This window comes from Balaenoptera ricei, chromosome 7, assembly GCF_028023285.1.
Source record: "Balaenoptera ricei isolate mBalRic1 chromosome 7, mBalRic1.hap2, whole genome shotgun sequence".
Taxonomy (NCBI): domain Eukaryota; kingdom Metazoa; phylum Chordata; class Mammalia; order Artiodactyla; family Balaenopteridae; genus Balaenoptera; species Balaenoptera ricei.
In genome coordinates, this window is record NC_082645.1 from 78,764,379 (window position 1) to 79,341,094 (window position 576,716).

Here is a 576,716-nt window from a genome sequence, read left to right on the forward strand (position 1 = left end):
ATATAGATCCTTAGAATTAGGTCATTTCAAATGGTTTTTCCTCTCCTCACTCTCAACTTTTCCATATGACAAAGCTTGGCAGGTGAAATCCAAAGGTACTCGCTTTCCTCACCAGAAAGGGCTCTCTATTTGCCTTTGCTGGTGGTAATTTGTTTGGAATACATCTCTTTCATTTATAGCTGACCTCATGGAAAGCAAGGTTCATTTTACAGTTTCTACCTCGGTAGCTTTGGAAGTACTGTTCTTAGGTAGCTAACATTTTTCTTTTTTACTTGCGTACCTTCACATGAATGGCTAATGATAGAATTGGGACCTGTGTCTTGAACAAATGAAATCAGACGAGGTGCCCCTTGTTCCTTTATTCCTGCCTAGATTTGTGTTTGAGTTTTATCTTACATATCAGTTCACCTTTTGACTATTTTGATCTCTGCCATGCAGAGCCGCTTAAAAACTTTACCTCCTTTGAGAAAGGTCATAAATAAGTGATATGAATAAGAAATAAGACAAGGACATGGTTCCGTCCTGACTATCCAAAGGGTATATATATGCCACCTCAAGATTCCAATTATTAGCATTTACTTATTTTCCTAAGTGAGCTTTATTATGCACCTTTATTTGGCAGTCAAGGTGGCCGCAGTGTTGTCCCCCTCATGCTGCTTTGTACTAGGTATTGAGAGGACAGAATGAGAGACAGGGAAAGCGAACAGCTTTACAAATGAATGTTAGAGTTCAAGTGTCTTTCAGAAGCAACAAATCATTTTTAATCCGACAGCTCCTAATTAAATTGATTGTGAGATAAAATGCACCCAATAAGTGTCAGACTCACATGAGTTAAAAAGCCTGATGGCTTGTGAAAGGCATTTAATGCTCCTAAACCTTCCTGAAAATGGATGTCCTTGAAAGCTCTCCTAGCAATGAGTTAAAGATCTCAGCTGGGGGGCTGCTGACGTGTTGTAATGACTACAGTTTATAGCACACCAGCTCCATACTACCCTTTGCCCCAGCAGGGTGCTGCCTGGAAGCTGGTATGGCTTATGGAAGGTTAGAAGGGAAAAAGGGAAAAGGAAAAAAAAGACTCCAAGGCCCTCTTAGCAGCCTCTGTACTATCAACTTAGACTTTTGGGGCCTCTTTCAGAGCCTAGTAACTTTCAAACTGAACATGTCTTATTCAGCTTCTACTGATTTATGCCATAGCAGCATAGTTATGTTTCTGACTTACATAGCCAGTTATTTCAGGTAGGTTGGCCCAAGCTCAGAGAAGCCTTTAATTTCATTCATTCATTCATTTGTTCAACAAGTATTAATTGAGCATCTACAATGTTCTAAGAACTGTACTAAGCACTGGGGTCATACGAACAAGACAGGCTTCTTGATCTCATGAAGCCCAACATTCCTTGGGGTTAGAGGGACCAGAGATTTAAAAGAGATAGAAAACCAAGTAAACATATACATGAACAAGATAATATCTGATACAATATCATTTATAAAAATCTGAAATTATCTTGTTTAATTCTTTCCTGTGGCACCTATAACTCTAAGCAGAAAGAGCTGTGTGGCTAGCTGAGGTCCCTAAAACTGGAAGAGAGAAGAGGAGAGGAGAAAGGAGAGAAAGGTAGGAACACAAAGACAGCATCCTTATATTGAAACAGGTGTTCTGGTGTGGTTCATAAGTTGTCTCTGAGTATAATTTCAATAGCAAAAAATCAGAATAATTGGAACAATGGCAGCATTATTGAAACAAGCGTTTGGCCAGCAGGTAAATTTGAATGATGCAAGACTTCTGACATGATAGTACTATAAAACAAACAGTAATGGAAACAGCATGCTCTCGTGGAGCAGAATGGATTTTGGTTTGATCTGGGTTCAGATTGTGACTGTGGCTCTTCCTGGCTCTGTGACCTTGGCCAAGATATTAACAACTTTGCAGTTGTTACTTTACAGTTACTTCGTCATAAAAATGGTGCAGTAATATTATGTTTCAGAGGCTCCTTGTAATACATAAGTAAAATAGTATTCATAAAGTGCCCAAAACAATTCCTCTCCTATAAAAGATGAGTAACACATCAATAAAGCAGGTTTTGTTTCTATACTTAGTCATAAATTGTAATTTTATGTATGTCATACATTATCACAATCAATAAATCATAGTACCAATTCTTAAAAGGCCTCAGACATAGCTAGAAAAAAAAGTCTTTTAAGGACAGTTTCATTCCATTACTATCAGGTCAAACAAAGGGTTTTGGCTGAAATGGAAGGAGTTTTGATTTTGTGTATTCAGGATCAAATCTGGCATGGTGTTCCTGTGAGTATGGCCACTGTTCAAGTCATAGCTTTTGAGGATTTTTCATACTGTGAAACAGCAACTCGATGAAGGATCAGAGGATGGAAAATTCAAGGTTGATTCATGCATTTTAAAGTGAGAATGTCTTATAGCATCAGGCACAATGTGAAGCAGCCAGTGCCAGGGAGATGGTAACACAAGAGAACAGAAAGACCTTCATTTCAAAGAAGGAAAAAAAAATCAACAACTTAATCTCTCTAAAGCCTCAGATCCTGACAGAAATATTTGCACTGATGGAAAGAAGGAAACAAAACACAGATGACTGGACCAATTTTCCCCCCAAATTACTAGTGGCTGTATACTATCTCTAGCCTCTCCAAGGATGTCTTTGAAAATCTCCCCCACAGAAGCCCTTCTGGATTCCAGGACTTGAAGAAGTTCTCACTGCTTTATATTTTGTTGCAGAATAAACAAGGAAGGATTATGAAGTAAAATAATTTTGTACAGTGTACCATGAGATCTCACATATTAAATGTAATTTTTGGTTAATGAGCCTCTTATACAAGTCCTTGGTATGCTACAGGTATCCAGTTTATTATGCATAGTATTTAAAGGTATTGCTAAAGAAATTAACTCAGGCCCTGAATTAGGAATGTGTTTCTCTGTTTTTCAGTTTTCTGAAAATAAGGACCAATTTGCCTAATTTCAGTTTACAGTCCTTTCCTGGCAAATGCCATCTGCTCTGACTATAAGATCTTGCTCTTCCATGCGTTTTCTTAGGAGCTCGCAGGTTATCTTGTCTCTCTTTTTCACTTCAAATCCCTTTCTTATGGTATCCGGTCCTTTGTGTACCAGGTGAAAAGAGAGTTGACAAGGTGGCAAAAGGAAATTGCCATCTTTTGTGGTCAGGCAGTGCGGTGAGCATTTGGCCCCTTGAGGTATTTTTGTGCAGCTTTTCAGAGAAGCATTGCCTCGTCTTCACTGAACTGATAACGATGAAACTTCAATCCCTGTTGCCTTCAATCATTTTCTTACTGTGCCAGCTCAATGACTTGTCTTCTATTCTAGTTTTCTGGTACCGGGTCTGGCAGAGACTGGGGAAAAAAAATGCTTTTGGTGTGGGTTGCACTGAACTTCACTTTTAATTCCCCGTTAATGTGCAATCTGAAGTCTTATTCAGAGAAAAATTGTGTTCATGTTTGTGGCAAAAAGGAATGCAGAAAAGTGACAGATGTAGGATGAGAGAAGAGGCAGCCTTTAATCATTTTGTTGTCAAAGCAGCTTTGGATCGCCCTTTGAAGAAAACGTTTTCCTCGCCGCTTCTGGAAAACTAGAGACTCGTTCTCTTGCCCTTTGCAGATTTCTTACCCAGACGGTTTAAATTCCACACTGGATACAAAACTTCTAAACCCTAGCTCCTTGCTACAGAGCACTCCAGTTTATACATTCACATTGTGGAAGAATTGGATCTCTGCTCTAACTGGATCGAGACTCTGGTGACTCAGTTTACACATAATCCTCACAGACAGAAAGACAACGTTTGGTAAACCCCAGTGACGAAGGGACTTGTCTTCATTTGCGATTGGGCCAGTCATATTTCACGGAGAGGCTAAGAGTTAAAGCATACAATGTTTACAAAGTAAAAGCCTTTTCTTCCTAATCCCTGCATGACTATAATTAAGCAGGAGAGTTAATTTTATGTAAATCATGCATTACTGTAATTGGGCACAAGTGAACATTCGTGTACATCTTATTTAAAAGAGAAACATCATGTTATTATGCGGATGCTGGTGCAGTGAAGTCTCAGCCCTCTGGGGGGATGTCGGCAACCTCACCGGCTGTTCACCAGACTTTGGTCTGTGAGCTTAATTACACGTCGCTGGCTCTGCTCGTGCTGTCCAGTGAAGAACGGATCCACGTGCCTTCAGAAGAGCTGAGAGGTGGGGCTTCCCTGGGGCTTCCCTTCCAGATTCTTCCCTAACCTCCACTTCTAGAGCAGTCATTTTTCTCTTTCTACTCATCCTTTCACACCTAAACAATGCTCTCCAATGGTTTGCTCCGCTTGGCAGTTCTGACCCATATTTTCCCAGGCAGACCACAGATGGATCTGTCTTCTGTAAGCAGGGGCTGGTCTGCTTCCCTTCTCAGCACGTCTTTTCTAAGGTTGCTCAGGGCTTTATGACCCCAGATCAGATAGTATCCAGCAGCCTGCATGTGTGATGGCCACAGCGCCTCCACGGCCCCGACAAGGAGGGGTAGCCGCTGGGTGAACTGTTCCTTTGTTCTCTATCTAGAGAGCAGATCCAGAGCTTTGGGACAAGGTTGTCCGGCAGAATATAAAGAATCTGATCTGCATATCTTGAGATCAAGAATTGTGAGGAAGAAAATATGCACATGACAAAACTTTTATTTTGAACACATTCTCCTCCTCACCCGGAGGCCTGAACAGTCATCTTTGGAGTAGTGCCTTGGCCTCGTTCTGCCCAGATTGCCAAGCCAGCTGCTGGCCTCCCAACCCCGTACACGCAGCAGGTTGGTCTTTTGAGACTTCAGGGCAAGAGGCCTTCCCAGGAGCACCACCTTCCTGCCCGCTGCTTACTTGCTGCCATCCCATATGCCTGCAATCCTGCTTAAATGCTTTAGACGTGCTCCTGTCTGAAGGACTATTTGAACGAACCATCTCTCAAATTCCGCTTCCCATAATTGCCCCCCTCCTCCCAATCCAGTTGTTGGCTGTGTCCCTCCCTCTCACCTTCCCCCAGCCTTTGATTCCTCTCTCAGCTCTTTCTTGCTCCTTTTCTTCTTCCCCTTCCCCCATATCGTTATTTCTCACTCTGAGGGTGTCTTACTTGAAATGCCGTTGGTCCAGAGGTTATGGATGTGACCAGATGAGGTAACTTCTAGCTAAGAATTTTTTTCAAGTAATTAGTTAGGAGGTAAGTGTGTTCCCTAGTGGCCACAACATTTTCTCTTTGTCTGTGTTCTTGTGAAGAGACCCCTTGACATAACACATAGTAGAGCCTGTTAGAAGAATAGACTGCCTTTACTGGACTAGTTCATCCAGTACAATTCAGTGCTCTTTTATAGTAGCTAACTTCAGCTCACTTGATGGGTGGCACCGATTATATCCTTTAAGTGATATAATATTCTTATATTATCTTTAATTATTCAGTTTTATCTTGTGCTCAAGTTTGAAAGTTGGTTCAAGTACCTTTCAGTATAATCAGGGCATCTATTTTTTAATAAAAGTAATAATAAGTACATACCTTAATTATTGTTATTTAATGTTAGACTACTTATACTAACTGCTGGTTGTGAACCAAATGTATTGCCTCAATTAATGCCAGGGAGCAGCGTTTTACTCGCAACATACAAGGCAGGGAAGAAGAGCCCAGTTTGGGAAACGACTCAGCTCAGAGGTTAGCACCCTCATGAGCTGAGTTTAACTGAAATGTGAACTGTTGTAGGAATGGCAGCTTTGGCATGACCACCTTGAAGCTAAATGATGGTGAAATGGTCAAACCCTTCTCTAGACTAGGAATCAGAGAGAGGCTTCCACAGAGTGAAAAGAGAACCAAAACTTCCTCATGGTGAGTGGAGGGTAAAGCTGCTCTAGCACCTCTAGATCTCAGTAGATCCAAGTTAGGCCCAGGGACAATTAAGGAGAAGCTCTGTCGATGAGGCTTTATGGGTACACCTTGGACAGTTGCAGACTACGAGACTGAGAATAGCTTGCCAGTAGTATGAGAGCACTGAGACAGCAAGGGTAAGTAGTATGGGAGATGGTGGGAAATTAGTGTTATGGGGGGAAAGAAAGATAAACGTGCAAACGGATGGCTTAGAGATCCTCATCTAAACTTTTCGAAGGCCTCACTGATTCTCAGCTGAGAGAGATTGAAACTTACTCAAGAACCACACCGTATATGTGTGTAGTTTGATAAATCGTGCTTAAATGACTGTGAAACTCTGTAGCTTATTCTTTAGTGAGCATTCAGTTTATTAAAAAATGTTTTATTGTCTTATAAAAACCTCAACCCATACTCACAGAAATTATCTGAAATGACATACATAAACACCATGGTGTTTATCTTTTGTTGGTGGGATTAATTTCTGTGTTTGACTTACCTATATTTTCTAATTTTGCTAGTTAACCAAGTGCTAGTCATGTAACATATTTCTTAATAATTTGTTGTACTGTGGTGACAATTTGGGTCATTACTCTCTGCTTTGTTTTCATAGCCTGGCTCATAAAAAGGCCTTTGTTTTCAAGGACTAAGTCCATGGATTGTGGCAGAGAAGGGCTTTAACAGAGGATGGAGGCTTCATGAGGTGAAGGAAAAAGGTGGTTAGGATCTTGAGAAGGGGAGGAAGCCCGACAAGGGGAGACACCCACGGGGAGGAAGGGCACAGACCCCTCTCCAAGTGTGCCCTGCAGAAGGGGTTGACTGCTTGACTGGATGGGTCCTGAGAGCCACTGCCTCCGGAGGCCACTATGGCTAAGCCTTGTGTAGAGGGTGTGCCTCTGTTGGATCAGGAAGACTGGCAGGTACGGCAATGGCAATGGGACCACTAGGAATAGAGGACCAGGACTGCTCCTGTCCTCTCTTCCCCTCTCTCCCATAATCCCTGATTTTGGGCTCTCATTAACTCTGAATTAGGTTCTTGTGCTGGATTGAATTTGGTTACATTCCCAAAGTAAGTGGACTAGTAACGTAGATTTTTGTCCAGAGTGAGGCTGGAAGGAGGCCTGACTCTGACCAGGTGGGCTGCACATCATCCCCGCCTTCCTGATGTTGATTTCAAAGGGCCTTACTCATTTGCATATTCAGGCATTAGTTATAAAAACCAATACCATTACCTTATATAATCCTTCATCCTTCATGTAATATGGATGCTCACATAAAGATATCAGTTAATTCAATGAAAAGGTTTTTGTGACTGATATCCAGATGATTAATTATGTAAGTGAAATGTCTACTACATATAAAGATATCAGTTAATTCAATGAAAAGGTTTTTGTGATTGATATCCAGATGATTAATTATGTAAGTGAAATGTCTACTGTAACTAGGAACAGAAACAGCTGGTTCAGGTGCTGCATGACTTTGGAAAAGGGAAGTAGCATCTGAAGATAAACATTAGTAGAGAGTCTAACGTGACTTTGAGATAATCTCTGTCATATTTCAATAGTCTATACTGACTTTTCCTCAAGGATTCATGAAAGTAAAGAATTTGGCCTTGCAAAGTCACTGCAATATTGACTCACTCATCTTGTGCCTGGAAACACACGAGAGGTTTAACGCTATGTGCTTTATCAGGATACACCTCTTTTAAAATGAAAGAATGATCACTCCTCTTGTTCAGACACGATGCCGGTGGACCCATTTGAAAAAAGAAATAATAGGAGTGGTATTTTTTTCTTAACTTATATTGTCTTATTTTCCCAGAAACAGCTCTCTTGTCCCCGAAGAGACAAGAAACGCTCCTTTGAGTGAGCTTGACTGCGTGGTTCCTTCTAACTCTAACCATATGACTCCCATTATGCTTTATTTAACTGATGACATATCGTTTCTTCTTCTTAATTACTTTTACAACAAATATTTATTATATTCCTAAAAAATAATTTCCACATATGGAAAGTCCACTCTGTGCATGTCCTTGTTCTAAGCAGAACATGGATTGTCTTGCTTATCTCTCATAACAGTCATATTGAGTGTGGGAAGCATTTTTCTCTTGATTTTTAAATACGAGGCATAAAGAAATTAGGCAGTTTGCCCAAGGTTAAGTAGTTAGTCAAGTGGAGCTTAGACTGGGACCCATTTCTGTCTGGCTTCAGAGGCCAAGTTTTAAGTACTACACTCTCTTTGGAGGGACCCAGTCCCCACCAAACCCAGTCACCCTGAATCACCTCATTCTATTTTTAATTTTTTGAATAGAGCTTAAAACTTTCTAGCTTTTGTTGTTGCTGTCTATTGTTTGGTTAACCCTCACCTCCACTTCTTTTTTTTTTTTTTTTATGAAATAGATTGAGAAACTGATTGGAAATTGAATGCAAACTAAGACCACTTGACTGTTACTGAAATGAATAGCCCAGTTTGCTTTTTTTTTTTTAAAGAAATTCACGTTCTTTTATTTATTTATTTATTTATTTATGACTGTGTTGAGTCTTCGTTTCTGTGCGAGGGCTTTCTCTAGTTGCAGCAAGTGGGGACCACTCTTCATCGCGCGGTGCGCGGGCCTCTCACCGTCGCGGCCTCTCTTGTTGCGGAGCACAGGCTCCAGACGCGCAGGCTCAGTAATTGTGGCTCACGGGCCCAGTTGCTCCGTGGCATGTGGGATCTTCCCAGACCCGTGTCCCCTGCATTGGCAGGCAGATTCTCAACCACTGCGCCACCAGGGAAGCCCCACTTCTTTTGCTAGGATGTGAGCCTGAGGGTAGAGATCTCTCCACTTCATTGCTACATAACAGCACCTAGAATCGTGTCTGGTATGGCATAGGCACCCAATAAATGTTTATTGAATAAATGGAAACAATTGGCAAGGCACTGATTTTCTGCCTTCTTGCTCCCAGACTAAGGGAAAGACAGACTTGCATGGACAATTAAGGAATAACATGGAAAGTACCATGGCAGGATTAGGAAAACAGCCAAGGGGGTCAAGGAGGCCTCACTGATAAGCTGTTACTTGCTCTGTGTATTATGGAGAGAAGAAGGGCATGAAGAGAGTAGGAGAAGTAGATAAAATCTCAGAAGCAAGAAGTCAGGGTTTGTGTGGACAATGCTGAAGTCATCCTGTGTGTCTCACATCCTGTGAAGAAGCACATTACTCAGCCTGGAGATTCCTCCTGGAGGGTCCCCAAGCACTCTGAACTGAACGTTATCGTAGCCTTTGTTACATTCTTTATAATTTACTATTTGCTTCCCAGTCTCGCCAATGGGGCTGTGAGATTTTGATGCAAGGACCAGGATGATCTCATCCCTTTCAGGCAGGGACTCTGCCTTATTTATCCTTGTCTTATAGCTTAGTATGGTGCTGGTAATTGGTGGCCCTCAGTACATGTATAATGTATAATAAATGGATAATGAATAAATGAGTGATGAATGAACGAATGAGTGAATGACATGGCTTAATAGCAGTTTATTTAAAAAGAGTTTTGAATTTAAGTTGAGCAGCAAAAATAGCTAAGGTGGTCTTAGGTAGTAATAATAAAAGTATAGTGCCTGATTTCTGAATATCTAGAATCTTGGAATTACAGAGATTAGAAGTGATGAGGAAATTGAGACCTGAGATGTGAGATGACTTGCTCATGGTTCCACGCCAAATTTGTGATCAAAGTAGGACTTGAATTTAGAGATCATGGCTCTCAGTTAAATTTGCTTTCTACAAGTTCTACTATATTCTGTGCTTGTCAGACCACAACTGTAGCAGACGGTGCAATTATGAGCTCTACACTTAAGATATATAGTGACAAAGTAGAGTCTGTCCAAGGAAGGATGATGCAGGTGTTAGGGGAAAGTGGAAACCATATCACATGAATATCAGATGAAGACATTAAGGATATTTCACCTGGAGAAGAAAATACTTGCAAAGAGTGAGAAAATACTTGCACAAGTGAGTGGGAAAACATAGTATCTGTCCTAATATTTTTAAACATGTAAGTCATTATTCCTTTGCTCCAGAGAGGAAAAATAGAAGCCATGGGTGGAAACCATAGAGAAGTAAATTTCAACTCAATATGAAAAAAAAATGGTTTCAAAATTAGAATTGACGAAGAATAAAATTCCAAGTGATAGATATATGCAAGTAGAGGGTAGATGATTATGTTAGGACAAGATTGTGAGTTCCTTTAGAGTAGAGGTCATGTTTTAGTTGTGTTTCCCTAGGACCTTGAATAGTGGCTGGCACATAGTATGCACTCACTTAAGATTTGTTATGCATCTTTTTAAAAAAAATTTTTATTGGACTATAGTTGCTTTACAATGTTGTGTTACTTTCTACTGTACAGCAAAGATTTGTTATGCATCTTTTAAAAGGGATTCTTTCATGGGTTGGGTGAGCATAGAGGTGAATAGGAACGTACTGTATTATTAACTCCAAGGACTTTTCCAACACTTAGGTTTATGATCCTTTGATAAAAATTCACACAAAGTAATGTATCAATATTTAATGAAGCAAGCCATTTCCTACTCTTACAACTAAAAGTCAGTGGAATTGTTGTTTCTTTCTAACTCTACTAAGCCCTGTCATGTTGTATTTTTGTTCTTTCTTTAGGAGAAGGCAAGGTTTGTTTGCCACGACTCCTGTCTTACACAAAGGAGATCAGGGCTAGTTACATCTCTGCACCTGGTAACCAAACTAAAATTCCATGTGGAAGTTTAAATAGAGTTTGTTTGTACAAGTAGCCTACGACCAATTTATGGAAACACTTGAGTGACGGTTATGCTTATAGATTCACACTTTTCAAAGTGATGACTAACCTAGAAAACCAGATTTTTCACGGAGTCCTAAATACTATTTAGATTGTCACCTTTTAAAAAATGTCTTAACAAATATCTTAAATATCACTTCAGGAAACTTATTTTTCACTGAATATTTTCTATTCAGAAAGTGTTGGTTTGACATTTGTCCTTTTTTTTTTTTGTGGACACAGAAGTGTCACTCCTTTCAGTACGTGCAGAGGACATTTGAAGGAGACAAAGAAAGTTTTATTTAGATTTACTCTGTTAGCCACAGAAAGCTATGAAGGACTAAATGATAATAAGGCAATTATTTGATTTGTTACTTTCATCTTATTCTTTGAGAATTTTTACAGTTTATTTTTTTCCAAAGTGGTCATACATATTTGTGTGCTCATAAATCTATATCGATTTCCCACCAAGGTCTTTCATATGCTATGGGATTAATTTTCATTCTTATCATATATATAAAGCACATTTCATGAAATATTATCACCTTAGTTCCATTTCAAATAATGGTGCTGCGTTAGCCATGAAGTTATTCATGAGGTATTTGGTTGTGATTCTAATTTCTTTTTAAAGAACCATATACTGTAAATATAGCAAGGTGCTTCTGAGAATTCATGATTTGGTGTTACACATTTAATGATGTTATTAGAATTTCTTCCTAGTTGTTAATTCCACTCACCTAAATGGAATAGATTTTGTGCTCTGTGTATTCCTAATATGTAGCTTGTTCAGGACCTTTCAGATATATGCACTTAACTGGGAGATTCTAAAATGTTTCCCAAATAAAAACCAATATCTTCTTTCCCTCTCCTTTATGAGTTATAAAGCACTTTCCCTCCCCCTCTTCTTTGATTTAATTTATATGCCAGAGATTTTTCTGCTCTGGGGATGAAAATGGAAGACCAGGGAAGAAAGCTGATAAAATAGAGATGATTCAAAGATCTGAAATATTTTTTCCTCACTCGATAGAAAGTAAACTATTTTTTCTTTTTTCCAATAACCATCATTTCCCTTGATCTTGGAATCACTCAAAACCTAGCCACTGAGTCCTGTATAAACTAATGCTCTGTCTCAAGATGTGGAGAAAGATAAAATACTGGTACTTGTACAGATTGTACTAGCTTGATTATATTTACAGTTAGGAGATACCGCAAATTTAAGAACGCCAAATTTTTTCTCATCACTGAGTATTTATTATATATAACAAATACATGGGAAAGAAAAAACTATATTGTGTGATATAAATAGTTTATTTACATTACAGAAAAAACATCAAGACAATGTATACTATTTCAAATATATCCATACATAATCAAATATAGCTGTAGTACATGTTTTCATTGGTGTAGATTACCACAAATGCAAGGCAACATGTGTAGATCTCATCTTATTCTTTTGTCTATAATACTGTATTGTGTAGTCCAAGCTCTTGGTAGTCCGGCCACTGTGCAACATGCTCCCTTTAGATTAACCTCGTGGACGCTCTTGTTGTGTTGTCTGAACTGTAGTGCCCTGTATTTTGCTTCTGTCTGTGAATTCTGTTGCTTCTGGGGCATTTCCTAGAAGGTTGGAAAGTTTACAGATCTTAGTCCAGTGCTATTACCTAAAGTCTGGTCCCACAATCACAGAGTGAAGTTGTGGATTAAGCAAATTATTAAAATATTTCAGACGAAAGAATTTATTATTAGCAGAAGCTGGAATTATGTTGGAAGAGGTTTTTGTTTTTGTTTTTGCTTCTCCTTGCAGTTGTCTTTAAGCATCTGTTGAGGAGAACTGAAGAACAGAGGTGGAAGTTGAAGAGGAATAAATTTACCTAGTCCTCAACAGCTTACTCATCAGGGCTCAAACAATGACTCAGCACAATGCAATCAAGCAAGTGTGAGCTCATCTAATCTCATGTTAAAGGTCTTCAACAACTTGATACTTTAAATGTCCCAAGGATGAATGTTATATTGGCATTTCAGTGCTACAAGTTTAAATCCTATCAAACCAGAGAGTGAGCCAACTGTTAATATGGGATATGTAATGAAAAGGGATATTGTTTTGGTTCAGCCTAATATCATTTTGTATATTAATGTTATAAGCTAGAGACATAAATTGGTACCAATTATTTAGCTTCTATAAAAAGCTAAGACTCAGTCAAATTATCTGAAAAGCTCTGATCTAGTAGCTTTTCTCTTATAATAAAATAATGCTTTGACAATACAAATAAAAATAACAATATAAAGTTCATATAAAATCCTATTATAATAAGCTGGGGGTGTCAGAAAATATATATTCATATATATGTTCATATGTGAGTAAATGTATATAGTATATACATATATGGGTTTTTTTGGGGTAGATCTGTCAAAATGAACATGGAGCTGGAAGTCACATTCCCAGCAAGTGGGAGCTGGAGATAAAAGACTGAAAATACATCTTCTCAGCAGGGCAACTCTCTTCATTTCAGAACATGTCTCTAGATGTCTGTATTCTTTATGACACATGTTTATTCAGGAGAAGGACAGATATTTGACTAAAGTAGTAAAAACAAGGGGAAAGAATTAGGAAAAGAAAGAAAGTGGGAAGAGGAGAAGAGAAAGAAAAGAGAGGTAGAAAAGAGGAGAGACCAGGTGACAATGAGATTAAAAGAAAATTGAAGAGAATGAGGGGACCTCTGCTTCGTGAAATTTTGTAAATCTTTTAGCAACTAGATGTTTTGGAAAAGGTCTTGACGGACGAGTGTGGCCAGGTCACCAGGAAGAGAGGGTTTGGGCAGGAAGGGTTAGAGGGGAGGATGGCCTAGCTGGAAAGTCTGGTTTTTGTGCAGAATGTTTTCAAGTGAATGAAATGAATCCATACTGAGAATAGTGTAGTTTATTGACTAGTATGACTCTTGGATTTTGGAAAGCTTGGATTGCCTAGGAGAGTTTTATAAAATGCATTACAATAATGCCAGTTTAGTTCATGTGCTATTTCTCCTCCTCAAAAGTAAACAGAAGATAGGTTTTGTTTTGTTTTGTTTTTACATGGAAAATGAAAACAGCCGTATGTCTTAAAAAAATGGCTTGCCTAATTTGGAGCTCAGTTAGGTTGTCTTGAGCATCAGAATACAGACATCTTGACCAGCCAAGGGGCAGTATGACTGGTGGTTAAGTGCACAGGCTCTCATACTAGGCAGCCTAGATTCCATTTCTGCCCTTATTGCTCAGCTGTGTATACCCAGCAATTTGCTGACTTCTCATACCTCAGAGTCCCTATCTTGAAAATGGGGATAATTGTTCCTTCATAATGTTACCAAATGTATATGTATTGGTGTGTGTGTGTGTACACATATACACACACACACACACACACACACACAGAGACACAATTCCTGGGGAGATAAGGACCCTATGTATTCCAGTTGTTTTTATTACATATGGGAATGAAGTTGATTAATAAGACTTCTAAACATCTGCTGAAATATTTAAAGTTCTGCAGTTTTGTCAGTACATGAAGTAGCAAATCAAATTGTTATGATTTTATATCTATTAAATATGAATTTCATTTTTCATGTGCTGATATTACTTAGAAGGCTCAAGACCCCTGGAGTAATGTGGCACAGTTTCCTGTGTTTTAGATTCTTTTCTATCTTTTCTTTTCTACTTAGTATTTTTGGTTTCTTGAGTTATTTTTATGCTCCCCAGAATCAATTTTAATGTAATCCACTGACTCACTTGGCATCTAAACATAAGAGTCAAGTTGATGAACTCAACTTGGCTTCGAGTAGCACAGAGCTCCCGTCGATGATGTTCCCTTAAGCCGTTAGGCCAGGGAAGGATCTATGAACCATATTTTGTCTTTTTCAAGAGCAAATGCCACACTTGTCCTCAAAGAAGATAGAACAATACAGATATAGAGATGTATTATGGCCTTTATTTTCTAAAGATATGATACTTTCTTTTATTTTCTTGTCTTCTTAAAATAACTTTTTGGGAAACATTCTGATTTACTGTAGAGCTGCACAAATGATTGAAAGTCTAAATGCCTTGTGAATTTGACAAAAACCTTGAAAAACTTCCTTGGAACTTTTATCTCAAGCAGAGTGAAATCAGATCAGAACAAAGAATCTTCAGTAACATTTCTGGTTAGACAGGACATAAATAATATGCATTCGGTTTGGAATCTAATTCTTGGTTACCATGAATTTACACGCTAATGAAGGTAAGCCATACCTGGCCTCCCTCCTTTACTCCAAGCCCAATGCCAGACATTACTAATTATTCATGGTTTTCTTTCCTGTTGAAACTGGATGAGATCTCTGTACTTCTCTCAACCTAACTCTCCAGGAAACAATTACTGTCTGACTGTTTGGGGGTTTGATATGAAAGCTTGTTGTGAAATTTGCTGCGTGTTTCCATATATCAAAGGTTTTCATGTACTACAACATAATCATTCTCATTATAACTATTTTCTTTGAATTTTGTGATTAAAAATTATTTTGTTAAGATAAAAATGTATTTGTGGTTTATATCAAATATGTTAAAAATGACTATATGTGAGAGTTATACTTGGAAATATAAGTGCCCTAAATGAGAGCTATAATTTAATACTTTTCTAGGCCTTGTATAAAATCTATTCTGTGATCTCATTTGGCATACTAATCCGAGTAAGTCAGGAAACACTGCTCGTTTAAATAGTCTGTTAGTAGTCTGAATGAAGACTGACTTTTTATAGCTAAAAGAGAAAAGCATATTTAAACAAAGATTGGTATTATACATTAGAAGGGGAAAAAAAACCTTTCCTTAGAAAATAAATAATCCTCATCATAATGCAAAAATAAGGAAAAAAATTTGTACCACTCCAGCACGAAAGTCAATGTCTTTCCATTTGGCTATTCCAATGCTGTTATGCTGAGGAAATAGGATTCCAGAGAATGGATGGCTGCAGAGTCCATGAAGGGACTTGTAATTAGAGAGCTCTAAGACAAGGAGGAATGACATATCCCTTCATGTGGGTGGCCACTGAGTACAGTTACTGACCTTGTGATGCAGAGGACCACCACACAGATGACGGCAATCTGAATTGTTCCAATCACAGCTGCGATTAAGACGTACTGAAATCGGACGGGGCCGGGAACAACGTATAGTACACTGTAGTCCTTTTTTTCACAGTGTTGTCCAGTATAACCAGCATCACACCTGGAAGAAATAGTGTCCAGTTACCTGTAGTTGCTGGACTCATTTTTATAGTTGGCCTACAGCTATTTATCTTCATTGTGAAATTAGGGCCTTTTGTTTCCCTTTTCTGCTCTTAAAAAAATAGTACTTTGTAGATATGCCTTTCAAATACTTGTTTTCAATAAGATCTCTTCGTGTTTTTTATTTCAAAGATAATGCAGTTTCTTTTTATACTTGTTTATATGAGTTTGAAGATAGGAGAGTTGGTAGATAATTTGTAGTGATAATATAGAGAGATGAGAGAAGCCCAGGAATAATTATTCTTTCTATGTATATTTTTTCAGGTGAGCTTTACATTTTATTTAACTTGCTCTTTAATTAACCTAAGTCAACATAATTGCTTGAGAAAAGACTTGTTTCTGATGACATGAGTATAAAAAATAGAACTACTTATCTATTTTTGGATAAAGCATTCCCTATGCTACTGTTAGAATAAATGTTAAAAAGTGTTAGGGCCAGAGGTACAACAAGAGTGATTTCTTTAATCTACTGGTCATAAAGTTGTCTGCTTATGGTAGAGAATTAAATTTCAGTAGGAAAAAGGTAATTATGATGTAGGCAATATGGTTGGTTCGGCAAAACAAGCCCATGCGCTATTCATCTGAGGATGAAGGCTGCCTCTCCCTCGCTCAGCCCTCATCAGGAAGCTCAGGTAGACAATCTGCGTGTTAGGATTAGCATTTGACCAGGAAACGAGGAAACAACTCACATGAAAACAGTACTAGTGGGGACCAACTTGTCATTGACTTTGTGCAACTATTTTAGTACTTCACTTTGAATTTCTCATTATTACGTCCTGGGATCTTTCCTCTCTGCATCGGAGGGGTTTAATAATGACGACTCTGCTGGAGATGACAGGGCAGCGGGTGCAACTTCTCACTGTTCCTGGCTGCTCTACTGGAAGGCAAGTGCTAGTGTTTTCAGAGAAGGAAAACATGAAAGGAAGGCAGTTCTTGAGAGAGAGAGAGAGAGAGAGAGAGAGGGAAAGGGAAAGGAAGAAAGAAGAAGGAGAAGATGAAGAAAAAGAAGAAGAGGGGGAGAGGAAAGGAGAGGGGAGGGGGAGAAGGGAGGGGAGAGAAGGAAGAGAACAAGAGAGAGAAACTCCTTTCAGTGTAGAGCAGCAATATGCAACCTGTTTCATCATTTGCCGCTTGTATATTCCTTTAATAAAAAATACGTTTGTTTTTTTCACTTTGGCTTTATCGTCTCTGAAATAATTATGTTCTATCCATGAGTATTCAGCAGATATTTGTATTTATTAACTAAATCCAGACAAGCAATTTCTTTGTGTCTCAACTGAGTCTGAATCTGTGGAGGTATAGCTAATATCTCACTCTACAAGCCTTGCGGATAGTGGATCCTAGCAAAACCAAGATTGATGATATTTATTAGAAGACCTGAAGGACTTTGGAAAAGGCAGCCTCCCAAAAGCAACCGTGTTATCTTTAGGCCTCATCCATTCATTTGTTTGAGAAATATTTATCAAGTACCTGATCTGTGCCAAGCACTGCTCTGTGTCCATGGGAAAGAGTGATGAATAAACCAGAGGAGGCTGTGTCTTTAAGGAACTTGTAATGCCCAAGGTTCAATTTAAAATTCCACCAGAAGAGTGTATATAATGATGTGTTACATAGTACTTGGGTATGTACACACATTTTGTTGTTTTCTAGTTTGTGCATGTGTGTGTGTGTGTGTGTAGGAAAGAGACAAAAGTTTGGCTGCTGATCACCCATTCAGGCAGAATGCCATCCAATTCTCTGTAAACATCCAGAATTTAGTTTCTATATTTTTACTTTATACATTTAAAAGTTAAAGGGTGAAAACATTACCTGCAAGATGGCTCCTGCATATTGATAGAATGTTCGCACTTCCCGTGCATGCAGAAGCCATTGTAATGTTCTGGGCAAGGTATGTGGTGTTCTCTGGCACTTTCTTCTAATTTGTTAGCATTCTCTGTGAATACAGATAAAAGCAACATCCCCTGTAAATACTTTCTTAGCCTGGTTAGATCAACCAGTACATTAAGAAGCAAAGCTACGGTAGGCAAAAATATTTAAAAGGGCAAGAATTAAAAGGCCATGCTTCAGAAGAAAGAGGGAGAAAGAATTGAAAGACAGATGTCTTTACAATTGTGTTTAGAGATGAAACTCCAAAATTACCCAGTACTTTTCATGCTTTTATGTAATTTCCTACATCTTTAAGAGCCAGTGATGTTTCTATGAGTTGTCAGACAGCTTTAATTTTCCTTGTGTAGAGACTGTACATTGATCATAAAATAATTCAAGAAGAAATATCCTATTTTTTGAATTTTAAAGCCCAGCATAATGTCCCTAAAAGTAAATTGCTGCAATACGTTGATACTCTCTCCATGTGAGAGCTTAAAAATTAAAATATGGCCGTGTTCAATTGTTAAACAGAAGTTTTCCAAAACCAAATGCAAATTTCAACAAATGTATTCTTTCGGGCTTTATTCATCTACTGTGAACATGAATTTTCCTAGCGCCCATACATTTTTTTATTGCCTAAATAATGCTATTGAAAGAGCAAATGTTATTTCAGAATCACTTATGTAGATACTAACACAGTACATACTGAATGCTATGAGTGTATTCTAATTCATAATATTTGGCCTATGTTACAATGTCATGTGAAATTTAAACTTATGGTGAAGAAAAAAAACTTGTGTTCTAAAATGAACCCTTTCTTCTGTCATTAACAAGTTTCATTTTCTCATGTTTCTATAAAGGTATTAAATTTTTTTCTGACCTCTGTTAGTCTAAATACATTTGCTTCTCATTTGTAATGCCATCTCTAAGCAGTCTTTGGATTCTTTATATGTTCATTTTATAACATAAAGTTTTGCCTTTTTTGAGTTTCTTCTATAATCTGAGACCTGATATACTTTAAAATTCTTCCCTAAACGCACGAGAAATATAACTCTCTTGACTTCAATCTAAAGATACTTTTCAAGACCACAGTAATCGGTCAGCAGTAATGCGTTCTCCCAGTGATGGAAGATTGAGAATCAATTACTATTTTTATGAAACAGATTATATCCTATCATTTCCACATAGGGGTATAGTTTTTTTTATTATAGTGCATCCTTGTAATTTTTACTGGCAGTCATGGATGATGATTGTATTCATCATGAGAAAAAAATGTACCTTTGGTATTAGTGAATTAGACAAATGTATTATTTATGTTTAAGCAGAGCTATAAAATATCTATATATTTTAAGATCTAGGTTGTCATCTGAAAAACATTAAAGTTTGAAGTAAATTGTTAAATATGTTAAGTGCTTTCTTGTGTAGGGATATTTATGCACATCAGTATGGTGGGTAATATTTCAAATTACATACCCAGATTAATAAAGGATTTATCATAAGGATGCTGAAGAGACTGGTGATGGCATTTAAATCATTCATTTGTTTTATATCTATGTCTTTTTACCTATTTAGGTGATCTTTTGTTTGCATTATAATATTTCTACTTTGATAATTACTATTAAACTGAAAGAACCACTTCCATAGAAAAGACTGAGAATGTATAGAACTTTCTCTTTTGGTTTCTTCCATTCTTCCAAGCTACTACGGTGTTTTCGGTAAGAAATACTGCTTGCAGTAAGCAAACACACCAAAACTGAAATGGATAGTGTGGGGTAAAGTTTCCAATATGGAGTATGTGACCAAAATAGAAGCAGAACGACCGCAGTATTTAGATACATCTTGAGAGGGCTTGTGGTCATTCATGAATCCATGAAGACTGGGCTCATTCTGTGCCTTGGCTGGGGGGCTACAAGCCAGAGTGGACAAACCACGTACCTGCTGTTGAAAGACGACTTTAGCAGTGGGGTTTGCCAGCCTCACTGCTGATGTAACGAACCAGCACTGATTTTCACTCTTATTTCTGGATCTTCTCCCCATAACAAACTATTCAACACTTCTATTTAGTGTTCGTTAGTAACCCTTCAGTGCTTCTGCACACCTGCATGTAGGGGAATTTTCTGTAACTTCCCTACTTTCACTTATACACTGTGATTTCAGTCATAGTATTTTTCAAACACATCTTATTAGGGCTATTCTTCTTTCTGTCAGTTGCAAAAGAAGATCAAGAATTTTCTTAACTCAAAATCCATTTTTTAAGCCTATTTTATTTTTAACTTTGTCCCTCACCCCATACTGTTTTTGTTTCTGAATCTGTACCATGTCCACAATTAGGAACTGAGTCCAAGGGCAAAATAGGAGCTTGTTTGAGTGAGACTGTTGCCTTAGTGTAGTAAGAGCTGGATATTTTCACAAAGTTCATTATCCAGACAGGATGATCATGTGGGAGGGGAATAGTTTCCATCATAAAATCTGCTAATTAGTTTACACCATTCCTTATGAACTTGGAGTGCTCTGTTATGCTGCTCGTAGGATACTGTCAAATAAGAAAGTTAGAGAGATTGAAAATAAATGAGTAGAAGAAATGAACCCTGGGCAAGAAAATGAGGAATCATCAATATATGTCAACAAATTTATAGTCAATCCAAGCAAGTAAACCAGTTGATTGAAAACCTGAATATATAACCACTTCTAGTAATGCAATAGACATGTTTTAGAAATGAGATCTGAGTATATTACGAAGAGTAGAAACACAGAAATATAATATACAAACCAAATATGTGTATGGACCATAATGGATATTTGTGATCCTGATGTTTATGCATAGGTATTTAAGCAATAACAAAAGCATTTAATGGTTTAAAATAATAGAAAAATGATACTTTGGAAGTCTGCACGTTTTCTCCGGTGGTTGACGATTTAGACATCAACTTCTCTGTTCTCCATTTAAAAAGAGATTTAATGTAAGGGTTGTGCTCTTTCTTCTGAGACAGAGAGTGATCATGGTAGAAACTCTTCGTGTCTTTGTTTAAAATCCTTGTCCAGTTTCCTGTTTAAATGTTTACAAATTGTTTATTCTGAATGAGATCCTGCCTTTTTTAAGAAACAACTTCTGGTATAATCTGAGTTACTTGCAGCAGAGCTAATAGGGCTGCATGCCCATTGCTAGTCAACATTCCAGTCAAGAGCTATAGAAGTGGGCTGCTGTAAAGCACAGCTACATGTATTGTTTCTATCCTGGTGCTTTCAGGGAAAGAGACACAGCAAGCTGAAGAGACAGAGGAAATGGCGAATAGCAAGACCTTGCTTTAATCACAAGTCAAGTAAGATAAGTGGAATAGAAAGTGGGCAGAGCCAGGCATAGCAGTTCAGATATTTAAATCAATATAGCCCAGAGTGTGGTGTGTGTGTACACGTGTATTTATCATTACCCCTGCTTTCTTCCCCAAAAGTTGGAAACAAGATGTCGTTCAGAGAATTAATCTATCAAAGCAACACATTATCGACTGAAGCAGAAATATGACTGTAAAATTTGACTAAAATTATCCTTATATCTGAAGAAAGGATGTTTCCCTTTGGATAAGGGTTAGAGTTTGGCAAAAGAAACATCTGAATGTCATGCTGTGTCATCTATTCAAGTGCCCTCTGGGATGCTGTGCCCTCAGAAGCCACCTTGAACTAGCAAACCCAGAGTGCCCAGTTGCAAAGATGGATGCACTAGATTATTAGTGTCTGATGCTATTAAATACTCAGTTAACCCATTTCTCTTGTTTTGATGCTCTGCTCTTTAGTCTTAAAATAGTTGGACTTCTGTGTAGCTGGCTTTGACAGTACCACCTAGATATCTTATCCATTTGACAGTTATATATTTCATTTGAGTGAATTGATTGGTTCTGAGTTTCCATGCATTTTGGGGGCACAAGTCAGCTTTCTTCAGCCCACTGAATTCTTGGGGTTTGTAAAATCAAATTTCTGCACCTATAGGCTAAAGGACCAGATCCTACCCATGGTGTATTACAGTCTGGGAGGACATCTGGGGGCTGGTCAGATGATATTTCTCTGGAGACAGCCCCGTCTTGCTTTAATCAGGCCTTTCTTTAGAATATATATACAAATCCTTTAGGCCTCTGATTCCCCATGAGGAGTCTGATTCTGTGTAAGGATTTTAGAGTAAGTTGGAAAGATCCTAAACTAGAGGTATCATCAGGATTTAGAGGATGCTTTAGGGGGGCAGATTTCTGCTGCACATTTTTAAGCAAACAGAGCTGTTCAATGGGGGAATGAGTTATATAGTGAAGTGATGAGTTTGTGGTGGTGTGAAAATTTCTCAGATGTGTTACTATTTCTCAGATGTTGTAGAGTGTTACTGTATGGTAGATTGGATTATTTCAGATCTCTAGGTTCTTTGAATTTTAAGAGTAATATTTATTTCTATTCTTAATATTTACTTATAATAAATTACTAATAAATATTTATTGCAAAATATTATTATTGATATCCTAGGAAAAAGAAGTGGAGAAATAAGGACATTATTTAGGTAAGGAAATCACTTTGCCTTAATTATGGGGACATTTTACTTTTTAAAGAGTGTAAAATATCTTAAATATTTACTGGGTCTGTAATTCAGACATTCTAGCATAAAGTGATCTTTACTACATATTGTCTTCTTTGTGGGGAACAATATGCTTGTGGATCTTCAATTTTTAACATTATGCTTTAACATCGTGAATTATCTTGACAAGTACATGCATGTGAGTTGTACAGTGTGGTTTATTATCTTTTCAACTCTCTTTTCCTGTGGGCACACAAAATGTGCCACATTTTTTCAGCAAAATGAAATTTGCATTTTTGATGTATTTATACAATACTTCTATTTTTCATGTTTATAACAGTACAAGGAAACTCCAGCACTGAGATATTCCTCTACTGATGATTACTTGATTTTACTGTAATCAGTGATTACTTGATTTTACTCTTCTCCTGCTTACTGCCCTATTGCTAAAGCAGTTTGAAAATAATTTTATTTAGCCAACTAGAAAAAGAAAAACTATCTTTCTTTCCATTATATTTATATTGTGCCTGGGACAGAAACAAATTATGAATTTAGAAGTAAAGTCATGATGGTCCCATTGTTGATTAGAGTTGGTTTCAAAGAAAATATAGAACTCTTATGATTTCCTGTCCTTATCAGGTATAAACATATGAGGTGGCAGTAAAACCTCCTATCTAGCTTGAATTGCAATCGAAGTTTTTTAAAGACCAGAAAAGCATTCCTATTGAATGGGCTCTGAATGTAATGCAATATGAGTTCTTGCAACTTAACAAATTCTATAACAGCCTCACCTGCTGTCATAGTTTCTTCAAGGCACAGATGAGTAGATGAGAAGAGTCTCTCTTTTTCTTTTTTTTTTTTTTTTTTTTTAAGATTTTTAGAAATTTCATGTAATGTCTGAAACATTTATATTAACATGTTTCCATACAAAGAGTCTCTCTTTTTCTAAGCCTCTAGGACAGAGACTCAAATGAGAATGCTAGCTGAAAGTGACAGCTTAGCACAACGGATGTGGAAGCATTTAAGGACACGATCAATTCTAAAGTTCTGTAGAGAGCAGAGGCCCAGTCACAATATTCCTAGTTATTTCATCTGTTAAAGATTTTAAAAGAAAACCTTCAAAATAGAGATCAAGTCCTTCAAGTGCTACATTTATTCTGCAAGTTGAACATTATCCTATTTTTTCAGAAGAGTAATTGAAACTATTTGGATCCAGAACTTTGCTAATTAGGCAGAGGTATGGGTTGGGAGCAGCATGCATGGGGATGCAGAGAAATTCTTTCTTATTGTACTATTGATCAGGCACTAATATAAAATGTGAAATGTGATTATCCACATCACCACTTGCATATATAAATATTCTTATTGGACATAAAATTAAAATACAATGGAAGAAAACTAATTTTTGTGTTACTGCATTCTCAGGCAAGACCTTAATGGCATTATTCAAGAATTGCCTGAGTTTAAATTGGAAAAGGTAATAGCATCTGAAATAGACATAGTAATTTGGGGACTGGAGTGACTGAAATGCAACAATACTGGATGATTACTTGCATGGGCTTTTATTATCTCAGTTTCTACTGGTAATATATTTACATGGATAAAAGCTGAGAAATCTGTAAAACCTTGGAAGAGAAACTTGTATGTACCATTTTAACTTATGACATCCAAATACAATTTTAATAAATTGAAGAATTTGACATCACAAGTTTCATACAGATTTAGCCAGAAATTCTAGACCTCCAAGAAAAAAAGAAGTTGTTTATTATTAGGAGGAAAATAAGCAGATCTTTAGCCATTTTCTCTGTCCCCTGCCTTAGGAATGCCCTGCCTGGCTTCTGATGGCGGAGCCCTCCAAATAGTGAAGAGAACAGGCAACTGGGGGAAACTGCACTCTGCCTATAATGGTCCTTTTCAAACTTCACCATTCAGTCAAGAGCCTATTAACTCTCAGCAAGTGGGTAACTCCTATAGGTTTAGAGGATTATGCTTGAAGACCTTTTAAAAATATAGTATTTCATGGAACTTTAGATGTCTTTGACAACACTGTGTAAACATCAGGCCTTGGGAAGAGGCAGGGATCCATGGTTCATTAGCCTCTCGGGAGTCCAGAGCTGGAGTTGCCGTAAGCTTATCTGGGGCAATTTGCTACAGCTCTCCCCACTGAGCTTTTGCTGCAGCAACCCTGCTCTCTTCCAAGCTGCTCTTCATAGACAAAGTTTACTGTAAACCTTAGAGAAAGAAAAAATTATGGGAAGCCATTTTATGCCAGGTATACTCCCCTCCCCTTTTTTCTTTTGTCTTGAACTAAACCTATGCATTTCTGGCCAAACTTATTTGCTTAGTGGCTAACCTGGGTGTCCTTTCTTAGTGAGCTTCTTGGGTAACAGTGCTGAAAATGACAACACAAGTGACAGAGGGTTCAGGTCCTGTCCACTTTTGCCTTCTGGGCCATGTGAGTCAAGCTGTTTTCTCCTTTATAGGCTACGTATGCAGCAATGGGTAAATAGTTAAGATAAACCTTCTCAGGTGACATTTGTTTTCCTCTGCGACTCTGAAATTATTTAGCCAACAGAGAATGAGGAGGATTTAGGCTGGAGCAGTCACTGAAACACAGCAGAAATTTTAAAAGATTTTAATAACGTAGATAGGACCAAAAAATTGGTAATATATTATATGAACATTTCTTGAGTACCTACTATGTGTCTGGCACTGTGCTATGTACTATACATAATGTACTATATCTATGGGTTGTTTCCATATGATTTGGTTGTTGTCTTCTAAACACAGCCAAGAAAACAGATTCTCAAGACAGGATGATAAATCTACAATTCCTGGAGAATCTACAACATGCCTAACATTGTGTTAATACTTAACATGACAAAAATGTATACCTTAATATAGCCCTTCAAAGTAGATTTATAAAAATCTCATTTTATATAGATGAGGAAACTGAAGCTCAAATAGGTTTGATTACTTGTCTTAGAAATTTACACAATCGATAAGCAGAACTGGGGTCAAAACTAGGGCTCTTTCCAGTGTACCATGCAGACCACGCAGCTAAGAACTTTTTAAACCACAAGACAAGCCCTGGTCCGGGAAGATCCCACATGCCGCGGAGCAGCTAAGCCCGTGCGCCACAACTACAGAGCCTGAGTCTAGAGCCCACGAGCCACAACTGCTGAAGCCCGCGCGCCTAGAGCCCGTGCTCCGCAACGGGAGAGGCCCCCGCAGTGAGCGGCCCGCGCACGGCAATGAAGAGGAGCCCCCGCTCTCTGCAACTGGAGAAAAGCCCGGGTGCAGCAATGAAGACCCAACACAGCCAAAAATTAAAAAAATAAATAATAAAATAAATAAATTTTTTAAAAAAATTAATGAGTGGGTTAGTATCCTCAAATTCCTCTTTTAAGGGTAATGTTGCTTGTTCTAGCGCAGATACACCTTAACTGCTTGTCAAAAATAGATTTCCAGGGTTTGGTTGGTCCTGATCACCTGAATCAGAAGCACCAGCTGAGGCACCTGAAGTTGGTCTTTTAAAAAAGTACCCCAGGCAATTCCGACATTCAGATGATTTGGATCACAATACTTTTGACACCACCTTAGCCGTTTCTCATCTCTCTGTCTCTAGCCATCTAATGGTAGGTTTTCCCGTTCCCTGGATCCTGCTTCCTTCCCTTGATTACTATGCTGGCGCTGCTCCATCTTCGTGGTCCCAAGTCTATCTCGGCGCCTTCCCTTAAAGGACGGATCTCAGCCAGCTGTTCCATGTCCAGGAGTGTGTGAGCAGTGGGTTGCCCGGTGCTGCTATTCCCACACCCTCCTTGGATGTGATGAGAAGTCATCACGGGCCTTCAGCTATCAAGCCTTCCTTGATCTTGGTAGTCAGCCTGAACACTTCATTTTATTTTAGAATACACTTCATTTTTTAAAAATAAATTTATTTATTTTATTTATTTATTTTTGGCTGTGTTGGATCTTCGTTGCTGCTCGCAGGCTTTCTCTAGTTGTGGTGAGCGGGGGCTACCCTTCATTGCGGTGCATGGGCTTCTCATTGTGGTGGCTTCTCTTGTTGCGGAGCACGGGCTCTCAGAGCACGTGCTTCAGTAGTTGTGGCTCGCAGGCTCTAGAGCGCAGGCTTAGTTATGGTGGCGCACAGGCTTAGTTGCTCCGTGGCATGTGGGATCTTCCCGGACCAGGGCTCGAACCTGTGTCCCCTGCATTTGTGGATTCTTAACCACTGTGCCACCAGGGAAGCCCACACTTCATTTTTATTATTTTATTTTATTTTATTTTATTTTAGGCCCCTTTTGAGAACACAACACTCAAAGAATAGGCTGTGTGCCTGCAACAAATGCCAGCATCTGCGAGAGACTTCTAAATGTTGTCAGAATCCAGGTATCCTGAGACCAACTCTCACAAATCTCTAGGCTTCTTTAATGGCTCTGTTAGACAACTAACCAGAAAAGCAACAAGAATTCTCTGTGTGAAAGCAAATGAAGCTTTCTCTTGGATATAGAAACAAATAATACCGCTGAGAAAAGGTGCAGATTATATCAAGGATTATGATTAGTTCAATTTCCAGATGGGAGTAAAGGAGCATTGGTCCATTGGTGGTATCTTTAGACATTCAGCTAGTCTGTAGAAAAGATAAAGTTATAAGAGAAGCAGTGGGAGCAGGAAAGAAGACAAATAGAGGGAATAAATGGAAGCCTAGTCACCATTTGTGGCAGTGTGACAACTGGGAGAGATGGTACTACAACAAACAGCAGGTGTTGACAGCACAAGAGTAGGGAAGCTGGGGAAGGACATCTCTTTAATTCCTTGAGAAGGACAAGACAGCCACCCTTTCTTTTAAATTGCGGGCCTTAAGGACAATGGACATACTCTCCAGACCAGGGTTTCCCAAGGGGAGCTCTGTCAATGCAGTGCTACTTCTGGAGCAGGCTTCATGGAAAAAGGGGTTCTATAGTCAAATAAGTTTGGGAAAGAGTGGATTAAACACAGTTATATGCATCTCTTTACTGCTTGTTTTCAGAGTCTTTAAAAGGCTAACCTGCATTGTGAAATGCCTAGAAAGGACACACATTATGGAGTGTTCCTAAACTCATTTGTCTAGGAAACTTCCCTCTCCCTTTTAGGAACATTTTGTGGGACTATTCCACCAGACTCCTTTCTGGGAAACATTGCATTAGACCATAGCATCTCCAAATTTTTCACATTACCACACACATAGAAAAGGATAAGATTTGGTTTTAGGCAAACAGAGGAGACAGTCGGCCTGGGGGCTCTAGCCATTCAAGCCACCTGACTGCTAAAGTAGATTAATGAGTTTATACACCTGTTACCCATTCAGAGCCCACAAGAAAACGTTGCAATAGATTATGCTTTCTCCTAGGGCAAAGACTGTATTATTCACTGTAACATTTCTAGGGTGTAGAACAAGAAGTTGCAGTAAGTGGGTGTTCAATAAGTAGCATGAATAAATGAGTATGACAGGCATAGGCAATATATTTGGAAACTGCCTGTACCTTGGTGTGGTGGCTTTCAAAAGATTAGTCCCTCTTAGTTGTTGCATCAAAGAGCCAGCTGCACTTCAGTAATGTGTACTTAGAAAGACAGACAATCCCTACCTTAACTGACAAGGTAAGGTGCAATATGGTGGAGAACTGTAGTCGACTCAGTAGAGTGTATATATTCAGCGAGACAGAATTAGATGCAGAGGTAAAAGCTATATTTGCTATGCACTTCAGGCTTATTCAGTGAAAGGCAAAAGGCTGGAGGGCAAAAATGTGTTGCTAACCATAAAAAAAAGATATCTATAAATGACTTTAAAGAGCAAGTATAGGCAATTGATGGGTTGATGGGTTTGCACATTTCTCCTGTATGATGTCTTGGCCCAAAAAGGACAGTTAGAAAATTTACAGCGTAGATTTAGATTCATTTACAAATTTGGAGTACTGCCATATGTTGGTACCTGTAGTTGATTCTCATTGAGAGCGTTAGAAGGTATACCATCTCTTCTAATATTCAAGGGTAAGATGAAACAATTTTAAGAAACAAATGCAGCTGATTATGCTATGAGTATTTCTGAAAGTTGGTTTGACATTTTAAATAAGCATTCTAGATAAAATTGATATTGAAAAAGTCACAGAGTCAACCTCTCAGACAGAATTTTGTAGTTTTTCCTAAGAAGTAATTTCTGAACATAGCATAACCTCGGAACAGTTTCATGGTGTTGAAAGTTATTCTGTTTTGATGATATTTAGTACATGTCTGTGAATCAAGTATCTTTGTATTTAAGCAGAATAAGACTGTTATTAAAAGTGGTATTGCTTTCTAAGATAAAACTTTTGATGATGTGATAATCCATCATAGATTTCCTTGTGGTCTCTCTGTTTAACCTGTTATAGAGACATGAGAATACCAATGAACAAGTCTTTTTTATGTTCAGTATTATACATTTTTTTATCGTCAGTAAAATCTTTATCTAATGATTATTTGTAAAACATTAACCAAATATTTTATTGGTTACCACATTGGGTTGAATAATGTCCTCCAAAAACTCACATCTGTCTGGAACCTCAGACTGGGAAATAATTAGTTCAGATGCTTTCATACTGGATTAGAGAGGGCCCTAAATCCAATGACTGGTGTTCTTATAAGGTCATATGAAGACACACAGTGAAGGTCAGATGAAGGTAGAGGCAGAAATTGGAACTACGCTGCTATAAACCAAGGAATGTAGGAGCCACCAGAGCTGGAAGAGGCAAGGGAGGATTCTCTCTTTGAGAATTTGGAGGGACTGTGGTCCTGCCAACACCTTAATTTCAGACTCTTACCCTCCAGAACTGTGAGATAATAAATTTCTGTTGTTTTAAGTCACCCAGTTTGTGGTAATTTTTTATGGCAGCCTTAGCAAACTAATATAATGACTATTTAGCAACCAAACACTCACATTGATAAAATATACTTTTTAACAGTCCATATGGAATTAATGAAAATGAGCTGAAAGATTGGCTTCAGCTAGTATGTGACCTGGACAATCTTGGTTTATGTTTATTTTCCCAGCATAATGATTCATAGTGCCTCCTTTCACTCTCAAAAGCTTCCTAGTTAGGGTGGTAAATTATATGATCACCTTAGTTTAAGCATATGTTGAAGTATCTGTGATTCATTGCATATGCAACACAAATTATGTTTTCAAGGTGCTGATGTGTCAAAAGATGCTAATACCCACAGTAAAGAAGAATTTTTGAGAAGCTAGGGAAACTTTATAAAAGGGGCTGCATTCATTTTTGATTTATTAATTCATCTTATAAGAAAGGCAGTTATCTTACATTGTTTATTTTGTCATACAACAAATGATGCTGCATTTTACCTTTATTAGAAAGAAGCAAATGACCAAGAAGCAAACTGACATCAATGACCTTTCAACAAAATTCCAGGTCACATCTGGAGTATAATCTCCCATATCTCTATCTGCATTTTTAGAATTCTTGAATAACTGATGCTGTTATAGAATTCTGACTCATTAAGAAAACGCTGGAGTTTGTTTAGCATCTTTTGTTTAAGAAGGATGGGAATTTAGAGTACTCCATTAAGAAAATTTGAACATTAAATGTTCTCATCATTAAAGCATTATCCCTTGGTTAAGTACAAATCTTTTTAATCTAGGACAACTCATTCCTCAAGTATTCTAAATAGCTATGAATATTCTCTCTCTCTCTCTCCCTCCCCGCTCCCTTTCGTCCCAGTTTTGAATAATTGATTTCTTCTGGCACTTCCTTCATTTCTAGTCAGTGATAACTTTGTGTGCAAGAACTGCTCTAGAAATAGTTAAGGATGAGGCGTAGGTCTTAACAGTTTCTTTCCACTTGGACAGCATTTAGGACTTGAAATTAGTTATTAACTAAGCGGTACTTTGTGGTCTCATAGTGTTAGTTTACCTTTTAACAGGTCTAATCCACTCGCAGTGTATAATTTACACTCCCCAAGTACACGGTTGGTTAACCACTCAAGAAATCAATAGGGGTTGTAAAACGTGTACAAATTTGAATTTGGAGAGTGTCAAACACCTAGTTTATCCATCAGAAAAAAACAGCTGGCACTCAGAATTGGGGCTTATAGGGAACTATTTATTTTGAAACAGAAAAACCACAAAATGGCTATATCCAGAGATGCGAGTTGAGTGCGACATAGGTGATGCAAACAAGCCCCTCACTTTTGCTGCAGTGAATGCTGGCAGTATCAACCCACAACTTCTGGCTCTTGGTGTGTGACCATGTAGCCCTTTGGCTCCAGAGAAGGTAAGAAACACATTTTCTCTTATAAGGTCTTAAAATTTACTAGTCCTTGCTCCTACCTGTACTGTACCTAATTAGCTCATCAATTTATTCATTCACTTAAAAAATATTGACTGATTGCTTTCACTGCCGTGGCCCGAGATCGAGTTCAATCCCTGGTCGGGGAACTAAGATCCCGCAAGCCTGGGAGCCAAAAAATAAAAAATAAAAATAAAGTAGACACAGATATAGAGAACAAACTAGTGGTCACCAGTGGGGAGGGGCAATATAGAGGTAGGAGAGTGGGAGGTGTAAAGTAGGCTACAAGGATGTATTGTACAACACGGGGAATATTGCCAATATTTTATAGTAACTGTAAAAGGAGTGTAACTTTTTAAAATTGTATAAAAAATAAAATAAAAGGAAAGGAAACATTAAAAAAAAAAAATATATATATATATATAGACTGATCTCCTCCTGTGTGCCAAATACTGCAGGTACAGAGTGCACAGTGGTGGGTCAGAGTTTCTCTCATAAAGGTCATACACATCATAATACAATATACAAAAGTAAAAACAAACAAAAACCTAGCATCTAAATGAGAAATGTTACAGAGAAAAAAGGATGTTAAGATATAGCAGACTAGGGTGGGTAACCTGTTTTAAAGAGGTGAGGGAAGGGTATTGAAGAAGGAAGGATGAGAAAAAGCTGGCCAGGTGAAGAGCCCTCTGAGTGAGTGTTATACACAGAAAAAGACTCTAATGTAAAAAACTGACATTCCAGGAGCCAACATTGTGCCTAGAGAAGAGGGTTCCCAGGAGAGTAAAGAGAGAGCTAAAACGGAGTGGAGAGAACAGTGAGGTCCTTATTACTATGTAGAACTTTGTACGCCACACTAAGGAGTATTGATTTAATTTAAAGCGCAATGAGAACCCATTGGGATAGTTTCAAGTAGATCTGACTGGTGTGGAAAATAGATCATTGAGGGAAAACAGAGGAAGCAGGGAGAACAAATAGGAGACCATTACAGTAGTGTAGGTGAAAGACAGTGTCCAGGTCTTGGACAGTAGTGGCAGTGGAGAGAGAAAAAAATACTTCTATTCCACATATATCTTAGAGGTGGACTGCACATGACTTGTTTGTGTATTGCAAAATGAGAGAAGTGGATCAAAGATGACTAGGCTTTTGGCTTGAACATGGTAGTGCCATTTTGAATAATGGGGAAGACTGCAGGAAAAACAATTAAGCTCTGATGTATAAACATGACAGATCTCTGATTTTGATTTTTGAGACTGCATTGAAAACTCTGTGTTTATGTTTGGGTATTTCTACAATAGAATTGATATTAACTGAAAGAAATCAATAATTTAGTAGGAAAATGATCGGGGTGAAATGTCTATATTAAGCAAATTTATGATTGTTAAAAGGAAGTCTTCTACATGATATCTAAAGTAGGAAGGACATTTATAATGGTCTACAAGGGACGTGCAGAGGTCAGTTTAAAGGCAAGATTAGAAATATCATGAAATGAAAGGGAAGAATTAGACTATGAAGAAACATCAGTGAGGAATGCTTTTAAGTAAAACATTTTTCTCTCTTTTTGAAAAAGTTATCACGAGAAAATAAGAGTTATTAAAGATAAGAAGTATGTAGATTTGCTCTCTTCAATTTCCATTATGTAACATAAATTCTTAGGCCAAAGGATTATTAAATTACCTTATTATTTTAATTTGTTTAATGATTTACATTTTAAAAAGTTTTTTTGTAGCTATTATTTTACTTGAGACTGCAACATCCCTAAATGTTACGTAAGTTAAACATATAAATGTGTGTGTGTGTATGTGTGTGTGTGTTTGTGTATGTGTGTGTGGTGTGGTGTGTATTTTCTTCCTTGATATGTTAGAGTGTGGAGGCCAGAAATATTCAATTATTCCCTAATGTCATGCAGTGGGTCAAGGGCAGAAAGATAGCTCCAGAAACCATGTGTTCTCATTTTAAAGTAATTTTTAAAATGTTAGAATAGTTTATAGAAAAGCTACAAAGAGAGTACAGAGAATTCTCATATACCCACAACCAGTTTTTCTGTGTGTTCTCCTTTTTAAGCTGGTGTTTTCTTCACAATTTTTCAATGGTAAAGAATTGTCTTAGAGTTGTGCATATAGAGTTAAGGGGAAAAATGAAAGAGGCAGTCATCTGGATAATTCCAGACCAGAAAACAATTTTGTCTGAAAGATACAGATAATTGAGACGGAAATGTTTTTTTGCCTGAAGAGATCCCTATGATTACCTTCCTCCTTCACTTGAATTTGTAGGTATAGTTATGACCATAGGTGTTTCACTTACTAATAGGAAACTGTGTATCGTTCAATGTGAAGAATGTGTATTTTTTGAGAGGGCTAAATTGCTTAGTTCTATACTTTTTTTCCTTAAAAATAAAATATATTGGGTATTTTCATTATAAAAGCAATTTCACATTGATTTAAGAATAGTAGAAAATATAGAAAGTAGAAGAAGGATAGAAAGTCCTCATTGTTTACACCCTAAACAAAACTACTATCAACACTTAATTTATTTACTTGCAGGCTTTTTACTACATGTATTGTTTGGGTCTGTGTGCTTAGATTGGACCATGTATAGGGCATTCATTTTGTAAGCTTCACATCAGGCCATGTCTAAAAGCTGACCTCAAATAGCAGGACAGTTAAATTGTTCGTCATGGTACACTATAAGGAGGCCATTTAGTCTATCTGGAGAGAAGCTATAATCATTGGAAATCTACATCTTATGTTAGATTGGGCCAGGGATAGATGGTACAGAGACAAGAATTTGAAATATCATCAGTGGGAGAGAAAATGGTACAAACATTGAAAAACTAATATGGTATCATATATCAAGAGCCTCAGAAGCAGACAAAGACTCATAAATAAATCAATTGCAACATCCTCTATAAAAGTGAAAACTGAGAGACTACCTAAATTTTCAGTAAAGGTATAATATAGTTAAGTAAATTGTGGTGTAATTAGATGACAAAATATTATTCAACTAGAAAAAATCATGAAGAGTTTTGATGACATAGAAAAATGAGTAAGATACTAAAATATGTAATGTGTGGAAAATATAAAAACCTGGAATGAGATTCACCCCAATTTTGACAGTGATAATGACATTGATTATTTCTAGGTAGTAGAGAGAATTTTCTATAATAAATACATTTTATTTTTACCAGAAAAAATACACTAATTGAAAAATAAAGGTCATCAAGTGATTATTTTTTTTGGATGGGGAGAAGCTTAAAAAAGGAATGGTTAGGCCTTTGAATTTAAGATTTTATTCTTACTTGTTCAGTGTAGATTGTGTACATTCAAAGCTATTTATCACTTATTAACAATCTCTCATAGTAAAAATGTGAAATCTTACTTCCCTCAGCCTACTGAAACTCTTTTGAATATTCACTATCATCTTTATGTCCTCATATGGTTTTTAAGAAACAGATTATCCAGTTCTGAGAGAGTCGATTTGACTTGACTGAGAAAGTCAAAGAAATCCACTTGACTGAGTGGATTTCCATGACTTTGGAACTCCACAATCTTTTCTATCATAGTTGGCAGTAACAGGAATGGGCTAATTGTTTTTGAGAGCCAGACCTCCTTTCATATTTCTATTTTTTTATTGGTCTTGGGTCACTGGAAGCAACTACTACCATGTCCTGTTTGTGGCTAGAGGTGACAAGACTGTCCTTTCAGAACCGTGCCAGGCTTAAACTCGTATGATGGAAGGATCTTCGTCTGAGACTTGGAACAATGAGTCTTCCATAAGAACTAATGGAGATCAGTTTATATAGAGAAGATGAAGTATGCCTAGTAGAGGAACAGCTTTGCCGAGTCTCAAGATCCCATCTGTCTTTCTGCTAACAAAAGTTGGACCCATCCAAGCCCTTTATCATCTTTTTGAGCTCGGTCATTCCAAAGGAATTAGGAGCAAAATAAGAGCATGAAGTGCTTTAGGCCCAATCATTTCTCTCTCATTCTCTAAGTATTTCTCCGTATTCTCTGAGGGGTAGTGAACATAAGGCATGTTTTCTATTAGTCTCGTAATATACAATTTATATGTTATATGAGTCGAATAGTTGTGGTAATCGACAGTGAATTTTTGGTAACACTGAAAAGAATCTCGTTTCTCCTACCCATGTGTCAAGTTGAGTTCCAAATCTAGCTCCTCCACCTACCAGCTGTGGGATTTACAGCAACTCATATAACCCTTCTGTGGATCAGTTTCCTCATCTGTAAAATGGGGATGATTGAGTATTTGCGTCATGGGGTTATAGTGAGGAACAAATGAAAATATCCATATAAAATCCTCTGAACAATAGCTAGCAAATAAGCACTTAATAAATGCTTTAGTTTTAATTAGATATTATCGTCACATGTCCTCATAGTCATGCTTTCAAACAAATCTAAAGGAACTAAACAAGATTGGAACAATAGACCTAGAAATAAATATTCTCTGCGTCCTTTTGGCTCACTTTGCTTTCGTTTTCATGGAAATGCATGTCCGCAGAGAAATGCCCTGGCTCACGTTTATAAGAGATCGTTCGGCAGAGGGAAAAAAGTAGACTTTGGAAGAGAGAGCCAAGCTCAATCTCAGCCCAGCCATTTAATATTGTTAACTTTTTCTGGCAAATTACTTCACTCTTCAAGGCTTCTGTTTCCTCACTGAAAAAGAAGGAAACAGAAAAGCAAACAGGCTAACACAAAGCGATGTGATAACTGGGTAAAGATAGGGGCTGAAGAGCACACAGAAATGTCTGGACTCCAGGGTGAAAGTGGGGAGAGAATGGGCTCCATCTCCTCAATTTTAAAATGGTTGAAATAATGGTACTACCTGTTAACACTTGTAAGGCAATAAGATCACAGGCTTGGGAGCTTGGCTGTCTGGGTTCAACTCTGTTTTTTTTCCACCCTCCAACTCTGTAACCACAGCCAAGTTATTTAACCTTTATGCATGTCGGTAAAGCATTTATAACAATGTCTGGCACACAGAAAGTACCCAATAAATTATAGCTGTTTTAAACTAATATGTGTAATAAGTAAATGAGATTTTAAGTGTAAAGAAGCATTTATTTAGCACAGTGCCTGGCACATAGTAAATGCTTAATAAATGAAAGTGACTGTTACGATCATCATCATTCCCAGAAGAAGGATATCTAAGCTGAAACATGAAGGATGAACAAGAATTAGACAAATGAAAGAAGAATGAGTATCCCACGTTGGAATAATATATACAAAAAGTCAGATGAGAGCTGGAGCATGGCTTGTAGGGGAACTGTCAGTTTCTGGAGCATTGAGAGTGAGGGCAATGAGGGTAGAGGGCATAGACTAAGGAGCGTAGTACATGCAATAAAAGCTGTTGTACCATCCTGCAATAAAGTTGGCACACACTCACTGGCACATGCAAATATGTGGAGTGCTCCCACTCATGGGGAGGCTTCCTCTCCAGCAGGACCACAGATCCATGCCATGCTTGCCTTATCTAGCCTTTGAGTATGTATCATTGATGGCATCTTATGGAAGAGATTCAGTTATATTCAGTAGTGAATTCTTGCAAGAATGCTGGGTGGCTGAAGAGCCCTCGAAAAAAGCCAGAGGGAAGGATTATAGGGTCAGTAAAGATACACTTTGTTTTGACAGTCTACCAAGGGGACAGAAACCATGGTGTCTCTATCTCTAATAAAAGAATCTCTCTTCCATGAACTCTTGTAAAAGAATGGAATTCTCTCTTGGCAAAGCAAATATATATCAGGTTTAGTTTATTTCTCAAACTTAAGGCAATGTTAAAGTGTAATTTAAGTCACTTATTAATAACAACAAATCTTACGACTTGAAGTGTATTCTTATCTCATAGATACAACAGTTGCTGACTCGGTCTATTCTGATGGAAACAAGTTTGTTACAATAAGATAACATCCATATTCCTCTTTTTAAAAATAACTTTATGTTTTTATGTTTGACGGAATAATGAGATTCTGTAATACACTGGAAAAAAATGTGTGATATTCATTCATTGTGACAGTATATCATAATTACTCAGCTTCCCTTTATCATTAATAACAGAAGATTGTGAATAAAAGCATACAGATGTTCAGAAAAACATAAATATCTCCACATCAGCATATTTTAGCAAAAAGTCAACAAAATTTTCTCAACTTCTTTTTCCTTTTTTAGTTTTCTGAACATGTTCTTTGATACGATATTTTTAATCCTCATTAGGGATTTGCTTCTGGTTCCTTTAATATCCTCCACAAGAGACTGACTGTATAGTTTCAAATGTAACCAACATTCATCCTGCTACCTTTCCCCCTATTATTCTATGTATCAAGAGGCAGGCTGGTATAATGGAAAGAGATCAGGCAGCTTTGTGGTCAAAGAGATACCAGTTTACACATATTCTCATCTTCTTAATAGCTATGTGACCTTGGGAGAAATGCTTAAACTTTCTGAGCCCAAATTTGTTTACAATGGTGAAAATTATTCTTTTACTGAAGGGTCATTTCACAGAAAAGCACTGATAAAGTGCCAGGCATTCAGCTATATTCAATAAGAGGTAGCAATTATATTATCCATCTGAAGACCATTCCCATTTCTTGGTTTCCTTTGACTATTGGATTTTCCATTTTTTCTTCCCCATTGATACCTTAAGCTTATTATAATTTCTCTTTTTTCTAAAATTCAAGTTTTTCTCTTCAGTTATCATTCTAGAAGCTTATCCTCTTAGCCCCAGCTTCTTTATAAACATGCTGTGCTAGGATGAGGGCTTCGTTGTGCTTTTTAATACCCAAGACAAAACTGTGGTACAGGTGCTACCTGACAGATTGCAGATAGTTCCTCCTGCTAGGGAAACACAACTCCCACACCAGCTCCATGAAATGGCCAGTAAAAGTGGCATAAAATAATTGATTAATTTTTTCCTGCGGTGAATTCCACAGTCTCAACTTGGAAAGGAGCAAATGGTTTATTGTAAAAATAATACTTAGGAAACCTGGTGCCCAGGAATGGGCTGCTATTCAGGTGAGGCTAATTAACTCCTCCAGAAGCTAAGAGCACCAAAACAGTATAGGAAAAATGTAATTTGTAGAATAGTACCCTGGTGTCCTGCAAGGATAGTTCATTTAATATAGAGCAGTTATTCATCCCCATCTGATAATTTACATACTATAGTTTACCAGAGGAATTTTCCCAAGGTGACCATCCTGTACCAAGGCAACAGAACAAATATGAAAAAGGAAAGAGGTAAAAATTAAGTCTTTTCTTTTTTAGTCCAACCTTCAGAACCTCACATAGAAAACAATCCTGATACAGAGGTTAAGTATAGAAGACATTATGAGACCCTTGATTGCATGTCCGCATTTAGAAGGAAGCAAACACTTGACAGGAAGTTGTCATCTTTTTGATCTGTGAATCCCTTTTCTTCTACTGTTTCATATCCATTACCATTCAAGTACTGTGGGATTTGATTTCATTTTGGCCAGGTGGTCTTTAACCTGGAGTGCCACAGCTGTATTAAGAGGTAGTAAAGATGTGTTCTTACATGTCTTGACTCACTGCTACTCTATCAGTTTATTTTGGTTTAGAAATTGGCTAATGCTACACAAGTCTCCCTTCCCTGGAATTCAGAGAGCAGCTTATTTATATGTAGATATAGCTATATGACATTTTCAAATGCCATACATTTGCATATGAAGGTCTCTTTCTTCCCCTTTCAGTAAACAGTCTCTGCTATTACTTCCAAAGCAATGTTTAGAATTATATTTTCTATACAGGTCTTTCCTTAAAATGTTTTTTAAATGCCCAGTAGAGATAAAAAATGAAACCCTCAAGCTGGAATCTATTTTTTAGGGGTGAAAAAATATATATACATACACATACACATACACACACACACACATAAGGAGAGAGAGAGAGAGATTGATTCACCTTCTGTTTCTGCGGCTTTGTGCTAAAACTTTTACAAAATGCTAAAAAATATTATTATGGTCAAAATTTCTTAAGAGGAAAACAAAAGTGGCATTAATTTGACATGGAGCGTCCTTTAAAAATTCATATAGTTTGGTTTCTAGAGAGGTGACTATTAGCCTAATTCATTTATTCAACAAATAATTGTCTACTATATACGAGGCATTTTTTCCAGGTGCTGCGTTTATAATGGAGAACAAGACAAACTCCCTGCCCTCATGAAGTACAAAAGAAGACAGAGAATAAAAAGGTAAAAACAAGAGTATATTAAAAAAATTCTGTTCTCATTCAGTACTGTGAGGAAAATCAAACACTATTGGTGGAGAGAATGCATGGGCTGCAAGTGGACATTAAGTAGAGTGGTCAGACGGGCTTTCTCTTGAAAGATATGAAGGGTCCTACCAGAGGAAGAGAACAGGGACACACATCTGTAAGAGCACAGGAAAAGCTAAGGCTAAATAGTAAGCTTTAAACATAATTATACAGAAAAATAAGTTTGCAACAGGAAGGGCATTTTAAAATACAACTCTGAGAGTGAAATGACCCTTTCTTTGACATTAGTTTTAAGAAACATGAAGAAGGAAGGAAGGAAGGAATGGAGGAAGGGAGCAAAGGAGAGAAGCTACTGAGTGCTTCCATACTTTCCATTTGCTTCCAGGGCTCCTTGTTATGGGCCCCACTGTTCCCCAGGGATTTATTCTTGGTTGTCTTTGCTTTTCCCTCACCTGAGTTCCTTGACACCCCAAAACTCAGCTTCTGTTTGAGGATGACCACATCATTATTTTCATTCCACTTCTCTCCAGACCTCTAGCCCCATGTGTTCATCTCTATGTAATGTCCTCAAATAAAACAGGTAAAAATGACTCAATATTTTGCCCCCAAATCTGTTCTTCTTCGTACTGTTTTCCCTCTCTTAGAGAATGGAACTATCATTCATCTAGGCAGCCAAGCAAAACAACTTCACATTTTTCTTGATTCTCCCCTTCTCTTGACACTCATATCCAGTCAGTTGGCAAGTCTGATAAACTTTTAGCTCCTAAATCCACCCCTAATCTGTTTCTCCCTCTCTGCTGCCAACACCGTCAATGGCATTCATGCTTCATTGTTCTCTGGTTAACGCCACGTTCTCCTAACTCGTTTTGCCTAATGTTCCTTCCCTCTCTAGCCTATTCTTTACTTGGCTGCCAGGTTTTTCTTTGTTTTTTTTTTTTAATAAAACAATATGACATCAATCATTTAAGATACCTCAATGGCTCCCTACTGAGCAGAGGGTAAATTTCAACTTTCCTTACAAACAAGAAAAGACTCTTGATTGAAGCTCCACATCGCCATTCCCATTTTAGCACCTTTGTTCCCCTTCCTCATCCTGTGCTTCAGCCATTCCAGACTATTGGCCATTCCCTAAAAAATGCCTGTTTATCAAAGCCTTTCTGCCTTTTCAAATGCTGTTCCTTATGTTTATAATGCTCTTTTCTCTGCCCACCAAGGTAAGCACCAACTTGTCTGTAACACCTCTGACTTCTCTTATCGCCAGTCATAGTCACTCCATCAGCTTGAGTCTCTACTCTATTACATCAGCATCTCTGAGCTATACATTCTTCATTTCTAGAAAGGACTCATTATACCTCTCACCCCAGGCAGGTTGTGACGAGATATGACAACATGTGGTATACAGGTATATAATGCATGGCACAAAGTAATGAAAAATAAATCTGTTTTTCTACTATTTTCTATTATTTTATCTCTACTTCAGCACTCTTAATCCTTTATTTTCTATTTACTGTAAAAAGTTATTTGAATAATCGTCATTTAGTATAAGAGTGCTTGTTAGAGTAACATGGCTCTCTGAATTTCAAGTGAAAGAGAGGCTTGGGTGTAGTTTGCCTCTGAATTCTCTTATTTATAAAAAGTCAAAACAAATATTACCAGGATCAGTAAGAAATTGATCAATTTTCATAAAAAGTTCACTAATTAAAATTCTGCACTGCACCTTCCAGGTGAATAGATTTTTGGGGTCTTGGGTTGTTTTGTCACATCTGTGACTTTGAAGTCCTGGATTCCACAGCCCGAGAACCTTTCACAGAGGTCACAGTTAAATTCGTATCACTTGATAGTGTCTGAAAATAACTGGCACTTTTCTAGGCTTAGAACTTACCATTTTGATGAGTTCGGGCAACAATGCCGACCATAGTAAGAATGGTTCTGAAGAGGCACTCTGCTAATTTGCTAATCGTTTTCAGGATTTTACCATATTTAGGCAGATTCTGGGAAAATTCATTGGACTCACAGACTGAGCTCTTTAGTCTGTGGCTTTATATGTCATCACTGTCTAAAGTAATAGAAGAGATGGTTATCTGGAACAGACTTTGAGATCATCTATTCAAGGCCTATGATTTATAGATAAGCAAACTAATGCTCAGGGAGGTTATGGTCAAATCCAGGACCTAACACAGGTCTCCCTGGGGGGATTAGTGCACATTGCACATTAGTGCAATGACTAGAAAATCACAGGTGCCTTAAATCCCAGTTCCGGGATTTTCCCACCTACATGGAAATACCTCTGTTATTTAAAGATACTGTAACCCATTTCACAGGTGTTAGCAGAAGACAATGGAAACAGGTAAAAGGAAAAAAAAGTCAAAGAGGGTGGAGAAAGAGTTATACTAGGTTTAAAATTATGTTAGATGTAAAATAGAAATGTTAAAATTATTTGAGATCAGTGAAAAATTTGACTTAGCTAGTTTTAGGGATTATGGCTTTTATACTAAGAATAATAGATGAGATGTACCATCATATTGTTTAAATTTCTGGTGCTGGATCATATTTTCCTACCAAAATTTCTATTTAATTTTAAATTTTGTATAGAACACAATATTCCTAGGCATTTGAGTGTTGACAGTTTTATCAGAACAGCTTTTCTTTAACCCCTTAATTTTAAAAGGTTTCTTTCCTTTGTAAGGTGTGTTTTAACCCCTTGGAATCATTTCCCAAGAGAGAAATAACTGTGGAGTGTATAATGAAAGTTATTAGAAACCAGAATTCATTCACCGGAAATTAGATTGAAGTGGAACTTGAAGTTGATACAGGAACCCCAAACATCTTCATTTTCCATTAAGCATGAGGGGACATTGAACAAAGAAATTTCTTGGTAAGAACTCTGGCCTAACTGTAGGATTCTACTGCCTCTTATATATTTGACAGTTTCAAAAACTTCCTACACCCTAATGCTCTAGCAGAAGGGGAATGACCAATAATAGACATTGGTACATCGGGATAATATGACAAATTGGAGGAACTGACAGGCAGGTGATGAATAATTTTAACATGACCCTAAAAATAGTGAAGGGAAGTTTGCACATTGACACTTCTCGAAAGGCAGATGGATATGCATGATCTGAGTTTTTAGACAGGTGTCAGGAATATTGATGGTTGGTATAGGAATGATCATTTTCCTGGCACTGTTGCAGTAGACAGTTTGCATGATTAATGATGCATCTTAGTCTTTTTTTCTCCTCAGGGCAGAAAGGGATATGAACCTTTGTCACCCCAAGGAATGTAAGAATTCTGCCTGCAGGGTAAGGCAGGAGAGCTTTATTCACCTAAAAGCACCATTTTCTTTTGGGTGGGTGAAGAAATAGTAAAATATATAAATGATCTTGACATATGAGATGACAGTGTCTGGTAGGATGATTATAACACACTTCTTATTAACAGGGTTCTACCCCAGGGCGGAGGAGTCTTGCATAGATCTGAACTGTGGAGTGCAGTAACCCTGGGCTCTAACAAAACCAAAGCAAACTGAGGCTTTGGGATGGATCCGATCATATACAGGGCTTGAGTGAATATTTAAGGACCACTTTCAAAAGAAATAGTACAAGACCAACGGCAGGAAATAAGAGGTGAGATCATCTTCCTAATGTTTATATTCATTTCAGGTTTTCAGAGACAATTTTCTGATTCAAATCGATTCAATATTGTTTCTAAATGCTAAATCTATTGAGAAAGGGCTTTTCTTTTCCAAGAATAATACTGTTTGCTCGGGTTTTTAAAATGTCACATAGAGCAGTGAATGAACTCAAGGCTCAAAATTAAATACAAAGTCTAATAATAGTTTGTAGATGTATTCTGCTAAGCTCTGAGCATCCCGTCTATTAAAAAATATTATGGTAAATAAAGGTAAATACAAGCTATGGAGGTAAACTACAAAAGTTTTATTTCTTTCCTTTTTCTTTTTCAAGGAATAAAGGGCAAACATGGAATTCAAGTTCCAATGAAAAACCTTTGGTGATCAAGGCACTCAAAAAAAAAAAACCAGCAATCTATTTCTCCAAAGAAATTTAAATATAGAATAGAGGCTCATTTGTATGAGGGAAGGGGTAAGAATTTAATCTTCATGTACACAAATGATTAGATTATCTATTTCTTTATTTTCTGTTTACTTGGAGAGAGGACAGGAGTTACAACTTAAAATCTCTCCTTTGCTGGTACTAGAAATGCTTACATATGTATTTATTGATTAAATTCTCAATGGGTAAAACTCATATCCAAAATGGGAATGATGGAGTGTGTCTTATCTGGAATAGGCCTTTAACAATTTTCTTTTTGAATTTTTGTGATTCTTTTTTTTTTTTTAAACATCTTTATTGGAGTATAATTGCTTTACATTGTTGTGTTAGTTTCTGCTGTATAATAAAGTGAATCAGCTATACGTATACATATATCCCCATATCCCCTCCCTCTTGCGTCTCCCTCGCACCCTCCCATCCCTCTAGGTGGACACAAAGCACTGAGCTGATCTCCCTGTGCCATGAGGCTGCTTCCCACTACCTATCTCCTTTACGTTTGGTAGTATATATATGTCAATGCTGCTCTCTCCCTTTGTCCCAGCTTACCCTTCCCGGTCCCCATGTCCTCAAGTCCATTCTCTACGTCTGCGTCTTTATTCCTGTCCTGCCCTTAGGTTCTTCAGAATCTTTTTTTTTTTTAGATTCCATATATATGTGTTAGCATATGGTATTTGTTTTTCTCTTTCTGACTTACTTCACTCTGTATGGCAGACTCTAGGTCCATCCCCCGCCTACAAATAACTGAATTTCATTTCTTTTTATGGCTGACTAATATTCCATTGTATATATGTGCCACTTCTTCTTTAGCCATTCATCTGTCGATGGACACTTAGGTTGCTTCCATGTCCTGGCTATTGTAAGTAGTCTGCAATGAACATTGTGGTACATGACTCTTTTTGAATTATGGTTTTCTCAGGGTATTTGCCCAGTAGTGGGATTGCTGGGTCATATGGTAGTTCTATTTTTAGTTTTTGAAGGAACCTCCATGCTGTCTCCATAGTGGCTGTATCAATGTACATTCCCACCAACAGTGCAAGAGGGTTCCCTTTTTTCCACACCCTCTCCAGCATTTATTGTTTGTAGATTTTTTGATGATGGCCATTCTGACTGGTGTGAGGTGATACCTCATTGTAGTTTTGATTTGCATTTCTCTAATGATTAGTGATGTTGAGCATCCTTTCATTTGTTTGTTGGCAACCTGTATATCTTCTTTGGAGATATGTCTATTTAGGTCTTCTGCCCATTTTTGGATTGGGTTGTTTGGTTTTTTGATATTGAGCTGCATAGGCTCCTTGTATATTTTGGAGATTAATCCTTTGTCAGTTGCTTCGTTTGCAAATATTTTTCCCATTCTGAGGGTTGTCTTTTCGTCTTGTTTATGGTGTCCTTTGCTGTGCAAAAGCTTTTAAGTTTCATTAGGTCCCATTTGTTTATTTTTGTTTTTATTTCCCTTTCTCTAGGAGGAGGGTGAAAAAGGATCTTGCTGTGAGTTATGTCATAGAGTGTTCTGCCTATGTTTTCCTCTAAGAGTTTGATAGTGTCTGGCCTTACATTTAGGTCTTTAATCCATTTTGAGTTTATTTTTGTGGATGGTGTTAGGGAGTGTTCTAATTTCATTCTTTTACATGTAGCTGTCCAGTTTTCCCAGCACCACTTATTGAAGAGGCTGTCTTTTCTCCATTGTATATTCTTGCCTCCTTTATCAAAGGTAAGGTGACCATATGTGCGTGGGTTGATCTCTAGGCTTTCTCTCCTGTTCCATTGATCTTTATGTCTGTTTTTGTGCCAGTACCATACTGTATTGATTACTGTAGCTTTGTAGTATAGTCTGAAGTCAGGGAGCCTGATTCCTCCAGCTCCGTTTTTCTTTCTTAAGATTGCTTTGGCTACTCGGGGTCTTTTGTGTTTCCATACAAATTGTGAAATATTTTGTTCTAGTTCTGTGAAAAATGCCACTGGTAGTTTGATAGGGATTTCATTGTATCTGTAGATTACTTTGGATAGTATAGTCATTTTCACAATGTTGATTCTTCCAATCCAAGAATGTGGCATATCTTTCCATCTGTTTGTATTGTCTTTAATTTCTTTCGTCAGTGTCTTATAGATTTCTCCATACAGGTCTTTTGTCTCCTTAGGTAGGGTTATCCCTAGGTATTTTATTCTTTTTGTTGCAGTAGTAAATGGGAGTGTTTCCGTAATTTCTCTTTCAGATTTTTCATCACTAGTGTATAGTAATGCAAGAGATTTCTGTGCATGAATTTTGTATCCTGCTACTTTACCAAATTCATTGATTAGTTCTGGCAGTTTTCTGGTAGCATCTTTAGGATTCTCTATGTATAGTATCACGTCATCTGCAAACAGTGACAGTTTTACTTCTTCTTTTCTGATTTGGATTCCTTTTATTTCTTTTTCTTCTCTGATTGCTGTGGCTAAAACTTCCAAAACTATGTTGAATAATAGTGGTGAGAGTGGGCAACCTTATCTTGTTCCTGATCTTAGAGGAAATGGTTTCAGTTTTTCACCATTGAGAATGATGTTGGCTGTGGGTTTGTCACATATGGCCTTTATTATGTTGAGGTAGGTTCCCTCTATGCCCACTTTCTGGAGAGTTTTTATCATAAATGGGTGTTGAATTTTGTCAAAAGCTTTTTCTGCATGAATTGAGATGATCATATGGTTTTTGTCCTTCAATTTGTTAAGATGGTGTATCACATTGATTGATTTGCATGTATTGAAGAATCCTTGCATTCCTGGGATAAACTCCAGTTGATCATGGTGTGTGATCCTTTTAATGTGCTGTTGGATTCTGTTTGCTAGTATTTTGTTGAGGATTTTTGCATCTATGTTCATCAGTGATATTGTCCTGTAGTTTTCTTTTTCTGTGACATCTTTGTCTGCTTTTGGTGTCAGGGTGATGGTGGCCTCATAGAATGAGTTTGAGAGTGTTCCACCGTCTGCTATACTTTGGAAGAGTTTGAGAAGGATAGGTGTTAGCTCTTCTCTAAATGTTTGATAGAATTTGCCTATGAAGCCATCTGGTCCTGGGCTTTTATTTGTTGGAAGATTTTTAATCACAGTTTCAATTTCAGTGCTTGTTATATGTCTGTTCATATTTTCTCTTTCTTCCTGGTTCAGTCTTGGAAGGTTGTGCTTTCTAAGAATTTGTCCATTTCTTCCAGGTTGTCCATTTTATTGGCATATAGTTGCTTGTAGTAATCTCTCATGGTCCTTTGTATTTCTGCAGTGTCAGTTGTTACTCCTTTTTCATTTCTAATTCTGTTGATATGAGTCTTCTCCCTTTTTTTCTTGATGAGTCTGGCTAATGGTTTATCCATTTTGTTTATCTTCTCAAAGAACCAGCTTTTAGTTTTATTCATCTTTGCTATTGTTTCCTTCATTTCTTTTTCATTTATTTCTTATCTGGTCTTTGTGATTTCTTTACTTCTGCTAACTTTGGGGGTTTTTTTTTTTCTTCTTTCTCTAATTGCCTTAGGTGTAAGGTTAGGTTGTTTATTTGAGGTGTTTCTTGTTTCTTGAGGTAGGATTGTATTGCTATAAACTTCCCTCTTAGAACTGCTTTTGCTGCATCCCATAGGTTTTGGGTCGTCGTGTTTTCATTGTCATTTGTTTCTAGGTATTTTTTGATTTCCTCTTTGATTTCTTCAGTGATCTCTTTTTTATTTAGTAGTGTAATGTTTAGCCTCCTTCCGTTTGTAGTTTTTACAGATTTTTTCCTGTAATTGATATCTAGTCTCATAGTGTTGTGGTAGGAAAAGATACTTGATACGATTTCAGTTTTCTTAAATTTACCAAGGCTTGATTTTTTTACCCAAGATATGATCTATCCTGGAGAATATTCCATGAGCACTTGAGAAGAAAGTGTATACTGTTGTTTTTGGATGGAATGTCCTATAAATATCAGTTAAGTCCATCTGGTCTAATGTGTCATTTAAAGCTCGTGTTTCCGTATTTAATTTCATTTTGGATGATCTTTCCCTTGGTGAAAGTGAGGTGTTAAAGTCCCCTACTATGATTGTGTTACTGTCGAGTTCCCCCTTTATGGCTGTTAGCATTTGCCTTATGTATTGAGGTGCTCCTATGTTGGGTGCATAAGTATTTACAATTGTTATATCTTCTTCTTGGATTGATCCCTTGATCATTATGTAGTGTCCTTCTTTGTCTCTTGTAATAGTCTTTATTTTAAAGTCTATTTGTCTGATATGAGAATTGCTATTCCAGCTTTCTTTTGATTTCCATTTGCATGGAATATCTTTTTCCTTCCCCTCACTTTCAGTTTGTATGTGTCCCTAGGTCTGAACTGGGTCTCTTGTAGACAGCCTATATATGGGTCTTGTTTTTGCATCCATTCAGCCAGTCTATGTCTTTTGGTTGGAGCATTTAATCCATTTACATTTAAGGTAATTATCAATATGTATGTTACTATTACCATTTTCTTAATTGTTCTGGCTTTGTTTTTGTAGGTCTTTTCCTTCTCTTGTGTTTCCTGTGTAGAGAAGTTCCTTTAGCATTTGTTGTAAAGCTGGTTTGGTTGTGCTCAATTCTCTTAACTTTTGCTTGTCTGTAAAGGTTTTGATTTCTCCGTCGAATCTGAATAAGATCCTTGCTGGGTAATCTTGGTTGTAGGTTTTTCCCTTTTATCACTTTAAATATGTCCTGCCACTCCCTTCTGGCTTGCAGAGTTTTTGCTGAAAGATCAGCTGTTAACCTTATGGGGATTCCCTTGTATGTTATTTGTTGCTTTTCCCTTGCTGTTTTTAATATTGTTTTTTGTATTTAATTTTTGATAGTTTGATCAATATGTCTTGGTGTGTTTCTCCTTGGTATCCTGTATGGGACTCTCTGCACTTCCTGGACTTGATTATTTCCTTTCCCATGTTAGGGAAGTTTTCGACTATAATCTCTTCAAATATTTTCTCAGACCCTTTCATTTTCTCTTCTTATTCTGGGACCCCTATAATTCGAATGTTGGTGCGTTTACTGTTGTGCCAGACGTCCCTGAGTCTGTCCTCAATTCTTTTCATTCTTTTTTCTTTATTCTGCTCTGTGATAGTTATTTCCACTATTTTATCTCCCAGGTCACTTATCCGTTCTTCTGCCTCAGTTATTCTGCTATTGATTCCTTATAGAGGATTTTAAATTTCATTTATTGTGCTGTTCATCATTGTTTGTTTGCTCTTTAGTTCTTCTAGGTCCTTGTTAATCATTTCTTGTATTTATTCTATTTCCAAGATTTTGGATCATCTTTAATGACTCTGAATTCTTTTTCAGGTAGACTGCGTATTTCCTCTTCATTTGTTTGGTCTGGTGGGATTTTACCTTGCTCCTTCATCTGCTGCATATTTCTCTGTCTTCTTATTTTGTTTAACTTACTGTCTTTGGGGTCTCCTTTTTGCAGGCTGCAGGTTTGTAGTTCCCTTTGTTTTTGGTGTCTGCCCCCAGTGAGTGAGGTTGGTTCAGTGGCTTGTGAAGCTTCCTCATTGAGGGGACTGGTGCCTGAGTTCTGGTGGGTGAAGCCGGATCTTGTCTTTCTGGTGGGCAGGGCCGTGTCTGGTGGTGTGTTTTGGGGTGTCTTTGAACTTAGTATGATTTTAGGCAGCCTCTCTGCTAATGGGTGGGGTTGTGTTCCTGCTTACTAGTTGATTGGCATGGGCCGTCCAGCACTGGATCTTGCTGGCCGTTGGGTGGAGCTGGGTCTTAGCATTGAGACGGAGATCTCTGGGAGAGCCCTCACCGATTGATATTACATGGGGCTGGGAGGTCTCTGGTGGTCCAGTGTCCTGAACTTGGCTCTCCCACCTCAGAGGCTCAGGCCTGACACCAGGCCAGAGCACCAAGACCCTGTCAGCCACATGACTAGGTACGTGGGGATTTTCTTGCCTTTTGGGAAGTCTGAGGTCTTCTGCCAGGGTTCAGTAGTTGTTCTGTAGGAGTTGTTTCAGTTGTAGATGTATTTTTGATGTATTTGTGGGGAGCAAGGTGATCTCCACGTCTTACTCCTCTGCCATCTTGAAGGTCCCCCCTTTAACAATTTTAACTCATAATTTTAATTGGTAGTCTGCTACATTCAAATTCTGTAAGAGAATTCTATTAACAGGGCTAAATCTTATTACTTTACACTAATACAATTTTTACTCAAATTCTGAAACATTCTATACTTGTTGAGTACAATGAACTCTTACATTACTTAGGAACACATTGAGAGAAAAAAAGTCATTGTAACAATATGAATGGTTGCTCCAAATAGCCCTTGTGCTTTTAGAAACTAGAGCTTGAGCAAGATTTAAGCCTATCAGTGGGGAACAGATCTACCTGGGGCATAAATTCAAAGCTTTATACATAGTCAAGGGAAGACTGAGTCTAACACAGCCTTGCCTTCTTCTTAAAATTTTTTAAATAACCCAATTAGTAAGCTTATACACAGAAACAGGAAAATAGAAATCTAGAATCTAAAAATCTTCAGTTTGAATTTTTAAAAAATTAGATAAAATTATGCTATCCAAATTAAAGAATTATTTATCTTGAAAACAATTAAAACTTTGATAACAACATAAAGAGCATGTTAGAATAAGAAGTATCCATGTCCTAAATTTGTGCTAATAATTCCTTATAACTGCATAGTGAGTCTCATCTCACAAAAGGCTTTCATTTTCAAAACATGTGAAAAAAGCAGAAAAGATATAATCTTCATTTAAAGATTCTCAGAAAGTTTAGGAGACTTCCCCAGGTCATATAACATTCATAAGTTGAGTAGGTAGGTTTAGAATTTAGGTCTTTCGACAACCTGTCCACAAAATCAAAACATTTCAGTAGGGAATTAACAAACCATATGCACAATAACATTCAATAAATGGATTATAGATACTTGTATGTTATTTCATTTCTCTATACCAGAAAGATTTACTTCATTTTTTTCCTTTAACAACATCTTTATTGGAGCATAATTGCTTTACAGTGGTGTGTTAGTTTCTTCTTTATAACAAAGTGAATCAGCTATACATATACATATATCCCCATATCTCTTCCCTCTTGCATCTCCCTCCCTCCCACCCTCGATATCCCACCCCTCTACGTGGTCACAAAGCACCGAGCTGATCTCCCTGTGCTATGTGGCTGCTTCCCCCTAGCTATCGGTTTTACATTTGGTAGTGTATATATGTACATGCCACTGTCTCACTTTGCCAGAAGTTAAATGACTAACTTTTGGCATAAAACTAGTGTAGATGAAAAAAAAAAATTCCCATCTTTTAGAGATACTCTCCTTCCAGAAAGGACAGCATAAGTTTTTCAAAACATTAACACATATATCTCAGGCAATTTATTTACCAACTCTTCCTTCTTAGATAGATAGAAAGATAGATAGATAGATAGATATTTTTTGTTCCAGCATAAAGGCCAATGGTACACATACTATATGAATAGGTGGTAGTATAATGTAAGACAGAAAATAGCATTGCTGTGAAAGTTATTCATTTGTTTCAATACTAAAGTAATTACTGTAGCAAAGACTTGCTCATTTATCATTTCCTGTTGTCTTTGCTATTTTTCCAACTTGTCTTTTTAAACAAATATCCTCATTGTCCTTGTTGCAAAACCAATAACTTTATTTCACTAGGTAAGACAGCAAACCAATGCAGCCGGGTTTATTCCCCATCCCAAAGAGGATCTGTGCCTGGGAGCCGTTAAACAGTAATGCACATTGTTGTCCTTCCCTGAGGGAAGAGGCACAGTCTAGCTCAGCGCTAAGTTGCCATTTAAGAGACATCTTCAGACTCCCCTTCATTTTCAACTATGAAGGTTTTCATGAATACCTGAGATCTAAAGCCATATCAAGCATTTTGTTCCGTGAACAACACAACAATTTCAGCCTTAAGAATTGCTGTTGGACACTTAAATAGAATTTAGCCAGTTGGTTTTAAATATATTCTTATGAATCAAGGTTTACAAAGATTTCTACTGTGGAAGTGCCAGATAATAAAAAGAAGCTTTAAAATGGTTTCCTCCTCAAAGAATATCATTAAAGATCTTTCAAACAGGCAATGTTTGGTTCAGCAATTTAGTCAAAATGTGTAAGGAGTAGCTAATATGAACACAAAGATGACACAGATTTGAACAGAAGCAAAGCAGGGACCTGGGTTATTAGACTACTAGGTAGGAATACTGAATAAGATAACAGATCCAGTTATGACTAGGCGACTTTCCTCAGTAACTTATGATAACTAAGAGTATAACCTCCTTTTTAGCTAGGTGCATTTTCATCATTCTGATAAGCCTTTTCAGAAACAGATATTCCCTCTATTTGTAAAACTTTAAAGGACATTTCTATTTATGGGACAACCATCATTTTAAAAAAATGAGTGTGTATGTTTCAAACAGTGAAATGAAAAGAAACTTGGACTAAATCAATGATCCTTGGTTTAGGATTGTATCTCCTCTTGGGGCACAGGAGAATTGAGAAATGATTAGGGAGCCCAGATCTGGACTTCATAGTGCCACTTAATTTCTAGAACCTATGTGCTATATACTTATCTATAATTTCTAATGCCATAAAGCAGGGTTTCCAAACCTTGACACTATTAGCATTTTAGCTGGATAATTCTTTGTTGTGGGGACCTGTCCTCTGCATTGTAAGACGTTTAATTTAGCAGCATTCCTGGCCTCCACCCACTACATGTAACTAACACCCTGTCTTCCCCAGACAATCAAAAATGTCTCTAGAAATTGTTAAATGTTGCCTCAGTTGAGAAACACTAACATAAGGTAATGGTCAACAACTTTCCCTCAAGTTCATGATTTTTGAACTAAAGCTGTATAGTTGATGATAGAATCCTAAATCTAGAAAGACATCATTATAATCTAATCTTATTTTCAGATTTTACTGATGAGAGAACTTAGGTTCTGAGAGGCTAAATACCTATCTAAGTTTCGATGAGGTAGAATAGAGATGACACTAAGTCGAAAGTTTCTGCATCCCTATTTCAGGCTCTTTCCCCTACAAAATGCTCTTTGTAAGTTGTTTACTCTGAAATTAAAATGAAATTAAGAAATAAATATGGCTACCCATATCATTGGAGAATAGCCTTGTAGAGAATCCAAAACAATAGTCAACACACATATAAGTTCTAGTTGATTTTGGAAAGAGCCAAGTGATCCTATTCCAGTGGTATTATTTTCCTGATGTGATGATGATGATGATGATAATGATGATTATAATGAAGATGACAGTGGTTTTCTTAAAATAACATTACAATTATCTGTGTTTCCTAAGCCCATACCAATTCATGGCTAATGTGAACAGCTAAGAAGCATATTAAATTGTAGAAAGCAGTCAGCTTGAATGTTAGAATATAGTCCTGATGATGTGCTTAGATAAGTGAGAGTTAATGGCTGTCTATCATTGTTGATGGGCACCCTGCTTACTATTAATTATTCTACATATAGAAGACAACGTGGACAGTTTCTTAAAATTACCTTACAGATAAGTTTCCCTGGCCTGCCTGGTGGTTCTGTCTCATGTTTCCATTGCTACATTTCATTAAAAATCAGAAACGAAGGCATATGTGCCAACTCTGGGGAAGGGTGAGTGGCTGGGCTTTGGGGATAGGAGTGAGATTTGCTCAGAGGTCATTTCAAACAACCAGAAACCTTCAACTTCCCTAGGGCTCTTTAAATAATGGAAAAATAAATAGGAAAAAACCTCAGTGGTGCAAGAGTTGTAGAATAATTGTGACAGTACATGAACAGTCAATCTGCAGAAGTGAATTTGGATGTGTACTGCCTGACAAAACACTAATTGCCTGTTGGTTTAAACTCTGTAGACTAATAACGTGATCTTTCTGGAATACTTAATTTCTGGAGGACAAATGGAGCTTGTTTATAGGCTTCATTTTCTGAATGATTTTTTAAATTTATTCAAAAATTTTTTTAGTTAAATAGACATTTATTTCTGTTATTAAATGAAATGCTCTTGGGAAGAGGTTTTCTGATGTGCGGCTGACACACACAGCTTTGAATCGTAGAAAATGTGAAAGATTAAAAGCAATAGATTTTTCTTTTTAATTGGCCTGGAATATATATTACAGGAATATTATGTAACACTACCAAACATCGATGATACATTCACAACTCTCTGCAGAATCTTCCATCTCATTCTGTTTGGGATAATTAATAAACTTGTTCTGTTTGTGTTTTATGAAATGAAGCATTAACAGTGTCACCATAAAGGACATTTATTAACACAAATGCTAAGAATTATTTTAGGACATACCAAAAGATATTAAACTTGCTTTCCAAGATTTACTCATTTTTCTCAGTTATTGGTCAAACCTCTTTGGATTATATGTTAAGGAAGGGCTTTCAAAGGTAACTTTGTGTAAAACCTTTTTCAGCTTTCACAATGCAGGAGGACCTATCAATCCAATATGGTTAATATTGATATTCATACCAATATTGTCATTTCTTGGGGGCTATTGGGAGAGATCCCAGAGGAACTCAGAAGTAGGGAGAACAGGATTGCCCTGTGCTTTTCCAGAGCACTAGAATGCCTCAGAGTCATGAACTGGCTTCTGGGAGAGCAGGTCTCAACTTTACTGTATCTAGGAAAATAGGTAGATTGGACAAGAACACCGAGAAATGGAAACTCAACAAAGGAGAGTTACATAGGCCAATAGTGTTTCTGTAAGCTCTAACCATGGAAGAGGAAGTCCTGGCCAAAGTCATTTATTATCTATATAAATTTGAGGACAGGAGTATCTCTATTGTATAGTCTTTTTCATCAAGCTGTCTTAGCTTGATGCCTTAAACATCTAAAGAATATATGCTCTATTCATGTTCACTAGTGACCTCATTATAACTGGGCTTCTCAGAGAATTCGACTCTAAGAAGAGAATGTATTGGGCAGAGAACCAAATCCTCTAGGTAACTCTTTCTCATTGCAGATCCACTCACAGACATTGAATTTGGTTAATCTCAGTTCACCGGGGAGCAACAGCTTACTCTTAGTGTGGTGAAAATGTAGATTTCTGAGTCCACAAGTCCAAGACATTTGTCATGAATTTACTCAATATCCAATTCTTGCCCTGTCTTGTCCCAGTTCTCCATCTCCACCGAATCATCATCTCTATGATGTGCTGCCCTTGTTGGTTCTCTGCCCTTGACTAAACTTATCTCTGTGCCCCCAACTTCCAACCACTTCCCAAAGCTCACCTGTAACTGTGCTCCATGATTGGCAAATTCCCCTCTATCCTCAGATGCTTCACTGAAATTCTCATCTCTCTTCTTGCATACTGAAGCACTAGCTTTCCCTGAGAATACCAAGTCCCTTCAGCTTTCTCACAAGGTGGCCATATTCTCTACCCTTCTCCTCCGCTCCCCCATCTCAGGACTCAGAGGTGAGGATGGGGTGCTGTCCTCTTTGGTCCTCATTACTATTTTCAGGTTACTGGACCACCACTTCCCTCAAGCCTTATCACTGATTTTCATACACCTTTATGCCTGGAGTTTGGCTCATAAATTAGTTTTCTCTTGATTACATTTGAGTTCAAACTAAAAGTCTGAGCATTTTCCAAATGAACAACTAGAGGGAATAAGCTATGACCCATGAAACAAGTAGCAGTGTTTAGAAATGCAATTTCTCTGAGAGATTTTAGTTTCACAGATATTTAAAAATATTTTTAGTTGATTATGTTTGCACATAGTCTCAAATTGTCAAGATGTGAGAACTGAATTTTTAATGTGCTTGATAATGTGGGTTCATATATTTGGGGCATGTCAAACTCATTAACAAAAGCAGCAAATCAAAGTGCTCTGGATATTTTGGGGTTTTTTTGAAACTGCTTGAATTCTATATATTAGTTTTATGGAGAACTATGTGTCTTGAAATTATACAGAGCACTTGGACATATCCTACCCTTCTTTCAGTTTCACACCTTCTACCAATAATCATCCTACTGTTCCTTAGGGACAGAAATAACATGTTTGAGGTAAAAAGGTAAACCATGGTGGAAGTTTATGTCACTTTCACCAGTGATATCTAGATGTTTGCCTCTTATGCCAAGACTTGTTTTTCCTTGATCAGTTTTTGTTGAAAATATTTGTTCTGACTTTAATGCTTTCCCTAAATGTTTTGCACAAACAGAAATAAATTCTTATATACCACATTCCTGCTATTTTTGCTTGATACCTCTCCATCACTATGGTCACCCATTGCACAGGTTTTCTTTTAAATAATGAATGTGTAGGTCCTTCAGACATACACTGTGGGGTATAAATGACTAATTTAAAGCTCAACTGGAAAAGAAATATAAGTGATATCATGATCTTGCAGTTCTTTCAAATGTTATGTCCTCATTAAATTCCTATTTGAATCTCATGTTGTAATAATCTGGTGACCCTGTTATTTTAAAATGATCAAAATATACCATACATAATATTATGTTGACTGGAGGAAAACTGAAAAAAAAAAAATGGCCACGTGAAAAATTTGACATACTGAGGTCTCGAAGACATAAATGGTAGGTGCTCAATAAATATTTCTTTATAGGTGAATTAAAAAATCAGCCAAAGTATCTCGCAAAAAGTTGTTATATGACTTGGGTAGGAAAAAGATAAACCTTCTGTAATTTTATGACCTCATAAATGACAATATATGTATAAAAACTCTGAACAACATACATGAACAGACCATATCCCATACAATGTGTTACATTTCCCATAGAAATAAATTCTTTTCAGTTGTCAGACCAAAAGAAACAGAACAGCAATAGCTAGCTCACTTGTTGCTTGCTAATGCCTTATTTAACATCTTTTAATTCAAACTTCAGCCCTGTGGAAGTAGGCTTATTATTTCCATTGAACAGATGAAGAAACTGAGGCTCAGAATGGTCAACTAATTGGTTCAAGTTTAAATAATCAGTAATAGCATGACCAGTGTTTCAACTCAGCCCTGTCTGATTTTTAATGGCTTTAACCACTAAACTGGCTGCCACACCTTTATGGAAGAGAAAAGTAGTAAGTAACACCTCCTGGTGAACAATTTGTTTCAGAAAGGAGCGTTTCAAATAGGAAAAAGTGCACATAAATGATGCAGGATTCACTTATGAACTGGGGCATGAACACAAAGTTTTCCAGAGTGTCTAGCAGGGCCCAAGGCAACTCTTCAGTAGAAAACCTTCATCTGTATTGCAAATACTATTTCTGTGTTTATCTATAACCATGAACATAACATCATATTACAGATGACTGGCTACATGATTTTATGGGGAAAACAATGAAAGCACAGAAGTTCAAGAGAGCAGGAAAAATTGTGAGTTAGAGTTCATAGAAAGCTTTATGAATTTTGCAGCACTCTAAAGTAAATCTCAGAGGGGAAAATACTCGAATTGAGACACTTTCCCCCAGAAATCTTGAGAAAATCTTGACATCTTAATTCATTTCCTGAGCTTAAATATTCTAGGCCAGTCTGGTGGCACTGTAATAGCCTGGGCAAACGTTTTTATTTATTTCACTGTTGATACCAATATTTGTGCTACAAGCTGCTGCCTGCATTTGCTGCTATTTATTTATTTCCTACAGATCAAATTATTGGCCTAGACATAACGTGCTTTCCAGTGAAGTGCTCCTTGTGTTCACGAGCAAATGGAAAAAGCTTCCATTTTAAATGCAGATTTTTGCCACAAGACTGAATTAATTTGTATTATAAATATGATATGTAACCACTTGCTATTCGTGTCTATATATGTATAGTGGAAGAGCAATCGAGGCACACAGTAAATAAATCAAGCAAGTGCCCTATTTGCATGGGTGGCTGGTCAATATGTCAAAATACTGTGTCCAGCTCCAGGTCAGCCACTTAGCTTCTTTGAGCCTCAATTTTATTCCCCCTAGTATTTGTAACCCTGTTTTATTGAATTGACGTTAGAGCAGATAAGGTAATGTGAATGGATCTTTGTAAAACTACAAAGTATCACACACACATTTTCTATTTATGTAGGATTACTTGGTAACAAATGCTGTTCTCTTTGGCTTCTCTTGTGTATATGGATAAATAGGACACAGAAGAAGAGAATTTTAAAACCAAACAATACAGTGCTTATAATACATAGACATAAGTTCAAAGAGAAGAGTAACTCTTTGGAGCATCTCACAGCAATGGGGATATCATGGTGAGACATTTTTGACTCTGGAACTCACAAGGGGTTAACCTTTAAGGTGCAGAGTGCATCCCAAAACCTCTAAGAATGTTAGGTAGTGACACTTCTCCCCTGATCCCTGACCGTTGACATTTTGCTGGTTTCTGAAATTAGCGATGATGGTTTGAACCTTAGCTCTATCACGTAATCTTTTTACTTACTCTTCCTGAACCTCCATTTCTCACCTGTCAAACGCATATAATATCTGCCTCACATTTCAGTTGTTAAGACTGAAGGAGACAATACATGTGAAAAGCCTTTGTAAATTGCAATGGCTTCTACAGAGAACAAGTTATTATGACAATTCACTTAGGCTATCTAGATACTCTTTCAAGATGTCAGTTTCCTCTTAGTGTGGAGAAATGGGTTGATGGAATAATAATAGGATGGATGGAATTTGGTTTAGATGTGTATTTCTGGTTACTTTCTTCCATATTTCAGACCTGAGCTTAATATCTAAATTATTGCTTAAAGATAAGGAAAAGGTTTCTAAAGAGCACATTTCCTAAAAATTAATCCTGCCTAAATATTATAAAAAATGGTGAATAGCCACAGTGTAATGTACATCAGGTTAAGCACATGGACTCCATGCATGTCTGTACCTAGACTCAGAGGTAGGGAGACCCTGGCTCCCTCCCAAGAGTGGGAATGACGCAGGGCTTACTTTTCTCATTAACAGCTAATAAAAACGGGAAGTTTCTCTTCCCATATGCGGGCTATAATCTAACATATTCTGTATCTTTACTCAAGCTTTCTGACTGTTCTATTATCCAGTTCCCGTTGAACCTGTAGATACACGAGGAAGACAGACTGAGCGTGCTTTCTCTCGCAACCATTTTCCTCAGTATTCTGGGTTATCTTTTTCCAATTTGAAAATATACATAAATGTAACTCATAACTTTAGTCTGCCATAGGAACTCTATCATTGAGTTATACATATTTTAATGCTATGCTCTAGAATGTTATCAAAAATTGATTTTAAAAAATCCCCAGCTATATGAAGAGCCTCTTGGCATATTTTGTAAAAATCACTGTTGAAGATCTTATCCATTCTATATTTTCCAGTGATGCCTTATAAAGAGATCTATGCTAAATATTTCCTTTAGAATTTAGTTCTGGAGAAACTTTGTCTTTGGTCTCTGAACTGATTATTTATTTTTATCAGACAATAAAAGACCTAAGTTCCATTTTAGCAGAGATCTCGGTTGATATATTCACCTTTGTAAAGCCCACGACAGCAGAGTGTGTATGGCAGGGACTCTGAAAATATTTGTTGAATGAATTGATTCGATCATAATTTCTCTTTTTATATTGGTTGCAAGAACGCTTAGGGCTAAATGCAGTAACGATAATAGTCTATGTTGCCAATATGTTTATTTTCCTCAACAGTTCTGCTTTTATGTTTTCAATTTCTCTTTAAAAAATTTTGTTGAATATATTTTAATTATAAGCCACTGCAAATACTTTTGGAAACTGGTACAGAATGGCATTTAAAAATACATTTTATTTTCTAGATGATAAAACACAGACTAGTTTAACTACATGACTGTTTTGCTTGTTTGTTTTTTTTTTACATCTAATGACTTATAAAATTAAGTATATTTTTACCAGAAAAAATATGTAGCCACTTTTATGAAGCATGACCAGACTTTTAGACAGAAAAGCAACCCAATCAGAAAATACACATACCAGATGAAGAAAAACAAAAGAGTTGCACTTCATTTTTTTTTTCATTATAAGACATGAGGGAATATATGTATATATATATATATTTTTTTTTTTTAAAGAAAATGTTGCAAATTTCAAGAGATATAAAACATTTTCTATTTAAAAACTTCCAGAAGGAAAGTTTAATATTAGCATTTTGAAACAATGGAAATCCCTGAAAGCCTTAGCTTTGCGGTTTTATAAAATTGTGTTCTCTGAACCTTTCTGTGAGTGAAGAGAAAGACCTAAATCTAAGCCCATCGTAGACTGATGAAGGGAGAATAGCATTAAGTGGCTTGTTTAGCTCATCAGACAGGGATCCTGTCTGCCTTGAAACAAAGAGATCCAACGCTCTTGATTCAGGACTCACTAATGCCTTGGGTCTCATTAAAGGAGAGAGGGCAAAATAGAGACCAAAGTCAGACACAATCGGAAAGTAATGCTGGCAGGGATTATTTGGCAAATTCTTTCGTTTCCTAGCGTCCACTTCAGTTATGTGCCTATGAGGCTCATGGAATTCACAGCTCTGCATAAGTTCAGTCAAGCTCTAATCTTGTTAGGGGCGTGGCTCTCTTAGTTTGCATTTATTTTTTTGTAAATTAGCCCCTGTTTGTCCTTACTTGGAGTCTCTCTTTTTAAAGTGATATAAAAAATGAGACACAGCATATTTATTTTTAGATTTAAGCTTTCTTTAAAGTATGTTTCCATTTTTGTAGTCAGAAATATATGTTCTTGTATTAATAGCTGCAAGGTAGGCTCAAAGGGAAAAAGGGGCGGGGGGAAGCTAAAAGTTTTAAAACTATAGTATTAAGGACATGTAAGGGGAAAAATGAGAGTGCTTTAAGATCTGTACTTCCCTGTGGTGGGAGAGCGCATGAATGTTTTGTTCAACAAGGGAAGTGACTGACATCAAATTAGCTGTGAGCACATAGCAAACTTCTAGGGACCATGAAGTTCTAGTTCCTGTTTTCCTTCCTTGGGGAGTTTTGAGCATGTGAAACAGAAATTAAGAGGACAATGACATACTGAGTCTCCATTTGGTTCCTTTTACTTTTTTCCAAAGTTTGAGTCCCAAAATTCAGGAAAATGCAAATACTACTGGAAGCCTGGAAATGCTGAGGGACCTGACTGTTATTTAAATAATGTCTAAAAAAGGGTATATATTGCATTTTAATAAGATCATCGATGAAGATAGACATATAAATTAAATCCAGGGGAATTTTAAAGTGTGCAATCAATGTTTAATTATAAATTGCAAGCTTCAATTGACATTATCTTTGTTCCTGTCTTAAATTTGGATTTCAACAAACATGTATTTTTAAACTTTACTTTTATCTCAAAAGCTTTTCTTTGGGATCTACTAGATAAATCTGATGTCAAACTAGAATATCTTGGACAACACTGAGTGTCTAGATAGTTTTCATTTGCATGTATTTAAAAACACATTCTCACGTTCAATAAAGACCTAAGATAGGAAACAATGTCAATTAAAAGCATCGACACTGAAGATCAGAGATGATCTGTTTGAAACCAAACTCAAATATAAAATATTTTTTGGAATAAAAGTTCAACTCCCCAAACTCTTTGAAAATGGACAAACCGTTAATATGCAATATGCATAATATAGAGAGGATGGCAAACTCCATTATATTTATTGGTGCAATTTTATAAATGCAAATATATTTGCACATTGATGCTAATCAACTTGAAGAGTTCTTTGTTTCAGGGACAAAATTCTCAGGGAGATGTTTGATTCTGCTGTGAGCTCAATGGAGAAGATATTCACAATATGTTACATTTTTGAAGATTTTTTTCAAAATGAATTACTTTGCAAAACAGGTATAAATGTATTTTAAGTGCAGTGTGTAAGTTACTCCTTGTATAAAAGTGAGATCCTCGTAAAATTTCCAAATATTTTAGGCTACAGTAAAATTAAATATGTCAGGTAGTGACTTAAAATGTCAATATATAGTTATTATTTTTAATAAAATATAGAATTTAAATTTTATATCATTTAAAATTTGAAATATATGCTATTAGCTTCAGACCTCAATTTTTCATTATTATCTTTTATCACTTTTAATATTTTCCTGTAGATCAGCATATTCCAAAGTGCATTCTTGGTGACACTAGTAATGAAAAATGTGCCACAAAAAATGTGCTATTCATCGAATAAGTTTGATAAAAGCTATGTATTATTAGGAATTATTCATAATTATTTTAGGTGTGATAATGACAATTTTATTTAAAAAGGGTTAATCGTTTAGAGATGCAAGCTGAAGTATTTGTGAATAAAATAACATAATTTCTGGAATTATTTCCACATATTTTGAAAGTGAAGAAAGATGGGTGTGGGGATGGGGCTAGGTTAGCCATGGGTTGATGTTACTCAGTTTGAGTGATGAGTACATGTGGGTTCATTTTACTATACACCCTACATTTGTGTGTATTTTGTATGTATTAGAAATTCTGCACAATAAAACATAAAAAACATTAAATAAATAAAAGATGCACATCTCTTAAAAATTTTACAGTGCATATAAGAGCCATGAAGAGTTTTGGGTAAAAAATTCATTTGTTTATCTGGACTCTTCCCAAACCTACTGACCATGGACTCTTCTTTTCAAGGAACACCTATTAATATCTCTCCTGGACACTTCGGAAACAGCTATACAATATCTACGTAGAACTAATGTTTTTTCATGTATCATCGTCCATGATAATTCTAGACTTCTAGCACATGAAAATTTTATTTACATTGTTGAAAATCATTAAGATAAAAATGGAAAATTAAAAAAAAGAATCCTTTTGTTATTTCCAAATTCTGAAATGTTTGAGGTATCTATGAGTAAAACATCTGATTGACTAACTTTAAAAAGTTTCATCAGGATTTATCATGTATATAAATATAATGGTAGAAATAGTGTTAAAGGAAGTGCAATTTCAAAAAGAGTGAATAGTAGTCCATATTTCAAAAGATAAGCATATTTTGATTGAATATTAGCCATAAATCTAGTTATAAATGTTTAATAGCTAAATGGAAAACTGCTTGTTTTTAAAAAAAAACTGCTTATCATTATCAACCTCAATAATTTTATTTTTATTATATTTTTTATCGTAAATTTCTATGAAATTTAAGAATCTGTTAAAATCTTATTTGAATACCCATAAGTTATTTCTCACTCAGGAAAACTATATTAGGTAAAAATATTCCTCAAAATAATATTCTGTAATTGCTAAATAAGATTTACATGTCTACATTAAATGCTTTATAATTTTGCATGTATCAGAGTATAATTTTACTCTGTATAATTTTGCATTTTAGTTTCTAAATAAAGAATTTTATTATTTTTTAAAATAAATTACCTATACCTTTTTAACTTTGCATCAAAATAGACAGCCTGTATTACTATTTATAGATGTCCTTTCTTTCTAAACGTTTTTATTGTTGACTTTTATAAAAATTCAAACAAGAACATTTGCATTAATTATAATATACTGCCAAAAAATTGCATTAATTTCCATTGATGCCCATTAATTTGATAAATGTTTTGTCGTTTGTACCGTTTGCACTGTCAAAACAAGTTAATTATATCTTACTGACATTTTTGACAATTGCTTTAACTGTGGCAAAAAAAAAGTGTCTTATTTGCTTCGACAAAAATTCAGTCTTGTCTATTGAAAATTTGAACTAAGCAAGAGAAGACTAGCACACGTCAGAAGTCTTGCAAGATCAGCTTAGGATCAATGGTAAACAGTGGTTCCCCAGAACTCTTTAATAGCAGTGCTCATATTTTGTAGTAGAAAATATTACGTACCTGTATAATCTGTTCTTGCATAATGCCCATCTTCAGATTTAGTAGCTGTAGTTGTGTTATCTGTGTTAAAAAATTAACAATAAAGATTAACTGTTTCCTAGATATCCTTCTAACAGTATCTTCACTACAATTAAGGAATTTTCAACTATATTTCTAAGCAGTCTTTATACAAAGCAAATTTACAAGGTCATTTCTGTTTGAGAGTGAATAATAGAAGGATATAGGCTTTCTAAGGTTTAGGGCAAGGAGAAGGTTCACAGTTATAACTGAGATAAGTTGGGTAAAAGAATAACCAATCAAAAACAAAAAAAGATGTTTGTTTCTGAACAAGAAACAAAATAGAACGTTCCAGTACATACTGCTTATAAAAATGTACTTGAAATATTTCTGTTGAGTCAATACCTAAAAGTGGTGTGATTTGCTTTTGATTTCAAGGTTGTCTAATAATCTTTACATTCTTTGCTAAAAATGATTTTCACTTTCTTTTTTCCCTGTGCAAGGAGTATATCTGCTATCTTCTGAATATTGGCCTCTGGGTTGATGGCACTGTGAAGATACAGTCCCATTATATAGAAAAAAATATGGACTGTTGCCAATAGGCCCTCAAACTCCTATAATCACCACAATTGCTGCAGTAAAATTTACTGCCCATTGTAAGTCAGAATTGTCTTTCAAAAATGAAGCTGCTGCCTAATAAGGAGTTATCTCCACTTTTCATTTCTACACAAAGACTAAAGACATTCTTTAAAATGAATTTTGGTGTGAACATTACCTTGACATCGACCCAACGACATGACTTCAATTTTCTCCTGTTTCTGACATGATGCTTCTTTGATTTGACATGCATTATCATAAGATTTCCCATCAGAAGCACAGAGGGGATTGAAGTTGGTTTGAGAACAGTCAATGTTGCACACACACCTAAAGGAAGACAGAAATAAAAATGTGTAACATCAATAGAGTTGTTACCACATTATAAATAAAACACAAAGTGGAAGAATTGCTAGGTTGGCAAAATGCAAGTTGGCAAAATTGAATTTTATCCTTCCAGGGGAAGTTCCTTCACTCTTCTACCTGAGATGAAAAGAAACATAGGACAAATCAAAAATAATTCAAAAGACTGAGCAATGGATAAAAATAAAAAGGGAAAACTCAGAAAATAATCATCAGTTAATCTCTGCCACTGGAACTTTTAAAACATGTCCATAAACTTCCGTGCTGATGCCTGCAGAATTTGAATAAGCTGAAGTAGCCATGAAACTCTGCTTTACAATTTTCTTAAATGAAATCTTACTGTGTTACTTCTTTTCTCAGGATATTTGAATGGTGAAAGCTTGAGGAAAATGATTCAGAGGACATTTAAGAGAAAGTACACATGGAGATTATTTGGAATACAATCAGGAGTTAAATTTCTTCAGCATATATGAGGATACACATAAGATGTGCTAAACAGGAATCTTCAGTGGTCCTTAACGTTTTGAGGAGATCACCAAACCCTTTGAGAATGAAGTAAAAGGTATGGATCTCTCCTCAGAAATACCTATACTCATATAAACAACTCTGCATAATATTTTAGGGGTTTCATGGGCCCCTTGAAGTCTATCCCACGGAGCCCTTTCCCAGATACATACTACTCTTTCTATTTTCAGTTTTAAATAATTATAAGTTGATTATCGGTCATGATTTTAATATTTTTATTAATAGAAATAAAAATTTGGTGAATTAATGAAAATGAGGTCACCTGAATTAAGAGAATTAGACATTTAAAGCAAGCTTCTTCTGATTTTTCCTATGTCCTTATAATTCTCTGTATTTTACAATCTACTTTGTCACTCAGAATATCGTGTTTATGTGTGCAGATATGTTAGTGCCTTAGAATATAAACCCATCTAAAATTTTTATTAATATTTATATTACTTTTCTAAATAGATGATATGCTTCTTGAAGTGATGAATCACACATTTTAGTTTTGTATATCTACTTGGAGCTGAGCATAGGATAGAGTGATAACAAAAACAAGCAGCTGACTACATGCTGGGTTCTAAACATGCATTGCTTTCTTTAATCTTTGAAACAGCCATTTTTCAGTCCAATGATATTACATAGTGTCAGAGAGCTAGTAAATTGTGGAACAAGGACCCCCCCACAGATGTGTTAAAGTAAAATACAACCCCTTTCCTCTTACTGCAGGCTGTGTATGTTTCCCGGAAAAATTTAAACATAGCCATTTATAAGCAGGTTTCTGGGCCTCCGTAAGTCTAGGGGAAAAGCCTAGGATTCTGTATTCTTAAGCAGTCAGCCTGGCACCAGACTCACTTCCTAGGAATCACTGCTTGATCGGTTTGTTGACTGAGTGAGAGAGGGTTTGTCTACACACCCGTGCTTCTCAGAGTGTAGTCTTTAAACCATCTGTATCAGAATTACCTAGATCTCTGTTAAAAGTGTTGGCAGATACTGTACTAATTCATTTAATATTTTTTTGTAAGAGAATTGCTTTAGGAACACTTGGTTGTTTTTAATATTTCACTTATTTAGATACAAATAAGACAGATGGTAACCATCTCTACATGCTTAAGTCATTGAGAGTGGTGTTCCTACCTTGGCCGTGATAGTGCTACATGATGACAGCTACTGGGATTGCGACATTGCTTCCTTGGCTGATTCTTGGCATCTGAAAAATCTGAGATCAGGAGCTCCTACATGTTGAAAGAGCTTTTGGTCCTTTTCATAAAGGATTTGGAGAAGAGACTTGTAGCTCAGGCTTGTTCTCCTTAACCATTTGTAGTTAATAAAGAGGGGAAGGAACTGACTTTTTTGTATTTTTAAAAAGACAGCTTCATTTATGTTGAAGACAGTTTAGGTTTTGACTGTTGTTGTGTTAGACTCTAGAGACTATCTCCTTGAAAGACACTGAAATAATTATCTGTTAGCAGCAGCAGAACAGAGAGGAAGGTATGTGAGAACCTCTGTCCATCTGGAGTAAACTATGTAAGATATCAAGGGCTTTTCAGGTGTCTCCAAATTGAATACAAAGAAATTCAGGGATGTACACCATATATAATCTTGACAAAAAATGACTGGCAATTCAGAAATCCATTTGGTAATCATAACAAAATGGTGAAATGAGAATAGAGATGGAAAGAGAAAATTTGATTGAATTGAACTGGCCAGATTCAACGTTTCAGTGAAGAATTCACTTAATTAAGCCATAGCGCCAAATTAAACAATTGTTCAGGATATCTTACAAGATCTTCCTTTTCCAGTTGGCTTTTTTTTTTTTCAGTTTGACTGATCTGATCTTAGTCCCACAGACTTTTTGATGCCGACATCTTCTTCCCTTTCCTTTTCTAGCATTGCTCATTCAGGGATCTCCTTTTAAGGTTTGTTTCCCCTTTGGAAATTCCTTATTCTTACTGCCTCAAATAAAGCCTTTCAGGAAATGCCTAAGATAAAAGTATAGACATTTGGCATTTCTATTCTCATCTCAAAAGGAGGACCTAGATTCTTTCAGGTGAAAGTAAGATGGAGTTTTGCTGGGCTATAAGCTTTAGGAAAGCATGGGTTATAATTATCTTTTTCTCTACTGTATAGTGTTATCATACCTCCTCCTTCCTCCCTCCTCTTTGGGCCTTGCATATATTAAATAAATGCATGAGTATAATAAATTTGCTCATGAATTTCAGCAACAATTGGAAATTGGAAGTCTGTGAAGAATATTTTTCTTTCTTTGAATAAGTGGAAAAAGCTTCATTGATTGCTGAAATGGCTTTAAAATTATGTAGCTTAGGGAAAGGGAAATGTTGGGACTGGCTTACAAAGACCTACCATTTCTACGTTTATGAAAGACCAATGAACTCTGATTATATGATCATTGCTTACTATATATTTTTTGTACCTAAGTTTATTAGGCTTAATTCATTAGAAAACCATGCAAGATTTCAGGACCATGGTCTCCAACTGTAAGTCTATCTTGATTTTTATCAGTAGTGGCTAAATCATCTTTGTGTTCCCTGTCCCGCCCAATACCTTTCACACACTAAACTTTCAATAACTGTGGTTTCAATACATACATAAATGAAACGAATGAATACAGAAACATGATTTTATATTTTTAAAGAAAGGATAAAATTAATATAAATTCTCATCACTCTACTGCCATAGAAATAGACATAGGGTAGCTAAATAATTTTCTTGGCAAATATTAAATGTCCTCACTGAGATCAAATGAATATTCAATTGAATTTGAGGATAATGATAATAATACTAGCTTATTTAATGATAGTGCCTGTCCTAGTGTTATGTGCTTTATATGTTATTACTCCTTTCATCCTTCTGTCTCTATGAGGTAGTTACTTTTACCATCTCCAGCTTACAGATAAGAATATGTAGGCTTGGAGAAGTCGCGCAGCTTGTATGCGGAAGAACCTAATTTCGAATGTAGGCAGTCTGATGCCAAAGCCTGCACTGTTCTACATACTGTTCAGTACAATGAAAAACAAGAAAGATCCAAATGCCTAATATTAACTAATTAAATGAATGCTTTGGGTGAACAGGGCTTGAAAAAAACAAGGCTGTGTCTACTTTTGGAATATTTATCATGATTTTATGAACTTAAATAACATTGACTCAGTCTCTGTCTTCCAAAACAAGGGATCCAGGATTTTTAGTATCATAGGGTCATGAGGATATATCAGAGAATATTAGTTTTAAAAAATTCTGAGCTAACACTTGGTATTAGAATGAGTAACTGATACATGTTAAATTAATCTGTTTCTTTAAGGCATCAATTGTTCAGAACATTTTATCCTTAATGAAACTCTATATAAAGTTGGCTCCACATAAAAACACACACAAACAGACCCACATATACATACAAACACATTCCAACTGACTCTACTGAAATTACAAAATTGTTATGCTTTAGCACTAAATCCAAGTCTCTGCTTCAAAACTTTTTAAAAAGTTTTGGAAGTTCATATTCATGGGGCAGCAGGGTTTTGTGTCTTTATATCAGTGGATGAATTTGTGTATGTGTGTGTGGAGAGGGGGCTCCTTGGTGGCATTTACTCCACTGTTAATGTGCCTACTCTCTAGTTCATATTTTTACTTTTCTGCAACCTTCTCAAGGGCAATGTGTCTTTTTTACCTTTGAATTCCTGGTACCTAGTACAGTGCATCATAGCAAGGCTTTAATAAATGCTTGCTGAATGAATTACTGAAATTGTGGCAGGATGGAGTTGGAAAAATTTAAAGAAAACAGTCATTGCCTAGACATTAACACATAGGAGAGAGAACCAGTGATATATTCAGATAAACTCTCACCTAACTTTGTGTTACTTGGCACATGGAATCTCTAAGGAAGGAGAAGGACCTTGAAGAACTAAGGTTCACCTTCCTCCTTTTATTTGTGTCTGCACAGACAAAGGAAACAGAACCCTCGCTAGCCCTTAGCCTCCTCAATGACATGGAAGTCCAAGTACAAAAAGATGTTTTCACCAGCCAGGTTACTACTTACATTCTGTGGTATTTGGGTGCTGTTTTTAAGAACCAATACAATTTGAATGTGGTCCTGACTTGTCAGTTTAGTACTGTTTCAAACCATTGAAAAGTATAAGGCTCTGATAAAAAGGTGACAATTATCATATAGTGTAATAGTGAGAATGCAGGTCACTCTGTGCTTTCACAGCTTATGTAAACTAATCCAGGGTTTTGCTTTCTACAGAAATGAAAGGCGAACATTTTTAAAAACAGAAACTATCCCTTCTTCCCTGCTTTTGGCAAATAATTGCATTATTATTCATTCTGAGAGGAGTAACTAGTTAATTACAGCATGTCACAAGTATTTTATGTGAGCCAAGGATTGGTAAGGCTGAGAACTGCATGGATGCCTTTAAGGTTTTTTGTGTTTTCTTTTCTTTTCTTCTTTTTTTCAACCTATCTCGGTCTTTTGACACTTTGACGCTGCGATTACATAGATCTCTTTTCTTCTAGGCTACAAAGAAAAAGAATCAGCCCTACTTGAAAATAATAATTTCAGGGGTCTCTATGTGGAAATACTCCCCTCTGAAAATCCTTCACAGAAAATTAACATTGACTGAAAACCTTAGCTCTCTGAATTGTAAGAAAGAAGAGAAATATCCAATAAGTTTAAAAGACCACTTGATGGAGTGAAGAATCTAAATTATAGGAAGTAAAACTCACATACATTTATAATTATTTCATGAATATTTTGGGGGATTTGACATTAATTTAATTCCCTGCCTCTCTTGAAATGCCTCTTCCAAGAATGTTCTGAAATGAGTTAAATAAGCCTTTCCCGTGTATTTAAGAATGTCTTGTCATCCACCAGAGTGTGAGGAGGCAAACGCTGCCAGGTAGCAAATTACTTGTTCATGTGTCTGGTTTGTGGCTGCCCTCTAATTTCACTAGATTTTGTTTCATCTATCAAACATGCCTGTCACTTATTCCTCTCCCAAGTTTCTTGATCTGATGTCCATTCAGAATTTTGACCATACAACATTCCTAATCAGTTTTAAAGCACTCAGTTGCATGGCAGTGATGGTGGTTTCGGGGTTGTTTTGGACCTTGACTGGTTTGTTTTCCTGGAGCTTGTCTGTCTCTAAGGTTACGATGCAGACCCCTTCTGGCCTGGCCAGTAAATGAGGTCAGAGCTGCTGTCAGTGTTCTCCGTCAGAACTGTAATGGGTGAGCTGCATTATAGTAGTAACAGTAAAAACAGTGTGTACCTTTCACTCAAGACTCCTGTGATACTTTAAATCCATTTACTCATTAATTTTCATGTCACCCCTTTTGATGGAATTTGATTATAAGTATTTTACCTGTAAAGAAGCTACAATTCAGGAACGACTGAGTTGTGGGGAAAAAATAAGGTAAGAGATGTGAAAATTCATTGAAAAGTTAAACCCTCTATACAAAGGGTGGAAGAGTGTTGACTGAGAGGTAAGGTGAGGAAGTCTACCATATTGTTACTCAGGTGACATGTGTAAGCTTGGGCCAATAGTTTTTTTTAAATTTGAGAACGGCAATCCTTTTTGTTTTGAAACCTAGGAGGAAGGAGCAATGCCCTTCTCCAGACATGTAACCTAGGATTACAGTGAAGGGGACCAGGCTTCTCTTGTACATGGAAAAAGTTCAGTTGCTATTAATATCTATCTTTTTATAAGGATTAAAGCATGGAAATTGGCTTATTAGATGGAAAGGTTTGAAAAATGTCTAGAACTACAGATAGCCAGTCAATGGGTGTGTGAACGAAGGGAAACTAAGCTGAGGAACCCTTCCCCTAGGTGATGTCAGAACTTTCAAAACCAGAATCACATATTTAACAGGAGGAACGATTCCAGGCAGAGACTGACGGCCATGCATTAAAATAATGTCTAAAATAATAAAGGTAGATGGGAATGAGATTAGAGTTTGGAGTTTTGTATCAAATAGACCTGTGTTTAACTGAGGCTTGATCACTTACTAGTTTGTATGGCATTGGACTAGTTATTTAACTTCTCCAAACCTATGAAAGTCGTTTATAAATGTACATAAACTGCTTAACACTATTTCTAGGAGTCGTAATTACCTAATAAATATTGGTCGTCATTAACTTTTGGCTCAGTGGTTTCCAATCCTGGACGCAGAGCAAAACCTCTTGTGGGATATTTTGACCTTGGGTGCCAACCCAAAGATTCTCACTTAGGAGGTCTGGTATGAGGTCAAGGTAACTGCAGTTGTCAAAAATGCTACAAAATGTGATTCTGATGTGCAGCTGTGATGAGTTGTAATCATAGTAAATACTCTTTCTTACCCTCTAAGACTAAGAGATTTTCCAAATTTAGTGTGTGTAAGATTCGCCATGAGAAATTCTGATGCAATACATCTGGGATGGGACTCAGAAATCAACATTTTAAGCAAGTTCCTTAGCTCTTTCTAAGGCAGATAGCTTGCACAGCCTACTGACAAATCTCAGCCACACCCTTTTTCTCTTTCTCTTTTATTCCATTATAAGGAGTTTAATATTCTAGTTTAATGTACATGCTTCAGTGACACGTATTCCTCTACATGCTTCAGGTGATATGTGTGTGGTTTCAGGTGACAGGAACAGGTGATTAAATGCACTGATTGAAAAGCATCAATAGTGGAGAAGTCAGAAGGACTGATTCATCAAGTAAAACCAAGATGGAGTGGTGAGAAAGGAGATGAAAGTCTGGAGGGGCCCCCAGTGCCAGGCACTTAGCTCCAACTTCCACATGACTCCCAGGTTTAATGCCCACAAGGTAGGGAGGAAACCATGGAAGCTGAACTATCTCAAAAGATGGGTAGGATTTAACAGAATTGTGATGGAAGGAACGACATGGGGTAGTGTGTGGAGGCAGGCAGGGCACCGGGTGCTGGGGAACAGGAACAAATCAGTCTGATTGAAATGAACTCTTCCCAATAAAAGTGGCTGAGTCCAGCACTCTATAGACAGATTATAAAGGGCCTCAATTCTAGTCCAAAGAGGGGCCTTTATCTTCTAGTCAGTGGGGAGTCCAGAAAGCTTTCTGATCACAGGGTGATGAGAAAGTCAATGTGATGAAAGGCGTGCTTTAGGAAGATTAGGTGGCAGTGGAGTGTGGGCAGGGCGACTAGTCACCAGGCTGTCACCGTCAGCTAGAGGGACTAGCAAAGGAAAGCTCAAGAGTGAGGCAGTCACTCGAAGGAAGAATCAATAGGGCTTAGTGGCTTGATACTTAAGGCACATTGTAGCAAAGCACTAAGGTAAAAAATGTCACCCCTATGCATTTCCTGCTCTACCCTTTCCTCTTTTTTTTCCTGACCTGTGTTCTGTTCCAAATCGGAAACGTAAGAGAAGAGAATCCAGGCTCAGGGTGGCAGCTGCATGTGGGATTCAGGAAGGCAGTTTTTCCTCTCCTGGTAGGGAGAATTTTCTTTCGTTGCTACTGGGACAGAGGCAAACAGGGTTCTATCATGATGTAGATATCATGTAAGCACCCTTAACTGTGGTGTAGAGAATTATTCCTTGGATTTTTCACATACACCTGGCCTGATTCCAGGACTGATTGATGAGGACTGTGGCAGCAGCTACGATTAGTGCCCACTGCTTTGGAGAGCAAACAAGGCTCCCTCCGAGGCCTCGAGCGCTCCCACGCCCCTCTTCAGTATATAGGATGCAGTTGAAGCAGGATTGAGCTCGTGATCCATTTTCATATATCACAGTTGCATTTTTCTCAGGATTATTTTTTTCCTTTTTGAAGCAGCTGCATTTACATCTTAAAATAATCTGAGTAAACAATTCTTCTTACTCATACACATTTTAAAAAGTATCTTGAAGCAAAAATCCCTCATTAGCATCATGTGTATGCTCTCGCTCATTAGGCTGGAAAACATATTCAATAACCAAGGGTGACTCTCTGATTACTAAGAAGCACGGTTGCTCTGACTAGATGGGTCTTAGTACACAACAGAGTCAGAAAGCATGAAAACCCCAGGATAAAAAGTTGGAAGGAAAAACAATATAATGAAAAAATCGCATTTGAATAACGTGATAGACTGAATTCCCACTCACTCCTTTCTGTCACAATGCATGTTGAGTGTTTTAGCACCTTCCTTTAGGACCAGCTGTGGGATTCCCACACCCACTTCAGCCAGTGGGGTGGCTTCATGTTTATATTTTACAAACTGGTCCTCTGGTATGCTTTCATTTGCCAAAGGACTTTCAGGAGTAAATATGCATGAACATCATTACAGTCTAGATTTTCCAGAAAGCTGCAATTTCATATCATGCCCTTGGATTTTATCCATGAGATATAAGAAACAGTAGATGAAAAATAACTCTGCATTGTGGTAAAATTGCTAGTTTGAAAACACTGTCCATTACATTGTTCAGGTAGTTTTCATTTGTCTGTTTAATTTTTATTTCGTTTCCTATAAGGACACTCATGATAATTCTTTTCAAAGAAAAAAGGTAGTGTTACTTGATGATACGGTATATCTCCTTTTATTAGGTAATGTCACCTTAAGACCTGATGTGTTTTCCTTTACTCCTTGGCTCTCAGGGAGCTAAGAACAGTAAGTGAGAAAGTGTGTGTGTGTGTGTGTATAAATGATGGGTGATAAATGGGAACAATAAAATATCTATCCAACAAGTTTTAGTCAGTTTTATTGATCTTATGATATAAAGGTAGGAAAATAAGGTGATCTTTGTATCCTTGCAGCGTTTCCTCATGAAATTAATTCTCGGTGCTTTTGTAACATGTTTTTTTTCCAGACTGATGTCCACAAAAGTTTATGCTGTTATAATTGAGTATAAAAATAAAGTGTTGATTAAGTTATGCTGGCATGAACTAAATACATTCATAATTAAAACTTGTATCAAATAATCTCCCTTTATGATTACACCATCCTTTATCTTTCACTTATTAATTTTAGTGTCAATTTAATTTAAATTTGTTTTTAAAATAATATTTAATACATATTATAACATGCTATCATAAATTTCATTATTTGAATAATTAAATAATGAAAAATATGATTAAATGAAATGAAATAATGAAAAATATGATTAAAATATTCATAAGGATGTTATATACCAATCCTGGAAAGAGAAGGTAGGAAATATGATTAAGGAAGGAAGATGCCTTTAACTTTATCCATAATGTTATGTCTCTTAAGAAAAGATCAAAAATAAATATGGTAAAATGTTTGTTAAAACTAGGTGGTGGATGCACATGTGTTATATTTTTGATAGTTTCAAAATATAATTAAAGATAAAAATATTAGATTTGACATTTTGCTTAAATGTCAAGCTTAGTAAATATTTTTTGCATCGATTTAGATCTAGATAATCTATTTCTAAATTGTTTAAACCACATTTGAAAAAAATAATATGAGCATGGAGAAATTCCAGTAGACTAACATGTGTCTTTGTAAATAACAACTGTTTATGTCTATATAAAAATGACTTTCAAGTAGAGTTTGTTATAGGAAGGGAATCATCTCTGTCCTTCTCTCTCTCCTCATCTTACTTGTTCAGCCACTGAAATGTTAAACTTGCAAACACATGGTGGCATTTTAGTTTACAGGCCAAGCCAGCGTTCTTCATTGACTTCCTGCAGTGTTGCCAGTGAGTTTTGATGCTCTGAAACAGGGCTGTATGGCAGTGTTGGCAGCCTGAAATAGTCGTGAGCTATTCCGAAACCCTTGGGATGAAGGACTTTAAGTAGAAGTGTTTGAACATTTTGCCTTGAAATAAGAATGCTTTAGAGTTTCTCGAACATATTAAGCTTTAAAAGGTAAAAAGTTACAGGATGTGTGAATACCTCCCTGCTGCGAACTCCCGGTAAGGTCCTCTTGTTAAAGGTGTTTGGAGGTCTGCAACTATTACTGCCACACTTTTTTTGTGTTTTTGTTTGTCTTTTATTCCTAGGCACATGCATTTTCATTTATCACGGATCTCACTGAATTCAGTCTAACCCCGTACGTGTAGTTGAGCATCTACTTGGTGCCAGGTACTGGGCTAAATATCACAGACACCAAGATGGCTCATGTGATCCCAGCTGGCAACAGAGATCACAGTGAAATGAGAAAAAAAAGTATCCACAAAACTGTCCTCAAAGTTGGCATAAACAATGTGTTTTGAGAGCACTGAGGAGAAACAATGACTTCTACCTGGAGGATCTTGAAAGGTTTCAGGGAGAATATGATGCTTGAACTAGAACTTTAAGGAGGAGTAGAATTTTAACAGGTGGTTTCCATGGTGACTTGTAGCAAGAGAACTTCTAAATCCTTTACTGCACTGAAGTTACCTCCATAACAATATCATTTCTTATTTTCTTCCCTCTGTTGACTCTCTCCTCTGTGTGCATGATAAAACATCTTTCTTCTTCCCTAAAACTCATGTCTCCTGTTTCATGTTAGAAATGACAACATATGCCTCCTGTTTGGAACCCAGAGCCCTAGAGGCTTCTGCAGATCAGGTCAGGTCATTGAAGGAAACTTGCACCAGGAGTCAGGACTCTGGTTTGGGCATTCTTGCTCTCTAGCTGCTGGGTATCTGGCTGCAGGTTACTGGAGAACAAGCTGACCAAATAAGATGATGTCTAGGGTGGTCAGTTCTAAAATTCTGATACTTTATTTCCTTACATTCATATTAACTATTACTTCTGTTTATCTAGCACACATCCTCATTTTCCTACCATCTTCCCCGTTTTTGTAGCTTCTTCTCTGTTAAAGCCTCTACTCAATGAACTTGGCATTCTCCCCTGCCCTCCCTGGCCCCTAGCTCAGTGATTTGCACATAATAGACATTCCACATATAACTGTTGAATGAAAGAATGGATGAATGAGGATTTCTGTCTGATTTTTCAATGTTTCCTTAATGTCCTTCTAATCGGTGAGCTACTCAGTGATTCCTAACTCTCCAGGGCTCCAACCATGCTCTGTGTCATCTGAGAGTGCTTCCTTCCTGGGGCTGCTGCTTCCTCTACTAGGTTGCTGGCTGTTTCATCATCTGTAGCCTTACTCACTTGCTCTCCATCCTGTCCTGTGTCACCTGTCCCCACAGTTTAGTGGAAAGAACATGGACCTTTGGATATTGTTATTAGGGTCTTAGCCGGTTAGCTGTACCTAATAAATGCTTGTTGAATGAACAACAGACCTGAGTTAAAATCTTTTTTAAAAAATTTATTTTATTGAAATATAGTTGAAGTATAGTTGTGTTAATTTCTGTTGTATAGCAAATGATTCAGTTATACATATATATACATTCTTTTTCATATTCTTTTCCATTATGGTTTATCATAGGATATTGAATATAGTTCCTTGTGCTATACAGTAGGACCTTGTTGTTTATCCATTCTCTATATAATAGTTTGTATCTGCTAATCCCAAACTCCCAATCCATCCCTTCCTTCCCCTGCTTGGCAACCACAAGTCTGTTCTCTGTCTGTGAGTCTGTTTCTGTTTTGTAGATAAGTTCATTTGTGTCATAGTTTAGATTCTATATACAAGTGATATCATATGGTATTTGTCTTTCTCTTTCTGACTTACTTCACTTAGTATGATAATCTTTAGGTCCATCCATGTTGCTGCAAGTGGCATTATTTCATTCTTTTTTTATGGCTAATATTCCATTGGATATATGTACCACATCTTCTTTATCCATTCTTCTGTCAATGGGCATTTAAGTTGCTTCCATGTCTTGGCTGTTTTAAACAGTGCTGCAATGAACGTTGGAGTGCATGTATCTTTTTGAATTATAGTTTTCTCCGGATATATGCCCAGGAGTGGGATTGCAGGATCATATGCCATTGAGTTAAAAATCTTAATTTTACAAGTTAGTTGACTGATTCATAAAATGTGGAAAATAACTCTTAGCTCATAATAATACCTACCTCTAAAGGTTGTCTGAGGGTATGAGTGGAGAACAAATGAAAATAACTTCATATGATATTTGGTGCATAGCAGGTTCTGTTGCTTCCCATGCTCATGAAGAGTTCATTGTTCATCTTGTATTAAATTGGTCTAGAGTCCATTCCAGGCTGGCCATCACTATATTACTTTTCCACCTACACCTGATTAATCAACTGCAAATAAGCTTTGATCAGTTGGATAAAAAGACTATTTGCCATGCATATTTATCTAAAATCTATAAATTGAGTTTTTTTCTGCCGTGTTTGGAAGTACAAGACTAACGTTTCTTTCTTTTTCTTTCTTCCTTTTTTTTTTTTTGCTTAAAAACGAAACTGTTAACAGATAACATCTCCAGTATATTCTATTTTAAAGATGAGATATTTGGCATTGTCCTATAGATTTTAATAATTTTTAACTTTATATAATTTTCAAAATACAGAAACCATTAGCTTATTTATCTGATTTTCCAGAAATATTACACATTCTTGGAAATTCTAAGAATATCATCGTACTGAGTAATGCTGAAAATAAGTGCATTCACTCCTACTCCTATTTTTTCTAGTCCTTGTTATCTCTGTCCTTCACTTCTTCCTCACTTTTCTCTATATTTTTATTGCTTTCTCTCTCTTCAGATATTTAAGCCAAGTATACAATCTAAGTACAGTGGACAAAAAATATTACCTGCCATTTCAGTAAACAAAGAATGTTGCTTGCCACTCCAATAAACAACTAATGTTGCCCACCATCAAGCTATCAGCCATGGCAGCCGCCCCTACTGGTGCTCCCTGAGTGGAATTCAGGGCGGAGAAAAATAACATACTGGCCCTAGATAGTTAAGACACATATCAAAAGAATAATCTCAATGAGACCAGACTCTTGCATCTTCCCATACATAAAAAGGCACTAAAATCATTAACTGGAGATGGCTGGGTTTTTTTTTTTTTTTGTGATTAGCCATAATCTTTTGATGTTCAACGTGTGATTGTTTGTTTGTTTGTTTGTTTTTTCAGCAAAAGCTCCTATGTTTCCTGGCTCCTCCCTTACCTCTTTGGAACAGTTCCTCAGAGCTATCTGAGAGGCTTATTCTGGGCTACAGTCCTCAGTAAGGCCACCGAATAACATAATTCTCAACTTTCAGGTTGTGTATTTTGTTTCAGTCAACAGTACTTAGGAAAAAAATCCCCTGCCATTCATGGAGCTTACCATCTAGCAGAGAAGCTTGCTATTTAGAACATGGGAAGGTTCAAAATTCTTGATAAAAATGTAGAAAAGCATGTTTTTAATATATTGTCTATAAGATGTATTTATATGCAGAGACAATATACATGAAATGAGAAATGAATCTACTTGTACTCTCAAACATAGTAGAAACAAACTCAATTTATAGATTTTAGATAAATGTACGTGTAGCAACATGCATAAAGCCACATTGAATTCTTTTGCTCTCATTTATTTTTTCATGCTAGAGTTACTCGCTAACGGTGCTATTCTTTTTATTCTAGTTAAGATATATCCGCATTTCTGTTCTTAAGCATGGCCGTGCAAAATGGTCCTGCTCTTGGCTTCATCTCAGAAGGCTTTTGAAGCTGCATAATCAAGTGTGGACTTTTCTTTCACTAATAGTATGTGGCCACTACAGGAATACATTATGTTTTGTAAAAAAACTATTTTGAACTTTTCTAAGAGGAAAAATCAACAAGCTATTGACTATAACAAATACTGGGGCTATCATTAAGTTATTATCTGAAACTTGGCAATATTTTTAACTTTATGGTGACTATATATTACATACAGTCTATATTAGGGATTTAATTTATCCTTACCCATTCTACCCATCCATTTCATAAGTTGCCAGTCTTCTATCTTAAGCAACCTAAATTATAATTTCTTTGAATTCAAAACAATATTTCTTATTATCACATATTATCTTTTATTTTTTTCAAAATAAGTACATTTATGTTCCACACTCTGAATGAGCATATAAAAAACATAAATTCTATTTAAATAAATCAGCCTATAGTTGATTACAATTTAAAGTCATTGGATGATAACTTCTGTTTATGCCACTGAATAGCATGTAGTCTATATCTTTCTAGCTCACAAACGATCTACCGAGATTTGACAGCTGTCAGACTTGGGCAGACTTGGGGCTTGCTGAGATCATTATCAGACTCATATCAAGGCACCAAAGAGACTAATACCAACAAACCATACAGGATGCTTTCATTACTCATCCAGATGTTGTATCAGTCAGGGGGCCCCTGAACATGAATTGGAGTTTAAGCTCTGTTTTCCCTGATAACATGCCAGCCCTAAATAAGTGAACTGGTCTGTTCTTAAATTTGGGGTTTTTCTAATCTGAAAAATACTTTTTAAATGTAAAGTTCTAATCAAAAGTAACAATATAATTAAAAATATATTTATATCTGGAAAGAACTGGGGTGACTTTAGCTTTGTATTCATATGCATATAGATCAAAGAGTAACTTGGATCATAAGAGATTTAAAATATTGTACTGAGAAAAATTATCAGTATATAAATTGGAATGACAAAGTATAGAAAAATTAGTAAAAGTACATACAAATTAAAAATTCTCTCCTCTGACATAGAAAAGAAATAGAGGCTAATCCAGAGTTAGGACACTAAGATGCTAGGAACTAAAAAACAGCTAAAGATTAGTGTGCCTCTACTCCAAATCACCAGGGAAATGAACGAGCCTCTGAACTGCTCTCTGTGTTTTGACTCTGCCTCCCTAGAGTCAGTTCACAGAATAGCCAGGGTGATGCTTTAAAAACGGTAAGCTGGGACGAAGTGAGCTTATGTGGGAAGCAGTCGCATAGCACAGGGAGATCAGATTGGTGGTGCTTTGTGGACCACCTAGAGAGGTGGGATAGGGAGGGTGGGAGGGAGACGCAAGAGGGAAGGGATATGGGGATATATGTATATGTATAGCTGATTCACTTTGTTATAAAGCAGAAACTAACACACCATTGTAAAGCAATTATACTCCAATAAAGACGTTAAATAAATAAATAAATAAATAAATAAATAAATAAAAACGTAAACGAGATCACATCATTTCCTTGCTCAAAACCCAGCAAAGTCTTCCCATGGACTGTAGGATAAATTCGATGGTTCCTACCATGGTTTATGAGGCCCTACATGATCAGGCCCTTGGCTACCTATTCAATTTCATTTCCTATCAGTCCTCCGCCCTTTCCATGCTCCAACCACACTGGACTTTTTACTGTTCTGAGGACACACCAAATATGCTTGTGGCACCAGGATTTTTCACTTACTGTTCCCTCTGTCTGGAGTGCTCTTAAATCAGATATTTGCATGACTCAAATATGACCTTTTCAGAGAAGCCTTCCCTGACTACCCTATCAAAATCAGCACTTCTATTTCTGAATCCTGACATTATATCACATACTTGATTTTTTTAAATTGTCTGTTTTCTCCACTTCAATATATGCTACATGTAGAAAGCGACTTAGTCTGTTCTGTTCATTGTTATATTCTTCAGGCCTAGAACAATATCTGGCACCTAATAAACACTAAATAAATATTTGTTGAATAAATGAGTAAATAAATGAATAAATTTCTGACTTAAAAATATGTTTATATTTTAGTAGTTTAGACAAAGTTTTTTTTAATCTCTTTTTTATTAGTTATCTATTTTATACGTATTAGTGTATACATGTAAATTCCAATCTCCCAATTCATCCCACCACCATCCCCTGTGACAAAGTTTTGATTTGAATTATATAGTTAATTGATGGATTCATATTATTTTGCTTCAATTTTCAAGAAAAGCATTTCTTCATTCTTATGTAAAATTCATATTTATTAATTTTTGTTAAATGCTTAGCTCGTAGTGGATGTGCAATAAATACTTGCTGAATAAATGGAGTGCTTACCATGTACAAGTTATTAGACATTTTGGTATTTAATTACCGAAAAGAAAATGGACTAAATCTCCCTGTTACGTGGACTAGGTTATTTTAAACATGATGATGAATTTCGTGTCCCAAGGATCAGTGTTCAGTAATCAGTATGAATGGTAAAAGTCCCCACAGTTTGAGAGTCCCTGGTTACATGCAGTGCATACAATTTGCCTTTTCATTATCTATGTACATTTGGGGCACTGAAATCCATATTATACCACTTCTATCTTCCTTTTTTTTTCCATTGAGATGCTCAAAATGATTTAGACTTCCTATCTGTCAGAATCTTCTTATTCTGAACAAAAACTCAATCAGTCTTATTTCTTTTAATGATTATTTAATTTGTACCAACCTTTGATATTACTATCCTTTATATCACCTATCCTTCAAAATATGAGTCAGTGTTTACTGCAGAGGTAGGAAATGATTGAAGGTTACTGTCTGCTGTAAGCCTTTGCCAATCAAGCAGTTTCTTCATCTTTAGGCAATTCATTATGTGTCTAATTTAAGTAATTTGATCATTTGATCATTCTGATCTAACTTCCAATTATACTTGTATCAACAGATCTATTTCATTTCAAAGATGCAGCAGCAGCTACTGAAAACTGAATAAATGGGCCTGTACTGGTTGAAAGTGCTGTCTGTAGATTCAGATATGTAGATAGAACAAGGAGAAAATGTATATCAATTTATGGTTTATATGCAGCTATTACTAAATCACGAATTGGAATCAGAAGACATGTTAAATATTGCGTATACATTTTGAAGTGAAAGGTTTTGCCTTTTCCCAGGCATTGTTTTTATTTTGACTATGGTTTCTGGAGACTACTAGTCAGAGGGTATGCTCTGCAGTATGTGTGGGTAATAAGGAAAGCGAATGCAAAGCAGACAATACCTCCCTTTGCTTAGCAAGATTTCTTAGGCAGCAATGCTCTTTTGCTTTCCTAATACATATGCTGTGCCTGGGCAGACAGCATGCTGTTAGGGTGGTGGTTAGTTAATATTAGGGATTGGACTATATGTCGCTCTATAAAGTTTTATCTACAAAAATAATTTATAAAAATTACATCTAAAATTTATAGCTGTGACTTGTCGTTAGAATATTTTTGTTGACAGAGGGACATTAAAATGGTCGCATGGCATTCTCGAGGCTGTCATTGATGCTTTCTTTGCCAGGCTGGTAAGGACTAAAACAGTTACAGGGTTTTAGATGCTAATTCTGAACTTGTTCCACTTGGCTACATATTCTGCAATATGTGTGCCCCTTTGAAAGAATTTACAATTAAAGACCAAAGCTGTAGCTAAATCGCACAATTTGTAGTCTATTTTTTAAAGGCTAAAAAATGATCATCCTTTGCTAATGTTTTTAAATAGCAGGAAACACAAGCCTGTTAAATATAATACACTTTGAAGGAATCTTATTCAAACAATCAACACCAAATAAAAGGACTACTATATCTTTAAAAGAATAATGTATATGCAGAAAACAATGGTGTTCACTTAAGTAGCTCAAGCCTTTTGAACAATAAGTGTGACATTTAGAAGATGTCTCCTTTCTATGAGAAGGTACACACCATTTTACTTGGTATCATATACAGGAAAGTGGAGCCAGAGCTGTCAGCTTGAGAGACTCGGGTCCATCCTCTTTTCCTTGAAGCATAATGCCAGTGTCACAAAACGTTGGTGTTGTCTCACTATACCATAACACAGTGCCACAGTTCAAGCAATCACTATGTCAGCCTAACCTAACTGCAGTGTATGCTTGCAGTCAGAGATAATAAAAAGTTTCACAGGACATGACACTGAAAATGAATGTTCGCTAAATATAAGGACTGTACAGAAATGAGCCAATATATCCATACCAGACCTTAAGTCACACAGGAAAATACTCACTTTTAACTTATAAATTCTAAAGACTACTTTAAATGGAGAATGATGATGCTACCAATTTTTGGAGGGGTGGCCACATCATAAGAAAGAACTTGTGCATGGACCAAACATGACAGAATCCCATGAATTGAGATATGATTAAATTAACTCCGTTAGAAAAAAATTATTAGAAATATACAGAGGTATCAGGCTACAAGGAACTGAATGGGATGACTCTCATTTCAATTCAACATGGTCTAATTACCTAGTGAATACATATCTACCTTTGTTTATTAACAATTCATAATTAGATTATATTGGTCAAGGTTCATTTACTCTTGGAATCACTTTGAACACTACAGTTTGACCATGGTAACCCCAAATTCTTAGGAAACTATCTGCATATGGCACTCAATCAAATAACTAATATTTGATTTTAATCCCATGCCTCATCAACTGAGACATGAACTGTGAAACACTGATACTCCTAGCCTGAGACCCTGCTCTCAATCAGTGAAATATACCTAGGACCCTGTGAGTCCATCTCAGAGCCTTTCATACTTTCCCCTATGTTCTTTTACAAGCTAGTTATTAGAAGTTCAGTGAAATTGGACATTCCTCTATTTCAGCCAATGAATGAGGTTCAGCGTCCAAAAAGGTGCTTTCCTCAACTGGAGGGAGAAAAAAAGAAACTAAGTTATATTTTCTTTAGCATTTCTAAATATTACATCTTCCAAATAAGTAACAATAAAGCAGCATGGCAAAAAGCTCTGAAGAGATTACAAAAGGCAGAATTTGGTGTGCTCATTCGTTCAGTCATTTATTCAGTAGATTTGTGCTGAACATCTAACGTGTGGAAGCACTGGTTTTGGGGATACAAAGGTGAACAGGACGCTACCTAGAGTGAAGAACAAGGGACAAAAATTAATCACAAAGAGCTGATTTAGAGGCAGAGGCAAGGTTGAGATTAACTGAGCTTGGGCATGGTGGAGTGTCCAGGTTTCGCAGAGGAGGAATGAAGGTTGAGTAGGACATGGTTGGGCACAGGTGTGGGAGACAAATAGATCTTCCAGCAAGAGGGAAGAGTTTGTGCCCAAGCACAGAGACATGAAGCCTTGGTCAAGGAGCTGCAGGTGGCTTAGTAGACCTGGAGGTCCCGGTGTGCCAGGAAAGTAGTAGAGTGAGGCTGAAGAGGTGGGGCCGGATCCTGAGGCAGATCTGGGACCTGCTAAGGACATTGAACTTTACTGTGAAGGCTCAGAGAGTTTTGAAGAATGGAAGCAGAAGAGGACATTGAACTTTACTGTGAAGGCTCAGAGAGCTTTGAAGAATGGAAGCAGAAGAGGACATTGAACTTTACTGTGAAGGCTCAGAGAGCTTTGAAGAATGGAAGCAGAAGTGTAACAGGAGTAATGGGAATGGACTGGAGAGCCGGAGACTGGAAGCAGGGAGATCAGTTCAAAGACCATGTATCAATACAGAGGAGAAATGATGAGGCCTGGGTGACCTGATTACAGCTGTTAGAGCATCCACTCTGTTGACCATTCTTTGCTTCTTTTCACTTTTCCTGGTTTCTCTTGGACTTCTCTGGCTCCCCCTTCTCAGCCTATTTAATGTCTCTTTCTCTCACACTCTACAAGTTGGTGCTCTTCAAAGCTCAGTCCTAATTTCCCCATTCTTCTCTCTTTATAGTCTTTCTCTAGGCAATCTCTTCTATTCAGTCTGACAAGCTCAAATTGGTTTCTCTAGCCTAGCATCCACTAGAATTCAACCACTAGAATCCAACTGCCTACTTGACACACCCACTTGGGTGCCTCCTAGGCACCGTCAACTAACCTTAAAAATTAAACTCTTGCTCTTTTCCCAGAAATTTACTTCTATTTCGGTTTTCCCACCTCAGTAATTGGCACCTACATTAACCAAGTGGGAAAGCCAGAAGCCTAGGGGTCAGGATTGATACTCTCTCTCGCCTCTTACCCTAATCCTTCACCAAACCTATTCCTCTCCTCACTTTCCTCACTGCTGCCTAAGATGACAAGCTCATCTGAGAGAACAAGCCTCTGGCTTGTTGACAGATGAGAGCAAGGGACTAGAGGGGGACACCGGTTGGGGGAATTTGTACTATTTGATTCTATGAGGACAATAAGTTTTATCGGAGCCTGTTAAAATGCAAGCTCTGTTAGAGGCAGTTCTAGTTTCTCTGAGCCTTAGGTTTCTATTCTCTGTCAATAAACAGATATTCTTTCTAACTGGTAAAGTCATTTGAGAGAGCCAGGAAAAAAATTCTATATAACTGTGTTGGACTTTTTACTTAGCAAAAAGTTAAAGTGGTTCAACATTTTCCCTTCGATTTAGCTTACCCTTAGTATACTTAATTTCTTTTTACCCTTACACATTAGGATACCATAAATATCCACTTCCTGGTTCTCCTTCCTTCTCAGTTTTGCAAGCATTTTTCATTTATTTGCACTTATCTTTGAGCATTTAATCTAGTGTACTTGTCTTTCTTCCTCTCATTTTATTTTCTTCAATCGCTATTTAAAAGGGGATTTGATTGACTCTGTCCTATTGAATTGGCATCCTGCAGCTTGGCAGTGCCAGATGCAGGGAGGTGGGAGTGGTGCTAGATCTTCTCTTTCCTTTCTCCCTTCTTGCCCTTCCCCATTCAAGCCCTCTGATGATGTCTGTGTGAAACTTTGATCCAATATATTTTCATGCAGCAAAAGTATAATTAAGTATTTAAACATTTCAAAGTCATGAATTTAAAAAACTCATAACTAGCAAAATTACAGTTTTTCTGTGAATTTAGACAAATTATGTTTTTGGTTTATTTGCAGTATTTTAAGGTAGCAAAATTAACTTTGCTGCACTTAGGAAGTAGCCAGGATATGCTAAGGTCTTATTACTTAATTCACTGTATCTACGTGATCAAACCAATTCCTTTTAAGGGCAATAATAGTAACATTATTACATAATATTGTGACTCTCCCTTACACACATTCCCACAACATCACTATAATGCTTGGTATTTATTTTAAGGCAAAATATTCTTGGAAATAATTCTCCTGGAAGGAAAACACTGGTGAAATTGTCATGCTAATACTTATTTACTTTTGTTTTATTTATAAAAATAAATTGCATTATAAACAAAAGTAAATAAATATCTAGAAGATTGATGTTTCACTGCTTGTCACTATAGAGATGGTTACTATTACTATCCCAAAATATTATGTTTAATGAGTTCTTTTTTACATTAACAATCCTCTGGCAACTATTTGATTTCAGTATAAGAGAGTCACCCAAAGTGGATGATACCTTTTTTTAAACTTTTAGTATTAGAACTCTTAAAGCATAAAAAGTATTAATAAATTACTGAACACACTTCATCAGAAGCATCGTTGGAAGTACTGGGAGGATCTTCACATGGATATGTTACACAGAATTTGCCTTTTCAGCTCACAGTGGCTTCAGATGTATAAATAAATGGGCACTCTAATCTAACTTTAGCTAAACCATTTAAATAACAAAAAATAAAGGCACACTGCATACCAGGAAATTAACTTTGACAATTCTGAACTTAAGGAAGGAAAAGATAACTCTACCATAATGGGTGTACATTTAGAAAAAAATAATGTTAGTGTAAAAATAGCTTTGAAAATTTGTTTTCAGAATTGCTTCCTTCCTCTGAAATGATGATTATAACATGCACAAGATACTGCATTTATAAATATTGTCTTTGTTTCTTTTTTTCTCTTCAGGGTCCTTGTATTTTGCATTGGCTTTTCATGATAGCGTATCTGTATTAAAGTTTGCACATTTTTCTTTACTAAGAATAAAGGGCATTGAGAAGTTGTTAGATGGTGATTCAATAGGACAGACAAGGTTAGTCAAATAATTAGAATAATATATAAACTGTGTTCAAAATGATCAGAATATTACATGGCGAATTGGTTTTACATGATGAAAATTATTTTAAAGGCCTTCACTTTTCATAATGTGAAGAAACTTGTTGTAATTATGCTATTTTTGCTTGCTCATATAAAGTGTTCTCTTTTGGAAATGTGTCTGAACAAATACACACTAGAATAGTAGGTTTCATACTATGCTTCTAGGAAACAATTCTGTTTGTTGGGAGCTCAATCAAGACGTTCTGCCACTAAAATAAAATAATAACAGCTTTTTTTCCAATTCCTTAAGAAAAACAGAAAAGATTTTTTTCTGATTTGTAAATTTTTCTCCTACACCCCTCCCTTTTTTTTGTTCCATTGTTTCTTCAATTTGTCTAGTGGCATGTGCTGCTATAAGTTGACAAAAATGAATGAGCCAAGAGCACATAAGAAATGAGACAAAACCTTGTGTGTGTTAATTCTCAAGTATATGTTATGAATCATTACTTTTTATGTGTAGAGACTTGCATACATTTACAAACTGTCATATTTCTGCAGGTGAATTTCTTCCTAATTCTTTCAACTCAATTAAAATATCATTACTTCATGGAAATCTGCAAAGAATGTCATAAATTTTCAGGTGTTTGAACATTTAAGCATGACTGAGAACCACTGAATTAAAATGCTAAATTTATTTACTAGTTTTTATTTTTTGAGTGTAAATTGTAATCCGGAGATTTTCAGCTATATTTCAGAATCAGAATTGATTATGATGATCATACTTTATATTGTTTGGGCTCAAAACTTTCTCTGAAATAGCAAAGAAAATACAAAGAAGATAGAAAACATGTTAGCCCATGTCTGTGTTGGGGAAGTTATTTTCAAAAAGCTTTATATTAAGTGATACTATTAATGGCTGCACATCTAACCTAACTTGAGACCTTGAAGATGGTCTCTAGTTTGCTTTCCATTAAAAGTTTTTAATAAGATTTCAACAAAAGAAATAATAAAAAGCATTCTATTTCACCTTTGCTTCTCCTTAACAATTCAGAGTATCAATTATAACATAACCTTCATTTGACTTGCAATCATTCCTGTGCTTTCAACAGCATATTGAATTGTATGCTAACACTTAAAGGGAAAAATATATGTCTTGTTTTATTTTTTAACTTTTGTTCCGTTTTAAAGTGACCTCTCAAATGTGTAAGACTCCTGTCCTTTATCTATTAAATAGTATTTTTAGGCATTTGTCTTCTTATCTTCTGATCATCTCAAGTTGTTGTAAAAGCATTTTAAAAAGCTCAAGAATACATATCCCTCATTCATATCTTAAAGAGAGGCTATATCTTTCCAAACACAGGTGCTGTCTTTCTTTCTATATTATTGCACTAATCCTACTCTGGGATTGGAAGGGTTGCTTACTCAACTTCCTTTTATTTTACCAGTCACTTTCCTGGAGGACTGATCACAGGACTCTTAGAAGAAATAGGGTGAAGCAGGATGTCAAGGGAAGAAAGAGAAATTTTGATTATTGAAGGTTCCAGAGTTCTCTACTTTAAAGAAGTGTAGAAATTAAGAAAAAAATTTTGAAGAGAAAGAAAAATGAGAGTATATGGTAAAAGCTGAAGGACAAAATAGATTAAACATTTTGGGTGCCCAGAGAACTATCATTTTTCAAAACAGACTCAGCAGTTCTTATCCTTTGTTGATCAGCCAGAAAATATACAATAAATCGTCTTTCATAATAGTGTTTCTCAAAGTCTGGTCTGAAAAAAGGATTAAATGAGGGTGTCCTGGGAATCTGCTCCAAGTGGGCAGGGTCATGGAGAGTGAGTCCTTTCCTGGTGACAGAGTTAGCCCCAATAGAAGCAACAGATAAGGCATGGGGACTGCAGGCTGACTACCTAGGGTAGTTTGCCTGGAGGATATAAATATTTTTGTTAATTTAACTTCCTGAGTAGAAAATGAAACTGAATTTGTCATTTGTTTGTTACCAGCGGGCAGTCAGAACTATTTGAATCTTGGTGAGAAAAGCTTCCATATAGCTCCCAAATGACACCAAAGAAAGAGCTAAGCCCTAGTATTATACAAATCAAAGTTCATATTACAAACAAAAATCATACAAAATTGACTTATACTCTATTTTCTTTTTGTTGTTGTTGTTAGTTTAAAAAGGAGAGATTTAATTAATGGTATCTTGCTGATGCATCTCATTGATTGTAATTCGAAGGGAATGAATCTGCTAGTTTTTTTCCTCCTAAAATTCAGTATTTAACTTATACGTTAAGTTAACTGATTTAAGGAGGATAAAAATAAAAACAAAAACAAACATACATTCTAGATATCTATAATTTGTGGGGTAAATATGGTGACAAACTGGGAAACAAAGTTTGAGAATCGCATGAAGAAAAGCAGGGCAGGAATTGGGATCAAAAAGGCAATTACTCAAGAGGGCCTGGGATTTTGTTAATAAACAAAGCTTGGATGACCTAAAGACTGTCTTTTTAGCTCCTGATTTTGTGGTAAACCTGTGCCCCTGATTGAAAGAACCATAGTATACCAGAAGCTGATTTAAAGGATGACTGTGGCTGAACATGAAATGGAGAGAAAAGATAGAAAGATAAATTTGATTAGTAAGATTCAGGACTCCATGTACCATAACTAAGAGTGATAAGACACAAGTAGAAGTGTGAAGTTTGGAGAACTGCCCCAGGAGCAACATCATATGTGGTAACACTGAGCTACTGGAAAAGGATTGCAAACAGAGAAAGAACAATGGCAGATGAAGGTGTGGGAAGCCTAAGAACGTTCTGAAAATCTGAGTGAGCTGAAGATGACAGATGTCTTCAAACAGGAAAAAAATAACTAATACAGGAAGTAAATCCTTAGCTCATAGCTTATTTCTCTTCTAATTCAGTTGTTACTGTTCCACTGTCTTGTGGAATTTAAATTTGCAGAGGAGAAGTCTGAGGTCATTCTCATTTTGTTCTCTTGCAGGCACATAAACTGGAATTACATGAAATTTACTGGAATAAAAATGGAATTACATTTCCCAGAATTTGCTTTCCTGCATTGGTTCTGGGCCACAGGAGAATCAGCTGGAAGTAAAGCAGCATCTATTTTACTGTGAAGGTTCATAAAAGGCACCAGAATCAGCTGCAGGCCACAGTGATTGTTGCTGATCTGCTGGTACCTCACTTCATTATTGTGGGGCAGCAATGGAGGCTGCAGCATCTCAAGCTCCCACTAGATTTCCTCCATCAGTGTCTCTGAGTCCTGAGCCAGTGGGTAGGCAGCTCCATAATAAAAGGTAACAACTTCTTCTGCAAGTTACCCACATCATTGAGGTTGGAGGCTGTGAGTGGCAGAGGTGCATTCCAGTTGGTCCTTGCTGTCTTCCCTGTCTCATAGCCAGCTTCTCTTCCTGACCAATGCCCTTGCTGACCCATAGCACTATCAGGGCCAACACCAGATACAGAAGCAGCAGACTTCTTACTTCTTCAGCAGCTCCCACAAATGCATAAGGTCTTATTCCTATAAAAAAATCCCTAATTCTGTAACATTCATAGTAGCGCTGTTTTTTTTTTTTTTTATTGAACCCTTTTGAGGGAGTAGGTAACTTGTCTCTTTCTACCTGGATGTTTTCAGGGTTTTTTGTTTTTTTTTTCTCTTCTATTTTTATGATTAAAAACATTTTCCGGGATATGTCTTGGAGTGGGCATGTATTCACTAATTCATTGATTCTGCCTGGGAATTTGTCTTTTTTTTTTTTTAATTAATTAATTTATTTATTTTTAGCTGCCTTGGGTCTTCATTGCTGCTCGTGGGCTTTCTCTAGTTGTGGCGAGCAGGGGCTACTCTTAGTCTTTGTTGTGGTGCACAGGCTTCGCATTGTGGTGGCTTCTCTTGTTGAGGAGCACGGGCTCTAGGTGTGCAGGCTTCAGTAGCTGTGGCTCGTGGGCTCTAGAGCGCAGGCTCAGTAGTTGTGGTGCACGGGCTTAGTTGCTCTGTGGCACGTGGGATATTCCCATTGCGGTGGCTTCTCTTGTTGTGGAGTGGGAATTTTTCTTTTAATCTGTACTCAGTTGTTTTGGGAATTGTTCATTTACACTCAAGAAAGTAGTTTTTGATTATCTGTTTTATTATTATTATCAATAATAATACTGTTTGTCAGATTTACTACTTGCCAGGAGCCAAATGCTTTAGATGCATTATATTCTTGATCTCATTACAATAAAAATGATGTAGATATCTCCCAATGAGAAAATTAAATATTATGTTGGATTTCCCTATGTTATAGAGTATGAAAAATGAGAAGATGTTGGGAATTTTTTTGGTTGGTTTGTTGGCTTGCTTATTCATCTTTAGAACATGTCTTGATTTACCTAAAACTAGTTTGCCAATATGCAAAGTGTGTGGATTGTGATTTATCCTATTCCCTGCCCTTTTTCACGTGTACATACTCCTTTTTCATGTCTACATCTGAGTGCTGGGTTGATGGCCACATCTCCTAGTCCAATGTCCAGTACATAGGCTTTTATCTAAAAGAGACAGCCTTCCCACCTTTTCTCTAAGACACTTTGAATAGATTCAGACACAAACATCGACAATCATGGATATGCCCAACGTCCATGACTCTCTCTGTATGCCCCCTCCTCTGCCTGTGGCATTTTTTTGTGTGGGAACTACACCAACAGCTGGTATACCCACTTCTGGCCTACTTACATTCTAGGAATTGTGGTTTCTGCCTGCACATTGAGAGAGAGAGAGAGGTGATCATGGGAAAGAAGAGGGGCAAAGCAGCACTTTGGCTTTCTATGAAAGCATCACTGATCTACATAGAGAAGGCCACCCAGTTCTCTGACTGGTTTGTCCTTATGTTTTTCAAAACAGATGGGCTGGATGTAGGGGTGGGTAGTCTTCGTTTCTTCAGGCAAAGAATTGGTAGATGTTGATCTCATTTTAAAATTCCATTTTATTGGTCTTTTAGTTAGTAAAATATCTGCAGCTTTTGATAGTTTAAAAAAATAGCTGTCTATCTATCTATCTGTCTGACGTGCATCTATATTTCCAGTTGTTTTATTAGTGGGGAAAAGTTTCATTAGCTTTGCTAGCTGGACACAATATTAAACTGGGAGATCTTTCCCCTCACCACATCTATAATCTCCTTTTTAGTGATGTTTCTATTATCCTTAGATTACATGAATTTGGGACAGACTATACTTGTTGGAGGAAGGCCTAGCAACTCTCATTGATTAAAGATAATCACACATTTCAAAGTAATTAAGAAGGATGTTAAAGAAAGATTAACAAAATGAGTCTTTCCCCTGAAATTCTGTGAAAGAACACTGCAGAGGGTAAGAATTTGGGATCAAAGCATGACCAGCTTACAGATATACTTTGTGACAGTCAAATATCTCTTATACATGTATTTGTTGCTAAAGCACAATATTCCCATATTTCTTTATTCATGGGATAATTTTGAATATATCTCCCATCCATAAAGGTTATCCATAGTTGATTTATCATAAACACTAAAATGGAATTCTATTTTATGGATACTTCCTGCTCTTCATTTTGCTACAATTTGCATTAAGTCAACACAGACTATAATAAGCCAACACATTATTTCCATTTAAATATAGCATAAGGTTGCAGTCTGTAAAAAAATCATGAGTGCCCTTCAGTGTTTTGTTATATATTTATTTATTAATACATATGGTAGGTTCTTGTCTTTTCAAGAGTAAAATCAAAGAGAAGCTGTGAAATGTATCAAATTAAGTGGAATGTTTTCTCAATGTTAGTGTCATACTCCATAGAGCTGTGTCAGGCATGTGGAGGACACTGGCAGTTCTTGAACAGAACTTTAAAACAGTTATCCTACAGTAAAACTTCAAAATTTGAGTTAGAATTTACCTATTGTAAATTGTGTGTAGCAGATTGTAAATTTTGTTTAATATTTTCTAATGTTAAAGACACAAGTTTTAAAATGTATAATCTCAGAGTATATGGTCAATGTTTTATACGAGTCTTTCCACATTAAGGATAAGGAAGATGGATGCTAGAGTTTTGCTTTTTTAAGCACTTAATTTAGACTCTATCATCAGATTTCTTTATTAGTAGTCCAATGGCTTCTGCAAAAAGATTCTAAATTCAGTATCTATTTCTTTGTCAGTGACCACTGAGAAGCTTCAGCATGAAAGTAAACATAGATGGGACTCTGAGAAGAATAATGTTGCCGCTTCTTTATGCAGCTGAGTTTTCTAAATTAGGTTCATTGCATGGATAATTTCCTATAACCACAGTGGGCAGAGCTGGCTGGTTGACTGTGAGAAAATTAATGAGCAGCAGAGAAGCCTGAAAAAAGAGGGAAGGAATGAGGTATACTATTGCCTAAAGTAAAGGAAATACACTAATGTCCAGATGAAGGGAAGTGATCAGAAGTTTACTCAGTCAGGACTAAATAATTGATCTGGAGAAAATGCAGTGGCAGTCAGTGAGAAATCCAGACTTCCAGCTATGTCGGGCGTTGAGTTGGTGACTAAGAGGGTGCTGCTGGTTGTTTTGCTTGAATGATGCCTACTTTTCTAGGACTGGTAATGGTGGTTCAATTTCACTGTAAAGCATTTCTATTGGGCTTTTGAATTATTGAGCAGGAATGATAAGGGATGTGCCTATGATCAAGTGTGAGGTTACTAGTTAAGTTGGTGCTGGGTAAGGTCTTATCGTTGGAAGAAATTCACAGGACACAGGAAGGGCTTTCATTATGATATAGGGTTTTTGTTGGAGAAAGAAAAGAAACTGCTGGATGGGGAAGACATGGAAAACAGCACAGTTCAAATCTAAGAAGTTGGTGAAACTTACTCAGGCACAGTTATAAAGGGTAGAAATGTTTTTTCTGTGTAATGAAAAGCAAAATTTCTGCTTGAGCATATTATCATGGGGTATAAAATTCAGTACTTGCATTTTCCCTGGGAAGAGATCTGAAGTTGTGCCACAGTAATAGAAAAATCTGTCTGGAAGCAGTACACTGATTTTGGCATATATCTTTTTAAACTGGGAGATTTAGAAACACGTAAACAGATTCCTAGTGTTTCCTTCCTATCTAGGGCTGGTACTAGTCTAAAACGAAGCAGGATATGGGATGGGTGCCGGCTCGAGGGGGTGTGATACACAGTAGGGAGGAGGGAACGTCTGAATGCAGCGAATGGCTGCAGCACAACTGCTTTTGCAGCTTTGTACAAAGAGAAAAATACATACTCGATTGAACTATTTAACTAACACTTATTTCTAAACTACAGAGTTGAATTGTTGCTTGGTTATTCATACATTCTTACATGAAACATGATAAAACTGCAATGCATTTATCGCTAAAATGCTGGTGAGAAGTTGCTAAAGAAATAAATACACATTGCTTGTGAACTTCTGCCCCCTCTCCCAATCCCTTGCGTGGCTCTCACTTTTGCTCGGTTCACAGTATCATAAATCCGAAACAATAAATACCATTCCTCTCTTGATCACACATTAGCTGATAGGTGTTCTCTTGTACGTAAATAGACCAACATGAGGACACCAGTTACTGTGCTGCCAGCACTTCCTTGGAGTTGCTGGTAAGGGTACAGAGTGTTTTGTTTTGACATAGGAGAGGAGGGAAGGCTGAAGTGTGAAGACAAGGTGAAAGAAGGCATAGCCCTACTCATAACCCGGCTCAGTATGGGCACTTTGCTGCTGTAATAGATGACTATGTGTCAGTGCATATTAATATTTGATGTGCATCATCATATTATCCTTTATATGCACTTTCACAATATTGTGAAGCGGCAAGGCTGCTCTAGACAAGGATTTCTATGGCCAAGTGCCGTGGCTTTTACTTGGTGAAATTAGCACACACCCTGTCCTTACAACCTCAAAAGGGATGCTTCTGTTTATACTGAATAAACAGGCAGAGGCTGGGTCCAGCTTTTCTTAAAAACACTGTATTATCTTGAGTGCATAAATAAGATTGACAAAATAGTTCTTCTTAAATGGCACACTGATGCATTTTGTATTCTGCTCCTTGGAAACAAAGACTTAGCTTCTGTCATTATAAAAGACCCTTGAAACAGATCTGGAAGTGAAAGCTTATGCATTGTGGGATAGACCAATGAAGAAAACTGAAGAAAATGCTTAGATCTACAAAGGCTTCTGCTCATTTTTATTTTCTTTTTCTGAAAATTGAATACAAGCTCTGGGAAGCATTATTTGCTCACACAATGCCTGACCACATGTGCGAACCATTAAAAGGGCGTAGCTCCCCTGCCATTTTGATGCGGCCCAAAATAAAAATGTAAATGCTAATGGAACAGTTTCTCCAGATATGCTCCAGCTGTCTTTTGTATCATTAATTCTCTTCTCAAATACAATAATTCACCCATGACAATAACCTAAATAAGATTTTTTAGAGGTCAGAAAGAACCTATGCTTGAAGAGAGGACAGTTCACAACAAAGGGGTAAAAAGAGAAATTAGAATATGTGGTTTGTGGAAAGATAAAAATCTGAAATCATAAAGGCAGTCAGTCATAAGATCTGGCAACACTTGAGGAAAATATGAAGGTCAGGTTCTCATATTGATTGTTTTTAACAAAGACCACTCATCAGAATATAAATGAAACTTCCATTGCATCATTTATTCATTCATCCATTCACTCATTCCATAAGCATGTTTTCAGGGCTTGCTAAGTGTTGCATATTACATAAGACAAAGGAGTGCCAGGATATATATCAGAGAGGGACCTTGTCCTTGAGGAGGTTACCATCAGGTACAGTACCTAAGATAACATGCACGAAAGTAACTATAGCGTACAAGGAAGAAAGGAACAAATCAAGAGAGAAAAATGATACTGGATGAGGTAGGAAGCATCTAACATGGCCCTTAATGACCCCTGCCTCCTGGTATTCATGCCCTTGTGTAATCCCCTCCACTTGAGTATGGGCTGGACCCAGCAACTCTCCTCTAATGCAGCAAAAGTGGTGGGCAGGGCTGACTTCATGGGCATGTGGACTGCCCACACAGGGACCTGGATTTGGTTTAATATTCTGCTGGCATCAACTTGAAATTTTATCTTCGAATTTCATAAGCGGAGTCCAGTGACGCAATGGAGTGTGCACATGAGCAGAAGAGGTAGATTCAATATGTGTGCCTGCCTCCTTTCTCGGCCACCCCATTCCTATATAGGTGTTCTCAATACCCCACCAGCACAGGAGTCTGTGATTCATAGGAGCTCATGAGACTCAAAGCAAGTATGCAGTAAGTGGGCTACTTCTACAACTGAGTAAGTGCAGGCCCTGACAGCCCGACAAGATGTCCTTTCCTTTCAACCCAGAACTTTTTTTTAGCAGATACGAAGAAGGCAATGAATGACCAAGGAGCTCTACCATATTTTTTTTTCATGTTACTCTTCTGGATTAGCCAGCCACTCGTGCTAAAAATTATGACTTGATAAGAAAGAGAAAAGACAACCCATAGTTCCTTTTCTTTTCAGTCCTTTCTTACTCATCAGTACACTGAAGGTAGAGAGGGTTGGTACAATGTGTAAATATCAAGCAATGAATTAAAAACATTTGAGTTAGTTTTATGCAATAGTTTCTACTGTTCTGGAAGGAACAAAATGTATGTGCCTGTATGAGCTACGAAGTATGATCCTGTAGAGATTCTGTATACAAATTTAATGTTCTTACACTTGCATTTAAACCTGGCTTTGTACAATATAAAAATTAACAGTAAAATTCATGCTAATAATTAAAAAATTTAACCTTTCTCTATTCAGAATGACAGAGCAAATAAAAATCACCATGACAACTGAAGAAAGAGACTAACAAAAGAAAGGAAAAAAGCTTTTGATAGAATTTTTTTCCTGCTTTTTGAACTACGGACTTTACATTTTCCTTTTGCCTTGGGTCCCACAAACAGCAGGCCCTGGCTTCCACCTTTCTTTCTCTCATTCTTTCTCTCTCTCTCTCTGTCTCTCTCTCTTTCCCCTTCTATGTGAAATCTTTCTCTGGGGGTTGAGGTAGAGAGCAAACTACCATTTTGTGAGGAGACTTAGCCAAGAGCGCAGAAGGACCCGTGTCTTGTCAGCAGCCATGGGAGTGAGCGTGGACCTCGTCTTCCCCCAGTTGAGCCTTGAGACGACTGCAGCCCCAGCTGACATCCTGACTGCACACTTGGGAGGGACCCTGAGTCAGAAGCATGTGGCTAAGCCACACTCAGATTCCCGACCAACACAAGCTATGAGGTAAATATTGTTGTTTCAAGCTGATAAATTTTGGGGTAATTTCTTTTGCAGCAATAGAAAATGAATGCACTGGGATTCAGTGGAATAAGAGCTTACTTCTAAGGACTGAGGAAGATCATTTGACATGTCTTTTGTGATAAGCATTTAGTGATGGAGGACACAGCTTTGAGGTAGAGGAGACTGTGTAATCTGGGCTAGGGCAACACTTCTCAAGCCTTTTGATCTCAAGAACCCTTTGTAATGTTAAAAAATATTGAGGACCTCAAAGAGCTCTTATTTATGAAAATTATATCTATTGATATTTATCATACTGGAAAGTAAAACAGGCATTAAAAATTTTGTATTTATTTCATTTAAAGACAATAATATATGCATTGCATATTGACAGTAACATATTTTTATAAAAATAAGTATATTTTCTAAAAATTAATGAGAAGAATGGCAATGTGTACATTTTGGAAAATCCCTTCATTGTTTGGCTTAATAGAAGAATGCTAGATTCTAATGCCTGCTTCTGCATTGAAACTGTTGGATAACACATATCAAGTAGCCTCTGGAAAACTCCACTGTGCATTTGCGTGAGAATGAGAATGAAAAAGGCAAATAATATCCTAGTCCCTGGACCACACATTGAGAACAACTGATCTAAGGCATGGAGATGGGAGAGTTCAGAGCACATATTGGCCAGAGCATGCTGTAGAAAGAAAATCTCGGGAAAGTAGATCTCAGAAGGCTTGAATATCATACTCAATAGCTTATGCAATAAAGGGTTTGGCAGAAATTATTTGATGTCAATCCAAAAGCCATTCTTGCTCTCCTTCCTTGCTAAAGAATCCTTGATTCTATTCAGATATTGGAAGTGTGTGTATTGAGGGGGTGCATGTTAATTGGGCTTCCTTTTTCCCATGATTGTTATAAGTGCAAACATGTGACACAGCCATGGCAATAAAAAAAGTCTGCAGTTGCCGGTGTTCATGGGAATGTGTAAGTTTTCATTGAGACAGAGGCTTGCTCCTTTCTGACCTTGGACACTGTGCTGAAAGAACAGGATGTTGTAACCACCGTTTCAATGATGAGAAGGCCCAGAAAATCTGAGTGAGCTGACCCAGAGCCTGGATACCACTGAGCCACTGAGTTTTTGAAGATTTTGGAACTGTGAACTGACAAGCCCGTTGACATATGTGGAGATTGAACTGACTGCCATCGACTGGGCTTTGAGGCACCAGCTAGGTGGTTATTAAAATAGTCCAGGTAAAGGTATATGGGTCTGAAATACACTGGTTATCAACAGAAACAGAATAGAATAGACATGAAAGAATTGTGGAGGTAAATTTTGTAGGACTTGGCTGCTGAATAGATGGATATTGGTGTGTGTGGACGGGGGATGGAAAGGAAGCACCAGCCATGACACAGTTAATTGCCTGCCTGGGTAATTAGAAGAACAGTGGTGCCAGAAACACTGCACCTGTAATAGGTTTGGGAGGGAAGATGATGGATTAAATTTGAACATACAGAGTGAAGGAGATACCTAAAATACATGGTGCACGGTTGGTACTCAATAAATGTCTGTTGTGATATAGGACAAAATTAATCTGATATCCTTAGGGTTTGCTTCCTTGTATCCTTCACACTTTCACTAAAATGTTGCCTTCTTATGGAAGCCTTTTTTGATCACTCTATCTAAAATTATAATATTCATGCTTCACTTCTTAACATTTGTCCAAAATGTCTTAATGAGTCCTATGTCATTTGTACGCTCTTTTTTTTTTCTTACCTGAGCACTTATCTAATAAACTATATATATGTTTACTTACTTATCATGTTTTCCTAATAGAAAGTAAGCTCAATAATGGAACTTTTTATCTGTTTTGTTCACTGCTGTAACTCCAGCACCCAGACCAATACCTGACACTTAGTTGATAATAAATACGTATTAAAGGAGTGAATAAATACTCAGAGCATGAGAGTCAGGCCTGCAAAAATATTTGTCCATCATATGCCTAAAGGTAGCAATTGCAGCCTCAGGACTAGATGAATGTATGGTAATTGAACACTGAACTCACAAAGATAACACCAGATATTTATTGAGTAACAAGTATCGTCTTAAACATTTTATTATATACATCTGAGCGGTTAACCCTTATAAAAATTTTATGGGTAGACAGTTATCTCTCCCACTTTATAGGTAGAGAAGCTGAGGTTCAGAGAGGTCAGTAACTCAACTAAGGTTAAACAATTAGTGAAGGAGCTAGTCCTTTAGGTAAAAGACCAAGATAAGCTCTTAGGTAGAACTTTTAACAGAAATTTTATCTAATGGATGGAATTTTAAATTGTGTTCAGTCATGGTATGTAGTTTTCAAGGAAAATGATCCAGAGTTGTTCTTGCTTTCTGGCTTTGTAAAAAGCAGAAGTCACCCCTTTCTTAAACTTTCAAGAAAAATAATCCCTGGCTGTAAAATCAGAAGCTCATTCAGATAACTATACATCCTTGTAAACATCTCTTCTAGTGTCTGAATAAAGCAAGAGTAAAAATTGATCAAATGAAAAAAATTTAAAGTTAAAAACAAAATCAATTTGCCTATTGAAAAGACAAAGCATTTTTAGCCCCATTGGTTTTCTGGCTGGAACTATAGTGAAGTGATATTGGGGACCTTATAAAATGCATAACACTAGCAGTGTAGGAGAGATTGTACTTTTCTTAAAGTCAATGTGTTGGCTGTAAGTTAAAGTTACATGACTTCGCAGGCCAGTCAGCACATCTTTTTCCTTAATGCTTCCGAGATGTTCTTCACAAGAAAATGACCACACACTTATTTCATTTAAAACAGACTCAGCCTAAGGATGGTTTTCCTCCTTCTATGAAGAAGCAGGCTATTAGTGAATATAAGGATTCTTGGCTTTGCAATATAGTTTTACATTTCGTTCATGGGCATGAGATGGAAAAACAATATGAAATGATTCTTTTATTGGTATTCAATTAAAAAATACCATGACTGTGCCATTAGTTTGTATAAATCCTAGAAATGTGTTTCAGACGAGAGTGTATTATGTTGAGGAAAAGGCAGAAGTATATAACCTTGGGCAGATCGTTTAACTTCTCTCTACTTTACATTTACAAGCAGTAATACAAAGAGACAGGATTATATGATCTCCAAGGTCCCGTCCAGATGGATTTAACACACTATGATTATTTGAGAGGCAATTTAGTGTAGTAGTAAGGAGCCTGGGCTCTGGAACCAGACTGCCTATGTTTAGATCCTGCTTCACTTCACTTTCTAGTCATATGACATGACGTGGGTACGCTGTAACCCTTTAAGCCTCAGGCTCCTTTTTGGCAAGATGAGGATAGCAACCCTTGTACAATCTTTTTGAGCATTAAACATAATCATCATTGTAAACTATTTAGCATTGGATTTAGTAAGGAATCAATAAACAGTATTGTGAACAACTGCTATTTACTTTATAAGTTAAACTTTTTTTACCCTCTAACAACAACAAAAACTTTTTTTTTAAATTTGTTTATTTTAATTTATTTATTTTTGACTGCGTTGGGTCTTTCTTGCTGCGCACGGGCTTTCTCTAGTTGTGGCGAGCAGGGGCTACTCTTCGTTGTGATGCGCGGGCTTCTCATTGCGGTGGCTTCTCTTGTTGCAGAGCACAGGCTCTAGGGTGTGTGGGCTTCAGTAGTTGTGGCACACAGGCTTAGTTGCTCTGCAGCATGTGGGATCTTCCCAGACCAGGGCTCGAACCCATGTCCCCTGCATTGGTGGGCGGATTCTTAACCATTGAGCCACCAGGGAAGCTCCAACAAGAACTTTCTTAAGAATACGGGATGGTATGGTTTTTCTTGGTCAAACTCTTTAACATATTTACACTGTTTTCAAAATCTATTTAACACCTACACTAATATTGGAAGTATAAAAAAAAAGGCAAAACATTAATTTCATTTATACAATCCCGAACAATTGGCTTGACTGCTTTCACTCCCTCCACCATCCCCCACCTCAAGAGAACAGGGGTTAAGATTCGAGGCTTATTTTTTTTAATTTTTCTTTTATTTTTAAATTTTATTTTATTTATTTTTTTATACAGCAGGTTCTTATTAGTCATCAATTTTATACACGTCAGTGTATACATGTTGATCCCAATCGCCCAATTCAGCACACAACCGTCCCCACCCCACCGCGGCTTTCCCCCCTTGGTGTCCATATGTTTGTTCTCTACAACTGTGTCGCAACTTCTGCCCTGCAAACCGGTTCATCTGTACCATTTTTCTAGGTTCCACATGCAAGCGTTAATATACGATATTTGTTTTTCTCTTTCTGACTTACTTCACTCTGTATGACAGTCTCTAGGTCCATCTACGTCTCAACAAATGACCCAATTTCGTTCCTTTTTATGGCTGAGTAATATTCCATTGTATATATGTACCACACCTTCTTTATCCATTCGTCTGTCGATGGGCATTTACGTTGCTTCCATGACCTGGCTATTGTAAATAGTGCTGCAATGAACATTGGGGTGCATGTGTCTTTTGGAATTATGGTTTTCTCTGGGTATATGCCCAGTAGTGGGATTGCTGGATCATATGGTTATTCTATTTTTAGTTTTTTAAGGAACCTCCATACTGTTCTCCATAGTGGCTGTATCAATTTACATTCCCACCAACAGTGCAAGAGGGTTCCCTTTTCTCCACACCCTCTCCAGCATTTGTTGTTTGTAGATTTTCTGATGATGCCCATTCAAACTGGTGTGAGATGATACCTCATTGTCATTTTGATTTTCATTTCTCTAATAATTAGTGATGTTGAGCAGCTTTTCATGTGCTTCTTGGCCATTTGTATGTCTTCTTGGAGAAATGTCTATTTAGGTCTTCTGCCCATTTCTGGATTGGGTTGTTTGTTTCTTTAATATTGAGCTGCATGAGCTGTTTATATATTTTGGAGATTAATCCTTTGTCCGTTGACTCGTTGGCAAATATTTTCTCCCATTCTGAGGGTTGTCTTTTCGTCTTGTTTATGGTTTCCTTTGCTGTGCAAAAGCTTTGAAGTTTCATTAGGTCCCATTTGTTTATTTTTGGTTTTTTTTCCATTACTCTAGGAGGTGGATCAAAAAAGATCTTGCTGTGATTTATGTCAAAGAGTGTTCTTCCTATGTTTTCCTCTAAGAGTTTTATAGTGTCTGGTTTTAAATTTAGGTCTCAAATCCATTTTGAGTTTATTTTTGTGCATGGTGTTGGGAGTGTCCTAATTTCATTCTTTTACATGTAGCTGTCCAGTTTTCCCAGCACCACTTATTGAAGAGACTGTCTTTTCTCCATTGTATATCCTTGCCTCCTTTGTCATATATTAGTTGACCATAGGTGCATGGCTTTATCTCTGGGCTTTCTATCTTGTTCCATTGATCTATGTTTCTGTTTTTGTGCCAGTACCATATTGTCTTGATTACTGTAGCTTTGTAGTATACTCTGAAGTCAGGGAGTCTGATTCCTCCTGCTCGGTTTTTTTCCCCTCAAGACTGCTTTGGCTTTTCGTGGTCTTTTGTGTCTCCATACAAATTTTAAGATTTTCTGTTCTAGTTCCATAAAAAATGCCATTGGTAATTTGATAGGCATTGCGTTGAATCTGTAGATTGCTTTGGGTAGTATAGTCATTTTCACAATGTTGATTCTTCCAGTGCAAGTACATGGTATATATCTCTCCATCTGCTTGTATCATCTTTAATTTCTTTCATCAGTGTCTTACAGTTTTCTGCATACAGGTCTTTTGTGTCCCTAGGTAGGTTTATTCCTAGGTATTTTATTCTTTTTGTGCAATGGTAAATGGGAGTGTTTTCTTAATTTCTCTTCCAGATTGTTCATCATTAGTGTATAGGAATGCAAGAGATTTCTGTGCATTAATTTTTTATCCTGCAACTTTACCAAATTAAGTGATTAGCTCTAGTAGTTTTCTGGTGGCATCTTTAGGATTCTCTGTGTATAGTATCATGTCATCTGCAAACAGTGACAGTTTTACTTCTTCTTTTCCAATTTGTATTCCTTTATTTCTTTTTCTTCTCTGATTGCCATGGCTAGGACTTCCAAAACTATGTTGAATAATAGTGGTGAGAGTGGACATCCTTGTCTTGTTCCTGATCTTAGAGGAAATGCTTTCAGTTTTTCACCATTGAGAATGATGTTTGCTGTGGGTTTGTCACATATGGCCTTTATTATGTTGAGGTAGGTTCCCTCTATGCCCACTTTCTGGAGAGTTTTTATCGTAAATGGGTGTTGAATGTTGTCAAAAGCTTTTTCTGCATCTATTGAGATGATCATATGGTTTTTCTTCTTCAATTTGTGAATATGGTGTATCACATTGATTGATTTGCGTGTATTGAAGAATCCTTGCATCCCTGGGATAAATCCTACTTGATCATGGTGTATGATCCCTTTAATGTGTTGTTGGATTCTGTTTGCTAGTATTTTGTTGAGGATTTTCGCATCTATATTCATCAGTGATATTGGTCTGTAATTTCCTTTTTTTGTAGTATCTTTGTCTGGTTTTGGCATCAGGGTGATGGTGGCCTCATAGAATGAGTTGGGGAGTGTTCCTTCCTCTGCAGGTTTTTGGAAGAGTTTGAGAAGGATGGGTGTTAGCTCTTCTCTAAATGTTTGATAGAATTTGCCTGTGAAGCCATCTGGTCCTGGACTTTTGTTTGTTGGAAGATTTTTTTTTTTTTTTTTTTTTTTTAATTTATTTATGGCTGTGTTTGGTCTTCGTTTCTGTGCAAGGGCTTTCTCCAGTTGCGGCAAGCGGGGGCCACTCTTCATTGCGGTGCGTGGGCCTCTCACCATCGCGGCCTCTCCTGTTGCGGAGCACAGGCTCCAGACGCGCAGGCTCAGCAGTTGTGGCTCACGGACCTAGTTGCTCCGCGGCATGTGGGATCTTCCCAGACCGGGGCTCGAACCCGTGTCCCCTGCATTGGCAGGCAGATTCTCAACCACTGCGCCACCAGGGAAGCCCTGCTGGAAGATTTTTAATCACAGTTTCAATTTCATTACTTGTGATTGGTCTGTTCATATTTTCTATTTCTTCCTGGTTCAGTCTTGGAAGGTTATACCTTTCTAAGAATTTGTCCATTTCTTCCAGGTTGTCCATTTTATTGGCATAGAGTTGCTTGTAGTAGTCTCTTAGGATGCTTTGTATTTCTACGGTGTCTGTTGTAACGTCTCCTTTTTCATATCTAATTTTATTGATTTGAGCCCTCTCCCTCTTTTTCTTGATGAGTCTGGCTAATGGTTTATCAATTTTGTTTATCTTCTCAAAGAACCAGCTTTTAGTTTTATTGATCTTTGCTATTATTTTGTTCGTTTCTATTTCATTTATTTCTGCTCTGATCTTTATGATTTCTTTCCTTCTGCTAACTTTGGGTTTTGTTTGTTCTTCTTTCTCTAGTTCCTTTAGGTGTAAGGTTAGATTGTTTATTTGAGATTTTTCTTGTTTCTTGAGGTAGGCTTGTATAGCTATAAACTTCCCTCTTAGAACTGCTTTTGCTGCATCCCATAGGTTTTGGATCGTCGTGTTTTCACTGTCATTTGTCTCTAGGTATTTTTTGATTTCCTCTTTGATTTCTTCAGTGATCTCTTGGTTATTTAGTAACATATTGTTTGCCTCCATGTGTTTCTGTGTTTTACCCTGTAATTCATTTCTAATCTCATAGCATTGTGGTCAGAAAAAATGCTTGATATGATTTCAATTTTCTTAAATTTACTGAGGCTTGATTTGTGACCCAAGATGTGATCTCTCCTGGAGACTGTTCCATGCACACTTGAGAAGAAAGTGTAATCTGCTGTTTTTGGATGGAATGTCCTATATCAATTAAATATCAATTAAATCTGTCTGTTCTATTGTGGCATTTAAAGCTTCTGTTTCCTTATTTATTTTCATTTTGGATGATCTGTCCATTGGTGTAAGTGAGGTGTTAAGGTCCCCCACTGTTATTGTGTTACTGTCTATTTCCTCTTTTATAGCTGTTAGCAGTTGCCTTATGTATTGAGGTGCTCCTATGTTGGGTGCATAAGTATTTATAATTGTTATATCTTCTTCTTGGATTGATCCCTTGATCATTATGTAGTGTCCTTCCTTATCTCTGGTAACATTCTTTATTTTAAGGTCTATTTTATCTGATATGAGTATTGCTACTCCAGCTTTGTTTTGATTTCCATTTGCATGGAATATCTTTTTCCATCCCCTCACTTTCAGTCTGTATGTGTCCCTAGGTCTGAAATGGGTTTCTTGTAGACAGCATATATATGGGTCTTGTTTTTGTATGCATTCAGCAAGCCCGTGTCTTTTGGTTGTAGCAGTTAATCCTTTCACGTTTAAGGTAATTATCAATATGTATGTTTCTATGACCATTTTCTTAATTGTTTTGGGTTTCTTTTTGTAGGTCCTTTTCTTCTCTTGTGTTTCCCACTTAGAGAAGTTCCTTTAGCATTTGTTATAGAGCTCTTTTGGTGGTGCTGAATTCTCTTAGCTTTTGCTTGTCTTTAAAGCTTTTGATTTCTCCATCGAATCTGAATGAGATCCTTGCTGGGTAAGTAATCTTGGTTATAGGTTCTTCCCTTTCATCACTTTAAGTATATCATGCCACTCCCTTCTGGCTTGTAGAGTTTCTGCTGAGAAATCAGCTGTTAACCTTATGGGAGTTCCCTTGTATGTTATTTGTCATTTTTCCCTTGCTGCTTTCAATATTTTTTCTTTGTCTTTAATTTTTGCCAATTTGATTAATATGTGTCTTGGCGTGTTTCTCCTTGGGTTTATCCTGTATGGGAGTCTCTGCACTTTCTGGACTTGGGTGGCTATTTCCTTTCCCATGTTAGGGAAGTTTTCGACTATAATCTCTTCACATATTTTCTCTGGTCCTTTCTCTCTCTCTTCTCCTTCTGGGACCCCTATAATGCGCATGTTGTTGTGTTTAATGTTGTCCCAGAGGTCTCTTAGGCTGTCTTCATTTCTTTTCATTCTTTTTTCTTTATTCTGTTCCACAGCAGTGAATTCCACCATTCTGTCTTCCAGGTCACTTATCTGTTCTTCTGCCTCACTTATTCTGCTATTGATTCCTTCTAGTGTAGTTTTCACTTCAGTTATTGTATTGGTCATCTCTGTTTGTTTGTTCTTTAATTCTTCTAGGTCTTTGTTGACCATTTCTTGCATCTTCTCGATCTTTGCCTCCATTCTTTTTCCGAGGTCCTGGATCATCTTCACTGTCATTATTCTGAATTCTTCTTCTGGAAGGTTGCCTATCTCTACTTCATTTAGTTGTTTTTCTGGCGTTTTATCTTGTTCCTTCATCTGGTACATAGCCCTCTGCCTTTTCATCTTGTCTATCTTTCTATGAATGTGGTTTTTGTTCCAGAGGCTGCAGGATTGTAGTTATTCTTGCTTCTGCTGTCTGTCCTCTGGTGGATGAGGCTATCTAAGAAGCCTGTGTAAGTTTCCTGATGGGAGGGACTGGTGGTGGGTAGAGCTGGGTGTTGCTCTGGTGGGCAGAGCTCAGTAAAACTTTAATCTGCTTGACTGCTGATGGGTGGGGCTGGGTTCCCTCCCTGTTGCTTGTTTGGCCTGAGGCAACCCAACACTGGAGCCTACCTGGGCTCTTTGGTGGGGCTAATGACAGACTCTGGGAGGGCTCATACCAAGGAGTACTTCCCAGAACTTCTGCTGCCAGTGTCCTTGTCCCCATGGTGAGCCACAGCCACCCCCTGCCTCTGCAGGAGACCCTCCAACACTAGCAGTAGGTCTGGTTCAATCTCCCCTGGGGTCACTGCTCCTTCCCCTGGGTCCCGATGTGCACACTACTTTGTGTGTGCCCTCCAAGAGTGGAGTCTCTGTTTCCCCCAGTCCTGTCAAAGTCCTGCAATCAAATCCCACTAGGCTTCAAAGTCTGATTCTCTAGGAATTCCTCCTCTCGTCGCTGGACCCCCAGGTTGGGAAGTTGAGGCTTATTTAAATGGATGCTTTGGAGACATAAGAAGAATTTCGGAGATAAGCTAGGACACCATCATACAGTTCACCAACAATCAGAGAACGAGTGACATTCCTCCAAATCACAGTCTGAGCAATATAATATAGGCAAAGAGAAACACTTTTGAGATACAAGTTTTTAAATAAGAAATTCAAAGAAAACTGAAGTTAATGATAATAGTTATTATGTATCTTCCACACACCTTCATATAATAGATGTTCAGATTCTCCTTATATGGATGAGAACGTGGAGACTCAGAAAGGTTAAGGAACTTGCTGAAGGCCACACAGGAGTAAATGGCAGCACCAAAATTTAAGGCAGTCTGACTTTAGCATCTGATCTGAGCTCCTAATTAGACGGCTTTTAAGCACAAGAGCCCTTCGTTCAGGTTTGTTTTACACAGTCTATGCTGTTTCAAGACACGAAGCTGCCTCATTATATAAATCTATCCATATACTTGTCCATCCATCCATCCATCCGTCCATCCATCCATTCATCTATCAAAGCATGTCTTTGTCTATTAAAATATGATCAGCAGGATTTGAACTCTTGGTTCAAGGCTGATGAGTAAAGTGAGAATGATTTGTTAGACTCTGACTGATATAGTGTGATCAACACACATGTGATTTAGGTACAATTCAACGGCAAATTGAGCATCTCCGCTGGTGGGCCTTTTTGTTAGGCAGTAAGAATTCTCTTCTTGTGAAACAAATTTGCTAACAGAATGAGTTTTACTAGTTTGTTCCGCATTCCTCTTTTAAAAAGAAAAAACAAGTTTTCTTTTTTAAAAACATGATTTTGAGTTTTAAAAATAAATAAAAACTGATAAATGTTTCTTATTTAAAGTCCACAATGAATCTTAGAATTCCATCTAAAGTATTAAAAACACTATCTCAAATACAGTTTTAAGTATAATTCCTCAAATCTAAAATTAGGTCACTACAAGTAGTCAAGATTGAGCTAAAAAAGACATTCATTTCCTTGCCCTTTCATCCTCCTCCTCAGCCCTCCGTGGGAAAAAAAAAATTCACTAATATGTTGCACATTGCACATCTCTTTTCCTTTTACTAGTCCCTATATTTGTAGGCATCATATGGAAAATCAACTCCTGCTTTATTCTTGTAAGCTTGGTTTTATCTTCCTAAATATATCCTTCTTGTCAGAAGCCAATCAAGCATTTTGTTCTCCCTGTTTATAAATTGTTCTACTTTATACTTTTGGTTCTGATTATCTCTGGTTCTTTTCTCGCCTTTGTCATAGCCACTGTGGAACTGGAGATCTGGAAGCCCCACTAGCTGTCCTCAGGTAAGCTGTCCTCAGTGCCGTAGGCACTGTGGATCTGGAGATCAAAAAGCCCCACTTTTTGATCCTCAGGTAAGTCAACCTAACTCATGTTAGCTGTGAAGAGGAGGCAAGGAGAGTGACACAGCCAGCACTCAGAGAGCTGACCAGAGGCCCTGAAGGAGATGGCTTATCCTACTTTTCACTGGGTGAAGCATGGATGAGTGGGTGAACTCACCTGCAGCCGCGTTTCCAGGTCCACGCCATTGCAAGGCCTTTGAGGATAAGCAGGTTAGAAGCTTGGTCAATGTCTTAGTCATGAATTTAGTCAATGGGCTGCTCTAACAAAACTACCATAAACTGGGTGGCTTATCAACAACAGAAATTTATTTCTCACAGTTCTGGAGGCTGGGAAGTCCCACATTGTGGTAGCAGCAGATTTGGTATCTGGTGAGAGCCACTTTCTCATGGACAGCCGTCTTTTTGCTATAATGTCACACAGCAGGAGGGGTGCACTAGCTCTCTAAGGTCTCTGATTAGGACACTAATCCCATTCTTGAGGGCTTCACCCTTATGATCTAATCATTTCCAAAGGCCTCTTAACACCATCATCACCTTTGGGTTTCAACATACGAATTTTGCAGGGGGACGCAAACATTCAGACTATAGCAGTCAGTTATCATTTGCCAACCTGTGTCTCTGCCTTGTTTAACGACTCAGTTTCTCCACTACTTGTGATCAAGAGTCTTTCTCACTCAAAATCTATCTTTTCTTACTGATGTTGGGTTCGTCAGTTATGGTACGATGTTATGCTGCAGCAGCAAACAACCTTTACATCTCAGTGGCTTAAAACAACAGAGATCTATTTCTTATTCATGCTACGTGTCACCCAAGGACCCGGGATGACGAAGCAGGTGCCTACTTGAACAGTGCCAGTTACCATGCCAGAAAGAGGAAAGAACACTGCCGAGTCTTGTATTGGCAATCAAATACTCAGCCCCAGGTCAGGGTCTTGAACTAGATACATGAGTTTCCCCAACTTCAAGGGAGCCAAAAGTACAATCTGTAACGCAGACCTATTTCCCTTACTCTGGAGGTGGGAAATCAGAAATGTTCAGTGAGCAGCAGGGCAGTAATTTTATCTTTTAATTAAACAAATAGAGGATAGCAGTTCTTCAGTTTTTTTTTTTTTCCTTTAGTCTATTTCTAATTTATTGTCTCTTAATTAAAATATCCTGATATCTTTCTATTTTCCATTACTTAGTTTGCCCTTTCTTTCCAGTCTCATGTTATTTGCAGTAAATATTTTGTGTCCTTTTGCCCAGCAATCTAACTTTTTGCTACCCAATGTCTATTCTCATTCCTCAGCCCCAAATCCATTTTCTTTATTAGATTCCTCTGAACTCCTGCAGCTCTTTCTGTCTGTACCACACAACTTAACCTTTAATTATTTGCCTACTGGGCATTGCAGTTGGTTCTGCCTTTTGTCAGCTGAACCAGAACATAACTTTCTCTCACGACCTCCCTCCCCTCCTCCAAATTGACTCTACCTCCCAACCCCTATTTCCAAAGTTGTTCCATTATTCTTCCCAGCACTCAGCCTCAAAACCTTCATTTCTCTCTGACTCTTTTTCTAATGTCTTGCTTCTCATAATTGTGCAGTTGCCAAATGCTTCCCCATGCATTGTGCTCGTGTGGATCAAATGACATAGTGAAACTGAGAAGCATGTTGCAGGCTCTACGTCAAGGGGATAGTGCTCTCTCTTCCTTTAACAATTTTTCATTCCCTCCTTCATTTATTTATTCATCATTCATTTATGCATGCACTTATACTGGACCTAAGTGCTTTCTTGGAACTGTGCTTGTTACCGAGGGAACCACAAATTAAATATAAGTCTCTGCTCTCCAGGAGGCTACATTCTGGTTGAGGAAATCTCGTATCCATAACTAGGTACTGATAGGATTGAAACAAGGGAAAATGCTCTGAGATCTGGAGAAGGGGGCAATGATGATGTTCTGGAAGGGTCTAGTAAGCCTCCAGGAGATGGCAGATGACTAAATCAATTACTCGCAGATGAAAACATCTAGAGGCCTCTCAGAATACTTAAAATAAAAACAGCTCACTCCATTAAAGGTTACTAGAACCTTCATGATCCAGGCCTTTTTCAATTTCATCTAAGACTTTCTTATTTTCTGGGCTCTAGCCACACTAATCTTCTGCCAGTTCCTTCAGCACACCAAGCTTGTCAGCATTATTGTGTCTTTGGACCAGAGGTTCTCTTTGCTCAGAATTCCTTTTCTACAGATCTTTGTATGGCTGGTCCTTGCTTGCTGTTTGACTCCAATGGCAATCCTCAGAGAGGCATTTCCTAAATACCCAATCTTAAATAGCATCCCCCTTTCCCAGGACCTTGTTGTTCAGAACTCTTGTATTTTTTTTTAAAAAAACTTATTATCTGGAAGCATCTTACTTGCTCACTTGTTTATTTCTATATCACCTATCTCCCCCTCCTCTTCTCAGGATGTCTATGTCACCATCTTGGACCAGAACCTCCCCAGGATGTAAGCTCTTTGCAGGTGTGGACCTGATCTGTGTTATACACTGTATTGCCAAGGCTGAGACAGAGCGTGACACATCACATGTACTAACTAAATATACACTGCTACTGTACAGCTTCCTTGGCTCCAATCTGTCTCTCTTTTAGCGACAATTACCAAACTTCATTACTGAGTTCTTTCTCCTTAATGCTCCTTTGACCGTGTAACATGTTCTGGCCAGAAGGACCTATGTGGAAGTGAGGAATGCCACTTCCAAGACTGGCCGATAAAAACTCACATGTATGATCGTTCCTTCTCTTTTGTTTTCTATTAAGTAAATGAATAGGACCTTAATGATTTAGGGAATGTCGGGCCCATGATATGGAAAGAGATATGGTTCCTAACAAACCATGTGTAAGATTACCTGATTAAGAACACTTGCCTTGAACTGTGATGAGAGCAAGAAATAAATGTGTGTGTGCATGTGTTATACCTCTGAAAATTTAACATTTATCTGTTTTAACATTTAGTGTTACTTATCCTAATATACTTGACAACTAAGTCTTCAGTCATTTGGTTACAAGTACCTTTCTAGCTCTTCAGGTACTACACACATTCTCAGTCATAAGCTATTCCTTTCTTTAGCTATCTTAATTCTACCTTAACATCTTCCCTCTAGTGTTAAACGAAGAAAAGTGCATGGACCTTGGAATTATCTTAGAAAAATCTGAGGTTGAATTCAAGAATTGCCCCTACCTAGCAACATACACTTGTCATGTTATTTACCTCCCCAAAATTAGTTCCATCCTGTGTATAAATGGAGGAAAATAATACCTAGCTCACCACACTGTTGTGAAGAATGAAATGAGATGGTGTACTTGACTTCCATGCTATTTAAACATGCCTTTCTTTATCTGTTTCCCCTTCTCTATACCTGTAAAACTCCTCTGAGTCTTGTAAGTTCTCCACTGTTCCCCAAGTTGGCCTCTGGGTTCAAAGCTTGACTTTGACCCTTGCTAGCCAAGTAAACTTAGACAAGTTACTTAACACCTTCGTGCCTAAGTTCCATCCTATTTAAAGCTGGAATCATCCTAGTACCTAACTTGTAGTGTTCCAGTTAATGTTAAATGAATTAATGAATGCAAAACCCTTGGAGGAGAGCAGGGCACAAAGTAAGTGTTCACTAGTGCTTAGTGGTTATTTTAAAATTATTCTTTCAAACCTTTCGAACCTAATTACCCCAGCTCATGCTGACACTGCTCTTCTCTATAGTTAAGATACTTGTGTCCATTGTATTATTTCCCATTAAAAAGAAAGTCTTCTTGACTAGTAACTTTTCAGGCTATAGTTTTCAATATCCATAGTTCTCTACAATGACCCTAACAGCCAATGTTAGGCAGCACAAATAGAATTAAACTAAATTCCATTAAAGAAAATGCAAGCTCCAACCAAAAGACATAGACTGGCTGAATGGATACAAAAACAAGACCTGTATATATGCTGGCTAAAAGAGACCCACTTCAGACCTAGGGACACATACAGACTGAAAGTGAGGGGATGGAAAAAGATATTTCATGCAAATGGAAATCAAAAGAAAGCTGGAGTAGCAATTCTCATATCAGACAAAATAGACTTTAAAACAAAGACTATTACAAGAGACAAAGAAGGACACTACGTAATGATCAAGGGATCAATCCAAGAAGAAGATATAGCAATTGTAAATATTTATGCACCCAACATAGGAGCATCTCAATACACAAGGCAAATACTAACAGCCATAAAAGGGGAAATCAACAGTAACACAATCATAGTAGGGGACTTTAACACCCCACTTTCACCAATGGACAGATCATCCAAAATGAAAATAAATAAGGAAACACAAGCTTTAAATGATACATTAAACAAGATGGACTTAATTGATATTTATAGGACATTCCATCCAAAAACAACAGAATACACTTTCTTCTCAAGTGTTCATGCAACATTCTCCAGGACAGATCATATCTTGGATTGCAAGTCAAGCCTTGGTAAATTTAAGAAAATTGAAATCATATCAAGTATCTTTTCTGACCACAATGCTATGAGACTAGATATCAATTACAGGAAAAAATCTGTAAAAAATACAAACGCATGGAGGCTACACAATACACTACTTAATAACCAAGAGATCACTGAAGAAATCAAAGAGGAAATCAAAAAATACCTAGAAACAAATGACAGTGAAAACACAATGACCCAAAACCTATGGGATGCAGCAAAAGCAGTTCTAAGAGGGAAGTTTATAGCAATACAATCCTACCTCAAGAAACGAGAAACATCTCCAATAAACAACCTAACCTTGCACCTAAAGCAATTAGAGAAAGAAGAACAAAAAAACCCCAAAGTTAGCAGAAGGAAAGAAATCATAAAGATCAGATCAGAAATAAAAAGAAATGAAGGAAATGATAGCAAAATCAATAAAACTAAAAGCTGGTTCTTTGAGAAGATAAACAAAATTGATAAACCATTAGCCAGATTCATCAAGAAAAAAAGGGAGAAGACTCAAATCAGTAGAATTAGAAATGAAAAAGGAGAAGTACCAACTGACACTGCAGAAGTAAAAAGGATCATGTGAGATTACTACAAGCAACTATATGCCAATAAAATGGACAACCTGGAAGAAATGGACAGATTCTTAGAAATACACAACCTTCCGACACTGAACCAGGAAGAAATAGAAAATATGAACAGACCAATCACAAGCACTGAAATTGAAACTGTGACTAAAAATCTTCCAACAAACAAAAGCCCAGGACCAGATGGCTTCGCAGGTGAATTATATCAAATATTTAGAGAAGAGCAAACACCTATCTGTCTCGAAATCTTCCAAAATATAGCAGAGGGAGGAACACTCCCAAACTCATTCTACAAGGCCACCATCACCATGATACCAAAACCAGACAAAGATGTCACAAAAAAAGAAAACTACAGGCCAATATCACTGATGAACATAGATGCAAAAATCCTCAACAAAATACTAGCAAACACAATCTAGCAGCACATTAAAAGGATCAGACACCATGATCAAGTGGGGTTTATCCCAGGAATGCAAGGATTCTTCAATATACGCAAATCAATCAATGTGATACACCATCTTAACAAATTGAAGGAGAAAAACCATATGATCATCTCAATAGATGCAGAGAAAGCTTTCACCAAAATTCAACACCCATTTCTGATAAAAACCCTCCAGAAAGTAGGCATAGAGGGAACTTACCTCAACATAATAAAGGCCATATATGATAAACCCACAGCCAACATCGTCCTCAATGGTGAAAAACAGAAACCATTTCCACTAAGATCAGGAAAAAGACAAGGTTGCCCACTCTCACCACTATTATTCAACATAATTTTGGAAGTTTTAGCCACAGAAATCAGAGAAGACAAAGAAATAAAAGGAATCCAAATCGGAAAAGAAGAAGTAAAGCTGTCACTGTTTGCAGATGACGTGATAGTATGCAGAGAGAATCCTAAAGATGCTACCAGAAAACTACTAGAGCTAATCAATGAATTTGGTAAAATAGCAGGATACAAAATTAATGCATAGGAATCTCTTCCATTCCTATACACTAATGATGAAAAATCTGAAAGTGAAATTAAGAAAACACTCCCATTTACCACTGCAACAAAAAGAATAAAATATCTAGGAATAAACCTACCTAAGGAGACAAAAGACCTGTATGCAGAAAACTGTAAGAAACTGATGAAAGAAATTAAAGATGATACAAGCAGATGGAGAGATATACCATGTACTTGCATTGGAAGAATCAACATTGTGAGAATGACTATACTACCCAAAGCAATCTACAGATTCAGTGCAATCCTATCAAACTACCACTGGCATTTTTCACAGAACTAGAACAAAAAATTTCACAATTTGTATGGAAACACAAAAGACCCCGAATAGCCAAAGCAATCTTGAGAAAGAAAAATGGAGCTGGAGGAATCAGGCTCCCTGACTTCAGACTATACTACAAAGCTACAGTAATCAAGATAGTATGGTACTGGCACAAAAACAGAAATATTGATCAATGGAACAGGAAAGAAAGCCCAGAGATAAACCCACGCACATATGGTCACCTTACCTTTGATAAAGGAGGCAAGAATATACAATGGAGAAAAGACAGCCTCTTCAATAAGTGGTGCTGGGAAAACTGGACAGCTACATGTAAAAGAATGAAATTAGAACACTCCCTAACACCATCCACAAAAATAAACTCAACATGGATTAAAGACCTAAATGTAAGGCCAGACACTATCAAACTCTTAGAGGAAAACAGGCAGAACACTCTATGACATAAATCACAGCAAGATCCTTTTTGACCCTCCTCCTAGAGAAATGGAAATAAAAACAAAAATAAAAAAATGGGACCTAATGAAACTTAAAAGCTTTTGCACAGCAAAGGGAAACATAAACAAGACGAAAAGACAACCCTCAGAATGGGAGAAAATATTTGCAAATGAGTCAACTGACAAAGGCTTAATCTCCAAAATTTACAAGCAGCTCATGCAGCTCAGTATCAAGAAAACAAACAACCTAATCCAAAAATGGGCAGAAGACCTAAATAGACATTTCTCCAAAGAAGATATACAGATTGCCAACAAACACATGAAAGAATGCTGAACATCATTAATCATCAGAGAAATGCAAATCAAAACTACAGTGTGATATCATCTCACACTGGTCAGAATGGCCATCATCAAAAAAATCTACAAACAATAAATGCTGGAGAGGGTGTGGAGAAAAGGGAACCCTCATACACTGTTGGTGGGAATGTTAAGTTGATACAGCCACTATGGAGAACAGTATGGAGGTTCCTTAAAAAACTAAAAATAGAACTAGTGTACAACACAGCAGTCCCACTACTGGGCATATACCCTGAGAAAACCATAATTCAAAAAGAGTTATGTACCGCAAAGTTCATTGCAGCTCTATTTACAATAGCCAGGACATGGAAGCAACCTAAATGTCCATCGACAGATGAATGGATAAAGAAGATGTGGCACATATATACAATGGAATATTACTCAGCCATAAAAAGAAACAAAATCGAGTTATTTGTAGTGAGGGGGATGGACCTAGAGTCTGTCATACAGAGTGAAGTAAGTCAGAAAAACAAATACTGTATGCTAACACATAGATATGGAATCTAAAAAAAAAAAAAAGGTCATGAAGAACCTAGGGGCAAGATGGGAATAAAAATGCAGACCTACTAGAGAATCAACTTGAGGACATGGGGAAGGGGAAGGGGAAGCTGGGACAAAGTGAGAGAGTGGCATGGACATATATACACTACCAAATGTAAAATAGATAGCTAGTGGGAAGCAGTCGCATAACACAGGGAGATCAGTTCGGTGCTTTGTGACCAGCTAGAAGGGTGGGATAGGGAGGGTGGGAGGGAGGGAGATGCAAGAGGGAAGAGATAATGGGGATATATGTATATGTATACCTGATTCACCTTGTTATAAAGCAGAAACTAACACACCATTGTAAAGCAATTATACTCCAATAAAAACATTAAAAAAAAAAGAAAGAAAATGCAAGCCTACTGCCCTTGTGCACTGTACTGTATTACCATGTGTTGTTTCATCCTTAGTGCAAAGATTTTTTTGTCTTTCAACACTGCGGTACAAGATATTAATTTGAAACTATACTTTGATTTGGGACAAACAAAAGTTGGGGAAAAAAGATGCAATCAATGAATAAGTGGGTTAAAATTCCCAGAAGCTTGATTATACTAATAAAGGACTACAAATCCCATTATGAAGATTTTAAAAATATATAGTCAAATATATCTAGCAAATTATTGGTTATATATTGATTATCTGAGGAAAAATAGAAAAAGCAGAATTGATAGTAGGAGGTCTTATAAGCAACTGTATCTTGTTAAGTCACATTTCGTATTCTAAACCCATAATCATAATTGTTAGGCTCTATATTATGATATATTGCTATTGTTTTGCATATTTTTATATTTGCTTCTCATTTCTACTTATAATCTTTTAACTAAATATGATCAAAGCAAGGATATTTGTCATAAAAATCTGATCAGTGTTTTCCCACTTTGCATGAACTTGTGTAACAACCACATCTTTTATTCTTAATTAATAGTAAAATAAAGTACAGAAAAAAATGATATAAGGAAATGACACTTTATTGTCACAAACCAAGTCATCTGATTTCCAATTTGTTCATAAATGGCTTAGAGTAAATCAGAGAACAGTTCAAGAAACACTCTTCTAGGACCATCTGAAGACCTGGCACTCTTCCTTTCTCTGCTGCTTGAACAAATTATTTCTCTCTCAACAACTGCTTAGTTCTGTTATCTGTACATGGGAACTATAATCCTAGAAACTCATATGAAATATTTTAGGAGTTCTGCCTAATCTCTGGCTGAGATAACAATAATTAAGAGAAAAAGACTAACAAACACATTGGCCATTGATCTTGTTTTAACCCTGCACCGAATCAGATACCATAACAATGACATATCTGGGTATCATTATTCAGGTCTTACAGAGAATCACCTCTACAGATATAATCTCACAACTTTAGAATTTTATCATTAATACATTACATTAAGATCCAATATAAGTAATTTTGTATAATTTATAAGGGAGTTATCAAGGATGTTGTATTTTATTTCAATCAAAATGTTATTAAAGTCATAGAGTATAAATTCTTGTGGAGTTCAGAACTTGTTAAAGTATCTTTTGATAAACTAGTGTCTTTTCTAATTACATCATGAGAATTATTCTTTTTCTTCCTTACCTTGAATTAGGGCTACTCAGAAATACGGCTTTAGCATATTCTCTTAGTTTGATTTTTCTTTAAAATTACTTTTCTATCCTACTTTTCCCCTTCTTTCTTCTCCTCAACATTGTTTTATTAAATTCTTGAATTTTTTCTCTTATTTAAATAACTTCATTGTATTTCTACCTTTTGCCACCACTGATTCATATCCTTTGAAGAGCCTCCTGTTTTCTGTGCTTTCTAAAGAGATGATTAGCCAGTATGAAAATCTTATTTCTGCATGAGGGTTAAAATACAGAGTTGTAAATGCTACCTTCTGGACACAATAGACCATGTTTTCTAATTTAAAACTGATAGTAAAAATTTTAGGTTGAAAAGGAAAGAGGAACAATGCCACTGGGGCCACTGGGTATGCTTGAGGAGTAGGTCTATATAGCTCACAGTAATTCTGTTCCTATCTTAGGTGATGTTTGAATTCAAAAGAAGCATGGACATTATCTAGACCAACATCCTTATTTCCTATATTGTACCTATGAGAAAATGGAGTTTATTCTGGCATAGGGATAGACATATACATCAATGGAATAAAATGAGAGCTCAAAAATAAACCCTAACATACAGGGTCAATTGATTTTCTACAAGGGTGCCAAGAAAATTCAACAGAGAAAGGATAGTTTTTTCAATAAATGGTGTTGAAACAACTGATTATCTACAAGTAAAAAAATGATTCTTTACCCTTTCCTTCCTCCATATAAAAAATTAACTCAAAATGAATCAGAGACCTAAATATAAGAGCCAAAACTATAAATCCCTTAGGAGAAAATATAGGAGTAAATCTTTGTGACCTTGGGTTAAGCAAAACCTTCCTAGTTGTGACACCAAAAACACAACTGACCAAAGACAGACAAATTGAAATTCATCAAAATTAAAAACGTTTGTGTTTTGAAAGGTATCACCACAAAAGTGAAAAGACAACTCCACAGAATGGAGAAACTATTTGCATATCATATATATTTGGTAAGAGGCTTATACCTACAATTAAAAAAAAAAACTCCTACAACTCAGTGATAAATAAATACCTCAATTAAAAAATGGGTAGAGACCATGTCTAGGAAGAGTTTGGCCGTTGTTCCCAGCCTAATCCAGAATGGCTACTCTGATCTATGTTGACAAGGAAAATGGAGAACCAGGCACCCGTGTGGCTTCTAAGGATGGGCTGAAGCTGGGGTCTGGGCCTTCAGTCAAAGCTTTAGATGGGAGATCTCAGGTTTCAACACCACATGTTGGCAAAATGTTTGATGCTCCACCAGCTTTACCTAAAGCTGCCAGAAAGGCTTTGGGAACTGTTAACAGAGCTACAGAAAAGTCAATAAAGACTAATGGACCCCTCAAACAGAAACAGACAGCCTTCTCTACCAAAAAGATGACTGAGAAGACCATTAAGGCAAAAAGCTCTGTTCCTGCCTCAGATGACACCTATCCAGAAATAGAAAAATTCTTTCCCTTCAACCCATTAGATTTCGAGAGTTTCGACCTGCCTGAAGAGCACCAGATTGCACACATGCCCTTGAATGGAGTGCCTCTTATGATCCTCGATGAGGAGAGGGAGCTTGAACAGCTCTTACACCTGGGCCCCCCTTCACCTCTGAAGATGCCTCCTCCACCCTGGGAGTCTAATCTGTTGCAGTCTCCCTCAAGCATTCTGTCGACCCTGGATGTTGAATTGCCACCTGTTTGCTATGACTTAGATATTTAAATTTCTTAGCACTTTATAGTCTGTGGGTATGTATTAATAGTTTGTATTAAAAAAGCAATTCTTTGTTTAACAACAACAAAAAAAAAAGGGTAAAAATCTGAAGAGATGTTTATCCAAAGAAGACATACAAATGATCAGTAAGTACATTGAAAAGAGACTCAACACAATTAGCCATCTGGAAAATGTTAATCAAAACCACTATCAGATACCACTTTATACCCACTTGGATTGTATTATTCAAAAAGATGGTAATAATAAGTGTTGGCAAGGACGTGGAGAAATTTGGATCCTCATACATTGCTGTTAGAAATATAAATGGTGCAGCCACTTTGGAAAACTGTCTGGCAGTGCCTCAAAAAGTTAATCATGAGGTTACCATTTAGTCCAACAATTCTACTCCTAGGTATATACCAAGAGAAATAAAAACATACGTCCAAACTAAAACTTGTACTTACACACATATACAAACACACAAATTTGTATACAAATGTTCATTACAGCATTATTCATTAGAACCCAAAATTGGAAACAACCCAAATGTTCATCAACTAACTGATAAATGCATAAACAAAATGTGGTATATCCACACAATTAAATATTTTTCATCAATCAAAAAATGAAATACTGATACATGATACAATGAACCTTGAAAACATTCTAAGTGAAAGAAGCCCAGTCACAAAGGACCACCTGTTGAATGATTCCATTTATATGAAATGTTGGAATAAGGAAATCTATAGAGACATAAAGTAGATTAGTTGTTGCCTAAGGATGGAGGAGGGAAACTTGGGGAGGAAATGGGGAGGGGCTGCTAAAGTGTACAAGTTTCTTTTTGAAGTGATAAAAATATTATGAAATTGATTGTGTTGATGGTTGCACAACTTGGTGAATATACTAAAAACAACTGAATTGTATACTTCAAATGAATGAGTTTTATGTGAATTGTATTACAAAATGACTGTAAATCTATCTGTCATCTAATTATCTATGTAATCTAATCTGTCTATAGGAAAAAAAAAACAGAGACCAAGCGAAATGATGTGATTTTATCCAAGATGAGACCTCACTTCTCTGAACCCAGTGGTCTTTCCACTATGTCATACCAACTCATTTCTCTCTCTCTTTTTAAAATCTCTCTTGGGTAGCTTTGATGAGAAAGTGGCATAAATCACTTGAGCCCTTCTCTTTACTACATGTTGATTACCCTTAACCCTTCAGGGGTTTCATGTATTTTTTTTTTTTTTTTGGCCACGCTGTGCAGCTTGTGGAATCTTAGTTCCCCAGCCAGGGATCAAACCCATGCCCCATGCAGTGGAAGCGTGGAATCCTAACCACTGGACCGCCAGGGAATCCCCAGGGGCTTCGTGTATTTATCTGTCAAATGAAGATGACATTACCTGCCCTAACTACATCCTAGAGATATCAGAGGATCAGAGGAGAGGAGAAAGTAGGCTGAAAAGAATTAGGTTTTAATATGTTAGAAGGTTTCCCTTTTCCTCTGGCTGTCCCTTAATGCCATGCGCATCTCAAAAGGGAAATACTTTCTCCAACAAAAGACAATTGTTAAAAGACTTATGAATTCAGTGTAAAACATACCATAACATATCTCCTAAGCATGTAATAATACACAAAAATGTCAGGTACAGATATATTGATCAATACAGGGATTCTTTTTATTTATTTCCCCTCCCAAGTCTGACCATCCAATGTCACTGTAATGCAAGCATCTCTGTTGTATTTTCTTTTTCCCAAACCAACAAATCTTTTAGAGAAGGAAAAATATATTCAATTAAAATTAAACTGCATAATTCATTCAAATATAATATTTTTATTTCTTTGTCATAATTGATAATTTGATGTTATATTTGAATGTCTTAAAGTATCACATTTATTTACATATCAATGTTTAAACAGAAATACATCACTAATTTCTGCTAAAGTGAAGATATTTTACTTCATTTCTTGCTTTTTCCCCAATTGTTGCACACTTCTCCCTGATATACATCTTTTAATATCTGCTGATTATAGGCACTTATGACTAGTTGGGACCTAGCATTACTTTTATTACCTTCAATAATACAATTTTGATTATAGAAAGCTCATTTTAGGATGAGTTCAGCGAACAGAATAAACTATTATGTAAAGACTTTGAAAAGACTGCAATGAATAAAAAAGAGCTGTGGTAAACAAACTTCAGAAGATCACTCGTCCCAAGTGCATAGTCCTGAGTTCTTATGTTTCATTCATAGCTTAGTAGTGAAGGGATGAATGGACCCACTCCTGATTAATTTTACTTTGCATTGGGGGGAAGCTAGAAAAACCAGATATTTGTTTCCTTTGTTTATTTTTTCTTTATACTATAATAAGCATTTAGTTCTTCAGCAGTATTGATTTTTCAATTGGATGTTGCATATAATTTTACAATTTGTTCAATCACTTATTAGATATTACACATACTGCTTATAGGGGCATATTTCTGGAACAGACTGATGTGGGCTGCCGAGGACTGCTTGCTGATTTGTTGTTTAGATGAACCAACATATACAGTATATTACTATTTGGAAGTAAACGACTGAAGGCCAGGAGCAGTTTCTACCCAATTTAAAACGCCTGTGGGAGGACAGTTTCTCAGTAAATAATGCTTATACCTCAGAAAGCTATTTATTATGAATGTTCTGGATACAGACAAAGGAAGTGTTTTCAGTACACATACTGTCTAGCCTCTTGGAGTTAACCAAGAAAAACGTCTAAGGTAGACTTAGAGGGGATTTAGGTTTTGGTAAATTCTTTAGATCGCAAATGTTAGGACACTGCCCTCAAATTCATGTGTCTTGAGAAAGGCAAAAATTTTGAAAGAATAATTAGAATTTGGGCCCACAGAAATTATGTTCAAATCTAAATATATTACTCATAAATTTGTTTAGCGTTTGTAACAATCTCCAAGCACAGCCTCAAGATTAAGTAAAATTTTCAAGAGAGAGACTTTGTTGATATATAAAATACGATTAGACTCATCAAAAATACATACACACACATGTGCATGTACACACACAGACAGGAGGAGAACACACCTCCAAATTTTACGGTAATTATCTTGGAATGGTGGGATGACATTGTAATATTTCTAGGCTTTTGAAATTTCTATGATAAATGTGCAACTTTTATAATCAGAAAAAGCCACAGCAAATTCCATTTTAATGTAACCATTAAAACATACATTAGATTGGGAAATAAGAGGCTTGGCATTCTATTTTTAAGTGTTAAATAAAAAGATATAGCAGAGCATTGTACTAAGATAGGGATTAAAATCCACTGGCATATGGGCCATATTTATTTGCCATTTAATTTGGTGATTCTTCCCTCTCTCTTTATGTCTCATAATTTCTATTCTTGCAGCAAGAATATGCATTTGTAATAAACCTTCCTTTACCACTTGGAAAGGAGCGTGTAGCCCATCAGCTATTCCCAAAGATACTAAGGAATGAAGTCCCACCTTTCTTAACAAATGGCTTACTGAGCAGTGCCCCTGCTCTTCTGGGTTCCCCAATGCTCCTCTGCCTTTTGCGTAGCCCTTTGAAATATTGCTAGTAGTGGCACCAGCATTAAAGGAAGGGGGAGTATTATAATGGCCACTCTCCATGTTATATGCCTCTTTTCTGGATAAAAATCTAAAGCCTATCACTAGTTATAAATAATGTTCATCCTGGTTCATAATCAGGGTTGCTATTGCTTACTCAAAACAAGCAAATTGAAGTTGAAACAGCTCAAAGAACCAGGTTTTGGTGAAGATATGTCTCTTCTCTGCAACCTCATGGTTAATAACCTTCTCAACCTAATTGGGCACACACATAGTCATAAGGATATTCTCCATAGATAATAATTCGATACCTCTACAAAAAAACACATAAAACCCACACAGTCTGCAAAAAATAAGGTGTATATATCTAATGGAAAAAAAATATTTCAAAGGACATCGTAGGTGATGTGAACCTGTTAGTGGTGGACTTTATCACAAAGTGGTTGCATTTTCTATTTCAACAACAAAAAAGTGTGAAATTCTGTACTGAATATATCCAACATGTTATACGTGTATGGTATACACCTAATGCATGCTACACATACACACACATGCAGACACATAATTTATGTTATTGAACATATGAGAAGATAATGCGTGGTGGTTAAGAGCATGGTGTCTGGAGTCAGCCTGGCAGGGTGCAGATCCCAGCTCTTCCACTTGCTGTTTGGCTTTGGGTGGTTTGCTTAACCTCTCTGCGTCTCCTTCCATGTAAAATGAAAATTATTAGTGTATCTAACTTCAAAAGATTTGCAGGAGGATTAAATAGCTCCATGAATGTAAACATTACCATGGTACCTGCCGCACAGGAAACACATGCTTGTGAAAATTCTGTCATCTTTTGATGATCACAATGAGATTCATGTTTTTATCTCTGAGACTGGGATGTTATGTTGTGATGTTGGAATATGGAGCGTGTATTTCCTGATTTTAAGGCACAGGAGTCTCTGACTCGGAATATACTAGAAACTGAGACTTAGAAAACTCAACACAAAATTGTGGGTGAGAGTTTTGTGAGTGAGCACCAGAAGTAAGGCAGGAGTAGCAGGGTATAGTCTACACAAGCAGGTAAAAGAGAAACAAGTAATGAAAACAGTTAAGTTAGTGGGAGAAATACAATCTATGCTTTGGAGTTTTGTTTCCTTTGTTCTGCCTTCATGTAGTATTTCATTATTTTTATATAAAATCGAAGTTACCTGATTTCTACTGTCTGAGCTAAATAAAAATTGCAAAAACATATAAAATGTATTAAAGTTTTCAATACTTTATTCCTGTATTTTTCGATATTCTACACCAGATCCACATTTGCACCCATCACATCCTAATTAAGTTTCATTAATCATTGTGCGATAACTAGCACAGTTGAGGCATACATAATTACTGAGAAAAATTCAAAAGACTCTTCAGAACTTATATGAAAATCCAATTCCTTTCTAAGTAAAGTAGCGCAGTACATAGAAGACCTGAGGTATGTCTTTGTTTGAAAGACCATGATTTATTTTCAAATTTCAGTTTTATTTAAAAAATCTTACTTTTCACAAAGCTCAACCCAAATTTGGAGGGTGGGTTAGTTGTATATTTTTTTGTTTGTTTGTTTGTTTTGGAATGGCCTGCTGTGCATTTGAAGTGGCATCGTTATTTATTCATCTTTCTAAGTAACACTTAAAGTGTTTAGATTCAGTTTGCAGACTTGGCTATTTACTGGCAGCTATTGGCAGAGGGAAGTCTGGGTCACAGACATGGCGTTTGTAGGCACACACCATTGTACAGACCATGTTACAAATACTAGTCCTATTTATAATTGCACTTCTAAATTGTGTGAAATTTTTTAAAAGTACAAATTATTTTTTCTTGTTTAAGATAGGTGGATAAATACATAAAAGAAGGAAATAACAAAATCAAACTCAAATTTTTACATTAAGCCATAGATTTGCTAAAAATGTCAGCATTTTTCTCTTGAAATTATGGGAGTGGAAAGAGGTGTGTTTCCCCAAATATACAGCAGAAGCTGTATATTGCCCTCTACTCTGGAAAAAGTTTCTGGGCAAATGGAAGTATTAAAGGAAAGAGAGATGTCTTTAGTCTTCAGACCCCATCTATACAAACAGACAATACTATGGCAGTTTTCAGAGGTAACAACATTGTCTTCATGGTGAGGGAAAGGCAATTTGAGGGAGGCAGCATCTTAACTACAGGAGTCTTAGAACTAAGAAGGTTTTCTCATAAAACCTACAACCCACCAAAACCTTAGATTTTCTGGACTAGACAGACCTGTTTTCTGTTTGTGTGTGTGTGTGTTTTATTCTCTCCATGAGTAAACTCACATTAGAAGCCAGTCCTAATTATGGTAACCGCTTTTACAGTTCTAAGGCAAGAGAGTAAAAGAAATCAGTATAAAGAAAACACCCTAGGGGAAGACTGAATGAACTCGTAGTTCAGTAAAATTTTGTGACTAATCAGCATCTTCTTCTTTAGATCCCACATACAACCCCAAATGATATTCTTTTTACTTAGTAGAAAACAGTTGGAAACTTTCCGATTGCAACACAATCTTTTTTGTTCAACTGTCGACCAGTAGTAGTTTTAAAAAGAAATCATTTCTAAATCTTAAGACTCAGAGGTGTCTAATTTTTCCCAATCAAACTCATAACCCAATACTGAAGTCAGCAGGACCTAATGCCTAATTTGCTTATATGTATGGTGAAATCTAGTGCCAAGGATCATCCTTGGCCATTGCCCCGCTTCAAATATTCATGATTCTCTACAGTCCAAAACGCATTAAAGGTGGGAATGATGCCAGCAACACACAGTCTTCCTAGTGACAAGGAGCCTTCTTAGATCAAAGGAGCAAGATGTTAAAGACTTCAAACTAAACTGTCTTTGTAAGAGAGGCTCACAAAAGTAATGCCAAATCTCACACCCTGTTTCAGTTACGGAACATCAATGAAATAAAGAAAAAAATAGATGCTCATTCATTTTCTCTTCTGAACTCTTTTTACTGAACTACTTTGCTTTTCTCCTTTCTTACCATTGCAGTCAAACACAAGGATGTGATGCACTAAAACTGGAAAACATTATTAATGCTTTCAAAGACAAAATGAATGACTACTGAGGAACTAATAGCATTTAAGCCAATACGATTTCGCTAATGGGGCCTGAGTGGCATGTTGAGAATAATACAAGAGCAAAGTTAAAATGGGCACAGGTGCTATAAAGCATACATATGAAGCAAATACGCATAATGATTTAAGTTGTCCCTTTATGTAATTTGTCACCCAGCTGCATCTGCTCTTACACCTGTGCTCCCTTCCTTGATCTATCTGGATACCCTGGAAATGTTAGGCCTGCAGCCAATTTCATACCCAGTCATTTCTATGATCAGACCCAGCTATCAACTTGCTCTTTTCTTATATTAAATCAAGTATCAACCCCAGGGCTCTGAACTACTTCTGACTGACAGGACCAACAGAAAGTTCTAGGATAATTACTTCTTAGGACTAGTTCCCAGTGCAAAGAGTTACTACTGACCTACTTTGGACTTACTGAAATAATTTATCAGGTAAGATAATTAAGGGAATATAAAGCTGTTTCTAAAACCAAGCAAGTATCAGAAATATTTGTTGAAATCATAAGTTAGTATTCCCAGTACTATCAGATGGGGCTTTATTACTTTGCTGTGAGTCAAATTTATTATGTTTGACTTGGAAGCCCTTCTTTTTCTTTATAAATTATACTTGGCAGGAGGTATCTGAGAGTCTCTTTGATGTATAAATATATTAGTTTTGACCTTTTTTCAGTCTAGATATAAAGAGAAACAATCTTTTAAGCCCTTCTTTTCTTTGCCTTTTAACCCTTTCCCCATAAACAGGCATGCATATCCCTTTGCACTGGTGTTCCAATTATTTTTGAGGTCCATCCTAAATAAAGAGATGCCTTGATATGAGAGTGGATATATCTGTGTTGTGGACCACTTACCATGTGGACTTTCAACTCTCTTTTGAAAGCATGATCCTTTCCTACACATAGGTAAATATCTATAACCGAAGAATCTTTTGTAGCAATGATCTTTCTTTCCTATTGAGGAAATCTGACCATTTTCTTATTTCTACAGCCTTGATGTTCTCCATAAGAAGAAGGAAAAGGCAAGAGAAAAACCTTGAAAGGAAATCATAGAACATAAGGGAGGAGCTTGTATAAGCTTATAAACCATCTGTTTTTCTCAAAATAAAGGCATTAAAATTTTACGTTATTAGTATCATCGTTTATGAATGCCATCCTCTATTATTTTTTCTCCTTTTCCTCTACTCTCCTTACCCTTCCCCCATTTATTTTTTTTTCTTCCCCGTGTCCAATGTACCTTGCTTCTTGACTCAAAAACTCATCTAACTATGAAAACAAGATCAGCTGATTGTGTACTGGCTTTTTAATTCTAACAAAGCTTTACCTTCATCTAGAAAATACCTGAATATCTTTGAATAGCTAGATTAACCCCTTGTGGTAAAATGTAAAATACGAATTTCTTAGGCTAGGGTTAAAGAAAAATCAGGAATTAATCTTTTACATTTGTTTCAATATTGCAGTTACAATAATAACATTGTTTCTCAGTAGTATTTATTCACATCTTGTTATTATTTCATAATGTACGGTTGAGGAACTTGTATGCATAGAATTGTAGTTTAGTTAATGTCAAGGGAAAAAATAAAACTAAACACTGACGTATACTCTTTGTTTCCACATAGCATATGCAGTATTTTATGTTTGTGACAGGACCTGGCCATGGTTTCATCCAGAATCAATAGCACATCAAGCTCCCCTGATTCAGTTGACTAGTACTAGAGTCAGATCCCTCCCCTATTGCTTCTTATCTTACTTTATAGCCTCTTTCATCCCACGCCTATTTAATTTCATTTATTGCTTTATTCTTGTGTCCTTCGGCTGTTTCCAGTCTGCCCTTCATGGCCATAACTAAATACAATATGTTAACATGCAAAGGTACTTATGTAAATGAAAATCAATATGCTTATCATTTCAGCACCATTCCTTCTTGCTTACATTGGACATTTTAAGTACATTTTATTTGAACGCTAACAACTTTTCATTCTTGCCTGGGAAGTATAATGATCTTCTTGGCTCCCTGCCCCCTGCATCCCTCTAATCTTCACAGCTATGGCCACTTAGCCCCATCTGGAGGTTCAGCCTTATTCTGCATTTTGGAACTAATCTTGTCTCTAGGCTGGGGGCATACAAGATGTTCTAGCCAAAAGCTAACTGATTCAGCAACCAGTCATCCTTGCTGCTGGCTTCATTCTGACCTTGTAATTTATTTCTGAGATCTAGGGGCTTGTCCCAGCCTTTTGTAGCCAAGGCTTGGCTTTATATACCAGTTCCGGTAGGTGGGTATCTATCCAGTATCTGCCCCTGATTAGCTTTCCAATTCCTTGATGACTGAAGTTATGCCTTATCCTTCTCCTTGCTCCCTTTGTAACCGAATTTCTTTTCCTAACTCCAGTACCCATGGCTGCTTAATCTTTCTGATGCCACTTACCTTGCCCAAATCTCCTTGTCCTGTATACCAGAGATCTAAACTTTTGCTAGAATACCAGGAGTGACACTGCTTGCCTGGACATTTTCCCATTGCCTGCTGCAGGCTTCTCTCTTGTCACCAGCTCTAACCCTGCAGGACTTCAGTCACTGGATCTAAGCTGCCTGCAATCTGGCCATCTCATTATTCCAGACATGACAGGAAAGAAATACTTCAATTGCATCTTTGGTTGAATTGTTATGCTAACATCCTCTAGTTACTTTCACCTCATATCTTCATCTTGGCTCTGCCACTTAAACATTTTAAAACTCAGTTTCCTCTTTGTAAAGTGATCATAATGGAATCTACTCTAGTGTATTTTGAAGATAACTGAGAAAAAAAAAGAATGCATACAAATAGACTAAGCTCATAGTAAGAAATCAGTAATTTTTATCTGCTATTATTGTCTCATTTCTTAAATCTTTGCAGTTGTAAAGTGAAACCATGTCACTTAAAGGTGATCATAAAAGAGATAAGAATGGGGAATGGAAAATTCTTAAGAAAAAATTAGGGACCCATGTGAATTTTTAAAAAGTAAAATAGCTGACAGCAAGATAATTTACAGCATTAAAAATAAAGTTGAGCTACAGATGTAGTCATCAGCAAACATTAAAACAAGATATTTTAAGGATACATTTCTTATCAATGTGTCTTAATATATAATGACTATGGCTACACAGAGCCTTAAAGCATTTAGGGAGGAGAAAGATTCTCTGAGTCAGTCATTTATCTTAGAGCAGTATTTATACAACCATCTGGGGGAGTTTTAGACAAGTAAAGTTTTAAGCCCCACTTCTCTGAAATCCTGATTCATTAATTTTGACATGGAACTAAAGAATCGATGTGTTTTAAAAATTCCCAGCCAGGTTTGGGAACCATAAAATTCATCAGCCATTAAGATGTCCAGGAGGTTCTTAAGAAAACATATGTCTGTTTACCTCAAGATGGTCAAACCAGTGCATACACCCCCTGACTTGACTCCTAGCTGACCATTGGCTAGAAATGTTTAACAGGTATGGAAATCCTACTGATATCTGCTTTTATTAATGGGTGGCTATTTCACGTGGCTAGTCAATAGCAGTGTTTACTTGTAAGTACCTAGTTAATTTACCCTAAGAAGCTCAGTTTGCTCAGTTGGAATCCTCAATTTAATCTACATCCAAAAATATTCTAAAATGTTTTCAGTGCAGACTGTTTCATTCTTGCCAAAATTATCTTGCCTTAATTTTTTCTTTCTGTTTCTTAGATGAATTGCCCCCCCCCACCCACAAAAGTCTGATGAAAATGATTGTCTTTTTCCCTCAACTTTACTGAGATATAATTGGCATATAACATTGTATAAGTTTAAGGTGTACAACATGTTTGATACACTTGTATATTGCAGTGTGATCACCACCATAGTGTTAGCTAACACCTCCATCACCTCACATAATTACCAATATTTTGTGTGTGTGGTGAGAACATTTAAGATTTACTCCCTTACCTACTTCGATCAAAATGATTGTTAACTGCTCTAGGCAAACACAGTCTGCATATTGAAAAAAAAATATGAAAGGACACCTGGTTGTTTTTCTGAAAGGTATGTGTGTAAAAGAGAGAAAGAGAGACAGAAAGAAAGAGAGTCTGCCTCTTTCCACTGTCATGCCATACAAAGACCTTTGGGTTTCTCACTTTAGGTATGAGATCAGGGTAGGACCAATACACGTGGCTGCCCTAGAAGGCTAACATTTTGGGACCCATTCAAAATAATGACTATTATTCATAATCTGTTCAGCATATCTTTACAGGAGAAGCTGAGCATTGCTTGGGTGAAGGGAGAAGTTGATCCTACAGGGTGGCTCAAAGATTATTCCTTGCCCTACCATCTCCCTAATTCAGCTATGGGAGTGCATATGCATACCCTTTAAGTAAAATCTGTGCAGTTACCCAGATCCACCATTTTAGGAGCAGATTAGCAACTATCCATTGTTCCTTGACCATGCTTTTTGACAGATGTTCTGGTAAGTATGATTTTTCTCTCCATCTCTTAACATTGACAGTATTTGGGGGTCTCGGTGATATCTTACTGTACCTTATCAAGTAATGCCCTGGGCAGCTGCTTGGCTGACCCAACTTTTAGTTCAGCTTCAGAAAGTCCTTGCTGTTATTGTAGCCCTCATTTTTTACCCCCATGAGAACTGGATTAAAAAAAAAAAAACTGCAGAAAATGTCTTCTTTTAGGAAATAATTGATAAAGTAAAAAGAAATTAATTATTGTCATTATTTTCTTTAAAAGAATAAAATAGCACATTACCAGACATCCTCGGCATCTTCATCACATTCTGCACCAAACTGGCAAATATCACAGGTGGATGTCTCCTTTTGACTGGTTTCTCCTGAGCCTTCATGGACTATAGGACAGAAGAAAGTGAACAAAAAGAATTCAGATAAGTGTGCACAATACCAACAACTTCAAGACTATTCTATATGAAACCTGCTACTTTTCCAATGGACTCCTTTGCTATTGCAGCTCCATTAAGATTGTCATATTCGGCTCCCTTCTTCCCTAAATTTGAAGAAAACTAACAATAATATGCTAGCCATTGGTATGTGGTGAATAATTCTTTTAACAAGAAAAATAAAACAAACGAGAGTGTACTGGATTTATCAAAATTGTTTGGCTAATAGACCATATGAAAGAGTTACTTAATTAAAAGGGATTTAGATTGTTACTTGCCTAGAGGAAAAACCTAGTGTCTATAAAAAAAATACTTGACATTTTCTCATTCTTAAATTATAAATTTTTTTTCATTCAAAGGCTTTAATACATAATTTAAAAAATTTAGATGGGCAGCCTTGACTTTTTAGATACGTCTTTTCCCCCCCTCAAGATGCTAAGTACTTATAAGGAAAAATATATTAATTATGTTTTTAGAAAACATCTTTTAATTGGTTTTTATAGTAATTTCTTGAATCTTACATAAATGTTGTGCAGAGCTCATCATAGTGATTTCTTCTATGAGGGCTATGAACATATATTTCATTTAAAAAATATATACTGTCGCTGATGATTATTGATATTGGTCCTTTTTATACACATAAATTACAAGTGTAAAAATATACTATATACAACCTAATTATAAAATTAAGCTTTCAAGTCAGGAAAGAATTGTGTAAATCGAGGAAAAAATTTTAGTATTTGAGTTCAAGAAATAAAAATCTGAGCAACACTTTTGAGATGATGGATTACTGTTTACCCAATTAAAAAAATATGTAGTTGGAGGCAAAAATAGTTTCGCTTATAGATGAAAAATTGCAACAACCTAAGTACTGCATAGATAATCTTATTCCATGGACATCTTATATACTAAAAGCATGTGTTTAAATCAAGAGATCCTTAAAAAGTGCACTTCTGCAAAAGGTTATGCATTTTCAGTAGAAAAAGAACAGAGGCAATTAAGTATGGCATTGGCTCCTAGCATTATGAAGCCTAATAAGATAACGTTTTGAACAAAACATCATTGATTAACATGCACCCTAAACCTAAGAAATTTAACCTTACTTGTTTTATTTTAATATGATATTTTTCATAATTTGTTCTTTGTCTATTAACATGAGAGTTATTAATATTTACAAAAGCAAAGGTCTTTATTCCTTGATTTTCCAATTCACTGCTGTGCAAATGAGTGATTTGATTTACCAGAAAATAAAAAAAAGAACAGGAAGACATCTCTAAGAGAGTTCTCTATTTTATAGTTTTTCCAGGAAAGACAGATTTATTTTTTCCAAAGCAACATTTTTTCCCCTGTACTTGATTTGCACTGCACTTTTAAAAAGTTATGAATTAAACAGATCAACTTCAATTGCAAAAGTATTGATGGTATAGTTTTAAAATTGGAAGTCTAAAAAAATGGTGTTCCTCCCCAGAAAGAAGAAGGAATTTTAGACTCTGCTAAAATAGACAGCACTTATTATCCACTCTATTATTTTAATACAGGCGAGACCATTAGAGTGGACTATGGGATAAGAAGGAAGCTGGGGACCTCACCTCAGGGGGTACTGAGCAGCTGAGGTCCATCTCTTTATCACTTTCTTACTATTAATGCAACACAGAAGCTGTTAATGGGAGAGAGAGCCTTTTAGTGTTAGCAAGATTAGCAGCTTCTAGACTAAAACTTCCCATCACTCAGGAAACATACTAACACAACGGGAAGGTCCTTAATGAACAGTTACAGCCACTTATGGGCAGCCCTATCTTCTTTCGCAGCAGGGATCCTTGGTTAGGGATCTACTGGAAGTAATCCAGGGGATGAATCGTGCTACCTCAGCAGAACTAATAATAATAATTCTACTGGAAGTCACATTACATTTCTATAAAAGGGCAGTTATTGGTAGACTCGAGATGTTTGGAAATTCTTCCACACGGAGAAGTAAACCCAGAAGTAGCAGTAGCAAAACCTCTATCAATAAACATTCTGGGAATAAAATGTGAAGCAATCACAGTGAAAAATAAAGTAAAATCTTTCCATATTTCCTGAAGCACAGATTTGTACCTTTGTAATAAACAAACAAATCAGTTACACTGCTTCATTTAACACTATAGACCAAGATTCTTAAATAGGGGTGGGCTCAGAAGCTCTGGTAGATTTGGTTTGTTCATTTATGTATTGTTTTTTAGATAAATGCCCTTAGATATCCCAAGAGGTACTGAATTTGTAGGCTCGAGGCTTGGATATGTATACTTTAAAAAACACATCCCTAAGAATCTCTGCCCTAAACAATACTGAAAAGACTTCCTCTGGCCCAAACATCTTCCTCATGCAGTGAATGTCTAGCACAGGACTTCTGTCACAGTGCACAGGAAGCACCTGGAGGTTTTGTTAAAATGAAGATTCTGATTCAGTAAGTGTGAGGTGTAACTGATGATGCTGGTACACAGACCACATTTTGAGTAGCAAGGTTAGCACTGCATTTTTCCAATCACAATTCACAATTTATTAGTGGGTAATGAAATGGAGTCAGTGGGTCACTATCAGCATTTTTGTAAACATTTTTGTGTACATGAAGCAGAATATACTGGAATAGAAAACACAGAGTGCATCTTACTTAGCAAGTATAAGTTTTATTTTATAACATTGTTTTAGTTATACATATGTACATCCATCCAGCGTTGCAATGTAAATTTCATTTCTTACTAAAGGTCACAGTCACAAAAGCTTGAACACTATTGATTTAGCACATGCTAGATGCTCAGAAAGTATGTGTTGAACCAGGAGTGTTCCTTTTTCCTGTTCTTTTTACAGTATCAGAAACAGGAAGGATCGGTGCTTAATTATTTGCATTCATCTGCTGATTATGCAGGAATGAAATTCATTTATCCTAAAGTATTATTTTAACCATGCACTTGCATTTTAAGCCTTTTATTTTGAGTTGTAAAGTAAAAAAAGAATTATTTCCCTTTATTCTATAAAAACAGGTTTCAGCGTGTGACTGAGGGAAATTTGAGGAGCAAGGGAGGCGGAGCTCCTGAAAGCATATTATACCTAATATGCTACCCTACAGTTAAAACTGATTTAATTAATTCCTTTAAGAAGATTCTGGATTGGAGCATTATAAGAGATGATCAAATTACCTCTCTCTCAAACTCTCCCTGCCCTCGTGGTTTCATCCGGAAAATTGTTACCAAAATTCCCTTATCATGACCTTGTTCTGGCCCAAATCAGTGGGTGTGCCCCCCCGCTGGGCCCAGTTCTCTTCCTAACTCACTATAATGCCTCCTGGGCCTCTTATAATATTCCTAACCTATGTTATACTATTTCTGAAAACATGATGAAATATAATATTCAAACACACAGTTATTCAATGTCATTTATTTGGTTCAAAGTTTCACTAAAATTTACATTCAGTGAAATGCTCATATCTTTCAGTCAATTTTGAGGAATGCATGCCAAGACAAAGAACAACTCCATGATTCCAGAAAGTTTGCTTCTGCCCTTCTCAGCCATTTCCCTACCACTACTATGTCTCTACATATAGGCTGGTCAGTAATCCGATCTGTCACCACAGATGGACTATTTTAGAATATTATATCAATGGAATCATACAATATGTAATTATTGTATTCAACTTCTTCCACTTGGCATCATAGTTTTTAAGATGAATTCAGGTAGTCGCCTGTATCAGTAGTTTATTTCTTTTTATTGCTTGGTAATCTATTGAGTGAATATACCACAGCTTATTTTTCCATTTTCTTGTTGAAGTACATCTTGTTGTTTCCAGTTACTGGCTGGAAGCAATAACTGAATATTTATGAATAAAGCTGTTGTAAATATTCTTGTAAAAGACTTTTTCTGCACACAAGTTATTTCTCTTCAACAAATACCTCACAGTGGGATTATGATATTCAGATAGCCACACCAGCTTTCTTTTGCTTATTGTTTCTGTCTTTTTTTCTTTCAACCTGTTTCTTAACTTGTGTCTAAAGTGTGTTTCTTGTAAACAATATAGAGTGTAATGTCACTTTTTTATCTAGTCTGAATCTGTCTGCATTTAATCAGGGTATTTAGTCCATTTACTTTAATGTAATTATTGGTATGTTTGGTTTTAAGTCTCCCAACTTGGTGTTTGATTCATTTTTTTAAAGAATTCTTGAGTTACAGAAATTTTTAATATATTTTGGGTACAACTTTTTGTCAGATACATGTATTGGGATATATTTTCTCAGTCTATTTTCTTGAACGTGTTTTGTTTTTTTTGTGGATGTGCAGAAATTTTTATGTTGATGAAATCAATTTTTTTCTTTTATGATTTGTCCTTTCTGTGTCATTTCTAAGAAGTCCTCTACTCGAAGCTCATGCAGATATTCTTCTGTGCTTTATTCTATTCCCCATTTTTATTAATTTTAAAATTTTACTTTATATTTTTTATGGTGTATCTAAAATTGGATTTTGTGCATAACGTGAAGTAGAGGTTGGGGTTCTTTGTTTTTACCACGTGGACATGATTTCTCTCTCTTGACCTGTCAGTGTGGTGAAATATGTTGATTGATTTCCATATGTTAAGCCAACCTCACATTTTGGGGATAAGTCAAACTTGATCATGGTATATAACCCTTTTTATTTATAGCTGGATTTCTTTTGCTAGTATTTTGGTAAGTATTTTCGTGTCTATGGTTCACAAGATATGCTGGCTGTAATTTTCTTTTCTTGTATTGTTCTTATTTTGTTTTATTATTATGGTTAAAATGGCCTCATGATATGAGTTGGGAAGTGTTCCTACTTTCTCTATTTTATGAAAGAGTTTGTGGAGGATTGGTATTATTATTTCATTTCTTTATACAAGGCTACTTAAATTTTCTATTTTACTGCTTCCTACTCTTATTATTTCCTTTATGCTATATACTTAGAGTTTATTTTTTAATTTCTTAAAATGGAAGAAGTGCTTGATTTTATACCTTTCTTATTTTCTAATATAGGTATTTAAATCTGTACATTTTCTCCTAAAGACTGCTTTAGCTGCATCCCACAAATATTAATATGTTGTGTTTTCATGTATTTTTGTGAAAATATATATTGTAATATCCTTCAAGATTTCTTCTTTGACCCAAGGATTATTTAGTAGTGTATTTTTTTAACCTCCAAATATTTGAGGGTTTTTAAAGGTACATTATTTTTATTTATCTTTAATTTAAATATCCAAAATTCATTGGGAATCATTTTAAATATACAAAAGAGTTGTGTGGTCTTAAGGACACAGAGAAATGCAGGCTTCCAAGAGCCACTCTTGTTAAGCCAAGGTCTTAACATTAAAAGGAAAGTAATAAACATATTGCATAAGGTTCCATTAAATTCAAAGGACTTATAGAGTTAGGTAGGAAGACTTTTATATCTTTTTACTCCACCACCCCCCCAATGCAAAATTCAATCAAATGATCAACCTGGATGAGAGTTGAAATAAAAAGTAGATTGTGTGAGCTGCAAGAGTAAATTGTTTTGAAGTCCTGAAAAGTCTTAAGTATTGAAAAGAGCTCAGCCTGATTGTCCAGGCTTTGAAACAAATCTCTCTGGAGTTTGACAGCTCTATGTCTCGTGTTCAAGATGTTATAAAAAAATCCATCCATGGTGATCTATCCATCATGGTTAAAGAAAATATTCTGTTTAATTTAAGTCCTTTGAAATTTATTAAAACTTGTGTTTTATGGGCCAGAATATGATCTATCTTCTTGACTATTCCATGTGCATCTTAGAAGTTGTAACCTCTTGTGGGGAGTGATTTTCTGTAAATATTAATAGCTTAAGTTGATGGTCCAAATCACCCATAACTGTATGGATTTTTTGTTTAATTGTTCTATTACTGAGAAAGGTGTGCTAAAATCTCTACTGGTGGCAGTAAAACTGTTTCTAGTTCTCTTTTGTTTTGTTCTTTTGTTTCATCTTGTATTTGGGAGCTCTGATATTGGGTTTATAAACATTTAGTAGTCTTATGTCTTCTTTAATAAGTGATCCTTTAGCATTATGAAATGCACCCCTTTACTCTCTGGTCACACGATTCATCTTGAAGTCTACTTTGTTCTGATATTCAGATAACCACACCACCTTTCTTTTGCTTATTGATTCTGTCTTTTTACTTTCAACCTGTTCATTAAGTTATGTTTAAAGAGTGTTCCTTGTAAACAATGTATAGTTGGATTTTGCTTTTTTATCTAGTCTGAATATGTCTACATTTAATCAGGGTATTTAGTCCATTTACTTTAATGTAATTATTGATATGTTTGTTTTTAAGTCTACCAACTTGGTGTTTGATTCATATTTAGCTAATCTTTTTGTTTTCCTCTGTTTCCTTTTCTGCCATTTTTTTTTTTTTTTAGGAAAATCAAATATTCTATGGTATTTATTTTGTCTTATCTCTTCTAATAATTATATTGTTATATTTTTCAGTTATTATTTTGATGGCTGCTTTAAGGATTATAATATACAACTTCAGATTATCCTAATCTATTACTTCATGAACAATTTAAAAACTTTATTAAAATACTATATTTTTAATTACCATAGTCCACCCTTTGCATTCTTATTGTCATATATCATACTTCTACCTGTTCTATAAAACTCATGTTCCTTTTGAAAATTAGTTTTACTTTAAACATCCATCCTACTCTAATTTCAAAGGAAAAAAGTCAGAGATGTCAGTGCTAATGGAGACTCCTTCCTGTCATCATTAAATGATTATTTGGCTGCTGTCCTGTATTTGCGCTAACTTTTCAAGACTTATGTATAGTCTCACATTCTTCATGGAAGACACTATTGGCATATGACACTTACAGTAGATTGAATTATTTTCCCAATAAAGGGATTATACATTCCTCTCCATAGCCATATGACTTGAAGTTCCATGATATCACTGATAGGCTTATGACTTGTTTTTGCCATTGAAATGTCAGTGGAAGTGAGAAGATATATAAAAGCCAACATGTGGATTTCTACTTTCTTGCTTGTTCCCTTTGCATAAAAAAAGACACATCCAAAATAGGAGCTGTTTCTTCAACCAATCCCAGAATGAGAAGATATATAGAGCAGGGCCATAGTTGACCACAGCCATGGGAGCAAGAATTATGTCACTTACTGATGCTGTAAGCCTTCTAGGTTTTGAGGTCGTTTGTAACTATAACTTTACCTAGTGAAAGATGGCTAATAAGACATGAATTAATGATATTAATAAATTCTAAGGAAATACTTTCACATCATTTTCCACACCTCAGATTTTGGTAGCATTACTATACAACCCTAGATATGCTTTTAATTGTCTCCAGATCTCCCTTTGAACTTCTTACTATTTCTTTTCTATATTAGCATATATTCTGCAATAGTTAAGCCGTGTTTATTCTATTATATTTTCATTTTTTCCCAACATAGCACTACCTTTCCCAGTATATTCACAGTTCCCATTTTATTCTCCATGTAGCTCTAGCACATCACTTTGACAGATATATAAGTTGTCCCATTTAAATTAGGCATAATATACACATTAAGCATAGTATATGCAGCAAAGGAAGCCATAAACAAAACAAAAAAGCAACCTACAGAATGAGAGAAAATATTTGGAAACAATGCAACTGACAAGGGGTTAATTTCCAAAATATACAACAACTTACACAGTTCAATATCAAAAACACACACAACCCAATCAAAAAATGGGCAGAAGACCTACATAGACATTTCTCCAAAGAAGACATACTGATGGCCAACAGCCACATGTAAAGATACTCAACATCGCTGATTATTAGAGAAATGCCAATAAAAACTACAATGAGGTTTCACCGCACACAAGTCAGAATGGTCATCATCAAAAAGTCTACAAATAACAAATGCTGGAGAGGGTGTGGAAAAATAGAAATAGATTCACAGACATAGAAAACAAACTAATGGTTATTAAAGGGGGAAGTGGGGAGGGATAAACTAGAAATTTGGAACTAAGAGATACACATTACTATATAAAAAATAGATAAACAACAAGGACCTATTATATAGCACAGGAAACTATATTCAATGTCTTGTAATAACCTATACTCGAAAAGAATCTGAAAAACAATATATATATAACGGAATCACTTTGCTGTACACCTGAAACATTGTAAATCATCTATACTTCAATTAAAAAAAAAAAAAAACCCCCCACAAAAAACAAGGTATAAATATGCATAAATATAAGCCCAGGACCAGATGGCTTCATAGGCAAATTCTATCAAACATTTAGAGAAGAGCTAACACCTATCCTTCGCAAACTCTTCCAAAATATAGCAGAGGGAGGAACACTCCCAAACTCATTCTACAAGGCCACCATCACCATGATACCAAAACCAGACAAAGATGTCACAAAAAAAGAAAACTACAGGCCAATATCACTGATGAACATAGATGCAAAAATCCTCAACAAAATACTAGCAAATAGAATCCAACAGCACATTGAAAGGATCATACACCATGAACAACTGGAGTTTATCCCAGGAATGCAAGGATTCTTCAATACATGCAAATCAATCAATGTGATACACCATCTTAACAAATTGAAGGACAAAAACCATATGATCATCTCAATTCATGCAGAAAAAGCTTTTGACAAAATCCAACACCCATTTATGATAAAAACTCTCCAGAAAGTAGGCATAGAGGGAACTTACCTCAACATAATAAAGGCCATATATGACAAACCCACAGCCAACATCATTCTCAATGGTGAAAAACTGAAACCATTTCCACTAAGATCAGGAACAAGATAAGGTTGCCCACTCTCACCACTATTATTCAACAGTTTTGGAAGTTTTAGCCACAGCAATCAGAGAAGAAAATGAAATAAAAGGAATCCAAATCAGAAAAGAAGAAGTAAAACTGTCACTGTTTGCAGATGACATGATACTATACATAGAGAATCGTAAAGATGCTACCAGAAAACTACTAGAGCTAATCAATGAATTTGGTAAAGTAGCAGGATACAAAATTAATGCACAGAAATCTCTTGCATTCCTATCCACTAATGATGAAAAATCTGAAAGAGAAATTAAGGAAACACTCCCATTTACCATTGCAACAAAAAGAATAAAATACCTAGGAATAAACCTACCTAAGGAGACAAACGACCTGTATGCAGAAAACTGTAAGAAACTGATGAAAGAAACTAAAGATGATACAAGCAGATGGAGAGATATACCATGTACTTGCATTGGAAGAATCAACATTGTGAAAATGACTCTACTACCGAAAGCAATCTACAGATTCAGTGCAATCACTATCAAACTACCAATGGCATTTTTCACAGAACTAGAACAAAAAATTTCACAATTTGTATGGAAACACAAAAGACCCTGAATAGCCAAAGCAATCTTGAGAAAGAAAAATGGAGCTGGAGGAATCAGGCTCCCTGACTTCAGACTATACTACAAAGCTACAGTAATCAAGACAGTAGGGTACTGGCACAACAACAGACATATAGATCAATGGAACAGGAGAGAAAGCCCAGAGATAAACCCATGCACATATGGTCACCTTATCTTTGATAAAGGAGGCAAGAATATACAATGGAGAAAAGACAGCCTCTTCAATAAGTGGTGCTGGGAAAACTGGACAGCTACATGTAAAAGAATGAAATTAGAACACTCCCTAACACCATCCACAAAAATAAACTCAAAATGGTTTAAAAACCTAAATGTAAGGCCAGACACTATCAAACTCTTAGAGGAAAACATAGGCAGAACACTCTATGACATAAATCACAGCAAGGTCCTTTTTGACCCACCTCCTAGAGAAATGTAAATAAAAACAAAAATTAAAAAATGGGGCCTAATGAAACTTAAAAGCTTTTGCACAGCAAAGGAAACCATAAACAAGACGAAACAAGATGAAAAGACAACCCTGAGAATGGGAGAAAATATTTGCAAACAAAGCAACTGACAAAGGATTAATCTCCAAAATATACAAGCAGGTTATGCAGCTCAATATCAAAAAAAAACAAACAACCCTATCTAAAAATGGGCAGAAGACCTAAATAGACATTTCTCCAAAGAAGATATACAGATTGCCAACAAACACATGCAAGGATGCTCAATATCACTAATCATTAGAGATATGCAAATCAAAACTACAATGAAGTATCACCTCACACCGGCCAGAATGGCCATCATCAAAAAATCTACAAACAATAAATGCTGGAGAGGGTGTGGAGAAAAGGGAACCCTCTTGGGTTTAGTTTTTTAAAGAACCTCCATACTGTTCTCCATAGTGGCTGTATCAATTTACATTCCCATTAAATATGATTCATAGAGACTGGTTCTACACTCATTTAAATTATTGCAAAGTTGAAAAATAAATTTACACAAATTTTATATAGACCTTAATCTGAAGTTTTCAAAATTTAGAATGCATTTTTTCTTTTTTGTATTTTAGGGTCAATATCAATCCAGTAGTCAGTGTTTTTTGTTTTTGTTTTTTAAATAGGTAAGATGACAAAGTAATCATGCCTTGCTAGGCATGTAATTTTTTCCACTTTATTTATATAGATAAAGGATTTGTCAGTGATACCGTTCAATATATCTGTTGTAACTAAAATTACTTTGATTATAAAATTATAAACAGCAATTTTTCTTTCTGAATAACTTACATACATTACTGTCTCATTATCACCAAAAAGCTGAACTTTTCAGTTTATCCTCTGATGAAGGAAAAATTCCACTTAAAGAATAGAAAGAAAATTTTAAATCAAAACCCTCCATTCCATTTTTTAATTTGTACAACTTATCTGTTTTGCCTTTTGTATGCCAGTTTTACCTCTCACATGCCTCTCCCACATGTAAGTTGAATTTAAATGATGGAAGCTGCTGACAGTTCCTAGAGGCTCAGACAATTCTAAGCTGTTGTTTTTGAGCTACAGTCATGTTCTCTTTTACATTTTCCAACATTTCCCTAGAAACCTCAATGACTTTAAAGAAAAATAAGAATAAGTACTTTCTTTTTATTCATATTAAAATGTGATGATATTTGTCATGTGAATAACAAATACACTCTTACATCATATTATTGAAATGCTAAAACAAAAAGAAGTAGCATTTTGATCTGCTATTTACAAAACTAACACAGATTAATTTTATATGTGTATCAGTGCCATATGCAGTAAGATGTGCTCAGATTTTGGGAAAGCAATTCATTATCTTTGCTTCTTTTTAATTAAAAGAAGTACAAACCCACTGATAATTTTTAAGTGGTTTAAATGCCAAAAAACTAAAGGAAGGCTGAAATTACACTTACACAAATTACACAAAATGCTTTAAAACAACCAAGCTCATGACTGAGCAAATGTAATTCTATGTTAAACACTCAAAAGAAGAGATCATTACAGAAAATTTAATTTTTCATAATTAAGCTAGTTTGCTAGAGTTTGACACAGATTCTTTAGAAATCACATATAATTTATCTTCTGCACAGCTTAAAAAAATTTAAGAGATTAATACAATGTTACTATGTTGAGGCAAAATTCTATTATCATTTAAGTCTGACTGATTTCACTCAGTCCTATCTGAGTTAGAACTGAAGATACTCAGTTGATTAGAAAAAAGAAGAAAGACAATGAAGTAAAGAAAGAAGGAATGAGAGAAGAATGGAAGGAAGGAAAGAAGAAAAGACAAAAAATCTTATTCAGCTTGATATCAGGCATGGCAGAATTCATCTGAGAAAGTTACCATGCCAAGACTTCATGAAACTCTTATTGTATCAATCATATGATAATTATATGCAAAAATACTTTTATTATTCTCAGTGTAATTAATTTATATCATTTTATGTAAATTCATAAAAATAATTAAATTTTTTCCATATTAAATGCCTAAAAGGTGAGAAATGTATTTTTTATTGGTAAGTGATGAACACTGACTTGGGCTGAATGAGCTACTGTAAAGCATAGAGGGTACCAAATTCCAATTAGAGGATATTGAGAAAAGACTAAGAGTTAGTAAGTGGAAACAGTAAATGTACTTGATAGTTTTGCACCGATTTGTGATGAGGAAAACAAAGAATGAGGCATTAGTTGGAAAATGATGTATGGTCAAGAAAGGGGTTTTTTATGGAAGGATGGAGTCGAAGCATCATTGTCATGCTGAGAGAAATGATGGTGCATAAAAGAACAAATTTATGCAGAAGAGAAAGGGGATAATCACAGAAGCAATGTCCTTAAGAAGGGATGGGTTTACAAACAGGTGCAGTGGTTGGTCTTAGAGGTACAAACATGTCTTCTGCTCGAGGAGGGATGGCAGAGTATGTGGGTACAGATGTAGGAAGGAGATGACACTGGAAAGGGGAGGATGAAATATATCTCTTTTGGTTGCATTTATTGCCTGTATTGTATTTGTACTCAAAAGAATGGTTATCAGTTGAGAGGATGTGATTGGAAGAGAATGTGAAATATAAGGGACTGAATGTGAATGAAGAAAGACCAAAGTCTTTCTAAGTCTTTTCAACATTAATTTGTTGCTTTCCAACTTTGTGTTTAATTCTTCTAATTAGTAAATCTCTGATAACAAAGATATAGCTTTATTAACTTGCACTTCTGTATGTCATTAGTACATGAATTTTGGTATTGATAACTTCAAGGCATTTTGTGATATAGAAAGTTTTATTTGAATCATCAAATAAAGACTAAATTGCCAATACAGTCAACTCTAACCTACTTAATGTTTGTTTTGGTAGAGGGGCTTTGTAATCTGGTAACAACTTACATGTCATGTTTCTTTCCTATTTTCCCATTCCATCACCACACTACTAGTTCAGATCCTCATCATACTTGCCTAAACTTCTAACTACCTGATCTCTGCACTTGCAAACTTGCCTCTCTTAAATATATCTCCCATGTATCTTATTAAAATGCAAATCTGATCATATCATTTAAAATTGAAAATGACATGAAGTAATCTAAAGGCAGTTACATGATCGGCAAAGTTCAGGGGTAATGCTAGGAGAGCTGGATTTGGGTTGCCCAGAGTCTTTTCTTGATCCCCAGATTTCTTATTTGTAAAATGAGATGCCTGCCCTGCTTGCTCACAGGCTGTGGTGAAGATTAAACAGGAGGACGTGTGAAAGTGCTTTGCGCCCTCTAAATTGCTTTGCCACCCTAAGGTGTTAACACTAAGGAAGTGTTAAGGTTGAAGTAAACTCATTATCTTATTCCAAGTAAGAAAGTTCTTTGAAGGAAGTCCAAGCCTGGGCATCACAAACGTGAATTTTTGGCCCTTGTGAGTGGCCTTATAGTGATACTGAAGTAGGAGTCTTGGAGGGAGCAGGGAAATAAGAATCACAAAACAACATAATGAAATAGAGAAATAAAAATATTGAGAAACTTGTAGAAGAGGTCTTGCACCAAAACATCCTCATTTGGTTTCTTATATGAAGGTCTAAAAGGATTGAGGGAAGAGCAGGTAAGAAGCGGATGAGAAGTCTCAGATAGGTCACCTCAGAAATTTCCCAAAGAGCTCTAGGCTCTTTGTTCTAGTACACTGGATCTTGGAACAAAAAAAGCACTAAAGTGATCATTTTGTTCTTATTGATAAAGATAAGAATAAAATAAGAGCTTTACATTTTCTTTTTCTACTTGCCTGTTATGGGCATTGGATTTCACTGTAAAGCCTGAAAAACATACTTACCTAAGTCTAATTTCCAAGTCTAAATGAGACTTAAAAATAAAACTTATAAAGATCAAGGCTGGTTTAAATATATAACTTATTGATATAAGTTGGCCAACATAATAAAAGAGCAGCAGTAATAAAGAAGTCAATTTTAAGAGGTCAAGGCATTTCATAGAATTGGTAGTTGTAGCAATAATTTTTCTGAATTGTCTATAATATTTCCAGCCTATTTTTGCTATTAAAGATCCAGTCCCTAATTTTTGGAATCACAGTGGCCAAAATAATGGGAAGAATGTCAGGGCTGGACTTCAGTGTTTGTGATTAGTTTCAGTCTTGGGTTAGATATAGCCACACTCTTTTCTCCACCCCTACTTGTTCTATATTGAGAGACCTTGTTTTATTTCTACAAGTTCCCTCTGCCTATTGGCTCTGGTTGGTGGAATTTGGCTACTCTTGTTATTCCTTTTTCCAGTCTACAGCTGTCTCTCAAACTCTGGTTTAAAATCTGTAACTTATGACCTATTCCCTAGCACTCTTGAAAACCTTTCTTGTGATGCCCCATCTTGGAATCGGCCCCCACTAGCAGCCACGCAAGGCTGGCTCCACTATGCTCAGTTTCACTCCCCGCTCCCGGAAAAGTGCTTTCACCTATATTATTTCGAAGCAACATAAACAATAGAAAGCAATGAAAACATATACAGTCAAAAGTAAGGATAAAAATGTCTGAATTATCCAATCTGAAATGTGAAAGAAGACATGAACATCTTCCACAAAATGGGAAAAAAGAAAACACAAAACCAAACCAAACCCACAAAATGGTCTAAGGAAGCTGGAGTGCTGGAATAGGTTAGAAATTGACTTCAAGCTAATCAATATGACTTCTTTACAGAACCATTACCTCAGTCTAAAACTGTAAAGTGGAGGGAATGAATAATTGTGGAAAAGACATCTAGATTTTTAAAAATTGCATGGGATTTTAGAGAAAATTTTATCACCATTAGATTGCCAAGGATTTCCAGAAATAAATGGAAAGAGATAAATTTTTAAAAATTAACAATGCTCTATTTAGAATTTCATAATGAGACTGATTTTCTAAACTTTAAGTTTTTAAACTCAAACCACTTTCATTTATAGTATCATCAAGATTCATGGACCTTTCTTTTTTACATGCCTTACACCTGAATTGTATGATAGTTGGAACTAAAATAATTTCCTTGTTTTTGCAGATTTGGAAAAAAAATTCTTCAAGTTTTGGGGAAATTTGCTGGTGAGCCTACACCATAAAGATTTAGGTTTAACAGGGACTGTAGCTTATTACTACTGTTTAATGTTTGTTTTAAAAATTATAATATTGAAGGACATACATATATGCTAAAATTCTCAGGCATAAAAATATGATTTAATTTGGTGAATAAGTAAAAACATATGGATGAATGTAATAAATCCAAGAAAGAAACATTTTAAAAGATCAAAACATTTGTATTATTATAACATCGTGGGTTTCATTTATGGAATTAATAACAAAATAAAAAAACATATTTTTGTAAAGCTTTGCTATTGTTCATTTAATTTGGTCAGTGAAGTATTTCTAATGACTATGAAATATTGGTCAATAAGCAAACTTCAACGATACTTTAAAAACACAAATCTTGATAATGATACAACCCTGTTTAGTTCAAAGTTTCCCTATACCTTCAGGATAAAAATCCACAGCCTTTATCATTGTATTCAAAGTCTTTCATGATTTGCCCCCAACCTATCACTCTACCTTCATCTCTAGCACCCCTGCCATGCTCTTTATGCTGATAGCTACTTGTCACTTTGCTGGGCATCTACACATGCTGTTTCCACTGTCTATAGTGGCACGTCTGTGGCTAATTCTGATTCTACCTTGAAGATTCAGCAGTAGTATCACACCATTCAGGAAAGATGTCCTCATCTTTCACCCTCTTCCTTCATCCCTGGTCTGTGTTGGGCTCTTGGTTTGTACACCCACCCATTCTCAGAACATCTCACATTGTAGAGGTTTCCTGACTCTTCCATTGTCCTGAGAATTTTTCAAGGTCAACTCATATGTCTCATTTGCTTTTATAACCATTCTTAGCACAGGGCTTGGGAAATGACAGAAAGTAGTGGTCAGAGAGGGGAATTTCAGAACTCCAGATCTTTGTATTGTACTTCTAGGTAATACACAAGGTGTGACCACATTTCTAGACAGCTAAACTGAAGTTGAGGAGACTGAGGAACCATGGGGCCAATGTTGAGAAGAAATATCAGATATACCCTTGATAGTTATTAATGTTGTGCATTAACATGTCCAGGCACAGGGCAAGACTGCATATCTTGGATGCCCTGTGGTTGAACAGTCCATGTAACTAGTTCTGGCTAATGAGTTGCTGAGTGGAAGTGACACGAGTCAATTCAGGCTAGAGGATTTAATTGCTGGTTGGAGACCTTCCCTACTACTGAAGCGTGCCTAAGATGGGCAAGAAAGGGAGCCAGAAAAGGAGGCTATCACAGGGGGACAGTAAATAGCAGTCAGATGTGGCACATAATTTGGAGAGAGAACTGACAATATTTACTGATGGATTGGGTGCAGGTAGAAAGTCAATGCTCAAGATAGCTGTCCATTCTGTCCGGGTCCCTGAGTGACTGCAATGGGCAGAGCCAGCTGCCCCCAAATAGTATCTCACCCAGCCAACCTGCGGTGAACATGGAGTGAGAATAAGAAATGAACCTTGATTCTTTGAAGCCACTAAGTTTAGGGGGATGTTTGTTACTACCACATAACCTTGCATAATCTAGCACAACCAGAGTATGTCAGGGAATGAGGTTAAGAGGCATGGATGCCATCTGTTCCATTGTGTTGATGGAACTCACCAGCAACTCCCAAGTACCCAACTACCCTGGAATAGAATATATGAAAGTAAACCAAGTGCCGAATCATTGAGAAAAATGGCAGTAATGGGAAGTTCAGCAGGTTATACCAAAAGTGTGGGGAAAAGGTGGTATCAGCAAATAGCATGAGTTTTGAATAAGAAGTGGTTTATTAAGTGACAGTGCCAGATTGCATTGATGGTAGTCTGAAAATGACAGTAGGAAGCCAGTAATGTATGGCCTGAGGTGGAAAAGTAGAGCAGCAATAGATAAGGTTTGGAGGGGTGTTGTGCTGCCACTGGGCAGAAGACAACAGAAAATTGTTGAAACATTTAAGACAATTTAATCTCACTCTTTCACTAGGGCTAATATTGATAATAACCATCAAAAAGTGCAGGAATATACTAAATTCTTGTATCCTTAAATAGGCCTAATTTTACTTTCTCAGGCATACAGGAACTATTTCCTGATAATTATTGGTATTTTAAAAGCTATGTTCACATGCGTGCTTTTAATGCCTTAAAGTCCTTTGACATGAAGGTTGGACTGTGGCTGATTTGGGGTATCCCCAAATGGAAAAACATTTTTTTCCTATTTCAAAACACATTTTGCTTCCTGCCCAAATTCATACCCATGCAACATTCTGTACTGTTGCTTTCATTTTCCCCAATGCCGCTTAGATTTCTTCATGCATATTTGTATTTTTAGATCAGATAAAATGAATAGAAGGTTCTTCCCTTGAAAAATGAGTAGTGTGATTCAAAGAAAATGTTAATGAAAAGAAATACTTAAAGTCTTGTGAAACATCGATATATAGCAACTAATTGGAAAAGCAACTCAATTGCTTTTTCTTTGTGTTGTGTCTGAAGCACCGTTCTTATGGAATTATGCAGCTGTACAAGCACTGATATTGACAGATTTTTTAAATGGAAGAGATAGAGGGTGGTGAAACAATGTACTAAACATCATTTCTTTCAAAATACTCCTAAATATGGAGGTAGTATGTAGGGACTAATACTATCTTTACTGCATCATATTCATTTTTAAGAAAACCATCTCCATATAGAACTACTTTCCACCAACACAAATACAGGTATCAAAATGAAGAGGACTTTTCCTGGGTTGTTAAATTCCTTCAGAAACATGGGCTGTCTTTCATGACAACAGTTTCCTTCCTCCTCTGCTCCCACACAGCTTGACAAGCAGGTCACAGAGAAAGGTTGTTAACTACATTCCTTTGCCTAAAAAGGGATTTCAAGAAAACATGTACCTTAGCTTCACTCTTAAGAGAGGGTCAGACAGCTGAGGTGGTGATTTGTTTGTGTACATATGGGCTAGTGCAAAGGAATGGAAAAAATATTCGGGTGAAGAATTTCTAAATGGGAAGATGTGTTTTAAAGACAGCTAGCTTCTATTATATATCAGCTACACCTGGCAGAGTCACAGGGCAAGGTGAATAAACTATAAACAATGAAGTCTCCTTAGTGAAAGCCTCTGCATAGTGAGAGAGATCTGTGGGTGGGGTAGAACAGCCAAGAGTGTCACTCGCATAGTATATGTTTTTTAAAGCGGGTTTCACATCACTTTTATTGTAACTGGGAAGGATTTCAATTTTTTTTTTAAGATAAGTTACTCGGACTTAGCTTCTACTAAAAAAACCCAAGACGATATATGATCGGTAGACACATTAGATTAAAAATAAAATTCAGTTCAAGAACTTCAATAAAATTAAGAAGCCAGTTGCATTCTTGGTGTGTAGAAATGTACACTAAAAAACGTACTAGTTTAGTGCATCTGTTAAATGATACAATATCCATATCTATAATTACTCCAGAGATCAAATTAAGTACATTCCTCATTTGTTCGTTTGTCTCTAAGGAAAATACAGGAAAACAAATGCTAATCAAAAGATTAATGGACTTCTCAATGTATAACACATTAGCCGCTCCTTCAATCTTTGGGAAACAAAATATAAAAAACAAATAAAAATAAGGCGTTGTCTCACATATCCTTGGTAAATTTCATGAAGTTTTAAGGTCCTTGTCAGTATGAATTTGATTTAAAGCTGTAAATCTTTTCTGAATATTCCTATGGCTATCCAGATAGAAACATCATACATAAAAATGTTCTTTATTCCAGAAAAGATAAAACTCCCAGTGGTAAAAGAAGATTTAGGTATCTCTGAAGCTTTCTTATCACCTGGCAACATAACTCTCTGATGGTTCAGTGCCTGAGAGGGTTGTCTGAGATCACTCATCAAATAAATCAAATAGTTGGCTGGTGAAAAGAGGGGGAGACTATAGTAATCTCATGTCTTTGCTCCAGACATCAAATCTTTCTTCTAATAAGCCAGTAGAGAAGTTAATGTCACTTGACGTGGCATATGCAAACCTGAGTCTCAACCTGTCTTAAGTTTCTGCTACTAGTTCTGAGAATGTTTGACTTGCCCAAGCAATGATTATATTTAGTTTTAACATTTTAAACCACAAATTCCAAAATCCTGATGTGCTGAGGAAGATGTGGTGGCAAGAAGGCTGGAAATGTACTGAGTTTTGTCTCTAAACTTCTTGGAGGAATTTTATGGCAACATAGAAAATCCACTTTGGTGGGGTGATCTTTAAATATCCTATAAATATTTGTCGATATGATGATGAAGCTAGATTTATTTTATATATTTTTGGTTAATATTTTACTGAAAGCTCTATTTTACATTTCGACTGTAAAAAACAAGTCTTTTAAAAATTAGAAATCAAATGCTCTAGAACTGTGTGGTCCAATATAGTAGCCAGTAGCTACTTGTAGCTATTTAAATTTACATTAATTAACACTAAATAAAATTTTAAAATCCAGTTCCTCAGTCGCACTAGTTCCATTTCAAGAAATTCATAGCAACACGTGGCTAGTGATCACTGTATCGGACAGGGTGGATATGGAACATTTTCCTCAGCATGGAACGCTTAGAGCACTTCTCTAGAAAGATGCATAATTCAAGTACGGCATATAATAGTATTCACGAATCGATCTTCCCAATCCAGTGTTTTTGTTTTAGAGTCTTTCAACGTATATAGAATAAGAGATGGCATGACTCTCATTCTCATCTTCCAATGAAATGGAGAGAATATCTTACCATGATACCTGCCTGTGTGGTTTGACTATGTGTGTCACTTTTGTATATAATGTCCCTTGATTAGAAATAAGCATAATAGAAATTCTTAATTAATAAAACCTCTCAAGTGCCCCAAACATAGCTGTCTTCTAATTTAGTCTCTGAACATCCTGATAATGAGAACTAGTATTACTGTGGCTTGAAGCTCACAGATTAGATGAACAGAAGGAGGCATAATAGAGTAAATGTGCTTTTAATGAACATTTTTGGTTCCTCTGTCCAAAGCTCTGGCTACCAATTATATTTATAGTTTGGGTTAGCATTCCTACCTCATACAATGAGATTAGTTATTGTGCCTAGAAAACAGCACTAATATATACATACTACTTAGCATATATCCTTGCAAAAATGTTTCCTTTTCATGGGGACCTAATTGTTCCATACATGAACTTAGCCATGTGAATGTAAACCAAGACAACATAGGAGCCTTGAGCAGTATATTATTGATTTGATTTTTGGTGGCTAAAAATTTCCTACTGAAGAATTATCTTCCCAACTGACAGCAGCAGGCCTCTCATGAGTACTAACAGGTTGAGGAGGGAGATTAAAGCAAACTGAAGGCATAGAGAGATTTAATTCCGTGTTCACACCTAGAAATGGTGATAAGCTGGGGATCTGCCATTACCTTGATATTTTGGAGATAAATGGGTATCTGAATAAATAGAAACCTTCAGTCTCTGCAGCCGTCACTAACATATTTCACCCTAATTGCAAAATATTTACTTTAAACACTAAAATACACATTGAGGAAGCTAACCTCGGCTGGTGAAAAGGAGATTTCAACTGGTAACTTTTCCAGATTAATTCAAATAGCGAAGAGGGAGATATTGAGGATGTCATTTTATCCTTTTAGTTTGACTTTGTATTCTGTACATGAGGAAGGAAGGAAAGAAGGAAAGATGGAAGGAACTACCTCTATGGTTTCTCTCTGGCTGAGAACTTTTTGGCTCACTGGATGTTTTTTTATTTTGCTCTGTGCCCTAGTACCCACATATTAATTGGCAAATGGTATGGCACTTAGGAAATATTTGTTGAATAAAAAACACTAAATAGATCTTGCAGAGACAAGAAAAATGGTAATTTTTAAAGTTAATGTTTATGGGTATTTTATAACATTTCTTTATTAAAATATACATATTGCTTTGTTATATTTGAGAAACTAATATGTAGTGTTTACTGAACACACTGTATCTAGTAGTAATAGGGATGAAGTAGTGAGCTAAATCAAGTCCCTGTCATCATGGAGATCAGAGTACAGGCATATCTTGTTTTACTGTGCTTCTCTTTATTGCACTTCACAGATATTGCATATTTTTTTTTAACAAATTGAAGGTTTGTAGCAACTTTGCATTGTCAGATGACAGTTAGCATTTTTTAGCAATAAAGTATTTTTTAGTTAAGGTATGTACATTGTTTTTTACACTTAATGCTATTGCACACTTAATAGACTGCATAACTTTTTATGCACTGGAAAACCAAATAATTTGTGTGACTTGCTTTATTGCAGTGATCTGGAACTGAACCCGCAATATTTCTGAAGTATTCCTGTATTGTGAGAAAATATCTTTAAACATTTTTGGATACTTTAAGACCACATGTTGTCTCATTTGAAAATCAGCGGTTCATTTACTCATTTAGTCCAATTTATTCTCTCTACCCGACCACCACCACCTTATTAGGAAGTGATGGGGAGAATGAAACTGAAGGAACAACTTTTGTGTAACTGGATGTTGATATTGAGGAATCTGGGTTCTGGGGAGTCCCACCACAGATGGTGATGTAGCATATGGGTGAGCAGGGAGCAGCCAGTGAGCCAAAAAGTCTGCATAGGAAGTACCTAGGTGTGTAATTAGGGTGCGAGTGAAGGCCAAGCTCAAGGCTGAGACTTCTGACCACAGGCCACCTCTCCCAATTCTCCACATGGGCCAATCTGAGCTTCAGTTTGACCCTTTGCCCACTCTTTGCATTTTGTTTTCTTTTTCAGAGAAATCTGGCTTCAGAAAATGATATCTAAATGATAATGTGTCATTATGCTGATAAGTAGGGTTACAATGCTTGAGACAGAGAGATAAAAGCAAGAAAAGCAGCTAGATGGCAGATCAAAGGCATTTCCTGAACAGAAGGTGGAAATTAGCAGTTGGGAATTTTAGCAAATACACTTAAGAATGTACAGGAGCTTCTCAGGCATTTATTAGAAGCTAATTCAAACCCTTCAAGTTATGGAAGATTCTGTGAAAAGCACCTCTTAACTGACCAACTGTCAATTAGCAAAGGAGAAAATGACTCAAGTACTCCATTATGATGATGATCAAATAAACGAGCTTTGATTACTATAATAATGGTAGTATAAGTAATAAAAAATCTCTGGTTTTAGATATGAAAAGAATTCATAACTGGTGATCATCTGTAAAATCTACTGTAGAAAACTACAAGTATAATTGCTCAATGATGCCAATTTATTTTTTCTTCCTCAAACTTTTCAGGTGATCTAATATAATGAGAAATAATAATCATTAAGGTTTGATCATGCCAATCTAATTTTCTGGATGGCTTATTAACCTTGCAAAGATGTCTTTCCTCTACTTCTTGATCATTAGATCAGGCAATAATTAGAGCAAGAATGAGGAATGTCAATTATATAATGATGTGTGAGAGGATACAGAACAGTATCATGGATATTTAGGCTTATGTTTCCAAGTTTGGCTACATTCATGTACACCCACGTAAGCACACTTTTCAATTTCTTATAAGAAAGAGATTTAACAAAACATTGTATTTCAAAATATGATTTAAGTGTTTTTTCCTAAACTGAATCTGGTTCCACTGAGTGAGCTCCAGAAAATAAACAGCAAAAAGTTCAGAGTCTGCATTAAACAGCTTTACACAAAGTTCTCTCACCACACTGTCTGAAAACTATATTCCATGTACTGCCAGATTATAAACAAAAAATAAATCACACATTTGACAATAAAGTAGACCCTATTATCAACTACATGAATTTCGGTCTGAAAAAAGGAAAAAAAACATAAATGTTGCTCAAACTCAGAGGAGGTATGACACTACGCCTTCCTTTTTTGTTTTTTTTAACACCTTTATTGGAGTATAATGGCTTTACATTGTTGTGTTAGTTTCTGCTGTATAACAAAGTGAATCAGCTATACATATACATATATCCCCATACCCCCTCCCTCTTGCGTCTCCCTCCCGCCCCTCTAGGTGGTCAAAAGCTGATCTCCCTGTGCTATGCCGATGCTTCCCACTAGCCATCTATTTTACATTTGGTAGTGTATATATGTCAATGCCACTCTCTCACTTCGATCCAGCTTACCCTTCCTCCTCCCTGTGTTCTCAAGTCCATTCTCTACGTCTGCATCTTTATTCCTGTCCTGCCCCTAGGTTCATCAGAACCTTTTTTTTTTTTAGATTCCGTATATATGTGTTAGCATACGGTATTTGTTTTTCTCTTTCTGACTTACTTCACGCTGTATGACAGACTCTAGGTCCATCCACCTCACTACAAATAACTCAGTTTCATTTCTATTTATGGCTGAGTAATATTCCATTGTATATATGTGCCACATCTTCCTTATCCATTCATCTGTCGATGGACACTTAGGTTGCTTCCATGTCCTGGCTACCATAAATAGTGCTGCAATGAACATTGTGGTACATGACTCTTTTTGAATTAGGGTTTTCTCAGGGTATATGCCCAGTAGTGGGATTGCTGGGTCGTACGGTAGTTCTATGTTTAGTTTTTGAAGGAACCTCCATGCTGTTCTCCATAGTGGCTGTATCAATTTACATTCCCACCAACAGTGCAAGAGGGTTCCCTTTTCTCCACACTCTCTCCAGCATTTATTGTTTGTAGATTTTTTGATGATGGCCATTCTGACCTGTTTGAGGTGATACCTCATTGTAGTTTTGATTTGCATTTCTCTAATGATTAGTGATGCTCAGCATCCTTTCATGTGTTTGTTGGCCATCTGTATATCTTCTTTGGAGAAATGTCGATTTAGGTCTTCTGCCCATTTTTAGATAGGGTTGTTTGTTTTTTTGATATTGAGCTGCATAACTTGCTTGTATATTTTGGAGATTAATCCTTTGTCAGTTGCTTCATTTGCAAATATTTTCTCCCATTCTGAGGGTTGTCTTTTCCTCTTGTCTATGGTTTCCTTTGCTGTGCAAGAGCTTTTAAGTTTCATTAGGTCCCATTTTTTAATTTTTGTTTTTATTTCCATTTCTCTAGGAGGATGGGTCAAAAAGGATCTTGCTGTGATTTATGTCATAGAGTGTTCTGCCTATGTTTTCCTCTAAGAATTTTATAGTGTCTGGCCTTACATTTAGGTCTTTAATCCATTTTGAGTTTATTTTTGTGGATGGTGTTAGGGAGTGTTCTAATTTCATTCTTTTACATGTAGCTGTCCAGTTTTCCCAGCACCACTTATTGAAGAGGCTGTCTTTTCTCCATTGTATATTCTTGCCTCCTTTATCAAAGATAAGGTGACCATATGTGCATGGGTTTATCTCTGGGCTTTCTCTCCTGTTCCATTGATCTATATGTCAGTAGTACCCTACTGTCTTGATTACTGTAGCTTTGTAATATAGTCTGAAGTCAGGGAGCCTGATTCCTCCAGCTGCAATTTTCTTTCTCAAGATTGCTTTGGTTATTCGGGGTCTTTTGTGTTTCCATACAAATTGTGAAATTTTTTGTTCTAGTTCTGTGAAAAAGGACATTGGTAGTTTGATAGGGATTGCACTGAATCTGTAGATTGCTTTCGGTAGTACAGTCATTTTCACAATGTTGATTCTTCCAATGCAAGTACATGGTATATCTCTCCATCTGCTTGTATCATCTTTAATTTCTTTCATCAGTGTCTTACAGTTTTCTGCTTACAGTTTTCTGCATACAGGTCGTTTGTCTCCTTAGGTAGGTTTATTCCTAGGTATTTTATTCTTTTTGTTGCAATGGTAAATGGGAGTGTTTCCTTAATTTCTCTTTCAGATTTTTCATCATTGGTGTATAGGAATGCAAGAGATTTCTGTGCATTAATTTTGTATCCTGCTACTTTACCAAATTCATTGATTAGCTCTAGTAGTTTTCTGGTGGCATATTTAGGATTCTCTATGTATAGTATCATGTCATCTGCAAACAGTGACAGTTTTACTTCTTCTTTTCTGATTTGGATTCCTTTTATATCTTTTTCTTCTCTGATTTCTGTGGCTAAAACTTCCACAACTATGTTGAATAATAGTGGTGAGAGTGGGCAACCTTATCTTGTTCCTGATCTTAGTGGAAATGGTTTCAGTTTTTCACCATTGAGAATGATGTTGGCTGTGGGTTTGTCACATATGGCCTTTATTATGTTGAGGTAAGTTCCCTTTATGCCTACTTTCTGGAGAGTTTTTATCATAAATGGGTGTTGGACTTTGTCAAAAGCTTTTTCTGCATGAATTGAGATGATCATATGGTTTTTGTCCTTCAGTTTGTTAAGATGGTGTATCACATTGATTGATTTGCATGTATTGAAGAATCCTTGCATTCCTGAGATAAACTCCAGTTGATCATGGTGAATGATCCTTTTAATGTGCTGCTGGATTCTATTTGCTAGTATTTTGATGAGGATTTTTGCATCTATGTTCATCAGTGATATTGGCCTGTAGTTTTCTTTTTTTGTGGTATCTTTGTCTGGTTATGGTATCATGGTGATGGTGGCCTCGTAGAATGAATTTGGGAGTGTACCTCCCTCTACTATATTTTGGAAGAGTTTGAGAAGGAAAGGTGTTAGCTGTTCTCTAAATGTTTGATAGAATTTGCCTGTGAAGCCATCTGGTCCTGGGCTTTTGTTTGTTGGAAGATTTTTAATCACAGTTTCAGTTTCAGTGCTTGTGATTGGTCTGTTTATATTTTCTATTTCTTCTTGGTTCAGTCTCAGAAGGTTGTGCTTTTCTAAGAATTTGTCCATTTCTTCCAGGTTGTGCATTTTATTGGCATAGAGTTGCTTGTGGTAATGTCTCATGATCCTTTGTATTTCTGCAGACACTACCCCTTTTGATAGATTTAGCAGGTTTCATCCAGTGGTTAAATCCATACTTCTTTCTTCTTTCTACTAATGAGTAACGTATACTGTGTCAACTACTAGTGCTCCCTAAATGCCCTCTCCCTTTTTACACAGTAAGGCAGCTATGGAGGTACCCAACTCAGATTTCAAGAAAGAACTTGCCATTTAGCTGCAAGATATGCAGTTAGTTGGGAGCCCCCAGCTGTCAGTTACTTCAAGATTCACCTCAGCTTTCAAGCCCAGGCGACTTACTTGTTGTGCAGCCACAGCCAAATACTGAGCATGGTGGTGACACTAGGGTCTGGCCATTCCTGCCCAAGATAAGACTCCCCTAATGTGCAATATTTACTCTGGAGATGCACATAGGGTTGACCTATTTTTTGCCACGTTTGTCTCTTGGTTGGAGGTTTGCTCTACCCAATCCTGCTTCCCTTCCTCTCTACTTTCACAAGTATCAGCTCTGCATCACAGTTTGTGGACTTTCCCAGCCCAATTCTGCTTCCTCTACATTTTATCTTTCACTTCCCCAATAAACCTTTTTCACTCCTAAATTTGTCTTGGCGTCTACTTCCCAGAGGACCAAACTGACACATATAGTGATAGAATCTTAGCAGGGTATGTGGGAATCTGCTTAGAGACTTCATTTGCCAGCCTATTTTATGCCTAGATGGCCATATGGATAAGTTCTTGGCGCCAGAATATGACTGAAAGTGACATGTATAACTTACTGCTTCACTTCCTTAAGTGGAAATTGCTTGCCTTCTACTTCAGTTGTTTTCCTCCTCCTGAAAGCTGGCACATCGAGGTGGCATTGATTGAGCTTCTAATATGCAGGAAATTCCCTTGAAGAAGGAGTCAGCAAACTATAGCCAATAGGCAAAAGCTGACCTGTGGCCTATTTGTATGGTCTGTAAGCTAAGAACGGTATTTACATTTTAAAAGCATTGTTAAAAGAATAAAAATAGGCAAAATATGTGGCAGAAACCATATATGGCCCACCAAGCCTAAAATATTTACCATCTGACACTTTATGGAAAAAGTTTGCCGATCCTGCTTCAGAGGACTGCAGATCAACAAGTTAGAAAAAACCTGGGTCTCTGAATGATCATGTGGAGGAGAACTATTCATCTGTCCTGCAGGGCTGTACTGTAATGTGAGAGCAAAATAAACTTCTGTATCCTTGGAGCCACTGTACTATTGTGTCTTGCTGTTATGGGGACAGGCCCTAGCTAATATACATATGAGTAAATAAAAGATCAAGATTAAAATGATTTTCCCTTCCTTCCCAAATGTTATACAACTCAGTCATTTCTTCATCTAAGCTTTGAGCAGATTTCTAAAACTAAAAGTTCATCATTTGTTTATTAACTTTTAAAGACCTAAAGCATTTTCATTGCTTGGTACTTGTATAAGACCTAAAGTATTTTCATTGCTTGGTACTTGTATATCACGTTGCACAAACACTGCCTAGGAAGATAGAAAAATATGTAAACTTGAGATACGATGGTAAGTATAAAGTCTACTTTATTAACTTCCCTTCATCTAAAACATATATCTTAACATTATTTTTAGAACTGGCCTCTACCTTACACAAAACCATGATGATGGTAGTGATGGAGTTGAGGTTGGGGGAACAAAGATAATTTTACAAATGGCTAAACAATGATTGCATATGCTAGAGAGTAATTATTATAAAATAATTATAAAATAATTATATTATTATAATATAATAATTATTATATTATTATAATATAATAATATAATTATTATATTATTATAATATAATAATATAAGCTTTATTATAAAATAGGGCTATTAACTCACATCAACTAGACCATATTATGACAAAATCATTTACCATCACATAGGTGTTCTACAGTTAATTCAGTTACTTATTATATCAGTTACTTAAGTTAATTCAGAAACTTATGTAGCACATATTTCTTGAACACTTTTGTGAGCCCTGTGTTGAAGTAGAGAAAGTAAGTCAATTTGGTATTTCTGGATACACAGCAACTGCACAGATTATATACATATCAATTTAAATGACCAGTTTTGCTGCTCCATGGGTTTCTTTTTTGACCGCAATAAAGACTTGAGTTATATAAAATAATCTTTTTGCTGAACCTAAAGCCAAAGCCTGTGCTCATTTAGACAATGTTTTATACACTCCAGAGCTTACTTATTTGCCAAATTCTCATCTGCTTTTCATTACACATAATGCTTTGCAAAGTATTTGATCAAACAGATGTCATATTTACAAGCAAATCTTAAAAAAACCCTACCTTTTGTAATTTTATTTGTGCTACCTGAATAAACTATTTTTTTAAATTAGGAATGTTGTAAGAGCAGAATTTTTTGTTATGACACACAGTGAAGAATGAAAAAAAGAACTTCTTGTGATAGGTATTTGCAGCCCAATACTAGGGCTTATCCAAAACATATTTAAATAACTGGAAGGGTAAAGTGATACTCTTTGTTTTTCTAGCAGCATCTTGGTACACAGCTTATTGGTTTACCACAAAGCTGTAGGAAATTCAGTATATTTTGTAATTTAGTCTTGAAGCTTTTTCTGAAAAATTTCTTTGCAAAAATCCTTGTCTGCTTTAATGCTGAGCCAAGAAATGCAAAGCATGAAAATACGTTTTGCTCTTAAGTAGTTTGAGGTTTTGTTTAATAAGCAAATTTCACTATAAAGAGGCATAAGATGGAAGTCATTTCTTTCTAGTCATATTAACTCTAATTTAAGAAAGATTAAACAATCAGCCTGATGATGTGGCAATTTGTTAAATTCATATACCTGAAACTTAATTTCTACACAATTAACTGTGATAAAATATCAGGCTTTCCTTTCAAAAGAATCAGGGCATCATAACTATAACAAAAAATGCCATGGGGAAGGGAGATGATACAAAACTGATTTCAGTGGCAGAAGAGTCCTAGTTATGGGCATGTTACATGGAGAAAGTATTAAAGTCTTCTATGTGATCTTTAAAACTATACTTTTTAATACATAAAAATCAATGATGAGACATCATAATTTATTAACCCATTTTACTTGCTTTTGAAGTTGCCCTTTTTTTTTGGCCATTACATAATGTTAATTCTGTGATGAATACCTTCATAAATACATCATTTCTTTCTTGTGTTGAAACATGTGCTTAGGAGTGGAGTCTTTTTAATCAAAGAATTTGAAAATCTTTTATCTTTACTTCTTACTGCTGTGCCCCTACCCATGGCAGATGTTTCAATTCAAGTCTAGTGCTCTTTCCTGCTAAGACCCCACGTGGTTTAGAATTCTTACAGCACAATGCTCCCGGCAGCCACTATAGTTAAACAGAAAGTCAGAGTTAGCACGCTAAATATGACCCTCTCTGTCATCTTCCTCCTATGATTTTCTAAAACCATCATCCAAATTCCAATGCTACTAAAAACAAATGAATTTAGTAACATCATTGAAACTTTGCTAACATTTTATCACTTTTTATCATTTTTAAACATTTTTTATCATAAAGTTATTGCATTTGTGTTCCTTGTACCATGTGTGAGGATAAACTTTCTCCTATATGTATGTTTGCTAATTACCATTACTCAAGAATGAGTTTTTGGGGGCTTCCCTGGTGGCGCAGTGGTCGAGAATCTGCCTGCTAATGCAGGGGACACAGGTTCGAGCCCTGGTCTGGGAAGATCCCACGTGCCGCGGAGCAGCTGGGCCCGTGAGCCACAACTACTGAGCCTGCGCGTCTGGAGCCTGTGTTCCGCAACAGGAGAGGCCGCGATAGTGAGAGGCCCGCGCACCGCGATGAAGAGTGGCCCCCACTTGCCGCAACTAGAGAAAGCCCTCGCACACAAACGAAGACCCAACACAGCCAAAAAAAAAAAAAAAAAAAAAAGAGTTTTTATTAAAACTACTTTGCATGTTAACTGGGTTTCTATAGACAAATGACCTTCCTCGATAGTCAGATCTGGGTCATCATTACTCCATCTGGTATTTATTTTGGTGCATTTTCCCAAACTGTTATCCCTGAAAAACGCTTTTTATCACTTTGCGTAATGGTTTATTTTTAACCTTAAAATATGTTTTAAATGAAATAAAAATAGAAGACAGTAAAAGATATCAAAATGCTGAACAGAACACTGTATTTTATCAGTTGCTTCCTGCATTTTGGAACGTGTCTACCCTAGCAGGATTTTTTAGAGAGCTTTAACAGAAAAGTTGTTTCAAAATCAAAAAGCAGTAGGAAAAAAATCCTCTACATAGTGGTTACCACATGTAGTGTTTAGATAGCGCACCAGCTTTCAAAAGCCAAATGCAAAAACTGCAAAAAAAAAAAAAAAAAAAATCCAGTATATTGTTTCTTGAATGCCCTAATTGTATTTTCAACTTCCTGATTTTGTTCATTCTTTATCCACATCTGAAATGTCTGTCTCCATTTCTGAACTTCTACGATCTATTCTGATTCAGGTCTAACTCAAGCAATTAGAGAATTAGATGGTATCTGTAGGTAAAGGGAGGGCTTAGAAAAGGGAACTAAATTTCATTCAGGGCCTTTTCTATGCCAGGCTCTGGTCCCAGGAGTTTCAAAATTGCTCTTAATACTACCACCACTAGAACCATTGTTACCACTGATTTGCTTCTACTAAGAGACAAACCCTGGAGTAGGTAGTTATGTACACTTTCTAATTTAATACTCAAAATGACTCTATAGGCTAGGTATTATCATGCCTACTCATACATGTGGGATCAGAGAAGTTAAAAGTCCTGCTTAAAGGCACAGAACTAATAGTGGTAGAGATGGGATTTGCAATCAGGTCCATTGGAATCCTGAAGTCAAGCTCTTTTCACTGTACCTCACTGTCTCTTGTGCCTCTGCTCTGATCGGGCTCTTTTTTTTTTTTTTTCTCTACCATTATTTATTTCTCATCTTATTTACTGTGTGTGCCACTTATTTGGCATTCTCTTCCTTGCATCAATGATGTAAGCTTGTATCATTAAATGTATCCTCTGTTCTACAATCAGATTATAACTTCCTTGAGAGAGGAGATGATATTTATTACCCAAATAATGGCAAATCTGATGCTTTGCACATAGCGGGTGCTTCATAAATGATTTTTGCTGAAGATAATTGTAAATGATTTTTGCTGAGAATAATGAAATTGTATGTGAAAGAAAAGTGAATGTCCTTTATATATACATAGATATATATAAAGAATGGATTCAGAGTAGGACTCTTACTGAAAGAGAAGAAAAAGACAAAATCACAATTTATCATTTCTCCACTTTTATTTTCACCTTTCTACCTCTTGACTGTAATCTTAAACATACTTGTATGTTGAGTTTTTAATTCTTGTGGTATTATTTTGTACTGGGATATATTTATAAGTGGTTACTTTATTGTCGTTTTAATTCTCTATTTAAACAGAAATTGAGATCCCACCAAAAGAGGGAATCAATGCTATGTAGTTTATGATGACAGAAACTATTTTAGAATGTATGAGTGGGTGTCTAGCACAAGTTGATTTTTTTATTTAGTTTTACATTAACTTTTAATCTGGAGGAGATTCATTAGGTTTCTGCCACTGAATTACAGGCACTTTTTAGTTTCCTTGCTTTACCTACTGCTAAAACATGCAATTGTAGCTATGCTTAACCTTAATACTGCTTGGTTTTCCTTTAAATATTTTAAACCAAAAACTGGAATAAAAGCCCTTTTAAGTTGAACCAGCCTCTGATACAAGTAAAGGTTTAACTTCTTTTCTTGTCTCCTTCTCAGAAATGAAATCTGTATTCAGGATGTAACGCTTCTTCTGAAGTGCTTGAAGAATCAGAGAAAATGGCCCATTTTCATTTTAATGAATCATGCTGGAGAATAAATTTACATGATGTTAATACTGAGACCTGGAAGATGGTATGGTATAATGCTCATAATAAAGGATTTAGGAACCATGACAGTTCTGGGGTATGAATTCTGGTAAGCCACTCATGTGTGGCTTTGGAGAAGTTCCTTGAGCTCACAGTTCCTCAGTAAATTGAGATGGAGTGGTAGAAAGAGACAGCCTGTAGCTGAAAACCAGCTCTGTGAGGCCAAAATGAGATAAACAAGGCATCAGGGCTATACGTTCCTTGTGCACCCTAGGGTTTTCTGCACATAAAACAGCACCACATAGTCAGGCATCACTCATTGTGGGTTCTTTAAATAAAACTGACAGCAGCTGAAAGGCTTTGTTCAGAGAGATGGCCAGGCGGAATCCCATCTCAGGCAGCCATATGAGAAGTAAACTGGGAGGATGCAGACCTCCAAACAGTATGCTTGGCTCCATCTCCATCTCAACTCCGGAACTGTGAGCAGTTTATATCTAATAACCATATTAAAGCGGTATATGAAGGGAAAATCCATATCTATAGAGATAGGGAGAAGGGTGAACTCATGGAAGCAGGAAAAAAAACACTAAGAAGGTAATTTTAGGATTCAGTAAACAAAGTCGGGTCAGAGAAATCTAGGGTGCAAATGTATGACTCTGATCACAAAGCACTTAAGAGACGACTTTTACCATCATCTCACAGCATTCACTCATCATGCAGTTAGCACTCCAGAGAGCTCTGCATTTCAAGGGATTTATTCCTATGGACAGGATCCATTTCCCAAATGTGCCGCAGAGCCATTGAAAATGGCTGCTGTGATCTTTAAGAGATTGTTTCATCTTCCTGTGTGTCAGTTCCCTCATTAGGAAAACGAACCCTATCAAATTCCACCGGCCAATGTAAACATCAAAGGAGTTAACATATAACAAATTAAATGTATTATTATTTTGGTTAAATCTGCACCTTCAGCCAATATAAATCATCAATGATATCAGAAAATAAAAGGAATTATTTAACAAGTTATTGGTTATAGAATTCATTGATAACTATCCATAACTAAGAACATTTAAGTTTTTGGTACATTCAGTTATGTGTTGGTTTGTTTTTGCCTTCATAATTGTTATGCAGTATCAGTGAGTCACCATGAAAGCTGTATAAAAGTACATCTAGAGTTTTTTGTTGTTGTTGTTCAAAAATCATACACGAGTAAAGGTAACTTCAGTTATACTGTAATTTATCCTGGTTTCTTTTGGAAAAAAAAAAAAAACAGCTTTCTAACAAGGTTTTGTCTTGAGTCAAAGTTTATGTAGATTTATTTCAAATGACTGATTATGGACACTGCTTACAACCTGGTTGCCCATGAAATATTCCTATTGCAATTTTTGTCTTTTTAGTAGTACATCCTCTGTAGTATGTGTCACCTTGGTAACACTCCCCAAAGGGGAAAGGACTGTTAGCTGAGAGATGAGGTGGTATTCATGGGTTATAAGTTTGGGTTATAAAAAATGTTCATAGTAATGATCAAACCTTATGATCCATCTACATTGCGGTAGGTGCCAAGCTAATGCAGAATTAGACACACCTCCTAGCAAAGGACAAGCAACCTTAAGTTCACATGTCTTTTATTCCTCTGGACTGTATCTCCTATTGTATTTGGTCTGTATGCAACCTCTAAAGACACTTGCCTTGAAATAGTTTTACTCTGTTAGCACATATTTTTGCAATTTATTACCTAGGTGTTATACATGACAGAAAAATATATTAAAAAGCAATTTTTCTTTTAATGTAACATATGTATAATAAAAATTTAGGTATCATTTGCTAGATTGGAGTTGGGAAGAAAAAAAATTGGAATATACATCTTTTCAACCTAAAAAATTCCACCTTATACATAAAACTAAATTCCCAATCTGAGAGCTCATAGATAGATAGTTATACTCTACTCTGGGCAGGAACTCAAGGAAAAAAAATCCAGCTAATCAGTCAATGAGGAAGACTTTGTTCATTGGGAAGAGCTATACAATAATTCATTCATTTCCTAACTTTGCAAAATATTTAATACCCAATCACGTTCTAAGGCTCTAAGGAAGTATATGCAACACTCTGAGAAAAAACAGCTTATAATTCTATTCAATAAAATGCAGGTTGGTGAAGTAGTTAGGTAGAGAAAAGACAATATCCAGGTTTAAAAGAGGAGAGAAATCTAAGGAATAAACATTGGTTCCAAAGTGGATGGATTCTACTTTCACAGTATCCTGAGTCCCAGCACCAATAGAGTGAAAAGTCACCTTAGGAGCAATACTACAGCTGCAGGAATTACCTGAGGGGCTAGAGTTTAGAGACAGCCCATCAAATCTTTGTTTGTTTTATAAACCTAAGGCATAGTGCCAAATTGGTTAAATGAACCATGTCTGTGTTCACTCAAGCATGTTACCGCAGTGAAATTAAAGAAGAAACGAAAAGGGAGCTGATCCGTTATAACTAGCTGCAATGAAAGAGACTAAAGATTATATTAGAAACTTGTCTATGTTTAACGTACAGTAAGTGTGATACTGACAAATAATATTTCTGAGTAAGTTCTTTATATCATCTCTGATAGACTCAATCCCTGTATGATGTCTGTTGACTTCCTCTGTTAATATCTTTATTAATAAAACCATATTTTAAATCATTCATTATTTTCCACATCGGATATTTCAGCTGTGTGTTTGAACCCAAAATAGAAATAGCTTGTTTATTAAACCCCACAAAATTTATTTATAAAGAAGTAAATGCTGGGAGGCAATCGTTCATACAATTAGTTCCTGTTCCTCACCTTGAGCCGAACATTGATTTAGAAAAGACAAACTCATTCCAGCATGGTTCAAATGCCTATAGCTACCTGATTCACTAAGGAACAGCAGTGTTTCTGTGGTGGATTTTTCTGTGTGGCTCAACAATGAGTAAACAGATCCTTGTAGAGGTTCTGCCAGGCAATATAGGTGTTGGGACTTCAATTCCTTCCATCACCTCCAGAAACTTGCTATCGGTTCAAAGCAAATAAGATTTTTTTCCTAACAAGGAGGCTAAATTTTCCCCACAGGTAAGAAGGGACTGAGTTCGCGAAGGGACATGGAAGATGGAAGGGGCAGTGGGAAAACAGAGGCTCACATTTTATTAACGCTATTTCCAGGACCTATCTGTCCTCCAGCCATAGCGATATATGGTTCATGGATTTTTAGCCGATGGAGTGCCTGCATTTTTCCAGACCACATCTGGCTGCAGAATTTACAAAGAGAGAGGGTCTCATTCCACCTCATTGGCAGAAACAGTGAGTGACATTTGGGTCAGGGCAAGCTGACCCTGATAACATTACTGGTGGTGTCAGCGTCAGCTGCTTTGAATGAAACAACAGCTATGCAGAATATAGCACAAAACTGAATCAATTATCTTGATATTTTCTGAAATGTTCATGTACCCAGCACTCTCTAGGCAAACCCAAGGACTGTTTCTTACTCATATGTCACACTTTCCCACTTTTCAGTCTTTTAACTCACGCTATTGCTTTTGCCAAAAACTGGTTTTCTGTCTTCTACCATTTCTTCTGCCCAAAGCCTATCACATACATTTCAAACACCACCTCCAAAATATTTCTTATGCTTAGCCTTCCACCTACCCTTGCCCCTTCTTCCTGAAGTAAGTCTTCTTCTACTGAACTCTGAAGCACTTTGCCCCTAACTTGGGCTTTCAATCACGTTCACCTTGGCTGAAAGGTTAATTATGAGTTTGTGGTCTCATAATTCTCAATGAACCCTTGGAGGGTAGGATCTATGTCTGATTTATATTTGTATCCCTTTAGCCACTTACCATAGTAGGCCCTCAGTAGATTTTTGTTTAAAAAACACACATGTTGAAAAACCAAGGCAAAAGTGAGATTTGGAGATTGAATTATCAAATTGCTCCAATTCTCCACTGAATTTAGGGTACCTAGACAAAACTCCTGCTCCCTGGACTCCAGCACAGTCTTTCCTAACCTCCTTTCCTTTTCTTTTTAAATCCCTCTAGGCTCAGGTAAGGCCTTTCTCCCCACCTCCACTCACCTGTTCTTCCTCCTGCTTGACCTAGTTACTTGGATGGAAGAACTAGGTGAGCAGTCTAGGGACCAACAACCTCAGCCTTTTTTGTTCCCAAAGGTGAGGATGACTGATTACTGGACTCTAAGTGGCAAAGAATCCTGCTCTTGAAGTTCCTTGAAAACTCTGAAGAATGTAGGATCTAAGAGAAGAGATGCCCCCCTCTCTTTCTGAGCGAGTCTCAGAGTCAGCGCTCAACTTCCAGATCGAAACCATGCCATAGAGTCTTCTTTGACAATCCCCTTGCCTCTCTCCATATCCAGATAGCCTTGAACATTTTTCCCCCGAGAACAGCATCTGTGATCTGGGTCCACCTCTGGGTTCCCAAGGCCACCAACCCAGACTGAGCCCACATGTGCCCGCCATGTGCCCTGTGCTCCTCTCAGGCCACGTGCCACATGGCCCTGCCCAAGCCGGGTCTGAGTCCAACTTATTCTGCTTCCAAGCTGTGGGACTTCATAGAACCTCTCTAAGTTTTTGTTTCCTACTCTGTGAAATGGGGATGATGATGTCTACCTTACTGAGGGGATTAAACAAGAAAAGGCATGTAAAACAGATGGAACAATGCCTAGAACATGCTAACCTTTAAGCTTAAGAACTGGCCTCACCTGTTCCGTGCATAACCACATTCTTCCTCCATGCATTGATCTCCCTATCTAAGTTGCCTTCTTTTCTCCTTTGTCTTAACAAAATTCTATTCATCCACTAGTTGACTATCAAATTGTTCTATATAATTTCATTTCTACTGATCTGCTTCTCTTTTCTGTAAATAACATTTATTTTTTGTAGCAAGCAAATTAGAACTAGTATGTATTATCTTGTATTTTTTTTTTATGTTGCCTTATATAAACTTGACTAGCAGATCTTTAAGGATGGGATCATGTTTATGGTGAAGTGTTCTACATGGGCCTAGCCCAGTGCTAGCACATAAAGAGTAAACGGTAAACATTTATTGGCTCAACAATTAAAGGAAATGCCGAGAGACAAAAATTGTGCATTCTTTAGTGGAGTGACTCTGAAGTTTCCCAGAATTGTTTATTTCTGCTCTGGCTTGCTAATTTTAAGTGTGACAAAAATGCACTAGCCCATTCATAAAGTTCCCTGGCATCATGACATGTCTTTAATCTTCTGTAGTTAAATATCATCACAGCCAAATGCAGTGATATAATAGAAAGCAATCTATTATCACAATAAGTTGCCAGGAGTACAATCAGTCAAAATGGCAGCTCTCTGACACCTTGCCATCCCCAGACTCTCCCTCCACAATGTGTGACATAAGCTAATTTACATGTTTTCTGTATAAAGAAGAGGCAGGGAAGTCTGATAATTGACGTAGAAATACCAGGAATAGCTTAAAAATGGTAACATCAAATTTGCCCGTCATATCCAGGAGGCAACTCAGATGTGAGCATTTGTATGTGAATTTGTTACAGTGTTAATCAATTCTGAGAATACCTATCTCCATAGTCCAAGTACTACAGGTAGTTGAACAGGCAAACTAGTGTAGGAAATTGAACAGAGCAGGTATGATGGCCCAGGGGTCTCATTAGTTATACAGGGATTCTTTTTATAGGACAAGAAAGACTTCATCGCTTTGACAAGTTATTCATCTAGATTTTAAAACTGGCAAGACATTACCAATTTCATGGTTCTATTCCTGTCACTAAGCATGCCACGAACTCTAATGTTCTGTTAATGTGTTAGAAATATTACACGTGGGAGCTGGTGAATGCAGCAAGAAGGCAGCATCTGTCTCACACGCTCAAGCTGTGTGTTCTTTCGCCTCTAGTCCTTTGGACATTGTTGTCAACTCCCAGATCCCAAGGCTCCTCCTCTAAGTAGTATCACACTTCCTGCAAGGCTTAGGGAGTCTCTGCGACCAGCTCGTGGCAGTACTTGTGGTGGGTTTTTGCGTGTGTAGCCGTTTAATGCTTTGATGGTTGTTTAATGGCTCCTCTCAAACACCTATTCCTGAATGACAGAGTTATAGATCCCAGCCTAAGCAAAAGTCACAGGAGCAGAAACGTCTGGGAAACCACAGAGGTGATTAGGACAGAGGCGTAGTTACTGAGCTGGTACGCTCAACGCCCTCCTCCTCTGCCCTACTTGCCACCTTCACACCCCCACGTCACCTACTAAATTTGTAATTGCATGAAAGAGAGAAAAGGATAGAGTATCAGCTAGCTCTCTAAATGAGAGAACAAAATATTTACTTCCTTTGCTTGTCTGCAATCTAGTAAGAAGCTTATTCATGCATTTTAAATTAAACCCTTATTTTAATAGCTAAACACGAAGAGCAAACACTCGGAAAGTGGATGGTCTCTGTAACATTTGCTGGGAGAGTTTTCCACGCTATAGTTGGCATTCTGGTTTTATTATGTCACTTTGTGGGCAATAAGATTACATTTTTTTCCATTGCAATTTATCCGAAGGAAAATATTAATTTGGAGGTTATTATCACAGTACTGAGTTTCAGTGTAATTCTCCAACTCATTAAAAACCATGAACTGCTATGTGCTCTTCATGCCAAAGTATCAAAACACTGGAGAAAAAAATGGGGAAAAAATTCCTAAAGTCCAGTGACATCTATGTCCTGAAATCTTGCTCTCTTTCCAGCAAGTGTGTATTACTACCTCTTCAGAATAATTTGTTTTTTATGATAGTGTGACTACTTTCTCTTAAAATTTAGTCTTAAAAACATATGGCTTGCTTTCTTCATCAGAAACTTAAACATCTGAAGTCCACGTTCTTGCCCAGGATTTGAAGCTTCAATTTTCAGTTCCTTCTCTCTTATTAAAGCTCAGTTACAAGAAATGATATTCCTGGATGGTGGGCTAGATATTTATTGGTAATGACAATTCCTGTTGTATCCTGTGTGGTGCTGTCTCCTATTTCTGATTGAAAACAAAGTGGAATCAAGATCAAGTTTGACTTTGCTACTCAGGAATTCTCTTCAACATTCTCCTTCGTTTATTTTCAAATATGCAGGGCGCTGTATATTTACTTTCAAATATATAAGATTCTTGTATATGAACATGTGGTAGTTTACATTTACCAAATGTGTGGTATTTAAAGATAATTGATAGATTATCTGGAATTTTAAGAAGAATTTTGGGACTGTATAAATGGCCAAGAAAAGAACGTGCCATATTTTTTACAAGTCTTCAATGTTCCCAAAGACCAACATTTTTATCATTGATTGAACTCTGGCTGGGAAAGTGGTTTGTGGTACTTTGTTACAGCAGCAATAGGGGGCCAATACAAACCCCAAGATAGAGGGTTTACCTTGGAAAGCTTCTCTTGATATTTTCTCCAGCTGCCCCTTTCTTGAGCAGATGCACATCGCTGCTGTTTGTTGAGCTGTTTTTCCTTTTTCTGATTTGTTCACAGACTAAAAATCACTTTAAAGGCATGTGCTCTCCCTGCACTGTGTCTATTCTCACGGAGCTCACATTTTACTGGGAAGGAATAGATGCTAACAAGTGGAGTAATAGGTATAAGATACAGTAGGTGGTAAGAAAAATAAATCAAGACAAGGAGATGGAGAGTGATATTTTGGTGCTATTTATTTATTTTGGAGGGAGCATTTGACCTAGTTTAATAACTTTTTTCTAGAATAAGTCTCAAATTCCGTTCCTATATTATCAATTCTCTGTCCATAAAGAAGTATTCATTTGGTACTTCCAAACAGACTCTCGCCGGTTCCCAAATAACATCTCACCTCTCTTCAGATATTAGAAGGCTAGGTGTTCCTCATCTCTAAGAACTAGCCATCATTGAACATGCAGAAAATAGAATAAGAAATCATTTGGATATAAGTTCCAAATCTGAATTCCAAGACCTCAACCACAAGAGCACAAAAAACACTTCTATTCTCTTCCTCAGCAGTGGCTAGATGAGACTCAGACAAGAGCTTGTGCCAGAAATCTCCAAGTAAATTTTACCATTTGATGACATGTAGACCCAGCCAATGAGACCTTACTGGTCATTTCTAGATCAACTGCAGTAATTTTAAGAGTTTAAACCCACAGTGGAAGTCTTTCAGATCACATTTAAACCCTGAGAACTCTAAGTTAGGAGGAATAAACAGCAATAAAAAGAATAAAGGAATAGAATAAAAAGAAAAAGGGAAAGAAAAGTATATGATAAAGAAGGGATGGAAAGTTCTGGGTTTTCATATATGTTGGGGCTGGTCTTAGGGACACAAGCATTAAGCCTAAGGCTAGGTTTTTGATGTGTTTTGTTTTTCCAAGCCCTTGGATTATTTTTAGACTCATGGTATTAACAGTACGTCATGGTAATTCTCTACATGGCACATTCAAGTGTCTTGACCTTTGATCTTCCAAGCAGTTACTTTTGAATGTACTTATTATTAATTTGGCTTGAATGAAGCTTATATGCTTTATTTACATAATCTTTTGAGAAGGAGGAATGTTGATAAACTGTATTCTGGTTGAGGTTTATGAGGTCTGCTTAGATTGAGAGGATGAGGTAGAACTGGGGCTCAGGACACAGATAAAAGTTTCATATTATATGACTTTTATTATACCGCTTTTCACATTACTTTGCTTTTGTTCTTATTTTAATGTGTAATTCAGCCTCTCAGCCTTCCTGTGTTTCTTTAATGTAACATAAGTCCAGTTCCAAAGACACTGACCCAAACACATTTCAAGTGGCGTTTGAGCGTCCACCATTTGAAATAAAATTCTACAGCACAGCCGGGGGCAAACATTCTTAGTATTGATAATTGTGTGTGTGTGTGTGTGTGTGTGTGTGTGTGTGTGTGTGTGTGTGTGTTTGATATGTCCATCTCAAATCTTATCTTGACTTTATTTGTGGCTGATGAAGATGCCACTCTGATAGAAACAAGAAACAATTTTCGACTTGAAAAGAGAAGTCTCCTGTTAAATCAATATATATTTGATTAGAGATCATGTTCTAAAATTTAGCCAGATTTTATTTATACTCAGTTGAAGCCCTTTAAATGTATCCTGAGATTTTAATATGTAATTAGAAAGTATTTAGAAATATCCTTCCTCCCCTCTAGTAAGTGTTAAATTCATCCTTAAGAATTACTATACTTTCTATTTCTGTCTTGATTTGCAAAGGGCACGGTAATCAATAATAACTGTAAAATAATGTGGAACAATTAGTTTTTCTTGCATGCTCATAATTTGTGTTGACATCAGTTGGCATTAGTTAATGCATATACTGGGGTGGGGGGCGAATTAAGCTGCCATAATCAAGACTCATATTCACTGCTATTAATAGCATTTTTTGCTTTAAATAAATAATTTTTGAAAATCTCTATTCTAGCAGCCCACTAGCAACAGAAATGGATGCATTTTCTTCTAGAACCCAGTGATTTTCCAAATATAATGACTCAAAAAAATGAGTCAACATATTTCTCTGAGTTTTACCAGATTAACCACTTATGCCTATTTCAAAACTGATTCTCTGCTGTCCTTCATATTCCTAGAAGCTCATGGTAAATTCACTTGAGTAAGGCAGACTTTAAACATTCATGCAAGCACAACATTTGATCACAAAAGCTGAATTTAAACATCAGGGTTGAACTTTCCTCAAATATACATGGTTCTCTACAACCACTGATGGTCTGCCATGCTCAATTATCTGCCTCATCATTCCTTTCTTGCCTTTATTGTGTCCTGAGTAGGTTTGCTGTTGTTTTCTTACTCTCCCTTCATCTATTTTTTTTCCCCATGTGATTCTGAGTCACCCATAGACAGCTTTTCTTTCCCTATACACAGGAGAGTCCTCTCAAGCTGCTCCCTTCAGATTCTATATAGGCAGGAGTTACGGAAGGTAACTTGAATAAGGGGACACAGCTGAAGCCATAAAGAGGGCCTTGCTTTGAGGCTTAGTGTCTGGCCTGATGAATTTTACAACTAAAACCCTAGAGATCAGCAGAGTTGATTATATATAGTTTATTATTTTGGCTGAGAACTTGCTGCTTATTTTGCTACTGAGCTAAAATCCTCAATGATCAATTACAATTTTTAATTATATTAGAGAGGGATATAATTCAGTTACTTTCAGTACCGTATTTATTGGAGAAGGTGAAATATTTTGTAAATATAAAGGAAGTAAAAATTGATTCCAATGAGGGACAGAAATGGATGGAAATATACCTTTCCAGCAAGATAGAGGCTTTCCTCTACATGCACCCATGTATCATTTTACGTATATGGCATGGTAGTAAGGCCTTAAGGAAGTTCTGAAATAGCAACATCATGGAATTCAGTGAGAGAAATATACAGTCATCCTTCTTGCCTTGAAAATAAATTCTAAATGTGCTTTTTACTGACAAATAAGGTCACACACTTATTCTAATTTTATTTTCAAGCATGTTTATGGCAAAATTAACATCATAAAGTTATGGGGCCACCCAATAAACCCAACACTTTTCCTGCAGCAAAAGAAATATAGAAAACAATTATTTAAAACAAAAAGACAAGGAACAACAATAACAACACAAATCCTCATGATATAGAGAACCTTATCACTAATTTACTTTAGAGGTGGAGACCAAAACACTTTCCATAATAATACTGGGGATAAGCTAATGGCAAAGTCAGATATTATCAGAGTATTCAATTTAGGATTTCGAATTCAAGCATAGTGCTTCCTGCATTCTGGGAATAAAAGTCTTCCGTAACTTACTTTAAACATAAAATAAATAAATAATCAACTGTCAAAATATTTAGAAACCACAACCAACAAATGAAATGTATGTAAGATAAATATACTTCATAGTTTTTGACATAATCCATAATTTGAGGTTAAGGTATATTCATAGTTCATATGACTAATTTGAAAAGCTGCTTTGGGCATTTGTCATGGCTTAGCCTTCTGTTCTTACCATGTAAACTGTGAAGAGGTTTTCATAATGAGGAGAAGTGGTACTATGGGATTTGGAGACACTGCTCCATAGAACACAGAAAATGGAATTTGGATGGGTGTTCTACTGCTCTGAAAGAGGAAGCAGTTGATACTATTTAACTTTCTCTTCTGCTCAGGCTGTGACTTGGTCGTCCATTAACAATGAAATCAGTGGAATATTAATTGAGTCTTATTCATTCCAAAGGACAGTTGGGACTTTTTACATGAAGAGATTTTCAACTGAAGTTAAAAAATTTTATAGACATAAATGTAGATGAAGCATTAATAAAAAACAACAGAAATGTGACTGTATTTATTAGACAGGTTAATTTTTTTAATGGTTTAAGAACCATTTTAGGAGCTTAATTTTTAGGCCATTTAGAAATTAGATACTCATTCTGCATATCATAAAATATTCCATACATGACTGATTTCTTTCAAATTAATCCTCTATACCTATTAACTTCATTTCAGTTTATAAATGTACTCATTATTTTGAAAATTATAAAAAGATAAATATTTTTAAAAATGTGGATATATCTTCAAATTTGAGGTTTTTAAGTGTTCTAAAAAACACAAGTATATTTTGCATCAATTTTTAATATTATTATTTGTATTAGCATATACAAATATAATATTTAATAAAGAATTTTTGGATTTGTGTATACACTAAATTTTGTAGACAGAATAGTTTTAGGCACATACATTTTTAAACAATTTAAGGAAATCATGTTGACTTCACCTTGGGTACTTATTGAGATGATCTTTTAAAACAATTGCCTGCGCATTTCTCCATGTAAGAAGCTCCCTAATTGTTCATTACAAGCACACTTACCACACTGTGCACAGCATGCTTTGCAAAGGATTGCAAGTAAGGACATCTCACAATGGAATTATGTGGATTTAGTTGTAAGTCCAGCGTATTCGTTTCCTAATTCATGTATTATATCATCTTATCTACTCAGCCAGAGCCTATGAAGAGCATATATTCTTTAATGTAGTCCCTCTTGGGCTATGCTAACAGAAATATATTGTTAGCTTGGATAGGAATCACCTGTCAATTTAGACAATAATTCACTCAAACATTTCAAATAGATTTTAAGATACAACAGATACCTTCAACTGACCTACCATACACTCCTCTCTTGGAGAAAAAAGCATTTGACTGCACATTTTTAATCTAACCAAAATGGAATAAATCTTCATTGCAATTTTAAGTACTGTTTTTTCTCCTTGTGGAGGAGCAGGAGTAACTACAATTGCAGGTCATCATGTCTTAACTGCACTTCACTGTATGTTCTTTGACCTCCATTGTTAATGTCTCTTAAAGTTCTCATGTTTTTATTTTTAATTGGATTATGCAAAAATACGTTCACATTCAGAGCTCACGTTAGCCTAAAAGTTGTCTAAATGAAGTGAAGAAAGTGCAAGGCTAGGATTCTAGGTCCATTACATATGCTATCACATTTAGACTTCACCAAAGTGGTAATGATAGTCTCCATTTAAACAGCAGCTTAGAGGAAAGGGAAGATAAAGAAAGGTCACAAGCATTTGGCAAATGACAACTACATTTGACTCAACCAAATACAAGTGTGCAATGTATATCATTCTGTGCTTGCTATTTAGTACCATATATCACCATTTGTTAATGCTTTAAGATAGGAAATGGTCCCCCAAAATAATAATCTCTAACTTTGATTTTAACCACACCAGCAGAATAAGGTACAACACTAACATATAGTCTTTAAAAAACAAAGTGACTTTCTACCCAGTGAGTAGGATCAAATGCAAGGTCATATTCTACTGAGCAAAAACACTCTCAATCTAAATCTTATTTGACTGGAACTCTGACTTCCCTGTGTAGAAAAAAAATATGTTTTTCTCTTTTATTTATGTTAATTTTTGAACTATTTGGTCAGTATAAAATCAATGTTTTCAAAGTACTTAATTTGCCTGTCATTTAGAATTAAAACAATTTGCTCCAAAAAAATTCTCTTCATTATCTGAGAAGTCAAGTGTTAAAATGAGACTAGGCAAAGTGCTAAGAAAACAAGTCTTTAAGAAAACACTTTGGTTTCCCTGTAGATAATTCCTGATTATACCGGAGAATTTTAAGAATAAGGTAGAACCAAGGTTCTACCCTGTTATCCAGTTTGGATTATAGCAGGGCAGTTGAGCTAGAAGCAGAGGCGGTCTGCTGCTCTTCTCTCAACTGGGTGATAAAAGTAAAATTTGAAAAATAAAGACAAATTAGCTAAGTTGGCAGTTCCATAAAATTTCAAATTCTGAAGTTTTTTCTTTTGGGTATATGGCAACCCTATGAAGAGCAGCAGAATGGAATTCTTTAAAAGCCTGTCTTTGGCCAGCTGATCCTCATAACTCATTGTATGTATCTGAGTGAATAATACAAAATTTGTTTAGAGTAAGTATTGAGAAAAACTTTGGCAAAATATTATTTAGTTTAGTTATTGAAAAGGAATTGATTTGAATTTTTCAGAGTATTTCAGTTATAGAAACCAGGCATGAAATTGTGTTTAAGTAGGAGTTGGTTTTTAAAAACAGAGGTATTATATTTTTGAAATTCTCAATAATGTCAAGTTTCTAAAACTACATTAACACTCATTTAATATTCTTAAAAGATAGCAGGTAAGAGCTACAGGGCTTCTACACTGAGAACTGAGCAAAAATCAATACAGGCTTCCTTCCTTATTTTTCCTTCCCTTCTTTCAATTTTTCCAGTTGTTTCTATAGAGCAAACACATGCTATTTTTTCTTCTCACTAGAAATGAGGACAGAAAGCCTTGAGTAATGTTCATAGTTAAATTGCATTTTTCAGTAGTCAACAAGCCTGTTTTATTTGTTTCTTTTTTAGGGTCAGAGTAATATCTAGTTAAGTGTCATTCCTTGAAGATAAGTCCATGAACTAATTCTTTGGGAAGCCTAGGACATTAGGAATACAGCTTTCAGATCTATCTAGAAAAAAAACTCGAACCAGATGTGTTTGCATCTGGTTTGCATATCTCTCGTTACTGCTGTGTTTCAAACTTTCTTGGATTGGTTATGCTCTGTTTTCCTAAACTCTTGAACTCAGACCAAAATGAATTTTCTTATTCACAATTATGTAAGCATAACTTAAATTGTCCTGATTATCTGATAGTCCCAGATGGCTCACATACAGAGCCCCACAACTCAGAGAGATTGGCTTCAGTTTTTTAACAACTATATCAAATTAATTACTGGCAGCTTCAAAGGCTGTTTAAGGGAAAATGGGTTTTCCACCCAATTTTCTCAGTTTGGTATGTAGAATTGCATCATATGCCTCAGACTGTGCTGCTGCCCAACAGATTCGGGTCCTAAAAGCACACAGACATCCATGTTCATTTCAAGATTTATTTTCCCCAACTTCTTTAGGAAGACCTAAAACCACTGGCTCCTTCAGCGTCTAAGGAATCTGTATCACAAAAGTATTTAGTGAATTTCTCCAGATCACATTGGCAATACAGATCAAGCTTGGATAAGAAGTTAGGGTATTACCTCCATGTCTCTGCATTCCCTCATCAAGTGATAACAATTTTATCACTTTTTTCCACCTTAAGAGTGACAGTATATTTTGTTTCAATAGTGCTTTTCAATAGGCATAGTTTGATTAATGGGAAAAATTTAGACAGCTTTTAGTTTTTTGAACTGTTTTTATAGGTATTACTCATGTATATTACAAATATATACACCACTCTATGTCATGGCCCAAAGTTATTGACAAATACTCACAGAAAGAAGAAATGTTAGCCTAATAATGAATTATGGTTCTGTTCACACTTTTATTGTCAAAGTTAGTAACTGCCTTAAAGTAGCCAAAAAATAAGTTTTACATTCAACAAACATCTTCATATTTTATACCAAGGAACCAGCCTTACCCAATTTAATTCAAATTTAATTCAATTAAACAAACATACAGAGAGTGCCTACAGCAGACTGGTTTTGCCTAAAACCAGTACGTATGTCGTGCACACTTCAAGGTAATTTCTTGATTGACTTGGAGGCTGAAAACCTGATCTTGTGTGTGATGTTGCATTGGAACAGTGGTCCACTGGAAACCTTTGTCCAGAAAGACCTGACTCATCCCTGGGCTTCCAGGAGAGTCTGACTGCAGCTATTTTCCAACAATCCTAAGTTGTGTCACTTTGATTGTTAGTCATAAAACAAGAATATTGCTGGTTTTTTTTTTTCTGGAGTTTATAATATTTGAGGTATTTGTCAGCTATCTTAAATTTGTATTTTGCTATGTTTTCTTTTCTCCTCTAAATAAATATTCAATTTTTGTACCTAATTTTGTATGCATTCTCTTAAAATGTGACCTCAAAATCTTATTGGTTTAGATGCTGCTTTAGGTACTATTCTTTTACAGAAGAACCACAACTAGACACTGGGAAATCCTGCAGAGCTGAGAAACGGATGAGCTAGAATAGGGACCCCTGTGTTCTGATTCAAATGCACATATACTGAGTCACTAGACTATACTGTGTCTCAGGCAGTACCTTAGGCTGTAATAAACGTCTGAGGATACAAATGGTGTCTTCTCACTTAGAAATCTAGTTCCACATGGAGAATGCACTCTCTCCTAACTAAATATTAGTCAACCTAAAGAAAATATCTGAAGAGGGAACTTGGGTCCATGAAAACAAGTATTATGTCAACCATAGGCAAGGCAAAGTTCTCTGAATTACAGTTTCTCTCTCAATAAAATTTAGTTAATGATTATTCTAAATTGTTGGAAGAATAAATGAGATTCTGCATATAAAGCAGAGAGCACGGTACCTGGCACATGCAAAGGCTCAATAAATGTAATTTAATTTAGTTTTAGGGCAGCTGATCTAAAAACATTAGAAGGAATTGCAATGTTAAATAATACTAGCATGTCAGTGAAATGTGTACAAAACAGCACACACACAGTCTTGAAGCTCATGTAGTAAAAGACTATTACCACATAAAAGACAAAAAACAAAATTAAAGCCTCTATTTGCTTCTTAAAAAGATGACATTAAAGCAAAAACTTAGATGAGGGAGAGAGAGCCATGGAGGTACCTGGGGGGCAGAGCATTCTAAATCCCGTTTGAAGGATTGCAAGAAAGCTAGTGTAGCAGGAGCAGAGGGAAGACGGAGAAAAACATGGAAACTGAGGTTGAGGTCAGTGCACATTCTGTAGGGCCTTAGATGCCACCATGCCACGTGGAGATTATGCCATTTATTGTGAGTGAGATGGAATGCCACTAAATGGTTTTTAACGGAAGAGTAGGGGATCTGTGCGCCGGTCAAATGTGACCTTCATTCTTGCACTAACCATTGCAGAATGGCTAACTAAAAGCTAAAACGCATGATTATTAGATTCCCCCCACATCCTGGCCCACCTATGCTTGGCTCTTGGCCAGCATATGGCCTTTTGGTTTTAGATTCACCTTCAGACTTGTGTCGTCATGTGTTGTCTTTAGAATAATTGGTCTTTGTCTTATTTCCATTTCAGAACTGCAGCAATCTTCTTCCAGTTCCCTGAGGAGTCAGATCTAACCTTTGTATTTTGTCTGGTTCTTTTGCCGATTATATATTAACAAAACCCCAGTTGTGACCCCGTATCTAATTCTTAACGGTATAGAAGCTTCATTAAGGAGGTAATCTTGCTTTCAACTCTTCAACTAAAACACCTAGCAGAGTGCTGTATGAACCATCAATTATTGTATGTATTGAGTCAGGCAGTCAGTCTGTTAGCATTTAGAGCTGGGTTCCAGGGTTCTCTTGGTGAGAATCAAAGCAATGGTGGGGTCATTAGCAGAAGGAGAAAGAAACTGAGAAATTCTATGTCTTTATTTTATATGCAGAGCTGTTGTAGCTTTGAGGTGACAGCACAGTTGGGGTGTTTGAGGAAAGAGCTGGGAAAAAAGAAAGTGGTAGGAGATAGAATCAGAGATGTAGCATGGATTAATTAGCTCATTATACTGCTGTGAAGTTCATTTATAAGACCTGTGGCTTTTACTCTGAGTGAGATGGAAAGACATTGGGAGTTTTGAGTAGTAGAGTGACACATTCTGACGTCTATTTATAAAGGATCATTCTGCCTGCTCTATCAGAAGGAGACTGTAGGAAAGCAACTGCCAAAGCAGGGAGAAGCAGTAAGAGACTACCTGGATAATCAGAGGGAGAGAGAGACTATGAATACGGGAGAATGATGGTGGCTTGGGTAAGGGTGGCAGCAGTAGGCGTTTGTGAGACGTATACTGGATATGTTTCGTAGGTAGCTTCTGATAAGATTTACTGATGGATAAGATATGGGGTTTGACAGAAAAGAAGTTAAGGGTTTTTGGCAAGACTCCAAAGGTCTTGGTATGAACACCTGGAGAATGCTTTTGGACAGAAATGGGGAGAATAGAGTAAGCCAAATTTGGGGGGGATAATCAGAAGAATTTCCAGTTAGGTTAGTTTTCTTTGAGCGAACACATGACCTACCTATACACGAGATTTTATTTTAATGTCTGAAGATGTAGGTCAAATATTTAGAACACTGCAAACGCGTTATATTATGTACTTTATCTTAGTCTTCTAACTTGTACTGCAATCTATAAAACCATTAAAATAGTAATAAAAAAAAGCCCAGAAAGTGGTTATCGGCAAACATTTTAATGCAAAAACCTGACAATTTTAAACCTCTTTTATTCATATTGTATTCATCTTGGATAATTTAACTGGATGAATTAAAGATAACATAAATTATTCAACTGTAAATGATTTAAAAGCAAACAGCACATTCATTTCATCATTTTTTTTTCTTAGAGCCTTTCATTAAAATTCAGTCATTCTGCAATTAATTGTCACAATTTTCTGGCCAATACATTCATTTCCTATCAAATTCAAAGAAAATTATTTGAATTAAAAAAAAATCTTACTCTACATGTAGTTATTGAACATTTCAAGTCTTGACAGTTTAATTCTATATTTGTGTTATAAAAGGCAGTTCTTTTCTTTTTACCTGTCTTATTTCTTTAAGTTAGTTATAGGTGAAATTGTAATCCTGACTATTATCTCATGTTAACTCAAGACAAAAAATTATCTATGAATATCGTGAAGAGATTTGACCTGTAAACTTTTCATTTATTGAAAAGACTGCTTTTGGATTTTATCACATGAATTATTACCAGAATCCTTTAAATATTCATATGAAGTCTAATTGATGTAATGTTGAGCAACACACTCTTTTCATTTGACCTATTCCAAAATGACACAATTTTTTTTAACCAAATTATTTTAATGTTCATGAGATAGATTGATTATATATGTATTTCATGAAGGGTTACTGAAGTGAACATAAAGTTTAATACTGTTTTTGCATGTTTCCTTCCCTGAAGTAATATATCATTCTATAATAAACAAAACCATTCACTGAACGTATCTATCAAGTAATGAACCTGTATTTTAGGCAGCTATTTTCCAAACACTGTAGGTAAAAGTAATAACAGCTACTATTTTTGTGAAGATTTTCTAGGTGGCAGGCCCTGGGCAATACGCTTTCTATGCATTATCTAATCTAGCCCTCACAATCACCCGGCAGAGAAGGTACCCTCATTATTTCTATTTTGTGGGAACAGAAACAGTAGATAAGACCTGTTAGGCATTTGGCCCAATATCACACAATGACAAGCGGCAGGTAACAGTTTAACTAGGCAGTATAACCCCAGAACTGGAATACTAAAAGCCAATGGCATGCTTCTTTAATTCAGTTGGCATTACTGAATTTGCAATATTGAGTTACTGTTTACTACCTGTCATTAGTGGGTCAAAATACAACTAACTATAAAACATGTATCTTCAGATACGTAGAAAATATAGGATAAAGGAGAACCTAAGTTATTACATTATTAATCCAATGGCTTTTTCTTTAGCCGGGACTTCATCTCATGTCTTCCAAGCAGACAAGAATTATGACATATCCCAATTTTGAGGAATACTTTAGAGAATGCAGCTTGAGTCAGAAAAAAGATGGTTAAGGAAGTCACTATTGGGCACTCTAAAATACTACTGTTGCCAATAGAAATTAGCAAAAGAAAAAAAAGTTTGAAGGGAAAGTTATTAATGCATATGGATAGTTTTAACACTATATATGTATGTCCTGGGTGAGACAATTCTATCTCTAGGAAATAGAAACTAAGATGAGCATAACATTTAAATCACATGAATGAAAGTTAAAGAGATTTAGCTGTAGTAAAAAAAAAACCCTAGGACTCAAAATGTTCAAGTATGGGGGTTACATAGACAAGAAAGCAATTAAAAATGATGTTTGAGAAGCATATTTATTGATACAGAAATAACTGGCACATAATGACATAGTGTTATTAGGAAAACACAAACTACAGAAAAATATATAAACTATGCTCCCCTCTGGGGTATTAAAAATGTAACTTGGTATATCTGGGGCTATCTTCGGTATTGCAGGTGAAAGTATTTTATTCTTATGTATTGTTTTGCTTCTTATTATTTTATACGATTATCAATAAACTTGATAATAAAACCAAAAAGTTATTTTAAGAAATCCACCATGTTTCTTCCTTTCCTGAAGTGCTGCCACTACTTAGCTTATATCATTTTCAAAAGAGGTCCATGATTTACTAATTTCTTTGTTAATTATTTTACTTAAAGAATAATAAATTTTACCCATCTTAAACTGATCTTTTATAATCTACACTTGAGGATGTGAATTCCATTCAGTTCAAAATAATAAGTACTTCCTGTCTGCATGACACTTTTCTTAGTGCTTTGGGAAATTCCAAGATGAAGAATCTATGGCCCCAGCCCACATGGAGCTCACAAATAGAAGAAGAAATAAGGCACATATAACCTAACTATAATTCCAGACAAAATGTAAGAATTATGTCAATAGTGATATATAATCTCACAGTAGCAGGGAAATGGAAATTATTTCCCATCTAGTGAACCAAGAGAAGTTTAATAGAGATGATGGCATTTGACCTTGAAGTTGGACTTGAAGAATGGGTTGGACTTTTATGGATGAATTCTGAGTTAGGCATTGCCACTGGGTGGGAATTAGATGAGAAACACTTTGGAGGGAATAAAGCAGAGTGAATCGTATGGTTTGTCTCACATATTGAATATTTAATAAGTAACAGTGAAATATAAGGCTGAAAAGGGAGTTGAAACAAGTTCCAAACATTCAGAAAAAAAAAGGCTAAGGTGTTTGGACTTTATTATCTATTGATTAGGGAGCTAATAAAAGCCTTTGAGTAAAGAAATGACATTATCTACGTTAATTATAAATAATACTAAGGTTAAATACACTTAGGATCAAGGGACTGTTAACTCATGTACAGATCAACTAAGCTCAAGATTCTGAGTGCTTCAGCATCACATGAGAATAAAAAATCTTGATATCTCGATAGATTAGTACAAAAGTAAAAGGGAAAAAAATCTTCAGCACTTCCTTCTTTATTTCAACTAAAGTACCTAGGAAATTCTTTGTTCTCTTACTAGAGATTTTTTTCTTTAAAGATTCTTAAATTTACTTTAATGTTCTAAATCTTACCGTGAAAGTGCAAATACTTATGCTAGATATAATCATTTGTGGAAAATTAAGAACCGTAATTAGTAAAAATAGCCTTTCTAAAGCAGAACTGCCCAATTGATATGATATTATGTGCTGAAAAAACAGTCTGTCAGAACAAAGATCAAGATTTTTTGTGGACTCGGAAAGTGTTCACGCATTCACAAAATATTCACTCTATGTTTACAAGACACTGAGGTCTTTGTTAATTTCCCAAATGCAATAATTCAAGTGACTTCTCCACATATGTCAGTATGAGTGCATATGCTGCAATAAGACTTTACATTTCTGTATTCCAGATAAAATTGTGTCAATACATTAGTAGTGTTGGATAGTCAAGGAATCACCAGGCAACAAGGGAAATTAAGAGATCACTTGTTCATCTTCTGTTTGCCTTATAAATCTCTCTCTCTCTCTGATTCTGCACCAAAGATAGAAACCATATGACTTCTTTCTTAGAAAATAATTAAAACAGATAACTTCTGTTTAATAATGTCATTATGACTATCTGTTATAAACTAAGTTTCTTTTTTTGTTGTCATTCTGGAATTGAACGGAAAAAATAGCAAATAGATAGCCAGTCATCCATTATATGTGATCAATTACCTTAGCTAGTTCAAACAGGTCAACTTTTAAATTGATTTTCCTAGCAGGCGATTGCTCATCTCCACAAACAGGTTACTATTCTAGCCAGCAAGCTCAAAATGGGTACCTTTGGTCATGTGGAGCTTGGACACACAAAAAAGTGTCTAAATCAGAAATATTTTTTGATTACCCTATCAACAATTTGAATTGCATACCATAATCACATGGGTTGTTAGTATAATCCATTTCTATGAAGGACAGGACTTTACTAAAATAGAAATCTTTTTGTAATAAAAATGAATGTTAGATAATTCCATAGCCCTCTCTAGACTAAAAGATTTTTCCAGGTCATTGTGCTATGCCTTATAACATTCATTTTTAAATTCTTTAGTAATCTTTGTTAATCAATTGCAACAAAGTATCTACAGCAATCCTAAATTATTAAGCATTAAACTCATACCATCATTGAAAAGGTATCAATGAGAGGAACACTTGTACACTGCAAGTACAAATACAACATGGTACAGTTGCTGTGGAAAATAGTTTGGTGATTCCTCAAAAAGTTAAACAGAATTATTATATCACCCAGTAATTCCACTCTTTGGTGTATACCTGAAAGAACTGAAAGCACGAATTCAAACAGATACCTGTATGCCAGTGTCCATTGCAGCATTGTTCTCAAAAGTCAAAAGGTAGAAACAATCCAAGTGGCCCTCAACTGCTGAATGAATCCACACAATATGATATACACATACGGATGGAATATTATTCAGCTATACAAAAACAATGACGGTCTAATACATGCTACAACATGGATGAACCTTTGAAAACATTATGCCAAGTGAAATAAGCCAGACATAAAAGGACAAATATTATATGATTTCACTTATATGAAATATCTAGAATAGGCAAGTTTATGGAGACAGAAAGTAGATTAGAGTTTACCAATGGGAAGTTATCGTTAATGGGTAGAGTTTCTGTTTAGTGTGATGAAAAAGTTTTCGAAATAGAAAGTGGTGATGGTTGCACAATATTCTGATTATAACTAATGCTACTGAATTGTATACTTAAAAATGGTTAAAATGGCAAATTTTATGTAATATATAGCTTACATTTATATATAAGTGCATCAGTGAGAGTTACGTATAATAAATAATTAGTATGAGAGTCCATGTACTGTATTTTTATTTATGAATCCTATATTGTGCTTTTAAAAAATCAATAGAGCCATATATTCGATTCACATGCAGTCTACTGCAGGCTGAATCTCTGAAAATCCCTTTCTGCTATACTGACGCATTGCTGGTTGCCACTTCTTATCAATTTCCCATCCCCTCAAGGTATTTTTTTCTTTAGTACATTGATCCCCATTGCATTTACTTCTAACCACTTCTACTTGAACTACACATGTTAAATTGTTAACCAAGTAAATGGTTAATTATTGAAGATGTCTCTGGACTCAATGAACATTTTCCTTATAATATTATCTTTCTTACAGATGATGAAGAAGGGAAGAAGTAGACAGCTTCAAGACAGACTTTGAGTGCCAGGTCTATGTTACCTGATGCTAGATAGCATATGGTTAGGAGGTTTGAGGGAGGGACAAATATCATAATGACTTCTAAGTTTCTGGATTACAGAATTAAATTCAAATAGGAAACTCTGGAAAACCAGATTTTGATATGTGCATGCCTGTGTATGGGAAGATAACTAGTTTGGTTTTGGGCATACTAGGTTGTAGGTGCTTTTAGAGCACTTTTGAGACATATTTAATGGTCATGTTGTGTAGGCAGTTACATTTCCAAGTCTGAACCTCAGGGAATTGTGTACTAGAGACATAAATTAGGAAGCCATTAGCATATACAATAGATCACAATTAAAATCATAGGTATAGGTGATATGGCTTAGGGGGAAATTTTAGAATAAGAAATGGAAATGAAAGGAAAAGACAGAAAAGGAGAGAAGAGAATCTGTGACTGTCCATTGAGGAACTCTAATATTTAATGCCTGGATGATGAGGATGAGCCAGCAAAAGAGACAGAGAAGTTGCTGTCAGAGCCATAAGAGGAAATTAGACTAGGCAAGTCATGGAAACTGAAGAAACAGGGTTTTCAAAGACTAAGAGGTCAATGGAGTCACCTATTTCTAAGCAGTCAAACTGACGACTAAAAAATGTCCATTGGATTTCATGACCCAGAGGTCACTGATAACTTTATAGAGAGCTGTGTATATGGCAAGATGAGGTAGAAAACCAAATTGAAGTGGGTTGAGTGGTGAGTAAGAAATGAATTAGTAGAGTTGGAGAGTATAGACAATTTTAAACAAGAGAAGAAAAGGAAGTTGGTACCTAGAGGTAGAGGGAGATTTCTTGTTTTTGTTTTTAGCTGATATCCTTCATCTTTAGAATAAAAATCCAACTGTACTTTTATTCTTCTTTTCTGTCTAAACATCTCTCTTACCTTTCAAGACTAAACTCTTGCCCATCTCTTCCTGCCTCCTCTAGGGTATGTAGAACTTATTAAGTATTTACTATATGCTAACTTGTTATAAAAGGAATTTTAAGATTTGTTGCAATTCCTACACATCCCTTTGTATTAATTTCTCATTCATTTTTACTTGTTTCTTTTGAACATAGTTGGATCAGTTCTTTTTAAGACACTTTGTCTCTTACTCTGCGTATATGTAGCTGTTTTGGATAATAACTAAAAATATACATTCCACAAATTTCATGTGCTTCCATTAATGCTGAAGGTCATATAAAAGCATTTAAAATTAATATTACCATTTATTAAAGGTAGTTGTTGATTTCAAATGTTTAAGCTTATGTACTACTGAAAAAAATACTGTTAATGTATCAAAGTCAGAATTATTATTTCAGTTCTATTATTCTTATTTTTACCAGTGATTGCTAATAATGAAAAGATTAATAATTGGGCAGTTTGCATAGACAAAGTTCTCATCTCGATATTTTTCAGGTAAATTACAATGTTCTATAGAAAAAATTAATCATTTTCATACATTTTTGAATGTCTTAGTTATCATATATCATATGTTAACACTAAACAAGAAAACTAATTTACATAAATTAATACCAGTCTTATGATTATGAAAAGTTAATGGATGCACAAATAATAGAACATAGTTTTGTTTTGGATATTTCTTTATTAAGAAATTTCTTTTCTCTTAATAGAAATGGTATGAAATAAATAAAGCATTTAATCACATTAAATCAATTCTAATAAGCTGTTTAGATTGTTTTAAATACATATGACAGTAAATAAAATTAGCATCCCTAAAAATAGTAGAAGGAAATGAAAGATATTTTTCAATAAATAGTGAACTTATAAAATGAACATAATACAAGTTCTGAAATAGTGATTTTAATATGTGCAGTTGCTCAAAAGTAGGTGACATTAATAGTAGCTAACAGTTGCTGAGTACTTAATATTCCCCAGACACTTCATTTTATTGTTTGTCTATAACATCCTAATGAGGTTAGTATCAATATTATTATCATCATCCTCATTACACTGACAGCAGTTGAAGCTCAGAATAGGGCACATCACTGATAAGCTGTAGAACAAGGATTGGAACTTGGATCTGCCCAACTTAAAGTTTGGCTCTTAACCTCTACAATCAATCTGTTTATTTTTTATTTATTTATTTAAAAAATAAATTTATTTATTTGTTTTTGGCTGCATTGGGTCTTCATTGCTGCGAATGGGCTTTCTCTAGTTGTGGTGAGCGGGGGCTACTCTTCGCTGTGGTGCGTGGGCTTCTCATTGCGGTGGCTTCTTTTGTTGCGGAGGATGAGCTCTAGGTGCATGGGCTTCAGTAGTTGTGGCATGCGGGCTCAGTAGTTGTGGCGCAAGGGCTTAGTTGCTCTGCGGCATGTGGGATCTTCCCGGGCCAGGGCTCGAACCCATGTCCCCTGTACTGGCAGGTGGATTCTCAACCACTGCAACACCAGGGAAGTCCCAATAAATCTGTTTAGAATTACTCTTTTACCTGAGAACAATATTGGATCAAGCCTGGAATGTGCGTGTGTGTGTGTGCATGTGTGTATGTGTGTGCTATAGCCCTTAACCAATATAGTCATCCCTCAGTAACCATGGGGATTGGTTCTAGGACACTCACCCCCGCTTCCCCCACCCCTGGCACACACACACTGCAGATACCAAAATCCATGGATGCTCAAGTCCCTTATATAAAAATGGTGTAATACAGTCGCCCCTCCACACCTGTGGCTTCCACATTCACAGATATGGAGGGCTGACTGTACTAAGTTTGGGGTATTTTACATTAAAAAACAAAAAATAAAAAACCCCAAAGCAAATATCAAACAAACAGCTCAGATTGCAGAGAATATGAATATAGCCCTTAATCCAAAAGTTATTTTAAGTCATGTGAAAATAAAATTCACATAATATTACCTATTTTTGTAGAAGATAATTTTACTTTATCATTATAATATTTAATCTTGAATTCTGAGAATACATTTGGATTAAATAAAAATTTAAAATATAATGTAAGCTTAATTTAATAAATACATTTAATAAAGTAAAAGTAAATCACAAGACTTGCCTGATAGAATTCTGAATGTTATTCTGTAAGCAAAATGAAGATAAATGAATGAATCAATTCAATGAATATTCAGTTAAGTTACTATATTTTACTAAAATTGTATTATATGTTGACATTAGTCATTGGGTATGACCATAAAGGAAATATTTTTTTACTTTTTGTTGTTGTTGATATGAACAGATTGACAAAACAGCTACATGATTTTATTCAAAATACTTCTTTCTAAGAAAGTATTCCCTGAAAGCTGGTCTGAATCTGTGTGAGACTTTTAGAAATATTTTGATATAAATTAAGATTACTGCCTATGATGTAAGAAATGAAGGAATCAATTCTTATTTGAAGACTGGAATTATTAAAAATGCTAAATCTCAGTACAGCATGTTATTTATGATTGCTAATAAGAATTTGTAAACCTTTTATGTCAGAGATCAAACATCTAAATCTCAACAGTCATTCAAAACAATGACATTTTATTTTTGTAGTTTTTTTTTTTTTTAAATAAATTTATTTATTTATTTTTCTTTTTGGCTGCGTTGGGTCTTTGTTGCTGCACGGGCTTTCTCCAGTTGCGGTGAGCGGGGGCTACTCTTTATTGCGGTGTGTGGGCTTCTCATTGCGGTGGCTTCTCTTGTTGCAGAGCACGGGCTCTAGGCACGTGGGCTTCAGTAGTTGTGGCACGCGGGCTTAGTAGTTGTGGCTCACGGGCTCTAGAGCACAGGCTCAATAGTGGTGGCGCACGGGCTTAGTTGCTCCGTGGCATGTGGGATCTTCCCAGACCAGGGCTCGAACCCGTGTCCCCTGCATTGGCAGGCGGATTCTTAACCACTGTGCCACCAGGGAAGTCCCTGTAGTTATTTTTTTTTTTGAAAAAATAAGTGTTTTTCTTACTTTCATCATTATATAACAGCTCCATTTTAATAAGTGCTACTACATATATTCCCAATTGTTTTGTGGTTTAAAAAAAGTCATTCTTTTTCTTAGTTCTGATATTTGTGATTTTTAAAAACCAACTACTTTTTAACAAATAAGACTTTATGATTTCCAACTGATGGGAGTTATCAGAGAATGGCTGTTATCTGAGGTGGTAAAAAAAATTACGTGTTTCAGAAATCTTAGAAAAGTGCAGTGCTCTCTCAAAGTTATGAAAAGCTACATTTAAAGATAATTTTCATAAACTATACATGATATAGGATTTATTTCTGAGACCTATATTCAACTCAATGATAAGTAAACTTAAAAAGTATTTAATATCAAGTTGGTATATACTCACATAAACTTGTCATAAGAAAATTAAAAATACTGGTAATAGCTTAGTTACTAAGTAGAAATTAAAGATTCTTGAAGTGGAGGGAAATGGCAATTTATTTAAAGAAAACCAGGGGTCCAAATAGAATATTAGGAAAGGAAAAACAATGAATTAAAAAGGGTTGAAGTAAATGGAAGTTCTTGGTTTCTATTGATAAAGTATAGAATTGGAATAAAACTAATCTACTAGAGAATAGTTTGGTTTTATTCCTTTATGACTTACACCTTAAAGATTATGAACATTTTCAGTCTCAGTTGTGTCAACTCAACAGTTCTAATCAAAATAGAGGGTTTTGTACCCAAAAGTTTAGAGTAGAGATCATTTCATAACAGATGTATGTGCCAACAGATTCCTTTGATCCTCTTGAATTGACTACCTAGAGTGACGGCTAGTTTTTGAACAAGTTCTCTGAGATTGGGTTTCTAACAGGCAACCACTTTGTGGTGAAAAGTTCAGGAATGGCATAACTACTCCACTGTAATTGCTCTAAGAGAATCAAAGTTTCAACACAGAAAATTGCTTTGTCTTTAAGGGCTATCTATATACAAGTCATGGTGAAGCAAAACACCTTTCCACTTTCTTCAGCTCTGAAGAGCCATTGACATGCGTTCAGAAATGCTTCTGGGGCTTCCCTGGTGGCGCAGTGGTTGAGAATCTGCCTGCCAATGCAGGGGACACGGGTTCGAGCCCTGGTCTGGGAGGATCCCACATGCCGCGGAGCAGCTGGGCCCGTGAGCCACAACTACTGAGCCTGCGCGTCTGGAGCCTGAGCTCCGCATCAAGAGAGGCCGCGATAGTGAGAGGCCCGCGCACCGCGATGAAGAGTGGCCCCCGCTTGCCGCAACTAGAGAAAGCCCTCGCACAGAAACGAAGACCCAACACAGCCATAAATAAATAAATAAATAAATAAATAAATAAATAAATAAATAAACCCAAAGTTTAAAAAAAATAAAGAAAGAAAGAAATGCTTCTATATGATGAGACGCACAGTAAACAGTGAAGAGATACCTGCTGAGTTTAATTATGTAAGTTGTTTCAGGAACTGAGAGCTTATTCAGCACACCTAAATATGAAGGCTGTTTTCAGCTTTTAAAAAATTATAACAATTTACTGCCTGAAAGAGATAAATTCCCTGAAGACTAGGTTTCTTTATACAGTAGATTTAAAATGTTTATAAAGTAAATTTGATCTAAACCTGGTGACTATTCTCAGAAAATAATTCAAATACATCTTTAAAAACATATTTTTGTTATATATTTTACCAAGATTATTTAGGAAATATGTAAACATACTATGTGATAACATAACTTCTAAATTGGTGAAATTGTCTACACTTTATTCCCAGACTTATTAAATATTGATATGTTGCCCATTTTTTTATCAAACTATAAGTTGACTTATAATATTATATTAGTTTCAGGTGTACAACATAGTAATTCAATACTTTTATAGATTACACACCATACAAAGTTATTATAATTTTGTTGACTATATCCCCGTTCTGTACATTACATCCCTGTGACATTCATTTTATGACTAGAAGTTTGTATCTCTTAATCCCCTTCACTTATTTTGCCCATCCCCCCACCCCCTCCCCTCTGACAACCACTAGTTTGTTCTCAGTATCTGTGAGTCTCTTTCTGTTTTGTTACATTTGTTGGTTTGTTCTTTAGATTTCCCGTATAAGTGAAAACATGTTTATTCTTTCTGTCTTTGGTTCTAGAACAGAGGTCAGCAAACTTTTCCTGTAAGGTGCCAGATAGTAAATATTTTAGGATCATAGGCCAAGAGGCAAATCAATTATGTGGGTACTTATATGACAAGAGAGAAACTAAATTTTCACAAGTTTTATATCGATGAAATTCAAAATATAATAATAAAAATTGTGTATGGTTTTGTGTAATACAGATTAGTGAGAAAATATAATTTTGGGGGTGAGGGAGATAGTATTTTGCTTAACTGAGGTCCAAAGTTCTCTATCATCAAAATTAACTGCAAATGTTTTTCTGTAGTGTGATTTTATATATTATTTCTTTGAATATGTCTTTTCACCCACATAGGTAGTGCCAAACACTTATATAAATTCATGAACACACGGTTTCAATTGAGCATATTTATTGCTTGGAAGGAATTTATAGAATTGTATTAGATCATCTTGGTATTTGCCTTTTAGCTTGTCTTTAAATTGTAAGTTAATGACTTCCAGTTGAAGGTTAGGTGGAAGCTCCTCCGTTGCACAGTTAAATGCATTTTGAAATATGCACATTTCCTTTGCACTTGCATCAAGGCCTGAAAAGTGCTTTGGGAATGTAGTCTGAGCTCATAAAATATATCCACTGCAGATATGTGTGGGAATGAAGATCATTCTTCTTACTTTAACTTTGCACCAGGATTGTCTAAAGCAGCTTGACATTACTTGTGATTCAGACAATATTAGTTGTTCTCGAAATTGCTTTATAGCAGCGTAAGCTGCACACATAGATGCTCTTTGCCTTGTAATTTTAGGTTGAATTTATTAAGAAACATTATCAAGTTTGCAGCAAAAGCTAATTCCTAAAACCAACTTGGCTTAAATCACAGTGGCTGAGGGCTGGACTTTGCCCTCGAATTGTAGGTTTTGGACCGCGGTTTCCCTGTTCTAAAGGATACCAAAGGTAATTGTTTAAATCCCCTACAGTAAATATTTATTGTTTTTATTTGCTTTGAGCAAGATGTAGAGAACCTCATAGTGTCCATTCTTTCATGAATTTCTTGAACAATCATTTGTCAAGGGCCTACCATGTTATCTGAATTCTAACGGGTATCAGAAAAATAAAAACACAGTATAGTGAGGGAAAAAGACATGTCAGCATAATATGATAAGTGTTAGAAATATGTAAAGGTACTATAGGAGCAAAGAGGAGAAAACCAACTGATTGTGATTTATCAGATGCCATAGTTTGAAAAGAAATGCCAGATGAGAAGATACTTGGTCATAAAGCATCTGTAATAGTTTCTTAGGCAGAGAAGTCAGGAAAGGAAATTCTAGATAAAGAGACCACTTTTGTGTACAGGACTGGAGGCATGAAAAAAATCATTCTGTGTCCAGAGAAAACGAGAGCCAGTGGAAGCAATGTGGAAGGAGGGAACGGCGGGTGGTGGGAGGATGTGCCTGGAGAGGCAAGATGGGGCTAGACTGACGTGGCCTTTGGAATGAGGGCTTCACAAGCTTTACTGTGCAAACAAATCACCTGGACAATTTGGTCAAAATGCAACTTCTGAGTCAGTTGGTGGGGCCTCCATTCTGCATTTCTAACATGAGCCCAGGGGGTGGCGCTGCTACTGGCTGGAGGACCACACTTGAATAGCAAGCTTCTACACAACACTAAGGGTTTTAGCCGTCCTCCCTTTTCCTATTATCATTCCCATGATAATGATGATAAAAGTTTTAAAAACATTCAACAGGTAAATATGCAAATTATGTGGAATGGACAGATAAGGAGAATGAAGTGGCAACAGCTATGTTCCCTGAAAAATATTCACCATGCAGCTATGATAAAATCTGGCCCCAGTCCAGGCCAACCCCTCTATTCTCCAGTGAAAAAGCATAAACAGAATTTGATTTCCTTAGGACTAAAAGAAAGTACTTAGTAACAGGACTCATTTTAACGGAAATATACAAGAGAAATATTTTGGCATATAACAGCTAACCTCCACTCTGCTAAAACTGATGTCAGAGGAGGAATTTAGACTCTGCCAATATAAGAGCTTTATTTTAAATTCCAGAAAAAAAAAAAAATCAGATGGTAAATTATGCGGCTTTTCTTAAGAATGGGATAGGCATTTCTCCTTTTGGAGTGGCTAAGTCCCGCCAAAGAATTGTGTGATTTTTACAGTGCCTTTTAAAATCCAGTGCACGGTACTGTACTCTATGGCTTCTGTTGTGGTCAATAGGTGATGAAATTGAGTTTGTTCATGAAATTAACTGTATATATCTGCTTGGTCCAAAGACTAATTAAGTGTAGAATAATGAGATCAGAAGATTACCTTTACAGAATGAATATACACATAAACACTGCATAGAAATGAAAGTATCCTTTTTTTATATATCTTTTAAAAGAACGCTATCAGGTTTTAATAGGTTGATAGAACTATATGCTTGCCCTATTCAATGTGATTTAATCATTTGTAAATAAAAAAACAAAAAACCCATAACAGAATGGCAAAAATGCAAGGTGAAGGTATAAAAGTCAGATTGGAATCCAGAAATAAAATTAGGGAATGTATATCATTTTAAGATGTATATGTAATAACAAGGCATACAAATTGGGCTCTGAGCTTTATGGCAGCCATGCAATAGATAAAGCTATTTATCTATTTTTCCATGTGAACGTTAAAACAACTTCTCCCTTATACCAAATGGGAGACAACTGAATAAGCCACCACATAAAATTATACTAAGGAGAAAATTACTTTTCAACCTTTGGCAAGTTACTTGCTCATTCTTGATGTGCTAATAGCTGCTGTTTTATAGTTTCTCTGAAGTAAAGATTTGTTCTTTAGTGTATTTACTGAGGTGATATTCATGATAGTTGGCAACATCTTTACTTCACATTTAGTTATCCTGTGCTGAACTTCTGATGTGACGTGCTAATTTGATTTTCTCTCATTTGTTTTGATAAATAAACCTACATTTTCTTCTACAGTCAAAAACTGATATACTTCCTCTGAGTTATAAAAACACTTATAATTGAATGAATCACAGGAAGTCAACAACACTTATTAAATCTTTGAAGTTTAAAACATGACTTATAACATGTATACAGAATTGGTTTTCCTTGTGCAGTTGTAGTGAAAGGCAAGGACTATATAGTAAATCCACATGATCATTATTAGGAGGACAACTAGGAGATACATTATTAGCATTATTATTATTTGCTGTTAGAAAACAGAAACTAACACAGTATTGTGAAGCAATTATACTCCAATAAAGATGTATTAAAAAAAAAAGAAAAAAGAAAATAATAGTTTAAAATTGACCTTGCTACCTTGGTACTGATTTTCTGCTATACCACTACAAGGGATTCCTTAATGTAGGGTTTCAACGTCTGTATCAATTGCTATTCTCAACTAAAACATATTCTCTTAAAATCAATATTCTTGTTTACAAACTAGTTCTCTGAGTTATTACAAATCATCATGATGCTTTGAACAAGCTAATGGTTACAAGAATGTTCATCGATTTTCCTACTTGGAAAAAAATCATGCAGATAGCTGCCTTTTATTCAATATCGAGTTGGTTCATTTGTAGACTGATTTAATTTTGAATCAGTAGGATTATGAGAAATAAGAAAATGTTTGAATTTTCAACTCACTCCTTTCTGTTGTGACATTTTGTTCTTTCATTCCATCATCTCCATTAGTTTGCCAACTGGCACTGACAGGAGTGTAAAACTACTGCAAATTGTTACTTCAGCAGCACTCCACCTGCCAAGAACTGATCAGCTGCTCCTCTAAATGCACCTTTCACTCTTTGCTAACTGAAGGAGTCTGAGCCTACAGTGCTGCTGGGTAATACATCTCATCCAGCAGCATTTGAATTTAATCACCTGACTCCTACCACTTTAAGATAAACACGCGTGAATGCAATCATTATGAAAATGAATGTCTAGTCTGCAAATTGGAGGAGGTGTGGGGTACAGGACCACAGGGGCGAGCTCTCACACTCTTTTCTATTTATGGCTTCATTTGAAGTGATTTATCCATCCCTTTCTCATCTCCCCTGTCTTAGCTGTTATAAACTGCATCACGTTTTCTTAACCTAAGGAGGCAGTCAAGCTTTTCCCTATTGAAGACATTCTCATGGGGCTCTGTGGGTCACCTGACAAAAGGCTGGCAGGTGTGATGGATGTTGCATTCTCTCTTCTGTGGATCTGAATGCTCTGCACCTTCTCTGGGTCAAATTAGTTCTCCTGAGAATAATAATTGGATTCCCTATACAGTTGTGAAGCTGCCAGGATCTCCTGGATGGATAAGATCAGCAAGTATTTCAAATTTATGTAGCCAACCTCAGAGATGCAGACTGAACACTTATAAAAAATTTTCAGATGACAGAAAACATGAATAAGCAAATAGAAAATGGGTTTCTTGGCTGACACCTGGCAAATGGAGTTTAAACATGTAAGGACAGAAGAGTAATTCATATTGACCATAAAACTAAGAGGAAACACAGACATTATCTTCCAGTATTTCAAACTTTGTCACAGTCATGGCTGCCTCCTTATTTCCCGTAATCCGTCCTCATTGCCCAACAAGCACATTCCTTTTGAAGACTAGATATTAGTCACTCTAGGACTGTTTTGCCTCTTGCATAGTAGTGCCCCTTTTATTTCTTACCTATAGTATACTCAGAATTAACTCTTCCTCATTAGCTAGTCTTATATCCTCTGAAAAGATGTTATGACCAAACTTCTCATAAAAGAGGCATTGATTAACTGGAGAAGCGTACCATGAAAGAGTCATTACCATTCCTTGTCCCAAACTGCATCACATATGTGAAATTATATAGTACAAAATTATTTTTTTTTAAAGTTTTCTCATTTGGAAGGGGAAACATTTGGAAACTGGCATGTCTTAAAGATTTGAGAAATTTCCCTCCTTGTCTTTGGTCAAACTAAATATTACTTTAAACTAGAAGTCAAGTCTTAAAATATATGTAGCCAAGAAGAGATAGGCAAATGAGTAAGGTAAATAAAATTATTCTCAAGCTATTATATAAGGAAAGTCCATCTATGAGTTAAAAAATTCACCACAGCTCTAATTTTAATAAGTATCCTTCATAATTTTTAAAACAAATATTAATTTTATTTAAAGTTCAGACAAAACTAAAGTACTTTAGAGAAAGTGAGTTTAATAAAAATTTTGTTTTAAAAAATACCAATAAATATGGACGTATCTACCAAAAATCCAGATAGAAATGGAAAAATTTGGTTGATTATTCAGATATTTGAAAAAGAATCAATATTCTCCCTCCCTGCAAACAAACAAAAAATAAGCTATTTATAAGCCACTTTCTGAAACATTTTTAATCTTTGTTCATTATGTCTAGTTGAATATTACTTTATACATAAAATGAGTCCCTAATATGCTGTGCTAATTAATTAGGTGATGGAGAAAAAGTACAATCTGAATAACTTACCATTTCTTTTCCATGGAAATGTTCCCAGTTGTGAATACATTTGCCAAGTCTATATGACAGCTTGGGTAACAGAGAAAATCTTATAAATTATTCACGTATCTCAAATACATTCAATTATTTGTATGAAGATACTGTATGATATATTTCAGAGAAAAAAATGCATCAGGATTTGTATGAGGACAATAAAAGGCGACAACTAAAACTGCTAGTCACGGGGCTTCCCTGGTGGCGCAGTGGTTGAGAATCTGCCTGCCAATGCAGGGGACACGGGTTCGAGCCCTGGTCTGGGAAGATCCCACATGCCGCGGAGCAACTGGGCCCGTGAGCCACAATTACTGAGCCTGCGCGTCTGGAGCCTGTGCTCCGCAACAAGAGAGGCCGCGATAGTGAGAGGCCCGCGCACCGCGATGAAGAGTGGCCCCCACTTGCCGCAACTGGAGAACGCCCTCGCACAGAAACGAAGACCCAACACAGCCATAAATAAATAAATTAAAAAAAAAAAAAAACTGCTAGTCACAAACTGAAGACCTGGAGTGCACTTTTCAGGTTTCCTGTCACAGCTTGATATACTCTAGATATTGCCATACTCATTACACTTGAGAGAAAGGAAAAGACACACTTGCAACTAGAAGGAGGGAAAAACAACTAACACCCAAATTATTTGGTGTTTTATACTCAGGACGTTGGTGCCTTCACCTTACAGTCGTGTTAGGGAAACTGAGTCTCAGAGAGGCTGAGTGACTTCCTCCCAGCTTGGTGAGACTCCAAAACCTGTCCTCTTTCGCTATGTGGAGCTACCTTCCAGCTACAAAGAAACACTTTGGCTGTTCCCTCTTCCCACTTTGGGCAATTCACTTCTCCACTGTATTTATTTATTTTTATAAATATCAAAGTAATTCTCACTTTGGGTTTTTGAAGTTTGTTATTTTGCTAAGTAACTTAGAACTACCATATTTAGTCATGTGTTGTGTCAGCGAAGCATTCTTACCCTGACAACTATAATACTAAGTACACGAATGAGATTGTTAGTGACAAGTGACCCTTCCCTCCACCAGGCTTTCTGACAGAGTCTGCAGCTCCTCCCTCAGTCTTGGGAGGATCTAGTGCACTAATGGAATTGCCATTGCCTCAGACGACTTCCAAATTATTCTCTATCAGCAAGGAGAAAGAAAAATTTCCTGGACCTTATTGTTCACCAAGGTATAATTCCCTAAATGCTTACAGAAAGCCACATATTGACTAACAATACAGCAAATTATACAAGGTTCATTAAGTATCACAAGCCACCTAATTCACAGCTGTTATTGGCATGAATTCTTAATGGCATTAAAATATTTTCCCTTTTGTCTTTAAGTGCTATCCCTCCTCCCTTCTCTCCTACTTTCTTTCCTAAATCCAAAATGTAAAGATTATACATTTAGGGAACATTTGAGAATCAACAATGCAGTTTTCTGTTTATTTGTTTAAAATAGAAGTCCTTCTATTTGTTTTGGAGAAATCAGTGACTTGCCAGCATGGAACAATTATTTGGGGCAAACGTTGAAGCGCTGTGCTAAGGCATGACAAGAGCAGACAGAGTTGGCCATGTCTAAAGTAAAAAATGGGGCAACAGTATAATTTTGTAATTTTAACTTTGGTTTACATTAATTGAAAAGCCCAATCCTTTTAAGTCTTAAGTATGCTAGTTCAAGAAATCCTGGGCATTTTAAGTTATAATCTCTTTATATTTGTATGTTATTCTTCCTTGTAATAGTTGACTCTCAGCTTAGCAAAAATTCTTAAAACTACTAGAAACATTTTCTACCCAACACAACTTACACTTTTACATCCTTCTAATCTTAATTTTTTAAAAAAATTATTTTATCGAAGTATAGTTGATTTACAATTTTGTGTTAATTTCTACTGTACAGCAAAGTGATTCAGTTATGCATATATATTCATTCTTTTTCATATTATTTTCCATTATGGTTTATTACAGGATATTGAATATAGTTCTCTGTGCTATACAGTAGGAACTTGTTGATTGTATTCTAACCTTAATTTAATTTTAAAGGTGATGCCATATGTATGTACTCTTTGGCAACTCTTTAAAGTTTTGAGATACAGAGGTCTGGGCTGTTTGGTAGTATTTCCTAACGCAAAGCTACATAATTCTCCTGCGTGGAATTGTGTAAGGATATGATTCATATTTCCAACCTTGATTCTCCACTGCTACTTTAGATTTCAGATCATTTCAGTTTTCAGGCTTTTATATAAATTTAACTTTTCACTTATTAAACTTAAGTCCAAACAAATTGTATCTGTCACAAATTTATTTTAATTTGCCATTTCTGATAAAGCCTATTTTCAGCAAGCTAAAAGCACGATTTTTACTCAATGTGTATACATTTTTAAAACTTTTTTCTAACTCAACTTTAAAAATATTAGAGAACTGACATATGAAGTAGCAATTCAGCATTAGCATAATATAATAATATTCTTAGTTTTTACTTAAATTACTGACAAATATTCTAATCAATCACTTTAACCTTCAAATCTACGTTTAATATTATCTACTATAAACATGCTCAAATTGGTTTTCCTTTATAAATTATTGCACAGTCAGATATATTTGAACAAAAGAAAAGATATGCTAAAAATACTTGAATTCACAAATAGAAAATTAACTTCAGAACAAGTTAACTATTGCTGCCTTATCTCAAGAAAAAAGTAGACAAACAGCATATATTTTAATTCTGTGCAACTCACTTTTAATAAGAAAGAAAGTGCTGGGGTAGTCAGCATTAGTAAGGCTGCAAGATTTTGAATATGCTAGAAGCTTATCAGGTATAATATGTTAATTTTTTCTAATAGTGTAATGAAGTCTGAAGCTTTCAGAGTGATGCAACTCTGATAATGGGTCTGTTTAAAACAGCATTAAGAAAACCTTGATTATGGGTTGCTCAGCAGCTTCCAAATGCTTAAGGAGAAACTAGTTTCTTCATAGGAGGTTGTTACTCACAGAAAATGCATTTCCATTCCAAGTGATGCAGCAGCACATTTCGGCACCCCCAGGAGGGAATGGAACTCTCCAGCATACAGCACAGATGGTGCATTCTGGGGGATTGCTGTATCTGATACATAATTGCCATAGTACTTCTTTCAAGAGCCACATATTTCCCCTGGGACATTCCTGGGTGTCCCATACGTGTGTGTTGAGCACAGAGTAATCTTAACCTGTTCTGGTCTGAGGCACCTAAATTAGGTATTTTACCTCTGGTGCCAGTTTATATATATCTACCTGGATGGCCCAAGAATGAATAAAATACTAGGAGTCTTGGGATCTTCATGCAGGCCTTAGAAGTGCTCCTTGAGTTCTCCAATCATATATTCTAGATCTTATTTATTTTTTTTTTAAATGTCTACCAGTTCTCTAATTTGGGTACCTCTAGTCATCTTGAAAATAAAACCCAGTGGCAAGTTTATAAAAGGAGAGAGTGAAATAGCCTGACACTTTTTACCAGCTTGTTAAAAAAAAGAAAAAGGCATTATCCTCAGAGCAATGCATTCTGACCATGAGGTAGGTAGTTCTTGGGCTACCCAAGGAATAAGAACACTTTTAGAGGAAAACATTTTAATATTATACTTTAGCTCATATCACCCTGAAAAATCCCCCATGCAGTGGAACAAGAGTTTGAAAACCTCATAGTTGTTCTTACATTTCAATTTTAAGATGCATCCTGATTTCAAAAATGTTAAAATATGAAAATACTATAACACAGAATTAAGAAAATATGACATTTATTATTAGGGATTTGCCTATATTGCTCCACAATTTCCCAGTCTGAGGACTTGATCTTAATGTGCACATCTATTGGAATGAAGCCCTTTTTAATATGTTTGTAGGAATAGCTGGAAAGATGAAGGCACACCACACTGTATAATCTATTTTATGCACATAATAAAACAGTCCTTTAATTTTAGTTGTGTAATTATTTGCCATACCAATAGTCATTAATTTTAAAAAAGGTCTCCTTTATTCATATTTGTTTCCATAGCTCTTCTAAAAAAAAATAAACTACACTAACATTAAAATATTACATTTGATGCCAACATAGGTCACCTACCCTAATTTAACTGCAACTACATTATTTTCCCTAAATATGCAGCAAATACATACAAAATGTCTATATGTGACTTAGTTGTGTTACACTGTGATCTATAATCTGGAAAAAGTAAAATTGTATTTAATACTATTATTATTATTGTACCATTTTTATTATTTCAGTAGATATATTAATAATATTAATTTTTCTGGGGAAAGAAGAAATTAAAAATTACTAATATTTTCTTTCAAGATTAAGGGTTTAAAATAATTTAAATTCAATAAATATAAAATTGGAACTCAAATTTTTCTCAAAATTTCATACTATTCCATTATTTTTTGTGTTTCTTCTATTTTACGTTTTTTTGTTTTTTACATAATTGGATTTCCACAATTTTAAGTTTAGACTAAAATTTTAAAGAGTTTTCACATAATATTTTTAAAAATTCTTTTTCATTTTTTTCAAAATAGAGTCTACTAATTAAACTCAGTATTTCATGATCTATTAATTCAGCAGTTATTATAATCCATCTTTAATTGGATTAGCTATAATTACAACTAAATGGCTCTCTGAGTCATAAAAGGTTAAATACAAGTCATTTTCCATTAAAATACTTAAATATGAGTTGATCATGGTAAGGAAGGAAAGATACTTCATCTTAAGGTTAATTGCTAAGCCTTTTCCCCTATTTTCATGAAGTCAGCTTCCTCATATCTTACTTTTGTTATGATTCATAAAACCTCTCGATTCTACAACATACTGTCCAAATACCTGGTATATTTTTAATCATTTTTTATAACTTATAATTTTTATAATATAACCACCACTTACCTATACATGTGTGGAATAAAATAATTATTTTCCTATATTTTTAGCTCACATTTCCTCTTAAATTGAGTGTTTGTTAGTGGTATTACTGACAGAAGGGGAAAGAAAGATTGAAGACCCATATGGCCAACTCATTCTTTGTGAATTCTTTCTTTTTTCTTCTCTCTCTCTTCCCCCCCTTTCTCTCTCCTCCACCTCCTTCTCTCTCAATCTCTCTCTCTCATACACACAGACACACACACATTATGTCGTTTTTGTAACATCAAGCTTTTTTAATTAACATTTTCTACCATTTCCATTTGGAAACAAGTCATTCAAAGGTGAACAATTAACTTTAGACTTATCAAAAGAACATTATACTCAAGGGGCCAGTCATCAAAAAGGTAATACATTACTGTATTGAATCACTAAGTTCAAATAATTTTGAATTTCAAATCAAGCAAAGCCCTTGATTTCCTGCTTAGGCACTTTGAAATTACCTATATCATTTGAGAAAATTTTAGGAGGGGAATAAAAGGGAAAGAAAAAAATGCCTAGAAGAAATGATGAAATGAATTGCTACAGCATGACATTTATTTCAATTCCACAAATATTGTTTAGGGTGAAGGATGCATCAGATGTCCCTTCTTAATAGAGGTGTATGATAAATCCCCAATCATATATTGTCCAAAGTTGTATGAAATCAGGAACATAAAATACAACGTTTTATGTTCCATTGGTGTTCAGCAGAGGAAGAGGAGGAGAGATGACATCTAACCAAGTTATACAGAAAAGGATTCATGAGGGTGGGGCACCCCAGAGATATGAGGTAAGGGTTATAACAAGAAAATGAAGGTAAATGGCATGTCAAGAGGAAGGAAGAGCATGAACAAAGGCCTGGGGGCAGGTAAGTCCCAGGAACAAAACTTAGTTCCATTGAATTGGAATGTGGGCTATGAAGAAGGGGTTCATGAAATGAAATTCTGCAGAGGATGAAGTGGTATTATAGAGAGCCTCAAATGCCAGTTTGAGGAGTTCAAAATCAACAAAGAATTTCCAACAAGGAACTGATATAATTAGGGCTGTGTTTCAGGTTGATTCATAGAGGAAGAGATCAGAGTGAGGGAGTCTGGGAGTAGAGAGAGCAGGTATAAGGTGGTGATAATGGTCTGAGCAAGACCAATACAGGAGACAGTGCCAAGAAGTTCTCAGGAGGAAATAATCCTGAATGAGTCAGACTACATGAAAGGCCTCAGATATTTACGTACTTATACACTGAGCCTGACGGGTAACATATTTTTGGAAACACTGGCAATTTAATATTACAAGTTGAATTATCTTACCGGTATCAGAATACTTGTTGGGATTCAACTATGCCTGTGATATAGAAGACTGCTTGTTCAAAAGGAATAAGTCAATAGAAAAGGCAGATTCCATTTGCTTATTTTTGTTAAATATCGTATATTAACGCACATATGTGGAATCTAGAAAAATAGTACAGATGAACCTATCTGCAGGGCAGGAATAGAGACGCAGACATAGAGAACAGACATGTGGACACAGTGGGGGAAGGGGAGGGTGGGACAAATTGGGAGATTAGGTTTGACATAAATACACTGCCATGTGTAAAACAGATAGCTAGTGGGAACCTGCTGTATAGCACAGGGAGCTCAGCTCAGTGCTCTGTGATGACCTAGATAGGTGGGGTGGGGGGGTGGGAGGGAGGTCCAAGAGGGAGGGGATATAGGTATACACACAGTTGATTCACTTCATTGTACAGCGGAAACTAACACAACATTGTAAAGCAATTTTACTCCAAAAAAATTTTTTTTTAAATAATAAAAACAAAGCTAATAATTAATTAAAAAAAAAAAGGGCAGGAACATTCTACCATGTGGTAAGAAGATGTACATCTGCTTGTAAACATGTGACATTAGTAGACAATATCTGAATCAACATAAGTGACTAAGGGATAATGTTCTGCATTGCTTCATAGTCAGAAGATGTGGATGATGCTTTACAACAGTGCTTCTCATACTTTAGTGGGCAGGAGAATGATCTCAAAGGCTTGTTGAAACACAGAATGCTGAGACCCACCTCTAGAGTTTCTGCTACTGTAGGTCTGGGCTGAGGATCAGAATTCACACATGATGCTGATTTTGTATTACACAAATCACACAGATGTTAAAAGAGACAACTTGTGGGAAATTCAACCACTTGGACATTTACTAGAAAGCCCTTTCTCCAGTAAAGAGCATCAGAAACTTGTGCTGTCTTACTGAAACAACATTCCTCAGGTTGAAGACAAAACAATGAAGGGAGTTTTGATTCCTGATTTAATTTTACCAGCAAAGAGGAGCTTATTCTTGAATCTGAAATAATGGAAACTTTTAGAGAAAGCATCCAGGACATTTTAGTAATCAAGAAAAGGCTACTGGGGCTTCCCTGGTGGCGCAGTGGTTGAGAGTCTGCCTGCCAATGCAGGGGACACGGGTTCGAGCCCTGGTCTGGGAAGATCCCACATGCCGCGGAGCAGCTGGGCCCGTGAGCCACAACTACTGAGCCTGAGCGTCTGGAGCCTGTGCTCCACAGCAAGAGAGGCGCGATGGTGAGAGGCCCGCGCACCGCGATGAAGAGTGGCCCCCGCTTGCCACAACTAGAGAAAGCCCTCGCACAGAAACGAGGACTCAACACAGCCAAAAATTTAAAAAAAGAAATAAATTTTAAAAAGATCATCTCTTCTTTAAAAAAAAAAAAAAGAAAAGAAAAGGCTACTAAAGCATGCCCTAGTTTTTAGGAAATTATATCAAAAAACAATTTAAGAAGCAATAGCTGTCATAGTTCCCCTGGGGGTTCTGTGGCCAGAAAATTTAAAGGAGGTGGAAAGTAAAAACTGAAGATCTGATAATACAATCACAAATAATACTGATGAGGAAAATAAAGAATCGGTATCCAAGGAAACCAGTGTGGTTGCTTAAGGCTCTCTTTCTTCTGATGAGCTCAGATTTAAACGAAACGTGTACAAAATATGAAGGGAAGAACATATAACCGAAGATGAATACAAAAGAGAAGCAACAATATTTAAGAATAGGACCAAGAGGCTGAAATAGCTGATATTTCTTACCTATACTAAGGACACTAAAGAGTTTTCTTTTAAATGTGCATGAAATATGTGTACATACAATATGAATACTGTATCAGAGTAAAAAAGATTTTTTAAATGATGGATACGATCACTGCTTGGGAAGAATGATATACTATTAACTGTGGTAAAATGGTGTTTGCTTCCACTTCTCTCCACTGGGAGAATTATCTTCACGTTAGGCAGGATAGCATTGTAAAGAAGTAATTGAAGCACAAAATAAAAGCAAAGATTATGAGAGCATTTAGCCTTTTTAAATGAATGCTCAAGTCCAGACACAGATGAATTACATTTGAAAGGTTGTGAAACAAATCATTCTGGGTAATCACTGGGAAATGATGGTGAATAGAGGAAATCCCATAAGATTAGAGATGAGCAAATGACCCCATTTTCAAAAATGGATAAAATCAAAGTGTGGAATCCACAGACTTGTCATACAATTATTAACTTTGAAAAAATCTATAAAAGGACTGTCAGACTATCAGTTTGGACCCTCTAGTAAGTGGTGAACGTGGAAACCAAATAAACAAATAAATGAATAAATAAACAAACATTTAACACCAAGTGTGCACTCGGATAAAGGCACACCACATCAATCTCATATTTCATGGGCTTTCTATCATATTCTATTTAGATACTTAAAGAAAGTTCATGATGCCCTCGTAGCTATGACAGAGAATGTGCAACAAATGCTAGAACATGTAGGTGAATTTGGAGGTATATTGAAGAGCCCTACCTTAGGGGTTCTAATTATGCATCAGTAATGGACTCTAGAGAGATAGCTTCCCTCTTGGCTTTGCTCCATCAGTTAACATTTTTTTCTATCAGCGTCTTAGTTGAAGACTAAATCATGTCCTTATCAAATATGTAGTTGACTCGAAGCTGGGAAAACTGACTACTATCTTTGACACCAGAAACAGGATATAAATTGATCTTGACAGGCTAAAGGGATGAGGCAAACCCAACATAATGAAATTCAACTTGGATAAGGAATGAGACAATGCCAACATAATGAAATTTAACTGGGATAAATGAAAAATCCTAGATTTGTGTTGGGATAGCAATTACACATGTTGAAGAGAGATCTTTTCTTGACAGCAATTTGTGTGACAATGACTTGGGAGCTTTAATCAGCTACACATTTACTGAGATAACATATGTGGAAGGGCCTTATTGTGCCTGGCAGATAGCAGGCACTCACTAAGTGGTTGTTTTTTTGTTGAAGCTGACTCTGAGCCAACCACATGATTTGGGTGCTAATGTTGTAGGCTAAACTGCAGGATTGTGGTTCACACTTAAGGAGATAATATTTCCAGTGCATCCTGGACTGGTCAGATCATTCACAGAGAAGTTTGCCCTTTTCTAGTTTCCTCATTAAAAGAAGTAAAATGATAAAATAAGTAACATTTAAAAAGAGGGTGACCAAAATGGTGTCATATTAGGAAAACAGAACTTGGGAGTCAGGGGTAAGTGAGGTTTAACAGGGGAAGAGAATGACTAGGGTAAGCACTATATTAATATTTAAAACGTTGCCATGTGGAAGAGGGAAATGAGAAATTTTTAATATTTAAATTCCACAGGAAGAGCTGACAGCAAGGTAAAAAGAAGAGGAAAACATTTCAGGTCAAAACAAGAAAGAACTTTCTAATCATTTCCATTTTCCCACAAGGGAAAAGACTATATCATGAAGTAATGAGATTCCACATATTTCTACCAGAAGCCAGGCAGTGGGGAAGGTATAGAGGGGATTTCTGAATTGGGTAGGAAGCTTGTCATAATGGCTCCTATGGTTTCTACCAAGTCAATTCAATAAATATTTATTGAATGTTTACTATGTGGAAGGCAACCTCCCCCTTCTGGGGGTATACAAAAGTGAATGGGATAAAGACATTATCCTAAACATGCCTGTGGTCTTATAGTAGGGCTGAGGTGTGCACTTCATTAATTTTAGGGCTGTAACACTTATAAATAAGTGATTTGAGCCACTCAATGCTCTGCTAGTAAGGAAGGGGAAATACTTTGCTGAACTGGGCCCCAAGGATGAGTAAGATTTTTATCAGATGTAAATGGTGAGGAAAAGAAGTAGGAAAATAATTCCAAGTAGATAGGAAATTGGGGCAAAGATACTGACCTGAGAGAGAAGCTAAATAGACAGCTGTTCAGTTTGGATACAACTTGATGGTAAAGAGGAAGCAATGGAGAAGAGGCTCAGAAAGGGTCTCTGAAGCTATGCCCTGTCTTTTGGAGGCAGGAAGAATCCATAGCACATGTTGGAGTGTACAATTACCATAATCGGAACTTTGCTTCAGGAACTGGCATACGGGTACGTTTGACAAAATAAGTGCATTTGGAAAGAAGGTGGCCAAAACAGAGGCAGCTAAGGATATTTGTATTTACTGAGTATCATCTATATTCCAGGGCACTATGTGAAGTCCTTCACATAAAACATTTCTGTTAATCCTCACAGGTTTATAGAGCACATGTAACTGAAAAAATGGTATGGAATCCAGTACATATGATCACACTGTGATAATATAAGCCAGAAACACAGCCCTAACTTTCAGGCAATGAAGTCTTCCCAGGAAACATAAGAGAGTAATCCATTAGGATACCTTTGAAAGACCCTCTCCAGAGAGTCAAAGAGAAAAAGGAAGAGTTTCATGTGTGTTTTCATTATATCTAGGATCAAATTATTATATCTGGATCCTGTAAGAGAATGTAATTTGTAAACTTGAAGCATTAAATAAATGTTAGGTATCATGTGTTTGTTACCTGTAGATTGAAAACTTGGACTGTTCTAGAAACGAACTTACTCTGGCATCTACAGATAACTCTGGTGAATGAATCACTTTTCAGTGGCTCAAATGTGGTGACTTTTGGTTTGAAAATCATATATATTTTATAACACTGAAGATACCACCTTTATTTTTCTTATTCTAAAACCATGAAGGAATGAGTGTACGTTAATTTGTATCACAAAGACAGTGGTTCCTTGCTGTTATTGGATTGAAAATTCTGTCTCAAGATTGACAAATGATGAGAGTAGCAAATAATAAATTCTCTGATTGGAACCTATTTAAACTTCCATTGTGAACCTTAATTTTTTTTAGTTATTGTTAACAACAACAACAAAATCAATGGTATGGAATGCAAGAACTGATAGATGGGATTTATTGTGTGCACCTGAGATCTAGTGGCCTCATGAAAGGAAGACTTACACCTACAGACTGAAGGAGTTATCATTTATTAAAAGCCACCACTGATAAAACACAGTAGGCCATTTCATATTCATTAATCCAGAACTGAGAAAATGCAATGAGTCCAACCAATTCCCTAATTGGTCAGATTTTAGCCTACTTATTAAAGACAACTCTACATGAAAACCTCTAAGGTCACAAACTAGTTATTGACAGTAGTTCTTCTGTGGCCCACTAGATGATTTCACCTGGCCACATTTAAAAATTAGGAGTTATTGCATAAAAATCTAGATATCCAGATTTCCATGAAAATCAAATCTAGCATGTGTGGATACAAACATGCAGGACAAGTATTAGAGAAACTAACTTGCTCATTTAGACAAGGCATGAACTCTTTAGTTTACCATGGACCTTACCAATCCCTATTACTCCTTCAATTTTTTAAAAAATACCCATGTTGTTCACTTATTTGCCTGATCTGTTTCTCTAATCTAATCCAGATCTGTTATTTCTCTGAGAGTTAGTAGCAAAGCTGGGCATTTGAAAACTGCTCAAATTCCTGAAGATGTGATGTATTGTTCAGTATTACAGCAATTTTTTACACATCAGATAACTTTTGGTGTATATGGGCTATTAAATTTACTTTGATTTATTTTTTTCCTATTAAAAAATGCCAAAAGTAACAAAAATCAGCCTTCTATTTTTATAAATGTATTTATTTATGTAAAAACATATGAGAAAATTAAAGTCATCAGTGAGTAACTCTATCTTGTATTTTCTGTGATCTTCAATGACAAAATTTGTCTAATTTACATCTACTGCAAAATTGGTATTCATTTTTTTAATATCACGGGTGGCTAGACATTCACATAATAAATATCCTTTTACCTTGCATCAGTTGAACTTCAAGAAAAATTAATTACATTCATTATTTTCTGATTTATTTCTTTCTGTAATTTAAGTATCCCCATGACAACCACAAATTTTCGCTAATTTCTGAACAGTAGAAGCACCTTCTTGTAGCATTCTCCGCATTTATCAAGTGGTTTCTTTGAAGGATAGAAAACCTAAAGGCTTTTCTTAGTGATACTCTTTAATAGTCACCTTTAATTTAGAATGAAAAATCATATGTACATCACAGCTGTTTATTTCACTTGACTTTTTACTTCATTATGTCCTGTTCTTAGGCAGGTCTATATTCCATTTAACCATTACTAGGTGTTCACCCAAGCAGTTACATTAAAAAATAACTCTACACATATGTTGGAGTCTTTTGAAACCATGGTTGATATCAAAACACTTACAAAATTGTAAGTCTTGACTTATCTGGTAGGAAAAACATATAATTCCTATTTTTAAAATAAATTCTGTTCATGTATGCTAAGGAGAACGAGGAAAACTCTCATTCATAAAGGCTTATAGTCCTCCCCAAATTGTCACTACCATCATCACTCTCCTCATTTTCTGATTTCCCTTGTTAAATATCACTTGGGAAGTTTTTTTCCTCCTTTTTCTGTGTTTTAAGAAATATTAGAATGAAAAGTTAATTTTTCCTAATTATCAAGGGCATGATATTGGAGAATCAGTAAGTGGATTTATCTGATGTTTTAAAAAATTTGCTTTTACCCTTTTCCATCCCTCTATTCCCATTCCATCTTCTATTTTCTCTGAGTACCACATTCTCTTTGTCCAACAATGATGGAATAGAGATAGAAGCCACTTCTGGTTTTAGCTCTTTTAGTTAACCTGTCACCCTTCCTAAAGTATTTTTACTGAATTATTTCCCATACTTCTTTTAACTTGATTCAATCCTTTGTTTTGTAAACATTCATAAAGTTGACTGAATTAATATATGTGTGTGCACAGACATATATATATGTGTGCATGTTCATGTGCGTGTGCGTGTATGTGTGTATATTTCAAGGTTGATCTGATAATACCCTGAATTTTGTTCAAGTGAGAAACAGTGAATGACAAAAGGTTAAGTAAATTATTTAAATGTAATAAGGATAAATGCAGAATTGTTTTGCTTTCATTTAGTTTTTAAGGTCACCTTATTCAGAGAAAATAATGCTCATATACATGTCAATAAGTAGGTAGTTTAACATATACAGATTCCTTATTAAAGATCATATTCATTTGTGGGATTATTTCTAGTTTTACTTTGTCAATGTCAACTCATATGATAGAATGATTAATTAAAGGCCAAATAATGACTAATTTGTGATTTGGGAGTTTTCTGGAATTAAAAAATAACAGATGTGAGAGGTTTTTAATAAATATCACTATGAGTTAAAATACTTGAAAGAAATGGGTATGATTTTCTGAAAAATTTTCCCTTTGTGGGGATCAGATAAACATTTTTAACAGAACAAAACCCATTTTCTAAGCATGTAAAAGTTCATGTCATATATATACATATATATATAGTGCTAGTCATGGTACATAGAATATTGAATTATTTAAGAATATTCAACATTATTAATTATTTAACATTAACATTATTTAATACAAGGAATTTGATTTTGACCTTTTTGAAAGTTACATATTTTAATTTTCAACCAACATTTTTCATTAGAAAATACATATATATGTATCTACACTTCTGATTATGTATTCTATAAAATACCTAAAGAATGGCATCTATTATCATTGTATATATGAACCTTTAAATATATATGTATTTCATTTTATTATAAAATGCTAAGCTGAAAAGAGAAAGCAATAGAGAAGAATATGGTAACACATAGTGCCAATTTTTAAGATAATTTTTCTTTCAAATAAGATATTCATTTTTATATGAACTTGATAGTGACATTTTTTTCTTTTTTTAATAGTAGCGTTTTTAAAAGTCTATATTATGCTTAGAATCAGAGTGATTCCAATTAATGACTTTAACATTTTTAAAGTAGCATGTCCACCATCTGATAAAAAAGGACAAACACTCATCTTACATAACCTTATGGGAATATCTCTTCTGTGCCTCAGTTCTCTTCTATGTATATATTCTATGTTTGTCACAATGATTAAATGTTTGATTTTACCTATAGAACTTAGAATAGAGAGCAGGATAGAAACAAGTACCATATAAATTTTGCTCTTATTTTGTCAGTGTGGCACTTCTAGAAGTGGGAGTCCTTTTGAAGAGAGAAGAAAAAATGGAAAAGCAACTTAGCAGTTGCTTAAGTGAGCTGATTAACTGAAAAGGCCCCACATCCAAATGGTAGCAGGTACATGAAACAAAGCATGTTTACTTCTCTATTTATTATCAGGACACATTTGGAAGAATGAGCTCATGAAAGCAGGATATAAAAATAAGACCATAAAGAATCTTTGCAAAAATGTAAATATCACACAAGACAAAATAACTGAAATCCTGCCAGCATGCAAGGTGCCATCCCTATAGCAACTATAAGAAATTTAAAAATCTTTATAGTCAGAAAAAAATAGATATTCTCAGAAGAAGATAGGCCACTGGCCAATAAAAATATTGTGGAAAAATAATAAAAGAAACTCCAGGTTTGGTTTTTAAAGCGTTCCTCTGATACTTGATATGTTTTTGATATTGGGCTAGATACAACATGACAGAGGATGGTTATGGAAGGAGGAAGGGATCTAAACTAGAAAAATTAATGGCCTAAAAAGTATTTTAATTAATTTTCCACACTGACTTTCTTTAAGTGATAATTATGTTAGATTTTTAGAGTCTGATGACAGCATTTTCCCTACAGCCCAATTTGCAAGCTCTTCTCCTGAGTGTCTGCTTAGTCATCTGCTTAGTCATGTGGCCTGCTACATTTCTGATTCATTGAGAGAATGTGAATATCCTATTTTCTGAATTTGTAAGCTTTATAGAGTCCCATAGCAACAGCCTGTAATTTGTGTGTGTGTCTGTATGTGTAAATTATTTTCCAATTGCACATTTTCTAGCAACTCTTTCAAATCTAAAAAAAAACTCTTCCAACAAACTGTTGGAAAATACTGGCTAGAGAAACTTGCGTAAGAGCACCCAATGCCAAATTAATGGTTTGGTGATTACCCTTGAACTACTTTCTACATTTATGGGCTAGTGAAGGCTGAGCAATGTTGGTTTCTTTTGAAGCTGCATGGGAATATTTTATTTGGGAAATTCAAAGGAGGAACTGCAATTAGAACAAAGAAAACGTAAGTATTTCAATTTTAATTTTTAAGATCTCATATGCAGTTTTAATTTTTAGCCAGAGTAACATATTAAGAAATATCATTAAGGCACTATGGGTATATAAAGAGATCACAATTGGACTCCACTCTAGGTTGCTAATCTTGGGGGTCGTCCTTCACCTTTAAAAAAGCTTAGGGCTTCCCATTCCAGTATTGTTGGTATCAGCAGCCACAGAAACAAGCAGGAACTCTTGTAAATGTATTAAAAATATGGACTGGTATCTAACAGTTATGGCAAAGTCTAAATCACAGAAGGTATACATATATTCAGTATACATTGTAGGCTAGAAGTAGCATACGATAGTTTTAAAGGCTTATAATGACAAATAATGCACTTTGTTCATCTTCCCTCACGTTTTATTTTCAACTAACATTAAATAGAATTAATATCCAATTGTGCTTGTTGTGGTCATCCATGTACAATGCTTGGTGTCAGTCGATTTATCTCTTGTAAAAATAAAATACAGTGTGTGTGTGAAAAAAAAAAAAAAAAAAAAAAAAAATTTCTCTACATCTCCCTTATCCTGTACCTTAAGAATACAGAAAAATTCTCCTCAAGAGCACATGGATATATTACAATAAATCATATGCTCTCTGGCCATAAAAAAAAAAAAAAAAAAAAAAATATCCAATTGTGCTACATCTTGATTCAATTTCAACTTACCCTTCTGTCTCATTACAACCAATCCCAGTAAGTATTTTCCTTTCTTCCAACACCACACTATTAGTTATTGGATGGCTATGATTTTTCAAGCAGTAAGCAGTTTGCTTTTTTTTTGCCTTACATCCCCAAGGTACAAGTAAATAGATACACTACTGTATTAATGCCTGTTTTACAAAACTGCTTCAGTTGTGATATACATTTTAATATAATAAACTGACTGCATTGTGAAGAAAAATTTCAGAATGAATAAACTCATAAAAATTCATTGGCAATGCCTGTTCAATTAGGGAAAGCCTGTATATCGAGCTTAGAATTGCTTGTTATGAGAGGAAACTTTATCATGTTTCCCACAATCACTGAAGCTAATGCTTACCTTCAGGTTACCTAGTTATTCATTTGGGCTATATTTCAAGGTCAAGTTCCACTGACACTTCTGCTCTTTTCATCAGAACAAAAAGAAAAAAGCCTGATTTTTAAGGTCCTGTTACTATTCCATTTGGGAAAGCAGCAATGTTATTTGTCCAGATATAACATGCATTCTGAGGAGAAGGTACTAGATCTGAAAGGTTTCATAGTTTCCACTATTACATGAATGTCATAGAAGGGGAAGACGAGGTTATCAGAAATTATAATCATACACTTGAGCGACAGTTCATGGAGAAACTTGAGATTTCTGCTCCCCTAGGTTTCTGTTTCCTTGCATTGTCCTTCTTCCCACACCTGACATGTTACAGCATTTTGACAATTGAAGAACATCTCTGGAGTACTGATTACTCTGCCTTTGATCTCCTTGCCTATGAGGAGCTATGTGCTAAGTCACTGATTATCAGAAGAGCCTTTAAAAAGACAGTTTACTCCTCATTATTACTGAAGAATGTTACAGTGAGTGATCTGAGGAAGTCCAAGTGGCCAAAGGACACATTTTAAATTTGTTTTGTTCCAAAGCATTACAGAGTAAAAGCATGGTGCAAAATTAATCTGGTCAGCAAGAGAAAGCAGGGCACACAAAGCATCTGCTGGCTGCCCCTGGAATAAAAACACTGCATTTATCTAGACATTATTTATGATCTGTTTCTGGCATAACTAGTCGTTACTGCCAAAAGCCAAATTATAGCAGCCTTGTGTAACAGATTACCTCAAAAGAAGACAAATTCTAGAGCGGATGGCTTTTTAAAATTTTAAACAAATGTATTTTTAGACTATCTTCTGTGTCCAGGAGGCCCCTAAGTTCCTGCAGCATCTCCAGCTTTTTTAGAGTGGCAAGAAAACCACAAAAAGAAGAGAGAGGGAACAGAAGAATGGTTTATTTCTTCCCTATTTCCCAGGATCACAACCCACTACTTTGTGACTACCATTTTCAGGCCTTTAATTTGTCCTCCAAATCCTGTTCATTGTCTAACAAGCTTTGAGGGGTTGGAAGGTCCTGTGCCTCATGTGTGTGGCCCTGAGAGGAAGGGAGCTGAGTTCCACAGGATGACGTTCAGTGAAAGCTTTTCCAGAAGCACTTGTTAGTCTGATGAGTGTATTTCAGTTTCACATCAACATTTTTTTCTTTTTGCAATTTAATTTGCACAAAAAGCAAGCAGTGCTCTTCTGCCTCCAAAAATATGTATGAGTGGGTGTGTATACAAGAGTGAGAGAGACAAGCATGGCGAGGGGAGAGGAAGGAGGAATTCAAGAAAAAGCTCAAATTATGCTTGTTTCATCCTTCAAGCTTCATTTGGGCTTTTCTTTATTAGAGAGCAGGGTTTATTAGAGACTATTCTGGGAGATTTTTAGTATTTGAAGAAATGGAGCTTTGGACAAAGAAGATGGGGAGGAAATATTAGAGCACACTGAATCTAAAAATTGCCTTAGATATGAAGTTCAGAGTAAGAGATTAGTTGGTGAAGTTCTTTCTATACGTGCACCATGTAATTGGACTCAAAATTAGCGCTTATGGTAATGACAGTGGTGGTTATAGTCTTAACCCCTGAAGAACAGTAAATAACCTGTAATGAAATGTGTTGCAATCACATGTGCCAATGAGAGAAGGGCGTCATAATAAGTGTATCTTATACTTAACATTATATGCTTCTATACAATTTCTTGGTAAAGAAGGTGACTACACACATGGTCCAATTAAAGCAAAATATTATATAACTTCATGGCTAACCTTCAAGTACAATAAATTAATATTTTGGTGCCTTATTAGGTAGAACTTCCACCTGGTATTGACTGGTTCAGAAGGTCCACCATAGAACAATCCCATCTTAAGCTCTGGGAACCAATGTTTCATCGCCGTATACTATCTATAGCTGACATTAATAAATTGTGATTTTTGAGACGTATCTTATTCTTCCATATGCGTATGGCTGAAAAATTAATTTAAAAATTAATTAGTGAGCAAATGAATGAACTACACTATCTTTTTGATTTTTTAAAATCTGTGTTTTTTCCTTAATGGAAACTCAGTTACCAAATTGTGTCTAAAAATATACCTAAACAAGGATGGTGACACGTAGGAATTGTCATTACTGACAATAAAACATAGGCCTACATTGACCAAAGGATAAATGGAGTAGCCAGGTGTCAGCCATCCCCTGAAAATAAGAACCACTGGGGAAGTTTCATTTGTCTTACTTAAGCTTTGATTCAACATCTTAGAAATACCCTCATTTGCTCAGCCCAACACTGTCCAGTTGAAAGCTCATTACAATGTTAATGAAACAAATCTAAGTAACAGAAACTAAAGCCATCACTCACAGGGTGATTTTGGTGTATCCCACAGTGCATGATTCTGCAGCAATACACACAACAGGTATAGCCACCTTTACATTGCATCCTAAGGTCTTTGCTTCACTCTTAGTTCTCTTCTGATTTGGGTCATTTTTCCTAATGTGTCTCACCCGCAAGCCATTGGAAATGCTCCCTGGGCACACACTCCGTGGTCCAAGCAGCACGTACCTCACAATTTCCTTTGACATTCAGTTCTATTACAACTTCCTAGGGAACAAGGGGCAGAGGGGGAAGAACCTCCCACCTGGCATGCTTCTTTTCAGCCTCTCTCTGTCTTCGGTACAAGTCCTTGTCACTATTCCAAAGCTTTGTAGAATAGGCTGAATTTAATACATTGAGTTTATATTTTCATTCTCTTTAGAAAATTCAGGATAAGGTGGGTCTTCCAGCATTATTCCCTTTGAGCTTTTCTCCCCTAGAGATGACTTATTACCTGGGTTAAGAACTTACGCATCAGGTATTTTTTAAAAGCTCTCCAGGTGATTCCAATGTCCAGTAACATTTGAGAACCACTGACCCAGGTAACATTTTAAGATGATCACCATGACTGTTGTATGGAGAATTGTTTACGGAAACCAAGTGTTCCATTTTTGCATGTTAATTTTGAAATATCTGAAATCTGTCTGGGTGCAAATATGCTGATTGAAGAACTATAGGGGAAAATTGGGCAAGGTGAGTTGTGGTTTTTTAGTGAAAATCAAGAAAGAGATGATTGGGGGTTCATTTCAAAGAATAGAGGTGTAAGCAGAGTAAAGAGTAAAATGTTCTCACGTAAATTTTTCTCTGACACTGGGAAGTATCATCCCTTAGGGACCATCCTGCCATGGCTGCCTTATTCTCCCCACTCCAGCTGAGGGGCTTTAGTGATGAGGGTTTATATAGTGTGACCTCAGAGTAGCACAAACAGGTGGTAGCACCAGTGGGTTGAAGCTAGCAGGCCAGCACCTGGCTTTCTGAGTGATATGACCAAAGAGAGTTGGGCCCAAGAGGATGAAAATGGTAAATGTTCCATGTTGGCTGAGGGTAATTGTTCAGGAATCTTGTGAGTCAGGTCCTTAGGGGCTTTTAGAGTAGCTGAGAAAATTTGTTCAGGGAGAAAGAGGTCTGGAGGCCCCATAATAGCAATTAGGGGGTGGTAACCTGGAGAAACGTGTTACCTGCAAAAGAATAATACATTCATACATAATTAAGAACTGAGTGCACTAGGATGGCTGCCAATTTTTATCTCATGCATAACTCAGTGACCCTTACTGTCCAGCTCAGGACAACACTGGGGTGACTATGAGTGACTGTGAAGAGCTGTCTTTTGTGTTGTTAAATACTAAATGCAAGGCTTGCATCAAGATAGAACAATCGGCCATAGGATCTCTTCACCTTCCTATCTTTACCATTTTTAAAGGACTAAAATAGGCACTAGAATCAGAGATTTCTCTCCACTTGTATAGGCACTAATTATTTGGTAACACTGCTGTTGGAATTATTTCTAACCTCATGGAAGGTAAGTGAAGCAAGAGAGAGACCAAGACATCATATAATTCAACAGAGTCATGCAAAAAGGACTTGATGCTGCTGTAAAAGTAATGAGTGGCCTCAGGGAGCAGAGTCACACTTACCAATTGCAAAACTTCTTACTGGGAGTTGTAAAGATTGCCAAAGATAGCATCTATGAAGGTAGCTAGTATGGTGCTTGCACGTAGCAGACAGTCACTAAATACTTATTTTAGTAGAAATGAGCATAGATTATAGATTAGTAAAAAGGAAAATTATTTAATAAAATCAGAGTCATCTGATTCATTAACGATATCTGATTTTTTTAAATAAACTTATTTATTTTATTTATTTATTTTTGGCTGCGCTGGGTCTTCGTTGCTGCGCCTGACCTTTCTCTAGTTGCGGCGAGCAGGGGCTACTCTTCATTGTGGTGCGTGGCCTTCTCATTGTGGTGGCTTCTCTTGTTGTGGAGCACGGGCTCTAGGCACACGGGCTTCAGTAGTTGTGGCTTGCGGGCTCTAGAGCACAGGTTCAGTAGTTGTGGCGCATGGGTTTAGTTGCTCCACGGCATGTGGGATTTTCCTGGACCAGGGCTCGAACCCGTGTCCCCTGCATTGGCAGGTGGATTCTTAACCACTGCGCCACCAGGGAAGCCCATGATATCTGATTTATTAACTAACAATTGCATTTGTCTAATATGTTCAAAAGAACTATGTTGGAATAACCTACAGATCACTAATATTAAAAAGCTGAGAAATGCTGAAAACTGTTTTTAACTTTTATTATAAGCAGAGACAACTATATTTAGAATACAGTTAATCAAAACCTTGTATGAGTGAATTAATTAGCACGCACAGTAGGAATGAACTAGTCATATGTCAGTCTCCATTAGAACCCTACAATTTAGAACCTTATGCATAATAATATTAATTTGATATCTCATTTAAACTGCATTGTAATGTTAAGTTTAAGAAAATTCTTCAGTAGTCAGTGGAGAGTCTACATTTAAATATTTGAATTATTACTTTTGATAAAATTGTAAGTCTAAGAATTCGTTTTTGCTCAAGAGACCTTTATAAAAGAACTATGTTTTAGATATGAGAAAAAGGTAGAGACTAAACCAAATTATATGTTCATATAATTTTTAATGCTAACACTTGCAAATAATTTGAATGCATTTTATACAGTAGGATATACCTAAATAAGGGTATTATTTTTGAAAAATCATGGATTTTCATAGATGATTGTGCATCCTACCTTCCACTGAATTTTTTCCTGGTATATATATTCATTTCATATCTGCCAGTGTATTGATGCATGGCTAATTCTTAATGCATATTTGCGGATGCATCACCACTTCTGTGCAGACTCACTGATGCTGGCCAATGATGAGGTGCCAGTGTCAACTGTACTCCGTCCATGAGAGACCAACAACTATTGAGCAGGCTGACCATCAGGTATTTTGCCAATCACGGGACATTTTTTTAATGAGACTATTTTAAATCGTCATTCAGAAGACAGATCCTAACTCATGATGGCTAATATCTGTTGATTTACCATTCTTATATTTCCTGGGGGAGAAAGCAACACCTGTGGTATGAAAAATGCATACTATAGACTGTCTGCAGTGTTTGTTTTCTGTTTAGAAAGATGCTGATCTGCCACAGATGCCGACGTACATTCTAATGCTTGAAATACTGTATACTCGAATAGGGCGAAAGTGCTGATGCTACTCAAATATGCATGAGATGGCCGATGCCTGCTCGGGAATGCACCAGAACTGCTGGCACAGGTTCCATCAGTAAATAAACATAAAATAGCTTTTTCATTTTCAGATACAATTTTATCAAAACCAGCTTATATTCTTTCATGGCAGAGGAGAGGGTGAAAATAAAACTGTACTTGTATCTTAAATTTGAAGGCAGAGGAAATTAAATGCAATGCTAACTCCATTAACAGTTTTTGATTAGAGACATGGCTGCTCTTAAAAATGGGGAAGATTTCCTGTGTGTTCCCAGCGGCTCTCTTGGGTTTCTTTGATTAGAGGAGTCAAAGACTGTAAGGAAAAGGGACCTGACTTGGCAGTGTTAACACTTCAGTATTTAGAATCTGGGCTTGTGACTCGTCTTGCCCAGAAATGGTAGGTGTGCATGGAGGGTAGGGTAGCGTGGGGTACCAACTATTATATAACGTTGTATCAACTGTCTCTAATGGATAGAGCAGAGCTCATTAGAGCTTCCTGTAAGAGAGAGATGGTTCTGACTGAGGGTATGGCTTGAGTACGTTGGGACATAATAACATGAACACTTTACTTCCCACATTAGTGTAATAAGCATGCTAATTTAAATTTCTGATTCAGACATAACTGATATTCATTCCTCGAATCACACAGATCAAGAATAGCTGAGAGTTTCTATTTAGAAACTAAATACTTCAATGATGCCTGTGTTTCCTATGACCACAGAGAACTTCGTATCAACTTTAAAAAGTGAAGTTTCTCTCATGGGCCAATGCACCTCACCGGATGACAATCATCAGATTTTGGTACTGCACCTATCTCTTTCTTTTCAAAGCTACTGCTTCCAACAAAGTCATTTAGACAATAATAAAATATTTAAAATAGTATAAAGTTGGAAGTCACCTTAAATATCAGCATGTTTTTGACTTAGAGCCTACTGGGAGGGATAATTTAGTTTCATTAACTAAAGTGGCTGTCCTTGTCACTCTGGCAAGTCAACAGTGACTTGGGAACAGTGTCTGTACAGGAAAGAATAAAGAAGAAAGCATGGGTTTTTAATAAAATAAGATAAAGACTGTGAAAATCCTATAAACACTTGGTTTACATAACTGTAATTCTGAAGTATTATTATTAAAATTAAGACTGCATGTAAGATTTTATCAAAGTTAGACTATTCAAAACAAGCATGAATTTGTATCCAGAGAGTAGGATCCTGAATTTGGAATCTATGGTTCTAGGTTATAGCTTCTGATTGGACAAGGGAAAAGAGAGGTGGATCAGTACGTCTGGAATTTCTGGATTGCTCTTCTCTCTGAAGGCAGTTTAAAACCATCCAAAGTAGTTGGCAGTGCTGCCCAGCAACTGCCCAAGTAGCCACTGCAACAGCTGGATCAATACAGTTACTGCGCAAAGAGCACTGCAAAGACCCAGGAAATGGCTAAATAACTAGAGGTCTGATTTTTTCTTACTTGTCAAAAAATAAAAATAAAAAAGATGAAACCTAAAAATTGTTTCCATGATATCTTAGATTTCCAGATATTTCTTCTTGCAATGTCACAAGAAACTGAAACAGGAGCCAATCTAGAGACTAAAGCTGTTAGTTATCATTCATTATGTTATATGATTTAGAGCATACGGTATAATGCTTTTGAACATAAGAAACATTGAAACACAGGGGAAAGTTTGGAATAAACAGGATAACATAACTTTCAACACTGTCTAGAACTGACCTATTCTTTCATTCAACAAATATCTACGAAACACCTAATCTGAGCCAGGCACTTAGGTTGCTCTGAGGATATAGCTGTGAAAGAAAGATATAAAAACCCCTGGTTTCTTGGAGTTTACCTTCAATATTTGTATTTCATCCATTAATTCTATTGTTTCTCTAATTCAAATAAATGATCTCTTATCCAAAAATGCTAACAAGAAACATTTCCTGTATGTTCCTATGGACCAGGTATTGTTCTAGCTACTATATATACACTGGCACATTTAATTCTCACAGCAACCCTATGAGGCAGAAACTGTTTTACAGATGAAAAAATGAAGGCACAGAGCATGGAATTCACTTGCTGAAAGGTCCACAGTTGGGAAGTGACAGCACCAGGACTTATACCCACGGAGTGTGGCCACAGAGCCTGCAGCCTTAACCCCTCCAACCTACTACCTCCCCAGAGTAACTGGCACTCTGCAATGCCACGTACTCCTGATTATTTTCTTTCCATTGATTTAAAAATTAAACACAGGTACTTTGTTTTTAAAGAACAACTTTCTGTTTATAAACCAGGTATATCACCAGTAACAAATCCTACAGATGCCAGAAATATGCAGGCCATGAGAGTACTTAAAAATAAACACAAAAATCACAGTTCTCAAATCTGATTCTGAATTTGGCAGTTATAAATAATCACAGCTACAGTGTTCTCTCACCTCTGAGCCAGCATATACTGTATCTATAGAATTAAATGCTATTTATTTTGGACTCTGTGCAGAAACCTGAGGCCACGCAAAGGGACTCTTGAGGTTGTTAGTCCAAACCCTTCATTTTGGAGACGAGGAACTGAGATCAAGAGACGTTTCCTAAGGTCATGCTCAAGAGCCTCGTCTTACTTAGAGACTTTGTAATATTCCCACTTGTTCTTTACCCGAATTTGAGGATTAATGGGCCAAGATACAGTTTGTATAGAAAGCTGAAGATTGGATAGCTATGAAATTGTCTCCCTGGCAACCTCCAGAATGTTTAATATAAATATTGTGATTTAGGGAAATCGACGCTAACATTTCCTGACACATGGGACAGTTGAGGATTTAAATTTCCTTCAGAACAGAGTGTGTTCACATCCAAATATGATATAAAGGAAGCCTGACTAAGGAAACGTGCCAGTGCAGTATAAACCATTAACCTTGGTGATGGGCAGATCTATGTTTGAATCCTGATTTTGTCTCTTAGAAACCTGGAAACCTTGGGCATTTTTTCCCTTGAGCCTCAGTTTTCCCATCTGTAAAATGGGGAGATGAATGTCTATTATGAGGTTGTTGTAGAAACTAGATAGAACAAGGCATTTTAAGTATCAAAACAATAAAAACACACATAAAAGTGAGTTTCAGTACCCTCTGTGGTCTTCTTAATTATTTGGACTGAACAGGGAAATAACTAGCTCACAAGAAGACACCACTTTGATACCACATATTGCACTTCTAGGCTTAAATATACCATTTGTTCCTCCTGTTCTGAATCTTTCAAATTTTAGTAAAAGTAAAGCAGCTTTCTAGACTATGGCAAAAGGGACAGATAAAATCTTTGATAATACAAAGTCTTTTTAAACTTAAGAAAATCTTTCATTGTCTGGCTTAAAATAACATTTTTAGCATCATGTGCACCCTTCCTCTCCCTGCATCTTACTTTCTAGTCATGCCAAACCATCTGTTGTTCCCTGAAAATGCCATGCTGTTCCACACTTCCATGTATTTACATGCCATTTCCTCTGTCTCTGACGGCCCTTGGCTTCATAATCATTTGCCACACTCTTGCCTGTCCTCTTACACTGGTGCTGAGTTCCTTAGAGGCAGGATCTGTGCCTCCCTGTCACAGGGCCTGGAACACTGAGGGTAGGAAGACCATGCAAACGTTTGTCATATGAACGAATAAGGCAGGTGACCAAGAAGGGCAATGCCATTTTTCTTTAAATTAGATTTCACAGTAACGTAAGGAAATTTGTGCAGTTGTATACTGGCTCTCTAAGAAAGTCTAAAACACAGACTTAGAAAATCTACTGACTGATAGCATTATTATTCAAGTGTGATTATAGTTCCATGAAGGATCAAATTGAAGAACAGCCCTTATTTGGATATTTGGATATATGTTTTAGAGATTATACATCTAATATACCACGTATCAAGAAGTTTGTAAATCTAGATGTATCATTTTTAATGTGAAAACTAGCTACCTCTGATACTAGCCAGCATTTTAGCCATCAGAAAAGTACATTACATGGCACATAGTTGGAGCTTATCAAATCTTCAAAATAATACTATATGATACTCAGTGGAAAATAATATATTCAAAATCTACCTTAACGCATTTATATCAGAATATCACAAGTCATAAAAATTACCTATGGTTATAGTGATGAGGCTGAAAATTGCTAACTTCCCCTATCTTTTTTTTTTTTTAACATCTTTATTGGAGTATAATTGCTTTACAATGGTGTGTTAGTTTCTGCTTTATAACAAAGTGAATCAGCTATATATATACATATATCCCCATATCTCCTCCCTCTTGCCTCTCCCTCCCACCCTCCCTATCCCACCCCTCTAGGTGGTCACAAAGCACCGAGCTGATCTCCCTGTGCTATGTGGCTGCTTCCCACTAGCTATCTATTTTACATTTGGTAGTATATATAAGTCCATGCCACTCTCTCACTTCGTCCAGCTTACCCTTCCCCCTCCCCATGTCCTCAAGTCCATTCTCTACATCTGTGTCTTTATTCCTGTCCTGCCCCTAGGTTCTTCAGAACCATTTTTTTTTTTTTAGATGCCATATATATGTGTTAGCATACAGTATTTGTTTTTCTCTTTCTGACTTACTTCATTCTGCATGACAGACTATAGGTCCATCCACCTCACTACAAATAACTCAATTTCATTTCTTTTTATGGCTGAGTAATATTCCATTGTATATATGTGCCACATCTTCTTTAGCCATTCATCTGTCAATGGACACTTAGGTTGCTTCCATGTCCTGGTTATTGTAAATAGAGCTGCAATGAACATTGTGGTACATGACTCTTTTTGAATTAGGGTTTTCTCAGGGTATATGCCCAGGAGTGGGACTGCTGGGTCATATGGTAGTTCTATCTTTAGTTTTTGAAGGAACCTCCATGCTGTTCTCCATAGTGGCTGTATCAATTTACATTCCCACCAACAGTGTAGGAGGGTTCCCTTTTCTCCACACCCTCTCCAGCATTTATTTTTTGTAGATTTTTTGATGATGGCCATTCTGACTAGTGTGAGGTGATACCTCGTTGTAGTTTTGATTTGCATTTCTTTAATGATTAGTTATGTTGAGCATTCTTTCATGTGTTTGTTGGCAACCTGTATATCTTCTTTGGAGAAATGTCTATTTAGGTCTTCTGCCCATTTTTGGACTGGGTTGTTTATTTTTTTGATATTGAGCTGCATGAGCTGCTTGTAAATTTTGGAGATTAAGCCTTTGTCAGTTGCTTCATTTGCAAATATTTTCTCCCATTCTGAGGGTTGTCTTTTCGTCTTGTTTATGTTTCCCTTTGCTGTGCAAGAGCTTTTAAGTTTCATTAGGTCCCATTTTTTTATTTTTGCTTTTATTTCCATTTCTCTAGGAGGAGGGTCAAAAAGGATCTTGCTGTGATTTATGTCATAGAGTGTTCTGTGTATGTTTTCCTCTAAGAGTTTTATAGTGTCCGGCCTTACGTTAAGGTCTTTAATCCATTTTGAGTTTATTTTTGTGCATGGTGTTAGGGAGTGTTCTAATTTCATTCTTCTACATGTAGCTGTCTAGTTTTCTCAGCACCACTTATTGAAGAGGCTGTCTTTTCTCCATTGTATTCCCCTATCTTTTTGTCTCCACTATAGTTCCCTGCAGCATAAGGTATTACTCTACACTTCAGTACCTCTAGAATCAGTAAGAGACTCAAAACTAAGCATTCAAAGTATGAATCCTCTCCTAGAGCTAGAAAAATAACTAAAACCACTCATAGAATGATCGGCTGAAGCCAGGAATAAAAAATAATTGTGCACTATCCATGTGTCAAGAGGAAATGTTTAGTGTGTGAATTTAAAAAGAAAGCAAATTGGAAAATGAAAAAAATGCTAAATTTTTCAAAACCTAAACTACTTTAAAGTTTAACTCATGTCCTCTCTTGTTTTTGAGGTTCTCCCTGCTAACTACCTACCATCTTACCATCTGACCAATCATTCCTTTCTGAATGACTATACATCACGCTTTTTGGTCTGATGATTGTTTCATACATGTATGTTTTCACCCCCTTAAAGGACTATAAGCTCCTCTTCAAAGAGAAGAGATTATCTTATAAGATTCTTTCCTAACCCCACTGTGCTGTAAACATAGTAGATGCATAATAAATATTTGGTTCTTATTTGTTAACAAATGCCAAATGGGGAATTGCAACCACAATAATCAAGATTGTTTCTGCTACTATTATTTGTAGTTAAGGAAAACCCCCAAGGCAAGAGTGTATTCAAGAAGCAACAGAGCAGATAGTGTTGAGAAGGGAGTCAAGACAGAAGGATGGCATCGGGGACTAATTCTTCATTTGAAAAATAGATTGTCTCCTGTTCCCTAGGCAGTCTGCTGCTGAGCAAAGATGAGCTACAGTAACCAGATTGGTTCATTAAAATATGGTCCCTTTCATTCACCATGACTCATCTTTATGAGAAGCCGTGATTCAGGGAACTGAGTGTGCTAGTTTTGCTACTCTCGTGACACCCAAAAGAATAACATAAAACTGAATTTTTAATGACTTCATATTCAGTTTACTGTCTTGTATAGCTTAACCTCTGTATGGACCCAACATCTAATAAAATTTGGTAATGCAAAGAATTGTCATAGCAGTCCCTTTGAGCAATGGGCTACTCTAACTGCTTAGTATTGAAAGTTTGTAGATGTGCCTCAAGGAAATACTCCAGATAATTAAAAAGTCCTTCTCCATCCTTCAACCTCTCTTACCTCACTGCCCTGCTCCACTAAACTTCACTACCACGTTAATATTATTGCCTGTTTTATTCACTTCTATATCCCCAGAACAAGTGCCTGATACATAAAATGTTGAATTAATGAATGAAAGTCATTTGCCATATCAGTTTTTTTGAGACCTAGAAGTTGAAACCAAGGACTTGAACTTCAGTTTTGTCTGAGACCAGGGCTGATGACGAAAAGTAATAGGGCCAGTGAGAAGTACTGGGTCACCATGTCCTTTCGCAATGCCTTAGCCAGACTTTATGATTGCCTGAGGCTTAGTATTCTTTGGATGTTTTCCACTGTGACGTTACTGCCTGAGAAAGGGGCGCCCTGTTGGAACTGCCTTCTAAAATTTTGAGAGTCTTAGACCCCTGAGGAGGAGCAAATATGTGTGTATATGTGGGAAGGAGGTCAAGGTGAGTGGAATTGAGAAAATACCCCGTAGATTTTGCAAGGAGCCTAGTTTCAAAGTCATTATTGAGCCTGAAATATGAGTCTCTGAGTGAGTCATATTAATGGTGTATATCACCATTTGGTTTGGCTCAAATGCTGTGCAATTTGTTGAATACATTCATGTGATATCTATATCATAATTCCTAGTGATAGAGATTTAAGATACCATATTTTATCAGAATTGTTGAAAAGGCCATTAAACTCTATTAGAAAACCTTGTGACACAACTCTGGACTAAGAAGCTGCTTGGGAAAACAAAAAACCAAATTAAAAATATTCATTGAGAAAAGAACCAGCACTGCAACAATCTACCTACAGAACCACAAAACAACAACAACAGCAAACAACAAAATATCGGGTTGGCCAAGAAGTTCATTCGAGTTTTTCCATAAGATCTTACAGAAAAACCCGAACAAACCTTTTCGCCAACCCAATAATTGAAAAGTAAGCCAAAGATCTGATTACTAAAACTCATGGGCAGAGACAGACCCAAGTTTCTGTAGAGCCTGAGCTTATACAATTTTGTGGCACTTCTGTGGAAAAAAATAAAACAATGCCGCAAATGCTCAACTATGTATAGAGGCCTGGAAGGGGCCTGTGCAAAATGAGGGGCCCTGAAGTTGAAGTTACATGCATTCCACGATATAATAGCCTCCACACAAGGCCATGGTCAGTCTGCCCATGCAGGACTGACAATGTTTATGGAACAGCTTCTTCAGGTGGGTCCAAGTCAGGAAGAATAAGATACATGGAAAAAGAAATGTGGGAAGAACAGGGAAAGAGGCCACTGCTGCAGCACTGATGCCATAATAATTAAGCACTGAAGTGGGAACAATAAGCAGCAGCAAAGCTGACAGCAGAAGAAAGTCTATTTTGAAGAGAGAGGAGAAAAGAGCTTTGCCTTGTGGGAACCAAAAAGCGATTTAAACCTGAGAATCCAGTCTAGGGTCATCACTCTGTCATGCTAAAGCCTTATCAACCATAGGACAGTTATTTTACTGCTAGAAAATTGCTAGACAATTGTGGAGCTCACCCTGAGGAAGCAGAGTAAATGCCCAGGGACATTTTACCATCTTCCAGTCTCCTTTTCCCATCCCCCTCACATTCCTCCCTGCTCCTCCCTCCCACTCTGCCACTTCCACACCAGTGTTTCCACAACAGATTCAACCTGTGAAATCGCACATTCATTTGGATGAAAATTGTATGACAGAAGTGGTTACATAAGTAAAGTCCATCCAAATGCAGCATTGTGTACTTGCAAATTCAAAGACTTTCAAATTTGTTATGCATAATGTAAGCAATTAGTCAACTGGCTTGAGTCAGGAATGGTTTGAAAGTCAAACATTCGGACCAGTTTGGAGACAACTGTGCCCTTTTCTTCTGATGAGGAAAACAGCTTTTGGAGCCATCCTCTTCCAAACACACCAAGTGGAGAAATGCCTAGATCATGAGTTTGTTGTGGGTAGAGACCTGTCTTGTTCATCTTTGATATTTAATCTCTTGTCTCTTGCTCAGTGCCTGGCTTTAAATAGGTGCTCAATAAAGTGTAAAGAACAAGCATTTCCTGTGAACACGTTAAATACGGGGGAAATGGAAAAGTACATTCAGTGCCATGAGGGGCTTGATGTTCACATATTAGAGATTGCAGAATTACAGAGAGCAGTCTGAAGGGTGCTGACAACTCAAAGGACAGTCAAAACAACCTTACAGAAGAAAAAGGAGTGGGAGAAGGATGCTTCAGGCCCTGCTTCCTTATTGATTTGGGTGAAAGTTAGCTAATCATGATCCTGGTGCCTGTCAGACGATGCTTAACACCAGTTTAGCGAGAAAGGCAAATGGCCCCAAAGCAAACTTGCTTAAGAGATATTTATGAGAAAAGCAAGTTTAAGAGTGCAAGCAGTATCCATTCAACCCCATCTCCACTGCCGCTCACACCTGCACCTGCCATGTTTATATTGACCTATAGTCATAAATGAACAGACAAAAACCCTTAAAATCAGGGGCTGCGTCTGCTATTTATGGAGGGAAGTAATACATACTAAGATGTATGTATTACTTTCTTGATAATACATACCAAGAAAGAAATCTTTCAACATGTTTTAAAGCCTCCACATTTCAGCTTTCTGAAAAATTCAACCACAGCATGCAGATTCATTAACCAAAGCCACCTAAACTCTCACTGTAGTTGAGATTTACAACTTTAGCAAATTTTCACTTTTCAATTGGAGGAAATAACTTTTATTCCAACCCAAAATCTTTGTTGCTTTTAGAGTTAAAATAGCTCCACCTTAACTACACGAACCTACAAAGTAACTTTTCTACAACCCACAAAATAGGCATGATATGAGCTCCCCCTACTGGTACAACACTGTTCCCTCTTCATGAATCCAGTAAGGAATCCCATCTGTGAGGTGTAGAGTAAAACAGAGTTGCAGTTTAGGGTTGAAGAGGAGGAAAAGCTAAATAAGTTTTAAAAAAACAAACAACAACCGCAAGCAAAACAAAACAGGAAAACAACTCTACTCACTCTCAAATAATCTCTCTGAAAGAAATATTCAAATGACATGCTTACAAATATTTGACAGTACCTTTCAAGCTCCCATCCAAGTGGACAGGTGACTGAACTAGATGGCTGTCACTATCAGTATGCTCTGGTGTCCTCACTTGCATTCAGATGTAGTAACAAGCAGAACTTAATTGTAGTGACACTGTAGACAAATAGTAGAATTTTCCCCTCTAACAGCACATGTGAAGGGCTTTGGAGAAATAAAATAGAGTAGCACCATGGAGGCTGAACAAAGTCTATCTGAGGGCCTTGGGTTTTCTGCATTTGAAAGTGACTTCACTATATTGCTACGTGAAATGGGAAACTAAAGGTGGAACCATAAGTTTTATATTTCAAGCCACTCAAATTGGTTGTCTCCGGAGAAGGAAATACAATGCAAGAATCAATGGCAAATATAGGTAAAGTGCTATGGTGGGGACATTCACACTGACAAAGCAGGAGAATTGCTATAAAGGTGCTGCTAGTGATAAGCTGTTACAGAAAAAAATATAATGAAAGAAGTGGAACTCCCACTCTCTCAGTCAGCAGAAGGGAGCTGTTTCATGATATTTGCTATATTTGTAAGGCTGCAATTTTATTATACCTGATTCTGTTATCACAATCTGTTACATATCCTACATAGAATATAAATACATAAAGCCATTTAAAAGCCAAATTATAGAGCTGTCTATTTTTATATTTTACCTTTTACTGCCATACCAGTGATGATGCTTAAGTGGTATAAATTTAAAATGGTAAATGAAAAACAAAAACATCAATAGATGCAGGCTTTATTGAAAAGCCACTGGTTGAAAATCCCAAAAGTACCTCAATCTGCTTCCCTCTTGAAGTCTGAGAAAATTGCCTTAGATGAATACAGTAGGCTTAATGCATGGGCTTTGGTTTTTTAAAATGATGCTTTTTATGAAACATTTTCATGTCTTAAAAGTAAACCTATATATTCATTCATGCTGAATGTGTATGGAGAATTTCAAGAGCACAAAATGAGGTAGAGGATTGTTATCTTTTTTCCTTCTCCTTTCCAGATCCTTCTTCGCATTGGCATATAACATTTTTGTTCACACCAATGCCAATATGGAAAGAAATGAAAGGTAATTTGAGTAGACTTGGGACACCAGAATATCTGTCACCATCTCACCATCTTTTTTGCCACCACCCTAGTTAGATCAGGGCCATCTTTACCTATTCTAGGACAATAATCCATTTTGCTGATTTCTTTGCTTCCTCTCTTTTTTCATCTATAATTCATTTTCCACACAGCAGCCAGAGCAGTCTTTTAAAAATATAAGCCAGATTATATTACTCTCCTTCAAACACTTCCCATGACACTATAAATAAAAGCCAAATTCTTTATCACTTCTCCACTCTCTTCTTCTACCATCTTCTTGCTCAATCACTGTGTTCAAACTACACTTACCTTCTTTCTGTTTCCGGGTTTAACTAAGGTCTCCCTTAGGGCATTGGCATTTGCTTTTCTCTTTGCTCTGAGTACCCTGCCTCGGGTTCTTGGTGCACATTTCTTTCTTATAATTCAGGCGTTCCTTGCAAATCTCACTCTTCCCATAAAACCCAGTCACTCAGAATTATGTCACCCTGTTTTACTTTATTAAAAGAAATTATTATTCTCTGAAATGTTCTTGTTTATTTATAAGAAACAACTTATGCCTGTTTCTTTCCTTTAGAAATAAGCTTCACAAACAGGGACTTTTTTTCTGTATCTCAAGCATCTAAAACATGGCTGTCACAAAGTATAATATTGTGCCATGGTATCAAATAAAGAGAGTATTTAATGTAACACAGAGGCAAGTACTGTATTATCAATAAATGCTAGTGGAATAAATGCTCTCAGTTAAAAAACAAAAACAAAACTGTGTATGTGTGTGCGTGTGTGTGTGCAAAGGACTAATAAGCCAAAGTCACATCACACAAAACAAAAAGCGTAGATGTTTCTCTGATTAGCGCAAAATTCCTATTAAACAGCAGAGGCCTCCTTTTAATCAAATTAATAAATGTTTAACATATTTTAATATGAAAGGTTATATATTTTCATTTTAAATCTCTGACTTTTGAAAATATGGCAGACTACACAGGAGACAGTGGAGAAAAGAGTAACCATGGAGCTTCAGGGGCCTGGGTTTAAAGCTTGGCTGTGCCACTAACTACATGGTTGTGGAGAAGTAAATTAACCTTTGTGTCTTTTATTTTCTTCATTGGAAAATGGAGATGATATGTCTTTCTTGAAGAGTTGTAACAAGTATTTACTATGCGGCTATAAAATACCTGACACAGAGTACATGATCATTATAAGTATCTTAATAAAAGACAGTATAAATCAGTCTTTAGATTGTTACACTGGGCTTATCAATTATTGGAACAGATAAGCTATATGAACTTTAGTGATTCATGCGATTATATGTATATGTAAATTAGCACTGATGTGTCTCTATCAGTGTTTCTATAATTGCCCAGTTTGAAAGCAGCACAGCTAAAAGCAATACACTATTTGAAGTACTTTTCCAGCTATTCCTTTTCATTCTCAGTAACCTCAGGGAGTAGTATGCAGCTAAAGCATTTTTCTTTTGCTTGGCCTTGTCCCAGAGGTACAAAAATTAGAAATTTTGTCAGAAGGAATGCTCCCTCAGCATTATCAGTAAATACAGTGTGCTAGAAATGTCAGAAATAGTACTTTTTAATTCTCAGATATTTAGAGCTGAAAACTACTTAGAAAAAGTTAGAAAAAAAATCTCTGAATTTAGAAAAATTTAAGTCTTTGTTGAAACAAATACATTATTCAGTGTAACGGAGTCCATTTCATGAATCCACTCAGCCAATCCTTTGTAGTTCATTAAAATGGGCTTTGCCTTCTATGACCAAATTTGCAGGTGCAGGAAGAGGCACCTGTACTAGTTTGTGATGCAGTGGCAAGTATAGGTTGTGCTCGACCATATCAAGCCTTGAACTGTTGGCTAAAAAAAGAAAATGGTTGAATGGAACTAAGCGGCTCTAGATCTGAATTCTTCTCCCTTCCCAAACATTGAAAAGGTTTATATTCCATTCTAGGCATTTTTATCTCCTTGTCCTCTCCCCTCAGGTATGGTTATTCCTACAGAGAGAGGGATCAGAGGAGAGTTCCGTGAATGCTTATGTTGTCATAGAATGGCAGCCCCCAAACTCTCTACTAATATATATATTTTTAATGTATGCATACTGCCCAACATATATTCAAGACTCATCCAGAATTACATAATAGCAAATAAGAAAAGAACTTGGAATATAGATCTTTTATAGATTTTCCTTACCTTCTTGCAGAAATTCCTAAAAGATCTGCATTAAGACAGGTAAATATTTGTGAAAGAGACTGAGAAAAGAAAATGGTTTCGAAGTGATGAAATACTTTCTATATGGAAATTCTTTTAAGTTTCCAGCTTAAGGCTTAAGTAGTCTAAGGTTCAGAAGGAGACTCAAGCAATTACAATCAGCAGATCATTCCTGAAGGTTTCCATATGCCCTGCAAGACAGGGCAATAAAGAGAATACCGCTAATGAGATTGCAGGGGCAAAGAGACAAATGGATGGGGTTGAAGCAGAGTTTCCCAAAGTGTGTAACGCAGATTACTAATTCCTTTGATTTTTAATATATCTGTTTAAGAAAAATGTTTCATGGTCAGGTGTTCTTTTAAAATATTGTTCAAACAAAATTTAGCAAGCTTCTTTACTGTAAGATTTCTTAGCCTTGCCTATGTGATTAAGGTGACCAATCATCCTTGTTTTTGCAAGACTGTGGAATTTCCTGGGATGCAGGATTTTCCATGTGAAAACTGGAAAAGTCTTGGGCAAATTGGAGCAAGTTAGTCGCCCTATCTGTGACTCTTCAGAATGGGTCAAAATATGCTCCATTTCTCCATCTCACTTAACTGGATACCCTCTGGTATAATAGCATCTTGAGGCATTCAAGTTCTACTGAACACATTTCAAAAGTAAGGGAAAGTTGTCAGATCTCTTACTTAGCAGTATGAAGCATTGATTTCAACCTTTGTCTTGTCTGGCAAGAACAAAATCTATTTTTCCTAATGAAATATCCTCTGGCAGCCTTAAATGGTACATAGGTGAGAAAAATCTGTGCAGGGTAGAGTTAGGAAGAAACTCTACGCTTGGAACAAGTTTTTCTTGATTTTCTTCTCAAAACATGTATGTGTTGGGGTATAGAAACTATTGAGGGAGAAATACACTAAATGAGTAAATATTTGCTGTGTTAATATGGAAAGAAATGTTGAGTTGGAACATATAAAAAAACATTAGCACAGCCTACCCAAGTCTGAAGCTATTTAACATTCCACATTTTTTGTTCCTTACACGGACACTAAAAAATCTCTTTCCACAAAACGTTGAAAATCGCTGCTTTCTCTCTTTTTCTGACATTTTACATTGAAAAGTCCTTTTCTCTCTTACCAGATTGCTCTCTTATCTTGTTTCTCCAAAATCTCCTTTTTATCACCTATAAATATCTTCTTTTATATCTGAGCACAACATTACCATATTGTTCCAGTTTCATTCATGGGGGAAATAGATGGGAAAAAAAAGACCATGGGGATGTGGGGAAGAGCTGTGACTCAGAGTTGGTGGAAGAAATAGAATCACTCCGTGGACTTCTTGAGGAATGACATCTCATGGTATTTCTGATGCCCACTCTGAGTCGAGGGCCGTAGTTAGCAGTTACTGGGAGGTGGGAGAGTGGTCTCCTTGTTCACACATGCATCAATTAATTGCTATTGTAGGAGTTGACATTGCTCTGCCCGTTCATTCAACCATGTACTAATTTCACAAATATTTATCAAGCACCTACTACATGCCAGGCGCAGTTCTATGAAATTCTGCTGGTTGCATCTTTACTTTCAGTCTGATGACAGCGCAGTGACTTACTTTAAAATCATTTCCTCTAGAATCTCCATGGCATCGTATGGAGACTCCCTTTTCCCCCTCCACATACTGTTGCATATTTCATAAGCTGAAAGCTGAAGCTCACAGGGTTCTACTTTCGTATTTCGTTAAATTAAGAAACTTTCTACTTCTAAAGAACTAATACCCAGTGTTTTATTTTCCAACTAATATTATTCTATGGTTAAAGTACATTTTATGTGGGGTAATCATTATAATTCCTTGAAAACTCAGAAAAGACAGGCTTTTTTTCCAGGTTTTTTTTGGTTTTTTTGTTTTGGTTCAATGTCAAATTAAATGAAGGTACCAAATGGACTTCCAGACGATTCTATTTTCTGGCCAAAGTCATTTGGTATTTTAATAAGTAATTTGGATGTGGGATAAAGTATTCACATAGGGTAAAATTACCTCAGTTACCTACAAACTAACTAGAATCTTAAAATAACTTCATTTTTTTTTTTTTCTCTGCACACTACTTTTAGGAGAATGAGGTAAATCACAAATGAACAAATTGATATTACTAGTATCAGATGCCATGCACTGATAGAAAATCCAAAGGAAATGCAAAGCCTTTTAGCTTAAACTTGCAGCCTATATTTTTGCTAGGCTCCTCTTGGATTCCCTTGATTTTCTTTAGGTCCTGGATAAGCAGGTGCTTATTTCTGAAGTTGTTTTAGGCTTGTGAATATCATCTTCTTGCCTTATTATTGGTGGAATGGATCATTCTCTTACTTTTTGTTTTGTTTTTTTTTAGTCCTTTTCTGTTAAGTTAAAATAATTCTACAGTTATTTTAGCACACAAAACTCTTCACATTTAACTTTTACTTCAGAATTTCAAATAATTTAAGCTGTAGTACACAAATGTGAAGAGAAACATTTCAAAATTTAAGCACACTTTTTTTTGGTTGGTTTTAGTTCAGCAGAGCAAATATTTAATGAGATCCTACTAAGCACGTGGCCTTGTGGTCTGCATTTAGGGGTATTAATAATTAGCTCTAGGCACATATACAAGCAGGCTATTTCAATGAACCAGATTGGTGATACAAAGTAGAATTGTATTTAGTCCAATCAGCAGATTGAAGGAAATCTTGCTGGATTATATTATCCCTGATTTAGTCTTGGAAGATGAATAATATTTAGGCAAAAGCATGGTATGGGTTTCAGGAAGAGGGAAGAGCATTAGCAAAGCAAAGAGGCATGAAATCTATTGACGTTGTATCCCAATGAACTACTCTCAGTGAAAAGGTACACTGGAGTTGTCAACTCTGAGGTGAAGAAGATTAATGACAAGGATGGAGAGGCAGGTACTGGAGCAATTCTGGAGGTCTTTGTACCTCCTACTGTGAAGACTGACTTTTATTCTAAGGATGATGGACAGCCATTGTTGGGTTGTAAGCAGGGGAATGATATGCTCAGATAAGTATTTTCTATAAATCATTCTGATGGTGCAAGTAAGAAAAATTTTAGGACAACAAAACTGGAAGAAGGGAGATGTGTTAGGAAGCTTTTTTTAACGTTACAGATAAGAGATGACTAGGGACTGAAATAGGGGATTGGTAAGGGTCTGGACATAGCGATCTGAGACCTATTCACAATAGAAAATTCGCACAGTGTGCTGATTTATAGGGTTGGACTGGCTTTATAACTCTGCCACATTCTATTTCAAAGCAGAGTTTGGTGTGAGGAAGCGCTCTCTTCATGAAAGGTCAAGGGTGTTCCCTGAATCCATGCCTGAACGCGGTTGGGCAGCATGGACCAAAAGCAGTGAGAACATGAGCTTCCAGAATATAACGGTTTAATATCATCCCACTATTTAAGAGGCAGTATAATAACTCTACTACTAATTCCTTTTTTTTCTCTAAACTGTCAGCTATTTCTCTTTAATTATATTTAAAAATAACACTTACTTTCAAAGATAAGCACATTCAAGCTGCTATTATGGTTGTCTTTTGAGTAACTGAATAAAATCTTCAACATTGTAAACTCTCCAACCCTTAAGGATTAGATCTCAAACTGCATCAGAAAGCTTGAAGTTTTCAGGAAAAGATGATACTATATGGCTCAATGTATCTCTTCACCAAGTTTCCACTACTACCACTTAAATCAATGTGTCAGAAATTCTGCTTGACAAAGGTCATGGTTTTCTGTTAGTGCTACAGTCTCTGGAGAGGACGGTCAGTGTGTCCAAAATGACTCTCACCCTAATTCAATGCCTCCAAGATAATGCAAAATTTCTCAATTTAAGCAGGATCAAATATGTGCAGAGTACATGAATTTTGTGTAGAGGCCATACTAGAAATGGTTTCCCTCTTTAACTGATCCCACTAATACTGATTTTTCTGTTTGTGGCCTTTACCATCAGAAGGTAATGTCAGAATAGCCATCCAATCAGCCAAACCATGGAATTAAGGGGTTAGAAAAGCAGCTGGAAAATGCGAGAAAATGGGAGAGAAGGTTAAGTTTAGAAGAAATATATTTATTTATTTTTTTATATTAAATAAATATTTAATTAGGAATAGATCCAGTTTTAATGATCCATCTCTAAACAAGTTCTTGGAAGCATCGGTCCAGCCTTATTTAAAATCCAGTTAGTTCTCTTTTTATTCTTCTCAGAGAGAGATCAGCAAAGAATGCAAAACTAAAATATCTTCAGAACTAGTTTACTAACTGAAAGTCACTGGAATAATTCTTTTGGTTTGACTCACTGAGCCAGAATGCTGACATTATTTAAATGTATAGTTTTCCATTTACTCCTGGATTTTTTTTAAATCCCAAAGCTATAACAAGTATGTAATTTACCAGAGAAAATGAAATTGCTCTTTGTTAAGTACACATTGAAAATCATATGCTACAATATGTATTGTACATCTAGTACAGTAAAACAAAAAGCTATATTTTCAAATCCAAATTTGAAACAAAAGTCAAATGCAATTTGGCAGGCACTGCAGCATGCAGAGAGATTCCTATGTATTAAATACTGTCTGGTAATACCTGAAATGTTCTGCTTGCTTACAAATACCAAAACAAGAGAAGGACATCTTAAATAAAACCCTAAATACAAAAATACCTTAAGAGAAAAAAATGGATTCGACTACTGCACAACCTAAGATATCTATTTGTAAAGGACCATAGACAGTGGTCAGATGGGTAGCAGACTGGTACATCTGAGATAGACAAGAGATACTCTGGAGAATATACCACAGACTCCTGAACAGCAATGAAAACCAGACAAAAAAATGTTATCTTTTTTCTTTTAATTACAGAAGTCTTCCCCACTTCCTCCCTTACTTCAACACAGTGTGTTCTCAACCCAGATCTTGTAAAATCACCAGTCAGATCACAACATTCTCTATGCTCCAGACCTTCAACGGCTCCCAGCTCACTCACAGGAAGAGCCCAACCCTATAGGAGTGTCTGCAGGGCCACCCCCATATCTCTTCCTCATCTCCAAGCACCCTCCCCCTCACTTCAGTCCAACTAACATCCGTGATCTTCTTGGAACACCCCAGTTATGCACCTGCTTCAGAGCTTTTGCATTGCAGTTCTCCTGGAGGGCCCTTCCCTCGCTTATTTGCAAGCCTTGTTCCTTCATTTCCTCCTCATCTTTGTCCAGGCCTTCCTGATCATCCCAAATATATTAGCAACCCTGTACCTTCCCTTATCCCACTTTTCCCCACTTACATGGCACTCAGCATCTAACAATCTATATATATTTTTTGTTTATTTGTTTACTGTTTGGCTCTTTTCACAAGAAATAAACTCTACAAGGGCAGGGATTCTGTCTGTTTTGCTCCTTGTTTTAAATTTTACAGATCGTAGAGGATGCCATGGTGCAATGTGCACACTTCCCCTTCTCAGCTGCTGGGAATATTGTACACAGACAGCTCCCAGCGGAGTCCCTCTCCAGGTCTAGTCTGTAGCGGAAGAGAGCCACCTGGCCAGGGGTAACAGTCTCTTTTTGGGGTCACCCACATCAGTGGTGATCAGTGGTGGGGTGGGAAGGCCCAGCCCCATCATCCTGATTAAACACAACTTACAGGGGCCATCCCATATTGAGGGCTCCTTATGGGCCCCCCTGTGGCTTTTTAAAACTGCACCAGTCCTACTCCATCTGCCCAATCGTACATCCTTCCCTCCCACGGATGCTGATCCTGAGAGCACTACTCAGTGAACTTCGAATGTACAAATCTCAGCCTCAGAGTCTACTTCCTGGGAAACCGTGCAAGGATCACAGATGAAGAAACCGAAACAGATTGTGTAAGTAACATGTCCATGGTTACATAGCTAGTAAGTGGTGGAGCCGGGACCAAACCCAGAGTCTACTTCCAAAGCCTCTGTTTTTAACTACCAGTTCCTGCTGTTACTCACACAATCATATTTTTCTCCAAGAAGTTAAAGTATATGAAATACCGGGGCTTCCCTGGTGGCGCAGTGGTTAAGAATCCGCCTGCCAATGCAGGGGACATGGGTTCGAGCCCTGGTCTGGGAGGATCCCACATGCTGCGGAGCAACTAAGCCCATGCACCACGACTACTGAGCCTGTGCTCTAGAGCCCAGGAGCCACAGCTACTGAGCCCACGTGCCACAACTACTGAAGCCTGCATGCTTAGAGCCTGTGCTCTGCAACAAAAGAAGCCACTGCAATGAGAAGCCCACGTATCGCAATGAAGAGTAGCCCCCGGTCACTGCAACTAGAGAAAGCCTGCGTGCAGCAACAAAGACCCAGTGCAGCCAAAAATAAAATAAATTAAATAAATAAATTTAAAAAAAGAAAAAGTTATCAACACAAGAAGAAAAACAATGTGTAACTATGTGAAGTAATGTATGTTAACTAAGCTTTAAAAAAAAAATAAAGTATATGAAATACCTTACAGTGAATACTTATCAAAGAAAAGGAATGGGATTAGGGAAGGGAGATGAAGGGGAAAATTAATAGAAGAGAATAGATGACGAACTATTATAGACTGATGAGTATGATGAACTTAGATAACAGACCACCACAAAAACCCATAAGGGTTTGAGTACTACACTGAATAGAATAGATGGTTTCAGAAATAAAAATGAGAGTGGGAAGGGGGTAAGAAGATGGGATAATGAATCTCATATGACTGTTGATAGGATTTATGATTTATATAAACCACAGACTATGGCATCTGTCTGATATAGATGTTGCAAACAGCTACTGCAAGAGGTAGGGTAATCTTGTAGACTATAGTTTCCTTCCTTCTTAAAATTCAAGGACTGGCTTAGTTAACATATGTACTGTGGTTGGCATTGTGGGTAAAATGCTATTTTTTTTTCTGATTAGCATCCACACGTCCAAAGATTGCTGTTGTGATTAAATAAGTTAATGTTATGATAGTGCTTTTTATAAACCATAGAGCATTTTACAAACAATTATACCTGAGTTAGGCATCCTTATGGATTTATCTAATTCATGCTCTGACATCAAGCAGAACTATAATAAAATCTTTCCATCTCTTTTAAAAGAATCTTTCTAAAAAGTTCAAATCCCCTTAGAAGAGCTCTGCAATGCTTAGCATCCTGATGAAAATTCTTCCTTGTAAGTATACTGAATCCCTCAAATTGTGAATCCCTCCCATTTCTCCTTTTTTAGATTTCTATGGCAGCAATATGCCTGCCATTGTAGTTTTAAGAATTATGTACTGTTTTGAATTTTAAAACGTTATTCCTTATTTCTTATTTATCTCATAGAACTGCAGTTCCTTTCATATCAACACTATGATTTCATACCCCTTCAAGGTGCAGAGCTAGCTATCTCCTCTAAATACTGTGGTTGGATTTGTAGAGTTCTTATTATCTCAGCATCAGTACTTTAGACCATGAACTTAAAAATCACTAATTAAAAGATCCAAATTTCTAATTAAACCATTCAGAGAAATTATATTCTTAGAGTAAATGGGAAAAAAGAGCAAAGGTAACAAATTCTTTTAATTTCATTTTTGATTTTTTGGAGTCCAAAGTTCTTTGTTTATTATAAGTTTTAGTTTATTATAACCATCTTTTACTATAAGCAGATATTATTCTCCTTTACCAATAAAGTAAACGAATCTCTAAGGAGCTTAAGAGTAAAATCAAACAGGCATCCTTCAAGCCAATTAAAAATCTAGAATACAAATTACCTGATTCTTAACCCAAAGCCATGTCTACCACACTGCACACAATGCTTACATTTATTTTCCTGGATATAGTTTTTAAAAACCCAAATGGGTGATTCAGAAAAAAATGTTTGTGGTATCCATTTCACATTCCCAAGCAATCTTCTCTGGAAATTCAATCAATTATTACCATTCTACTGGGAAAAAAAGTTACTTTTAAGATGGTAGTCATGTGTGAAGACAAAGTACAGCCATGTTGGTAACAAAGGCTTCTCCTCCCTTTTCAGTTTCCATCATTCTCACTTTGTTTCCCTCCTTCTTTTATATTTTTCCAATTTCATTTTCCATTATCTTCATTCATCCTACCTCTATTTCATTACTACATCACAATATTGTTTCTCTTTGAGGTATAGAGAAAGCAAAATGGATTCTACTCCATGAAAACCTGAGATAAATTTCAATTGTGGTTCAGATATCTATAAACTCATCTCCAGGCAGAAGAGCAGCTCTAAGGTGTAGGACAGCAAATGCAAGGATAGTTTCTGCTTCCTCCCCGTATGTATTGCCCTGAAAAAATCTCAAACCTTGCATACGTGGTAGAATTTTTTAGTTGAATCAGTATTTCAGATGAAGTTGCTTACAACTGATGCCTGTCAGACTTTGGCTGTAATGTGTACCCAATGGAGAAAACACATGGTGAGGCACATGTGCTTGCCAGAACTTGACCATGACAGTAAGGTGGAGAAGGTACGGATTGAGGTCAGGAAAGGGAATGGGTATAGCAACATGGAAGAAAACATTACTTAGCCTGATATAAGAATATTTTATGGAATGAATAGTCAATTCCTTGTTATTTACAGTACTTAAAAATTTATTTCTACAGGGGACTATTTCTCTTTTGATAATTAGAATCATAATTTTCCCATTGTGTGATAAGAAAAGAATTTACATGTAAATCTCCTAGAATGTAAAGAACTGTGTCATACGCAGCTTTACAGCTCCAGAAACCTTACCATGGCCCTCAGGTTACAGGAGGCTTGTTCAATTTAACTTAATTCCTGAATAGCATCAAATCCACATTAGAAACAATGGACATTAGAAAATTAGAAAGAATTTTTTAAAAATAATTTTTAAGTTCTCAAACTTGTTACAATACTGTTTTCTAGTTTTTAGCAATCTACCTATCAGAAACAGCCTAGGGTTGACAGTTTGTTGCAATGTAAATATTTCTTGTTCTATCCAAAGTATATATGAAATAAATGTCTTAATTATGTACATCCAAGTAATACTATACAAAGATAATTTGCACAGGACAATTTTGCATTAAATAGAAACATACCATAATCGATTCTGTGCGTGAAAGTCATCGTAATAACAATTATCTGGATTATTAAAATAAAAATCAGACTTTATACAAATAACGAATGTAAATTTAGTTTGATTTGTTGCTGTACATATCTGACATTAATCTCTTAATTAAAGAGATTAATTATTAAAGAATTCTCTTAAAACTATATAGTTGTATAAGTTATATAAGTAGGCCCAGTGCTTCATTTTACCTCATGAATTAAAAATATACCCATTGTATCTATGCTGTATATCTTAGAGACATTTTATTTATACAGACATTATCATACAACTTCCCATAAGATGTTACTAAAATTTAATCATGAATTCTTCCAGACTTCTAGCAGGATAATATATTTATAATTATTTTAATAGTTAAAATATAGTTGTTATTTTACTGGACTTATTTTTTGTTTTTAGGGATCTATCAAAAGTCTAGTTAATCCAGAAATAATTGTTAAGAGTAATATGACAAACCCACAGCAAACATCATTCTCAATGGTGAAAAACTGAAAGCATTTCCTCTAAGATCAGGAACAAGACAAGGATGTCCACTCTCACCACTATTATTCAACATAGTTCTGGAAGTCCTAGCCACGGCAATCAGAGAAGAAAAAGAAATAAAAGGAATACAAATTGGAAAAGAAGAAGTAAAACTGTCACTGTTTGCGGATGACATGATACTATACATAGAGAATCCTAAAACTGCCACCAGAAAACTGCTAGAGCTAATTAATGAATATGGTAAAGTTGCAGGATACAAAATTAATGCACAGAAATCTCTTGCATTCCTATACACTAATGATGAAAAATCTGAAAGAGAAATTATGGAAACACTCCCATTTACCATTGCAACAAAAAGAATAAAATACCTAGGAATAAACCTACCTAGGGAGACAAAAGACCTGTATGCAGAAAACTATAAGACACTGATGAAAGAAATTAAAGATGATACCAACAGATGGAGAGATATACCATGTTCTTGGATTGGAAGAATCAACATTGTGAAAATGAGTATACTACCCAAAGCAATCTACAGATTCAATGCAATCCCTATCAAATTACCAATGGCATTTTTTACAGAGCTAGAACAAATCATCTTAAAATTTGTATGGAGACACAAAAGACCCCGAATAGCCAAAGCAGTCTTGAGGGAAAAAAATGGAGCTGGAGGAATCAGACTCGCTGACTTCAGACTATACTACAAAGCTACAGTAATCAAGACAATATGGTACTGGCACAAAAACAGAAACATGGATCAATGGAACAGGATAGAAAGCCCAGAGATTAACCCACGCACCTATGGTCAACTAATCTATGACAAGGGAGGCAGAGATATACAATGGGGAAGGGACGGTCTCTTCAATAAGTGGTGCTGGGAAAACTGGACAGCTACATGTAAAAGAATGAAATTAGAACACTCCCTAACACCATACACAAAAATAAACTCAAAATGGATTAGAGACCTAAATATAAGACTGGACGCTATAAAACTCTTAGAGGAAAACATAGGAAGGACACTCTTTGACATAAATCACAGCAAGATCTTTTTTGATCCACCTCCTAGAGTAATGGAAATAAAACCAAAAATAAACAAGTGGGACCTAATGAAACTTCAAAGCTTTTGCACAGCAAAGGAAACCATAAACAAGACGAAAAGACAACCCTCAGAATGGGAGAAAATATTTGCAAATGAATCGACGGACAAAGGATTAATCTCCAAAATATATAAACAGCTCATTCAGCTCAATATTAAAGAAACAAACACCCCAATCCAAAAATGGGCAGAAGACCTAAATAGACATTTCTCCAAAGAAGACATACAGACGGCCACGAAGCACATGAAAAGATGCTCAACATCACTAATTATTAGAGAAATGCAAATCAAAACTACAATGAGGTGTCACCTCACTCCTGTTGGAATGGGCATCATCAGAAAATCTACAAACAACAAATGCTGGAGAGGGTGTGGAGAAAAGGGAACCCTCTTGCACTGTTGGTGGGAATGTAAATTGATACAGCCACTATGGAGAACAATATGGAGGTTCCTTAAAAAACTAAAAATAGAATTACCATATGACCCAGCAATCCCACTACTGGGCATATACCCAGAGAAAACCGTAATTCAAAAAGACACATGCACCCGAATGTTCATTGCAGCACTATTTACAATAGCCAGGTCATGGAAGCAACCTAAATGCCCATCGACAGATGAATGAATAAAGAAGATGTGGTACATATATACAATGGAATATTACTCAGCCATAAAAAGGAACGAAATTGAGTCATTTGTTGAGACGTGGATGGATCTAGAGACTGTCATACAGAGTGAAGTAAGTCAGAAAGAGAAAAACAAATATCGTATATTAATGCATGTATGTGGAACCTAGAAAAATGGTACAGATGAGCCAGTTTGCAGGGCAGAAGTTGAGACACAGATGTAGAGAATGGACATATGGACACCAAGGGGGGAAAACTGCGGTGAGGTGGGGATGGTGGTGTGCTGAATTGGGCGATTGGGATTGACATGTATACACTGATGTGTATAAAATTGATGCCTAATAAGAACCTGCAGTATAAAACAACAAACAAACAAAACAACTAATACTAAACTTTCATTGGGTTATTTGTATGGAAATATGTTAATATAAATGTTTCAGACATTACATGAAATTTCTAAAAATCTTATATTTGTATTTGTATGGAAATATGTTAATATAAATGTTTCAGACATAAAAAAAAAAGAGTAATGGAAAATATTCATGGTCTTATCTTTATAATATGACTGAAAGACAATGAAAGAAAAGCAGGTGTTAAAAATGATCCCTTAATCACCCACACACCCTTAGATTTTGAAAGGAGGCTCCTTTAATACTTCTTCCTTACTGCAGTGTTTGTTGCTTAAGGAAGTCTGTGGGTGGAGAAGATGTTATTAACCCTCCTACACACACCTGTTTTCTTATTTACAACATTCAATCTCCACATATATAAGTACTTGAAACACCAACCCCTTTCTTTCTACTACTTTCTAAAATTCTTTGGAATTTGGTCCACACATGACCACATACTACCTTCCTATCGGACATATATAATTAGTTATAATTTATCCTGAATTGATTTTTCAAGTATGAGGCTATCCAAAAGATTCTTTGATGTAGATGCCTTTCCAACTAAACATTTTTGTTTGAAAACAAAGAATTCCATAAACAGCTGGTCTTATGCTCAAAATTAATAATACAAAATTATTCTTTGTATTAATGAGTTTTCTTAAACACTAAACAAGAGGATACAGTCACTGAAATGGGAAAAGCCAACCTTTAAGATTTGTATGCAGTATTTGTTTCTTATTACTCTACAAATTACCTTGATGAATGAATGCACATTTTGCAGACCATGTTGAAGACACGGTAAACATGTTTTACTAAATAAAGTAATAAGCCCTTTGAATTGTTTCATCTGAATAAACAAATCGATAGTTAAAGATTTTTAAACCCTCTATAAAATGTATACAAACAAGTTAACGTAAATTTTATGAAACATTTAGATCCCTTTTATATTGTAGTAAAAATGTTCCCTCAAGTGCAGTAAATGACAGATATGACCTTGTGCAAATGAGCTAAACTTAAATTATTTTTAAAATAATCAGGTCTAATCTTCAATGCTAATGTAATATTTATTCGTTTAAGAATATAGGACAATCTAAAAAGTAAAAATTGATGTATTTTTAAAGTGATTTTGGATTTGGAGGTTTAATGATATCATTTATGATAGTCATACACATAAGTGTTTTCCAAATAAAATTGTTCGCTTCACTATTCAGATCAGTGCACTCTATTTGGGAATTATATTAACTTTTGTTAAAAGAAATTAGAAAAATAACCATTAACCATCCAAAGTGCTTGCAAAGATGCCCCAATTATTAACCAAATACACGTTATTGAGACTATATCCTACAGAGACTGGTTAGAACGATCACTAGCTAGAACTGTTGGATTAACCAAACAATCACAGGTAATTCAATCACTTCTGGTTAATTCAAAGGAAACTGATTCTGGCTCCTCTGATATTTTGGTAATAGGAACTCAGTCAGAATACAGAGCAAGTCCGTCCTCTGTATAGCAGAGGTAGCAAGTCAAACGTATTTTATGTACAATCCAATGGATATGTGAAATGGAACTGTGCAGGTCTCTCTATGTTTTTAGGTTCTAGTTATTAAGCTTTTTGTCATTTTGTACTAGAGTAAAAAAATCACAGAAAATTAAAACCATTAGTATTTCAGAGCAAAGTAACACATAGACTAGAAAAAATTAATTCAGTAAAAACAAAACAAAAACACTGTTGTGTCTCTGACTAAAAATGAAAAAGGATTATGCAGCTAGAAGTAAATACTCATTTACCACAACTTTCAGAACAACTCTTTAAAAAGAATACAACTCAGAATTAAATGGGTTATATGCTATTTTTTCTTCTCAGAGCAAAGGTTATATGCTTTTTTTTCTTCTCAAAGCAATTATCTCTTAAGAATTTGCTTTGTTTTTTTTTGTTTTTCTCCAAGTTACTATAAAGTACCTATAATTGAAAGGAAGAGTAAAAATACAAAAGGAGAAAAAATAAATGAAAGTAGTTTCTAACTAATATATGAAATTTAAGTTATAAATGTCATATTCATGAAATTAAAATGATTTCCTAAAAAATCACCTTATTCAGATCACAAGATAAAATAATGAACCTAAGATTTCAATATAAAATGCAACAAGGAAGAGTGAGGTTGACTTCACTGTCAATTGCCTGTGCTAATTACAGTGAACGAAAAACTGGAAACTAGTGTCTGAATATCCACTACACCTTATTAAGTAAATGAAGAAATGATGTATGATATGAGGAGAAGACTCAATTAGAAAAACGTATACCATGATGCTTTAACAAAAGGAGCAATGAAGACACTCTGTTTTGTTTTTAAAGATGCTAAAAAATTAACGAGACATTGTGTGAACAGTGGAACAGTTGAAACAACACAGTATCTGCCAAATTCAGTAGTCTACACATAAAACTAAATAGCTGGAAAATATATAGAATTTTGCATAGACCTGCTTCCTTCCAAAATCAACATTTAAAAAAATTGATTAATTTCTTAATATTCCAATAGTGAAATATCTACTCAAGGAACTATCTTTTTTCCTTTCTTTTTCTCTTTAAAATTTAATTTTCCTAGAGCTCTTCTTTTCAAAACTTCTAGGGAAGTTTTCTTGGGAATACTATATTAATCAGCTAGAGAAAAAAAATTTTATTAGAAATAGTAAAAGACTGTCTTAACATCAAATGACAGCCTAATGTCATATGCCTAATGACATGGAAATAAATTCATACTCTCACGGTACTGAGTCTTGACTCCTATTCAGTTTTAGTCTTTATGAAAAAAAATTGTGCTCCAATATGCTGCTCTAATTTTATTCTCTGGGTGTTGCTTATTTGAACTAGTTAAGCCTTTCATTCATTACATAGGGCGACTTGATAAATTTTTAAAGTGTTGCCCAAACCAGATAAGATGAGCACTAGAGATCTGACTTTCCTGACTCCAAGGCCTTCGTTTCCTCATCTTTTATCAAATTCTTCATTTAAAAACTAAAATTTACTAGAAACATACATTTAATCATTTTATACAACTTCAGCGAGGCCTTGAGAGAATGTTTATGTTTTACTCATTCTATTTTCATTATTATTGTTGAAATTATATTTAGTTGTTTCTATTTTTTCTTGTTGTGTATAAAGGTAGAATTTTGTTTGGATTTCATTTGGAGAAGCAGTTTGGGAAATTTACAATGAAGGTTCAATCCATAAATAAACTCTTATTTGACAGTAAGTATGTCAGATCAGATTTTGAAAGTTTCTGCCTGTCTCTTATCTTACATACTTCTTTAAACACACAACTAAATCATGAAAACATATATCTTGTTTTAGTAAAAATAACTATAGATTAATTTAATCAAAGAAGTAAAGACACTATCTTATTTTCACTGGTTTAAAGTTTATCTTTTTTACTTTTATGAACTAAAGCTCCTTCAGTTTCAAACTATTAATTTGATAATTATGTTCTTATATACATGATAGTTCTGTATGTGTTAATATCAATACCTTGTAATTATATATTTTAAAAACCCAATATTTAAATTATTTTCTCATGAGTTTTCTGTCCTGCCAAATATGCTTGGAGGCTTCTGTTAGGAAGTTTGACATGCAGATTTATCTCAAAGTTAACTCAAACACAAACACATAAATGAATGTGATATATTCATAAATACATCAAATAATTTGCATGGTATATACATTTACTTAGTATGGAGAATGATTGTTTTTGTCTTCCCTTTCCTAGAATGCAAAATGTGAATTCGTCTCAGATATTTGAGATGGCAAATACATAAGAAAATATCCATGAATAATATCCACATGTAAGTCTTCAAATATATAAAAAGGCAACTCCTACCTCCATCTCCAGATCCTGATCCTGCATCTGGGGGGAAAAAAGGAAATAATTTGTTTATGCTTGAAAAACATATTCAAAAAATGTGTATGACTTTATTAAAAAAAATTCATGTTTACTTTCTCCATTAATACGGTACTATAATTTAAAAAAATTACTAATATTTAATTTGAAAAACATTCACATCAATCTAATTTCTATACTATAACTTATAAAATAAATTCTTTATTATTTTCATTCTTAAACTTCATGAACAAAGTATTATCTAGCTTTGGAATAATTCCTAAACTTGACTATGTTAAAACTTCTCATTTTTATTTTAATCAAGATGAATTTGGTGCCTTTAACACAAAAAATTAAAAATGAGATACTTATAGCAATCAGTGAGACTTAGAAATTAAACAGTCTAAGACTTGTGGCAAATAAACACATAATTAAGGCTTATATTCTTGTACATTGCATTACAAAGGGAAAAACAGTTTAAAAATGAATATCTTTTTATATAAGAGCTAATATGTTTTCCAAATACCACAACTGTGGGTGAATCTATCTGCACCCAAAAGCATCTTTCAGTTTTGAAATCAGTGGAAGAGTGAGCTTAACTTTTGCCTTTGTGATTAAAAGTGGCTATACCCTAAGCGATGCTGGCAGAAAAGACAATAACCTCCCTCTGCCTTTCTCTTTCTCCACGTTTCTCCCCTCCCTCCCACATAATTACAACTCCTGAAAGTTGTCAATTTCTGAGAACTCATTTCCCAGAAACACTCAATTTCCTAATTTAGAGTCAAGACCATGGAGTTTCCATTTGCTTCCACCTGTTAAGTGGAGACATCATCTTCCTTCTTTCTCCCCACTTCGTTCCATTCTAAATACATTTGGCTATATATTTTTAATGTTAATACTGGGAAATAAGACTAATACTAGTATTCTTTGTCTGATATGTCCTCAGTTTACATTGAAATCTCAACCAGGGTTCAAGGTTCAAGACCTATATCAAATGCCACTGTTACGAATTAGTGTTTGCTGTTTTAGACCAATTAAAATAAACTACTACTTCTACTTGTTTGCCTCCATGACACTTTATTGAGAGGCACTCATAGAAAGAGGCGTGATGTATGAAAATCTACAGAAGGCTGACACAGGGAAGAATGGATGCCTCCCCAGTAGTTTTCTTTGTCATTATGTTAGACATTAGCACTGTCATGAAGGAGCAGTAGTTTGAATTCTCAGCCTTGGTGGAGACCCAGACTAACTAAATTCACAAGGTTTAACCCTTTATTAAATCAGAATGTCAAGTCATTAACTGCTTACATGACTAAGGAGCAAGTCACTGGGCCAGGCTATCCTTTCCTTAAAGGCAAGCTAATTGGTAAAACAATTTATAATAAAAACCCTTCTTAGTAAATGTAGACTCAAATAAGGATTCTAATCATAAGATTTGATTGTTTTAAGGTAACAGATAAAGAAAGGCTGATGCATTCATCTCTATAATAGGAAAATAGTCCTGTCAACTGAACTGAGTCCTAAGTCACAGCACAATCACTTTGGACAGGACAGTGCTTGAATGGTCAACATTTGTCAAGTCTCCTTTTTGTATCTTTTCACAGCTAGAATTTTAACTGACTTTATCTGAATTAATTTGAAAGCTTAATTCAGTATTACTTATAAAATCATCAGAGGCTAATAACAGGTTGTACTATTAACAGCATTAATACATTCTACCTGTGTTTTAGTTGAATGTGTATAGTTTCTTATTCCTTTCCCACTAAGTGTAAACGTCTTTAAATCAAGAACCATGTCTTGTTTAGCTCTCTATACTTCCACACACATAATAGAAAATGCATAAAAGCTTATGTATTCCAAGCTCCAAACATACTCATTGGATAACATAAGGAACATTATTCAACCTTCCTAAGCTTATTGGTCCTCTAGTCAGTGGGTATACTAATGTCTATCTCAATGGACTATTTTGAGGATAACTGCACAACAGCACATTTTAAATGCTTATCACTATGTCTAGAACATAATAATTAAAATTTTGAATGAACATCTTGCCTATTCATCTATATGTTTTCTGCTAAGTACATATGGCTGGAGAAAATCAAGAAAAATGGCAGTAGTATTTTGGCTTGTATTCCCCATGTATGTTTCTAAAAATCAAGGACCATGATTCTTAAGACAATTTGTGTTTGATTTGACCCAAATTAAGTAGCTAGTGAAGAAAGGAGGAATAGACTGAAAAAAAATGGTCACTTAAGTCTATGGCATCATTATAAAATAGTGATGGGACGCTTTAATGGTTTCTTCACTATAAAATGAATCATCTTTGCAAACCAGAGACAAGTAGCCTACTAAAGCCTTATTAGTGAGACAGAAACACCTAAGAAAAGAAGTCATGCTGTTGCACCTGAATCTGGGCTTCTAGTCAATACATTTCTTATAAGGCAAAAAAGTGAAATTGACAGTGAGGCTATTGAGCAGACTGCCCAATAGGAAACCATTTTCCAGACAAAAAATGATTTGTAAGTTCAATGAAATGTAATAAATATAAAGTTATATCTTCTACTGCCTTTTATTCCTAGAGATCACAACTTGTCACCTCCATTCAGTGTCAAATAGCATTAAAAAAAAAAAAAGGAAAATCTATGAAGAAAAGAATGAGAATCTCTTTTAGATCAAAAGAACTCCAATTTATTTACAGTCAGACCTGGTTAATCAAAATTACTTTGGTCCCGCCATCATTATTCAGATCAAAACGCTTTTAGATTTACAAGTCAATGGAAGATGCATTCAGCGAGACCAACTTACTAATTAAATCCTGCAGAAATCTAAGTCTGTGAATAAGCTAGGGATGGATTACTCAGTTGTGATTAAATTTTCTACTTAGTCAAGTGTTTATTTTCATAGTACAACCAACACATTAGGGACTAGAATGGAAAGACTGAATGAATCAGAAGAATGTGACTGCATGTGCTGACAGGAACTTGGAGGTTGGAAAGTAAGAAAGAGAGATTTTGCTACCATTGTTAGCCAACCCATAACTTCATGACTGCTTATTGGGACTACTGCCCACTGATCCTCATTGGCTATTGTCAGAGACACACAGATATCCTATGTGATCTTGAATAAGCAAATCCATTCCTCAGTACTCTCTAGTATTTGCCTACAGGAATGATGCCTACATCATTCCTGGTCCAATAACTCTCACATGTTGCTCTTATTTCCATGCATTACTTCTCACTCATAGATTGAATGGCAATGATCTGTTAGCTCTAGTAAATAAGCAAGTGGTGCACCAGTCCAACTTGCCTCCCAATCACCCTTGCAGGAAGGACATCCACATTGTGAGGCAAATAATCAAATAGGAGAAAAGACTACTTAAAAACCAAAACCAGAACGAAAAAGCCTACATCATTGTCCATGAGGAATGATACCTTTCTCTTCTGCTAATTCTTAGAAACTTCGGTAGTCACCAGTACAACCTGGAACATTGTCAACTGCTAACAATCAATAGGCCTAAGATAATCTTTTAAAGCAGCAGTCTCCAACCTTTTTGGCACCAGGAACTGGTTTTGGGGAAGACAATTTTTCCACGGACAGGGGTTGGGGGGATGTTCAGGCGGTAATGCAAGCGATGGGGAGCAACGGGGAGCGGCAGATGAAGCTTCTCTGGTTCGCCCTGGTCTGTGGCCCAGGGGTTGGGGACCCCTGTTTTAAAGAATATGAGACTTTCTCTTGCTCATTTACCACCCTGCCCCAGCCATCATACACATAATTTTTAATATAATTCCCCAGAATAGAAATACCTGTTATCTGAGAGAGACTTTCAATAAAATAGACCTTTCTTGACACTATTCTATATTTCCAATTTTGAAGAAAGTCCTTATATCATTATTATTTTCCTTGAATATGCTTATACCTTCCAATTCCTCAGAAATTATGACTTTCCAGAAAGATGTTTATTTGCCATTAAGAACAACTATCAAGGGACACTAAAGTTTCTTTAATATATGTGACTTTAATGTTTCAAGCCTAACCTGAAAACTCAGCTTCATTTTACAGCATGGTTTTATCAAGTTGGGCTGTATTCCTCTTTTTTTTTTCCTTCCTGTAATGCTATTCAGCTCTAATAACCATTGTACTCAAAAGGAAAACCTGAAAAACCAAAGAGCCTATGAAGTCACTCTTCTTCCTTACTTTCTTTAGAGCATTCTTGGTACAATATAACTAAAAAGCTTTGTGGGAGCCCAGGCTGACTGTGTCAGAAAGGACAGATGTCATTAGAAGTCATGTCTATCACCAATACATTCTTTAATATAATCTGCTCACTGTTAAGAGGAGCATTTTGCAGGGCTGCTAAGGTTAGACACATCTTAACTTCCAAACCCAAATCTGCAAACTGCCTCCCACCAGATGATCCTATTGTTACAAACAAACAAACAAACTTTATTCATGCATAGATAAGTTTCTTATGTTTGGAAACTGAGCAGTCAATCTAGATTTCTAATTATGTTATTCAGCTGTCTGTACTTCATTAAATAACATACATATTAAAATCTACCAATGTCCTTATGGTACATTTATCTTTCTTCCAGAAGTGACTTGAAATGTAAAAAGACATAGAATAAGAATAATGCATACTTTGTACGAAAGAATAAGAGGCTTGTCTAGCTAATAATATATAGTTTGGATTATTTATTTGGATAACAATAAACAGGACATAACGTGAAAAGCAAGACATGGTTTTTGGATTCAGAATCCATTCCGAAGGTTTTCGGGAGTCTTCAGGATCACATACATACCTGTGGCACATGATCCTTCAGACACCACCAGTATCTCACTCTGCTGTTTGCACGCAGCCTGCCGCAGGTAACACTCATTCTGGTAGCTCTCCCCATTGGAGCCACACACAGGCACATAGTCACTGTTGCACTGGGGAGCACACAGATGTAAGCCTATGGTTAGTACTGGAGTCTGCATGCCTCTGACATCTTGAACAGAAATCATCATTTACAAAAGAAAGCACTTGTCTTCATTTTCAGTGATCCCCCTTGTATCCAGCAAGTCTTTGACTTTGTAAGGACACCATTCAAAGATACACAAAAGCAGCGTCAATTCATCTGATTCAGATAGGGGGAAAAAGAGCTTCTAAACTGATCAGGCAATTCCAACAAAGTGATAGGACAAGCAATAATAAAAAGATATAACAACAAATGCATCAATATTATTTAATTTTGTTTCTGATATGTGGCCCATATGGTTTGGTGGAAAAAAATCAGAACATGTTACAGTATTCAAGCTATTCAAAAATAGTGTCTGTGTTTGGAGCAGAAGTATATAGCTGAAATGCCAAAGAATTCAGTTACTCCTTAGTATGTTTTTCCTCTGTTGAATTTGAATCTTTACAAATTTCTAAATATTTGGATAAGACATTTGAATTCCTAATTAATTTTTCATATATTTTTAGACCATTGGATGTTGATGTAGATACAGTGTAGAAAGAAACAACAGACCATGGAATACAGAAAAAAAATCAACAACTACTGAACCATATGTAAACTTGATTATTCAAAAGTATGACTTAACCTATATTTCATAAAACAAAAAGTTCATTTTTAAACAACCTCATTACAAAAATGTACACATTTTACAATGGAAATTAGGCAACCTACAGGGTGTACTCATGATAATGTAATCACACTCTAAGGCATTAGAGATACTTGGCTGTGTTCTATACCTGCTAATTACGCCACTGATGTGATTATCTACAGATGCGTTACATCGTTTAATTTTAACAAATGTAATGATCAAGACGATTATTTATAAATACTCACCCATGCCAGAAACTAAGTAAAACAAATCATACATATACATGTATGTGAAAACACTTTTCTGTTTTTTACTTCTTATTAAAATATTTGGATTTTTGATGTGCTAATTCATAACACATATAAAATAAACCAATAATTTAGTGAGATGGCTAGGGTTTTAATATATATGATAATAAACCTAAAACTCTATCAAAAGTTAAATTCAATTCAAGGATTTATGCAAAAAAGCAAATTCTCAATATGGTTATAATCTGATGATAAAAACCTGAGATTCATTTTCTTACTCTATTTTCTTACAATATCTGTACTTCCTTACCAATCAACCATTTAGCTCTTGTTCGTTGCCTTTTTGTAATAGCTTAACCATCCTAACCATTTTTTAAATGGTATAAGACAATGTTCTCTGAAATGACAGTTTTTTGAATCTGACTTTACAACTATTATTGAAAAACTTAAATATAATTTTTAACTAATAGTTATGTACTATTCTCCTAATAGTAAATTCAAATTGTATGACACTCATAATCACTGTAATTGCTAACAGGATAATTTAGATACTAAATCATATCTATTTAGAAATTATTTAAATATGATTAAAATGATTGAAATATTTTAAATATGACATATTTTAAAAATCTTTATTTCTACAATTTCTAATCTAGACATTCTGGAAGGTTCTATATAATAATTTCTTTCCACAGTTACACTATATGGCTACCAGACTCAGTCTATCTACATTATTATATTTTAAAAACTATTTTGATAGGAACTTTTCACTCAGGAGGATCTCTAATTCAGTAGGCAATTCACTTCTGACCAGGTGATACCTGTGTAAGGGCTGTCTTCCACAAGCTTTCCAAATATATATATACCTGAAAACTGACCTACCATAAAACTGAACATCTTTATCACTACTGAAAAAAAAAGGCAATAAGAAAATGTCAGTAAAGAGTTGAGTTTTCCAATAAGCAATACTGAAGAGACACCAAATAAATGGAGGTGGTGCTCATGTCAGAACCATGGCCAGGGAGGCAGGTGGATGTACAGGTGCTTGATTAATGGGCTGTGTTCAGCATCGGGGACAGGAGAATGTAGGGAGGATTTATGAGGACCCACTACCACTACAATGGTATCTGAGAACATGGAAGAGGGACAAGAAAGAAGTGACCAGCTGGTGACATATTATAGTCAGTAGACTTGCTGACCTTTTCAGTAGGCAGATGAGAGTCATAATTAGTGTGAACGGCTGGGCTAGTTAGCTTCTCATGCTTGGTTCCTAGCTTCTTGTCCCAGGTTACCTTTTTTTTTTTTTTTTTTTTTTTCCCCAGGTTACCTTTTAATCTCCATCTCCAGCCCTGGTTACAATACTTTGTGTGTAGATTACTTGGGCCCATGTTTTCTTCTCTCTAATACCTAGAATTTCTCTATTTATCCTTCTCATCTACTTCTGCAGATTATTCAGATGTAATCAGAAGATGAGGAGTGAGGGGTGGGAAGTATTTATTATCTCTGTCAAGTGCTAGTACACAATGCTGATATGCATCTTAAAATATCGAATAAACTGATAAAGTGCTCATATGCCACTTCTGAAGGATGTAGTAAGCCAAATGTGAACAGTGCTAAAAACAGAGCTGCCAAGTTCTATGCACAAGCCAAAAGGAAGATTTGTATGGAGTTGAAAAGAGCTTAACTGTAGATAATCAGCACGATGTATTTGGCCCTTACTACCATGACTTGCACTCATTAAAATGAATAACACATGGAGGAAGCATACTCTAAATCATTAAGGCTCAGGAGTGGAAGTCTGTTCCCAGGTTCTCCCATTTCTCTCACTGCCTTAGTGTAGGACCTTGTGTATATCACTCAAAAATGAAATATTTAACAAGTTTATAGCTTAGTTCCCCCATTCGAAATGGTTAACTGGGGCATTTGGGAGGATTAAGAGTCATGTTTCAAAATGCTTTGGAATACTCATTTATAAAAAGAAATGTAAATTATATGCCTTTCATGATCTATATTTTAACTAACAGAGTTACCATCTAACATCGACACTGAAGCATGCGTATCTAAAATTAGAAAAACAAAGGAACACAGGCTAACCCTAAGTACAAAAAAATAAGCTAACTACTACATTAAAATATGCCAAATTATCGGAAATAATTTTCAGTGGTAATCATGAATACTGCTCAGTTTCAGAGGAAGGGACAGATTCAGATGTTAGGTGACTTGCTAAAGGCCACATAGTTGGCTGGTAGAGAAAAAACAAGACTCAGGGCCAGATGGTTAAGCTCATAAATGTATGTGTTGTCCAAACTTCCTCTCAGGGGAAAAGTGATTCTGCTTCCTTCAGATGTTTTAAAAATCTTAAGTTTATTTTCCAAATATGCGTTTTTTCAGTGAATGATTTTGTTCCAAAATGTCCACATTGCTTAAGAAAGCAGCAACATGTCACACCAGTGGATTCAATGAATACATGGAATTTGTTTTGCTACAAATGAACAAAAAATTTATGTGAGAAATTTTTCATATGATTTATTGCTTGTTTGGTTAATAAGAATTTCTTTTAACTGAGATTTCAGCAACTAGAAGCTATGTATAACTTACATTTTATATATTGTCGGCACCTTCCATAGAGTCTGGCATATAGAAGGCGCTCCACAGATGTTAAGTGAATTCTGTTATATTCCCGGTTGTCAAAGGCTTAGGAATAATGGCTTAGGATATGGCATGTTTCTCTTCCAAAAAAGAAAGAGATAAAAAAACCCACATATGTCCCAATCCTTTGATCATTCCATAGGTAACTTTTACTTCTCTGTGACTACATTTTTTCATTATGGAAAATTTTTTATGATTTTAAGTGAGTGGGCAGGCCTGTGACTATGGTGAAAGTGACTCTGTGTGACTTCTGAGGCTAGGTCGTTAAAGGATACAGCCTCTACCTGGCTCTTTCTCACTCACTGGATGCTTGCCATTGAAACCCAGCCACTGTGCTATGAGGAAGCCCAAACTAGTCCAAATGGAGAGATCCACATGGAGAAGGACCAAGATCCCCAGCTGACAGTGCAGTATATGAGTGAGAGTCCTGAGAAGAGTACAGAACCAAGTCTTTGAGTTCCCTCCCCGGCTCAGCTAACGCCAAGAGGAGCAGGAGGTGAACTGCTTCCATTAAGCCCTGTCCAACTGCAGATTCACGAGCAAAATAAATGTTCATTGTTTTGAGCCACTAAGTTCTGGGCAATTTGTTATACAGTCCTAGTTACTGGAACAATTGCAGATCTAAAGCGTGGCTTATTAAATGAAAACATTTCACATTTGAATTAAATGATACCTGAAAAACATAAGGCTTCATCATATTTTTAAATTATAAAGTGATCATTGATCATTACATACTAATTGATATGACCAGTGCTATCTATGAATAGCTGCATATGTGTCTTCTTTTCTTCCCCCCTTCCTTCTTTAATCCATCCACCCATCCATTCATCCATCCGTCCGTCCATTCATCCATCCACTGTTTCTAAATTTTCAAACCACAACTGATTTACCAGAATGACAAGGATATCATTTGGTATACAGAGAGGAAGGTAGGATGCATGAGGTTGCAGTCCATTTCTGAAACTCATATCATCATCCAAGAATTAGTTGTACTACTTTTGACATCAAGAGTTGTCTACAATAAACTGGTACTTTTGTTGTTATTATAATGTTTTTATTTGCATGTATAATGTCCTAGAAAAAATTAGATTGGTGTCAAAGGACCTAGGTTCTTGCTTTAGGATCACCACTTAATGGTAAGTTATTTATATTTATGGGTCTTAATTTCCTTATCTGTAAAAGGAGGAGAAAATAATTATCTCACTCAATTGTGAGAAATAAATGAGATAACATGTTTGAAGGGTAGAATATGTTTATCATAAATCATCTAAGAGAAGTGAAGATAAATATTTGTTCACCTTAGTGCTCCAATTGTAATCCAAACTGAAAAACATAGATTATACACTCATATACCCACTTCTCTTTGAAATTTATCTCTCAGCCAGAAAGACCACAGTTGGCACCCATTTTGAATAGAAGAATTTGGACTTGTATCTGAAAGCAGGAGAAACAGAGGAGATGACCTAAGCTAGTTTAGAACAGTATATAGAAAAATAGATTTTTCAGGACATCTGCCTTTTCATCAGACTGGGCAAAAAAAAATTCTCAAATTAATTTGAAAGTATTGGAAAGTACTGAGTCAAGATACTCTTAGCTTAAAATATCTATTATTCTTTGCACAACTTGTGATCTTGAACTTAATTCTGCCACTCTCTATTCCTGGTATGTACAGAGTCTAAATTTTCCACTAGGGAAATGTTTATTTTCTCCTGACAGACTGACAACTTTGCAACACACAAACTAGTAGCAGCAGTAATCTAGTAGTAAATTTAAAATGCTACAGGCATTAGGAAAAGGAAATTTACGTTTTAGTTTCTTATTCAAACTCGTATTCACTCCCCTGGCCCCCCTGCAATCTATACCACTCAACGATTATTTAAATTAATGACAAATGTAACTGGCTGACCGAATGCATGAAAAACATAAATATCTTTGTGGGTAAAAGTTATACCAAAACCCTCTGTGCAACCTGAAAACTGAACACAATTTCTTTAATAAGAAAATTATAAATTTTCTTTTAGTAGCATGCATCCATTTAGAATTTTGTGAACTCCTCTTTTTCTTTCTCTTGGCAAAATCTTGTTATAATTATGGCTTTCCATTTGAGGAACATTCTTCTTGGTTCATTTTATACTGTATATGAGTTCACTTCTTATGTCTACCCTTGGTTATGAAAATAATAAATTTCTGGGAATTACAAACTGAAAAGGGAAAAATCCACAAAATCCTGTGGGCCTTTAACTAATGATTTATCCAACTATATTTTCCCCTTAGTTAACGTTTGTATGAAGTATGACTTGCAGAGTTCTTATGCTCCATCACTCTCAAGTAGTTCACTGAAAGAACATAATTACGTTGTTCAGTATGGCTAGAGACCTTAGAAATTGGTGTTGCATGAATATTAAATATGTATTCATGTTTCCAACACTATCGTATGGTCTAATGACTGTAACCTGGGCACAGCAATACTTACCCACCAGGTGGTGGTGCACTTTACAAATATCAGCTGTTTATTACTTTTCTTAGGAAGAAAAAAATAATGTCCAAGAAGTTTCTAGCTTATCTATAAGCCATTCAAAACCATATTGAAATGTGAATTCCCTTCTTTCTCTCACTGGGAGGTTGAACTTAACCTAAAATATTTAAATTTCATCAACAATTCTAAATATTACACACAGTTGGCCCTCCAAATCTGGGGGTTCCAAATCCACAGATTCAACCAACTTCAGATAGAAAATATTCGAGAAAAAAAAATTCCAGAGAATTCCAAAAGGCAAAACTTGAATTTGCCACTTACATAGCATTTACATTGTATTTACAATGTTTACATTGCATATACATTGTATTATAAGTAATCTAGAGATGACAAAGTGTACAGGAGGATGTGCATAGGTTATATATAAATTCTACATAAGTTTACATAAGGGACTTGAGCATCCTTGGATTTTGGTATTTGTGGTGGTCCTGAAACCAATCCCTGTGGATACTGAGAGACAATTGGACTATAACAAATTTTAGACCTGAATTTGAATTCTAATATTTTATTTGTTTTATAGCCTTTTTAATTTTTTTTAAAGTTTTCCTTACAATCTTGGAAAAGTTTTCCCTTATCCCCGGTATATACTTTCATTAATGGGAATATTTTCTAGTTGAACCGTTTGTTAGATTTGATGTGTATTTTACAAAGTAATTCAACAACACTCAAAGATGAACGTAAGATATCAGTACAGCATCTCTAATACTTGAATTATAAAAACATATTGAGAGAAAAAAAGGCTTATACTTCACATGGTAGAAAGCATTTGTTAGATGATGACTATAATAATGACATTGAGTTCTATCTTTAATAAATACTAATAACCTAGTTTTGATAATACCACAACTGCAATCGCTCTCTCTTTTAATTTTTATTTATTTTTTTAACATGAGACAAAGCACATCTTCCTCATGTTTATGAAATAACTTTTGTCTATTTGCACTCTTTTGGATTCCTGGGAGATTCAGTTGTAATTGAATGTGGTATCCATGAAAAGTTGACAAATGTTAATAAGTGCTGTGATTTCCAAACTAGCACAGTAGTTTTAAAGTCACATTGATAAGGAGTTCATTTAAAAACTTAACCAGATTGCCAGGATAATAAAACCCAAGACCATTAAAACAGAGAAATATGACCGAAAGAAGATAGCCCCAATCAAAAAAACAAAAGTATAAATCCACACTTCTAATCCAGCAATGATTTTGACTATTATCCCCAGTAGTTGACTTATAGCATGCATGTTAGAAGGGGCACAGAAACATAATTTTCCTTTGACACACCAAAAGAACAACCTGAAACTTTCTACCTTCAGTGGCATTTATAACTGTGGCACATACATTTCTCCAAAAAGCTGTGCCTTTTTGACATCAGTTGGCTCTCTTGCCAGTACTTTTGTTTGGTGCCAGCTTTCCTCTTAGCTTGCATAGCTATAAATTGCCAAGTGATGGGCTATAAAAGAAGATCTCTGCTTTGTCGTCTCATTAATGAATCAGAAGATGCAAATACCAGACTTCTTACCTTGAACTGACAGACGCAAGTCACAGTGTCTCCAATTCTTAAGCATTCCCCATCAAATTTACAGGTGTTGGTGTCACAGAGGAAGAGATCATTTTCTCTGTCATCATAACCTCAAATTTAAAGAGAACACGCCAGTCATTAAATGTTATAGACTTGAACAAAAAAAGAAGTATCTTGAAGCTTTAAAAGAACTTCCCTAAATGTTAATTCCAACAACCACAGCTGTACTGCAAGGTCATTCTTTACTGAAGACCTAAAAAAATTCTAGTTAAGTGATTAATGTTAGTTTCTTTTTTTCACTATTCTTTTCTAGTCAATTGTCTTTTAATAAGCTTTTTTGATAATGCTCTTTTATTTTAGCTTGGGTTAATACTGGTAGTGGTGGATGAATATTTAACACTTGCTTCTTAGCTTCCTTATTATTTTCTCATTAAGTAGACTATAGTTTATGACCCCCAAACTTCACATTTTAGAAAAGAGCTGGTGATGGTCTCAGAATGCCTTTTACCATTTCTTCATCTTTAATCATTCTTTTGCTTTAAGGTCTGCAACAACCCCTTATTTGGAATTTTTCCAGACAAAGAGGAAACAAAGCCCCAATAATAAAGATAAACAGGCACAGTGTTTTCTCTGATGGTCTGTCTGGCTCAAATGAAGATTGATCACCTCCAAGTTAACAGGGGTAAAGGGGGGGTGCCAGGTTCTTGACAATCTGCCTGGAAAACCAGTTTATTTTCTTTAGTTTCTGCAGATCCTTATAAGATATCTGGTAATAATGAATTTCTTGACTGTCAACCCCAATTTCATATTTAAGTTAGTTCCTAAAACAGTACCATAGTTAGGGATGAAGCAAACTAGTCATGTTGGGCTACAAAGCTATCAACATTCCAAACAATTGATTTTGCAGGTTACTTAATGTTCCTATGATAAAGCACCTAAAAAAGTGATTAGGTACCTGCAAAGTGGAACTTAGTCTATCCAAAATAACATATATGCATGCATGAGCCACGAATAAGTTAAAGAAAACATGCTGAGTTTTATAAAAATGCCAAATTTAGAAATCACCAAAAAGAGAACAAGGGCAATATATTGACCCAAATCTAACAGGGTTGCAAATCCCAACTTGTCTTTAAAAAGCGCAAACTACAATGATGTATAATAATTTTCCTTGTGGAATTTACATCAGTAACTACCCAGGACGACATATTCTTTTATCCTATAAGTTACAGTTGGTCATTCCCTCTTCTCCAAAGTTACATACACTTCAGCTCACACACATCCCCGAAAGCCACTTTATTCAGAGCTAGATTCAACTTTGGTGGAATTATATATACAGAAGATGAAAAATTACATACACACTTGCTAAAACTAGAACAGACTAGACCTTGGGGACAATACCCAGGCATGTTAATGCAGTTTAAAATGCCAGTGAAATCACACCACAATCCCGCCGGTAGACTATGGGCTATCATACTGAAATGCGAAGCTACTCGGACAGTGCAGCAACTCCCATCCTCGGGCGCTATTTAATTAGGAGGCTTCAGCACAGCAAAGCTTGCCCGAGCTCTCGCGTTCAGATTTTGAAGGGACCCGAGCAAGCAAGAAGAGCGCCTGACGCACTCCAAGGAAGCCTGCCCAAAAATGGAGGAGTCAGCGCCCAGTGGGGTCAGTTCTGCCCTCCGCCCGCCTACGCGTGAGCCTGCCCGGCCTCGGTCATGCACAGCCCGGCCTGGTAGACGGGCGAATGGTTGTTGTCTCAACTTCCTTCGACCATCTAGGAGCTTGGGGAGGCAAGAGAGAGGCAATTCGGGGATGCAAAAACAACGTCTTTTGCAGCCAACTAGAGAAGGAGGATGTGTATGCCTGTTTGTGTGTGTGTGGAGAGAGAGAGAGACGCAGAGACAGAGAGAGACAGAGACAGAGAGAGAGAGACAGAGAGAGAGTAACTGAATCTCTTGAAACACAAGCTCCTTTAGAATTTCTGTGACCTGGTCTTGAATGCCAGACAAGTGCACCCTCATGGCACTTTTGCCAGTAACAGTGTTTCCCCTGCAGTCACCATTTGATTTATTGCTTTCTCGCTCGTTCTTTCTCATGAACTTATTTCTCTCTCTTTTTTGCTAGACTTTTTTCTTTAATGACAGAAAAGGTTCTGTTTTACTGTTTCCCCAAGGATTGGTGCTCTTTTCAGTGAATCCACAAAACCATCCCGCTTAATATTTCTTAAAATCTCCGCAGCTCCAGTTTAAGTGCAAGGATGCAAAGGTTCCTACACCTGCACTTTCTGTCCTCCCCAGGACCCCCGCCCCCTTCCTTAGCGGCCTGCAACAGTTCTCTGTGCTCCTCTGGGTTGAGGTCGGTGGTCTCAAGGGTTTGGAGCGGTTGGAGTCGAGGGGCTGGGGAGACGCACTTGGGGAGGTTGGTCTGTACTGGAAACGCGCGTTTCCTCTGAGGGGTTAAGGGGTCGGGGGCTGGGGTTCTGGACTTACCAGAGCAGTTCCAGCCGGTGGGCGTTTGGCAGTCACTTAAGGAGGTAGGGAAAGCTGCGAGCTTCACCGGGCGGGCTACGATAAGTAGCATTACAGGCAGCAGCAGCAGCCAGCAAAAGCCCTCGCAAAGTGTCCAGCTGCTGCACTGCCGCGGGGACTCCCACAGCACCATGACTAGTTCGCGCAACTCTGCAGCAGCAAACGGCTTCGGAAGAACACAAGATCGCGGGGGTCAGGCAGCGGGCTACTGAGCATCCCGCGGACAGCGGCAGCAGAGGCGGCGGCGGTGGCAGTGGCACCTGACGGGGAAGCAGCAGCCAAACCCGCGCATGATCTCCAGAGTTTCAGCAACATCCAGTGACCCCGCTCAGCCCCGGGAGCGAGAGGGTCGTGCACCGAAAAGCCGCACCGGAGACGCCGTAAGCTGCTGCCATAAGCAGAGGGCTCTGGCGAGCCGGGGCAGCAGGAGGAGACCGGAGTCCAGAGGGCAGAGGAGAGGAGCCCAAGGGGGCTGGGTGGAGGGAGAGTCAAAGCGCCCAGCAGCCTAGCAGCCGCCTCTCGCGCTCTGCCGCCCGCATCCCTCTGGCGTTTGGGAAGCAGCAGGTCCTTAGCCCGCCCGGGATCACGTGGGAAGAGGCAGTCGGGCGTTGATTGGCGGAGCGGGATGCAGGTCCCGGAGGGAGGGGTCGGCGAGGAGGTGCTAGGAGGAGACGACGGCCGATGCCACAGATGGGCTGGCTCACCAGGCGCTGGCCCGAGTGGGGCTAGGCGGGGATGGCTCAAGTGAGAATCGCGGGCTTCAGAGCGGGCGACTCCCACACCTTTAAATACCACCTGCCCTTTCACTCTCCGCCGCAGGACGCCCCCTACCGCGCGCTGGGTCAGATCTCGCGCCCCTCTTCCGTGCGTGACCCCGGGCTGCGAGCGCCCGCCGCGGCTGGGTGGCGTCTCTCGGAGCTGGAGCTGGTGAGGGGGGAGGTGGCTGAGGAGCGGTCGCAGCAGGGAGGAGAGGGGAAAGAGGGCACGGAGGAGAGGGCGTCCTGCCGGCGCCCGGCGCGCTAGCGTGCGGGAGCGCGCCGCCTGGCTGTAACGGGATACAGGCCGGGAATATCGCCGCGGAGGGAGCGGCAGGAAGCAGGAGAGGGTGAGAGGCGGTGGCGTGAGTACAGCGCTGGCTGGCCTGGAGGAAGCAGCAGTTGCCACAGGAGCCTGCGAACCTAAGGCTGCTCAACCAGCCAGCCAGGCTCTCTCCGCTCTCTCTCTCTCCCCTCCCCTCCCTGGCCCCTCACAGCCCAGAATCAGCCCGAGGAGTGGAAGGTTTGAAGCCCTCTCCCCACCAAACACTCGTCTCCAGCCGGGAGCCTATTTGTGTGGCTGCCTGGGAGGTGCGGGCAGATGTGTTTCGAAGGACAGATTTGGTCGGGACAGGTGGTCAGAGAGTGGCCGGAAGGCTGCTCTGCATCAGCCACGGCGGGTTGCCGGGCGCATCCGCCGGGAAGCGGCGTCTGAGAGGAGCGGCTCTCTTTGGCGGCGCGGGTTGTGGCCCTGGGAGCTTTACGCGGGTCCCTGCCGGATCGCCAGAGACGTGGGCGAGGCAAGACGGTCTCGCTCGGCAAGTCTCTTGTTCTGCGCCTTTTCTTCTTTGGCCCCAGCCAGCGCCTGGCAAACGGCGTAATAGGACCCGCCTTCCGTCTGCTGCATTCTTCACGCAGTTAGACAACACTCTTCAGCCTAATGGTATTTTAGTCTCTAGTAACGAACGGGACCCAGAGCTTCCCGGGACACGGATGGAGAGGAGCATCTTTCTCTCGTGACCCGGATCGTTGTTGCACAGTGTTTTGGATGAGTTTTCTATGTGATTATTCAGTGTCTTCTATGCTGTGTGATTGTTTTGTGATTCAGGATTTTTTTTTTCCTTCTCTTCCCGTACCCTCCTTTCTCTATCCCCCCTCTCTCCCTTCCTCCCCTCCTTCCTTCCCCTCCCTCCCTCTCTCCCTTCCTCCCTCCCTCCCCCCCTCCCTTCCTCCCTCCCTCCCCCCCTCCCTTCCTTCCTCTTTCTTCTTTCTGTTTTTCTTTCTTTCTCTCTCTCTTTCTTTCCTTTATTTCAAGAGCCCTCATCTCCTCCTTATTTTTCTTTTTAAATCTTGCCTTTCTCCCTCTCCTGTGTCCCTTGAAATTAGAAGAACATTGAGTGATAGCATCTCACAGGCAATTAGCGTCCATTCCCAATCACTTAACAGAGGCACCAATACCCTTTGAAAACAGAGACTATCTATCCTTTGCAGGCTCCACCAGAAAAACAAACTATACCCAAGCTATCTTTTTAAGGACTTTAACCTCCAACCTGCTCCCACTTCCTTGCTTTTTAACTTCTCCTTTGAGAGATGTGATCGTGCAGCACCTCAGTGCCTCAAAGAAATCTTTTATTTTTTCCTGTGTGAAACCCATCTCTTTACCTTATATCTCCGCCTCCGCCCGGAGAGTCCCCCCATCCCCCCGCCCACCTCCAAAGATTTCTGAATCTCTGTGTCTCTCGCTCCTGGCAATTAAGCAGCAGATCCCAGCATTCTAGTCGGTGGCATCGCGCTCCTCACCGACGAAGACTCCATTAAAACAGATCAATTTGACCAGACATTGGAGGCATCAGAAAATCGGCTTCTAGACAGTGCAGCTAAATTCTTTAAGGAAACAGAATGCCCATTAGATAGAGCTGACAGCCGATATGGCAAAAACAAGGAATCAGAGATGTCTTTTCGCTGCACTCTTTCAGCAGAGAGGGCAACATAAATACACGCCTAATCTAGATCAAGATTTAACAACTCCCCAGTTCAAAGTGAGGACATGTCATTTTCCATAGCAAGGCTGGTGTGGTAACTAATCAGGCTTATGAAAATAAGTCATGCTTGAAACTGCAGGCAAAGTCCTTAAAAGTGTTTATGCAGGAATTATGATAATGAAACAGGACCTGCTAGGGTATCAGTGCTTGGCTATAGCAGTAGAATTTTACGGAACCTCTTAGCTGAGTAAAACTGTTATTGAATTCTCTGCTAAGTAAAATTTTGGCATGCTTTCTAATAATATGTACTCTTCCTAAGACATTTTGCCCAAAGTAACTTAAAACTCCAAAGGAGTTAATTATGGGTTGTGACTAGTTAACAAAAGCAGTTGCTTCCACAGAGGTTCTTTAAATTATTAAACAGTTTGAAGCAAAGCCTTTCCAATAGGAATGCTGTGATTTTGTTCAGCTTACTTTGTACTTAGTGTTACAGTGCCACCAAGAAACAAATTCTGAAACTGGCAAGCACCACCAAGTGGCAGAAGAACATCATTCACTGAACAGAGCATCGTATTATTGAATACGTAAATAAAAATATATACACTCTTTAGCCTCATCATTAGTACCAAGGAAGTAGACGGGCCTTAATTTTTATGGCAATGAAGATCGGATTAGTGATTGGATTAGTGCTTCAACTTTCCCCCCAACAGGATCAAATCCGTTTACTTATTAGAATTGAATTTAAAACTAGGTCTATGAATTGTACTTTGCATGGTGCATTATATGATTACTAGTGGTACAATCCAATCATGTCATGCATCTGTAAAATTTTTTATTTTAAAATACTACACCATATTTGCTTTCAATATTCCTGAACTAAATCAGTTTATTTGCAGCATACACACTCTAGAATTAGCTCTGAGGGGGTCAAATTGTCATATTTTTAGATAGAAATAGCACAGAAAAATTTTTTTAAAGTTTTTTCCCCCGCATGGAAAGGACATCATTAAGAAGTATGAGATTACTCAGAGCTTTAATGGGAGAGGGAGAGGTTACCCTAGAACAAGAATAATTTAAGATAAATAAACGAACCTGGGAAAATAAGACACACTGACAGTCAGAGCTCTGACTCCTTTCTGCTCTCTAATACTTTCTGATGCTTCAATAATGGTAAGAGATGTAGTATGCTTTTTAGGTATCAGACCTTGTGTCATGCAGTAAGGAATATATTGTTTTTATTTAATTCCCACAACACCCCAGCACCTACCATGAGACAAGGAATGCCATTATTCTTATTCTACAGAAAAGGCGTATGGCTTTTAAAGCATCAAGTAACTTGTCCCACTTAACAAACTAGCAGTGGCACAGCTAAAATTCAACACAGTTCTGTCTGGTGTCAGAGCCTGAGACCTAAGTCACCATATTCTGCTGTATGGCTGCCTCTTAGTCTCTGAGAAAGGAAACAGTAACTGGGAACACACCTGCTCTGTCCATGCAGGCTCTTTGTCTGCCCTTTTTATGGAGCACCAGTAAGACCCACACTCATTAAATCTCAAACATGAGGAATGAGATCCAGTAGTTTCTATACTTGGAATTCATACTTGAAATTCATATGAATTACTTAAGCTTTTTAAAAGATAGACAAACTCTAGGCCTCACTAGCATGGATTCTAATTCAGAAAGTCTGGGGTTTGACTGTGGAATCTATATTTTAGTATTCATTTTTGAAAACTAAGGTAATTCTTGCATCTATATGAGAAGTGAAAGGATATCTGGGTTCTTGCTCAGTTTTCATAGGACTTTTGGCACAGAAGTTTCTAAAACAGGTTCTAAAAGGCTTGTACTCTGTGCAGATGAACTGTTGTACACGTCTGAGTCTCTATCTACCATTAAGAATTGAATTTCCATATGCATATGTTTACCAAATATGTATTAAGCTTCTGTTATGTCTGATTTACCAACTCTGTGACTGTAGATGGTTTCCTCATTTGTAAAATATGGGTAATAATAATACCTATCTCCTAGGGTTCTTTTGAAGATTAAGGGAGATATAAAGTATGATTTAATGGTAATGGCCTTGGGGAGAATGCCTGCATAAATGAATGAATGAATGAATACATAAATATGTGTGTGTAGTTATATATATGTATATATATATAAAGTAATTAAAGATATACAAGTCATATGTATATGATATCAAAATACACAATATATTGATACTGATAATGAAGTACTGTATCATTTTCATATCTAACCCAATACCTTAAAATTTTGTCCCTTAATTTGTAGCCTACCTCAGATAGATAGGTATAATGTCCCAAATCATTATTCCCTCAGTTTTAAATAATTTATTAACATAAAATGCATATTATATTATCAGTAAGTAATAAATGTATTGAACTGTGTTTAATTTTGTAGATCAAATGCTATTGACAGTGTTTCAGAGAAGTCATCTTCATTTCTGGTTGATTTTTTTAACTGAGAGTAATTAAATTTGCTATTTCTCCACCCTTTGCTACTATTAGTTAATGATGCATAAATAACGAGCAGTAATTTAAAGTAATAATTTTATGGAAGAAAGTTTTCTCTGTGCCTCATCGATTCCTGTGTCTTTAATTATTTTTGATAGTTTATGTTTAGATTTCAGCACTGGTGAAATAGTTTATTTCCTCTTAGGGCAGTGGGCCCCAATCATGAATGTACATTGTAATCACCTGGGGAATTAAAAATAACTGCTTTAGAGTCCCCACTCCAAGACTTAAAATCTCTGGAGGTGAGGCAGAGTCATTGGTATGTATTTTTAAAGTTTCCCTGGTGATTGTAATGCATAGCCTTTGTCGATAACCACTGCCAGTGGGAAAGTGAAATCAGTAGGCATTTCCTCATTATACAAATATCCAAGTTTCAGCAGGTTAAAGAGTGATTTTTTTCACTTAAAAATTTAAAAATAAGCATCTCACAAAAGCTACTCCTTGATTAAGATATTTAACAAAAGCAATATGCAGCAGTTAATGTTTGCCACTAGTTTGCCAATAGTTTTGGGGAACAAAACCCTATTATTTAAAAAGAGCTAGATATGCAAAGCACTAGACACCTCAGTATAATTTGGTGTCTTTTTATTTACAAACTCGAAAGTTTTCAATTGCTATTTAATTTAATCATAGCCTTATCTTAGAGTTTAGTTTAATACTGTTCTTCAAATCATTATGAAACATTTTTTTCTTTTCTGCAGTCAGAAGCAGGAGCTTGAATCAGTTTGGGATGAAACTGCTTTTTATGTCTGTCTTTGGCTACCTGTGGCTTTTATTGAACTAGATTAGAAGTGGACTACACCTGGCTTTGTGAAAAGAATTAGTAACAGGAGTTCTTCCAATTTGTGTAATTAGTATCATTTCTCCCTCTATTATCTGTGACACTGAATTGTTTTTTGTTTGGGTTTTTTTTCCCTCAAATTACTCGTCTGTGGCAGAGCAGGTCACTCAAGAACTGATGTTCTCAACCATATTGCTGCTTCTTCTAAGCAAGTGTTTCTCCCCTGCCTCGCCCCCCAATAGAGGAAAAAAAGAGGGACAAGGCTTCTGTCATAAAATAAATTTGGGAAATGCTGCAAGTAAACACCACTCAGCACTTGTAGCTTCACAACGCACATTTGCATATTAAAGGCTCTGAGGAGCCCTGCAGTAAAATCAGACTAAAACACATCAAATAAAACTAAGCACCTGTTTAACCTTATTGAATTCAAATTTTCCAATATTATTTGATCATGGAATCCCTTTTAGCAAGAAAACACTGCAATAAACTACGGCAATGGATTTCTATGTCTTACACCATTAGTAACAATAGTTTAGAGGAATGAGGCTTTTTTAAAAATGGTGTCAGTGTGTTAGATGAGAATGATAATCATTTCCTCTGACTTCTCTTTTCACAGAAACAGTAGTAAAGTTGGCTCACAGTAGGGTAAATATTCCTCAACCGTATGGTCCCATATGACTTTCCCTGTCATCATAAACATGTGGGAAGATAATTAAAATGTCAGCCCTACCACCTTACAACCTTTAAGATTTTTCCTTAATTTTGTCTTATGTAAACTCAAAATTAAATACTCTAATATCCTTAGCAGTGATTGTAACATAGGATCTGATACAGATTGTGTCTGATAACACTACTTTCTGAAAAACTGTATCTTACATTGTTGAACATGCTAAAAATGTTTAAATAGAAATTTTCACAAGATTTTAAAGAGAATTTAATTGACTTCTTTACACCTCTATACTTATCTCTTTGCTTTGCAGCAAAAATCTGGACACTTAGCCACTCACTGGCTATTATTAGAGCTTATGATATAATGGCAAGGCAAGGCCGCACAACAGGGGCCAGGAATCTGTATACACCTGGGCTGGAGTCTTTGCCCTGACACTTACAAGCTGAGTGTCCATGGGCAAGTTACTTGGTTTTTCTGTGCCTCTGTTTTCTGTGTTGGCCAGAGTTCTTTTCATCACTTGAGTAACGAAGAATCTTAGCCTGTTGTAAGAGGGAGAATATGTGGTGGAGCTCTAGCGGAGGAAAGAGGCAGGCTACAGGAAGGATTGAAATCTGTAAGTAGAAAGTCATCCAGAAAGTTAAGGCAGATGGTCATTTTATCTTTCTGCGGCGGCGTCTTCATTTTATTTTTCCTTTTTTTCTTACTTTAGCTATTTCCATTCTTCTTTCTCCCCATAGACCAGTTTTCTCTGCACTCCTAACATCCCCACCTCAGATGTGAGTGTTTATAAATTGTATCTTACTGCATTAGATGTCTACTGTATGTTATATATGTATTATTATGAAATTGTATATATTTTAAATTTTAGTACATCTAATAATGGAGAAGAGATGTCTCCATGGAAACTTATTTAATAACTATAAAACTAGCTTAGTTTTTAGTTTATGTAAATTCTCCAATTTACTTTTTAGAAGTCCTGATTTTCGTATGTAAGATTTGCTTTTCATATTAAAATAATTAGTCAAATAATGTTGAATTTCAAAGATCTTTAATTGCAGCTCAGGGACATAATTCTTTGTCCATGTGTACCCCAAGGATGTACCAAAATGCTTTATACATAGTTGACATTCAATGGATGATGCTAAATTAAATTAAAATGCTAAAGCTAAGCACATTAATCGTCACACTCCAGAAAGAGTACACCAGGAAAGTTAGTGAAATCACTTTGTAATAACCTGGAAGTTCAGTGTAGACCTTTTTTTGTTAGGCAACACTTTTGTTTGTTTGTTTGCCGTGCGGCTTGTGGGATGTGGGATCTTAGGTCCCTGACCAGAGATTGAATCCGGGCCCTCAGCAGTGAGAGCGTGGAGTCCTAACCACTGGACCGCCAGGGAATTCGCAGCAGCACATATTTTGGATTAAAAAAGCAAGAACTGCGAAGGTGATGTTTGAACACACCAGGGAGCACCTCAGCAATGGTTAGTGTTGTTGAATTCCTACTTCTGCCTAGGTGTTCCCTCAGGAGTGGTCATTAGTCTCAGTGCCTCATGTGGGCAGAGCTTTATTCATGGTCTCAGCCTGTAATTGTGCCTTTATTTTTCTCTACCTTTGTATTTCCCGTTGCTTCAAGTCAGGAGATCAGCCACCCAATTCGTCAGATCATAAGCAAAATAAAAATTGTCTTGATGTGAAATTTGAGATTTTCAAGTGACATGAGCAAAGAGAGAGGAAGGTAAGCAGCAGGTGATATTTGGAGGCCTCTCTCACACACGCTACGTGTGTGTGTGTGTATAAGCATATACATATATGTAAATAATATACATGTGTAAATACGTTTGTGTGCATGTATACGTCTACATGTGATAAACAATTCAAACCATAAAGAACAGATTATACAGAGTCATCCTGCCTTTCTAGCTTCCAGGTCTTCTTATTCCACAGAGGTAATTGCTGCTGCTAGACTTTTAGAACCCTTCTAGAATTGTCCAGGCATATTTTCTCTCTCTCTCTCTCACATTAAATACATAGACTCATTTAAAAATGTGCTGAGTAAAATGATCTTCCATTCTTTATATATATATGTGTGTGTTTATATATATGTGTACATATGTGTATATATATGTATATATGAGAGAAATCAAAATACAAATGTATACATATAAATATATACAGGCATACACACATATAAATATATATAGGCATACCTTGGAGATACTGTGGCCTCAGTTCCAGAACATCACAATAAAGAGAATATCACAATAAAGAGAATATCACAATAAAGCGAGTAACACATTTTTTTGGTTTCTCAGTGCATATAAAAGTTATGTTTACACGATGCTGTAGTCTTTTAAGTGTGCAATACATTATGTTGAAAAAAGTAATGTGCTTAATTAAAAATATTTTATTGCTAAAAAATGCTAACCATCATCTGAGCCTTTGACGAGTCAATTTTTGCAATAGTAACATCAAAGATCACTACTCACAGAGCACCAGAACAAATATAATAATAATGAAAAGTTATGAACAAATATAATAATAATGAAAAGTTATATTGTGAGAATTACCAAAATGTGACACAGAGACATGAAGTGAGCAAATGCTATTGGAAAAATGGCACCTATGGACTTGCCACAAACTTTCAATTTGTAAAAAAATGCAATGGCTATGAAGTGCAATAAACTGAAGAGCAAAAAAATGAGGTATGCTTGTTTAAATACATTTTTGTATATTTATATGTGTGTGCATGTGTGTATCCTTTTGATTTCAAATGGATTCTTACCATATACATTGTTCTATTTCTTGCTTTATTCACTTAACACAAGGAGAGCTACTTCATTTGGCTGGGTAGAATTCTATGTTGAATATCTCATAATTTATTCAGTCCATTATTTATGGACATTTATTTTATTTTATTTGCTAATTAAAATTAATGCAGCAGTGGTGTATGATCTGCTGTCTTTTCAACAAGGATATCTACCCCATTCCCCCAGTAAAGAATCTAAAGGCCACAATGACAGCATAACTATGCTTTTAGGGGGAAATAATGAGGTAGCTAGCAAACAAAGCCTTACATTTTTGTTCTTAACTACTCTTAATAAGGAATGCATTTAACCTAAGTACAATATTGGAAATATTAGAAAAATCTTTCAAATTTAATTCTGATATTCTTGCACACAAACGTTGTAGTTAGAACATAATTTCTTACAAGCTGATTTTCTCCAATTGCTGGCATAGTACATAATGATCCCACTAAAATCTAATGCAATATTAGTTGTCGTATTATAAAATTCAATGTAATGTGGGTTGGTCTTGAACTCTTTCCAAGGGAGCTTAATTATATCATACAAAGATAGTTGCATCAGTTAGAAATAGTGTTTAACATGACACATCAGTGTAGACAGAGTGAATTAGCTCTCTCCTCTCACAAAGCCAAATCTTCCTTTTTCTGAATTTTAGAAACTTTAAAAATGGTGCTTTTCCACATACACAGGCATTTGGATATGGATTAGCAATCACACAAGCAGCTTTAGGGTAATGGCCAGGACTCTGAACTTTGCTTAGAATCTGATTTAAGTTCTGGCTCTGATTCTTGAAGCCGTGTGAGCCTCATCTCACTGGTCCTCTTTGTATCATCCTCATATATGTAACTGTCCAGTTACATATGTGAGGATTAAATGAGATCTGTTATCTGCAAGGCGCTCTGCAATTGGACAGGTATTATTTGCTATTGATACTTGCTGAAGTGTGTACAAGGCAAAGGACATTTATGTGATTTGTTCTTTGCTGCTGAAGTCTGAGTCAGAAACAGTGAAAATTACTGGTGACGTCTCAGCCTTCAACAATCTGTATTGAGAAATTGTTCCTAATGGAAGAGCAGGGTAGATATAAGTTTATTATTAAATCACTGTATATATGATATTTCATATTTTTTACATGTGGACTAATGAATTCCAGAAGACTAGTAAACTTTAGAAAATATGGCCTATATACTTTATTTTTATTTATTTTTAATTTTTTTTTGATGTGGACCATTTTTAAAGTGTTTATTGAATTTGTTACAATATTGTTTGTTTTATGTTTTGGTTTTTTTGCCCCCGAGGCATGTAGGATCTTAGCTCCCCGATCGAACCTGTGCCCCCTGCATTGGAAGGCGAAGTCTTAACCACTGGACCGCCAGGGAAGTCCCAGGGTCTATATACTTTAAACATAATTAAATCACTTTGTCTGAAGTAGAAATTAATGGATTTTCTTCATAACTCATCGTTTTTTTGAAATTTTGATCTGTGATTTTCCCTTAAGCAAATGAAACAATAATTCAGACATTTTAAATATCTTTTTAAAGAGTTTTGTAATTGACTTATATGTCTTTAAGATATTTGTTATACATGATGCCTTGTGTGAGTGAGGAGAGAAACACAATGCTGTTGGTGAGTGTGGAAAAAACCAATGTTAATTTTATGACCAAATAATTCTTTTAGTAGGTGAACTTTTTAATTATGTATTCGTGTTAATGTTAATCATATTTACACAGCACTTGCTTCTTACGAAGCTGTTCAAATAATTCTCATCATTCTTACAACATAAGTATTTTTATTGCCATTTTAGGGGTCTGGAAATTAATATTAAAAGATTTATCCTATGTTTTCTAACTTAAGATTCAATGTTCTTTAAGAATGAACTTACTTTTTGAGTTGTCAGGATAACTACCAAGAATGGAAAGAAAGCTTTTCTAGCTAGACTACATGGATTGTAAATATCAGTTTTCTAAACTGTTATTATAAGGTAAGTGATTGCTTCCTTGTTATGCACATTCTCTCACTTGCAACATTGTACTGGAAATGGATACTAATCACTTGCATTTGGCTTGTGCTTTAATGCAGTAGAATAGCACATTTCTTAACTGTATATCATTTAGAATGGTCTAGCATTTAGAAGAAAGCTCTGTTCAGAGGCTTTGCACACAAGACTGGGAGGATATTGTGGTGAAACCATATCAACAGTAACTCCATTAATAAATAAAAAAGGTATCAACAATAGCTTATACCTGCATCTAATGGGTCCTAATGCATCTTACATGACATATGTGAAGATAAATTTACAGCTTAATAGGCTTACAGCCCATAACAATAACCTATTTCACTAACACGTTCTACTTCTCTAATAAAATATTGTCTTGCCAGTGTCATTTGATTGAAAGGTAAGAAGATAGATGATGTTGCTCTTATTGACATAGCAACAAAATGCCCTCATCTTGGTGAACAATATGTATTTGTATTACATATAACATATTAAGAGCATTGCCATTTTGTACAAAATTACATTTCATGAAAATGTATATTTGAGAAACATTAATTTATCTGTCTGGAGCCATAGGTCATTTCAGTTCAATTTTTAAATGTTATTTACTTTTCTTCCACTTTATTTCAGAGAAGATTTAAGACAAATTTAAGTGAGTTGATTTGTCATTTGGGTATGAAATTGTGCACACAAGGTGGCAATCAATCAGTTCAATCTTTAAAATTCTGACTTCTACAGACATGCTGAAAATTATTTCAGTCATAGATTCCTGTTCTTAAAATTACTTATCACAAGTTTTAAACACATGGAAGTCTAAATAATGTTAATTCAAACATTAAATAAATCTTAAATTTATTGTTTTCCCCACTTTAACATTATGATGACAACCTTGTGTAAAAAGTCTTCTGAAATCTCATTAATTTCATTACCTATTTCACTGTGGAGTTGTAGGCTCTTTTCTAAACATCATTTGTACTTATATTTTAGAGGATCACATAACTGAGAAGTGGTTAAAAGATAAGGTTCTTCCAGAAAAATATTCATAAGCTTATACCACAATATTTTGCATGTCGTTTCAGGAGATTAAAAGACCTCTCCAAAACCCACATATGACCCTTAGAATAAACACTATTTTATATGAGTTTTATTATTTATGGGGAAAATAACACCACCAAATTATATAAGCCATCTTCATGAAAAAGAAGCAATTTGTTATGGAAACATGATAGTTTCTTTCCAGATGACTTGGTTCACTTTCTATTTCTATCATATAGATCTTTCGAGCCCTTTCAAGCATTTCAACTGAGGAAGTTGGTTGCATATGATCAATGAACTAGTTAACATTATAAATAGCTTTATTATTAAATTGCATAAGATTTTCGACTGGGGAATATTGGAGGTGAAATAAAATATGAAGAACTAGGAAACTATGTTGAATGCATCTCTTATATCTTATTACCAAAGAACATATTTGTATAATATTCCTGTGATCATTTTAATATTTGTTTTTATATCAATCTAAAGTTAGACAAGAGAAAATATATTTCAAATATATGTACATCGGTATAGCTTACAAAGCATGTATATCAATATCAATGTCCCACTTCTTTCATGATCAATACTGTCTTTAGAAGTAAAACTTCAAACTAAAAACAAAAAAACAATGTCATCAAAAGAATTTTGTAGACCATTTTAAAAATTATGGTGACTTTGAGAATATTTCTGTATCTTTGAATAAATTGTATCTCAGCATCTAGAATTAGGTGGTATTACTAACAAGCATGCAGGCAGTAGAAAAGTCCACTCCAGTTGTTGCTTGCTGCAATTTTTTCTTGATTCACATTACTTGTTACAAGCACATCCAGTGAATTTATGATAAGATAAAATAAGTAAAACAAAGAAACACCTCTTATAACAAGAGGGAGATGAGAATACAACAAATTTGATCTTTATATCAGTCTTGTATTTAATTTTCTCAATTTTCAGCCTCACTTCTCTTCTACATACTCTCATGCTGCAACTTTTTTTTATTACTATCTGAGGGTTTTTTTTTTTTTCTGGGTTAAGTTAGGGTTTAATTAGGAAGCACTATTAGAACAATAAAATAGCAGAAATACTTAAATCTCTTATCAATGATTTTTTTTTGTAAAAATAGGAAAGACTGTGTTGCTGCAGGATTAACCACAATTTACGAATAGTTTTTATTTTCAGTTGTTGGGTTGCAACCTCTGCAGTTTCCTGGGTGAAATCTGAAACTGGCCTCTATACATGGAGGGCAAGGAGAGTCTGAAAAAAGGCAGACAGACCACTCCAGACTGGTAGGTGGTGGGTTTAATAAGCCAGGGAATTTATAAACGAGGCTTGTCTTGGGAGATAGCAAGACAAGTAGATCTCCACAATGACTCCCACACGTCACCGAATCTTAAAAGTTTATATAGAGGTCTTAAAGGGGTTTGGTCACATATACCGTCCAAATGGTCTCAACAACGCCTTACTCTCTCAAAGCTGCATCCTTGAAACCCATTCCCACTGTGGAAAGGGTGGGGAGAATGTACATTCCAAGGCCAGGAGAGAGAGTGAGATGCCTCAGTTGCCCTGGTCCAGCTCTTGGGTCAACCGGAAGTCACGTCCTTTGGATGACCTCCTCCAACATCAGTATATTGATTTATTGTTAGTAATTTAGGGGCATTCATCTACCTTTCTCATCACCTGGGCGTCATACACACAATCACACAGCTACATACTGAAAAGTATGTAGATGAGTGTGCAAAAATGTCATCGGATTGTATATTCATTTCTTCTGCCATGTTGAATGTCTACTATGAGTCAGATCCAAGTTACCTCTGAGGACGTAGCAGGGAACAAGATTGACAATCTTAAGGGGTTTAATAGGGAAATGGGTTTAGTGGGAAAGATAAACATTAAATAAGTAATTACACAAATAAGTCACTCTGAAAGTTTCCATGGAGGAGCAGTGCAGGGTCCTACTGCACTTGAGTATATAGAGTGTATAATAAACCAATGTGATCTAGAGACTTGGGAAATTGGTCATTCTTTTCTTCACTCACTCATTTAAATATTGGGGTTTCTCAGGGTTTCTGTCTCCCTCCCATACTTTTTTCATCTTCCACTTAGGTAGAGTTGAGGGTGAATCGTTATGAGAAATTGAGAAGGTGTCCCTATTTAGGAAGGGGAAAATCATGACATACAAGTGTTTATAGAGGACTGAGTGAACAATTTGTCATAGGTTTTGGAGATGCTGAGTAAGATGAGGGTTAAAAATGTGCCACTTGACTTTTCAACGTGATGTTCATTGGTGACTTACCAAGGACGGTATTAATGGGATGGAATCCAGAGAGATGATGGGCTGGGAAGTGGTATGAAGAGATTGACTCAGTTCATCTGACTGACAATTCAAAGTCTATGTGGGCAGGAATTCTGCATCCCCAGCAACTATAACAATGTCTAGCGTATTTTGCAGTCATAAATAATTGTCAAACAAATGAATGATAGGAGTTCTGGAGGGTAAGAAGAAGTCAAATCTTACAGATTATGTGGGGAGTTGTAAATCATGTTAAAGGCTTTTGGTTTGCTGCTTCCTAAGTATAATGCTTTCAAGGATTTAACTCACAGCCTAGCCAGATTGTATTTATGTTTTAAATTGATCACTGTGGCTTTTGGGTGTGAAACAGATTTTCAAGGGAGCAGGCAGGCCAGTTATAAGGCTTCTTCAGTTTTCCTGATTGGGAAGAAGAAAATCTGGAGTAATTGAGCAAGCAATCAAGCCCAAATGACCAGAGATGGGTGAACAGAATGTGGACTGTTTGAATCATTTTGGGGTAATGACCAGATCAATGACATTATCATGCAAGTAATAAATGATGAAAAGTGAAGTCTCTACTCTTTAAATTACTGACATTTGCAGGTAGCATAGTTCCTGTTGCTTTTATCCTTTAACAAATACGACCACTCTGTGACTGAGGAATGGGGCTGTCACAGTATAACTCTCAACTTGTAAGGACTATTTCAAACCTGTCCTAGAACCTGAAATTATTTGTTATTTTTACAAAGCAGTCATTCTGTACTAATTTATTTAGCTCCTACCATATTCAAGGCACTAAGTATTGGGGATAGAAAGGTAAACAATATAGACATGGTCTTTGCCCTCATGGTTTAGAAGGAAAGGCAAAGATGAAATTAAAATCAAGTGTGAGGAGTAGTATGAAAGGGTAAGAACCAGAAAATGTCTGCAGACAGCATAAAACATGGACCTTAACCCTAGTGTAGGGGGTCTGGAAACCCCAACTGGAGAAAAAATTTAAGCTGAGATGTTGTTATGCAAGGTCAAATGGAAATGGGGAAGGGTGACATTTTTGGTAAAGAAAAGATGAAATATTAGGTCCAGGATTTATACAGTGTGGCTCACTAACAGGGATTCAATAGCTAGAAAAATATGAATCATGATGTTGTTTGGTAGACAAGAGTTAAATGGAGTATAGTTTGATAATTCATGCCAACAATTTTGGATGTTACTTCCAGAATAATGGAGAAAAGAAGAGGCTTCAAGCAAGGCAGTGATGCCACTCACAATTTGGAATTGTAAGCCAGATGTCATATCAGAATTTCTTACTTTTGAAGATTTTGTCTGGCTTGGCCTGAATTCCAATTCCTCCATCTGTGGTGGATTTCAAGGCCTTCCCCACAGTTTCTGCAAATTTCAAAAGCTTACTGTCTTTTGCTTCTCTCTGATTCTGTGCTCCAGGCTGCTTAGGGATTGTATCTGCATTTCTATCCATTGCCACAGGGATTTACAATTCAACTGCTTCATCTATTCTATAAGCAATCTATACATGAAGTATCTCATGATTCTAGTGGACTTTACCAGGGCTTAACTGGGAAGAAACTCATCTCAAAATAATGCTCTTTTGCCATCTTCCTTGCTCTGTCTCATTTTCTCATCTTTTTTTCTTTCAAGATGTCTCAAGCAATGTTTTCCTCTGTCTTAATTAGAACTCATAATTATAATTCTTAGGATCTTACCTTCTGTAATCAAACACCTATCAATATATTTTCCAAACCGTACAGTTCTCTACCTAAGATGAATTTTGGTGACAGCTGTTTACATAGACCATATTTTTCATCCTGCAATAGAATAAACATTCTGCTGTGTAGAAAAATTATAACTTGTTAGAAAAGACGGTAAAAGGAAAGATTCACAAAGATAGTTTAATCTAATTCTCTAAGAGATGAAGACTAAGCTCAAAGAGGTCAAGTTACTTGCCGTATTGTTAATGGCAGAGTCTGAACAAATATTCAGGCTGTTCTCCTAATCTAGCATTCTTTCTCTTGGGATGCTGGCCCTTCTTATTATGACTTTTGTCTCTCAGGAGGACACATCTAAGTTCATAAATCTTCTCCGTGGATATACTTTTGCCCCTAATTCCAAACTGCCTATGTGCCTTAGCCAAAATGTTTCGGCCATCCAAGGGAATGATAAAGGGCAGCTTTTATTGCACTAACTTTGTTGCAGAACCATTCCTGCTCCTGCACACACCAAAGTTCTGCCATCATATGTTTATTTCCCACAATACGATCTATTTCAACGTACCAATGTGTAGTTTTGAGATTGCAACCTGGTGCAGACATGATGAAATTTAGATTCAAGGTTAAACACCTAAGTGTAAGAACCCTGAGCTAGTGGTACAAAGGAAGTGAAATAATGTATGAGGAGATGTTCTGAGAAATCGTCCATAAGAAGGAAAATTTTAATGGGGTGAGGGTGAATGCACAGGGAACAGTTATGAGGCAAAGGCACCATCTTACGGTACTGCTTTTCAAGATTTTATTTCTTGACAAAGTTTTCTGTACAACACGTAAATATTTCAAATATAGAAATAAAATAAACTGTTATGTCTGGGAAATATAAAAATTATAAAGTACTGATAAATAGTTACAAGTGGGTCACAGAATCAAAGTGATAATAGCAGTGTTGCCTTCTTTCTTAAACAAAGAGAACAATGAAAAGATTGCTTATTTATTGAAGCGTAGATCAGCACATATGTAAAACCTAAAGCACATATGTAAAGCCTAAATCAATATTAGGCTTTGCCTAAATTCTGAGGTTTAGTCTTTGACCCTTCATCCTGTACTTTCTTGTTTCTATATGATTCTGTGCTCCAGGCTATTATTTTGCTTCACTGAAAGTGAATTATTCCCGTTAAAAGAACAATCTTAAATCTATATCTATGACTTCATTCTTATCTTTTTCAAATAACAATTTGCATTTTTAACAACGTTTTGGAAAATTTGAGGTGGATATACAATTATCAATCTCAACATGTTTAAAACCCTCCCTGTCATTCTTCCAATTTTCTTCTAAATGTTTTTCTAACTCCACTCTCGTCACTCCATCTTATGGGCTATCATCCTATTAGCCTTCCATAAAAGCAACTTTATCATTATTCTTCAACCATCAGGAAGGGAGTGTACCATCTGAGCTCAGAAGTTGAAAAGACCTTGTAATAAAGAATTCTCCAGGGTCTTTATTGAAAAACTCCATCTGATACCCATTTACCTGAAAATGAGAGAGCATGGTTATTTTTTCATCTTACCTAGTGAGATTGTGATTGCAAAAGCTGTCTCTAAATTCTAAAGAAAGACTGAAACATGATGTGTTTTTATCATTAAGCTTATTGAACCCACATAGAATGCCACCAAGGTGAAGCAGCAAAATTGCAAATATTCCACGTCAAACAATTGCTATAGGTAATATCTTTGGCAATAGGTAAATTTAGTTTCTTTTATTTGTTTTGCTTCTTGAGCTATTAATTTTTGCTCTTTTACAAACAATCCTATGTTCTATTTTAAGGATCATAATGCATAACATAAGTACATAACTTTTTCCCTGCTTACGTTTATTACATATTAAATTGCCTTAGAGCAAAATGTAAATATTTCAAGAGTAACAAATTTACTGTTTTCCCCCAATCAGAAGACTTCCATTGTAGCTGTCTTCAAATGTTAGTTTTCAATTTCTCATTGATCCCTTAGAGTTCAAGACACTTACCTAAACAAAACTGTAGACAGAGTTTTTTTTTTAAGTAGAGAATTTTCAAGACCGATGACTCCAATCTCTACATGATCTGAATACCAGTTAAAAAGAGAATTGAGGGAAAAAAACATGTACTTAAAGGTTTCTGATTTTTTTTTTTTCTGTTCAATGAAAAGCCTTTTGAAAAAAATCTTTAACCACTCTATTATCCTTGGAGAGACATCAAATGCTATACAGCCCTGGTCTGAATCCCAGTTCATCACTTACTAGCAGTATGACTTTGAGCAAGTTAATTAACCTCTCTGTGTTTTTGATTTCTCATATGTAAAAAATGGGGATAATAAGAAGGTTGTAAAGAAATTACACTGGGTAACATATAATAGACAATACTCAATAACTGTGTCTAGTGTCTGCCATAGAGTAAGTCCTCACTAAGTGTTAGCTGCTATCATTATTATGAAGAAGATACTATAGGATAAGGAGTTGGGAACAATATACAAGGGAAATTCTCTCATTTCATTCATATCACAGAATGTCATAATTGTTCGATTTACTAGCGTGAAGAAGGAAGATCCATGTACTCAGCACATTTTTTAATGAGTCTGCGTAGGTTGCCTTAATCCATTACAGGTGTTTTCTGATTCCTCCTTTATCCAATTCCTGGTATCCGATATGGAATATTTAGGCCTTTGGTCTCCTTTTTGTATTTGCATTTGTGAAGGAAATATATCTAAGTCATGATAATAGGAACAATAAGATTATACGTACTTATACCCAGCTTAATATCAAATGAGTACCCTAAAATTAATTGTATTTAATAAAGTGCAATGTCATCAATATATCATATATTTTAAAGCCTTACTGGAACATGTAAAATTATCATGATCAATAATGATAAAGTAAATTTTAATTCTGAGAAATTATAGTGTCTAAAGATTTTTCCTAAAACTGAACAATGTTTTGTTGACTGTATTTTAAATTATGAAGCAGATTATTCACAAACACCATAAATCCTAAAGAAATGCAATACTTATTGCACCCAGGAAACCAATATAAACATGGACTGAAAAATTTAATCAGGCCTATAATTAAGCTATTTTAAGCCAATTAGTTATTCTCTAGTAAGCATTTCATTAGGCAATAATATTTTGTGTTTATATCAAATCTCTTTCTTTCTAAGAAGAAGGAGAAGCAGTAAAAATTTTTGATGGACATTTATTTATCCTTTTAAAAGTTACTTAAAAATCAAAAGAAAAAATATTAATGTGATGTCTCTACTTTATAGTTTCAGACAGATCACCTCTTTGCCTTTAGTAAAATGGGAGAACTGAGTAGGATTCTTAGCTATTACCCTTAAAAATGGGTAGTTCACTACTCAGATTGTGCCAGGAAAGAGAGATGGCATCCCTGTCTATAGGTCTAGCTTACTGCTTCATTCACATACTTCCTTAGAAGAAGACAGGTTGCCCTAGATATTGCAAAACAATGGTGGCTTCACCATTCAAATAGTTGCTCAAGTTGAATAAAATTCCGAGGATTTTATCTAGTTCTCCTGCTGAATATCTTAATAGTATTAGGATGAAAGAGGTTTGTTTCTGAGGCTGATTTCTTTTTTCTTCTTAAAGCATAAAATCCGAACAGATGGGATCACAGATTCAGCTTAGTGAGAACTGAACTTGTTTCATACACTTTTTTTTTTTTTGTCTTTAGAAACAAAACCCAACAGCATTAATTTAGCCTGAATCTGTACAGTACCAGTATTGTCCATCATAGCTCAATGATGGAGTGTTAACTGCAGCTGTAGATTCAGCCTCTAGGTCTTCGTTGTATTTTTCAAGAAGCCATTAATACGGCTTCTTTTTTGGTTTAGGGCTTTCCCCCTTTTTATTTGCATGTGCTCTTTCAACAAAATACTTTATTTGCTAAAACCTGGCATCAATAATAAGAATGATACTTAAACTATTTTGAAATTAAACTTGAATTAACTCTGAGTTATCTCCTATTTCCTTAAGAAGGAGGAAAGAAAAGATTATGTGTTGTTAAATTTATGATTATATTTATTGGCAGCTATTTGTAAACTTCTGTCTTGCTATTGACTAGTGGATTGTAAAAGATTTCTGTTATTTCCCTTCTTGCTGGGTAAATCATTATAATTAAGTCTCAGAATGTCTCCTCTACTAGGTGTGATATAACTTAGAATCTCCTGGGTTCTCATTTGCCAAAAACGTATTTTATATCCTTACACTTTGAGAGTCTTTCTCAATAAATCTCAAGATTTTTAGGGCATTAATTAGAGATACAAAGTTATCTCACGCACTACTTTTATGAGCAATGATCATATATTCATTCATCAGGCAATAAAAATTGTTACCTCATACCCAAAACATAGAGCTCATGTAACATACCCCTTGGTTTTCAGATGAGGCAGCATATTTCCAGGTAGGTTAAGTGGAAGGCTGCAGTTCATATACCTGCTTAGTGACAAAGCCCAAATGAAACCCCTGAATGCCAATACTCTCTGTGCTTTGATATCTCATAAGAGTTCTCAGTGGACTTGTTCCCTTTGTTGTTGCTTTTTCCCCCAATACACGATTACATTCATTCAAGTACAATTCATCCATTGCATGAAAGCAGAATAAAGCCATTCATACATGCCAAGGTTTAAGCACACTTTGGACAATACATTTTATTGTGTTTTGTGAATAAAGACATTAAAACTTTCATATCCTGTGAGCTGAGAGCTCATGTGTACCTCTCAAACACAGAAAGAAAACTTCTCAAAAAAGATGAAACTCTTGAAAATGTCTTATGTCAATTGGTTGTGTTATTCTTTTTACTCACTACCTTGATGTCTTTAGTTCTTTATAGTTTATAATCACTTATCCAGACTTTTAGATACAATTCTACATTTTTCTTTACCTGGCTCAGGCAAGGAAAACAAACTTGGATTAACCTTAATGAGATTCATTAATTCTGGATGCTGCTTACAAATTTGTCACTGGCTCAAATGTTTTGGTGAAAAGATTCTTAATTTTAGTTCCCACCTCTGTAAAAACAACATATTCTTTATTGTGACTATGAAAACGCTGCAATGGACAGAACCACCAACCATACTAGGTAATAAATGGATTTCTAAGTCTGGGATACTTAAAGTGAAGCACTGAATTCTAAAGGATTCTTATGTATTTTTACGTACTACTTTACCTTATGTATTTGTATTACCAATTTATCACTTTAGGCAAACCTTATATCTACATAGATATAGATATCAACCTGTATGTAGAGTTCCAGCTATAGAGAGATTCACTTTCTCTCTCTTCATATATGTATTTATGAAAATATATATATACCCATTTGCATGTTACCTCTAAGGAGAATATCGTCCAGTCCCATCTCCAAAGCTATATTAACTTAATTGCTCTTTTTTGCTGTATCCTGACAGTGAGATGCTCAATTTTAATTACCTATTTACTTTCCTGAATCTTAGTCTGGACTGTGAACTCTTCAGTGATGGACCCTCATCATATTCCTATTGTTTATCACATTGCCTGGAATATAATGTACACTTAACTTTTTTGCTGACTTAATAAAATAATAAGACAAATTAATTATTAAATCAATATTTTAGCACTTACATAATTACATAGAAACTTCAGGGACTCCAAAGAGAAGGAGAAAAAAAAAAAAGCCTATATGTAGATGGTAAGTGGTGGCATAAAACCTGAATCTGTTAATGTATACGTTGATGATGCCATCAGATTTCCAAAATTATATTTTAATTCAAAAATAATTTTGCACAGTAAAGAAGTATGACTTATCAATTTAGAAAAATCTTATTTTGCTATTGGTCCCTAACTACTTTTACATTCACTTATTTAAAAAATTAAATCCAAAGATACAATAAAGATATTATTTCTTAAATGTCATCAGGCTCACAGTTTTCCTGAGAAAATTTTCTGCTCTGTCCTGTTCTTGGACTAACATGCTAAAAATTACTCCAGTACCTTTGAAATATTTATTCCCAACATAAAGAAGAATCTTTTATGTAACTATTATTTTTAAATTAATGTACTAAATTGTATCTAAATTAATGTACTAAATTGTATCTATCTAATTGTATCTAATGTACTAAATTGTATTTAAAATATTGACATTAAAATAAGCCAATGTGTTTATAATTCAATTATCCGGTATTTCAATCTTGTCATTAATTAAAAAAATTAAATTCCATGTTTGATCTAGTTGTACTTATACTAGTTGAGGAGACAGAAATTGCAGTTTGTAGAGGTCAAGACAGCTCTAATTTGCAGTGTACAATCCCTAAGAGGAAAGGGGAGAGAGAGAGAGAGGGAGCTAATGGTTCCCCTGAGTCTTCGGCCCAATAGCAATCTATACGTACATAGACGAGACCTCATGAGGCCAGACAAGCACAACTTCTGAGGAAAGAAAAATTACTCTGGTGCTGTAAGATAGAAAATTCCCAGAGATTACATAAGACTGGGAATTGTACCTCCTACCTTGACTAGCTATCCTGGAAGTGTAAGGCCTTGTGCAAAGTGTTTTATCAGTCCTAGAATAAAGGCCGCTCTAGACTTGCCCTAAAATAATGTAAGAGAGAGGTCAAAAGATCACAGCAATCTGCAAGTAATTTAACTGCCTGCCAGGAAAAAGAATACTAAAAAATCCAGCACTCAACAACATAAATTCACGTCTGTCATCCAATAAAAAATTACTAGATAACAAAGAAGTAGAAAAATACAAACCAACTTCAAATGTAAGTTTTTAATTTTCTTTCATTTCAATTAACCAGAAGTGGACATTCAATTATTAAATGAATAGCTATATTTTTACTGTCGTTTATTCTATATGCAAAAACCACATGTCATGGACACTTTCATATAAAAGCAAGCAATATATTTATAACACATCATCACTTACCAAGAGCTTTTCAAACTTTTTATCTCAATAAATATTCACAAAAAGCTTCATGGTCACAATTATTATTTGCTAAAATTTATACTCAGGACCAGTGAGGCTCAGAAAAATCACAATGCTTGAAATGTCAGAACTCAGACTTAAATCCACCTACCCGAAATATACTTTATTTTTTATCCCATCACATTATCTCAAGTAGGTTTACAATTTTTAAAGTTTTGTGGTATTCTGATAAATAAATATTCCTAACTATTAGTGATGTTTATAGCTTGTCTCCTAAACATATCTCTCATATAACTAATAATGGTACTGGGTTTGATGCAACCATAAGTTAAAAATAAAATATACATGTATATATATGATTTATATCTGTATACATATTTACCTTATATTTATATATTCCCATGCAACCTTAAAATAATATTAAGTTCACATCTACAAGTAAGTCAACATGGAGCTCAATGGTGGTTTCAACCTCAATTCCAAATAAATGAGCAAGAGATCATTAAATATTCATAAACCTTAAGTAGGTCAGAATGGGATATTGAGAAGAAAAAGTGAAATTCAGATAAGAAAAGATTTCTTGGAGAAATCTAAAAAACACCTGTGGGAAACACAGCCAAGGGTAATTGACCTCCCGATGGTGAAATACGTAATAGAATAGACACTTATCTATCTAGTAGTTTGAGTGTTTTGTTGACTTTCCTACTTTTAACTTAACAACAAAAGTTTTGACTATCTAGTCCTTTCCAAATTCTTACTGCCTTTGTAAGGAAAAAGAATTCAGATTATCAAAATCACTTTCAAACCCTAAAATTTTATTCCTAATTTCAGACAACACAATTGCCATCAATGAAGTAAATGAAAAGCATCATTTTTTGATATGCAAATTAGAATATCAAACAAACAATTTTGTGTATACTTCACATATTCTGAAATGCCATAACAGGGAACATTTGAAATGTAGAAGGCCAGGTGTGCAATCAGAGTTAGGCTTTTTACCCCAGTAAGAGTAATCAATATGACTTAGTACTCTGACTTGATAGACAGGAACTTGGCTATATGATTCCATTCCAAAGAAATAACAATAGGAAAAAACTAAGAGAGTGGATTTGGGTTTTCCCTAGTTTTTATTTTTCTAGTTTTATTACTATTGTTGATACTACTTTAGTCTCATTTGATACCCCATTTTCTATTTTATTCTATGGGTGGGAAGTTGAAGCTTTCTATAAGGTTGATTAAGAAATAAAATACAAGATATTTAGATGCATAGCCACCAAAGATACTTTTGTGTAGGAAATTTAAAAATTACATAATTACTGGCTTATTTTATCTGATTTGTGGCAATGTACTTGACCAACCTAAATATATGCCAGCAATGAAGACACTTATCTGAAAAATCCTTTTTGATAGAACTCTCCAGTAGTTCATTTCAATATTCATTTTAACTATTAAGAGAGGTTTAAAGATGTGATTCAGAGGAATTCAAGTTTGAGTGAACTGGATTTTTAATCCTTATTCTGACCATATCTGCATGCATCAAATCAAGTTACTTAATCATCTTGGGTCTAAGTTTTTTTTTTACCTGGAAGGTGGAAAAGTTGGCCTTTATAATCCCTGTATATAAAAGTTTATGCTCTGTCCAAATACCAAATACATTGCTTTTAATGAAGACAAGGTACATTACGGCATTTTTCCCTTTATCTTGCTAATGCTAGTGCCAAGAATTGATTGGAGTGGCAAGACAAATTTCAAAAAACTAGAAGGAACTTTACGACTGTGTCTTTTTAGGTCAACCAACATGTTAATTGAGTTCCTTTGGCTGTGGTGGTACCACAAGGAATGCAAGGAAACATAAAATATAGTCACTGCTCCCAGGGAATTTAAAATTACCACGTATATAAAAGACCAGTAAAAGCATGGTATCTTGTACCTTTAAAGAGTGACATTGACATATTAGTTTGCTATCTTTTAATTTCTAGTATAGAAATCAACTTTGAACTAATTTATATGAAAAAAGAATATAGTAATATCCAACATAAATCTAACATAAAATGTCACAAGGGTTCAAGGGTATAGATGGATCTCATACATGATTAAAACTGAGGTTACAAACACTCCAAAACTCTCAATCTCTCTCGGTCTCTCTCCCTCTGTTTCTCTCTCTCTCTTCTCTCTGCATGTCAGTTTTATTCTCTGAGATTAGTTACTTCAACATAGTTACTAGGAGATGGATCCCAAGTTCACATTTTTTAGATTTGCTATAAAAGATAGACTATGAATGATCTTCTCTCCTGTTCCAGGTTAAAAATGAAACAAGAGAAAACAAACACACTGACTAACAAAACACCAAGAAGGGAGCAAATTGGCCAGGCAAAGGAGTGTAATAATAGTTTGGCCTAGTGTTGGTCAGATGCTTACACCTGATTACTCCATATTGACCAAATGACAGTGGGGTCTGTAATCAGAGGCTGGGAGTTTGAGCAGGAAGCAAGGAAGGAGCTTGCACTAGATGAGGAGTACTGTCCTCGGCAACTGGAAAAGAGCTACCAATAAAAATAGATAACAAGCTTATTAGGGGAACAAAATGATCAGCCCCAGCTCCTGAACAAGGAAGCCATTATGAAATAGCTGGAGACTGGATGTAATCCAGCTGGGTAACAACACAAAGTTGGGAGGACAACAAGAGCACCAGCATGAGGAGTGCAGGTGCGAAATGTGCCTGGGGGCAGTCAGTGGGTTAGTTTGGTGGGAGCACTGCACAAATCCAATCAAGCAAGGTCACTTCCCCCTGGAAGTGCTACTATTTTTATTCCCTCTTCACGTTTCCACTTCAGAGCACATTTCCAATCTCTCTATCTTTAGAGGTTTCTACATGGCTGCTCTTTTCCTTTGTCACAAATGATATGACACATGCAAAAAACATGTACACTTGGTTTTTGAAGAGACCAGGATTAGTATAACCTGGGAAGACACAACTGATGTAATAGGAAAGACTTGGAGAGCTCATAAAAAAAAAAAAAAGAGTACTCAACCTAGGTTATCTGAGCCAAGAGAGAATAGGGCTTAAAATTACTGCAGGCATCAGGTGGAGAGCAGTGGTCTGCTGGTAATTCTAATGAAACACAAAGAACTTAGACTTGATAAATAAACAGAGCATTTCACTCTCCATTGGGGAAAATTATTTCCATAGAAATAGTAATTTTTCTCTCCTAAATACCAAGGGAACTTAAATGTCAGGTAAAATTTTGCATGCTTGGTTTAGTTTAAAATACACATTTTAAACCGAGTCATTATTGCAGCTACTTTATTTTATTTTTAGATCCCATTTAATATTTTCTGAGAACTTTGACTTCTGTTTTATATATGATAAAAACATATTACAGCAGTAGAAATGCAGCCCCAAATTGATTATCTTCCATATGAACTGTCTCTTGGGATAAAAATGACTTTCTCACTCCAAAATAAATATGTATTTCTCGTCTTTTAGGACTAAACCTTTGATTATACAGCACTGTCTTTGTTATTTCTCTGAAGTACTTGGACATTAAGCTTCCCTCTTTTCCTTGAGTAGTTCACTTCCAAATGAAGCCCCATTGAAACACCTATTAAAACCAGAAATTAGTTTTCATTAGCAGAAATTGTGGGTTCTTCCATGACTCAGAGAACAAGAAGGAACCATATCAACAATGGATTTATCAAAACCTGCAAGCAACCACTTCTAAAGCTAAGAGACTCAGAGTGGAGGGAGTAGTGTGGATTAGTGCATCTTTCCAGTAGGCCTGATAGAGTACCAATGAGGCAGGCTTTTGGCTCCGTCCTTATGGTAAGTCTGAGGTTCACTGCTATTCATTCACTTGCTGCATCAGCTTTATTGGATCTTGATGTGTTGAAATACCGCATCAGACCACATATTAAAGAAATTTTTACTTAGAGTCCTATAACAGTTATTTATGTCCTCATAACTTTCTCTCTCTTTCAGTTGTGGAATTTATTCCTTCTTGCTCTCTGTTTGATTAATTGGGACTTTCTACTAAAACCTAAAATTGAAGTAAACAAAAAATTACTTCCAGGGAAATTTAATTAGGTGCAAAATTACCACTTAGTGGGAATATTGTTAAAAAGAGTCCGGGGGCTGATATCTTGAGATGAAGACTGAAGGGCAACCTGGACTCCCACTCCTTCTCAGTCTATCTGTGGAATCATCAAATTTCTGATTTGTTGAATAATACTGAAACAAGTGAAAACTATGAAAATAGCACCAAATCTTTTTTGGAAAACTCAAATTAAACTTTATTAGTAATAAAAGTTTTATATATTTTAAAATAATAAAGCCACATTTATATAAAATAATATCTAAAATATGTTCATTTACCAATAAACAGTATATGCATATAATTTCATTAATCCTTCACAATAACCTTATGAAGTACTATTATCTCCTTATAGAAATAAAATTGGGAGTATGCCTAATTTCTCTAAACTTCTAGTTCAAATGCTTAAAAAAACGGTTATCCCAAGATTTTAAGCCAAGGATGTTTCACTAAAAATGCATGTTTTCATCCAATCTGTCATGTGGCTTCTTAACACTGAGATTTAAGTGCAAACCAGAAGAGGAATATTAATTTTATGAACTAATTTACAGCCTTTGAATGCAGTCAAATACATTTCACATTAAATCCAGAGACATATAGAACTTAGGCATTTCTTGAGAACCCAAAGAAAAAAAATTACAAAAATTTTGGAGGAGAATATTGGTCCAATAGAGATGAAAAGATTACAAAAGAGATATGAATAAGCCAAGTTTTTTCATCATGCAATAAACACAGAAAGCAATAGAAAACTAAAAATTCATTTAAAAAATGTGTGTCAGGAACCAACAGGCAGCTTGTTGATATCAACAATCACTCTTTTACATTTCATTGCTGTCATTAAGAAGAGAGTCTGCTTTTTGCGGTTTTCCTAGAAAATAAAATATTATGCATTTATTTTAATTAAAATGTTTTTATGCTAGCCAATCAATACTTGATATCCGGACACACAGAAACTACAATTTATTTATTTATTTATTTTTAAAATTTATTTTATTTTATTTATTTATTTTTGGCTGCGTTGGGTCTTCGGTGCGGTGCGCAGGCTTCTCATTGTGGTGGCTTCTCTTGTTGCAGAGCACGGGCTCTGGGCGCGTGGGCTTCAGTAATTGTGGCACACGGGCTTAGTTGCTCTGCGGCATATGGGATCTTCCCGGACCAGGGCTGGAAACTGTGTCCCCTGCCTTGGCAGGCGGATTCTTAACCACTGCGCCACCAGGGAAGCCCCCAGAAGCTACAGTTTAATAGAGGAATAGGGATTTATGGAATACTGGTGCAAAACAATTCCACAGGAATACAAACAAGGGAGATACTAGTTTTAATGGGAAGATTAAGGCTTTATAAAGAAGGTGAATTTAAAGGATGGGAGAATAAAAACAGGAAGAGAGGCCAAAAATCACATGAAGAAACATGTGCGTTAAGTGTTAACCCATTTCTATCATCTCCAAAAGCAAAGAGTTACATATATTTAAGGAAACTGTGAAGAGCTGAGTTTGGCTGGAAGTTGAGGAAAAGCAACAAAACTAATTTTTACTGACCACCTAACATATGGCAAAGATCAATATTGCTGTTTAATATATGTTTCCTTATTATATTATTATAATCACCTTCTAAGTTAAACGTAACTTTGCATTTTTCTGCAAGAAACACAAGTCTAAAGACTTACCTGTCCAGGGTCGAACCATTGGTGGATATCAAGCTTGGAATCTGACTCCAAGGCCGTCAGATCCCAAATCATGTGCTCATCCCACCACCTCAATTTTTCTTAAACTATCTCCTTCAGAACACTGTTCTCAATAGGTAGGTACTTCATTTAAAAAAAGGGTTTTTTGAAAAAACTCATTTGGGAATATTTCACTCTATATTCACTCCCCGGCTATTCTTAATTCACACTAGTATCCTAAAGGGTCTGAGAATTATAGAAGAAAAAAACTGATTAAATTTGCTTATCATATCATTTTCCAAATGTACTTGACCTTGGAGACTTTTTTTAAAAATTAAAATATAACACCTATTAGTCTCCTGAAATTAGTGTTTTCAGAGACATCCTGTGGGAAACATGACCTTCTTGGAAACTAGCATAGAGCGCATGAGTGGTGCTGTGGAGATTTCAGGAGATAAAACAAGAGACGTAAATCAGCACCATATCACAGAATACTTACAATGAAGAGCTGAGGAGAATGGACTTAATTCTGCAAGCAAGCTGGAAAAAAATCTTGAAGGATTTTGGCAAAGAAAGTGATGTGGTAAATATCATACCCAGAAATACCCCATGTATCTTGAATATTTAATAATATGTACAGGTATTTCGGTAATAATTTTTCAGACAGCAAACCTCTGCTACAATTAGTGCCTCCAACTTCATACAAGAAAATTTGCATCTGTTGAGTAGAGTGAGTACCAAACTTTATTAGAATAATGGTCCTTCTGTTTGTAGTCTGCCATCACCCATCTTTTAAAATCATTATTTTAATGGATTTATGATTTACCACAATGAAAAATTATTGAAAATAATACCCAGGATAACTTTAGGGGAGGCAGGTCTATGCAATTAATAGCTAAAATGTTTTCACCCTTGACACATCAATTGAAGTTTGCTTTTCTATAAGCTGTGTGAATTGTTTTTATTGATAAGTAATGTTTTAAATGGTCCGATTATAGCTATTTCTATTATACCTGCATGTACCACAGACGTATAAACCCTTTGTGGAAAGAGACTGCTCATAACTAAGTGTTTAAAACCACTAAAGTGCCAAAATTCCATGTAGCTCATCATTTGTTGTTGATATAATGTTACTCAAGAGTGTGGTCATCAGAGGACCATCTCAAAAGTGTCTGGAATGTCAGTTAAAAATACAAACGGTGGGACTTCCTCCCAGACCAACTGAAACAATATCTTGGATGGGGCTGGGGGGAAATATAGGCATTCAGAAATTTTTCCAGGAGCTACCGATGCCCATGAAGGTTTAAAAACCCTGGCCTATTAGGTCAGAGAAGGAGAGAAAAATCTCATTCAAATTTCAAAAGTTGTTGCAAAAGAGCAGTAAGCCACTGAGTCAAGACTTATTAAGCAATCGTTATGTATAAAAGCTCCATTGAGACTCGATAAGATGCCCTCATATAAGATTACAAAGTTGTAAAAGCGGAAGAAACTTAGCATAAATGAAAAAGACAATAAACATTGGATGTAATCGTATAAATGCATAGGAAACATATGTGCAAATATTATATATAAAAGTCTCAGATTTTTATAAATATTGATAAATTACTCAACCATCGCATTTTATATCTGTGAAAGCCAAGGCTTAAGAGCTTAGCTGTGTCTCAACAATCCAAGCATGCTCCTGATTCCAGGACTTGAAAATTCCCTCTGCCTACAAGGCTCTTTCTCTAGTAATTTTTCCTGGGTTTCTCATAAAGAAAAGCCTAAAAGGCAAAGCCTTATGTGTTATGATATAATTTGGGAGCGCAGTCCCAGGGATTCAGGAGTGAGGAAAAGAAAGACTAAGGGGAAGGGAGTAGAGAGAGGAAAACTAAAAATGCTGTGTTACGAAGTTGACCACAGCTTGGTATCAAGTGCAGCTAATGTCTCCATCTCATGGGACCTCTGAGGACATAAAAGACTGTGTCTCAGGATTTACTTCTGGGATGAAAAGAGTGAGAAGAATTTATCCTTTAGCTCCCATCTCCTATTAGTCAAAATATGCATCCTGAGGCATTGACTCCTCTGTGTTTCTAGATCACATGTGAATGGATACCAAGCAATTCAGGCAGTGTTTCACGCCTCAGCATCAACAGGGAAGCTGCCATTTAGGGTGGTTCTGGGGCAATGCTGTGTCTGCTTGAAGGTGGTCAGAAACCATATGAAGTTAGTTTACATAGCAACAGCTGGAGAGAAACAAGTGTCTGAAAGACCCAGACAGGTGAGTCTGAGAGGTTCTGTGAGCATGGCTTCATCTCCCAAACATCATTTCCATAAAAAGGACTTTCTGATCCATTTAGTAGGGAGTAATATTTGTTGTAGCAATTAACACTTTGTGGTATTATATTACATATTGTTTTTGCATACTATTTTCTTCTCTCACTAGGATGTAAGTTCCTCGAGTTCAGGGACTTGGTTAAGGTCATTGCCTTCACTCCAGTGCTCAGCACAGTACTTTAAACATAGCAGATGCACAGGAAATACTTGTTGAAAAAATGAGTAAATGAATCGATTAAGTGACTTGTCCAAGGTGGCTCAGTCAATGACAGAGACCAGAGCAGAACTTAGATAACATGGATTCAAATCATTTAACATTGTGCTGAAACAATGTTACAGAATTGGATTATAATAAAAGGAATAAAATAAAGGCAAACAAGCAGTGTTTCATATGTCATAAATATTCGTAACATTCCTTTATGTCTTCACTTATCTAGGTCAGCACTGTCCAATATAAATTTACTTGATGATGAAAATATTCTATATATATACTGTACAGTATGGTAGCCACTAGCCCTATATGGGTATGGAGCACTTGAAATGTGGCTAGTGTGACTAAATAACTGGATTTTAAATTTTATTTATCTTTAATTAATTTAAATTTAAATAGCCACATGTGGCTAGTAGCTGTCATATTAGACAGTGCATCTATAGGTATTTATCTATAATTTAACAAACTAATATTTTAAAAACTGCCAACTTGACAAACGAGCCAGTTTTAAAGATTTAAATCAAGTAGGAGCAACAGTTTGACCCATATTTTGTATTTTAAATTTTTCCTCTAGAAACTTGCATGAAGATTAAATAAATAAAGGGAGAGTTTGATTCAGAACATTGAAACTATAAGTGTTTGGGGGCAGGAGGGGCAGAATTCATTGGATTGTTTGAAGAGTCTAAGGCTTTTTAATTTCTCCCTGAATTATCTGGTTGGATTTAGTACTAACAAGACTAGGTCAAGGGTTCCTGCAAACGAAGTTTAAAATTTTTAAACTTAAAACATTACTTTTTTTTTTACCCCCCCCCCCCAAAAAAAAAAGTATTATTTAAGTCTGAAGCTACCTGCTTCAACTCTGCTCAGACAGCTTGGTGAACTTGCTTGCTAGGAATGGTATCCTGAGGGCGAGAAACCACAGGCATACTGGTCTTGAGGAGGGCACAGTGCAGTGAGCCTTCCCCAAGCCTGCTCTCAATACCACTCATCAGGGGTAGAGGAATGTTTTAAAACTCTACATAAAAGTAGCTGAAAGAATACTTGGAATATTGTTTCATTTTCTCCCGGATTTCAGTCTTCCTAGAAGCAGTCAAGATGTCCTAATCTTTTCTAAATGTGAAATCAATGTGGAGATAAGAATATTCCCTAAAATATCTGTGCTGAAAAGAAGAAAAAGACTCTGGGCTGGCACAAACCATTTTGGTTTTATTCCTTGTATATTTTGCACATATTAAAAGGAGAGAGTGAAAAGCATTCAGTCAAAGGAATAGATGCCATGATAATAAAAATATAATTTGTTATAATGCCAAAATAACAGGGGCAGTAATATGACAGCACTGAAGGAAACGTGATAGAAAATTAGAGACAGCATTAGGCTTAACCCAATTAAGATGGCATACATTTAATGACCTCCGGAGAAAGTTAATTTTTAGACCACTCTCTCTTTCCCTACCTGGAAATATCTCTTTATGTCTAACTTAAATATCTCATAGTGCAATTTAAATTCATTTCCTTTTTGTGATGCCCAGTGGAGTAAAAAGTATGGACTACTTTCCTTTGAGGGATAAGCCATAATTTGTTTAAAGATCGATAAATAGGTAGCTTCTCAGATTTCTCCAGGCTAATGACTCTGTTTAATGTTTCCTTAGAGGTCTCCATTATTGTTGTCATTCTACTCTGAACTCTGTCTAAATTCCCTGCATTCCTTTTAAGTTTATGAGCCTCACAGTTACTTTTTTAGACTGCAACTGTGAATGGCACACAGCACTCAACAACTAGGCTTGGCTGCCATACGTGCCCTGACATTAAACATAATCTTCATTGTGCCCGTTCTGCATTCTCATAATGTACTACACTGGAGTGAAGTATGAACAGAGGTGCCAAGCATCTGACTCCACTTCAGTGATATTTGTAGATCTGTAGGTAAAAGCAGTCTGTCGAGTATCTACCTTTCCTACTTGATTTTTTTTTCCTCTTTCTTTTCTGCTCTCTTAAAAGGTGAATTACCATGATCTGGCTGTATATGGCTTGGTTGCTGTATTTTAGTTTTCCCCTGTGTTGTTCCTTTGAAAGCGCTAGCAAATAGATGAGGACACCCGGTTTGCTGCATTTTCCTTCCTTATTGCTGTTTTCTTTTTAAAGCCTTGAGAAAATGACTTGACATGGTGTACGAATGTATGCCTTTCATTCCTATATGCTACCTCTGACTTTTATGGCTCTATTCATTTTTCTTCAAATTATTATTTCGTTAGTTATTTTACTGCTTCCCTACTGGTTCACAAGCAAATTTCTCTTTTACTTTCTTACAATTGTACTAAAAGGTAGCAAAATCATGATTAGCCTGGAGCTTTTAAAGGCAGAATGGGTGTTAAGTGGACTCAAGTAACTATATCATCCAGGCTGGGGAAGATTATTGAATTTGGACAACTGAACACAAGCACAGTAAGGAAGATTTATGAATGAGCAAAAGCTGTATCTCTCAAAATGTTACTTTGTATTTTTGCTTCTATCTTCCCCCTTATGAATATAGTGTAATGAGTTACAAATTCTCACTCAATTTGTAATTTTCTGTGGAATAACTGAGGTTATTGCTGGGGAGTTTTCTTTATATTTGCAAATTAAGCACTTAATTGTGACTTGTCTAATAGCCTACACTTGATGACCATAAGAACACATTAAAGAATATTGCTTTAAAAGATCAGTTGATCTGTGCAGTATATTGTGTGTTGTCAAGGCATGTCTTCAACAATAACAGTTTGAGGTCTTTTAATTTCACAATTTCATGAGTAATTTTCACTTCAAGCTCTGGAATGCTGATAATTTTCACTTATTTTAGTACAATTGTCATAATATGTTATTTTTGTTAGGAGATCTGTTATAGTCACAGTTAAATCTAGGCTTACTAGTTTTCTTAGAATCAATACAATGTCTTCTAATGAAACAAAATTTTTACTTTTTTGAGATGTCATCATTTACCTCCCCAAAGAACTTTGCATTGCAGTTGAGAATGCTAAATACCTACAATTACTTCAGAAACAAATACTTTACCATAAAAAATTAAGATGGGTGATTACTCTTATTTTGTGTAGTATCCTTATCAACAACTATTCCCTTCTCTAATAGCAATTTTTATAGCCAATTTTAGATTACTATGGATAACAACTTATGCTATCATGACAAAAATTAACCTAATAAGAATAAGTAATATTTTACATGGAGTTCAGATAGAGTCCACGGCTAGTTTTTCTACTGGACAAAATGCATTATTCAACCAGACACTAAAATTGATTCTTAAAAGAAAGACATTATTGCAGTCCTAAAAATGGTGAGGGTCTATGTTTAGCACAATTGATACTATGCATAAAGAAAATATGAGGCCATTTACAAAAATACTTGACCAAAAACTGGGAAATACTAACTTTATTAATATATTTATTATATAATTACCAAGCCAACAGTACCTTAGTCAATCTGTGTGGTGAAAGAGGTATGGGTTTTGGATCAAAATACATGCTGTGCCACTGAATAATTGTGTGATCATGAACAAATTACTCTGTAGAATTTATTTCTTCCTAGTATAAATGGTAATAACCACTTCATACAATTAAATGAAATAAGTGTAAAAATTCTGATAAATGAACTATTCACCCAACATAGATTTTTTTTTTTTAATGAGTCTACCATGTGGGGAGATAAAGCATATAAGTAAGTCTTAGGTGCCATTATTTTCAATAGCATTTGCTCACTTTGTATCTCTGTGTCACACATTTGATAATTCTTGCAATATTTTAAACTTTTTCACTATTGTTATATTTGTTATGCTGATCTGTGATCAGTGACCTTTGATGTCACTATTGCAAAAAGATTATGATTCACTGAAGGTACAGATGATGGTTAGCATGTTTTAGCAATAATGTATTCTTTGATTAAGGTTTGTACAATTTTTTTAGACATAATGCTATTGCACACTTAATAGACTACAGAATAAACATAACTTTTATATGCACTGTAAAACCAAAAAATTGTGTGACTTTATTTAGTTGCAATGTTTGCTTTATTTCAGTGATCTGGAACCGAACCCTCAATATCTCCACGGTATGCCTGTAATCATAATTTATTACAATTGTGATGGGTACTATTAGAGAAAGGCAAATAGCACCAAGATGGTACCTATATCTGGGAGCTAGCCTAGTCTCAGGTGTAAGTGCAGCCACACCCAAGGAAGGAGCATTTAAATTGGGATTTAAAGCAAGAGGAGGAGGCATTAGCCTGATAAAGAATCAGAGAAGTCTTTCTACCAGAATAGCTGAAGTTTCTGTGATTCCAAGTTGAAGGTCAGTGAGATCATGAGAGGCTCTTAAATTTCTCTTTTATGTAATTCACCTGTTTGTGAATTCCCTAGCATTGTTTATGATCTTCTTCTTCTTCTTTTTCCCTTTAATGCTTACTTAATATGTAGTATTGTGTATGACAGACAAAATAATTGCTGAATTGAAGTTTGGCTGTTTTAGATGGAAGGCCCAACCAAAGTGTGCCTCGCTAAATATCAAACAGCCATAACTATATTTTAATTTGACAAAAAATTCTTTTGCTCCTTTATTTGAATGAGAATTCATTGACTGCCAGGCTGAAGCCATCAGGAATTACAGGAATCTCATGGACTTATTCCACATTTTAAAATTTGTTATTGTTTATAGTTAATAGCAGTCAAAAAAGTGCATTTGTACTTAGTGCTCCATTCCTTACCAAATCAATTGGGATATCTCCAGCTGAAAATATTTTTTAAAACATGAGGAATTTTTACTAAACCTGTAGAGTTTGCTTTTTTCTTTTCAATTCTCTAAAGAATTCCTAACTTAAATTTGTTAAACTCTTTATGTAGGAGACTATTTAATATTTTGTTTTGAAAAACAAAAAAAAGATTGCTGAGCTATCTTCCAGAAGCCCTATCAGTAAATAATGTGCTCATTATTTTTAGTTTAAACATGAACAGATGTGAATTTTTCCTTATTTATTTCAGCTAAGAACTACCATTATCATAAGCAATTTAACAGCCATTCTGCTTTGGGCCAAAGGACTTAATAAATATTTATTGTGATTGTCCTTAGTGGTCACTTCTAAATTAACCTCTTCTACTACTACTACTGACCTTTAACATACTGCCTTAAATATGGAATTTAAAAGGGAAATTAGCAAATGTAGCATAGCTATCAAAATCAAGTCATTTTAGTTTTTATATTTCTTTGGTATAGTGCAAATCCTAATTACATATTCCATATGTTTTCTGAGGGCACAAAACGTTAAAAGAACTTTCTTGATTGTTTAGTTTAAAAGTGTTATTGCTAAACAGCAAATATATTCAGACTAAAATCTATCAAGTCAACCATCACTTAAATGAACATGGAAAAGTGTGACAAACAGAGGTACTAAAATTATATCTTTTAAATCAGTAACGTCAGTACCAGTTGAAGTTGACTCTAATTGAAATGCATTTTCATGTATTCAATTCATTCCAAACACAGGCTTTATGTAATTACCTCATTAGCCAAGAATGGGCAAACATGAAAACATATTTCCGTTGACATTTAAAAGTTTGGATATTATTGACATACACTGATTGATTGCCTAGGCTATGCAGATATATCCAATTTCTAAGGAGCAAAACTGCAAATCTGTCAATAAATTTTTGTTATATTATGATTTTATTTTGGTAGAATGTCATGCTTTCTTTCTTTTCCTTATAACACTTTCTTATCTCATTATATCCTGTTATTTCATTTTCCTCCACTCTCTCTTTTTACCAATCTGGCTTTCAGTTTTTTTGTAATTTAAAATCTTCCCAACATAACAAAGAACTTTCCTCTTCCGTTTTATTCTTTCTCATTCCATTGTTCACATTGGCTCTCGGTTTTACTTGACACTCAGTCCTGTCAAACTGTATACTTATTTCTATTATCGGAAATGTTTATTCTAATTCATTGAACAAATAAAAGACAATGCTGAATGTAATATAATATGATGTTTCCTCAGTTGTTACCACTGACATAATGTTTTCCCCCTTTATTGATACTCCAGTCTTAAACATTACCTGATATTTTAATTCCGCTCCAATTCTCTAACTATTTAAACATTTTATATGTATACTTTCACATTATTATTAAAAATTCCTTAATAATTCAAAATTTGTCTTATTTTTTCTTCCAAATATGAATGAATGCTGCTTGACTTTTTCAAGAGTCTCACTTCCTGACATGCTTAATGGATTAAAATGTAATAGGGATTCATACCACAGGTATTATATGATAAACAGTATACGGCTGCTTTCTTTTCCAGTGGCGATAACTTTGACTGTTAATAAATTATGAAACCATGTTAACATGAAAGTGTTTTCAAAATTTCTATCAGCCATTTCAAGAATATTCTCATCCTAAAACAGTCCTAAGGGGCTAGAATATGAATTATTTTTATTTTGTTCGTGCTGTTTATTATTATTATTATACTGGATAGGAGAGGATAAGGTGGTATAACAGAAAAAAGTTCTTTGCTCCCCAGGGTAGTGGAAGATTGGGAGTAGCTGGGAGAGAACTTCAAGAGATGAGATTGTCATCCTTTGGGCCTTGGGGAAACACTGAAGAGACATTGTTTATTTTCTAATTTTGCTTGAGCATGACAATGGAGGAAAGGGACTTTGCTGTTCTTACCTTTCCTCTGTACCTCCCACTATTTCACTTTGAGTATCTCACGTCTTCAACTCTGGACATCCCTCTGTCTCCTGCATTTCTTTGTTTTTCTCCCTTTCCTGTGACCCTGATTTAGAATTTCTCTCTAACAAGTAGTATAAATGTTTGGAAAAATATTTTGGCACAAATGATTACAAACGTACCCCATGTCCAAGAGACAAGACTGTTTCTACACATAAACACACCCATATTTAAAATTCAGTTCTTTGGAGTACTACCAAATTCCCAACATATTCTTAGTACTATTCTGCCCTCACCCTGAAGTAATAAAGTTATATGGATATTGGTTTCCCCCTGATTTTTGTTAGTATTTCTTTACTTATAACACAATGTACCCTTAAGATGGAGTGTTCACCTTGATTTTGAGTTTCCTAATATAACATTTTCTAAAATAAGACTTGCATTTTTCATATTGATGTATCAAGAACGTGTCTATTGAAATTAAGATGATCTAATTTTGTTCTCCCTTTCTTCTATATTTGAAGTCCTAATGCTCATCTTATACGTTAGATCTGTATCCAACGACGCTTTGGGAAAACAAAACTTGATTAAGTTAACTGTAATCATTTTCCATTGGAACAATCTAGTTTTTCCATTGTGTTAACAACAAAAGTAAAACATTTGAAAAATGTTAAATGCATTATTAATAATTAAAGTTAGAAAACAAAAATATTATACTCTGTCTAGTTATAATTGTGTAGAAAATTTCTGGAAATAAAATAATAAACTATTAAGGGCGTTACTCTCTTGAGCAGAGGACTTGAAGTTTAGATTAGGAAGAGATTTATTATTGTATACTCTTCATTGTTTTGTTTAAATGGTTTGGCTATTATAATAAGCAATTGGTTTTTATTGTTGAATAATGGATGATTAAGAGCACTGAAGAGCGCATAACATGTGAAATACAAATTTGTATCTTGAGCAATAACAAAACTACCAAGCCAGAAAATGTATTTGCTGGAAAACAAAAAAACATGTTTTCCAGAATGTACTTACATTGCACACACAAAGAGACTCACACACACACACGCACACACGCACACACACAGAGCTGCATTAGAGTTCAAATACTGGCTAAAAAGTTGATCATCATTTGCAAAGTAATATGATTTCACATGTATATCATATTTACTCAGAAATCTGAATCATGGACATCAATTATCATTATTTAGAAAAAATATACTAATCTTTTAAAGTGTGATTGTATATACTTGTTTCTAATATTGATTATACTCCTGAGCAGCTATGATTTTTCACTCATCAAGGATTAATCTCAAAGCCAGCTATCTAGTCCCTTGCAGAGACAGTACATGCCAGGAATACTGGAGGCCGTCACAAAGACACATGGAGGCTGAAGTCTCACTCCCCCTTTTGAAAGGATAATCTTGCCCCTTACCCTTTTAAAGATGGGCAGGCTGTGGTCCCTCTGGGGAAAATGGAGCCGGAGACAATGCTATATAAGCCTCATCATGACAACTTCTCCATTTTGCTAGGCAGGCCAACCCTACTTGAACTTGTTGAGAGAAATAAAGACAGTCAGTTTTCAAAACAATTAGGACTTTAATGCTCTTTGGAGATGAAATTCTTGGCTGAGAATCTAAATAAAATGATCATAGTTTAAACTACAAAGAATTCAAAAATAGTTTATGTTGAGAAGAAAATGGGAATCGCCAATGGTATTCTCATAGTGTTAATTTGATTGCATGTTGGTCTGCTTACAGCCAGATGTCCTCCTTTGCTATTGAGCACATTGAGAAATTAAGATTCCATGCATTTCTCTAATTGCTCCCTTGAAATGAAAATTTCTATGCCTTTCTCACAGTCATATCAGAGATGAAAACTACACATCTATGTTAGTACATTCATCTTTTTCAACAAAGATTGAGAGATAAGAGTATTATTAGTTTAATCATGAGTGTGTACGAGGATAGCAATTATATTTTCTCCCTGCAAGTGTCAGCTGCCCATATGAAGTGAAACTCTGAAAGTTACAGCTACATTTTCCCACTTGCCTAAGGAATGCAGATACATATAAATGAAACAGTGCTCTTGGCTAATTATCTAGTCAGTGGCCACTGTCATGTTCCTTACTAAGAAATCAATTTTTAAAAGTCAGAAGGAGATATAATAAATACAGCTTCAGTCACTGACCAGCAAAAAAGCATGCCAAGTTAAGTAGTCTTGGCCCTAGGAAGGAGGATGTTAAAATGTAGAGATTTTGAGTATATTCATAAGAAAATTTAGTTAAAGTTAATTAAAAAAAAGTCTGCCAGTAGCCTACATTGTTAGTTGTCTACAAATATGCTACTCTGTAATATTTTATCTTGGTCACTTTAAGTTAAAATGGAACATTTAATGTATTAATTTCATTTTTCCTTTTAAAAGTTAAGTTCCAAGCTATGTTCTATCTCTGTACAAGGAAAAGGTTAAGAAGCTTAATTACCAAAATCCAAATAATTTATTTAGAATTAGAGAAATATTGAAATATTGTGTATGCCAATTATCTTCACATTCTCTAAAGAGAACTAATCTAATTAATTATAACTCTTTAATTGTACTTTATCAATCTGATGATGTATGTTAAATTTTATTTAGGTGGACTTTTCCATTTGCTACAACTACCCCTTTCATAATTGTTTTTGTGGTATTAATTCTCTGATTTATGCTAGGCAATCTGAAGAAGATGAAGAGAGAAAATTGACAAGTTAGCATTGTGCATATATTTGAAACAGGCAAAGAGGGTATTATTTTCTTACAATAGGAAATAAAAATGTATGATATAAAACTATTACTATATATAGAAAATATGAATCAATAAAACCATGAAAATTTGAGTTTAAGATTTTAAGAAAAACCTGGAGAATATCTGGAGGACAGCTGCTAAAATGAGAAGGTGAAAATCATGTCATACGATAAATAATTAAAGAAAATGAATATATCGGGTCTGGAAATTGTAGACTTAAAAGAAAGATAATTCTTGAACTTAAAAATGTAAGAATCCCAAAACAGAGATCACAACTGACACAGAATAACTAAATTTATAGGGAGGCGATATTTGGCTCCTCATAAAGTATAGTGTTCTAACAGTTGCTTTTACTCCTTTGATTTGTTCATGTTTCTTTCTATTGTCTACCTCCAATCCCCCACCTACCACCCAGTTTAAGACAGACCCTATTTATCTCTCACTTGGACTATTATAATAGCTTGCTTAGTGACATCCATGCCTCAAGTTTCCCAATGCTAATGTTAGTCCTTTATTTTGCTTTCAAAAGAACTTACTGAAGTACATATATGAGTATGTCTTTCTCTTTGGAAAACTTCAGTGGTTTGCTTTCACCTAGAGAATAACGTCTAAACCTTGAAACACATTAAAACCTTTCACAATCCACCAGGAAATACATTTCAGGTGCCTTCTTTTGCCTTTCCAGTCACTCCATGTGTCTTGTATTTGGATTACCATGCACACTCACACTTCTAAACATTTATCACTTCTACTATGCTTATTTGGACTACATTTTCTCCTTTAATTTTTAGTTACATGGTAAAAATTCCTTGTAATCTAGCTCAAATATTATTTCTTTTATGAGGTCTTTTCTGACTTTCCAAAGAGATAGTCTCTCTTTACCTCCTATTGATTTGACTTCATTTTGACACATATCCTACTATTGTCTAGTTATTTGCTTATTGGTTCATTTCTCCAAGGAGAAAGGGATCTCTCTGGGAACCAACACTCACAGTATTCCTGTTGATAGCTGAAGCAATAAGACAGTGTCTGGAACGTAGTTGATTCTACATCTATCTTTTTTTTTAAGTGTAAAAAAAAGAAGTGCTCATGCAGGAAGTAGATGTTTGTTTTTCAAGACTGTTAGAAGAATTGGCTATATTGACTGAGACTGAACTTGGAATTTCCCCAAGACACTAACAAAACACTAAGATCCTATGTTTGCAGAGTAATTTCAGAATATCAGGTCATACACACACACATACACAAACACATACATAAACATACATACATGCACAACTGCAACAATAACACAAAAAGATCTCACCATAGAAAATCACTAGAATCAGTAATTTTCATGAAGTAATCATACTGGAGACATAGCGTGTTGGAAATTTTCGTGCATTATTGCTTTCTGCTTAGTCTGTGGTGAAAATTCATTAAAAGAGCAGGTAGATGTAATGAACATGAAATGTAAGTATTCATGACACATTTTTGACTAACTGGCGTGGTAAAACAGAAAGTTTCAAAAATTGGAACAACTTCTTTACCAATAAAGAGCATAAAATTTTTTTACACTGTTAATACATTATTAAATAGAAAAACCCCTACTGTTTACCCCCTCAAGAAAAAGTGGAACTTTTGTAAAAGTCCTACAGTGAAAACATATATGCCATACGTCCTGAATGATAACTAGATGAAACAAAAAATAACTCTCAGAAATTCATAAAATAAGTTTGAAACATAAACAGATTACATTAATTTTTGGTATTAATTGAGATCAGAAGAAAGAAGCATATATTAAGATAAACACTAACATATAAACATAAAGAGACCTGCATACAAGAAGTGTATACATTTAAGATTCAGATAAAATTCAAATTTGATTTCATTATAGATCGGTGTATTAATACAGCCAAATGTCTACTATATTTTAGTTCTTTGCCAGTCCTTTATTTTATCCGTATATTTTAAAAGATGCATAATATAAATTACATGCATTAACAGCGATGACAATAACAAATCAGTGTATTTCAAATTTGCCTGTGATGGGAAACACATGAACCCAGTGATACATGGTTGAAAAAGCTGTAGTGGCATTTTAAAGCTATTATTTCCATTGTGACACAATATATTTTCTTCTCTCTACTTAAAGAAAAACAAGTAAACATTTTGCAGGAGAAGAGATGTACAGATGGAGGTGGACAGAGGCATCTTAACTCTTAAATTAGTTCTTCACAACTTAGTTCCCAGATGTTTGTTTCTCATGCCCCCTGCTATATTGAGGAGAATTTGCTATTGTCTGTCAATGAGTCATACACCATCTTCACAAATTTGGAGAAAATGCAAAGCTCCAGTTGGGTAGAGTATGAGTCACTGACAGACAATTGAAAGCTCCAAGAGGATGCACTCAGAGCTACTTTGCAGTTTGAAGAAAATTGATCCTCTTCTTTTTTTCTGACAATATCTTCCAAATACTCAAGGTTTTCTTCCATGTCAAAGGACACAGTCAACAAGAATAGGTAACCCATTCAAATGATAATATGTTTTAAGTACAGGCCATCCTTTTTCTTTCTGGCAACCTGTTCATCTCTCACTGCAAACCTTTTTTTACCGTATATACTGAATATCTTTCTATCCTCAAGGTACAATACCTTACATCTGACAAGGCATTCAGATGGGCAGCTTTTTACTGATTCTGTGTATTCTTGGCAGAGGCAATGAGTCCCTCTCACTACACTGGGTCACCTGTACTAGATTTCCTAACTGCCTCATCACAAGGCAGCATCCTGAGACCGGTGCTTTAACCTGCGCCCACCAAAACAAAGCCAAAACAGAACCTCTAACTGCACCTTTAAAATGCAGATAATTTGAAAATTCCATTTCTCAACAATGAAACATTTAAAAGCAGGTACTGTATGTATAGCTCTGCCATATTAATGTGTACAAGAAGAACAACTTAACAATGAGATGTTATTATATATTACAGTTTATCATAGAGTACAAATGTGCAAACATAAAAATTTATTTAGCCTAAGCAACAACTGTTCTTTAAACTTCAGATATCTGGATTTTCAAAAACACATATAAAGTTACTGAAGTTTTAGCCTGAATAAAAGAAATGAGGGTGGGGTGTGGGTGGGATGCCACAAGGAAATATTCAGATATTTGAAGGGCAGCCATATAATAAAGGGTGCAGATACACAATGTGTCATTCAGAGGAAATGGCTAAAACTAATGAATGTCCTTCATAGAAAGATAGACTTCCATGCAATATAAATAAATATTTTGTCCTATGAAGAAACATGACATCATAGGGGATCATAATCTTCCTAACAGTGGCTAAAGAATTTGTTGCCCATCTGCCCTGGATTCTTTGTAGAATTTATTGGAATGTAGACTTCTCGAGGGCCAAGTTGTTTTGTTTGTCTGTTTGTTTTGTTTATTGCTGTCTTTTTCCCTTTGACAAGAATAGTATCTGCCCCATGCTAGACACTTAATTTATCCCACAATGAATCAAAAGAATTAAGGACTCTAAAGATTTTGATGGAAATGTTTTTAGATTTCCCAGAGAAATTCTCTTTATATTCAATCTCCTTGCTTATAAGCATAGACTTTAATAAAAAACTAAAATTTTGATGGTACATTAAAACCAAAAGATTTTTTTTAAGGTTAGTCAATATAAATGTATGGGGGACTTTGTTTAAATAACGTTCAAAGTTGTTTTCATTTAATTTTTGTTAATATTACCAAGAGCTAAATATGAATTGTAAATGAAATTCAGAATGGAGGCACTGACTGTGAATGATGACCAATTAGGCATCACCCTTCTGATGTCCCATGGGCAAACCAAATGTACACCTAGACATTTTTGTTTTTACAGCAAAATTTTTCTATCAGATTTGCACCATGGAAATGGTATAGGTTCTCTATTGTTCTGTAGCAAATTACTTTGAAATTCAGCAACTAAAAACAAAAATATATATTATCTCACACAATTGCTGAAGGCCAGGGATCCAGGAGTCGCTCTGGCTCACAAAGTTGTAGTCAAGCTGTCAACTGGAATTGCAATCAGATCATGGCCTGACAAACTCGTGTGTTTATTGGCAGATCTAGGTTTCTCAGTTCTGTGCTGCCTGTTGTCCAGAGGTTGCAGTTCCTCAACATATGGGCTTTTCACAACGAGAGAGAGAGAGAGAGAGAGAGAGAGAGAGAGAATCCAAGATGGAAGCTGCAGTCTTTTATAACCTAGTCCCAGAAGTGGAATATTTATAACATTACAAGTATTACAACATATATTATTGGTCACACAAGCCATCCCTAGTACAGTGTGGGCATGGACCTACACAAGAGTGTGAATACCAGAAGAAAGCAGTCATTGGAGACCTTCCTGGAGGCTGCCTACCATAGAAATCAATGGGTCAATAATTTGTTAGTTACTTATAGACACTATGATTGATCACACAATTGAAGGTAGAGATTTGGAAACCATGATGGCGGGAGAGGGAGGCCAAAATGAATTTTCTAGTTTATTGCCTAAATGGATCAAAATCCTGCAGCTCACATTTATGTGATTTTTTTTAAATTTCATTTTAGTTAAAAATTATTTATATTTCTAAAAATGTAAAGATACGTAAAAGAGATGGCCATTTTTATTGTGTAATATGATACTGCATTCTTTAAAGAAATAAAAACTGAAACAATAACTATTAATAGTCCAGAATACCAAAACAGCTCCTTTCAAAACAATAGAGTACATAGTAAAAATAGGTCTGTCTTGGCTCTTCATCTAAAAGTCCAAATAGTTGAAATAACTAAAGTACTGATTCTAGAAGTTATTCTTCTGTAATGCATACATGTAGTATTAAAATATTGCCCTCATGATTATTAATATCATCAAGCAAGCAAAAGAATGTTCTTTTAACTGTGGGTCAGAAGCAAGGTTTTCTTAGGTTTCTATGCACATGTAACAGTTCATTGGCAACTTTTCTAGAAATACATATTCTCTTCAAGTGTAATATCCTTGGGAATAATGGCCACAGAATGAAATGCTGGGTTTGTAAAACATTTTGAGCTCTGTGGGGAACAAAAGTTGGAAGGAAAGAACAGAGTATTATTAGCATCAGATTCACAATTTATTCTGATTCTTTCCCCAAATCCTTTCCTCTGCCCCGAGGGAAGAAAGTTCCAATAAAGAAGAGGCGGGGCCCAAGCTGTTAAGTCCAGTTTTGTCCCTGGGTTAAAATATCCTCAGGGCTCCAAGATGCACAAGAATCCTCTATCTGTCAGGATTCTTAGTTTCAACAACAAAACTTGTCTCAGACAAATTTAAGAAGAAAAAGGCATTTGCTAAAAAAATGTTGGGCAGCTCAAAGAATCCCTAGGAGGTCTAGAGAACTGGGCTTGGAAGATAAGCGGCCCAAGATAATTTCAAACTAAATAAAGAGGAGAATGATAAAGAAACATGGCTTCCCCATTTAGCAACAATATTTTGTTTTTCAGCCTTTGGCATACATTTCATAACTAAAGACATAGTAAGCAGGAAAAATTATCTACACATTCATTATTCAATATGCATTTAACAATGCATATTGAACCATGAACCAGGTATTGATTTAGGTATTGGGAATAGAGTTGTCAAAAACAAACCAAAGCTCTTGCCCACATGGAGTTTATATTCTAACGAATTTTGTCAGCTAAAATCCTGTTTATACTGCTTTTATTGATATATTCAATTTTATCAATAAAGTTTTTATTGATTGAATTTTATCAGTTAAAATTTCAACTACACTCATTAAGTTTATTGTGCTTCTCTTATATTCCCACTCCTGTGAGATTGCTGGAAATTGTAGAAACCAGATCTTATCTGGGCTTCTTCAAAATGATCCCAAAATACCAGACACAGTTAAAAAAACAAGATTTGATGTAAGCATTTGAAGCTTTTTCTTTTTAAAAAAATTTTTTTAATATCTTTATTGGGGTATAATTGCTTTACAATGTTGTGTTAATTTCTGCGGTACAACAAAGTGAATCAGCCATATGTATACATATATCCCCATATCCCCTCCCTCTTGAGCCTCCCTCCCACCCTCCCTATCCCACCCCTCTAGGTCGTCACAAAGCACCGAGCTGATCTCCCTGTGCTATGCGGCTGCTTCCCACTAGCTATCTATTTTACATTTGGTAGTATATATATGTCCATGCCACTCTCTCACTTCGTCCCAACTTCCCCTCCCGCCCCCAACCACCCCTCCCCCCGCCGTGTCCTCAAGTCTGTTCTCTAGGTCTGCGTCTTTATTCCTGCCCTGCCACTAGGTTCATCAGTACTGTTTTTTTTAGATTCCTTATATGTACTTTAGCATACGGTATTTGTTTTTCTCTCTCTGACTTATGAAGCTTTTTCTTTACAGCAAAATGATAAGCAAAACCTTATTTGTAGGATTTGCTAAAAGTTGTTTTATGGTGTAAAAAGTAGTTAATCTAAGTATTATTTTTAGTTATTACTAAAGAAGAAAGTTTCTATAAGTGCAAATATCATTATTCCATGGACTAATACATAAATATAATCAGTAGTTTAATAAATTCCACTTTTTCATGAACTAATAAAATGTTTTATGTGAGGACAGTTCCATCTGTATATTTTTAGTAGATCCTTTGGAAATTATATAATCAATCTAACCCATGTCAAAGCAGGAGGCATGACTCTTTTATCCTTTATTTACTTCAGCTTGAGTTGAAGTCCATTGGAATCAGATGATTAAAGCTCTTTTAAGAAAGCTGGAGCTGGAGGACAGAATGTTTGTGAGGGCTCTTAGACTGGGAGAGAAAACTCATTATATCTGACTCGTGATTTTCTCATAGTAAACTCACACAGGATGTTATTTGCCACAATGTATCATCTAGTTTTGAAGGATAATTGTTTAGCAAATCACTAAGTTATGAGACATATGGACGACTTAGAAAGTGGAGGGAGAGATAAGTTACTTTGGCACTGAAAAAGAGATGTCAGAATTAAAAAAAAAAAAAATCCATCTAACCTAGAAGAATTTGAAAGCCATTTTGTAAGGCAAGACTTTTCTTGACCTAAGTGCTACATGATGGGGAAAGAGAATTTGAAACACTCCAAAATTTAACAGTACGCAATCAGAAGAAAACTTCCATGTAATCCCACCATCCTCCCTTGTTCTTGTCTTCCCACTTGTTTCTTGGAAAAACTGTTTGGTGGTCTTAGCAAAGTCCAGATCCTTCTCTTATGACCCTTATCAGATCTCATTCCCTTGCTTCTATTCAAGGACATATCTCCAGCAATTGTTCTAGCTGACTCTTGTATTATCCTAAAACATGCTGTAATCTCTGTAATCATTATAAAAATATCACACACTTTCTTAAGGTCCATTTTCTCTTTAGTTACAAGCACACTTCTCTGCTGCCTTTTATTACAAAAGTTATTGAAAAGTTGTTTCCAATTCATTTCTTTGGGTTCTCCCTTAAGCTCACCCTATTATTTCTTTTTGCCTACAGAATTCCATTAGAACTACTCCTATCAAGTCTACCAATGGTGTGTGTGTGTGTGTGTGTGTGTGTGCGTGTGCATGTATAGGTATTGCCTATCTCCAATAGGCAATACTCAGGCCTCATCTTATTGATTTAGCAACAGTATTGGAAGAAGCAGATTTATTTGAAATACTTCTTTCCCATTATTCTACTGGTTCTCTTCCTTCCTCACTGGCCACTCATATCCCTTAAGTTTCAATGGCAGTCAGATCTTGTATGTGTTTTCTTCATTTCACTCACTCCTTAAGTGCCCTCACACAGTCTCTTGGCTTTAAAATCATCTGTTTACTGATGGCTCCCAAATGTTTATCTCCAGTTTAGACTTCCCACCTGAAATTCTGAGTTCTAGATCCGTTTGTCTGCTTCAGACTCTGGGATTTCTTTACTTTGTTCAGTCTCTAATAGACACAGTCTCATAAGAGACTGAACAAATTCAAAGGCAACTCCCAATCTTCCCTTCTAAGTTTTCTCCCACATTCCTTCCCACTTCAGTTATGGGTGTTACAGTGAATTCTTTCTTTCTGTCACACACATTTAATGCATTAGCAAATCCTGTGGACTCTCTCTTCCAAACAGATTCAGAAAATGACCACTTCTTACCACCTCCACTGCTCCCACCATGGTTCATTACACTATCTTCTCTCATGAATCATTGCCAGAGCCCCCAAATGGTCTCCCTACTTATGCCCTTGTCACTCCCCACACAATTTATTTTCCACACATCAGCTAGAGCAACCCTTTTAAAATGTACGTGGGATCACACCATTTCTCTGATAAAGACATGCTGTCTTACTCAGAGTAGATGAAGCCATTACAATACCCAGCAAGCCCACGTTTCAGTGGTTCTTGACACAGGCTACATATTAAAATCACCTTGGGAGATTTTAAATGATACCAGTATCTGGGTCTCATACTCAGAGATTCTATTGATAATTTAACCAGTAGTGTATGAGATTTGGGCATTGATATTAAAAAAAAATTTGTTAGGTAATTATAATGAAAGGGCAGCCTGGATTGAGGCAACCCTAACACTAACACCTTTTACCCCCGCACACAGTCTGGTTTATTAGCTCAAAAAATATGGAAAGTTTTATCTCATGATCTGGACCCACTGTATCTTTGGACTAATTTTTTCTCCTCCTAGTTCATTCTGCTTTAGTCCTATTCAGCTTCTTTGCTATTTGTAAAACATAATAAACATTTGTCTGCCTCACAGGCTTTTCATTTGCTTAACTTTCCTGCATAACTTTATTACATTCTGACGTAGTATATGTTTGAATTGTTTGTTTATTTCAGTTACAGTATAGTAGAATATATGCTCCAGGAGGGCTGGGATTGTTTTTCTGTTTTGGTCACTGCTATATTCCCAGCCCCAATGACAGTCTCTTGTCCATAATTGGCTCTCAATAAATATTTATTGAATAAATGGTCTATTTCTTAATCTTTAGCCCAATGCAAACATGTGAAATACAAAAAAACTCCCCCCCCCCCACCTTTTTTTAAAAGAAAGACAGATTTAAGAGGAGTGGAAAAGGAAACTTTCTCTTTTTGATGTACTGTTGAGTCACCAGTTAAATACTCATGTGAAGATATTAACCAGGAAGATGAAATAATGACTCTGTAGCTCCTGAGAGAAGCCTGGGGTTTAGGCATATACTTTGGTAGTTGTCCAATTAGAGTTGATGGCTGAAACCCTGGGAATGAATTCCAGTTCCAATAGAGAGCATTTAGAGGGAAAAAAGTGATTGATTTAGAAAAAGAAACATTCACAAGAGGTTAAAGAGAAAAGATTCATAAAAGGGACTGATGGGCTACAAAGCCCGTCTAGAGGCACAGGGGCAGCCCACTGAGAAGAGAGCTTTCCGCATGAAATGGCACGGCTTCCTCTGCTTCCCTGGCCATTGCTCCTCACCTCTTTCATTGCTCCCCTTACTTTCTCATGATCGCTGAGTACAGATGCCAGGAACCATCTGCACCAATATTGTTCCTTGTCCTGTTCATGCTGCAGTATGAGATAAATGAAGCTACCAGAGGCCCACAGAGGCCTCAATCTCTGTGTGTCAATAAGGGACTGATAAAGAGTCTCCTTTGTCTTACTCAGGTGAAGTCTGGGACTGCATCATGTGAATTTAGCCGGTGCTCTGAGTTTCTGTGAGGTAATAATACTACTTTGTATTCAAAATGGAGTTTAACTGGTAATGATAAGCCTCTGCAGAGACTTCACAGCACCGTCAGCAGCAGGGAAATGTGGAGTGGAAGGTGCTAAAACTGTAATTAGAACAAGGCATCTGTCTCCCAGCTCCTACAGAGCAGCTACTAATCAATGTGATCACTCGCTTTGAGTGGGGAAGTGCTCGCCCATGGTTCTGCTGGACTTTTTCCCAGCCACTAGCAGACTGAATGCTGGTGGAGAGCACCCTTGGCTTTGGAGAGGGAGAAGGAAGTAATATTGCTTAGTAAATGTAGCAGTTTACTTTTAAAAAGGTGTTTGGTGGGGGCATGTGTTGATTTACATTTCCTGTAAATAGCCTATTTGCAGAAAAATCTGGAGGCCAATTATTGCTAAAAGTATGGTTCCCTTTGAAGCATTTTCAGGCTGATTATCCAGGACTTTTGACTCCTTCTCCCATATGTTTACTTGCCCTTTGGGATTTTGATCTCTTTTGGCAGGTTTATCAAGGAAGAAAAAGAAGAATAATGCAATCATATAAATTTTCTGTCTATTACCAATTCTGATTTGGGCAGCATTTTCCAATGTATGGAAAATTAAAATTCATCTTCTCTAAAATTCATCTCTAAGAATCTTCTTGAAAAAAAGGGTGCTTTAATCCAATACGTTGGAGAATGCTGGCTATTGTACCTCCCTTTGTAGAAATTCACAGTGCACACTAGGGTATTAAAGGCATCTAGCTGTCGTGCAATAAAGAAACTGGTTTAAACTCTGTTGAATCCAGCACTGACCAAACTTATTGCTCTAGGGAGTTTTTCTTTTTCTTTTCTTTTTTTAGGGCATAAAACAGAAGTAACGTTCCAAAGAAAAGCTTTCAGTAAAAGCTAGATTAAATATTTTTTATCATTGACATTTAAATTATGCCTAAAATGAGGTACAGAGATTTCCTGAGAATTTCCTCATCTTCACTTTCTATTACCACTGATAACTGCATGTTACATAATCATTCAGGATAAGTGGGCCAGGACTCCAGCTCATTCTTCTTCTCAAAAGAATAAAAATATAAGTCAATCCTTTTATCATTATGATCAGCCAACTTAAAAGCTGACTCCTGTTCTCATCCAATTTAGCCCCAGCAGACAGAGTCCTGGTGTATAGTCTATGTCTCCCACAGATACTGATGCCCGCTGTCTCTGAGAATTCTACATGCAGACTAAGACAGCCTTCTCCTTTAAATCTTCACAGTGGAGGGTGTTCAGGAACTGACAGCATTTAGGATAATTTCCTAAGAAGCTGAAAAGGAAGGCTCACTCACCAGTGCATTAGGTTATATGTTTATGTAAAGATATAAGAGGCAGAAATGAATAATGTAGCATACTATCCATTTCGATAAAGAATGAGTGCAGGACTTCCCTGGTGGCATAGTGGTTAAGAATCCGCCTGCCAATGCAGGAGACACGGGTTTGAGCCCTGGTCCAGGAAGATCTCACACGCTGCGGAGCAACTAAGCCCATGTGCCACAACTACTGAGCCTGTGCTCTAGAGACCGCGAGCCACAGCTACTGAGCCCGCGTGCTGCAGCTACTGAAGCCCGCTTGCCTAGAGCTCGTGCTCCACAACAAGAGAAGCCACTGCATTGAGAAGCCTGCACACCACAACAAAGAGTAGTCCCCACTCGCTGCAACTAGAAGAAGCCCGCACGCAGCAACGAAGACCCAACACAGCCAAAAATAAATAAAATTTTTAAAAGGTTAAAAAAACAAAACAAAAAGCAAACAAAAAACCAAACTTGGTTCTGCACAGCTGACCAGCTTTGTTGATCTTTTCTCCACATTCATAATCAATCTCTGCACAGAATCATAAGTGTCTCAGTCAATGTTCTCCAGAGAAATGGAAGCAATAGGATGTGAGTGTGTGTGTTTGTGTGTAAAGAGATTTACTTTAAGGAATTGGCTTAAGTGATTACAAAAGCTGGCACATCCAAAATCTTCAGGGTGGGCTGGCAGTCTGGAGACCCAGAGAAGAGCTAGTGCTATAGTTCAAGTCCAAAGGCTATCTGCTTTGGATAAAGAAAAGGATAAAAGATAAGTAAAGACAAGAAGATGGTGGTGGTGTAATAGAGAGGAACAACAACAGCAAGGGAAAACTGTCTATAATTAAAGCAAGAAAAAACAATAAGCCTTCATAGGTGTTAAAAACTGTAAAACATACCACTGAGTTTTTTCTCATATTTGGTATTTTATATGTAAAGAGCAATGCTAAAATTATTTTACACACACACACAAATAATGACAAACGAAATGAAAAATAAATATGTACAAATAAGCAAACATGTATTTGTAGACTGCTGATTTGCTCCTTTTACTTGAACAACACATCATATGTTCCTTGATTTTCCAATCACCCTCCTGGAAGGAGAAATTTTACCATGTTACCCCAGACTCATAAAAATCCAAGATAAATTCTAGATCTAAGTAAATAGGATTTAAGTGTCAACTTGCCAGTAGAAAGTGGGATTGTGCCAGTAGAAGTGGGATTCCACCATTTCAATAAATGCTGTCAAAAACATTCCACTTTGATATTCTTAAACCTAAAAGATTTAAATTCCTTTAATATTTTTGAACAGACTGTATCTGTTGCCTCTAGGGAACATTCTCTGTTCTCCTTTCCCCAATCCAACTCTATTCTCCATAGGGTGTCTATATTATTCTCAAATTGCACTATCTTTATTCCACTTACTTTAAACTCTCCAATAGGTAGGGTGTACACAGCAGGACCCAGCAGCTACTTGTTCTAAATCTGTTCAGAATCCTTCTACGCTAACTGCTGGCACGGCCGGGTCCAGTGCCAATCAGATAGTTCATTGTTCTTGATAGCTCACACAGCTGCTCATCAAATGCACAGCTGCGGCACTGACCTTTAATAATATTATTCAGAGAATCAGCCTCATTTTATGAAATAGGCATGTCCTCATTTAAAATTCCCAAGGATCTTCTATTGGCTTTGTAATTGAATCTATATTTTCTTAAACTGTCAAGGAAGGTTTTTTTTTTTTTTAATCAACAATCAATATTATATTAGTAAAACTTGTCTAGAACCTGTACAATGCCAGCTAATATAACCAGGATCAAAATGGTCTTTCTGCGTTATGCGATTCAGGGAAAGTAAAACAGAAGAGGCTTAAATGACTTGAGAAAAATGTTCATATGTTGCCACCTCAGCATTCCTGAGGAAACAGAATTATTATTAAGAGGTTTGTTTAAGATATGGTTTGAAGCAAAATAAAATAAGTCTACTATTTATTGGAATGAGAATTTTAGGTAATTGAATATCTATCATTGTCTAGGTCACATTTTTAGATATTTTGAGGCCTATTTTGCAACTTTATAAGATTTATGTGAGATGATTTTTTTTTTACAGTGACATGACTATTAAGTAAATGCATATTCTCAAGGGGATGAGGCCTGGTACTTCTTTTTTAAATTTTATTTTTAAGTTATCATACACTAAAACTGACTTTTTAGGGTGTACAGTTGTATGAACTTTAACACATGCATAGATTTGTGTAACCACCACAATCAGGAGAGAGAACTCTTACATCACCCGTCAAAACTCCCTCACGCTATATATTTAGAGCTTCATTTTCCCCAACCTCTCTACTCTTAACCCTATCACTACAGTTTTGTCTTTTTTGACAATGTCATAAAATATAATTATAACAAATGTGATTTTTTAAGACTTGCTTCTTTCACTTAGCGTAATGGCTTTGAGATTTAGCCATAGCTTGTCCCTTTTTATTGCCGAATAGTATTTCACACATGACTTTACCACAATTTTTTTCTTTTTGCCCATTGTAAGACATTTGGATTGTCTCCAGTTTTGGGTAATTATAGAGTTGCCATTAAAATTTGTGATCAGGTTTGTATGTGAACATGTGTTTACATATTTCTAGGCTAAATACCCAAGGATAGTAATCGGGTAAGGATGTTTTTAACTTTATAAAACATGGCCAGACTATTTTGTAGGAGGGCTATATCATTGCTGGTATTATACTAGCAATGAATAAGAGTTCCAGTTGTTCTGTATCCTCATCTGTACTTGATATTATCATACAACTTTGGTGTTGTTTACCTAAGTCATTCTAATATGTGTGTAATTATATCATATAGTGGTTTCAATTAGCATATTATTAATAGTTATGATGTTGAACAACTTTTCATATGCTCATTAGCCATCCATAGAATCCCAAAGTATCTGTTCAACCTTTTGCTTATTTTTTAATTATGCTGTAGGCTTTCTTATTTTGAGAGTTCTTTATCTAGTTTTAACATGTCTTTTAGTGATTGGTAATTTGCAAATATTTCTCTCAGTCTGTGGCTTGTATTTTCGTTCTCTTAACAATGTAATTCACAGAGCAAAAGTTTTTGATTTTTGATGAGTCATTTTATCGATTTTTTTTTTTTTGGTGGATCAAACTTTAGATGTTTAATATATATAAGATCTATTTGTCTGGTCCCAAGTCATGAAGATATTTTCATTTTTTCCCAAAAGTTTCATAGCTTTATATTTTCTGTTTACATCTGTGATCCACTTTGAATCAATTTTTCATATAATGTTTGAGATTTAGGTTGAGATTCATTTTTTTGCATATGAAATTTTTAAAAAGAGTATTCTTTCTCCATTGAATTGCTTTTTGCTCTCATGTCAAAATCAAATGGCCATATTTGTGTGGTTCTATTTCTGGACTTGTTATTCTGTTCCATTGATCTATGGGTCTGTCCTTCTGCCAATACCACAGTCTTGGTTACTGATATAGATACCTATTAATATTTGATACCCAAGGAGTGATATCCCATACACAGTTGTATTTAAGTCTGAAGATGAGAGAAGAAGTTGAGGTTGGGGATCTAAAGTTGGTAGTTATTACATAGAGAGACTATTTAAAAATCATGGGACTGAAGGAGAAAAAAAGGAAAGAGGTGAGAGAGAGAATGGCAAAGAGAGAATATGAGTTCAAGTTAAACCCTTTTATGCTCCAACACTTAGAAGAAAAGTAGAAGAGGTTTAGAAGGAGCAGCCAGTTAGATAATTGAAAAATTAAGAGAGTGTGATATCGTAAAATATGGAGGAAAAACATTTCGAAAAGCAGTATGTGAGAAACTGGCAAACACTGCTGAGAGTTAAAGGAAGCTGAGTATGAAGAAATGGCTATTATACTCAGTACCAAGGAAATCATTTGTAATTTTCATAAGCATATTTTTATGTAATGAGTGAAGCAAATCTTACTTTTCATATTTAAGGAATAAACAGGAATTGAGGAAAATGATAAATGGATAATAATAATTTTTTGGAGAAGTTTCAATGTGAAAGGTAGCACAAAAATGGAGAATTAGCTGGAGGGGGATATCAAGGTAAAGAGGCTTTTGTTTTTGTTTTTGCTTTTTTTTTGGTTTTGTTTGTTTGTTTTGGTAACATGAGAACATGTTTGATACAAATGGTCATGACCTAACTGGGCAAGAAAATTGTTGATTCAGAAATGAGGCACTAGGGACTTCCCTGGTGGCCCAGTGGTTAAGTATCTGTGGGTTTGGTCCCTGGTGGGGTGCTAAGATCCCACATGCCATGTGGTGCAGCCAAAATGTTAAAAAAAAAAGAAATGAGGCACGAGATATATTTTTATACCAATGGGTGTGATCTAATAAGGAGAAATTGCTGATGGGAGAGAAAGATAAAATTCAGAGAGGGCATATTTCAGGAAATAAAGAATGAGAATCTAGAGCACAAATGGTATTTGACCTTTGATAGAAGCAAAAATACTTTTGTGTTTAACAGGAGGGAAGGCCAAATTTTTTTGGAGGGTGGAATGTGGACTAATATTTAATTCCTAATTTCTACTGTGGATCAAAAACAATTACAGATATACTGATACTTCAAATTATTTCAGATAATGTATATGTTAAAAAATAAGAGGACACAAAGAAAATAAAGGAGGATCTAATAATCTTGAAGCAAGTACATGCTTTCTAAACATGAGACTCAAGACAGAAAACAAAAGGGATTATAGCATGATAGTTTAGGTTCATTGCTTTAGTTGGGTGGACTTGGGGAAGTTATATGACTTTCTTTAAAAAGCTTTTGTTTTCTCATGTATAAAACATAGAAGACAATAGTATCTATTTAGTAAGCTGTTGTGGAGTTAAATAAAATAAAAATATATAAAGTACCATCACAATGTTTGGGAACAGTTAGTACTTGATTATTGTTACCTATTATTTATTGATTTAATAACAAAAAATAAAACTTTCCAAATTTCATATCTTTTTGAATTTTTAGTCTCTGTCAAAGCAGTATAAATAAAATTAAAAGGCAAATTGAAAAATATTCTAGTAATCTAACAGAGAAAGGATCAGTGCCATTCACATATAAAGATATCTTATTAATCAATAATGACACATGAAAATATCAATAACAAAAAATAAAACTTTAAATGGATAATAAATTTGTAAAATTAAACTTGGTATTAAATGAATTTCAAATTATAGAATAGAATGGTGGTTGCCTGGGGTTGGGGGTGGAGGAAGTGGGGAGATGTTGGTCAAAGGGTACAAACTTTCAATTATAAGATGAATAATTTCTGTGGATCTAATGCACAGTATGGAGATTATAGCTAATAATACTATATTGTATACTTGAAATTTACTATGAAAGTAAATCTTAAGTGTTCTTACCACACACAATAAAATTGGTAATTATGTGAAGATGTGTTAATTAGCTTGATTGTGATAATCTCTTCATACTGCATATGAATATCAAATCATCACCTTGTACACCTTAAATATATGCAATTTTTATTCATCAATTACACCTCAATAAAGCTGTAAAAATACCCAGAAAACAAAACAAACAAAATTAACTGTAATTCACCAAAAAAATCATCACTATACCATTTTTTGCTTACTAATTCAGTAAAGTTTAAAGTGAAATAAAATGGCATGCTAACATCATGTGTGAATAAACAATTGGAAATCCACAGCAAATGTAACCACTTAGATCCCTTACTAATAGTAAATTAAGGAGATCAGTGGTTATTCAATTGCAGATATCAGATATTACCTTCTAGCATACACTGTCATGCCATCACAGCAATGATTGAGTCACTCTTGTCAATGCCTAGCACAACATTATTTACATAGGAGAATAAAAAAATACCTTCTGAACCTAAAAGCTTAATATATATATACAAATAATATTTATCAAATCAAATAAAAATTATTTGACTTAATATAACTTTTATAAAATAAGAAAATGAACTTAGGATACAGTGCTGTGTCCTTTTACAATGATTGAGGACTTGCATGCTTTCTTGGTGCAAACATAGATGGTAAACTTTGTGGCAAAGCAGATGATGATCAGGGAAATAGAAAAAATAATACATGAAAGCTATGTCATATCAATAAAAATTGTTCCAAATAAAAGTGAGGTTTTCTTTCCTTAGCACACTATTCATAGGGAATTATGACCACTCTAATTTCATAGCTAAATTATCTATTTTATATGTGGAACATGATTGCAAACTATTTCTTGTATAAGGAGGAAAAAAAAAAAAAGACTTGCTTTTCTATGTTCTATATATTGGCATACATCTATCTTGCTTTTTCTCCGAAAGATTTATATCGGTAGTTCTATAGATGGTAGAGGCTATACGGAGGCATAAAAAGCATTCGGTTAAAACTGTTGCAAACAAATTTGCTGGCAGCATAAACTCTGTTGACTGAGTCTTGTGAGTTCATAAATCAGATTTTCCCTAAACACTCATTCAGATTACAAAGCCAAAAAACACGTGAATTCCCGCTATATAATTTGTTTTGGACTTTTTTTCCCTACATTTTAAAAAATGATTTTTGAAATATGTGAGTTTTTGTTTTGAAATTCAGACAATAAAAACTCAATTCCTATACCAGTTATCTCCTCAAAACATTATTTGTATAAATTTTAGTTGCATTAAAGTCATAGTTTTATATTAAATAAATCCAACAAACATGTCCCTTTTTATTACAGGGTTTTTTAAAAATATAAGTAGCATGATCATTTATTTTGTTTGTTCTAAAATAAATAACAGATTCTTTGGTTCCCAGATAATGTTTCATGACCATATGGTGACTCATTTTGAATAATGCCTGGCAATCGAAGTGACAATAGCTATTTCTTCATAATTCCCAACAGAGATTAAAAAGTGAAAAATTCAATCTTATGAATCTTTTCAGAAACCTTGGTGCCTAATTAAAAAAATATGTAGGTGAGTTTCTTTTTTATGTATTGTTTTATATATTGCTTTGGCTGTATTTAGACAGGGTCATGATTAAACTCTTATTTTCCTCAAAAAGAGAAACAAACAAAAAACTTAGGTCTTCTATGCTTTTACACAAAAGGGAATATAGTGCGGAGGAATAAATCCTGGGCCTGAAGTCAGAGGAGTTCAAGGATAGGCTCTGTCACTTTCTAAGTGAGTTGCCTAGATGCACTCCATCTCTCTAACTCTCAGTTTTCTCAACTGCAGAACAGAGTTGTAGCACCACACTCTTTCTATGTCACAAGGTGATGGTAAATAACAGATTGAATGAAATAATGCATCCTAGCTAATATCAACTGGGTGCCCAACAGGTCCCAGGTACTGTGATAAGTACGTTTTCACATGCTCTATTGCTTTTGATCCTCTCAACAACCCTATGAGGTATGCATTATGCTTATCTCATTTTAGTAGTAAGGAGAGTCGGCCTAAGAGAGTTTAAACAACTTTTTCCAGGTCACATGAATAGTGGGGCCAAGACTCGATCCCAGATTTTGTGATGTAGGAAGCCATGCTCTTGCCACTAGCACTGGCTGAGAGAATTGCACACCAAAGCGACCACGCTTAACAGATTTTAATTGTTTTGAATAAAAAGATTCAAGTTATTTGATAGCTATTTTCATTAAGCAACATGTTATAATAGATTTTTAAAGAAACATTTGGAAAATCTAATGAATTTGGTTCCTTTCTCATCTTGCACAGAGCACTCTCTTTGCCTTGGTTTCTGCCAGTTAAAAATAAGGGAGCTATTAATAGGTAACCTCCTCTAAATTCAATCAATGCACTAGATTGAAGAAAAGAGATAGCAATTATCAATTTTTTCAAGGATGATTTTTTAAAAGAAATAACTTGGTTTTACCCATGTCTTAGAAGTAAGGCGACCAACTGTCCCAATTTTTCCAGGATTCAGGAAGCAGGACATGGGATTTTGAATGCTAAAACTGAGAAAGTCCCAGGCAAATCATGATGAGTTAGTCACTATACTTATAAGCTTAGAATTAACCTTCTTTTATTAAATAAGTCCAGGCTTAATTTCCACCCCACCAGGTACCCCTTAATTTCCTTCCAGTTGATCAGAGAGTCTCTGCCAAAAAAAAATTTTTTTACTGGAATTCTGACCCACACCTATTGTTCAATCCAGAACTAAACTGGAATAAACAAGTAAAAAACCTCAAGTCCTGATGAATTATATATCAACCACATAGTTTTTTGGCTACAAGCAGTAAAAACTAATTCAAGATTGCATAAACAAGAAAATCAATTCCTTTATTATAATGATATGGGGCATCTCATGGAAGCCAATGCAATAGGAATGCAGTTGTCCCAGGAATGAACTGGCACCAGGGACAGAAAGACTTCCCTTCGTTTCTCATTTGTTCTTCTTTTTGTATTTCCTCCTACCTCCCTCTGTCAGACTTGTGAACCTCAATTTCACATGATGAAAAACATGACAGGTACAGCTAAGGTGTAATGTATTACAGCTAAGGTGACAGACCTTAAAAGAGGAGTCTCTTTGGGCCCAATTTCAAATTCCTAGGAAAGAGACTGATGTCTGTCCTTCGATCACTGGCTCAATCTTTGCCCTGAAACCAGGGCACAGGGTCAGGATATAGGAACAGGACTGCTGAGAATCACTTCTGTAACCAAGTGGATATGCCCAGGTAGGGCTGGTTCCCAGAAAAAGAAAAGGTTAGGCAGACAATATATATGGTGTCTAATATGCTATCTTACTTAGCTTTCAGAGGCAAAAAATAACCCACACACATTTGCTGAAAAATAAAATGTTAAAATGAAACTGCAGGTTCATGCCTGATGGCAACAAAGAACTTGTCCAAGTTTCTCTGGTCTTCATCTTAAAGTCGTTAGTTTTTAAAATTGAAAATTCTGGTGCAGAGTTATGTCACACAGACCCACAAAGTATCCAACACTATCATTTGCAATAATTCTGGAGAAACAAAAACTTACTTCCTGCTCTAGGAAGTTACTTCACAAATAAAATAATTCAACTTACAAAGAAGAAAATATGTTTAGATAGCCTCACCAAGTTAAAGTTGTTGACTGATGTATATCAGACTACTTTGATCCTTTCTTTCAGAAGAAATGAAAGATAAAGAAAAGCAAATACTATTATGCCACTGATACCTTGAAATCGTATGACTAGGGTCAGCTTCTTTAAGAAGCCTTTTCTGACAATTTCAGTTCTTTCTCTGAATTTGTTTATATTTAGAATTAGTACCATTATATATTACTTGGTTATTTTAATGGATTATAGTAATGTATTGTGAGAATATAAATTACTTAGGAGTTGGGCTAATATTTTTATACTTTTTAATATGTCTCCTTTTCTTCTTGATCTTTATTTTTCTTTTCTTCCCAGTCTCCTTTCTTGCAATCTCTTCTTCACCATTTATGGAACAATAAATAAATTTATGGAGCTATATACCTTTCTATAACCTGGGTGCTAGAACAGACATAAAGAATAAGTAAGAACAAATACTTATTGAGTGGTTACTATATACCTGGCAACTTTCTAAGTGCCTTACATTGATTGTCTCATTTAATCCTCCTCGAAAACTAAGGTGTTAGGTGTTATTATTTCCTTTATTTTACAGATGAAGAAACTAAGAAACTAAACTGAGACTTTAGTAATCTGCCCAAAACCCCAGGTAATAGGGAGCTTTCAACACTTGGCATACTCTTAACTACCATATTATATGCCATTGCTACACTTTAGAAAATTTTAGATTCCAAATAAATTTTGTGACAATTTAGGATGAGTACTCCAGTAATTTTATTCTCTCCTCTACTCCCACATTCTATACTGCCTAGTGGCTAATTTGAGCTGTAGATATATTTGGAGTCTAGTAAATATTTTTTGATTACTTAATATTTTACAATAAAAAATAAATAGGAATTACATTGTATACACCTGGAATTTGCTTGCTTTGATCTGATGCTCTATTATAGAAGTTTGCTTTTTGTACTCAGAAATCTTGTTTAGTTTGAATCCTCATGACATACTGTGTTTCATTGCCAGTGTCTGACTAATACTCTATACAGAGATGAAATCAAAATTACTTATTTCCTGTACAAAGTTTATGAATACAAGAACTAGTTTTAGTCTAGCTGGGTCACAGACTGTGAAAAAATGATGTACATTCCCCGGTGACGTCAGGGAGCATGCATTCCCCAGAAAGAAGAATCAATGATTAAGTGAGTGATCAAGTTAATATAAAAATATTTACATTAAACATAATTTATCTTCAAGCCATATTTTCCAGCACATATATAAATACAGATGGCTTATTAGGCTTGGAAAATTAAGATATGGAATTTACTAAGAGAACAGGGCTAACATTTAAGTGGAGAATTTCTATTTTAGTAAGATTTTATTTCTTTGCATAAAGTATCTTTTATTCTATATGTGCCATCTTCAGCTCACTTTCAATCATACCAGGTAATTTGTAAAGGTCTTGTAACATCAGTTGCTTAACAGTGTTTCAAACAGAGTCAAGGCAGGGGTTGTGGTAAACTCTATTGTGCTCATGTTAAGCCTTTGTTAACTTCCTTTAATAAAAATGGAACAAACAACAACAACATAAAGCCAATTATGCCAATAAAAATAAAGATATCTATTTAAAATGAGATAAATTGTTCAAAGAGTAATGTTGTATTAAGAGTTTTGTTTGGATAACCAAAATATACTCATCACTACAAAATACTTTTTGAATGATCAAGACTTGAGTTTTTTATGATTTATCTAAAATGGTAATGAGGAACCAATTATTTGGCAAGAAACCACAGAACTAATGAATCCTACCTAATGTTTCAGAACTGAAATCCTCATCCTCACAGGAGGCAGGAAAACATGGCAAAAGGATATACAGTTCTCACAACAAAGACAGCCAGCTGTTCACACTTAGAATAGGGATGCACTCACTGGAGAGAATGGAGAGGGGTGGGATATTCAAATGGTGCCAATTAATGTTTCTGTTGTTGGCAAGGCAAACCAACAGCAAACCTATAAAGAGAATGTATGGCACAGAAGAGGTCCAGAATTTTCTAATTCCTTGTTGGCAGAAGAGAATCTGTGGAAGGAGGAGGAACAGAATCAGAGAAGGAACAGAAATGCCCTCTGTTGAAGGCAACTAGGAGCTCTTTTAGCCCAAGAAAAAGCTGAAGTCCAGAAAAATCAACTGATATGCTCAAGTTCACATAACTCATAAGGAAAGGTGCTCTTTTTCTTCCAACTCTAAGAGTCCTTTCCACTACATCTTGTGGCTTGCATATCTCTTGCACTCCTATTAGCAAGTGAGAAGCCTCTTCCCCTATCTCCACCTCTTAAATTCCTTTAACTGCAAGCAATTTATCTTGTGATTTCAGGAAAAGGGGCTATAAATATTCTTTGAATCTCTCAAGATCTGCCAGCTAATTAGTTGATCCATTACTCTTTTAAGCAAAAGGGAATATTTGTTATTCTAGTTATTCTATACATGAGATGCTTTCTTTACTTTTAGAAAAGCACATTTTTGCAATTTATTGATTTATTCTGGAGCTGCACTAACTAGTTATGCAGAGGTGTAAAGACAAAAATAATATTTTCTCTTGAAGCTTAATTTCTGTAGGGAAGATTATTAAGATTATTAAGATATTGAAGTCTCCAGACATAAAATCCTTGACCATTTATGGGAATATATTTTATATAATTTTCTAGCACTGAAGTAAGCTGGGTGCAAGTCATGTGCAGATAAACACTCCAAGATCTTTTATGACTTCTGAATCAGACTCCACTCTAACATTTCAACTTGTTATCCAACTTTATGACTCAAAATCCACTCAAGCAGTCTAAGTGCTAGAGATGTTTTACATTATTGAAAGTGGTATTTCAGGTACTAGGTCTTGTAACCGCAGTGCATGCATTATCCCATTATATACTCAAAGCAGCCTTAAAAGTTATATAGTATTCTAGACCTCATTTTCAGATATAGTGATCAGGATGCAGGATTTATGCTACATTTATAGTAAATGGAAGAACCAATATTGGCACCCATGTCTATTTGAATCCAATGTGCCTGTACTTAATCACTATGTTACATGAAACTAAACTATTTTTTATGTCTCATTCTCAGGACATACGATGCCTTGTTATGCCCCCATGTCCTTAGTTATACTAATCGCTAGAATTCAGTTGACCAGTATTCAGTCTGACATTTTCTACTGTTGAAATAATTTCACACTTTAAGAGACTCACCACTGTCAATTTTTATATGAAACCTACTTGGATGCTTCTAATTAGGATTAATCATATCCACTTATGAGTTTCTGAAGTAGTGTTATGCAACTTATGGGACTTTGAAAGGCTATACATCAGTGTATAAACTACTTAATGGTAGAACTAGAATTTACTTGTCCTTAAATTTCCATGACCTAGATCAGCATGTAGAAATAGATATGGACTCAAATTAATTGAAATTAATTGAAGAAAAGCTTGTACAAGACTGTATTTTATAGCTCCTTCCCTATTTGTCTTTCTTCTGGCGTTGCATGTGGAAAAGAACAGTTTTGTAACCAAGTCAGATATGTATTTCCCTTTGATGAAAAACTCTTCTCTCTTGTTTTTCTTATAATTTTTTTTATTTTCCATGAGTTAACTTGAGTTAATCTTGAGTTAACTTATTTCCATACAGAAAATTTCACATAAGAATGAACCGAAGATTAACAATTAGGTATTCAAAACAATGTGTGAACATGTGTATATGTCATGTGAGTGTGACCGTGTATAATGAGAGAGTTACCTCTCAGGAATCGGGCGGGGTATCTTTAGATATGCTGATCGTCACCCCCACCCCCCAGGAAAGACATTTTCATCCTACTGTCAGTTTCTGCTTTTGTGATGGGTGTGAAATGACAAGATACCATTATAAGATTGTTGGCTGTCAATATCCTTATGGGATTTGATGAATGTGTCAAACAGTAGAGTGCATAACACGCTTTAAGAAATAGAACATCTGTTTCGGGAGGTAAATGTTGCCACTCTTTTCGGTTTTGTTAGGGGAACGAACTCCTGGAACACTTCAGAAGGTGAAATTCTTGTATGGAGCCTGTTGAGCATTTGATTTTCTAATCCTTTACCCCTTGTAAAGCTAAATTAGAGTATGTCCAGGTTTTCAAATATCTTACTCAAGAGAATAGCAGTAATTATTAGAAAAGCAGCTTGACAACATTTCAAATGCACCAATTTTGGGGTTGTATTTGAAATTTGATAAGGAATATATATTCGAAGAAGCCAAACCTAGTCAAACAGGGCCAAATCTAACCAAACTTATTCTTGATTCTCAGAACTATTGACCCTGATCTTATAGAGAAAGGTGTGATGCTCTCAAACACTGAAATATCTGTAAAGTATTGCACAAACTAACGTAAGCAATGTGTCTCCATGACCTGGCAGATACGGTAATGTGTTAAAGCACTTTGGTAGTGGGTAAGGGTGACACCAAAGGGCTTCCTGTCAAGACAGAATATTATTTGAAAATGTTACACCCTCTGTGCGTCAGTCCTGTCAGGAAGCAGAGTCCGGTTCAGATAGGTTCAATATAGAGATTGAAATGAAGGAATTTCTTGTGGAAACCAGGCAGAGTAAGTTACTACCATCCCTAACCTTAAAGGCAGGAAAGAAGAAACTGTGATATAGTGAAAACTGAAGCCTTTGAGGAGGGACCGCTAGACAGAGGCTTAGTCATCAAGGGACACAGCCTTTAACAGAAATGCAGCTCAGAGCAGGGTGGGAGCAGGAAAGATATGCCCCAGACTCTTTCTGTTTTTGCTCTCTGATCTCCTCCTTGTGTCTGCCTTGGAAAAATCGAAGGAACTTTGGTGACAGATTGTGTGCGAGTCAGCTTCTTGAAGTATAGAGACAGGGAAGGGCAAACAACCAACCCGAGGAGACAGGATGTTAACAAAATAGAAACAGCACATTCTCTGCTCAACACTACATGGAGAAAAAAATATATAAAAAGAGACAACCAAAGCCTTATACCTAGAAAAAAATCAAAATGAACTTCTCTATTGAACAGAAATTGAGCAGTAACATTAAAAAAAGTGAAAAGGAATGGAGCTGCAGACCAACTACTAGTAATTTGGTACCTACAGTGAATGCGGTTGTGAAATGTTCAGTGCCTTCATTAGAGAAGGGGTTAGAGCTAATACACAGCTTGATTTACTCTCATGGGTGTCATCTTCTCTCAGAGGAGTAGCCGAAAGAATTTGCTATCCACTGAGATACAGCCTTGGGGATCAGCAAATGACCCAAGTTCAAAATGAACAAATCTCACAAATCTTATGGGAAAAAATACTGTCAAAAAAGATAGCCAAAATCAATAATAAAAATGATTTCACTCCATATTCCAATTGCTTTATGTTATAATTTGCAAAATTATTGCATGTAAGTATAGTCAGGATTCTCAAAATGATATTAGAAATAGTAATACAAATTGTAAAGAACATGAATTTATGAACCAAAAATTGAGAAATGAAAACAGGTCAATAAAATATTGAATATAAACATATATTTGGATATTTAAGACTCCATAAACTTATAAACTCTATACAATAGTTGATACAACAGAATTAGTAAATTTAAAGGTAAACTGTGGCATTCTCTCCAATGCATAACGATACACACTTGAGTGTGTGTGTATGCACAAAGAAATTAAGAGGCACTGAGGCTGCATGGCGAACCCCAACTAACAATGAATCAGAGTTGCAGAGAAAGAAAATTTTAAAAAATAACAGAGAAGCTATAGCTAAAGAAAGAGCAGTGTTGGAAAATTTTCAGAATTGAAGAAAGTTCTGAGTCTTCAGATAAAAGTGCGAGCCCCAAATCAAGCAACTAAAATATATAAATTAATCCATTCTTGTTACACTGGCACAAACATCAAGGATAAAGAGGCAGTCTTAAAACCCACTGTAGTCCTTCCTACTAAGGAATGGCAAATAAAATATCAGCAGACCTCTCATCAACAACAACAAGAAAACAGCAGATAGATCTACAAAGTACAGGTGAAAAACAGAAATTGTACTTATCCAAATCAGCATTCAATAAAGTGTACAAATTTAAGTATTTTAGGTGTTTCAAAGACTAAGAGAAATTACAATGCACAGACCATCACCGAAAGAATTATTAAAGGGCTTTTTTTTTTTTCTTCAGTTAGAAACATTAGCAAGTACAGGCAGGGAGGGAGGGCCTCTGGAGTTTACTTGGGTAGGCATATCCTATTTAATGTTTTATACCTTTTTTGAATCTTGCCATACTTAGTACTTGCTATATAGCACTCCAAAAGATCCAAATGGATCTCAGTGCTTGTGACGTCTTAGTATCAAGACCTCTAATTATACACATGCATATAAAACACATACATTAGGTAAGACAAGTGCCTCGGTTAGATAAATCCAACATATCATGGGCAGGAGGGGAAGTGGATATTTAAAAAATTTTATTTCTTTTACAAGTTCCATGGGGGCAGGGATTTTTGCCAATTTATTCTTTTATTTTTTTTTTAATTGACATGTAAAAGGACATCTTTTTAAGGAGAAAAAGTAAACCCAGAGGGAGAGTATGTGATATAAGAAACCTGGAGCAAAGGAACCAATTAATGGGTACAAGAGGGTGGTACATTTAGTTGACTGTTTACTATAAAAAGGAACAACATTATGTGTGTGTAAAAATAAGTAAAACTAAAACTTTGGACAGTAACAAAAAGATTTGAAAAGTGAAGAGTTGTGTAATAGTTTAAACTTGTTAAGGTCCATGTTGTCTTTAAAAGGAGATTAAAAAATGAATAACTTTAAGAGTTTTATAAATGAATATTTATAACTAATAGTGCATTTAAAAATTATATTTTTAAAGTTTAAAAATATTGGGAGAAAGCAAAGAGAAATACATTTGTAGCATCCAAGCTACAAGGATACAAAAGCTCAATAGAAAATATTATTAATTCAATATGGTAGGAAGGGAGAAAAGAAGAAGCAATGAAAACATAATAAACAAAAAATATAAAATACATACTTTTACATCAATAATTTTTAATAAATGTAAAATATGTAATATTATTAATTGGATAAAATTAAAACCCAACTATAATCTATTTTCAAGAGAATATTTTAAGAGAAAAGCATACAGAACAACTAAATTAAAGCGGGAAAATGATATATCATTCTAATTTGTGAATAGTAATTTTATGTTACATCTTCTTTACCACAATAAAGAAGTGTACATCTCTATACCTCCATTTAAATAAAGTCAGGCACAGACACACACACACACAAAATGACAGGGATTACTGGAAAAATAATGTTGAAGCAGACCACTCAAGTCTGTGTAACTTCATAGGCAATTAAGAAGGTGTAAAGAAGTCCAAATACGTCAGTAATCAAAAATAATGTAAATGGACTAAATTAGCAACTTAAAAAGAGAGACTGTTATAGTGTATTTTAAAAATTTACAAATTCAACTCAATAAATGTTAAGCATTAGCTAAATGTTAATTTATGCGAATTCAATAATTACCACTAAATATAAGGAAAGGTTGAAAAATTTGTAATATTGATACTAAATTAAATGGACCAATGAAAAAAGATAATTAGGGAAATACTATACTCCTATACATCTACCAGAATGGCTAAAATTAAAAAGACTGGGGGCTTCCCTGGTGGCGCAGTGGTTGAGAATCTGCCTGCCAAAGCATGGGACCCGGGTTCGAGACCTGGTCTGGGAGGATCACACACGCCGCGGAGCGGCTGGGCCCATGAGCCACAATTACTGAGCCTGCGCGTCTGGAGCCTGTGCTCCGCAACAGAGAGGCCACAGCAGTGAGAGGCCTGCGCACCGCGATGAAGAGTGGCCCCCGCTTGCCACAACTAGAGAAAGCCCTCGCACAGAAACAAAGACCCAACACAGCCATAAATAAATAAATAAATAAATAAATAAAATTAAAAAAAAAAAAAAGACTGATACTAAGGATTGCTGAAAAGGTAGAAAAACAAAGTGGTTGTGTCAATAAGAGCTGATGCCTATATAACACTTTGAGACTGAATTTTGAGAGTTTACTTGCAATGTATATCAGTATTGCTAGTCAAAACACTCACCACAGTTCCAAGCCAAAATTTTATTGATAACAGCAAGGGTAGCAGTATCTGTTTCCTTGTCCAGAAAGTAAAAACAGGATTTCCCACCTTTCACAGGAGCAAAATGAGATAAGCACTTATCCATTTTGATTGTTTATTGGTAAAATTGGATAATGCTAACAATTTAGGATTGTTTATCACAGATGGTTAAGATAGGTAGTGTTTTACTTTCTGTGACAAGGAAGTGACAGCTGTAGCAAGAAATTGACCCCATCATATTTGTTCAGGTAGTTAAACACAGGATGCTGTCATTGAAAAGAAATAAGAGTTTTATTTTCAGGGAGGACACAAACGTCGGTTAACCATGGAGATTTTTGCCATGTTTTACATTCTTTGTGAAAATTGATAGGCCACTTTAAAAACTGTAGAGAAATATATTGATTAGAAGTAAATATGTTATTATTTTAGCCATAATACTTTCGTAATCAGGGTGATTTTATGAGTCACAAATAAATAGCAAATAATCAGTCTAATCACTTTGGCTACTTAAGTGCTCAGTGACCAATTTAATCACACAAACAGAGGCTGTGGTATTTGGTATTTAACATGAACAGAATGACTGAATCGTCCACAACACAGTTAATTTTATCTTATATCAGTATTTATCTATCTATCTATCCAACTTTAAAAGGTTGTTACTCCTTTCTCTATTGGCAAAGTTAAACATAGTAAGCGTCTTATGTGAGGGAGGAAGTTTTGTATTTTCTTTATATATTTTCATGTAACCTAGGATCAAGAGCAAATCTCAGTAACTGGCAGACACACTGAATACATGTTTATTATAGTAGTTGAACAAATTCTGTGTAATACTGTTTCTGACTGGTTTGTAGACAATGCACCATGTAATGAAGAAAAATCTGTAAAACAGAACAAACCCTTCTATCTCTTCTCTGTCATAACGTATGATTCACACTTTGTATTAACGTACAGATTGAACAATTTATTGGGAAATACTCTTATTATAAAAGTCATCACTGTAGCTGGATGCAATTGAAAACCACACACCTAGTTGTGGACTTTGTTAGAATTTGGTGACAACAGAAATTTGTTGAATTAAGTAGAACTTACAAACCTGCCATACAGATTAACGATAGAAATTTATGAAGCAACAGAAAAACAGAAAACTATGTCACACAGACATTTAGATTCTGTTAGTTAGCAAACAATACACTACAAAATCCCCTGATTTCTGTAAATTTGTTGTTCTCTTTTTTCTGAATGCTTAGGATATTTTATCTGCAGCTTGGCTTTCTTTACATACAACACTTAGTTCTTGTCAAGTTCACTGTCGAGTCAGAAAATACCTAAAGAAATAAATAGTTGCAGAGAATCCTGTTGCCTAAATAGCACTCATATAAGGAAATTATCTAAATATAGTTTTGAAATCATGGGGCATGCATCACAATCCTGTCTGTGAATTTGAGAGGTGAAAGACACCAACAAAGCCGTCTGAAGAAGAATAAGAACATAGTTTCCAGCTTTTCATTCTTTGCCCTGTATGTATGTAATATTGCTGCACTTGAAACTTTGTAAAACAGAACTGATCAAGACTGTTATTGCATAAGGTGGTTTGTCCAAGGAAAACATGATGGTTTGTTATCTTAGCCATGAAAATTACTTACATAGTGAATTGCCCATCTGCACAGGCTTGGAATAGGAACAATACAAACGTCACATTTGAACTGATTTTACCATTTTATGAGTTTTCTGGTAAACCATTCATAAAATCAATTTCTGCAGTTGATCTCAGTCACTGGGTTTCCTGAACATTTTTCTTAGGAAGAAAAGCTTTCTACTTTTTTCTTTATTGCACTGTTCACAGCGGAGTAAGCTTGACCTTAAACAGACTAAAGACCTAATCATCACGTTATCCGCTGTATGTGGGACATGGGTCAGAAGGTCAGCTGGATGCTGTGCACAGCGCACTGGGCAATTGCCCAAGTCCCTGGTGCTGCTGCTTTCTTTATGCTGAAAGGAAGGATTCTGAGTGGAAAAAAAGACAGACTACTATGGGCTCTAATTTAAGAATTCTAAGAAATCCATTAAGGTCCACTATTTCTAGAATCACTGAGATAAATGTTATGAAAACTTAATTTTCTTTATGCATTTCTTGCTTATTCATTATGGCTTATGTTCAGAACAGACAAATATAGAGAGGCAGAATGTTGATTATGCTTGCTAAGGGTTGGGAGTGATAGAGGATTGGGGGATAATAGCTAAATTGTACAGTGTATTTGAGGTGATGAAAATGTCCTAAACTTGATTGCGGTGATGGGTGACAATTCTGTGATTATGTTAAAAACCATTAAACTAGACATATTAAATGAGTGAATTATATGTTATATGAATTATATCTCAAAAACATGTTAAATAATAACCTCTTTCCAAGCACATGGCATAAAATATTGTTTAATCTAGTAAATTGTTTAATCTAGTAACATAGAATTAATATATGTTGAGTGCTTAATATGTCCCAGCTATATTAATATATCCTAAATGCAATACATCTATTTAATGCTTTTCATGTATTATCTCATTTAATATTCATAATAACACTATGATGTTAGTGAATTATTATTATTACTATTATTATTCTCATTTTATTGATGCAAAAATTGGGACACAGAGACGTGAAATAACTTTGACAAGGATACACAACTAAATTAGGTATCTCCTCCTGGGTGGAAAGTAGCAAGTCTAATAAAGTGGAACATACTATAGTGATAGTAATCTGGAAACACAGTTCAGTTTTTAACACTCTCCTAAAGCACAGAGCAAGAGCTTCTGTGTACTCCATCTTTTCCCAGGTTACAAAATTTCATTTAAACCTTGCAGAGAAAAATGGATCCAAATGATAACACTGGTACCTGAAAAACACACCTGTAAAGCACCTCTAAAACAGCTCCTACATTTATTTTTATAAATCACAAATTCTGTGTATTTGTTCATAAATGCACTTTCAAACTTGATTTTGTTCATCAAAGAAACAATTGTATGAACAGCAGACCTAACTGCTCAAGCAGAGTTTTTTATGTGGTATGTGGTTATGTACATAAGAATATGAAAAAAATATATGATGCATAATTTCAAGAGTAGCAAATAAAAATGAAAGGTGATAAAATTAGGTACTGACAGACAAATTAATTTATTAATTTATAAAATGAGTCATTTGTCCTGTGCTCATCTAGGTCTTATAGTTGCAATTTAAATTTTCGAGTGAGCTTTAGAAATAGATTTATTAAAGGATGCAAGAAGTAAACACAAACATCCATGGGGAGGAAATGAAATCCAACTAAATTCTGAACTGAAAAGTCATAAATCAAAGTTTCTTTCTCACTCTTCATCTAGCTCTCCATCTTTTATCCTCCGTTATCTTCTTCTTGAAGTAACTCGCATTCCATATGTCCAAATATGGCAGCCCCAATTTTATTTTATATCATAAGCTCTAAACACTGGTTAACTATAAACTGTGTCTTTTAATTCTAACTCTTGAAAGAAGGAATCTGACAAGTCATTGCTTAGCCAATGGATTGTCTAATTTTTGATCAAATTTCGTATATTCCATGGCTGAGGGTACAGAATCCTGTACCATTGGCCCTCTGTCTCTGTGGGTTCCATAACTGCAGATTCAACCAACTGCAGATCAAAAATATTTGAAAAAAATTCCAGAAAGTTCCAAAATTCAAAACTTGAATTTGCCACGTAACACTATTTACATAACATTTACAGTGTATTTGCAACTATTTACATAGTATTTACGTTGTATTAGATACTATAAATAATCTAGAGATAATTTGAAATACACAGGAGGATATGCATAGTTTATATGCAAATACTATGCCATTTTATAAAAGGGACTTGAGCGTCTGAGGATTTTGATATCTGCAGGGATCCTGGAACCAATCCCCCGAGGATATCAAGGGACAACTGTAGTATGTAAATGTGCCCCTCCGAAAGTCTACAGACAGAGCAAGTTTCTAGAAGCTTCCCTGGGATGGGCATAATTAAAGATTTGAGGGCTTCCCTGGTGGCGCAGTGGTTGACAATCTGCCTGCCAATGCAGGGGACACGGGCTTGAGCCCTGGTCTGGGAAGATCCCACATGCCGCGGAGCAACTAGACCCGTGAGCCACAACTACTGAGCCTGCGCGTCTGGAGCCTGTGCTCCGCAAACTAGAGAGGCCGCGATAGTGAGAGGCCCGCGCACCGTGATGAAGAGTGGCCCCCGCTTGCCACAACTAGAGAAAGCCCTTGCACAGAAACGAAGACCCGACACAGCCAAATAAATAAATAAATAAATAAATAAAATGCAGGAATATTAAAAAAAAAAAAAAAAGTCAGGCTTATTAAAAAAAAAAAAAAAAAAAGATTTGAGAAAATACACCTTTACTTTTTTGTCTAAATTTGCAGCCCAGAAGAGTCAGAAGGCCATATTTCCAGAAATGCCTTAGCTTTTTGTTCTTTATTACAGGTTATGTCTAAAGAAGGAAGGTTAATATTTTCTTATCCAAACTATTGCCAAATATTAACCCTGATATAAAGTGTTACCTCAGACCTAAAATTTATGTGTGGGAAAATATAATTCCCCTTAAACAAGCAATAAAATGAAAATTCAAAAAGAGGAAAAATTACTAGTACCATTGCCAGACCAGACAGCTTTTTATATATTAGAACAAATTATTACAACGTACCTATTATAGGAAAATGACAGCAAAAATAACAAAGTGTTAATGAAGACTGGAACCTGTCATGGTTTCCTGTGCTGTACACCTGTTTTTCTCCAATATGGGGTTAGTCATGGCACAAGTTTTCAAAGTCTTAAAAAAAACTTCCAAAACGATAACTCACAAGAATTATAATAGCAACCTTCAGGCATTAACAAAAATATTGTATTTTGTTGATTTATCATATGAAGATGTGCCACACTCTTTATCCTACAAACACATAGCTAGCTGGTGTATTCAAAGTCATTTAGTTTGCTTTTGTATTTGAGGAAGACTATTACATTGGTGAATATTCAAATGTTAGAGAAAGTTCTTTACTATTAAGATAATAAAGTACTTTACAATTAACAAGTGTGACAGTAACTATAGCCTTTTTGGCAAGAATTTATATTCTGTAAATGAACTATTTAACCTTTATCATGGTCTACTCCAATCATGTCTTAGGTACTGACAAGATTGGAAGGTACTGATGTTCCTTGCAGAGAACAGCTAGGATAAACTAACTGGGGTTCCAGAATGAGAAATTGTGAAGAGAAAGAGTAAGGGCTACTAAATAAATATTTTAAAAAGGTGATTATCTTTCCAAATTGGTATACTGTCGGGATCACTAGAAGTACAAACTCTAACAGCTGTTTTCCAGACATGCACAGCTGTTAGGAATGTGTGGGACTATCAATTTTGGGTTTCTGTAAGGCAATCTAGAAACATCCTTAACTGCTAAACCAACCCCTAAAAAAGTGTTGTTGTTTTTTTTTAATTGTTTGCTTATCCTTACCCAGTGTAGGAAAGTTTCAGAATTTTTTAGTAATTGTCATTTATAAAATGAATACAGCTAAGTCCTTATGTATAACCCAAAATGACTCAGTTCATTTATTTAAAAGTATTTGAATTTAATAAGAACCTTTGCCTGTAGACTGAATGGTTCTACATAATGCCATATAATTTGTTTAATCTTTTACATTTTTAAGTTGGTAGCTTTGGCATTTCGTAGGCTGACAGAAGTGCAGAGTTGCTTTTAGATACCACTAATGAATTGACGTTCATTAGATGGGGAGAAAGACTGTAAATGAAAAAGTTTGAAGTATCGTATTTTTAATATTTGAAATGTTATCTAGCTCTAAGAAAATTCTTTAAGAATCATTTGAGGTCCTAAAAGAAATCTATTAGTGCCTGGAAGTATCTTGTCCACTTTTCTTCTGCGAAACAAGAAAAAATAGTGTTTACTAGCTGAGGAAATACAGAGCAAGAACTGGAATCAATGGACGTTTCCTATTTTTCTTGCCCTGTTTTTTTGAGACACTCAGGTATTTTAGACAAGTTGGAGAAGAAATGTTTTTTAAGGTTTTTCTTACAGATAGGGTCCTAGCCCTTAATAGTTTTCATGTAGTTAGAAAGTAAGAGAGTATGTTTCTGATAATGGACTCCTCACGGTTCTTCCTTGGGCAATAGGATGAGGTGGGAGGTCATAGATTTGAGTGGAGGAATTCAGGCTTCAACAACAAACAGACCTTGGTTCAAATCCCGTTTTCACTACGTGTTAGCTGTATGTTCTTGGAAAGTTACTTGCCTGCTTCCATGAGTCTCTGTATCTTATTATAAAATGATGGGACTGTAGACCAACTGTATAGGACTATTGTGATGATTATGTGACAACATGCAGGTAGACTCAACAGGTGCTGATGCTGAATACAAATAATTTCCTTATCCTTATCTCTACAGAAGAAATGGGACAGAAACCTTCTCACATTGTAATCACTTTGGGGGCAAGAGAGCAATTGTACTTTTCTATCCTTTAGAGTTTCACTTGGTACTTTATTCACAATCTATATCTGTGGATTAAATTAAATTAGATCCACTCTTTACATTAAGCACAAAATTATTAATAGGACAATGTATAACCTATTAGTATTCTCCTGGAACATAAGGCCCAAGAAGATGCAAATAAGAGTCAAGAAGCATTTTAAAACCATAAAATTAAAACTATAATTTGAATTGTTAGCACTTAAAGCAAATTAGTTGATCAAAGTCTGTGCCATCCTGGCCTTTTTGTATTTCCATAATATTAAAGACATTTGATTCTATAAATCATTGTGACCTTGATAAATTACTCAGACTCTAACTTTTAATTTCTGCATTTATAAAACAAAAGAATTTAACTAACAGTCAATTAGATATATCCAAACTACCTTTGATTAAAAAGTATTATAATTGCGGGACCTATAAACACTAAAAATTTTTCTGTAATACTTGGTTCTCTCATGCTGTCCATACAGTATTTTTCTGGACTTGATTTTTTCTTTCAATTTTATGTTCATAAGGTTTATCAATGTGATGTCTGTGGTTGTATGTCATTCATCTTCACTGCTATATTATTATAGTAGTAATATTTTATTACTCATATATAATATTATTTTATTATTCACAATATAATATTTTATTATGAATATACTAAAATTTATATATGCCTTCTTCTGTAGATTACACATTTAGACCTACACGTATTTTCATAATAATTGAGATCAAACTATATCTGTAGTTGATATTACTTTTTACTACTTACATTTTAAGATAATTCTGCATGTTAATTAAAAACTCCTTGTGAAAAGAATTTTGACTATATGACTCTTGTTTATGTATCATAATTTCCTTATGCCATTCTTTAATGATAGAACTTGATTTTCCTCCAGTTTTCCCTGATAAGAGTAACATCATGAATATCTTCACATTAAAAACTGTTCTTTAATGCTTCATTTTATATTATTTCCTAAGGAAAGATTCCCAGAAATAGAAATATTGATTCAAAGGGAATAAGTGTTTTTATGACATTTTAATACTTATTGCAGATTGCTTTTATGAGATTGAACTATATTTTACTTCTACAAATTCTATATGAAAATAGCTTTTGACTGCATCCTCTTGTCCTTGGATGTTTTCAGACACAAACAAATAAAAGGCAAATAAAAACTTTGCCAATTTGTTAGGCAAAGATTTGTATTATATTATTTTCATTTGCATTAGTAAAATGGATGGTAATTCATTATTTGTTTTCTTCTCTTTTATAAAGTGTCTGTTTATATAATTTGCCCATTTAATCCACTGCACACTTCTTTTTTTTGTTTTTTAATTTTAAATAGGAGGCAGGACTACTATTCTTCAGTGACTCATTTGATCATGCAGATGGTGCCAACCATAAAATGGTTTGTTTTCTGAACTGAATTGATTACTTTCTTGTGAAAGAACCCAGGGAAATGAATTCTAAGTGATGTGGCTTGTCCAATTCCCAGAAGCATAATGATTTCAGTAGAAAGAGTTATTTTTGGTGATGGAGTTTTCAGAAGAAAATATTTATATATCTCTGAAAAGTCAGTTTTCACATGCAAATTTACTCTTCTGCATTATATAAAGAGTCCAGTTGTGGAATTGCCTCATATTTTTTCATCACTGACATTTCAATATCCTTTTATCTCTTTCTAATCTCTTTTTCTGTTTTACTCAGCTCATGCAAACCAACAAATATTGGACCCAGACCAAATTTCTAAAGATGTTTACTAAACATTTTTCCCCCTCTTACAAATGAATAAGCATTGCTTTCAAAAACCCAAGTATATGAATTAGATCTTAGGATTACATCCGTGACACTCACTTTTCTAATGACTTCTCTCATCTTACTACACATTTTAAATTACTCCCATTTCTACTCACTCAGTGCAATGATCTCTTTCTAATCATAATTAGTTTTACTACAGATACTCATTAACAAATAGAGGTTTTAAGCATGTTCAAACAGATGATAAATTTCAGTATTTTATTGATGTTTAGTTCAAGGATGTTGAAGTCAAACCATTCTGGTTTAAAATCCCTTTAAAAAGTAGTAAAACTTTTATGCTGTGTAATCTACTAGTTGTATAACACTGGACACTTCTCTGAGCTATAGCATTGTGAGGATTCAATGACATACTTAGAAAAATTGCTTTGCACAATGGATGGCAGAGAGGAAGCACCCACTCACTGTTTGCTATCATAAGTTACCTAAACAATTTTAGTATCTTTTGTTTGCCGTCATTTGGGGAGGGGACCAAAAAACCCCACACTTTATTAAAAAAAAAAAAAAAAAAAACTCCAAACAACAAATTGTTTGTTTAAAGAAATATGTGCAAATTTTAGTTGTTAGATTAGTGGAATACCTTCTGGATATTTATTTTTCTGGTTTGTCATCAGGGTAAACCCTAAAGCAATGGTTTCCAATCCATGTTTCATAGAGTTTGAAGATTCTGCAGACTTAACCTAGGGGTTCATAGCAGCAGAGACCAAATGGGTAGGAGTCCATCCCTCCTCTGCCAGAGCAGCTCCACTTTTATCTTTTTTTTTTATGCAGAGAGAGTATTTTGTATTTTGTAGGAGGCTGCTATTTTGCTTCTAGATGTCAAAACTTCTCTGAGATTGGTCTCTCAACTCTCTGAGTCTATCAGATATTTTGGAAGATGGGCAGGAGAAGAAGCACAATTTGTGGGTCCCATGCAAAATGAAAAGGCAGGGCCCTTTGCTGAAAAATTACTAGGATGTTAAGACAGTGACTGCAGGCTCTTGAAGTCTGGGGCTTTTCTAAGTGTACAGCCCCATGCAGCTATACAGGTAGCACACCCATGAAGCCAGCCCTGAAGTTGGGACAGAAAGAGGCCCAGGCAGACACATCTGTATAGGATTCTACTGCTGGGGCTGGGACAAAGGCCACAGGAAGGGAAGGAGGCAGCGTGTTGCCAAATGCTCATCCAAATCTGCGGGTTCCTCTTCCCCACTTCTGCCACCAGGACTGCTGAGCTTCTCAGCCACTGACTAACATCATTTGCAGGAATCACACCACCATAACCCTGTTCTGATGGAAAACAACGAAAAAGTAAATCAGCTTTAACATGTCAAACTAGGAGAAATGGAAAGTATTTGAATAGCTGTTTGTAGGTTACAAATATTCTTAAGGTACTCTCTGCTTCATTAAAAAGACTAATGAAACATTTAAAAATATTCATTTCAAACTGGGCAGATTGACTCTGGGTGGTATCCAACCCCTAGTAGAAAGAATCACTTGAGCATGAGTGTCCAGTAAACTGCTGCTTCATGGTTAATTTTTTTCCTTTGTTTTTAATACAGGCAGAGCCATAAATCTTGTGTATTTCATTGGACTGATAGCCCAGCAATGTCAGAGCTATAGCCATAATGATGCAGAGCACATGTGATGATGTTTGAACTTTATGTGTCTCTACCTTAACTTGAGACAAAAGCTCTTGTGGCAAAACAAAACAGACAAACACAAAAAAGTTTCTTTCCTAGACGAGGGTTCATTTTTCAGCCTCTTTCTCTTGGATCTATTTCAAGGATGCCATATCTGAAAGATTTTCAGATTCCACTATCTATGAGCTTTGATTTAGTAGGCTTACTCTTCAGGATATCAGGCTGCCAGATGTCAGATCCTGCCAATTTCTCTTTGATAGGCTATTCCCTTGCAGTGTGGAAACTGTATTGTAAAGAGTCTTTTTTGTCAGGGGACTCTTATAAAAACAATACAAAATTAAAACAGTAACCCCTTGAAATCTGTTAGAGAGGTACAGCAATACAACATCTGACATAAGATCCAAACTTCCTTCTTTACTGATTTAGATGCTGTGTTGCTCTGCCCAGATCTCCCCTCAGGACCAAGACATTCATTCCCCAGCCGCAGGAAGGATGTCCGCTCAAGGCTTGCATCTGAGTTCCTCCCTGGGAGTTGCCCTGGTCTAGGAGGACCACCTTCCCAGGTCACCCTGCCTTTGATGACTGGCAGACACAGAGTATAAAGGCTGATCCTCTCACCTCAGCTGAGAACACCAGTGAAGGCTATGCCAGCTTGAGGGCTTCCTGTGGAGTTCACTGAGGCTTTTGTTGTAGTTGTATCACAGACTTCTCCCTCGGCCCAGTCCAGTCCTGCTTTCCCCTTTGTCCCACAGGTGTTAATCCCAATAGAAGGACCAGCTACATAATTTGTGGCACCCAGTGCAAAATGAAAATACATCCCCTTGTTCAAACAGCAGGAAAAAAAGTTCCATTAAATGTACCAAAATATAAAGCTTTTACCTTTTTTCCATGGTCTCTCTCTACTTGTCTGAGTTTTTAAAATTTGCTACTTGATGTTATTCTAAGTAAAAAAAATTAAACATTTTAATTATTACAGTGAATTTTACTGTTCATTTTATATTGTACAATGTCTGTTTTAAATGCAAACATAAGAGCATTTAAATCACATGCGAAATCACTGAAATTACACAATTCAATTTTTTATTCCTCATGCATACATTCTAGTCATCTCTTCCTTTGTGCTCCCTTTGTATCTTTATATACTTCTATGCAAGGACTTTGTCCCAGCATTACATAGGATAAAGTAAAGGCATAATTTAGACAGTCATGGGTTAAGAGGTATGGAAAGCTTACTAATATATTGTTCTGGAAAGTATTTTTTATCAATATTTCTTTCTTAAATTTTTATTAGCTATGATTCCATAGTAAGAAAAGCTTCCCCAGAGAAGAGAAATATTGGTTTCCCTTTAGAAATTCCATGACAGGCCATAGTATTGTTTATAAAGATCATTTAAAACATCTAACGCTTTTTGATTGAGCATAATATTTAGGTAATGTGATCAGTAGTGCAAGCAGCATGCCTTCATATCAAAGTAATTCAATTTGGAGAATAAGAATTTTAATTATTTATGGGTTAGATAAATGAGACTGGAACCTATTCTTTAGGAGGTAATATACATCTTTGCGAATTTCTTTTACAAGTCTCAAAAATACTGAGCTATATACATTTGTCACCAATTATATGAATCAGAAATTTATAAGAGTTTTCACAGTTTCACTGCTACATACTTTATTTCCAAGGCATATTCTTAGTGTATATATCACTTCTATTATACTTCATTAATGGAAAATAGAAATATGTTTATTAAAAACATGACCATAACAACTTTAGTGGAAATAAAATATATGAATATAATCTTTTGAGAAATATTTTGTTATATTATTTGGAAGGAAGTATTGATATTCCACTATTTAATTATGCTAAGAAAGAAAGTACAATAATTCTCTGTTTATAGATCACTACTACTTATTACTGAATTAATTAATTAAGGTCATATTTATATGCCTTTTTTTTACTAAGTTCAGGAGAGATATTATATTTGAGTTTTTCTCTAAAGTAAAAAATATTCTTCATTTTACTGGTCAAAAAAGGGAATCCTTTTAAGAGGTGTTTCACAACCAGTGCACACATATCTCTTGGAAGGAGACAAGCCTAAACACACTAACCCTTTAGCACTGTTTTTTATCTTCCCCAGTGTGCTTGAATTTCAATGACAGTTTTCACCACCCAAGTAGAGTCTTAATTTACCGGGTCTATGGACACTTATTTTTCTCACTGGAATCGCAATTGGGATCTTAATTACCTTAGTCATAGATGTTTGCTTTCTATTGAGAAACATCTACACGGTTTGTTTGGCTTTAACATATACAAAGGAAATTTTTCAGGAGATGGTTTTTCAATTTTAATCTAATGCTTTCTTCAGCAGGCAGCTTTATTTAGAGGTTCTTAGTATGGTATCATTGCTCTTTTCAGAGCGTTAACTCTGTTTATTCTTTCTGATTTCTAAAGTTACCTATTGCCTTAAGTCATAGCACCTTAATATAGTAGGGGGCCCTGAGGACAAGGTTACTGCAGGAGAATTGGAATATAATATCCAAAATCTATCCGCTTTCCTATCTTTGATAAATCTTAGGCCTTAAGCTACCCATCATTACAAAAACAGATCTATTTATGGATGGGGAAATAGGACCAAATTCAAACCTTTATAAATGGACTTATAGAAAAGTACATTTGAAAGTTCTCATTTGGAGTAGGCCCCAAATGAATCAAATAAATTATTTCAAGGTGCTTTGAAGTCATCAGGCCATGAAAGTTTTGATTCAGTGTCATGTGGAAGACCACGTTTAGTGCCAGATGCAACAAGAGAAGGAAGAGGACAATGGGCCAGAACAAAAAGCTGGAATCAGCAGACGGAGCAGAGCTATAAAGTATATCTCATCTGTATCTATACCTATAGGGATAGATACAGATGAGATATACTTTATAGACATTGATATATGTATATCAATGTCTATGTTTATACCTAAATTCATTACCATGGACAACAATAAATATAGAATGAGAGGTTGGTAAATATTATGCATAAATAGAGCCAATCCAAAGTAGGGGCTATCTAATCAGACATGAGGTGTTTGAAACCAGCAAGCCAGCTTTACTTCCCTCAATCAGCGAGAGGACAGAAGCAGAGTCTGGGCATAAACAAAACTTTTGTACTGGGCATGAAAGAATAGACGGTGGCAAAGTTAAGATAAGAATAAGATTTTACATTCAATATAGGTAAAACATTTTATTAAAAGTATAATCACAGTTGGATTATTTCTATTATTTTAGGAGCTACCTACTTCTGGTTATTAGTAACTCATTTGGCAAGTGTGTGCCAATACTGTGAGGCATTCTCCATGTGAGGTGTACTCTAAGATTTAGGATACCCAAGACGAAATGGCCACACAGTTCCAACGTACGGAAATATGGCAAATCTTGTTTATTAACTCAATAAGAGTTAATAAACCTAACGGTCCCAAGTGGCCTTACATTACCCTATGAATTTGGAACAGGCCACCAAACCTTCTTTAATAAATTTAATCAATTTTGTAATGGGAAAGTTTCTGCACACAAGATATAAAATGTTTACAATGCATAGGTAAATTCTCAAAGAACTTTTTGTTACTAGAAGAAAAAAATATCAATCTATCTTTCAATTTAATACAAGAAAGACAAGAAAAAAAATAAAACATAGAACAATAGATATAAAACACAGTAAAGAACAAGGCAATATAATAATCAATCAAGAAGGTGGAAAAAGACAAAACATATCAATGGTAAAATAATATAAATGGCTTAACATTTCTCATCAAAGGGATACACTTCATAATGGAGACATTTCATTTTATTAGTTTGAAAAAATTTTTAAATATCATTGTTGTTAGAGGTTCCATAAATTTATCATTCTTGTGCTACTAGATGGAATTCAAATTGTTTTAACCTTTCCAGAGGACATTTGGTGAAGAATATTGTGATCTAGAGGTTTGACATGTTTTACTTTAGATCTCATTCTCCTTTTTTTCTGAATTTGGGAGCAACTTTTTAAGGTTATACTCTATACTATAGATTTAATTTTGGTCATATCATTTCTAACCTTTATGAACATGGGTCCTGTATCCAAAGTGCAGAACTCTGGAGGGTAAAGAATATTTAATATGTAATTTTATACCCACAAAAACTATAAAATGGCTTCATGTAATACATTGTGAATAACTTTATTTTGATGCTAATATTTTAGACACACATGATTTATGTAAATAAAATATTTTAGTCCATTATCTTAAATAACTCATTGATAAAATGCTCTTTTTTTACTCAAGACAAAAATCACATGTATCAGTTGGTTTGAGACGTGCCATTGTCAGAATAAAGTTAAATAAACCACTATTTTAATTTGTATGATGTTTATGTGAACTTAGTAGAAAATTTTAGCATTGGAAATTAGAAAAATAATAATAGTTGCTTTATTTTGAATTATCATGTGTAAGATAATGTACTAAAAGACATATGCTTTCCCATTTAATTTTCTAATAGGTAGATGTAATTATCATTGTGTTGGGTTGCAACCTTGGGAGCTTCCCCAGGTGAAATCTGAAGCTGGCCCCCAACACAGAAGGCAGGGAAGAGACTAAAGAAAGAGGCAGACAAACCACTCCAGACTGGTAGGTGGAAGGTTGAATAAGCCAGGGAACATACCTATGAGGCTTGTCTTGGGCAGCTGCAAGACAAATAGATCTCCTCCCCCACCTGCTTTGTATCAGGATTGTCTGACATTAACTACTATGTTAATCTGCCTCAGAGGAAGTAAAATTTGAGCTAATTATTAACAAATAAATAGGGGACAATAAAATACACACAGAGATAAGGAGGAAAGGAAGGGTATTCCAGGTAGAGTAAATATCATATGGTGATAAAGATGTGTTATTAAAGTAGCGAACTTCTAGCCTTCCCACAGAAGTGCATGATAAATTAACAGGAATATATATATAGATCAACATCACTCTTTGAGAACAGAAAATATTATTATAGTGATGGAAATACAATTAAGAGTAGGCTAATAATTTCAATAAAACATTAATTGCTGTCTATTACATTAATATCATAAAACTTCTTTAAATTAGATATGCAAAATTCAAACAGCTCCTCAAATATCTCCCCCCATAAAAGAGGGTAAGTATTGCCTAAAACAAAACGTGATGTTTAGTTCACCTCACTCGTTTAACATTTTAAACTACTCAATGTGCATTTTTTATGTTATTTGTAGCTCTGGAAATTATATCTGTATTTTATAGACTCCATTAAACATCTATATCTGTGCCTTCTAATATAGTAGCCTCTAGCCACGTATGGCTGTTGGACATTTGTAATGTGACTGGTTAAACCAGTTTAATGTGACCAGGAACATAATTTTGAATTTTACGTAGTTTTAATAAATTGAAAGGTAAAAAATGAAGCAGTAAAAAATATTCATCCATTAAACACAGCTTTATTGTTTCAGTAAGACTACATGGCACTTTAACCTTTGCATCACATAAAACATTATTATTGTAGTGTACATTGGATATGTACTTCATTTTTAGTATTACACATAAACACATAGCTGATCTAGTTGGTTTTAACAGATTGATTGTTTGAATGATTATTTCTACACACTGATGGAACATTGTAATATATTTAATTGAACATTTTATGCAGAGTTATAGTGATACCTAAGTAAATCATAATTATTTTAAAAATGGAAATACTTATTATCTTAATTATAATATACTGAATTTTTAAATAATTAAAAAATTAATTTAGAATAAGTATGCACTACTAATGCAGAATCAAGTGGAGATGTAGAAACTGATAGTTACAGCTAGAAAACATCAATGGAAAAGAGACTAGTAGAAGGTATTGTTATTGAATTGGTCGACAGGACCCACGCTGGGGTCCTAGCCTGGGCGGAGTGCAAGACCCCTTGTCTCTGCCAGGGAGGTTCTTTTTCCAATCAGATTCATGTAGCCAATAACAAAACCAATGCTGAGACTGGAACAGCACAAGCTTTATTCGATGGCCAAAGCATGGAGAAGTGGAAACCTAGCTCACAAATCAACTTCTCAACCCAATTCGGGCAGAGACACCAAAAACATACGAGGGTCCAGCTAAAAGGGAGGGAATTGGAAAGAAAGGGAGGAATAGTCATGAGTTATCCAAAAACAGGGGTGTGGTTTGGACCTGGAATTGATGCAACTCTTCTTTTCAGTCCTTTTTGTATGGGATTGTCTGGTTGATGTCATGGCAATCGTCAACTGTCATGGCACTGATGGGTGTGTCATTTAGCATGCTAATGTATTACAACGAATGTATAATGAGGCTCAAGGTCTACTGGAAGTCAAATCTTCTGCTATCTTGGGCCTAGCTGGTTCCAACCAGTTCTTGTTTTTTCCTCTTTGCAGCTTCCTCCTGAAACTTAGATAAGGGTACAGTAATTGGTTTCTATTCAAGGTAGGGGCAGGGGTATGATTCTGGGCAACAGCCTTGGCAAGAGTATGTCACAAATCTAATGATGAATGGCAGTGTGATTTGCAGTGGCAAGAGCAAAATGAAAAAGCTGTTTGTTGTGTAAAAAAAATTTAATGATAATAAAGTGGACAATAAGAGTTAATATCAGAAAACAGTGAATTTGATAAGATGTTTTCTCTCAATAGTCTAAAAAGAATCAATGAAATTATTCATCAGAAATCAAAATTAAATTCTAAAAAAAATTTAAAGTACTTATAACAGGATGTGATCTTTCAGCTTTGACCAGTTGTAAAATTGCTTAGACTCTTGCATGTGTACAGACACAAAAACATACACACACACATTTTTAGATCAAAAGATGGCAAATTATTATTTTAGTTATTAAAGTTTTCTTACAAAATTATAAGAAAAAGATTAAAATCTGTTTTGTAAAAAGTGAATGATCTTAAGTTAAGCCACCAAACATTTGCTTGTGGGATATAAATCCTTTATAACCATAAAGAAAATCAACTGATCTAAACAATTAAAAAAAAAAAATCAAGTACCTGATGAGTCATGCAATATGAGCTACAGCTCAATTAATATTTTGGTTGTGTTTTGTCTCAGAGGTCTGACAAATGTATGGTGGCATGTAAATTTATAGCCTAAAAAATCAAATTGTGGAGTAAATGTTTTGAATCTTCAACATAACAATGAAGAAGTTTACCTAGATATGAAAAAAAAAAAATTAGTTCCACTTTGATGGACAGAGTTCTAGCTATGTTAAGTTCAAAAAAAAATCAAATTTATTGGTATTTTATAACAAGAGACTGAAATATCTTTTATTGCTTTATTCTATTACATGATATACATTAAAATACTGGAGCTCAGTTTTCTGAGGCAGATCCTAAGAAAAGTATCATGGTTACAGTTGTCAAAAATTGTTCAGCATATGTGAAGGCTATGAATCTTCACCAGTTTATGGAACTGCTGAAAGAAATAGAAAACAAGGACTTTAATGATCTTGTTATTTGTCAATGTTATTGATTGAACTATGGAAAAGTTTTACAATGAATTACTATGCTGTTATTTTTATTTCGAGATTTTCTTAACAACAAAAGGAGTAATTGAAAAATATTCAAAAATGGCAGCATGACTTATATTCTCTCACTGCTTATCACACTATATAGGAACAAGCTAATTTCAAAGCTCCAAGGAAAGGAAAGTTTATTCATCACCTAGAGAGATAATGTTGACAGAATTTATGTTGAATTAAAAATTTTTCATAATACAACTCAATAATAAAGATTTTACATTTTCTACCATGAATCTATGTGGAGATTTAAACTGTAATCCAGTGTTATATAAATTGACTGCCAAAACGACAAGAAAAATTTGAAGAACAATTTTTAATATCAATACATTTAGAATTGCTTTTCAACTTATTCAATACTCTGAATTCAATATTAATAATATTGAATTGACACAAGACTTAGTGATATAGGTTTGAAACTAATACACTTTTGCTTCACAGCAAAATCAATTCTAAAAATGATAACACTTTGAATATATTTGGTTTAGTAAAATACTTAAATTTCGTGTATCTACTTTTTCACTGTGGCTACTAGAAAATTTTAAATTATATGTGTTCTTCACATTGTATTTGTATTGAATAGCACTACCCTACATAAGCTAAAGAAATTTTGATTGTTCTTCTAGCATTGCTGATGAATGGATTATTTTTCCCTCTTTTATATTTGATTGGAAAATCAGACAGGATTATGCAAATTCCTTCCCTATCTCACTATTTTTAAATATTCACTAAGCAGGAAGAGTCATTATATAGCTCAGGCTCTGTATTGAATAGTCATTCTTTGGTCTTTTTCAAAGTACAGCATACAAAAATACAAACTGAACAACATGATAGATACATTATGAGACTGGAAAAACTCTATACTTATTTATATGTGGACTTACCATAATTGCTTAGGTCATTTTCATCAACTTGTCTGATTCTCTTGTGGACAGTTTTCAATGGCAGCTTTCCAAATAAAGTCATATTCCTTGCCTCAACACCTTGTCTCCAATTTATTGGCATGTCGTGTAGCAAGGAGAGCAAGCTTGGACTTGGTAACAGTTGCAGTAGAAGTAGTAGTAGTAGTAGTAGTAGTAGTAGTAGTAGTAGTAGTAGTAAGAGGTAATATTTATTGAGTAGATACTATGTTCCAGGCATGGTTCAGGTGCTTTGCAAGTATTTACATGTCTAATCCACACAACCACCTGTGGAGAAGGTACTATTACTGTCTGCATTTTATATACAAGTAAACTAAGCACAGAGAAACAAATTGACTTTCTGGAAGTCAAACAGCTAATAGGTAGTAGGAGTTTACTCACTAATACTCTGTGCCCTAAAAAGTAAGAATATGTTAATAGAAAGTATCAGTGATATTAAGGAATGCAATCAATAAAGACCTAAATGTAAGACTGCACACTATAAAACTTTTAGAGGAAAACATAGGAAGAACACTCTGACATAAATCACAGCAAGATCTTTTGGACCCACCACCTAGAGTAATGGAAATAAAAACAAAAATAAACAAATGGGACCTAATGAAACGTAAAAGCTTTTGCACAGCAAAGGAAACTATAAACAAGACGAAAAGACAACCCTCAGAATGGGAGAAAATATTTGCAAATGAATCAATGGACAAAAGATTAATCTCCAAAATATATAAACAGCTCATGCAGCTCCATATGAAAAAAACAAACAATCCAATCAAAATTGGGCAGAAAACCTAAATAGACATTTCTCCAAAGAAGACATATGGATGACCAAGAGGCACGTGAAAAGCTGCTCAACATCACTAATTATTAGAGAAATGTAAATCAAAAATACAATGAAGTATCACCTCCCACTGGTCAGAATGGCCATCATCAGAAAATCTACAAACAACAAATGCTGGAGGGGATATGGAGAAAAAGGAACCCTCTTGCACTGTTGGTGGGAATGTAAATTGATACAGCCACTATGGAGAACAGTATGGAGGTTCCTTAAAACACTAAAATAGAATTACCATATGACCCAGCAATCCCACTACTGGGCGTATACCCAGAGAAAACCGTAATTCAAAAAGAGTCATGTACCACAATATTCATTGCAGCACTATTTACAATAGCCAAGTCATGGAAGCAACTTAAATGCCCATCAACAGACAAATGTATAAAGATGTGGTACATATATACAATGGAATATTACTCAGCCATAAAAAGGAATGAAATTGGGTCATTTGTAGAGACATGGATGGATCTAGAGACTGTCATAAAGAGAGAAGTAAGTCAGAAAGAGGAAAACAAATATCGTATATTAACGCATATATGTGGAACCTAGAAAAATGGTACAGATGAACCAGTTTGCAGGGCAGAAACAGAGGCACAGATGCAGAGAACAAACGTATGGACACCAAGGGGGGAAAGTGGTGGGGGGTGGTGGTGTGATGAACTGGGAGATTGGGATTGACATGTATACACTAATATGTATAAAATAGATAACTAATAAGAACTCGCTGTATAAAAAATTAAATAAAATAAAATTCAAAAATTCAAAAATAAATAAAATTAAAAAAATAAGACAGAAGAAAAATTAAAGGTAAAATATTTCCTTTCAATTCTTTTTAAATTTAAAAGGACACCGTGTTTATATTTATTTTATATCAGTACACCTTTTCTGCTGGTTAGGTTACCTGTGACAACCCTCCATTTTACTATATTGAGCATTTTTTCCCAGATTAAAGATTCACAATTGGAAAACACCTTGAAAGTGTATTTAGCTATCATTGTGCTCACTCACCCCTTTGTTTCTTTATTTGGTTCCCAAGTCAAGAATCAATTTTTGACAGGTATACTGCTCAATATGAGTGTGTGGGAAAGGTGACAATTTAAGGTCATGGATCTTGCTTTCAGTTGTCTTCAGCTTATAAGTAGGCTTCTTGGCCAATATATATTTTATACGCACACACACACACACACTCATACAATTTATACAACTCAAATCCTCTTGGGTCCTCTTGTATTGGCCTTAGGTCATTGATTTCCAATTATGAAACATTCCTCCATTTTAAAACATGCTTTGCAAAACCAAGCTGACACTTGGGAATTTTAGGCAGAGCTCCTGCTGGAGGTCCGGTAACATTTTCCTTCTGAAGCCTTGAGGATGAATTAAATAACATTCAAAAGCCATTTCTGAAAACAGAGTTCTATTCTGAGAGCAACCAAATGATTGCCCTCAAATAGTTTCCTTTAATAAGAGTATGCAAATTTTAATTACGTTTCTAAGGAGACTATGCCTAGAGTTCTGAGAGAAATAACAAATATAGCAGTATTTGCATTTACATAGTACTTGCTTATCAAGAGTTTAAAGTATTTGAATAAATGCCATTGTGTTTGTTCAGATAAAATCCTGAAAAGAGGCGTCTGAGTAATATTATCAGAGGGGTTACTTTTATCTGTTTGTTCTCTGTATTTGTTAAGGAGAGATTTTCTTTTCCTTGTGGGTCTCAGAAACTGAATCATTCTGCCTACCAATAAAGAAGAAAAATGAATTTTATGTCAAATATCATAACGTAATAGAAAATATTTACTGTCACCATCTAGCTATTTACCATCATAATAAAAATCATTAGACAATAATACACTCATAACTGTTCTTAACAGAAATGTACTTACTTGATTTCAATCTTTGAGCTTTCTGCTCAAAAACAATGTTTACTAGCTGTTTTCAATTTTAGCTGAAATAACATTATTCTGAAGTCTGTACTGATACATACATGTTCACAGTTTTGTAACCTCCTCAGGCAGGTCATCATGCTATATAACTTGTGATTCATCCAATCATTTCATTAATATAATTACCATATTGTTATAAACACAGAAAAATCATGACAGAGTCTTTTCCCTGTTAGATTTTTTATCATCTCTTTATATCTCCCATTTATCCCGATGAGTATATGAACATTGTGGCTAAGTTGGATATTATTTTCTCAAATATACTAAAGAAGAAAACCTTTTGGTCACAAATGCTGCCATAATCCACTTTATGCATGAAGAGAGGCAGATAAACTATAAAATGATATACCTAAAAAAGCAATCATAAATAAAACACTGGTTTCTAATAACTTTTTTTTCTTTTTCTTCAATTACATTACTCTAATTTTAAATTTGGGTACAAATCAGTGTTGCTGATTGAATACATTTTTTTTGAAAGTGCCTAGTATTCTTTGTAGCCAAACAATAAATGTGAGTGTCATTCCTTTTTGCTTCCAGAAGAAAACAGATTAGAGAATAAAAGTTGAAATATGCTCTTGGGATTTAAACTGCTGAACTATAACTAAATTCAAAGCAAAGAGATATATCATAACACAGATATTTATCTCTGTATAATGAATCACTTTATACCTAATTAACAATAGTCATGATGATCTTTGAGGAAACTGGAAGACAGGAAAAGTTATGAAAAATTAGCATAGGAAAAATATCCTTGTTTGTGAAATAAGGAGTCAGGGAACACTACACGGATTATAGAATAGATTCATAAAGGGAGGCTTTGCAAGCACCTAAACAGATTGGAGAGCATTCTTCAAATTGCCTAGGTGTGTCAGAACATTGTGGGCAGTTACAAATTGGAAAAGTTGCTCCCCACTTCCCTCTTATGACCCAGCATCTAAGTAGCATGAACACCTGGTGGGAAATAAGTGCATGTAATAAAAAGTATTACTGCTTGAAGTGCTTCCAGGTACATTCAATGTGATGAAGTCTGAAGGTACTGTTGAATGTGCTGGCAAGGTGATTTTGACACATCTGCTATCTTTCTACTAGGTCTTAGACACCATAATCTGAGATATAGGGGCCAACTCTGACTGTAAAACTATAAGAAAGAACCCCCAAAACTAATGATGACAGAAAAAAAACATAAAAACCTCTATGACCAGAATTTTAGTGGTGTTGCATCTACTTCAAATGAACATCAGATATCTTGTTAATTGTTAGTCACCATAGGTTTTAATGTTCAAGATGTTAAATGTGAGAAAGTAGCATGAAGTGATCTCCCACAAAAGCTAATGGTAATTTGGTCTGTAGTAAGATAATTATAATATTGAGAACAAGATAATGTTATAATGCTCTGGGTTGCATTAATAAAATATGTTAAATACATTGTTTTTATTTACTTTTAAATTTTTTTATGGTAAAAACACTTAACATGAAATCTACCCTCTTAATACATATTTAAGTGTGCAGTACTTATTGTTAACTATAGGTATAAAGTATATAAGTATATATAGGTATAATACAGCAGATCTCTAGAATTTATTCATAAGGTTTAACTGAAACTTTATGCCCATTGATTAACATCTCTCTATTACCCCTCCTCCCAGACACTGGCAACCATTTCACTCTTTGATTATATGAATTTGACTGTTTTAGATACCTTATATAAGACAAATCATGAAGTATTTGACTTTCTGTGACTGACTTATTTCACTTAGCATATTGCCCTCAAGGTTGATCCATGTTGTCACATATTGCAGAATTTCCTTCTTTTTTAAGGCTGAATAATATTCCATTGTATGTTTACACCAGATTTTCTTTATCCATTCATCTTTGATGGACATTTATGTTGCTTCAATGCCTTGGCTATTGTGAATAATGCTGGAATGTACATAGACGTGCTCATACCTCTTTGAGACCCTGATTTCAGTTATTTTGGATAAATACCAGAAGTGGGCTTGCTGGATTATATGGCAATTTTATTTTTACTTTTTTGAGGACCCTCTATACTGGCTGCACCATATGTTTTCCATGCTGGCTACACCATTTTGCGTTCCCATGAACAGTGTACAAGAGTTCGAATTTCTACAAAGTTAGAGGCATCACACTTCCTGATTTCAAAACATATTACAAAGCTACTATAATTAAATCAATATAATACTGGCATAAAGACAGACATATTGACCAATGGAACAGAATGTTAAGAATACAAATTGGGGGAAAAGATAGTCTCTTCAACAAAAGGTGTTGGGAAAACTGGATATCCACTTGCATAAAAATGAAATTAGACTCTTGTCTTACAACGTACACACAAATAAGCTCAAAATGAATTAAAGACTTAATCACAAAACCTGAAACGGTAAAACTCCTAGAAGAAAATGTAGGAGAAAAGCTTCATGACATTGGTCTGGGCAATGATTTCATGGATATGACATCAAAACATAGGCAACAAAAGTGAAAATAGACAAGAGGCTTACATCAAACTAGAAAAGCTTCTGCATAGCAAAAGAAACAATCAACAGAGTGAAAAGGCAACCTACAGAATGGGAGAAAATATTTGCAAACCATACACCTAATAAGGTATTGCTTTCCAAAATATATAGGAAACTCCTATAACTCATCAGCAAAAAAACTAATAACCTGATTTTCAAAATGGGCTAAAGATTTGAATAGACATTTCTCCAAAGAAGACATACAAATGGTCAAACAAGTATATAAAAATGTATTCAACATCTTTAATCATCATGGAAATGCAAATCAAAACTACAATGAAATATCACCTCACATCTGTCAGGATGCTTATTATCAAAAAAAACAAAAGACAAGTGTTTGTGAATATGTGGAGAAATTGGAACCCTTGTAATTCAGTTTTAAGTATTTCACTTTAAAGTTTATATATACAAGCTATAATATACTTATATGACTGTTAGTAGGATGATGAACAATGTTGATGGCCAAAACACCCTAATTTAAAGACAGATATTTACAGAGTGGTTAAAATGCAAGACCCTACTATATGTTGTTTGCAAGGCACTAATTTCAAATATAAAAATAATGTAAATATAAAGTTTAGATAGGTTGAATGTAAATAGATTTAAAAAGGATATGTCATGAACACTGTAAATATAAGAAGGCTGGAATAAATATTTTAGTATCAGATGAAATAGAGTACCAAACAAAGGATTTTGCCAGATAAAGAGAGGAAAATTTCATAATAATAATAGGGACAATGCATCAGCAAGACATAACAAATATAAATGTGCATATGTCTAATAATAAAACCTCAAAATACATAAAGAAAAACTGACAGATTTAAAGGGAGAAATATATAAACCCATAGTTATAGTACATTTAACATCCTTCTCTACAAAATTGACAGAGAAAGTAGTAAAAAAAAATTAGTTAAGTCACAGAAGAGCTGAACAACAATATTAAACACTTTTATTTAGTTGACATTTATGGAACATTACTTTCAACAACTAAAGAATTCATGTCCTTTTAAGAGTACATGTTAAACTCACTAAAATAGAGCATTCACTGGACCAGGAAACAATTATCAATAAACACAAAGTGACTAAAGTTTTACAAAGTATATTCTCTGATCTTAATGGTATTAGGAAATCAGTAATAATTAGATATTTATGGAAATCTGAACATATGGACATCAAACAACACACTTCTAAATAATTCCTAAATCAAATACAAAAATAACAAGAATGATTAATTTTGAACTGAATGGCAATGAAAATGAAACAAAAATTTGTGGGATGCAACCACAACACTTATTAGAGAGAAAGGTAAACATTTAAATGCTTATATTTGAAAGAAAGGTATAAAAAAATAAATTAACAGAGTTTTCTTTGTTAAAAAGATAGAAGATGAATAAAGAAACCCAAAGCACATAAAAGGAAATAAATAGTAAAGAGTGGAAATCAATGAAATAGAAAACAAAACCAATACAGAGGAAAAATAACAGGGTTTAAAGTTTTTCTTTTTTTTGAAAAGATCAGCATAATTGACAAACTCATAGCAATACTGAAAAAGACAAAAACAGAGAAAACATAAATCACCAACATCGTGGACGAGAAAAAGGTCACAGCCACAGGTTCTACAGACATTAAAAGAATAATGAGAGAAAAGCATGGACAAGTTTATGCCAACAAGTTTGACAGCTTAGATGTTATGCACAAATTTCTAGAAAAATTATCTCACCAAATATGATACAGGAAGAAACAGAAAATCTGAATAGCCCTATATCTAGTAAAGCTACTGAATTTGTTAATAAAACCCTTTCCCCAGTGAAACTCCTGGCCTAGGTGGTTTCTTTGGTGAATGCTATCAAATATTAAATAATGAAACAGCATTAATCTTACACAAGCTTTTCAGAAAATAGGGCAGGAGTTTCACTGTCCAACTTGCTTTAGGTGGAGTTACGAGGCCAGCGTATAACCAAACAAAACAGATAAAGTACAAATGAGGAAATTATGGATCTGTATTCATCATGAATTGAGATGCAAAATTCTTAATAAAAAATTAGCAAGTTAAATTCAATAGGATGATAAATCACAACCAAGCATGTTTTATCCTGGGAATGTATGTTTGGTGTTACATCCAAAAATCAATGTCATTCACCATATTGATACAATAAAGGAGAAAAAACACATGATAATTTTAATAAATGCAGCAAATGTATTTGAAATACTCAACATCCACTAGTAATAAAAGCTATTAGCACACTTGAAATAGTTGGAAACTTCCTCAAATTGAAAAACGGCGTGTAAGAAAAACCTAGGGCTAACAACATATTTGATGGTGAAAAACTTGTTTCCCCTGACATTGAGAACCAAGAAAGGATGCTGGTTTTGGATTCCTTAGCTATCATAATAAGACCAGATAAAGAAATAAAGGCTAGAAGCCAAAAAAGAAAACCTAAAACTTTTCTTATCATCGGGCAATGTTATTGTTTACATGGAAAATGCTAGACAATCTACAAAACAATTTCCAGCAAACAACTGGAAAAAAATTTCTAAATCCATTTATGGTAGTTCCCAAATGGTTAAAACACCTAGAAGTAAATCTAACAAAATATGTCCAAAAACTTCCACATTGATAACTACAAACCATTGCTGAGAAAAATTAAACATGATCTAAATAGTGGATACATGGATTGTAACACTCAATATTGTCAAAATGGCAAATGTGGCCAAATCGATCTATGGATACAATATAATCTCAATTAAAATTGCAGCAGTAGTTGTTTTGTAGAAATCATCAAGCTGACTCTAAAAATTATACGGGAATGCAAAATATCTATAATCACGTAAGCAATTTTAAAAGAGAAGATCAAAGTTGTGGGTCTTATTCTGCCTGATAGATATATAGCCCACACATGTATATTTATTTTGACAAATATGACAGGCAATTTAATACAGAAAGGAAAATCTTTATAACAAATAATATAGAATCAATTAGATATCTATGCAAGAACAAATGAATATCAATTGTTACCTTACTTACAACGTATGAAATTAAGTAAAAATGGATAATAGACCTAAATGTAAAATCTAGAATTGTAAAAATTCTAGAAGAAAATACAGGAGAACAAATTTTGAGACTGGTAGGTTTGAAACAAAGAAAGGAAAGTTGATAAGGTGGACTTCATCAAAATTTTAAAACTTTTGTTTTCCAAAGTCACTGTTTAGAAAAGAAAAAATGACTGTGACACCCTGAAAGACAATATTCACAACAAAAAATTAATAGACATGTATTGTGACTTTATAAAAACTCTTACATCTAAATAATAAGACTAACAACCTGATTGACAAATGGACAAATAAATTGAACAGACTCTTGACAAGAGAAAATATATTCATAGCAGCTAAACACATTAAAAAGATGCCTATCATCATCTCTCAGAGAAATGCAAATTAAAACTCTTTAAAACTACAGTGAAATACAATGAGATGCACCTATTAGATTGGATAACATTAAGAGGGCCGAACACGCCGAGTGTTAGTAAGGGTATGGAGCAAATGGAGTTCACCTACAATGCTGATGAGGTTGTAACATGGTAGAGCCACTTTTCAAAACTATTTGGCAGCATTTTAAAAAGTTAAAAATTACATCTTCCTTACTGTCTAGGCATTCTGTTCATAGGTACTTACCCAAGAGTAAGGAATATATGCCCCACAAAGACGTGTTAAAAAATGTTTACACCTTTATTTGTAATAGCCAAAACCTGAAAACTACTCAAATGTCCATCAACAGATAAACGGATAAACAGATTATGATGTACCTGATCCTTGAGAATTACTTGGCAAAGAAAAGGAAGTAAATGCTGGTAAACAAAATGACATGGGATAAACCTCAATATTGTTATGCTGAGTAGATGAATTCAGGCAAAAAAATGTGTACATTCTGTGTGTTTTCACTAATATAATGTTTTAAAATGTAATCTAAACCATAATGTCAGAAAACAAAACAGGTTTGAGGGGAGGAGGGATTACCAAGGGGTAGGAGAAAAGTTTTGGGAATAATGGAAATACTTTTTACTTTGATTTGACAAGTGTAGCTATATGCCAAAACTGATTATACAATTTAAATGTGTACAGTTTATGATACTTCAATTCTACCTTAATAAAATTTAGAAAAATACACCTATGCATTTCATTTGAAGACACATAGAGTTAATAAATTTTTACAGCAATTAAAATAGCACAATCCCTTTTATAATTTTATTCTTAATCTGATGTAATTTTTTCATTGAAATCATTTAATCATTTTATTTCTATTTGTTCCATTTACATTTGGATCTAATGTACAGCTTATTTTATAAATGTATATAAATATTATAAAAATCTAAATGTTTCTTCTTTGCTTCCTTCTTTCATTTTCCCTCTCTTCCTTCCACTCATTATCTTCTAGATGATTTTAAATTATATTGACTAATTTTGTAAGCTTAAAATTTTCAACTATTTTCACTGGTCTCTATGGATCATGCTTTTGGTATCCTATCTAAAAATCTTTGCCTAGCTCAGGTTACAAAGATTTTTTTCCAATATTTTCTGCTAGAAATCTTAGAGTTTTAGCTTTTATATTTAGACCTATAATCCATTTTGAGTTATTTTTTGTTTATGATTTAAGGTATGGGTTGATGTTTGTTTTGTATATGGATACTCAATTGTTCCAACACCATTTGTTGAAATAGTTATCATTTTTCCACTGAATTCTCTTTTCATCTTTATAAAAAATCAGTGACCATTAATATGGCACCATTTCTGGGCTCTTTATTCTCTTCTGTTATCAAGCTGTCTATACTGACACCAATTCTGCATTGTCTTGATTACTGTAGCTTTATAATAAATCTTGAAATTTGGATAATGTAAGTTCTTCAAATTTAAGTTTCTTTTTCAAAGTTGTTTTTGTTTGCCAGTTTCTACCCCCAAAAAGCCTACTGACATTTTCATTGCAATTTGGTTGAATCTGTTGGTCAGTTTAGGGATGCCGTAACAATATTGAATCTTAGGAGCCATAACACAGGGTATCTTTCCACTTATTTATTTCTTTAATTTCTGTCAGCAATGTTTGTATTTTTTTTTTTTAATTATTTATTTATTTATTTGTTTGTTTATTTATGGCTGTGTTGGGTCTTCGTTTCTGTGCGAGGGCTTTCTCTAGTTGTGGCAAGCTGGGGCCACTCTTCATCGCGGTGCGCGGGCCTCTCACTATCGCGGCCTCTCTTGTTGGGGAGCACAGGCTCCAGATGCGCAGGCTCAGTAATTGTGGCTCACGGGTCTAGTTGCTCCGCGGCATGTGGGATCTTCCCAGACCAGGGCCCGAACCCGTGTCCCCTGCATTGGCAGGCAGATTCTCAACCACTACGCCACCAGGGAAGCCCAATGTTTGTATTTTTAAGTGCAAATACAGGTCTTGCACATATTTTGTCAGATTTAACCCTAAATATTTTATTAAAAATGGAATTTAAAAAATTTTATTTTATGATTTCTTATTGCTATTATATAGAATTAAATTGATTTTGTATATTGATCTTGATTCTTACAAGCAAATTTACTCAAGCAATATTCCTCTAAAAGAAATGCAAATTTATGGCCATACAAAGATTTGTACATGAATGCTTACAAGACTTTATTTGTAATAACTCCAAACTGGATATGACCTAAATGTCCATCAGCAGGTAAATGGATAACCAATTTTGATATATCCAAAGAATGAAATACTAATCAGCAATAAAAATCAATGAACTATTGTTACATTCAAAATACATGGACAAATATCAAAATATTTATGCTGCATTAAAGAAGCTAGAGAAAAAGTACATATTGTATCATTCCATTTTGATTAAATATTAGAAAATGCAAGTAAATTTCAAATGACACAAAGGAATTCAGTGGTAGCCTGGGGATGGGGTGGGAGGAGAAGCGGGTGGGAGAGATTACAAAAGAGCAGGAGGGAGTTTTATGGTAACAGATATGTTCAATATATTGATTGTGATAATAGTACTCATGTGCAAAATTTTATCAGATTGTTCAAGTTAAATATGTGAGGTTTATTGTATGTCAATTACATAGCAAAAAAAAAACAACCAAAAAGATTCTAAGTTTCTAAAGATGTCTCAAAATATCAGGGCTGTGAAATGTAAAAATCTAATAGATGTCATAAAAAGAAAAAGAAAGCACCATTAGGATCTTGGTTACTTCTCTACTCAATCATTAATTTCTTGAGCCAATGAAAATAAATAGTTACTGTAAAAATCAGAATATTATTATAGTTTTGTTTTAGCAGAAAATCTTGTTAATTACCTCTTTCTGATCGCTTTTTCATGTTAGTGAAATATTAATATAAGATACCACATCCAAAAAAATCAGGGTAGCTCATGGAAAGCAGAGCCCCAATTCATTTTTTTCTTTTTCTTTTTTTTTTTTTTGGACAAACGTATAAGATTAAGTCATACTTACTGCATTATTCAAGGTAAGTGTTGGTTGAGCAAAAGGTTTCTAACATTATATTGTATACATTATGTGAGTCCCTGCCTCATACTAAATTTACATACAAACACCTTGAAGTTATGTACAATGAACTATATCAGCCATTTGCATTTCAAACTTAAAAATAAAGCCAAAACAGATTTGTATGATAACCTTAGTTATTTCTATTCCTTAATTACTCTGATAGCACCATTGATAGTGCCAAATTTTCTATGAGACTATTGGTGGAAATAAAGACTTCAAAAAAAATTTTCAGAAGCATTTGGAATGTGACTAACTGAATTATATATATATACACACACACATATAAATTCAAATGTACATTAGTGAACAATAATGAAGTCAGTATTTAGGGGAGAGCACATTCAGAAATATTATATATTGTACCTTCCTAGTATGTTTCTCTTGGATTTTTGTTTTTGTTTTTTACAACCAGTCCCTGAGGTATTTTAATTTTCCTCTTGCAAATTATAATAGAATTTGAGTCTAAAAATGTGCTTTTATTATTGTTTTGCAGAAAATCCCTCCTTTATGAATAGAAGGTATTCACTGTACTCAGTATATACTGAAAAACAAAACAAAATGAAATAAATGTATGTATGTATGCTTTAGGCTTTTCATTTCTAGTTAAAATGTATTCTTTCTTGGGTAGATATAATTTTTTTCTGAGAATAATGATTAATCATGGAGTATTTTTCATAGAGGTACACAAAATGAATTTTAAATACTGAGGCACGATGAATGTGGGGACATCTTCATGGCTGTAAATCGTTGGGTACACTGACAAGTACTTAACAAACTAACACAACTTTACTTAATTCCCGTAATTATAAAAAGATAAAAATTCATTTGACTAACCATGCAATAAGGGGCATTTTGACTTACATTATTGGTTCAACTCCAAGTTAATGATTAAGAGTTTTAATATTCATGTGGGGTGGAATATTTTAACATAGTAACCCTTCTGAACGTTTTTCACTGCCAGATGTCAGTTTTAAGAAGCTTCAGATCATTTGAACGCACAGATTTTTTGTCCTCTTTTCCCAAAGTCTAAGCCTTAAATTAAATTATCAAGGAATGACTTAATAAATTTCTGAATAAATGCCCTGTGGAGAGATGTCTTTTAGTTAATTTTCATGCAAAACAGACTTACTTTATAAATAATCATTATTCTGTCAGAGCACACATTTAAAAAACATCTGAGAAACCCAGTATAAATTGTTGAAAATAAATGACATTGAAAAATTAGTGTTAAATTGATTTTTGAGACCATTAATGTCTTATTTTCCTCTGAAATGTAAAAAAAAATGGAGACGTCAGGGCTTGACTGCTCATAGAATATTGCAATTTTTGAGTTTGAAAATATTACACAGGATTGAACATTTTCAACAGATATACAAATATGCAAGAATATTTTGTCACGTTTTCAGCAGGATGCAAAAAATACTTTTTACTAAAAATATCCATATTGCTAGCATTTAATATTACTTGTAATTTTAACATAAACTTTTAAATATAATCTATGATAAATCTTTCGTGAAATGATAATACATAAAGTACTACATCCTTTTTTCCCTTTGAAGTTTTGAATCTGAATGAGATAAGCATACTATGCAAACATTAATTTATAATATTGTAACACAGATAACCAACTGCACAAATATATTATCTAACATACTGTGGTTTAAACACTTGGGAGGATTCAACAAATTTTCTCCGTATCACATTCACTGGAAGTGTATATTGCGATTACCACTTACCAGGCATTGTGTTATTTGCCTTAAGTGTGTTGCCTCATTTTATCATCGTAACAACCACATGGGACAGGTTTTAAGATTCCCAATTTAAGAATGGGAAGTGAAGAATGAGTAGTCAATGAATTTTGCTAATACTCCACTGTTTGTGATTTAAGCCCAGTCTGCTTTGTCTCCAAAATCCATACTCTTCCATTTTTTTACTTCTATTAGGTTCTGGGGATAAAGACTACAAAACATGAATCCCTTGCTCTCTAGGAGCTTACAATAAAGTAGTTGATCCAGATAAGCCAATAGATGAAAAAAACGAGAGTTTAATATATTATAACCTAGTGGTTAAGAGAAAAGAAATGCCTGGTGGAATAGCCTAGAAGAAGGACGATCAACTCAGACACCACTGGAAGATTAGAAGAACATGGAAATTTCCCGGGGTAATTTCCTAAGGTACGAGGGAACATTGGCCACTCTAAACATAACAAAAGGGAACCGAGAGGTCTTTGTGTAGAAGAACCTCCTTGTAGATGTTTAAAATTTAAGGAGCACAATCTACAAGTTGGTAATATTAGAGAAACGTTTTAGACAGTGTGCCTAGAACTTAATTCAAGGCTGTGAAGAGCAAAAGAAATGCATGGGCCTGAGGGTGAAAGTAGGTAGAAAGATGACTATGGGGAAGAACATTAAGATACACAGTGGTATCTATAGCCATTTTGCCAACAGCTAGCCTGAAAAAAAAAAAAAAACAACAACGTTATGGGTCTGCGATTTTACCCTACTATGCAAGCTAACATGTTAGCTCTTCACTATTTCATGGATGCTGAGAGAGAACATAAGACTCTTGGGTCAGAGGCTATAATCTGTTATCCACAGTAATAGCAGTAGCCAGCATATTAGCATGTGGGTGCTTGTTCTCTGAGCCATGGTTCCCTCAAGGTAACACTAAGAGGGCAAAGTGACCGCTGCACATGCAGCGGTTTGCATCACAGGAGAGGATCTGGGAGTTTAGTGAATCTGAGTCTTTTCTAGTGTGCAGTAAACATGCCTACGCTTTGCTCCTGAAGGAAGAACTATCTCTAGCTTTCAAGGAAGTTTGCTATATATACATCTTTGAAAAGATAGTCCTGAACAAATCTAGTCAGTGCCTCACTCACAAGATTTGGAGAAATGTGAAATACTCAGAAAAATTGGCTTGCAACTCTGCCAAATAATAAATTTAACTGTTTTTAATCACTATAACTTATTGATATTTCTAATGGCAAATGGATACATTGATTTAAAATAGAATATATTTATTAATATAAAATGAGGTGTACAATTATTTAAAAGAACAAAACAGTAGTGGCAGTTAGTTTTCACATATTTTGAAATAATTTTCTTAATTCTGGAATGCTGTAAAACTGAACTTAAAATAATATCTGTAGTTAATACTTTTTACGGCTTGACTACTCCCCCCTTTTCATGTATTAAAGTTTTACTTTTATTTAAAGAGTACCTTTATTTAAAATAAAGTTTTAATTTTTTTAAAGTTTTTAACAGCACAAACCAACAACCTCACAACAATGAACTCAGGCTTTTCCCATTTTTCCTCAGTCTTTTTAAAAGCACTTAAATTCATTCTTTTAACTTAGTCATCAGATTTGACATCTCATTGTTAAGTACCTAAGACTCAAAGTTTTCATAACTGGCTTTGCATATGTTATGTATTTACTATGGATGGAAGAATTTTAACAGTAGTTATTACTCTACTTACACAACAGGAACTAAACAGTTAGAAACACCATACATAAAATGAAAAAAAAATCAGTAAGAGGTTTAGAAACAAACCCTTTTAAGGGCCACTGCCAGGTCCTTAGATACTTTTGAGAAAGTGACACAGTTTTAACTAGGAACACACATTGTATTTCAGGGAACACTGACACTTCATTTAACACTACTGAAAAGACAAAACAACTTATTGTATGACCTGATGTCTTCATAGCTGGGTAGCGACAGTAGAAAGACTCTTAAATTTTACAGTGAATGGGACTGGTGTTCTTCACTTAGCATCTGATTTCTTTCATTGAGCAGTGGGTCAATGGCTCCAATCAAGTACAACATATACTGCTGCTGGTGGTAACTTCTGAAATAACTTATTATAATAATGCTATATTTAAAATCACCTTGCAAACAGAAGGGTCTCAAGGCATTTTGAAAAACTTTGACAACTAATTTACAATATACATATTATAGAAATCACATTGCTTGCTTCTGGAATGCAGACATTTCGTGAGTGAAACATGGCAAGTGATTAACTGAGTACAGCAACGCTGCACAAGTGGTAAAGAATTCTCCACGTAGTGGGAGTTGGGGGCAGGAATCTTAAGATCATTGACAGAATACATATTAATAATTAGTGGTTGGCCTAGGCTGTAGGGTTAACATTCTTATTTTTGAAAAGTTTTAATAAGCACGAAAAGATCTGAACATTAGAAAAAGAGAATCTGTAGTAGAACATTGTACCAAATAAATAAGAGAAATACTACTTCATTGAGCCACTACAGTATGGAGGCATATATTTAAATTTAAATGTTTCCTTCTTTAGTTTTCAGCCACCTACAAGATCCCCTTTTGTTGATGTGCATTTGTGAGTACTCTTTCTTATAAACAATAAAGTTTGTCAGCAAATATTTTGGGAGCATTTACAAAGTGACAAACACTGTTGAAGATACTAGGATACAGACATGAACAAGGCTCAGAGCTTGAGAAATTCATCACACTGCTATATTTTATGGGAAGTGTTTAGTGTCAGGATTTCCTATGTAAGATGTTAGAAACATTTGAGAGAAACATAAATTACAAAAATGTATTCAATTATAAAATATTAGTATGGATATTTTCAGAATAAAATTTAATTAGCTTCACTTTAAAAAATATAGCAATGTATATTTTTGAATGATTTTGGTGCATATTTTAAAAGATTAAATATAAACAGTGGCCTATTTTGATTCTCTAGTAAGTACTTCAGTACTATACTTTTTAAAAAAATTCAGGATTTGAGACAAAATTAGAAGAGGCTTTTGGTTAATCAACTATTACATAAAGTAGGAATTATTGGTGACACTCATCCTGGGTCTACTTAAAGATAAAGAGCATACATGGAATTGAAATAAATTATTTTAATGTGTGAAAATGTCAGAAAGGAATGTACTTTGCTAAGGCTCCTTCTGTAAAGGTTAATTCTGACTCAGTTTGCCCATTCTGCCTGCTCAGTATTTGATGGTGGTGATGTGCTGGACCCATTTGACTAGGTAGGGGGATCTTTTGCATAAGATTCCATGAAATAATTCTTATATAGCTTATTGGAAATGACTGAACCTACATTTGGATTGAAATGGAGAAAGTTAAAAAAATGTATCCATGTATTAATAATATTTGCAACTTGGAGAATGGTCAAGACTTTAGCTGCACCTAACTGTTCTCTGTTCAAGTTTTTTTGTTTTGTTTTCTTTTGCTTTTGTTCCCCCATTTCTGCATCAGTTGGTAATCCTCTTCTGTGTTATAGTAGTGATGATGATAATTTGATTTAGGGTTTTTATACTAATTGTAAAGATTTCTTAGAATTTATCAGAAATCACTCATTAATCAATGGAAGGAAAATATTCAAACCCCTCAGAGGAAGGAAGGATCTTTTAGAATTCATTCCTCTGCCTCCTTTTACCACCCTAAAACCAACTGATATACTATATGAATGGATGCTTTTATATCTTTAAGTCATGTGCTTTTGTTTGGCATATTTAAGAGGAGAGACCAAAAGTGAGCAGAAGGTTAATATCCGTGTGATGGCAAGTGTGCAGACAGAATGGCCCATTTAATTCCCAGAACCTATTAATATGTTACCTGACATGGCAAAAAGGGACTTTGCAAATGTGATTAAATTAAGGACCTTGAGATGGGGATATCATCCTGGATCATCTGGGTTCGCCCAATGTAATCACAATGGTCCTCTTAAGAGAGAGGTAGAAAAGGCAGAGTCAGAGAAGATGATATGACATGTGAAAAAAGATGCAGAGGTTGAAGTGATTCAGCCAAAAATCAAGGCATGCTAGTAGCCTGTAGAAGCTGGAAAAGACAAAAGAACACCCAAAGTGAATCTAGCCCAGCCAGCACCTTAATCCTAGGACTTCTGACCTCCTGCCATATAAGATAATACATATGTCTTATTTGAAGCCACTACATTTCGGCAATTTGTGATAGCAATGGTAGGAAACTAATACATCAAGGGACACTCTGGTTAGATATTCTTTATTCCTTATCCTGAAGATTTATTTAATATGACAATCATTTAAACAAAAATGGGGTTAGAGCTATTTCCCAGAAAAATATTTATTATACAAGATTAGTCACTAAAGGACATTCTTTGTTTTTAGATGAACAGAGAACTGGACCTACATTGCATGTGCGCGTGTGGTTGTTACTTTACACACACCTCTCCCAAGAATGGCATGTGGTCTCATGGAAAGGTATTTATCCATCCAAACCCATCCGGCATCCTTTGTGAAAAATTGTCCTGATAGTTTAGGACTTAAACACTTTTCAAGATTATATTGTTCTCCTGTCTTCCCCTTGAAAAATCCAGGTAGTATAAAATAAAGTAGCTGCATAACTACTGGAATAGTTAAGCTCAAAGTCATAGTCAATTAAAATATGACTCAAATAGGAAGAATTATCACAGAGCTCGGTTAGAAAAAGAACTTTAAAGGCAATAACTTCACTTTTTTCTTAGCTTAGCAATATTAATATTCTAGAGTTGGACATTAACATGCCAAAATCATCTAAAAGATTAATGAGCAACTTCAAAGAACTGTTAATGACAAAATGAAATCTCTCGTTATGTTTTCTTTCTTTCCTTCTTCCATGTTTTTCCACATCACACCTGTGAGATGCTCAGATGAGAAAGGGTATACACATGTCCAGATGTTTTCAGTTTTGAGTCCCTTTGTTTTTGGGAACAGCAGATAGAGGTGAGATAAAAGAGTAGTAAAATTTAATGCCTGCAACACCATTAAATGTCTTTTTTCATGTTCCCTTTGAATAATGCAATGCTTGAAAAATATAGACCATTTTTGTTCTCTGGACAATTCAACGAATGACTTTCTAAATCACTGAGTAGTTTATGTAAGTAAGCTGAAATTCTGAAGGGTAGGCTCACTAAAACTTTCAAAATTCTTATGAAAGCTGGAAGGCATTTTGAAACCTCTCAACATGAACGTTCAGATCTGAAGATTAGATTAGTATCAATATATTATCAGTTATCTATTGACTAGCATGCAATGTGCTAGAGATGGAAAAGGGAGGTGAACAGCATCAAAGAAATCCAAATGCAGTGGGGAAAGCCTGCAAAAGAAAAGTGTGGTGAATTCAAACAGGCCGACTGATATTAGATGAGTAATCCTATTATTAAGTGGTCTGGAGAAATCAGTGATGATACTGGAGGGGATAGAGGCTAACACAACTCCTTTTGTTTTTCCTCTTCACAAATCCTGTTTCTATAATTAGTGGAAATAACGAGAATGTAGCTATATTATTGAATACGAAATTGCATACTTTTAATATAAAAAACAGCCCATTTGAAGTATTAAATAGAAAGTGGTTTTATAGCTTATATGTGTAGTATAGTAATACAATTTATAAGGCGATAATATGAAAGAAATTGGTATCATTTTTTGCCTTGCTCTTATGTGTCCTTTGGTATGTGCTTTACACACACAGTCTCATTTGATCTTCACAGTGAAACAATTATTTTAAAATAAATACATTTAATGACATAAACACATAAAATATATTTAAATAAATTTTTTTAAAAAAATTAAAAGTTATTGAAATCTGTATTATCATAAATAAATGCTCAGAAGGAAAAGGGGATTGGAACTGTTTCTTTGACGTGGGAATGTTCTATATGAATTAAAAGAGAGAAAAAAACAATGTTAGCTGAAGGAACAATATGAATAAAACTTGGGAGATGGGAATTAATAAGGTGTTGAGTGAATACGGATTAGGTAAAGCATGAATTCTCAGTGGGAAAGATATTATCCCCAAGAGGACAAAACTGAGTTGGGTGGGGTGAGGAGAAGGTAGGAAAAAAATCTTATTACAATGGTTTGTGGTCCTCCAAAGCTCAACTATATTTGACAAGATCTTCTTTCTTAATATTTAATTTCTTTCATTAGGTAGATAGTAAATTAAATTAAAATTAATTAAATGAAATAGATTTTCTCCTTGGGACATGACAATGAAAAATAGGTTGAGAAACACTGGTTAAAAGTCTAAAAAGTTTGAAAAAAAGTCATAGTATTTTTCCAATTTATTATAAATTCAAGAACAAAGAATTCAAAGAAAAAATATTTATTTCAATTTCCTTGGTAGCAAAAACATAGGTATGAGTATATGTAATGAAACTTACTGTAATGTACATTACATTACTATTGTTTGTGTAAGTGTCTATGATGCAAAGGACCCAGTCCATTGGTTTTATAACGTCCTAGAAGCTAATCCAGTTTAGGACCCCAGTAAAAGCTTGCTGAGTGAAAAATTTACTATAATAGCACTGTCAAAGGATTGTCTAGTCCATGCCTAAACCTACAATCACTGATAAATGATTTAACTTGTAAAGGGCCTTCTTGAAGTGGACTGAACACTGAACTGAACACAGAACTCCCACCATGGTCTAACCAGCATAAAGTAAAAGGAGGTTGAGATCCTTCTCTTTCTTAACTTTCTATTTTGACGGCAGCCTAAGGTATCATTGGATATATCAGCTGTGACATCCACTGTTAATTCAAATCTCACTTAACCTCAAAAATTACTCTTCAATCTATCTTATATGTGCTGTGGAACTATATTTTCAGCAGCCAAGATAGAATATTTAATAAATAAAAGAAGAATACTTAAAAAGTACTTTAGATTTCCTTGGAAGCATAAACATAGATATGACTATATTTAATGAGACATTGCAATCTACATTAAAAAATAATAATGAAATTTTATCTTACTGAATTCAGTCCAACATTCCAGTCTGGTCTGAATTTTTTTTAATGTGAACCTTCCACCTATATACCTTCTTTAAAACATTATGCTACTTGATCATTTGATAAGATTTCCATTCTTGTGAGCATCTGAGTGAGTTATCAAAATGATGTAAGAAACCTAGCATTGCATATCTTACTCTGGGTTTACATCCCTTCATTAGTCATCAATCTTGGTTAGAAACATTTAATAATGTTTAATGTTTCAGAGACACTGAATCATATTATTGTCTATCTCACTTTTAACCTTCTAAAGCTCAGTGATATAATAGGATACTTTTAAAAATACATTCTAATTGCTAAATCCAAAACTCATGTTTAAAGCAGCCTGCTGATCTACCTATCCAGCAACATCAAAAAATAAAAATAAAAAAGAAAGAAAGAAAGAAAAAGAAAAGAAAAGGAAAACTGTTGGAGGATGGTAGAGTAGGAAGATCCTGAGTTCACCCCTTCCCATGAGCAAACCAAAAATAAAAATTATCAATTATTTTAGAAGACACATGTGTTATTACTATTAAAATGCAGAGACTACCAAGTTTTGTTATTTTCACCATTTTCCCAAAATATGAATTATCTGTGGCTCTATTATGTTTACAAAAGATATGCTCAAAACAAATTGTGACACAAAGGCAAAAGTAAAGGAATTTTTAAAAATCACAAAAAAGTAAAAAGAAAAAAAGCAATGAAAAATGCATGAATGGCAATACTACTATAAAATTAAAGATAATTCAATGTAAGAAGAGTCATTTATTTTTAGAACGAAAAGGTTTATTTAACTCATATATATGTTAGCGTATATTTACTCCAACAAGAAAATCTACCTGTAAATAATCTTTATACAATAATAAAGCGCCAAAATACACAAAAAAGTCTGTTTCTATGTCTCTGATCAAATGTTTTTCAACATTAGTCTTGCTTTTAACATGTTCATTTAATTCTCAATATTGTATTCTTAGATTAATCTGCACGACTCCCAATCCTACTCATCTGTTTTACTGGGCTACAACCCAGTGTACTCTGGGTCCTACTGAGACAGCAACCCGCTCCACCCCCATCTGTTTCTGCACTGATAGAACTCTTGTCAAACCACGATTTCATGCATGCTCAGCTACGTGATTCCCTTTCTCTGTCTCTGGTCTACAGTGCTGTATATATGGGGATTACATTGTCCAGAATATACACGCTCATTGTTTCTCTTCTGGTGATTTCTGTTCAGATCTTTTCTGTCTAAAATAGTGTAATGATAGGAGAGAGTACACAGGATCAGAGCCTCAGAGTAACTATCTACCTCACGGAGGTGGAGACCCTAACCTTTTGCTGGTCTGTGTGCCATTTTCCCCAGATCATGAAAAGATTTTGGAAGTGGTATAAAGCCGATGTTTCTTACTCAGAATTCTGGTTACATTTTGTCCTGTCCAGTTCAAAATGGTCAATTTTCTCCAGAATTTACTTCTTATTTAACAAGTTACATTATACATTAATATCCTAAAGGCTCTGAGGATTTCGAATATAAAATAAACAAACTTCATTAACAAACTTCATTTAACTAAGAATTTCTCAACTATATTTGCCAAAGTTCCTTTGAATTAATAATATGTATTAGCATCTTAATTTTAGAATTCATGGAGCTCACTTTGAACAATTCTGACTTAGAAGAATTTCTTTGTTAGAAAGTAGCTTGGGCTATTTAATACATTTCTCTTTTTACCTGACCCATGGTTTTATTATTGAAAATGTCAATATGTGTACCATTAAAAGCTCATTTCATAATTTTTCCTACACATAAGAATTTTTAACAATATCTGACAGATGGCTGTGTATCTAGTTAGGAATGTTTTCCTGAGAAGCTATTCCATAATCTTCTCCAACCACCTGTTCAAATATCCAGCTGTCCCTCCTAATCAAGAAGTGTTTATTTAGATTTAATGAAAGAAGAAAATTAAATGTTTAAAAGTGAAAAAAAAAATCACAATGATTCCTTGACATGTCTGTTTTAGCAACTTATTCGAGGAAAATGAGGGAGACATAGTTATTTTCTAGGAGATTTAGAGTCTCTAGAGCTATTTTGAAAGTTCAGGTTCTGATTCTAGCAGTATTAATATTGAGACAAAAAATGTTCATCTCTCTCTGAATTAGGCCTGTCCAAAAATCTATAGTCCTCAGTGAAAAGTTTTGATATAATTCACAGAGTGGTACTTGACTTAAAGGTCCACTGAGAACTGCTTGGTATACTTCTTTGTATAAGATATTACTAGTTTCTTCCAGTCAGTGAAATGTAATCATACCAAAGGCTCTTGAACCATTTTCTGGAATGAGTGCAGCTCTGACCAAGGACTCGGGAAGTCTGAGTTGTGGGAACCCTTAGAGTGTGAGGAAGAAATGCAGAGATGTGCAGTGGGTTTTCCAGCACTTCTTTTATTTGTGTTGATGACATCAATGTTTCACAGTTCCTTGAGAAATTTTATTTATCCACATTCTGAGCAGAGAAATGGTACTATAAAATAATACTCTTCGCCCTTACTCAAAACTCTCAACCTAACCTGTCTCCAAGACACGTGCTTCTGATACATTTGCTTAGGTGTTTATGAATTCTCATTTGAAAATACATTTCTTAGAGGGTAGGCATCTCCTTTTGAATGCTGGATCTTAGGCCTCTATTTAGCACCTTATAAAGCATTACATATGTTCAGGGATTTAACATATACCATTTTAATTGTTTTGATTCTGAATTTATCTTAGTCATTTTAAACAATTTATTCTTTAGTCTCTGGAGATAGAGAAGATTAAGACTGCTCTTCAATTCAATGAACATTTGTATAAGCTTAATATAAGCTTCTTGTATTTTAACCTTTATTACTCTCTCAACAAGAATTGAATGTGTTATTCTTTTCTCAGACCTTTTCTTTTAATCAGAATTTTTACCTTATCTTTCCAGCAGTTAAATCATCTCTCCTAAAATTCTGGTACAAAACTTGTATCTGCCAAAAAGATTTTCCAGATTAATTTTACCAGCTCCAGTCATCTTATGCCATTTTTTTAGCACCTATATAATTTGCTAGCCTGCAATTGTTATCCTTCTTAATATGTAGTTTATATAATTATAATTTATAACTTTATCTTAGCAGGAAGAAGAAAATTATTACTGTCTCACAGGTTCGTATACAGTGTGTTGAGACTAATCTCACGTCTACATGTGTTACCAACAGACACTGTACTTACATCTCCCTGAGAATATCTTAGCATTTCTTCACTTGCTATATAGTCTCCTAGTTTAATTATTAGAGCAAGGGCTGGTCCAAAAATGGAAGAACAAATGAATTCTGAGAGGCACCTCATACCCATACACCATTATTCATGGAAGATGATGTATTCTCAACTGAAAATAAATGTCCCGGAATTTAGGAGTTTACAAAAACTCATTGAGAATTATCATAAGCATCCATAATTTAGCCCCTTTTGTCCCTAGCTCCCTTTTCATCTCTTTTAATCAAATAAGGAGAATAGATAATCTATATTATCAAGAATTTCAAGGTTTAAAGGAAACCTAATTAACAACCTTCTGATTTTTAAAATTTTATTTTTAAATTTATTTTTAAATTAATTGATTCTGAATCAAATAATAAATCAAGAATACAGGAGGAAATTTAGTTAACATTATTTTTTCCCCCTGGATTGAAGACCAACTTTGGGCCCAAGAACTAAATGGCCCTATTGTTACTTACCCAGTTGAATTGCTTTTATTCACCCAATTGCAGGAAAAGCAGCTGGAGAGCTACAAAGGCAGAGCAGTGCCAGGGAGCATACATTATAGAGGAGACTTGCCATTAACAGTGAAGTATGTCTCAGAGATGGAGCTACACAAGCAATAACTTCTAACACATTAATCTCACTTGATGGAGTGACCAGAAATGTCAGTGTCTCTAGTATTAATGAACGTTGGGTTGATTGAAGCAGGTGGACAAAGAGCCCAGGAGTTTACATTTTGTATTGCCTCTGCTGAGAAGTCTGCTCATGAAAAAATGAGAAAGCAAGAATAGTGCTTCTTCTAATAAAGTGCCAAGGGAAGACCCAAAGAGTATTCAAGGATATTGTACTCACACTGTTTTTGGAGAAATGGTCAATGTGGGACAGGATTTTCCATGTTTAATGATAAACCGTAAGGAGAAAAAAAACCACATACATGGCACCAATACAAAACAGAGTAAAGTATAAGAAGTAGAATATCACACAAAAGAGAGTATTCAGAAGACTGTTTCTAGAAAGCAGTTGAAAATAATATTCCTAAATAAATTGTATTTGCAAGGAAACAAAAGAAAATATAGACTAAATGAGACAGGAATTGAAAAAGCAACGGAAAGAGATGAAAAATAATTTCACAGGGTTATGAAAAGAAATAGGGAAATAATGATACTAACAACTTAAAAACATTTACATGTAGCAAGATGCAGAATAGATATGCAAAAAAAACAAATAAGCAAACAACAACAAACAAATCAGTGAACTAAACCATAACTTCAAGAACAATCATGGGGAAAAGCATAAACTACAAAAAAGATGAAAATCAACAGAGGAAAGCAAAAAGACATGGCAGGTGGTGGAGGGAAGATGATAAGACACCTGTATGTTTGCAAAAGAAATCCAAGCAAATGAAATGGACACAAGTTCAAAAATAAAATAACATTTTTATGTAATGAAAGAAATGTAGTTAGTCTAAAGGAAATCACTTTGTATATTAAAAAGATCAATTCCAAGGCACTTTCTGGTAAAATTTTTGAACCTGAAGACAAAAATATCAGTTTCCATAAGTGTTCAGTCCTGTGCAGCAGATCAATACAAAGGAAATATTTAAAAACACAAATGCACGCTTACTGCAGCTAGAAGGGAGTTTAAAATATAGACAGTTCTGAAGGAAGAGGGCACTCTGAGAATTGTGTGAATGGTCAATTTACATACAAAACTAACAGCAAGATGTTCTTACATGTGCGAGAGCTCAAGATTTTTCACTAGCACTTCCAGGGGTGCCACTCGCATTTGTTATGTGTATAGATGGCCCTTGTGAAGCTGTACCTCACCAATCTGTGGTCCTGCCTGGGCTTCAAAATAAAATGAAACAAAAGCAGTAAGATATGATTCAGTTAACCAAAGAAAAATCAAAATATAGTATCCACAAATGAAAAAGCCTAAGACTTAATAGTTGTCTAGAAAATAAATGCAGTGAGGATATTAAATATTATTATATAAAAATTTACAGCCTTCATGCTTTTATAACAAAAAAGTTAAATAATTAGAACAAACACAGATCAGGAAAAATTTTTATTTAGGACAGAGAATGAAGACATTAACATAACCATTGGAGATTTTTTTAAAAAGTAAGAAAACACAAAAACCATCAGTTTAAGAACTAATTCTTTAAAAACAATGAAAGAGATTACTCCTTGGATTAATCAAGAAAAAGAGAGAAAATACATATATTTGTAATTAGGAATGAAAAAGTACACAATCACAGAGGAGAAATAAAAACTATTATATTAAAGTGATTTTTACCAACAATATGCTGCCCGAAATGAAAATCTGGATAAATATATCCATTTTCTAGAAAAGTATAGATTTTGAAAATTGACCCAACACCCCAAAGACATTAAATAGAACTGTATCTATTTTAATACTCCTTATGTATAAGCTCCTAAACAAGTGAAAAAAATCAAATTTTCAAGTTCAGATAGTTCTAAATATTTAAACAAATAAATTTTCTGCTGTTTAAATAATATTAGAGAATAGGAAATGAAAGAACACTTTCCACTTGTTTTAGAAAGGCTAAGTAACTTTTAAATGTGAACAGTATAAAAGATAGCATAAAAATCTTTATACACAAAATATTAAATGATAAATTCCAGCAGTATATCAAAATCAACTTCACCTGGTCCCATCCCTACCCTGATATCCCTGAGAATTATATGGTGCCTTAATATTAGTGAATAAATTATTGTAATTCACCATATTAATAGGTTAAATGAGAAAAGCTGTATTATTAAATTTTTATGCCAGAAAGACATTGAAAATCGTCCTGTCAAAACTCATTAGTGAAATAGGACTAGAAAGATTTTTTTTCCTAAAGGAAAGTATTATGTTTAATAGGAAGTAATAGGAACATTTCTTTTAAAAGCAAGACAATATAAGAATGTCAGTCTTTATCATTTCTAGACATAGGCCATTAAGCAAAATGAATTGAAATATAACTAGCCAAACTGAAATACTAAAATTTAAATCATTTGTAAAGAAAATCAACTAAAAAAAACTATAAATGTCAAAGGAACTCAGTAAAGTAGCTTATCATGAATTAACTATCTATAACCCCAAAGGTTCTTTTTGTTTTTGTAGTTTATTTTCATTAAAATTAGATGCTTATATGATTTACAAAGTGCAATGGATATACAAGGTCTTTTAACAACAACAAAAAATTAAAGAAAACAGTAGAAACAACCAATTTGACTTATAGTAGTTGATTACTGAATATTTATCTCCACATCTCTATGGAGTGTCATGCTTTTTTTAGTTTTAAGTGTACTTTTTGAATTCTTAGTAGGGAGAAAAGACTTAGCTCTCTTTCCTATTCTTGTTGCACATGATTGTTCGCTTTCCATTCCATCATCTTCCTAACAGAGGTTTATGGTAATTTTGGTTAGATTGATATCCAGTATTTTGATTAATATTATTATGATTATATAAGTGCCATTTACAGTTGAGTGATCTACTAAACCATTGTTACTTTTCCCTATACAAACCTTGAATCACAAAGATCTTTCTTAGTAGGTGACAAAAAACAGAAATCATAAATTAAATGTTTGACTGATTTGACTACATAACCTGGAATGACAAATCCATGACACATAGATGTATATATCTCAAGCACATCCTAGAAACACTTTAAAACATATTACAATCAAAGGTTTTATTTCCTTAATAGACTGTGATCTTTCAAATCAATAAGAATAGGTGAATCCTTCACTAAAAAGGAGAAAAAAAATGGACTAATGCAAACCAAAAAAGACACATTTGAAAGGAACAAAAAACAAGAAAACATATGAACTTCTCTAATAGTTTTCTAAATGCCAATAAAATACTCATGTATGTACTATTATTCTTGTCAAATTACCAATAATTAAAAAAAAAAGTAACATCCATTATTGAGGACGGTTTTGACATAGACTGACACGATGTCAAAGGTGTGCTCCTCTAGAAGCCACGGAGGCAAGAATTTAAGTACAAAGGGATCACTTTGGGAGAAAACAACCCCATTCAGTGAGGCAGGGAAGACAGTCAGGCTACCAGTACACGAAACTGAAGCTCATCTCTGCTGAGAGCTCTGAAGGACTGTGTACAATCCATCTCAGTTTTCCTGTCTAAGGGACCAGGAAGCTGGGATATCTATCCTCCCAATCTCCATCTCTCATTGGCAGAGAACTGCCCCAAAGAGGAGTATCTGTCTGGCACTACCATCCTGCCCCATGTATATGAGCCTAGGGAAAGCCCTGGCGTGGAGAGTCACAGATGCTTGCAGTTGAATGTCACTGACAAGTGCTAGACCAGTGAGTGTTAAGAAGGTGTGGATGGGACTCCAACAGTGTCACTTTTACACAGTCATGCTATGAAATGGGCTTATAAATTAATGTGGTGTAATTTTGCCAGATGATGTCCATTCATCTATCACTTTGTCTATTATCCTTCTATCTATCTATCTAGCTAGCTAATTAGCTATCTGCTGGCTATCTATCTGCTAGTTATCTATTTACCACATATTTGTCAAATATATGCCCATTTTATAGTCATATATTTGGGTTCATTACACATTATTTTTTCCAAAATTTTCTCTCTGGATTTGTTATCTCATGACCTATACCAATAAGTCTGATTCGTTGCTTCTCTATTATCATGTTAGTGGAATCATTTCTTAAGTCTTCACACCAATTTTTCAATTTTCTGCTTTCTGTATGTATGTGAATATGTACCTGTTAAACTAGCAATCATCATTCAGTCACACTACCTGCTTCCCAAGGGTAGGGGTTATTTTACCAGGATTATTTGGAACTGGTTTATTTAATTTATGTATTTCCTAAGCCCATGATACATACATTTCTTGAAAACACATATATTTCTATTTTCCTACATTTTAGATTTGGGAATTCCTTTCCAGTTGTAAATTACATTTTGATGAAGTTTCAAACTGACATTTCTCGAAACCCAAAATTATTCTTCTGTGTAACCATTTTTTGTTTTAATATTATGATCTTGAATCCCTCTTACCTACAAACTAGTTTGCATAATTTTAAAACAATTTGACACTTTAAAACAGATAATTTATTAAAAAATTGATACATTTATAATGTATTCAACAAATGATGTCCTGTTCATAAAGTATTCAGAGATCTTAGATCCTCATCTTTTAAAGTTTTTGATCTCAGATTTTGTATGTAAAAAAATAGCTGCTTTATTTTTCTGTAGTTGGCATTTTCTTTTCTTGAGTTCTGTTATTAGCCTTCTCTCCTTTGAGTTGTTTCCTTGCTCTTTATTTTTGCAAGTTGCATTTAAATTTACTTTTGTCCTTTCTTGTTCTTTTTATCAAAATAGTAAGCTTTTCTTCTATTTATTCCTAGTAACCTGACCTAATTACCTATTGATGTTTCAGGCTTTAATAGCAACAACTTTCAATTTAGCCAAGTTGATTTCTTCTTTTATTTAATAGTTTCTCTTATTTATTAGTGGAATGTTTTCTTGCACCCAAGTCCTAAAGAATATCTTACTTCCCTGAATGAGTTTGTCTCTCAGACTCTCTTTTTTTGGAAACTGTCTGCATAGTTTCCTAAGCTTCTCAATGGTTGGCATAATTAAATGCACTTTCTTAGTGTTTCTGGTTCCCTGTCTTTTTCTTAAAATCACAAAATTCATTAATTTGTAATTATGTTAATTAAGCTTATTTCCTTCGGCTTTAATTGGCATAAAGCAACACAAAAGAGCAATATCCATAAAGGAAATCTGGGACAATAGGACCTAGAAACCCAGTTCACTTTACTCCTCCCTCCCAATATTTTTCTATACGATTAAATTACTGAGATATTCTGCCCTAAGAGAACATTATTTCAAGTTTTTATATCTTGTCTCTCCAGTACGTCTACAAACTTCATAAGGAAAAAATATCTGCTTACAACTTGTTCTCCTAAAACATTGCTACTTAAAATTGTACCCAGATGTGCATATTTGTCTTCTCCAGAAAGCTTGTTAGAAATACAGAATCCCTGGCCCACTCCAGATATACTGAATCAAAATTTGCATTTTACCAAACACTTCATGTGATTTGCATGCACAGCGTATAAATTGAATTATATTGCTATATATCGTGGCTTACACATGATAGGCACTGGTAAAATCATTGTTGTAGGTTTTTAGTCATCTCTGAGCTAATCAAGATTAGTAATCAAGATCTAATGATCTTCATAGGGTAACTAAAATGTTTGCCTTCCAAATTCCCAAACCTAAAAAAACTTTGGGTTGCAAAAGTAAATCTATAATTTTAATAAAAAACATTAAATTTTTAATACAGGTTTATTTTTAAATTTTCAGTAGTCAAATTTGAAGTTTGATGTTGCAGAGTGGGAACATGAATTTCTCAGCACTTTCAACTGGTACGTTTATTTTGTGGTCACTTTAATGAATATTTTTGATTAAATACTGGCTTACTTTCAAGTGATATCAATTGCGAAGCATGATATTTTGGGGATACCCTATTTTCCCCAAACATTTCCTTCTTTTTTTTCTGTATGGTTTATGTTCTCTATTATGTCTAGATTGAAAAAGGTTGATCATGGATGTTGTCATTTACAATTTTGGGAATTGTTTTTTTCTTCTTCCCTCACTTAACTCATGACCTAAATTTCGTTAAATTACTAAATCTAATCAGTTCTTATAGATCATTTAAATTATTATGTTGTAATAGTAGAATAGACAATTCTGAAAGATTTACATTATTTAATATCTGTTTTTTTGTCTTTCATTATTAATTTTTTTTACAAGTTAAATCACAAAAGCATTATCCTTAACTCATTTCACATACACATTCTCTTAATACTTGTATTGTCAATCTATTACTCTATTTAACTATTTTAAAGTGATTACTCATGGTTTTGTATACAAAATTAATAGTTTTTACATCATCATTTCTTACTGCATTTTATTTTTGCAATAGCAATAACTAATGTTTAAGAACTGTATTTTTATTGAACTTTTATTGAGATAATTATTGATTCACATACAGTTGTACGAAATAGTATAGAGAGATCCCATGTACCCTAAAACCCATTTCTCTCAATGATAATATTTTGTGAATTATCTGACAATATCACAACCAGGATATTAACATGGATACAATCCACCAATCTTAGAGTTCCTCAATTTTACATATACACATTTGTGTGTGTGTACATTTAGTTCTATACAGTTTTATCACGTGTAGCTGCATGTATCTACCACAACAGTAAAGGTACTGAAGAGTTCCACCACAACGAAGATTCCAGTATTGTCATTTTATAACCTCTCTGTTATCCTCAACCCCTACTGTTTCTAACTCCTGGGAATCACTAATCTGTTCTCCCATTTCTAAAATTTTGTCATTTCAAAATGTTATATAAATAGAATCATCCAATATATTACCATTCAGGATTGGCTTTATTTATTCAACACAGTTCTCTGAAGATACATCCAAGTTGTTGCATGTATCGATAGTTTGTTCCTTTTTATTGCTGAATAGTGATTCCTCGTATGGATGTACCACAGTTTGTTTAGCCATCCATCTGCTGAGGGACATCTTGGCCGTTTCTAGATTTTGGCTGTTTCAAGTGAAGCATCTATGAACATTTGTATACAGTTTTTTGGGTGACTATGTTTTCATCTCATAAGTTTTAATTTAATTCTTACTTTAATTGGCTGATAGTCCCAACATGTAAAGTACATAAGATTTTTACTCTAAGTTATACTTATAATTGAAAATGTACAATCATATAATGATAATTCTGAAGCATGTCTTGTCCATATTACTCATTAAATGGATTACATAAGATGGTAATCAGTGTGATTACATGATCATATGTGATTACATGATCATAGTCTTGCACAAGTTTGCTGTTTAATATGACTTTGGTTATTTAACCTTTCATAGGCCAAGAATGAAACTACACTAAATAGCAGATTTTATACAAATATTGCAGCCAAATGTTAGTGCATTCCTAACAATGTCTAGAACAAGCCTAACTACTGCACCTATTAAACTTTGAACAGTTGCCACCATTCACCTGGTAATAGTTATGCACATTACATGCTTAGTTCAAGTTAGTGAATAGGGAAGAAAAAATGAATCTCCTATATGACAGATACTTTACAGACTTCCAATAATTGTGTGTGTGTTTGTATATATGTATGTTTGTCAGTATTTGTGTATAAAGCTTCTAAATTTAACTCATCCATTAACCATCCATTCAACAAATTACTACTAAATGCCTGTTATATGGCAGACCTAAGGCTAATGCTTATAATTTAAAGGTTAAATAATATGATCTTTGGTATGAAAGGGTTCATTGTTTAAGACATATATATATATATATATATATATATATATATATATATGGCTGAAATAAAAAATGCCATGTTTTAGTTATGACTAATTAGTATTACTGGAAGGTGGTAGTGAATAATTTTAGTGAACTCACAACTATATAGAGAAAATCATTTTTTTAGTACTGTGCAGAGAACCAGAATTTCTTTGTGTGCAGAGAGAAAGAAAGACCAATTTTTATTAAACACACTTTTTTCTGGATAGATCCTATTTTGAGATATTAATTTGTATTTTAATTCTTCCTCCTTGTTTTCTTTCCCACATAAGTAGGTGACATTTTTTACTTAACTCCCTCAGTTATGTGTCAGGAATAAAAACCGAGATAATCTGCAACTTTTACTGGATTTAATTTTCTAAAATTAAATTCCCAGGGAACTTAGGTTTGCCCAAATGGAAGAAGAGGCTCCTTGGGTAGAGACTGAGTCTATTAAGGGACAAGAGGATTGGTTGGTGAGTTAAGCTTTTTTCCCAAACTGAAACAGATTCTCCTGTACTGGAGGAGATGTATAGAGAGAGCTGCCTTTCCCTGAGTATTGATAACATGTCTTGACGTCTTGAGGTTAGCTTTCTGGCGGGAGCACCAAGGATGTGGGAGACTATGAGACAAGGAGGGCTACCTGGTGCATCTAGGCATCAGGGTTATAGTGCCCATCGCAGATTTCTTTTACTCATAGCGTAGCATCCCCAGACCTGAACAGTCACTGAGGAAGGAGTGAGGGACATCTCAGTGACTATAAAACTGCCTCACTAATGTGGTGTAAGACCTTGACATGTGGCATAATGTGGACAAAAGGAAAACTTGTGCAATGATGGAGATTTATATTTCCTCCAGCTTGGGAGAATAAGACACAAAAGTACAATTACAGTGGTTTATAAGGTACAAAGAGAAGCAATGTTTTATTTGAACACTTGAGTTTGTGGCCTGAGATCACGTCTGCTTATAGGGCCACTCTGGGACAGAAATGAGTTTCTCTGTCCTGGGTATTGGTCTGATGCTCAGGGTTTTCAAGGAAAAGGGCTGTGCTCTTTTCAGTGGAGAAGAAGGAGGAGCTGGTGGAGACAACCACAGCTCAGGGGAAGAGCTAAAACAGAGGAGGAGATAAGCTTGGTTACATTGAAGAAGCAGAGCAAGGAGACCAGAGTGTCTAAAGAGGAAATGGTAAACGTGCATGATATAAACCTCTCCTCGTCTTCCTTAACTGATCTTTAATAAACCTAAAAACAAAAATCCTGAAATGATGAGTGTGACAGGACTGAAAAATAAAACAGTGAAGGGGCTGATGTTTGTATAGTGATTTGAATGAGCTAGACAGAGACAGGCTGTGAGGCTAGGGAAACACCTGACAAACATCGGGGGTACAAACTGATTATTAAGGTAGCTAAAATCCAAGTTCATCATGATCTCAGTAATATAGATATATATATAATAAAAACATAATACACATTGTGTGTGTGCATGCATGTGTATGTGTATGTGAGTGTAAATTTCGAAAACAAATTTCTGTCTGCTTAGCGGTTGCTGATTTTGTTTTCTACGGCATTGGCTTTATTGGAAAGGCTATATGCTATATTGACATTTTAGGAAGGAACCAAGGTAATAAAAGTAGCTATGTATTTTGGAATTCACTACTAGAATAATCTATGGAGTCTCCTATCACTGTACTAGACCCTTTGATTGTGTGCAATGATATTAAAAGAAACTGCAATTGTTTTCAATGTAGTAAGTTGGTTGGAGACCAAGCCTTGATATAGTTTTCATAGTATTATCATTTGTGTTATAAACAGATGTTTTAAAAAGCCCAACAGTGTGTTACTGAGATTTCTCTCTGGGTTTAGAAATAAAGTAGAAGAACATGAACATTTCCTATGCTGCAGGATCTAGTTACTATTGGTCTTATATTTTTCTTCTCCATTCATCACCTGGAGAGTTTGACATTTACAGTTTGCCAGTGATGAGTCTTAGAGGAGAGAGATGGGTCCGTCTGATGCTAAAATCAGCAGAGGCTATAACATTAACACCAATAAAGTCAAACGATCTTGATCTTGACACTCTCCTTCTTTGTCCCTTGGTTTTACTTTTCCCAGGAGCACCTGGAAGCTGACAGATTTGTGCAGTGCAAGGCTGGGAGTCACTTAATGCAGGCACACTTCGCAGCCACAAGTTTCACATTATAGTCATGTGATGTTAAGACAAGTGGAAAAGAGCCTTCTGGGTGTGTTCTGGGACAAAAATTTGCTCTTTGTTACCTCCTAAGAAAGACTCATCCGTGGTGTAACTATCTCTCTTGTTCAAACTTGACTTCAGGTTAAAACCTCGCCCAATCTCTAATTTTACAAAATAGCATGAAATAATCTTGTCCAATTAGAAGTTGCACAGGATGGCAAAAGAATAAATTGAGAGACAAACACAGCAGAAAGGTTTTAGAATTTTAGAGAAATTGCTAGGAGAAAAAGTCAATAATTGTATTTTTGATTGATGGAAAATTATATAAAAAGAGTAGAAAATAAAACATTTGCTAATTAATCAAGTTCTTCTTTTCAACTGACAAAGTCCAATTCACCAGTTATTTACTACACTTCTACACTGAACTGAAAACTTGTCCTTAAATAGTTAAAATCATGTCAGGGAAGTGAAACATTCACAGGCTAAAGAAGTTAAATAATGATTAAATTCATATAATTACAACCTAAGAGTAGTGACAGAGATAATGAATTAAGACTTTGAAGGGGCAAGAGAGAGTTTGGAAGGGTGAGCATCAGCGCCCTCTCTCTGCTGGGGAGCAAAGTGCAGAAGAGCCTTTGATAACGAGTGGGTAGTCTGAATAAAGGCAAAAACGTTCAAGGACTTTTTCCACCATAGAAGGTAGAATACTACTGTATATTCTTGAACATGGGCAAACTAATGAAAGAAATGACACTTTAGGAAGATTAATTTGACAAATATTCAGGAGAGATGGAAAGGGAAGAGACCGCATACTTTATACAGAGTAATAAAGCCAGTTACGTAGACTGCAACACATGAGAGGGAGGAGAAAATAATGTCGTAATTATCTTTATTTGCTAATAAAAGGGAAAGCCATTCCTACGTTGTGGTCTCATTGCTGAATGCTAAACTTGAATCTGTACTGATCTGAAACCACCTTTGGGATCTTCATGGCTTCTGATCACTAGAGCTTCCATGGGGCATGAGTTTCCATCTAAGTGAATTCCTACACCCTGTATAAGGCCCAAAGACACCTGGAATAATCTGTCCCCAGGTACAGGACAGAGCACATGTGTCAAGTCCTTAGAATAGAAAGCCACCTCATTTGTGCTGTCTTGAGTTACACTTATCTCTATCAGATGATGAGGTTTAGTTCATTTTTGCTGTTGTGTTGTTCTGAATTCCCTTTATCACTCAAAATTTAATGCCCAATTTCAGTTATTAGATGTTCACCCTGATATGCCGCTACCTCTGTATTCATGTCCTGTCTCTTCTCTGGACACCAACTCCAACCCTTGGATTCACAACCTTCTTTCCCAGTTGACTCCTTAAGGACTTACACTGGCCTGAATGAATGCAAAACTCTACTTATTCAGTTGAGTTTACCCTGAGCTCAATATCTCTGAACGTGCCTTTGCCCTTGGGAAATGTGCTATTTTCATATTCACTCTTTCTGTATTTGATTAATTTCTACTTGTCTTTCTTGGCTTGCCTGCCATGGTACCCAACTCTGTTTTGGATATTCTTTGCTGATTTTGAACCCTATCTTCTATTGGGGAGGGGGAAATTTCCTCCCCTACGCCTCTTGAGTTCTTGTGGCTGGACCAGTAATCAAACTGACACAAGACAGATTAAGAGGGGAAAAAAAAGACACAAGTTTAATTCGTGTGCATGGAGGTCTCATAGAAATGGGACCTAAGAAGTGGCCAAAGCAGGCAGCTTTTATACTTTTTAAGACAAAGAAACAATACCTTTGAGAGGAATTGACAGGACAAAGAAACTTAGGTTTGGGTGCTTAATTAGTAAGGAATTTAAGCAAAGTTTGGGCTTGGGTAGTAAATTAGTAAAGAAATAACAAAGTTTGTTTACAGAGGCTTCTCTGCCCTAAATTCCCTATCTCTGGTGATAAGGATGTCTTTCTACTTCCCAGTACAGGGAGGGCACATTTCACTTGGGAGATTTATTTCCTGCTTTCAGGGAAACAGGGAGAAAGGTCAAAGCCTCCCTCTTGTATCTGCTGGCCGCATCTTAAATAACTTTAGTTCAAATAATCAAAATGCAATTGAAGCATATTTTAAGGTAGCCTGCCCTGGGCCCCAACACTTCTTTGAACCCCTTCAAACTGCTTGCTGTCTTTTGACCACAACTTGATCATGCCCATCTTTTCTTCTGCAATTGCCTTGTTTTTTGTTTGTTTGTTCTGAAGGGCCTTTCCATATTTTTACCATTGTGGGTCCCTCAAACATGTCAAAATCCATTTCAAAACCCACTGATTATAGAAAGCATTTTTGTCTGTTTATTCCCCACTATTATGCATTTTATTTAATTTCATTATTTAACACATCTTAAGTAAATTTAAAGTACACATTTACATTCATTTCTAACCAAATTTATTCCAAAACTGGTTTAATGATTTGTGTATTCAGCAAAGTAAAATTAAAATATTTTCAAATTAAAGCATATGAAAGAAAGGAGCACAAAATAAGATGAACATTATTATGTCCTAAACTCTTGGCTAGAGATTGGACACACAAACAATAAGCAAGAGACAAACATACCAGTTATCAGAATCAGAAACTGATAACATATCAGTTATCAGAATTTATTTCTAAAAACAAACTTTTCAGAAAAGAGATTAGACACTCATATTTGCATCTTCTCATAGAGAAAATAATATGCAATATAAGGCTAAATATCTTTAAGAGTACCCTTACAGTAACCATCTGCAAATTCTGAAGAAATAGCATAACTAAATCTTATGAACTGTCATGCATGTCTTTAATTTTGTAAGTACAAAAATGGGTACTTCTTTTTTGGAAAATATGTTTAACCATGCATTATATTATAGACTATTATTTTTTATTCAAAAATTGAATAATAAAATATTATTTTTATTTCAAGAAATGAAAAATAAAACTTCAAAATTAAGATGCCAAAGTCTGATTTCAGAACAACTTTAAGCTGAAGACAATCCAAAAAAGAAAAAAAAAAGAAAGCAAGCAAGGCCAACTCTTAGAAAATGTCTTCCAAGACTAGTCCTAAAGGTTTCCCTTTTGCATATTCTTTCTTTTTCCTCTGGCTGATTCACCAAAAACTAATGACTTGATACATTGACCCAGTGAAAAGCCAACTCTGAAAAGAAGAGTGCTGACAGCCCAGGGAAAAACAATGAATTCATTGGTCAGCTTCTCTGGCAGCCTTCTCATTTCCTGTAGGCTTCTAGGCTTCTCACTGGTTGTGATGTTAAAAGCCAGCAACCCCTTGTTTATTAGAATCCGAAGCTAGAGAGCTGTCCTGGTTTATACATATCTACTTCCTATAAACACACAAATTCACATACACATGCATTTTTCATTTTCTTATACAATATGTCAGGATGGAAACCCTCTACTTTTAAGCCCACGGGAGTTGTGCAGTGAATCATTATGTGTGACTCTAGAAACAAGTGTCTTTCTGAAAACATTTTTAGATGCCTTTAAACATCTCTGGATTCTTGTTTCAGTCAGATGAAGGATTCAAGTCTCAAAATCTACAGATTTTTTTTTTTTTTTCCAGTGCTGCAGTTCTTAGCTATCACAGTTTCTCTTATCGGAAATACAAAATTCTTAATATCTGCAATGGCCCAAACTGATCATTTAGTCCTAGATACGGCAAGAAATCACCCAAGTGAGATGGTGTGACTTGCCCAGATTTAGCTTAATAGTTAATAGAAGAATCACACAACCAGAAACGAGGAGTGATTTTCTTTTTCTCTTCCTTGGGGAACAATATCCAAAATTTGGGTTTTAGATAAATATTTGGAGAATATTTTATTTTATTTTATTCATTTATAGCTTTCAGTGGCTTCCTATCTAACCTTGAGTAAAATCCAAAATCTTTCCTACCATCTACAAAGCAGGACTTGACCACCGCACACTACTTCTGTGATTGCACTTTGAGTCCCCTGAGCTTCCCTTACTCACAGTGCTTCAGCCATACTGGCCTCCTTGTAGTTTATAAAGAATGACATTATCTCTCAAGGTCTTTGAACTTCTTGTTATTCTTTCTGGAATGCTCTTTTCCAAATACTTGCATGTATTTTTCATTTCTTTTATGTGTCTCCTAAATATCATCTAACCAGTGATGAGTTCATGCCACCCTATAAAAAAAAAAACCCTCTTAGCCAATGTTAGTTAGTTTTCATTCCTCTTACCCCACTTTATTTTTCTTCACATTTCTTATCTCGTCTCAAAATATTAAATATTTGTTGATTATTGTCATTGTTCTTGATAGAATCCAAGTCCCTTGAGAACAAGGACTTCATCATTTATTTTTCATTGCAGGTTCTCAGTACCTAAAGCAGTGCCTGGCACATAGTAGGTTTGCATCAAGGATTTCTTGAATGAGTAAAAACTGTATTTATTCATTCATATAATTAATCCATACTGAATACTTACTTTGTGCCGGGTCCAGTATTATGTAGGGACAAAAAATAAAGCAGATAAGATCCCCATTATCAAGGCAAGTGGGAAGACAGATATTACACATGTTAAAACACATATGAAGATAAAGAATAATCAAGGAAAAGAGCAGTTTGTTATGGTAAGTAGTAAAAGGGTGTGATCTAATTTAGATTGGAATCAAAGAAGAGATCTCTGAAGATATAACATTTAAGTTCATATTTGGATAATGAGGAAAATAAAACCATGCAAAGAGTGAGAGTAAGAATGCTCTATGCATGAGAAAAAAGAACTTAGAATATTGGAGGGACAAAAAAGAAGGCTGGTTTCACTGTACTGTGCCAAGTGAACTAAACTATACAGTTAGATATGCAGGTCTGGAATCCAGAAGAGACATCTGAGTTCTATATAAATGTGGGAATTATTAGCATAAAGCTGGTTTGTAAAAGCCTGGTAATGGATAATATCCCCCCTAAAGAGAGCACAGAGAGAAAGGGTCCTGACCAAGACTGAGGAACTACCACATGAATAATTAGGAAGTGAAGTGTGAAATGAAGGAGAGTGCAAAGAAACAGCCAGACTAGTTGAAAGATGCTGTGGCTTTCTAAGATTATGGAAGACAAGGAGGAAAGATTCTCAGAAGACACTATCTGACAGTTTTGAATAGCTGAAAATTCCCAGGAATAAACTCAAAATTGACAATAGATGCGACAGAACAAAGGCTAGTTTGCCTTTCCCCAGAGCACAGTTTTGCAGTGTCATGGAGAAGAAAGACAAACGTTCCTGAGAGAATGAGAAAGCAGAAGTTGAAGAAAAAGAGACTGTGTGTTTATAAAGTCTGTTCCAGGAGTTTGATTAGGAAGAAAATCTAGAAAATTAGTGGGAGAGTAAAAGGGGATGTGTGATAAAGGAGACTTTTGTTTTGTGTTAAGAGGGAGTTATAGGAATATGTTTGCCAAATGGAAGAACCCTGAAGAGGGAAAAATTTCTTTATAAAAAATTCACATATACACAAAATCCTGCCTTGGATTTCAAGGAATTCATGAACCTTGTTAAATCCTTTTAGATTTCATGGATCTCAGTTTAATAGCAGATGAGCAATGTGATATTGTGATTTATAATAAGAAATACATATTTGGTCTTTGTCCTATTTGTGGCACAGAATTCCTAAAAATCTTTTGAAATTTCTGATACAGGTGTCTTTTGTTATGTGAATGAGGTGATTTTTGGGACCCATTTAAGGATGGGGGCTGGTTGTCAGGGGAACCAACCATGTGATTTGAAGGTTGGAACTTTAAGTCTCACCCCCTGACATCCAAGAAGGAGGGAGGGGTTGGATTCAATTACCAATGACAATTGATTTACTCAATCATGCCTATGTAATGAAGCTTCCATAACAATCCCAAAAAGACAGGGTTTGGAGAGCTTCCGAGTTGGTGAACACCTGGAGATTCAGGGAGAGTGATGTGCTGGGAGACGGCTTGGAAGCTCTGTGCCCTTTCCCCATGCCTTGCTCTAGACATCTCTTCCATCTGGCTTTTCCTGAGTTACATCTTTTTATAATAAACCAGTGACCTAGTAAGTAAAATGTTTCTCTGAGTTTTGTGAGCTACTCTAGCAAATTAATCAAACCCAAGGAAGGTGTCACTGGCACCTCCGATCTTTACCTGGTGTGTCAGAAGCATAGGTGACAACTTGGACTTGTGACTGGCATCTGAAGTGTGTGTGTGTGTGTGTGTGTGTGTGTGTGTGTGTGTGTATATGTCTCTGGGTGCAATCTTTTAGGACTGAGGCCTTAATCTGTGGGATCTGAAGCTATGCTCTGGGTAAACAGTGTCAAAATTGAGTTAAATTGTAGGACCCTCAACTGGTGTCAGAGTACTGCTTGGTAGTCTGAATCCAGTTCCACACATATGTCAGAATTGGATTCACAACGCCTTTACTCTAAGATGTACTTAGTCAATTTTTAAAAAAATGATGTTTTCACATATAATTTTGAAATATGAGATTGCTGAATTCATTCTGTTATCTCTAGTGGATATTTATTTATCAAGAGATCTACCTTGTCTCCTTTTTTACATTTCCCTTCTTAGTGTTACTTAGTTACCCAGTTGGAATTCAGCATGGTACAGTAGAAAGCTCATTTCTTCAAATGGGAATAAAATACTTATCACAGAGGCTTATTTGAAATAATAATCCTTTCACCAACTTTGGTCTCCATAGGAAAAAAAAAATGCTGACCCTACATAGGTGATCAAGTGACTGCTGGTATTTCTGCCTATTTCTCTAGTTCTGGGAAATCTGCAGAGAAGGGTTATAAAGTTTAAGGAGGTGCTCTCTATTTTTAGAAGAATGACTTGGGGTGCACAGTTCAGTATCATGCTCATTTTAAAAGGATTTCTTCTGGTTATAATGGCTGAACTGACTGTAAATTGAGAGTGCGTATGGCCCATTGGTCACCTCTGTGCTGAGTAGTTTTGTTTCTGGGAGTGTAATAGGGAAACTTGAGTACACCTGTGTTCTGTTGTAATACGAATCCAAGCTTTCCACACCCCCGCATCCAAGAATGATACAAATTAAGTGTAAATGAGAGGAAATATGCTATGCTTTCCAATATTAAATATAATGAACTATTTTCCAATGGAAGACAAAGAATACTTTCATGTCAGTATCAATAATGGAAGAATTCTTTATTTTAAATGCAGAAATTCTTATGTGTGATCTACCCCAGCAAATGGGGAGAAAGAATGAAGGTTTTACTTTGCTCTTTCAGTCCCAGTGCCTTCCAGTATCACTCTGCTAAAAACTTCATGCCTATTTGAATGTGGCTATGACTTCATGTTTGGAGAAATGGTTCAGAACACTGTTTCAATAGAACTAGGAACCAAAGTAATGTACAATTTTGCCAGTGTTCTAAAGGTGATGACTATGGAGAATGCAACGTTGCAGGAGGCAAAACTGGAGACTGGAAGAGACCCTCGAATGAAGTGCTCTGGCCCTGTTTTTAATTCCCTATCATCTCACGTGTAGGTGAGATGTTAGTAGGGACTAAGGCTTGGCCAGGTTATATTAAATCTTTCATTTATCAAACACATTATTCTGCTTCTGTCTGTGACCAATACCTGATAAAAATTCTTATCATTTACCCAGAACTTTGTATCTTCAATGTACTTTATAGTTATTAATGATACATGAGTATCTCCATGTGAGGCGCAATTTGTATTACATCCATTTTACTCTCTACTCCTAGCCTGTACTATTTTACTGATAAACAAGCCTATCTCAGTAAGGTTTATTAATGAAGTATGTTCATCCAATAAATATAAGACAGTCATTAAGTCTCTAGCAATTTAAAGAAATCTCTTTATAGGTAAATACTTCAATGTATATTTATTTCCACAGGAATGGGATCATACAACACAAACACTTTTTAAATCTACTTTTCACTCAATTAATTATGGACACCTTTTTAAAGATCCATTTGTATAGTACATATTACCTACAAGATTTGACATGAAGGACAGTAGTTTTTTTAGCTCTTTTGATTGTCAGGAATACCACTAGCTCTTGAAGTGTCTTTAACCTCACTTAGCCCCAGAAATGAATGCAGGGCCCCAGACAACAGCCTGGGAGGGCTTTTCATGGACATACAGACTTGACATGATGTGGTTGATAGGTTACACCAGTAAGGCAGATGTGAAACCCTTATATCACGCACATATCTAATTACTAACTCTCTGATGTAGGTGTTATTTTCCTACTTTTATAACTAGGAAACCAAGACTCAGTGATGCTGAGTAGTTTGCTCATAGTCAAGCAGCTAACAAATACTGGAAACTTAGATGTGAGGCCAGCCTTTCATACCAAAACCCTTGTAATGCATACAACCACTACTTTTATGATTATCATCAATAGTTATTTGGTCCTGTTAACTGAATCGACTTGAAAAGTCATGAACCTAATTTTAAAGAGTAAGAATTCCAAATTCTAGGGCTTCCCTGGTGGCGCAGTGGTTGAGAATCTGCCTGCCAATGCAGGGGACACGGGTTCGAGCCCTGGTCTGGGAAGATCCCACATGCCACGGAGCAACTAGGCCCATGAGCCACAACTACTGAGCCTGTGCGTCTGGAGCCTGTGCTCCGCAACAAAAGAGGCCGCGATAGTGAGAGGCCCGCGCACCGCGATGAAGAGCGGCCCCCGCTTGCCACAACTAGAGAAAGCCCTTGAACAGACACGAAGAACCAACACAGCCATAAATAAAAATAAATAAATTAAAAAAAAAAAAAAAGAATTCCAAATTCTAAATTATCATCAATTTTGAACAGCTAGATATTAGCACTGAGTTAACTGTTTGCACTATAGCTGTGCTCTTAATATATGAAATAAGAAAAAGGCAGAGAAGGATGGATGTGCAAAGTGGTTAATCAATACTGGTTATTGTTTTGTTTTAAATCTTGACTTTATAACCTTGGATAACATTTTAAAGTAAGAAGAAGAACTGACTATATGGAACAGGAGAGCTGTGAAGTAAGTGCTCAGGTGATCTGTGGTCAGGTGCTGGCCCGCAACTATCAGTCACATTGTAAACAAAGTAAGTATGGAAATTGAGAGTAGGCACTTAGAAATGTTTATAGCAATTTGCAGAATAATTCTGTGTTTGTTAAAGCTAATAATTAAAGAATAAATTTGAAATTTTGTCTTTACTTTTAAATTTCATTTATTTAGTAATTTATTTTAATGTATATTATAGAAGTTTTAGTTTTCAATAGAACATTATTAGTTCAGTTTGTAATCTCTTTTATTTTTTAATTTTATGCTTTCATTATTTTATTTTAAAATATATTACAGAACTATTAGTCTTCAGTGCATTGGGGGAAAAATCATCCTTCACTACAAAGAGTTTAAGGAATACCGATAGAAGATTTTGTAGGTGCTGTGAATCCTCAGGACAAAATCATGGTCAGCAATTAAATTTTCAAATGAATGAAGAGACTGAGAAGATAAGGAATTAGACCAAGAACTCTGGGGATCTACATCATGAAGGAGAGCACAGGCAGAGGCTGAGTACAGTTGCAAGAGGAGGCCAGCATCCAGAATTTCAAATTAGGTGGAAGGACACAGAAAGGTAATAAAATATACAAAGTGTGGAGAGAGGGAAACACACATGCTGATGGCAGGCAGGTCACCCAACAGTTTGAACAACGTAAGGACAACTGACGCATCTTATTGTCCTCACAGTTTGCTCTTTCCATGTAGGTGTGGTCAGAAAAAAGCTGGCCGGGGCTACTTCTCTCCTCAGTGAGACTGGGCCAACCAACTTCCTGGAGTCAGAAGAAAGCACTTTTCTCTGGGACATTCCATAACTTTACTATCACCACCACCACCACCAAAATATTAGCAAAATCCAATCCTAAACAGAATGGTGAATTGTAGGACTTGTGAATACAATCACATTTTGGAAGAATGCTTATGCTTAAATTGAAAAATATTTTGTCTTTATGAAAGTATGTGTTCCCAAATTTAAAAAGAGATATAATCCTACAATCTAGAGATAATCACATAATTTTAAGTGTTCCTTTGCTGTCATTTTCTCTGCTTGTATACTGTTCAACATTTATATATGTCTGTCTGGACTTTTGCCTGTGTAGATTTTCTACCACATATTATATTGTAGTTGTATTGGTTTGCTAAAGCTGCCATAGCAACGTATCACAAACTGTGGCTTAAACAGCAGAAACTTATTGTCTCAAGCTCTGGAGGCTAGAAGTTTGAAATCAAGGTGTTGGCAGGACTGGTTCCTTCTGAGGGCTGTGAAGACTGTGAGGGAGGATCTTTCCATGCCTCTCCCTTGCTTTTGGTGGTTTTTCTGGCAGGCAATCTTTAGCATTGCTTTTCTTGTAGATGCATAATCCTGGTCTCTGCCTTTGTGCTCACATGACATTCTCACTGTGTGCATGTCTCTGTGTCCAAATCTCCCCTTTCTATAAGAACACCAATAATATTGGATTAGTGCCTGCCCTTATGAATTCATTTTAACTTGGTTATCTCTGCAAAGACCTGATCTCTAAATAAGGTCATGCTCTGAGATTCTAAGGGTTAGGACTCCAACATATCTTTTTGGAGGGAGGACAAAATTCAACCCTTAACTGTCATCCTTTTTATCAATTCTGAAACTGTTCTTTGAAAATCTCAGTTCTAATGACTGTATAATATTTTTATTGCTAAGATAAAACATGTTTTATTTAACCATAAATAACCCTTTTATTGGACATCTATTTTTTAACGTTTTTCAGCTTTATACATAATAGTGCTATGAATATCCTTACATAGGAATATTTTGTGTATCTCTGAGTTTATACTTAATTTAAATTTTTTATTTTTTAAATTTTATTTATTTATTTATTTATTTTTGGCTGTGTTGGGTCTTCGTTTCTGTGAGAGGGCTTTCTCCAGTTGCGGCAAGCGGGGGCCACTCTTCATCGCGGTGCGCGGGTCTCTCACTATCGCCGCCTATCTTGTTGCGGAGCATGGGCTCCAGACGCGCAGGCTCAATAATTGTGGCTCACGGGCCCAGCTGCCCTGCGACATGTGGGATCTTCCCGGACCAGGGCTCGAACCCGTGTCTACTGCACTGGCAGGCAGACTCTCAACCACTGCGCCACCAGGGAAGCCCTAAATTTTTAAAAATAAAAAGACATAGCATAAGAGTGTGAATATTTATGAAAGTTTCGATATTTACTGCCTAATTTATCCTATAAAATTGTAGGTGTTAACAAATATTTAAAAATCTAGTCAGCAAAAATTTAAAAGTCATTGTTGCTTTAATGTGAATTTTTTTTGCTTTTAATGAGGTTGAATATTTTTTATGTTATTGTGCTATTGCCCTTTTTTGTATGGGCCACTCAACTGCTCTTCCTATTTTAGTATAGAGGTATGTTAGTTGTCTTCTTGCTGATTTATAGGAGAAAGTTTCAATAAATATCACTTTCGTATAGAGAGAGCTTATTTTAGTTGCCATGTTTGGATATACAATAAAAGCTCAAATGCAAAATTACTCAAAAATATATATAGGTTCATCATTTCATCAACAAAATTAAAATAAAAAAAATTTAGTCCATAGTAAATAATCTTTAGGAAATATTTAGGATTTTCCATTCTGATAGGAAATATAATTCTAGTTATCCAGTTGCTGCAGCAAAAAGCTTATACATCAATGAAAGTTAATTATAAGTTTTCTCTGACACAGAAAGGTGAAGTGACTTTCCAATGTCATTAAACTAGAGAATAGCAGAAGTGGGAATAGAATTCAGGTCTACTGAATCCCAGTGCAATACTTCAGTGAGTAGACAACTATGATTTGTTGTGAAATAATAATTGCTAATTACTTTGGGTATTCCTTTCATCCTTGAAAGATCTAATAATGCTCACAAGTTCATAAAGGTGTTTTATCCAATGGACAGCAATGCCTTATAAGAGAATTTTTCCTTTAATATTATGTCAAATAAACTTTTAAAATTTGATGACAGTTCCAACTGAATTCTCTAATGGCATGTGTTGACTTTCTGTCTAAAGTGGGTGATGGGAGTATACAGGGTCTCTCCACCAAACACGCAGAATGCTGGCATTTATTGTGCTCTTTCTCAGCGCCAGGCATTTACCTTGGTATTTAATTTATTCCCCATAAAATTCCAAGAGGTAATAATTTTACAGATTAGATACTGAAGCTGAAATTGGCCCCAGGTCAAGCAGAGCAAATAGGAGAGTCAAACTTCACACTCAGATCAGACTCCAAAGATCCCATTCTTTCCATGACACTACAGTCTTCCTACTCTCTACGAAAGAGCACAGGTAGTTTATCTTCTATCCTGACTAACCACTGAAGAAAGCAGAGACAGAAACTCAGATGGTATAATGAATTCTGTGGGAATACAGTTTCTAAACAGCATAATTAGACAAAAAGCAAAGGTGAAAGGAAGTCACATTTATTAAAGGTGTACAAGGTATCATTTAATCTTCACATTCACAACTTTATTATGGCTGTTTCATTCATGGGGGTGTTCATTTTCAGAGAAGTTAAATAAATTGTTCAAGATCATAAAGCTAGCTAGTGGTAGAACCAGGATTGAAAGGACATATGTCTGGCTCCACATTCTGAGAACTTTCCATAACTAACTTTTTGATATCGCCTCCTTTGTTAGAACAGTTTTTTTCCAAATTGAAGAGGATATATAGACGGTTGATAAGAGTTACCTCTGATTAATGGATACATACATGATTTTACCTACTCATCAATACCGTTACTGTGCAGTTTGGAAAATAGTTTTAGTTTTTTTTTACTTTTTAAAATGTATATTTATTAACAGACAATCAGAGTTCACAATGCGTGAGCAAATATAATTAGTCTACGGTAAATCTTAAGAGACAAATGTAACTGCGACTTTATCTACATAATACTTGAATTTTATTTCTTTTAAATCTCTTGCTTAGTGCTATCTATTATGGTAATGGTACTTTAATATCAGTATGCATAAGACTTATCCAAAAAGAAAACATGCAGATACCTTGGCTCCAACTTACATATTTGGCTTAAGTATCTGGGGAAGAGCTTCATATTTTTTAACAACTCCCCCTAAATAACAAACATCGCTGTATTGTAGGAAAAAAAACCTCTAAATAAATTCATATATAAGGCTAAATTTTAGAACTTCATGGAAAATTTTCAACGGAAAATCCCACCTTAGACAAGTAATTCTCAGACTTTGGTGTACATCAGCATCACCAGGTTTGTTAAAGGTTTGGCTTCTGGAGATATCAATTCAGAAAGTCCTGGAAATGGACATGAGTGGGTTACACATATTTATTGATAAAAAGCTCACCAAGATATTTTATATTTTATGAAAATTGGGAAAAGGTACTATAGAATTATATAGATTAAAAATTACTTATGAGATTATTGATAAAATGACTTAGGAATACTAATATAGTTCCTCTGGGTGGTTTTGGTAGAAAGAATTGTGCACTAAATTCTGTCTAGTCACATCAGATTGGTGATATCTGAAATCTATTAGGAATGAAAACTATGTATACTGACAGAATGAGGATTTTTAAATGCAATGTATTCTTGGGGACTTGGCTACCAAATGTTAGTGGGCCTTGCATTACCCATTTCCTGAAGTAGACACACAGTTTTTATCTGGAGTGTTCAGAATCCCATCTCCCCAGAAGTGTAGAATAGTCAATACAGGAACTCTTCATTTCCTGACTTCAATTTTCATGTATCAACTATGGATGTCAATACCAGGTAAATTTTTTTAAATGTGAATTCAATATAATACTTAAAAAAGGGTCTAAAATACCTTTCCTGGACTGAGTCAGAAAAATCAGAGCCCAGAGTACAGAAACTGCATAATTTTAGAGCATCATAGAAAAACCGACTGAACTTCATTTAGAGATTATGTAATAGGGCCTCATTGCATTTACCAGAAACATCACTAAACAACTTATTGGTGACTTTTATTGTTGACGTTAAGTATGATGATGAATGGGTTGTTCACCAAACAAAGTGATGTTGTTATAAAGAAACACGAGGACTTTTCCTGTCAAGTATAAGAATAAATATTCTTGACCAGATAGTTTACTTTTATTTTATAGACACTAAGAATCATGAGTGATTGAGTTTCCCATTTGAGTTAGCCTCCAGAAAGTTATAGCCTCAGAAAGTTATAACCCACTTTTTAGTAAGAAATTACGTGCCCTAATCTCACCCCTAGATATACTGTACTTTTTCTAGACTTATTTTCCTTTTTGTCCCATTTCATTTATTTTAAATGCAAAATCAAACTTCTTGTAAAGCCACTACAAATCATATATTATGACATGATCAGGTAAAAGTAAATTAAATAAACTTATGAATAGTAAAAATATTTTTGATTAAACTAATTAATAGTTAATTTTTTTGCATGTTTTGTTGCTTCACATTAATCTAAAGATTGTTTTTTTAAAAAGACGATATATTAACCATGGTTCCATATTGTTATCAATATGCTCTTTCTACGATGAATATGTGTATTTAAAATGTGTGTCTTTACTGTCTTTATCACTTCCAATTTCATAATATTAAAGAATATTTGTCATCAATTATTTATCTGCTTTTAAAGAAGTAACAAAAATATCACTCTCAAAAATTATGATCAGATTTTTTTTTAAAAAATCACTTATGATTAAGAATAGCTTTATTGTGTAGACTGTGATAAATGTACTCAATAAATAATTGATAGCCACTCTTCTCACTGCTAACTTCAGAAAACCCATGATGGCCCTCACCTGAGCAGGATAGCCCCTGAATTCCTACGTGTAAAAACAATTATCTCCTGGATATTACCAGACCAGGTTTCTTCATAGAGGTGTGGAGCAAAGGGTAAGTTTAAATAATTTTAACGTGGGAGAAAATTCGGAAAGGAAGCTATAATGTGTAGGTGCGTGTCATAATAATTAAGCATTTGCATAGCTGACTGCAACCCTTATTAAGCAACGTGCCAAATGCCAGGCTGTTTTACATAATGGATGTGGGAGAAGAAGTGACAAACTCCAAAGTAATGGAACACATTAATAAAAGTTTGCACAGTGTGTGTCCTTCATGCAGGCTGTGGCGACAAATATCCATGCCTTTACAAACTACATGACATTATGTTGTTTGGTCCTCTGGGATTCGCCTGCCAATTTGCTGTCTATCATTTATTTTCCGCTGTGGTGTGTATGCTTTGAGTGATCTCAACAGAAGGTCACAACCAGTGAAGCTTCTTTACCAAACATTTCTTTTATTCCTGTCTGGGGCTTTGAGTGGTTCATTTTTAAAGTTTATCATACTTCATTTTAGTAAACGTCCCAAGGAGGTTCAGAGTAGGTCCTGGAACCCAGGTCTTCCATCAATGTGTTTGCTCTGTGTGCTCCTGTGGTCTTCCCAATTCCCATTTCTATAAATAACTGCTGAAACATTTGCAGTAACACTTTTATTGTCCTTAACCTTATCTCTTGTTACGTTTATGGTTCTTATAAAAAGAAAAAAAAAAAAAGGAAGAAAGAAGCTTTTCTCAGTCTCTATTTTGATGCTTATTGGCTATAAGCAGGTGGGCAGCAGTATATAATACTGCTCTTAAAATTGCATCTGTCTCCATCAAAGTTCTCCTCACTCAGGCTCAGCCATCAAAGTAGAGGTGGGTGACTTACTGATAGTTAAATAGCATATCACCAGAGATCAGGATACAGTGTTCTCACTACATAAAATAACTTTGCCTGTTTTAAACTGAACAAGCACAGCAAATTATCTTTTTCCCTCCAATTTTATTTCCAAGCCAGTGTTTAACAATGGACCTTTACAAAGGGACGTATTAAAACATCACCCCATCATCTCAGGTTTTAGTTGTCCAATGGCGAAATTGAAAGAGGTGCACACACAGGGGGAGGACACTGTGCCTTTCCCAGAAGAGACAACCCTGTAATCTTGTCTAAAGCACTCAATTATAGCCCTGTGATGGGGGTAGTGGACATTAACACCAGGGCTGCTCTGAGCACCCCCAAGGCGCCAACACCTGGATAGTCTTTTATCCTCTGCCTCATCATTTCCAGTGTAGTATTTTTAGCACCTCACAAAGCTGGCATGCTGGGCATCTGTCCCTCCTAGTTCACTATCTCTCACCCTCTCTCATTCTGAGGCAGGCAGGCACTGGTGTAACAGCTGAATAGTAAGCTAGCTCTGGACAGATGCACTGTTTCTCTACCTTTTATGCAAATATTCTGAGCTTGGCCGGGAGAAGAATCAGAACAGAGGAGAAGGAGAAATTTGCTCATCTTTGGGCCAGACTTCAAGCCTTTTGAGTGTGGTATTCATTTCATTTGGGAGGGGTAATGATGTGGTAAGCAAGTCCTTGATAAAACCCCATTATTTGCGATGTGTTTGAGGCTTTTCTTTCTGGGAGCAGAGGGAACCATGCTACCTGTGGCAATACATCATTTTAAAATATACCAAATATGCAATTATAAGGCATGAATTCTGAATTAAAGGGCTTTATGTTATTGAATTTTTTTAAATGGTGCCTACCTTTTGACACATCTTCTATTCAACCCATTCCAAACCTGCAGCTCTCAGTCATGTTCTATTTTCAACATTTTCATTAATATACATTTTAAGTTCACGTCTAAATCAACCAACTGTGAAACCACATTTGATCTGTGCTTTCCAAACTACCAAACTACCGTCAACATGTTTTTGTGAATAAAATTCTTATTAGCGTGCTTATTTCTTATGCAGTAAAAAAAAAGAATATCTAATATTAAAAGTATTACACCTATTGCTTCTTCATTACTGATTGAAAATATGATTTTAAATTGAGGTTGTCTTTCATAAAAACACATTTTATCCTCCCAGTAAAGTGGACTAAGTAACTTGTAGGCACTTGATTATTTTGACGATCATTGTACTAATTTGTCTGTTAATTCAGCATAAGTCCAAGATTTTTTAATCCCATGATTTGCTGTGCCAATCCTGGGCTGGTTCCCTCCCAAATCCATTGCTGACAGTTCCCTGATCTGCTCTGTACTGCAGGGCTCTGACCCTGCAATATCCTCAGTGTCCCTTGCCAATAGTTTACATTTAAGTTTGTGCCATGAGAGGTATTGGAAGGAGACGAGAAGAAGGAAGGAAGGGAGAAAGTTCCTCTTTCCCTCTGCTTTGGTCGATGTCTCTGAAGTCTCTGCTGTGAACCCAGCTTTCATCAGGCAGTCCTTCCCTCCACCATATCAGCTCTCACCAGACCAGAACCTGGTCCTAGATTGTGTCTGGTGGTCCCAGCTGCTGGTCTCTACTAAAACCACTGCTTCTCTTGACTCCTGAGGGTGTTGGTAGCTTCCTGCTGTCCTCATCTCTGGTTTGCTTCATTATTTCAGCTCAACCAACAACTTTGTAACAAATCCAGTCGCATGGCCATTGGAGTGCTCTTCAAGAGAACCCACTGTGGGGAGCATAATTGGCTGACAGCTTTCAACTGCTGCATGTTTGGATACACTGTGGATTTCTTACAAGTCTACACTTATCCCAAGCTACTCTCAGCCAATGACTACGAATGATGGGGTAATTAGAATCAGGCCATTACTGTACAAGGCAGGAGTCCTGTAATGGGCAATCTTTGCTTTGGGGCCTATGACAGTTCCCAGAACTGTACTGCGATCTGAGACTTTTCCTACCCAATCGTCCTTCCTTCCTTCTCTCCTCTCATAGTCGTAGGCATGCCTCATGATTTGATGGCTCTCTCCAATTACTCTTGCTCCTTCCCCCTTTTCCTTAGTATTATAATGTATACTGTGAATCTGTAAGAAAGAGGATATAGAATTTTTCAAATGTACTTATTCATAGAACCCTATTTTAGAGAACTTTTGGGGGATATTATTCTATGCAACGTTCTTTGGGGGAATAGTCACATAATTTTTAAACATAGTAATTTATCACCTTGAAAATTTGCTACTTCTTTTCTAATTAATCAAGATGCGGAAGGTGAAACTGCAGAGTTTACTGCAATTAAGGCAGGAAGGAGTTCTTGCTGAACTGATGTTAGATGGCAGTGTGGGGAGATGACTGTGTTTTAAAAGGATGAATGTGGTCAATTCAAAGAGAAAGGAAATAATTATATTGTTAAGTGTCTCCAGTGTGCCAGGTTATATAGTAGGCTTCCCCATAACAGCAAGCTTTGTCTGACCCTAAAACCTTTCCATGAAAGCTCTAAACCTGATTATTATCAAGACAATCATTGGGTATTTCAACCTTGTGTTGAACACTTTGATGAAAATATTATATTTTCCATGAAACATTTTGTTCCTATCATCACTGTATCTTGATTTGATTGATTTCTATGTTACTATAAGATGGAAATGAATTTAAACATTTATTTTAACTATGTGGAAATAAATCAGTTTTATCATGTATGTCCTTCGGAAATGTGCTTTTTTGTTTTCTTTTTGCTTTTTCCTTTGGAACCTGATTATGAATTAAATGCATTTAAGCATTTAGTTTCCTGAAGGATCTAGATAATAACCTCTCATTTTCTTTCACAATCTCCTTTTTGGTTTCTTGTGATGTTCTTATTTTTATATATCTAAATTGAATTTTTACTATAGGCCTATTAGAGGATGACAATCTGATATTTATTTGTCTTTATTTATTGGTTGAACCAGTACATCACTAAGGTTGTTCTATTTAAAGATCAGAGCACACTGAGCACACTGCTAAATAGCTGCTTAATTATAGTCAACAATCAAAATTAATGTTAAGCAAAAGTTCATGTTCATTAAAATAAATGTGCAAATAAAAGGCTTTCCAGTAAATAATTTATTTCCCCATGAAGCTTTTTGATTTTACTTATTTAGTAGCCACATAGAGATTCCCAAAATGTCATTCATTCATTTATTTGTTCATTCATTCTTTCATTCATAAGTAAAAACAGATTGAATGACTCCTTTGAGCTTATATTGAACAGCTAATAGGGGATATAGAATATCTATTTATTCACGGATTAATTAATTCATTCACTATGCATTTAATTCCTACTATGCACAAGATACCATGTCAAGTGACTGTGGATATACATGTGATAAATAACAACTAGCCCTGATGGCCCTACTATTTTTCCAACCGACTTTCCTGAAGCAGACCAGCTTGGATCTTTTGATGTTGTTTTGGTTTCCTATGATCGTATTCTCTCTAACTCTCCAAATGACTTCCCTGTTCCTAGATTGACTACCTCGTTATGCCATACTTTTTGCCTAAACAGTTGGATTTCTTCCCATCAAGATCATCTATAGCCTGTTGAAAATTTTTTCAGAGCAAATAGTGCAATTATATTCCTTAAAAATCCTAACATTTTTAATCAATAGAACACAGTCAGTGTTTGAGTGATTGCAAGTATCAAAGGAGGTAATGTATGTGAAAATTATTTGAAAAAATATACTGTGAAATTAATATTTAATGAGGGTTTGTAATTGTGCTGGGCACCTTCCGAAATTGGGATCTCAACTAGTCCTTCTAACGAACCTGTGAAGTAAGCAGCAGAAGTGGAAACTCTCACACAGCTCATGTCTGGCACAGCTGAAGTTCCAACCTCAGACTTCTGGTGTCACTGGAGCACAGTTTCCCTGCACCACACTGGAGCTTTAGTAGCAGGGACTTTAAATAGCATCTGATAACTTTGTGTTAGGCATGTGTTTTCATTTCTATGTTTCCTACTGACTTCCATTTTGGAGAAAAGGATGAAAGGATATTTAATTTGTCAAGATACTTTGTTGTCAGTATGGTTTAGAGGTGCGTTGAGCAAGGGACGCTATTGGTAAAAAAGTGATTGAGAATAAAGCTACTGGCAGTGACATCAATTCAAATCGATTCTCTTCCTATAAAATGCCAATTATAAAGTAAAAATGAAAAATATCAGCTGGAATGATGTATTAGAAGTACTTTTCCATTCTTTAAGATTTAATTATTATCATTATATTTAATAGGGATACGTCAAAAGGAGACTTATTTTCTGACTGTGAATGTGCAGGTAGAAGTTTTGCTGAAGATTTTTTTTTTTTTTTTTGTCAAAAGTGGTGAATAGAGTAGGAGCGATTCCTTTAGTCATTGTAGGAATATATTATTATCTTAGATTATACAACATACAGTCTTGTAAAACATTTAAATAATTAGCAACTTGTGTCTTTGTGAGCTTTTATAGTTAAATTGTTTTTTTGAAAGATATTTCAAGTCATAGCACATTCTCCAGCCTTGATGACCATCTGATTCTTTGCCCAGTCTTTCTCTTCCCAGTCTGGTGAGTAATGGCCAAGAGAGACACTGACACTATGCTTTGCACAAAGCATAAATGGGCATAGGAAAAATAGAAACATGTGCTTTCCTCTGGGAAGCACATAATGTTTCCCTAGATGCTATAAAGGAGTGCAGAGGTGAAAAAGTACTCAGAAACAGACACAGAGCAAATAAAATGAAATAAATATATGAATGAATAAGCAATTTAACAGGAAATCTACAGAAATCTAGTGGATTAAAGGAATCAAATCTGTTCCTATTTGCACTGGAACATATCTCCTAATTGGACTTGTATCTTAGCTTCTTTGTACCTGTGGGAGATAATAGTTAAAATGAGCATTTTGTCAAGTTAAAGGAAAAAGAGCCATGGATAGATGGGTGGACCCATCTTTATAACAGGGATGTTAAGGTGAAAAAAGGGAGTACAGAATGCAAAGAATATGGACATGTGATTAGAAAGAGTTGGGAAAAAGAATTCTAAAGAGAGTTATAGATAATTTAGTAATGATGCTTTTATTTCACCAGTGCCCACTATATATAAAAACATTTTTTCTATGTATTTTGGTGGTATCTTAGTAGTTTCCCCTAGTAGTGGTCAAAATCCATGCAAAATAGATTGTCAGTATAAATTACTGCTACATTGAGACTAAAGTAAATTACAAATCCTTCTTAGAAGTTTTATTTTTTTTTCCGTACACTACACAGTGATTTAATAAGCAGTTTTCAAGCATAAATTTATTTCAGTTTCTTCAGGCTCAATTTGGTTATAACATTATTGATCTATGACAGTGTATAAGCAGCACGTAGCCGCTGAACAACAATAGAGGCAGCAGTAAAAGCAAATAGTTCTGAGCCATAAAGAAAAGAAAAGGAAAAAGAAACTTCTAATAAAACCTAATATCATTGCAATTTAAAATAACCAAATATGATAAATAAAAATATGAGCACTTTTGAAAAAGAAGATTCACATTTAAATCTTATTCTCAGTCTAGAGAAAAGATGTAGGTAACTATGTTACAGGGTCTGGTGAGGGTGCAAAGTGATGGTACAAGTGCAAGTGCTTGGTAAACTAAACTGCTAAATCAGTGGAAGTACTTCTATTGTACACGAACACATTGAATCAAGTGGTGAAATGAGATTGGTCTTTCCTTTGTAGATAGAGAAGTCATCCTACATTGGGATGACCAGATTGAATTTACACAGGCATGGAGAAAGAAAAATTCCTCTGCCCTAACAAATGAAGAGTGAGATCATATCTGAAAGCTTTTAATTCATATAAATAATCTGTGGACGGTTGGGTTTGGCAGGAGACTCAGAGGCAGGAAATATACTAACTTTGTGCCAAGTAACTGAACACTCTTACTTTCTATAAGTCTGTCTTTGCAGAAACAGATGTTTGGACAACTGGGAATCCTTCAGCTAACTGAAGCATAAATCCTGGGGATGGGATGATGGTGGTGGTGGTATTGGTAAGATCATTCAACCCGTCAGAAATATAAACTATCTGAGATAAGAATACATTTATGCTTGACCAATTTGGGCGTTATTTGGTTTGGCCATCAGTAATTCAAAATAAGAAATATTTTATGAATAATATTCAGCAGAGAGAGCATTAAATGCTAAATGCCGGTATTGTTCAGTTGTCAAAAACTATACTCATGTCACATTTAAAAACACTGTATAACTCCAAACCCCTATGCAAACATAAGGTATAAGTCTCAGTTTGTAAATTATGAAAATGTACTAAACATTTTACATTTCTTGGCAAAGTGTCTCAAGATCTACTGGAAAATTATAATTGTATTTATTTTATTATCATGGGTTTTTCATGGGTGTCATCACACTTTGAGCAGCTGTGAAAATTTACTGCTGGAATAACTCCATCCCAAAATTATTACTGTAAATTGAAGTCCTATTTTTCCATCCCAAGAGTATTCTTAATATTAACAGTTGGTAATTAGTCTGTCCTCTGGAGAGACTCTGAACAGTTCTGAAGAGCATTCTGTACATTTAATCAAGAGAACACTTTCCCTACAAAGGCAGACAATAAAATATAACATTAATTGAATTGTGATAGTTTTCACTAATTGCTGATGCTATCTCTATTTGTTGCTTTTAAAGTATGTTCTTTAATAGTCTAAGGATAACATTTGTTTTGACTGTAATTCCTTCTCGAAAATCTGAATTTAGAGAAAATACAAGATACTTATAGACGTAAAAGCAAAGAGTAAGTCATTAGAAACTGTTCTTTAAAGAGGCAAATATATATGAAATATTTCTTTTTGAAACCATTAAACAAACTGGTCATTCATTTTAATAACATTTACCTTCTTGGAGCATACGCAAGTGAGCACATACTGTTTTTCATACCAGTCTAGGCAGTTGCAGTCTGGTTTTAGATAGCATGCTTTGGATTTAGACAGCATATATGAAATAGAGTTATCAGTTCAGAATAGTATTATACCTTTAAACATCTTCATTTTGTTTTACTTGATGTTACCTTGCTGTTTCCATTCAATGCTGCCATGAGACTTAGGAAGTAGATGAATATTTGAAAGATTTTGTTAAGTTATTTTATGTCATTGAGACAGATTGTCTTTATAATTTATTTGATTTTTAAATATGAGTGCTCCTTCCAAACCCATGCTACTTATAACCAAGTAAACTAAAGCATCATCAATCTCTTTATTAAATTTTAAATTAAAATTTTGTACCAGAGGAAAATGGATGGTTATGACAAGTTAATGGGTAGAGTAAAATAAGATAGTGAACAAGATATAAGAATTATTTTTAAACTTACCATATTAATAGATTTAAAAAATTGATTTCCCTGCCTAAGGACTGAAATAAATTTTGTTACAAGTAAAATTAAAATTTGGCTAACTTATTTTCCTTATCTTAGATTTAGATACAACTTTGCTTTTTTATGAGGTTTTATTTATCTGTAGGCACCATATTTATGTTTGGCAGTTTTCTTTTGCAGCTACTTTAAATGGTCATTAGTTACAAAATTGATAAGGTTTTATCAAGTAAACTCATTTATGTACTTTTCTTTTTTATAATCACAGTTTAGAAATATGTGAGAGACTTAGAAAATTATCTCATTAAAATAGTTGCATATAATGAAAAGGCACATCCTGCTGGCACCTTAATAGATCGCTCAAATGCATATATCTGTGCTCACAAATTGGAGAATATACTTTATTTAGAATAAAAGAACTATTAATAGACCCTTCTGCAAGGTCTTATTACAGAAATTTAAGAAATTTTTACTAAACCAACCCAGCAAACTTACAGATGAAGAAATCATCCAAAGCTTGTCTTGAAGTTACTGCCATGTATATATTACTAAAATAGGTTTTACTGGAGTCAAATAGAACATATGGGCTATATGGTCCAATGTAAATTATACATACACTGTTTCATTTATGCCTAACCATTTTAATAGTAAATTATTTGGGTAGTAGTTAATATCTCCTGGATATGTGCCAGAGAGAGAGTGATTATGATAATACATTCGGTTACTAAATAGGCTGAATACTTCCAAGCTTCCCATGATACAGCTGTTAACGACAGTGGCTTTGCTAGTTAATCAGATGTTTTGCCACTGGGGATTGCCCATGTGAATCCAATCTGACAGAGGCTTCTGCTTCACCTCAAATGTAATGACACAAGTGTGTCACTTATTAGGGACTCCAGGAAAAACGCACATGGCATTCACCCTCAAGCAGCTAGAGCTCCTATACAAGTATCATCCCCATTTATGGTATGATAATAAGTCATTCATTAATTGAATATTGATTCAAGAGTGAATGCAAGTGCTTTGCATATTTAATAGCATATATTTTTCTTTTGTATATGCTTCACTTTGAGTTATTAGAATTTTAATGTCTAGCAGCACAGACAACATTATTTAAGAAACTGAGTTTGATTTGTTAGTATTTCCCAGAAGTAGAAATGAAAAACTCATTTGTAAGTAAAATGTGAACTATATTATCCATGTCTTCTCAGCCACAGTGCTATGAGGTGGAAAAAAATTCTGGCCTTAAATCTGCTTCATATTATATGAACTATTTTATATTTCAGCTGACTTTTGGTTTACTTTTTCTGAAAAATTGTGTCTGTTAATTAACCTGAGGGAGGCTTTAAATAAACACACTTGTGACCTTTTTATATTGAGCAAGACTGTGCTCTTGGTGGTGTATCTGATGCATTGATTTTTTTCTAGTAAATTTCAAGGTTGTGAATAAAAAAAAAAGGACAGAAACTGCATTTTGCGGGCTTTACAAGAAACCAGATCCTCTTCCTCTTTCAGTAAGAGCAGTTAGCTGCCAGAATATTGACTGTTTTGATGTGAGAGGTAGGACTTTGGGTTCAGGGCTGTCCTTAGGGAAAAGAACAATTTGGGGTCAAACAACACTTTTCTGTGGTACAGCATTTGTAAGGCCATGGTAATAAACAATAATCCACAGACACGAGAGCATCAGCTAAGGATTTGTTAATCATATGAAAATAGAAACAATTCTTTAAGCATGCTTTTGAAAATCAACAAGATTAAAGTTCATTTTGAAAAATGAATCACATTTCTCTTCATGACTAATGATAAAGAGTTACCATGCTCAACAATTCAAATTTTAAAAGAAGCCTGAAATGAGATCAAGAAAGTTCAAAGGAAATGATTTCTATGTTTGTAGGGAATCAGTGATGAAATAAAGCATCTTAAAAATAGCCTTATAATGGTATAGGGCAAATATCATCTACAAGATTCTTCCTCTTTTCCATCAGTTAGATTGATTGCTGTTAGTGACCTGTTAGTCTCCCCTGGGACTGCATTATTCATAGACTAAGCCTTATGCAGGCATAACTAGGTCACCTTAATTACCTTTGGAAATAAGGTGTAGTTGTGAAAGTTTCACAATGATAATTACTCTAAAATGCCAAAATAGTATATGCAAACCTTGGAGGTACATACTGTAAATTATCGTACAACCAAAATCAATCAAACCAAATGGTTCATTTTTTTTTCCAGTTCCCCAACATTCTTCAACACCCTTCTTTTACCACAATAGAAATACAATCCTTGCTGAGCAGCACATTGATTGTACACCTTGTGAATTAGTTGTTAGGATTTTTTCTTTTCTTTAAATTCCTTTGCAGCATTTAAGAAAATCAACAGGCTATTGTAAAGGAACAAAAGAGAGCTAATCACTTTTTTAAAAAAATCTAAAATGATAGCATGGAACCCTTGCTAATCAGCATGTTTTTTCTCTGCAGACATTTCTGTACCTGTCATTTTGTCATAGAAATAAAGTGAGGAAGATTAGAAAATGTATGGTCTTTTTAAACAGTGAGGGAATGAAAAGTAGAAATGTTTTGCATTTTCATATGAATAGTTATAAAATATTTTAACCATCTGTTCACCAACGTATTTAAAACAATAACAATTTCATTGAAGATTCAAAACCCTTGTAGACACCTAGCAAATGACACAATGTGACAAAGACCAAAAGTAACACTTCTGTTTGAGTAACACCAGCAATTTTGTTTTTTGTGTTTACTTTATTTTATTTTACTTATTTTTTTATACAGCAGGTTCTTATTAGTTATCCATTTTATACATGTAGCAATTTTGAATTCTGAAAATTCCTTGAAATTTTTAATGGATTAATCTTTAGAATTGATGAATAATATTGGAGATCATTATTTTTAATAGGAATAATGAATAAGAAGTAATTATTCCACAAAAAGCAACTGAGTATTTTAAAGCCAATCAACTTTATATAAAAGGAGGGATGATTTTTTTTTTTAATTAATTAATTTATTTTTGGCTGTGTTGGGTCTTCGTTTCTGTGCGAGGGCTTTCTCCAGTTGTGGTGAGCGGGGGCCACTCTTCATCGCAGCGTGCAGGCCTCTCACTGTCGCGGCCTCTCGTTGCGGAGCACAGGCTCCAGATGCGCAGGCTCAGTAGTTGTGGCTCACGGGCCCAGTTGCTCCGCGGCATGTGGGATCCTCCCAGACCAGGGCTCGAACCCGTGTCCCCTGCATCGGCAGGCAGACTCTCAACCACTGTGCCACCAGGGAAGCCCAGGAGGGATGAGTTTTATATTTGAATTATAACATATTTCCTGAACTTTAAAAAGGTAAAATAGCATAAACATTTTACAAAGAATTTTGAGGAAAATAGAAGTTTCTGAAAGGATTTTTATTTTTCACCTTGAAAGTGAGTGGATTATAAGGCCAACTAGCGAGTATTTAAAGACCTGTGGCTACTGTAGGTAGTCTGAATTGATCCATAGAGTGAACTTTATGAATTTTAACCTTCTGATATGAGACAGGAGACCAGAGAATATTTCAACTGGTTTTTTTTCCTTAAGTGTTCCTATGCTGATGAAGGTCCCCAAAACAGTGTTTTGTTTTTGTTCCTTTCCTTCACCAGAGTCTAAATTGGTAGTGATATAACACGATTCTCCTGAAAGAATATATTCAGTGAGAATTGGTGCTGCATTGGGTGGATCTTAAGGAAAGTACATAATTTGATTTCTGGGATTTTTCTATTTTAAGAGCCTCTTCACACTCCCCCCTACTCAACAGAGAGCTTTACACATATTTAACACTTCTTGCAGCACTGTTTGTTTATGTATTGTCTGCAAATCTAAACTGTGCTTTAAGCTCCAGTGGCCTTATTAATTATTTTTGTAATATTCGTCTATCAAGTAACTTCATGATGCCATATTAGAAATTTCCTAAGACTCTAATCCCAGCTGCTCGCTTTTTTTTTTTAAAATTAATTAATTAATTAATTTATGGCTGTGTTGGGTCTTTGTTTCTGTGCAAGGGCTTTCTCTAGTTGCAGCAAGGGAGGGCCACTCCTCATCGCGGTGCGCGGGCCTCTCACTATCGCGGCCTCTCTTGTTGCGGAGCACAGGCTCCAGATGCGCAGGCTCAGTAATTGTGGCTCACGGGCCGTTGCTCCGCGGCATGTGGGATCCTCCCAGACCAGGGCTCGAACCTGTGTCCCCTGCATTGGCAGGCAGATTCTCAACCACTGCGCCACCAGGGAAGCCCCTCCAGCTGCTCTCTTAAGTGTTAACACTCATTATGGAAAAGACAGAGGGGAGCTGTACTGAATATCATCATTTATAAGAAATTGTAATTGCTAACATTTATCAAGCACTTATTCTATACTTTATTAATTTAACCTTATGAAGCTCATACTGTCATTATCATCATTTTACCGATCATGAACCTGAGCCTCAGAGACAAGAAACACATCCAAGGTTGCTTAGTTGTGGATGGAATTTGACTTCAACTCTCCCTGATCTAGAGTCTATGAGTTTAGCCTCCAAAGGCACTGACATGTCAGCAATTGCACAAGGACAACAACTCTCAGGCTGCTCACCTGCAGTTTCTCTGATTGCTTGGGAAGCTGGGAGGAAGCTATTTTCACCAAAGATTGTGAGAGGCCATCCCTTTGGAATCATTCACTGTACCATCTTAGTTGTTGTTTTTCCTCCAATGTGAGATCCCAGAAAATGTTCTAATAGAGGGCCCACTGAAATGAAAAAGTCACCAGTTTTAAGTCACCAGTTTTGCTACTGGGATTTCATTTAGGTCTTACTCTGTGAGTAATTTGCTTGCTAGCGTCTAAATTTTTATGTTCCAAAGCCAAGAATCATGCAGGTGTATCATCTAAGATTGTGAAATGGCTCACAGGAGAGTATGGCTGCACTTTAGTGATGTGATATAGTTATCATACCTTATTTGACTCCTTTTACAATAAAGAAATTTACTCATTAATTTCTCATATTATAATAATGCCTTGTATTTCTGCAGTGCTTTTATATACATTATCTCCTGTGCACAGCTCAGCAATATTATGAGGCAGGAATTATTATCCCCATTTTAGAGATGAGGACTTTAAAGATGAGAGTTGTTGATGTGATTTGTCCAAGGTTATAAAACTAGTAAGTGGGGGGGCGGATTCAAGATGGCAGACTAGGAGGATGCAGATTTCGTGCCTCCACACAACTAGGGCACCTACCAGGCACCGGTGGGGGACCACAGACACCTAAGGGGCCAGGAGGAGCCCCCAGCGACTGGGTAGGACATGGGGTGTGGGGGGAGTGAAGGGGGAGGAGAAGTGGAGGAGGGATGGGACTGGCACCCCTGAGGGGTGTCTGTGGGAGGGGAGGAGTTCCTACATCCAGCAGGACCCACCCATGGTTAGGGGTCCAGCGGTGATGGGGGAGACCCTGGGGAAGACAGTGGGGGAGGGGCGCAGAGGGAAGGGAACGCGGCCAGCGCTTTCCTTGTACACTTAGGCACCAGGGAGCCTACTGGGCTCCCAGGCCTAATCCTCTGCCCTCAGAGCCTCCCTCCTACCATGCAGGGCCCAAGCCCCGCCTCTACACCCCCACCCAGGGCCCCACCTCTACACTCAGAGATGCCCTTTGAGACCTCCTCCAAACAGGCTGGGCCTAAACCCCACCCACACACCTTCACCCAGGGCCTTGCCTCCAAACTCCAGAACTCCATACTCTGGAGGCCCCCCCTGCTTTGGACATGCTGACTCTCCCCTTCCATGCAGATCCTAAGCAGAGGCTCTGTCCCATGCTTGAAAGTCACCCTGCCTAGATCCTGCCCCAAAGGCCTTTTCTGGCTGCATGGATCCTGAGCCTGGGCCCTGCCCCAGGCTCAAATGTCACCCCCCACCCACCTAGGTCCTGCCCCACCCTAAACCCCGCCCCTGCCTAAGTTCCACCCCCACCTAAACTCCACCCCCCATAGCCAAGGCTTTTTTTTTTCTTTTTTCCTCCTTTAGATTGAGGTTCTGTTTTACCTTGTTGATTCATTGATGTTGATTCATTTATATTTTTATTTTTCCTAATAAGTCTTTTATTTTTCTAATTTTATTTTATCCTTTACACTTTGTTAATGTTCTCTCCATTTGGCTTGTTCTCCCCACCACCCTCTTTTTTTTTTCTTTTTTCTGTTGAGGTTTTATTTTACCTTGTTGCAGTTGTTTCAATTATATTTTTATTTTCCTAATATATGTTTTATCTTTCTAATTTTATTGTTTTTTATTCTTTGATATTGTACTGCTCCTTTTTTTCTTTCTTTCTTTCTTTTTTTTTTTTTTTTTGCCATGCCACGCAGCTTGTGGGATCTTGCTTCCCAGGCCTGAGGTCAAGCCCAAGCTCCTGTGGTGAAAGCTCCCAGTCCAAACCGCTGGACTAACAGAGAACCTCAGACCGCAGGGAATATTAATCAGAGTGAGGTCTCCTGGAGGTCCTAATCTCAGCACCAAGGCCTGGCTCTATCCAACTACCTGCAAACACCAGTGCGGGATGCCTCAGGCCATAAAACCAGTAACAGAAGAATACAGCCCCACCCCTCAAAAAAAAAAAAAAAACAACTTAATGATAAAAAAATATGTTACAGACGAAGGAGCAAGGTAAAAACCTACAAGACCAAATGAATGAAGATGAAATAGGCAACCTACCTGAAAAAGAATTCAGAGTAATGATAGTAAAGATGATCCAAAATCTCAGAAACAGAATGGAGAACAAGCAAGAAACATTTAACAAGGATTTAGAAGAACTAAAGAGCAAACAAATAGTGATGAACAACACAATAACTGAAATTAAAAATACTTTAGAAGCAATCAATAGCAGAATAACATGAGGCAGAAGAACAGATAAGTGAGCTGGAAGTTAACTGGTGAAAATAACTGCCAGGGAGCAGAAAAAAGAACGAAAAGAATTGAGGACAGCCTCAGAGACCTCTGGGACAACATTAAATGCACCAACATTCGAATTATAGGGGTCCCAGAAGAAGAAGAGAAAAAGAAACGGTCTGAGAAAATATTTGAAGAGATTATAGTCAAAAACTTCCCTAACATGGGAAAGGAAATAGTCAATCAAGTCCAGGAAGCACAGAGAGTACCATACAGTATAAACGCAAAGAGAAACATGCCGAGACACATATTAATCAAACTATCAAAAATTAAATACAAAGAAAAAATACTAAAAGCAGAAAGGGAAAAGCAACAACTAACATACAAGGGAATCCCCATAAGGTTAACAGCTGATTTTTCAGCAGAAACTCTGCAAGCCAGAATGGAGAGGCAGGGTCGATCGCCGGGCTTATCCCGCCCGTCCCGCCATTCTCGCTAGTTCGATCGGTAGCGGGAGCGGAGAGCGGACCCCAGAGAGCCCTGAGCAGCCCCACCGCCGCCGCCGGCCTAGTTACCATCACATCCCGGGAGAAGCCGCAGCTGCCGCAGCCGGCCCCAGTCACCATCACTGCAACCATGAGCAGCGAGGCCGAGACCCAGCAGCCGCCCGCTGCCCCCCCTGCCGCCCCCGCCCTCAGCGCTGCCGACACCAAGCCCGGCACGACGGGCAGCGGCGCAGGGAGCGGCGGCCCGGGTGGCCTCACATTGGCGGCGCCTGCCGGCGGGGACAAGAAGGTCATCGCAACGAAGGTTTTGGGAACAGTAAAATGGTTCAATGTAAGAAACGGATATGGTTTCATCAACAGGAATGACACCAAGGAAGATGTATTTGTACACCAGACTGCCATAAAGAAGAATAACCCCAGGAAGTACCTTCGCAGTGTAGGAGATGGAGAGACTGTGGAGTTTGATGTTGTTGAAGGAGAAAAGGGTGCAGAGGCAGCAAATGTTACAGGCCCTGGTGGAGTTCCAGTACAAGGCAGTAAACACGCAGCAGACCATAACCATTATAGACGCTATCCATGTCGCAGGGGTCCTCCACGCAATTACCAGCAGAATTACCAGAATAGTGAGAGTGGGGAAAAGAATGAGGGATCGGAGAGTGCTCCTGAAGGCCAGGCCCAACAGCGCTGGCCCTACCGCAGGCGAAGGTTCCCACCTTACTACATGCGGAGACCCTACGGGCGTTGACCACAGTATTCCAACCCTCCTGTGCAGGGAGAAGTGATGGAGGGTGCTGACAACCAGGGTGCAGGAGAACAGGTAGACCAGTGAGACAGAATATGTATCGGGGTTATAGACCACAATTCCGCAGGGGCCCTCCTCACCAAAGACAGCCCAGAGAGGACGGCAATGAAGAAGATAAGGAAAATAAAGGAGATGAGACCCAAAGTCAGCAGCCACCTCAACGTCGGTACCACCGCAACTTCAATTACCGACGCAGACGCCCAGAAAACCCTAAACCACAAGATGGCAAAGAGACAAAAGCAGCCGATCCACCAGCTGAGAATTCGTCCGCTCCCGAGGCTGAGCAGGGCGGGGCTGAGTAAATGCCGGCTTACCATCTCTACCATCATCCTGTTTAGTCATCCAACAAGAAGAAATGAATACGAAATTCCAGCAATAAGAAATGAACAAAAGATTGGAGCTGAAAACCTTAAGTGCTTGCTTTTTGCCTGTTGACCAGATAACTAGAACGATCTGCATTGTCTATGCAGCGTATGGGGTTTTTATTATTTTTACCTAAAGACGTCTCTTTTTGGTAATGACAAACGTGTTTCAAAAAAAAAAAAAAAAAGCCTGGTTTTTCTCAATACACCTTTAAAGGTTTTTAAATTGTTTCATATCTGGTCAAGTTGAGATTTTTAAGAACCTCATTTTTAATTTGTAATAAAAGTTTACAGCTTGATTTTTTCAAAAAAGTTAACAAACTGCAAGCACCTGTTAATAAAGCTCTTAAATAAAAAAAAAAAAAAAAAAAAAAAAGAATGGAGAGGCAGGACATATTTAAAGTGATGAAAGGGAAAAACCTACAACCAAGATTACTCTACCCAGCAAGGATCTCATTCAGATTCTATGGAGAAAGTAAAACCTTTAGAGACAAGCAAAAGCTAAGAGAATTCAGCACCACCAAACCAACTTTAAAACAAATGCTAAAGGAACTTCTCTAGGCAGGAAACACAAGAGAAGGAAAACACTTACAAAAACAAAGCCAGAACAATTGAGAAAATGGTAATAGGAACATACATATCGATAATTACCTTAAATGGAAATGGATTAAATGCTCCAACCAAAAGACATAGACTGGCTGAATGGATACAAAACAAGACCTGTACATATGCTGTCTGCAAGAGACCCGCTTCAGACCTAGGGACACATACAGACTGAAAGTGAGGGATGGAAAAAGATACTCCATGAAAATGGAAATCAAAAGAAAGCTGTGGTAGCAATTCTCATGTCAGACAAAATAGACTTTAAAATAAAGACTATTACAAGAGACAAAGAAGGACACTACATAATGATCAAGGGATCAATCCAAGAAGATATAACAATTGTAAATATTGATGCACCCAACAAAGGAGCATCACAATACATAAGGCAAATGCTAACAGCCATAACACGGGAAATCGACAGTAACACAATAATAGTAAGGGACCTTAACACCTCACTTACACCAATGGATAGATCATCCAAAATGAAAATAAATAGGGAAACACAAGCTTTAAATGACATGTTAAACAAGAAGGACTTAATTGATATTTATAGGACATTCCATCGAAAAACAACAGAATACACTTTCTTCTCAAGTGCTCATGGAACATTCTCCAGGATAAATCATATCTAGGGCCACAAATCAAGCCTTGGTAAATTTAAGAAAATTGAAATTGTATCAAGTATCTTTTCCAACAACAATGCTATGAGACTACATATCAATTACAGGAAAAAAACTGTAAATAATACAAACACCTGGAGGCCGAATGATACACTGCTAAATAACGAAGACATCACTGAAGAAATCAAAGAGGAAATCAAAATACCTAGAAACAAATGACAATGAAAACACGACGACCCAAAATCCATGGGATGCAGCAAAAGCAGTTCTAAGAGGGAAGTTTATAGCAATACAATCCTACCTCAAGAAACAAGAAACATCTCAAATAAACAACCTAACCTTACACCTAAAGCAACTAGAGAAAGAAGAACCAAAAAACCCCAAAATTAGCAGAAGGAAATAAATCATAAGATCAGATCAGAAATAAATGAAAAAGAAATCATGGAACCAATAGCAAAGATCAATAAAACTAAAAGCTGGCTCTTTGAGAAGATAAACAAAATTGATAAACCAGTAGACAGACTCACCAAGAAAAAAAGGGAGAAGACTCAAATCAACAGAATTAGAATTGAAAAAGGAGAAGTAACTGACACTGCAGAAATACAAAGGACCATGAGAGCTACTACAAGCAACTATATGCCAATAAAAAGGACAATCTGGAAGAAATGGACAAATTCTTAGAAAAGTACAACCTTCCAAGACTGAACCAGGAAGAAAGAGAAAATATAAACAGACCAATCACAAGTACTGAAATGGAAACTGTGATTAAAAATCTTCCAACAGGGGCTTCCCTGGTGGCGCAGAGGTTAAGAATCTGCCTGCCAATGCAAGGGACATGGGTTCGAGCCCTGGTCTGGGAAGATCCCACATGCCGCAGAGCAGCTGGGCCCGTGAGCCACAATTACTGAGCCTGCGCGTCTGGAGCCTATGCTCCGCAACAAGAGAGGCCGCGATAGTGAGAGGCCCGTGCACTGCGATGAAGAGTGGCCCTCACTTGCCACAACTAGAGAAAGCCCTCACACAGAAACGAAGACCCAACACAGCCATAAATAAATAAATAAATAAATAATTAAAAAACAAAACAAAACAAAACAAAACCAAAAGGTTGCCAGTAATCTTTAAAAAAAAAAAAACTCTTCCAACAAACAAAGCCCAGGACCAGATGGCTTCACAGGAGAATTCTATCAAACATTTAGAGAAGAGCTAACACCTATCCTTCTCAAACTCTTCCAAAATATAGCAGAGGGAGGAACACTCCCAAACTCATTCTATGCGGCCACCATCACCCAATACCAAAACCAGACAAAGATGTCACAAAAAAAGAAAACTACATGCCAATATCACTGATGAACATAGATGCAAAAATCCTCAACAAAATACTAGCAAACACAATCCAGCAGCACATTAAAAGAATCAGACACCATGATCAAGTGGGGTTTATCCCAGGAATGCAAGGATACTTCAATATACGCAAATCAATCAATGTGATACACCATATTAACGAACTGAAGGATAAAAACCATATGATCATCTCAATAGATGCAGAAAAAACTTTTGACAAAATTCAACACCGATTTATGATAAAAACTCTCCAGAAAGTAGGCATAGAGGGAACTTTCCTCAACATAATAAAGGCCATATATGACAAACCAACAGCCAATATCGTTCTCAATGGTGAAAAACTGAAACCATTTCCTCTAAGATCAGGAACGAGACAAGGATGTCCACTCTCACCACTATTATTCAACATAGTTTTGGAAGTCCTAACCATGGCAGTCAGAGAAGAAAAAGAAATAAAAGGAATACAAATTGGAAAAGAAGAAGTAAAATTGTCACTGTTTGCAGATGACATGATACTATATACATAGAGAATCCTAAATATGCTACCAGAAAACTGCTAGAGCTAATCAATGAATTTGGTAGAGTAGCAGGATACAAAATTAGTGTACAGAAATCTCTTGCATTCCTATACACTAATGATGAAAAATCTGAAAGGGAAATTAAGGAAACACTCCCATTTACCATTGCAACAAAAAGAATAAAATACCTAGGAATAAACCTAGCTAAGGAGACAAAAGACTTGTATGCAGACAGCTATAAGACACTGATTAAAGAAATTAAGGATGATACAAACGGAGAGATATAGCATGTTCTTGGATTGGAAGAATCAAAATTGTGAAAATGACTATACTACCCAAAGCAATCTACAGATTCAATGCAATCCTTATCAAACTACCAACGGCATTTTTCACAGAACTAGAACAAAAAATTTCACAACTTGTATGGAAACCCAAAGACTCCGAATAGCCAAAGCAATCTTGAGAAAGAAAAACAGAGCTGGAGGAATCAGACTCCTGGACTTCAGACTACTACAAAGCTACAGTAATCAAGACAGTATGGGACTGGCACCAAAACAGATCAATGGAACAGGATAGAAAGCCCAGAGATAAACCCACGAACATATGGTCACCTTATCTTTGATAAAGGAGGCGAGAGTATACAATGGAGAAAAGACAGCCTCTTCAATAAGTGGTGCTGGGAAAACTGCACAGCTACATGTAAAAGAATGAAATTAGAACACTTCCTAACACCATCCACAAAAATAAACTCAAAATGGATTAAAGACCTAAATGTAAGGCCAGACACTATCAAACTCTTAGAAGGAAACATAGGCAGAACACACTATGACATATATCACACAATATCCTTTTTGACCCACCTCCTAGAGAAATGGAAATAAAAACAAAAATAAACAAATGGGACCTAATGAAATTTAAAAGCTTTTGCACAGCAAAGGAAACCATAAACAAGACGAAAAGACAACCCTCAGAACGGGAGAAAATATTTGTAAATGAAGCAACTGACAAAGGATTAATCTCTAAAATATACAAGAAGCTCATGCAGCTCAATATCAAAAAAACAAACAACCCAATTCAAAAATGGGCAGAAGACCTAAATAGATGTTTCTCCAAAGATAAACAGACTGCCAATAAACACATGAAAGGATGCTCAACATCACTAATCATTAGAGGAATGCAAATCAAAACTACAATGAGGTATCACCTCACACCTTTCATAATGGCCATCATTAAAAAATCTACAAACAATAAATGCTGGAGAGGGTATGGAGAAAAGGGAACCCTCTTGCACTGTTGGTGGGAATGTAAATTGATACAGACACCATGAAGAACAGTATGGAGGTTCCTTAAAAAACTAAAAATAGAACTAGCATATGACCCAGCAATCCACTACTGGGCATATACCCTGAGAAAACCATAATTCAAAAAGAGTCGTGTACCACAATGTTCATTGCAGCTCTATTTACAATAGCCAGGACATGGAAGCAACCTAAGTGTCCATCGACAGATGAATGGATAAAGAAGATGTGGCACATATATACAATGGAATATTACTCACCCTTAAAAAGAAACGAAATTGAGTTATTTGTAGTAAGGTGGATGGACCTAGAATCTGTCATCCAGAATGAAGTAAGTCAGAAAGAGAAAAACAAATACCGTATGCTAACACATATACATGGAATCTAAAAAAAAAAAAAAAAAAGGTTCTGATGAACCAAGGGGCAGGACAGGAATAAAGACGCAGACGTAGAGAATGGACTTGAGGACAGGGGGAGGGGGAAGGGTAAGCTGGGACGAAGTGAGAGAGTAGCATTGACATATACACACTACCAAATGTAAAATAGATAGCTAGTGGGAAGCAGCTGCACAGCACAGGGAGATCAGCTCGGTGCACTGTGAACACCTAGAGGGGTGGGATAGGGAGGGTGGGAGGGAGGCACCAGAAGGAGGGGATATGGGGACATATGTGTACATATAGCTGATTCACTTTGTTATACAGCAGAAACTAACACAACATTGTAAAGCAACAATCTCCAATAAAGATGTTAAAAAAAAAAAACAAAAAACTAGTAAGTGGAACACTCCTAACTGGGTCAAGTGCTTTTTCTACTCCAATGTAGCTCTTGTTATTTACTTGCAAGTGGGGGAGTGTGCTTAGTGTTTTCCCATCCCTGGCTGTGTGTGAAACCATAATCCAGACATACTGAATCATAATCTACAGTACTGGGATTTCGACATCTGTATTTTCTGAAAACTACCCCCTGCTCAGCGTTGGGAACTCATCTCCTAAATAATACTCTTTTTTTTTTTTTTTTGCTTGTTGATTCATTTGTTTCCATTTTTTTAGTGTGGCAAAAAACGCAGAACCATCTTAATCATTGCTAAGTGTACAGTTCAGAAATGTTAAGTATAGTATTCCCACTGTTGTAGAAGTCTTTAAAATGTTTTCATCTTGAAAACTGAAAGTCTAAACCCATTAAACACTAATTTCCTCTACTTTTTTCCATTATTTTATTTTGAAATAATTTTGAACTCACAGGAGAGTTGCAAGTACAGTACTGAAAACTTTTTTCCTTGAATTATTTGAGGTTAATCTGCAGTGTATTTTCTACAAACAAGGACATTTTCCCACATAACCATAGCACAACCATCCAAACCAGGAAATTAACACTAAAACATTACTACTATGAAATGCACAGACCCAGTTCAAGTTTCACCAATTCTCCTAATAATGTCTTTTATAGTAATAAGATCCAGCTGAGGATTACATGTTACATTCAGTTATGTGTCTTTCATTTCCTTCAGTTTGAAACAGTTCTTCAGTATTTCTTTGATTTTCATGACCTTGACTCTTACAAGTGCTATAGGTCAGTTATTTTACAGAATTGACCTCAAATTTGGATTTGTCTATGTTTCCTCAATTTTCAATCAGGTTATACCTTGCAAGAAAAATATAGAAGTGATGCTGTGTTCTTCTTTATGAATCCTGTCCAATGGTACATGGCTTTGATTTGTCCTGTTACCAGTGATGTTAACTTTCATCACAAAATTAAGTGGTACTTTCTAAGTTTCTCCACTATAAAGGTATACTTTTTTAAACTTTGTAATTAATAAGTACTTTTGGGGAGATACTTTGAGACAACATGTGTTTCCCTTTTCTCATCAATATTTTACAGGCTAGTTTTAGCATCTGTTGATGTTATGATAATTATGACTATGGGAGTTTCCAAGTGGTGATTTTGTAAATTTAAATTTCATTCTACTTTTATTAGCTGGCATTCTACTATAAGGGAGAGCATTCACTTCTTTCCATTTATTTATTTGTTTATTTATATCTCCATGTACTCATAGATTGCTGTTTTATTCAATGAGCTATAATCTGTAGTATCATTATTATTTCTTTTGGTACTGAAGTTACCCCAGCTTTGCATGGAAGAAACTCCTTCAAGCTGACTTCTGTGCTCCTTTGATATACCACATTTCGTTTTCAGTCCTTCATTATTTTTTGCACCAGAATATATTCCAAGTTTTTTTGCCATTCCATGAGCCATTTCCTGCTCTAGCCTTGTAATCAACAATTTTTCAGTGAAGCTCTTTTTCCCTTTCATGAAGAAAATATTTGGAAACCAAGGTATGGGATCTCACTGATCAGTGTACTCACTGATTTGGGAAGGAGGTGGGTCACTGCTCCAGGCCTTCTCAACAGATATATATATATATGTATTTAAGTATATATATATATATATATATATACACCTGTAAAAAATTTCTTCTCATATATATTGAAAATCATGTGTTCATACCAGTATTTCCAATTACACTTTTCCACCACAGCATTTATTCTAGTTCTTTTTCTCCCTATAATTGTGCCCCCCTTCTTGATCAGTGAAAACCTCTTTTTAATTTACTCACTTCTGATGAGAATCCTCCCTGCATGTAACCCATCTTCCACTATCAGCACTGCCTCTGTGTCCTCTTGCACAGGTGCCATTGTCAGCTCTGCTCACGCTCCAACCCCTCCCCTCCCTCCACAGCACACACCAGCTCACCTCCTTCCCCAGGTGAATCTCCACTTTGTGGAAGATACTATGAAGATTGTTGAAAAGACAGCAAGGGATTTAGAATATTATATATACTTAGTTGATAAAGCAACAGTAGGGTTTGAGAGCACTGGCTGCAATTTTGAAAGAAGTTCTACTGTGGGTAAAATGCTATCAGACATTGTCGCATACTACCCAGAAATTGTTTGTGAAAGGAAGAGTCAATCAATATAGCAAGCTGCATTGTTCTCTTATTTTAAGAAATCACCACAACTCCCCCCAGCTTTCAACAATCACCACCCTGATCAGTCAGTAGCCATCAACACTGGACCAAGACCCTCCACCAGCAAAAAGATTATGACTCGCTGAAGGCTCAGATGATGGTTAGCATTTTTTAGCAATAAGGTATTGCTATTGTGTACTTAATAGACTACCATATAGTGTAAACATAACTTTTATGTGCACTGGGAAACCAAAAAATTTGTGAGACTTGATTTATTGTGATATTAGCTTTACTGTGGTGGTCTGGAACTAAATCAACAATATCTTGGAGGTATCCCTGTGTTAATATTGTCCAAAATATGGTGATAACTTCTAGTTTAAACAATTATTTCTGCTACTAAACTGGCAATTTTCCAGCAATTGTAAGGATTTAAAATTTGAAAAGTGGAGGCAAGATTGTTGAAAGAAATAACACAACAATATCTGGTGCTAAGTAGAAAGTTGCATAAATGTCTTTAATGCATATTTGGAGGAACTTTCTGAGTCCATCCTTTCTCCTTTCTCTTTTCCTCACTGCTTTGCTCAGCTGAATAATAATAACCTTATTCTCACAATATATTTTTTGGAGATGGATAGGTCAAAGACTTGAGTTTTATTCCTCACTCAGTGATTATATGAGGTTGAAAAACTACTTTCATATTTAAATATTGATCTATTCATCTATGAAAGTGTATGAGATGTACATTTAGTGTTTCAAAGTGCTTCCCAAGTACAAAAATGTTTCACTTCAGAGCCCAGTAATTTGAATTTTAAAGGTATATAAAGCCTTTTAAATTGTCCATTATTATTATTTACTTACATTTTTCAGTCACTTTTTAAGTGTACATATTGGATTTTGTGGTCAGGTTTTAGCACCTTTATCAATAACATTCCTACTCAGTTGAATTTTTACTCTGGTGACTTCTTATTTGACCTAAGAAACTGGAATAATTCCAATTAGCATGCCAAAGTTTCCTCAAAAATTAATATTTTTGAGCCCTATATCCCCTGATTGTATTTTACTTTGGAAGTTACACATTAGCATGACCTGGGTTTGGAAATATCTGATGAAATTCATAGGAAGAACCCCACATCTATTAAGATGTACGTAAACAAGAGGTATAGAAAACACAGATGTAATAATATGGAGGGAAAGAAACCACACACAAGAAGCTGTACCATGTGATTTCATTTATATAATGAACAAATACAGGTAAAGCTAATCTATGCATTTGGTTATGGGATTATATAGATAGTGACTGGAAAGGAGCAAAAGGGAGCTCCCTGAGTGCTGGTAGTTTTCTATTTCTTATTCTGAGTGCCGATTGCAAGGATGTGTTCTGTTTGTGAAACTTCAGCTAACTGCATTTACAATGTCTATACTTGTGTTTGATATGTTATCCTTCAATAACAAGTTTAAAAAACCTATGTCCATGTTTCACAACACAGAGGCGTCTTCACTTGCCTATGCTCATCTGTTTACCAAACACAATTTTACTAAAATAGAAAAAGTATTGTTAGCTGCTACATCTCTGAGAAGAAAGAATTTTGCCGAGGCTCTCACAGAACTTGTGAATCATCCATTAGGAGATGTTTCTTGGGGCCAAGAACTCAAAGTCCGAGGTGACTTTTTGGCAAAGTCATTTGTCATTTTCAAGTCAGCATGGTTTTGGCACCTGTTTGTCAACAAAGACTGCCACTATTAGAAACTCACTTTTAGCAAAGGTTTTCTGCTTCTGACCAAATGGATTGTGATACAGCAGAAAAAGTCAGTAAAGTTGTCCTGGCCATATTAGTAATCAATACAGGTGGCTGATTCAATAATTTCATGATTGATATGACTTGTTGATTCTATAGTTTGAAGACAGACTATAGCAAGTAGTATTGTCTGGTCACACTAGCCTACAAGAATGCATCTTCTATAAATGTGTTCAAATTCAGCTTGGACTTACATGCTAGGTATTCTGGATGTTTACCTTTTAGTGAGGTATATTTCTCCCTTTGATCTGTTTTTTCTGTTGTTGATAGTGGTGATGATTTTTTGTTTTGTTTCTTTTTATGTTTTACAGGATTTTTTTCAGGCATTAGAGATAATATCCTTATGGACTTTATCATCTTTCATATTAGCTCTCAATACAAAATGACATGCTTAACAGCTACAATGATTTTATCCAGTTTTCTCTGGAACAATTTGTGACTGCACTGGTGAGTATGCGATGCCTAAGGGAATGCTAAATATGGTTAATGTTGAACTTTCTCTCATTTCACTTTCTCTCTTGTGCACATATGTAAAATAAAATTGCACATAAAAACTGGGCTGCAGAATAGCTGTTCATAAAAATAATCAAGGTAGGCATCTGGTTAAGACATGTGCTCAATTGCCTTGCTTAGCTTATTTAGAGCTCAGCATTTTTAACATTTCTGTAAGTAATTCTCTAGTCTTTGTAAAGCATATTCCAGTCTGGATTGTTTGTACCTCCAAAAATAACTCATTAGAATAACTTTCAATGGTGACTATCTTCTATTTCTTAATATATTTAGTTGTGTTATTCTCATGCTCACTTCCAATTGAGGTAAAATTTTAAGAGGTTATCCCCATGTTATCGTTGGTCAGAATGCAGTTCTGTTGAATTGCATTGTGCAACATAAACCTTACGTGTTATTAGAAAGTGGAGAACTGCCTTTCTCATTAGAGCTTCTAAGGAATTGCTATAATTGATCATGCTTAAATGCTTGATAAATCTTCAAGGTTTTCTGTATTTCTGTTAAACTCAGCTATAATTAATGCCAGAATCTCCCATCATGAGTAAATATTTGGATTTACTATTTAAATCTAATAGAAAAATAAATTTTACTTCTTGGAGGGTTTAGGAGATGGGAAGAGTAGATGGAAGTTTACTTTTACGGAAAATATGTAATGTTCTGAATATTAGCAAATATTAGTTGAGGTAATTTACATGGTTTGGTTATTCAGCTTAAATTGGAGCTGTGGCTTATATTACACGTGTTGTGGATGTACATTGTTTCTAATTATTTTATATGGTTTAAAGAGTATGCCTTTAAAAGAAATTCAGAAAATTCACCTGACATACATGCTTTGACCTCCTAAGAAATGTACACTTGTATCAGTATTGAATATTGACCAGTGCGCCAATATAAGGAAGTTACTGTTTTGAAATAAAGCAAATTTTTATTTTCCCAAAAAAACTCAGTCTTCTTAAATCTGATAGATCACATATCCAATTGATTTAGTTTTTTTTAATGAATAAATTTTAATAGCTGTTGAATAAATAGTCATACCATTGAAAGTATGTATCAGTAATCATTTCATGCCTCAACCAGCATGCCTCACTGGCCAGTGAATAGACTAAATTTCATCAAATGGCTTAAATGTTTGGAAGTTTTATCATATACACTAAAATCCAGGGTCAGAGTTGTCTAGTAATATTACTTCTAAACTTAAATAAGTCCTTAGCTTTTGAAATAATCATCTTTTCTGTCTATCTGAAGTACTTTCTGCTTAGAATGACTGTGAAATGATACTAAACCTGGTCTCCAGTTAAGCCGCTACCACATCACCATGGACAGATCTAGTTGTGAACAAAACTGAATGAGCATGAATTTAGTAACAGGAAAATCTGAATAATCCAAAGAGAGGCAGAGGGGTGGGGCTTGTTCAGGTAGGATTCTGATCAAGGCCTTATGAACAGTGGGACAAGTAAGGGCATACTAACGTAGGGAAAATCCAAACTGTGACAGAATAAGAGAGGCAGACCAGATGCTTAGAATTTAGCTAGTATTATTTCCGTGAGTGGTCTTTAAAAGGCAGTTCAGAACCAGAGCTCTGTATTTTCCATTTTATTTCACTTTTAAATATATAAGCAGTGAGTACTTTTTTTTCTGTAATTTTATACCCCTTCACCTATTTCTCCCCCCACCCCTGCCTCTGGCAACCACCAGTCTGTTCTCTGTATCTATGAGCTTGGGTTTTGTTTGTTTTTGAAAATTTTTTGTTTTCCAGAATCCATAAATAAAAGAGATCATGTTTTTTAAACATGAACTATTTCAATCACATAGAAAAGTATAGAGAATAATTTAACAAACACCTGTATACCAATAAACAGCTTTAGAAAAATAATGCATATTTTCTTTAGATGTTTTATTTTTTTAAGTAAAGAAAAAACTTACTACAGGTAGAGTTGACAACTTCTGCATGCCTCACCTGCTTTCATAGTCTTCCCTGTCTTCCAGAGTTTTCTACAACCCTAAGATTCATGTGTACTAATCTCATGTTTTTTTCTGTTATTGTATGTTTTTGTGTGTGAGTTTTTAACTGGGTTTTGTTTTTTTAACTTTAAATAATAAACATTACTCTCATCGTTATAAAATCTACTATTTAATTTATTATTACATCTGTTAATATATGTATCTTTTGTTCAGGCAATTTAACTGCTGCATAGAATTCTACTGTATGAATATACTAAGCTCACTTTTCGTATTGATGAACTTATATCCGGGGATATATATACCTATTTGCTTATGTTTAGAATATACACTCAGTGAGAGCAGGGACTTCGTTTTGTTCATTATTGTATTGACAGTTCCTAGAAGAGTCATTCAAAAATCCTTTGTTCAGTGAGTGAACAAATGCACGAATAAACATTTACATTTTATCCAACTGATATATTGCTCAATTTTACCATTGAGCAATATATCAGTCTAATTATGGCAGGAAATAGACGGTATGCTCAAGCTGAATTCTTTAAGAAAGAGTTCGATAAAAGAACTATTTAAAAAGAAACAGGCAAGGTGTAGGAAAACCCAAGGGTTACTTCACAATTTCAAGGCTAATCACCAAACTTAAGCCTGAGGGAAAAAGAGGAGTGAGTGGTAATGAAAACTAGGTAGAAAGATCTCACGGAAAGGACTGCCTTAGCTGTGACCTTAACTAGAGAAAATTTAACAGGAAGGAGGCTGGTGTGTGGAGTGGAAACACTCTGAACTTTCTCTCTTGTCTTCCACAGATCTCTCGCTTTGTGTCCTCTTTAGATGAACACAAGCAGGAGCCAAGGATGCCAAGGGCGCCAAGGAGTCCACCTATACTTTTTCATAGAGTTCAGCCCTACAGGTACATGGCTGGCTAGAGAGTGTCATTAAAGGGGCAAACAGAAGCTATCCAGTTCCAGCACAGTGTTTTAGTGAACTTTCTTACACTTTTCCTTATGCATTTTATTTAGAGCTGCTTTAGTGTAAATATCAAGAAATGAACTTAGATAGTAGAATTTTCTCCTACTACACCAAATAATACAAAATTGCTATCTACACCTGAAACCTGTGATCCAATCTCACTAAAACTGGGATAAACAGACATTATCTTCCTCAAGATGTAAGGAAATAGAAAGCACATACCACCACCCATGAAATAGTCATGCCTAAGATGTAAAATGTCAACCTAAAAAAGATGCAAGATCAAATTATCAATTTACAAGAATGAATGGCATGGGGAACAAGTTAAGGCACCCTATGAAACCATTCAGCCAAATCCAGGATGTGGGACAGTCTATAGGACAAGTGACCCAGTTTTTTCCAACATACCAAATACATGGGGATAAAAAGGAAGGAAAGAGCATCTTATCAGTTTTAAGAGACCTAGGGGAGACATGAGCACTGAATGCAATATGTAGACTTCAGTTGAATTTAATCCAAACTTACAACAACAACAATGATATTGTTAAAAGAGTTTCAATATGGTCTGGGATTAACTGCTCATTTTTTAAGTGGGTGTTAAAAATGCCCATGTTAGTAAGAGATGCACAGAAAAGCATTTAACAGATCTCTTTATCTGTTAAATAACATTTGTGGGATTGTCTTTAAAATAATCCAGTGAACAAACAAGCAAGCAAAAAATTGGGGAGACTGGAGGAGTAGCAGAGGGTAAAGGACATAATTTGACAAAATGTTGCTAATCATGGAAGTCAAGTAATGTGTACATGGAGATTGATCATATAATTCTCTCTATTTTTGTGTATTTGATAATTTCCATAAAAAGTTTTAAAGGAAAAGTTAATAAAGATGACTCTAAAAATAATCAAGCTGATTTAGTTTCACATTAGCAGAATATGAGTGTTCCCATTGTCCCACATCCTCCCCTTACTTACTATCCTAAGGTATAAGTATTTTAGTGAATCTGGCATAGGATTAATACTATTTCATTTTTCTTTAAATTTTTATTTCCCTGGGTAATAAAGAGGCCAAACAAGTATTCATGAGTTTACTGACCATTTCAGTTTTCTCCTATGTTAATTGTTTATATAATTTCTATTTGATTGACTTTTTCCTAATGATATCTAACTGCTTTTTGTACATTTTGTATATTGCTTGGCAGTTACATTCATTGCAAATATCCTCCTTCAGTTCAGTACCTGTTTGTTTGTTTTTTTTACATTATTAATGTTGTCTTTTATATATGATTTTTTTTAAAGGTAATCACATTTCCAATATTTTCTAAGAGAAAAAAAATCCCCCAAATATATTTTCTATTCTTTTTCTAATCATTTACAGTTTTCTTTATCTGGATTTTATTTTATATAAAAATATGAGATGAAAATCTATATTTTTTCCACAGGTGGGTAATCTATCATCTAATTTACGGAATCATCCACTAGTTCCCTACTGATTTGCAGTATGACTTCTTCTATGTACAAATTTCCAAATCATGTGTGAGTCTGCTTCTAGATCCTGTTCCATTAGAGTATTTGTACATCTCTGTGAAGTTACTATACACTGAATTACTATAGCTTTACCATAAGCCTTAAAGTGTGCTTGTGCACATTCCCTGGACAGTTTTTTTCTTCTTTAAAATTGTCTTGTATATTCTTGTCTCTTATCTTTCTATGAACTTTACAGTCAAATTGTCAAGTTCCATAAAACAGTCACTGATATTTTGTGTGTGGATTGAAAGGCTCAATGTTATGCAGGTGGCAAAGTTTACCAAATTAATTTATAAATGCAATGCAAGTCCAATCAGACATTTATCTCTTTATATATTCAAGTTTCTTCTATGACCTTCAGTAAAGATTTATCATTTTCTCCATAAAGACTTTTGCATTTTCTTAGATTTGTTTGAAAAATACCTTACATTTTTATTGCTATTGTGAATGTTTTTTAACATAATCTTTCACTCATTTATTGCACATGCAGAAGAATATTAATTTTGCATTATTTTGTTGCCATAAATTTCATTAAACTCTTTTATTAACTGTAGTGATTTTACTGTATTTTTTTTTTTTGTATTTTTTAGGTAAAACACAAAACTCAACTCATGGGTGCGTCAACAGTTGTATTTCTTCCAGCCTTTATGCTTCCCTCCCCATCCCTAAACCTTATTTTGCTTTGCTGGCTAGGACTTCCACAGCAGGGTAGAAAAGTGGAGATCATAATGAATATGTCATTTTTCTTCCCAGCTGAAATGTCGATGCTGCTAAAGTTCTACCAGTAAAGATAAGAATGTTTAATCTAGTTTATGTTGCTATTGCTTTGTTTTTTGTGCATATGCCTAACAGCTTAGGGTAATCACTTAAATATTTCAAATTTTCTAGGAGTCTATATCAGGAATAAGTGTGAAATTCTGTCACATACCTTTTCAGGGTCTATTGGAATGATTATCATATTTTTTCTTCTTTAATTTATTAATATGGTGTTTTATATCGATTAGTTTGGTTAGCTGAATTATTAACATGGACAACTAAAACAATAATAAACATCTGATAAATTTTACATGCTGTTATCTTGCCTGGAATTTTTGAATCTGTATTTAAATATTGTCTATTTTTCTTATTTCTTTATACTTTGTTTCTTTCTTTAATTTTCTTTTCCCTTCCTTCCCTTTCTTTTCTTTCTACATATTTTTCCTTTCTCCATTTTGTGCTCTTCATTTTTACTACTATTATCATATGTATTACATCTATATACAATATAAATACAAAAATGCCTTGTTATAATCATTGCTTTATGCAATCATATCTTGTAAAAAAGTTGAGAAGAAGTGAGAACAAATCTATAGAGTCTTGTGTTATTTTTACCCATATATTTAATATTTATGGAGCTCTTCATTTCTTCCTGTAGATTTGATTTAACATCTGATACTTTTTCCTGTCAGTCTGAAGGATTTATTTTAGAATTTCTTGTAAGGCAGGTCTGGTAACAATACATTCTCTTAGTCATTGTAAAGGAAAGATTTTTATTTGACTTCCATTTAAAAATGGATATATAATTCTTGACAGATAGTTTTTGTTTTTGTTTTTAAACACTTTCAATTACCATTCCACTGCCTCTGCCCTCTATAGTTTCTGAGGGAAGTCAGCCTTTATTCTAATTGTTGTTCTCCTAAACATGTTATTTTTCTCTTGCTGTTTTCAAATTTTTCTTTTGATTTTTTTTTTCTCAACAGTTTTACTATATGTCTAGGTGTGAATCTGTTTATCTTTACTCAACTTGGAATTTGTTGAATTTTTGACATTTATTGTTAGGTAGTTTTCAGCTTTTATTTCTTCAAATATTTTTTCTTACATCTTTTACTCTCTCCTTTCCTTCTGGAACTCATTATTATTCATCCATTGGTACAATTGATATTGTTTCCCAGGTTTATGAGGTTTCCATTTTTCTTCAATTTATTTTTTTCTCTCTGTTCTTCAGATTGGAAAATTTCTATTTCTCTATTTTCAAGTTCACTGATTTTCTTCTGTCTTCTAAAATCTTTTGTTGAGCTCCTCAAGTGAATTATATATTTCATTTATTGTACTTTCCAACTCCAGAATTTTCATTTACCCTTTTTAAAAATAATTTTCATCTCTTTTTTGAGATTATTTATTCACTATATCATTGTTGCTATATTTTTTAGCATAGTTTCTATTATTATTTCAACTTATTTATTATAGTTGCTTTAAAGTCTTTGCTTAATCTAACATCTTGGGACACTCAGAAAAAATTTCTATGAAAGCCATTTTTTTTCTGTGTTTGGGCCACACTTTCTTGCTTCTTTGAATGTCTCTTGATTTTCAGTGGAATACTAGATATTTTTTGATAATGTATTAACAACTCTAGATTTGGCTCGTACCTCCCTCTAACCTGAGTTGTTGCTATTTGTTTGTTTGTTTATAAACTTACCTAGACTAAATCTGTGAAGTTTGTCTCCCTAGTAACGTTATGACCATTGATCTCTGCTCAAATGTTTGGTTGGTTTTATTTTTAAGCCAGGGTTCCTGGGTTGGCATAGGTTAGAGATCACCCAAAGACTGGCTAGAGTTAGTGCTCAAAAATTTCAAGCCGGTAAAGCTTCAACTCTCGGCTGATGAATCTGTGCATGGACTGAGGGTGTATTCAAATTCCAGGCCATTTTCAAATCTGCATCACCTCTTATATTCTGCTAGGCTCTCCCTTGACCATTCTGTGTTCATTTGCTGCCCCAGCCCAGTCCTGTGGACTGGATATGTATGGGTGGCCTGTGTCCACTCTGATCACCTCTGCACCTGTGCATAGCCTCTGGTAGATCCTGGATATATGGCAGATTTATTACGCTCTCTATGGCTGTCTCATTTCCTGGAACTCTCTGTTAAATCCCCTGTTAGCCTGCTGGCACTCCCTGTTTGCTTACTACTGAATCAACACCTTGACAACACAAATCAAGTGAGTCTTTTCCAGCAGCGACAAAGCTGCCAGTTTTACAGCTTGCCATGCCCATGCTTTCGGTGAAGGGCCGTGATGACAGAACTCAGCTGCAGGTAGGGAGCAAGAGAAGCAGCCTAGGAAAGAATTGCACATACCTACACTGTTCTTTCTCAAAGTTCATTAATAAATGTGTTTTTCATGAATAAACACTTCTCAGTTTGTTGTATACCTTTGGTCAAATTCCAGAGTGCTGATGAAATTGTTGGCTTTGGACATTTTGTCCCACTTGATAGTTATTTTTAGCCAGTGGAGTTGTCAACCTCCTTACTCCATCATAGGGGAAAGTCAGATCTCTATTATACTTTTTTATGCTCTACGATTTATAGGACAATCTAATTTGCCAGGTGATTACACCCTTTGAATTCATTCATAAGTGTTTCAAAAGCCTCTGAGGTCTGAACACTTCCCTTTCAGAGCCCTTTAGTTGTGGTCCCCTGAATCAGCAGGATGTTTTACTGTCCCCTAAATGGTTTGTGTTTCCAATGTAGATTTGACCTATACTTGCTCTTTCCTGGCCAAGCTAGAGTTTTCTTCTGGGTAAATCAAATTTGGTTTATTGATTTATCAGCTTTTAGTAGACTTGAGATGTCACTCAGAAAATTATTTTATCTTAAATTTCTTCCACCATGTTAATAAATTCATAATTCTCAGCCAGCAGCTCTGCCTCTGCCACAGCTGTCCCACATATTTAGTATGGCCTTGCTTTTAATATACAAATTTATAGTGAACAAACATGGACTTAGCTTTGCTGACACATATTTACTGAGCTAACTATAATAGGTTCCCTTGTTCCCCCTTTTTTTTTACTTCTATCTTGATACTAACACATAATTTACTATTATTTCAGTCTCCAGTTCTGCATTACAATGGTTTTTCTTTTCATGAACAAATGATTCCTATGTAAAACTTCAGGTAGTAGTAGCTTCACTTATTATTAAGTAATAAGTGACAAGGAAAATGACTGTGAGATTCCTGGGTGATAATAAACATCAGTTACTACCTCACCCAGATGCTAGTTTCAATGATCTTGAGGGTTAATGGGAAGAGAGCAATAGCTATTAGTCTTTGATTACTTATGTATACCAGATACTATGGTTTAACTGCATTATTTTACTTGAATTATTTAATGCAGTTCTCACAATAAAACTATGAAGTAGGTATTGTTAATATTCACATTTTTAAAGTTAAGAGATTTAAGGCATGGGACATAGGTTTGAAATCTTACTGAAGAGACCAGTATGGTAAGGTCACATACTGATCAGAATAGATGCTGGCTTCATACAACCAGGATGGCTTTCCTGGTGCTTACAGAACTAGAGTTGCTGAGGGAGAAAGTGATAAAAGGGTGAATCAGTATTGCATTTAGCTGCAAATGACAGAAATTTCAAATAATAACAGCTTATTAAATACGGGATTCTATTTCTTTCATACAACAATAAATCAAGGGTTAGGCTGGTCCTGGATTGCATATGTCTTCACTATAACGTGTCCATGTACTTTTTATCTTCTTGCTTTGTCTGTGGCTTTTGTCCTCATGATCACAAGGTGGATGCTGAATCTGCAGACATCATTGTCAGTATTCTCAAGAGGGAAAAAAAAAACCAGTGAAGGGCAAAAGGTCAAAGAGATAGGCTGTGCCTTTTATAAAGCTTTTCTTGATTCTGTCTCCTGAATGCATTGAATACTAACACCACCAGACATTAGGTGCCTCCTGATGTGATAAGATATAAAGTATCCACATAGAATTATATATTATTTTTTATAAAGTAGTCTTGCCAAGAAGTTGAACTTTAATCTAATGAATGAAAACTTTGGCTAAGTTCCAATTACAGTCAATACAGGGCTAAAGAAACAAGTTAAATGACACCAAGAAGAAGCAATCATATATATTCAGAAAATAGGCCATTCTATGGGACAAGTAACCAGGTTTCATCAACAATTCAAAGACATGAAGAAAAATGACAGAAAAAGGATGGGTAAGATTATTCTAGATTAAAAGAGGTTTAGGAGACACCACAATCAAATACGAGTAATCTTTGTTTGCATCCTGATTCCAAATGTCATTTTTTGAGAGAGAGAAATTTTAATTAGACTTAATTTTAAATGGTATTAATAAAATAATGTTGATTTTTGTGGGTGTGGTAATGGCATCCTGGTTTTGTAAAGAAAATGTTCTTACTTTTGAAAGATGTATATGGACATATTTATGGGTGAAATGATACAGTTAGATATTTGTTTTAAATATTTCAGCAACAATGACAGCAATAAATAGAAAGTGGGGTTTAGGAAAAAATGTAGAAAAAGGACCAGAAGCACAGGACCAAGTCACAGAATCTGCCCAAGTACCTTTCAGTGCATGAACTGAAACAGGAAAACAAAAACAAAAAGGAAGATAGAAAGTGAAAAAAAAAAAAGTGTTAAAACTAGGAAACAGCCTCAAAAAGTTAGGCTTTTTTTTTTTTTTCCATTCCATTTTTTTTGCAGGGCTATGCTTGGGCTAATCTGCAAATTCCCTGGCATCTCACCTTTGGAGGCTATTCATTTCTTTCTGCTGTGCCACTCAGATGTTGCGGTTACTCACTCCCCCTTGATTTCACCAATAACCACAGACGTATTGGAATATACAATACATCGGAAGGAATATGACCACACTTTACTGATGTTCGGGGACTTAGCAGATGATCACATAGCAGAAACACAAACAACTTAAAATTAGGTTCAGGCTTTGGCCTCCCACACTATTTCTCAGCCCTGCCCCCTCTCCTCATTGTTCTCCCTGACAGTTCCCAGAAAGTTCCTATACATTATTATACAGAAGAATGTAGCTTTCTACGTCCATTTGTATTTCCAAATATCTCAATGTATCTGGTAAATGATACAGCATCTCTTCCTAGTTTCATCCTTTCTCTTTCCCCTCTGTAAGAAGATTTGCTTCCTCACTGACATAAACTATGTTAGGCCACCACCTCCCTACCCCCCAAAAGCAAAACTAGCTATATTAATTTTGGTTTTAAATACTTTTTTCTTTCTCTGTCAAATGTGTTTACCTAATCAAAATCATACTTTATATCAGGTGGAATACCGTGCATCCATTACCAGTCCCAGAGGAAGACTCTAAATGCTTTTGCCCATTGCATCCTGGTATTGAGAGTCGCCAAGGAAACCATGACGCAATCAAGCACTGAATGAAACAATGCTTTACTTATACAGAGAAGAGACAGAGCAAGATCAGCTTTAGTAGTGGGTGTTCCTCGGTCCCCCAGGCAATTAACCCATGCACCGCCCACCCCCTCCTGTGCCTGAGTTGAAGGACGCTATCCCTTCCTTGCAGAGTACAGATATAAAAGTGGGTTTGCCCAGGTACCCTATGATGCACTTTAAACAGAGACAAAAAAAGTACTGATTGAGCCGTAGTAAGGAAAGATATTCCCACCCAAGGTGACAAGACTGACACAGGTTTTATGGGCTCTTTTCTCTCAGTAAGGATGTGTTCCAGACCCAAGGCCCATTCTCATGTGGCTGACTGGGGGTGGAAAGACTATGCACATAAGACTGCCTTTCCTAATACTTTATATACTATTTTAATTTTTATTTTACATTTTTCATGTTCCTAAGTGTTACCGGCAATTTTATCATTCTTGTCTTTTATCAACCCCCAAAAGGAAAAAAAATGTTCTTACATACCCTTTGTTATTGTCACCCACTGTGGAAGATAGATTAGCTATATTCTTCTCTGTCTTCACAATCATGTTATTTCAGAACACTTTGATACGAAGACTTTTCCTTACTGTGATTGCTGGAACGATGTATACTCCATAATAGTCATGGCTGTAATAATAATATTAAAGAGTAATGATGAGCAAGCAGTTCTGGGCCTCTGTTTTTCCATCTGCAAAAGGAAGAATTTAGGATGAGCAATAATAACACCTCCAAATTTAAGTTTTTATTCAAAACTGTATATTTTTTTTATTTGCCGAATTGAGGAAACTCCATGGCATAAAAAGATCAACTAACCTCCCAAAGACAGAATTAAAAGACAAGGTAAATATTAATTTCTGTCCTCTTACTATAGTTGCCTAAGAAGATAAAATTCCTAAGATTTACTTTTCCAAGTTACAACAAAATTCTATATGGACAGAAAACCCAGATATAAATGTTATGGACTAGTTTGCTCCATAGGAGTCACACACACCATCGAAACTTCTGTATCCACACACAGAGTTGGAAATGGAGGGCCATTTTGCTTTTGGGAGGAGTGACTTTAAAGAGGCATCAAGCTGGACACAAAAGTAAAAGTCTATTAAGTGGTGGTAATGTCAGACCTCTTCAACACCTTTTAAGGTAAAGTATTCCCAGGCTTTGAATCAATCTGTTTGAGCAGCATCCCCCATAAACTCTAACAAATGCATATAAATAGAGGACAAGATTCACATCCACAATGTCTTTCCCAGCACTGAGATGATGATTAATGAAACACTGCTGGGCTGGAGATTTGTAAAGACTGGATGGTAGCAGGATTCCCCAAGGAGCTTCTGAATTGGAATTGAAGAAGATAAGTTCAAGCAGGGAGGGCAGAAGAAATGTTTTAAGGATGAACAAAATTGCAGCTTCAAGTAGTGTATCCTAGATGTGGATTACTGGGAAACCATGAAGAATGGGGTCATTCTTTTTGTTCAATGCTTCAGGTTGACTAAGTCGAAATTGTAGACCCATGACTAAGAGCAGGCTAAGTGGATATACTAGAACCACATGGATTTAGACCCGTAAGATAGAATATATGAATAATTTAAACAGTGCTCATCTGATGTCTTCTTTTGAACTACCTGTGGGAAAACCTCCTTGCTTAATCATTTGCAAAGTAAACACTTAAATTCCTGAGCCTACACAAATTTCCATTATTTTTAGGATCAACAATTTTAAACAAACAGTTGCAAAGTTACAAATAATTCCATTATTTGTAATTACAAATAATTCATTACAAATAATTCTTTTACACCTGTAGTAGGTTTCTCATTTTCTTTTAAACCACAAAACCCCTTGTTCATCGATTTATTTTATAATCTTGAATCAATTAAATAATATTTTTATCATTTAGGTTTCCATTTAATTGAGAATACATTTCTGCATTTGTCTTCATTGGCTATAATTTATTTATTTTTAAGAATTATCATGAGCTTACATGTATCACACACTGGACTAAGAACTTCATTTCTTAATTCATATAAAAACCATCTTATTAAATATTTTTGTATTCACTCCAATTTTATAGCAGGAACCTGAGGAAAAGTGAGTAGTAGTCACTAGTAGTGAATGGTAAAGCCAGGCCTCAATCCTACATCTCTCTATCTCCCAGAATAATCATATTCTAATATCTCATATAAGTTATGAAAGCACCCAAATCATGTTTTACCAATCCCAGGAACTCAATGACTCTTACTGATTTCTTTCCACTTTATAAATTTGCAATATAAACAGATTTTTAATCATTCATCAATCAACACGAATTTAGTAAGTTTCAGTTAATTTTAGCACTTCTAATATAGTCTGTGGTTGAGTCCCCAGTATTCATTCAGTCCCTGCTGATAATATAAACAAGTCACTTAATCTCAATCCTCTTGCCTGGCCAGTGAAAGGAAAGGCATGTCTCTTGGTCACTTTGGGTAAAGATAGGAACACAGAGCATGAGGATATTCTACTCTCTTGGGATCAACTAGCCTTAGATTGAGGCCAGTAGTGTGAATGAGAGAAAGAACTTAAGTCATTTGTCACGTTGTGAGCCCCTGAATCTACTGCCTCTGAGCCCAGCCCTACTTATAAGCCTTTGTGAGCTTGTATACATGTAGTATTTTAAGCGAGCTTGAGTAGGGGTTCCTGTTATTTGCACTCAAAAAGTAGGAATAGTAAGAACTCAGGATTGGTAGGTATCATAGGATCAAATTAGAGTGTATCGGAAAGCCAGCAAAGTGGACAACTGGTTCTGTAGAAAATAAAGAGCCATTCTCAGTTTTCAAAGTGATAATGGCATGATGCAAGATGTCATTAATACCACTGGCCTGCCAGTGTTATGTAACATAAATTGGTATAGTGTGATGATACTTTGGCCTAATATTTAAGGTCTAAAGTGAACAGAGCTTGTATCAGAGGGAGGACAGGAGATGAACCCAAGATGTGGTAAGGAATTATAAGATTTTTATTCACTTACACTGGGTTATTAGCTAAATTCTTCAGATAAAGAAAAAGTAAATAACAAAGATAAATATGAGTTTCCCAGTTTGGATAATAATAACCCTTATATAGAGTCTTTCAAGGTGCCTATCATTGTTCTATATATTGACTCATTTAATTATGAAACAGCTTTTTATGTTGGTTATCATTATCTCTCTTTTAAAGATGAGAAAACAGAGTAAGTTGCCCAAGCCTCATAGCTAGGGAATGGCAGACGTAGGATTAAAATTTATGTAGATAAATATCAAGTTGGAGTTTTGCGGGAAAGAATTTGGCCTTGGAAAATAAAAGGTCTTAAATATATTGGGTCTGAGATGATGATGAGACTCCTAGGTATCCAGGACCAGAGTTTAGGTGAAAGAATGGTCAAGGCAGTGAATAATCTTAGAACTTTAGATTTCACACCTGTAAATCATAAAAGCAGTAACCTAACAATATTATATCAATTTGAAAAGCACTCTTCAAGACTATTCTTGGCAAGAATTCAAGAGACTTACTGAATTAATAAACCTTTAATTTATACCAGAAATATAAAGAGTAAAAATTTTAAAAATACCAAAAAGAAAAAAACAGACTTTGGCAGTGACTTACTTTGCTCTTAATATGATGGTTATAAAAAAGTGTGTTTTCAAACAGGAATAGGGTTATTGTGTGATTAAACTTTACCAGTTTATCTCACTATTATTCTGTTTTCTATCTAGCTTGTTAGAAACACTAAACACTAAGATACGACCATATTATACATATGCTGAAACAGCTCTCATTCTTCTTCTCACAATTTAGCAGTTAATCTATCACTCTGCATATGATTCTCTTTTCTTCAAATATGACTCTATTTTTACTAAATTCCTTTGGGTATATAATCACTTGAAAAAGTGAGGAAGAGTTTGTTAAAGTCTGCTTCTGTGTATTTTGTTCTCAGGTTTACTTGATATATATGGAAGGAAGGAGAAGGAAGTGCCTGCCATTTTATGGATTAAGAAGAATGCCTGGAGTTATGCCAGGGAAAGTCATCATTTCTTACTCTATCAACTGGAGATCTTTTATAGTTTTGGGATAATTAGTAAGATTATTGATCTATCATTAATTCAAATCTGAGTTTCAATTAATTTAATCAGACTATCAGATGGAAATATAAGTAACTTGAGACTTTGATTCAGTGGGAAGATAAAAGAAAGAAGGAAAACAAGTAATAAGGCATTAGACTCTATCTGTGTGGACCAATATTATATGCTGGCTGTATCACACTGCCATTTTAATTTTAAGACATTTTTTTTATTTGGATATACACAAATAATGTGATGTAATTAGCTTTATCAAATGAAATGTATACAGTAAGCATTATAATGTATACATGACCCATGAGGAATGTTTGATCTTAAGACTAATGACCCTTCCAGGGGCTTCCCTGGTGGCACAGTGGTTGAGAATCTGCCTGCCAATGCAGGAGACACGGGTTCGAGCCCCGGTCCGGGAAGATCCCACATGCCGTGGAGCAACTCAGCCCACGAGCCACAACTACTGAGCCTGCGTGCTGCAACTACTGAAGCCCACGTGCCTAGAGCCCGTGCTCCACAAGAAAAGCCACTGCAGTGAGAAGCCTATGCACCACAATGTAGAGTAGCCCCCCACAACTAGAGAAAGCCTGTGCGCAGCAATGAAGACCCAATGCAGCCAAAAATAAATAAATAAAATAAATTAAAAAAAAAAAAAAGAAATGCCTTTAAAAAAAAAAAAAGAATAATGTCCCCCCCAGACAAAGTGGTTTCAAGGTGCACTATTCAGGCTGTGTTTCCTTAGCATCAGTTCATTTCAGGGAAACGTACAGCTACTGAGCTTAAATATAACCACCTAAACTATTTAAGCCATTAGAAGCTTATTATAAAAATCTGATCAGTTAACATGACCAATCCATGTTTAATTTGAGAGTATATGCATGCAGATATTTAGCAGAGCTTTAATACCATTTGAACTTTTCCTGGTTTTGTTTTTTAATACTTATTAACTGACACCTACTATGTGCCAGGAATGGGGATACAACAGGAAAAGCTGCACTGACCTCATCCTCAAGTCACTTAGTGACAGCCTAGTAACAAACACAGATGACATGGAGACAAAATGTTTTACTTCCAATTTTTTTTAAATAGACTTGGCCAGTTCTTATTAATGAACTATTTTACTTTACCATATGCCTTTGAGTTTTGAAGTTTTCACAAAAGAGTTCTACCTCTGAAGCCCTCAGGGATAACTCTCCCATTTATAAATTTTCAACTTCATGGGAAAATATGCAGTTTCTACTTGAACTGACTTTCCTGAAATATTCTTTATGCCAGATAGTTTATTACTACTTCAAATATATACTTTATGTAATTTAAAAACATATTTGTGTCACTGAATTATTCTATTTCTGACTTTGGATTAATCTAAAATAAGTAACTAAATGAAATACAGTTAGGGAAATGTTAAGAAATTTTACAAAGGGAATATATCATACGAAAATAAGTTCTGCTCCTTTCCTCCATTTTTCTCTTTTCCAGAAATTAAAGTAGGGCTGTTCCCTTGTTACTTCCCCAGGTAAGAACTCCAATCATTCAGTTGAATCAGACGTTAATTGTAAATTACTATGCATATGTTTATCTGGAGAGGATGAGTAATAAGATACACACCCCTTGTAACAAAAGTAATATGAGATTATTTTAATCTAAGCATAAAAGCAAGTATTTAAGAGAGAATTTTTAAATGACAAATATCCCAGATGTCCACTTGAGTTACATTCTGAAGAAGAAATTGGAAAGTCTAATGTTTGTTTAAAGTCTTTATGAATATGTTTGGATAGATTGCAAAAGAATTATTATGTCCTCTTTTAACACTTTTCAGAATTTTGACACTCTTTACCCTGCAGCATTCAGCAGAGGGTTTTATGTAAAAAGGGGGGCTAATGAATGTGTGTGGAGAAAATGAATAAAAATACTTTTATTGAAAAGAATATGACTTAGGTCATGTTTCTTTCCCTCCCACACCCATTTCTGAAAATGTAGCCGAAGGCAATTGAATTTGTGTTTTATTTGAGGTGATGCACTGCTATACATCCACTCCGGATGGCGAGGGAGCAGCAAAGGGGGTTACTGAGGCAGAATTAGACTCATCAAGTTTCCGTTTCCATTCTGCCTAGAGGGAAAGATGACACCTGCTTGTTGCAGTTTCAAAGTGTTGAAATCCTTTCTGCTTTCGTGTGGTTACTATGCATATTCTCTGGTGGATTAAATGAGGGGAATGCATTATAGTTTTAAACTTTGATGCCCCATTAAGATGAATATGCACCTAATGAGCTGAAAAATTACCAAGGCTGCTTCCACCCACCCACCCCCCCAACCCTACTCTCATGGGGAACTAGCTAATCAGGATGAGAGTGTGTCTTCTGTGTTCTTAAACCACTGCCTATGAAATTTGGCCAAGGACCATATTCAAACACATGTTTAGTATATTAACAATATAAGCAATAAGTGATGCTTCAAGTTTGCCTTTTAATAATGTATGCAGTAGTTTCATGCGATTTGGATATAAACAAGATATGAGCATAAAACCCAGTGGATATTATTCCTTGGCCAAATATACTTACTACTGTCAGCGTTTCATAATTCCAGTAACCACCCTCACATATACACCTCACCAAAACATATAGAATATTTTGAAAAACAAGCAATTTTTGTCACCCTAGTAACACTTGAGGTTTATTAAAAAAACAAAACAAAAACAAAACTGCAATACAGCAATTTAAGGCTGTCTGAATTTAAAATAATGTCCTTGCTGCTTAGGTCAGGCGATATAAGAATGAAACAATTTCAGGGCACAACACCAGGAGCTGAAGCCAATTATATTTCAGTGTTATTCACGGATATTCCTACCTGCCAAGTGAAGTGTGGCAAGTTGTATTTACACTGTGATCTATGAGCATGGGTATGAAGCTCAATTTTCTCTTGAGGGAAATCTAACAAACAGTTGACAGAGCAAAACACAGTTAGAAAGGAACAAATGAAAAATCTAATAAATATGATGCAAATTTTTCTCTAAACGGAGCATTTTATAATGTGTAATTCAAAGCAAAAGTTCAGCTTCTATATAAAGAAATCATGGCAGGAAACATGATGTTAACACTAAATCCTGAGCAAATTTGGCTCATAAGAGATCTCTTGCTTGGAGTGGAACTTGTATTTTTCCTATTTACTGACTTTTGATGTAGTTGAAGAAGAAATAAATGCAAATATGTGTAGTTAGGTATTTTACTATTAATTAGAGTAATGCATGTAGTAAGCATGCATGATAAATACTGAAGTAATATTCTGTCCTTAATCACATGTATAATTTTAATCTAGTTCAAGAACATTAATTCATTACCCTCAAAGAGATAAATTATGAGATAATGTTTTTAAAATTTTTGTTTAACTTCCACTAAATGTCAGAGCAAAATACAACTTCTTAATTCAAGGGTAAGAATTCATAGTCCTTTTAGAGAAGACTTACAAAAAATATTATCGCTTATGGATAGGTAAAAATCTGCATGAGTATGGGGTTATCAAAGCACAAAACAAACTACAGTCATTTGATTTTGGAGTCAATCTTTTCCAAGCTTTTTGAGTAATGCATAAGAGGTAACATTTCAGAGTATAATTATAACAGAAATGAAGATGAGACCAAACCACACATTTCCAGTTAAAATTAATAAATGAGTTGGAATTTATTAGTTTCCTAAACCCAAATTTTCATGATTATGTTTGGTGAGTATAAACACTTCAAATCATCAAAATTAATGTAGATACTTATTTAGCCTAAATTCAATATTTTCTGTTTTTATAAAAGTAAAACAAAAATGAATATAGCTTCAGTTCAAATATGTTTCTAATTTTTATAACTCTGGAGCATTCCTCCTTATAAATTATTTAGAATCTATTGGGAATTATTCACACTTCTTGCATTTAAGCTGAATATAATTGTCCAGCAATAAAATAGCATGATGCTCTTTCACTTAATAATGTTTTTCATCATTGTATTGTTTCCTGGACAACTTTTCCAGTTTTTACACACTGAGTTCTAGAATCATTATGATTAAATGCAGAGAAAAATTTTCTTCTTATCAATAATTGTAAATGCTTAATTTAAACACAATTTTAGTTCTCAGTAATTTCAAAATGAATAAATCAGAAAATAATTGTGTACATTTTATTCCCTTAAACATTTTTATAAAGGTATTTTCTTTAGACTTTTTCTTTCGTTCATCCTTGGTTGTTAAATATTTTTATAATGATAAGCTGGTATTATAAATAAGAAACCATTTTATCACATAGGAAATATTTTAATTGAAACTTAAAGCATACACACTACTATTAAAAAGTCTAGACGCATATTTAACTTTGCTTTTATGTTCAACATGCAACACATTTTGAGTATTTATCTGTATCCAATCTTTCAAATTCCCTTTTATGATCATATACTTTATCTATGTTTGACAGAAAACATAGATATTAACAGACATGAAATACATGCTGACAGAAATATGAATGTATTCAAAAGACTTTTGACAAGTTTATGAATGAAAGGTCCATGAGTTATTGAGATAATTATCTATGTTGTAGAGAACAATGACTCTTTTCCAGAAAACATTTTTAGTGTGCATAAATGTAGCTGTTTACATTTATTTTCAAATTCTAGAGAATCTTTTTTCAATTATGGATATTATTGCCTTCAGTTCTTAGCTGGAATAAATACCTCTTGGTCATTTTTATTTCCCATCCTTGCCTTCATAAGAAAAATGTTAGCCTATATGTCACAATTTGAAGAGTTCAGCATTGCCATTGATTCAGAAGGTCTACCTGAAAGAAAGAAGCTCCAGTCTTGGTACAGCCATTTTATGATAAACTTGTTAAAGCCATTAAAATACGTGTGAAAGATTTTAGAAAGTGTAATTATACACCAGTATGCCTGTGTTTGTCAGAGTAGTGCTTCATTTTTCCAAGTACAATTGATTTAGGATGTACATAAAATCCTCTTATATGCCATTATCATATGTCATATTTCAGTAATTGTTTCCATTTACTTAAATACCAGTGGAGACAAGATAGACAGAAGCCCTTCCCAAACTGTCTCTTTAAAAAAATATTATTAGGAAAACAGCAACTATAGTCTACAGGCAATTCACACAAACTCTAAACACGGGACTATTTCACCACGTTGTATTTTATACACGCGTATCAAAAAATCGCTATAGTTTGCAGTGCTTCGTTGCGTAAGTAGGTATAGAAAAACGATATTAGAGATTGTTTGCTTGTTCTATATCACAGGGGGAAAAAAGATCAGAATAGAACAATAGATTTCATAGAATTATCTTTCCCCTTTGAATTTTATTCGTGTCTTGTGTGTGTGTGTGTGTGTGTCTAAACTATATTTAGGATATCTAAAATGCACGTATGGAAACAATTACATTAGGTGCAGAGTCAGATAAAAACGGAACAGCAGCCATTTATATGGTAACCTTCATTTATTATTGTTTGTATAACAATGCAGTTATATGTTTTCAATATGATGGGGGAACTCTCTATCAATTCTTAACATATGTGTTTAATATCACAAGTGGCACTGATCCTTTCTGTGGTGTCATTAAGTTAAGAAAAAATTATGCCCAATAGGAATTAGAATCCAGGAGTTCCTAACCATGTCTTAAAAGTGAGTACCAGGCAGTACCTCACATATCCAAGTTAATTTGTAATGATTCGACTAAGTGCTGATGTGAAAGAAGCCTTCAGGACCACCAGTGCTCTTTTTTTTCCCCCAATGACTCTCTACAAATCATCTCAGGTACCACAGCACAAGACTAGAAGCTAAAAAAATGAATACACTAGTAATTTCTTTTTGACAATGATTTGACACTCGGCTGATGGCAGTAGCTAACAGTATGACCTCCAGACTGTTAGCTCTGTTAAAAGAGATTCACTTGAAACACCCATGGGGTTATGGATTTCTGCTAATAGCAGCAACAGGATGGATGATGAGTTTATGGCAGGACAGAAATGCTTTCTCAATTAATTTCCCATCATGGTAAGGCCATTATCATTGGATGTCATCTAGTGAAATGGGGGGAAACTCTCTAAAGTTCCACTTAGAACAATGTATTACAGCGGGTAATAGAAAACCAGACTCTTAGAACTCTTGACCTTCAAATAAAAGTTATAGTATTGATCTACAAGCACTGACAACTGAATTTGGCTTAAAAGTTATGTACATGGGAAGGGATAGAAATGTGCACTTGTGGATGGGATAGATTTTAAAATGAAAAATTTAAGAACTCGAGTAAGTTACTGGCCAAAGCAGCAAAAAAGGATGAATACATACATATATATATACGTATATATATACGGCAGCAGTGTACTTTTTTATGGGTTTCTTATGGCTTTAGGGTGATTCCCATTCAGGCTACTGGCTTCTGATGAACAGAGGTAAACAGAAAAGGAATATCCTTTAATACTGTCATTTTCAAAGTGAGAGAGTGGCATGGACATATATACACTACCAAACGTAAAATAGATAGCTAGTGGGAAGCAGCCACATAGCACAAGGAGATCAGCTCAGTGCTTTGTGACCACCTAGAGGGGTGGGATAGGGAGGGTGGGAGGGAGGGAGACACAAGAGGGAAGAGATATGGGAACATATGCATATGTATAACTGATTCACTTTGTTATAAAGCAGAAACTAACACACCATTGTAAAGCAATTATACTCCAATAAAGATGCTAAAAAAATATATACTATGTCATTTTCATTTAAGCAAACTGTACAAGCAGTATTACTCAGTAGCTATTTAAATTCCATGACTATTTATTAAATCACACTAAAAATGTAGTGTGAACAAAAGGAGTTTCCTCCATATTAGGTGGGAAAAAGAGCTATCATGGACAAAGTCACGTCTTATTTTACACGCATAAAAATGTAAAGGGAGACAGATTAAGAAAATACCTTAAAACTTTGGGTATACATTAAGTTTTAGCAAAGTGATAAGGGTTTTTTTCAGCAAAAATGGAGCTCATTAAAATCTAAATCACAAATTATTTTTCCATCATCAGGATTACTTCTTGTCACCATTCCTTCTTTGCATAATAACATGAGTATTATGTAAGCATTGACTAACAACTAAAATCGCATTTGTTGATCTGTCTTAAATGTCCAAGTAGAATAAAGTATACTTAGTTAAGAAATGATTTAAATTTCTTTATATGGGTCAAGATTTCATTTGAAATTCAAGAAATACTTATGCTTACAAGAGACTCTATTTAAAAAGAAAAGAAATCCAGAGTCAGAGAAAAACTCTAAAGTGATATTTGAAATTAAGAAAAATAAATGGTACAAAGATTCTTTGCAAATCATTTAATTAAGCTTGTGACAGTATAGCATTCATGTAATGCAAACATGTTTTTGATTCTTTTCATTTTTTATATTGGGATAGTCTAGATATTTAGCATCCTCTCATATCCCTAAAGAGTTATTATTAAATATAAAAGCATACCCTTAAGAGATAACAATTATGAGGCTAATTCTATATTTTCCCTTTTACTTACATTGGTATGTATACTCAAATGTCACAACTGTAGGAATTGGTCTAGATAGATATGCCTATCTGACTGCTTTGTATAAGTGCATCTCACTCAATTCTAGTTGCTACTCTTAGTTTAATAATTTTCCCCTCCACCTCCAGCTTTTTGATAATAGATTTTTTTGTGTGCAAAAATATTTAGCACTATAAAAGAGGATGCATAGATAATCGAAACTAGCATCCTCAATATATTGATTAGAACGCTACAGCTCGAAGAAAGCAGTTACTTGAGCTGTGTTACTTGAGCTTGTTAGTAACAGAATAGAGACTAAATCCTCGATATCTTGTTCAGTGCTATTTCAGTAACTGTTGAACTATCCCTACACTATTGAAGCCAACATAAAGTATGTGAGTTTATGTCTATATTTAAAATCTTTTGTTTTATATTTCAGTTTTTACATTATTAACTAAATTATATCAGTATATAATACATTTTAACTCCTCTTTTTAGACAATGAATGAATTAACTATTTTTAATAATTTTCTCAATTTTTATCATATATAATAATATACCTTTTCAATAAATGTTTAAATTTTGCATATATGTAGTCTCAGGATACAGAGTCCAAAAAGACAGAGATTCCTAGAAAAATGAGTACATTGAGGACTCTACTGGTAATTTCAGGCTAACAATTTTCAGGCTAACAATATTTTGAATTCTCTAGTAAAACACATAGTAGTAAATTTGTATTGGTTATAGTTTAAATTTCTTACAGGACAAGCAGTAGTTCAGAGATTATGCAAGGAACATTGAATATCATTGACTGGAACAATGAGAAAGCACTATTTAGTAAAAATCTGGAGAGTATTGGTTTATATGTGTTGTGTGTGCGTGTTTCTTGTGGTGTTGTGTCCATATACTCAAAAGTGGATCAAAGTGGCAAAATGACACAATAATTAAGACTAAGCGCAGGAAACAGATAGCAATATGTTGAAATTCTAGCTTTGTTATTTGCTAATTGTGAAACATTAACCACTGCTTAAAAATCTTCAAATCTTGGCTATCTGTAAAACTGGTCAATAATTCCTAATGTGATAAATTATATTATTGTTCAACAAATTATCATCCTCTCTCTCTCCACCTTGGGATGAAGTACATTTCCTGGACCACTGATGTTGGGTTTGCTATGTGACTTGCTGAGGCTATAAAATATAACAAGACATAGGATGTGGGGGCTCTAAACATGGTTTGCATGATTAGGATTGTCCTCTCTTGCTTCCAAGATCCACTACAAGAAGAACATCCCTCAGGTATCATTGGACCAAAGAGGACAGAAAAGCACTTGGAGAATAGCTGAACAAAGTTGGTGAGGAAATTCAGGGAACAAAAACAAGAAGCATTAGTCTTGTGAGTGCTTGAAGAAATAGTCTATAGCCCAGTGAGGCATAATAAATACCTTCAATGCTTTCAATTTGGGGCATACATCTGGGTTATTATTTTTTGTCTCCACATTACATTGCATTTGATATTTACTAACTAACTATCCCATTCATTTCTTCTAAACTTCTTGACTTACTTTTCTATATTTGGGGTCTTGCACAATGAAAAAAAATTTGTTTTGAATATTCTTTTCTTTGAGGGATTTACTTCTTACCCCCACCCAGGAGGAATCAAATTCTATCTCTTGACCATATTGCCAGTTATCTTACAGTATTTTCTTCCCTATATTTTCCACTGTTTTCTTTCTGAAACGCTTACCAATTTTATTTAGTTTTTCTCTTATTCTACTAATTCATGGCTGAGCATGTTCAGTGAAGCACAACTATCTTATGCAATGAAATACTTGTCAGTTTCTTTCTGCTGCTTACTTCCAAGGAGTAATTAATTTACTGCAGCTATGACACATAAAACCTATTGTGGTTAAAAAAAATCAATTAAAATCCTTTTATGTAAAAAGTAACCTTTAGACATTGCTATGTAGCCATTGTGGTCAAATATTAACAGGAAGATGGTAACAAATTTATGTATGCATAATTGAACAAAAGCTAAAATGAAAATGTTACTTTCTAAATACTGACCCATCAATGTTTATTTTACTTCATTTTAGGTAAGACCTTAGTGTTATATAAATTAACGTTTTCCCTTATATCAGATTTATAGCTTCATTTTTTTAAATTATAAAGTTGGAAACACCCCAAAAAAGAGAAATATTCAGTAGAAGGTTGTTTAGCATCACATATAAGTTATACTGTCAAAAATTTGACTCCAAGATTATTTCAAAATTGTAAAATAATGATGGTAGATATTGAAAAATTTACAGTAAAATATATAACACAGTTTATTACATTTGGTATATTTTATACATTATTATAAGTACATATATTTAATACATGTATAATATATAATAGATTTCATAATTAATTTATTTTACCCATGTTTTCTCTTTGGACCTCTCTTTCTTCTCCACTGGAAACAGAAAACCAAATGCATATTTTAGGTACCCGAATACATCATGATACCCTGCATAACCACCCATGTGAATTGACATAATTGGTAGTCCATGTTTATGGGAATAGCTTATCTCTGCTTTCATTCTCAAGCCTGTGAAATGGAGGCCACAAAAGAAGTTAAAGCAGTTAGAGTGATCATATTGGGTAGGCTTCTAGAATAATATAAAAACAAACAAATCACACCTGTCCATACAACCAGTCTATCTTCATGGTTACTGAATGGAAAATGATGGTTCTTCATGAGAGAGAAAAAAAGGGGTTGATTGATGACTCAGTTTTAAAGCACAGAATATGAACCAATTTTAGTCGATTACAATTGAATTCAGCCTTAAATCAGTTTTATTTGAAGATCAATCATACTGATACCAAACTGAATTTTCAAACCTTTCAAATTTCTCCAAAAACTAAAAATGTAGGTATATATGAACCTGTGCAATGCCTCTGGCTTCTAACATACTTGTCTAAAGGAAGAGCCTCAAAGATCGATAAACCTTACTGTAAAAATCCATAGAGATTTTGTGCACACTTTAAATAAAGTATGTGACATTTTGTTTTGAGACTCGTTTTTATGTATTTCACTCTCTCACATTAGCCTCTGAAATCCTGAAGAAAAGAACCATGGGATTTAGCACTGTGCTTGCATAGAGTAGGTATTCAAGGAAGGTCTGTTGAATAGAATTATGCTTGGGTTCTATTCATGCTGATTCTCTCTCATATTCTCACCAACTTTACCAGCTCTGTGATGAAGAACAGAAACAAGTTGGAGAAGATATATAGCTAAATAAACTTTAGATGGTTCTATTTGTCTCCCTTTTCAGGCAGTTTGTAATTGGGGAGATTTTGAGGTCGGACTATCTTTTATAAAGAAAAAAAATGTTTATATCAGATGATCTAGAAGGAAAGGAAAAAGCTGAAGGAGAAAATAGGTTAAAAATTATATGAAGTGAGTTGTTTGAGATTCCTTTTACCTGGATGGATAATTAAGTAAAAAAAAAAAAAAAAATTGAGTTGGCATAGGAAGAATTTAGGCTTCTTCATGGCATCTTAGACTTGTGCATGTAGAGATATGTGGGTAGGTATATGGGTGCCTGTAGAGAGAATAAGGCAAGGATCTGGAAGGAAATGACACCCAATTTCATAGCTAAAGCAGGTCTTTGCTTGACTGATATTCAGCTTGGAGAGCTGAACACACTGGATTATTGATTCATAGAGTAGAGGAGTTTTGATTTCTCTGGCTTATATTTCTTTATACATTATTGCAAAAGGTCAAAGGTGTGCATGCTTACAACTACTGCATCAATTTTTCAATTATCAGGAGACAAGTGTGGAGGTTGCTATCCAGATACTACCTTTCTCTACTTAGGCATTTGTTGGAAGAGAAAATAGGCATGTGTAGTGAAAACATGTCACTGCCATGCTCCTGTATAAGGTAAAGTAGAACACTGGAACTACTGGAACCAATATATTTGCAGTAAGCCTTGGAAAGAACAAAAATATTTGCAGAAGACATAATTCTACCACACAAACTACTCTAGTACTCTTATTCTGAATAAGGAGTTGTTCGGTAATGATGAAGAGAGTCGACAATGTACATGAACTTTTCACCATCCTTGTAATCCAGACTAGTCAACTTTACATTGTCAACATCTTTTTTTTTTTTTTTAAGTGTTTGTTTATTTATTTATTTATGGCTGTGTTGGGTCTTCGTTTCTGTGCAAGGGCTTTCTCTAGTTGTGGCAAGCGGGGGCCACTCTTCATCGCGGTGCGCGGGCCTCTCACTGTCGCGGCCTCTCTTGTTGCGGAGCACAGGCTCCAGACGCGCAGGCTCAGTAGTTGTGGCTCACGGGCCCAGTTGCTCCGCGGCATGTGGGATCTTCCCAGACCAGGGCTCGAACCCGTGTCCCCTGCATTGGCAGGCAGATTCTCAACCACTGTGCCATCAGGGAAGCGCTGTCAACATCTTTTAAAATGAATATCCTTTCTCTTTTTTTTGCCTTTCCTCCCTAACTTTGTTTCATTTGGCCAAGTATTTGACATGGTCTGCTTCGTGTTTGTAAATGATTGTGTGTGTGTGTATATGGATTTAAATCCAGATGCTGGATGTGAACTCTGCAATCCTCTCTGGGGCTTGTACTGCTATCACTCAAGTGAATAATTTATCAACACAATCTTAGTGAAGAAACTGTTCTTGGTTTCCTCAGAGCTTTTAGAGCTATCCTTTTAGGATATGTATAAATTACTTCTATATTAGTAAGTATATTTCAAGATAGAATATAAATTACCTCCACATTAGTAATTTTTGTATTGCTTAAGGACCAAAAGCAGATGATTCTCATCTTGTTGAGCATGTATTCAAATGAATTAGTTAGATTTACTTTTGTATTAATTGAAACAGTTGCTATAACTGAGTTACCACCAGACAGAGATCAAATAATGATTATGGGATCTTAAAAATAAAAAGTTACGTATCTATTGCTGTCTGAATTTGTGCCAATTTTAAATTTTAGTGTCTGTGTATGTTGATCAGCATAGGATTCTACATAAAATTATTATTTAGGTATCAGGTATAATTCCTTTGCTTCCAAGAACATAGTTACTTGTACTATAAACCTTTACTTTTTTTCTCTCTCTTTTTTAGTAAGAATCAGGGTATTAGAGCAATGATAAAGAATAAAATTTATGGGAAACTGGGAAGTATCAAATTACTACAATATTAACATATTGTTATACCCTTCATTTTTTTATGATTTGGGGTTTGAAATACTTCCTAGTTACTTCAAGTTCATAGGTGAAGAATAATACACATTTTGCTGAGATATATTTGTATCATAATTCTCTCAGAGGAAGTTTGCTTGTTTGAACAAATTACTTAGCATAAGGAAAAGTGTTAAGAAAATAAAAAGTAATAAAACAAATAATACTGAACTTCAGTTTTCTCATCTGTATAGTAGGAATAATAATATTTATGGCTTGCAAAACTTAAATGAGAATGCTTTCTTTTTTAACTAAGGAACTAAGGAAAACTTAAATGAGAATGCTTTTGTTTTTTTTTTAACTAAGTAAGGCTTTTTACTTTCTCTTTCTGTTGAATGTTAATATACATTTATACTATATTATGTTATATTATATATTCACAAGAGTTTAATCTGTTTCACTATGTACTGAATAAACACCAGACATATAGAAGTATAATTCTCCACTGTTCACAAGATAATATGAGTTTTCAGAATAGAAGTAGAAATGGATTCTTGTTTTAACTTCCTCTTATAGTATCTATGTCACAAGGCCAGAGAATTGTTTCTTACCCTGAACAGCACCCTAAAGGTCCTCTACCTTGTTGAACACAATGGAAGGTAATTCAGATTGCCTTTTCAGGGAACTCTCAGCAACCAGAAATACTCCAGTAAGCCTGAAAGTTCCCCTTGGGTTACCTGTGGGAAATGGGAGCATAAGAGTTCCACTTCTCCATTTCCCTAGGAGATAGGAGGTGTGGAAATTGATTTTCTGTCAGTCGTCACAGCGACCGTTCCCCACTCCCTTCAGAAAGCTTAGAATAGTTGTCTCTTTTATCTCCCATTCATTCTCTCTTTCTCCCTTCCTCCCACCCCCATTGTAATCTAATCAGAAGAATTAAGTAGAAGCTTAGGATTTCAACTATAATTTTATTAAAAGAAAATGTTGGTGGTAACTTCTACAATAAAATAAAATTTAAATGACTATATTTTTTCATAAGTGTAAATGTTAAGACCTTTTTCTTTAATGTAGGTTTTTTGCCTGAAAAATAAAATAACTAGGTTTGGTTTGGACTCGTGTCTTTTTGAAATATGAATTTTCTTGCTCCAGGGAATAGACGGATGCAAAGAATATGATCTCTCATGTAGTTAAAATCTATTAGCTAAACATAAAGATTTAATTCTGATCATTTTTTTAGGCAGAACAAGCTTGCTTACAATAAACCTTATCACAAAGCCATGGATCATCATCAAACACTTTAAAATGAATGCAGCCTAGCAATTTAAAGCGTCCTTTGACAAATCATTTTTTAATATTAGTTTTACAATAATTTGCCTTTTTAAAATTTCAAATTGATGGCTTTATGGGCTTTATATAATGGGTATATCTTATGAAATACTTTCACCAGACATAGAAGTATAACCATTTGTGTATGGCTGTTAAAATTAATATCAAAGCATGGTTAACATAGTATTTTATCAGCTTTATATTTTTTATAAGTAAACTTTCTCTTTAAGTAAATATCCACAGAAAATAGCATAATGATTAAACATCTGATTCACAAATAATACTGCCATTTAAAGATAATGGCAGAATAGTAGACTGTATCTGATTTATATGAACAATGCTTGAATATCTCCCTTTTTGAAAGTAGCAGTGTAAAACTTGTGAAATTTGTTTATGTGCTTTTGTGTCTTTACCCACAGAAAGTAAAAGTACATTGATTTAATCCCTTGTTCTCTATCACTCAGTTATTTTATTACAAGGAGACAGGATGATGACTGCAAATAACATTAAAATCTGACACAGCTCCTCTACTATTAATCAAAATACAAAATTCAGAATTAATCTTACTTGAAAAATCTACTAGTTGAGGCTAAGATTCCTTCTACCATATTCAGATTTCCATAATACTACACCAAATACAGATCACTGTAACCAGATAAATTGGGCCTCTATCCATAAAATGCTGAATAATTTAATTGACTAGGCCTAAAAAAAAAAACTGATTAGCAGAAGAGGATGAGAAAATACAATAAAATATGAAACAAACATCTGTATTCAAACTTCAAAACTTTTAAATAACAATATGTCTCTCAAGTTTCCAAGACCACATTGTGCCAAAGGCCTCAATGAGTCTTTGTTTACAACCAATTAAATTTCTCCAAAGGGGAAATTTATCATTAATCTTTAATTTACATTCTTGTGCATTTTTAAATAGAGCACTTCAAACTTTTCTTTATGGAGAAAATTTCCAAGTTAATTCATATTCTCAATGTTGTAGGACTGGAAGAAATACAAATTAAGGATCAGAATGTTAGTTATGAAAGTGGGTTTTGTAATACAGATTTCGTTTACTGACCACAAATTAACGTTACTGGCGTATTCTATATACAGTATTAAACACATTTTCCACCTCTTTAATTTTATGCTAGTCTTATATAATTCTAAAATTATTAACTCATGTATAAGTATTGTATTACCAAAAAACACAAGGAATATTAGGACAAACCGTATGAAATTACTGTGTTTGATGAAGAAAAATGATCAAATATTGGCAATTCAAATATATGGTTCATCTTAATACTGAAATAAATTCTTCCAAGTATATACTCCTAGATTACAAAATATTTTCACCAAGGTTTCAGAACCCTTAGCCAGTACAAGATCCTCTCCATGCATTAAGCATTTAACCCATTAAAAAAAAAACCTATTTGCTGGAAACAATTATTGGCTCCATTTTACAGATAAGGAGCCTAACATTTAGATCTTACATTAATGTGTCCAAGATCACAGAGCAAAGATGTGATAGCGGGAGTTGGATCCAATCTGTCTGGCTCTAAGACCTGTGGTCTCAACCACCACAATAAAAACAGGGCAGATGGTAGTGTAGCTAGTTTTTCTATATTCTTGTTTTCAAATGTGAATTTGTTTCAGTGCAATTGATATATTAGGGAACAATTTGGGCATAATGCAAATTTCAGTTTGTTTATGCACGATTTCATCTGAGAAATACTAGGTAAATGTAGAATACTGCACACAGGTGAACTAAGCCACATTGGGATACATAAACCGCACACACACCTCAAACCTCTATCACTACCTCTGATGTTATGACCTTCCTTCCAATTTCAGATAATCCTCCTTCCTTCACCATTTCACAATGGTTAACAAGCTGGAACACTTCCCATGACTACTACCACAAGCAAACGTCAAGTCTTTTTCAAGGTAAAGAGCCGTATTTGTTATGGCAATACGTATTTCTTAACCATTTAATAAACATAAAATTGCTCTATAAATGTTATGATATGTCCCTACCATTTTTAGGTCTTACTGATGAAAATTTTGAGTATGTGTTGTTAATTCCATTTTCCCCGTAAACCGTGTGATTTTTATTGGCTCATCTTGTACAGTGCAGTGATTTTTAGGAACATACATGTCCCATTATAACAAAACCAACAGCATCTTATTTCATAAATAGGGAAATTAAAAGGTACTTCCTCAATTTCACTTACCTGTTAAGCATGGAACAAGGTTTTAAAATTGGGTCTTCTAATTACAAATGCAGAATTATTTCTACTACATCTTGATATTTTTACCTGAGGAGTAATATAGCTCAACTGACATATTCAGATCAGAAATGGGTTTTTTTAAGCTGCATTTATAGCATCCTCTAATATCGTCTTACCTTGTCCGTAAGTTAGAATTCATATCTTGTTTAATTCTAGAAGCATAACATATTTTTAGCCTAAGAATAAGGACTGGTATATGTAAAATATATTTTTAAATTTATTTTACTAGTTTTTTGAGAATAACTCAAAATGCCCATTTTAATTAAATTGTTTATTTTATTTGTTTTAATAGAGATGATCACTGGTTTTAGAAATCAGTTATCATATATTTGGTTGGTATCTTGAGAAGCTGGCATATACAATAAAGAGTCTAAATCCATTTTTGAATGTTTGACTTGATAGTTTTCTATCCCCACCTCTGCTTCCCATACTCTTGCCTCCCTTCTGGGCAAACCAGTCAGAAAGCCCAGGTGCTCCCGCCTTTGACAATAGTTCAAACTACACAAGCCCCAGTCCAAACGTGGGAAGCCTCACCTGCCAAACCACGTCCTAACCACAAAAAAGCTAAAGCCTATCTCTTCCTGGCTCTTATTAGTCATTTTCTGACCTGCTTGGGAAGCTGCCCTTGTCTCCCCAGAAAGCTTCCCCAGATGAGTAATAAATCTCTTCATACCCTATTGGTGTGTTTGTGGCATCACCAGACTCAACATCCAGACCAATTTGGTGTGGCAGGGTCTCCACCCACCTCTCTAAGGTTACAACAGCATAAAACCATTCTAGGACTATTCTAATATTGAACCCTCTCTTAGTCAAACAAAAATATTTCTCATCTCTTTGGAATATTTCTCAGAACCACTTCACTGCTGGGTACAGAAGCATGGCCTGAATGCCATACACTGTACTTCAGTGTAATGGAGAAAAGGGAGATGTTGGCTAGAGATGGAAAGATATTTATACAGAAGAAAGTGAAAAACTGCAAATGGATGAGAAAATTGACACCCTAACCTAATTAATGCATCAATGTTTTGATCTTAAAAAATAAATAAGTCAACCCTTATTATATTTTATAGCCCCCATAAAACAAAAGCTTAAATTAGGATATTAAGAAAATACACCATTAATTGGTTTTATGTCTACCAGATAAAGATAACCCACAAAGAAAAAATAAAACCTAGCCCTCACAACTACTGTGAATTTATAGGTACGTCCAACATGACTAGAACTCGAGGAGATATCCATGTATGAATGTACAAGTGTGATTAGCAGGAGAGGAGCATTCCTCAAATGAGCAGGAGAATACATTGTACATACATTTGCCCTTTACATCCAGATTCACACCAAAATGCTAATTTACACAAGGCATCTGCATTTCAAAAAGAATTAAAAGAAAGAAAAATAAAATAAGTCTTTTGGGAACTTAGGATGGGCTAATTGAAAATAGAGGACCAATTTAGAGATGTGAAGCGTACATCAGAAGAATAGCTTGCAATTTGAGCAGGAGAACATGGCAGTCAGAGTCATTAGGAGGTTCGTGAGGCATGTGTCAGGTTATGGTCAAGAAAGAACTGACTATTGACAGACTGAGACATGGAAATTTTTACCCTCAGAAGAATAAAAGAAAGCCCTGTTATTTCTCCAGAGATCAAAAATCATTCCAAAGCTCAAGTATAGACTCCAAAGATTGTCTGATATATATGTATACGTATACACATGCACACATGAAAGTGGAACAAAAGTGAAAAAAAGTAAAGGAAATGAAACAAGAGAGCTGCCATAAATCAACATTCAGTTGTTCTAAGGTAACTGATCAATGCAAGCTTGTGTACCTAACCTGTTTTTAATTTATTCCTTCATAGTCCATCCCAATGCCGTGTGAGTGATGATACACTTGAAATGATAGCATATGTGTTAAGCTGAGGTAGGTATGTTTTCTCTGAGTATTAGGGCTATAAGAAGGAAGAGAATAGAGAAAGCTGGTACAAAAAAATGTCTTAAGTCTTAGAGTGACTACTTTTTTTTTCAGTACTAATATGAAAATGTGAGTTCTAAATGTCAGCTGCTAGATTCAAGTTTAAAAATCACAAATATTGTGTGAGTATTCAAAGCTAGGGAAATATATTTTTCTGAGGCAAGTTATCTCCTGGTTTTAAACATATGTTCTCATAGATGATTTCTTAGAAACACATTTTAGTATTATATTTGTTTATTATACTATAAAACTGAATACCATCGAATTGAATAACATCTAGTTTAACATACCTATGACTAAACCTATTGTCTATACACAAGGTTATTAATCACTGTCATTACATGGCAGGTATGTTGCAATTATTAGTAAGCCCTTCGAAAATGGGAAAGTAAAGACAGACCACTGAAGTATTTCAGAAACCCTCTCCAGTATCAAACACTTGAACAAAATCCTTCCTCATTTCTGGTGCCAGTACTATGTGGAATTCTTTCCCCTTAGAATAGTGTGATTGGTAGTTAAGATGTCTCTGAGGGTCAAGTGTTTGGACAGAATATTGACCCCTCTGAGTAGTTTCCAACATTGCTTCTATTCCAAGAAAACCTTGTGTTGGGAAGTAAGCACCCCTACCCCCAAAGTTAATCTCCTTGATAAATTCCCTTATGCCCACATTAGAGAGAGGGAAAAAAAACAGGTGATAGTTTTTAAAATAAATTAAATACAAATGTATACTCTGTTCAGTATTTGAGGCCATCTAAATAACTGCCTCTAACACCAATCAAATACTACAAACCATCCCTCCCCTCAAATTTTTCCATCCAGTGTTGTCCTTTTCAGAAACTCAATTCCTTGCCAATTGATGAATATTTCTTACAACAGAACTTTTTTACTTCATTTCAATTCAGAGTAAACTATTCAGAAAGATGCATGTTCCATCTTTTGAAAACTATTTGGAACAGATAAAAGCTTCAGTTGGACCTGGAAAGGCAAAAAAGAATGTGTAAGATGATGTAATATTTTCTTGTTCATTTGTTTTTATCAAGAATAATTTATTCTTTGTTTTGCAAAAGTGAAAGATCATAAAAGTGGTCCCTTTTTTCTGAAAATGTAGGGTATAAGCGGTTTGCCAGTTGTTTAAGTTAGAACTTGATAGGAAGGAAGTGAACCTGTATCTAGGGGCTTATTTGATATCTCCACATGGTTGTCTTTAAATCACCTTTGTATGGGAAAAATATGGAATACTTTCAAATGAATTTAAGAGATTATTAGGTATCTTCAATGGAAAATTAGGTATTGTGTGATGCATCTTTCTAATGTACCTTTCATTGTCTCTGAGCTTTACCACTTTGTAAAATGTGGATAAATGATAGAACTGCAAATTATTCTTGTCCCTAGACGTGCAAATGAATTTTGTCTCATCAAGTGCAACTGATTTCTCTTCTCCTCTATAAAAGATGCATGCTTTGCATCTACTAAGCAAGTTCATTTCAGCAGTCCTAATTGCTTCTATATGTGTCTACTCTTTTGGATGCCCCTTTGAACTGGTTGTAACATCTTACTGGTTCCCTCATTAATTAATGATTTAAATAGACTGACACATGCTTATTTCATATTTGTAAGAGAGTCATGATTTTACCTTTTAAAAAAAAAAATACCTTTTAACACCTCATATTTGCATCAAGTCTGTTCCTGGTCTTCTTCCACTGCTCCTTATATCAGAAGCATCACTATCCATTGTTTCATTAATATATGCAGTCAGGAACTTCAGGGTCATCTTCAGCATCTTCTTTCCATTCTCCTCTATTCTCCCTACTTTGTATCAAATCTATTTCCAAGTCTTTTGTTTACAGGCGCTCCTATTCAAATACATCAGATCCTAATGGACAGTGTATCCAGGTTTTTGGTAGTGTGCATGCATTTGTCATGACATTCCATACCAAATTTTGTCATTTATACTTTCTCTGCACAATTTAAAAACTTTTCAATGGGCAATATTTCACAAAGACATTCTCACATTCAATTTCCATGTCCCATATATTCTACTTTCCAAACATCTCTTCATTTCTCTACTTTGTTTCTTTTCCATCATTACTCTAGCTGCAGTATGGATAGAAAGTTGATTTGGACAACTCTGGAAGGAGGTTGGTCAGTTAACAACAAATTATTGTTAAGTTTAAAGAAGATGGGCATGGCATGGTGTGGTACAGATTATCATGATATAAGTTCATACGTGTTGCAGGGCTCTTGTCTCCACTCTCTATTAGAATGTCATGTGTTTGTACAGAAGTGCTTGTGAGGCAGTGAAAAGAGAATCAGTAAATCATTTGGCACTGGCTGGAAGAGAACAATTTACTAATCCATCAGTTTATGGAGCTCATGGATATCAGAACAAAAGCCAGGTGGCTGAGTGTACTTAGTTTCACTGTATACTGACACAAATATCCTTTATTTGATTACTTTGACAGAAACCAGCCCAACCAATACTTAGAAAACAGGATTGCTATCTACGTTTGGCTGTGTTCTGAGGAGGAACTGAGTACATTACCTTCTGAGAAGAACAAATAGGGACCTTTAATTACAGTGTTGCTTCAAACACACATAAAACTTTATTGTGGATCTTTTTGAAATGGGAAACTAATTTTTAAAAGATTGAATTAATTTGCTCTTAATGCAAATCCACATTTTAGTTACTCTGCATTTTATTCAAAAATAATTTCCAATAGTTCTCTGCTGCCAAAGTGTCAGACTTTTCAACAGCAAATTCATCAGAACTTTCAAGCTTATATTTTTAGTCTCATGAAAAAGGAGAGGAAACAAGAAAGAATGGAAGAGGGGACACTGAGATTGTAATGCACTGATACCTTATATCAATACATGAGAGTCCATTTTGGCTTACAAACCTAGTCATGAAGTCCTGTTATTCTTTTAAAATAGGCTTTAAAAATGTATTGGTGAGTTTTGTTTTTGTTTTGTGTTTTGGAAGAAACAGACAAAAACCAAATCATCCCTTACTCAGGTTTAGAAAATACTGAGGTTTTTAAGCTGGCTAAATTTATGAATACTCATACTCAGTAATATCAATAAGTGTTATCTGAAGGGAGCTACCAATCCAGTAGCTTATAGGTAGTTGAATGAATCAAGGGAGTGCCTTGAAAACATTTTCCTTTAAATAGACATGCACTGGAATTTGCACATTCATGGACAAGGTAGTCCATAATTAGGTGCAAATGATTTTTCCCAATCATTCTTCATCTTTTGTTTCTGATTTTGAATAAGAAAGCTGCACATATTATGAATATGAAAATGAAAAATTTCCTAGCAAAAGCATCAAGTGGAGAGGAATTACAAAATTACAGCTATAACTTTTTTGGCTGATTGAGAATGGCAAGGTAGCAAATTAACAGCTTTTGGCTGTTCTATTGTCAGTAAGTATTTTAAAGCAGAACTTTCACTTCTGGTTGTACTAGTCTTTCCCTCCACAAGGGACTCCAGGCAAGGCGGGGGTGGGGGGTGGGGGTGGGAAATGGCAACTAAAATCCAATCCATGTTGTGTTTGCTAAGTCATGAATCCTGGTGAATGAATGTGTCCCTCTAAGCAAGGGATATTTTTTTCTTTAATTTGTGCAAAGTCTACCACTGTCCCTGTTTAAAGCTTAGAGCTATGCTCTAAGGAGCAATTCTGACATACTGGAAAATAGATTCAGTTTAATGGACAGTCCCTCAGAAGACGACTCTGAGGAAAGACTCAAGATGAGCTTATGCTCCTTTAGTGCCAGATTGCTTTCAGTAATGTTTAAATTCAATTAGGCTATTTAAATTTTAACATGGCACAGGTTTTTAACTATCTATAGGATTTGTGTTTCTTTAAATCCTGCTTTCAGGATCATTTCATTATTTGTACTTACTAATAAATCATTAAGTAATCACGTTTTAATTTTGGTCAAAAATCATGTGGAGAGCTGTGTACATAGCTGCACTCTTTTAGTTTACATTGCCCGTGAAATTACTGACATTTTGACTAATGTATCGAAAATGAGGTAACAGTCTCTTTGCCTACTGTATCAGTACTGTAGGAATATTAAGCTGATGTTGAAAATTGAAATCTATGCTATGGTAGCAATATCAGAAATACATAAGATATCACAAGCTCTAATAATTATTTCCTTTGCTTGAAAATCTAACAAATTTCAAGCCTTAAAAACAGAATGAAAATATGAACATTGTGCTTTCCAATAATGTAAAGGAATAAAAAATATTGAAAAATAATATGAAATTACACAAATGTTTGTTTTGTGTGTGTGTGCGCACATGTGCCTGTTCCTTGACTGATTAAGAACACGGTTTGTGTGCACGTTCAGAATTAGAGGTGGTTTTTGGGACATATTTTAATGTTTTTCTCTCTTGGAGGCTGCAGTCAGTTAAAGCAAGCAGATTCAGTAGGACCAGCTTTCATTTTTCTTTCTGCATATGCTTTCTTGAGTCCAAGAGTGCCTTGCTACATAGAAGTCATATGTTAGACATTACTTCATGTTGCAGAAGTGTATTATTTCAGCTAATTATTGGGCTGACTTTATACAGGACCTGGAGCAAGGGAAGCTCCAATGCATGACTGGCTGTTGGCAAAACTGCAAATTTGGGTGAAGCTTGTTTTTACCTTGACATTCTTCTGTTTCAGCACCTGTCCTTTCTTCCTTCCTCTAACCCTAAGCCAGCCCTCATAGCCAGCTGATACATCATTTCAGGCCTTTGTAGCAATGTCATACTGTTCTCAACCCTCCAAATCTTCTCACCTAGGCCTGCTAATGCCGTGCTACTTGGCACAGACAGGTGTCTGCCTGACCATTCATCTCTGTAAGACCCAAGATATCCCTTTGCTAAACTGATAAAATAATCCTTGCTAGTGCCCATCAGCAAAATATGTCTATGATAATAGCATGTATTTTAATAGGTCCTTATAGAAACAATATTTTTCTTCTACTAAATAATTATGTTGGGATATTTTCTGTGTGAGGAAGAAATTTTTTGAGTTTCTAAGATCAGACAGCATAATTGACCACTACATAATTAGAGTCAATTTTAGAAATGAAACAGTCATCTGGAAGTCAAAAGACTTAGCTTGTAGTCTCAGCTCCAGCACTACGCACCTGTCAGATCTTGGAAAGACACTCAACTTCTCTGATGTTCACTCTTCTCATTTCTAATCTACCGGAAAGTTGGACCTGGTGATTTTTTAAATACCTGGATATTTTTTAAATAGCAGTTCTGATGTGTTTCTTTATAAGTCTGTAATTGTGTAATAATAATCCATCTCCATAAGAAGGGAATTAAATGTAGACCATATAATCATTTCAGTCCATTCAGTTCAAGAGTCAAGGGATCACATGCTCAGATCTCATTCTTTAGGCAGAGTACCATGAAATACATGTTTAAATGCAACAAAACAAAGCACAGAAATGTGCTTGAATGTCCTTCAGACTTGCACAGCTAGTAAGTTTTGAATGGTGAATAGGACTTGAGTTTTCTGATTCCTAATTCAACCAAGGTTAAAGTGAAATCTGGGGCAGATTTCCAGAGATGATTTCTCATTCTCTGCAAGAATCAACACATGTGCCTGCTTAATGATTTGTTAATGCCAAATCTTTCCACTATAAAGAACATTTAGTAGTGCTTACTATACTGTAAGCAGTTGGCCATAGTGCTTGTGGAGTGCATTGTGGCTGCTCTTACCAGCACAGTCTGGCACTCAGACTCTTCTTAACAGATTCAGTATTTGCCTGCACTAATTACAAAGAATTTTGTGCCCACAGAACATAACTTGCTGATCACTTCTGTTTACAGTGGTTGAGGTCAAGATTAGAAGGAAGATGGGAGGGAGAGGGATGGGAGGAGGGAGACACGGAGAGAGAGAGACAGAGACAGAGAGAGAGAGAGACACTGTCTCCAGTTGAATACTAAGGGGAAAAAATGAGCTTCATAAAGGAATAAACAGTAATAAAAAAACAAATTGAACCTGATCATTTCATAGTTGAAATGGATAACAACACCACAGAATTATTCCTTACATTTGTCCAAATGGGAACCTGCTTCTTCACCAATTCCGTGAAGATTTGTGAAAGTCAAGATTCATGTAAAAGGTCATAAGAATGGAGACAATACCTCTTTGTTTTTGTTGAGGGACTGGAAGCATCTGGCTTAGTTAAGCATATTCTTCAAATTGTGGTCCATTATTTTCATCCTTTCAGACAAAGATCTTATCTCCAATATTCAACACATTGATATTGGGGTTTGTTTCCCTTTATTACCATTTCCTTCCCACCTCATCAGCAACCATTCCAATATAAATACTGATATCTAATGTTGGTCTGTGATCTTGTAGAAATGTGATTATTTTGTTTGAATATACAATAAATGTACTTAAGTGGTATTATGTTATATATCATTCTGCTTATTAATATTAACCATTATTATTATTTTATACAAAACAATATTTCTGGATCTATATATTGTTATATGTTTATCAGGTCTATCAGCCTCTGATTGTGGCATGGTGTGCCTCTGCCACATATTGTCCCCCCACCGTTACAGGGATGGACACCCGGATTGTCTCCATCTCTGGACCACCATGAACAGCACTGCAATTCACATAACTATATGTGTCCCTTATAGACTGTGGGGTAATTTCTTTGGGGTAGAAAGCCAGAGCAGAATTGCTGCCTGATGGAATATTCATCTCTTTACTTAGGCTACACCAATCCCATCAACAGGGTATGAAGATTCTTCAGCCCATGTTTCCAGCCACACTTGACATTATCCACCTTTCTGATTATAGCCAGTCCAGAAGGTTTAAATCGATCTATCCTTATCCTTACCTTCATTTGCATTACTCTGAACAAATTTGAACATTTCTTTATATGCTTGTTTGCCTTTTGAATTTTATTTTTAAAAATTTAACTTGTTGATTTTGTAAATATACTGTGCCTTTTCTAGTCATTACTTTCTTGTAGGTTTTAGATGTTTCAAACATCTTTCCCAATATATTATTTTCTTTTAAATTTGACCATTGTGTATTTAATATTCCCTTAATATATCGATTTATACATGATGGCTACATTTTTAGAAAGAAATTGGAATAGTTTATATATGAACAATGTGTCCTCCTGGGGGAAATTTGACAGAGAGACTGACCGGTTGTGTTAGACCCAACGTTACTAAAACATGTCAGGTAGCTGGAGGAGCCCAGACAACCCCCTCCTGTCAAGAAAAGGTAGTGATCATAAGTTCTTAATTTTGGATATAATTAAATTAATCAAGTTTTTGCTTACTGTTTTTGACTAATTTGAAGACATTCTCCTACATTTTTGTGTGTTATATATAAAAATTTTATATAACAAAATTTTGTATGACATTTTTATGTTATAACTTTATAGTTATACATGTATAACAAACGTATGTTTTGGTTTCTTCCACTGAAATTCTATATCTTTGTCCTCTCAGGACTAATACAGTGTGCTCCCAGTATGCCCCTGAAAATATATTCAATTTGCTAGTAAAAATCCAGGGCACGTGAACAAAAACACCTTTGAATAGTTACATGCTACAAATTCTCAATTTGTCTGACTGGGTCTTAGCAGCTCCTAAACATGGTGTCATTGACATCAACTTAAAATTACGTGTTGTCAGAGGATATTGTGTTCGCTCTAAGCACCTTTTCAACATCGCCTCCACTAGATGGGAGTCTCTCAGGCAACTTCATTTCTGAATTGTTTTTTCAGTCACTTATGTTCGTATGCAAGGGAAGTGAATTTATTGAATTATTCAAGAGAACAACAGAGAAAGAACATGATTTAGGCATATGTCACTATCTTTTGTTTAGAAAAAAGTGGTGAGGATCATCTCAGTGTCAAAGGGATTAAGAGGACAGGTAACAGGGGAGAGGATTATCTCATTCTCCTTTCCAGCTGGGCTGGGTTCACCTTGTCAACCCAGCATCAGTGGCAGCAGGAGAAATTTTATAGGCTGTTTTCTCTTCACTATTTATAGAGGTGTGGTGCCTGGAGCATTTCATGATCATTTTTATTTGCACCAGTCAACCCTCATTACCCTACTTTCCTAGGACAATAGAATTATAAAATCACTATGTCAGTCTGCCGTATCCTTTTCCACTAATAACTTTTGATCCCGGAGGCTAATTTCAGCCAGAACTGGCAGAGTGGCAAAGAGCTTATCAGTTCTGTAAAAAACAAAGTCACTCACAGGAAAGTATGGCAGCCTGCATACTTCGACCCATGAATGGACCTAATAGGGTAGGCTTAGCTAAAAAGCCTGAAGTGTGCAAACTGATTACTCATAAATTTGCTGGGTGAGCTTGAAAATAACCTAATTTCAGCAAAGTGTGTTCAATTGAAATCATCTGTTTGAAATATATTTAATAAAATCCAGATCCCAGAGCCTATTCACATAATAACCCAGCAAAAGTATTATTAACAAATATAAAAGTCTTTTTTTAGCATATTTGTAACCTATTTCAGTTTTCTCATTACCTCTAATCATATACTGCCATATTTTTTAAATTATCACTACAATGTAAAAAAGAAAAGATGTATAAAATCACCACTTATTGTTACTTTTATCTATTTCAGAAAATACTAATTTTAAAAATCAATGGCAAATACTAATTTCCTTCCTAATGGCTTTTTTTCCCCACATGTATTAACTTCCTTTTCCACTGTATTTTCTTAAAAAATATTTTTTTCTTTTATTACTAGGAGTCTATAAAGACTCTGTTTGACAAGCTTTGTCGTGTTTTCTTGTTTTTCTGAAATTTATTGTGATCAGTCATCTTCAACTAATCCTGAATTCTTTTTTAATATATAGTCCCAAATTTCTGATATTTCTGTGTCCATTGCTGGTTTGCTTTTGTCATTGGATTTTTTGAAATTTATATTTTCCCACCCAATAACCAGGTGTAATCAAACAATAATTTTCTATGTAAAACATGGTATTTTAACTAAGTCCCCACAAAAACAAAAGCAAAAAACAAAAAAAACCCCAGTAATTTTAAGAACTTACAGTGCTAAGGACACTTAAGTGTTGTCTTCTTATTTGGTTTATACTTGACTTTATGAATATACTTGCTCTTATTGTACTTTTTGTTTATGAAATGGGAGACTTTGAGTCAGGGCCTATAGGGAACCACCTCTCCATTTGCCTAATATACATATGTATATACTGAAATGTTATGGAGACTGACATATTATTAGGAAGGAATCGGGCTAATGTACATGTTACACATATAAGCAAATGTTCTCGTAGGGGAAATTAATGGAAACATTGTCCAGTTGAGTTAGAGTTTCAAAGTTATTTATTAAAGCATGTCAGTTGGCGGAATAGCCTCTATCAGAGCCAAGCGCCAAGAAAAGGTCAGGAAACTGCTGAAACAGAATTCAACAAGAGAACAGGAGGGACGCCTTCTCCACAAAGATGGGGTCAGGATGGAACTGGAGTTCTGGATCTGCAGTACCCTTGAGACTCAAACTCTTGATGACCCAAGCTTCCTGACCTTGCAGGAATATGCCTTTGGGGAATGATTGTGTTGCATTACTGACATCAATTTTATAAATAAGCCACGGAGAGAAGTATCATTCCTTGCTCATGAAGACCTTCTACATCTCCATTAAGGCATCAGTCTCAGGAGTGATGGTAGCACCAAAATGAGAGGCACAGAGTCACAGAAGTTTGCTCTTCAAGCGTCCACCAGGTAGTATCACTGAGCTATGCTCTGCCTGGTAGCAAGAGACAGGACCACCTCTTAGAAATGATCAGGGTTTTTTGTTTACTTGTTTTGATTTTTATTTTGTAACTCTAGGTCTTCTCTGCTACTGGAAATGGTAGTATAGCCTCAGCTTTAGGAACTGTTTGCAGCTGGGGCAGAGGTGATATGTTTCTTCAAATTTCACTGGCTAGACTAGAATAGCCAGGAATGTTTTTTGGATATATGCAAACATTCTTTAGAATGCATTTTTGCTCTTTCTTTTTCTCCCACCTTTCCTCCCTCCCTTCCTTCCCTTTGGTTTGAGATTTTTCTTTGCCTTTTTTTTTTTTTTCATCCTCATGGAGGCAGTCTAAATTAGCTTGCAATATTTTCATAATTTTTGAACTTTTGCTATATATATTTGATTCTTCAACTATATAGCATTATTTAGTGTTTGAAAGTTTAAATAATGTACTAACATTTTACTAAACCTTTATCAACTAACTTATTTTAGTCAACATTGTGTTTTTTTATGCATTCCTCAATGTTGAGATATTTATACGTAGTTTGCTCATTTTAACTGCCATATTACATGATTTTAATAAGACATCATTTTTTTTGTCAATTTCCCTATTAGAAGAGTTAAGTGATTTTTTTTCACTATCAAAAGCAATGCTGCCATGAACTTTTTTGTACATATTTCCTTATACCCAGTGTCAGAGAGTTTCTCCAAGGTAGATATATAGGAGTGGAGCTGCTTCGCCAAGGATATGGGTGGGAGTCTTCAAATTCCTTTGTATTGCTGAATTGCTTTTTAAAGTGATCTTAATAATTTAGACTCCCATTTTTAAAATGTTATTGAACTGTAAACACTCTTCTGATTTCAGATATCTTATTGTTTTAATTAGTAGAGATAGCAATGTACTCCAGTATTCATTGGCCATTCAGTTTTCTTTTCTAGCTTATCTGTTCATATTTGCTCTTTTTTAAAGTCAGGCTTTGGTCTTTTAAAATTGAATATATATATATATATATATATATATATATATATATATAAAATTAGGGCTGGTCCTATTCTGAGGGTAGGTCACAAGAAGCTTTAACTTTCACCTTGGTCTCTTGAAACATGCTTCTTGGAGCCCTGAGCTTCCATGCCAAGAATTTGAACTACCCTGAGACTGCCATGTGGGAAACCATGCAAAGAGACTGCATGAAGATGTCTTAAAATTACATCAAGAAAGATGCCCGTGGAACGTGGAGTAGAAACAAGTCATCCCTGTCAAGTATTGCCCATAGTGTGAATTAGTGTGCAAAAATGAATGATTTTTGTTGTTTTAAACCATTTTGTTTTGGGATGGGTTACTGAATGGCAATGTATAAATGAAACTATCTATCTACCTATCCAACATCTATCATCCATGTAGCTATCTATCTATTTCTATAAGTTCATACACATTCATGCTTTGTATACAATTTTATCATTTATATGAATGCAAATTTCTCATATACTATATCATTTCTTCACATTTTGTTTTTCTTCAAGCCTCACATAATGTTTTCATTTTAGACAAATTTATTATTTTCCTTTATGGTTTTTGCTTTTATGTTTTTTAGAAATAATTTTTTTCTTATTCTACTGATATAGAGATATTTGTCTATATTCTCTTGTAAAATTTGCACTTTTATTATTTTACTTTTTACCTTTAGTCATTAAAACCTATGAAAATTATTTTTGTGTATAGTGTGATACAGAGATCTAAGTTGATCTTTTCTCATTTGGATAACTAATTTTCCCAGAATCTTCATTGGTTGATTTACATTTCTTTCATGATTTGTATTGTCACATTTTCTATTGCTTCTTACATTATATCTGAAACTGTTTCTGGGTTTCTAATTTTATTTTATTAAATAACAGTGTGCCAAAACCACACTATTGTAAATGTCTTTGGCATTCTGTTAATAGACTGCTTATATCTGGTAGTTACCTTCTCAGTTAGTTCTTAGTTCTATTAGTGATCTTCCTATATATTTTTTTCGTGACTACTTGCGCTCTTTCTCTTGCACTATGAAATTGGACAGTTAGTCAACATCTGTGAAAACAAACTGTTCAAATTTTTATTAGAATTCCCCTATAATTATAATGATGGAGATGAATTACATAAGATGTGTCTTCCAACCTATGAAGTTTTTTTGTTTATATGGATCTTCAGGACAGGGATATTTCAAAATCGAAGTTGGGGGAAGATTTTATTTAGTGGTGAAGCTGCATGACGGGTATCATAAAAGGCAATCCAGCACTGGATGGAAAGTTGGACTGCATAACCTTCAAAGTCCCATCTAATTTTAAAGTTCTAGTTAGTGAAACAAGTTATGCAGACTAATGTTTGAATATGATTTCTGACTGTGAAACTAGGAAAATTGTTGAGCTTTCCTGAGCTCCTTTTATTATCTCTAAATTGGGGTTGATCATATTATTTCAAAATATGCTTGGAAGGATTAACCTAACATAGTACTTGTTTTTCTGCCACTCAACATATTTAGTTGCCTTTTCTATCTCTGAAATAATTTGCAGTGTCTTTAGAGACTAAGGCACTCTTTGTAAAGTAATAATGGTCACAAAATTATTAATGATAACCTTAAATTTATATGATAAACTATCAGAATCAAATCTCAAATTTTACATTAAAATACATATGGTTTCTGAAAACTCAAGACTAGATTAGTTCAAACTATTGCATGGGCATGCTTTTTGAGTGCTGAGGAGACTTACTTCTAAGTCCATATTAGACTACTCTTACAGAGCTCTTGCCAGAGTTCTATATTCAGAATCACTCTCTAGCAATATATTCCCCAAAATAAAAAATAAACAGTTTTTAAAACCACCATAATGAATATTATAAACCTTTGGTAATTTATCTGCTTTAAGTGCATCAAGCTTTTCACCTTTGCCAAAGCCATATTCTTTACTCCTTTTCTCACACTCTCTCTTTTTCTGAATCTATTTTTTTTCTTTAGAAAAAGGAGAAAGATTAGTATTACACCAAAATTGCAAACACATTTTCCAACCACTCCCAATCTGCACGTTCTTTTATTATGTTAAATATTAATGAACTGATTATTACTGGCATACAAAATCCTAAATAAAATTGAATATTTTTTTGCCTTTTAATACTTTTCATTCTTAAATTCTCTCTTCTTTACACTCCTTCTGACTACCTATTTTTCTTTTTCCCTCTAAAATGTGCTTTCTATCCCCAAATTCATTCTCTCTGTCTATGCAGACACACACAGAGAAAAATTTGCAAGAATGACATAAGTCCTGATTGTAGTTATGTGGGATTTATAGGGAAAATAAATCAAACTTGTCTTTTTTACAGATGAGCTCACACTCTTCCTTTTTCCCCACTGAAAATAAAAAGTCAGGGAAGAAATCCAAATCAGAACCTTTATCCCAATGCCAGTAATTTGTTTCCAGCTTTTCTGCTTCTCCAAAAAAATCTCTTCCTGAAACTTCTCACCATTGCACCCTGCTCAGAAAACAAAACAAAATGCACAGAACTAGAAACTCAAGAAGAAAGAACAAAGCTAGGTAGTTCAAACCTTTGACAAATTGCTATCAAAATATTGTATTTTGTTTTAAGTTCATCGTTCTCTTTTTTATTGCAAATAAAGATGGGGTAGGAATCGTGCCACTTCCTGATGTAAAAGCTGTATATAAACTGTGTAAAAATCCTCAGCGGCTTCTTATTAAATTTAGAATTCAGAATTTAATCCAAACTCCTCTCTATGAACTGTAAGACGCCCCCACCTAGATGTAATTGGACATTTCCTGTCACCTTTCCACTAACTCTCTCCATGACCAGCACAAAAGCCTCTTTTGTCTCCTTGAACACACTTTACTCTGTTCCTGCCTCAAGGCCACTTGCTGTCACTCCTGTCTACAGCACAGTGCACCCGGCACCCCTAGATCTTCCCAAGGCTGGCTCCCACATATCAACCCCTTAAATGTTCTCCTCATCTAAAAGTTCACTCCCATCCAGACGCTGTCACCTTATTCTTTTCACTTTCTTCATAATATTTATCTTTATTTGAAATAACCTATTTAATTTTTTACTTGGTGTTTCTGTCTAGCCCAGTGGAATTTAAGTTCCTTAAGATTAGGACACTTGTTTGTTTTGTTCTCTTTACTCACAACACCGGGGTGAGTTCTATCCTTGTATAGGTTTTTGATAAATATTTTTAGTTGTATGAATAAATGAATACCTACAAAGGTAGTATTTTTAAAATACACTATTTATAAAAGACACTAATAAATGAAATTTCTCATAGCTAAGTTACCTACTGTTCCCTCATATACAGGTTTACTTTAATAATCTGTTTCTTCCTGAAATGATTTGTCTACTGTATAAAAATTTGGTAAAAATGGAAGAAATTAAATTATTATCTTATTAATACTATTGTTTTTGAGTAGGATTATGATGAAACTTTTAAAATTTTCTGTTGTGCATATATTAATAAGATTTATAAAAGAAAAACTTGGTATTATAACAATAATAAAAATATAACCTAAGAGAGAAAAAGAAGATAAGGAAAGCTGCAGAACAGGGAAACATGACTTGATGGTTGGTAGGGTAATAAGAAAGCTGTTCTGCATATCTTAACCAATGGATTTTTATTACAACTCCTGATATATTCTCCAAATGCCACCTTCACCCTCAATGTCACATTTTCAAGCTGGTACTTTCCTAAGGCTTGACTCACAGGTCAGTAGGCCAGTGTTCCGATCCCATCATGGTATCAAAGGATTGTCCTTCTTCTTCTTCCCAATGGAAATGTAAGGCCTTTTAAGGTAAAAATCAGTTAATTTGATGAACAAATCCATACTAACATGCTAATAAAAGATGATTAAGGCAAAGCATTTTGTTCCAGGGTCCTTCCACTTGGGTTCACATTTTAAAAAGTGACATTCAGCAGGCTGTGTACTGCTTTGACTTATAAGTAGATAATTGTCTCTTATGGTGGGAATATAAAGACAGCCGGAAGGGAGAATTGTCTGTTTATTTTATCCTGGTGGAACTAGTGAGGGTTGAATTAGGGTATGCAGAGGCTCACAGGACCTTATGGTTTTCCTTTTAAATGATCTGCTATAGGCTGTTCATTTGTTCAGTTATCTAATAATTTACTATCGCTAATCTTCCTAGTCTTTCTGTGTGCTGTGAACAGAAGGATGAAGTCCTACACCTGAGTAAAATTGCCCTTTACTTTAGGGACAAAATCATACAAACCTATAAACATTAGAAATGTTTAGAACATTTCTTGATCTTTCTCACTTACATTTGGCTTTCCATTAATCACAGTTCAGTTGCCACTTAATTATCTTAAGTCTCTATTATATATTTTCAAATGGGTGAATCTAAATAAGTAATATTAGCTCAATTATATTTGATTTTAGTAAGGATATCAAGTTCTTCCAGATTCTCAAAGAATGTTGGCTATAATCTAAGTCCCCCAACAGATCAACATCTTTGGTATGATCTGATTTCTTGAAAACACTGGTGTACACAGGGAATCTTGAACATTTTGCACATGACCTTGTTTTGGTGATATGACACTAGGGAAATGGTGAGTCAGTTAACATTTATGGAGTCTAATGCTGACTTAAAGTTCTATTTTATCATTAAGTAAGAAAATTTCTAGTCCATTTTTTAAAATATATACTGCATGTAAACTGGTCATATACTGGTTATATACACGTATAAGTAGAAACACAAATGCCTAGTCACAGTCTTTCTGCTCCTTTCAGGCTCTCAAATATGAGAAGATTTTGAAGACAGGGTTGAAAAAGATCTTTAGGAGTTCTGAGGCAGCTTGGTAGCAAACCTAGCAAAACAAAGGGGCATAGTGAGTATGGAAATGAGATAGCAAATTAGCCTGAAGAAGTAGAAAAGCAGGTAGATCAATGGCAAAGGAGCTGGCTGGGAGGAGCTGGGAGTAGAGGCAATAAATAAAACTGATGTATACCCTTGAAGACCAGTGTGTGAATAAAAATGCATGTCATTTGTCCTGCCTAGGGGAGGAAAAGACCCATAGCCTGAAACAGGTCATTTGGCTAACAGGACTCTGGAGCGAGCCCAAGTCAACCTTCTGAGTGCCAAGCAGACAAAGCTAATTAAAAATATATCATTTAGGGGCTTCCCTGGTGGCGCAGTGGTTGAGAGTCTGCCTGCCAGTGCAGGGGACACGGGTTCGAGCCCTGGTCTGGGAGGATCCCACATGCCGCGGAGCGACTAGGCCCGTGAGCCACAATTACTGAGCCTGCGCGTCTGGAGCCTGTGCTCCGCAACGGGAGAGGCCGCGATGGTGAGAGGCCCGCGCACCGCGATGAAGAGTGGCCCCCGCTTGCCGCAGCTGGAGAAGGCCCTCGCACAGAAACGAAGACCCAACACAGCCAAAATAAATAAATAAATTAATTAATTTTAAAAAAAAGAAGCAAGAGATTGTTCAAAACTGAGAATGGCCAGTGTGTCTACATCTTTGAGCAAAAGATGTGTGTGTGTTTGTGTGTGTGTGTGTTTGTTCATGGCAGCAGCTCAGGGTGAATATACATCTAGTGAGAAATCAGCGAAGGGTCTTGAATGCTCTGTTAAGAATTTAAAAAAAAAAAAAATATCATTTAGTAACAAGTGGGCTTACAACAGCAAATACAAAAGAAACCGAGTTATACATAATTGAATATGTAGTTTTATCTACCAGGCTGCTTCTTCCCAAAAAGATTGATGTAGTTACATGAAAAGACAGTGAAAATACTGTCTATAAATCGGAATTAAAAATTGATGCCCCTGGTATATACAGAGGTTAAGTTTTTTTCCATTATAACAAGGAAGAATATCTACTCATCTCAAATGCAGCCCAGCTTACTTTTCCAGACAACTGCATCCTGACTATTCGAAGGTGCTTGATTTCCAGTTCACGGATCCTAATTATTTCTCTTCTCTACTCAGGGTTAAATATACCTTAATGGATCTTAAATCTGCCTGACAAAGAGGCTGACTTAGAGACTCATCTTACCCATGACATACAATTATTAATTAATGAGTGTCAGCTGCATAAGGGGATTGCAGCTGATATGTGTAATAACGGTAAGTATTGCAGGCTGAATTATGCACTGTAGAACAGGAAAGAGTACATTTTATTAGAATCATCAAAATTTCCTGTTTCCAAACTAATTAATTTAACTCTTTCTGTTGTTTAAACAAATTGTATTTATGTCTTTCAGGTTACTGCAATTTCCTTCTAGCAAATAAAATGCCTGTGTCTTTTCATTAAGAGCAATAAGCTTCCTTCCTACAACAGTTAAATTCTGTTCTGGTATCACAGTTTATCCTTTTTTATTATTGGGTGGGGGTCAAGTAGAGTGTGCATTGTTAATCTTTGAAGCTTTAGTCAGTGTTGGCAGCCCAAAGTGACCAAGAAGCTAACAGAGACAGAGAGAGAAATCTCTGTAGGCTCCCCCAATCCTCTCTCCCAACCAAAGAAAAATGCTTTGCGACAGAGTGACAATTAACTTAAGCCCACTTTTTCCCTTTTGGGACATTCTCTCCACCTGAACATACTCTGCTTATCTAATATTATCTGAGACTTTATTTGAGAATGTTCATCTCATGAGAGTATTCTTTTGAAGTTTGAGATCTTATTAAAGCAAAGGATGTCTGATGACCTTAGCTTCAACCAGCTGAACTATATCACAGACCAGATGTGCAGAATCTCTTGGGGAAAAGATCTGTTTAAAAACCAAAACAAAACAAAAATCACAATGCTTCAAGCTAACTATATTGACTTGTTTCCATTAGGGATATCACAATTATTGGAATGCATTCTTTATAAGAATTTACAATGTACGCCTCCTTGTCCAACCACTGGACTAGGTAGACATACCAACTAAGATTTTCACACTTTTTTGATATTGAGCTGCATGAGCTGTCTGTATATTTTGGAAATTAATCCTTTGTCAGTTGCTTCATTTGCAAGTATTTTCTTCCATTCTGAGGGTTGTCTTTTTGCCTTGTTTATGGTTTCCTTTCACTTATCTAACCATAAGTGAAGAGCTTTGGTGAATATTCCAGACATCCTGCAGGTTTCTTGAAGCAATAACTTTAGACAAGGGAGTAATTTTGTACATCTCGGTTCACAGCATGGAGAGCTAACTATATTCAAAATGAAATATGCTAATAATACATGTTTAAATAAACAGGGATTTAACTTTAGGGTTGTAATTACTTGCAAAAAATAAAAAGTTTCACATATAACACAATATTTGTATCAACATAGATAGACTATGTAAATAATTAATTCTAAAAATTACTTAATTCCTAGTATGAGGGATTATATTATCCTCTATTCTTCCCTTGACTTTGCTTTTTTACACACAAGGCCTTTAGTCAATAAGCCCTTCAATATTATTGAAATCTCTGGGAAAAAATTTCACACTTATTACTTAATTATTGCTGTCCTTATTGTGGTAGGTGTGAAGAAAGTACACAAGAAAGCAGGAGAAACTTATCACTTTAATGGTAAGAGGGCTTCATAAATATGCCTCTATCTTTGCTCATGTTAATTAAATGTGTTGGTAGAATCAACTGAGGCAAAATGCTACAAATAATTTTCCCTGGAAATTCTTTTATTTTCTTTTCCTCTTTGCTCAAAAATAATAAGAACTTAACTACTAAGTATATATAACTAAAGATTTTTTAGATATATTATCTGATGCGTAAATATGCATAGTTATGAGCCAATCAATGTAAGCAACAGGTTTATTATTTCTGAAAGTGTTTAATACTGATAATATTTTGAGCATGACTATTGTTTCATTGTTGGTAACACAGTACCTTGAACTTATATAGCTCTTTGAGTTATCTTAGTTTATCTTGTTAATAAGGATTTCAATGATTAACATTCATTCATTCACTCAAAAAAAAAAAAAGTTTCTTGAGTTCCTACTATGTGCCTGGCACTCTTCTAGGCAATGGAAATACAATAGTGCCAAAGCATAACAAGACAAGCAAAAGGAAAGCAAGAAAAAGAAGACAGCCAGAAAGAGGGAATTAAGTGAACTACAGTGTATTCATTAGAATGCTCTCTCTTAATATCAAATAGTTTTGCATAACCTAGATATTGACACTAACACAAAAAATTGACATATTTCACATTTTAAAAGAATAAGTTAAGCATAACTTATTTTACATATATGTCACTGAATTAAATTGTATAAAACGTGTTAGAAAGCAAACATCATCAACATGGCACCTTGGTTTGGGATAGGAATAAACACATTACATTCTCATCAGTATAATTATGCTTTGAATTGGAAACTGTAATAAATGTAAAATCTTAGTAAATTACAAATTAAACAATGAGTTAAGCTGTTATGGAAACTCATACAAACTGTTCTTAGCTTCAGAAATCACTACTTTGGAATTTTGAACAGAATAACTAAATAGTGCATATTGATTTAAAATCAGGGCCTTTTTTTGTAAGTTGGATTTTAACATATAAGCTTAAAGATAATGAAAGATAAAAAGCAGTTTGCCAAAAATAAGAAATTTTTCAAAGCAGTATTTCTAAAGTAGGGATTGTTCATGTTGCAAAAGCCCTTTCCCTAGGGATTCCTTCCATATCACCCTTACAGCAGACCCCAAAGTGTGCTGTCTTTCATGAAGTATCCATTTGTGATCTATAAATGACTAACTAGCTCTTGTTTTCCTCCTCTCAACAACAACACACACACACACAAACACACACATCTTTTCTTCTGAAGATACCTAGAGTTTCATTTAAATTGCTAATTGAAAACAACTTCAACTCTGTTCCTTCAACACCACTTCTTTTTATAAGTACTTAAATTATCATATATAAAAGATAGAGAGACATGGGACAGATAGAAAGAACAGAGAAAGACAGAGAAAGTTAAAAGGAGAATTTTGAAGTGGGCACTTATGAGTTCATTCCATATTATGTGTTACCTTGACCTAAGGGGTACCGGGAGGTCCTCAAATGGCCGAACTGCAAATTATCCTCCCCACTCTGCTCCCATGGGAAAGAATCTCTACCCAAATGAGCCCCACTCACTATGAAATGGATCAAGTGCAGTTCCCACTTATCTCTGAGTAGCAAGTTTCAGTTCCCTGGCAGAATTAATGCAAATAAGCCAATCTCCCACAGGAAATGAGGACAGTCCACTCTTTTGACACTACATAGCTTCTGGCTTTTCACTGTTTCCAAGTGCAACCTCCATGTGGTTCTGTATGGCATGAGGTGTCCTCCTTCCCAGGCCTGTGAGTACCTGTGACTAAAAGACTGCTGTTGTCAATCTAATCTGTCCCGTGCTGGATGTCCTGTATTCAGGCAATCCCATAACCCTAGAATGAGAATCCCTCCCTCACCCATGGGGTAAACAGAAGGCAATGAAACACCACTGCACCATGATATACATAAGAACTTTAAATATAATAAAAAGATATCCCAAAAAACCCAGGCATGGATATTTGGAAACAACCCACTTAAAATCTCACATCACACGCAAAATACATTAAGGAATTACATTTTTAAAAAAGACATGCATACAATTAGAAGAGAGTAATTACAAACATGTTCAGATTTCTTGAAGAGAGAAATTTTAAAGTGTAAGTGATTTCTATATATCAAAAAATGTACAAAACCAAATAGAAAAATAAATGCAGAGGGATAGAAGCAATAAAAAAAGAAAACAAGATTTAAATTTCTATGTGTCAGAAATCATAACAACTAGGACAAAATATTTGAACATTTGATAAATTTTGGAAAATATTTGAAAACATATAATAGGTATATATAAAGATAGTTTGTTACACAATAAAGGAAAGACAAATGCCACATAGAAAAAGCAGAAAATCTATGTGAGCTTTTAAGTCACAATAAAAGAATTATATAAAAGAATTATAGTTGGTTTATAAATATATGTCTCTGTTTCATGAGTAATTAAGTTGAACATTTCCTCTAACAATGATTGCATTTTCCTGTGTCATTAGCAAAGATTTTAAAAGTGAATATATTCATTTAATTGTTAGTCTAATGAGACAGACTATCTCCTAGTGAGACTATATATTGCTAAATCTTTATAGAAAGCAATTTATATGTATTAAACTTAAATATGTTCATACCTTTTATCAATAAGAAACAAGAACAAAAATTGTACACAGAGATGGTTATCACAGCATAATTTATGATAATGAAACAGTGGAAACAGTCTTATTTTCAACATGGGACTATTTGAAACCTTGCTGAGATACACACAAATGATGGAAAACCATGCAGCCATTAAAAGTTATGTTTCATGAATAACTTTGTAATGCAGTGACAGTGACATGTTATGATATGTTGTAAAAAATAAATTATAATGAACTTTGTATAAACATCATATTTTAACTATGATGGTGAAATACACTCCGAGATAGAACATAGTTAAGAAATTACCAAAATTCTAACAGTTGTTATCTCTAGATGGTACTTTTGAGATGCTTTTTATTACAATACATTGTTTGCATGTTGTGGTTTCTCCAGCGAACATGTGTTATTATGTAGAAAAATCAATTTCATAACTAATGTCCTCTTTTTGAATTTAGAAAAAAAGTATAGCGTTGGGTCAAATGCTTCAGTAATTACCAAGTAATAGAAAATACAAGATACAATATTTACTTTGACAAAGATAAATTTGTTACATGAGAAGTGTAAGTTAGAAGTCAATGTGCATAAATTATTCCAAGTTCCTGAGTAAAAAGTAAAGGAATTTGGGGGGTTGTTTTCTTAACTTTTGCTTTTATTTTGTTTGTTTGTTTTTTTAGTTTTGGAGACTGGAGAGTTGAATAAGTTTCTAGGCTAAGTTAAAAGACCCAATGGAGGTCAAGATGGTGTACTAGGAGGGTGCCAAATTCGCATCTCCTCACAACTAGGGCACCTACCAGGCACCGGTGGGGGACCATGGACACCTAAGGGGATGGGAGGAACCCCCAGCGACTGGGTAGGACGTGGGGCATGGGGGGAGTGAAGGGGGAGGAGAAGTGGAGGCGGGATGGGACAGGCGCCCCTGAGGGGCGGCTGGGGGAGAGGAAGGGATCCCACGCCCAAAGGGGGAAATTGGGGAACCATTGGGAGGGCAGAGGATCAAAAGGGAGCGTGGCCAGGTTTCCCCTGCCCACTTGGTTCCCCAGGAACCTGCTGAGATCCCGGGTCTGATCCTCTGCCCACTGAGGCCCCCTCCAGCCGTGCAGGTACTGAAAGAGCAGGAGGGAGGGAAGGGGGAGCAAAAGTAAAGGCCGTACCTCCGGAACCGGCACCCCTGAGGGGTGGCTGGGGGAGGGGAGGAGTTCCTACATCCAGTGGGACCAACCCACAGTTAGGGGTCCGGCAGCAACAGGGGAGACCCTGGGGGAGACAGTGGGGGAGGGGTGCAAAGGAACAGAAGGGAGTGGGGCCAGTGCTTTCCCTGTCCACTTAGGCACCAGGGAGCCTCTTGGGCTCCCTGGCTTAATCCTCTGCCCTAGGAGCCTCCTCCTGCTATGCAGAGCCCAAGTCCCACCCCTACACTCCCACCTAGGGCCCTACCTCTACACTCGGAAACCCCCTGCAACAAGCTGGGCCTAAACCTCACCCACTCACCCTCACTCAGGGGCCTACCTCCAAACTCCGTACTTCACACTCCAGAGGCCCTCCTTTGGATGTGCTGCCTCTTCCCTTCCACGCAGGTCCTAAGCAGAGGCCCTGCCCCACACTTGAACGTTGCCCCGACTAGGCCTCACCCCAAGCTCAAACATCACCCTCACCACCTAGGTCCTGCCCGACGCTAAACCCCGCCCCTGCCTAAGATCTACCCCCGCCTAAACTCTGCCCCCATAGCCAAGACTTTTTTTGTTTTTTCCTCTTTTAGATTGGGGTTCTGTTTTACCTTGTTGAGTCACTGTTGTTGATTATTTTATATTTTTATTTTTCCTAATAAATCTTTTATTTTTCTAATATTATTTTATTCTTTATACTTTGTTATTGTTCTCTCCTTTTGGCTTGTTTCCCCCTTCTTTTTCTTTTTTCCTTTCTCCATTGTGGTTTTATTTTACTTTGCTACAGCTGTTTCACTTATAGTTTTATTTTTCCTAATATATTTTTTATCTTTCTAATTTTATTTTGTTTTTTATTCTTTGATATATACTGCTCCTTTTTTTCTTTTTCTTTTTTTTCTCTGTGCCACGATGTTTGCGGGATCTTGGTTCCCAGGCTGGAGGTTGGGCCTGATCTCCTCTGGTGCTAGCTTCAAGTCCAAACCACTGGACTAACAGAGAACCTCAGATCCCAGGGAATATCAATTGGAGTGAGGCCTCCCAGAGGTCCTCATCTCAGCACCAAGACCCAGCTCTATCCAACTGCCTGCGAACTTCAGTGCTGGATGTCTCAGGCCAAACAACCAGTAAGACAGGAATACCACACCACCCATCGAATAAAAAACGAAACGACAAAAAAATGTTACAGATGAAGGAGCAAGATAAAAAACTTACAAGACCAAATAAACGAAGACAAAATAGGCAACCTACCTGAAAAAGAATTCAGAGTAATGATAGTAAAGATGATCCAAAATCTGGGAAACAGATGGAGAAAATATAAGAAAAATTTAACGAGGATCTAGAAGAACTGAAGAGCAAACAAACAGTGATGAACAACACAATTACTGGGATTAAAAAAACTCTACAAGGAATCAATAACAGAATTAATGAAGCAGAAGAACGGATAAGTGAGCTGGAAGATAAAATGGTGGAAATAACTGCCAGGGAGCAGAAAAAAGAATGAAAAGAATTGAGGACAGTCTCAGAGACCTCTGGGACAACATTAAACGCACCAACATTCAAATTATAGGGGTCCCAGAAAAGAATAGAAAAAGATAGGGTCTGAGAAAATATTTGAAGAGATTAAAGTTGAAAACTTCCCTAACATGGGAAAGGAAATAGTCAATCAAGTCCAGAAGCACAGAGAGTCCCATGCAGGATAAATCTAAGGAGAAAAACGCCAAGACACATATTAATCAAACTATCAAAAATTAAATACAAAGAAAGAATATTAAAAGCAGCAAGGGATGGCGTGAGCCCTCCCAGAGTCTGCCATTAACCCCACCAAAGAGCACGGGTAGGCTCCAGTGTTGGGTTGCCTCAGGCAAAACAGCCAACAGGGAGGGAACCCAGCCCCACCCATCAACAGTCAAGTGGATTAAGGTTTTACTGAGCTCTGACCCGCCACAGCAACAGGGAGGGAACCCAGCCCCACCCATCAACAGTCAAGTGGATTAAGGTTTTACTGAGCTCTGACCGCCACAGCAACAGTCAGCTCTACCCACCACCAGAGCCTCCCATCAAGCCTCTTAGATAGCCTCAACCACCAGAGGGCAGACAACAGAAGCAAGAAAAACTATAATCCTGCAGCCTGTGGACCAAAAACCACAGTTACAGAAAGATAGAGAAGATGAAAAGGCAGAGGGCTATGTACCAGATGAAGGAACAAGAAAAATCCCCAGAAAAACAACTAAATGAAGTGGAGATAGGCAACCTTCCAGAAAAAGAATTCAGAATAATGATAGTGAAGATGATCCAGGACCTCGGAATAAGAATGGAGGCAAAGATTGAGAAGATGCAAGAAATGATTAACAAAGACCTAGAAGAATTAAAGAACAAACAAACAGAGATGACCAATACAATAACTGAAATGAAAACTACACTAGAAGGAATCAATAGCAGAATAACTGAGGCAGAAGAACGGATAAGTGACCTGGAAGACAGAATGATGGAATTCACTGCTGCGGAACAGACTAAAGAAAAAAGAATGAAAAGAAATGAAGACAGCCTAAGAGACCTCTGGGACAACATTAAACGCAACAACATTCGCATTATAGGGGTCCCAGAAGGAGAAGAGAGAGAGAAAGGACCAGAGAAAATATTTGAAGAGATTATAGTCGAAAACTTCCCTAACATGGGAAAGGAAATAGCCACCCAAGTCCAGGAAGCGCAGAGAGTCCCATACAGGATAAACCCAAGGAGAAACACGCCGAGACACATAGTAATCAAAGTGGCAAAAATTAAAGACAAAGAAAAGTTATTGAAAGCAGCAAGGGAAAAACGACAAATAACATACAAGGGAACTCCCATAAGGTTAACAGCTGATTTCTCAGCAGAAACTCTGCAAGCCAGAAGGGAGTGGCATGATATACTTAAAGTGATGAAAGGGAAGAACCTACAACCAAGATTACTCTACCCGGCAAGGATCTCATTTAGATTTGATGGAGAAATCAAAAGCTTTACAGACAAGCAAAAGCTAAGAGAATTCAGCACCACCAAACCAGCTCTACAACAAATGCTAAAGGAACTTCTCTAAGTGGGAAACACAAGAGAAGAAAAGGACCTACAAAAACAAACACAAAACAATTAAGAAAATGGTCATAGGAACATACATATCGATAATTACCTTAAACGTGAATGGATTAAATGCCCCAACCAAAAGACATAGACTGGCTGAATGGATACAAAAACAAGACCCATATATATGCTGTCTACAAGAGACCCACTTTAGACCTAGGGACACATACAGACTGAAAGTGAGGGGATGGAAAAAGATATTCCATGCAAATGGAAATCAAAAGAAAGCTGGAGTAGCTATACTCATATCAGATAAAATAGACTTTAAATTAAAGAATGTTACAAGAGACAAGGAAGGACACTACATAATGATCCAGGGATCAATCCAAGAAGAAGATATAACAATTATAAATATATATGCACCCAACATAGGAGCACCTCAATACATAAGGCAACTGCTAACAGCTATAAAAGAGGAAATCGACAGTAACACAATAATAGTGGGGGACTTTAACACCTCACTTACACCAATGGACAGATCATCCAAAATGAAAATAAATAAGGAAACAGAAGCTTTAAATGACACAATAGACCAGATAGATTTAATTGATATATATCGGACATTCCATCCAAAAACAGCAGATTACACGTTCTTCTCAAGTGCGCACGGAACATTCTCCAAGATAGATCACATCTTGGGTCACAAATCAAGCCTCAGTAAATTTAAGAAAATTGAAATCATATCAAGCATCTTTTCTGACCACAACGCTATGAGATTAGAAATGAATTACAGGGAAAAAAACGTAAAAAGGACAAACACATGGAGGCTAAACAATACGTTACTAAATAACCAAGAGATCACTGAAGAAATCAAAGAGGAAATCAAAAAATACCTAGAGACAAATGACAATGAAAACACGACGACCCAAAACTTATGGGATGCAGCAAAAGCAGTTCTAAGAGGGAAGTTTATAGCTATACAAGCCTACCTAAAGAAACAAGAAAAAGCTCAAGTAAACAATCTAACCTTACACTTAAAGAAACTAGAGAAAGAAGAACAAACAAAACCCAAAGTTAGCAGAAGGAAAGAAATCATAAAGATCAGAGCAGAAATAAATGAAATAGAAACAAAGAAAACAATAGCAAAGATCAATAAAACTAAAAGTTGGTTCTTTGAGAAGATAAACAAAATTGATAAACCATTAGCCAGACTCATCAAGAAAAAGAGGGAGAGGACTCAAATCAATAAAATCAGAAATGAAAAAGGAGAAGTTACAACAGACACTGCAGAAATACAAAGCATCCTAAGAGACTACTACAAGCAACTTTATGCCAATAAAATGGACAACCTGGAAGAAATGGACAAATTCTTAGAAAGGTATAACCTTCCAAGACTGAACCAGGAAGAAATAGAAAATATGAACAGACCAATCACAAGTAATGAAATTGAAACTGTGATTAAAAATCTTCCAACAAACAAAAGTCCAGGACCAGATGGCTTCACAGGTGAATTCTATCAAACATTTAGAGAAGAGCTAACACCCATCCTTCTCAAACTCTTCCAAAAAATTGCAGAGGAAGGAACACTCCCAAACTCATTCTATGAGGCCACCATCACCCTGATACCAAAACCAGACAAAGACACTACAAAAAAAGAAAATTACAGACCAATATCACTGATGAATATAGATGCAAAAATCCTCAACAAAATACTAGCAAACAGAATCCAACAACACATTAAAAGGATCATACACCACGATCAAGTGGGATTTATCCCAGGGATGCAAGGATTCTTCAATATACGCAAATCAATCAATGTGATACACCATATTAACAAATTGAAGAATAAAAACCATATGATCATCTCAATAGATGCAGAAAAAGCTTTTGACAAAATTCAACACCCATTTCTGATAAAAACTCTCCAGAAAGTGGGCATAGAGGGAACCTACCTCAACATAATAAAGGCCATATATGACAAACCCACAGCAAACATCATTCTCAATGGTGAAAAACTGAAAGCATTTCCTCTAAGATCAGGAACGAGACAAGGATGTCCACTCTCACCACTATTATTCAACATAGTTTTGGAAGTCCTAGCCACGGCAATCAGAGAAGAAAAAGAAATAAAAGGAATACAAATTGGAAAAGAAGAAGTAAAACTGTCACTGTTTGCGGATGACATGATACTATACATAGAGAATCCTAAAACTGCCACCAGAAAACTGCTAGAGCTAATTAATGAATATGGTAAAGTTGCAGGATACAAAATTAATGCACAGAAATCTCTTGCATTCCTATACACTAATGATGAAAAATCTGAAAGAGAAATTATGGAAACACTCCCATTTACCATTGCAACAAAAAGAATAAAATACCTAGGAATAAACCTACCTAGGGAGACAAAAGACCTGTATGCAGAAAACTATAAGACACTGATGAAAGAAATTAAAGATGATACCAACAGATGGAGAGATATACCATGTTCTTGGATTGGAAGAATCAACATTGTGAAAATGAGTATACTACCCAAAGCAATCTACAGATTCAATGCAATCCCTATCAAATTACCAATGGCATTTTTTACGGAGCTAGAACAAATCATCTTAAAATTTGTATGGAGACACAAAAGACCCCGAATAGGCAAAGCAGTCTTGAGGCAAAAAAATGGAGCTGGAGGAATCAGACTCCCTGACTTCAGACTATACTACAAAGCTACAGTAATCAAGACAATATGGTACTGGCACAAAAACAGAAACATAGATCAATGGAACAAGATAGAAAGCCCAGAGATTAACCCACGCACCTATGGTCAACTAATCTATGACAAAGGAGGCAAAGATATACAATGGAGAAAAGACAGTCTCTTCAATAAGTGGTGCTGGGAAAACTGGACAGCTACATGTAAAAGAATGAAATTAGAATACTCCCTAACACCATACACAAAAATAAACTCAAAATGGATTAGAGACCTAAATATAAGAGTGGACACTATAAAACTCTTAGAGGAAAACATAGGAAGAACACTCTTTGACATAAATCACAGCAAGATCTTTTTTGATCCACCTCCTAGAGTAATGGAAATAAAAACAAAAATAAACAAATGGGACCTAATGAAACTTCAAAGCTTTTGCACAGCAAAGGAAACCATAAACAAGACGAAAAGACAACCCTCAGAATGGGAGAAAATATTTGCAAATGAATCAACGGACAAAGGATTAATCTCCAAAATATATAAACAGCTCATTCAGCTCAATATCAAAGAAACAAACACCCCAATCCAAAAATGGGCAGAAGACCTAAATAGACATTTCTCCAAAGAAGACATACAGATGGCCACGAAGCACATGAAAAGATGCTCAACATCACTAATTATTAGAGAAATGCAAATCAAAACTACAATGAGGTATCACCTCACTCCTGTTAGAATGGGCATCATCAGAAAATCTACAAACAACAAATGCTGGAGAGGGTGTGGTGAAAAGGGAACCCTCTTGCACTGTTGGTGGGAATGTAAATTGATACAGCCACTATGGAGAGCAATATGGAGGTTCCTTAAAAAACTAAAAATAGAATTACCATATGACCCAGCAATCCCACTACTGGGCATATACCCAGAGAAAACCGTAATTCAAAAAGACACATGCACCCGAATGTTCATTGCAGCACTATTTACAATAGCCAGGTCATGGAAGCAACCTAAATGCCCATCAACAGACGAATGGATAAAGAAGATGTGGTACATATATACAATGGAATATTACTCAGCCATAAAAAGGAACGAAATTGAGTCATTTGTTGAGACGTGGATGGATCTAGAGACTGTCATACAGAGTGAAGTAAGTCAGAAAGAGAAAAACAAATATCGTATATTAATGCATGTATGCGGAACCTAGAAAAATGGTACAGATGAGCCAGTTTGCAGGGCAGAAGTTGAGACACAGATGTAGAGAATGGACATATGGACACCAAGGGGGGAAAACTGCGGTGGGGTGGGGATGGTGGTGTGCTGAATTGGGTGATTGGGATTGACATGTATACACTGATGTGTATAAAACTGATGCCTAATAAGAACCTGCAGTATAAAAAAACAAACAAAACAACTAATACTAAACTTTCATTGGGTTATTTGTATGGAAACATGTTAATATAAATGTTTCAGACATTACATGAAATTTCTAAAAATCTTATATTTGTATTTGTATGGAAATATGTATGGAAATATGTTAATATAAATGTTTCAGACATTACATGAAATTTCTAAAAATCATATTTGTATTTGTATGGAAATATGTATGGAAATATGTTAATATAAATGTTTCAGACATTACATGAAATTTCTAAAAATCTTATATTTGTACTTGTATGGAAATATGTATGGAAATATGTTAATATAAATGTTTCAGACATTACATGAAATTTCTAAAAATCTTATATGTTCTGGTATAATGTTATAAGTAATAATCCTATTTATTACTTTAAAATGTATATCTCAGAAATAACTAATTTTCTTGTCAACTGCATTATTATGAACTGTCATCAAATCTTTAACCGTGGCCATTTTTAAGTCTTTTGTCATTTACAGACAGTTCTGGGTGTACTCTGATGATTTTGCAAATATGTTCCTATAAAAGGGTTTCATCTTCAAGAAATACATGGAAAAGACTCTGACAAGTACAGGTTTCTGGTAACGGACTGTACTGCTGAACTGAATGAATAAGCATTTTCAGAACTCTAATGAAAAACTGATGAACTCATAAAAGTGCTAACAAAAGATCAAGATGAAAAAAAAAAATTAATTACATGGGACTGAGTGAACTGATGAGGATGAGTATAATTTTTGTGACTTTCTGTCTGAATTTAAAAAAAAAAAAAAAATTCCACAAGGACTCAGAGGCAAAGAATATACAAATCAATTTTCACTGCAAAGTAAAGGAGCTGTTACAGTGGAGGATTACTGGACTGAATGTCAATACTATGACATAGTATGAGTGTGTTTCATGTTTGGTAATTGCAATCATTGTTGCTTTTGTTGTGGTCATCCATGTACAATGCTTGGTGTCAGTCGATTTATCTCTTGTAAAAATAAAATACAGTGTGTGTGTGTGTGAAAAAAAAAAAAAAAAAAAAAAAAAAAATAAAAGCAGCAAGGGAAAGCAGCAACTAACATACAAGGGAATCCCCATAAGGTTAACAGCTGATCTTTCAGCAGAAACTCTGCAAGCCAGAAGGGAGTGGTGGGACATATTTGAAGTGATGAAAGGGAAAAACCTACAACCAAGATTATTCTACCTGGCAAGGATCTCATTCAGATTCGACGGAGAAATTAAAACCTTAACGGACAAGCAAAAACTAAGAGAATTCAGCACCACCAAACCAGCTTTACAACAAATTCTAAAGGAACTTCTCTAGACAGGAAACACAAGAGAAGGAAAAGACCTACAAAAACAAAGCCAGAACAATTGAGAAAATGGTAATAGGAACATACATATCAATAACTACCTTAAATGTAAATGGATTAAATGCTCCAACCAAAAGACATAGACTAGCTGAATGGATACAAAAACAAGACCCATACATATGCTGTCTACAAGAGACCCACTTCAGACCTAGGGACACATACAGACTGAAAGTGAGGGGATAGAAAAAGATATTCCATGCAAATGGAAAACAAAAGAAAGCTGGAGTAGCAATTCTCATATCAGACAAAATAGACTTTAAAATAAAGACTATTACAAGAGACAAAGAAGAACACTACATAATGATCAAGGGATCAATACAAGAAGATATAACAATTGCAAATATTTATGCACCCAACATAGGAGCACCTCAATACATAGGGCAAATGCTAACAGCCATAAAAGGGGAAATTGACAGTAACAAAAATAGTAAGGGACATTAACCACCCATTTTCACCAATGGACAGATCATGCATAATGAAAATAAATAAGGAAACAAACTTTAAATGACACATTAAACAAGATGGACTTAATTGATATTTATAGGACATACCATCCAAAAACAACAGAATACACTTTCTTCTCAAGGGCTTATGGAACAGTCTCCAGGATAGACCATATCCTGCAAATCAAGCCTTGGTAAATTTAAGAAATTTGAAATTGTATCAAATATCTTTTCCGACCAAAATGCTATGAGACTAGATATCAATTACAGGAAAAAAAAACTGTAAAAAATACAAACATATGGAGGCTAAACAACACGCTAGTAAATAACCAGGAGATCACTGAAGAAATCAAAGAGGAAATCAAAAAATACCTAGAAACAAATGACAATGAAAACACAATGACCAAAACCTATGGGATGCAGCAAAAGCAGTTCTAAGAGGGAAATTTATAGCAATACAATCCTACCTCATGAAACAAGAAACATCTCAAATAAACAACCTAACCTTACAGCTAAAGCAATTAGAGAAAGAAGAACAAAGAAACGCCAAAGTTAACAGAAGGATAGAAATCATAAAGATCAGATCAGAAATAAATGAAAAAGAAATGTAGGAAACAATAGCAAAGATCAATAAAACTAAAAGCTGTCTCTTTGAGAAGATAAATAAAATTTGATAAACCATTAGCCAGACTCATCAAGAAAAGAAGAGAGAAGACTCAAATCAACAGAATTAGAAATGAAAAAGGAGAAGTAACAACTGACACTGCAGAATTGCAGAATTACAAAGGATCATGAGAGATTATTACAAGCAACTCTATGCCAATGACATGGACAACCTGGAAGAAATGGAAAATTTCTTAGAAAAGCACAACCTTCTGAGACAGGAAGAAATAGAAAATGTAAACAGACAAATCACAAGTACTGAAATGGAAACTGTGATTAATAATCTTCCAACAAACAAAAGCCCAGGACCAGATGGCTTCACAGGAGAATTCTATCAAACATTTAGAGAAGAGCTAACAACCTATCCTTCTGAAACTCTTCCAAAATATAGCAGAGGGAGGAACACTCCCAAACTCATGCTATGCGGCCACCATCACCCGATACCAAAACCAGACAAATATGTCACAAAAAAAGAAAACTACAGGCCATTATCACTGATGAGCATAGATGCAAAAATTCTCAACAAAATACTAGCAAGCAGAATCCAACAGCACATTAAAAGGATCATACACCATGATCAAGTGGGGTTTATCCCAGGAATGCAAGGATTCTTCAATATACACAAATCAATCAATGTGATACACCATGTTAACGAACTGAAGGATAAAAACCATATGATCATCTCAATAGATGCAGAAAAAGCTTTCAACAAATTTCAACATAAAAATCTCTCCAGAAAGTAGACATAGAGGGAACTTACCTCAACATAATAAACACCATATATGACAAACCCACAGCCAACATCATTCTCAACAGTGAAAAACTGAAACCATTTCCTCTAATGTCAGGAACAAGACAAGGCTGTCAATTCTCGCCACTATTATTCAACGTAGTTTTGGAAGTTTTAGCCACAGCAGTCAGAGAAGAAATAGAAATAAAAGGAATCCAAATTGGAATAGAAGAAGTAAAATTGTCATTGTTTGCAGATGACATGATGCTATACATAGAGAATCCTAAAGATGCTACCAGAAAACTACTAGAACTAATCAATGAATTTGGTAAAATAGCAGGATACAAAATTAATGCACAGAAATCTCTTGCATTCCTATACACTAATGATGAAAAATCTGAAGGAGATATTAAGGAAACACTCCCATTTACCATTGCAAGAAAAAGAATAAAATACCTAGGAATAAACCTACCTAAGAAGACAAAACATCTGTATGCAGAAAACTATAAGACACTGATGAAAGAAATTAAAGATTCTACAAACAAATGGAGAGACATACTACATACGTGGATTGGAAGAATCAACATTGTGAAAATGACTATACTACCCAAAGCAATCTACAGTTTCAATGCAATCCCTATCAAACTACCAATGGCATTTTTCACAGAACTAGAACAAAAAATTTCACACTTTGTATGGAAACACAAAAGACCGCGAATTGCCAAAGCAATCTTGAGAAAGAGAAACGGAGCTGGAGGAATCAGACTCCTGAACTTCAGACTATACTACAAAGCTACAGTAATCAAGACAGTATGGTACTGGCACAAAAACAGAAATATAGATCAATGGAACAGGATAGAAAGCCCAGAGATAAACCCACATGCATATGGTCACCTTATCTTTGATAAAGGAGACAAGAGTATACAATGGAGGAAAGACAGCCTCTTCAATAAGTGGTGCTGGGAAAACTGGACAGCTACATGTAAAAGAATGAAATTAGAACACTTCCTAACATCATACACAAAAATAAACTCAAAATGGATTAAAGACCTAAATGTAAGGCCAGACACTATAAAACTCTTAGAGGAAAACATAGGCAGAACACTCCATGACATAAATTTCAGCAAGATCTTTTTGACCCACCTCTTAGAGAAATGGAAATAAAAACAAAAATAAACAAATGGGACTTAATGAAACTTAAAAGCTTTTGCACAGCAAAGGAAACCATAAACAAGACGTAAAGAGAACCCTCAGAATGGGAGAAAATATTTTCAAATGAAGCAACTGACGAAGGATTAATCTCCAAAATATACAAGCAGCTCATGCAGCTCAATATCAAAATAACAAATAACACAATCCAAAAATGGGCAGAAGACCTAAATAGACATTTCTCCAAAAGATATACAGATTGACAACAAACACATGAAAAGATGCTCAACATCACTAATCATTAGAGAAATGCAAGTCAAAACTACAATGAGGTATCACCTCATACCGATCAGAATGGCCTTCATCAAAAAATCTACAGGCGATAAATGCTGGAGAGGGTGTGGAGGAAAGGGAACCCTCTTGCACTGTTGGTGGGAATGTAAATTGATACAGCCACTATGGAGAACAGCATGGAGGTTCCTTAAAAAACTAAAAATAGAACTACCATATGACCCAGCAATCCCACTACTGGGCATATACCCTGAGAAACCATAATTCAAAAACAGTCATGTACCACAATGTTCATTGCAGCACTATTTACAATAGCCAGGACATGGAAGCAACCTATGTGCCCATCAACAGATGAATGGATAAAGAAGATGTGGCACATATAAACAATGGAATATCACTCAGCCGTGAAAAGAAACGAAATTGAGTTATTTGCAATGAGGTGGATGGACCTAGAGTCTGTCATACAGAGTGAAGTAAGTCAGAAAGAGAAAAACAAATACCGTATGCTAACACATATATATGGAATCTAGAAAAAAAAAGGTTCCGATGAACCTAGGGGCAGGACAGGAATAGAGACCCAGACGTAGAGAATGGACTTGAGGACACAGGGAGGGGGAAGGGTAAGCTGGGACGAAGTGAGAGAGTACCATTGACATATATAGATACGACCAAATGTAAAATAGATAGCTAGTGGGAAGCAGCTTCACAGCACAGGGAGGTCAACTCGGTGCTTTGTGACCACCTAGAGGGGTGGGATAGGGAGGGTGGGAGGGAGATGCAAGAGGGAGAGGATATGGGGATATACGTATGCATATAGCTGATTCACTTTGTTATACAGCAGAAACTAACACAAAACTGTAAAGCAATTATACTCCAATAAAGATGTTAATAAAAAAAGAAAAAAGACCCAATGGAATAGAAGAAATTTATGATATTCCATGAAGCACCATCTTGGAGCAGGCAGAAGTAAGCAATTCAGAGCAAATGCGCAAGTCAAAAGTTAAACCCCAAATGGAAGGATGAATGCTTTTTCCTTTTAAGGAAAAGGAGGAAAGATGAGGATGAGTGAATTATCGATAAAATTGTACAGATAATTGAAGAGTAAGAGTAAATAAACTGTGTGAGGGATGCCCTTTACCTCATAGCAAAGCCTCCACCTTATCATTTCAGGTTGTCATCAGAAAGTGATGAAGATGGGGTGGGATGAGGGTCTATGGAAGGCCTAGGATGTGAACAGCTGCCACTGGGATTGCAATGAGAGCTGCCCACTGGCTCGTGAAAGGGTGGCTGAGAAGTTCTAAAGGCTTAATTGACACTGGAGTTAATGAATATCTTTGTCTTGGAATCAATTTTTCCTTCAACAGTACTTGGTTGTAAAGATGGCTAAAGATGTTGTTGTTAGGGTTAGAGGAAGATGGTGGTGTTAGGGTTAGAGGATTTTCAGTGATTGTGTTAAAATTGCAAGGGCAGATAAATTTGAGGGAGTTAGTGAGAATGCATTTAAAATATACATTTGAGATAAGTCTTGGTAAATAGGGAAGTAAATCTAGAAGGAATTCAATAGACTGGATATTGGAAAGGCAGCCAAGAGCTGTGTGCCATGAGACAAATGAAGAAAATTGTGAGTGTGAGAACGAGGTAAGAGGCAGTTCTTCCTTTGTCACTGGTTGCCTAAGGAAACAAACCCTCTGTTTTTTTGACACCTGCACATATCCCCAAATCTGATAGATATAGTCGCTCCCTGAATGAATAATGATTTAAGCACTCCCAGATAAAATATATGTTTAAGAACTTCAGAAAACCTCCTTATTTTTTACCAGTTCTTTCTCTATTAGGTAAAACTTTTGTTTTTTCAACGTTTAGATCTAGTTTTCAGTAATTATTTTTCTTAACGAGTACAAAATTTTTTAAAATGTGCAATTATTAGAAAATGGGAGGATTATGTCTTTAGCAGAACTGGACCTATGTACACTGGTGTTTATAACCTCAGTGCCCCTCGATATCTCTGCATATTAATTTTATGGAAGTATTTCCCAACTGGATAGAATTCCTAAATAGAAAACCCATTTATTGCATTTATTGCCAAGTCATTTATTACAGAAGTCTTCACTACTTCAGTTCTCCCCAATCAGTGAAATCATTTTGTCACATGTAGTAATTTATTTTTAAAAAACTAAATAAAATGTGAGTGAAATTTAGGAGAATAGATGGAGGGAGATAAGATTAGTATATCAAGTTTTACAGATCCAGTGATTTCTGAAAATCATGTGACTTAATGTATATTTTTAAGGTCAAAGGTTCACTCACAGGTCTTAGTAATGATACAAACTTCTTTTGTATCTCCTTAATTAGGTAATGTTTGGGTGTTTGTGAATGGTTTTAAAATGACCTAAAAACGTAATTCATCATGACTAAGGCCACATTTGGATTTAGATGCCAAATGTGGATCTTTGGGGAAGAGCTATTCACCAATGTATTAATTAAGATAATATTTGAGGTTCTATTTCAACAATCAAGGATTTATTAAAGCAAAACTTAAGCCTTGTGGAATGTACTGAGAAAATATTTCCTGAAGCTGGGCCTTAGCTAAGTAATTTAAGACTTTGCAATAATGATGCTAGTAAAATTTTTACATATTACTTCCTTCTGGTATTGATACTAGTGAATCATTCTAAAAAAAAAAAGAAAGAAAAAAAGAGGTCTCAGTTAGCCCAAATCATTACTGTTAGCATAGGAATGTTAAAACAATTCTACTTAATCAATAAGCAAAATAAGCACACTTATTATGAGAAATCTAAATTGCTTGTTTAGACTAGTGTGAGTATGCATGTGTTTGTGTAGGTGTGCATTTCTTCTATGTAGATTTTGTTGATATTTCTTTAAATATTATTAATTGTGACCTTCAAACCAATATTTCCTAAGTATTATGGACTTCAATTGCTACTATGGTTAGCCAAAGCAAATTTCATTTCACTTTATGTTTTTAATCTAAGGCTGCATATAGCTGAGCTATTGAAAATAATAGTAACTATCATTTGTATATAATCTTTATAACTTAAAATTACATTTAATTCTTATGTGACAATTTTTGAAGAGACTTAAACCAACTTAAAAATATGGGAACTCCCATAGTCAACTCTGCACAAATCATATGTAACAAATCACAGTGCAGAACTGAAAATAATTTTAAAACTGTTTTTAAAAGTTTTACTTTTATGTCTCTAAGAACTTTAGAGAAAATTAATTTCATAGCCACGATATAACCTAATAAAAACACTGTTGCTGTCTTCCCTGTTGCTCCCTTCCCCACTTCTGGAGCCTCCGCTTTTATTTCTTAGAACTTACTGTGGAAGTTTGCTTCCCCGTTTATTCTTTGCCTCCTTGCTCTCTACCCAGTCTTTTGCTTTGGAATCATAAGATATGCACTGGTGACTGGTGAAGTTTCTTTGGGTTGGAATGAGAGGGGGGGAAAAAAAGGAGAATTTGAGTTGGCAAAGATAGAAATTTTATGAGGTATGGATGGAATGAAAAATCAGGGACACTCATCATACAGGCATCGTAATTCTTATTTTTCAGATTTGGAATCTGAAGGTCAGAGAAACTGAATTACTAGCTGAGGAGAAACGAGAAGTATGTGAGATCATTGCTATTCCAAACTTTTATTTCAATCCTAGCGCCCTTCTCTCCGTATCACATAGACTTTGGCTACTCTTATTTATAAAAATTATTTTAAAAATAAGAAGAAAATTATCTTAGATAATCATATACTGAAACTCCCTTACCATCTTCAGAATTTATTATACACAAATACTCATGTGAGTCACACATGTGCATATATGTTCATACACATACACCTTTCCATTTCAGTTGGCAAGTAACTCTTTTGCTGTCTACAACACTAATAACTGAAAAATGGAAAGAGATCCATTCTTAAAAGTGCCTGTGTAAACTCCATCACTAGATTTAACCCGCAATCCCTGAATATTTCAGAAAGGCAGACAAAATAAAAACAGAGTAGCCAGAAAGAGTGACATGGTAAACAGATTTGTGTCAAAGACTGGTAGTGCTCACATATATCTGACTGGTTCTCTTTCCTAGTTATACAACTAGGCTACAGGTTCTGGCATCTCTTGTAATCAGATGTGACTCTGTGCTGAATTCTGCCTAATGAATTGTAAGTGAAAGTAATACATACATACTACTACCAGTGTTGGTTTTGTACATCTCCCATGCCCCCAGTCAAACCTCTTACCCATCTCCCAGCTGAATAGATTGGGCTTCAAGGATGTGGAAGAGGGTGAAGCTACAAGATAGAAGGATTCTGGGCTCCCCAATAAACCCATAGAAAGGTGTGAATAAAAAATAATCATTTACTTTGATAACCTACAGATATTTGAGAATTTGTGTGAATTACTTAGAGTAGCTAAATCAGGCATCTGAAGGACAGTGCTGACATGAAAATATAGAATAATATTTAGGAAGGATATTTAAGAAGAGAGAAGGTGGGAAAGAAAATGTTTCATTCTTTTTTCACTGTTTTATTTCTTTCACTTTTTTGGTGGTATTTTCTTTAAGGTCACCAGTTCATTCTTACTTTTCCTCTTCGAATCTCTTTGTGACGATGGCCACAAAGTTCATGCAGTCTCTACCTTCTATTTTTTATGCTATCCTTTGGTATTTCTAAGTTCTCAGACACACTGACTTACAACAAAATAAAACAAAACAAAAAAAGACCTGGTTCTTTCACTGACAGTCCAACATGTGGTATCTGTAGGGTTATTAGATTTGGCAATGGAAGTTAGTTAACCATAAGATTATCCATCTACAGGATGGAAAAGAAACGTTTGATTAGGGACAAGGGCACACGGATCTGCCTCATAACACATAGAAGCCCAGGAGGCCCTTGAAAATGTAAAGACACAGTAGGAGCCCAAGAGTCCATTGAATGTACTAGGATCCAGGCATCTATCTACCTTAGGAAGAAGGCTACAGAATTTGGGGAGCTGACATGAGGCGAACAGAGTGTTTCTATGCTCACCACAAGTGAAAATATGAGTCAGAAAGTACAATTTCTTTTATATAAATACCATTATGAGTGCAGATGCAGAGAGCAGATCTAAAGCTATATCTCAGATTGCAAGACACATTCATGCTACAGAGGTTTCTATAGTCTAAGGATCAGCCCAAGTGTTTGACTATAAACTATGTACATATACGTCTGGATAGAGATATAACAATTGAGACAATCAGACAAATATGAACATATCTTGAAAAACAGACTGAGGGGGCATTATCATCCTGCCTTGGGTATAGCCTACACTCCTCTCCCACTTAGTAATAATATTAGCTAACAATTATTGAGTGTCTACCATGAACTATGTATAGTAAAACACCTCAGGCTAGACTTTTAGAATTAAAAAACAGATTAAAATATGCCTGCTGGGTACAAATTAATAAGTATATACTGTGTCCAACAAAATGAGATGAGGTATCAGTAGATAAAACAAGCAAAAAATCATGTAATCTTTGGAAGCCTAAGGGTTCTGGAAACATCTGACTCAGCCAACAGCCTGATGAATCGAATAACAGGAGAAGATTCTGACTGGAGCAAACTGAAGCCTCATTCGTGGTGTCACGCCTGCTTAGGGATACAGCTTTCCTTATGGTCTAAATTCAAAAAATCCCCAAATAGAGCAGTCACGTACTCCACAGACCATTCCTCACAGTGTCTGGTGCATGCCCAGGGGGGATTCATGCAGAAGGTGTTGGCATCACAAAATGTTGCCAGGCCAACATGAGGATTGGGCTTCCAGCCCAGTAACACTAAGTACCAGGAGGAAGGAAAGGGGAACAGCTGGCAGCTGTTATGTCCCCACGCATCAACCTCCCCCCACTTTAGTCTTGAAGGATGCAAACAGTCTTCTTACATCTGGGACAGGAGTTGCCATCGCAACTCATGTAGCCCTGTCAGGGGGCTACATCTGGAATAATATAAATATCAACAGAGGTTTTCATCCAGGGACAGCTCAAAGCTGTCAGGTAAAAAATGAAGGGGAGCACACAAGTGTTCAAGGGACTCAAGCAAGCATGTTTCTGGATTATATCCACTTTTGTTATCAGACACAGTGAAGCTTGAGAAACTCTCCTTCCACAGTAAGACCTGATCATTAACAATGTATTTTAGCAACTTCACTCTGATGCAAAGTTTTCATCCTTTTACTTCTCTAGCCTTAATATGGTCCTTAATCTGAAGAAATGGCTCATATTAAAAAAATGTATTTGAACATTATTATGCATATATATACTAATATCACCCATGAATATGTGTTATTATTTGTTTAGAACAAACTAGGATATGTAAAAGGCAGGCACTTTTATGCCCATCTGAAAAGTGGGGCTACTCCTAATTACATTAGAGTGTGATGTATTAAAATAAATAATACATGCTAGAAGTCTTTAGACCAGTCCTTGAAAATAATAATCGCTAAGTAAATGTTATCTTTAAGCTGCTCATTTTTTCAGTATTCTGACAGGTCTTTATCCATATTGCAATCCTTTTTCATGTTCCTTGCTTCTATCTTTTCTATTTTTTTTCTTTTAAATAAATTTTGATACGTGGGATTTATTCACAAAATGCTAAAACAGATTATCTTGGTGTAGGTCTGGGAACTCTGCATATTTAAAAATGTTCATAGCCTTTCTCACACTTCTGAGTTAAAGATGTAGCATTAATATTTGGGCATCTCTTAATAATCCACGTTTTCTTCTCTTTATTTCTACACTACTATAGAAAGTTGATTCCTTCTATTTTAAATAAAGGAATCACAAACTTCTTAATCATTCAGACATAAAAGCTTGGCGTAATAATCGTCATTTACTGCTAACTCATTACTGTCCCTCCAAAGTAATGGCTAAACCCAGTAGAGCCTATCTCTGTGGTGCCTGTCGACACTCTGTGGATTACAAGTTATGTGTTCCAGTCAGAATAGTCAATTTCAAATAACAGAAAAGCAGCCAAATCTGGCTTAAAATTTAATAAAGATGATTTGTTGGCATATGTATTTCCAGCTTACAAATGTAGGGATGATATCAGGGTAGTTTGACCAAGGTTTCTGCTCCATCTCTCTATGATTCTCTTGGTTACTCCTTCTTCTGTTGTAGGTTTTTTGTTTTATTTTGCTTGTTTTTGATTTTTGTTCTTTCCTTTTATTCAAGATGGCTACTCCCATAGCAGGAAAATGGCCATAGCAATTCCAGTGTCAAACACACAAACCACGATACCCAGAAGGTGAGAGGATTCAGGTTTTCACAAAGATCACATCAGTGTATTGTTCTGCATTCTGATTAGTCTAGTCATGTACCCATCTTTTAACAAGTCTCTGTGACTAGGTAACTGTGATGCACTGAGTGGTTACAAGCTGGGTTATGTGTCTCTCCTGCTCAACTTGTATCTATCAGTGTTTGACCTGTCTTAGAATCTTCCTCATCTGAGTGTGGAAAAGTTCCATTCATCTCTACAGATACTGTACAAATGACTAAAGGTATGTTGATGCCAACCAGCCAATGACCACCAGGGCACACCTGTGGTCAAAGATGTATTTTTTGCTGCAACGATGGAGATTGCTCACCATGAAGAACTGTGAGATGTCTTGGTGAAAGGAGTATTGGTAGTGGAAGGTTATAGGAGACGGGACTGTGTTTAGTGAATTTAATAAAGATTCAAGGAAGTAGAGATTTCCTCTGGATTGAGAATTGTCATAAAGCTGGGACATTTCAGTGATTGGTATCTTAAAATTTCATATCTAGTAATGGGGGTACATGAAGCTGCTTTTATCTTTCTCAAGTGGAATGGATTCTGAGCAGGCAACCACAAAATTTACCATATTCTATAAATTGTATAAGGATATGAATCACATTTTACTAATTCTTTAAATCACATCCACAACACATTAAAATTGCTGCATATATAATATCTGTTAAATTCTTATTCATTGAGTCACATTGAAAATTATTCTTCAGATGAATCAAGTGACCCTATTGAATTTTATGTGGTTTACTCAAGATTTAGCCTGATGATAAAAATACCTATCATTTATAAGATGTTAATTTTGACATGAAGTCTTTTAGGGACTTTACATTCATTAAAACATTTAGCCCCCAACAAAATTAAAATACCTGTACTGTTTTTCTCATTTTGTGAATGAGCAAACAAGACTGAATAAAGTCTAATACTTTAGTCAATGTCATACAAATAGCATATGGTCATACTTGTATTTTTATACTAGGTACCAATGTTTTTTGAGAGAAATATGAACATTCTGGATTTCTAGAAATCTGGTTTTGCAAAAGCTTTAACAGCAGCAAGACACAAAGCATATGATTCTCTAAGCAGCAATATCTGACTTCAGAAACTATATGCAATTCAGAGTGTTCTTCGTATGATGGGAAATGTTAATCTACTAATCAACACTCAGCTTCTCTATCATTGATGGACTATAATAAAGATCAAATCTATTTCATTATAAATGGAAAAATAAAGAAGCAGAACAAATGGGACATTTTCTTTGGTTACCCAATATCATAAACTACTGCATTTTTTATGACTATAGTCTCAATATTAATCTCTGAAGGTATTTTATGTTTAGTTTACTGAGCATATTTCTTTGATTAAATTCATTTTTGCACAATGCAAATGTCATACATCAGGGCTGATCTTGCTCTAATGTATGATTTTTTTCATTTTAATTTAGCACTTGTGAATAAGTCCTCATAACATGACTGCTGAACCTGAATCTCGGCTTCACTGAACTAATGCACACAAATGCACCAAAACCTTGAAGGTGCTCCAAAATGTAGACATTTTAAATAGGAAAGTTCTGTTTTCAATAAAGTCAAAAATTGTTAAGATATCTTTGGTTTTGCCAGAGATTGAGAAATAGAGGAAAGAAAAAACTACAGAACTCAGAGGAAAATGATTACCAAAGACTTTTTTTTTCTTGCTGCATGGTATTTTTTAAAAATTAATTAATTTATTTATATATTTTTGTCTGTGTTGGGTCTTCATTGCTGCATGTAGGCTTTCTCTAGTTGTGGTGAACGGTGGCTTCTCTTGCTGCGGAGCACAGGCTGTAGGCGCGTGGGCTTCAGTTTTTGTGGTACACGGGCTCAGTAGTTGTGGCTCACGGGCTCCAGAGCGCAGGCTCAGTAGTTGTGGTGCTCGGACTTGTGGGATGCTCACGGCATGTGGGATCTTCTAGGACCAGGGCTCGAACCCATGTCCCCTGCATTGGCAGGCGGATTCTTAACCACTGTGCCACCAGGGAAGTCCTGCATGGTATTTTTCATTGGAGTGTAGTGTAAACGTATTCTTTCATTCCTTCTGACCAAGAAATAGACTATGGTCAATGTGGGAAAATGTAGTTTAAAAGAACTTTATGGTACCTTGTAAATCATGGAATATATAACCTACAAAAACATAAATCTTATCTTTCTTGCCTCTCTTCTAGATTTCAAGAAACTCCTTGCATAGTTCAAACTTCCTTTCCAAAGACCTAATTTCAAATACTGCATTTTAATCTTCAGGGGCTTTCCATGTTATATCAGAGAATAATAAATGTAAATGTAACATTTAAACCATCAGTAATTCATTCTGTAAGAACAGTTCAAAGGGAATACCACATTGAAGCTATTGACTGAGATGTGAAATTACAGAGGCATTACATAAAACTAACTTTTTTTCTACTTTAAGAGGAATTTATATGGGCAAAATCATCAAGCAGGGTAACCAGATAGGGCCTGATTAGCTACTTACACTTTAATTTTTATAATGCACTTGCCAGAAGGAAATGATTTTGAAATTTGTTTTTTTATTCCATCAGGGTTAAAATTAAGTCTTTCTTAGACTATTTAGTCAAAATAAGCAAGTATGCAGGTATCTAAACAGTGGTCTATAATCTGATCTACTTGTCTATTAAGAGAGAATCTGTTTCACAAGCTTAGCTATCAAAATAATTTTGAGGTTCCTTTAATATATATGACAAAAAGGTAATAAGATATGGTTTTAATTATAACACTGTAAAAATAAGTTTCCTTCATGACATTAACAGCTGTTCATAAAAAATAAATAAAATAATGGGGAGCAAGTGTGTTTCATCCATTACTGACAAGGAAAGTGATGTTTATAGAAACATTTTAATCACTTAAATTGTTGATGTAGCTTGATGGCAAACTGTCTCTCCAAAACATATGTTTTTCACTGTCTGAATCATATTTTTCCATCTCAGCAGGGAATTAACTTGAGCTGATGTTACCATAATAACAGAAAGATTTACTGATATTCATTTCTCAATAAACAGATGTTGACTTCTATAGAGGTCAAAGTAGAAAGTACCTGAAAAGAATATTGCAAGTTATTTCTACTAATGGCTATCAGATATTAAACAACTGATGTAATTCAGAGTGGTTAATTAGAATAATTTCTACTTCCTTTTTTATATATAGAATAGCTCATACCAACTTCCTTTCAGGGCTGTAATCCTCATGTTTGTCCAATCTTTAATTCACTGCATTGCTTGAAAAATTATGATAAATATACACTCTTATTAACAGAGGTTTATTCCCAGGAACTTAGACATAGCCATTTAAAAACTACTGTAACATGCATACAGTGAATCAGTACTGGAGCTAGAACTCCTGAGTTCCAACCAAGTATTAGTTTTGTTCACTTTACTGCACTTATTTGCTGTATTAGGTAATATAAAATCATTGTGGGTTTTTGCCAAGGTGGTGGGAGTGAAGGTGGGTAGACAGTACAGGTAGTGGGGGGGAAGAGTATATATGGCATGATACTCATTCTGGAAGGTGCCACATATTCAACAGGCTTTACGAAGCCTATTGCACAAGCTTCTTTGGACTCTGTTTGAATACTTCCAGTGTAGGGGCTTTCACTTATTTCGTGAAACTGCTCACCCCTTTGCCAGAGAGTTTTACTTTTATAGAGCACTTTTTAAACAGTGAGCTAAAATCCATATAACTTTATTTGATCCTAATTATGTCCTCTTATAAAATAAAAAGGATCTTGATAACACGGGCCATATTCAGTAACATGCATTCATTACATATTGAAAACAAAATTTTGAGTTTGGTAAATTGATCTAATCAGATGGAAATTTATGTTTGAGTAAATATCTATCTATCATCTAGAAAGATGAAGAATCCCATAAAAACAGTTTTGTAAGAACATTTTTTATTAGAAGTAATTGAAATGGATCCACGTAATCAGCAAATAAATATTTTCAATATAAAATTTATAGGAGAAAGAGAAATGAAAATGATAATCCATTATCACAAATCATCAGTGCTAAAAAAGTTTTCTTTATATTAGTATCATTTATAAAGTTAAACTGTGTATGAATAAATCCTATAATATATAATTGATCAAAGACACTATTTTTGTATCTAAATCCTGAAGTAGGGTAAAATATGTGTATATTCAACTTCAGAAGCCTGATGGCTACATTTGAATGAGAAGGAAAATCAATAGTTAGTAAGCTTTCAAGTGTACTGTGAAGGAAGAAGATGGGAAAAGATACCTGAAATTTCTTAGAACTGAAATTTAAAATACCAAGAAAACTCTCAACTTAGTAAAGCAGTTTGACTTTGAAGAATTAATTCTACAAAACTTATCTGGAGATTGAAAACCGTTTGGTAGTCATTATTTATCATGACACTTTGATGTCACAGAAAATAATTATCTTGCAAATGTTTAATGTAATAAGCTATACCTGATACGTAGTAAAATCTTTCTTGTGAAAGATGAAAAGAAGAAGGAAAAAAATAATGCACCTCTGCTGCTCCACAAAAGGATTCAAAAGATGAGTTCAATTTTATGTGGGGTTTTCCTTAAATTTTTTATTATGGAAAATTTCTAGAATTCAGAAAAGTTGAAGAAATTGTAAAATAAGCACTATATATCCACTACCTAGATTCAACTATTATTAACATTTTGCCAAATTTGCTATATGCATATCAATGTGTGTATCATCTATGCACATACATATTTTTATTTGTTTTTATAGAATCATTTCAAAAAAAGCTGGAGACATCATGGAATTTCACCTCAAACTATATCAACGTGCCTTGCCCCCAAATAAGTGCTTTCTCACACATAACTACTGTATCATTACCACAGCTAACAAAAATTAACAATAATTCTCTACTATTAGCTTAAGTCAAGTAAGTTCATATATAATACAAAGTCTCACAAGTGTCCAAAAAAGGGTCCTATAAAACTCGGTAGTTTCAAACAAGGATTTAAACCAAAGTGCATTTGGTGATTATATCTTGTTCCTAAAAGTTCTGTATCTTTGCTTCCTTTTATTAACCTTTTGAGAAGATTAAGTCAGATGTCTTGTAGAATGCCCCACATTCTGCATTTATGATTGTTTCCTTATGGTGTTATTTACCCAGTTTCTCTGTCTTCTGTCCTATAAACTAGAAATTATATCTAAAGTATTTATTACATTTAGATTGTGCAATTTTTGTCCAGAATACTACCTAAGTGATGCTTTTGTACTTCACTTTGCATCAGATGAGAAGGTGTGTAAATTCTGGTTGTGCTCTTATAGGTGACATTCACTTTCATTACTTAATAAAGTGGTAGTAACTAAATGTCATTATTTTAAGATATCTATATCTGTATCCATCTATATATATATTTGAAATTATAATTTGTGAGGTGATATTTTGGCATCATGTGAATATTGCATTCCCCAACAACATTTTACTTTATGGCTTTAGCATCCATCTATGATACTTTCCTCAGTTCATTATTTTTATTAGAGGCTTCATAATGTTTAATTTACATTTATTAGCCAAAGTTCCTTTGTAAAAGAAAAGAGCCTTCCTCATTGTCTACAGGTGAACAACAGTATCTCCAAAAAACAGTAAATGTTTAATTTCTCATTCTATTATTAAACTAAGGAGTTTGTATAATATCCACCCCCAATGTTTGAAATTTAGTTTGTTTTTCCTGCTTCCTTAATATCTCTACAAACTTATGAATATTTATTTATTCAAGATGTTACCATCAATTACAATCATTATTCTTTTTAATGTTCAAATTGTGACAAACATGGAGAATGGGATTTCCTTCAAGTTGGCTCCTGTGTCTTTTTGACATTCTTTGCATTAGTTTTTTAGTACATCTGTGCTTTCTGTTATGACAAAATATCCCAGATTCACCTTGTGTTTTCCCTGTCCCAAACACAGAATCAGCCATTCCTCCAAGGAAGCCTGATTCATTTTAGTCTCAAGTAATGTTTAGAAATGTATACCAGGACATTAAGTATGATTTCTGTCACTAGATTGCCATTGCTTTTAAGGCCCTGTTATGTGCAGAGCCAGATATGTTTTTAAATTACACATTCATATTACTATTCCAAAATCAAATTTAACATTAATTTTTTTCTTGAATGTTCTGATTTATTTTGTTATCTCTCTTCTTTCATATTGAAAATAGTAGTAATACAATTCTTTGATTTATTCTATGATATACATAATATACTCTCAAAACCACAATACATGTTCTACCAAAAATATTGAGTGATATTTAATATTTATTATTTAGAATAATTCCAGTGATTCCACTGGTAACTACTACACTCACATATACATACATTATTTTTCTTCATAGTTTTAGGAAAGGTAAAATAATATCTATAGTTTTTGTTTTTATCACTTAAAAAATTTTGCATATTTATACATATCAGTGCAGAAATTTTCCTTACTCTTCTTCCGGCCTCCACTGCATGGATATATGATATATATTTAAACTTCCTATTAAGTGACATTATTTTTAGATATCTGTTATTCAGTGTCATGTATGTTTAGAGGTTTATTTTGTTTAAATGTCTTTATTGTTTAATACTGTGTTAGTATTGTATTAAGTGTCATTTTAATTAAATTTAATTAAATTAAATGAGAAATATCCCAAATGAAGGTTAAAATTAATACAGGTATTATTTTTAAGAAAAGGAGGATCGGGATTGGATTAACCAAGATGGCGGAGTAGAGGGACGTGATCTCACTCCCTCTTGCGAGAGCACCAGAATCACAACTGTCTGCTGGACAATCATTGACAGGAAGACCCTGGACTTCACCAAGGAGGATACCCCACGTCCAAGGACAGAGGAGAAGCCACAGTGAGATGGTAGGAGGGGCGCAATCAGAGTAAAATCTAATCCCATAACTGCTGGGTGGGTGACTCACAGACTGGCGAACACTTATACCACAGAAGTCCACCCACTGGAGTGAAGGTTCTGAGCTCCACGTCAGGCTTCCCAACTTGGGGGTCCGGCAACGGGAGGAGGAATTCCTAGAGAATCAGACTTTGAAGCCTAGTGGGAATTGATTGCAGGACTTCGACAGGACTGGGGGGAAACAGAGACCCCACTCTTGGAGGGCACACACAAAGTAGTGTGCGCATCGGGACCCAGGGGAAGGAGCAGTGACCCTGGGGGAGACTGAACCAGACCTAACTGCTGGTGTTGGGGGGTCTCCTGCAGAGGCGGGGGGTGGCTCTGTTTCACTGTGGGGAAAAGGACTCTGGCAGCAGAGGTTCTGGGAAGTGCTCCTTGGCGTGAGCCCTCCCAGAGTCTGCCATTAACCCCACCAAAGAGTCCAGGTAGGCTCCAGTGTTGGGTTGCCTCAGGCAAAACAACCAACAGGGAGGGAACCCAGCCCCACCCATCAACAGTCAAGTGGATTAAAGTTTTACTGAGCTCTGACCGCTACAGCAACAGTCAGCTCTACCCACCACCAGAGCCTCCCATCAAGCCTCTTAGATAGCCTCAACCACCAGAGGGCAGACAGCAGAAGCAAGAAAAACTACAATCCTGCAGCCTGTGGACCAAAAACCACAGTTACAGAAAGATAGACAAGATGAAAAGGCAGAGGGCTATGTACCAGATGAAGGAACAAGAAAAAACCCCAGAAAAACAACTAAATGAAGTGGAGCTAGGCAACCTTCCAGAAAAAGAATTCAGAATAATGATAGTGAAGATGATCCAGGACCTTGGAATAAGAATGGAGGCAAAGATTGAGAAGATGCAAGAAATGATTAACAAAGACCTAGAAGAATTAAAGAACAAACAAACAGAGATGACCAATACAATAACTGAAATGAAAACTACACTAGAAGGAATCAATAGCAGAATAACTGAGGCAGAAGAACGGATAAGTGACCTGGAAGACAGAATGGTGGAATTCACTGCTGCGGAACAGACTAAAGAAAAAAGAATGAAAAGAAATGAAGACAGCTTAAGAGACCTCTGGGACAACATTAAACGCAACAACATTCGCATTATAGGGGTCCCAGAAGGTGAAGAGAGAGAGAAAGGACCAGAGAAAATATTTGAAGAGATTATATTTGAAAACTTCCCTAACATGGGAAAGGAAATAGCCACCCAAGTCCAGGAAGCGCAGAGAGTCCCATACAGGATAAACCCAAGGAGAAATATGTTGAGACACATAGTAATCAAAGTGGCAAAAATTAAAGACAAAGAAAAATTATTGAAAGCAGCAAGGGAAAAACGACAAATAACATACAAGGGAACTCCCATAACGTTAACAGGTGATTTCGCAGCAGAAACTCTGCAAGCCAGAAGGGAGTGGCATGATATACTTAAAGTGATGAAAGGGAAGAACCTACAACCAAGATTACTCTACCCGGCAAGGATCTCATTTAGATTTGATGGAGAAGTCAAAAGCTTTACAGACAAGCAAAAGCTAAGAGAATTCAGCACCACCAAACCAGCTCTACAAGAAATGCTAAAGGAACTTCTCTAAGTGGGAAACACAAGAGAAGAAAAGGACCTACAAAAACAAACCCAAAACAATTAAGAAAATGGTCATAGGAACATACATATCGATAATTACCTTAAACGTGAATGGATTAAATGCCCCAACCAAAAGACATAGACTGGCTGAATGGATACAAAAACAAGACCCATATATATGCTGTCTACAAGAGACCCACTTTAGACCTAGGGACACATACAGACTGAAAGTGAGGGGATGGAAAAAGATATTCCATGCAAATGGAAATCAAAAGAAAGCTGGAGTAGCTATACTCATATCAGATAAAATAGACTTTAAAATAAAGAATGTTACAAGAGACAAGGAAGGACACTACATAATGATCAAGGGATCAATCCAAGAAGAAGATATAACAATTATAAATATATATGCACCCAACATAGGAGCACCTCAATACATAAGGCAACTGCTAACAGCTATAAAAGAGGAAATTGACAGTAACACAATCATAGTGGGGGACTTTAACACCTCACTTACACCAATGGACAGATCATCCAAAATGAAAATAAATAAGGAAACAGAACCTTTAAATGACACAATAGACCAGATAGATTTAATTGATATATATAGGACATTCCATCCAAAAACAGCAGATTACACATTCTTCTCAAGTGCGCACGGAACATTCTCCAGGATAGATCACATCTTGGGACACAAATCAAGCCTCAGTAAATTTAAGAAAATTGAAATCATATCAAGCATCTTTTCTGACCACAATGCTATGAGATTAGAAATGAATTACAGGGAAAAAAACGTAAAAAAGACAAACACATGGAAGCTAAACAATACGTTACTAAATAACCAAGAGATCACTGAAGAAATCAAAGAGGAAATCAAAAAATACCTAGAGACAAATGACAATGAAAACACGACGACCCAAAACCTATGGGATGCAGCGAAAGCAGTTCTAAGAGGGAAGTTTATAGCTATGCAAGCCTACCTAAAGAAACAAGAAAAATCTCAAGTAAACAATCTAACCTTACACCTAAGGAAACTAGAGAAAGAAGAACAAACAAAACCCAAAGTTAGCAGAAGGAAAGAAATCATAAAGATCAGAGCAGAAATAAATGAAATAGAAACAAAGAAAACAATAGCAAAGATCAATAAAACTAAAAGCTGGTTCTTTGAGAAGATAAACAAAATTGATAAGCCATTAGCCAGACTCATCAAGAAAAAGAGGGAGAGGACTCAAATCAATAAAATCACAAATGAAAAAGGAGAAGTTACAACCGACACTGCAGAAATACAAAGCATCCTAAGAGACTACTACAAGCAACTTTATGCCAATAAAATGGACAACCTGGAAGAAATGGACAAATTTTTAGAAAGGTATAACCATCCAAGACTGAACCAGGAAGAAACAGAAAATATGAACAGACCAATCACAAGTAATGAAATTGAAACTGTGATTAAAAATCTTCCAACAAACAAAAGTCCAGGACCAGATGGCTTCACAGGTGAATTCTATCAAACATTTAGAGAAGAGCTAACACCTATCCTTCTCAAACTCTACCAAAAAATTGCAGAGGAAGGAACACTCCCAAACTCATTTTATGAGGCCACCATCACCCTGATACCAAAACCAGACAAAGACACTACAAAAAAAGAAAATTACAGACCAATATCACTGATGAATATAGATGCAAAAATCCTCAACAAAATACTAGCAAACAGAATCCAACAACACATTAAAAGGATCATACACCACGATCAAGTGGGATTTATCCCAGGGATGCAAGGATTCTTCAATATACGCAAATCAATCAATGTGATACACCATATTAACAAATTGAAGAATAAAAACCATATGATCATCTCAATAGATGCAGAAAAAGCTTTTGACAAAATTCAACACCAATTTCTGATAAAAACTCTCCAGAAAGTGGGCATAGAGGGAACCTACCTCAACATAATAAAGGCCATATACGACAAACCCACAGCAAACATCATTCTCAATGGTGAAAAACTGAAAGCATTTCCTCTAAGATCAGGAACGAGACAAGGATATCCACTCTCACCACTATTATTCAACATAGTTCTGGAAGTCCTAGCCACGGCAATCAGAGAAGAAAAAGAAATAAAAGGAATACAAATTGGAAAAGAAGAAGTAAAACTGTCACTGTTTGCGGATGACATGATACTATACATAGAGAATCCTAAAACTGCCACCAGAAAACTGCTAGAGCTAATTAATGAATATGGTAAAGTTGCAGGATACAAAATTAATGCACAGAAATCTCTTGCATTCCTATACACTAATGATGAAAAATCTGAAAGAGAAATTATGGAAACACTCCCATTTACCATTGCAACAAAAAGAATAAAATACCTAGGAATAAACCTACCTAGGGAGACAAAAGACCTGTATGCAGAAAACTATAAGACACTGATGAAAGAAATTAAAGATGATACCAACAGATGGAGAGATATACCATGTTCTTGGATTGGAAGAATCAACATTGTGAAAATGAGTATACTACCCAAAGCAATCTACAGATTCAATGCAATCCCTATCAAATTACCAATGGCATTTTTTATGGAGCTAGAACAAATCATCTTAAAATTTGTATGGAGACACAAAAGACCCCGAATAGCCAAAGCAGTCTTGAGGCAAAAAAATGGAGCTGGAGGAATCAGAGTCCCTGACTTCAGACTATACTACAAAGCTACAGTAATCAAGACAATACGGTACTGGCACAAAAACAGAAACATAGATCAATGGAACAAGATAGAAAGCCCAGAGATTAACCCACGCACCTATGGTCAACTAATCTATGACAAAGGAGGTAAAGATATACAATGGAAAAAAGACAGTCTCTTCAATAAGTGGTGCTGGGAAAACTGGACAGCTACATGTAAAAGAATGAAATTAGAATACTCCCTAACACCATACACAAAAATAAACTCAAAATGGATTTGAGACCTAAATATAAGACTGGACACTATAAAACTCTTAGAGGAAAACATAGGAAGAACACTCTTTGACATAAATCACAGCAAGATCTTTTTTGATCCACCTCCTAGAGTAATGGAAATAAAAACAAAAATAAACAAATGGGACCTAATGAAACTTCAAAGCTTTTGCACAGCAAAGGAAACCATAAACAAGATGAAAAGACAACCCTCAGAATGGGAGAAAATATTTGCAAACGAATCAACGGACAAAGGATTAATCTCCAAAATATATAAACAGCTCATTCAGCTCAATATTAAAGAAACAAACAACCCAATCCAAAAATGGGCAGAAGCCCTAAATAGACATTTCTCCAAAGAAGACATACAGACGGCCACGAAGCACATGAAAAGATGCTCAACATCACTAATTATTAGAGAAATGCAAATCAAAACTACAATGAGGTATCACCTCACACCAGTTAGAATGGGCATCATCAGAAAATCAACAAACAACAAATGCTGGAGAGGGTGTGGAGAAAAGGGGACCCTCTTGCACTGTTGGTGGGAATGTAAATTGATACAGCCACTATGGAGAACAATATGGAGGTTCCTTAAAAAGCTAAAAATAGAATTACCATATGACCCAGCAATCCCACTACTGGGCATATACCCAGAGAAAACCGTAATTCAAAAAGACACATGCACCCGAATGTTCATTGCAGCACTATTTACAATAGCCAGGTCATGGAAGCAACCTAAATGCCCATCAACAGACGAATGGATAAAGAAGTTGTGGTACATATATACAATGGAATATTACTCAGCCATAAAAAGAAACGAAATTGAGTCATTTGTTGAGAAGTGGATGGATCTAGAGACTGTCACACAGAGTGAAGTAAGTCAGAAAGAGAAAAACAAATACCGTATATTAATGCATGTATGTGGAACCTAGAAAAATGGTACAGATGAGCCAGTTTGCAGGGCAGAAGTTGAGACACAGATGTAGAGAATGGACATATGGACACCAAGGGGGGAAAACTGCGGTGGGGTGGGGATGGTGGTGTGCTGAATTGGGCGATTGGGATTGACATGTATACACTGATGTGTATAAAATTGATGCCTAATAAGAACCTGCAGTATAAAACAACAAACAAACAAAACAACTAATACTAAACTTTCATTGGGTTATTTGTATGGAAATATGTTAATATAAATGTTTCAGACATTACATGAAATTTCTAAAAATCTTATATTTGTATTTGTATGGAAATATGTTAATATAAATGTTTCAGACATTATATGAAATTTCTAAAAATCTTATATTTGTATTTGTATGGAAATATGTTAATATAAATGTTTCAGACATTCCATGAAATTTCTAAAAATCTTATATGTTCTGGTATAATGTTATAAGTAATAATCCTAGTTATTACTTTAAAATGTATATCTCAGAAATAACTAATTTTCTTGTCAACTGCATTATTATGAACTTTCATCAAATCTTTAACAGTGGTCATTTTTAAGTCTTTTGTCATTTACAGACAGTTCTGGGTGTACTCTGATGCTTTTGCAAATATGTTCCTATAAAAGGCTTTCATCTTCAAGAAATTCATGGAAAAGACTCTGACAAGTACAGGTTTCTGGTAACTGACTGTACTGCTGAACTGAATGAATAAGCATTTTCAGAACTCTAATGAAAAACTGATGAACTCATAAAAGTGCTAACAAAAGATCAAGATGAAAAAAAAAAATTAATTACATGGGACTGAGTGAACTGATGAGGATGAGTATAATTTTTGTGACTTTCTGTCTGAATTAAAAAAAAAAAAAATCCCACAAGGACTCAGAGGCAAAGAATATACAAATCAATATTCACTGCAAAGTAAAGGAGCTGTTACAGTGGAGGATTACTGGACTGAATGTCAATATTATGACATAGTATGAGTGTGTTTCATGTTTGGTAATTGCAATCATTGTTGCTTTTGTTGTGGTCATCCATGTACAATGCTTGGTGTCAGTCTATTTATCTCTTGTAAAATAAAAAATACAGTGTGTGTGTGTGAAAAAAAAAAAAGAATAAATTAACATCTTCTCAAATCAAAAAAAAAAAAAAAAAAAGAAAAGGAGGATCTAAGTTAATAATCCCCAGGGGATTCTGTTGTGAGATGAATTGTGTTTCCTCACCCACAAATTCATATGTTGAAGTCCCAAACCCCAAGTATGTTTATCCCTTGGTATCCACAGGGGATTGGTATCAGGACACCTCAGCCCCACCACAGACACCAAGACATGATGCCCAAGTCTCATAATAAAATGGCATAGTATTTGCATATAACCTATGCCCTCTTCCCATATACTTTAATTTTTTTTTAATTTTTATTTGAGTATAGTTGATTTACAATGTTGTGTTAGTTTCAGGTGTAAAGCAAAGTGAATCAGTTATACATATACATATATTCACTCTTTTTTTAGATTCTTTTCCCATATAGGCCATTACAGAGTATTGATTAGAGTTCCCTGTGCTATATAGCAGGTTATTGTTAGTTATCTATTTTATATATAGTTGTGTGTATATGTCATTTTCTATCTCACAATTTATCCCTCCCCCCTTTATCCCCTCAACTCTAGATTACTTTTAAAACCTAATACAATGTAATACAATGTAAATGCTATGTGAATTGTTGCCTGCTTGCAGCAAATTCTGGTTGCTTTTTGGAACTTTGTGGAATTTTTTAAAAAATACTTTTGATCTGTGGTTGGTTGAATCCAAGGATGCGGAACCAGGTTGGTGAACACATGGAGGTGCTGGGAGAGTCACGTGCTCAGAGAGGACATGACAGCTCTGCAACTTTTCCCCATGTCTTGCCCTAAGCATCTCTTCCATTTGGCTCTTCATGTGTTATATCCTTTTTAACACACCAGTGATCAAGTAAGTCAAATGTTTCTCTGAGTTCTGGAAGTCACTCTAGCAAATTAATTGAACCCAAGGAAGTTGTGGGAACCTCTAATTTACAGACAGTTTTAAGAAGCATAGGTAAAAGCCTGGGCTTGCAACTAAAGTCTGATTTGGTGGTGAGGGGCAGTCCTATGGGGCTGACCTATTAACCTATGGGACTGACCTATTAACCTATGGAATATGACACTATCTCCCAGTAGACAGTGTCAGAATTGAGTTGAATTCTCAGACACCTGTCAGAGAATTGCTTTGTGTTGTGTGGGAAGTGCTCCCGTCCCCCAACACGACACTGGAATTAGATCCAGGAATTTAAAAGACCATTTAAGCCATCCAATCTGCGGTACTTTGTTATAGCAGCTCTAGCAAACTAATATTTATTTCTTCCTTCCTTATAAGCTGTTTTATGTGGAAAAAACCACACTAACAAAAATCTTGATGTATAATTTTTAAAACTGCTAGATTTGATTATATTAATTGAGAGTAAACATTGATTTTTGAGAATTACCATTTTTCACTTAGTTCTGCCATCACTTAACATACACTATCATTTTTAATTTTTATATTTCTTTCTATTAAAAATTATAATTCCTTCTTATGGTTTTTGACATATTTCCATACATATTTATACCCATTTAAAATAATAATGATAACAAAAATAAAAATAACATATTACACTCCTGTAACATGTACCTACCACTTAATTTTAAAAGCTAAATACTACCTGTAAATTTAAAGTCCTCCTTTTCCTCATGTGTCCAGTCTCTCTGATTAGATCGTCCTCCTTCCCCAAGGTAAATTTGTATTAATCAAATGTATACAAATTACACATACATACACATATAATTAATTTTCCCTATTCTAAAAACTTAGTGTTTATTCTATAGTTTTAAAGGTGTTGGGTACAGTGTTTTGTATGTATATCATAAACAAAGCTTGCTAATTGCATTTGTAAGTCTCCAATGTCTTTACTAATTTTTGTGTGTGATAGATCTCTCAGCTACCAAGAGGAACAAGTTACAATCTCCCACTTTGTTGGTGATTAACTTTTCTTCACTTGCTTCTGTTAAGATATACTACAAATATGTGTTTGTCTTTTATTTATTTTTCTGATATTAATATACTTTTCCAGTTATATTTTGATTAGAGTATCTTTGAGATATTTTACCTTACAATTTACTTTTAATTATTCTGTGTTCTTATTATAAATATACCTCTTCTAAGCAACTATTAGCAAGATTCTCATAATCCAGACTGACAATTTCTATTTTTTTAATTAGAGGGTTAGCTGATTTATATTCATTGTGGATTACTCTTACATGTGAATTTACTTATATTTCCCTATTTTTATATGATTTTTTCCCTTTATTTGCCTTTCAAATAATTAATTGTGTTATTTTCCTCACTCCACATTTTCCCTTGCGCTGTGTTGGAATTTACACAATTTCCATCCTTTCTGGTCACTGTAGAATGTTCTTTTACATTAATTTGTATATTTAATCTTTACCTTAATAATACAAGAGCCTTAGAAAAATTTCATTCCCATCTCACCTCTCCTCATTTATATGCAGTTTTATCCATATGGATATTTTAACCCCGGTATTCATTATTTTGTTGTTTTATGCAATTAAACTTTATGTAAGCACACATACACAAATCTATTTTTCTTTGTTCATCTTACATTGTTTCAATTTAGATCTCTTTTCTATGATCATTTTGCATATATATATATATGAAATTCCCTTAGAGAGAGTCTTTTGATAGATATTTTCCTAGTTTTTGTCTGAAAACGTCTCCTTTTGCTTCCATTTTTGAAAGTTAATTTTTTCATACTTATATTTTTAGATTTTTTTTTTCCCTTTGGCTTTTGGAAAATATTTCCATTATTTTACTGGCTTTCAATCGTTATTATTGAGAAGTCAGCTATATCTACATTTTAAAGGTAATTTTTCTTTTATCTTTGGCTCTGTTTAAAAACACATCCATGTTTATTTTCTGGTTTAGTATAGAGTAGTCCCCCTTTATCTGCAGTTTTAGTTACCTGTGGTCAACCTCAGTCTGAAAATATTATGTGGAAAATTCTAGAAATAAACAATTCATAATTTTAAATTGTGTGCTGTTCTGAATAGCATAATGAAATCTTGCACTATCCAGCTCCATTCCACCCAGGATGTGAATCATCTCTTTGTATCCCACCCATTAGTCACAAAGTAGCCACCTAGGTTATCAGGTGGACTGTCTCATCACAGTGCTTGTGTTCAGGTAAGCCTTATTTTACTTAATAATGGCCCCAAAGCACAAAAGTAGTAATTCTGGCAATTTGGATATGCCAAAGAGAAGCCATAAAGTGCTTCCTTTAAGTGAAAATGTGAACGTTCTCGACTTAATAAGGAAAGAAAAAAAATCGTATGCTGAGGTTGCTAAGGTCCACAGTAAAAACACATCTTCTATCCATGAGATTATGAAGAAGGAAAAAAAATTATGCTATTTTTGCTGTCCCACCTCAGACTATAAGAGTTATGGCCACTATGCATAAGTGCTTAGTTAAAATGGAAAAGGTGTTAAATTTGTACAAAGTATTTTGAGAGAGAGAGAGAGACCACATTCACATAACTTTTATTACAGCATATTGTTATAGTTGTTCTATTTTATTATTATTGTTATTAATCTCTTACTATGCCTAATTTATAAATTAAACTTTATCATAGGTATATACGTATAGAAAAAACATAGCATATGCAGGGTTCAGTACTATCTGCTGTTTCAGGCATCCACTGGGGGTTTTGGAACATATCCCCAGAGGATAAGGGGAGACTACTACGATACATCTAGTTGTGAAATATTTTGTTGAGCTTTCTGAATCTGAAGATTTGCATCTTTTTTCAATTTGGAAAAATATAACTGATTTTCCCTTCTAATATTCCTGTGGGAAACAATAAAATGTCATATAAAACATTTTTTAGTTTAGAGGTAAGAAACTGAAACAAGCATTGTTTTTTTGTTTTTTTGAATTATAGAATTCAATGGCTAAATACTTTAAAAATATTGATTTCAGGTCCCTATACACACACACAGATTGAAGATCTACAATAATAGATATCACAAATTTTATCTAGTATGTGACAATTATAAACACCACACAGTGCCATTTATGCAGATCATTATAGCCAAAATTATTATAATAGCTACAAAAAGATCAAGAAACAAGCATTGTTTTAACTTTCAACTACATAGCTTCATCTTAGCTTTTGAACAATTTCCTAGACGATTTCAAGGTTTTTTGGAGAAACACAGAGGTGCAAAGAATTTATCATCTTACAGAGGTCATTTAAACAACATACCACATGTCTCTAGCTCTGGGCTTCCTACAAGGTCAAATTTACTTTACTGGGAAAAAGAATTGCTTCTTGAGGTTTCCAACTGAAACTATAAAATGTTGCCTTTAACTGCATATTTTAATCTATATAAAATGTATTTTCCTAATCCATTTGTCCATATGCTGTGTCATATTTTCTTTCTAAAGGGGGCAAGCATTCAGTTTTTTAAAAATCCTTTTCCTTTTCAATATGAGAATTAGAAAATTTCAATTGCATTCAAATAATTAAATGTAATGTTTGGACAAGAGCTTTAAATTTATCATTCCAAACCACATATTTTAGAAACAAGAAGACTGAAGTAATATTTAAAAAAAAAAAAAATGGTTCTGAAGAACCTAGGGGCAGGACAGGAATAAAGATGCAGATGTAGAGAGTGGACTTGAGGACACAGGGAGGGGAAAGGGTAAGATGTGACAAAGTGAGAGAGCATCATGGACATTTTACATTTTACCAATTGTCAAATAGATAGCTAGTGGGAAGCAGCTGCAGAGCACAGGGAGATCAGCTCAGTGCTGTGACCACCTAGAGGGGTGCGATAGGGAGGGTGGGAGGGAGATGCAAGAGGGAGGGGATAGGGGGATATATGTATATGTATAGCTGATTCACTTTGTTATAAAGCAGAAACTAACACACCATTGGAAAGCAATTATACTCCAATAAAGATGTTAAAAAAAAATGAATGAATGATAAACATAGAACTCTAATTGTAAACTAGAAACTTCTTAAATATGATCACTGTTTTAATCCCTCTCTCTATCCTCAAATTATTATACATGGAACCTGGTACATAATTGGTCTCAGCTAATACTGAGGATATAAATGAAAGCATAATTCAAATTGAATCATATATACTATTTTTGAGATCTGAAAAGTTTATCCCTATCTTTTATCAGAACCTTCTGTTAAGGCACTAAAAACAACAACATAAAAACAAAACAAAAACAAATACAAAAAACTTTGGGTATCCTGGCCTTTAAATACATTAGCAAATGAAATAACCTTCTTGTGCATAGACAATTCCTCCTTTGTTCAAGTGAAAGCTAAAATTTTCTAAGCAGTCTTCATAGGGTAACTCTACTGAGGAGCCACACAGGAATATATCTTCCAAGGTATGGGGCCTGGACCTTCCAATCTTCCCCCATAGGCAGGATTCAATCCAAGACTGTGTTGTTTTGGACACATCTTTTTTGGTTTTGCTCAGTTCAGTAGAAAACATCACCTTAGTTTTACCATCCTCATCTTTGGCTCTCACTTCTCTTAAATGTGCTTTCCTTTTTTTTTTCCTCACAATTAGATAATACAAATCTTTAAAATCTTTTCTGGTTCATTAGTTATTCCAGTATGAAATAAACTTTGGCTCTATCTGCCTGTCATATTCTAAATATGTTAAAATAAATAAATAAATAAAGTAAAGGAGAGTAAGTTTTATACTTTAAAACATCATACTTGATAATTCTGTAACAGTTATTAAGCATACTTAAAATTAGATATATTTTAAAAATACATTTCTGTCACTTATCTGAACCCAATGATTTCACAACTTTTATGTGAAGAAGTAGTACAAACAATATTTCCAAAATGTATATCTCTTTTGAATGAAAATTTTCCTTTGGAGGGAGGCAACAAGGTCCTATTAAGAGTCAACATATTTAAAACACAAATTAAACCAGCTTATGTTTTCCAATAAAATTGTTAGAGAAGGTCTCCAGGTTTCTGAATGTCTTCCAAACTACCCAGTTTGATGTGATTCAGGGTATTTGAAAAAGTTCATACTGCCCAAAATTGCAAACGGATTAAAACATTTTTATCTATCTCTAAGGTGAGAAAACATGCTTTAATATTATAGTTTAGCTATATTCCTTAAGACTTTTTCTTTCAAATTTTATCATCTTATTGAAGCATTCCTAACAAACTGAAAAAAAGTTTAGATTGATTAAAGGCCAAATCTTCTTAATGTTTGCCAAAAGAAAAAATTATATTGTCTCCTTCTGAACATTCTGATTGAGATTTTAAAATAGATATGTAAAATAATTTGATAATGATCATTTTTATGCTATATACATCTCATATTATAAAATCATTAAACTTTGTCTTTGGGAGATGTAGGGAAGAGAATTGAACCCCTCAGTCTATATTGCCTTAGGGACAATGATTTGAATCCTGAGTGAATAGAGGCATTTCCTCTCTCCCTTGAGTTTGAGAAGCTGCATATAAACTCAAAATCTTCAATTATGTTGGGTTTATTAGGTTCTTTTGTTCCTAACTTGAAGTGGAGGCACATAGTACATTTGTGAAAGGAAATAGTTTAGGAATCAACTCTAAGCACACAGAGGAATTCAAGATTTTGAACATGATGACTAGTCCTAGAAGTTGGATTTGTAATTCTTTTAAGAAGCCTGACCTAACCTTCAACACCTCATCTTTTTTATTTCTAGCTCTGTTAGCATCCATTTCTTCCTCGTGCCTTATTTCTATACTAACACCTAAATACATTATTTGTATTTATTTACATGTCTGTTTCTAACATTAACTGTGAATTCCTTGATGTCTGTATTGTATCTTCTTTCTTAGTGTGCTGGAATTTAGCAAAATCCTTCCAATTAACAAATTTACTAAAAAAGTCTGCCACTTATATGGGAAAAAACTCTTAGATTTCCAATTCATTGGTACAAAAGGGTTAGAAAAATATTATACAGCATTTATAAAACTATACTTATGGAAAGTTGTTAACTTGCATAATTTAGATAGGTGGTCTGAGCAGATCTTGTAGAATAGGAGACAGTATATATAGCTTGATGAATTATAAATCTGTCCACTCTTTTTTTCCTTGTTAGCGCATGTCTGCTTCTACCTTGTCCTTTCATATTGCTATTGTTACTTGTGCTTCCTGTCAAGTAAATAGTTAAAGGTGGAAATATTAATATTGAAGTATGGGATACTGTCACATTCTCTGGAAATGAGGGAGGAGGGAAGAAATGTTTGAACGATTGCCTAATATAATACTTATATTAGAAGATTTTTCTTTATAATTTAGTTAATTTTACAAATTGATCATAATATAACTATATTAAAAAGTTATTGTTTATAAATTAATGCCAAAGCTAAAGAATCCATTATGATAATAACTATCCATTTGCTATGCTAGTGATTCAAGCATCTGGTGATAGTAGTAAAAAATATTTTCTTTTAGCTAAGATGGCTCACTCTAGTCCTGAGAGGGCAGATGTCACCATTCTTTTTATAAATTAAAATTCTTCATTCTGAATAATACATTACAGTGAAAATGCATTTTAGAAAAAAAAATTCATGGACAGAGAAATCTATGTTAGCCGACTTGTGAAGTTATTAATGTTGCAACTGGTATCATCAATCTGAGAATGGATTTTGTATTTGTATTCTAAATGAGATCACAGTGTATGATTGCCTCTACCCTTTTCTTTTGAAAACTAATTCTAATCATTCTAGCTTAGTATTCATCTCTCCACTGAGAAATTCCACTAATACAATCATAGATTGAAATTAAAACTTGGTTCTTAAAATTATCAACATTGAAGACCTAGAACATTTAAAATCAGTCCTTTGAAAAAGTCATCACTCAATTATGGAACAATTATATATCATCCATGTAAAAACTGAAACTACGTATATTGTTTAAAGTATATTGGAACAAACATTCATTAGATATATATGTAGAAATCTTGGACTGTATATACATTGTTAGTTCAAATAATATTTTAAGAGATTTTAATTAAAAAATAACAGAAGCATTTATAGACTACAACAGCAAGAATTTCAGCAGAATCATGAAGATGACATTAAATGGAGAATGATAACTGTCTTAGCTAATAAGAGAAAGCTGATAGTTAAGCCTTCAGGAAGAGAAGCCAATGAAAAGCAAATGGATTTACAAGGTAGAACGTCCAAAAAGGCTCATAACTTGGAAAGAAATCTCCAGAAGTGGGGGTTTAAAGTAGGGCCAAAATATGAAGATTAGTTCAAAATTTGATTGAAGAATTTTGGGACCCCTTAATCTCTAGAATGTAAGCACCATTAGAGTAGGGGTCTTGCCTGTTATTTTCATTGATATATCTCAATTACCTATAACAATGTTTGACATATAATCAGAATTTTTTTTTAAATGTGTTAAGTGAATAAACCTCCTCCCAAACCTCACACAGCAGAAGACTACTGACCCCCTAACAGAAACTAGGGATTCTAAGAAGAGGTTTGCCCCACTGAGAATGCTTGAGATGCCATTGTAAACACAGGTTCAGGATACTAAAGTTTACATATTCACCAATAAGACCACCCTGCACCTTGATAGATCCCATAATGCTGGCATGGCGATGTATCCCCATCCCTCTCACTATGCAAGTGTTTATATTTCTCTATGTGGGGAAATTAGTCATTACTCAGGGAAAAATATGGTTCACTGTCTTATCAATTTGCTTTGAAGCCTAACCTTCAATAAACTCCATCCAAGAACTGAAAACTTTCAATTAGCTTCTTAGTTCCTTCTTCTTAATTATAAATGAAAAAATGAGATCAAAAGAAAAATATGGTGATCATGGGGCAGGGTCGAGATGGCGGAGTCGGAAGACCCTGAACTCACCTCCTCCCAAAGGCACACCAAAATTACAGCTACTTACAGACCAATTATCCCTGAGAACAACCTGAAGACTAGAAGAAAAGACTTTCCACAACTAAATATATAAAGAAGGAGCCACACAAAATAGGTAGGAGAAGCAGAGATGCAGTCTAGTAAGGACCCACACCCCCAGGGTGGCAACCTACAAATGGGAGGGATACCACAATTGCAGAGGTCCTTCCCAAGGAGCTAGGGGTCCAAGCCCCACACTGGGCTTCCCAGCCTGGGGGTCCTTCACTAGGATGAAGGGGATTAAGAGGTTAAAACTTCCAGTTATAAAAAAAATAATTCTCAGGGATATAACATATAGTATAAGAAATATGTCTGTAATATTGTAATAACTTTGTGTGGGGACAGATGGTTACTAGACCTATTGGGGTGATGATTTTGTAATGTATTTAAACGTCAAACCGCTATGTTGTGCACTGAAACTCATGTAATATTGTATGTCCACTGTATTTCAATTGAAAAAAATAAGATCAAAACACATTTAAGGAAAGCTTTGTTAAATATAGAAACTAAAACAATGAAATAAGAATTATTTTAGAGATAATAAAAACAATGCAGGGCTTCCCTGGTGGCGCAGTGGTTGAGAGTCTGCCTGCCAATGCAGGGGACACAGGTTCGAGCCCTGGTCTGGGAAGATCCCACATGCCACGGAGCAACTAGGCCCGTGGGCCACAACTACTGAGCCTGCGCGTCTGGAGCCTGTGCTCCGCAACAAGAGAGGCCGCGATAGTGAGAGGCCCGCGCACCGCGATGAAGAATGGCCCCCACTTGCCGCAACTAGAGAAAGCCCTCGCACAGAAACGAAGACCCAACACAGCCAAAAATAAATAAATAAATAAACAAATTAATTAGGAAAAATTAAAAAACAAAAACAAAAACAATGCAGAGATCAGGAGAAAAACCTCAAAACACGTATAATCAATATCTCCTAGGAGATAGAAGGCAATGGATCATGGATTTATAGTACTATAAAAATAACATTCAGATATAAAAATACTCTTGGAAATCTAAAATATGACAGTAGAAATAAAAAGTACTTTAGCAGATAAAATGGTAAATTTGAGAAAAACTCTCAGAAAACTCAAGGTTATAAAATGTCTAAAAGTAGAAAAAACAAAGGAATTAAAGGATGGGTCTTGGAGAGATGAATAATAGGAGTTTACAAAAGAAATACTAGAAGAAGAAAAGCATTAAAGAACTAATTGTTTAAAAAGTTAAAGCATCTACTGCATGCCCTACACAGTAAGAAAAAAGACCCATTCACACAAAAGTACATTATCGTGAAATTTCAAACAATAGAGAGAAAGATGCTAAAGTCTTCCTGAAAGAAAAATGAATTGTAATATGTACAGGATTAGGGATCTGAACGGAATTAATTTCTCACCTGTCACACCAGGGTTTAGAAGAAAAGAAGAAATTCCTTCTGAGTTCTGAAATACATGGTCTTCAACCTAACATTCTATACTCAAACTATCATTCAAATATAAGGGTAGATCATATTTTTTGGAAGATCATGGTTACTTCCTTTATTTGAACATATTTAAAGGAGATGGATAATTATTCTTTAGTGTCTGGGCTGAATTAGTGGTTAGCACATAGAAAACTAAACAGGTAAAAATGAGGCAACATAAACATGATGAGGCAAAAAAAGATATTTTGATCATCCTACATAGCTTGAGTGTATATTTTCATAATTGATATTATGTAAGTAATAAATATTGAACTAAGCAGAACAGTATATAACTATATTGGTAAGTTAGTTGTAGATAAATTTTAAAAATGAACCAAAAATATTGTCACAATTGAGTATTTGGAAGCAGATGCCAAGATGGTGTCTGAGGTGTAAGATGTGAAAGGAAGGGGGACTTCCTGGAGGTCCAGTGGTTAAGACTTCTTCCAATGCAGGGGGTGCGGGTTCAATCCCTTGTTGGGGAGCTAAGATCCCACATGCCTCGTGGCCAAAAACCAAAATATAAAACAGAAACAATATTGTAACAAATTCAATACAAACTTTAAAAAAAAAGATGTGAAAGTAAGGAAGAGGAATTACGACTGAAAGAGGGAGAAATTGCGTCTCACAAATACTCAACTTAGTGTAGATAACCGAAGTGCATATTGTCTATTAGAGTTGTCCCACATATGGTACAAATAGCAATCCATTTACACTCCTACTACTCTCAGCTACTGATGGTGGCTTCCATGGGGAGAGTGTGTTCTCTAATGAGACAGCTCTCTGCAGCTGATTCACATCCTGAAGCAACTGACAAGTGGAAGCTCTCTGGTAACAGTGCTCCCCACATATGGGCAGCAGCTTAGAGGAAGGCCTGGACACTGTCTACCAAAGATGCTAATAGATGTCTCAGGTCTATGAAAATATCACTAACCAAAATGAAACAGAGAGTGACTCCATACAAGTTGGAAATATAATTAAACAAAAACAAAATTTCCCAAAATTCCTTCATGCTAAATTAAAAGAGCATGAATCCAATTAAGGAGGCACTCAAAATGAGACTCAATGAGAGATTTCAAACTTATTGAAACATATTGAGGACCAAAATTATACCATTTTGGAATTAATAAATTAAAAGCAGTGAGTTACAGAACAGAAGTAAATACTTATAGAAAAAATGATTTTTGATAAACAAAGATACCAGAAAAAATAAAATAATTGGAGAAACCTTAAAGGCAATAAAATAAAAGGAAATTTGGTATTCTGGTGGTTAGAATACAAAATAAAAGGAGCAGTACTACATTTAATAACATATTAATTTTAAAAATCTTGGCAAAGAAATATAAATGGTTCTAAGGGAGAAAATTTATCCCATTCTCAGATCTTTCAAAGGCCATGCTCAATGGCAGAAGACAATTAAGTCTTAATTTTACTCTAAGGCGAATATGACCTAAGAATATTATGCTTAGCCAAAATCACTATCTGATATAAAGTAAGATGACAGACCTTTTCAAATATGGAGAAACTTGAGAAAGCAAACATTTATGAGTCCCTCTTTAAAAAACTACATTAAAACAAAATTCGTGCAGTTCTGAGGCAAAGCAAAATAGAGAACTTTAAAATACAGAAGTTCTGGTAGCAGAATTTATGGTGGCCATTCAATCCAATTAAGAAAGAACTAACACTAAGCAACTGTACACTATACATAGGGAACAAATTGGGAATGATAAAAATCTAAACAATGCAATAATAATTTTTGAATAACTTTTGATTTTGAAATAGTTTAGGACTCATAAGTTGTTGTAGAAACAGTACAGAGAATTCCAATCATCCAGCTTCCACCAATGATAATATCATACAAAATCATCACACATTATCAAAACCAGGAAATTGACAGTGGTATAAACTTATTCAGATTTCACTAGTTTACTCATTCAGTCTGTGTGTGTGTGTGTGTGTGTGTGTGTGTGTGTGTGTGTGTGTGTAGTTCCAGAAATAATTTTATCACATGTGCGGATTCAAGTAACCATCACCACAATTAGGATATAGAACTGTTCTATCACCACAAAGAAACTCTCTAATGTTATACCTTAATAAGCATACACCCTTTCCCCAATCCTAACCTCTGACAGCAGACATCTTTGGATTATTCTAAAGTGGAACCACACTGTATGCAATTCGTCAAGATTGGCTTCTCCTCCCACTCCCCTTACCCCAGCATAATGTCTTTGAGATTTATCCAAGATATCACATCAATAGCTGTAGCAATAGTTGTTTCTTTTATTGTTGAGTAGTATTACATCATATAGAGGTACAACAGGTGAAGGGCATTTAGGTGGTTCTCAGTTGCAGCCCCTATAAATAAAGCTAATATGAACATTTGTGTTCAGAATTTTGTGGGAACAAAAGTTTCTATTTCTCTAGGATAAATACCCAGTAGTGTGATCACTAGGTCATGTGGTAAGTAAATGCATAGCTTTATATACAGTTGTCAACTGTTTATAAAAATGACTATAATATTTTACATTATCACTAGCAATGTATGAGAGATTCAGTTACTCCATATCATTTCCAGCATTAGTATCATCAGTATTTTTTATTTTCATCTTGTAATATATATATGGTGGTATCTCATCATAGCTTTAATTTGTATTTCCCTTATGGCTACTGATATTGAGCATTTTTATTGTCTTATTTACCATCCATACATCCTCTCTGTGAAAAGTCTGTTCAAATATTTTGCCCATTTTCTAATTGAGCTGTTTGTTTTATTACTGTTGAGTTTAGAGAATTTCTAAAATATATTCTGGATACAAGTCCTTTATCAGATATGTGATTTGCAAAATTTTTCTCCTAGTGTGGATTTTATTTTCATTCTTTTAACAGGGTCTTAATTTTGGTGAAGTCTAATTTATCTCCATTTTTTCTTTTATGAAGTGTGCCTTTCATGTCAAGTTTAAGACCTCTTAACCTGACTCTAGGTTACAAAAATTTCTCCTATGTTTTCTTACAAAATTTTTACAGTTTTATGTTTCATATTTAGTTCTATGATACATTTTAAGTTAATTTTTGTAAAAGGTATGATGTTTAGGTTCAGATTCTTTTTTTTCCTCTTCCTTTTCCTACACATGAATCTCCAATTGTTTTTCCAGCACCAGTTGTTGAAAAATCTATCCTTCTTTCATTGGATCGCTTTTGTACCTTTGTCAAAAATCAGTTAGCTATAATTGTGAGATTCTATTTCTGGATTCTCTCTTCTGTTTCATTGAATATACACTTACCCACCAAACAATACCACACTATCTTTATTTTACATATAAGTTTGTATAAAAATCAGGCAGTGGGAAATCTTCAACTTTATTATTTTTCAAAACTGTTTTGGCTATTCCAGTTCCCTTGCCTTCCCATATAATTTTAGATAGACTCCCACTGAAATTTTTATAGGGATCAAGACAGATCAATTAGGATAGAACCAATGTCTTGATTAGAACAATCAATATTGTTAAGATATCATTGTCCCCAAATTGATCTATAGGTTTATGCAGTCTGCATCAAAATCTCAGTGGCTTTTTTTGTTTCATCTAGTATTTCTATAATCTCGCCATGTTATAAAGCTACAATAATCAATATAGTGTAGTAGTAGTAGTGAAAGACATATATACAAAGGAACATAATAAAAACTTCAAAAGAAAATGCAAATATATATGGGCAACTAATTTTTGGCAAAGGTATTAAAGAAATTCAATGGGAAATGGATACTCTGTTCAAGAAATTGTGCTGGAAATACTGGACTTCCATTTTAAAATAAATGAACTTTAATTCATAACATACACCTTCAATAAAAATTCCTTGAACTGATTATAAATCTAAATGTTAAATCTAAAGCTATGAAACTCTCAGAAAAAGCCATGGGAGGACATTTTTGTGACTTTGAGTTAGGCAAAAGTATCTTAAGGTACAAAAAGAAGACTTTAAAAGAAAAAATAACAATTTAAATATCATGAAAATTTAAAAACTTCTGTTCTTAAGACACAGTTAAGTAAATGAAAAGACAGTCAGATACTAATAGCTGCAAAATATTTATCTGTTAAAAGACTGGTCCCCTGAATATATAATTTTATAGCTCAATTTAAAAGAATTGGGCAAAAAATTTGAATAGACATCTCTCTTAAAAAAAGATTTGTTATGTAAAAATATGGCCATATGTTCTACATCATTAGTCATTAGGGAAATACAAAACAAAACCACAATTAGCTATCACTATATACATATTAGAAAGGCTCAGAAACAAATAACCAAATAAAATGTATTAATACGAAGTGCTGATGAAAATGCAGAACAAGTAGAACTCTCATATATTGCTGGTAGGAATGCAATATAGTACAGCCATTTTGAAAATGGCTATAAAGTTTGGCAGTTTTTTATAAAATTAAACACATGCTTACAATACAAAAAAAGAGCAGTCTCATGCCTACATATTTATCTTAGTGAATGAAAACATAAGTCCAAATAAAAACCTATATAAGCAGAAGTTTATAGACATTTTTCATTATTACCCTAAACTGAAAGTAACCCAAATGCTCACTGATTGGTGAATAGATAAACTGTTTTACATCCATATAGCAGAATACTACTTAGTGACAAAAACAAATTAATTACTGATATATGAAAAACCTTGCATAAATTTCAAGCATATTATGCTAAGACAAAGAAGCTATGGTTAAAATCTATAGTGTATGAATTTTATTTCACATAGAGGACTATATTTCAAAGGAGATCTTAGATTACTGATAGCTCTATCAATACTTGATAAAATCTACTTTTAGTTTTGAGGTATGATTCATCAACAGATAATATCAGGTCAGGGTCTTAATGAGAGTCCCTAACAAAACAGAGTGAGATAAAGTTTCCTGAGGTTAGACAGTTATAATGTTCCTCTTCCGAGATTCAGAGTGTTGCAGTGATAGTAATGTGAAAAGGAAAGAGTAACAGAATCTCCCAAGAGGGTCATCAACTGTCTGAATGTATTTTGTGTTCTCAGTGAGTAGTAATGTCTGCACTTCATAAGGAACCATGAGGTCAAATGTGGAGTCTAGAACTGGTTCAGCAGAAGCATCAAGTTTTGCTATAGCAGCTAATGCTGTATCACAAGAAGGATAAGACTTAGCAACCTGGTCAAGAATGAGATGTTTTTGTGAGGCATAAGTAAAGCATTTTTGATGGTTCCCATGAATTGAGTTAAACCCCAAGGGTCTGTCTGGATCACTCATGCACAAATAGATGAAATGGTTCCTTGCAGTTAGGGATACATACAGAAGGAGGCTGAGATCACCTACATAAATCAGAACTGGACCACAAGGGAAATTTAGATCTTTTTAAGTCTTTAATGAATACCTGAAGAAAATAGGAGGGAGCTTCAGTGAACCAAATGAAGGGGTCACAAATATCCAGGTATATTGTTATCCTCAAGGTGAAGGTAAAGTGTATTTATTCTCTTGGTGTAGAGATACACTGAAAGTGGTAGAGCAAAGAGGTAGAGTAAAGCGAGTGGCTTCAGGAGGAACTGATGACAGCATGGTATTTGTGTTGGGTACTACCAGGAAGTGAGGGATAACATTCTTGTTGATGACCCCAAGATCTTGAACAAATCAATCTCCTCATTTGTTTGGTTTCTTTCCTGGAGAATGGGAGTGATACAAGGGTTAGTTCAGGGCATTAGAAGACCCCTTTGTTATAAGATTTTCAACTATAGGTTTGAGCCCTTTCTTTGCTTCTGCTTTAAGAGAGAGTGAGGAAATTTCAGTAATGGTTTAATGGGATTTACCTGAACTTGCATAGGTTTTGCTCCAATTATCTTTCTTATGCCAATGGAATTTTTAGCCCATATAATGTCAGGTATCCTTACCTGGTGTATGTATCAAATACAATGGAGGAGACAAAGGTATATCCAGAGAAGACATACTTGATTATAAATAGAGGAGTTCTATGGAACCTCAAAAAATATTCCCTCTGGTGCACATTTAATATTACAATTTTGTATGCAGAATAAGTCTCTCCCTATTAAATTTGCAGGAGTTGTATCACAAAGCAGGAGGAAAGATTTTTCAGTCAAGAGCCCAAGGGTTCAGTTAAGGGCTAGAAGATAGGGAAAATCTATGGGTTATTTGCAATATCTATCAACTGTGTAGTATGTTTATTCTGAGGCAAATGTTGAGCAAAATTGGTAGGGTTTAATGAAGAAAGATGTACACATGTACCAGGAATTGATGAAGATGATCACCTAGATTTATGGTTAATATACCTTTAATGAATGTTTAAGGGTAAGCAGGCTATTGGGCAAGTTTTCCTTTTGGGGGACACTTTTACTGATTTGAATTGAAGGATTTTTCTTTGTCTTTTGTTATTCTTTTGTAGGAAAGCAAAATTTTCTCCCAATGTCCCTTATGTTTACAATATTTATAAGTGTTCTTGGCAGTAGGTGGTTGGTTGGAAAGTGGACCATCTAGCTGTTTGATCAGTAGGGCCACAGTTTTTTTTAAGACCAGTCTCATCTTGCTCTAAGGCCCTTTCAAAATGTTCAGTGAGTGTCATAGTTTAGATAAAGAGGTTATTTCCCATTCTAATTTCTGTTTACTAATTACGTGTCTAATTTCAGGATTAACTCCATGGACAAGATGAGAAGAAAGAGCTGCTATGATATCAGCACTTTCTTTAACTCACAACTGTTGTCAAAAAGTATTTTCTGGTCAATACTGAAAATTTCCTATAGTTTCATCTTTTCTCTGTTATCAATCATTTCAGTAAATCAAACTATTTGAATCAATTAACTTATTCAAATTATGTTCAAATAATTTTTTTGGAAATGCTCTGGGATGGCTTATAAGAGCTTTGCCTGAGTTTGGGGGCCTTTCTCTTGAACTTTGGGTTTATTGTGGAAATAGGAATCCTGAAGGGCCCTTTCTGAGTCAATCCAATCATCTTTTGCCTCAGGAATTAGTCTCTGAGGTTCTAACTAACATGTGTGTATGTTGATATAGATCATGAAAACTTGAATCATATGCACCCCCAAAATTCAAAATTCTTCTATGGGAAATCTTTATTTAGAACCTATAATTCAATTCAGGTCCCTTAGGGAAGATTTTAATTCTGTAGTTGCCTGCATATCTTGCTCATGAGATGAATGAATCTTTAGAGTCATCTGTTATTTTGGGAGTTTGGGGAAAAGGTAAGGAATCTGCAGAGAAGAGGAAGGAGACAACAGAGGCCCAAAAGAAGAGAGATCAGAAAGATTAAGGGGAAGAGGGAGAGTTGGATATGAGGAAATCACTGGAGGACAAGGAAGGGAGGACTCACAAGGAAAATGAATCTAGTTCATTTTTGCTTAAGATGATCAAATTGCTCATTAGCTTTGGCTAAAAAATCTTTTAGTGAAGCAAATTTTGATTCAGAATTTCATTTGGAGGTCTCTGCATAGCAGTCAAAATTTGCTGCCCACTGGCCCTAAGAAAACTTATTCCCTTTCTTTTCTAAGGAGTCGCTGAAATGAACATTATTGTTCAAGTCAAATGTTCCCCAAAGTCGCCACTGAAAGCCCAAACTATCTTTGGTGAATTTATGCCATGTAGAAAGAAAGGCATAAGAATAAGGATTATGCTGAGAGTACATACAAGAAGGATTTTTTTTTTTTTTCTGGAAAAGGAAAGGTTATAGACTTAAATGACCTCGTGAGAGCTGGCACTAGTCAGTAGGAACATAATGCTTCTATATCTTGTGTCTCAGGCCCCCAACCTGATAGCTGGTCACCTCTGAAGGCAAACCCCCAAATCTGTGCCTTTTGACAGGTAGAAAAACAGAAAGAATGTTCTCTGTGGCTGAAAGTTGAGCTCTCAGGAGTTTATATGAAGGAGAACATTTGGTGACAGAAAAACTTGGACAGAAAAACTTGTCCAAGCAGATGTCGGTGTGGTAAAACTGCAAATTCATTGATCTATGAGGCCAGCTTGAACAATAAGGCTCGTATGCCCTATCCCTGTATCCTACCATTTTCCATCTTATGACAACGAGCACTTTTAGACAGTACAACACAAAGGAGTAACAAAAAAGACACCAAAAACAGATGAAAATGAATAGCTTGATTTCACCAAGGATGCCCAAGCAAATGGAAAGCAATAACAAAACCCAGATGCCAAACTGAGAATAAATAAGCAAGGAATTCAATGCAAAGATAGCAGAGTTCAGAACTGGGGCTACCTTACAATGCCAACCCAGACTCAATCAGCCTCTAGCAACAAGGCATAATGTCTCTGTAGGTACCACACCTGGTTGAGGGCTGGGGTCTGCTACAACAGTGTCTTGATGGGACCTCCAGGAAAACTCTGGAAATAAATGAAACCACCCAAATAGGAACAAGTAAAGCCTATATATTCTGAACTTGCTATAGCAAGTGAGTCAGCCATCATTATTTGCATTTGACAGAGGCTTAAAAGCAGACAGGGAAGTTGGACATATGTGTAGTGGGAAAAAAAGGATTCAGGCATGCCCTGATTGGAGGTTTTGGCATTGGAGCTGGGGGTGGGCTCACTAAATTTGGAATCTTATGTGATTCATTAAGAGAGCATATTTAGCTTTCTCTGCTTAGTCCTAAGTGAAGGCAGAGGCAAAAACTGGGGAGACTGGTAGTTATTGATCAATCCTGGCTGTTCTAGACTTACAGCCACAAAGGTTTGGCTTCCTGGGTTGTTTGCTGCAGTTCATGGGTCACACTTCTATTTTTATATATGGTCTGGCTATCGTCAGTTAGTATACTCTGTCTTTCAATTGCTTGCCAAGGGTAGGTGGTGAGGGAAGATGATTGATTACAAAGGAGTCGAAGGGAATTTTCCATATCTTGATTGTGGTAGTAGTTACCACATACATATGCACCTGTTAAAATCATAGAAAAGCGGTTTGCAAGGCAGAAATAGAGACACAGATGTAGAGAACAAACATATGGACACCAAGGGGGGAAAGCGGGGCGTTGGGGTGCTGGTGGGATGAACTGGGAGATTGGGATTCACATATATACACTTATATGTATAAAACAGATAACTACTAAGAACCTGCTGTATAAAAAAATTTTAAAATACAAAAATAAAAAATAAAATAAACTGAGTTTATGTATAAAAAAAAGATTCAAACTCAAAAATAAATCATAGAAAAGTACTCCTAAAAAGGATAAATTATATTTTATATAAATTATAGTTCAACAAACCTGACTTAGAAAAATAAAATTAGACATATTTGTTCTGTAATTTTCTCCAGCGAAGTTCAACTGTGTTTATGTGGCTACAGAAGTATATATTGAGTTCCATTCGGTACAAATAAGATGGAAAGGGAGAGAGTCAAGGAATTAAAAGAATTTGCAAAGGTGGGTATGATATAACACAAAATCAAGGCTGTTCAAAGAGGAAAGTAAATCCAGAAAGAGACTGATGGATAGTATATAAAACGGGTGAGGTCAAGGATCTCAATGAGAGAAGAAATTCATCAGTGAAGCTAATTGTGCCAATGAACTAGAAGAAGAGTCAGCGGTAGTCAGGTGGATTTTGAAACTATGATTTCATAGATAGTGCAGTTTTCACTAGTGACAAATTCTAGGTTTGGCTATAGAGTAGTACATTTAAGAAAAGCAATTGGAAATAAGAAGCTGAAGCAACCGATCAATCATTGAGAGGGATAGATCATGTGTGGGGGTGGTAGGGGCAATGTGAATGACACAGTAGGTTCAGAGGAGTGGAAGAACGAAATCCATTTTCTAAAGATTAATAAATGAAGGGAGTTTTCCAAAAGGTTGTTAATGATCAGGAACAGATTCCTTGTGGAAATGGAATGGGAGAGAATAATGGGGTCAGACTCCGCAAGCCTCAAAGGAAAATTATTTTTTTCACCTTATTTTTAAAAATGAGAGAGGTGGAACTTTAGAATGTAAGTTACATTGATTAGTGGGCAGAAAACATAATCAACTTACTACCCAATCCTGATATATCACGAGTGTTTGAGAATCCTCCTCCTGGAGAAGACTGTACCAGAAACCCAGGGTCCTCAGGAGATAGTCAAATTTCACTTGAGTCAAGAAGCTGTGGTCAGGGAAGATTGAGGGTATAGGGGAGTTATCAGAAAGATCTAGGAGACTTCCCTAAGCTTCAACTGCCATGGTGCATCATTTTTGGTGCCTGTTCTGTCATTCTTCATGACGTTGTGCCTTCTGCCTGTCTAGAATCTAAACTCCTGATCTGTTATCTCTGGCTGTCTTGGATGTTTTCCAGCTCTGCTTAATCTAATATACTTAACTCATCCCCACTATTTCCATCACCAAAGACATGGACTTAATCATTTAGTGGGAGGAAGAAGGACCAGAAGGAAGGAGGGAGGAAGTAGTGAGGAAAGCATGGAACAAATATTTTATTCTTCATTTTAGATTATCAAGACTTTTTCCCCCTTCTCTTCTACATGCCTCTTGTTTTATGCTTTTTCAACCAGGCAATGGAACTATTGGTAGGTTCTTTTCTTTTGTCATTCAGGCATCTTGGATGTATATGTTGTTGGTTATGTAACATATGCCATAATCTACCAATAACACACCATAAAATATTTAAATATGTTGCTTAATTATTTATTATTGTTCCAAAAAGAAGATGAAAACATTAACGTTGGAGTTGCTTTTTTTCTTATAAAATCATTAATTACTCTGGAAGAGATGTTTTTCTGTTTCTAAATATTTTTCAGATTTTGTCTTCTCTGTCAAGTAACTGAAATGCTTGTGAACCATTATTTGTATCTTCTCTTTCCCTCAAGTCCCAGAATGTTAATGCAAACGTAAATTTTGAATAGGTAAAACAAGGATTAGAAAAATGAACAGAAGTTATATCTGGCTGCTTAGATGACTAAGGATATGATAGCATTGTACACACATGACCTTTGCAATGCTACAGTAAAATTCTCAATATCACAGTAGCTTATTAGTACACTAATAAGCAGAGAGGTGAAAATCTTCTGATATGGATGAATGTGTATATTTTCAATATTCAGGGTATTAGGAGAGCTTATATAGTCTCTGGAAACACAGCTTTCCATATCTTAAATTAATTATATTTCTAGCTCTACTGAGAGCAATGATAATTTTTAGCAAACAAAGATTGCTTTAACTCGGCTCATCTACCCTGACAAACAAAAGAGCAGTCAAATTCACTTTCTCTGTTACTTTCTTTGTGTCTGAGCCCATAATTGATTGCCATAAAAAATATTGTTACAATGCTACACCACTTCAGGCTTTCATTACTGATTATTACACCAAAAATAAGAAAAGAAAGCAAGGAAAAGGGAACAGCGAACGAAAGAAAGAATAAAGGAAGAAAAACAGGAATAAAGAAGAAATGAAGGAAACCAGATGCTGACATGTAAACAAAGCTATGCCTTTCATAATATTATTTCCATTTCTAAGTTTATCTGTAATCGATTGCCAATGGGACATCATGGAATTGGGGTATTATTGTTCATTTCAAACAGTGTAGTCAGTAGTAAAAAGGAAGTGTCAAAATGTAATTGATCATTACTGGTCAATACAGCTGAAGCAAAATAAAACATCAGCCCTATTGACTCCTTTTTTGTTAAAATGAATAAAAACCAAAAAAAAAGCACGAGTATGTATAAACATAATCTCACATACATCCTTGAAAGTAATTTAGTTGGTACTATCATATTTATCATCCTTAGATACATCCCAATTATCATGGCTAACCAGCCAACTCAAGTGTACTTTATTATTCACACAAAATAACAATACAAACCGAAGATGATAAAAAGAGCCATTTGGGATTATATTTTTGCTCCATGCCAATAGATTATTCTGAGGGTAAAGTGCAGAAAAGTTATCTGGGTGATAGAGTTGTGTTATTTATCACAACAACTTTAAAGTTTAAGGTAGTCTTAACTAGATATTTAAGTTCTCAGAAAAAAATAATAACTTTGTTACTTAGCATTGCTATTTTTCAGGTGGCTGGAAGCTGTGGTCAAATAATAGCAGCCAATGAATTGTCTAGTCTGGGAAGCAAAAGCTATAAAATAATAATTTCTTAAGTTATGCTTATACAATAAAAGTGGCATGTTCATAATCACAAAACTATATAATGCAAAATGAATATTATCATATCAAAAATAAAATTTATAAAATGTATAATAAGCCATCTTATTTTGAGACATAATCTCTTGGCATCTAGTCAGTTGGTCTCCTACAGTCACATCTTGTCAGTAAATTAAAGATGCCCAGTGTCAGCTCCTCAGAATATTAATGCCCCTTTAGTTGAACTAGTTTAGATACATACAATTTCTAAATTAAGTTTGGGTTTGCTCTGCCTGGATTATCCTCTCATTTAGAGACACTATCCTTTCTCTACCAAAGTGTAATAGAATACACTTTCCATAATCTTGCTCAGATTAGTCACCCAAGGCTCACAAAATTGAGTGTCATCTAATGTTAATAAATTCCTTAAAGAGAGCCAACAATGAACATGTTATTTGAGGCTGGTGTCTCAAATTCTATTCATAGTTCTATTCAAAGTTGTCTCTCAATATCCTCTCTCTGTTGCCTGTTTCTCAATCTCTATCCCACAAACCCCAGGATTATTAATCTCCCATCAAAGAAGCAACCTTGCTTTCAACTGTGCTTTTCACTCTCTCATCTCTCTCATTTCAATGCAGGGCACCTTCGCGTCTCACTGGCCCTTTTTCCATGTTTGCTAATCTCCATTCTAAACTCACTCCTTGTGTTATTAGAACTCATAATGAATTACGTCAAGAGAATGATTCCTAAATCTTCTTGCCTTGATTTCCAAAAACCTGTCTAGAAGAAGCAATACATTTTCCCTTAAATCTCATCTACTCCAGGGTAATGTTTTGGCAGAACTGGCCTCCTCTCGGTTCTACTTTGTTACTTCTAAGTTTCTCCTCTGTTGAAACTGTTAAAATGTAGTTGTGATTCAATTTCCATTCTTGTTTTCTATGAACCTATATTTCACTGCTTACTTTAGCACCTGGTTTCCACCTTCCATAAATTACTTTGAATAATATGTCCACTTCAATATCATACTGAGAACTTAACTAACATATTAACCTAAAAGATCTTTTAACATTTTCTACTCTAGAACAAGTGTAGGAAAACAACATCCCACAGGCCAAATCTGGCCTCTTTCTTAGTTTTGTAAATAAAGATTTAATGGAATCAAGCCATACCTACTTGGTTGCATATTGTTCTATGGCTTTCCCTGAGGACAAAGTGAGTAGTTGCAACAGAGACCATAAAGTCAAAAATATTTACTATCTGCCCTTTATAGCAAATACTTGCAGATCCCTCCCTGTTCTAGAATTCTGCAAAAATCACTAATCGTAAGAATCATTATTAGCAATCAGTATCTTCAGAGGGAAGGTCTGTGAACCTCTCTTATCAGGTGGATTTTGAAATATTTCTTCTACCCTAAAAGTCTTAAACATACAAGGAAAGGAGCATGAGCTTTGATTCCCCCATAGTCTAATCCAGTGGTTCTAAGGGTGGCAGAGAACAGCTTCACATAAGAATATTTTAGAAATGCAAATTCTCACACTCTGCCTCAGACATACTGAACCAAAATCTCTGGGGGTGAGGTCTGGCGGTATATGTGTTTTAACAAGTCCTCCAAGAGATTCTGGAGCATACTTAAGTTTGAAAGCTATTGCCCTGAATAAAGCAATTACTCTTACCTCACTGCAAAAATCTCTCAGGAAATCACCCACTTTCCTTTCTGCTTATCTCTGCATCTATATACATAATATTGCTTTGTATCTTTCCCCTTTGGAATTCGCATGAGAGATTCATATGCCTTTGTAGGCTAACCCCTCCACTGGTCTCTTTAATATCATTTCTTTCCAGCTCCACCAGTACTTTCATACATCAATCCCTTCTCTCACCAGCCTACCTCCACCTTCCTCTTATATCTACAAACTTAATTTATGCCTCACTCTCTGTTTTTGTTTACAGATATTCTCAAGGCATGCCTTATGCCCTCTGTTTCTTAGTTAACATCATCCTCCAACTAGTTGTCTAAGCTAGTAAAGAAGAAACAAGTCAGTCACACTTGACTTCTCTTTTTCAGAGGCTCTGTTTCTGATTACTGATTAAAACTTGCTGATTTTATCTCTTTATTAAGATAATTCTCTTAATCTTAATTCTCAGATTCAACTCCTCTCCATCCCCTCAGTCCCTGTCCTAACCTAGGCCAGAGGAGGCGAATTGCATGGTCCTGAGTTTACAGCTAGTAGCACTGATTGACTATCTCTCTCTATCCCACAGAGCCCAGATTTAGCCTCACAATCTTTCTCAATTTATCAGCCTAGACAAGCATTTCTATCTGATTACTTTGATACCAGTTCATTGGTTCTCAATTACTGGGCTGAAGACTGGTATCTGGCTGGTTGCATTAGAATCATATGGACTTTTACCACTGCAGATTGCAGAGACCCATCATTGATTTAGTCCCTTTTGCGGTAGGAACTGGGCATATTTTAGAAAGCTCTCTAGGATATTTGATGAGTATACTCATTGTTCTGGATGAGACCTATTGATGACCCTGTTCTAGTAATATCCCATTTTGACTATTTCAGTTGTCTGAATGGCATTCTTATCTCATCTCTCTCTTTAAAATTAATTTTTCTGTATTATAGCAGGGTGACCCTTAAAATTTTTTTTCTAAACTCAGTTATGGTTGTCTAACCCTACCTTTACAAGACTTTTGTGCTTTTCCATTAAATATAGAATAAACTAAAACTTTCAACCTTGATGTATAAGGCCACTTTCAACATGCCACCCTGTATTCCAGACACATATTTTCAATAGTCTTTCCCCTGTCAATTGTCTGCAACATTCTGGCCATCCTGACTATTTACTATTCTTTCAATATGTCATGGAACATCACACCTTTGTGCCTTTGCTTATGCTACTTTTTCTGTCTGAAACATACTCTTTTGTATATCCACCTATCCAATTCAAATGTGACTTTCATTCTTTTTCTTACTTTGTTGTCACTGATCTTGAGTCAGCCTTCCTTAAAATGATGGGAGGTTTTGAGACTAGCAGCAAAATTATATTTTAATTTCAAATTCCCAAATCAGTGCCTAGAAATTAATAATCCCTTTCTGTTTCCAAATCCAAGTCTCCAGTTAAATTCTCCCCAAAATTGAAATTTTCTTTCTGAGAATTTTAATTTCTTTGAATTAGTTGACAATCCCATAAGTCTTTGCCACAGTGAGAATTCCACAAGTAGAGAAATAGGAGATGACTGTGAAATACTGGGAAGATAGCAGAAAATGGATGAGGTATTCTGGTCATTTTGTAAAAATGTTATAGAAAAATTTTATGACTAAGCGATTATAATGTTCATGGTAATATGGCCTTCAATTGTGGAAGTTGTCTAAAAATGCATACAGGGAGCAGAGGGATTTAATTACATTCAGGAGTGATATACTGCTGGGATTTGTGATTGTAAAGATAAATATTATCATAGTAAAATAAATATATTTTATTTATTATGAAATAAAAAATGTAGTAATATAAATATCAGTTTATCAACAAGTCCTTTCATATTTCTCCTTTTCTATTTCTCCTGTAGTGCTGACAGTTTTCTTTAAGCCTATTATTTCTTGTCTCTTCCCTGTAATCGCCAATGACACGTATGTGAGACAATTGACCAGACTTAAAAAGGTGGCCTAAACTCATGGAAAGGGAAAAACTAATTGACAATGATGAGCACTGAGAATTTAACCTAAAATCATTTGCATCATACCTTGAGAATTCATCATCTATAATAGATATTTTCACATATGACTCAACATTTTTATGTGATAAGAATTTCTCTAAAGTCTAAGCTAAAAGCACATAGCTGTTTGACGTCAGAATTAGAACTAGTACTTAATTTTTACTATTCTTCTTTTATTTTGTTCTATTCAGTAGAATTAAATTACAACAAAAGCAATAATAAATATTGTACCAAGCAAACTACCATAATATATATTTTTTAATTTTGAGAATTTCTATAATAATTACAACATATTTGTTGTATCTAAGAACAGCAATAAGCTCAACTGATTTATTTATTACAAAATTTGGCTGCTTAGGGAAAAATCCAAATTATCCCTTGGAAACATATTTTTCTCAATTATCAGTAAATTATTTTCCTATTTTACATTATTTTTTAATCTTAATTACATTTTATTTCTTCAATCTGAATCTAAAAAAGGGAAAGAAAACTTTTGTTCTGCTTGTAAGTGCCAGTTGAGAAATCATTACGTATCAGTCTTCTAAATGTGGTATTAAATGGATCACGATTACTGAAACTGAGTTTGGTTTGTTACATCTAAATGTCAAGGAAAAAGATTTTCACCTTCTCATTTGTCCAATGTCCCTTGTCAGTGATTATTTAACCTTTGAATAAACTAGATTGTAATACCAAGGAAAACTTAATAATACTTAGAACGAAAGATGTATTTGCTATTGTAAACCACCAAATTAAAAACCCAGTTGTAGATTAAATGTTCATCTGTAGATATCATGATTGGAAATATGAATACATTAATCTTTTAGAAACAATATTATAAATAATAGTTCACCAATCTTTCCAAAAATTTATATTTATTCCTTATGAAAAATGGGGAAATATGCTGTAACACTTGTACACATTTAAGAGAAATTGAATGGCAAATGTTAATTCAATCCAAATGATTCTCTTTCTGAAGGAAAGCAGGCTTCATCATAGGAGAATGGAGAGTCAGCTGGATACTTTTTGGAGCTTCTGAATACGGATATTTTCAAAAGCTTTAGAGTTTTATGTCACCTGTTTTCAATGTATATAGTTTAATTTCCACACATAACTCTTTTTTTTACTTCTTAAACGTGTTTCATTTTTTATTTTTAAAATAATTAGCCATGTCTTCATACAAAAACAATAAGTAATAATAAAGGAAATCAAGGGAATATAGGAAAGATAGCATCAAATAAAAGAATAGAGGGATAGAAAAAGATTTTACAGAGAAGGAAGTAGTTAGATTTACCTACAGCAAATGGGCAAGAATTAGAACAGAGGAAAAGAGAAAAGCCATTAATAAAATATCTTCAGACACATTTGTAAAGGTAATTGCCATTGGTGGAGGCTTAATGGGTGCAACTTTTTAGTGATATGGAGCTTGTATATCTTCCTCATGGATAATGTCTCTGTCATTGTCTTTACCCTGAGAGGTAGAAACAATGGGTTAGTTACATCTGTGGTCATCCCTAGTGCATTGTATAAAGGAGATATATTATTACAATCTATGCTACTGGTTATGAAATAATAGTCTATATGTTTCCTACTCTTTCTTTGGAAAGGGAAATATATTAACTGTATAATTTATTGTATTGTTCTCATTAAAAAGAATGCCTGCTATATGCATAGCATTGATCATGGTAATTGGATAAAAGAGAAATATTAAAAATGTTTATTGTCCTTAAGAATTAACTGGGATACTAAGATAAGACATAAACATGATTCACTGCTACTGGCAGAAAGTAAAAATGCTACCCTGTATCAATACACATTCCAATGTTACTTTGCAGCTCCTCCCATGAAGAGGTAGTGTCTATTTTCCTATCCCTGAAAGTTTGGCTGGGCTTGTGAATGGTCTATTGTCTTGAGACCCTGCTCAGCCCATATTAGATTGTTGTAGGTTGAGAAACTATGCTGAAAGTAGAGTCATCACATTTGTCCTAGTGGAGGCCCCAGAGATGTGAGAGAGCCCAACCAAGACCAACAAATACTTTTCCTCCTTCACAGTGACAGCATATTCATGAGTAAGTAAAATTGGACCAAAAAAGAACTGCCCAGTTGACCCATAGCATCATGAGCTAGTGATAGAGTTGGTCTTTTAAGTCACTATTTTTTTTTGGAGTAATTTTTAATACAGCAAATGCTAACTGACGAAACTCTATAGAGGGTGGTAAGGGCTTCCCATCTTCCTTTCCTCAGAAAAGATTTTGCTTAACTGGCCATAATATTAAAGTAAGGTTTTTACAGTCAGAAATTATATTTATAGAATGAATACAATTCTTCCAAAAAGCTAGCAGAAACTAATAGACCACATATCTGTATTTTGCCTTATACTTATTTCAGCCTTCAGTAAAATTAAATAGAATGGGATACCTCCTTATTTATATATTATATTGGAGAATAGCAACAAGAAAATAGTCAACAAATAAACCAGGTTTTAGAAAAAACACCTCTTCCTACCACACAACTTCTAAAATATTTCAGCCAATAGCTACAAAAACTCAGGAGAACCAGCATATACAAAACAAAATTAATATTAAATTCTGTACTCTGATACACATAGCATTCTTCCCTAATTCCTTAGCATAATCTTTCACAGGCAAGGATACACATTTTAAAAATTAAGTCTTCAAATCATGCCAGAAGGCTTAGAAAGAGCAGGTGAGTCCATTTTAGCAGATTCAGAAGCCAAAGAATAGTTTTTGTTTTATCAATTTTCTGGCCCGGGAGAATGCTCAATAGTCTCTGAAATAAATGGTGCCAACTACATTAAATATGGGAGCACAACCTCCCCTTACTTTATTCTGGATCATTAAAATAACAGCCCTGTGACCTTAACTTTATGCTTGATAGTTCATATTAAAGACCTCAAAGAAGACTCTAGGTCAGAAAGTCAGAAAGTTTTACTGTTGACCTTTCACACACTTCTACAAGAAATGATTATTTACATATTTTGTAACTTTAAAAGCATATATATTTTATTGTTTAAAAATAAATTTATTAAAATATGTAATATTTCCATATAATAGAAAGCCACAAAGCCATTAAAACCTTATCTTGAATAAAATTTAATAAAATAAAATGAGGTTTAATGTTGTAAGATAAGAAGGATGTTAAACTATATATAGTATGTTTCAAAATAGGTAAAAATATGTATATATGTATATTTATACATACATCCATGTAATATGAACGTGTGTATTACAAAGACAACGAAAATATGTCAAAATGTTAACAGAGATTATTTTTTCATGTTATGATTATGGGTTATTAAAAACACTTTTGTCTCTATTCCTAATATTTTATAAAGTCCTTAAAGTCAGCTTAAGTGGAAGCTATTCCTTATTGGAGACAGGAGAGTTGGGTAAATCATAACTCATTATATTCTCCCCAAAGTTTATCCTCCTTCTTTAAGCTCTCACATTACTAAGCTGTTTGTTGCTTTCCAATAATATACATTGCCTACTTGCCTTTGTTCCTGCTTTTTCCTCTACTTGGATCATGTTTCCTTCACTTCTTTATTCTTCTTCCACTTATTTTTCAAGATTCATCTTGGTGATCTTTTTCTTTTTTTCCAATATGTCCTCCCTACTCAACTTGTCCTTCTTATAGGTGGAGCTAAGTGGGCCCAGGGCCTCTATATCAACTTGTTTATAACACTTATCAAATTGTTACTTATGATTGTGTCCCCTTTAATGGATTGCAAGCATCTCAGAGAAAGGACTCAGTTGAGTCACATTTATAATATATCATCAAAGCTTAGCATAATGTCATGGTCATAATATCCATTTCATATAATATTATTATTCACTCATTTATGCATTCACCCACTCAACAAATTTTAATTGAATCACATAGTGCTATGTACTAATACCAGAGCCATGTATTAAATGAATAATAAATGAAGCTTATGAAGATGTCACTTTTTTCTCAACTGATCATCAGCCTTGTATGGACATAGTTTCTGCCTTTTTCATCTTGTAGCTCAAGTAAATAGTATAAACATTCAAGAAGCGCTCATTGAAGCTATCAATAAATAAATGCAGCTACTCCATATAATAAAGAACGAAGTTTTGTGGTTTTTTAAAAATTTTATTTATCTATTTATTTATTTTTGGCTGTGTTGGGTCTTCGTTTCTGTGCGAGGGCTTTCTCTAGTTGTGGCAAGTGGGGGCCACTCTTCATCGCGGTGCGTGGGTCTCTCACTATCGCGGCCTCTCTTGTTGCGGAGCACAGGCTCCAGATGCGCAGGCTCAGCAATTATGGCTCACGGGCCTAGTTGCTCCGTGGCCTGTGGAATCTTCCCGGACCAGGGCTCGAACCCGTGTTCCCTGCATTGGCAGGCAGATTCTCAACCACTGCGCCACCAGGGAAGCCCCAAGAACGAAGTTTTTTTTTTTTTGCTGTTTTTATACAAGTGCATCCTATGTTTTAACTCCCATCGTGAAGCTATCTTTGAAATAAGGCATCACATAAGGACTTCTAGAAAATAGGAACTTCTTGAACCATTATTCTTTTCAAATGGAGCAAGGAAATTCTGAATGAACTGAAGGACAGTAACCCATAAGTGTGTAAGCCAGCTGCAGTAGCATTAATAATTAACTGTAGCTAAATATGAATTACACTGACATACATTATATTAGTTTCAGGTGTACAGCATAATGATGTGATATTGTGAAATGATCACCACAATAAGTATTGTTAACATTTGTCACCATTTGTGGTTACGGATGTTTTTGTCTTGTTATGAGAACTTTTAAGATCTACTCTCTTAGCAACTTTCAAATATGCAATTACAGTATTATTAACTATAATTGCTATGCTGTAAATTACATCCCCACGATCTATTTATTTTATACCCGGAAAATTGTACCTTTTGACCCCCTTCACCCATTTTTCCCACTCCCAGCCCCTGCCTCTGGCAACAATCAATCTGTTTCTGTATCTATCAGTTTGGTTTTGTTTATTTGTTTTTTAGATCCCAGATATAAGTGAGATCATTCAGTATTCATCTTTCTCTGTCTTATTTCACTTAGCATAATGCCCTCAAAGTCTATCCATGTTGTCACAAATGACAAGATTTCCTTTTTTATGACTGAATAATATTCATATATATATATATATATATATATATATATATATATATGCCATATTTTCTTTATTCTTGTATACTTAAGTTGTTTCCATATCTTGGCTACTGTAAATAATGCTGCAGTGAACATCGGGTGCGTATATCTTTTTGAGTTAGTGTTTTTATTTTCTTCAGATAAATATCCAGAAGTGGAATTGCTGGATCATATGGTAGCTCTAGTTTTAACTTTTTGAGGAACTTCCATTCTGTCCCACCAATAGTGAACAAGGATTCCCTTTTCTCCACATCCTTGCCAACACTTGTTATTTCTTGTCTTTTTGATAACAGCCCTTCTAAAAGTGTGAGGTAATATTTCATTGTGGTTTTGATTTGCATTTCCCTGATGATTAGTGAGGTTGAGCATGTTTTCATGTATTTGTTGGCCATCTGTATGCCTTCTTTGAAAAAAGTCTATTCAGATCCTCTGCCCATTTCTTAAATTGGATTGTTTGTTTTTTGGCTTTTGAATTGTACAAGTTCTTTATATATTTTGGATATTAACCCCTTATCAGATACATGATTTGCAAATATCTTCTCCCATTCAGCAAGTTGCCTCTTCATTTTTTTGATGGTTTTCTCTGCTGTACAGAAGCTTTTTAGTCAGGATTTCTGTTTTAGTGATTTATAATGCATTTGGGCATCATTAGGGTAATTACATTAGTATCATTTTAACACAAGCACAACCCTGGTGGCACAGTGGTTAAGAATCTGCCTGTCAATGCAGGGGACATGGGTTCGAGCCCTGGTCCAGGAAGATCCCACATGCCCTGGAGCAACTAAGCCTGTGTACCACAGCTACTGAGCCTGCGCTCTAGAGCCCACAAGCCAAAACTACTGAGCCCGTGTGCCACAATTACTGAAGCCCGCGTGCCTAGAGCCTGTGCTCTGCAACAAGAGAAACCACCACAATGAGAAGCCCGCACACAGCAATGAGAAGCCCCCACTTGCTGCAGCTAGAGAAAGCCTGAGAACAGCAACGAAGACCCAATGCAGCCAAAAATAAATAAATAAATTTTAAAAATGATAATATGAGCATGATTGGTTATAAAACTAAATTAAGGACAAGTTATTGAATTATATGTACATATTTCTTCCAGTTTTCCCCTTTGCTCAAATGGTACATTTCCACACTCACATATGAAATGGTTTAATGGGTGAATTCAGAAACAGTGATACTTTTAAACCACCAGAACTTTGAAAAATAAATCAATAGCTTCTGCTAGTTGAATTCTTCCAATGTAATAGATGCTTTGAACATCAATTTCTAATTCTGTTTCTCTATTTCTTTCCCTGAAGCTTTTGGTCCACACTCATGTAATAAAAAGCAGAATCTTATCTATGAAAGATCCACAATATGTGTTTATAATACTCATCCAGCAGCTTCAACTATATGATTGTTCAACAACTATCACAAATATGCAGTTCTGAATTATCAAATATTCAAACTAAGCATTTGTTTAGGATACCATTATAAGCAGACGATAATTATATACTTGAAAAGAAGCATCAGGTTTAATATCAAAACTTTCTCAATATATTTAGATTTATTTTAATATTAGTATTTTATTTTTAATTGGAAGAGGGAGGCAGTTTAATGTGTTTAATCCTCAGGACTTTGAACTTCTTATTATAGTCTTGCAGATGTGTCAAGTAACTTTTGCTCCTCTATACTTTTCATATTATTTACTCTTTGTTTAATGACCTCCACTGAATAGTCTTTCATTGAAAGTCTAACCATCTTTGAAAATGCAGATAAATCCCTTATTCCAGGAACTACTGCGTCAAAATTAATAGGTAAGGAGCTTTGTGTGCCAAAATCATTTTAACTTAAAATTTTTATTTTAAGAATTACAACTTAAATTTTGCTTCATGTACAACTGATTAGCACATATGTCTTAGGCACCTTCATAAGCTTACAAAAATAAAAATATGTCTCAAAATCAACGATAAACTTTTTGAACTGAGAAGGCGCCTAGGGCCCTGCTTTCTATAGCCAATTAATCCAAAGCTCAGAGAATTTGTTTCCCCAAAGCCAAAAAACTGGTCTAGTCAGAATAGAAACTACTTTTCCTGACTTCTGGTTCTGGGCTCTTTACCAAACTGTTTTACATGGTAATTTCCACATAATGACTCTTCAGTAAATGATTGATGAATTTAACTACTTTTAAATTTTGAATAACTCAAGAAGACTCATAGTCTTATTAAAATATTTTGGAATGCAGGTTTACCTTCTACTGGCACACCTATATGCAGTGTTCACATTTATCTTAAAATCGTGTTCATTTCGGGGCACATTAGATTTGCTTTTTAGTTGCTTTATTCATGTTTTTTTTTTCACTCCCTTAACAATCAGAAGTAGTTTATGCCAAAAATCACAAATGCATTACATATCATTGAAACGAGGAAAAAGAACAAGAACCAGGTAATGAATCAGAAAACAGGATAAGACTAACTACTGGTCTGAATATAAATTAAAGCTTTGCGCCTCCTGGAAATTGAAGCACATGAGGGGCTATGATATGCTATGTCACCTCCTTATTAATTTGTGAAAGTGGATCAGGGCAATACAACGCAGTATTTTCTAATGCAAGTTAGACATTTAATTTGATGAATCTTTATGTATGGGACATTAGACCGTTTATTGGAAGGTAACTTCAATAGTACTTTTAGAAAAGATCAGGAACATCAATTACATTGTTATTTTTAAGGTATCCCCTTAATAAAAGACAAAGGTATAATAGTATACATTTTATTTCATGAAGACAGTTCTAAGTGTAATGAACTGATATATAATCTACCTAGCTTTCAGATGATTTCTTTTCAATTTAAGGTTAGAGGTTAAGGGTAGGTGTTGAAAAACCTAATGACTGACTAATCAGCATGTTTTTCTCTAACTGTTAATTGTGTTATTATTTCTTTGGATAGAAACTAGAAGGTAAATAATTCAAAATGAAACTATTATGGTTTGGTCTTGAAATACAAGCTAAATTCTGTATTATTTATGGAAATATCTAAATGTTAAGAATATACCTGGCAAGCTTGACACTTTGTTTTAGAATTCAAAGGGTGTGACATAAATATGTGACCCATGTATGTCTCCATTGGGGTAGGCTACAGGAAATCTTGTAGGCAGGATAAAGTCTTTTTCAAGTAACACCATTTAAACTGCTCAAATGCTTAAACGAGTACTTTATTGAAGTGCCCAGCTTCTTCACTATAATGCTTGAAATGTATGAGCTGGAGTTTTGGGGATTTTAAAAATTAGAATTGCATTATTCTAAGTCTTGAGAGATAGATTCAATATTCTCCAGATACCTACAATTCAGTTGATAACTGGTTTTGCTACTATCCATCCAGGGTGCCAAAAAGAATGTAGGACTTGCCTCTGTGCTATTAGTCATAAATCTCTGTAGAGTTATGGATTTTTAAGTTTAAAAAAAAAAGCTTTCATCCTACCTCAGGACATATAAAGGTACAGTTTTCTCTGTTGGGATTCCATTCATAGCATGCAGCTATTATGTGATATTGTGATAAGGTTAAGCAGGTATCATCAGAAGCACTTTTCTACATGTAGTTCTTTCCAATTGACTCAAAGGCTAACAACAGATCAATAAATACTACAAAATGTCTTAAGTTGTTCCAGGTTTCTCAACACATGGGAATAGAATGTTGTAGCAATTATAATTAGGAACTAGCATAATGAGCCTATAGCCTTGCAAGGCTTTTGAAAAGGTGGTTCATAATGGCACTTACAGAAAAGGAAAAATAATAAAAATAATAACAATCATCCCAAGTTATGAGAACTTCTGTAAGAATAAAGCCCAAACTCAAAGGAAAGGATTTTGATAATTGAGTAGACAAGGTTCTTTATAGCAGTTTTCTAAGACTTAAGAGTTATTATTAAAATGAGTGAAATCAGTGAGATTGTGGCCTCCAAGGACAGATCTGTTGGTCTAAAACCACAGGAGCAAAGATTTGGCTGAAATTGTTTAACCAGTCATTGGTAGAAAATTGCACCTCTGTAACTCTTCTTTCTTAATTTATATCAAAGAGAGCTTTGTCTCCAAATATCATTCATTTTTATAACTAATGACAAATAAAATCTCTCTCACTAAGATATGTTTGAAAATGGTGTAGTGCTTTTAATCGACATATACTATTCACCTTTGCAATGTTTTGTTAGCGTCTTACTTTTTTTTTTTTTAAAGTCTCTTTATTCTTTTTTTTTTTAAATTAATTAATTAATTAATTTATGGTTGTGTTGGGTCTTCGTTTCTGTGCGAGGGCTTCCTCTAGTTGTGGCAAGTGGGGTCCACTCTTCATCGCGGTGCGCGGGCCTCTCACTATCGCGGCCTCTCTTGTTGCAGAGCACAGGCTCCAGATGCGCAGGCTCAGTAGTTGTGGCTCACGGGCTTAGTTGCTCCACGGCATGTGGGATCTTCCCAGACCAGGGCTCGAACCCGTGTCCCCTGCATTGGCAGGCAGATTCTCAACCACTGCGCCACCAGGGAAGCCCAACTTCTTACGTTTTTTGTTTTATCTTTGTTGTCACTGCTGTTAGATTTGTTTTTCTTTTCTTTCTTTCTCTCTTTTTTTTTTTTTTGGTTTTGCTTCCCCCAAATACTCAGATGGCCGTGGCCTACTGACGTCAATGAGAGGAGAGTTAGGGATTTTCAATCTCTCTCACCTATGGGCATATATCTCATTCCTCATATAGTTATCCTGCTATTATGGGCCTTCTAACTATAAGTCAATTTCTGAGTTTCCCTGGCTGATGACAAAAAAATAATAATAAAAATTAAAACAAACAAACCAAAATGTCTTCCTCAAGGAAAATGTGAAGTATTATGACAGACAAAACCTGAACTACATTCAGAACATTTTATACTGCATAATGGTCTCTTCCTGCAGCATCTCTAAACAGCATCAGGCTATAACACCCTGTAGTCTGATAAAGGCCAGGGGTGTCCAAAATGATTTAAAAATATTGAGCATTGGTATATCCTGTACTCTGCTGACTTACTCCTTCACTCAGGTTCATTCCTTTGTTCCAGCTACATGCTTCTGAACACACACAACCTTACAGCCACTGTTCTGAGCAGACACTTGCTAGAATAAAACCTGAACAAAACATATCATGTTGGCAAGAACTTTCTATCCTCTGGTATGGGTAGCACGAACATTAAAAAGTATTTCTTTAATTCCTATTATACATAGTACTGCAATCTCAGTTGCTGCCATTAAAGACCCACTATAAATGTCAGTTTTATTTTCATTAAGAAGCATCATTGAGGTGTCGTTATGATACATCTGTAAGAGGACTTCGTAATTCTGTCAGGCAGTGGCTCTACAAAAAAGATCTCTTCTCTGATGGAGTTTCAATTTCAGTGAATACCATCTAAAACTTGAATATTTGAATATGGACTTGACATAGGGCAAACCTCTGAATAATAACACAATTGGAGTCCAACTAAATTTGAATTCCATACATAAGAAAGAACACAGTGCCCTTCCTTTTAGGAAAGTGTATATCGTTGTTTGCAAATAAAATAAACTTTTCTAGAATATTAATAGCAAGAAACAAAAAGATATCATCGACTTGTCCCCAGTCACATGTTTTAAGCACAATTATGCCCTGTTTCCTGACAACAGGTAATGTTGTACTGCTTATTGATGTTTCCAAGGAACTGGAATTTCTTACTTACTGTTGACTGCATTGTAGGAAAAAACCCAGAATCTTATGGCTATCACCAGAAATTCACTAAATAAGCACTTACAAGAGATGTATCAACTCAAAACTATTTTATACTCACTTCTCTATACACACACACATACCCGTTAACTAACTTTATTTGGCAACCCCAAAGGATTTGATATCTCTACTTTAATCAAACCAAAAGAATCTTTTTAGAGCCAAAAGAGTTGGATAACTTTCAGATAGTATGCTATGCAAAATTCACCAGAATAAATTATTGAAACTCTCATAATAAACAATGTAATCATTTCCAGACCACTTTTAGTGTGTAGATCAGAAGTGAAGACTATTCACCATAAAAATTGTTTTATATTGATACAAACAGTAATTTTTTACCAACATTTGAAAAGTTGAATCTTTAATGTAAAAAGATATTTCACATAAAAATCTAGATTTTGAAATTCCCTTGGCAAATCAGAAGATATGACTACTATGGGCACATGTTTTTGCAATGTAAGTATTGCTACCATTTAGTAAGGGGGGTATTTTTCCTGTTTTTTTCCCACAAATCCCTATTGTGTTGATTCTGAGCCAGTTGCCATGTTCCATCTTATGTGTGGCTGGATTCATTCATTTAACCCCTTTCTCTGGTCTCTTAGGGATTCAAGGTATGGCCATCACCTCAGAAAGTCATACAATGTCACCTAAGATTTTAGATAATAAAATCTGAATTTTCCCCTATTCCAGGCTTTTTTTTCTTTTTAGACTAAGTTTTAAATTTTCTAGATTTATTTACATTATTTCCCTTCTACTTGAACTTACATTTTTATTATGCAGACAAGATTCAAGTAGAATATTATAGAAGATTCTTCCCAATGCCCTATGATTTCACATGTAGCTTTTAACAGTACCAGAACCTTATGTTCCAAAGCATCTCCTTTCACTGCCAAGAGTTCCGTATTTCAAATATATTACTCTGATTTCGTCCTTATTTTCTTTATACATCATGGATAAAACCTTCTTTGTGAAGGTATTGAGATTTAGTTACTGTTTTGCCAGAGGGTTTTGATGATGAAAAAGATTATTTAGGTTGCATATTAATGTAAAAGTCAGTGCAAGAACAAAATCTGCTAAATAAAGGTTTTCACTCTATTTTGCCTTCAGGACTTTGTTGCACAGCATATAATATGTTGATACATTATCTGATAAAATCGCTATTTGCAATGATACAAATTAATAGATTTATCATTTTTATCAAGTGATATAAACAAGTACCCTCCTGGGAAATAGGACTTATCTCTGAATTAAGGCAATTAAAATTATCCCACTGAACCACACAACCTTAGTCTTGTGAGGTTATTTAAAATTGCTTCTGTTCATAAGAAATACATTTTTAATGAGCAGCGTAGAGGGATGGAAGTACTTAAGGATATAAAGATTTCTTGGTAAACATCATTTTGAATCCCTGTTAAAGTATATATCACATCAAATCCTATTCCTATTCTTCACTTCTGATGGGAAAGTTATACTTCCACTATTGTCTAGGGCTTTTTAAAGTAGGAGCTTGTGTTATTCCAAGAATAATGTAGAGTAACTCATTGTGTTTCATGGTTTACTACTGATATGCACCTCTTTTCTTTTATAACTATTTATCCACACATCTTTAATTTATGAGTTATATATGCAAGTTTTCTTTAATTACTTAGGAATGTGTCTTTATATAATTTTAGAAGTGTGTCTATTGATGCATTTTAGAAAAAAAATTTTACACTTTGTCCAGCAACTAAGGATATTAGTGATTATTCCAATGATCCTGTCAGCATTCTGGACTGTAAAAATATTTAGATTAGGAAATATATGCCATTTAAACATCCTGAAAATGGGTATATTGGATTGTCTTTTTCTTAACAATACTAGAATCACTGAATTATAGAGATAAACGTGACACTAAAGTCAGTTTATAAAATTTTTACATAAATACTTCACATCCATAGTAATGTAAAAAATTTTATATCATAGGGAAAATAAGGAAATATAATGCTATCTGTACCCTATTTTTGTGTTGTCATGATATTAATTATTTTGAGAAAAGATATTGTATTATGTAATCTCAGAAACAATCTTCTGGAAGTCAGACAGGCACAGAACTGAAAAACATGTTAACAGATGAATAATCATACAGCACATCTATCTTTCACTCCTTGGATTCCTGCCAAGAGATCTTTGGGAAAGTGAGATGTGATCATTAATCTTAGGTGTTAGTTTGACTGGATTACAGGGTGTCCAGATATTTGGCTAAACATTTTTCTGGGTGTCTGTTAGGGTATTTTCAGATGAAATTCCCATTTTAATCCATAGATTCAGTAGAGCAGTTTGCCCTCCCCAGTGTGGGTGGGCACAATCCAACCCATAGAGGGCCTGAAAGGAACAAAGAGGCAAAGGAAGGAAGAATATGGCTCTTCCTGTCTGGTTGTCTGAGCTGGGACATGGATCTTTGTTTTCCATGTTCCTGGTTATCAGGACTTCTGACCCAGACTGCAATCTACACCATCACCTCCTTTGCTCTCAGGCCTTCAGACTCGGTATACACCAATTAGCTTTCCTGGGTCTCCAGTTTACAGAGTGGAGACTGTGGGGCATCTCAGTTTCCATAAATGCATAAGCCGGTTGCTTACAACAAATTTCTTCCTATATTTATATCCTATTTGTTCTGTTTCTCTGGAGAATCCTGACTAACATATGAGGTAAATAATGCCAAGATGTAAACACATTCTTTCTCTGTTTCCTGAGTTGATAATACATGGTAGATAATTTAACTGGGAGCAATAAAAGCATATGAAAAAACTTTCAAATTATTATCCCAATAGCTATCATTATTATCTATTGTGTGGAGGCCATTTTCTATGTATATATTTACATACCTTTAGACATACCTGCTGCATATTTATTACAAGTCAATGACATGATTTTCACTAGAAAATTAAAGTGTCACAGCCTAATCTAGTAACAATGCTTTCAATATTTATTTAACTTAAATTTTTTCCTTATACGTTTGTTTAAATTTTTTTCTTTTTTCCTTTTTTTTGGCCATGTGCTTGTCTTGCGGGATCTTAGTTCCAAGACCAGGGATCGAACCCGGGCCAGGCAGTGAAAGCTTGGAGTCCTAACCACTGGACAACCAGGAGATTCCCTAAATAAGCTTTTAAAAATATGATACAGGTATCATAGTTACTTCTCTAAGAAGAAATTACATTTTCTTTTAGTTTGAAAGCATATTATTTATTTGCGTCTCACTAATCTGGATGCCTGGTTTTCTCCAGACTTTCTGCTTCTGTGCCATACCTCTTACCCCCATGCCCTCAGATGATGTGTCAGTATATAATGTAAATATTTAACAGACCCTTCCAAGACAGACAACTATTCTTTTTTTTCTTCCCTTTGGATTTTGATATCTCACAATTCTAGTCAGTCCCAGTTAATCAGACATATAAGAAGAATACCATAATTGTGAAAGTCGATATTACACTTAAATGATAAAAAGTATTACTGCATTTTAGTCTTTTTGTGATGAAAATAGAAAGCAGTGCACTGACTTGGTGATTCTACTGAGATAGTATAAATTAAATATTTAGAACATTTTCAGGGCCACAATTACAAACGATCTTTGCATGCAGAGTGCTTTTGGTGTATGCAAAGAATTTCTTAATTGGTATACTCCCAATTAAGGAATGCTCTTAGCTTCTTATAAATTTAGAAGATATTATACATTCAAAGAGAAATCTCAGAAAGAATTCCACTAAATCACTAATGAAAGGCATCCCCTAAATGGATGGGGACAAATAAAGGGAGGCAAAAAAGAGAAAGCTAGGGGCAAAGAACGTTTAATAGACTATGATTTACAATTGACCATTGAACAGGAGAGGTGAAAAGTATCTATGTATAAGTGGAACCATGTAGTTCAAACCCCTATTGTTCAACTGTATTATGATTCAGCCCTTTGTAATGTGACTTTGTCACCCTTCTATCAAGAAGTGGGTTCTAACTCTTCCTTGGATTTCAGTCTTGATCATGTGACTTGCTGTGGCTAATGAGATGTATGTGAATGCAACACAAGCATAGACTTAGGACATGCTTGCTCATCAATGAATGCCTTTATTTATTGCTTCTGGAACACAGCCACTAGTGCATGCCCTTTTTCATTGCTTTTGGAACACAGCTGTGATATGAAGTTCACAGTAGCATGTTAGATGTTGGATACTAGTGGCCGAGTTGCTCCAATTCCCCAGTCAAATGCCAGCTTATCTACCAGCAGACTGGAACTGCATGAGTGAACCTAGCAAGAGCAGCAGAAGAATGCCCAGTTGAGCCAAGATCATATTTCCTACCCACTGGATCATGATCTAATAAATGTTTATTGTTTTCAGCCACTAGTTTTGGGATTGTTTTCTATGCAGCAAAAGCTAAATGATATAGATGGAGTCTTTTTTTTTCCTTCTTCTTTACCTTCTCTGTATTGAATTGAATTCAGTAAGAATCAGAGGACCAGTGAAGTCCTCTGAAAGTCATCCGTTATTTTGACCTACCTTCAGGACTTGCCTTCAGGAATTTCTTCACTCATAACCATGCCTGGACAAATTTGAATCATATTTCTCAGCAGTATTACTTAAAGAATCCTAGGAAAAATGGCAATATGCTTTGAGAAAAAATTTTTTCCAATTGATTAAAAAGAAGTAGCATGTATAGGATTTTAAAAATTGCTTTCCACTTTAAGAGCAGAGAAACTAGGACGAAAAATCAGAGTAAAAAATCTGCAATACTACTGAACTAAGAAATAGGCAGATAGCAAGATAAAGTGCAGTTAACATTATTAGACTTAGGGCAGAAATAAAGTCACCTTTTGGAAACACAGATAGGTAGTAAATGGAAATACCTGATAAGTAAAAATACCAAAGGAGACCTAGGCAAACACAGCAGACAGTACATTAGACCCGTCAAAAGCAGTGAAAAAACCAATCCAACAAATGGAAAAGTTGTCCTGGATTTCTGGTATAAGAAATTTTTTCTACTTGATTTTGATGTTGATTTCAAACACAGATTCAGGAACAGACAAACTGGAGGGAGTTATGAAAAGTTTCTCAAATATGATTAAGGAATCGAGGTACTCATCTTTGAAGAAGGATTAAAGGACATAAATGTAGAGATCTTGGCTAAAGGTAAGTAGATGAAAATAGGACAGCAGTCTTCAAACCCCTGAAAGGCATAGGAATAGTTTTTTAAAGGGTTTTCTTATTCATTTCAGTATTCAGAACTCTTTGAAAACTTCAATCCAGATTACATTGTTTTAAAAATTAAGCAGTTTTTCTCCATATTCCAGATAGAAACATAGAAAAGAAACATAGAAAAGAAAATTTAATAAACTATAGTATTGTTCCAAAAACGTGGACAGAAAGATCATATATTTAAAATTATAACTTGGCTTAGCTGGTGATGGTAATAACGATCACTTATTATTTCTGATTAAAGCACAGAATAAGTTATGTAGATGCTGCCACTGTATGTATTTATTTTCACAGTTGGCTTCCCAAAAGATTTGTAATTACATGTTATAGCACACAGATAAATTAAAACCAAATAAATTATAAATACAATATCAAAACATGATGCACCAAAACTCTTTCCTAATATAATTGTTGTGATTAAGTGTTAAATTTACCTCTGTGATTTCTGTTATCGAAAACAACATTTCAGAAATGCCAGGTTATAAATTTTGTAGTCAGATGAGGCAAGTCTATTTATCAGAAGAGATAAATAGAATAATGATAAAGTCAAAATCCAGAAAGCTCCTCATGCCTCTTCTATATTTCTGTTTCTGATTTTATTGGAGTTTTACTCTAATACCTTAGGAAACCTACTTAACATTCTCAGCCTCATTTCACTGGCCTATACAATGACAGTTATTGGAGTTATTTTATCTCAGGCAGATGTTTTGGGGTAGTTCTTTGATGCTGTAAATTGAACTCCAGTGAGAATTGTTCTAACCCAAGTTAATAAAATATCCTTATCTGCAATGTGTTGTGCAATACTTTTTATTATTTATTTTCCACAATAACAGCAGAGGGAACTTTTAAGCTCAAATACCACTGTGATAAATATTAAACCATCTAAGTCTACTGGGGAAAAGGTAGAAATAGCAGAACTTAGGAGGGAGAAAGTAGAAATTCCACCATAATTTAGAGTAGAGATGATAAATTAGATTTCATCTGAATAGGTACAGAAAACATATTTAGGCAATTAGAATACTCTGAAGATGTGACTTGTGTACTTAGAAACCAAAAAAGATCAATTTAGAAAAAGTCTGGGGACAATAAGAGCCTTGTCAATATTTCTCAATTTGCCATTACTGACCACTTATTGTTATAAGAATTTATGACTGGTTTATGTTCTCACTTGACATTGGGAAATGTCACTCAGAGCAGTGACAAGTGCTTCCACAGTATCTGTGCTGCCCAGTCAAGGAAATGATATCATTCTTATACAATCAACTAGCTCATAGTTGCTTGCCAGTTTCCCTGCCATCTTTTCATTGTCATGATCATCATTATGAGTTATAAACCTCTTACCAATAATTTGAATGACCTCAATTTCTCTCTACGTTCTTCTTTAGTGAATGATATGTTCATTTTACTTTTTAACATCTTTCACATTTTAGCAAAGTAGTCATTTAAAATGCATGCAGAGCTAGAAAGTAAATTACTAGGGTAAAGGGCATTTCAAGATGATTGAAAATATGCCTCATGAGCTGTTGCCTTTTCTATTTCAGAGTTACTGAAAAGGTGTTAGAAATGAGATTTCACAAGTAAATATATATGTACTGCATAATTTTTCTGTTTCAATGTACCTTTCTTTAATGTTTTTACATCATCCTCATTATAGTAAAACCTGAAATAATACCATCTATGACATACTACTGCAGAATTTAATACCATGACAGATTTAAAATATTTAGGCCCTTAGTTGAAATTTTATATTTAAGATTTCACCAAAAATTTGAGGCCTTTTTTCAAGGTTTGCTGATATCCTTTAATTCCTTATTTATGATAACTAATTTCAGATGTATTTTTCCATATGTTACATGAACATATATATCTCTTAGAGTTACTTAGAACAATCAGTATTTTTGTTAAGATAAGACAAGTAAGAACTTAGATTTTGAAAAGCAAAGTTTATCCAGCCATGGCCAGTGAAAATAATTGTTGACCACTGTTACCATAGTGTGAAATTTGTCAATGACTATATAGTTTGAATACTCTTACATTAAATTACCTCTCTCTTTCTTCTTTGAAAACTTTGCTCTGCAAGCCTAATACACTATGTTATATACGTTCCATTTTCTTGCGTTTTTTTTTTTTTTTTTTTTTGGCCATACCTCACTGCTTGCAGGATCTTAGTTTCCTGACCAGGGATCGAACCCCGTGCCCACAGCAGAGAAAGCACTGAGTCCTAACCCCTGGACCACCAGGGAATTCCCCTCTTACGTTTGTTATACAGTGAGTTTTTTGCAAAATATGATTTCCCCCATTTCTCAAAAGATGAAATTTTGAACGTTGTCCATGAATAGGCCAAAAAAATAATTTGAACCTGAGAAAAATTTCCAGAATTTAATATATTTTATTAAGCTATTTTTAATGAATATTTCATCCATTATTTAGTCAGACTCATCTCTGGGAAAGGCCTTTGGAAAAGTGAACCACACAGGTATAGCTTGAGGGACACTGAGAAGGTTCCTTACAGCAATCTTTGTATACTACAGTTTAGCCATTTCTTCCTGAAACTTCATCCTTTTGGTCTTCAAAGGCTTCTGTTCAAAAGTTAATTACCCAGGGCGGAGGAGAAGATGGCGGAAGAGTAAGACGCGGGGATCACCTTCCTCCCCACAGATACAGTAGAAATACATCTACACGTGGAACTGCTCCTACAGAACACCCACTGAACACTGGCAGAAAACGTCAGACCTCCCAAAAGGCAAGAAAAGCCCCACGTACTTGGGTAGGGCAAAAGAAAAAAGAAATAACAGAGACAAAAGAATAGGGATGGAACCTGCACCAGTGGGAGGGAGCTGTGAAGGAGGAAAGATTTCCACACACTAGGAAGGCCCTTCGTGGACGGAGACTGCGGGTGGCGGAGGGGGGAAGCTTCGGAGCCACGGAGGAGAGCACAGCCACAGGGGTGCGGAGGGCAAAGCGGAGAGACTCCTGCACAGAGGATCGGCACCGAGCAGCACTCACCAGCCCGAGAGGCTTGTCTGCTCACCCACCGGGGCGGGCGGGGGCTGGGAGCTTAGGCTCGGGCTTCGGTCGGATCCCAGGGAGAGGACTGGGGTTGGCGGCGTGAACACAGCCTGAAGGGGTTAGCGCACCACAGCTAGCCGGGAGGGAGTCCGGGAAAAGTCTGGAGCTGCCGAAGAGGCAAGAGACTTTTTCTTACCTCTTTGTTTCCTGGTACGCAAGGAGAGGGGATTCAGAGCGCCGCTTAAACGAGCTCCAGAGACGGGCACGAGCCACGGCTATCAGCGCAAACCCCAGAGACGGGCAAGAAACACTAAGGCTGCTGCCGCCACCAAGAAACCTGTGTGTGAGCACAGGTCACTCTCCACACTGCCACTCCCGGGAGCCTGTGCAGCCCGCCACGGCCAGCATCCCGTGATCCAGGGACAACTTCCCTGGGAGAACGCACGATGCGCCTCAGGCTGGTGCAACATCACGCCGGCCTCTGCCGCTGCAGGCTCGCCCCGCCTCCTCAGTACCCCTCCCTCCCCCCCGCCTGAGTGAGCCAGAGCCCTGGAATCAGCTGCTCCTTTAACCCCGTCCTGTGTGAGCGAAGAACAGACACCCTCAAGTGACCTACATGTAGAGGCGGGTCCAAATCCAAAGCTGAACCCCGGGAGCTGTACGAACAAAGAAGAGAAAGGGAAATTTCTCCCAGCAGCCTCAGAAGCAGCGGATTAAAGCTCCACAAACAACTTGATGTACCTGCATCTGTGGAATACCTGAAGAGACAATGAATCATCCCAAATTCAGGAGGTGGACTTTGGGAGCAAGATATATTATTTTTTCCCCTTTTCCTCTTTTTGTGAGTGTGTATGTGTATGCTTCTGTGTGAGATTTTGTCTGTATACCTTTGCTTTCACCATTTGTCCTAGGGTTCTGTCCGTCCGTTTTTTGTTTTTTTTTTACTTAAAACATTTTTTTTTCTTAATAATTATGTTTTATTTCTTTATTTTAATAACTTACTTTTATTCTATCTTACTTTATTTTATTTTATCCTCTTTCTTTTTTTTCTTTCTATTTTTTCTCCCTTTTATTCTGAGCCGTGTGGACGAAAGGCTCTTGGAGCTCCAGCCAGGCATCAGGGCTGTGCCTCTGAGGTGGGAGAGCCAACTTCAGGACACTGGTCCACAAGAGACCTCCCAGCTCCATGTAATACCAAATGACAAAAACCTCCCAGAGATCTCCATCTCAACACCAAGACCCAGCTACACTCAACGACCAGCAAGCTATAGTCCTGGACACCCTATGCCAAACAACTAGCATGACAAGAACACAGCCCCATCCATTAGCAGAGAGGCTGCCTAAAATCATAGTAAGGCCACAGACACCCCAAAACACACCACCAGACGTGGACCTGCCCACCAGAAAGACGAGATCCAGCCTCATCCACCAGAACACAGGCACTAGTTCCCTCCACCAGGAAGCCTACACAACCCACTGAACCAACCTTAGCAACTGGGGACAGATACCAAAAACAACGGGAACTATGAACCTGCAGCCTGTGAAAAGGAGACCCCAAACACAGTAAGATAAGCAAAATGAGAAGACAGAAAAACACACAGCAGATGAAGGAACAAGGTAAAAACACACCAGACCTAACAGATGAAGAGGAAATAGGCAGTCTACCTGAAAAAGAATTCAGAATAATGATAGTAAAGATGATCCAAAATCTTGGAAACAGAATAGACAAAATGCAAGAAACATTTAACAAGGACCTAGAAGAACTAAAGACGAACCAAGCAACAATGAAAAACACAATAAATGAAATTAAAAATACTCTAAAAGGGATCAATAGCAGAATAACTGAGGCAGAAGAATGGGTAAGTGACCTGGAAGATAAAATAGTGGAAATAACTACTGCAGAGCAGAATAAAGAAAAAAGAATGAAGAGAACTGAGGACAGTCTCAGAGACCTCTGGGACAACATTAAATGCAACAATATTCGAATTATAGGGGTCCCAGAAGAAGAAGAGAAAAAGAAAGGGACTGAGAAAATATTTGAAGAGATTATAGTTGAAAACTTCCCTAATATGGGAAAGGAAATAGTAAATCAAGTCCTGGAAGCACAGAGAGTCCCATACAGGATAAATCCAAGGAGAAACACGCCAAGACACATATTAATCAAACTATGAAAAATTAAATATAAAGAAAACATATTAAAAGCAGCAAGGGAAAAACAACAAATAACACACAGGGGAATCCCCTTAAGGTTAACAGCTGATCTTTCAGCAGAAATTCTGCAAGCCAGAAGGGAGTGGCAGGACATATTTAAAGTGATGAAGGAGAAAAACCTACAAACAAGATTACTCTACCCAGCAAGGATATCATTCAGATTTGATGGAGAAATTAAAACCTTAACAGACAAGCAAAAACTAAGAGAATTCAGCACCACCAAGCCAGCTCTACAACAAATGTTAAAGGAACTTCTCTAAATGGGAAACACAAGAGAAGAAAAGGACCTACCAAAAAAACCCCAAAACAATTAAGAAAATGGTCATAGGAACATACATATCGATAATTACCTTAAATGTAAATGGATTAAATGCTTCCACCAAAAGACAAAGACTGGCTGAATGGACACAAAAACAAGACCCATATATATGCTGTCTACAGGAGACCCACTTCAGACCTAGGGACACATACAGACTGAAAATGAGGGGATGGAAAAAGATATTCCATGCAAATGGAAATCAAAAGAAAGCTGGAGTAGCAATTCTCATATCAGACAAAATAGATTTTAAAATAAAGGCTATTACAAGAGATAAAGAAGGACACTATATAATGATCAAGGAATCGATTCAAGAAGAAGATATAACAATTGTAAATATTTATGCACCCAACATAGGAGCACCTCAATACATAAGTCAAATACTAACAGCCATAAAAGGGGAAATCAACAGTAACACAATCATAGTAGGGGACTTTAACACCCCACTTTCACCAATGGACAGATCATCCAAAATGAAAATAAATAAGGAAACACAAGCTTTAAATGATACATTAAACAAGATGGACTTAATCAATATTTATAGGACAGTCCACCCAAAAGCAACAGAATACACATTTTTCTCAAGTGCTCATGGAACACTCTCCAGGATAGCTCATATCTTGGGTCACAAATCAAGCCTTGGTAAATTTAAGAAAATTGAAATCATATCAAGTATCTTTTCTGACCACAACGCTATGAGACTAGATATCAATTACAGGAAAAGATCTGTAAAAAATACAAACACGTGGAGGCTACACAATACACTACTTAATAACGAAGTGATCACTGAAGAAATCAAAGGGGAAATCAAAAAATACCTAGAAACAGATGACAATGGAGACACGACGACCCAAAACCTATGGGATGCAGCAAAAGCAGTTCTAAGAGGGAAGTTTATAGCAATACAAGCCTACCTCAAGGAACAGGAAACATCTCGAATAAACAACCTAATCTTGCACCTAAAGCAATTAGAGAAAGAAGAACAAAAAAACCCCAAAGCTAGCAGAAGGAAAGAAATCATAAAGATCAGATCAGAAATAAATGAAAAAGAAATGAAGGAAACAATAGCAAAGATCAAGAACATTAAAAGCTGGTTCTTTGAGAACATAAACAAAATTGATAAACCATTAGCCAGACTCATCAAGAAAAAGAGGGAGAAGACTCAAATCAATAGAATTAGAAATGAAAAAGGAGAGGTAACAACTGACACTGCAGAAATACAAATGGTCATGACAGATTACTACAAGCAACTATATGCCAATAAAATGGACAACCTGGAAGAAATGGACAAATTCTTAGAAATGCACAACCTGCGAAGACAGAACCAGGAAGAAATAGAAAATATGAACAGACCAATCACAAGCACTGAAATTGAAACTGTGATTAAAAATCTTCCAACAAACAAAAGCCCAGGACCAGATGGCTTCACTGGCGAATTCTATCAAACATTTAGAGAAGAGCTAACACCTATCCTTCTCAAACTCTTCCAAAATATTGCAGAGGGAGGAACACTCCCCAACTCATTCTACGAGGCCACCATCACCCTGATACCAAAACCAGACAAAGATGTCACAAAGAAAGAAAACTACAGGCCAATATCACTGATGAACATAGATGCAAAAATCCTCAACAAAATACTAGCAAACAGAATCCAACAGCACATTAAAAGGATCATACACCATGATCAAGTGGCGTTTATTCCAGGAATGCAAGGATTCTTCAATATATGCAAATCAATCAACGTGATACATCATATTAACAAATTGAAGGAGAAAAACCATATGATCATCTCAATAGATGCAGAGAAAGCTTTTGACAAAATTCAACACCCATTTATGATAAAAGCTCTGCAGAAAGTAGGCATAGAGGGAACTTTCCTCAACATAATAAAGGCTATATATGACAAACCCACAGCCAATATGGTCCTCAATGGTGAAAAACTGAAACCATTTCCACTAAGATCAGGAACAAGATAAGGTTGCCCACTCTCACCACTATTATTCAACATAGTTTTGGAAGTTTTAGCCACAGCAATCAGAGAAGAAAAAGAAATAAAAGGAATCCAAATTGGAAAAGAAGAAGTAAAGCTGTCACTGTTTGCAGATGACATGATACTATACATAGAGAATCCTAAAGATGCTACCAGAAAACTACTAGAGCTAATCAATGAATTTGGTAAAGTAGCAGGATACAAAATTAATGCACAGAAATCTCTTGCATTCCTATACACTAATGATGAAAAATCTGAAAGTGAAATTAAGAAAACACTCCCATTTACCATTGCAACAAAAAGAATAAAATATCTAGGAATAAACCTACCTAAGGAGACAAAAGACCTGTATGCAGAAAATTATAAGACACTAATGAAAGAAATTATAGATGATACAAATAGATGGAGAGATATACCATGTTCTTGGATTGGAAGAATCAACATTGTGAAAATGACTGTACTACCCAAAGCAACCTACATATTCAATGCAATCCCTATCAAACTACCACTGGCATTTTTCACAGAACTAGAACAAAAAATTTCACAATTTGTATGGAAACACAAAAGGCCCCGAATAGCCAAAGCAATCTTGAGAACGAAAAATGGAGCTGGAGGAATCAGGCTCCCTGACTTCAGACTATACTACAAAGCTATAGTAATCAAGGCAGTATGGTACTGGCACAAAAACAGAAACGTAGATCAATGGAACAGGATAGAAAGTCCAGAGGTAAACCCACACACATATGGTCACCTTATCTTTGATAAAGGAGGCAAGCATATACAGTGGAGAAAAGACAGCCTCTTCAATAAGTGGTGCTGGGAAAACTGGACAGGTATATGTAAAAGTATGAAATTAGAACACTCCCTAACACCATACACAAAAATAAACTCAAAATGGATTAAAGACCTAAATGTAAAGCCAGACACTATCAAACTCTTAGAGGAAAACATAGGCAGAACACTGTATGACATAAATCACAGCAAGATCCTTTTTGACCCAGCTCCTAGAGAAATGGAAATAAAAACAGAAATAAACAAATGGGGCCTAATGAAACTTAAAAGCTTTTGCACAGCAAAGGAAACCATAAGCAAGACGAAAAGACAACCCTCAGAATGGGAGAAAATATTTGCAAATGAAGCAACTGACAAAGGATTAATCTCCAAGATTTTCAAGCAGCTCATGCAGCTCAATAACAAAAAAACAAACAACCCAATCCAAAAATGGGCAGAAGACCTAAATAAACATTTCTCCAAAGAAGATATACAGATTGCCAACAAACACATGAAAGAATGCTGAACATCATTAATTATTAGAGAAATGCAAATCAAAACTACAATGAGATATCATCTTATACCCGTCAGAATGGCCATCATCAAAAAATCTAGAAACAATAAATGCTGGAGAGGGTGTGGAGAAAAGAGAACACTCTTGCACTGTTGGTGGGAATGTAAATTGATACAGCCACTATGGAGAACAGTATGGAGGTTCCTTAAAAAACTACAGATAGAACTACCGTACGACCCAGCAATCCCACTACTGGGCATATACCCTGAGAAAACCATAATTCAAAAAGAGTCATGTACCAAAATGTTTGTTGCAGCTCTATTTACAATAGCCAGGACAGGGAAGCAACCTAAATGTCCATCATTGGATGAATGGATAGAGAAGATGTGGCACATATATACAATGGAATATTACTCAGCCATAAAAAGAAACGAAATGGAGTTATTTGTAGTGAGGTGGATGGAGTTAGAGTCTGTCATACAGAGTGAAGTAAGTCAGAAAGAGAAAAACAAATACAGTATGCTAACACCTATATACGGACTCTAAGGGGAAAAAAAAAAGGTCATGAAGAACCTAGTGGCAAGACTGGAATAAAGACATAGACCTACTAGAGAATGGTCTTGAGGATATGGGGAGGGGAAAGGGTAAGATGTGACAAAGTGAGAGAGTGACGTGGACATATATACACTACCAAACGTAAAATAGATAGCTAGTGGGAAGCAACCGCATAGCACAGGGAGATCAGCTCTGTGCTTTGTGACCACCTAGAGGGGTGGGATAGGGAGGGTGGGAGAGAGGGAGATGCAAGAGGGAAGGGATATGGGAACACATGTTTATGTATAACTGATTCACTTTGTTATAAAGCAGAAACTAACACACCATTGTAAAGCAATTATACTCCAATAAAGATGTTAAAAAAAAAAAAGTTAATTACCCAGTGTGAGTTCTAATTCACATGTTTTTTTAAACTGACAATTTCTTCCAAAGGAAACATAATTCTAACTCTTGGTATGTGCAAGGCACTCTTCCAAATATTGTCTCATTTTATTTTAATAACAACTTGGCATTATTTTACCCTTTTTGCAACAGAGCAGAATGATTCTCAGAGTTGAAGTAACATATCCACGGTCATCCAGGTAGAAACTGATAGTGTTTGTTCAGTGGGGACCTTGTCTACTGCACAGGAAGGAAGTAGCAAGAGGGATGAGGAAACCATGGGGTTGAGAAAGACAGAGAATAGGATGCTACAAGGGATGTGAAAGAGTAAAAGGGTTTTAAGGATAAACTTTAAAAATTATACCATTTAACTGTGGTCCAACTTTGTGTCACAGGTGTAATCTCTTTTAACTTGTCAGGATTATATTTTTACCTCAGGACATATAACAAAGAGTATTATATGGCTGGAATCAAGTCCAGAGGAGAAAATCTACATCAGACGTTAAACTGTCTGACTAGACTGCATGCAAAATTACCATAATTGATTTTAAATCTTCAGGTATTTTTATTATGACACAGTTAATAAAATTTCTGATGACTATAGAAGACCCAGTAAATGTATTACTATCTACTAGCACGCATTCTCAGATTGCCACATTGTACTTTAACATGAGGAAAAAAAGAAACATATGGTTCTCTGTAAAAATGTATACAGTTTCTGGGCAGCAGACCTTATAGCGGCAATAGCACTGCCCTCAGAATGATGTGCCAGATAGTTTTATGAAGATGAAATAAAGTAAAAAACAAAATGTATACATCATTCTGAAAGGAATCGGTCTACTAAATATCTGTCATATGGCTGTTTTGTCTAGACACCCACTAAATTGAGGCAAATTACAGCAACTGTTAACAATTGCAGTTCTATGATGAGTCTAAATATTTTCTCCCTCACAAAGGTCTTAGAAGTTTGACATATTAACTGCTCTATTATATATTAACTGAAATATCACAAAGTGTAGATTGCAGTGAATTTAAATTTACATAGTCACAACATTCTGTCTTCAGAGAATGGAGCTCATTCATCTTCCCTGTTGAAGGTACAAACACACCTTTACCTCATTTTAATAGAAAAAGTATTTTCAACCTAGAGTTCATGAATAGACTGTTAGTCCCTTGAAATTGTATGCAAAAATTTGGATTCATAGCCAAAGTGAATTTTTCTAGGGAGAGAATTAAAAGGGGTCCATGATTTTTAAAGGGATTAGAAAGACTCTATATAAAAATTGTATGGAAGTAGCTATAATTTATTTGGCTTCCCATTTATTTATTTAATTGGCAGTTTTTCTTTCCATTGATTTTTTTACATTAATGTATATTATCACTTTATATTACAAAGAGTAAATAGTATCCCATATCCTAAGAGCTATTAACAAGCTGTTTTTAAAATACAATTAAAAAATAATCTGTATTTGTTAAATCTTCTCTAGAGAGTAACTAAATGAGTGTAATTAGGTTTTATTCATTATGAAGTGGATTTATTTTCCAACAATGGAATGTCATTTGTCAATCCAAGATTCACTGCTGCTTAAGAAAATGGTTATCAGTTTCTTAAATATGTCCTGAAGTTCTATGGATTAGATTATACCTTAATGCCAGAGGAAGGGATGTTGGAGAGAGTCCAATGACATTTTAGCAGAGTAAACTTTGCTCTTCTTTTCATTTTTTGCAGAAACTGTCACTTTTTTTTTTCCTGAATGTAGCTATTCAATAGAACAGAAAAATCAAGACATGTTTGATTTCAAAGTTTCAGTAAAAAAACAAAGCATGTAATGCCACAGCTGTTCAACTTCCAACTCTAAAATAGGCACCATTAGACAAACAAAACTCCCAGTATTTTAAATTTCTCCAGCACACATTCCAGTATAGATGTTCTGAACTGTAATCAGCTAGTAATTAATAATGGAAATAGAACCTTAGAACAGAAGTTATATTGCTTCCCTGCACCCCTTTCTCTTACAATTAGAGGGTAGAGGTATCAGGGGGTACAGAATCAAAGGAAGAAGAATTAAAAATAAATTCCCAAAGTTGCTGTTGTTTGGACTAGAAAGGAAGACAGCGTTTTACAAATGTTCAAAAAATCCAAGGCAAGTAACACAATTCATTCACTATCACTCCTGCTAGAAAGGATAAAGACATCAGCATCTTATTATATAAAACTGTACTTTCAGAAGTGTATTATAAGTGTATTCTGGAGTAACTAGTAGCACCACTCTGAACTTTTTTATCTCTGATTTTAGTCCTGATTGGTGACAATTACCCTTATATTTTAGAATAAATCTGAATTACAACTAGGTACAAAATTAATGTTTCTGTTGGCGGGTAATGTTTTACTTACGCAATTACTTTGCAAGAAGTAATATATGAAATGATTCTTCCAGGTCTGGTCATCTTAGTTGTCACATACACAAAGTTTAATTTTCCTAGTGTTTTTTCTGTCCTCAACTCAGTTGACGCTCATAAATAATTTCACCTCCCAAAGTTGGGAATATGAAGGGCAGATTAGAATAATATTTCCCTCTTTACATTTTAAGAAATATTTTAGTCCAATAAGTTATCAGTTGAGACAGTATTATTAGTAAAGTTAAACATGATTTACTACAACTTCCAATTTCCTAATTGCCATTTCAAGTAGCTAAGTGAACATCAAAATGTTGTATCCTAAAAGTCACTAAACTCAGAATATTTGAAATGTCAACAAAAGAGATAAAGAAAAATTTTCCTCACTGCTATCCATGTCTTCTACTTGTTAGTGCAAGAAGGCTTTGAATATATTTTAAAAGTTAAGGCACCTGGGCTTTGAAATAAAACAAACCATCTCATTAAATACAAATACTAGCTATGTTTTAGTCTAGCACAGAAAGTGGCTTAATAAGCTGTCCGTAGAATTGACAATATCATTCTTTCCCAGAGCCAGTGTCAAACAAGATATGACCAAATTATTCTTTGAACTTTCAAGGACCTGTTTTGTTAGAATTTTCTGTACTTAGTAAGGCAGAAATAACAGACTGTTTGTGCAACATTGTTAATAGTCCTCAAAAAGGAAAGAAGAAACAAGAGGAAAAAGAGAAATATAAAAACATATAGGCAAATTATGCTTTAGAATTGTTTGAAAGACTAGAAAAATCTAAGAATGTATAAAATATATGTATAATACACTAGGTATTTCAATTTTATTTTCTTCACATGTAACATTTTAAGAATAGTTTTGTTGTTTTGTATTAGTTTTTGAGGGCTTTTTTTTGTTATTAATGTTGTTTGTCTTATGAGTCCTCAGTGGAAAAATATTTTGTATTCATAATAAATATCATATCAATAACTAATACTGGCATAAGCTAATTATGAGTCAAGTACTAATCTATGGTGTATATATATATATTTACATATTTATATATATTGACATGACTTGTTTAATCCATACAATGACCTAGGAGTTATATACTATTATTAAATTTGATTTTAAAGAAAGAAAACTGAGACCTATGGGCATCAGCTAGTAAACTCTGAAGGTGGGATTTGAATCCAGGCAACTTAGCTTTAGATACCAGGCCCTTAATCATTAGAACCACCAGGCTGTACTGCTTCTCAATATGTAATTTGTCAAATATGACAAATAAGTTGTATAAGTTTTTAATTTACATTTATTTTTGCTGGAAACATATTTATGAACTCATATTTACAAATTATTTATATTTCTCCTGATTCATATTGTAACCACATGCACAAAAGGAATGTCTTTTAACTATTTTTACACTGACGGCATGCTGAAATAAAACTATTTTATTGGGGTAATAAAATATATTATTAAAATATTAATGAAAATATTAATTAATTAATTAAAATATTAATTAAAAAAATATTATTAAATTTAATTTCACCTATTTCTTTTAACTTTTATTAATAAGGTATTAATTTTTTAATTATATGTTATTTGCATTAAATTTCTACTGAACAGTGCCACTATAGACAACTTTACAACATAACATCATTTCTTCAGCTCTTAAACATATGATTTTACTTCACATTATCTCAATTGAGTAACGCAAACATATGCTATGGCTTTTTACTTTCAGTGCATTTCATTCCCAATAAGTTGGATTGTGAAATATTAGAACTTAACGTGTTGTCAGTTAAAGGTAAGGGACCATGTGTTCAGTTATAAAAATTAACAAAAATTCATAAACATTTTAAACAGGGTTTTCTAAAGATAAATTATTCAATTAAAATTCTAATAAAACTAATGGAGAGGCAGAGGAAGTAAAGTCCACTCTGAAGAAAAAATAATATATGTGTCTCAAAATTAGAAGATACTAAGTTTTTCCAATGATCAAACTTTAATTTGATCTGAAACTTTAATTTGTGCTGAAACTCCTATTGAATTATAAGTGTGCTTATAAACAGAATCTAGATTGTTGAATTCTATTTATTTGGAAAATTTAAAAATCATAAAAAAGCTACATTTCCTGAAATATTCTTAACAGAGCTAAGCATAAAGCCTTGGGGACTTTGTTCATGAATAAAACTGGAGCGTAGTTTTCTTATTTTATAGTATCTTTGCCTGGTTTTAGTATCAGAGTAATGCTGGCCTCATAGAATGAATTAAGAAGTAGTCCATAGCCTTCAATTTTCTGAAAGAATTTGTGTAGAGTCGGTATCATTTCACCCTTAAATATTTTGTAAAATTCACCACTGAGTTTTCTTTGTGGAGAGAACTTTGTAATTTAAATAATTATACATTCAATTTGAGCTATTTAGGTAATCTGTTTCCTGAGTGAGCTTCGGTAGTTTGTGCTTTCCATTTAAATTGAAGCATCTATTGACAAAAATTTTTCATTATATTCCCCTTTCATCCTTTTTATCTGTAGAATCTGCAGCAGTATTAAATTCCTCATTTTTGATAATTTGTGTCTTCTTTCTTTTTAAGTGAATAGTCTGGCTAGATTTTAGAATAATTATTTAATTTTGATATATTTTCATATTCATTCAGTGAAAAATACTTTCTAATTTTCTTTTGATTTCTTCTTTGGCCCTTGAGTTATGTAAAAGTATGTTATTCAGTTTCCAAATATTTGGAGATTTTCCAGACAGCTTTCTATTATTGATTTGTAATTTAATTCAATTGGGATTGATCACATAGCTTGTATGATTTGAATGCTTTTAAATATTTTGAGACTTGTTTCATTTTGTTTGCCCAATAGTTCAAAGTGATATATATTGAATATAAGTTTCTTTGTGTGTGTTTGTTATATAAAACAACTATATAGTTGATTTATATTTATTGCCTTTTACTTATTTTTTTTTTTATTTCAGCAGCTGACATTATCTTCCATTGATGTAAGTGTATGAAAAAGAGAGAGAGAAGAAGGAGGAGGAGGAGGTAAAGAAAACAGGTAAAGAAGAGAGAATAGATACAGGAAAAAGAGAAGGAAAGGAGAGAATAATATAGTTAGACTAGTTGTGGCAGAAATAGACTTGAGATTGTATTCTTGTATCTCTCTAAAACACTTAGGACATAATATTTAAGATGTAACTCATATATCTAGTTTTGTTATTGAAGAAAAAAGAGGTAAGAATGATCATGCATAATCCGCAATAGTATGAAATTGTGAGGTTTGATGGAAAAATTATTTTTACATATAGGTTTTCCTTGTTATATTATATGATATATATAGCTTAAAGGCTTTAGCCAAAGGGAAAAGGTATTTAAATACTAAGATTAAAAATGCATCAGAATCCCAGATGATTAAATTCATTCCATATACTTAGTATATAGCCATATATTATATTGCACTTTTTGTTAAGTTTTCATTATAACGGTACTGTTTCAGCTTTTACCAGGAGTGCTAAGTAAGTCTAAGTCTACACTACCCTATTCCGTATTACTAAATAATCATGAAAATGCAAGTAAAAAGGCGATTTTGATGTTACATACTGCAAAAGGAATTGGAAAACATTTCAAAGAGTGTCATTTGTAGGAGGTATAGAAAAAAATAAGGTAGATGGTATCCTGATTGTTAAAATATTTTACAACTTTGGAACTAGTATCTATCATCTATCTATCTATCTGCCTGTGTATTGTATTCACATGGCCATTGCATCTTATGTTAAAAAAAATGCTGATTCAGTGTTTTATTATACTTTACCAGGAATATTTGTTTCATTTTCTGCCATTACTCCACCTACTCACTAAAATTAGGCATAAGAAATCTGATTTTCTTTATACTTGCATTAATCTTTAGGCATTTAGTTGCAAGCAGCTGAAATCTGTCTTAGGCAAAATTGAGATTTAATACAATTGTGGCTACCAACAACTATGGGCTCATATTCACTGCCAACTCCCCTGCCCCCAATCCATGTTCCAATTTTGAAAAGTCAGAGGGGGTAATTATTTGGCTTCTTGTCTTGTATATAAACCTTCAACCATGATAGACAGAGGCAGGAAGGTGAATTAAGATTGGCAGATTGTTGAACACTTGTCTATACTTTGACCATCACTATAAAGGAATATGGTTGAGGAAATGGATCTCTAACTCACTCTTTGGATAGGATGCTATTTCCAGAAATAAGAAGAGTAGCTGGAGAAGAAACAAATAAAACAGATCTCCTGATATTATTCACCTGTTGTTTAACAAAAATTCCTACATTTCTCTCCAGCTCTAGCCAGGTAAAAAATTATAGTTTGTAACTTGCTTAGCATATTTTTCTGTAAAAATTAAATTCTCCAAATTCCATGGAGGCAAAAAAAAGTAGATTCTTTTGGGTTCCTGGACCCAATTCCAATTCAATGTGTGTATGTGCGCGTGGGGGGTAGGTCTTCCCACAAGACATCAGCAGGGTCTCCCAGAATTCAACTCAATCTGACACTATCTGCTGGAATTGGCATCAGATTTCACAGGTTAATAGTTCAGTCCTACAAGACTGCCCCACACCCCCATGCTCCACTTCAGACAACAGTCACAAGTTCAGGTTGTTACCTATACTTCTGACCAACTGGCTCTAAATCAGAGGTTGCCGCACCCCCACTCCCTCCTTCCTTGGGTTTGATTAATTTGCTAGAGCAGCTCACAGAACTCAGGAAATATTTTACTTACTAGATCACTGGGTTATTATAAAAGGATAAAAATCAGGATGGAAGAGATGCATAGGACAGATATTTGGAAAGGGCAAGGAGCTTCCATGCCCTCTCTGAGCCTGCCTCTCTCCCAGCACCTCCACATGTTCACTGACTTGGAAGCTCCCCAAACCCTGTTCTTTTGAGTTTTTATTGAGGCTTCATTACACAGGTATGATTGATTAAATCACTGGCCATTAGTGATTGAACTCAATCTCCAGCCCCTCTTCCCTCCCTGAACCTCAAGGGGAATGGGGCTGGAGGTTCTAATCCTCTAATCACACAGTTGGCTGTCCTGGAAAGCAGACGTTAGGTACAACCAGACCTCAGTCCTTAGGTGCTTTCCAAAAGTTACCTCATTCAACATAACAAAAGACACCTTTTTTTTTTTTTTTTTACACACACACACTGTATTTTATTTTTACAAGAGATAAATAGACTGACACCAAGCATTGTACATGGATGACCACAACAAAAGCAACAATGATTGCAATTACCAAACATGAAACACACTCTTATCACAGAAAATTCCAAGGGTTTTAGAAGCTCAGTGTCAGAAAGGTTGACAAAGACCAAATATGTGTTTATTTTAAATTACAATATCACATAGATCAAATGTATAAAAAATATAATATAATGAAAAATGTTAAAGGTAACCCAACATGTAGGAAAAAACCAGTAATAAGCCAATGTGACACTCACATTAAAAGAAACTACTCCCTTGGTCACCTGTGGGTGGTTTGTACCTTTCCCTCTAAATTCTGGGTTGTCTTTAATCAAGGCATAAATGTCCATCATTCATAGCATTTCCAGAAGAAAATATGGTTTACTTGTACTATTTTCTCTTTAAAAGACCTGTTTTCTAGGGAGAAAAGAGATCCTTTTGTTGAATAAGAACATCTATCACAGTTTAAACAAAATTCCAGAAATGACAGGTACCTTATTTAGATAAGGTGACACATTACAGCTTCCTTTCCCCCTTCCTTTTTCTTATGTGGTGAGATCTATATAGAGACAAAATTGCTCTATCAGACCAAGTAAGTATCAAAGTCAGGGCTCATCTTCTGGGTTTTATATTTCGTATCCCCTTGAATTCATCTTTAGCTATTTGAAGGACATTTGAAGTAGATTTCTGGTTTCTGTTGGTTACATTGAGTGATAATGCTGACTGAAATTATTTTTTAGTGAAAGGTTATTGGCAGAAATTGTAATGCTTCTGAAATGCTGCTACACGCTGTTAAGAATCTGGATTTAAAAAGAATGAAATAGCCCAGAATAAAATACATTTTAAATCTTTATAAAGTTCTAATTCACAATGTTTTTTATGTATGGCATGGAGATATCCCATTCCTTGTGTTTTAATCCCTGTATAGTACCTTTATTTGCAGTGAAACAAAAACAAAAACAAAACCTCAACAATTAATCAATTAGTGAAACAGGATGTTAATGAGCATTTTTCTCCTCACTCTGAATTCAATTGTTCAAGTTGATGTGATCATAAAAATTGAAAATAATCTAGTCAAATACTTAAGCATTTTAAGATATAAAGTGAAAACAAAATTGATTCCTGGGAAAATTATAAAGGGAGCAAATACATATATTTGCATAATAGCAGATTGTTCTCCTTTATATTAAAAAGAATGCGGGCTTCCCTGGTGGCGCAGTGGTTGGGAATCCGCCTGCCAATGCAGGGGACACGGGTTCGAGCCCTGGTCTGGGAGGATCCCACATGCCGTGGAGCGGCTGGGCCCGTGAGCCACAATTACTGAGCCTGCGTGTCTGGAGTCTGTGCTCCGCAACAAGATAGGCCGCGATAGTGAGAGGCCAGTGTACCGCGATGAGGAGCGGCCCCCGCTTGCCACAACTGGAGAAGGCCCTCACACAGAAACGAAGACACAACACAGCCATAAATAAATAAATTAAAAAAAAAAAAAAAGAATGATGCTGTATACAGGACTTGAGAGGTAAAATTCATCTTTATGTCTAGATAGTCACCAGTGAGGTCTGATTTAAGGATTACGAAAAGATATGTCAGCTTCCAAATGACCGCCTCCCTAGGTAGACTCATTGCCACGGAATAAAGTAGTTTTCTAATTCTTATTAAAATGTATAGATCATACATGGGACACTGACAAGGGATTTTAATATACATACCCGAGATTTGCAAAAAGCATAGTTTTGAAAGAAAGGAGAACGCATTACTCAGTTCATTGATTCTGTTCAGTTTTCATTTTATAATATTTTATTATTTTTATTCAGAAGAAACATAAATTCAGGAAAAAGGAAAGAAGAAAATAATCATCCATCTCCACTAGATAGACTTAGACATTATCAATATTTTTTTAGTATCTTTGCCTTCAGTCTTTATTTTTAAAACAATCTCTCTTTGTTTTTAAAAATTCATACATTCAAATAATGAAGTTTTCAAACAAGCCAGAAAAGTGTATAAAAAGACAATACAAATCCTGCCATTCATGAGCATCATTAATACTGGGTAAGCATGTGTGCAGAAATCTTTATATGCACATATAAGATGTATCTGTTGTAGAATGCATGGATGGAGATAAAGATGAAAATACGAATGGAACACATATAGATAACATTGAAATAGAGTAAATATTTTGAGGGAGAATCAAATTACTCTCTGCTATGAAATCTGAGTGTTTTAAAGTCAGCTCTTTTGCTCCTATGACCTTATCCTCAATTATTTGCTTGCTAGTTAGGTTATTATTTATATATTATCTAGGCTTTTTTGATATTTGCATTCTGTCCTCCATAATTCTTTTAGGTGTTTAATATTCATAGAATATTTTAAATGAATTAGTAGTCACCATTGGCCTTGTTAGAATGACTTTTCCTTTCCACATTTTTTAATTTTAAGTAATCAGAAAATACACAGATTTTGAAATGTATACTTTAAAATATTCTATCATGTCAAAAATTTTTTGTTATACCAGCTCTCTCAGGTTTGAGAGTGTCTGTCTGTTGCCTTGATATTTGCCAAGAACCTTGGCTTGTGGTGGTGTACTTGGGTCGTGATTTCCCTTTGAACTTCGTAGATTGCTCTGCTGTCTTCTGGCATTAGTAATGATTTGGAAAAATTTGAGGTCTACCTTTTCCCTATTGTCTCAATCTTTTCCCTATTAAGACATTGATTTTTTTCTTTGATCATGATTGAAGAATTATTTCTTTAATCTTAAAGTTGAATAGATTAATGAAATTACATAACTCTTTTGAGAATTTTCTAAATAAAAATTTCCGGAAATATCTATTTTTTCCAGCTAGGGAAAACTTCTAGAATTACAACAATAAATTTATATATTTTCTATCTGCTGGATTATATTACTTTTAATTTTTCTCAAATTTAGAGATATCAAATATTCATATGTTACATGACTTTTAATTTCACATCTTTTGTACCTTTCTCATTGTTCTAAATCTTATCTAACATATTGATTAGGATTATCTAAGTCATTTTTCTTTGGAAATAGCTTGATTTTCAATGGTGCCTGTTCTGTTTATTCCTGATTTTAATTAATTAATTTATTAATGACTTTTTCAGTTTACATTATTTGGTCTTTAATTTCCCCTTTCAATATTTAAACCTCCTGCTATATTGAATTTAATATTCATTAATTTATTCTACATCATGAACAAATTATGACAAATTTTCTATTATTCTACAAGATATACTTTTCTAGATTTTGAACTCTGCCTTTTGCATACTGACTGTGAATGTGTGTTTAATCTAGTATGTGTTCAGAGTTAAATAACCAGTTCTTTTAATTTTTTTTCATTCTCAATGCCTTTGTCTTGACATTACATTTATTTTGATATAATATGTAGGATTTGATTTTATTTTCACTGAATAAGAAGTCAGTTTTTCTCTTCCCTTCAACTTAGCCATAAGGGTTGTAAACAGTCATTGTATCCATTTTTTTCTAATCTGAGCTAATGGTGGATAGGGAAGTAGAGGGGGACTTGGGGAGGGGAAGGATCAGAATTTAGTAATAAAGGTATGTAATCTCTTCTGAGATGTTATATATATCACACTTGGATTTTGTTCACCTAGTGTATGAATACTATTCCCATGATGAGATGTCTTTGGATTTTTGAACTATCTC

At 35.5% G+C, this 576,716-nt stretch overlaps 3 protein-coding genes across 3 annotated transcripts; 2 read left to right on the plus strand and 1 right to left on the minus strand.

Annotated features, from left to right (window-relative positions):
- Positions 1 to 12,055: 12,055 nt before the first annotated feature.
- TMEFF2 (transmembrane protein with EGF like and two follistatin like domains 2) lies at positions 12,056 to 262,372 on the minus strand. Its single transcript, XM_059927310.1, has 10 exons — positions 261,818 to 262,372; positions 259,329 to 259,438; positions 251,591 to 251,720; positions 246,792 to 246,818; positions 129,976 to 130,072; positions 63,527 to 63,675; positions 62,755 to 62,814; positions 17,780 to 17,903; positions 15,753 to 15,911; positions 12,056 to 12,305 (listed from the first exon to the last, which is right to left on the minus strand). The coding sequence occupies exons 1-10, from the start codon at positions 261,987 to 261,989 to the stop codon at positions 12,209 to 12,211; spliced, it is 1,125 nt and encodes a 374-aa protein (XP_059783293.1). The 5' UTR covers positions 261,990 to 262,372; the 3' UTR covers positions 12,056 to 12,208.
- LOC132368601 (securin-like) lies at positions 117,900 to 118,547 on the plus strand. The gene has a single exon (XM_059927309.1). It carries the CDS (start codon positions 117,916 to 117,918, stop codon positions 118,522 to 118,524), a length of 609 nt encoding a protein of 202 aa, XP_059783292.1. The 5' UTR covers positions 117,900 to 117,915; the 3' UTR covers positions 118,525 to 118,547.
- Positions 262,373 to 414,717: 152,345 nt separating the features above from the next.
- LOC132368603 (Y-box-binding protein 1-like) lies at positions 414,718 to 416,191 on the plus strand. The gene is given in 2 exon segments (XM_059927311.1): positions 414,718 to 415,548; positions 415,551 to 416,191. Coding segments are annotated over 2 exon segments (972 nt in total). The 5' UTR covers positions 414,718 to 414,866; the 3' UTR covers positions 415,841 to 416,191.
- The last annotated feature ends 160,525 nt before the right edge of the window (positions 416,192 to 576,716 follow it).

Excerpts from the sequence above, each read along its gene's own strand:
- LOC132368601 (XM_059927309.1), top strand. The coding sequence starts at position 117,916 with ATGGCTACTCTGATCTATGTTGACAAGGAAAATGGAGAACCAGGCACC.
- TMEFF2 (XM_059927310.1), bottom strand. The coding sequence starts at position 261,989 with ATGGTGCTGTGGGAGTCCCCGCGGCAGTGCAGCAGCTGGACACTTTGC. Across the intron at positions 251,721-259,328 it reads CTTGCGTCTGTCAGTTCAAG|TGCAACAGTGACTATGTGCC; the intron begins GTAAGAAGTCTG and ends TGTGCTCCCCAG. Across the intron at positions 246,819-251,590 it reads TGAAGGATCATGTGCCACAG|ATGCAGGATCAGGATCTGGA; the intron begins GTATGTATGTGA and ends TTTTCCCCCCAG.